General features: G+C 38.6%; 2 protein-coding genes, 1 non-coding gene and 5 pseudogenes across 3 annotated transcripts; 5 read left to right on the top strand and 3 right to left on the bottom strand.

Moving 5' to 3' along the window:
• Positions 1–61,540: 61,540 nt before the first annotated feature.
• On the top strand, positions 61,541–61,641 carry LOC136327962 (U6 spliceosomal RNA; annotated as a pseudogene).
• Positions 61,642–79,463: 17,822 nt separating this feature from the next.
• Positions 79,464–81,040, top strand: LOC136324775 (14-3-3 protein epsilon pseudogene; annotated as a pseudogene).
• A 4,671-nt stretch (positions 81,041–85,711) lies between these two features.
• On the top strand, positions 85,712–459,960 carry SLC2A13 (solute carrier family 2 member 13). Its single transcript, XM_066258114.1, has 10 exons — positions 85,712–86,409; positions 156,433–156,592; positions 180,676–180,884; positions 260,322–260,430; positions 340,382–340,545; positions 346,600–346,720; positions 400,579–400,704; positions 447,355–447,476; positions 447,594–447,746; positions 456,343–459,960. Exons 1-10 carry the CDS (start codon positions 85,857–85,859, stop codon positions 456,567–456,569), a joined length of 1,944 nt encoding a protein of 647 aa, XP_066114211.1. The 5' UTR covers positions 85,712–85,856; the 3' UTR covers positions 456,570–459,960.
• LOC136327448 (small nucleolar RNA SNORA67) lies at positions 220,111–220,253 on the bottom strand. Its single transcript, XR_010729662.1, has one exon. It is a non-coding gene; the product is annotated as a small nucleolar RNA SNORA67 (small nucleolar RNA).
• On the bottom strand, positions 430,107–432,559 carry LOC136323736 (proteasome subunit beta type-2 pseudogene; annotated as a pseudogene).
• Positions 459,961–473,219: 13,259 nt separating the features above from the next.
• On the top strand, positions 473,220–473,608 carry LOC136322339 (large ribosomal subunit protein eL34-like; annotated as a pseudogene).
• Positions 473,609–478,686: 5,078 nt separating this feature from the next.
• Positions 478,687–539,446, bottom strand: REDIC1 (regulator of DNA class I crossover intermediates 1). Its single transcript, XM_066254830.1, has 10 exons — positions 539,341–539,446; positions 536,167–536,299; positions 535,734–535,782; positions 532,982–533,097; positions 525,877–526,403; positions 524,289–524,358; positions 522,363–522,423; positions 503,643–503,718; positions 482,315–482,397; positions 478,687–479,151 (listed from the first exon to the last, which is right to left on the bottom strand). Exons 1-10 carry the CDS (start codon positions 539,444–539,446, stop codon positions 478,687–478,689), a joined length of 1,686 nt encoding a protein of 561 aa, XP_066110927.1.
• On the top strand, positions 484,060–484,765 carry LOC136322990 (cytochrome c oxidase subunit 4 isoform 1, mitochondrial pseudogene; annotated as a pseudogene).
• Positions 539,447–542,672: the final 3,226 nt, after the last annotated feature.

Genomic DNA, 542,672 nt, shown 5'->3' with positions numbered 1-542,672 from the left:
AAAACCAGAAAGACAAACAATCTAATCAAAAAGTGGGCACAAGAAATGAATAGATACTTCTCCAAAGAGGACATACAGATGGCCAATAAACAGATGAAAAAATGTTCAACATCACTAATCATTAGAAAAATGCAAATTAAAACCACAATGAGATATCACCTCACACCAGTCAGAATGGCACTCATCAACAAAACAACACAGAATAAGTGCTGGCGAGGATGTGGAGAAAAGGGAACCCTCCTGCACTGCTGGTGGGAATGCAGACTGGTGCAGCCACTGTGGAAAACAGTATGGAGATTCCTCCAAAAATTAAAAATCAAGTTACCTTTTGAAATAAGACCACTGGAGGCTGCAGGTAATCCCCTTCAGGTATTTTCTACTTCTTGATCAAAGACCAATTCTGAGAGCCATGGATAAAATATTTCCTATACCTGGGGAGGATCCCCAAAAGTTTTCTGAAGCCTTTAGATTCTTCATCAGAGACTTTCACCCTGGCTGGCAGATGTTTACCAGCTGTGCAAATGCTGGCAGGGCCTGGTGCTGCCCAAATATAGATGTGGGAAGCAGAATGGTAGGATATCCAAGAGTGATATTCAAGATCTTCGATTTACAACATGATCCCCTTAAAGACCAGAAAAAGCTCACAGAACATCAGCCAACCTTTTTAAAGTGTTTCCTAAAAACTTCCTACGCACATTGATTGATCTATTATTCAAATCTACAAACAAACAAAAAGATGAATCTGTGGCAGCCCTTAAAGCCCGTCTGTAGGTTTTCTTCCTGTGGCTAAGGAATGGCAAGGCAAGGTAGGCAGGGACGCAGCTTAGGAGAAATTGCCTGTTTCCCAGTTTTTTGCTGGGTCTCTGAGACTTCTTATTCTTGACACAACCACTGTCGAGCAGGAAGGAAAAGCTGCCAGGGAGCTGCCTTCTAGAGTGAATGCTTGTCTTTAAATTTCCCTCCACAGGTTCACCCCCTCAGAATGTTAGTCTCTGAAATGCTCCTGTCTTGTACGAAATGAAGGGAAGGAGGGACATTGTAGCCACAACTATAGCAGAGTTTACAATTTAAGCCTGCAAAGGCAAAAAATAAAAAAAATAAATAAAAAGTCAATGTAAACACGAGTGGAGGTGTATTCAAGTCTCTGAGCCTCGTTGTGTGTTTAAAGGGATGAAGACCATGGAGAAAAGGCTCAGCCATCCCTGAGGTGGCTGATCAAAGAAAATCTTGGCAGCATCTCATTTCAGCAAACAGAGCTTGAGGAAATGATCCATTACGAACAAGTTTCTTTTACTTTATAGTTGCATACTCAAGCTTTATTAGCAAGATTTCAAGCAAATACTTGTTTGCACTAATAACCTAAAAATTTAGCAATGATCTCTCCGTGTAGAGTCACCTAAGCACACATTTGAGAGATGATTGCAAGGGATCATCTCATCTGTCCTCTCATACTGAAATATTCCCAAAGTCAAGAGGATCCTTTATTTTAAAATATTTTGGGGACTTCATCAAGAACTTTGTGAATTTTCTTGAATTGCACACATAAACATTCTTACTTGTTTACTTAAGAGTTTATAAGTAGATGATTATGTTAGACTAGTCTACCATATAACTATTCTCTGAGAGTTTTGCTAATACCAGAAAACTTTAAAATCATGAGAAAAAAAATCTGAAAGGTTACTATCTTTAATAAAATCATACTGTGGTTAACTTTGGAGTAGGATTTTCAGTAAAAATGCTTACATGGTACACCAAGCACTTTTCAAGTGCTCAGTAAATATTTGTTGAATAGATGACTGATGCTTTGCCTGATGGGAAAAGAGTGCCACTTAAAAATAAGAAAATAAACATTTGAAAGTGGAAAATTCCAGGAACTGGAAGAAACAGCCAAATGCCAGTTATGTTTTGAAATAGTACTATCAAATATGCTATTGACAGATTACCTCTCTTGCTTATGCCGAGCCAATTAAAGAAGGCAGTGAACCTGCATTAGGAGGTTTTTAGAGAGGCATTTGGATTTTGATGACTTTGTGTTTATAACTTTGAGATACAGAAAAAAGCAACAGATTTAGCTGATTCTTTTTAATTTGCACGAGTATTGGTTTTAATAGGTTTTAATGGGTAGAAAAGGCTCTTTCCCAAAGGACCACTGCCCATCCATCTACAAATGACTCTCTTAGCATGGGAAGTGGGTACTAAATAAAAAGAGGACAAAATCTGGATTCTGATACACCTGGACAAAAATCTCAGCACCAACATTTGTACTTGTGTGGTCTGCAGTTAGACAAGAGCAGAGCAAGGACTATAGGCCAGGCTCAGAGGCCAAAAGGAGGTAAAGCCCAGGTGCCTAGCAACGGGCAAAACTGGGAAAACAAGGACCTGGCCCTCAAGGTGACCTTTTCTTCCTTAGCTGGTCACGCATGTCGCTAGTCATGAAATTCAGATGCTCCTCTGGCGTATAGCTACTCCTGCGGTTTTAGATCCCCCAAGAACAAACAAGAAAGCTGGAGAACAGCCTTAAGCATTAACCCATAGAGATAACATCTAGGCCTTAGTTGTGTTTCAGTTCCAGACCCAGAACCCTCCCCTAAAATCCTGACTCTTAAAATCCCTTAGGATGGCCTGTCCAGGCGATGGCGCAGTTGATAGAGCATCAGACTGGGATGCCAAGGACCCAGGTTCGAGAGCCCAAGGTCCCCAGCTTGAGCGCAAGCTCGTCTGGCTTGAGCAAAAAGTTCACCAACTTGGACCCAAGGTTGCTGGCTCGAGCATGGGGTTACTCGATCAAGGCACATATGAGAAAGCAATCAATGAACAACTAAGGTGTCACAACGAAAAACGGATGACTGATGCTTCTCATCTCTCTTTGTTTCTGTCTGTCTGTCCCTAACTCTGACTCTCTCTCTCTCTGTCCCTGTAAAGAAAAAAAAATCCCTTAGGATGAAGATCCCAGGGAGCTCTCCCTTCTGGGAGTATGTCTGTGCCCTTCCCTTCCCCTTCCCCATTCCCTTGTCCCCTTCCCTCTCTTCCCTCCTCCTTCTCTTCTTCCTCCCTCCAGGAATGTTTTCCTGCCCCCTTCTCTCTCCTAAATTCTAAGGGACCCCACAAGACTTGCAACCAGGGGAGCAGTGGGCAGCAGCAGCTTGTCCTGGGATAAACCCCTGAACCTGTCTCAAAGGCCCCCTTTCCTCTGACTCTCTTCCTCCGTGGCCAGTAAACGCTTCCTTTACTTGCTGCACTTTGTCTCTTCACTGAATTCTTCCTCTCACAAGACAAAAATCTAGATCTCACCACTCCCCGATAACAGTTCCATGTGACCAAGGGCAAATAATGTGGTAGAGCCTTTCCTTTCTTTTCTGAAAAATGGAGACAATAACATTTACCTCTCAGGATTGTTGTGAGAGTTTATGACAATATATAACATATAATTCATAACATATAAATGTTAAATTAAAGATTGCTGTTATCATAATGATAAAGAATATTCCAAAATGAGACCAAATTATGAAATAAGCATTGATTTAAAAATAACATTAATGACTACAATTCTGGATAGAGCTCATGACCCAGAATCTGAAGTAGTATTACAGAAGTACTATGTTGTTTTTTTTTTAATTTTTCTATTTGTATAAAAAAATCTTATAGAAAGGCTGAAGAACAGCATGATGAAACCTTTGTACCCTTCATCTAGACTCAACAATGAATAACGTTTTGCCACATTTATTATTTTTTGCACATGCACACATACCTTTTATTTTTTTTACCTCTTAAGAGTAAATGAAAATGTGATAATGCACTCCTAACAACTGCAGCATGCCTTTCCTAAGAATAAGAACATTCAACAGGCTCATTTATTTTAATGCATCAATGTGGAAAGGTGTCAGATGAAAAAGAATTATAATTGTTGACAGTACATTTGGTTTCTCGTGCAGGGAATCTCTGCACTTTTCCAGCTACCAATTTGCAATTTTGGGCTTGGCAGACAATAGACACTAATAAGACCACTTCTATAGTAAAGTGTCTTATGTGACAATTTAAAAATTATCTATTTTATTATTAAATTAGAGTTTTATCATTAGCAACAGTATTCATGAAAACATGTGCTTAAATATAGCAACAGAGCTGTGGAAAGCTATAAATGATTATATAAACATATCTAAGACCTGAAGCTCAGTTTTCCAAATTTTATTACCTACTGTTACCTTTTCCTAGTCTGTATTCTGCAACATTTCTGCACAGTAACTCAGCTGTGCTGGGTTCAGATTATCACCAATAGCCATCTCACCAGAGAACTGTTTTACAGAAATCTGCTTTCGCAATACTGTCCTTTCACCTCAGCCTTATCTCTGTATTCAATCATTTCCTACCTTTATTTGTGCACAATTCTGTCAATTCTAGCTGAGGCCACTTCAATATGCCTCATCATATAGCCAATACCTCAGTAACTCACCTGTGTTAACAATTTCCTCTCCCGTGAATTTCCTCTATTACAGCTTTTGCTCATGTATTGCAAAAAGATCTCACTCCCTCTCTACACCTAGCCTTTTCTGTTCTCCTCCTTTTCTTTTTACTGTGAACTAACAAAATCATCCCAACCACTACTAATTAGCTAGTTAACCTTGAGCAAATTGCTTGAATCCTCCTGGACTTTAGTTTTCCTTCCTGGCAGCCAAGGTTGAATGACTGCTATCTGCAAAGCCAGAATTGAGAGCTTCACTTGAGTGAGATTAAGTATGTGTATTCTGGCCTCCACCAGCCTGGGTTCAAATCTCTGCTTCTCGGTTACTAGTCTGATGGCTGTGATTGAGTTACTTAACTTTATATATTTTGGTTTCCTGTCTGTAAAGCAGGAATGTTAATAAGAGTACCTGCCTCATATACTAATATGGAGTTAATACTTATAACCAGGGACACCGTCTGTGATTGAAAAATCATGTTCAGAATATACCCACATGCTCTGAATATACCCACATCAATAAAACAAACACTAGAAGAATGGAGATCAATATAAACAATAAAGAACTAATGGGATCAAATGTCTAAAAGTATTTGTTCGGCCCTGGCTGGTTGTCTCAGTGGTAGAGCGACAGCCTGGTGTGCGGGAGTCCAGGGTTCAATTCCCCGGCCAGGGCACACAGGAGAAGCGCCCATCTGCTTCTCCACCCCTCCCCCTCTCCTTCCTCTCTGTCTCTCTCTTCCCCTCCCACAGCTGAGGCTCCATTGGAGCAAAGTTGGCCTGGGCACTGAGGATGGCTCCATGGCCTCTGCCTTAGGCACTAGAATGGCTCTGGTTGCAGCAGAGCAACACCCCAGATAGGCAGAGCATCGCCCCCTGGTGGGCATGCCGGGTGGATCCCGGTCGGGCGCATGTGGGAATCTGTCTGACTGCCTCCCCATTTCCAGCTTCGGAAAAATACAAAATTTTAAAAAAAAGTATTTGTTCAAGGAAAGCCCCCAAAGTCTAAATTCAGGATTGATTTTAAAGAACTGACATGTAGTCTTATCTAAATTCATAAGAGCTTTCATAGGAGAAACTTACTCACAGGACAAAGCATCTGCTCCAATAGTGGGCTGGGCCATGCAAAATCTGCACCCCTCTCAGAACAGGGTCCCTTTTTATAGAAGGTTAATAACAAAACCACATGATAGGTTGTCATATGGACCACCATAAAAAACAGTGCATTTATTTCTAAGTTAAAAGATAACATCAGGTAGTTGCTACGCTCTATACATTCATTAACCTCCCTCCTGACAGGATGTTTGTCTTTGGGCTGCAGCATTCCAGCTAGCCTTTGGAGCAGTCAGCACAGCATAAGGTTGCAGAGTTACAGAGGGCACAGCACTGGAGCCACACTGCATCTCTAAAGTGAGTTCCCCTACTGTACAGAACGCATGTAAGATGTCCTATCAGAGTAGATACTTACCAGGGCTTCCACTTACTTTCTTCTCATCCTCTAATCAAATATACCTTCCAGCAGAAAGATAATTAAGGTTAAATTCCTTAACATCATGTTGAAATTACTGTCATTACTGTGTCAGTGATGGCGCAGTGGATAGAGCCTCGACCTGGGACACTATGATCCCAAGTTCAAAACCCCAAGGTTGCTGACTTGAGTGTAAGCTCATCCAGCTTGAGCGTGGGATCATTAACATTATCCCATGGTCACTGGCTTGAACCCAGAAGCCACTGGCTTGAGCAAAGGGTCACTGGCTTCACTGAAGCTTCCGCCCAACCAATCAGGGCACATATGAGAAGCAATCAATCAACAACTAAATTGCTACAACTATGAGTTGATGCTTCTCATCTCTCCTACACTCTCTCTCTCTCTTTCTCTCACTTAAATATATATATATTTAAATATATTATATATTAAAATAAATAAAAACAAAATTATAGCATCAACATGTTACTGGGGTTGGGGTTCTTGAGTTTCCCAAGATAAAAATTGAGAGGGAACCCTAGGGTCTGGACAGATCTTATGAAGCTTATGTTTGAGCACAAGGGAGGTAGTGCAGTGGAGAAAAAAAAGGCTTCTGTACTGGCGCAGGGGCTGACTAAGCTTGGCTGCTTTTAGAAGCTGGGGACAAAGTGACGTTTTCTGAAAGAGTGGAATTTTAGAAAAAGGTAAGCTTGTGGAATTTACATTTCAGAGTTGGGTGACTTCTTTCTCCAGCTGCATTGCTGGCTACTTATGTTTGGGTCTGTGCTTTGGGGTCAAGATGGCAGACTGCTCATTGCTGCCACTCTAGAAAGGTCGAACAGTGGTCAAACCTTGATCAGTAGTTTAAGCAAGGAGTCAGAAGGGAGCTAAAATCAGCCAGCTCTGTGTTTTTGAGTAGGGAGTAGAGGGGTGATGACATTTTTGCAGTCTGCTTATCCCTCGTTCCTTCTGACCACCTACTTTTAACTTGGCTCCCTGGACACCTGGTATTTTCTATTCCTGGGCCCAAGTCCCTATTTTGTCTCAAACAGGGCTATGCTCTCTCTCAAGGTTCTCAAGAAAAAATCTCCCTTGCCTCTTTCTAGTTTTTGATTTTTGGTGGCCGCCAGCCATCTTTGGTGTTTTTTGCTTTAAAGCTACATCATTCCAATCTCTGTTTTCATATTCACATAACATCCTCCCTCTGGGTATATGGCTTTGTGTCTCAATTTTCTTTTTTCTGTTTTTGTTGTTTATTTGTTTTAATTTTTTTATTTACTTTTTTAGATTTTTTATTTATTCATTTTTATTAGAGAGAGATGAGGAGGGGGAGAGATAGAGAGAGAACAGGGGGAGGAGCAGGAAGCATCAACTCCCATATGTGCCTTGACCAGGCAAACCCAGGGTTTTGAACCGGCGACCTCAGCATTCCAGGTCGATGCTTTATCCACTGTGCCACCACAGGGCAGGCTCAATTTTCTTTTTTTATAAAGATTCCAGTCATTGGGTTAGGGCTCATCCTAATTCAGATGACCTAATTGTGATGACCTCATCACAACCTGATTGTATCTACAATGACCTTGTTTCCAAATAAGGTCACATTCTGAAGTTCCAGGTGAGCATGAATTTTAGGGGACACTATTCAAACCAGTACAATTAGCAAGGATTTTTACCTAACAATGCATCCAGTACTTGAAGTCACCAGGTCTCATCTCTGTCTCTCATACCACATCTGGTCAGCAGAAAGCCTGTTACTCTGTGTTTAAAATATCTTTTGAATCTGACATCTCACCATCATTTCTCCATCTGGACATTGCAGCTGCCACCTACTTTGTTTCCTGCCTCTCTTCCTGCCTCCCTGCAGTCTCTTCCCCACACTGTACCTGGGTGAGCCTTTAAAACCTCAGTCAATGAATATCACCTTACTGTTCAGACTCTGGCAAGAACTTCCCATCACACTTAGAATGGAGTACAACCTCCTTGTCAGATTGTACAAGACCTTCCTTAGATGCTCCAGACCCTTGGCCCCTATCTGGTCTCATTTCTAACCCTTCTCTTTGCTCATTCCTCACAGATAACAGTTCCCATCTGCAGCCATTTTCACTGGTTATCCCCTCTCTCTGAAACAGTCTTCCTCAAGCATGGCTGGCCAACTCACTGTAATTAGGTCTGTGCTCAAATGTTACTTTTGCCATGTGTCCTTTCTTGATTGCTCTTTCTGAAATAGAATTCTTTAAGCACTCTCTCTAGCCTTTCTCTGCTTCAGTGTTCTTCAAGGAACTTATGACTACCTACCTGATATAACTTAGTTATGTATGTACACATATTAATGCACGTGCAATATATAGTAATGTGAATATAATTTACATTATACCTATATATAATATACATTATAGCTAATTATAGGTGTACATTTCATTTTGCTTGTCTTACTCTGTCCGCCAAGAGATTTTGCAAGCATAACTTTTGTCTTTCCTCTCTAGAAATCTTAATCCCTGTGTAAGTAGGGCTGCTCACTTATACAGGAAGTTCTCAGTGTTATTGCTAGGTTCTTGAGAACTGCAACTCGTAATGAAACAGTGTATAATAAAACCAATTTTACCATCGGCTAATTGATATAACTTCCCACAGCATATTTCTCATCACAAAAACATTAGAAGACCCAAAACACTTCTAATATTAACCATTGAAATACATGTTAGCACGGAAATGGCGCCGTGAGAAGCGCGTCCGACAGCTCTCCCCTAAATCACAACAAATTTATCAACTAGAAACAGAAAAATTTATCCTCGGAGCATTCCGGAGTTCCACACAAACTGAAAGCAAAAGGACTGTTATCACTTGAATCTGAGAGACGAGGGTGTGGAGGAAGCTACCGCAGCGACGCTCATTCAAGCCACGAGGGAGTGCGCCTGCGGTGAGTCAGCCCATATACTTGGGAACCGCGAGCCGCCGCGAGCGGCCAACGCGAGCGGCCAACGCGAGCGGCCAACGCGAGCAGCCACCGAGAGCCGCCGCTGCCAGCGGCCGCCGCGAACCGCCACCGCGAGCGGCCGCCACGAGCCGCCGCGAGCAGCCGCGCGCGCGCCCGCCCGGTCCAGTTGAGCACCGCTGACGTTCCCAGCAGCCCGCACACTGCGAGTGGGGGTCGCCGGCCACCAGTGCCCGGAGCGCCCCATTCGCGCACGTGCCTTGGGCATTCCACGCGCCCAGGGCGCCCTGCTGGCCCGCACACCCAGGGGGCTCCATTATCCTGCGCCTGGTGCGGTCCATCCGCCAGCCACGGGGTGAGCGGGAGAGGCTTGGGAGATTCTCTCCGTGGGCGGGGCACCTCACCCAGCCATTCAAGCTAACAATCAAGCGTTGGGGGAGGGGCGCGGCAGGCAGCCTAAAATACCTTCGGAAGCACAGCTGCGACCCAATCACTGAAATTAGCTTAACCCATAAAATCTGCGCACCCTCGGTTCTAATTGATAAGATCTCTCTCAGTTCAGCGATCCAAGACAAGAGGCGTGATATTTTTTAGTGCCTCTCGCTAAAGGGGCGGGGGCAACTTCTGATTGATAGAGCCTCCATATTCAGGGATAAACGCTAACAAGAACGACTTGGCAGATAATAAGGTCTATACTACACTAGTCGTAAGCAGAGACTAGTGCCTCTTCTTCCCTGCAAAAACAGGCTACAAAGTGTGGAAAGCCTGGGTTGAGAGGTCCAACTAAATGATAGGCGCTGAACAGTCACCTTGACAACAATTGACTCCCACCCCCGCCTGATTACACTGGAGGCCCTGACTCTCAGAGCCTTTCCCAAAGCCTTGCACTGAGTGGGGATAGAGTGGGGATTTCCCAGCTCTTTGAGCCTCTTACTCCCCAGGCAGAAGCAGTTGCATCACCAGGCTGCTAATTCAGAAAGGGGGGACTAGGAGAGAGAATCCAGGAAAGCAAACTCTCTCATCGTTGGACCCTGCAAACGCCAACAAGCCTTTACTTCCAGCAAGACTAAAGCCAATTATATGACATTGCCATAGAATCCCATCAACTGCAAATCCCTACCTAAGAGTGACACAGGGGCAGAGCCTGGGGTACAGAGTCACCGACTAGGAAGAGGGAGAGAAAAGAAAAAGGAAGAAGTTAACCTCTCAAAATCAAGAAAAACCCACAGACTTTACAACTTGATCCACTAATTTTTTTTGTTGTTATTGTTGTTTGTTTCTTCTATCTTTTTGCCTTTATTTCCTCCACCTCGGTCCTTCTATTCTCTGCCCATCTTATGCTTCCCCTTTCTTGAACTACACTACCCATGAGTGTTGCATTTTATTTTTCTTCTTCATCCTCACCCTCCTTTAAGGTTATACTCCAAAACACTTAACTCTCACTCTTTCCTCTTTTGTTTTTTTTTTGTTTTTTTTTTTTGTCTTGCTTTATTTTGTTTTTTTCTCCTCCTATTTTATTTCTTCCTTCGTTTTTCTCTTTTTCTTATTTTTTCCTTTCTATTCGTTTTTTCTTTTCTCATTTTACTTTCCTCCCATATAATCCTCAATCACGAACAAATTAGTTAATTTGGGACTCAAGGCTTTTTTTTGGCGTTATTTCTCTTTTTTGCTTTTGTTTTTATTTTTTTTTCTCTTGTTTGTTTATTTTTGTGGCATTTTGGGTCCTCCCAACCCAAGGTCTCCATTGTATTTAGTCTTCGCTCCACTTAATACAACAGATTTTTACTTATTATTTTTATTTTTTCTTCTTTATTATTCTTTTTTGGTCCTTTTTTCTGGTTCCCTCTTATCCCTCTCATTATATCTCTTACTTGACCATCACTTACAAGCAAATCATCTTATGCTTGTCTAAGATTTTCTTCCTATTTTTTTTTTTTTTTGCATTTAGTAGGTCCCTACTCCCTTTTTTTTGCCCCTTGAACTCTTCACCCCAAATCAGGCCCTCCATTATAGGCACGATATTTCCCTGAGGAGGGGAGAGGAGGGAAAGAGAAGAGAAAAAAAGGGGGAAATAATAAATTATTACTGTTTTTTTTTGTGGGGTGTTTTACCTTTTTTTTTTTTTTTTTTTTACTTTTTACTCTTTATGAATTCTAATTAGTGCTATCAATAAGACCACCCTCAGATGCCGATAAGAAAGAGGAAATCGAATATTATGGATACAAAAGAAAGAGAGGTAACAGAAATAGATGTGGAAAAATCTATGGAGAAAAGACTTAACATATTGGAAGCCTTGGAGCTAAATGACAGAGAATTTAAAATAGAAATCTTAAAAATACTCAGAGATATACAAGAAAACACAGAAAGGCAATATAGGGAGATCAGAAAACAACTCAATGAACACAAAGAATATATTACCAAGGAAATTGAAACTATAAAAACAAATCAAACAGAAATGAAAAACTCAATTCACGAGCTGAAAAACGAGGTAACAAGCTTAGCTAACAGAACAGCCCAGATTGAAGATAGGATTAGTGAAATAGAAGACAAACAACTTGAGGCACAACAGAGAGAAGAAGAAAGAGACTCAAAAATAATAAAAAATGAGAAAGCCCTACAGGAATTGTCTGACTCCATCAGAAAGAATAACATAAGAATAATAGGTATATCAGAGGGAGAAGAGAAAGAAAATGGAATGGAGAATATACTCAAACAAATAATAGACGAGAACTTCCCAAACCTGTGGAAGGAACTAAAGCCTCAAATTCAAGAAGCAAACAGAACACCAAGTTTTCTTAACCCCAACAAACCCACTCCAAGGTACATCATAATAAAGATGACACAAACCAATGACAAAGAAAAAATTCTCAAGGCAGCCAGGGAAAAGAAGAGTACAACATATAAAGGAAGGCCTATTAGATTATCATCAGATTTCTCAGCAGAAACTCTACAAGCTAGAAGAGAGTGGACCCCAATATTTAAAGCCCTGAAAGAGAGGAACTTTCAGCCAAGAATACTATACCCATCAAAGCTATCCTTCAAGTATGAAAGAGATATAAAAACATTCACAAATACAGAAAAGATGAGAGAATTTATCAACAGAAAACCCCCACTCCAGGAAATACTAACGGGGGTTTTCCAACCAGATTCAAAGAACAAAAGAAAACAACACCACAAGTAACAGCTCCACCAAGAACACAATAAAACCAAACTTAAACTGTGACAACAAAGGAAAAAAAGGGGGGAGAGGATGGAGATTAACAGTAGCAAAGGATGATGAAGTGCAGAAATACTTATAAGATAGGGTACTACAATGAATATGGTAGGTACCCTTTTCATTACTTAATGGTAACCACCCTTGAAAAAACCACCACAAAAACACTTGACTTAAAAAAGGTAGCAACAGAGGAAAGAAGTATGGAACACAAACAAACAAAAACAAATGATAGAAAAACAAAAGAGAAGAATCAAACTAGATACAAAACTAACAGAAAGCAATTTATAAAATGGCAGTAGGGAACCCACAAGTGTCAATAATTACACTAAATGTAAATGGATTAAACTTACCAATAAAAAGACACAGAGTAGCAGAATGGATTAAAAAAGAAAATCCAACTATATGCTGCCTACAAGAAACACATCTAAGCAACAAGGATAAAAACAAATTCAAAGTGAAAGGCTGGAAAACAATACTCCAAGCAAACAACACCCAAAAAAAAGCAGGCGTAGCAATACTCATATCTAATAATGCTGACTACAAGACAGAAAAAGTACTCAGAGACAAAAATGGTCATTTCACAATGATTAAGGGGAAGTTGAATCAAGAAGACATAACAATCCTTAATATATATGCACCAAACCAAGGAGCACCAAAATATATAAGACAGCTACTTATTGACCTTAAAACAAAAACTAACAAAAATACAATCATACTTGGAGACCTCAATACACCGCTGACGGCTCTAGATCGGTCATCCAAACAGAGAATCAATAAAGATATAGTGGCCTTAAACGAAATACTAGAACACCTGGATATGATAGACATCTACAGGACACTTCATCCCAAAGCGACAGAGTATACATTTTTCTCTAGTGTACATGGAACATTCTCAAGAATTGACCATATGTTGGGCCACAAAGACAATATCAGCAAATTTAGAAAAATTGAAATTGTACCAAGCATATTTTCTGATCATAAAGCCTTGAAACTAGAATTCAACTGCAAAAAAGAGGGGGAAAAACCCACAAAAATGTGGAAACTAAACAACATACTTCTAAAAAATGAATGGGTCAAAGAAGAAATAAGCGCAGAAATCAAAAGATATATACAGACAAATGAAAATGAAAATACGACATATCAGAATCTCTGGGATGCAGCAAAAGCAGTAATAAGAGGAAAGTTCATATCACTTCAGGCCTATATGAACAAACAAGAGAGAGCCGAAGTAAACCACTTAACTTCACACCTTAAGGAACTAGAAAAAGAAGAACAAAGACAACCCAAAACCAGCCGAAGAAAGGAGATAATAAAAATCAGAGCAGAAATAAATGAAATAGAGAACAGAAAAACTATAGAAAAAATCAATAAAACAAGGAGCTGGTTCTTTGAAAAGATCAACAAAATTGACAAACCCTTGGCAAGACTCACCAAGGAAAAAAGACACAGGACTCAAATAAATAAAATCCAAAATGAAAGAGGAGAGATCACCACAGACATCATAGAAATACAAAGAATTATTGTAGAATACTATGAAAAATTATATGCCACCAAATACAACAATCTAGAAGAAATGGATAAATTCCTAGAACAATACAACCTTCCTAGACTGAGTCATGAAGAAGCAGAAAGCCTAAACAGACCAATCAGCAGGGAGGAAATAGAAAAAACTATTAAAAATCTCCCCAAAAATAAAAGTCCAGGCCCAGACGGTTATACTAGTGAATTCTATCAAACATTCAAAGAAGACTTGGTTCCTATTCTACTCAAAGTCTTCCAAAAAATTGAAGAAGAAGCAATACTTCCAAACACATTTTATGAGGCCAACATAACCCTCATACCAAAACTTGGCAAGGATGGCACAAAGAAAGAAAACTACAGACCAATATCTCTAATGAATACAGATGCTAAAATACTAAACAAAATACTGGCAAACCGAATACAACAACATATTAAAAAAATAATACATCATGATCAAGTGGGATTCATCCCAGAATCTCAAGGATGGTTCAACATACGCAAAACGGTTAACGTAATACACCATATCAACAAAACAAAGAACAAAAACCACATGATCTTATCAATAGATGCAGAAAAGGCTTTTGATAAAATACAACACAATTTTATGTTTAAGACTCTCAACAAAATGGGTATAGAAGGAAAATATCTCAACATGATAAAGGCCATATATGATAAACCATCAGCCAACATCCTATTAAACGGCATAAAACTGAGGACTTTCTACCTTAAATCAGGAACAAGACAGGGTTGTCCACTCTCTCCACTCTTATTCAACGTGGTGCTAGAAGTTCTGGCCAGAGCAATCAGACAAGACAAAGAAATAAAAGGCATCCATATCGGAAAAGAAGAAGTAAAGCTATCACTTTTTGCTGATGATATGATCCTATACATCGAAAACCTGAAGGACTCCACAAAAAGATTATTAGAAACAATAAACCAATACAGTAAGGTCGCAGGATACAAAATTAACATACAAAAGTCCATAGCCTTTCTATATGCCAACAATGAAATATTAGAAAACGAACTCAAAAAAATAATCCCCTTCACGATTGCAACAACAACAAAAAAATACCTAGGAATAAACATAACAAGGAACGTAAAGGACCTATATAATGAAAATTACAAAGCATTGTTAAGGGAAATCGAAAAAGATACAATGAGATGGAAGAATATTCCTTGTTCTTGGATAGGAAGAATAAATATAATCAAAATGGCCATATTACCCAAAGCAATATACAAATTTAATGCAATTCCCATCAAAATCCCTATGAGATTTTTTAAAGAAATGGAACAAAAAATCATCAGATTTATATGGAACTATAAAAAACCCCGAATAGCCAAAACAATCCTAAGGAAAAAGAATGAAGCTGGGGGCATTACAATACCTGACTTTAAACTATATTATAGGGCCACGATAATCAAAACAGCATGGTATTGGCAAAAAAATAGACACTCAGACCAATGGAACAGAATAGAAAGCCCAGAAATAAAACCACATATATATGGTCAAATAATCTTTGATAAAGGGGCCAACAACACACAATGGAGAAAAGAAAGCCTCTTCAACAAATGGTGTTGGGAAAACTGGAAAGCCACATGCAAAAGAATGAAACTCGACTACAGCCTCTCCCCGTGTACTAAAATTAATTCAAAATGGATCAAAGACCTAAATATAAGACCTGAAACAATAAAGTACATAGAAGAAGACATAGGTACTAAAATCATGGACCTGGGTTTTAAAGAACATTTTATGAACTTGACTCCAATGGCAAGAGAAGTGAAGGCAAAGATAAACGAATGGGACTACATCAGAATTAAAAGTTTTTGCTCAGCAAGAGAAACTGATATCAAAATAAACAGACAGCCAACTATATGGGAACTGATATTTTCAAACGACAGCTCAGATAAGGGCCTAATATCCAAAATTTACAAAGAACTCATAAAACTCAACAACAAACAAACAAACAATCCAATAAAAAAATGGGAAGAGGACTTGAACAGACACTTCTCCCAGGAAGAGATACAAATGGCCAACAGATATATGAAAAGATGCTCAGCTTCATTAGTTATTAGAGAAATGCAAATCAAAACTACAATGAGATACCACCTCACTCCTGTTAGATTAGCTATTATCAACAAGACGGGTAATAGCAAATGTTGGAGAGGCTGTGGAGAAAAAGGAACCCTCATTCACTGTTGGTGGGACTGTAAAGTAGTACAACCATTATGGAGGAAAGTATGGTGGTTCCTCAAAAAACTGCAAATAGAACTACCTTATGACCCAGCAATCCCTCTACTGGGTATATACCCCAAAACCTCAGAAACATTGATACGTGAAGACACATGTAGCCCCATGTTCATTGCAGCACTGTTCACAGTGGCCAAGACATGGAAACAACCAAAAAGCCCTTCAATAGAAGACTGGATAAAGAAGATGTGGCACATATACACTATGGAATACTACTCAGCCATAAGAAATGATGACATCAGATCATTTACAGCAAAATGGTGGGATCTTGATAACATTATAAGGAGTGAAATAAGTAAATCAGAAAAAAACAAGAACTACATGATTCCATACATTGGTGGAACATAAAAATGAGACTAAGAGACATGGACAAGAGTGTGGTGGTTACCAAGGGTGGGGGGGGGGAGGGAGGACATGGGAGGGAGGGAGGGAGAGAGTTAGGGGGAGGGGGAGGGGCACAGAGAACTAGATGGAGGGTGACGGAGGACAATCTGACTTTGGGCGAGGGGTTTGCAGCATAATTTGATGACAAAATAACCTAGACATGTTTTCTTTGAATATATGTACCCTGATTTATTAATGTCATCCCATTACCATTAATAAAAATTTATTAAAAAAAAAAAAAGAAATACATGTTAGCTATACATACATCTAAAAAAAGATGAATAACAACAAGTAAGATGATTTCTTTTCCCACATATGCAGTTCAGATTGAGGATGGCTGGAGCCTGTCCCGGCAGCTCAGGGTGCCAGGTGTAGCACCCTAGACAGGACACCTTCTCATCGCAAGGTACATTCTCACCCACACCCACACCCACACTCACTCAGACTTGGACAGTTTAGACATGCCAAGCAACTACCCTTGCCTGCATATCTGAGAGGTAGTGGGGAATCTGGGGATCCAGAGAAAACTAGCATAGTCATTGGGAAAATGGCAAACTCCACGGAAAGTGGCTCTGGCTGAGAATAGACATTTTTTCTCATCAACATTATAATAAAACAGCATTGAATGAAGCAATGTTATTTGATGATCTGCTCTACCATGTGGCCAACCTGTCATCTTAATTTCTAGAGAAGAGATGCTTCCAAAAAAAAAATTAGAAATACCTTGGGTGAGTTATACATATTGACTACCATAACATACACAGGATCACAACATATATGAGGGATGAAGTGCTACTTGATTAAACACCCTCTAAAGTTGGTGTTTATGGTAAAATGTCTGGGAGAATGTAGTTGGATCTGTGGCTGAAGTGAGGTTTCCTATTCTCTTTCCTCTGATGTGAAAGTAGCTGATTCTACAGTGGAGGCCCAACCTGAACTGCTCACCCAGTTGTAGAAAATGTTGTAACTGAGTCAGAGAACAGTAATTTTCTCTCCAAGCCCCAACCTTAGACAAAAATAACCTGCCCAATATTAAATACACACCAATAAATGCCAAGATCTAAGTGACTACAATTGTGCCCTCCCCAAGAGATATGTTGAAGTCTTAACCCCAATTTCCTGTGAATGAAATTTTATTTGGAAATAGGGTCTTTAAAAACGTCATCAATTTAAGATGAAGTCATACTAGATTGGGTGGCCCCTATTGCAATGACTAGTTTCCTCATTAGAAGAAGAATATTTGTTCACAGAGACACATGCATAGAGGGAAGAAAGCCATGTGAAGAAGGAGGCAGAGGCTAGCGTGCTGCAGCTGTAAGCCAAGTACGCAAGGCTTGCCAGCAGCCACTGAAAGCCAGGGAGATGCCAGAAAGGAGTCTTCTCTAGAGCCTTTAGAGGTCGTGTAGTGCTCTTAACACCTTAATTTTAGAATTCTAACCTCCAGAACTGAGAGAGAATAACTTTCTATTGTTTTGGGCCACCCTGTTTGTGACACCTTGTTACTGCAGTCCTAAAAAAAACTTCTGTAGAGAGGAAAATGTATTATTTGAGAAGGAAGTCTGAAAGTGTTCCTTCCCTCCCAACTCTCCTTCAGGTGAAGAAAGAGTCTTTGCCCAAAGGAATAAGAAAAGATAAAATACTGGAAACTGAGAATATCTCTATTTCTTGCATGCATTTTTGCTTCTACCAATAGTGTTGCTAGAACTATAGTTGATAGTGACTTCTGCAGAAGTCTTTCATTTGTGTCTACCTGAGCAGAAGGCCCCCATGATTTCTGAACTGAGTCAGAATAAGATGTTAATTATTTAAGTCTGCAGGCATGGTTAACTCTAAGCAAAATATTTGTTTTCTTTTCTATTTTCTATTTCAAATTACGATCAACCATAGCCTTCAAATACTTGCTACAGATTAGTTATGTACAGTATTATAATATCCTCAGCTTTAGTTTTGAAAATAAACCTTCTGCTCCCAATATTAAATTCCCAGAAAGAAAAAGAAACCCCAAAGTAAAGTGTCCTTCAGTTTGTAAATTTATGTTAAAAAAAAATTAGGGCCTGACCTGTGGTGGCGCAGTGGGTAAAGCGTCGACCTGGAAATGCTGAGGTCGCCGGTTCAAAACCCTGGGCTTGCCTGGTCAAGGCACATATGGGAGTTGATGCTTCCAGCTCCTCCCCCCTGTCTTTCTCTCTCCCTCTCTCTCTCCTCTCTAAAATGAATAAAAAAAAATTAAAGCTCAATATTCTTTCTTTTCTAATTCTCTTTTCTTCTCCATCTCAGCGTAGGGGGTCTCTCTGGTGCCCTTGACCTGGGGTACTGCCACCTGCAATGGGTGAATTCCTTCACTCCCTCAAGACTTGAGTTAACCCAGTACTAAATCTCTTGTGTCCCACTGTGACAGGACAACTCTCTACAGATTTTTGGATCTGAATTCCTTCAGGAAAGTCATTCTAATGTGTTCCCTGAGAGCTTGCTTTTTGTATTATTTTTTTCTCACCCCGAATGCCTCCCCCCTCCCCCCTATTCCCTTCAACATCTCCCTTACCCTCCCCCCTATAATTCCCTCCCCCTTCCCTTCAGGTTTATCCCATCCTATCATGCCCTTTCCCTCTGTCCTCTTTCTCTCTGGTCCCTTTGATTCCTCCTCTGTCTCAATTCCATTCTTCAGTTCTCATTATTCCTTGGATTCCTCAAATGAGTGAGTGAGGTCATGTGAGATTTTTCTTTCTCTACCTGGCTTATTTCACACAACATAATAGTTTCCAGGTCCCTCCATATTGTTGCAAAAGGTAATATTTTCTTCTTTTTCATGGCCCCATGGTATTCCATTGTATATATGTACCTCCGCTTTTTAATCCACTTGTCCATTGACAGACACTTGGGCTGTTTCCAGATCTTTGCTATTGTGAACAATGCTGCCATAAACATGGGGGTGCATTTCTTTTTGTTCAGTCGGTGATATGGTGTCCTTGGAATATATTCCTATAAGTGGGATGGCTGGGTCAAAGGGCAGTTCCATTTCTGATTTTTTGAGGAATCTCCATACTGTTTTCCACAGTGGCTGCACCAGCCTGCATTCCCACCAGCAGTGCAGAAGGATTCCCCTTTCTCCACATCCCGCCAGCACCTATCGTGTGCTGTTTTGTCAATGAGTGCCATTCTGGCTGGTGTGAGGTGGTATCTCACTGTGGTTTTAATTTACATTTTTCTAATGATTAGTGATGTTGAACATTGTTTCATTTGTCTATAGCCCATCTGTATGTCCTCTTTGGAGAAGTGTCTATTCATTTTTTGTGCCCATTTTTTGATTGGATTGTTTGTCTTCCTGGTTTTGAGTTTTACAAGTTCTTTATAAATTTTGGTAATTAATCCCTTATCAGATGTATCGTCAAATATGTTCTCCCATTGTGTGGTTTGTCTTTTTATTCTGTTCATATTGTCTTTAGCTGTGCAACAGCTTTTTAGTTTGATATAGTCCCATTTGTTTATCCTGTCTTTTATTTCATTTGCCTGTGGAGATAAATCAGCAGATATATTGCTGCGATAGATGTCGGTGAGCTTACTGCCTAAGTTTTCTTCTAGGATACTTATGGTTTCATGATTTACATTTAAGACCTTTATCCATTTTGAGTTTATTTTTGTGCATGGTGTAAGCTGGTGGTCTAGTTTCATTTTTTTGCAGGTAGCTGTCCAGTTTTCCCAACACCATTTGTTAAAGAGACTGTCTTTCCTCCACTGTATGCTCTTACCTCCTTTGTCAAATATCAGTTGTCTATAAAGATGTGGGTTTATTTCTGGATTCCATTGATCTATATGTCTGTTCTTATGCCAGTACCAAGCTGTTTTGACTACAATGGCCATGTAGTATAACTTGATATCAGGAAGTGTGATACCTCCCATTTTATTCTTCTTTTTCTTTTTTTTTTTTTTTTTTTTTTTTTTTTTTTTTTTTTTTTTTTTTTGTATTTTTCTGAAGCTGGAAACGAGGAGAGACAGTCAGACAGACTCCCGTATGCGCCGACTGGGATCCACCCGGCACGCCCACCAGAGGCAAAGCTCTGCCCACCAGGGGGCGATGCTCTGCCCCTCCGGGGGGTTGCTCTGCCACGACCAGAGCCACTCTAGTGCCTGGGGCAGAGGCCAAGGAGCCATCCCCAGCGCCCCGGGCCATCTTTGCTCCAATGGAGCCTTGGCTGCGGGAGGGGAAGAGAGAGACAGAGAGGAAGGAGGGGGGGGTGGAGAAGCAAATGGGCGCTTCTCCTGTGTGCCCTGGCCGGGAATCGAACCCAGGTCCCCCACACGCCAGGCCGACGCTCTACCGCTGAGCCAACCGGCCAGGGCCTTCTTCTTTTTCAAGATTGCTGAGGCTATTTGTGTTCTTTTTTGGTTCCATATAAATTTCTGGAATATGTGTTCTATATCTTTGAAGTATGTCATTGGTACTTTAATTGGTATTGCATTGAATTTATAAATTGCTTTGGGTAATATAGACATTTTAATGATGTTTATTCTTCCTAACCATGAGCACGGTATATGCCTCCACTTGTTTTCGTCTTCCTTGATTTCTTTTATCAATGTTTTATAATTTTCTGAGTACAAGTCTTTAACCTCCTTGGTTAAATTTATTCCTAGATACTTTATTGTTTTTGTTGAAATAGTGAAGGGGATTGATTCCTTAATTTCTCTTTCTGACAGTTCATTGTTAGTGTATAAAATGCCTCTGATTTCTGTGTATTAATTTTATATCCTACCACCTTGCTGAATTGGTTTATTAGGTCCAGTAGTTTTTTGACTAAGACTTTAGGGTTTTCTATATACAGTATCATATCTGCAAATAATGATAGTTTTACTTCTTCTTTTCCAATTTGGGTGCCTTTTATTTCTTCTTCTTGTCTGTTGTGACTAGGACTTCCAGTACTATGTTGAATAAGAGTTGTAAAAGGGGGCACCCCTGCCTTGTTCCTGATTTTTGGGGAATTGCTTTTAATTTTTGTCCATTAATTATAATGTTGGCTGTGGGTTTGTCATAGATGGTCTTTATCATGTTGAGGTATGTTCCCTGTATTCCCACTTTGCTAAGATTTTTTATCATAAATGGGTGCTGGATTTTTATCAAATGCTTTTTCTGCATCTATTGAAATTATCATGTGGTTTTTCTCTTTTCTTTTGTTTATGTGATGAATCACATTAATTGATTTACAAACGTTGTACCATCCTTGCCTCCCCAGAATAAATCCCACTTGATCATGATGTATGATTTTTTCACGTATTGCTGGATCTGGTTTGCTATATATAAATATTTTGTTATTTTGTTGAGGATTTTAGCATCTGTATTCATCAGGGATATTGGCCTATAATTTTCTTTCTTTGTGTTGTCTTTGCCTGATTTTGGAATCAGAATTATGCTCGCCTCATAAAAGGAACTTGGAAGTGTTCCTTCTTCCTGAATTTTTAGAAATAGCTTGAGAAGGATAGGAGTTAGTTCTTCTTTGAATGTTTGTAGAATTCACCACTGAAGCCATCACGCCCAGAAGTTTTGTTTTTTGGGAGCTTTTTGATAACTGTTTCGATGTTTTTTGTTGTAATTGGTCTGTTTAGGTTTTCTGATTCTTCCAGATTGATTTTTGGAAGATGATATGTTTCAAGGAATTTGTCCATTTCACCTAGGTTGTTTAATTTTTTGACATACAGTTCTTCATAGTATTTTCTTACAATATTTTGTATTTCTGTTGTGTCAATTGTTACTTCTCCACTCTCATTTCTAATTTTATTTATTTGCATCCTCTCTCTTCTTTTCTTGGTGAGTCTTGTTAAAGGTTCATCGATCTTGTTTACCCTTTCAAAAAACCAACTCTTGGTTTCATCCATCCTCCGTATTGTTTCTTTAGCTTCTATGTCATTTATTTCCGCTCTGATTTTTATTATTTCCTTCCTTCTACTATCTCTGGACCTTAATTGCTGTTCTTTTTCTAGTTCTTTTAGATGAAGGGTTAGGTTGTTTATTTGAGCTTTTTCAAGCTTCTTAAGGAATGCCTGTAGTGCTATGAACTTCCCTATCAGGACTGCTTTTGCTGTGTCCCATAAATATTGAGTTGTTGTTCACTCATTATCACTGTTTCTAGGATTTTTAAAATTTCTTCTTTGATTTCATTGTTAACCCATTCAATATTTAATAACATGCTATTTAGTTTCCATGTATTTGAGTATTTTGTAGTTTTTCTGTTGTGGTTGATTTCTAGTTTCATCCCATTGTGATCAGGGAAAATGCTTGATATGATTTCAATCTTCTTAAATTTGTTGAGATCGCTTTTGTGTCCTAACATGTGGTCTATCTTAGAGAATGTACCATGAGCACTTGAAAAGAATGTATATTCTGCTGCTTTAGGGTGAAAGGTTCTGAAGATATCTATTATATCGAGTTGATCTAGAGTGTCCTTTAAGTCTACTGTTTCTTTGTTAATTTTCTTTCTTGAGGATCTATCTAGTGATGTTAGTGGGGTATTGAAATTTCCAACTATTATAGTATTGTTGTTGATCTCACCCATTATATCCATCAAAGTCTGCTTTATATATTTAGGTGCTCCTATATTAGGTGTGTAGATATTTATGATGGTTATATCTTCCTGTTGGATTGCTGCCTTTATCATTATGTAATGGCCTTCTTTATCTCTTACTATAGTCTTTGTTTTAAAGTCCATTTTGTCTGATATAAGTATTGCTACCCCAGCTTTTTTTTATTTCTATTTGCATGAAATATTGTTTTCCATCTTTTTACCTTCAGTCTGTGTGCATCTTTTGTTTTAAGGTGTGTCTCTTGTAGACAGTATATGTATGGGTCCTGTTTTCTTATCCATGCAGCTACACTATGTCTTTTAATTGGATCAATTAATCAATTTACATTTAAAGTTATTATTCATATGTTGTTGTTTATTGCCATTTTATTCTTTAAAGCTGTATTTTTCTTTTGCTATATTCTTTTCCCACTTTGATCTGTTTACAACAGGCCCCTTAACAATTCCTGCAGCATTGCTTTGGTTGTAATTTATTCCTTGAGGGTGTTTTTTTTTTTTTTTGCCTGGGAAGCTTTTTATTTCTCCTTCCATTTTAAATGATAGCCTTGCTGGATAAAGTAGTCTTGGTTGTAGGCTCTTGTTCTGCTTTACTTTGAATATTTCTTGCCATTCCCTTCTGGCCTCAAGTGTTTCTGTTGAGAAATCTGATGTCATTTTTATGGGGGCTCCTTTGTAGGTGATAGTCTTCTTTTCTCTAGCAGCTTTTAATATTTTCTCTTTATCGCTTAGCTTTGGTATTTTAATTATGATGTGTCTTGGTGTAGGTCTTTTGGGGTTTCTCTTTAATGGAGTTCTCTGTGTTTCTTGAACTTGTGAGACCCTTCCTTGCATCAATTTGGGGAAGTTTTCAGCTATGATTTGATTGAATAAAGTTTTTATCCCTTGTTCTTTCTCTTCTTCTTCAGGAACCCCTATAATGCGGATGTTATTTCTTTTCATGTTGTCACAGAGCTCTCTCAGAGTTTCCTCAGGCTTTTTGAGACTCTTTTCTTTCTTCTGTTCTGCTTTTGTGCCTTTGTTCATTTTGTCTTCCAACTTGCTGATTCGAGCCTCAGCTTCATCCATCCTGCTTTTAATTCCTTCCATTGTGATCTTCATTTCTGATATTGTATTTGTCACCTCTTACTGATTCTTTTTTAATATTTCAATGTCCTTTTTTATACTTGCTATCTCTTTATTTAGGTGTTTGTAATTACCATGCATTGTTGTTCTAAGATCCCTAAGCATCCTAACAATCATTATTCTAAACTCTGCATCTGGCAGTTTGGTTATTTCCATATCACTCAGTTCCTTTTCTGGAGATTTCTCTGTGATTTCATTTGGATTGCACTTCTCTGTCTTCTCATTATGTCTGTGTGTTTGGGTGTGTTGTTTGTAGGGCTGGTTGAGTCTAGGTTTGGTGTTGTCTGCCTCCAATTTTCAGTTGTGTTATTTCTAGGTCTTCTTGGGTTGGCATCAGCTGTTATTTGTAATCCACTTTCAGATTTTGGCTGCTTTGAAGTCTTGATTTGTTTGTTTTCTTCTCACTTGTAGTCTTGTTTATTGATCTCAGCAGGGCGCTTATTTGAAACTGTATCTAGGAATGTGGTGGATGTAACCTGAGACTCTGAAGGCCTTATCTGCCAGTTACTCTCTGGGGGCCGGGTGCTTTCTCTACTTCATTAAGGGGAGGTGTATCTCAGATTTCCATGGAGACCTGAGTTACTGCCCCTCCTCCCCACTTCTTGTTTTTAGCTGTGTCTTGTTGCACTGATTGGAGCTGGAAAGATGTCTGGAGATGTATGATCGCTTTTTGTATTATTAGTGTTGTTAATATCAATAATAATATTATAACAATAGCTTATGTTTTAGATGCTATTCTAAGGTCTTTATACATTTTTATCTTAATCCTTTCAACAATGTTATAAAATCACATTTTTATTATTTCTGTTTTATAGCTCAGAAAACTAAGACACAAAGACTTAAAAATAATAACAACAATAACTGAGATTCAAAAGCCAGCATTGTGGTTTCAGAGGCCAAAGTCCTAACCATATACAATATTGCCTTTACAAATCTTGTTTCATTTTGGGGAGACCCAGTCATACACTTCAATCTAGTCACAAATAAATTTTAGAACGACTACTTGTCTTTCATATCAGACTTTTCTTTGATATTGTTTCTATGAGATAAACATATGCATATATACTTTATATGAAATTATTTTACTTATCTTAAAAATAATAATCAAAATAAAAATTTTACAATTATTAAACAACCTTGCTTTGTTTTTTTTGTTTTGTTTTGTTTGTTTGTTTAGTGCAGGTATTTCAGCTGGTTGTTCTTATTATCTTTCTTATAATGGATTGTTATTATGTTCCTAAACCCTCTTCAAGAAATTCTATTTTAATCTTTGTGGGAATTGGAAGTAGGAAAGTGTATTTGCTCAGTAGCTCATTTAAAATGTAACAGATAATAGCCTACTTTGGTATGTTCCATTTCTAAGATCAAAGAAATTCTTTAAACCACTTCCTGTAAAAGTTCCTTTAAGAGAAAAATATCAATGTGCTTTATTATAAAACTGAAGCTGGCCGCTGTCAAAGTCCTTCAGAAAACCACCAAGTCCTGGAAGTTGTTCATATAGTGATATTTACTCATCCATCTTCACACACTATGCAGTTATCTTACTTGGGAAGAGATGGATTAGGAGGAGTCTAATTTTGGAGTCAAGCTTCTACTTATAGCTCTACAGTTATTGGTAAGGAAACTTACACAAATCCTACTTATGCAAACAATTTTATTTCATAGTAGGTATATATACAAATAACAAACAAATATACCCATTGTTCAATAAGTAAAAACTCTTTTATAGAAGTTGTTTACCAATGTATTTTTTAGTTAGCAGCTTAATTATCTCTTAAAAGTATACATTAACATAAAATAATAACAAAATTGTAGGAAGGTGCTCAAAAGAGATAATACAATCCAATTTTATCCTAAACCTATAAAAAAACTGTGCTTTCCTTTTTCAAATGAAAATTATTTCTCTCTTTCATTAACAGTTAAGTTGATGTTTTTATAACCAACTTCACCCAGAACAAAATAATAAAGTAATTATTTTACAATAAAAAATTATTAGTACCCATAAGATTTTAGAATTTACTACGTGAGTACAAGAATTTGATATATTTTTTCAATTTCTGATTAAATAAACCTCAATTTATATGGTTATTCAGTGTAACATAACAAATTAGCTTAAAACTTAGTAATTTAAAACGATGAATATATACCTTCTTAGTATCTATGATCCAGCAAGTTTGGGAACAGATTACCTGGGCAGTCTGGTTTGGGCTCTCTTAAGAGGTTGCAATCAGTGAGACAGGGCTGCAGTCATCTGAAGGCTTGTCTGGGATCCACTTTTAAGGTGGTTCACTTTCATAGCTGCCACATTGTTGCTGGTGTTTTGGCTGGAGTTCTAAGTTTCCCTGTGACCCTACCCACAGGCTTAAGTGTCCTCATAACATAGCAGGTGGCTGCCTCCCCATAGAAAATGGTCCATATGGAACAAAGTCCTATCTGCAATGTCTCTTATGGCGTCGACTCAGAAATCACACACTGTCACTTCTACCACATTGTAGTTGTTTGAAACTAGTCAATAAGGATGGCTCAACAGAAAAAAAATTAGACTCCACTTTTGGAAGGGAGGGATGTTAAAAATGTATAGAGATGCTTGTTTGTTTTTTAATAATGATTTTAAAATTTGTTGATTGATTTTAGAGTGACAGAGAGAAGAAGAAAGAGAGAGAGACCAAAATGAATGTATGAACATGTTTTTAAAGAACTTACTTTATTTCCTATGTATTTTTTAAAAATTTTAGCATAAACCTAAACTTCTAATAATAGATATTTATTTTATTCTCAAATATTTCCTCAAATTTTCTCAATAAACTTATTTCACCCTCTATATCCTTAAAAATCTTTCTCATAATTTTATTGCTATTCAACATATAAGCCTGTTCCCACTTTTACTATTGCTAGATTGTGAAGTTCTTTTTGAGCTTTGAGATTTGAAACTTGTTGTTTTTGCTCATTTATCTCCACAGCCTCAGAGTTTCCATTATGTCTGTAACTTGGATAGCACTCAGTAAATGTTTGGTGAATGAATGAAGTAACTATATTCCTTTTTGTTGTTGTTTGGGATTCTTGGATCCAGCATTTCCCATTATGTTTATAAAGTAATCTCACAGATTTTCTAAAAATAGTATATTTTGTGACCTGAAAAGTTACAGCAAAAATATATATGGTGAATAATTTTCATTAAAAAAATGGAGTACATTATGAAAAAAGAAAATTAATAAGATGATAAAAGCATTGAGTAGAAAAGAGTGGTAAATAGATGTTAACCTCTCTCTTTTTTCTCTTAAAAAGGTGATGTAAGAAGAGGTTTCAAAAGCATAAAACACAACGTGCTGAAAAATAGAGAAAAGTCAGCACAGTCACCATGTGGAAATAGGGCACATAAAGGAAACGGGAAGTTTGTACAGGGAAACAAAAGAAAGAAAAAGTTATTTTGGAGAGTAGAATAGTGGAGGAAGTTAAGAAAATGCGGTTTACTGCAGTTTCATATGGAGGTCCCCTTGGAATTAGTAGTCAGTAATTTAAACTGACAATAATCAGAATGATTATATGATTTTTCTCCAGCCACATTCAGCTGTTGGGGAAAAAACAAATAGAAAAGCGTTCAGTTTGAACTATAACTGGGGTTTTGGCAGAAGTAACTAAAGGGAGAACAAGGCAAGGACTATGCAACAGACCATGGGATCTATAGTGGGTAATCAGTGAAGACAAAACAGACATGATGAACAGCAAAAAGGTGATAAAATTAGTAGAGTAGAGGTCCGTTTGGGACTGGAGAATCTGGGAGTACAGATGATTTAGCTAGAAAGATAGTGGGAGTGGGAGAGTGGGATGTCAGAGCTTATGACAGGAGAGACTTGGTAATTATACCGTCTAAGCTAAGGCCACAGAAGTGAATGATTGGCATGATGTGAAGAACAAGATATTGGAGAGGTAAAAGAATTAACAGGCCACTGTTCTCATAAGTATACTATCAGACAGTTTCTGAGAATAATTATTTAAACTTAGAATTCTATATTTATCCAAATTATCAATCAGATATGAGCAAAAATTAAAAGAGATTTTTTTAAACAAAGAAACTTAAACAACATACCACCAAAATACCATAAATAAAAGTAATCCAGTCTGGAAAACAGAATAATATAATATATAGCCCTAAAGCGAAACAATTCGCTTTAAGGCTATATATTGATATATTAAGGTTTTGAGTAACTCCATTTAAGAAATGAAGTTACTCAAAACATGTGATGGAAGCTAGAAAATGTGAAGAGGGTCCATTACATTCAAACAAATGGAGATTTCTCTTCAAATGGAAAAATTTAAATGATACAAGATTATATATCCCTTTCTTTTACTCTAATCCCATAGTACACTATGAGTTTTACAGTGAGTTAATTCTTTCATGCTTTGAACATAAGTTGATTATACAAATGGAAGCCAAATAAGCGATATATACAATATGAATATATAAATAATAATTACAGTTACAATAAAAATGTAATCATTATAATTCTAAATAATGTAAAATGATGATAGACCTAAAGATAATTAAAGAGTAAAGTTGGAAGGAAGGGCAAGGTAAGGGTACCAGTTTCTCATCTTTTTTGGCCAAAGGTGGTTGATATTGCATAAGTCAATATAAGAAGGGAGTCCAGGCCCTGGCCGGTTGGCTCAGCAGTAGAGTGTTTGCCCCGCATGTAGAAGTCCTAGGTTTGATTCCCGGTCAGAGCACACAGGAATGGCGAGCACTTGCTTCTACACCTCACCCCCTCCCTTCTCCTCCTGTAGCCATGGCTCAACGAGCAAGTTGGCCTCAGGAGCTGAGAATGGCACCATGGCCTGGCTTCAGACACTAAACTATCTCAGTTGCCAAGCAATGGAGCAGTGGCCCCAGATGGGCAGAACAACAGCCCCAGATGGGGTTGCTGGGTAGATTTTGGTTAAGACGCATATGGGAATCTGTTTCTCTGCCTCTCTGCCTCTCACTTGATTAAAAAAAAAGAGTCCAAGTGTATTATTTCAAAAAGAACTAATGTTGATACTATAATTTAGAAAGTGGAAGTTCAAGTAAACTAAATTCCTCCTACCTCATAGCAGATACATGAAGTAAGGAACTGAAGTAAATAATGACCATAAATAGGTATAAATGTAACCACAAAAAGTACAACAAAACGAGAATGGGAAGCAAAATAGAGCCTGGGACTTGGGAAGAGAGATTATTAATCTTTATTCTCTGTCTTTTGAATTCTTGGCTTAAAAAATATTTAACTTTGAAAAAAAAATGCTTTCTTTTTATCTTTTTTTAAAAAGCTCTCAAGAAAAATAAAGAATGTGGAAGGCTATGGGGTAGGGTGTATGCTACACATGATTAATTTCAAATCTACTTTTTAGTGTCATCTTAGAATATAAGAAATTATAAGTTTACTTTGTTTTATAAGGATAAATTTTGTCATATAGAGACAATAATGAATAAAGTCACAATTTTTATCTTTAAAAATTACCTACTAATTTCACTTTTTCTTCTCTTATTTATTATCATCAGTAATGTTTTTATTATTATTATTAAGTGAGAGGCAGAGAGGCAGAGCTAGACTCCTGAATGCACCCTGACCAAGATCCACCCGGTGAGTCCTCTATCAGGTGATACTTTGCCTGTCTGGGCCACTGCTCCATTGTTCAGTAATTGAGTTATTTTAGTGCATGAGGTGAAGCCATGGAGCCATCCTCAGCACCCAGGGCCAACTTTCCTCAACCATTTGAGCCATGGCTGCAGGAAGGAAGAGAGAGAAGGAGATAGAGGGGTGAGGGGTAGAGAAGCATTTGTGTGCCCTGACTGGGAATCATACTCAGGAACTCTATCACTGAGCCAACTGGCCAAGGCTATCGGTAATGTTATAGCATCCTTTTTCTTAAAAAAGAAAGAGAAAAGAATAGGAAGAGTAGGGAGTAGGGCTCAGGAGAAATGAAAGAACTAAACAGTGAGCTAGAAGTTTGAAAGAAGCAAATCTGAGAGTTAATTATATAGAATAGAGGTAAGATGAACCATAAGTAGCATCTACTGCAATAATTCACAAAGCTTGTATATTTAAATAGTTTTGCATCTTTTGGTAGGGCATCCATAAAGAGATCTACCAAACATTGCCAAATAAGTTTTATATATTAGATGATTCTTTGCAATGTATCTGATAATGGATTACAAATAATTCAATAAATGTAACAAAATGATTAGAAATAATGTAATTCTTCCAGTGAAAGATTACTGATACGTTCAGGAAAATTATGAAAATTTTGACTAAATGTATTAGTTCTGGTATGTCACAGCCCTAATTTGGAGCATATTGTTCTGCACTTTTGAATTAAATCCAATTTTTTTTTCCTTCATTTTTGATCCTGTGCCCTACCACCTCACTTTCTCTTTCTTTTTGTTAATTCTTTTGATTGTGTCATCAGTTCAAGGTCATTGGTCCATTCGGATAAAGTGACCAGTGTGCAAGAGATAAAACATGGTGAAACAAGTAGAAATCTTATTTATTTTATTTATTTGCTTATACTCCTCTTCCTTTTTTTTAAGGACAACTTTATCACCAAAATGAGATCACTCTTTTTTAAAAGCATAATTTTATAATTATGTGTAAGTATTTCCACAATCTGTAGATGAGAAATAAGGGGAATGAGGGTATTTCTAACACCAGTGATTCTAACAGCAAAGGGACAAAGAAAAACCTAAATATAAAGCTCTCCGTCTTGCACAGATGAAACCTCAGGTAGGTCACCTAATGCCTCTAATCTTCAGATCTCTTGACTATTTGAATTTTTTATAAAATGAGGGAGTATGGAGAAAATGGGGGTATTAACATGTTCTGTTTGCATCACTGGAAGGCAGTGAGAATGAACTGAGGTAGGGTATGTAAAAACTATACAAACATTACACAATGTGATAAACCATCATCCTCATTATTATTGTGACACTAGATAAGAGCACAATATGTTCTATGTAACATCATACCCTGCTCTAGCTCTGTGGAGTTAAATAATCAGGTTTCTTCGTATACTTTCACTCCAGAAAGCATAACACCACACATTTTAAAGGCAATCTCCACCTGCCCCTTGGTAAGGTTATGCACAGATGCTCTAAGAACTCCCTCAATGGGGCCAACCATCTTGGCCTTCAACCCATGAGTTACAGAAGGGGATTGGCTAAATTGGAAAGACCACTTAAATAACTTATAACTGTATTATTTCTTAGACCATGCATGATTTCCCTGTTTAAATTAATGTGATAATTTGAGGAAATCATATATGAAACAAAATACAATATATACAATAATATCAATATGTAACCTGTTCTGAAATTCAGTAAGCTCATGAAGAAGGGACAGAGTTAAACCCCTGATATTTAGTAAAAATTAAAGAAAAATTCACAACAGAATAGTCTTTCTCTGTGGAATTCATAACAGGCGATAGCTAATGGAAACAATGTGTTAATGATCACCTACCAATGTGTTAATGTAATGAGAAGAATACTGGACTTGAAATAAAAGTTTTGTTTATATCCCAGATATACTCCCAATTATAACAAGTTACTGAGCAGCTCTTGTCTGTTTTCTCATTTATACAATAATATTAGTAGCACCTCACCTAATAAAATTGCTGTAAAGATTAAATTAGGCAAGGCTTATTAAATAAGAGTAATGCATATCATACTCTCGGTTTCTCTTTTTTCCTCCATCTTCCTTAAAATTTGGTTAGAGGAAATCTTGCTTTAAAGGACCAGTATGTATATCTTCCTTCCTTGAAGCTAAAACCATTTCTAGTGAGCTTCTGCTCATCAATTGTGTAATATAAGCATCATTCACTTGCTATGAATGGAGGTCTTTGTAATTTGTGGCATTTATTTTTTACCCATAAATTCTGCAACTCCTGATCTCAGACTCTGATTCTAAAATGTGAAAAATATCCTTCATGTACTCACTTTGTGAGCATACTTTATCACCCCCTCCATATCAGCTCCTATGGTAGAAACCTATATAATTGTAAAATGGTTGCATAGCAACCACCTTATCAAGCATCTTTATTTTGCCTCCTCTATCTTAAAACTCCAAACAGCCAGAGGAATATTTTCAGCTAACAATTGTCTTTGATCAAAAAAAGAGGATATAAAATCCCACGTTACTAATTCAGTTTTTTAATTTACCTCTATTTTTATATTCACCAGGCTGTGTAAAGCAAAAATTGAAGTGCTCACAGATGAGGCAGCAATTAACATCTAAACATACCATATGCCCAGAGAGAGCTGTTGTTAAGCTATCCAGAGTTCTCTAGGTTATCACTGACAAAGAGCTTCTCTAGAATATAGGAAATCGACAGCCATCTGCTTCTTCTTGGCTGGTGAAGTAAAACAGACTTTATAGTCTAGTAGCTCTGCTAAACTATGAATTACAGGTGAGCCAAAGTCACGCTGCCAGCCATTGAAAGAAAAATGACATTATCCAGAAGGAGGACTCCCCCTTGCCAAAAGAAAGGAAAGAGACTAGAGAAATCATTTAATCCAAAACCTTCATTGTACAGATCATAAATTTAAGGTCAAGTGTTTGACTAAAATCATAACAGTTATTTAGTTACAAGAATAGAATGAGTGGAAAAATTTCTGCTTAAATTAAGAATCGTTCCAAGAAGCCAGCATGACACTGTATTTTAAGAACACACCACCAGTATTGAGTGAGACTGCCTTGGTTTATATTCTAATTATCCAATTATATATAAGCTATCAAGTTAACCTTTAGGAACTACAATTTCCTCAATGCTATTTTACAGGATCATTTTGAAGAGTACATGAGCCGATCCACATAATATTCTTGTAATTTCACCATGCATAATTTAAGTATGTGTAAGCAATATTTATTATTATTAAATGGTCTAGAAAATCTAAACCTGTCAGGTCTCAAAATATCTTATTGATATCTTCAAAATAAGGAAACATCTTACATCTAACGGAACTATAAAGTCAAATAAACTTCTAAAATTTTAAACTGTATCTAGATCACCAACTATTCAGTCCCTTTAAAATTCTCTCTTCCATGTCTTTGGAATGACTGTCTTAAACTTTCAGTAGATTCAGATGGCCAGGACGGTAATCACATTTAACACAGAGCTTAAGAAATGCGGATTTTATTTCTATTAAACATTAATTTGAGCCTTTAAACCAGATTCTATCTCTTTTATAAAACTAAAAGAAAAGGAGACAAACTATAACAAAAGTTTATCAAGTAGGAGCTACTCTGCCTAACTGGAGCTTTGAGATATGGTTTAAACATTCTTTGAAAGAAAAGCCTCTATGACGAATTACTCCTAATTTTTTTTTTCATCTAGGACATCAACAATCAACTAGAAGTAACACTTGGGAGAGTCTGATTTGGTTTGCCTATTAATCTTAGCCAGAATGGTGTGGGAGAATGTATTGATAGAAATGTTTCAAAGATCAGGATTTTCAAAAAGACCAAAGCATGTTTCACCCCACACCAAGATAACAAACAAAAAATATGGAGGAGGTGGGAACTTATACAGCTCCTTTAAATAGGTTCTTTAAAAAAAAATTATTTTGCATATTACTCTTAAGTCTGGCCATACTTACCAATAATAAGAGTATGGGTTTTGGATACCTTCTTCTACAATCATCTCTTCTTCACCTAGTAAGGAAGACCCACTCCTTATCCAACTTCAAAGATCAATAAGTATCTTCAAGCAATGTCAAGCTATCGTTTAGCTTACCCCCCCTATTAGCAGGTATGTTTTCTCACATGATTTGCAAGTATTATTTTACCACATATATTAAAACAGAGGTTATCAGAAGTGTGTTGTTGGTTCACAACCTTAGAAATTCTCGGTGAAATCTGAAACTGGTCTGCACACACAGAGGGCAAGGAAAGACTGAAGAAAGAGGCAGAGAATTCCAGATTGGTAGGTGGCAGGTTTAACAGCAAGGGAACTGACACAGGAGGCTTGTCTTGGTGGCTGAAAGATGAGTAGATCTCTGCATATGCCCACCAGAATCTTAAAAGTTGATATAGAGGCCTTAATTTGGTTCAGTCAGATGGTCTTAACAACAGCTTATTTTCTCAAGGCTGTGCCCTTGAAGTGGCTCCTAGTTCAGGAACAGCAAGCCGAACATCTAGGGGATGAGATGCCTCTGATTGGATAAGACTAGGGGATGAGAGCCTCTGATTGGATAAGGCTAGGGGATGAGAGCCTCTGTTTGGATAAGGCTAGGGGATGAGAGCCTCTGATTGCCCAAGTCCAGCTCCAAGTCCATTTCTGGTCATGTCCTTGTTAGGACCACCTCCAACTGGCCGAATCAAGCAATTGGAGCACTTAGCTGGAACTTTCAGATTTTTTCCTATTTCCTCTGAACTAATTATGCTGGCTCATAAAGAAGTGGCTATGGTAGTCTCAGGCCAGCTTCATTATAGTATTATAATCTGCTACTCCAAAAATATTTCTTTCATTTTCTTGATGATGCAGTGGACCCTGAAAAACATTGTGGGGGTTTTCTGTTTGATTATCAACGTGATTGTTTTGTTTTTAGAAACATCATTAATGCAGATGATAATAATGAAGACCATATAGTCTTAATGTACATAAGGCTGGTTAAAATTTTCCCAGTTGGTATTTTCTTCTTTTGCCTGTGTAAAGAAAATTCATGTTTTGTTGTTGTTGTTGTTTAAGGGGACATAGTATTAGGTGAGAGAACTCTCAAAGCAAACTTAAATTCAGGCAGGACCACCACCTTCCTTTCCCCCATTTCATTGATATTAGATTATGAAGCATTTTCCAGTTAATTATTTTTGCACTTTGGTGCTATCTATGACCATGTATAAAAATTGCTATCATGTATTCAACAGCAAACATGGGATGATAAATCCTTTAAATAAAAATTGAAGCCCACAGTAAGTTATAAACTTCTGTGATGGATTTAGTAAAGAAGGTGGTATGAATTTGACACACCAAGCAATAGTAAGTCAATTAGGAGATCGAGGAATGCGGACAAATGGAGAAAAAAATGGGTAATAGATCCATATACATCTGGCACAAATATAGAAGGGCCAATAACATGAGCCTCGTGTGACCTCATTTTTTCTAAAGCTTTGGGTACTTGGTAAGGGTAAAGAAAGATTATTTAAGAATTATTTAAGAATCAGCTGGAATTTTGAAGAATTATGCAAAGTCAGTGAGTGATCCATGAAATGACAAATATTGTATGGTATCACCTATGTGAAATACCAAGGAGAGTCAAATTCATAGAAACAGAGAGTCTGGTGGTTGCCAGGTGCTGGAGAGAGGGGGAAATAAGATTGTTTAATGGATATAGATTTTCAGTTTGTAAAGATAAAAAAATTTGCCTGACCAAGAAGTGGCACAGTGAATAGAGCATTGGACTGGGATGCACAGGACCCACGTTCAAAACCTGAGGTTGTCACCTTGAATGCGGACTCATCCAGCTTGAACGCAGGGTGACTGGCTTGAGTGTGGGATCATAGACATGATCCCATGGTCGCCAGTTTGAACTCCAAGGTTGCTGGCTTGAAGCCCAAGATCACTGGCAAAGGATCATTCACTCTGCTTTTAGCCTCCCGGTCAAGGCACATATGAGAAAGCAATTAATGAACAACTAAAGTGCCACAACAAAGAATTGATACTTCTCATCTCTCTCCTTTTCTGTTTGTCTGTCCCTCTCTCTATCTTTCTCTCTGTCTCTTTCAAAAAAAAAAGAAAGAAAGAAAGAAAGAAAGAAAGAAAGAAAGAAAGAAAGAAAGAGAGAAAAAAATGAAAAAATTCTAGAGATAGATGGTAATGATGGTTGCATAACAATGTGAAGTACTTAATGCCATGGAACTATACACTTTAAAATAGTTAAAGAGGCCTGACCTGTGGTGGTGCAGTGGATAAAGTGTTGACTTAGAACACTGAAGTCATCAGTTCAAAAGCCCGGGTTTGCCTGATTAAGGTACATATGGGAGTTGATGCTTCGTGCACCTCCCCTTCTCTCTTTTCTCTCTAAAATGAATAAAGTTTTTTAAAAATAAAATCTAAAAGAAATAGTTAAAGAAGTAAATTTTGTGTTATGTATATTTTACCACAGATATATTTAGTGTTACCAAATTTTCTTATCCTAAAATCTGTTTTTATCTTAAAATGTATAGAAAGCTCAGCAAAAGAGTGCCCCCTTGTGGACCTCTGTGAGGTGGTAAAATATATAATGATTAATCCTACATGTCCCTCTTAAATTACAGAACTCTTTTGAATTATACATCCTAGTTTTTGCACATAACACCTATGCTCATATTGCTTGCTAGTAGAGGACTCAAAATCCTCCCAAAATTTAATCCAAAAAGGAAGACTAAAATAAGGACCCTGATGTATTTTGAAAAGATTCTCTTAATTTTTTAGTTGACAAAGTCAAATTTTCCTGAAAGTTTAAATGTTGAAGCTCCGTGGTTCTTATGCTAATTGTAACCTAGGGCATTTAAGTTCACAGTGGGTTTCTGGAAGAAGCTTCTTGATAGGGAAAAAAAAAAGTAATTTTTTTTTTTTTTTTTTTTTTGTATTTTTCCAAAGCTGGAAACAGGGAAGCAGTCAGACAGACTCCCGCATGTGCCCGACCGGGATCTACTTGGCATGCTCACCAGGGGGCGATGCTCTGCCCATCTTGGGGCGTCGCTCTGCCACAATCAGAGCCATTCTAGCGCCTGAGGCAGAGGCCACAGAGCCATCCTCAGTGTCTGGGCCAACTTTGCTCCTGTAGATCCTCAGCTGCGGGAGGGGAAGAGAGAGACAGAGAGGAAGGAGAGGGGGAGGGGTAGAGAAGCAGATGGGTGCTTCTCCTGTGTGCCCTGGCTGGGATTCGAACCCGGGACTCCTACACGCCAGGCCGACGCTCTACCACTGAGCCAACCAGCCAGGGCCAAAAAGAGTTATTTTGAGTGTGTTTTTTGGGGGGAAGGGAGGCAGTTTTTGAAGATTAAATTTATGTCATTCATTACTACATCTTGTTCAGTTTCTCATCAGAAATGACCTTTTCCTGTTACTGGCATCCAACGTGGTTATTAAGAAGAAATCAGGCCCTGGCCGGTTGGCTCAGCGGTAGAGCGTCGGCCGGGCGTGCGGGGGACCCCGGTTCGATTCCCGGCCAGGGCACATAGGAGAAGCGCCCATTTGCTTCTCCACCCCCACCCCCTCTTTCCTCTCTGTCTCTCTCTTCCCCTCCCCCAGCCGAGGCTCCATTGGAGCAAAGATGGCCTGGACGCTGGGGATGGCTCCTTGGCCTCTGCCCCAGGCGCTAGAGTGGCTCTGGTCGCGGCAGAGCGACGCCCCGGAGGGGCAGAGCATCGCCCCCTGGTGGGCAGAGCGTCACCCCTGGTGGGCGTGCCGGGTGGATCCCGGTGGGGCACATGCGGAAGTCTGTCTGACTGTCTCTCCCCGTTTCCAGCTTCAGAATAAAGAAAAAAAAAAAAAAAGAAGAAATCAGCCCTGGCCAGTTGGCTCAGTAGAGCATCGGCCGGCCGTATGGAAGGGAAGTCCCGGTTTTGATTCCCAGCCAGGGCACACAAGGAGAAGTGCCCATCTGCTTCTCCACCCTTCCCCCTCTCCTTCCTCACTGTCTCTCTTTTTCCCTCCTACAGCCAAGGCTCCATTGGAGCAAAGTTGGCCCAGGCACTGAGGACGGCTTCATGGCCTCCACCTCAGGCGCTAGAATGGCTCCAGCCACAATGGAGCAACGCCCCAGATGGGCCCAGCATCGCCCCCTGCTGGGCATGCCAGGTGGATCTTGGTCGGGGCGCATGCAGGAGTCTGACTGCCTACCTGCTTCTCATTTCGAAAAAATACAAAAGACCCTGGGCTTGCCTGGTCAAGGCACATATGGGAGTTGATGCTTCCAGCTCCTCCCCACCTTCTCTCTCTGTCTCTCTCTCTCCCTTTCTCTCTCCTCTCTAAAATGAATTAAAAAAAAGAAAAAATACAAAAGAAGAAGAAGAAGAAGCAAGAAATTGGGGAAAACAAATATATTACTGCAAAGTAGTATGATCTCCTACCACAACAGATATTTTTAACATTTTTATTTTACATTACTGTTTGATTACACAATTGTTTCTCTTTTGTATCTTATAGAATATTATCAACTGCATTTGTTGGCCAAGGAAATGGTTAAATAAAATTTTCAAGGTCATTGAAAGAATGAATGGCAAAGCAAAATTAAAATTCTGATGTACTGATTTTTTACCTTAAAATTAACTGATTGCCAATGTTGCTGTTCTAAAAAATGTATATTTTTAAGTAGAAACAATTTTAGTTGGGTTTATAAAGGTAATTCTATGAGTTTGTAAGAAAAAATAATGTGGAATTTTATAAAATTCTCTTGCAAATACAGGGTCTTAACCTAATGTTTATCTTGAATGAATATTTAATTTTTAAGAAGACATTAGAAAAACTAACTGCACCTGCTGGCAGCTTTTACTTGACCTTGAAAAGGTTAGAGTCATCCAGAAATTTCATTAAAAATAATGTTTAGTGAAAAGTTCAAATTAAATATTTATCTGCACTTGGGTTTCTGTTTTCTTAGGAATCTGGAACCTGGACCTGCCTGGTATTAATGATATAATTGTAAGTAGTTTAAGCAATTTGTAATTATCCATCCCAAGATGCTCTGGAGACCATTATTTGTAAGTTCAAGATGTCATTATAATGTCCCATTAACAACCTATTTTTATTTTCGAATGTAACTATGTGAGGATTCATTATAACTTTTTATTTTGGAATAATTTTAGATTTATGTAAAAGTTGGAAACATAGTATGAAGAATTTCCAGACACCCATCACCCCATTTCCCTTTATATTAACATCTTATACGACCATGCTACATTTGTCGAAGTTTAGGAACTAATATTATTGGTACATTACAAACTCTAAAATTTACTCAGTTTTTCCTCTAATGTTTTTCTTAATTGCAGATTCCCATCCAGGATATTGCATTGCATCCAGTCACGTTGGTTCCTCTATGACAATTCTCAGACTTTCTCTGTTTCTGACCTTGACCATTTTGAGGAAGATGTATTTTGTCAATTACCCCCAAATTTGGGTTTGTCTGATGTGTTTCCTTACGAGAACACTGGCGTTGAGGACTTTGGTGTCGAATATTGACAAGGTGGCAATGCTCTTCTCATCACATCCTGTCAGATGTGTGTGATATCAACATGACTTATCGCTGGTACTATAACCTTGACCACTAGCATAAGATTGTGCTCATCAAGTTTTCCACTGTTTCACATCAGTTATTTGTGAGAGAAGCATGTGCAGCCCTCCTACATTGCTCACAACTCACTTTTATCTGTAATATTTGAATCATGCCAGAAATGATTTACCTGTCATTTTGATTTAGGCAATGCCAAGTATCTGTAAACCTAATTGACATGCATAAAATATGACTTATGAAAGGTATCCAAAGGATTTTTGTAATTTTTTTCTATATATAATAAATACATGTTTGTGATTGTATTCTTGAAATTTTTGCTTGTTTAACAAATTAGGAAATAGAAATTTCTAACAGAACAAGAAATTATTTCCCAACATTTTCAGTGTAGTTTTTTTAGAAGACATAATGCTTTTTTCTCACCATATTTAAAATAGTCATAATCTTATAATAGATCAACAGGGACATCACCAACTATTGCCTTGTGAATATAAACAGTTTTGTGGGGAGATACAGCATGCTTAATATAACTATGCACAAACCTAACTACATTGTCTCAAAAAAGCAATTTCCAAGTATTGACAGTCATCGCAGCAAAACCTCATATCTGAAAGAGGCATCCATAAGAACTCAGTTCAAATATCAATATGTAGTTTCATAAACCCTTATTAATTAAAGAAAATAAATGCGCTTTTTTAAAGGAAAAAGGGTTTCTGTAAAATGAGATTGCTAAAAGTCAATATAATTGCAGCAGCAGCCTCTGAGGAGAAATGATATGTCAAGAAGTATGTATTTTATATGGAGCCCAGATGTCACGTGGGATCTCCAGACTTCTTAAGAAAGATCTCCTCCATCATCCCATGTCATGCCTCATGTCAGTATAAAAAATTTTCTTAATTTTTATGAAAATTTCCCAACTCCTACATTTTTTTTGTGGAGATTCTTTTGGCCTCTAGCGTTTTGTCCTTTGAATTTGTTTAGCTGATGAATAATCTTGCCACCTAAAATTATCCTTTCTTTTCCAACCATGTTAACCCAGACAGGAAACCCAGCCATTTATGGTAGTCCCACAAAATAAAAAAAAATTTTTTTTAATCTAATAGACACATAATGTGTGGAACATAATTTACGAAATTTGGGGGGAGGTAAGAATAGAAAAGACTTTACAGTGAAGCAACATGAGCATCTTAAATTAAATCACAGACACCCTAACTATTAAAAACCCTCAGCCACCCACCCGGGCATGGATTGTCCCAGCTACCTCACTGCAGGTCAGCCTGTGGCTCCTCATTCATCTTCACCCTCCTCGCTTGCCTCTTCCTTGACCTTTTCTTACTAAATTGCCACCCAGAACATCAAATTCAGCAGAGAAATTCATTTTCTCTTCCCCCAAGTGCCCTAAAAAAAAAAAGTCTGAATAAAGCTTCTCTGCTACTGTTTGAGCAGGAAGTGATAGTCAAGGGAAACAAGAATGAGGCAAAAAGGAAAGTGAAGCAGAGAGGAAGTGAAGAAAATATGAGGGCACATAACTGACCTGTTGCAGTTTCACAGGAAGACAGAATAGGATAGTCGGATGTGGGAACTTTCTGCATCTTTAAACAGCGGCTGGAAGGGAGCCAACTTTATCGGCAGGACCCTTTCTATCTCCCATCTTTCGCTGGTCAGTTTCCTTCCAATGTGACATTAATATCCCTGCCCTTGTGGTTTTAAACTCCAGTATTCCTCATCAGATGTATAGGTAACAACATTACTTGATTCCTGGGTATAATAATACACTCCCGCTTCCGAACCTGAATTAGCCATCAAACTCACTGGCATTGATCACTCTCCATTTCAATAACCTCTTACCAGTGTCCTCAATTCTTCTACCCTGTTATTCTGTTGTCACAATATGCTGGGGGTAAGGAGGTGGAAATCCTAGAAAAATGTACCCATATTGAACATCGCTAGAGAAAATTGTACATCTGAGAGTTCTGGCTACAAACTCACCAACCTTAAGTGGAATGTCCACACTGCCTGACTTGACTGCTTTGTTTCTTGTTCTTCACACAATTTGAAATCTTCACCCTCCTGAAATTTCAAGTCCCATGCTTTTGTCCCATTCTCAGGAGATGGCTTCATCACCTACTTCAGAAAGAAAATGAAAGCCTTTTTATGGACAACCCATCGAATTCCTATCACCCAATATTGAGGTCTACCTGAGTTTCTTGTGTCAACAACAGGGCCTGGCACCATATGGGTGCTCAATAAATATTTATCAAATAAATGCACACTGACTCTAACCTCCTCCCTCATTCATGAGCAGGAAACGTCTCTTCCACTTGTCTCCAAATTATTTTTCTTCTGCCTTTCAAGAACTTCATACATTTCATGTTTTTATTCTCTCTTCTATATCTTCATCATCCCCTCCTTACTATTTCTCATAGACATTTAAATATGCAATAATACCTCTTTAAAAAAACCCAACTTCCTTATACCCAAGTCTAAGGAAGATTAAATAAATTTCCCCAAGTCATATGAAGTGACCTTGACTCTGGTCTTTCTAACATGAGAGCCTATAGTTTTGTTTTGTTTTTCCTTTTTGTGACAAAGAGAGAGAGAGAGAGAGAGAGAGAGGAACAGATAGGCAGGAAGGGAGATGAGAAACATCAATTCTTCGTTGCAGCACCTTCGTTGTTCATTGATTGTTTTCTCATATGTGCCTTCATGGAGGGGGTACAGCAGAGTGAGTGACCCCTTGCTCAAGCCATTGACCTTGGGCTCAAGCCAACAACCTTGGGCTTCAAGCCAGTGACCTTTGGGCTCAAGCCAGCGATCATGGGTCATGTCTATGATCCCGTGCTCTAGCCAGTGACCTTGTGTTCAAGCTGGTGAGCCTGCACTCAAGCTGGTGACCTTGGAGTTTCAAACCTGGGCTCTCTGTGTCCCTGTCCAATGCTCCTGCACCACCATCTGGTCAGGCTGTCTTCCTTTTTTTTAAAGATTCTATTTATTGATTTTATTTTTTTTAGAGAGAGAGAGAGAAATTTGGGAGAGGAGCAGGAAGTATCACTCATAGTAGCTTCTCATATGTGCCTTGACCAAGCAAGCCCAGGGTTTTGAACTGGCCACCTCAGCATTCCAGGTCAACACTTTATCCACTGCACCACCACAGGTTAGGCTGTTTTCCTTTTCTTTCTTTCTTTTTTTTTATTGTGCCTCTGCCTCAGGTACTAGAATGGCTCTGGTTGCTGCAAAGCAATGCCCCAGATGGGCAGAGCATTGCCCCCTGGTGGGTATACTGGGTGGATCCCGGTTGGTCACATGTGGGAGTCTGTCTGCTTCTCATTTCGGAAAAATAAAAAACAAAAAAACAACAATTAAAAAACCACTTCACATAATGTCTATATGATGTCTATCCACTTAAAATGTTAATTATACAATACAGTATTATTAATTATATGCACAATGTTGTACAGCAAATCACTAGAGTTTCATCATCTGGTATGACTGAAACTTTATGCCAGCTAAATGGCAACTATCCATTTCCTCCTCCTCTGAGCCCATGACCACACCGTATTACCCTCTATTTGTATCTATTTGATTATTTTAGATACCTCATAGAAGTGGAATCATGCAGTACTTGTTCTTCTGAAAGTCTTTTTTTAATTTATTAACTCTTTGAAAAAAGAGCAAAGAAAAACCATAACATTTTTACATAAATTACATAAGTATGAAAAATAACTACATTTTCAAAAAATGACTAGCTGAAAGAGTGGCATAGTCTTACATATACCCATCAACCTCATTAAAATATTTGAGCTACTGAAAAGCATCAAGTTCATGCCAGCCAACACAGATTTTTTCAAAATATAATTCTTCCTTCTAAACTCAAAATTTATCATTGGCAACAAATATACTGTCAGTTGTTTTCCTTGAAATAGCAAACTCACTTTTTTCATTTTTGAGAAAATATTTGCCAAATATCTAAGTCTGAATTGGTAGTTTGTCAATGTCCTTTTAAATATGTTCTATTCAGTAAACAAAAGTGACCACTTCAACTTGTAAGTCACTTACACAAATGCTTTCCTTCAAGACAACAATAGTGAGTTTGTGAACAACCAAAGAGTCTTCTTTGTGCGTCCCATTTCATCACTGGACATGTTCTTAAGGGTTGAGAGTGAATAACATTAATAATTTCTATTACTTCTTCATCAAAAACATACTTAAGTATCAGGCTTTTTAATGCAAGTTTGTGATTGTGAAGACACAGTGACTATTAATATATTTTGGTGCCATTTTGGATTTGGGCTAAGGTGCCAGCAGTGTTATTTCTTGTTGCTTTGGCACCATCAGTGTATAAGTCAATACAGTGAAAAAGGCAAATAACATCTTATTTACTTATCATTCAAATAGTTTTGACTTCTTGGAACCCTGAAATGTTTTGGGGGTTCCCCTGGGTTCCCTAGACTACACATTGAGAAGTATACAAGGTATTACCACAGCTTTCTACCTGCTCTTCTCCAGTTTGATTTCCCCATAACACTCTAAATTGGGTTGGGTTGCCCTTCTATGCAATACTGAATGGACTTCCCACCTCCTGCAGAGCAATAAGGAATGTCCTGATCCTTCTGATCTCAATTCCTACCATTTTCTCAACTGCTCACCTTCCTCACATCTCATGCTGCACTATTGTTCTTGGACTCTTTAAGCACACTTCTGCACAGTGGGTCTTCATACTCTCTATTCTTTCTGCATAGGGCATTTTTACACACACACACACACACACACACAGATTTTTTTGTGGTTCTTTGTCTCTCTTCTATTTAAATATCAACTTATGGAAAAGTGTCCCCTGGCTGCAATCTACAACTGCACCTCTATCATTCTTTAAACACTTCGACTGTTTTACTTTCTTTTTTGCCACTTGTTTATTTTCTGACTCTCCCATACTAAATGTCAGCTCCATGACTGGGAAGCCCTCTCCTAAATCAACATGCTACTTCCCAATGTGAGGCATTATTAGATGCAGGTATGTATGAAAGGCAGCTCGGCAGTCTGCTAAGTTATTATGCAGACCACTCAAATTTTTACTGATTGTGATAGTGAAGATGGTCATAAAAATATGTAACTTGACAAAAATCAACATAAAACGAGATGAACTAATTTTTCTATATTTACTATAATATTAATACACAAAAATCAATCATATTTTATATACTACCACTGATCAATCTAAAAATGAAATTAAAGCAATTCCTTTTATAATAGCATCAAAAAGAATAAAATGCTTAAGAAAAATTTCTTAAAAGAAATATGAGACTTGCAGGTATTACAAACTACAAAATAAAATTAAGTAGGAGGACACCCCATATTCATAGTTAAAAATATTTAATATTGTTAAGATGGCAACTCTCATTCTCAAACTGACCTACAGATTTAATCCAACACCCCTCAAAACTCCATCTGGCTCTTTTGCAAAACTTGACAACCTGATCCTAAAAGTCATATAAAATTCAAGGATTGGCCCTGGCCGGTTGGCTCAGCGGTAGAGCGTCGGCCTGGCGTGCAGGGGACCTGGGTTCAATTCCCGGCCAGGGCACATAGGAGAAGCGCCCATTTGCTTCTCCACCCCCCCTCCTTCTTCTCTGTCTCTCTCTTCCCCTCCCGCAGCCAAGGTTCCATTGGAGCAAGGATGGCCCGGGCGCTGGGGATGGCTCCTTGGCCTCTGCCCCAGGCGCTAGAGTGGCTCTGGTCGCGGCAGAGCAACGCCCGGAGGGGCAGAGCATCGCCCCCTGGTGGGCAGAGCATCGCCCCTGGTGGGCGTGCCGGGTGGATCCTGGTCGGGCACATGCGGGAGTCTGTCTGACTGTCTCTCCCCATTTCCAGCTTCAGAAAAATACAATAAAAAAAAAATTCAAGGATTCAGAAAAGCCAAAATATTCTTGGAAAAGAGCTATGTTTGGAAAGAATAGTCTTTTCAACAAATGATACCAGAACAGTTATATATCTATATACAAAAGAATGAAATTGGATACTTTCTCCACAACATACACAGAAAGAATTCCAAATTGATAAGTTTACATTTATGAACTAAAACTATAAAATATCTTAGGATAAAAAATAGGAATAAATCTTTATAACCTTTAGTTAGGCAAGTCTGTTTAGACATGATGCCACAAGCACTATAGAAAAAAATGACGAATTGGACTTCATCAAAACTAAAAGTTTTGTGCTTCAAAGGATACCATTAAGAAAGTAAAAAGAGACCTGACCTGTGGTGGTGCAGTGGATAAAGCGTTGACCTGGAACACTGAGGTCACCGGTTCAAAACCCTGGGCTTGCCTGGTCAAGGCATATATGGGAGTTGATGCTTCCTGATCCTACCCCCTTCCCTCTCTCTCTCTCTCTCTCTCCCCCTCTCTCTCTCTCCCTCTCTCTCTCTCTCTCATTCTAACTCTCCTCTCTAAAATGAATAAATAAATAAAAAAATAAAGAGACAAGCTACAGATTTACAAGAAATATTTGCAAATCATATATCTGATAAGGAACTGGTGTTTACATATAAACAACTACTACAATTCACTATAAGATAAATAACTCAATTAAAAATTAACAAAGGATATAAAAAACAGTTCTCTAAAAAAATAGGCAAATAGCCAGGAAACTCATTAGAAGATGCTCCAAATCATTAGCCATCAATGATAAACACATCAAAATCATAATGAGATTTTACCTCTACTTAACTAAAATATATGTAGCTAAATTAAGACAATAAAACAAATGTCAGCAAGAATGTAGAGGAATTGAGCCCTGGCCAGTTGGCTCATTGGTAAAGTATTGGCCCAGCTTGTGGATGTCCTGGGTTTGATTCCCAGTCAGGACACACAGGAGAAGCGCCCACCTGCTTCTCCACCACTCCCCCCTCGCTTCTCTTTCTCTCTCTCTCTTTTCTTCTCCTGCAGCCAAGGCTCAATTAGTGAGAGGTGGCCCAGGGTGCTGAGGAGGGCTCCATGGCCTCTGCTTCAGGCACTAAAAAATGGCTCCAGTTGCAACAGAGCAAGCATCCCAAATGGATAGAGAATCGCCCCCTAGTGGGCTTGCCAGGTGGATCTCCGTCAGGTGCATGTGGGAGACTGTTTCTGCCTCCCTTCCTCTCACTAAATTTTTTTTTAATTTTTAAAAAATTTTAATAAAATGTAGAGGAATTGGAATCCTTACATATTGGTGGTAGGAATGTAAAATGGTGCAGCCACTTTAGAAAACAATCTGGCAATTCCTCTAAAGGTTAAATTTAGAGTGACCAGTAATTTTACTCCTAAAATGAAAACCCCCAAAATGGAAACAAATATTCATGAAAAACATATACCTTATTATCACAGCAGCATTATTCATAACAGCCAAAAAGTAGAAACAGCCTGACCAGGCAGTGGCACAGTGGATAGAGCATCAGACTGGGATACAGAAAGACCCAGGTTCGAGACCCTGAGGTCGCCAGCTTCAGCGCAGGCTCATCTGGTTTGAGCAAAGCTCGCCAGCTTGGACCTAAGGTCACTGGCTCGAGCAAGGGGTTACTCGGTCTGCTAAAAGCCCGCGGTCAAGGCACATACGAGAAAGCAATCAATGAACAACCAAGGTGTCGCAATGAAAAACTGATGATTGATGCTTCTAATCTCTCTCCATTCCTGTCTGTCTGTCCCTATCTATCCCTCTCTCTGACTCTATGTCTCTGTAAAAAAAAAAAAAAAAAAAAAAAAGTAGAAACAACCCAAATGTTAATGGATAAAAATAAAATGTGGCATATCCATAAATGGAACATTACTGGCAATAAAAAGGAATGAAGTACCAATACATCGCAACACAAATGAGCTTAAAAACACTGTGCTAAGTAAAATAAGCCAGTCTGACCACATATGAAAAGTTCAGAACAGATCTGCAAAGACTCTAGATCACCTATGACAAGAGATGAGGGCTTGGGAGAAATGAAAAGCAACAACTAATGGGTCTATGGTTATGCAGTTTCTGTTGGAGTTGTTATAGAAGCCCAAATGGACTAAGACAATTCCATATCTCAAATATCTGATTTCCAAACCCTAAGTGTGTCCAATGCATAGTCTTACTAAGCATGTTACCTTCCCAGGTAATAAGGAGAGGGAGCTTTCAAGGAGAGGAATCAAGTGAGCCTCTTGGTTAGCTCCTGAGCTTCCTTTCATAGCCTCCCTGATTAACTTATGAAAAATTACATTGTTTTTAAATTATAGCCCTCATTACTTACTTACAAGGTTTATTTTAGCATAATTTTTAAATATATATATTCTCTTAAAGTACACTAACTGAAGGTAAATACTGAGCAACACTCAAATACCCTTTCATTGCAACATTGAAGTATTTACTTCACTGTATTTTATTTTCACAATAAAGAATTGTCTAGCCTAAAGACTATTAAATTGTATAGGAAGTTACTTTTTTATTGTGGTAAAATGTTTAACATTTTAACCATTTTCTAAGTGAACAGTTCAGTGGCATTAAGTATGCTCACATATTGTGCAACTATCATAACAAATGACTTTTATATAAATAGTTTAATGGAAAAGTCAAGGATATAATTAAATCTACATTGTACCCTCAATTACTAACTAAAATCATAGGTCTAATAAAGAACATTATCACAAGTCTTCAGATAAAACTAGTAATCTTATTGATAAATTCATGTTTTATGGAACTGCATTTAAAATTTATTTACACTTATAATTTCCTTTTACAACCCAACATTTTTCATCCAGATCTCATATTGAAAATAAATTCAGTGATGCATCATGAGATAGATTGCATATTGAGTACATTAAATGTCAGGCTTGTTATTCTATTTTCCATTTGCAAAACAAATTTTCCCATAGGCATGGACAGATGTTTATAAGACAACAGCAGCTGTGGCACAGAATACATTTTCATTAAGGAAAATTGAAAATGTTTTTCTTTAATTGGTAAGGTTATCGATAGTACTTTGGAAGTATGAGACAAAGTTGTTCCAGGATGCTTTAAACAAAAACATCTATACTCAATAATCTGTCCACTGTGTTTCTTATTGCAATTCCAGCAGCTACTGTCTTATCTCCCTCTAACACACATCAATCACCCTCCAAGGCTATGCTTGCCTGACCCTATTAGGTCAAATCATAGCCCCGCACTTGACTAAGAGAATTATTCAATCAAACCAGACTTTCCTGTTTTCTCTCCTTTCATGTGTTTCCTTCTTTCTGCCTGGGTCTTTTATCCATGCCCTTCTGGTCCTTAGGAACTTGCTATCCATCACTTTCCACTCAGCATTTTCACACTTTGAAAAGAAAAAAAACAAAACCCCTTTTATTTAGTTAGTGTTTAAGATCTCCACTTCACTTCAAAGACAAATTTCTTTAAAAAGAGAATGACATCCCATTTCTATTTTCTCACCACAATTCACTCCTCGATCTACTGGAAAGTTACTTCTACTGAAATTGCCCAGTTGCTCAGACAGCTCAGGTCAATGGGTATGTTTTTGTTTTCTTACATGACTGCTCTCTGCCTTTGATGGACTTATGCATCCTTACCCTTGACACTCTCCCGCATTGGCCCCTGCAACACTCCCTCAGTTCTTCACGTTTCTCACTCCTTTGCAATTTCTCTTGTGGACTCTTCCTTCCTGTCTTCTTCTAAAGTATTGATGTTTCCCATGCACCCAACTCCTTACTAAACATCTAGAATTGGACAGACCATCTCAAACTCAATTACAAAATTTAATTTTTTTATTTTCTCCCCAATCTTTCCCTCCTTAGCTGTTTTCCATCTCAGTGAAGGTCATTATCGTTTGCCCACTAGTTCAAGATTTAGCACCACCCTGACTTCTTTTCTCCCCTCCTGCATAGCATCAACTACCAGGGACTGTTGAGTTCTCTCCTCACCCCATTTCTAACCTATTTCCTTCACCACTCTGTGCCTCGTGCTCAGAACTGGTTTACTGCAATAGCCTGTGTCTATCAACTCAGATTCTCCATATTGCCTCTGGTTCGTTGTCCTAGTTTTAAATCTGATCATGTCACTCCATCAATGCCTCTACATAAGAGAATAAAGTTTAACTTTGCCTGCTTCCCACTTTCCACTATATCCTTCACTCTTATTGTTCCCAAGAATCATTCTGCATTCCAGCCAAGTGAAATTTAGTGACTTCCTCCAAACTATACTGCAGTTTTGCGTTCCTTAGACTACTCTTCTCACTTTTCCCTCAATCCATTAAAAATAAGCTAGAGGCCCTAGCCGGTTGGCTCAGCAGTAGAGCATCGGCCTGGCGTGTGAAAGCGCCAAGTTTGATTCCCGGCCAGGGCGCACAGGAGAAGTGCCTATCTGCTTCTCCACCATTCTCTCCCTCCTTTCTCTCTCTGTCTCTCTCTTCCCCTCCTGCAGCCAAGGCTCCATCGGAGCAAAGTTGGCCTGGGCACTGAGGATGGCTCCATGGCCTCCTCCTCAGGCACCAGAATGGCTCCCATTGCAGTGGAGCAATGCCTTAGATGGGCACACCATCGCCCCCTGGTGGGCATGCAGGGTGGATCCCGGTCAGTCACATGCGAGTCTGTCTGTCTGCCTCCCTACCCCCGCTTCACACTTCGGAAAAATACACGCGTGTATGCACACACACACATACACACACACACACATACACACACACAGCTAGAGCATCACTACCTTCATGAAGTGTGCTTTCATCTCATCCCACGTCACATCCCCAGGCATGAACTCAGACCTTAGTTGCCCCTCATTTGTCCACCTAAAGCCACTTCAATATACCTCTTCCTAACTGGCTCATATCAGAGTCAATTATATTCCAAGGTTTACTTTTATTTTCTCTGCTAAATTATCAACTCTAGGGAAAGGAATGTGCTTCACTTTCCTCTATATACTAAAGCTAAGTACAGTGTTTGTCTTTAGCAGTAAGCAATAAGTTTGTTGAATTAATGAATATAGGAATAAAGTTAGTCAACTCAAGTTTTGACTTAAATGCATGGCCATCTCTACCATAATATAAGAACCCAGAATTTGCCCTGTCCAGATAGCTCAGTTGGTTAGAGCATTGGCCCGAAAAGCAGAGGTTGCCGGTTTGATCCCCTGTCAGGGTACATACAGGAATGGATCAATGTTCCTATCTGTCTGTCTGCCTCTCTCTCTCTCACTCCCCCTTCTTCTCTGGCTGAAATCAATAAATAAAAACTTTTTAGAAATCTTAAAAAAAGAACCCAAAATTTTTGTCCTGCTACTCAAAATGCTCCTTCATAAATGGAATCTACTAAATGTTTGGTTTTCAGTTTGGTTAATTCTTAGACAAGAAGCCTTAGTGTACTATAGAAGTTATTTCATGAATTTTTAGACAGTTTTATTTTCCCTCATTTTTGCAATATGTCACATATGTGAACTCTAGTGGAAAAAATATCTGAGCTTGACTTATACATTTGGTTGGTAAACAGTTGTTTGGGCATGAAAATAAAAATCTCTGGTCACCATAATATCTCAACCCAAGTAGTTCATGAAGCAGAGGGACTTCCAGCAAAGTTGATCACACTGTTACAAAGACAGAGGGCTCCCACCAGCGGCACTCGGGTGGCACCAGCTGCTGTAGTTGGTTTCTTTGCCCGCTTATTTTTCCTTGCCTTCAGTGCCTGACACTGCTAAGTACAAAGTAAGAGCCAAGTAAACATTTTATTTGATGCTTATTTAGCAATTGACATTGAAAAGTACTTTCTTGTTAATTTTCCCTTTTTACGCATTTGTTGTTATGTTCATTTTACTCAATCTTCCTAAATCTTTGATGGCTTTAATAAGAAAAGAAACGGTGGATTCCTTTTACCATGTCTCAACATTAAAATTCTATTCTGTCTGAATGTATTTTTAAAATATCTGTAAGGTATTTTTCCCCGCCGAGAAGGAAGGAACGGGCCAGAGCCACAAAGTGTGGAATAGCAAATGGCTTTATTGAGTACAGAGCACACATCCCACCCAGCAAGGTTCCCTGGCCCCGAGGAAAGAAAGATGGAGGAGGCCCTGGCCGGTTGGCTCAGCGGTAGAGCGTTGGCCTGGCGTGCGGGGGACCCGGGTTTGATTCCCGGCCAGGGCACATAGGAGAAGCGCCCATTTGCTTCTCCACCCCCCCCTTCCTCTCTGTCTCTCTCTTCCCCTCCCGCAGCCAAGGCTCCAGTGGAGCAAAGATGGCCTGGGCGCTGGGGATGGCTCCTTGGCCTCTGCCCCAGGCATTAGAGTGGCTCTGGGCGCGGCAGAGCAACGCCCTGGAGGGGCAGAGCATCGCCCCCTGGTGGGCAGAGCGTCGCCCCTGGTGGGCGTGCCGGGTGGGGCGCATGCGGGAGTCTGTCTGACTGTCTCTCTCCGTTTCCAGCTTCAGAAAAATACAAAAAAAAAAAAAAAAAGAAAGAAAGATGGAGGAGAGATGGAGGTCAGGGAAGTTGCAAAGATTAAACCGTGTGGGAGATACTTAAAGGGTCCCTCTAGGGAAGGGAGCTAACATGACGTGGTGAAATTTCACTGGCTGGCAGACGATCGCTTCTTTCCAAATGGTTCCTGGGAAGTTTCCTTTGGCGGGCTTGATTGTGGGCGGTCCTAGCCAAAGTGGGCGGTCCTAGCCAAAGTTCCCGGGCCTGGGTTCCCACGTGACCATCCCCCATTATCCACCAACCTTACAATATCTTCTGTATGTTTCCATTTTGTTTCAATTAGAAAAAAATGGTCTGTCTCGTGTATTATGGTATTTTTAAGTGAGCTTGAAGTGATTTGTTTTCTATAAAATAAAGATAGGTATCATTCAGAGAGATGTACAGCTCAGATCAAAAGTATTTCAATCCCTTCTTTGGCTGACCTTGAGCTACAAATTACATTTTTGAATATAATCCGAAGACTCCGTTGCTCTTTGTTTATCAAAGGACATACTTTGTTAGCTATCAAAGTAACATGTCAAGTCCTCACTTTATTTTGAAGTTACTCTTTATTCTTGCATTATTGTAAGGCTCTTATAAATACCTTTTCTTTAATGGAGAGAAAGCAATAATTGTTCTTTTTAAGCTTTAGAAATAACTTTCTCTCTTGTGTTACCCTCAAACCTGAACCTTTGGAACTTACCGAACTTATTCTGGCATTCTATTTACTCCCAAGGCCTTCACATTTAGTCTCTCGATGCTATGTAAGAGGTACGCATACTTAAAATGTATACCTAATTGAATTTATTTTAAACTGTCTGTGTCTCTCATGAGTTGGACACATATAGAGACTGTATGATTAGGCATATAATAGTCAACAACTAGTTTTTGACTCCTGCTGCGGGCCAGACATTCTTATAATCCCTGTCATATAGCACTGAGCAAGCAGTACTAATATGTTGCAGTCATACAGAATGACCCATAGTGTCTTACAGGAAACATCTTGGTGCCCATCATTCTGTTTGGAGTGACACCTGAAGTCTTATATATATATTGTTCCTACCTTAGTGTTTCTTTTGCCCTTAATACCCTCATACATTATTCTTAAATTCTTGATTTGTATGCAAATTTGTATGACACCTCAAATTATTATGGAATGAGCATGACAGAAATAATTAAATACCACTCTGTGTAGAAGTAAATTTTTCAGCATAGATATAATAATGAAGTCACTCTTTCCTGCAAGTGAACAGGAAATGAGTTTGCCTTTGCCTCAGCACATTAAAGAATGCACAGTCCTCAAGTCGGAAATCAGAAAGTCAGCACCAAGGAAATGGAGAGAGAAATCCTTCCCAGAATAATCAGCAACACACATTTTGCAGAGCAAATGTTTTAGGAAATATATATCAGGTTCACATTTAAAGTGAACCATGAGGAAACAATTAGCCAAACCCAGAATTGTGGAAAATTCTATAGCACAAATCATCCAACTTCTTCAATAAATAAATGAAAGGTAAGAAGGAAAGAAGGAAGGAAGAAAAGAAGGGAGGGAGGGAGGGAGGGATGAGGGAGGGAGGGAGGGAGGGAAGAAGGGGAGGAAGAGAGGAGGGAGGGAGGGAGGGAAGGAGGGAAGGAGGGAGAGAGGGAGGGAGGGAGGGCAAGAAATAAGGGGAGAGAAAGAGAAAAAGAAAAGAAACTGCTATGTATTAAGCATTAGATAATATAATGAAAATATTGTTCATTTAGGGAATGTGATTATGAGATTGTAGTTACATTTTTAAGGCCTTATACATTAGAGTTATATATTAATATACTTATAGAGGAAATGATATAATATTAAATATTTGCTTTAAAATAGTCCAGATTACATATTTTATTTGTGAATAAATAAGATTATCAGTTTAAAAGTAAGTAAAAATAATTAAATCAACCCTTGAATTACAGTAAATTTCTAATAGGTTTTTTAAAAAATCACAATGAGATATCACCTCCCATCTGACAGAATAGCTATCATCAAGAAATCAACAAAAAACAAGTGTTGGCAAGGGTGTGGAGAAAAGGGAACCCTCGTGACTGTTAATCGGAATGCAGCCCGGTGCAGCCACTGTGAAAAGCAGTATGAAATTACCTCAAAAAGTTAAAAGTGGGCCCTGGCCGGTTGGCTCAGCGGTAGAGCGTCGGCCTAGCGTGCGAAGGACCCGGGTTTGATTCCCGGCCAGGGCACACAGGAGAAGCGCCCATTTGCTTCTCCACCCCTCCGCCGCGCCTTCCTCTCTGTCTCTCTCTTCCCCTCCCGCAGCCAAGGCTCCATTGGAGCAAAGATGGCCCGGGCGCTGGGGATGGCTCTGTGGTCTCTGCCTCAGGCGCTAGAGTGGCTCTGGTCGCAACATGGCGACGCCCAGGATGGGCAGAGCATCCTCCCCTGGTGGGCAGAGCATCGCCCCATGGTGGGCGTGCCGAGTGGATCCAGGTCCGGCGCATGCGGGAGTCTGTCTGACTGTCTCTCCCTGTTTCCAGCTTCAGAAAAATGCAAAAAAAAAAAAAAAAAAAAAGTTAAAAGTGAAACTGCCTTATGGGCCTGACCTGTGGTGGTGCAGTGGATAAACCGTTGACCTGGAAATGCTGAGGTCACCGGTTCGAAACCCTGGGCTTGCCTGGTCAAGGCCATATGGGAGTTGATGCTTCCAGCTCCTCCCTCTTATCTCTCTCTGTCTCTCTCTCTCCCTCTCTAAAAACGAATAAATAAAATTTAAAACAAAACAAAACAAAAAAAAGAAACTGCCTTATGATCCAGAAGTTCCACTTCTAGGAATATATCCACAGAGACCTGAGATACCAATTCAGAAGAATGTATGCACTTCTATGTTAATTGCAGCATTATTTACGATAGTTAAGATTTGGAAGCAGCCTACGTGCCACCCATAGAGGAGTGGATAAAAAAGCTGTGGTACATTACACAATGGAATACTACTCAGCCATAAAAATGAAAGAAATCTTACCTTTTGCAACAGCATGTATGAACCTGGAGATTATTATGCTAAGTGAAATAAGTCAGCCAAAGAAAGATAAGTACCATATGATTTAATTTATATGTGTAATTTAATGAACAAAATACATTGACAGATAAAATAGGAACAGACTCTAGATATGGAGAACAGACTGACAGCTGTCAAAGGGGATGGGGGTGGGGGACTGGGTGAAAAAGGTGAAGGGATTAAGTAAAGGAAAATAAAACTTATAGACACAGATGACAATGTGGGGAATTGCAGGAGAGAAAGAGAGTAGAGAGAGGTGGAGGAAGGAAGAGAGGAGATTGATGGTGATGGATAGAGGGAGAGTTGACTTGGGGTGGTAAACAATGAAATATATAGATGATGTATTGTAAAAATGTGCACCTGAAACTAGTATAATTTTATTAACCAGTGTCACCCCAATAAATTCAATAAGTATTAATAAATAAATGAATATAAATTACAGGGTGGGGCAAAAGTAGGTTTTCAGTTGTTCATATGGGAAATAATATAATAATTAATAAAAATACAAGAATAAAGTCAGTGTTTCATGTACTCAAAACTGTAAACCTACTTTTGCCACATGCTGCCTATTGCTGTCTCAGTCCGGGTCCCTTCAAAAGTTGTAACTGAGAACAAAAAAGCATATTGGAAAGAAATTCATTTAAGAATGTTTTCTCACAGAACAGCCTCGAGAGTCAGAGAGAGTGAAAATAGGAAGAAGAGAAAGCCAATAGAAGAATGCATACTGAGCTGGCTACCATTTTTGAATGACATGGAGTTCAGTCACGCAAGGATATCTAAAAGCCTCATGAAATGCATGTCAGAATCATCCACTGAGGGAAGAAAGGAGAAAGCATTTATCAATCACCTCCCTTCTCCACTGGTCAAGGGCTAAGCCATAAGGTAGTAATACCTCTGAACTTTTTAGTTACCCAAGCATGAATTCTGAGAACTCTGTGCAGTGGTAGGATTCAGCCAGTTTGCCCCAGTTTGGCAGAACCAATACCTCATTTTTTATTGAGGTCAGTGAACCAGTTGTTAAAATGGCCCTTGTAATCAGGGTTCTCTCTAAGATGGGCACTTGGGCAGCCATCCAATGTGGAAATCACAAACTTACATTCCTTACTCTTTTTAAAAGTTCATCTATGCAACAGCATATACTATGCACCTGTAGTAATGTTCATTCCGTCCATAGGTGAAAAAAAATTGCAAATGAGAACACTAATCAAGAAGCAATACCTCCCTGGTCTAGTGGTTAGGATTTGGCACTCTCAAGAAGTAATACGAAAGTATCTTAAATAACAGTTTTATTGGGGTTTTTTTTGTGTCAGGTATTATTTAATATTTTTTCATTAATATTTTAAAACTCATAACAATCTATGTTTGTGTACCTCTTTTATTGTTCTTATTTAAGTATTAAATGCATGAAATAAAAAACTACCTTTCAGTAGATCATTTTTTTAATACTTAAAATGGTCATTAGGTCAGAGAACCAGTTCTTGACTTATTTGAATCCCACCTCTGGTTCGGTAGCACCTAATAACTATTCATAATAGAAGCCCTCCAACAGGAAGTGAGAGGTACCCAGCACTGGCACGAGGCAACGTGCTGTTGATTGCACCTGAATGAGTCTGGGTGAAGTCTTTCTGGGAACTAGTATCTACAGCTAAAATAAGAATAAGAGGATTAGAAGAGGCACACTACTTGTTCTGATACAGTCCATTCTCATTACCTACTACTCCCTTTACCTTCCATTTATAGGACCCTCTTCAATATGGTGGCCAGTTGGAATCTGGGCAAAGACCTAGTGTAAAAAATTCAGTGAAACAAGGTGTAATACCTAATGCTGCACCTGATTCCAAGGCCATAATAGGTACTGTTTATCCCCCACTACCAACTTAGCATTCTCTCATCCTAGACCTGTGCCTTTGCTGGCCTATGTTTTCCTGGTGGCAAGGCCCAGACTTTGATCCCCAAGTGGTCTGTGCCCTTGATTTTCTTGTGCTTGTCGGGCTGTAGTTGCTACAATTTTTCATCCACAATTTTCAGCAGTCATGGTAGCACCAAGAGACACCAATTAGCATCTTCTCGGCATCCTATAGGTCCCAGATCTATACCTCCCTGCCTTCATGTTGTACAAGGAACTAGCTCTGTGTGGGAAAATCAGTAATACTTACTACTATCAATACAAATGCCCTTCCTGCCTACTGTTAGAGTTCAGAACCACCACTGTTCCAACATAACAATGTACAAGGTTACCACCAATAAGGTATTTGGAGTGTAACATTCAATGTGGTAACAGGCAGTGATGAGGGTCACAAACAATCTAATATTACATGCAACAGCAGGTGTCATGTTATACTTTCGTAAACTTGACTTCAAACCATCAATCACCTTGAAATGCAAAAAGACAAAACCAAACAAAAACAGGGGAACATGTCTCAAAAAAACAAGGCTGTGTTAAATTAGATCTTTTTCCCATAATCCAGTTAAAAAACTAATTCCTGTCTTTTTTATTTTTATTTAAATAATTTATATTTTTTCTCATTCAATAAAGATTCAAAGGAGATGTGTTGGATTAATAATTTTTAGCAAGTGTGGACAGAAACCTAAGAAAACTTATTGAACAGAAGAGTGGAATCTTATCTACTGATTGGTTATGCCTATTTTAGATAGATTTGCTTGTTTGATAATAATAAAAATTATTTCACTACTTTATCCACTTATTTTGTGAATATGCAGTGATAGAATCTTACATAAATTGGCCTTAGTCCCCACAATCATCCTGCAAGATAAGAAACTGAAGGGTTATAGGAAGTAACTTATCCAAAGTCAGTCACTTTTCCAATTCAGACCTGTTGCCTTTCAAATCATTATCTGGAGTACTAAAAGAAGTCATTCAATTTAAAATTGTAAATATTGTGGGAGATCTGTGTAGATTGGGGCTTTTTGGATTGTCATTTTGTGATTCCAAATTAAGAACAGAGGTGTAATGAAAAACAGATAAGTAATTTACAAACTGTTGTTTTCAAACAGCTGGCTTTTATATTATTCCATCGTTGTCTGTTGTATCATAGGCAAAAGCAGAAGTCTTTATAAAGTTTTTGTGGGTTGTAAATTAAGGTGCCTTGTTCTACCATAGACAAAGAGTTGTCATTTTTTTCCTTTTTACAGAGTCAGAGAGAGGGATAGACAGGGACAGACAGACAAGAACAAAGAGATGAGAAGCATCAATTATCAGTTTTTCGCTGTGACACCTTAGTTGTTCATTGATTGCTTTCTCATATGCTCCTTGACCACGGGCCTTCAGCAGACCGAGTAACCCCTTCCTCAAGCCAGTGACCTTGGGCTCAAGCTGGTGAGCTTTTGCTCAAACCAGATGAGCTAGGCTCAAGCTGGCGACCTCAGGGTCTTGAATCTGGGTCCTCCATATCCCAGTTCGACACTCTGTCCACTGCACCACCGTCTGGTCAGGCCAAAGATTTATCATTTAATTTAAGTTCAAACAGTTAAGTTTTCTCTCCTGAGATTTTGACATATGAGTGAAGGGACACAATATGCAAAAACAGATGGAGCACTTATTCCAGGGAGCAGCATCCTTACAACACAATCAAGCAGTCAGGCAGCTCAGCCTTCGAAATTGTTCTTTTTTGTGGGTAGTTCTTTACTCTTCCCATAGATTTTGTAAGGTTATCATGGCCTTTTTCCAATAAAGTTTTTTTTCTTATATTAAGCAGATTCAGTTCCTGTTGCTAGCAATCAAAGAACCTAAAATTATGCATACTTTAACTGAAAGTGACCTTTTCTTTCTGTAAATACCAGTTGCATTAAGAGTCCACACCACACAATTCAGCATCAATGTCCTCTAATTCCATCAGGAATATTGCCTCCCTAGTTTGAATGTAAACTACTTTGATAATTCTATTATTATTCTTTGGGGTGTCCTCATATGACCTAGCACAGGTCGATGGATAGATTTTAAAAACAGACTAAGATGGATATGATGGTGAAGCATGGGCTGTTGGGTAGATCAGGGGTAAAGAATGAAGATCAGGGAATGCCAAAGCAGAAGTCCAAAGTCTTCTCCTATATCCCGCTTCAACCTCATGACTCTTGTAAAAACACAGTTCTCTGGACACTTATTCAAACTAACAATTAAGTACATAAAAAAACAATCATACTGGTCATGTCAGTTCGTGTTTATGCAAACCCACTCTCTCCTACATGGAGAGATTTGGTATCATTAGATTTTCATGGAATAATGTATGAGTTGTGAACAAATTATTCTTGTACAAATATATAAAAAGTTACTAGAGTGAGCCTGACCTGTGATGGTGCAGTGGATAAAGTGTCAACCTGGAATGCTGAGGTCACTGGTTCAAAACCCAAGTCTTGCTTGGTCAAGGTATATAGGAGAAGCAACCACGATGTAATGCTTCCCGCTCCTCCCCCTGTCTGGCTCTCTTTCTCGCTCTCGCCTTTCTCTAAAATCAATATATAAAATCATTTTTATAAAGAGGCTAACTAGCCTAACCAGGCAGTGGTGCAGTGAATAGAGCGTCGGACTGGGATGCGAAGGACTCAGGTTCGAGACCCTGAGATTGCCAGCTTGAGCGTGGGCTCATCTGGTTTGAGCAAAGCTCACCAGCTTGGACCCAAGGTCACTGGCTCGAGCAAGGGGTTACTCGGTCTGCTGTAGCCCCATGGTCAAGGCACATGTGAGAAAGCAATCAATGAACAACTAAGGTATTGCAACAAAAAACTAATGATTGATGCTTCTCCTCTCTCTCCATTCCTGTCTGCCTGTCCCTATCTATCCCTCTCTCTGACTCTCTCTCTGTAAAAAAAAAAAAAAAAAAAGGCTAACTACTATTCTCTCAAGAAGATAACTTTTTAAAAATTTAATAGAGTGGTATTCTCATCTTTCATCAGCATTAATGATTATTTAAAATATTAAGGGAATTGTCAGGAAGAAAATATAATCTCTTATTAGATGCCGTAAATGCATTACAGTAGTGTCTCCCTTATTCTTGTTTTTGCTTTCTACATTTTCAGTCATCCCCAGTCAAACGTAGTCCAAAAATATTATATTGAACTTTCCAGAAATAATACTGAAGTTTTAAATTGTGTACTGTTCTAAATAGTGTGATGAAATTGCATGATATCTCTATTGGGATGTAAATTATCTTTTAGTTTGTCCAGCATCTTTATAAATGCTCCCATTAGTCACAAAGCAGCCTTCTTGCATATCAGTATTGTAGTGCCTCATTTTACTTAATAATGCCTCCAAAATGAAAGAGTAGAGATGCTGGTGATTGAGAGACAGATATGCTACAGAGAAGCTGCAAAAGGCTTCCTTCAAGTGAAAAGGTGAAAGTTCTCAAATTAGTAGGAAAGGAAAAAAAGATATTTGCTAAGTTTGCTAGGATATAAGTAAAGACTAATGTTTTAACCATGACACTGAGAAGAAGGAAAAAGGAATTTGTGCTAGTTTTGCTGTCGCACCTCAAACTATGAAAGCCACAGCTACAGTGAGTAATAAGTGCTTAGTTAAGATGGAAAAGGCAGCCTGAGCAGGCGGTAGCACAGTGGATACAGCCTTAGCCTGGAATGCTGAGGACCCAGGTTTGAAACCCCAAGGTCGCCAGCTTGAGCGCAGGCTTATCTGGTTTGGGCAAGGCTCACCAGCTTGAGCCTAAGGTCGCTGGCTTGAGCAAGGGGTCACTCTGTCTGTTGTAACCCCCCGGTCAAGGCACATATGAAAAAACAATCAATGAACAACTAAGGTTCTGCAACAAAGAATTGATATTTCTCATCTTTCTCCCTTCCTGTCTGTCTGTCTCTGAGCCCTCACTCTCGCTAGTGATGGGAAAGACATTAAAATCATGGGTGAAGCCTGACCTGGGGTGGCGCAGTGGATAAAGTGTCAACCTGGAAATGCTGAGGTTGCTGGTTCAAGACCCTGGGCTTGCCTGGTCAAAGCACATATGGGAGTTGATGCTTCCTGCTCCTCTCTCTCTCTCTCTCTCTCTCTCTCCCTTCTCTATAATGAATAAATAAAATCTTTAAAAAAAAAATCATGGGTGAAAAGCCAGAAGAGAAAACATGGTCCAATTGATGACAACATGTTGCTCAGAAAGCATTGAACCTATTGGAAGACTTCAGGGGGGCATGTCCTGAAATGAGTGACACCAAATCATTTGCTATAAATGAGAGATGATTACCCAGATTCAAACTGGAAAATATAAAAATGACTAGAGAGGCTGTGTCTGCTGATGCCACATTTCCAGGAGAGTTGAAGGAGTTGAATAGGGCATAGTACTATCTAGTTTCAGGTATTCCTAGGGGTCCTACAATGTATCCCTCAAGGATAAGGGGGGACTACTACTGTATTTTGAAGAATTTTAAAAATCATAGTACGATGATCTATTTTCCTTAGCTTGCAGAACATATACAATTTATTTCACAAAAATCTCAATAGAGATTTTTTAAAGTATATTTTGAATCATTGAAGTGCTTATTCCACAAGTGAAATCATTCTGATATATGAATTTAGAGCCTATGTTTGTTCATAAGGCATGGCTGTTCTTACCTGAAAACTGAGAAAACAAAAAGAAAGAAAAACCATTTAGAAATAGTCTTTAAATTTTTAGCAAATAGCAACTCTTCCAGTTGAATAGCATAATGTCTACTGTTTCCTCTTTGCTTTTATCTATATAAATGCATGCCCTTTAGTAAGCACAAAAGGTTACTCCAACTCAGAATGGTCTCATTTACCTTGAGATGAGTCAACCATTACCTCACCATGCCTACCTACCATGCTTTTCTTCATTACTATAATTTTCTTTGAAACTTTTCTTAAAGACATGTTATTATGGTTAAGTATATAAGGGAGAACTAAATTAAATGTATCTTTGAAATTTGTGCACAAGGAACATTTTTTTTATGCTTGCTTTGGCAGCACATATACTAAAATTAGAACTATAGAGAAGATTAGCATGAACCCTGAGCAAGGATGACACTCAAATTTGTGAAGCATTCCATTAAAATAAAAAAAGCCCTGACCTGTGGTGGCTCAGTGGATATAGTGTTAACCTGGAGCATTGAGGTCGCTGGTTTGAAACTCTGGGCTTGCCTGGCCAAGGCACATACAAGAATCAAAAATTGTGAGTTGATGCTTCCTGCTCCTCCCCCATTGCCTTTCTCTCTCTCTCTTACTTCTCTCTAAAATCAATAAATAAAATCTTTAAAGAAAAAAACATTTTTTGGAAACTAACAATTGTCTGTGAAGTCATTTGATTTTGAAGGGTATCATGAATTCTATAAAACTACATAAAAATTATTTAAGGAGTTAATCCAGAAGGTGTGTAAAGAAAACAATAACAACAAAGATACAAGAAGCAGAAATAGCTAAGTTCATCCAGAAGTCTAAAAAAATCTAGAGAAAAATTAAGAATATTGTAAATCTAAATGGACTGAAAGATCCCCTTAGAGTAGGAAAATTAAATGATACAAGATTGCATTTACTTCTTTACACATCTAACCACATTATTTGATTCGACAGAAAATATTATTTATATAGCAATATTGTATTTGCTGTTTACTGGATTTGGGAATGAACATACAACAGATAAAAAATATAATTTAGTGACTGTTGTAAACTTTAACTATCAATACAATAACACTGATACAAAAATAAAAACGAGAAGGTAGATGGGGGAAATGGAAATTGGTAAGTAGGGTGGATACATCAAATGTTTCATCTGTTGAGTTGGCAATCAACAGATGCTGTCCAATGTTGTTGATAAATCTAAAAATGGCAACCAAAGGTAGGTTGACCCTGAAATAATAAAGTTTAAACTTCTGGAATCTTAACTGACAAGGGGTTCCTGCAAGGCACTGGGAACAGTCCTAGTAATTTTATATATGTAGTCTTGCATTTATTTACTTAAAGGCTTTTCCCCCAAATGTATACATTTTAGGCTTCACATAACCTGGACCCATTTCTGGGCCACTCCCATAGCTTTGGAGAGACCTCTGCACCTGAAGGGCCCCAAAGCTAAAGTGTCTGTTTGCTACAAGGTTAATCCAACATTGATGGTAACCAGCAAAATAATTGAAAGTAGAAATTGTTGACACTCCTTGCTTTTTGGGATAATCCTGGTAGAACTGGGATGGGTGAGGGAGAAAGAACGGACATTTGACTTTTCATAGCCACCAGTGCCATTTTATTTATTATCCCAAAGATGTGCCTTTATTAAAAAACAGTACAGTTCATTTATAATTTATGTATTACTCAACATAAACTTTCCTCTTTCATGTGAACTGAAGTTGTATATTGAAGGCAAAAGATAGGGTTGCAATGTATAGAAGTATATTTTATACATTTTTCCCCAAATTGGTGGCAATTTTTATTTCCTCCTCACAGATACATTTATTCTGGATTGGGTGCTACCTTTCAAGCTAATAGAAATTTCACAGAGAATTCACAAGCAGCACCAGTGTGTAAGATAAAAGGAAACAAAAACATCTGGAATTATTTCCCTCTCCCTAGGAAGAATGACTCCAGAAAGCATCAGTGATAGCCTTTTCCTCTCAAATACATAGTGTTATTGATAGAACTCTTAAAACTAGACTAGTGTGTTCTTCCAAGATTTTCTCATGAATGAAATCTTTCCTAAATACTTTAAAAAAGAGATTCATGATTTTCATGATAGAATCCTGTAGCAGCATAACAACAGGATTTTGCTCTTGTAACAGTAAAGTAGTAGTGTTTGGGGTAGATATATTTAGAGCTTGCAGTAGAGTAAGAAAAAAATTAGTTTATGGAGGAATTTCAAAGTCTCATGTACTGCGTTGGTAAAATGAAGCGTTGCTTTTTTCAGATAAGCAGACCGTTCCCTACCTGCCCTGAACAAGTGCAGCTGCCAAGAGACTCGAACTCCATGGCAACATGCAGATCAGCGTAAACGTCATTTCTCTGAACTTCTGCTCAGGTATTTATTCTCAGTAACGGGTTAGACAGCTAGTAGCAAAAGAAATGTTTAAACATGTTTAAACTAGAAAACAGTATTGGGTCATTCAACTTCTTAAACAAGAAAGGATAGTTTTAGCAAATGAAGGGGAAGAATGCAGGAAGATTCACGCAGATTTCCTCGTAGGCTTGAGTTGAGAGCAGATTGACCGGAAGATTCCAGCAGGTAACTAACTGGGAAGCGCAACTGCTCTCTTGTTGCTTATCTCCTGAACAGCTTTGCAAAGAGTGGCAGAGCATATAAAGAGACTTAACTAAACGACACAAATACCTGGGGTATTTTATTCTTTGTTTGGAGTTAGAGATAATTAATCCTTATTTCTTTCTCACTGTGTGTGTGTGTTGCTTTAAATAATTTACTTTCAAGTCTTGGTAAGAAAGCCTACATAAACATTTATTATACCAAATGGAGTCTTAAAGTATTGTGTAGTTAGGCCATTTTTTTTTTTTTAATTCATTTTAGGGAGGGGAGAGAGTGAGAGAGAGAAAGTGGGTAGGAGCAGAAAGCTTCAACTCTCATATGTGCCTTAGACCAGACAAGTGCAGGGTTTTAAACCGGTGACCTCAGTGTTCTAAGTTGACGCTTTATCCACTGTGTCACCACAGGTCAGGCAAGTTAGGCCATTTTAAACGAACAACTAAGGTGCTGCAATGAATTGATGCTTCTCATCTCTCCCCTCCTCTCTGTCTGTTCTTATCTGTTGCTCGCTCTATCTCTCTCTTCTCTGTTCCTGTAGCAAAAAAAAAAACAAAAAAAAAAAAAACCAAAAACAACTACATAGGATATTCAGATGTAAAATACAGCCTTGAACTATTTAAAAATTCTAAACTACTCTTGAAAAATGCTAACTTATGATGGCCTGGTAAGCTACAGCTGGCATGAGAGGTAACTGGTAAAAAAAATGGTTTGTTTATAAGAATAAATGAAAAATATGTCCCTTAGAAAAATAATGGAACATGAGAAAATATAAGAATATGTAGGCAAAAATATTTATGGGTAAAAAGTTTACTAGAAAAAGTATTTTAGAAGAAGACATTTTAAAGCCCCAAAAACATTTGTGATAACAGAATTAATAATAAAAATAAAACTTAAATGAGTTATTTTAAACTAGAAAAAATGAATAATTATGTATATAATACAATATACTATACAATAACAAAGTACTAGCAGGAGCAGAATGCCATGCAAGTATATTAAAGACTAAATAAATAATTTGGTGTCATATTCAAGAATTTAAAGATCAAAGGGAGAAAGAAAAATGTCAAGAAGAATCAACCAAAAATTTATTAAGAGTTTATCAGTGAAAGACACTCATTTTACAAGACTTTGGGCTTCATCCTTGCTATTTTTCCAAAATCATTTCATTCCTCCTCACCTTTCCCAGGCCACACCTTGTGTTCTGGTCACATGATCTTCTTTTACTTATTTGAACATGCAGAACTTCAGGTCCCCTAATGAAGCTGTTTCTTCTGCTATGAATCATCTTCCTCTTAATATGCTTGACTAGTACTTCTTCATTGTTTAGAATTAGTTTAAAATACTATTTTGACGCATTATGATCCATATTTCAAAACAATCTAAGCATCCAATGTTAACCCATGACTACTGACTACCATTATTTTATATTTCAGCTATCCTAATATCTGTATCCTATAGGACAGTGGTCCCCAACCCCCAGGCCGCAGACTGGTACCTGTCCGTGGGCCATTTGGTACCGGTCCGCAGAGAAAGAATAAATAACTTACATTATTTCTGTTTTATTTATATTTAAGTCTGAACAATGTTTTATTTTTAAAAAATGACCAGATTCCCTCTGTTACATTCGTCTAAGACTCACTTGACGCTTGTCTCGGTCACATGATACATTTATCCGTCCCATCCTAAAGGTCGTTCTGTGAAAATATTTTCTGATATTAAACCAGTGCGTGGCCCAAAAAAGGTTGGAGTCCACTGCTATAGAACACATATCAAAAATTGCAATTCTTTTATTTTTAAGACTAGGAATTAATTGCATAACTAGAAATTAAGCCAATAAGGGAAGGGATTGTCCTTTTCACTGGTAGGAACCCAAGTATGGAACTTGGTATTTGGTAGACACAAAACAAAGAATAATTGAGTCAATTATTACTAATAAAACATGTAAATAATATGATGTAAAATATAATGTAATAGGTAAACAAACATCTGTTTGAAGGTTGTCTTTTGTGAACCTCATATGTTTCCGAAAACTCTTTATGAAATTCTGGTTTACTTTAGATGATAAGACTACAGTGTAGCTGCCAGTGATCATGGAGAACAATTATCTGGACTTTCCGGTTACTAAGTTAAGGCCCCCAACAAAATTGAGCAGAGTAGTAGATTTTCCAAACATCAGAGAGGGGTCAGATACTAAGCAGCCAAAAGCCTCCTAAGACATGTTCACAAGAGCCAAGGATCCTCACACTGGAATTAATTGTGTATAAGGGCTAGAGAAGAGCTCCAGTTAAGAAAAACAAGTGAGTTTATCAACAGCTATTACCAAGATCCTGTTGAGTACCTATTGAAAATGTGCTTTGTGCCAAGCTCACAACCAAGTCCCTAGAAGACAAGAAGAAATCTCTGCTTTCCTGAAACTCAGTCTAATAAAAGAAGCATACATGTATACACACACAGTTTTCTGCAATTTTGAGAAGTACGTTCCTGAAAACTCTGTGACAATAACTTGCATGCTAAAAATGTAAGAATTTAAGAGACAATAGAAATGTGGGACAAAGTTCAAATGAAAATGTGAGATTTTTATATCTGTGTGTTGCAGGAGAGCAAAACCTCAGAGGATTGACATTCAGATAACTTATAAGAGGAAAAAGAGAATTAATTAAGCCAGCGGAGCACACAGAGCTATAGCTCCAAAGACATGTGCTCCCCGAAATTAGATTTCTTACATCTTATATACCCTTTACCGAACATAAGTTCACATTCGTGGGTCACATGATTCCTTTGTCATTAATTACATTATTTCAGGATGGGAGGGGGCTTGCAGGATGCCAGAGGATAATCATTTGTAAATTGTCCATTAAGGAGAAAGAAAGGGGAGAGGAAAGGGCTATTCAAGTCTCCTTTCCCCCTCTTACATTCCTGGCTGTTTTACCTTTTTTCAACCAGGAGTATAGAAGGGAGGGGGTCTGAGCCTCCTTCCTCTTTCTATTCAAACTCTTCTAAGTAGGAAAACCTCTTTATTTACATTATAACAGCCCTTCCTAAGCAGGAATATGATCGACCATCTTGAGATTTTGTAAATTACACAAGTACAAAATTATATTTACAAACTCTCTCTGAATGCTTGGCCTATATTATAAAATATCTTTGAAGCCTCTTATTTGAAGGGGGGTGGTCTCCTTCCTCAAGAGCAGATATTCAGTGCAAAAGAAATCATTCAATGATTTTAAGAATGATTTAAGAAATCAATGATTTCTTTTAAAATTCAGTTTATTAAGATTCTTCTTTAGAGTTTTAAGTTGAATGCACTAATCTAGTCTACTTTAAAGTCTAATAATTTTAGCAGTTTCTGAATAATATTTGATAGTGTTGTAAAGTACCCAAACCTCAATTCCACAGGTTTACATAGAGACACCAAATCCAGATGAGTTTTGAAGAGTTTTATTAAAGGAGGAGATTTATTAAATATGCCTGCCGCATATAGCTTATATGGGGCAATCTGGAAGGCCCAAATCATGTGTCTCAAAAACATTCTAGGGGCTGGTTATATACCCTTAATCACACACGGGCTAGCTTACAACCTTTGTTTTCACCTATACAGGTTTGGGAAAAGGATGAGGGTGATGGGACACAATTCATTAGCAAGTTTACAACATTTGTCTATAGCAGGGGTCCCCAAACTTTTCACACAGGGGGCCAGTTCACTGTCCCTCAGACCATTGGAGGGCCAGACTATAAAAAAAAAACAACTATGAACAAATCCCTATGCACACTGCACATATCTTATTTTAAAGTAAAAAAACAAAACAGGAACAAATACAATATTTAAAGTAAAGAACAAGTAAATTTAAAGCAATAAACTGACCAGTATTTCAACGGGAACTACGGGCCTGCTTTTGGCTAATGAGATGGTCAATGTCCGGTTCCATATTTGTCACTGCTAGATGTAACAAGTGATGTGACGTGCTTCCGGAGCCGTAAGGCGTGCATCCCACGACACTGGAAGTAGTACTGTATGTGAGCGATGCCATGCTTTGTATCTCTCACTGACCACCAATGAAAGTGGTACCCCTTCCGGAAGTGCGGCGGAGGCCAGATAAATGACCTCAGGGGGCCGCACGTAGTTTGGGGACCCCTGGTCTATGGCATTCATAAAAAACGTTTTTACACATTAAAACTTATAAGGTAACACAATAATAAAAATGTCATTCTACATATTAAAAGATATTCCTAAATTTTCTAGTGTTCATTTGCCATTCCTTTGTTTAGAGATACATACATCAACTACATGCTTTCAGGCAGGGAGGGGTAGTTTCCATGGCGCTAGGGGATAAAATGCCTGTAAATGGTCCATCACTATAAGAAAAGGTTTATTTTAATTTTTCTCTTTCTGCACCTGGCTAGCTATTTACCTGCTTCCTTACAGGTGTGGGAGAAGGATAGAAATTTAAATCTCCTTCCCCTCTTCATTTACAATACAATGCTATCAGCCATCCTGAGTTGGTGCTAATCTCACAAGTATAGAAATCACATTTACAAAATCTCTCTGCACACCTAGCCCAAATTAATAAAATGTTCTTTAAGCTTCCTAAAATATTAATATTAATTCTGTAGCTTTTTGGTACCTTACTACAATAAGACTCATTTAATATTTTAAACTATATTAAGAAAAATAAAATATTCAATTTCCTCCTTATGTTCTTTAATTATATGGCTTAAAATCCTCTCAGGTGTTGGCCCTGGCCAGTTGCTCAGTGGTAGAGCATCGGCCCAGCGTGTGGAAGTCCCCAGTTCAATTCCTGGCCAGGGCACACAGGAGAAGCGCCCATCTGCTTCTCCACCCCTTCCCCACTACTTTCTCTCTGTCTCTCTCTTCCCCTCCCACAGGCAAGGCTCTATTGGAACAAAGTTGGCCCAGACACTGAGGATAGTTCCATGGCCTCTGCCTCAGGCACTAGAATGCCTCCGGTTACAATGAAGCAACACCACAGATGGGTAGAGCATCGCCCCCTAATGGGTATGCCAGGTGGATCCCAGCCAGGCACATGTGGGAGTCTGTCTCTCTGCCTCCCCATTTCTCACTTCAGAAAAATACAAAAAAATAAAATAAAATCCTTTCAGGTATAAAACTGGTTTTTTATAAAAATATTAAATTAAACTTCTAAATACTTTGATTCTTGATTTCTCTTAAATGTTTCAATCTATGCAGTTAATGAGGGCTTACTTTAAAAACAAAAGTCTTAATTAATCACAAATTAATTTTAAATTAGAATTAAATGCTTGATATATGTTGTTCTAAAAGGCCTTTTTTTTTTCATTACAAGGATACTCCAACTATGTTTAAATTCCATAACACTGAAATGTCAATACTGTGATTCTGATTTTCTTTAATACCTCTTTACTTAGTCCTAAATCTTCTAATAATTGAAAAGTGGTTACTTGATAAGAAAATAATTATGTCATCCCAACCAAATTTCAGCATAACTTCATCACTGGTTGGTTTCATAACTAGGACATTGGGCTTTGATGCTGACTGGATTCTTAGCAACTGATGAGAAAAATTTAGCACGATAGTCATGCACTGCCTAAGGACTGGAATTTATTCTGAGAAATGAGTCCTTGGGTGATTTCATCATTGTGAGAATTTCACTGAGTACTTATGCAAACCTAGAGGGTGTAGTGTACTACACTTGTAGGCATTATGATATAGCCTATTGCTTCTAGGCTACAAGCAAGTACAACATGTTACTGTACAGACAAGAGATTAAAGAAAGCACAAGGGAAAATGATTCAATTAAGAGACCCACATTTAAATGTAAACATGAGATGCATGAGGCTGCTGCTGACATAACATGGGCATACAGTTTCACAGAAAACTCTTTTTATTTGTAAGTAGAATAGTACATCCTAAAATAATGGCAAAAAGTATAGCATTGTAAATATATAAACCAGTAACATAGTTGTTTATAATTACTATCAAGTATTATGTACTGTACATAATTGTTTGTGCTGTACTTCATAGTAAGTTTATTTACACAGGATCACCACACACATGTAATGAGTTGCCCTATGATGTTATGACTGCTATAATGTCATCGAGTGATAGGAATTTTTCAACTTCATTAAGATAATTTGAGACTACCGTCCTATGTACAGTTTGTCATTGACCTAAAAGTCCTTATTCAGTGAATGAATACTTGTACTCCTACAGCATTGCTTGCAATTTACAGTTTATGTAAATCACATCACGGGTGTCAACTTACAGGTACCTGAATCTTCTGCTTACTCACAGTAATCTTATATCATGGTTTCTTATATCATATGACTGGGTTTCATAAGTTATAAGCATTTGAGACATGTGCATTATTTTGTGGCTAGCTCTGATCTGGAAGGAATCTTATTTATAAAATTTGTATGTTCCATTTCTTAGGACACACAAGTGTTATGAATATTATAATAATAAACTATTCAATTTTTAATTTTTAATCGCTTAGTATGACTATTTAGGTATAATTTCTAAATCAGTCAGTTAGTTAAACTGCTTGTAAAAAAATCCAAAGATCAGTGTTTTTTTAAAAATCAATGTTTTAAATTTTCTTATATATATAAAGAATATTTTTTGCATGTAGATAACCAAATGTTCCAGCTTCATTTATTGAAAGGACTATTCTTTCTCTACCCAGTTGCCTATTATTGCGTTGAAAACCAGTTGTGCATATAGATGTGAATCAATTTCTGGTCTAGATGCTATTAACTCTTTCTATTGTCTGTTTTACATCATTGTCAAACTATCTTGATTATTATATCTTTGCAATAAGACTTAAAATCAAGTAATCCCTGATTTTAACTGGCCAAATCAAGTGTGTTTTTAATCTCCCAACATTCGTTTTTCATTTTCAAAGTTGTTTAATATATTCCATCTCCTTTGCATTTCCACATAAACTTAATATCAGTTTGTCAGTATCTTTACCAAAAAAACTACTAAAATTTTGAATTGGATTGTATTTAATCTATGGATCAACTTGGGGAGAACTAATATCTTAATGATACTGAATCTTCAAAACCATGAAAATACTAGGGATCACCATTTGTTTAGGTCTTCTTTCATTTTTCAGGCAATTACAGGTTTGTCTTTTTTACATCTTTTATAAAATTTATTCTGAAGTATTTAATATTTTTATGCAATTGTTAATTGTAATTTTATTTCAACTGGTGATTGTTTCAAGCATATAAAAATATAATTGATTTTGTTAATGATAGTATATCTCATAACCTTGCTAAACTCATTAATTAGTTCTAATAAACTCTTTTGTAGAGTCCGTTGGATATTTTAGAGACTAACATTATCTGTGAAGAAAGACAGTTTCCTATCTAGATGAATTTTGTTTTATTAGTATTTTATTTTTTTGTTTCGCCTACTGTTTATTCAGTACTAAGTTGAATAGAATTGATGAGCATGAACGTTCTTACTTTGTCTCTGATCCTAACAGTCAAGCCTTCAGCCTGTTATCACTAAATATGATGATAGTTATAGGCTTTTTTAAAGATAAAAAAGTCTTTTATTTATTTATTTTTTAATTTTTTTGGTGACAGAGACAGAGAGAGGGACAGATAGGGACAGACAGACAGGAAGAAGAGAGATGAGAAACATCAACCATTCGTTTTTCGTTATGACACCTTAGTTGTTCGTTGATTGCTTTCTCTGTGCCTTGACCCAGGGCCTACAGCAGACTGAGTGACCCCTCACTCAAGCCCGCGACCTTGGGCTCAAGCTGATGAACCTTGCTCAAACCAGATGAGCCTGCACTCAAGCCTGGCGACCTCGGGGTTTTCAACCTGGCTTCTCTGTGTCCCAGTCTGACGCTCTATCCACTGCACCACCACCTAGTCAGGCAAGGAAGTCTTATGATTCCTAGTTGCTAAAGGATTTTTTCTTTTATCATAAATGACTGAAGTATTTTTTAAATTGTATTTTTCTGCTTCCATTCAGATGATTATATGGCTTTCTAAAAACAAATTTTTAATATAGTGAATTGTATTGATAAATTTTGAATGTAAAACTGACCTTGCATTCCTAGGACTAACTCCAGTTAGTCATAATGTATTATCCTTTTAGTATATTGTTGGATTTAATTTACTAAAAATTCAGTTTAGATGTCTTATATGAGAATTTTGTAGTTTGCTTGTAATGACTTTGGTTTTCTAATCAAGATAATGCTGAAGTATTCTTTTTCAATTTTCCAAAAGGGTTAGTGTAGAATCATATTTCTTCCTTAAACATGAAGTCTTATAGACTTCACTAGTAAAACTAATTCCAGTGGGCCTGAAATTTTCCTCATGGAAACTACAAATAGATATAAGGTTTTATAGATTATCTTTTCTTTTTAAATGAACTTTGGCAATTTGTATATTTCAAGGAATATGTTTATTTCATCAATTTATGGCATAGAATGTTTATAATATTCCCTTACTATTCTTTTAATATTCGTGAAATGTATTGTAATGTAGCCACTCTTATTTTGTGTCTTCCATCTTTGATCCTTGATAACTATAGTGAGAAAATGATCAATTTTATTAATCGTTTTCAAGAACCTCCTTTTATTCTCATTTGATTTTTTTCTGTTGTTTCTATGTTTTTCATTTCATTGATGTCTACTCTGACCTTTATTATTTTATTTCTTCTATTTAAAATTTCATTTGCTCTTCCTTTTCTTGTATCTAAAGGTTAAAGCTGAGGTCATTGCTTTGAGATTTTTTTTTATTTCTCTTATAGGCATTTAGTGCTATGAATTTCTCCAAAAAGGTGCTTCAGTGTGATCTTACTAATTTTGATCTGTTATGTTTATATTACCTTACTTCTCACTGGTATTAAAATTATTTTTAAGACATTTTATTTATTTATTTATTTATTTATTTATTTATTTTTATAGAGACAGAGAGAGAGTCAGAGAGAGGGATAGATAGGAACAGACAGGAACAGAGAGAGATGAAAAGCATCAATCATTCATTTTTCATTGTGACACCTTAGTTGTTCCTTGATTGCTTTCTCATATGTGCCTTGACTGGGCCTTCAGCAGACCGAGTAACCCCTTACTCGAGCCAGCAGCCTTGGGTCCAAGCTGGTGAGCTTTGCTCAAACCAGATGAGCCTGCGCTCAAGCTAGCGACCTCGGGGTCTTGAACCTAGGTCCTACACATCCTAGTCCGATGCTCTATTCACTGTGCCACCTCCTGGTCGGGCTGGTATTAAAATTATTGATGAAATGTCAACTGTCTAAACTATAGAATAAATGATTTTGTTTTGTTTGGGTTTCATAATCTACTTAGTTTTTACATTTATCTGGCCTATTAGTGATCACTGTCAGTCACTATTTGGGGAACCTTAGGTTAGAAGTGGCAAGTCACAACTTCTGTGGTATTGCTATACATTCATAGAATTTTGCAAGTGCCAGAAATCACAATCGGAGGCTATGTTTTCAACCACATCTCAGTTTCTCCACTGGCTGCTGCAACAGACCCTTCTGCTACTGCTGGGTCAAGACCCCACAGTTCCTGTTGTCAAGTTTGAACATGGCCTATACCCACTAGGACTGTTGCTGCCATATTTTCAAGCTATATGTCTTTCCTCTGTCCATCTCTGCCACCCTCATTAAGATGTACTTCATGGAGAGCCTCTCTTTTCATGTTATTCTTTTCCAAATGAAGTCTTGGCAGATGTATTAATATTTGATTGGCTGAGCCTGGGTCTCATATCTGCCCCTGCCTCTGAGGAATGCTGGAAAAAAACCTTCTGGCTTCTGTTTTGGTAAATGTAGGCAATTCCCCAAATGGAGAAAGAGTGTTCAAAAGTACCAGGTCAAAAAGCATAATAAATGTCTACTATAAATTGGGAAATTAAAATGAATACAGGTGATTCTAGAATATAATTTTAAAAAGAAAATATTAAAAGAACACATAATAAGTGCTGGCGAGGATGTAGAGAAAAGGGAACCCTCCTGCACTGCTGGTGGGAATGCAGACTGGTGCAGCCACTGTGGGAAACAGTATGGAGATTCCTCAAAAAATTTAAAATGGAACTGCCCTTTGACTCAGCCATCCCACTCTTAGGAATATATTCTAAGAATACCAAATCACTGATTCAAAAGAAGAAATGCACCCCTCCCCATGTTTATGGCAGCATTGTTTACAATAGCTAAGATCTGGAAACAGCCCAAGTGTCCGTCAGTGGACGAGTGGATTAAAAAGTTGTGGTACATATTCACAATGAAATACTATGGGGTCATGAAAAAGAAGGAAATTTTACCTTTTTCAACAACATGGATGGACCTGGAAACTATTATGTTAAGTGAAATAAGCCAGACAGACAAAGAAAAATATCATATGACCTCACTCATTTGAGGAATCCAGTGAACAATACGAAATGAGGAACAGAATAGAGGCAGAGGCAGAATCAAAGGGACCAGAGGGAAAAGGGATGAGAGGATGGGATCAGAGGAGGGAAAGAGATTGGTGAAATTATATATACATAACACAGCGTTGTGGAGAGCAGGAAAGCAAATCCTAGAGGGAAGGAGGGAGGGCATTGGGGAGAGGGGGAAAAGGGGGATGTTGAGGGGAACAAGGGGGTGAGGGGTTGTATTCGCTGGGACACTTGAATCTATGTAAACAATAAATTTAAATCAATAAAAAAAAGAATGCAAAGTTTTAAAAATAAAAGTTACAAAGCACATTATATACCTAAACCATATCAGAAACCTAAAATATTATTTTTAATATCAACAAGGATTTTAAAATTATGAGTATTATGTACAGTTGACTGTTTGCCCATGAATCTCTCATCCATTAGGATGATCACTGAAAGCTGAGTCTACGCTTAGCCAGTAGGTCTATGAAGAATAGTTGTGATTAGCCCAGGGCTCCTGCATGAACATTTCACGGCAATTTTCCAAAACAAAGATCATCCCAAAGAAATTAACTTTGCTTTTCTTGTAAGTGCACTATTACATTCTTATTTTCATACCAAATCACTCCCTGAGGAATATCTGTCATCATTAGCCAGGGGCAATGATGTATTTACTGAATTTTTCTATACTCATTTAAACATGTCCTATGACAATTCAAAATTCAGAGAAAATAATAAAATTTTCCCAGCTTCTCAGCTCAGAAACACAGTTTGTTTTTGTGTTGCATTCTAAGAACGCTTTTTCACACTTGGAAGAGTTTCTTGTTCTTTCAGCATTGGAAGCATTGCTAGAAAAATTCATCTCATTCTTGATTTCCATAAAATTTGGAGTGATTTTCCAAGATGACAGATCACTGATTACCAAGTATATTGACTTAGCTTCCAGCTTTAAAATTGTCAGGATTTTTTTTCAATGATTTTCAAAGGATGTATTTTTATTCTGTTTGGGGTTTATGCATTTTTTAAAATTTGACAACTTTTTTTTAGAATAATATGCAAAATCACAGCGATAAGCAGAGTAATCAGGTATCTGGTTAGTAGCTGGGTAAATTCCTATTAATCTGGAGATAGTTCACAGAAGTTGTGCTTTGCCACTTGTAACCTAGGGCTCCTCAGATAAATGACAAACAGTGATTATTAGTAGGCCAGATGAATGTAAAAACTAAGCAGATTCTAAAACCTAAACAAAATAATTTATTTTTTAGACAGTTGACATTTCTTCAACAATTTTAGTACCAGTGAAGAATAAGAATAAATCTATTATAACAACTTTTTTATTTTGTAGCTATGAACAGGAGAAAAAATACAACTTTATTTTTAAAATATTTTAAATTTCAATAAATTGATCTCTTCTCTTTCCTCCTGTTTACTCAATCAGAATTTTTTCACTTGTAATAATTTGCTTCATAATGATTTATATAAGCTCTTTTATCTATTAACTTCCAGTGTTTTCCCACTGGGAATAAGAATAATTGAGGACAGTACAAAGAAAGTGATTTTTATAAAGTAAATGCTTAAGGGTTAGTACATTTATTTTTACTAAAATCCATAGTCTATGCTCTGTATTTCTTACAAACCATGTTTTTTTGGATCAGTTAAAATCTGACACTGCCTGGACTCTATATATATCGGGCTGGAGTCAGGGGTATGTTACACAGACACTTATATGCTCTCAGTTGTCATTATTTCATCATATTGCGTACAGATGTGGAAAATGATGACTTACAGACCCAAGTCAAACCTATTTCATACAGAATGACACCATTCATTCACACTGGATCTTTCATTCATTTCTCATTAAATGTTTTTGAGTCCTGCTACATTCCAGCAATGTGTCAGAGAATCTGGGATGGACAGAGCCTGCTCCCCTTTACTTAGAACACTCTTCTTAAATTGTGGGCTGACTCTTAGATAAAACCTCTCTAACTGCACTTATAAAGACACATTCCCTGAAAGACTCCCCAGTTTAAGAAAATCACAGGAAGGAAGTAGTGAACACTCCTACCTCCACAGCAGAGGAGGTAGGAGTTCCACACTTACTGACCGTGAGCAAGAAAATCGGATACAAAAGCAAGTTCAACATCACTCAAAGTGACAGTGTATTTGAGATACTGTATATCAGGGGTCCCCAAACTACGGCCAACGGGCTGCATGTGGCCCCCTGAGGCCATTTATCCTGCCCCCGCCACACTTCCAGAAGGGGCACCTCTTTCATTGGTGGTCAGTGAGAGGAGCACATTGACCATCTCATTAGCCAGAAGCAGGCCCATAGTTCCCATTGAAATACTGGTCAGTTTGTTGATTTAAGTGTCCTTGTTCTTTATTTTAAATATTGTATTTGTTCCCGTTTTGTTTTTTTTACTTTAGAATAAGATATGTGCAGTGTGCATAGGGATTTGTTCATAGTTTTTTATAGGCCAGCCCCCCAGCAATCTGAGGGACAGTGAACTGGCCCCCTGTGTAAAAAGTTTGGGGACCCCTGCTGTATATAAAAGTATTTTGTGGTGTACATTGTAAAAATTGTGAGAGAGAGTCTGAAAGGAAATTATATAATATTATAATGTTCCTTTGGAAACATTGAGGTTGACCACTCTTGCTCAAAAATTTCTTTTTGCCTTAGTTAGTTTAAATGATCTTATTTTGCATTGCAAGTACTAATGGCTGTTTGTTAATATCAATACCATGTAACTTATATGAGCAATGAGTTACAAAATTTGTATTATCAAATTAAAAGTTTGGGTTCTCCTGAGTTAGGAGGATAGTATATGGAGACAGGAATTTATTAATTTATCTAAATAACTTCATTAGCCAACTATAAAATATAAGTAAATTGTTTCAGCTGGATACTTTACTTAGTTTTAATATGATAAATTCACTCAATTTCGAAAAGCAGAGTCCTAATATTACCATGCTTACAACTTCAGACAGAGCCACTCTCACAATTGAGTTTACAATTTGGATTCAAACTGCAAAATAAAGCCTACTGAATTGTTCCAATGTGATTAGTGAGGACCTCATCATGTTGCAAAACAAATTTGAAAAGTATTTTCCACTACTGGCCAAAACATTGAAACTGGCTGAAGAACTAGTAACCCAAAAAATAAATTCTCAATCAGAAAAGGTGAATTATTGTTAGTTTTATTAGTGTTTCAACTTTGAAACAAATGCTTCCCACTATTCTCATGTCAAATTACTAGATTCTGTTTAATTAAAATATTTCTTGAAATTGTAAGCCATGTTTTAAATTTTTTTTTGTTTTTTAACTGTTATCATTTGCAGCTACTCATCTGGGTCAATAAAGAATATTCTGACATTCTGCAGTCAAGGTTGAGCTCCACTGCAATTTTACCACTACAACAGTTTCGTACATAGGCTTTAGGTGTTATTACATGTGGTCATGTGGTCTTTTTCTACCTGGAATGTATTACATTTGAGGATAGGAATGAGGTACTATGCTTTTCTGTATAAATTGGACAAATAGGATACCTGGAAATGTTGGAGCTCTCTTACAACTTTGAAAGAAATCAGCAGAGGATAAAACTAATACTTAAGAATAGCAGAATGGAGAAAAGAATAGAATCTGGATCTTTGATACTATTTTTCTAAGACCAATCATACCATTCCTGATGCCAGCTCCTGGACAGTCAGATTTATACAATAATACATTTCTGTAGTGTATAAGATAGTTTTGAGTGTGGAGTTTCTGTTTCAGAATGAAACCATCTAAATATTGTAAAACCATCTAAATAATGAAACCATTTCCCTTTTAGTGAAGAGAGAACTGGTACTTAGAGGAAAGAAGTTGTTCAAGGTTGCATAGTCAAATAAGTAGCAGAGTAAAGACATAAACTGGGGTCTTTCTGCCTACAACATCTAGGCTCACTCCTTCTCCTCTCCAACCACTTATTCAATCAACAGAACTTTTTCCCTGTTCTTGTTACTAATACTGTGTTGCCTTTTTCTCAGAGGAAGAAGTGTTCCTCTTCCACTTATGGCTAGCTTCTCCTCAAAGATTTTTTTTTTTTTTTTTTTGTGTGTGGCAGAGACAGAGACTCAGAGAGAGGGACAGATAGGGACAGACAGATAGGAAGGGAGAGAGATGAGAATCATCAATTCTTCGTTGCGATTCCTTAGTTGTTCATTGATTGCTTTCTCATATGTGCCTTGACTGGGGGGCCACAGCAGACTGAGTGACCCCTTGCTTGAGCCAGCGACCTTGGGTCCAAGCTGGTGAGCCTTGCTCAAACCAGAAGAGCACTCGCTCAAGCTGGCGACCTCGGGGTCTCAAACCTGGGTCCTCCACATCCCAGGCTCCCCCAATGATCTTGCTCTTTATCCTCCCTGACTTCTTTGGGACTTTGCTCTATCAATCATTTAGGCTCTTGAATTGTCAATGTCTTCCTTCTTTTCAGCATCTAAATAAATTCATGTCAGGCCTGACACCTTCACTCTTTCTCTTGGTTCTGCTAACTCTTTAAGCTATTCTCTTCTTTATTATGTTTACCAAGAGACTCCTAGAAACTGCAGTATATGTTTGCTATTTCCCACAAATGTTCTCTGAATTGAAATTGCCCTCTTAAAAGTCTGTGAGGTAGAAGAGGCATTGCAACCCTCCCCACCCAAAGAAGGAGGTGGCGATACTCTGTTGTGTTACAGGTTCTGTTCCTAGGTGGATCATGGTGATTAGTGGGCAAGGTAAATGTGTGTTAAAATATCACCCATGCTTCGAAACAGGCAGGGAAGACCACTTCCCATTAGCTCAGGGCTCCCAAGACCCTATTCACTCTCTGGCTTTACCAGAGTCATAGGGCCCCACAAGCTTTAGCAGGGCTCCTCTCTCTCCGCACTCTTCTGAAAAACCAGCTGGGGGAAAAAATACCCTCCTCCAGTGAACAATAGCAAACGATCACCCCTCCCTAACAGGAAGGCAGTCCATAATTTGAGATCTGCCACGCTGAGGGCATGCACCACACACACGGAGCTGCCCCAATGCAAGGAGCAAATTAAAAAAAAAAAAAAACATTTGTTTATCCAACGGCACTGAAGTTCTCAACAGACTGAGAAAAATTCTTCCTAAAATAACAGCTTGCAGTTTCCATTTGTGCACTGGGAATTCAGAAGGGACCATAAGGAAGATTACATGAAGGTGGGAGAAAGCAAGGTGAAGACTGAATACAGGAAATGGTGGAATCAATGAAGAAAGTAGCAGGGATGGATGTGGAGTTAACAGTTGAAGAACGAAACCTTGTATCTGTTGCATATAAAAATGTGATTGGAGCTAGAAGAGCTTCCTGGAGAACAATCAGCAGCATTGAACAGAAAGAAGAAAACAAAAGAGGAGAAGACAAACTAAAAATGATTCGGGAATATCGGCAAATGGTTGAGACTGAACTAAAGTTAATCTGTTGTGATATTCTGGATGTACTGGACAAACACCTCATTCCAGCAGCTAACACTGGCGAGTCCAAGGTTTTCTATTATAAAATGAAAGGGGACTATCACAGGTATCTGGCCGAATTTGCCACAGGGAATGACAGGAAGGAAGCTGCAGAGAACAGTCTAGTGGCTTATAAGGCTGCTAGTGATATTGCAATGACAGAACTTCCACCAACGCATCCTATTCGCTCAGGTTTTGCTCTCAATTTCTCAGTATTCTACTATGAAATTCTCAATTCCCCTGACCGAGCCTGCAGGTTGGCAAAAGCAGCTTTTGATGATGCAATTGCAGAACTGGATACGCTGAGTGAAGAAAGCTATAAGGACTCTACACTTATCATGCAGTTGTTACGTGATAATCTGACACTATGGACTTCAGACATGCAGGGTGATGGTGAAGAGCAGAATAAAGAAGCGCTGCAGGATGTGGAAGATGAAAATCAGTGAGACATAAAAGCCAACAAGAGAAACCATCTCTGACCACCCTACTCCTTTCCATCCCTCCCCCCTCCCCGGAAATTTCCCCATTGTCACTGAGAACCACCAAATCTGACTTTTACATTTGGTCTCAGAATTTAGGTTCCTGCCCTGTTGGTTTTTTTAAAAACAGTTTTCAAAAGTTCTTAAAGGCAAGAGTGAATTTCTGTGGATTTTACTGGTCCTAGCTTTTAGATTCTTTAAGACACTAACAGGACTGCATAGAGGCTTTTTCAGCATTACTGTGTTGTCTCCTGCCAGATGTGGCAAGGTCACCTTAGAACTGAGAGTTACATTTGAAAGCCATTAGACTTCTAGGTGAAGCAAGCATCTAAGAGAGAGATTAATCACACTACAGAGGCACACATGATATCATCCTTCCTTTTTCTAATTGTTTAAATTGAATTTTATACCAATGTTTAAAATTGATTGGGCGTTACCTTGAGGTGGTGAGAGATTGTTTGGGGAGTTTGCTGTAATGGTTTTGCTGTAAAAAGTGTTTCAAACTCTGCTGAAATGTTGCTGAAAAGCATGGTGCTGGTAACAGTTCAATAGTCCGTGGCTGCTCATTCTTGCCTACTTTTACTCTCCCTCTGAAGCAGGTTAGCATTGAAGATGGTATGGAAAAGCCTGCATGCGTGTTCAATTCTTTGTTTCTTCTCCTTCCCTTTCCCTTCATCCCTCCTTCGCTTCCTCAACCTCTTTTGTTCAGTATGTGTAACTTGAAGCTAATTTGTACTACTGGATATCTGACTGGAGCCACAGATACAGAATCTGTATTGTTCTTACTGAAAGACAGCATGGAATTAACATTAAATTTAAATAAAAGCAAACCTAAATTAAAAATGCCAAAAATTATTGTGCCTCCATCTTTTATCTTTCTAAAATAAAATTAAAAAAAAAATCACCCATGCCTCATGCATTCTTGTGTTTCCTCCCCACATCTCCCTACAGAACACAGTTCTTGATAGTGCATTGTCCATTAGGGCATGCTGACCAACCTTTCTTCTTACCCTCCAGTCTAGCCTTCCCCATCCTGTCTCTTTCCTCCTGCTCCATAGAGCAAATCAAAGAAAGGCAAGATCTGGGGAGAACTATTAAGCACATGTTATTATATTTTATAACTAAACCATGGAATACATACTTCATCTTTGTACTATTGACATTTATTCTGATGTTGCTATTGTGTATTATATGTACAGAAAATGAGGAATGATCCATGGGGCAGGATTCTGGTGTTACTGGGTTTCTGAGCATAATACCATCAAAGCAACATTCTGGTCCTCAGCAGTCACCATTGACTATTTTTCTCTATTTCCCTCCAGGTTTATTGTGGTATGAGTGACAAACGAAAATCATATATATTTAAGATGTGCAAAGTGATGTTTCTTATATACATATACACTGTGAAATCATTACTGCAACCAAGCTAATTAGCATAATCATCATCTTAGAGAGTTATCTCTTTTTGGTAGTGAGAACATTTAAGATCTACTCTATTAGCAAATTTCAAATATACAATATAAAATGAACTATTCACTATAGTTACCATGGTGTACATTACTTAGGTTCTCAGCATTGACTTTCTTCTTCCCCTCCACCACCACCACCTTCTTCTCCTTCCCCTTCCCCTTCCCCTTCCCCTTCCCCTTCCCCTTCTCTTCCTCCTCCTCCTCCTCCTCTTTCTTCTTCTTCGCCAAGGGGAGATACATAGACTTCCTCATGTGCCCTGACTGGATTCATCTGGTAACTCCCATCTCGGGCTGATGCTCCACCCATCATGGGTCATGCTCATAACCAAGCTATTTTCAGCACCTGAGGTGGAGGCTCCACGGATCCATCCTCAGCACCTGCAGCCGACACACTAGAGTCAATTGAGCCATGGCTGCGGGCGAGATGGAGAAGCAGATGGTCGTTTCTCTTGTGTGCCCCAACTGGGAATCCAGCTGGGACATCCACAGGACTGGTTAATGCTCTACGACTGAGACAACCAGCCAGGAAACCATTGACTTAATAGTCAAATTCAGTGATTTTATATATTTCGTTTTCTTTGATATTTATGCAATATATTTTATTCTCTCAGCTTTTCCTCCTTCTTTAAATGCTTTACTTAGCTTTTATGCCATGTTACTTTATTAGTTAGTTTTGATAACTCAAATCTGTTGGCTTTATTGTTCAGTATTTGCCTATCTACTGGCAAAATATCAATAGTACCCTATATTTGTATGGGAACACCCCAACCATCTCAGCCTATATGATACAATTCCACTAACAGTTCAAGATGTGGGCACTGCTTGGCCCTCACCTGGTCATCAAACTGCAATCATCAAGCTACGGTAATTGGGTCAGGGATGGGTGCATAATTGACATATCCAATTAGATACAACAAGAAGTTTGCTAGGGCTGCAGAAAAAGAAGCTCTTTCTGTGCCCCTCAGACATGAGTGGAATAGGATATAGAAAATGGAGCTTTTTGTAGCCTTTTGGTCACCACATGGAATTTGAGAATGGAGCCTAAGTAGCCAGAAACAGGATGGAGAAATTAAGTCAAGTCTCCTCTTGGGGGATCCTGGTGTTTGCATCCTAGATCCAGCTGTACTTGAAACCAGTTACTTTAAACTTTTCAGAGACAAGAGTCAATAAATCCACCCTTTCTGCTATGATTTTGATTTGGTATTACCAGTTTGATTGGGGTTTTCTTTCTTTTGCAATCAAAACAATACAAACCAGCCTGACCTGTGGTGGCACAGTGGATAAAGTGTCGACCTGGAAATGCTGAGGTCGCTGGTTCGAAACCCTGGGCTTGCCTGGTCAAGGCACATATGGGAGTTGATGCTTCCAGCTCCTCCCCCCTTCTCTCTCTCTGTCCTCCTCTCTGTCTCTCCCTCTCCTCTCTAAAATGAATTAAAAAAAAAACAACAACAACAATACAAACCAAAACAACTTCCATATTTTACTCTGTATATAGCAATGTATACATAAGCATGCATAGAGAAAGTTCTGGAAAGACTCATTTTAAAGTAGTAGGAGGGTTTATCTCTGGGGAAAAGGGACTGTTAAGGTGGAAGAGATGATTGAGAAGGACTTTGTGTTATCTTTTTTGTTAGACTGCTTTACAACAAGGATGCATTTCTTGCGTAATTAAAAATAAACATCCAACAAACATAAAGAAAACAGTCAACAATAATCACCACAATTACTTATATTGAATTAACGACTAATGTCTGGGCCTAATATTCAGGATCTGCTGCAGTATAGATAACCACAGCTCCCCCCACCCTGTCCTCGCCCCACCCCCCACTGCCTTCTCTCTTCTCTCCCTTTTCTAGAGTAGGCCTTGAGGGTTCCTGCACGTTGTAAAGCAAATATACTTAAAACTGGGGATTTTGAATTTACCTTGTAAACCAGTAGTGATGCTTATATTTATTATTTACTCTGCAATAGCAATTAATTATATTTCAAAAATACTTTTTCATGCTTACTCTAGTTAGTAGTTACAGCATCTTTATATCCTTTGCAAATGAGAAAACAAAGCAAAAACTAATCAAGTGGTTTGTCAGAAGTTGTAGAATAAAACAGTGATCGTGGTAGAACTCAGGTCTTTTGATGCTCAGCTGATGGGCTTTCCATGAACTTTAGTTGGGGCAGGCTTTGGGAACCCCATGTTAGACTCACACTGTGTTGCTAAATTGAATTGGGCTCCCTCCATAGGCCGAGTAGAACTCTGTGTAACTCTCCATGTCCTTTTTCTAAGTCATATTTCTTTTCAGATGTAAACTGATTGTATTTAAATACCCTAATGACACGGAGTAAAACTATTTAAGTAGTTTAGTGTTCTGTTACACAAAGTTGGATTTCCAACAAGGGGATGCTCTGGAGACAAGGTGATCCCTACACTTGCTGGTAATAAAAGGCAGCTTGTTTCACCTCAACAAGAGAACTGTCAACAAGAACAGCTGATCTCAACTGGGGTGCCTTTCTCATCAGAAGCGGTGAATCGGATCACCACCAGGTGGCGCAGTTTTACTATATAGGCATGGAAAAAGGCGCTCTAACCTGAATCTTTTCTGACCCTGAATATTAAGTTCATTGGTCCAGTGTTTAAAGCTCTCTGTGTATAACTGATTCCGGATGATGATAGAGCCTTGCTTTGAACCCACATAATAAGTTTCATAAGTTAAGCCCTCTGAACTCTATTTTTCCTTGTTGCTGGACAGGAAAATGCTATATTATGGGATATAATCATGACTGATAATCCAAATAAAGGCGATTTTGACAAATTCTAATATAACTTAAAACAGAAACGACAAAATCCTTTCCTCTAAGAGAAAAAAGTTTTGGACTACATGAAAATAGGCCTCAGGCTAAGAAATCTTTTGCTCAAACAAGGGATATAAAAGAGCACCGAAATTGCAAGGACTACAATCATATAAAGCCCTCAGCTCGAAGAATGAAAACAAATCAGAAAGTCGAAGTCATGCTTCTCATCTGAAGTGAAACTGTATGGAACGATTTACAAATGATTTAGATCAAAGGGAGAAAAAATTACGAACAGACAATTAATTGCAACAGTTACAAAACAACAACTGGTTGCAAAAATGTTTTGCTTTGTTACAAGCAAATGAAGTCGTTCAGTTTGTCCCTACAAATGGAGGGCAACATTGGGGATTTCTCCGGAAGAAGACATCCTTCCTTTCCGTGAGCAAGTTGGGGGAGGGTGTGAAGGTGGCGTGTTAAGTCACAAAATAGATTCTTGGGTTTATTTTCTACCACTGGGAACTACCTGGTTACACAAGAGTGAAATGAATAAACGTGAATCTTTTACACATCACGGAACCATAGAAGAAGCTTTGGGATTCACCTGGGCAGATACGTGATCTCTGCCCAAACCATGTTTTTAAAATAAACATAAACTGAGCAAGGACTGGCGATAAGAGAAAAATGCGTCATACATATGGGAGAACACAGCCTTGAACTGCTCCACAACAAACTCATTTATGTCACAATATTATGAAGTGAAGGGTTCTTGCCGTGTGCCACACTAGACCCTTTCTAGCCATGGACATCACCAGGTGGGCAGAAGGCGGTCAGGATGTTTTAAAGGGTTCTCTCCCTATCCTCCCGAACTGTGCAATCATTGTAGCCTGTTTCTCCGGTATGGAAACCTATTGCCTGGCATTCCCAAACTGGCCAGCTTCTCAACTGCAACCCCCAGGCCAGGATTTATCCCTGAGAGATGGCCAAAGCCCTAATGAAGCGGCAGCCTAGACCAGAGGTTTCCCTGGACCTGGGGGGGGGCGGGGTCCGGAGCTGGCTGAGCCTGGCCCCGCCCAGGGAGGGGGCGGAATATCTCCGGGTCCCGGGCTACACGTGACCGCGGCCCCGCCTCCCGCCCGCTCCGCGACGCCAGCTCGGCAGGCGCGGGGCGTGAGTCTCGAGTGAGACCCGCCAGGCTCCAACTCCGCAGCTCCGGAGCTCGGCGGGCAGCAACTTTCTCCCCGGAGCGGCCGCGGCGGCGGCGGCTGCTGCCGCGGATCCGGAGCGGGAGCCGGGAGGAGGAAGGCGGCGGCGGTTGCTCCTGCCATCTCAGGCTGCCCAGCCCTCCGAGACCGCCGGCCCGCGGAGCCTCGCCCCCCGGGAAGCCCCGGGCCCCTGCCACCCTATGTCCCGCAAGGCGAGCGAGAATGTGGAGTACACGCTGCGGAGTCTGAGCAGCCTGAAGGGCGAGCGGCGCAGGAAGCAGCAGGAGCCGGACGCGGCGAGCGCGGCCGGGGAGCGCAGCCTCCTGGCGGCCGCCGAGTCGAGCAGCAGCCTGCAGAGTGCGGGCGCGGGCGGCGGCGTCGGGGACCTGGAGCGCGCCGCGCGCCAGCAGTTCCAGCAGGACGAGACCCCCGCCTTCGTGTACGTGGTGGCGGTCTTCTCCGCGCTGGGCGGCTTCCTCTTCGGCTATGACACCGGGGTCGTGTCGGGAGCCATGCTGCTGCTCAAGCGGCAGCTCAGCCTGGACGCGCTGTGGCAGGAGCTGCTGGTGTCCAGCACGGTGGGGGCGGCCGCCGTCTCGGCGCTGGCCGGGGGGGCCCTCAACGGCGCCTTCGGCCGCCGCGCCGCTATCCTGCTGGCCAGTGCCCTCTTCACCGCCGGCTCCGCGGTGCTGGCCGCGGCGAGCAACAAGGAGACCCTGCTCGCCGGCCGCCTGGTCGTAGGGCTTGGCATCGGTGAGTTCGGGCTCTGGCACGGGCACCCGGGGGCTCCTGGCGTCACCGCCCTTGACCCTGGTCGCTGCGCTCCTCCAGCTCCTCCGGGGTCCCCGTCGGGTCTTTCCTTGGACACTCCCTCCACTTCTCTTGCCCCGAGAGCGCCCGCCCGTTAGTCCCGCCTCTGAGGCTGCCTCTAAGAGGGGTGGTGGGTTGCTGTAGTAGTCAGACTCCCCCTCGCCCCCGGTCCCACGTGGAATCTTGGCTCACCCACGGATAAGTGAACCCGCTGATTGTTGCCTCTCTGGGCACTTCAAGAACCCCGCTCATCGCCGGCTTTTTCCTTGATCTAGCCCATCCTGATGCTGTTCCACAATTCATGAGGGAAGGTCTCTTGACTTTTCTCTCTGCATGTTCTTGCTTTGTTTCTCCACTGCTAGCTCCTTGCCTTTTCTAGATTCCAAACTCCAAACCCAATCAGCCTTAAACTCACAGTAAGTTAATATTAAAGTAATTCTGTCAAAAACTATTCTTTGCTATCCATTCTTTTTCCTTCTTTAGTCATTTCTCTTTAGGTATAATTTTTATCTCTTTTTACTTTTACTTTTTGTATTTCCCTTGACTTTCATCTTCCTAGTATGCATTCCTTGCTCTTCTGTTTTTTTCTTTTTCCTTTAAATTCATATTCACCCATTCTTCTCTTTATTTTGCCTCTCCTGCCTTCCTGTTGGGAACCAAATTATCTATTAAAGGTCATGTTTATTTCCTAAATTTATATAGGAGTTACTTTCTCTGTGGATAAATGCCCAGCAAGATAGATATTTGCAATTTACTTCAAAAATAAGGGATTAAGGTTTCCCTGGCATTGATTTTTTTCACCCTGGTTGCTGAGCAGGGGAAGGGAAATTGGCGAGTTCTTGGCAGATGGAAGCTATTTGGAATGTGGTCAATATTATTAGAAAGCGTTTTTGAGGGAAAGTGGGGAGGGGTTGAGACTTCAGTCTCGCTGGTAGTTTTTCTAAGACACACCGCTGATGCTTTTCAAACGTTGCATTTCATAATTCAGTTTTTGTTTCCTTTAGGGTGCATTTGATGTTATTTCTTCCCTGCGGCTGGGGCTTGAAGAAAGCCCTTTCAACCTGGGGCCCATTCACCATTCATTTGACGTTTATGCTTCTCACCCCTTCTCTGTAGGCTCTCCGGGAAGCGAGCCCCGTTTAGACAACTCCACACGTAGAAACCATAAGCCTAAACCCCAGCTCACAGCATTTTTTATCCCAGAGGTGTCATGACCGACCTCCCTTTTTGTTTATAGGACTGCTAATTAGTGAAGCCGGAGGAGGCTCCCAGCAAAATGTTAAGTTGGCACATTAAAGTCCAAAATGTCCAAAAAGTACAGCTGAAGTGAAACCTCTCTTAGAGGAACCACCTGTGCCTTTAGGCCCTTCAGCAGGTCACCTGGCGTTCAAGTCAATTGATCCGGATTCTTTTTCTCGGCATTCTCTGCTTGGGACACCCAGACCACTTTTTGTTTCTTCTGGCATAGAAATAACAATCTTGTTTGTGATTTTGAAACTGAATAATGTTTTTCAGAGATCTCTAAATGAAATTTCCTAGTGTTCAGCTATTGGCAGGTGCAGGGTTTTGGGATATTATGTTGTTGACTCTTATCTGTTAGGAAGATTGAGTGCCCCTTGTGTGTAAGCTCCGTTTCCAGATGTTGTGAGCACAATGATGAGGAGTGTTGATACTCCAGTAGGGAAGTCAGGAGGGACTAAAGCAGGATAAGATTTGCTATGATCCCTAAGAAAGGCTCTCAGGGCTGTTGAATTCAAAGAGGTTAAGGTTACCTGGAACAGAGGAAAAGCCAGAAACCTGTCCTGATGGAAATGGTATGTTGATAAGTACTGTAGTATTTTAACAGTAGAAATGAGGAAAGGTCCTTTATGCTGGGGAATTGAAATGAAGAAAGGAAAGCATGCAGGGGTAGTCAAAACTTTTTATAAAAGCCGCCCACTTTTGCAGTGCTGGTCAACCTAGTCCCTACCGCCCACTAGTGGGCGTTTCAGCTTTCATGATGGGCGGTAGCAGAGCAACCAAATGGCGCTGCGATTGGCCCACCATGAAAGCTGGAATGCCCACTAGTGGGCGGTAGGGACTAGGTTGACCAGCACTGCAAAAGTGGGCGGTTTTTATAGAAAGTTTGATTACCCCTGGTAAGGCATGTTTGGGTGTCAGATTGGATGTAACAAAGAGGGTGAAGCATGAATTAAGATTAAGAAAGTGGGTGTGCAGAACCTGTGGACACCTCTAGGTCTCAGCCTGGTCCTGTAGCGCCTGGGTTGCCTGCTTGACGCCAAGGTGCATGCATTGAGGACATGGTCCTGACTCAGTCCTGGGAAATAAAGTCTATGCCATTGGTTTGGGGGAAGCATTGCTTAGAATAGAACCCCTGAGAATAGAACCCCTGATACAAAGTTTCGTAAAGGTCTGCATTTTATAAAATGAAGAATTATTTAAGGTCATAAACAGGTTTTGAAATATGCCACATTGAACAACAGTTGCCACATTTCAGATTAGGATCCTGCAATGGATGCAGTTGTACATGGGAAATCCTTGTACTTCACAATGACTACTAACCTCCCGAAAGAGAAGTCACAAGAATTATTTTTAGCTATAACGAAATGAGTCCCTGATGTAAGCATGTTTTTAGGGACACTAAATCAATTTTGTTTGTTTGATTCATTAAATCTGGGTTAATTTTAAGTAGCTCAATTTTATGTGTGGTCAAGAGTTTTTTGTTTGTTTTGTCTGTTGATCTTTTTGAACCTTACTTAATGTCGACAAATTGTAGTGATTTTTCTTTCACAGATTTACCTATGGAAATACAAGGCCCACAGGGACAAGGTATTTTGTTCTTTTAGTTCGCTGATGTAGTCCTAACCCATAGATGATACTTATTTAATAAATGAATTAAATGAATGAATAATACGCAAAGCATTAAAAAAATTCCACCACTCTAAGTTAGAATTGTTCCTTTTTTTAAAATGTATTATACAATATTTGAAAGACTATCTAAGGTTTTCAGTTGGTCACAATTTAGTGAAATCATTCATTTTTGTATTGAACAAATGCTAATTAAACTTCCCTTATTGATTCTGTCAGACTTGAAGTAGGCAGGAATTAGATAAAGACCCCACCCTGGAGGTTTTCATCTTAGTGGAACAGAGAGACCGCCCACAGCAAGTAGAGTGCAGTGGCTCTCCCTTTCAGTGTGTTGGGACAGACTCGATTCCTTTGGGGAGGGGGAAGTAAGGAAAACCCAGAATTAAGGAGGTTTTACAGTGACAGACTTATTTAAACTGGGGTGTGTAGTGTGAGCAGGAATTCAAGAGATGTAGGGGGAGCTGGGAAAGGAGATGCAGTGCTTTAGTATGTACTAGCTACACTATTACTGAACATGCGTTGTCTCCTGTAGTCCTTCTGACTCTGAAAGAGGTGTGCGACAGGTCCCCTAATGCTGGATGTGGAAATAGCTCACAGCAGGTAAATGACAAGGTCTCTGGTACAGAGTCAGGATTAAAAAAGCAAAACCTCTTTCTGTTGCTCATACCGGGCATTTAAGATGGACTGAGCAGAGTATAAAGGCACAGAAAAATCAAAGTAGTGTTTGAAGCATAAAGTGAGTGAAGCGTGGCAATGGGGTGGTCATGAAAATAGAATGAGGGTTTTGTTGTTGTTGTGTTGGGAGTGGTTAGGTTGACAGTCACTGGGACAGTCTTATGCTGGGACAGTCACTGGAGGTTTTTAGTTATAAAAAGATTAAACATCTGTTGAATCTGATCCCCCTTCTCCACCTACCATTCTGCTTTAAACTCTACTTTCAACTCCCCTCCCTCCCCCCAAGCTCATGCCTCCTTAAATGTTGTAGTACTAGAAATCCTTGGCTAAGAGTTACTACAGGGTGGGTAAAGCATAGCACTTAGTCATGAACTTCTCTAATCGGAAGAGTCCTTTAACAGAAACCTCTAAAAAAGATCAAGCCCTTGAGTGTAGTTTTTAATCTGTATTAAATGAGTTATATAGTAAAAGAAGCATCTGAAATCTTGGGTATTTGTATTTGCTTAAGTTTAAGGGTTTCATTTCCTTGATGAGTTACAATATCAGCTAATTGAGCCCCTGTTTTGAATAGGCAATCTTTTTAGGTTTTTGGTTTCATCAGAGGTTCCTTTGCCTCTTCAAGTATGTCTTGCTCTTATCCTTGACTTGAAACAGTCCTGGAAACAGACCGCTATCTGCCTTACTACCATTGCCACTCAAAACTTTTGAACTTGAAGATTCAAATTTCAGAAAGGACATGGTAGAGAGGAAGACACTTTCCACTACTTTTCTAGGTTTCAGCTGGTCATGAGACAGATTAGATTAACAAAACATACATATGTATGGGAACCCCACATACATATGTGAAAGAGTCGATACCCCACATGCATGAGAGGTTCAGAAACAAAGTTAAAGTGGGGTGTATATGGCATTTTGAGTTAACAAAGAGGTAAGGCGCCTTGGGGCTTCAGAGGAAGAAAGGGCATCGGGAGGAAGATAAGAACAGATACTCAGTAATTAGATGTTTGCCCTGTTCTATGTCTAGGTCATGAAGAAGTAATCTCTGACAATATTTTTTACTAGGGGCATTGATCCCAATTTAAATTATTCAAGGGAGATCTAAAAGTTTCTCTTGAGCTCTCAGCACCTCCATTACCTCCAGCTGAAAGGAATCCACAGGCCAGAGTGGCTCATCTTGGCAGGCCTGTCCTGAACTTCAACACAAATCTGTGTTTCCAGAACTTATTATATTTTATGTGGGGCTCTTACTTGTTATGTCCTCTATATACAGTCACATACTGGAAGGTTTGTTTTGCAGTGTTGTACTGGAATCAAAGTTTTTAGGTATGGTTGGGTACAGCAGGATTGAAGACATTTTGAGCTTGTAGTTTTATTTTATTTGATTTGTTATTTGGGATGTTTTATCATGTATTAACACTGCAAAATGTTGTCCAGAAAAGGCAAATTCCAAGAACTTGGTGCTATTTTCACTGTTAGTGCATACATAGTCAGCCCTCCAAAAAGCAAGCAGTGTAATTTAGCCCTTTCTTTGTGGTGTTGTCATTTACTTTGCCCATTTTAAGTGATAACCTGGTGCCCTGGTTGGCAAACCGCAGCTCGAGAGCCACATGCGGCTTTTTGGCCCCTTGAGTATTTTGGCTCTTCCACAAAATACCACGTGCGGATGCTACCTCGATAAGGAATGTACCTACCTATATAGTTTAAGTTTAAAAAATTTGGCTCTCAAAAGAAATTTCAATCGTTGTACTGTTGATACTTGGCTCTGTTGACTAACGAGTTTGCCGACCCCTGAGGTCCTAGGGCCTGTGTGGGCAATGTCAAGAGATCTCTAAATTTGAATATTCACCAATATTCAAAACCTTTACTGAGAATTGAGGATGTCATGTATACAGCACTGGGTTTGTTGAATTAACCTTAGTCAATTTCTCCTGTCAGCCTCTGTTCCAGTGCTCCCTCTACTGGAACACAACTTGTAGCTGCACAATGCAGCTTGTAATGTATGGTATAGCCTGTTGAGTAATTGTTTTAAATAAATATATCACATTTTCCCTCCAAATAGCACTCTGTATTCTTATTCTTTAATGCAAAGCATATATATCAAAAAAGAATTTCATTTAAGATAAGCATAGTTAGCTAGAATCAGCCATATTTTAATTAATCAGCCATGCTTCTTTGTTTGTTTTGCAATAAAGTGTGACTTTTCTACCCTCTTCCCCAATAGTTTCATTTTATTTTTATTTTTTCTAGGGAGAGATGGAGCGAGATGAGAAGCATCAGCTCGTAGTTGGGGCACTTTAGTTGTTCATTTCATTGATTGCTTCTCTTACGTGCCTTAATCTAGAAGCTTCAGCCAAGCCAGTGACCATGGGGTCATGTTGATGATCTCATGCTCAAGCTGGTGACCTTGGGGTTTTGAACTTGGGACCTCTGCGTCCTACGTCAACACTCTGTCTACTGTGCCACTACTGATCAGGCCAGTTTCAACTTCTTTTAAAGCAGGATTTCTGTATTGGATTTAGGCTCTCTACTGGTATGAAACTGACACGTAAAGTAAAACTTCATTTGACTTCCTGTTTCTTTATTTCATATACATGAACAGTTTCAGTTTATGTGCACTACCTTTCCTATTTTATTTGTGATGGCATTGACATTGCAGAATTATAGTGAGGATTATGACGTAGTTGTGTTTGCCCAGTATTGCAGCACCCTCAAGTGAGTGGTAATTGAAATGATGGAAGTCTGTCACATGAATTCTATGAAGTTATTCATGTGACTTCTGTATAAAACAACTGTTTCTTACCCACCCATATTTCCCTCTTCAGTATTTTAAGCCCAAAGTAAGAATATAGCCTAATTGAATAACTTCACACTGATTCTTTGGCTTTAACACCTATAATGATGTAGAACCTGCTGGTAGATGCCAACTAGCAGGCAGTCTTTGCCATCTTTAATCAACAGCACGTGAAAGTATTTCCTTTTCTTTTCTGATTCAACTGGGTTCCTTTGTATGTCCTTCCTGTCTACAATTCTTTTCATTTTTTTTACCTTAATTTTTCTCTTTGACCTTCACAGTTACTAATAGCAACACTTCTATAAAGAAAACTTCCATTGTTATGAGGAAAAGCTGTATTCACCTGAAACCTCAAAACATTTTTCCACATTTAAAATTGAATTTCCCTGAATGTAGCATGAGAAAAAAAATAGCCTAGTTTTGTGATATTCTAAACTCGTTGGGAGTACTGCGTGCTTTCAGCTCGGGCCTTTTATTAAATACTAGCTCACTGCTTGGAATGGTGTGGTCTGGAATATGTGTCAAAAGCCTCATGGCAGGAGCCTCCCATCACAGCATGGCCAGTGTCATGAGGTCACCAGTGCCCCCCAAGGTGGTGACCTCTTCTTTTTTTTATTTTTTTTAAATTTAATTTTTATTGATTTTAATTTATTGTGTTTACATAGATTCAAGTGTTCCATCGAATATATTTCATCGTCTCCATGTCCTGTCTTGGGAGAGGTACATAGCATCACTCTTCACGGGAGAATGTGAATTGACAATCCATTTATCTGCCAGTGCCCTGGAATGATAATACTTAGCATTTGCTCAATGCTACTTTGTGTCAGGCACGCTTCTAAACTCTTTGCATATATTTACATAATCTTCATAATAACTCAGTGACATAATACTTTTTTTTTTTTTTAAGGTAAAGCTGTCCAGCAGAAAGAGATGAAATAACTTTCTCTTGGTCGCCAAGCATCTGGTGGAGCCGGAGCTCGCTCCCAGGAGGAGTGCTTTTGTAGTCGGCCCATGTGCCATGGCTCAGGGCCGCTGCCACTAGCCCCTGAAGCTCGCATAATCATTCTTTACCATGATATGTGATGTGGACGTTATTTTAAAAATGTAAATATTTTTTAAAAATTTATTGGGCTGACACTGGTAAACAAAATTATACAGGTTTCAGGTGCACAATTCCACAAGACATCTTTTTGGCAATGTATTGTGTGTTCACCCCTAAGTCAAGTCTCCACCCATCACCATGTATCCCCCCAGGCTCTCCTCCACTTCTCCACCTCTCTCCCCTGCCCACCCCTGTCCACAGTCACCACTCTGTTTGTCTGTGTCCATGAGGTTTTTTCTCCCTTTTTGTCCTCTTTTGGCCAGTCCCTTCACCCCCCTCACCCAGCCCCGACCCCTGACAGCTGTTAGCCTGCTCTCTATGTGTAAATCTATCTCTGTTTTGCTTGTTTATTTTGTTGATTAGATTCCATATATGTGTGAAATCCTATGGTAACTGTCTTTCTCTAACTGGCTTATTTTACTTAGTGTAATGCATGCTGGCCCATCCATGCTGTTGCAAGGATGAGATTTCCTTCCTTAGGCCCTGGCTGGTTGGCTCAGTGGTAGAGTGTCAGCCTGGTGTGTGGATGTCCTGGATTCAATTCCCGGTCAGGGCATGCAGGAGAAGCAACCATCTGCTTCTCCATCCCTTCCCCTCCCCTTCTCTCTCTTTATCTCTTGTCTCTCTCTTCTCCAACTGCAGCTATGGTTTGATTGGTTCGAGTGAGTTGGCCCCAGGTGCTGAGGATGGCTCCTTGGCCTCTACCTCAGGCGCTAAAAAATGGCTCGGTTGCTGACAAAGAGGCAACAGTGCCAAATGGGCAAAGCATCACCCCCTAGTGGGCTTGCTGGGTGGATCCTGGTTGGGACACATGTGGGAGTCTGTCTCTCTGCCACCTCTCCTCCCACTAAAAAATAAAAAATAAAGAAAATAAAAAAGATGTCCTTCCTTTTTTATGGCCGAGTAGTACTCCATTGTATAAATGTACCACAGCCCTTTTATTCACTCATCTACCGATGGGTACTGGGGGCTGCTTCCAGATCTGGACTATGTAAATAACACTGCAGTGAACATAGAGGTGCATATATTCTTTAAAATGAGTTTAAATGAGTTTGTCAAGACTCCTGACCTAGCATATCATGGAATGACAATGAGGCAAGACAAGCTGGTTAGAACATTTCTTTGCTAAGAGCTGTGAACAGTGATGCCTCTTATCAAGACGGCCATGCTGCACAACTTAGGGACTCCATTCACATTGCATTTACCGTGGGGGGGGGGTATTCACGTGGAATACTGTGGGGCCTCCTGGAATTTGACAACACAGACTGCCTATGATATGGCAACTGAAACTTAAAAAAATGCTGCCCTGGCCGGTTGGCTCAGTGGTAGAGCTTTGGCCTGGCATGCAGGAGTCCCAGGTTTGATTTCTGGCCAGGGCACACAGGAGAAGTGCCCATCTGCTTCTCCACCCCTCCCCTTCTCCTTCCTCTCTGTCTCTCTCTTCCCTTCCCGCAGCCAAGGCTCCATTGGAGCAAAGTTGGCCCGGGTGCTGAGGATGGCTCCATGGCCTCTGCCTCAGGCACTAGAATAGCTCTGGTCACAACAGAGCAACGCCCCCTGGTGGGCATGCCGGGTGGATCCCGGTCGGGTGCATGCAGGAGTCTGACTGCCTCCCTGTTTCCAACTTCAGAAAAATACAAAAAAAAAAAAAAGCATTTTCTGCTTTTCCCTTTCAGCCCATGATATTCTGTCTGCTTGGAATGTCCTTTTCTATAACATTTTCTCTACCCCTGTCACACAGCCATTGACTGAGTGATAACTTTGTTGGGTGCTAGAGAGACAAAGATAAAAATAGTCCCTGTTCTTAAACCTAAGTCTGCTGGAGAAAGACAAACACGAGGCTGGTAGTCCTACCATAGAATTGTCTGAAGGTGTTCACTCACCCTTCCAGGTCTAGCTTCATCAAAAAAGCTTTCTTGGCCTCTGCTAAATGTTAGCACTTTCTCTGAACCACGCACTCAGGGCATTTAATGGCATTATTCCTTGCAGTGTATGGTTTAGGCCGTGACTCATCTCTCTGGTAGATCAGACACTTACAGAGTTAGCTAATTAGGTAGTAATAGTATTTATGTCCTCTCACTGCACTTACTACCCTACTGTTTATATATTAAGCTCTTAAATATGTAACAAACTAAAGAATGCAGAAAAGCAGTACTCAACAGACCATTGCCATTGTTGAACACAGAACCTCAGGTACACAATTAATTCAGAAAGGGGAATAACATGGTATGGTGATGCTTGGGCCTCCAGATTCACACGGCCTGGGCTCGCAGCCTGGCGGCCACGTACTGCCTGGGTGCCGTGTCAAGTCTGGTACTTCAGTTTCCTCATCTGTAGAATAGAGAAAGCACCTGCCTCACAGGGCAGGGTCGTTAGGATTCAATGAGTTAATATTTGTAAAGTGCTTTTACAATGCCTGGCAAAGTAACCATCAATGGTTACATGTTAAGCGATCACATGGAAGCCGCATACCCTTTGGCAAATTACCATAGTGTGCTTCAGTTTCCTTGTCTCCAGAGCGAGTGTTGTAACAGCACTTAGGTAATAAGGCTGTGGTAGAAATGAGCCGGTGCAGGTGCCGCGCCTGGCTAGCACTGCATGGCAGCCTTGGGCACCGCCCTGCCGCCGCCTTAACAGTCATGGGAAAGAAAAATTATGAATTTAATGTTTATCATAACTAGTAACACGTCAGTAAAAATTCCATATATATATATTTAATAGTCGGCCTTGAAGGACAGGATGAGAAATGTAAAAGGGGACAGCACTCTGTCTTTCCAGTGCTCAGTTTATGTACTGGAAAATTGTCTTACCACCAGACAGGCGGAGCTTTGAACCGGTCTGGAAGGGAGTTGTAACCGTAGCTTGTCTGAGAGAAGGGTACTTTCCTAGTGAGGAAGAGGAGGGAGGTAAAGGCAAAGCCGTGAGGAGAACAAGCAGTTTTCTTGTCTGTGGGGAGGGGTTGAGTAACAAAGGAGTAGAAATGGGAACCTGTCTCTGCTGGCAGTAAGGGACCAGTTGGACCTGCGATATTAGATCTGTCTTGTAATATTTTTACATGCCTGTTTATAGACAAAAGATACATCTTTTTCCCAGGGGAAAAGATATATCTGCCTTTTAAGAGGCAAAGAATGAATAGTTTTAATAAAAACTTGAAAGTAATAGCTTTGGAATAAAAGAATATTAATAAATGGGAAGCTTTCATGTAAAACTCCATAATCATATTTTTGGATTTAGTTTATGACTCCGTGTCAGGAACTTATTCCACATAACAGAGAGAAAATTGGAAACTAAAATAGTGTGACTAGTATTCAAGGACGGGACAGTCACCATTTAATAATTCAGTTAGCAAGTGCTTGTAGTTTTGAAAGGAAATTATACAGTGACTTTATCATATGAAACAATGGGTTTCAAATATTCTTGAAACGTCGGAATTATGATAAGTTGATGTCAGTAAAACCTGAAGCAGTTATTGTCAAGTCTACTTAATTCCAATATTTGCTATAAAGTCATAAAGAAAATGGCTACTAGAGCTCCTCCCTCAATAGTTTTGGGTGGGCGGGCAGTATCAGTGTAGTCCGGCCATCTGTGGTCTTGCAGGCGAGGCAGCGTGTGTCAGGACCATCTTGGAGGCCCTGTGGTGCCCACGGGCCTCATGCCACCTGGCAGTGCAGTCACTGAAATGAAAACATGCAAAACACTCTCTCTCTCTCTCTCTCTCTCTCTCTCTCTCTCTCTCTCTGTTGGAGTCCCTTGTCATTCTTCTTGAAAGTAAACTTGTTGGGAATTACATCTTTGGTTGTATTCACTCCTATCCTGTATTAAGGAAACCTTTAGAATTAATTCAGTTACTGTTCTTTCTTCTACTTGTTCCCCTTTTTAAAATGATGCCTGATGTTAAAATTCATCCAGTATGTGTTAATCAAATACTACAAACATAGAGTTGTAACAGTCTGTCATTTTTCCTTGAATACTGAAAATCTCTAATCTTTACTTCCTGTGCTATAATGCTTATTAGAGGTACTGTAAAAAGTCAGAGTGTGGTAACTTCAAAAATGGCCCATTTTTTACACCTGTGTGTATGTGCATTTTATGTGCATTCATGCACTAGCCAAGGAAGTGAGTGATTTCCTTACTTGAAGAGTGAGTTAAGACGTGCGGAGAAGTTAGGTAAATCACTGACAGTGCTGAGGTTCAGATCCGAGTTTCTGATCAAGGACCAGTGTGTGCCCTGCCTCTTCATTATATGACAAATTCAGTTCTTGATTGTGAAAGCTAACTATGTGATGATATTTCCTTGGTTAATGTATATATTTAGTCCACTAGTAATTCAGGCTCCAGTAAGATACTTTATGAATGCTTGTTGAGGGAACAGTGATGAGGTTAGCAAAACAGTGCTACTGAAAGACAGGAAACTACTTAGATGGAAAGCAGTTACTCCAAATAAAGAATATATAATGTATAATGGCATAATATTGAATATATTATTGAAAGCAAAAAAGAGATGAGTGGAACAAAATATATCTAGCAATAGATCCAACTATTTGTAAGAGTTTAGTTTTGAACAAATCAGATAAAATAATGGGGAAAAGAATTGTATTAATAAGTAATTGGGAAAAGGAATGAATATGAATAAAAATAATGTAAATAAAATTTAGATCTTATTCTCAGTATCATATTTAAGAGTCTCTAAAGTTTTAAAAAATGTAATAGAATGATTTCTTCTGTCTGTGTCAGAACTATATTACATGGTTCATTGTAATATAGTTTTTATTTTATTTTGTTTTGTTTTATTTTATTTTATTGTATTCTTTTGTATTTTTCCAAAGTTAGAAGCTGGGAAGCAGTCAGACAGACTCCCACATGCGCCCGACCGGGATCCACCCGGCATGCCCACCAGGGGGCAATGCTCTGCCCATCTGGGGCGTTGCTCCATTGTGGCAGAGCCATTCTAGCACCTGAGGTGAAGGCCATGAAGCCATCCTCAGCACCCGGGCCAACTTTGCTCCAATGGAGCCTTGGCTGTGAGAGGGGAAGAGAGAGATAGAGAGGAAGGAGAGGGGGAAGGATGGGCACTTCTCCTGTGTGCCCTGGCCAGGACTTCCACATGCCGGGCCAACGCTCTATTGCTGAGCCAACTGGCCAGGGCCCTGTAACATAATTTTTAAAACTTCAGTACAAGTTTTAAAAGCAAGATGACAGATTGGAAAAATATGCTATATTTATTTACCTGAAAGCAAATACAGTTATGCTCAAAGCATGTTAAATACAGTATTTACAGCAGGAGAAAATGCAATTAAAAAGTAAACTCAGTAAAGTGTTAAACGTTGTTAATTAGAAGTGAAAATTAAGATAACATAGTAAATTAGCAAATTAGGAAATAATTTAGTAAAATAGCAAATTAGGAAAAAAGACTAGCTGTTGGAAGGAAAAGATTTTTTAGTTGTAAAATAAATTGGAATATGATCTGTAGAGAATATTCTAGATACTAGCCAGGCATATTTAACATATTTCATTCATTTGTTATTTTGCTTATACATCAACCTACTTTGGATAACGATGAGTATTAGATACCAAAGTATATAAATACTTTGGATATAGAAGTTAATATAGTGAGGAGTATGTTTTTGGCATTCATTTGTAAAACTGCTAATATTCTTTGATTTGAAAATTTTACATGAGGGATTATAATATAAGGCAATAAAAGAAAAACATGATTTTGTATAAAAATGTTATTCGTTGTACAGTATGTAATATTGTCAAACCCAGAGTGCAGGGGAACCTCAGAATGCCTAGGGATTAGGAAGTGGTTATAGACCACACAGAATGTGATAGAACTTTGCATTGCCATTCAAATCAAAACGTGGACGTGAAGTACATATACAAATAATAAGCCCAAACTCTAGAACCTAGTTTTATGGACAGCTGTTCACAACCATCTAAAAAATTATGTCTGGGTGTAGAGTTTGGATGAAGGCATAAAACTGTACAGCTAGTGCTTGATTTACGACCACAATTGGTTCCGATAGACCGGTCGTAACACGATTTGGTTGTAAGTTCAGTAGGCTATGTGTACAGTACTGTGAAATGATGTTATAAAAATCTTTAAGTCATATTTTATCATAATTCTCTTATTATTGTTATATATCATAATTTTCTTTGTTCATTTTATGCCATTTGTATCATCTCTACACTATTTTGTTTCTTATTTTTACATTCGTCAGGTTTAAGTAAAACACTGCATTACCAGTACAGCTGGTTTAATATTTGCAAAGATAGTTTCCTCTTGGTAGACATCTTGGGACGGGGTTGATGAAAAATATCCAAGAAACAAAACACAAATTGCTGTACCGAGTCTGGGATAAAAGTTGAAATGGTGCACGTGGAGATGGCAGTGCTGCCGGAAGCTGGTCCGCACTGTCATACACCCAGCTGGGCAAAGCTTACGCTGCCAAACGCGGAGCAGTCATGGCTAGTGATTGTGGTTGTAAAGTCGAATGGTCATAAATTGCATAGGTTGTGAGTCAATCGATATTTGTATATCATATGGCAAAATGATCTTTAAATATCATTTTTTGCTATTATTTTTATATTTTTTGTTATAACTTTACCTGAAATTCAGATTTTTTATTTTAAAATACACATACACTTATAACAAAATACTCTCATTAGTAGTTAAGGAACAATGACAAAAATGTTTTAAAGAAAATAATCATGAAAGTTGTGTGGATGTATTTTTCCCCCAGTTTTTAACTCATTGCATGAATTAGCAAGACATCAGGATGTATGATGTACATTGCTCAGATATCTTATTATGTTATGTATCCCAGTAGAATATGCTGCTTACTCTATCACTGAGGAAAATAGACACTTTCATCCAAATGAGAGCTCCCATTCCCAAATTCCCTCAGCTCTTTAATGTTTTCTCAAATGTCCCTGCATCCCTGCCTGCACCCTGTCAAATGTTCTGTCTTCTTCCTGGACCTCTGGATGTACTATTTATGTTTCTGGCCAAGGCCAGTACCTTAACTTGTGTCTGAGACATCATCTTCTATTTAAAGCTTTCATTCCAGCTGTTTCCATTTATTTAAAAAATTTCCCATTCAGCTGGATTATTTCCGTAAGCATGCGCATATGCTAGTTTTTTCCATTTTAAGACTACCCCCTTTCTACCTCACTTCATCTTTCTATCATTTTTGTCTCCTTTTCTTTACAGGAAACAGTTTGCTATATTCCTTCTCTTCAGTTCTTCTCACTGTGCCTTTGCCCTGGCCACTCCACCAGTGTTGCTCTTGTCACGTTGATCATGTTCTCTGTGTTGCTCAACCCAAGGATAGTTCCCCCTCCTCATGCTACTTGACCTGTGGAAGGCATCTGACACAGTCATGCCTTCATGAAGCACTTTATCTTTGGCCTGAGGATGCCATATCCTTCTGGTCTTTCCTTAAGTCATTTCTTCTCAATCTCCTCTGCAGATTCTTCCCCATCTCCCGGAACTGTTAGCTTTGGAAGGCCATGGGGTCACCTCTCCTTGGTTTACATTCCCTCCTTTGGTGAACTCATCCCAACTCCTAGCTTAGAATACCTTGTGTTTGCTGACTGCCCGGTCTCAGCCCAGTCCTCTCCTGGTCTCCAGACTCTCAGACCAGCTTCTCACCAGCTTCCACTTACTAGGTAAGTCATCCCGGTGTTCCTGCTGTTCAGGTCCAGAGCCTTGGTATGGTCCTTGGCTCTTAACGTTCCACGTCTAATCTGCCAAGAAATCCTCTGAATCTAGCTTCTAATTATATCTAGAACCTATTTCTCATCGCTTCCACTGCTGTCACCCAGATCCAAAATGCCATCTCCCACCTGGAGCACTGCAAGTCACCTAACTGTTCTTTCTGCCTTTTCCCTGACACTCTCCCGTCTTTTCGCCATGTGACAGCCAGAACAATTCCTGTAAACATAAAACAGATCATGCCACAATGGTGCTCCCCAAAGTGCTGCCAGCGGTAGCTCCAGCGCAGCAGAGAGCCAGTAGCCTGCTGGGCTGCAGTGGTCCCGCCCCTTCCTCCTCTGACTTTCCTTCCTGCTGCTCTTCACGTGGGCTCCCTGAGAACAGGAAAGCACATCATTCCTTCATCTGCGTTTCTCCAATGTCTCCTCTTTCTGAATTCTAACATGATCATTATTTAAAGTTGCCATTGCTACTCCCTACTCTTTATTTTTATTCTCATTTGTTTTCTGCCTGCTTTTATCTTTCTCTGTGGCAAATTTCACTAATTGTTTAATTTTATTGATATTTAGAGAGAGGAAGGGAGGGAGCAAAAGAGAGAAAGAGAGAGACAAGAACATTGATCTGTTCCTGTATGTGTCCTGACTCGGAATCGAACCAGCAATCTCTACTCATTGGGCTGAAACGCCAACCAACTGAGCTATCCGGCCAGGGCACTAATTGATATATATGTTGCTTATTGTTTCCCTTCACTAGAACCTAACCTCCATGAAGACAGGTTTTAATCTTTCTGTTTTGGTTATCCCTTTCCCACTAGTGCATAGCGTGGTGCCTGGCACACAGCAGTTATTCAACAAATAGTTAATAGATAGATAAAAACTAGAACAGCATAGCTCTGGTGAGTAATTTTTGAGCTGAGATCAGATTATGTAGGCATCAGGGATGGCATAGAAAAGTGGTGCAGTGGGTGTCAGTAATTAATATTCTCTTGGATTGCTTCTGACTCAAGTCTATCATTTCAAACTTTTTAAAGTAGTTGGGAAAAATAGGTATTTTTTTAAGTTTAATTTTGGTAGACATTTAATTATACCATTATTCTTAATACTTGGAACAAAAAATCTCTTCACCAGACTTGCAAGTCTAAAAAACGGAAGTTGATTCATATATGAAAAATGATTAGACTTTCAGGGATGAACTTAAAGTGACTAAGCTGACCCTTGAACAACATGGGTTTGGACTGTGTGGGTCCACTTTAACGTGGCTTTTGTTCGAGGTATGTATAGTCAGCCCTTTGTATCCGTGGATTGAAAACAATATTTTTGATCCATGGTTTGGAAACTGCAGAGGCAGAGGACTGACTGTATATATTGTTCTACACTATTTTATATAAGGGACTTGAACTTCCAAAGATTTTGCTATCCGTGGGTGTCCTGAAAACAATCTTATGTGGATACTGAGGGAGGACTATAAAATTTCGGGAGAGTCAAAAATTAATGTGGATTTTTGACTACACATGGGTCAATTGTATGTTGACTCATGATGGTGGAATCAACTGGCGTGTAAACTTCTTATGTGGGACATGTTTTTTCCCAGCGCACAAATGCTAGGAATACTGTCTGCCATTTCCTGGTAGGAAGAGGGATTATAGTGAAAAAACACTTGCACTTTTTTAGTTGCTCCTGGAATTAAAGCAAGATGGGGGTTGGGTTGGGGGTGAGCGTTGGATTGTAAAGAGGCCTGAGGAGTTTTCCCTGACCTTGAAGTCATCTCTTTGATGACTCAGGTTTCCAAAATTCAGTGAATCTTTCTCTTGGATAATGCAAGATAGGGAATTTGAAATCTCCTGTTTTCTTTCTGGTGCTCAGTCCATATTTCAGATTCTATGATAGATTTTATTAAGTATGTAGTTACTAAGCACTGGACCAGGCACAATGCTAGTATCTCAGGATTCAAAACCATAGAAGACATACTTTATTTTTCATTATGGACCTGGTTATAAATTTAGAAGGGGACAAAATATAGGTAAATGTATTGGCTAAATTTGAAGAGATGTTATTAAGTGTATGGAATTTTAAAAGAAGTATTATGATCTTGAAGTAGCTCTGATCTTTTTTTTTTTTTTTTTTTTTTTTTACAGAGACAGAGTCAGAGAGAGGGATAGACAGGGACAGACAGACAGAAACGGAGAGAGATGAGAAGCATCAATCATTAGTTTTTCATTGCACGTTGCAACACCTTAGTTATTCATCAATTGCCTTCTCATATGTGCCCTGACCACGGGCCTTCAGCAGACCGAGTAACCCCTTGCTGGAGCCAGCAACCTTGGGTTCAAGCTGGTGGGCTTTTCCTCAAACCAGATGAGCCCGCGCTCAAGCTGGTGACCTTGGGGTCTCAAACCCAGGTCCTCTGCATCCCAGTCCGACGCTCTATCCACTGCGCCACCGCCTGGTCAGGCAGTTGCTCTGATCTTTAAATGATCTATATTTGAATTCTGGATATGAAAAGTAGGGTGTTACTTCAAGTGAATCCAGTCTGTAACTTCATAGCAATGAAGTGGCAACACGAGTCCAAATTATGAGAATTTAATGGTAGTCTTATATTAAATTTTAAACTTATTTGAATTGGGTACTTCCAATAAGTGTGGAAACTTAAATTGTCAAACAAACTAATCAAATTATGCTGTGGAGACCTTACTTGAGCCAATTTTCCAGTTTATCATGTTAGTTTTTAATCTTGTAAACCCTTTAAACTCTTAATACCTGTGAAATTGTCTTTGACATCCCAGACACACTTTATTATGCCTTTCTCTAGACCTGGTCTGTGATGGCTCAAATGTGATGTTAATATATCTTTGATGTATACAGTAACAGAAAAATATGCAAGGCAAAGTAGACCAGATAGTGTCTAACTGGAGATAGCAAGTCAGACTTTGCAAAGAATTTAATTCATAGAGTTCATGTGTGGGTCAGATGATAAAGTAGCTCCTCTTAAGATTGTTGTACTTGTGATTTTTCATAGCTGTATTCTCTACCATATTATAAGTTTTTAAAAGTTCAAAGGTGATGTCTTTTGCCACCCCTGCCCGTTTTTCATCCCTGTGACCTAGCCCAGTGCCTGATACGTTACTGGCACCTGTGTTTGATTAATTGATCTAAATTATTGTAGAAAGAAGCAACATCTGTTGAATTAGTGAACAGAAGCAGACTATGCAGAGTAAGTTTTCTTGGCTTGTTAGTAATTAACAAAAACCTCTGAAGAGCTAGAATTTCAGTATTGGTATGAGTACAGTGGGTGAGTTAACCTAGCTTCACAGCCATAATTCCTGGTTAAATGCAGAGAAAAATTTGAAATTTTTATGGTGTGATTTGAGTCTTGAAATACTGTATAGGCTGGACAGAAAGAAACAGGATTTACTACAAGTATATATATGGCATGCCTTTACTCTTTATTGTCAGTAGTTGGCCATTTTCAACTTGAATTGATGTTTAAGAACAAAAACAACAAGAGATTCTAACATTATGCTTTAATTTTAGGTCAGATTTCTTCCTTATTCTGTGAAATATATAAGAATAAATAAACGACATTTTAATAATAGTCTTAATATAAGTAAATTAAAGGATATAATAATGTTCAGATGAATAGATTATTTATTGTGAATGAACAAATCTTGAGACTGAATAACTCATTTTTTTAAGAACTCTTTTTTTAATGGTTAATCCCCTAATTAAGAAAAAACATGAATGTTGAAAAAAAACATTAATTTTGTGATACTCATTTGGTAATTACACATCATTTATTTAATATTTATCTATGTAATAGATCATTATGTTCTAGAGCATTTTCAAAATATATTTTTCTAAAAATGACACCCATTGTTTAAACATGCATTTATATGTTTTAAGCATTAAGAATTACAGTTATTGATAAGCATTGAAGCTTTGCATATAAATTTTGAGTGCTGTGGTTAGCACTTCTTTTATTTGCTTTAAATGAACAACTAGCCAACTTAATCTAATTTGAATTAAAATGATTTGTAGATGGGAATTTAATGCCACTGTCAGTAAATTTCAAAGCAGTCATGAAGCTGAGGTATCTAGAGATAAGGCATTTAGTAAAACTTTGCCTTAATTATTCAAAAGAAAATGAATTCTAGGATTTATAGATCAACAGACCTGTGATTAATTTCTGGCAAAATTATAAAATATAAAAGTGAAGGTTTAGGGGCATTTGCAAAAGAATCTGATGATTACTAGAAGCTTTTGTGGATTCACTAGGAATATGTCTTATAAAACTAACCTCATTTTTTTTCTTTGAAAACAGGACTGGGTTTGTAGATTAGGAAAATTCTACAGATAAAGAGTTTGACATACTCCCTTTCTTTCATTTAACGTATTTGTAAAACCCTTTATACTAGGTGGTGAACAAAATATACTTTTATTCGTCCCTTGGGGGATTATGATAAATAACCTCTGAAATTTTACAGATAATAAAACATGGCTTAGTTGGCTGCTCTGTCAGGGATGAATAGCAGGGTCTCTCATGGGTTCCAACCCAGAGCTCAGTCCTTTATGCGCTGTGCTCATCCAGCCTGAGGGAGCCCAGAGCCAACCAGCTTGATAACAGAATTAATATTCAAAATATTTTCAGTATACTACTATTAAAAGTCAGGAAAAATAAGCCTGGCCTGTGGTGGCACAGTAGATAAAGCATCAACCCAGAACGTTGAGGTTGCGGTTGGAAACCCTAGGCTTGCCTGGTCCAGGCTCATATGGGACTTGATACTTCCTGCTCCTCCCCCTTCTCCTCCTCTCTCTCTCCCCCTCTCCCTCTTTCCTTCTTTCCCTCCCTCTCCCCCTCCCTCCCTCCCCCTCCCCCTCCTTCCCTCTCTCTCTCTCTCTCTCTCCCTCTCTCCCTCTTTCCCTCTCTCTCCCTCTCTCCTTCTCTCTCCCTCTCTCCTTCTCTCTCCCCTCCCTCCCTCTCTCCCCCTCTCCCTCCCTTCCTCCCTCTCTCCCTCTCCCCCTCTTCCTCTCTCCCTATCCCTCTCCCTCTCCCTCTCTCCCTTTTTTCCTCTCTCTCCCTTCCCTCCCTCTCTCTCCCCCTCTCCCTCCCTCTCTCCCCCTCTCCCTCCCTCCCTCTCTCCCCCTCTCCCTCCTTCTCTCTCCCCCTCTCCCTCCTTCTTTCTCTCCCCCTCTCCCTCTCCCCCTCCCTCCCTCTCCCTCCCCCTCCCTCCCTCTCCCTCCCCCTCCCTCCCTCCTTCTCTCTTTCCCTTTCCCTCCCTCCTCTAAAGTGAATAAATAAAATCTTTTTAAAAATCAAGAAAAAGGCCCTGGCCGGTTGGCTCAGTGGTAGAGCATCGGCCTGGCGTGCGGGGGACCCGGGTTCGATTCCCGTCCAGGGAACATAGGAGAAGCGCCCATTTGCTTCTCCACCCCCCCCCTTCCTCTCTGTCTCTCTCTTCCCCTCCCGCAGCCAAGGCTCCATTGGAGCAAAGATGGCCCGGGCGCTGGGGATGGCTCCTTGGCCTCTGCCCCAGGCGCGCTGGAGTGGCTCTGGTCGCGGCAGGGCGACGCCCAGAGGGGCAGAGCATCGCCCCTAGTGGGTGTGCTGGGTGGATCCCGGTCGGGCGCATGCAGGGGTCTGTCTGACTGTCTCCCCGTTTCCAGCTTCAGAAAAATACAAAAAAAAAAATCAAGAAAAAGTAAAAGTATTAGGTAATATGTTTATAATATGTTTGTATTTTTTACATTTTAAATATTTTGCACTGTTTCTTTTGGCCTACACTTCCACCTGGCCAGCAGTGAGACAGACTCCTTCAGTGATAGTCTGTAGGCGCCTGTACAAGTAGACGGTCTGCACACGGTTAAGGTATTGAAGGCGAAGTGTGCGTTGTACTCACTGGCCTGACTGTGGGGCCTTGATAGTCCCTTCTGCTTCCAGATTTCGAAGGACTGCCTCAGTGATTGCAGTGGAGAAATGGTTTCATCAAATCTGTAAGAGAACTTGTCCTCTGAAACAGAATAAATCAGTTAAGATACTCAAGATTGCAAACTATGTAAAAGGGAAAATGATGTCACCTTTTCTGACTTCCTATTTGTATGTAATAAATGTTGGTTGACTTGCTGACAGCACCTGAATCATTTTATTATATTTGGCCTCTGCCTTTTAAGTTATCAGATTAGCTTAACTTTTCTTAAATATAGTGTGAGTCTTCCTTTTATGAAATCAAGAACATTATTTTATGTTGTTCATTTGAGAAAGAGAATTTGTAAAATGTGGCGATGACAACTTTGAAAGCCATATGTCTTTGGCATCCTCAGTGGAGCTCCTCAATTCTCTCTTGACTCTTTAAATGATTCATTCTGCCACTTGCAGGATTTCTTTCAAGAAAACCAATTATTTAGTGTTCTTGAGTGATTGATTTGCAAATTAGTCTTATTTTAATGATGCTATGATAAACATTTGCCTTTAATTTTTTTTTTTTGCTGTTGTAAAAAACCTTTCACCAAAGGAATTAATATTACCCTTGTGAAAACAAAAGCCAACCATTTGTCACCTGCTTTGTTTCCACTACTCCCTGTCCCTTCATCATCTTCTTCCTTCCCCTGCTCTCACCACACTTTGCTGTTTTTATTCTTTGCTAAAATGCTTGGTGTTTCTCAATCTTAAGTGTGAATAAAAGCATTTTTAGACAGCTCTGCCATGTTTACTGGTCTGTAACATACAGTATAGGTAGTGTGCTTGCTGTGCCAACAAAGCTTCAGGACAAGACCCCCTAGCTCTTCTCCAACCAGACTAACACTCCCCAAATCCCACCATGTAGGGCTCCTGGATCTGTGAAAGCTGTCTAGGTCAGTGCTAGTCGAGCTGGTCCCTACCACCCACTAGTGGGCGTTCCAGCTTTCATGGTGGGCAGTAGCGGAGCAACCAAAGTATAAATAAAAAGATAGATTTAGCCTGACCAGGCGGTGTTGCAGTGGATAGAGTGTCAGATTGGGATGCGGAAGACCCAGGTTCAAGACCCCAAGGTCACCAGCTTGAGCGCGGGCTCAATCTGGTTTGAGCAAAAGCTCACCAGCTTGAACCCAAGGATGCTGGCTTGAGCAAGGGGTCACTCGGTCTGCTGAAGGCTCGCGGTCAAGGCACATATGAGAAAGCAATCAATGAACAACTAAGGTGTTGCAATGTGCAACGAAAAACTAATGATTGACGCTTCTCATCTCTCCGTTCCTGTCTGTCTGTCCATCCGTCCCTGTCTATCCCTTTCTCTGACTCTCTCTGTCTCTGTTAAAAAAAAGAAAAAGATAGATTTAACTATAGTAAGTTGTTTTATAAAGATTTATTCTGCCACACTTAGCAGAATCTGACATGAAGTACTTGGTAAGTAATTATTATTATATGCTTTAACTTGCTGTAACTCTGCTTTATAAATTTTATAAAGTCCAGTTACTTCCCTACTTTATAAATCACCATTACTGTGGAACTGGTGGGTGGTTAGAAAATTTTACTGCTAACAGAGATACAAAAGTGGGCGGTAGGTATAAAAAGGTTGACTACCCTGGCCTAGGCAATACAGCTTTCCTTAAGAGGCAGCCATTGTCAATGATCGACTTCAAAAACGATTTTGAAGATGGGATTATTCTCTCCACACATTAGAATATGTAGCTACCTAGTCAGGTGCAGTTTCTTCCAACTTACAATTTCTTTTAATGTATGATGTTGAGGTCAGTGGGAAAGATAACAATTTTAAAGTGGGCCAATAAAATCAGGTTAAATGTCATCTTTTTCAATTTAGATATTGATGAAATAATCAAGTCCTACCAAGCAGTTTGTGTTTGAGCAAGAGCTGCCTATACTCTGGGATAGCTTATCTTTAACTGTTCTGCATGTGAGCTTCATGTTCTAAAAGAAATGTTATACTAGTGATGTTACTTAACAGCTTAAACCTTTTCAGGCCATTAAAAAAAAATGAGGGACTTGTTTCTTTCTCTGCCACCCTCCCTTCCTTTCTTCATATAAATATTTAGTAAACTTTAGGGCAAGGAAAATGCTGAAGGATTAGGAAGAGGTGGTAATATTTTGTCTTAAAAAGAAAAAAAATTCTTGTGGTAAAAACATTGAACATGAGAATTATCCTCTTAAATTTTTAAGTGTGTGGTATAGTATTGATAACAATACGTACAATGTTGTACAGCGATCTCTAGAGCTCACTAGTCTTGCTTCCCTGAAACCTTATGCCTGTTGGTTAGCAGCTCCCTGTTTCCTCCTTGCTCCAGCCATGGCAACCACTATTCCACTCTTCTAGGCTATGAATCTGACTATTTTAGATGCCTCATGTAAGTGGAATCATATAGACTTCTACTTCATCCAACTTGAGCTGTTTCTTCTTCTTGAAATAGATTTCTTCCCTTGAGCATTGTTCAAAGTATTCTAGTGTGTAACTCATTTAATCTTCATACCATACAGTAAATACTGTGTTGTTTCTCATATTATACAGATGTTATCTTAGACATAGGGAGATTAAATAACTTAATGAAGAACTTATGTCTTGTAAGTTGTGGAGATGAAATTTGAACCCACTAGTTTAACCCAAAGTCTGGGCTCTTAACCACTCCACCACAATGCTTCAGGGTGCTAACAAGAATACCTGCTTCACAGAGTTGGTGTGAGAAGTCAGCTAAACTGTATAGAGCTCTTAGGACCTGGCTTGTAGTAAATATATCATAAATGGTAGCTATTATTACTGCATTTTAACTTTAATATGTGTACTAGGTATCTGCCTCAGTGAAATACTGTAAAAGGATATTTATACTGATTTGTAAAATGAGTTGTTTCATGAACTTAAGTGATTTACTGAGTCCTTGGTTTCTCAACGTTTTATTATTATTTTAATGATAAAATAATATCTACATCATAGTTATTTTTAAAATTTTTTTAAATTTTATTTATTCATTTTAGAGAGGAGAGAGAGGGACAGAGAGGGACAGAGAGAGGAGAGAGAGACAGAGAGAGAAGGTGGGGAGGAGCTGGAAGCATCAACTCCCATATGTGCCTTGACCAGACAAGCCCAGGGTTTCGAACTGGCGACCTCAGCATTTCCAGGTCGACGCTTTATCCACTGCGCCACCACAGGTCAGGCCATCATAGTGATTTTATGTGGATTAAATCAGGTAGAATTATATCAGGATACCTGGTACACATAGAATACTTAGCGGTGTTGGCTTCTCTGCTCCCTAACGACATCTGTGTTTCTTGGGGATAGGAACAATGTTTTATTATTTTTATATCCACCCCAGAGTCTATCACAGCTCTTGGCAAATAGTAGGAATTTCGTAAATACTATTAGAATAAGTGAATTAGAGCATTGGAAGGAGAAAGAACAGAAGGAAGGTCAAATATGTGGACATTATTATTACTATTATTTATTATTATTTTTTGTATTTTCCTGAAGTGAGAAGCGGGGAGGCAGAGAGACTCTTGCAGGTGCCCAACCAGGATCTGCCCGGCATGCCCACTAGGGGGCGATGCTCAGTTGCAGCTGGAGCCATTCTAGCACCTAAGGTGAAGCCCATGGAGCCATCCTCAGTGTGCAGGCCAAGTTTGCTCCAGTGGAGCTTTGGCTGTGGGAGGGGAAGAGGTAGACAGAGAGAAAGTAAAGGGGGAAGAGTGGAGAAGCAGATGAGAGCTTCTCCTGTGTGTCCTGGCCCAGATAATTTTCTAATGGAGGTAACTTTCTCCTAGAGGAAAAAAATAATCATTGGAAGGCAACATGGATCTAAAAGTTTATCTTTTTGTTTGTTTTTAATTTAAAGGTTAAACTGATCTGGTATTTAATTCTAAAGTATTATGCAACTAAAATAGCCACTTCAGGACTGGAGAATGGAAGAGAGGGTGAAGGAAAGCAAGGGTAAGAGACTTAGAACTATAGACATGTTGTACTCTAAACTCAAGTCATGCTCTTGAGCAGTCTTCAATCTTAGTAACATTTATCGGGGCCTTTGGAAAACTAATTCGATGGTTAGCCTTTATTTTTTGAAAAATTATTTACTGTTTGCCTTTACATTTTGAGGAATCCTTTCTGAATGAAACTGCAGCACAAGACGGTAATGAGAGGCATGGAGTGCCGAGGAGGGTGTGTGTGTGGTTGCGGCACCAGTAAGCAGAGAGAAGAGCCCTGGTACCTGATGAAATCAGCCTGAGGATGGGTACATGTCCTTCCCCTCCACGGGCAGAGCAAAGGCAGCGGCTGGGAGGGAAGGTGCTCCGTTTCTAGAGTTGGTTGTGATGTCTTGTCTAATTTTACCTCTTGGGATGAGATGGTGAAACTTATAACTGGAACTGGCCTTTGGTAACTGTACGAGAGGACCAGCCTAAACAGGTCATTCACTCAGTGTGTAGATTTCTTCAGAAATGTGTTGCAGTCTTCAGTCAAGGGAACAAACCAGGATCTGTCCTTGGCTTCAGAGGCACACCTGTTCACTCTGCCCATCAGCTGGGCCCTGGCGCTTGTAGTACCCTGCTCTTGTGGCAGGTCTTTCTGTGTGGACAAGGGACTACAGTGCCTTTTTTGTTTCTTCCTCTTAGTTTCTGTTTTGCTTTTAACTGAATTGTCTGGAATATCTTCTGCTGTTGATGTAATAAGGAAAAGCAGGTGGTGTTTCTAACCAATGGGGCAAAGTAAAATATTTCTTCCCCAGAGGGATGAAACATGAGAATAGACATGTCACATCTTGTTTGCGGGCCTGTCTTATTTCTCGCTTCAGGTTCAATTCTGCCATGTTATCAGTGACCTCAGGTTAAGAAAACAAGTGGCACCAAAAGCAAAGACACATTTTCTTTTATCATGGCAACAGGTGTTTACTTTTATTTATGTTTATGAGTAGATGCAATGAGAAGGCTTCAAATTAAACATTTTTAGAATGGTGATGCCAGGTGGGGACAAGGAGATTTAAAAAAAATCATCTTCCTAGACCACCTGCATTTTGACTGCCGTGTGTCTGTTGCTGGTGCTGTTGCTTTGGCAGTTCCCGGGTCTCTGCTCTTGCTTAGAAGGCAGTGTAGCAGAGCCCAGGAAGCTTGGGCGTGACATTGGAATTCCTGGGTTGTGGTCTTGCTTTTACGTTTTACTTAAGTATGTGATTTTTGGACAAGTCACTTAACCTCTCTTAGCTCATGTTCCTTTATGGAACATAAAGGTTTTATTAGATTCTGGACAAAGCTTCTTCTAACATGGGAGCTTCATTAACCAGGTGAGAGGAAAGGAAAGGGAGTGTTGAGATGACCTGCTCCCTACGCAGGCCCCTTTTGCACTACGCAGTGGGCAGGAACCCAGGCTGTGTCAGGCCTGCGCGGGAGGGAGAGCTTACTCCTAGACTCCTGAAATTCTAAGCTCTTAGATAACCTGAGGTCATTATGAAAATGAGGCTTCAAGTCCAGTGCTGGCCTAGAGTGAATCTTTCTGTGTTCACTCTAAAACATTTTAGCTTTTAATAGACTGCTCTTTCCCTCTGTTCAGACTTGGTGCTCAGTTCCAGATGCCTCTCCAGTCAGATCACCTGACTTAGGTTGAATTTTGTCATTTGAGACGGCTCTGGGAGCAAGCCTGCCTTACTGGCTATTTTTGTGTTTGTTGTTATTTAAGGCATCTTGTTGAAGCTGCAGAGTACTCTCTCTGAAAGAGTGATTTTTAATGGAAAGCTGTTGCATTGAAAAGGGGCTTTGTGTTTTTATAGACCACGCAATTCTATGCCAACTGACATGGTTTAAAAGTGGTTATTGGCGGGTAGAACACACAGGTGAGTACTTGAGAGCCTGGTGGTAGTATTTTGAAGTACTTGTACTTGAGAAGAGAAGAAAGCACAAACCAGGTCTGAAGTCTTCTGTTTGATGTTTTTTATAATATCTTAAAATAGATTGATGTTTCTGTCTTATTCTACCAGATGTGTGCTTCATCTTTAATTAGATACCTTTAAATATATCAGTTAAAGAGTGTTTGCTTCAATATCCAGAGTTTGTAATTCTTACTGATATTGTTGGAATGTCTTTTTCTGCCTCCCAAATTCATATTTGTGTCTGTATGCTGTAAGCAAAACAATTGTTTTAAAATGTGACGAGTGATACCTGATGCTAGTCAAATGGCTTGCGTCCTCCGTCCTATCCTTCCACTGATTACAGCTACAAGTTCGGGAATCGTGCAAAACACAGCTGAGGGCCCTTGAAGGTACATGACACTCTCTGGCTCCTAGGGTCCCCCGTTTCCCAATCAGATGTCTAAAAGTTCAGGGTTTGTCTCAAAACTTGAAACCTGTCATACCATTCCGCACACTAGGGACTGCCCTTGGGGGAGTGGCAAGAGGAACTGGAGAGAAGAGGAACAGTGATACCGCATATATTCTCCACCCCAGCACAGCGGTGCTGCACCAGGGCCTCCACCCTGCAGCGGGGCCGCCTTGTGCCGGGGCTGGCCTGACGCAGGGCCAGGCCAGGCGAGGAGGGAGCAGTGGGGGATTTCTTCCATATCCTCTGGCTCACTAGGAGGAGGGTCCATTTTCTCAGTCCTTCAGCTAGAAAGAGTGGGTTTCTCCAGAGGTTTTGTTTTCTTTCTTTTTTTTTTTTTTGCTGCTCTTCACTTGAATAGTCTTGGGCCTCAGCCCATCCACAGGTCAAACCCAGGAGATTAAGCTGGAAAAACACAAACAGTAAACTCAACTGCATTATCAGTTAGTTTACACATTTTGAAAGTAAATTATGAAAGCAAACTGTTGAAAATCAAAGAGAGAAACAAAACAAAACTTGAAAGCAGTGAGGAAAAAACCGCACAGTTTATACATACAAGGGACCAGTGACACAAATGATTGTGGGTTTCTCATCAGGAACCAGGAGGCCAGAGACAGAGGGGAGAGGACTTTTTAGGTGCTAAAAGAAAAAAGCTATTGTCCAAGAATGCGATTGTCAACAGCTGTGCTCTAAAATACTAAAGCAGCTACTTCAGACTGAAGGGAAATGATATCAGAAGAAAATTTAGAATATCAGTCATGGAGAGTCACAGAAATAGGAAATAACTGGGTAAATATAATTATTCTTTCGCATGAGTTATTTAAAATATGTATGATGTTGAAAGCAAAATTCATGACATTGATAGTTTTTCAAGGTATGTAGTTGTAATATACTGTATATGACACCTATAACAATGGGAGAGATAAAGGGATCTCTATTATTGTAAGCTCTCTGTATTTACAGAAAGTGATAAAATATTAATACTGAGTAGTTTGAAAGTTAGGGATGTATATTATAATCCCTAGAGCAAGCACTAAAAAGTGAGTATAAAGTGATACTGCCCGGTGACCCAACAGATGGTTAAAATAGAGTATTGGAAAATATTTTTAAAATGCAGAATAAGGCAGTAAAGAGAAACAGAAGAACATAAAGCAAAGTATACAAACAGAAAACAAGTGATGCAATAACTATATTAAATATATATGATCTAAGACAATTAAAAGACACAAATTGTCAGATTAAGTAAACAACAACAACAAAAATCCCTAACTGTACTCTCAATAAGAAAGTGATTTAAAATATAATGTTGAAAACAGATTAAAAACTAAAAGGATGGAAAAAGATACATCATCTTATTCACTGCTAGTGGGAATGTAAATTGGTACAGCCATTACAGAAGAAAGTATGGTGGTTCCTCAAAAAATTAATAGAACTACTTTATGACCCAGCAATCCCTCTACTGAGTACCCAAAAAACTCAAAAACATGGGTATATAAAGACACATGCACCCCCGTGTTCATTGCAGCATTATTCACAGAGACCAAGGCATGGAAACAACCAAAGTGTCTATTGACAGAGGATTGCATAAAGAAGATGTGGTACATATATACTATGGAATATTACTGAGCCATAAGAAACAAAGACATATTGCTATTTATGACAACGTGGATGGACCTTGAGAATATTATCCTGAGTGAAATAAGTAAATCAGAAAAAACTAAGAACTATGATTTTACATATAGGTGAGACATAAAACTGAGACTCATGGGCATAGATTAAAGTGAAGCGGTCGGTTATCAGGGAAGGGGGTTGTGGGGGAAGCAGTGGCGGAAGAGGAATAAAGAGCGACAAATATACAGTGACAGAAAGTGATTTGACTTTGGGTGATAGATATACAATGTAATCAATGGTTCAAATGCTTACAGAAATGTTTACCTGAAATTTATGTACTCTTACTGATCAATGTCACCCCATTAAAGTTTCTAAATACAATTTTAAAGGAATATTGAATGTCTGTTAATATCAGGTTTCAAACAAGAAAAATTTCGAGAGCTGTCCTGCAGTAAATGCATTCATTGATGCATCTATACAATTCATATGTATTACTCAGTGCTGAAAAGAATAAGCCTGGAAAGACATGGAGGAAACTTAAATGCCTATTACTAAGGGAAAGAAGCCAATGTGAAAAGGCTGCATACTGGATGAGTCCAATGATATGACACTCTGGAGAAGGCAAAACTGTGGAGACAGTATAGAGATCAGTGGTTGCCAGGATTTCGGGGGGGAGGGGAGAGGGAGGGAGGAATGAACAGATGTGGCATGGGATATTTAGGGCAGTGAAACTGTTAGGTGTGATGCTGTAAAGGTGAATGCATATCATTAAATATTTGTTGAAACTCAGATTGTATAACAAAAAAGTGAACTCTCATGTAAACTACAGACATCAGTCAATAACAAGAATATTATCTCATCAGTTTTAACACACGTACCACACCAATGTGAGATGTTAACGAAAGGGGTACTGGCAGGGCAGTGGGAGATGGAAGGGGTGTAGGGGAACTCCGTACTTTCTTCCCAATTTCTTAGTAAAACTAAAACTGCTAAGAATAGATACTTTTTAAAAAGATGCTCAATATCATTATTAGAGAAATACAAATTCAAACTGGATACTAGTATACATCTGTTAGAAGGGCAAAAACAGAAATCTGACAATACAAAGTTCAAGTGCATATAGGTTGCCAGTGGGAAGCTCATACATTACTGTTGTGATTGCAGTTTGACTGTCCATTCTAATGTAAATGTATACTCACCATACGACCTATCAGTCCTACTAGAAGATATTTATACGAGGGAAATAATTTATGTTCACATAGAAATGTATGTGCACATGTTTATAGCAATTTTATTCATGATCATCTAAAACTGATAACATCTGAAATACCTTCAAATGACAGATAAACTGTGCCATTGTATATCCATACAATGGAATACTGCTGAGCAATAAAAAATAGAGTATTGCGCCCTGGCCGGTTGGCTCAGCGGTAGAGCGTCGGCCTAGCGTGCGGAGGACCCGGGTTCGATTCCCGGCCAGGGCACACAGGAGAAGCGCCCATTTGCTTCTCCACCCCTCCGCCGCGCCTTCCTCTCTGTCTCTCTCTTCCCCTCCCGCAGCCGAGGCTCCATTGGAGCAAGGATGGCCCGGGCGCTGGGGATGGCTCTGTGGCCTCTGCCCCAGGCGCTGGAATGGCTCTGGTCACAACATGGCGACGCCCAGGATGGGCAGAGCATAGCCCCCTGGTGGGCAGAGCATCGCCCCTGGTGGGCGTGCCAGGTGGATCCCGGTCGGGCGCATGCGGGAGTCTGTCTGACTGTCTCTCCCTGTTTCCAGCTTCAGAAAAATGCAAAAAAAAAAAATAGAATATTGCTACATCACACACCAGCATATATGAGTCTCAAATGCGTTGAGTAAACCATACCTAAGGACTACATATTGTATGATTTCATTTACATGACAGTGTAGAGAAGCTGAAACTAGAGGGATGGGTGAACACAGTCTGTGTGGGGCTGCTGTTTGTACAGATGGAGAGATTGAGGGAAGGGTTATGGTGATGGAAGGGTTTTGCATCTTTATTGTGCCTGTGGTTACATGACCATGTATTTGTCAAAATTCATAGAACTATATACTGAAAGGAGCTAATTTTACAGTATATACATTTAAAAATATATTGTTTTTTGCCTTTTATACAAATGAGGGAACTGAAACTTGTCGAGGTTAAATAAGGTTTCTAAGCTAATAAGTGGTAGAGACAGGATTCATTTCACTCCTAATTGAGACTTTCTCAGTCTCAGCACTATTGCTATATTAAGCTGGATAATGCTTTGTGGTAGGCAGCTGTCTCATGTATTGGAGATATTTAGCAGCATCCCTGGCCTGGACTCAATGCCAGTAGCAAAACTGCCCCCAGCTGTGATCAACATAGTTTTCTTGGATAGTGACATATTCCTCCACTCCTGGGGGTGGGTTGGGGTGTTTGTGTGAGGGTGATAGGAATTGTCCCCAGGTGACAACCATTGTTCTAACCCATTGAACCACTGCATGTGACCTATTGGGTCATTTGTTAGTTCCCTCATATAAAAATGGGCTGATAACGGGCCCTGCTTATTTCAGAAGGTAGCCCTAAGTATCAGATGAGAGGATTGTGTGTGGACGTCCTTTGTCAAATGTACTGCTCCAAATAGATTTTATTATTTTAGGTTGTTGGAAATAAATAAAATTGGGGGCGAGGAGAATGCCTAGAGGTGAAGAAAAGTACCTACTATGATCACATCAAAGAAGACATTTTTTTTTTTTTTCTGAAGCTGGAAATGGGGAGAGACAGTCAGACAGACTCCCGCATGTGCCCGACTGGGATCCACCCGGCACGCCCACCAGGGGCTACGCTCTGCCCACCAAGAGGCGATGCTCTGCCCCTCCGGGGTGTCGCTTTGCCGCGACCAGAGCCACTCTAGCGCCTGGGGCAGAGGCCAAGGAGCCATCCCCAGCGCCCGGGCCATCTTTGCTCCAATGGAGCCTTGGCTGCGGGAAGGGAAGAGAGAGACAGAGAGGAAGGGGGGGCGTGGAGAAGCAAATGGGCGCTTCTTCTATGTGCCCTGGCCGGGAATTGAACCCGGGTCCCCCGCACGCCAGGCCGACGCTCTACCGCTGAGCCAACCGGCCAGGGCCAAAGAAGATATATTTTATTAGAGGTGGAGATTGACATTTAAGGGAAGATGCAGAGGACTGTTCAAGCAGGATCTCATAAGATGGTATTAACTTTAGTGGGGCTGCTAATATCTAGATTCTGGCCCTCAATTTTTTAAGTCTGTAAAGTTGATCTCCCCCCATTCTTACTGAACTGATTAGATTTAAGGGTACTGATTCCTACTAAGCCAGCATAGAACAGAAGGAGGAAGAACCAGATGCCTGTTGTGAATTAAGGGAGGACAAGAGTGAGAGTCAAGTGAATGGAAGTGCTCAGTTTGGCTGGTCAGCGTTGGAGTTTCTGTTCTGTCCCTCCTTCATCCCCACTCATCCTGATGCAGAGTCGTTTTGGGAATTAGCAGTCGGGAAGTTAGTAGCATACCTGGAATATAATTGGTGTTATTTAAATATTCATTTTCATTTTGTTCATTTTTCATATAAAGAAAAATCTACCAAATCAAGTGGCATCTTTCACTGTCTTGTCAGGAAATTCTAGGCTCTTTCAATGCCAGAGACACATTGAAAGTCTTAAACTTTGGCTTTGTTTTACCTTAGATTTCACAGAGACCAGTGAGTGGTCCTTCTGTTAACATCCTCATTCAAATTACTAAAAATATGACGGACTAGTTTACGTTATTCTGTTCATGCCTTCCTGAGGGCATGTTCTCATTACCTTGATTAATATAATAGCATTGGTGTTTGGCAACCTTCAATCAGTATTTTTTTAATAAATCACCTCTTATGGAAGGGAGCCATAGCAATAGTAATATAGGTCTCATAATGATTACAAATAGCTCTCTTAAACTGATTACACAGAAATAATGAGCTTATAAAATTAAAGATGCACAGGAATGATTTAATGTGAAACCTAATGTTGTAATACAAAATTTAAGTCATAGCAAGTAAATAATATATTACTGATGCTGCTTCTGGAAAAACGTTTAAATAGCAGCTGATTAGGAGATTTTAAAACATGAAGTGTTTATTAAATGGATAAGACTATATATTGTATAATTACATTTATGCCATTGTATTAAAGAAGGTAGGCATTATTTTCACCAGTCTTAATTAAGTCATATATTCTGCATTTCCATGGAAACAAGATAATATCTCTAGATGCTTGTCATTTAGTAATTGCTAATGGATTTAAATAAAATGTATCATTACAAAAATGTCTGCTATTATGTTGGACACAATAGTCCAGGAAAGCCATTTTTTTCTGACTTTTTTTCCTATTGCTTAATAGGTGTAAAATTTATATTATTATTTATACATTTAATATTTCATCTTAATGGATTCAAAAGGGAGTTGGCTTTATTACTGAATATAATCAAAAGAATTCTTTGGAAATGTTTAATGAATATGTATAATATGCAGTTTCTTTCTTTAACTTATAGATACTTTTTTGAATATAATATTTCTGCTAGTGATAACCATAAATACTTTGAGATCTTAGATAAATTCTATTTTTTCTCCTTTTCTTCCTCCCTCTTCTCTTCAACAGATATTAAGTACCATAAATATATATATTTTAGAGAGATAGGGAGAGAGAGACAGGAACATGAGCTGCTGCTGTATGTGCCCTGACTGGGGAATTGAACAAGCAACCTCCGTGCTCTGGGACAATGCTCCAACCAACTGAGCTATCTGGCCAGGGCTTTGTTTGTTTGTTTGTTTGTATTTTTTCAAAAGTGAGAGTTGGGGAGGCCTGCATGTGCCATACTGGGATCCACCAGGCATGGCCACCAGGGGGTGATGCTCTGCCCATCTAAGCTGTTGCTCTGTTGCGGTTGGAGCCATTCTAATATCTGAGGCGGAGGCCATGGAGCCATCCTCAGCACCTGGGCTAACTTTGCTCCAATGGAGCTGTGGCTGCAGGAGGGGAAGAGAGAGAGAGGAAGGAGAGGGGGAAGGGTAGAGAAGCAGATGAGCACTCCTCCATGTGCCCTGACTGGGAATGGAACCCCGGACTTCCACACACTGGGCTGACACTCTAGTGCTGAGCCAACTGGCTAGGACCTTAACCAAAGTTTTTAATTCCAACTTTTACTAAAGCAGCGCATTTCTCTAAGCACTCTACTGCTGAAGCAACTGGCCAAGGCCAGGGCTTAATTTTTTTTTAAATTTTTTATTCATTGGTTGATTCCTAGGCAGAGAGAGGAAGGGAGAGAGAGGGGAGGGAGAAGGGAAGCACTCATTTGTTGTTCTACTCAGTCGTGCACTCATTGGTTGCTTCTCATTTGTGCCCTGACTGGGGATCGAACAACAACCTTGTCGTCTCAGGACAACGCTTAACTGACTGAACTAACCAGCTAAGGGCCTGAGTACCTAATATTTGCAAACTTATTCTAGGTTCTCCTCATACTTTGTTTTTATGACTATTATTATACATTTATGACATATGTAATTATGGGAGACATAAGTGTATAAAAAGACCATCTTTCTCTGCCTGCTTTATCTAGGCAGCCCTAAACATGACTGGTCACCAGCCATTTGTTCACCAGGTCCAGCTCCTTGCAGGTGAGCACTGCGGTCAGCTATTGTTTATTCAGCCACTCTTTAGCCCTTTTTTTTTTTTTTTTTAGCACTTTCTTCCTGGCTCCTGCCTTTGAGTTGTTTCACATTTAGACAAGAAAAAAACAAAAAAAGAACTCAGATTAAGTAATTACTTTGGTATTTATTTATTATTCCTATCTTTACATTTTGCAGATTACTTCCATAGTTATTTTTAAATTTATGAAAGGTACCTAAAATTCAGAAGGTTAAACTTTCTGGGAAACAAAGTACTTGTTTATCATAATAAACAATTTTCACTAGAAGCAACCTGTGTATGAGGCTAAATAGTCAAGAAGGGGAAAGAAGAGAGAAAACCAATTAAAAAAATTGTATTTTGACAGATACTCTGAGTAATATAAACTTGTGAAGAAAAACATGCAGAATCATATTGACATCAATATTTCTAGTTTCTTCAGTCCTACTTATTATTAAGGTGACCAACTTTTTTACAATGAAAAGGACAAAAATAAATTGAAGAAAACAATATTGTAAATAAAAGAAACATTTTATTTATTGCAACAGTAATACACTATAATACAATAAATGCATAATAAAAACATTTGTAATCTTTTATATTGTAATAATGCTTATTTACATGCCTTAGTTTTTAATAGTAATTGTAAGAAAAAAGTACTCATTTCCATTGAATGAATATTTTTTGTCAATGTATCATCTTGTAACAATATATTGGATATATTTGAACAAGAAATATTCTTCATATTGAATTTTATGGCAAGTGCTGCAGCTAGAGTACCAGCATTCAATCTTGATTTCTCAACTTGTCCAAAAATCATTAGAAATTGAAAAAACTCAACTGCTGTGTTAGTTCTAGGGCAGCACAGTGTAAATTGAGCAAGAATAAATTTTCACATGGAATATGTTCATTTTTGAAATGGCTGAGTATTTCCACCCATCTTTTATCAATTTTGACATGTTCATTTTCCCATTGTATTAATTTTTCAGAATTTAAATATACATTCAGTCTTCTAATTTCTTCAAAGAGACCATTGTCGTCTATTTTGATGTCTGGCATTTCTTTTGATAAAAACTTTTGATAAAGGCAAGATTCAATATCTGTCCAATATACTTGTGATGAAGTAAAAAAAAACACCACTGAAAACTGTTATTTCCCATGATGTTTGTTTCAGACCATTCTTCGATATATTGAAAACATGTTTGGTAAAAATTCTGCACTTCTTTGATAAACTTTTCTGTTATGCCTGGATTTGATTCCTCTAAGTCTGACAATTTTCTTTTTATAATTAAAGGAAAGAATTTTTCTTCAAAATGAGATTTATATTGAAGGATAAAGTCATTCAAAATAAGACTAACTTCCATAGCTGAAATGTGTTCACTTTCAATCTTTTGAATCATTTTGTGAAAAACAGATGCTTGATTATGTATAAAATACATTAATATCTCAGATATTTTATTGAAAAACCAATTCCAGGAATTTAGGACATTTGTCTAAACTTAAAAAATATGAATGGAGAGGCTCAAATAATTGTAGAATACGCTCTTCATTGCAGTTGTTAGAGTAAGCCATCTGACTTGAATATCCTAAAAGTTTTTTGTATTCAATGTTTGCTTCACAAAATTGTTTTAAAGTAGCAAGATGAATGGTATTACTTCTACATCAATTGGCATGGCACATGACGCTGTGTTGATTGCATTTGACAAAATATGTGCATTACAACCTATTCCTAGTATTTTATTTTGGAGTAACTCTTGTAATTTGCATACACATTATTCACTCCTTTGCATCTTCGCCCACCAACATTTATATCTGTATTATCAGCCGTTAGTGCAACAACTTTGGATTTCAAATTGTTTTCATTTATTACTCTGTATAGATGGTTTGACAAGATTTCAGAAGTTTCACCCTCAATGGATTCTAAATGTAAAATGTTTACTTGAATGCCCTTGGTAACATTAAAATACTTACAATTATTGGATACAATTTAATTTCATTATGATTTGATGCATCAGATAAAATCATTACAAATACTGCAGTTTCCAAGTCCTCTGTAAGTATTTTGTCACAGTAATTTTTAAATACTGATTTCAAAGTAGCCTCGCATTTTGTTCTGGCACATGAAAATTTTGCATTGTGAAACTTTTTCAGTAATTTATTTTTTTTTATTTTTTTATTTTTTTTTCATTTTTCTGAAGCTGGAAACAGGGAGAGACAGTCAGACAGACTCCCGCATGCGCCCGACCGGGATCCACCCGGCACGCCCACCAGGGGCGACGCTCTGCCCATCCTGGGCGTCGCCATGTTGCGACCAGAGCCACTCCAGCGCCTGGGGCAGAGGCCACAGAGCCATCCCCAGCGCCCGGGCCATCTTTGCTCCAATGGAGCCTTGGCTGCGGGAGGGGAAGAGAGAGACAGAGAGGAAAGCGCGGCGGAGGGGTGGAGAAGCAAATGGGCGCTTCTCCTGTGTGCCCTGGCCGGGAATCGAACCCGGGTCCTCCGCACGCTAGGCCGACGCTCTACCGCTGAGCCAACCGGCCAGGGCACTTTTTCAGTAATTTAATTGTACAATCCATACTACGAAAACTTTGTGAATTATGTTATGAAATGCAAATGTTCCCTCCATTGGAGCTAACTGTTTTTTTATCTTCAGAATAATTTGAAGTTTTAAAAAAAACTTGTTACTTTACAACTGGAAGCTGATGCATCTAATGATTGCTTATGTTTGCTGGTGGTCAAGTGTTTCATTATCGCTGCTCTGCCCCCAACTGCAATACAAAATTCTCCGCTGCAAATATTGCAGAAAACAATGGTATCTTTCTTTGATATGAGGAATGGACATTTATTTTTCAATTTGTCATTGAAATGGCATTTTCTCTTTTTTGATTTTTCCATCCCTTAAATGAAATTTAAAATTAAAAATAAAATATAGAGCTACACGAATGATGCAAGCACATTAGGAACTGAAAACGTTACATCATTGTAGGCAAGTTTTCCGGAAGCTAAGTTAACAAAACTAAATATCAAACAAAACCACTAATTTGGAGTAATATTCGGGTGTATTTATTGTTTTCTAATTAAAAAACATCTGTTTTATGCATCTATTTAATAAAAATGTGTTATTAATAGATTAGTTTGAGGTTAGATTTCCACTTTAAAACTTGAATTTCTGGAAAATACTTGTAAATAAAATTTTATCTACTTGGAAATTATTAAATAATGAATTAAACATGAATTGTGCTTACCTGTCTATGATTGAAAATTCACTGAGAAAGAAAAAATTGTGAGTCTACAATGTCGTATGTGCCGAGTTGTATTTCAGCAAGAAGTACACAAAGCCATCTTCATGCTCACTCGGTATATCATGTTCTCGCTCAAGGTCTCCCGTGTGGAGCTCATGCATCTCATAATCATGTCTCGCAGCACTGTACTGATCCTTGACGAATCGTCATGTCAAATACAAATACGTCACATCACATGCAGTGGATCGACTCTGCATCAATCGAATATGGACATTTACAGATTAGTCTTCCAGTACCAAAAAGGAGGACATGTAGGAGGACACTTTTTGAGGGAGGACGGAACTTACAAAAGAAGGACTGTCCTCCCTAAAGGAGGACGATTGGTCACCTTATTACCAACAACCCATTGGTGACCCAACTAGACATATAATAGTAATACTAATATTAGAATAAGAAAAAAATAATAGTTATGTTTAGAAGGACTGTAGAATGATATTAGAAATTACAACTGATGCCATTGAATTAGTACTTGTCTGTAAATGAAAAGAGCTGGTTAAAAAAGAATTTTGAAAATAATATACGGTACTAACCATATTTACTATACTTAACAGACCCAGTTTATTGTTAGAGATTAAAGTTACTTTAATGAAACCATTTTGAGATAGAAAAAGAAAAGTTTGTTTAATTTAGACTAAGAATTTGATTGTAAAGAATTTAGATAATTAACACATTTTCTTCAGGACATTATCTAACTGAGGAATCCTAAAGCCTCTTGAGTTAATATTATCACCCACATTTTATAGATGGGTAAACCAAATAGGTTAAATAATTTGCCATGGTTACATTCAAAGTATAATGTAAGTTGGCAGAACTACAAATTGAATATTGTGTATTACTTAGACCCAAATTCCTCATTCTCCATATGCCACAAAGCATATGTGATTTGCTTTAGTATTTAAAATTATTTTTCTTAGGACTATTAAAACTACATCTTTAGGATTTTTAAATCTCTGATTCTAGACAAAAAGAAGCCTTCCCAAACCCACTCCAAACTTGTGGCATTTAGTTTTTGCCAGTTATGTGACTGGGATAGCTGTTCATTAAGATGTATCATTCATTTTCCTTTCATTACCTTACCTCCTTTTTACTTGCAAATATGGTTCTTCCATGAAACTGCCTGGCAAACCCAGAGTGATCTTTCCCTGCTACAGCTTCAGGAGCACTTCTTATCATTAGTGTTCCTCTCACACTTCCTGATAACGTGTTATTATTGATGGTATGTTTTGTGTCTCCAGCTATATTACAGGTTACTTGTATTTTATATATCTTTATGTATAGGCATAGCATCTTATTGTAGTGCGTGTTAAATATTCCCTGAATGTATGCTGGATTGTTATTGCCCATTTTTTACCTTCGTTCTACCTCTGGACCGTGATGGGGCATTTCTCCCACTGAATGTTCATTAGGCAGAGTTTGAAGAAGCTGAAAGCCTTTGCTACTCTCGTTTCCTAAAAGAGTGCATGTTATTTTTTTGAACAGAAGTTCACGTGATATTAGAGTTTTCCTTTAGAGCAGTTATATTTTAAGTAAGCAAGAATGGAAGAAATATCTGTGGGTTTAAGGCTGGCTTTGGAGCCATTAACTGAATATTATACTCAGCACAGCTTGTCCTTCCCCTCAATACTTTATATTATGAGACACAGGCCTAAAATTTTCTGGCCAGACCTCTTAACTGGAAACTCTGGTTGTAGGGACTCAAAGTTACTTTAATAAATATTTCATCTCAAATGTCTGTGTTTAGTTATGTCCATTAGACAGCTCCATTTTTATGTGTGCATGATACGTTTTCTTAAATTGTTTTTAATGTGTAAGTTTCCTAAAACCCTTTTGAAAAGTGGGCTGTGTACAAATGTTTTTAGAGAGACTTTTTTTCCATTCATTTTAGAGAGGGCAGAGGGAGAGAGGGAGACAGAGAAAAGGGGGGAGGTGCAGGAAGCATCAATGCTCATATGTGCCTTAACTAGGCAAGCCAGGGATTTCGAACCAGTGACCTTAGCATTCCAGGTAGATGCTTTAACCACTGTGCCATGCAGGGCAGGCCTAGAGAGACTTTTTATCCACATAAGTGTGAATACTTGGATCAGACAGTCCTGTCACTTAACTAGTTGGGTGCTCTTATGTATTTTATTCAACTCATTCAGGCTTCTGAGTCTTCACCCAGTTGTAAAATGGGACTAACAATGCTTATTTTAAGTGCAGTTGTGAGAACTAAAGAAAGCATGTGTATAAAAATCTGACTCATAGTAGGTGTTCAAGAAATTCATTTTTTTTTGACAGAGACAGAGGGACAGATAGGGACAGTCAGACAGGAAGGGAGAGATGAAAACCATCAATTCTTCGTTGCGGCTCTTTGTTGCCGATCCTTAGTTGTTCATTGATTCCTTTCTTACATGTGCCTTGACTTGGGGGCTACAGCAGAGTGAGTGACCCCTTGCTCAAGCCAGTGACCTTGGGCTCAAGCCAGCAACCTTAGGCTTTAAGCCAGCAACTATGGGGTCATGTCTATGGTCCTGCACTCAAGCCAGCAACCTTGGGGGTTCGAACCTGGGTCCTCTGTGTCCCAGTCCAATGCTCTATCCACTGCACCACTGCCTGGTCAGGCAAGAAATTATTCTTCTAATTTACCTTGTCTCCACCGTGGTTTAATTTTGTAATTAGCATCACAATTAATATTCTTCTTAAAATAAGTTGGCTCTTTGTGTTCCTTAAGGTTGCATTCAAGAAGTTATAGAGGCCCTGGCCAGTTGGCTCAGCGGTAGAGCGTCGGCCTGGCGTGCAGGGGACCCGGGTTCAATTCCCGGCCAGGGCACATAGGAGAAGCGCCCATTTGCTTCTCCACCCCCCCTCCTTCCTCTCTGTCTCTCTCTTCCCCTCCCGCAGCCGAGGCTCCATTGGAGCAAAGATGGCCCGGACGCTGGGGATGGCTCCTTGGCCTCTGCCCCAGGCGCTAGAGTGGCTCTGGTTGCGGCAGAGTGACGCCCCGGAGGGGCAGAGCATCGCCCCCTGGTGGGCAGAGCATCACCCCCTGGTGGGCGTGCCGGGTGGATCCCGGTCGGGCGCATGCGGGAGTCTGTCTGACTGTCTCTCCCCTTTTCCAGCTTCAGAAAAATACAAAAAAAAAAAAAAAAGTTATAGAGTGTGCCGTACATAATTTTTATAGAATCTTAGTAGACAGCTAACATTTTTAAATGGTTAGGTTTTGAGGGGTACCAGATTAATATCCATATGTTAATAAAATACCTGGAAGGCTGTACAGTAGTCCCTTCTTATATATGGGTGATTTCTTCTAAGAACCTCCCATGGATACCTGAAACCATGCATAGTACCAAACCCTTATATGTACTGTATTCTTTCCTGCATATACATATTTGGAATAAAGCCTAATTTATGTTAGGCACAGTAAGAGGTCAATAGCAATAACTAATAATAAACAGAATAATTATAACAAGTTTCATCCTTATTACAATAATGCTGTAATAAAAAAAGTTATGTGAATGTGGCATTATGAAGTAAAATAAAGGTTACTTGAACACAGGTGGTGCAATACTGTGACATGACACTTAATAACTGAGATGGTTACTAAGTGACTAATGGGCAGGTAGTGTGTACAGTGTGGAGAAGCTGGACAAATGGATGATTTAGGTTCCAGGTGGGATGGAATGGGGTGGTCCCAGACTTCATCACATACTCAGAATGGCACTCAATGTAAAACTTATAAATTTTTTCTTTCTGGAATTTTTCCATTTTATATATAATATAATATGTATAATTATACATTATATAACATTTCATTATACATATATAATATATACATTATATAATATGTATATAACATTATATAACATTAGATATATTTTATTATTATATATCATGCTTATATATCATTTTGATATTATATAATATAATATATACCATATATTATATATGATATGTACTGTATATTATATATAATATGTAATATATATTATATATGGTGTATATTATATATTATACATATTATGTATATTATATACATTCCATTTATATATAAGATCTATAATCAATTTACATATATAATATATATATTCAATTTATAATATTATATATATATTTTACTGCAGTTGATCATAGGTAAATGAAACCATGAAAAGCAAAACCCCAGATGAGGTGGGACTACTGTATAATTATTGTATAATCTCAGCCATTTCATTTCATGCTGATAATCTTGCTTATGAAGCCTAGCTTGGACTACTCTTACCTTCATTTTTCTTTGTCTCACTTAAATGTTAGTGATTCACTTTTTTATTTTTTAGTAGCTAGGCTTTAAGCTTTTCAAGGTTGAGTACTATAACTTTCTGGTATGATTTGTATAGACCATGCACAATAGACCATTGCTAAATCAATTATATTACAAATAAAAAATGGATTGTTTTGTTATTTATAGTGATATCACTGCTTAGTTTTTAAAGTGTTTAATACAGTGTTTGATTTTAAGAAAAAATTTTTATTTTTCTGTGAAATCTATTTTTAAAAAACTTATATATTGATTTTAGAGAGAAAGGGAGGGAGAGACAGACAAAAAACATCAGTCTGTTTCTGTATGTGTCCCTACTGGAGACCGAGCCCTGCAACCTTTGCCTGTCGGGACAACGCTCTAACCCAGTGGTCCCCAAGCCCTGGGCTATGGGCCATTTGGTACTGGTCTGCAGAGAAAGAATAAATAACTTATATTATTTATGTTTTATTTATATTTAAATGTGAACGATGTTTTATTTTTAAAAAATGACCAGATTTCCTCTGTTACATTCGTCTAAGACTGACTCTGGACGCTTGTCTTGGTCACGTGATACATTTATCTGTCCCACCAAAGGCCGGTCCATGAAAATATTTTCTGACATTAAACTGGTCCGTGGCCCAAAAAAGTTTGGGGACCACTGCTCTAACCAACCTATCTGTCTGGCCAGGGTTACTTAGAAATAATTTTGTAACAAAGTATATTTTAATAAGTTTTTTTAATTAACCAGCAAAGTATAGGTTTTTGAAGGATTTCCTGTATTATAATAACTAATGATTCACCATTATTCCTGCTGTTGCTTCTCACCACTAACACTTAAGTATTTTATGACAGCCTCAAATAGCACCCTTGATGAAATATTAATAGTATTGATTAAATATTTTGCTGTATTTATTTTGATGGAAACTTAATATACTGAGATAGTACTATGAGATATAACTGGCTTATAATGGATTCTTATTTTAGTAACTTTAATAAGGTGGAGAGCTGTGGGACACTTACTTGGAGTGAGATTCTCTAGATCATGAAAAAAAAATTCCTTGCACTGTGGGCGTCCATCAGACATTTTTAGTATTGTCATTTTTATTCTTTCCTTCCTTCTTTCATCAATAAATAATTATGCCATCCTAGGTATTTTTATTTAGGTTGAAATACATCAAAATCACATTTTATTTATTCATTTATTTTCTAAACGTACATATTAAAAATTGAAGACCTTCCTGTTGTAAGAAGTGGATTGATATTTTTAAATATATGTATAATTGATATTGAAGGTTTTTTTCCTATGAAGTCCACTGGAGAAAAATAATCTGATATGTGATATATCATCTAAGCACTGATGTTTAGTTTTAACAAAAGGAAAAGAATAGATCATGAAATAACATAGTCATTGTTTTCCTGAGGTACGCTAATTAAAGTCAAGTCCAGTCTAACACTTATGGCCATTATACAGCTTCATTAGTCTGTCCTCTGTGGTTTTCTTGTTGGAGGCATCTTCCAGTTATAAATAGCCCAGGCGTGGTAGTCCAGATGAACACGTGTGGCTATTGTTTCATTGCTATGGCAATTGTACAATTGGTGTGAAGTTGCTGGCAAGCTCTTGAGGGAGAGGGTTTTGATGTACTGACTTGGAAGGGAAAGAATAAAACCCTTTTCACAGCTGCTGTGTGTCCTGAATAGACACAGCAGCTGCTTTTTTTTTTTTTTTTTCAGTTTTATACTAATTTAGATGTAGACATTATGCTTCAGTGGATTGTTGGCAGGAATATCTCCTATTCTCCTGTCTATCAAAGGAAAACAAATTTGGGTTTAAAGTAAATATTGGGGCAAGTTGTTTGTGAAAGTTCTAGAAAGTAGTCCTGGCACTGAGATTCTGATCTTGGATTTAAAATTGAAATGTCACAAATAGTAGAACAATCAATCTACAAAGCTTCACCAGGAGATTTTTTTAGTTACTGGAATGGATAGACTTGTCCCATTTCTTGGGATAAAATTAAAAGTTGTTCAGAAGGGTAAATGAAGAAATATCTCTATAGAAGAAACTGTAAAATAAATACTGCAAAAATGGTAGTTATATATGCATGTTGCTAGCCCGGCTATGAACTTTTTTGGTAAATGTCATTTTAAAACTAAGATATAGTGATGTCTTCCACTTGTATCACTAAGTTCTCATAGAGGTAAATGAAGCAAGACAAATAATTCAAGCTTTCAAAGGGTAGAATTTTCTCTAAATTTAGAGTGTAATTCATGGCAATATTCTCAAAGATTTTAAGCAATTTTTTTCCTAATCAATATTAATTTGTAAACTATATGAAACTCTAAGGTTTTTTTTAATCTAACAGCTTTGTACTTTTTTAAATATAAAAACCCAGTCTAATTTCTTTTTCAGAATATGATTATACTATGCAGTAAAATTTAGCCATTGGTTTCCTTTTTGAAAGTCCTCCTAAGACATTTTAAAGTTGACTTTTTAAATTTCTTTTTAATTACAAGTGTATTTTTCTCATTTGTTTCCCCAAATCGTCAAATATATAAAATCAGACACGCTTCCCCCCCCCCCCCCGCTTTTCTGTGTTATAAACAAAAAATCATTTTTTAAAATATCATTTCCATGTTCACAAGCTGTGGATCATCTGTTTTTCTGTGTTGTTTTTTTTCTGAAGCTACAAAAGTAAGGAAACAGTAATTGTTTTCTGTGAATTTGTACCATAGTAATAATCAATTTCTGGTGAAGGCCTTACCCCCTACCATCAACCAGGGTAGGTTAAAGCGAAGTCTTGCAGATTTTCTTCTTACCAAAGAGTAGTTTACCATAGGTTACCTACCAGGAGTAACCTATCTTGTCTTGTAAAAACTTTAAAGGTTTGCTTTTGATATGTATTTAAATCATTATAAATTGATTTTTGCATATAGTGGAAGGTAAGGGTTTAGTTTCATAGAAATCAGTAAGTTTACTGATTTCTAGTTTGCTCACCATGGTCCCCCCCCCTTCTCATTGAATTATTTATTAAAAGGTCCTTCTTTTCCTCCATCTCCGATACCCCCTCTGCTGTGTATAGTTGTTGGTACAGGGGCATGTATCTTACTCTGGGTGTTCTCTTCTGTATTTGGTCTGGTTTTTTCTGTTGGTTCTGTGTGGTTATATTAGCATGGTAGTAAGTCTTGAGCTGGGAAGAGAAGTCCTCCTTTCTTTTCATGTGAAGTGATTGACTATCCTTGGTCCCTGGATTCTCATCGAAATGTTAAATCTTCGTTTTATTTTCAGCTTGTCAAGTTAAAAGAAAAACTGCAAATTTGTTGGAATTTTGATGCAGATTATTGTATTGAATCTATCAATTTGGAAAGAATTAGGATCTTTATACTGTTGAGTGTTCTAGTCTATGAACATGTTTTATCCATCAATATTGAGATATTCTTTACTGTCATAATAATAAAGCTTTATAATTTTCTCCTTAGACTTTTTTTTTAATATTTGATGCTGGATACTTTATAATTTTTATTGCTGTTGATAATGGTATATTTAAAATTTTTATTTTCAAGCTGTTTGTTGCTAAGTGTAGAGATTTATAGTAGACTTTTGTGTACTTTTTAAAAAATCCAGTAACATTATTAAACTTTTATTAAATCAAAATAATGCATCTGATTTATTTTTTAGATTTAAAAAATTTACAATTATCTGTGAATTATGATTTTTCCCTTTTCTAATTTTATATGTATTTTCTTTTCTGTTGAATTGGTTGGAATCTGTAGTGTTGAAAGAAACCTTCTTCCTAATTTTAGATAAAACACTGTAATCATTCTATTGTTAAGAATGATGTTTACTATGGATTGTTTTGTGGCTAACCTTTATCAAATTAATGTCGTCATTTATTATTTTGTTCTTTTTTTTTAAAGCATGAATGGATGTTGAATTTTATCCAGCAGATTTTCTGCACCTTTTGATAAAAGTATATGATTTTTTTAAAATCCCTTAAATACATCAAATAATATTGTAATGATAATCTAATCTTGTGTTCCTAGGTTATGATGAATTTTTATATAGTGCTGGATTGCTATATTTGATTTGTTATATTTTTTTAGGATTTTGTTTTCCATTTGTTCATTTGTGGTAAAGGATTTACGCTAGCCTTTTTAGGTTTGAGTATGTTAAGAACTGTGAAGGTTGTAAACTGAAAGTTAACCTGCCATAATTTTATGGAATCTGGTAGAAGACATGAGATTATAGGGTTATGTATGAAGGACAGTTTGTAATGCACAGCAGTATCCAGAGAATCAGTATTTTTGTACCTATTTCTTGAGCCCCAGTTCTTATCTGGTGATGGTAAAAGGACCAGCACACAGTGGATTGGATTAGAGAGAATCATTGAACTTAAGGAAATTAACTTTGTAATAGGCAGTAAGCACACCTACCTTTTGCTCTGGAGATAGTATTTATATCTTTAAGGCTATATTGAAAATTATACTTTGCTTTTGAAAGGAGATGCTGTATCTGTCTTACAGGGTGTTTGCTATAGTAAACATCCTAGAAAAGGTTCTATGAAGAAAAGAGCAGTCAGTGCCTACTTGTAAGACATGCAATAAGACAATTCATGGAGAATTGTATCCCAACACAGCAAAAAAACTGGTCAGACTAGTCCACAGAATTAGTTGGGAAATATGGCCTTTTTCTAATACTGTAGGATAGTTTTTGTAAGAATGAAGTTAATTTTTTTTTCTTAAATGAGAAGCGGGGAGGCAGACTTCCACAAGCGCCCCAACGGGGATCCACCTGGCACGCCCCCTACCAGGCACTGCTGGCCAGTTTGGGGCCAGTGCTCTGTTGCTTGGTAACTGAGCTATTTTAGCACTTGAAGCAAGGCCATGGAGCCATCCTCAGCGCCCTGAGGTGGGGGGAACCTGCTCACAGGGAGCCAATGCTGCAGGAGGCAAAGGGAGAGGGGGAGGGGCCAAGCAAATGGTTGCTTCTCCTGTGTGCTCTGACTGGGAATTGAACCCCAGACTTCTACAGCTGGGAGGATGCTCTACCACTGAGCCAACTGGCCAGGGCCTAATTTGTTTCTTGTAGAAACTTAGTTTAACTAAATAAAGCCATCAAGATTTGAAGTTGTCCTTATGGGCATTTTTATTTTTTTGATCATTGATCCAATTTTCTTGATGGTTATAGGACTATTATTTAGGTTTTATAATTCCTCCTGAATAAACTTTTTCTGTGACTATGTCAATTTTATAGGATTATAGTTGTTCATAGTGGCCCCCTTGTCTTTTTAATGTTTCTGATTTTTGTAGCTATTTTTCATTTGTAATTGATTAATTTTAAAATTACATTTGTTGGGGTAACATTGATTAATAAAAGTACATTGGTTTCAGGTGTACAAGTCTATGATACATCATCTATATATTGAATTGTATGCCCACTGCCCAAAGTAATATCTCCTTCCATCTCCATAAACTCAACCCCCCTACCCTTCCCTACCTTCCCACCTCTCTTTCCTTCTGGTAACTATCATACTGTTGTCTGTCTGAGTTCTTGTTTCTACTGTTTGTTCATTTGTTTCTTTTAGTTTTTATATCCCACATATGAGTAAAATCATATGGTCTTGACTTTTTCTGACTTATTTGCTTAACATGATATCCTCAAGATCCATCCATGTTGTCACAAATAGCAGTATTTAATTTTTTCTTATGGCTGAGTATTATTCCATTGTGTATGTGTACTATAGTCACTATGAAGAACAGTATGGAGTTTTCTCAAAATATTAAAAGTAGAGTTACCGTATGACTAAGAAACCTCTCTTCTGGGTATCAATGTGAAAATTTTGAAAACATTTATTCCAAAGGTATATGTATTGCTATGTTCATTGAAGCATTATGCATAGTGGCCAGACGTGGAGACAACCAAAGTGTCCCTGAATAGATTGAAGTTTTTTTTATTATTGGTATTGGTTGTTTAGGCTTCTTTTTCTTTCCCTGTCTTTTCAGATATTTGTGTACTTTAATATTTTAGAAGAACCACTGTGTATTTTTTGAATCCTCTTGTATTTGTTTTTTATTTCATTAAATTCTGTTTTTTTAGTATTTATTTCCTTCTGCTTTTTAAAGTTTTCTTCCTTTCCCTCCGATTTCTCTGGATAAGCATAAATGATTTATTTCCAGTGCTTGTTATCATTAAAAAAATTTTTTTTTGGTAAATCACAAAATTGATAATATGTAACATTGATTTTTCTTTACTTCCAAAAAATTTAATTTTCAATGATTTCTTCTTTGACCAATGAATTATATGAAGTTGTATATCTCTTTTTAAATTTATTTTTTAAAATAGTTACTGATTTTTAGAGAGAGAAGGAGGGCAAGAAGCATCAATTCAACTCATTGTTGCTTTACTTTAGTTGTTCATTGATTGTTTCTCATGTATGCCTTGACCAGGTAAGCCCAGGGTTTTGAACTGGCGACCTCAGCATCCAGGTTGATGCTCTATCCATTGTGCCACCACAGGACAGGCTGGAGTGGTATTTCTTAATTTTCAAGCATATATGGTTGATGTGTTTTGCTTATCTTTTTTAAAATCAGTTTTCCATGTAATTACTTTAGATTGGAAATCATGGTCCATATCATTTTGGTGCTTGGATTTACTGTGAGGACTGTTCTAATGGACCAGCAGATAGTCAATTTTTAAAATTGCTTCTATTATGCTTGTAACAATAATGTGTAATTTTACTTGTTGAATGTAGAGTTCAGAAAGTGGATGCAAGTCTTAATTGTATCATTCAAATTATCTCTAAATATTTTTATCGAACTTTTGTTTCCTAGATGCCTGTCAGTTACTGATTCTGATATGTTACTGTCACTCATTCTGGTTGTGGATTTGTCTATTTTTCCTTGTATCTCTGAAATCTCTTGTTCTCTATATTTTGAAACCATGTTTTTGGTTATACATAATTTGACTGTTCTCTTTTGCTGGTGAATTGAACCCTTTATAATTATGAATTGACCCTGTTGGTCTTTAGTAATACTTTTTGCTTAAATGATTATTTAGTTTGGATGAATATGGCAACCACAGCTTCTGTTTAGACTTTTCCTCATTTATTTTTCTAATTATTTGCCTTCAGTCTTGTTTCTTTTTAACTTTTCCTTATTTTGTACAAAAATAAATTACACATACTAAATTCAGGCTGATAGCTTTAAATCTAGGCTAATTGCTCTTCTTTTAACTTGGTACATTTGATCCTTTTGGACATTATGATGATTGATATAGTTGACTTTATATCTGCCTTTGCATCCTTATTGTGCTTCTTTTTCTCTCCTTTTTGAATTGCACTGCATATGTATTTTTTTCTTATGCAACTTTCAACTAGTTTGGAGGTTATATTTTGTTTGTGTATATTTTTTAGTAGTTGTCACTGAAATTTTACTTGTCCATATTTAAAATAGAGTTGAAGTTTCATAATGTCTTTATCCTTCATTCTAATAGTATAAGCAACTTTGAGCACATTTACTCCCTTTATATACCCTTTTCTCAACTTTAATTCTATTGTGGTTATGTGTTTTGATTTTCCTTTACACCACAAGATACTGCTACTGGTTTTTTGTTGTTGTTGTTGCCTTCTTAGGATTTACCACTTTCTGTGGTTTTCATTCCTTCTTGCATTTTTATTCTTCTTGCATCATCCATTTGGGTTCACTTTCTATCTGAAATACAGTTCGAATTTCTTTTATTTCAGAATTAGTTCCTGAGAGAGATTTCTTTCTCTGTTGAACCAAAAACCTAGGTTGATACATTCAGCATAATAAAAACACCCTTTTGATGTTATGTGGGTTCCATTGTTGCTGAAGAGAAGTCAGCTGTCATGTAACAGAGAAATTTAACAGCAATTAGAGGATTGGAGGTGGTCAAAACACTGTGAATATTTCTTGCCTCCTACTTTTGTATTTTCAAAGAAACTAGACATGCATAGGAATTTTGCTTTTTTCTCATTTCTGATCTGTCATAAACATAAAGATGAACACAAGTTAAAGGTGGGCATATCTGGAGAAAGGAACCTTAGGATTTGGGGGATCATTTCCAAGTTGTCAAGACAAATGTAACAAAAGGAAGTTTTTAACTTTTTGCATTTAAAGCTACCCGTTTAAGAGTTTTCTTTAGGTTGAAATTAGTCCTTCGAAAACAAAGAATATAAATAATCTTTAGCTATCTGTCTATTACCATTATTTATCTCTCATCTGTTCATCTTTAAATGAATCATTTTACCACATCATTTGTCAAAGAATTGGAAGGCAGTACTTTATTCTGGCTGTATCAGTGACTCAATGCTGCTGGAACAGAAGTAAGAGATAATGCTGGCTAATTGGTAACAGAGCCAGGTTCTATCGAGTCAGAGCTGCCACTAGATCTACAATTAGAGTGAAAAGATATTTATAATCTATGGGGTTATTAACAAGGGTTCATTTTAATCTTTTCCAAAAGCCAACTTATGAGAGCTCATACTGCCCTTTTTACAGGCTTGTTCATTATTTGTCATTTCACTTGGAGTCTATTCTAAAAGTGTTAGTGAGCCACTTTTTTTTTCTTTTTAGATTTTATTTATTGATTTTTAGAGAGAGAGGAGGAAGAGAGAGAAAAAGGTGTGGGTTGAGGGAGAATCAGGAAGCATCAACTCGTAGTTGGGCAAGTCCAGGGCCTCGAACCGGTGACCTCAGCATTCCAGATTGAGGCTAGGGAGCCATTTTTATATGCATATTGCTTTACACATGTTGCTTATAACATTTCATAAATGTTAAGGATCCCTGTATTCTCTTTAGATCTTACAAGAAGAGACAGGATTGTAAAATGTTGGTAAATGTTTAACCATGAATGGTGCCTACCATTTCAAAGAATCAACTAAACAATCTTTTAATTATGTGTACTGTACATTCCTCGTATAATAAAGAACAACATGTGATATTTGCTTTGTCTGTTAAAGTAACTCTGTATACTAAAGAGAACCTAAAGATTTTCCCCTCTCCCTCGCTCTGTCCCACTTACCATTAGCGAGGCCTTGCTTCCTCACAGCCTGACGGTACAGAACGAGAGCTCCTACAAGCAGACTCTGTTTCATGTTAAGGTGGTTCTTTGTCATTCTGACCATAGTTCTTTAACAAAATTTTCTATTTCAAAAGTGGCTTGGGAAATAAGTGCAAGAAGTATACATGTAGAAAATAATTCCATACTTTATAGGAATAAAATAAAAGGAAGTGAAAGTTAACTTGGCTGTGTTCCTCATCAAACATTTAAAATTTCATAATAGATTCCAAAGAATATCATGGATTATTAAAGAAGAGTTTAGGAAAGTGTGTTGTGGATCATTGTTGATCTTAAAAACGTGCCTTTTTCCTCTTCCTTTTTACTCGGTAACGGTTTTATGACATTGATTTTTAAATGTAAGTGGTATAGGGATTTGGAGAAATAATATTGTAAGAGGTTGAGAAAGATAGATATCTGTTGGTGGGTGGTTTATATAATTTCTACCACTTTAAAAAACTCAGAGGTCACTCACAGTCATTGCATCTACTTTTTAGAGACAAAGGAAATCATTAATAGGTATCTCTGGTAATAAAGATGGACATTATGTTGTGCAATGATTTTATTTCTCTTTGAACATTAAAAAAATAAGTAGAAAAAAATTTAAAGTAGTTACTGAGTCATAATGTTCTAACCAAGTAAAATGTTTAGCCATTGTTGTTACTAAGTTCTAGCACAGAAAAAGACCTTTGAAGAAAATGCTTTGAAGTGGTTATAAAACAAGCCAGATATTCTATCTATGTAACTCCCAAAGTGTGTTTCTCAGAGAGGAAATAGGAAGAATGGTTGAGTGAACGAACACTCAGTAGTTTACTTACTCAGCTAGATTTCTGTAGTACAAACTGAGGGGCAGATTCTCTGAGTGGTTTATATTGAACCTCTCTATCCTTAAAGTTTTTGTTGTTAATTTTGGGGTTGGTTTAAGGTTGTTTCGGAAAAGTAAACGAGTCTTTTATCTCATGGTATTTATCCATCACAACTGGATTTTTAATACTGTTTGATTATGAAATTGTATACCTTGGCAAGATAGAAGAAACTTGGATCACGTTTCCCTCCAATTGTCTGCAGTTGTTGCTCGCATTTCGTATTGCCTGGTTGTTGTTACTTTGTAGATGACCTGGGTTTTTCCTTCTGCCCTATTAATTTGAAAAAAAAAATCATTTTTGTTAACTGTGCAAATCAGGAAATTTTCTAGGATGTGTTGTCTAGTTGTTACTACCTATTAGCCCTGGGTCTTTTTCTTTCTTTTATAATGTTCTTTTTTTCAACAATATCTTTTATCATTTTAATATATTTTGCTTTCCATTTTTGGAGAGCATCTCAGATTGATATTCCATCCTTTCTCAAATTTTACCCAGCTTTATATTTGTTATTTACTTCAATATGTTATTTACTTTTGTAATTATTTGCATATTCTGCTATTAAACTTTTAGTGTTTGCAGGGCTTCTTTAAAAAAAACCTACCTATTTCCTTGTTCAATTTGATTCTGTTGTCTTTTTATTTAAGCTGATTCCCTCCTTGTAGCTCTCTGTTCTTGACTTTTAGACAAGACTTTATAGTGAACAGCTTTAAAAAATTTACAGGGTGTTCATACATTATTTTGGCAGCCTAATATTTCCTTTAACACTTTTTAAAAAAACTTCTCTACCCTTAATATTTATTGCATGAAAATTTCTACAACCAAATTGTAACCCTGGACTTATTTTATTCTGTACACATTTCTTGTATGTTTTATATATACCTTTTCAATTGTAATCTATACTCAGGTGGTGCACAGCCTCTGGGCTCCTGTTTCGGTACGCATTGTTTCTTGTCCTTAAACTCGGACCTCCAGATGGCAGATAGAGCTAAATATGAAAAAGCACCACTTGTGTTCCTATTTGCTAAATTCACTGCCTTGAGGAAACTGTATTGCTTTCTTCTTAACCTTTCTACATTCCATTTGCTAGGTTTAAAAACATACTGCTTTTTGGTGGCATTTCATACAGGTATCTTTCCCTTAAAACCTTTAAATGCTGTTTTAAGTATTTTCTTATGTATCGTTTAATTCTTTTTTTTTACAAATTAATTTTACTAGGGTGACATCAATAAATCAGGGTACATATGTTCAAAGAAAACATGTCCAGGTTATCTTGTCAATTATGTTGCATACCCATCACCCAAAGTCAGATTGTTCTCCGTCACCTTCTATCTAGTTTTCTTTGTGCCCCTTCCCCTCTACCCCCATCCCCCCCAACCACCACACTCTTATCAATATCTCTTAGTCTTGTTTTTATGTCCCACCTACATATGGAATAATGCAGTTCTTGTTTTTTTTCTGATTTATTTCACTTCGTATAATGTTATCAAGATCCCACCATTTTGTTGTGAATGATCCGATGTCATCATTTCTTATGGCTGAGTAGTATTCCATAGTGTATATGTGCCACATCTTCTTTATCCAGTCTTCTATTGACGGGCTATTTGGTTGTTTCCATGTCCTGGCCACTGTGCTGCAATAAACATGGGGTTGGATGTGTCTTTATGTATCAATGTTTCTGAGTTTTTGGGGTATATACTCAGTAGAGGGATTGCTGGGTCATAAGGTAGTTCTATTTTCAGTTTTTTGAGGAACCACCATACTTTCTTCCATAATGGTTGTACTACTTTACATTCCCACCAACAGTGAATGAGGGGGTTCCTTTTTCTCCACAGCCTCTCCAACATTTGCTATTAGCTGTCTTGTTAATAATAGCTAATCTAACAGGTGTGAGGTAGTATCTCATTGCAGTTTTGATTTGCATTTCTCTAATAACTAACGAAGATGAGCATCTTTTCATATATCTGTTGGCCATTTGTATTTCTTCCTGGGAGAAGTGTCTATTCATGTCCTCTTCCCATTTTTTTATTAGATTGTTTGTTTGTTTGTTGTTGAGTTTTATGAGTTCTTTGTATATTTTGGATATTAGGCCCTTATCTGAGCTGTTCTTTGAAAATATCATTTCCCATTTAGTTGGCTGTCTATTTTGTTGTCAGTTTCTCTTGCTGAGCAAAAACTTCTTAGTCTGATGTAGTCCCATTCATTTATTTTTGCCTTCGCTTCCCTTGCCTTTGGAGTCAAATTCATAAAATGCTCTTTAAAACCAAGGTCCATGAGTTTAGAACCTATCTTCTTCTATGTACTTTATTGTTTCAGGTCTTATATTTAGGTCTTTGATCCATTTTGAATTAATTTTAGTACAAGGGGACAAACTGTAGTCATGTTTCATTCTTTTGCATGTGGCTCTCCAGTTTTCCCAGCACCATTTGTTGAAGAGGCTTTCTGTTCTCCATTGTGTGTTCTTGGCCCCTTTATCAAAAATTATTTGACCATATATATGTGGTTTTATTTCTGGACTTTCTATTCTGTTCCATTGGTCTGAGTGTTTATTTTTCTGCCAATACCATGCTGTTTTGATTGTTGTGGCTCTATAATATAGTTTGAAGTCAAGTATTGTAATGCCCCCAGCTTTGTTCTTTTTCTTTAGGATTGCTTTGGCTATTCGGGTTTTTTTATAATTCCAAATAAATCTGATGATTATTTGTTCCATTTCTTTAAAAAATGTCATTGAAATTTTGATGGGAGTTGCATTAAATTTGTATATTGGTTTGGGTAATATGGCCATCTTGATTATATTTATTCTTCCTATCCAAGAGCAAGGAATATTCTTCCATCTCATTGTACCTTTTTCAATTTCCCTTAATGATGGTTTGTAGTTTTCATTATATAAGTCCTTTACATTCTTTGTTATGTTTATTTTTAGTTATTTTGTTGTTGTTGCAATCGTGAAGGGGATTATTTTTTTGAGTTCGTTCTCAAATCTTTAATTGTTGGTATATAGAAAGGCTATGGACTTTTGTATGTTAATTTTGTATCCTGCGACCTTACTGTATTGGCTTATTGTTTCTAGTAGTCTTTTTGTAGATTCTTTGGAGTTTTCGATGTATAAGATCATATCATCTGCAAAAAGTGATACCTTTACTTCTTCTTTTCCAATATGGATGCCTTTTATTTCTTTGTCTTGTATGATTGCTCTGGCTAGAACATCCAGCACCATATTAAATAAGAGTGGAGAAAGTGGACAACCCTGTCTTGTTCCTGATTTAAGGGGGAAAGCCTTCAGTTTTGTGCCATTTAATATGATGTTAGCTGATGGTTTATCATATATTATGGCCTTTATCATGTTGAAATATTTTCCTTCTATACCCATTTTGTTGAGAGCCTTAACCATAAAATTGTGTTGTATTTTATCGAATGCCTTTTCTGCATCTATTGATAAGATCATGTGGTTTTTGTTCTTTGTTTTGTTGATATGGTGTATTACGTTAACCGTTTTATGTATGTTGAACCATCCTTGGGATTCTGGGATGAATCCCACTTGATCATGATGCATTATTTTTTTAATATGTTGTTGTATTCGATTTGCTAGTATTTTGTTTAGTATTTTAGCATCTGTATTCATTAGAGATACTGGTCTCTAGTTTTCTTTTTTTTGTGCCATCCTTGCCTGGTTCTGGTATGAGGGTTATGTTGGCCTCATAAAATGTGTTTGGCAGTATTGCTTCTTCTTCAATTTTTTGGAAGACTTTGAGTAGAATAGGAACCAAGTCTTCTTTGAATATTTGATAGAATTCGCTATTATAACCATCTGGGCCTGGACTTTTATTTTTGGGGAGGTTTTTAATAGTTTTTTCTATTTCTTCCCTACTAATTGGTCTGTTTAGGCTCCTGCTTCTTCTTGACTCAGTCTAGGAAGGTTGTATTCTAGGAATTTATCCATTTCTTAATCTAGATTGTTGAATTTAGTGGCATAAAGTTTTTCATAGTATTCTACAATAATTCTTTGTATATCTATGGTGTCCATGGTGATTTCTCCTCTTTCATTTTGGATTTTGTTTATATGAGTTCTTTCTCTTTTTTCCTTGGTAAGTCTTGCCAAGAGTTTGTCAATTTTGTTGATCTTTTAAAAGAACCAACTCCTTGTTCTATTAATTTTTTCTATAGTTTTTCTGTTCTCTATTTCATTTATTTCTGCTCTGATTTTTATTATCTCCTTTCTTCAGCTGGTTTTGGGTTGTCTTTGTTCTTCTTTTTCCAGTTCCTTAAGGTGTGAAGTTAAGTGGTTCACTTGGGCTCTCTCTTGTTCATATTGGCCTGAAGTGATATGAACTTCCCTCTTATCACTGCTTTTGCTGCATCCCATAGATTCTGATATGTCCTATTGTCATTTTCCTTTGTCTGTATATATCTTTTGATCTCTGCACTTATTTCTTCTTTGACCCATTCATTTTTAAAAGTATGTTGTTTAGTTCCCACATTTTTGTGGGTTTTTTCCCCTCTTTTTTGCAGTTGAATTCTAGTTTCAAGGCTTTCTGATCAGAAAATATGCTTGGTACAACTTCAATTTTTCTGAATTTGCTTATGTTGTGTTTGTGGCACAACATATGGTCAGTTCTTGAGACTGATCCATGTACAAAAAAAAAAATGTATATTCTGTCACTTTGGGATGAAATGTCCTGTAGATGTCTATCATATCCAGGTGCTCTAGTGTTTTGTTTAAGGCCAATATATCTTAATGATTCCCTGTTTGGATGACCGATCTAGAGCTGTCAGCGGTGTATTGAGGTCTCCAAGTATGATTGTATTTTTGTCAGTTTTTGTTTTAAGGTCAATAAGTAGCTGTCTTATACATTTTGGTGCTCCTTGGTTTGGTGCATATATATTAAGAATTGTTGTGTCTTCTTGATTCAGCCTCCCCTTAATCATGAAATGACCATTTTTGTCTTTGAGTACTTTTGCTGTCTTGTAGTCAGTATTATCAGATATGAGTATTGCTACGCCTGCTTTTTTTTTTGGATGTTATTTGCTTGGAGTATTGTTTTCCAGCCTTTCACTTTGAATTTGTTTTTATCTTTGTTGCTTAGATGAGTTTCTTGTAGCAGCATACAGTTGGATATTCTTTTTTAATTACATTCTGCTACTCTGTGCCTTTTTATTGGTGAGTTTAATCCGTTTACATTTATTGTAATTATTGACACTTGTGAGTTCCCCATTGCCATTTTATACATTGCTTTCTGTTACTTTTGTGTCTTGCTTGATTCTTCTCTTTCGTTTTTCTATCTTTTGTTTTTGTTTGGTTGTATTCCATACATCTTTCCTCTGTTGCTATCTTTTTAAAATAATGTGCTTCTGCGGTGGTTCTATCAATGGTGGTTACCATTAAGTAATGAAAAGGGTTCCTACCCTGTTCATTATAGTGCACTATCTTGTGAGTACTTTTGCACTGCATCGTCCTTTGCTACTGTTAATCTCCGTCCTCTCCCCCCCCCTTTTTTTGTTGTTTTCACAGTTTAAATTTGGTTTTATTGTGTTCATGGTGGAGTTTTACTTGTGGTTTTGTTTTGTTTTGTTCTTTTTATCTGGTTGGAAAACCTCCTTTAGTAATTCCTGGAGTGGGGGTTTCTGATGATAAATTCCCTCATCTTTTCTGTATCTGTGAATGTTTTTATTTCTCCTTCATATTTTAATGATAGCTGTGATGGGTATAGTATTCATGGCTGAAAGTTCCTCTCTTTCAGGACTTTAAATATTGGGGTCCACTCTCTTCTAGCTTTTAGAGTTTCTGTTGAGAAATCCAATGATAATCTAATGGGCCTTCCTGTATATGTTGTATTCTTCTTTCCCCTGGCTGCCTTGAGAATTTTTTTCTTTGTCATTGGTTTGTGCCAATTTCATTATTATGTTCCTTGGAGTAGGTTTGTTGTGGTTAAGAAAACTCGGAGTTCTGTTTGCTTCTTGAATTTGAGGCTTTAGTTCTTTCCACAGGCTTGGGAAGTTCTCATCTATTATTTGTTTGAATATTTTCTCCATTCCATTTTCTCTCTCTTCTCCCTCTGATATACCTATTATTGTTATGTTATTCTTTTTGACGGAATCAGACAGTTCCTGTAGGGCTTTCTCATTTTTTTTTAATTTTTGAGTCTCTTTCTTCTCTCTCTGTTGTGCCTCAAGTTGCTTGTCTTCTATTTCACTAGTTCTACCTTCTATCTGGCCTGTTCTATTAACTAAGCTTGTTACCTCGTTTTTCAGCTCATGAATTGAGTTTTTCATCTCTGTTTGATTTGTTTTTATAGTTTCAATTTCCTTGGTAGTATATTCTTTGTGTTCATTGAGTTGTTTTCTGAGCTCCCTAAATTGCCTTTCTGTGTTTTCTTGTATATCTCTGAGTATTTTTAGGATTTCTATTTTAAATTCTGTCATTTAGCTCCAAGCTTTCCAATATATTAAATTTTTTCTCCATAGATTTTTTCCTCATCTATCTGTGCTACCTCTCTTTCTTTTGTATCCATGATATTCGATTTCCTTTTCCTTAATGGCTTCTGAGGGTGGTTTTGTTGATAGCATTAATGAGAATTAATAAAGAATAAAAAGTTAAAAAATAAAAATAAAAAAGAATAAAAAAATCATTATTCCCCCCCTTTTTTTTCTCTCCTCTCCTCTCCCCTCCTTCTTGAGAAAATCTTGTGGTGAACTGTGAATTATATTGTGCTAAATAGAACAATAATTACCTATAATAGGGGGCCTGAGTTTGGGAGGAGTGATAAAGGGCAAAAAAGGAAGTATGAACCCACAAAATGCAAAAAAGGAAAAAATTTGGGTCAAGAATAAAATGATTTGCTTTTAGGTGGTGGTTGACTAAGAGATATGATGAGAGAAATAAGAGGGAAACAGGAAAAAGGGGAAAAAATTAAAAAATTACTATTGTATTTAGTGGAGCAAGAACTAGATAAGATGGAGAGCTAGGGTTGGGAGTACTGCTAGTGAGTTAAAAAAGCAAAGTAAAAATCCCCCTTAGCGCCACAAAGGAAAATTTGAGTCCCAGATAAAATAATTTGTTCGTGATTGAGGATTGAATGAGAGGAAAAGTAAAGGAGAAAAGAAGAAATTAATATAGAGGGAGAAAAAAAAAAGAAAGAGGAAAACAGAAAAAGAAGAAAAAAGAATAAAAGAGAGAGAGAGAGTTAAGGGTTTTGGAGTGTAACCCTCAGAGAGAGAAAGGAAGAAGAAAGAAAAGATAATGGGCGATGTAACACTTATGGGTAGTGTAGTTCAAGGAGAGGAGAGAGTAAGACCGGCAGAGAATTAAACGACCAAATTGGAAGAGGAAGATAATAATCAAGACAAGAAGATAAGAGAAACAAATGAACAAATATAATAAAATGGGATAGGTTATAAAGTCTGCAGATTATTCTTGATTTTGAGAGGTTATCATCTTGCTTTTTCTTTTCTCTCCCTCTTCTTGGTCGGTGACTCTGTACCCTGGGTTCTGCCCCTGTGGCACGTTTAGGTAGAGGTTAGCAGTTGATAAGTCTCTATGGCGATGTCATATATTGGGCTTCAGTCTTGTTGGCAGTCGAGGCTCATTAGCATTTGCAGGCTCCGCCAATGAGAGAGTCCGTGTTCCCGGAGCCTCTCTCCTAGTCTTTCCTTCCTGAATTAGTAGCCTGATGATCCAGCTATGGGGTTGCTGCTGCCTCTGCCTGGAGAGTAAGAGGCTCAAAGAGCTGGCAAATCCCCACTCGATCCCCACTCAGCGCAGGGCTCTGGGTAAGGCTCAATCAGTCAGAGCTTCTAGTATAATCAGGCGGGGTTTTGGCCCACACAAAGACCTCTGACTCTGCCCCTCTGTCCGGGAACATGGGTGCTCACTCCCGGGGGAATCTCTTGCCCACTGTCTGCGCTCGCCGACCAGGATATCCGGCCAGCCGCCTCTCACTCCCGGTGAGGCACCCCGCCCTCATGGAAAAGTTTCAGCGTAGGGAATTTCGCTCCCGCTCCCTCCCCGTACACTGCTTTTTCAGGGCGCAGGGGCAACCCCGAGATTCCGCTTTCGGCCCACACAAAGGCCTCTGACTCTGCCCCTCTGCCCGGGAACACGGGTGCCCAATCCCGGGGGAATCTCTCGCCCATTCTCCGCACTCGCTGACCAGGAGATTGGGGCAGATGGCTGTCTCAAGTGCCTTTCTTTGTCTGGATTTGGCGCGAGCTTTAGCTTGTGTTGACTGGGTTGCCACAAGCACATTTTTCCTCAGCTTGGATGTCCGTGCCACAGCCTGGTTCAGACGTTTGTGCCGCAGTCTGGTTCTATTCATACCCTATGCCTGCCTCAGTTCCTATACTCTCAGTTCCCAGTGAAAGCAGCCCTTATTTAGCTTAGTGAGGAAGGCGGAGTGTTTCTTCCTCCTTATTTCCTTCGGAGTTGATTATATATTTAGTCAATTTTTCGCTCGATCATAATTTTCGCTCGATCATACCTTCGCCTTTAGTGTGAAACTTCTGGAGGCTCCAAGGATAGATTTTTCTGTCTCTGGTTGAAGATCTTGTTGAATTTTTGGAGAAATTTATCGGTATCACTCCTTACGGCGCCATTTCTCTGACGTCACTCTTGTTTAATTCTTAACTTGCCACCTCTCCCATAAAGAAATTTTTTCAGTCTCTTCTTTTCCTGCCCTCTTCATTTGTGTATTCTAGGAACACTTCTCTTCATCTGAATTCTGGCATACTATGCTGTTATTTAAAATGATCTTTTATTACAATGGTGCCAAACCTATAAGTATCCAGTTAGTACATTGGTTACATTGGGATTTGTCTTGATGGGCTGTTTTCTTTGGCCTACAGAGTTGTTCTTTAGTCAGCTTAATACTTTGTATTTTATACTCATTCTGCATCTATATTTCTGGTACCTGCCTAGTTTATGTAAGAAGTTCAAGACCCCTTTTGGGGAAAGAATATTCAAAGAAAAGGGAATGTTTGTAATGTAATGAGTTAAAGTTACAGACTTTTGGAAAAAGTACTGCAAGTTATAACCAAATTTTGCTAGTTATCTGTGGGTAGTGTAATTTTTATTTATTTTATTTCTTATCTGTACTTTCCAGATTTTCCTGAATGAGTAATGCCTTTAGTGTAAAAACCAATCAGTAAACAATAATTTAAAAGGACATGGTTTTGTGTATGCATCCCATTGTACTAATCAGCAGGGTCTGTGCTTGACACTTAGGTGAGTTGTATTTTGGAAGGTGCAGGCACCGCTGTCCTGGGCAGGATGGCTAAACTGAAATGTGCAGTGAGGGATACTGTTTGTTCAGACAGATTCTCTTTCTCCTTAGGACTACTGTTTCTTTAGAGATCATAGAACAACAATTTATAAAATAAAACGAGGACAGCATAATCCTTCTTGGTCAAGAAGCATTATTATTAAAAGGTGGCTTCATGTGCTTCTGAGAAGCTAATTAGTTGCTGTCTGCCTTATCGTGCTGAGAGCCTGCTGTGATTCATGGGTGTTTACCCATCGCGACAGGATTTCCTAATGCTGTTTGTTAGGAAATTATTTATACTTCTGACTCAGGGCTTTAAAAGGGCTTCCAGCAGTTTTTGAAAGCCAACTTCTGGGCTCAAAAGTGTTTTGTGCTGTTTATGGTGAATCATCCTGGCAGCATGAGAGAGCGTGAGTCCAGTTTCACTGCATTGTCTGAGGTGCAATTTTCCAGTGAAACCCCTTGCCAAGCATGATAATGAGTTTTCATTGTAGACTTTTTTATTTTGTGAGAAACAAACTTTTCTTGTATCAAACTTTTAAAAAGTACTCAGAACCAGTACCACCACAGGATTTTTTTGTGGTTCCGTTTAGTGTTCTGGCAGTCCTTCCTTACCCTATCCATTTCCCTGTTCAATTTGATTCTGTTGTCTTTTTATTTAAGCTGATTCCCTCATTGTAGCTTTCTTTTCCTGCTTTTAAGGCAAGATCTTATAGGGAACAACTTAAAATTTGAGCGGGAGGGCTGTTCATATATTATTTTACTATCCTCATTTTTTCTTTAATAGTTTCTTCTCTTTTGCTTCTCAACCCTTTATATCTATTGCATGAAAATTTCTACAACCAAATTCTAGCCCTAGGTTATCTTATACCCCTAAGAGAGATGTACACCACTACTTTCCTTATGTTAATTTCAGTTCATGAGTTTAGTATGGGTGAATAAGAATTTATTCTTTCTTTTTTAGACATTTATCTTCTTTGACTACTGATTGCTGTGGGGGGAGGAAGAAAATTTATTCTACTTTTCGAGGTTCTTTCTGCAAGAGAAAATAACCAAATCTAATTACATACATATGTATGGGAACCTCACATCCATGAAGGAGTCAGACACTGCACATACAGGAGACGTTGGAGACACAAAGGTAAAATGAGGTCCTTCTGAGCTAAAGATGAGATAGGATGCCTTGGGCCCTCAGAGGGGAGAAAGGTCATTCAAAGGATGATAAGAAGGGCAGATGTTCAGTGCCTTGCCCTTTTGTTAAGTCATAGAAAGTTATTTCTGGTAACAACTCATTATATGCAAGGACCCTAATTTAAATTCTTTAAAGGGAGAAAGAGGTAAAAGCTTCACTTCAGCCCTGGAGGTCTCTGTTGCCTCCAGCTCAAAATAATTCACCTGCCAAAGTGACTCAGCCTGGAGAGGCCTGTTCTGAACCCTTCATTAGAATAGAGAAGAAATCAGAAGCTCTTCAAAGAACCTGCTTAACTTTAAATATCATTACTTACACCCATTAATGAAGCATTCTCATTTGGGGGAATCTCATACAATATTGACCGTTCGTCATTTGAACATTGAATTTCGTTTGGAGACAGAATTCCGTGTGTTTTGCTAAGCAGGAAGGAGATTTGGGGGTGACATAGCCTTTCAAAACTGGTCATGTTTGGGAATCCATAAATTATGGTTTTATGAAAACAGGGTAGGTTAAATAGGGTCTTTGCCATGCATATTGAACAAACGTGAATATAGGGAACATGAGTCTGCTGACCTTTCTTATCATTAGCATTCTTTTACAGTTCCCTATTTTCATAAGGCAGTTTTGTGGGTTTCAGCTTATCTAGCTTGAAATGACATAGTTAGTCACATTTAGTGCTCAGTTTTCTGAGTAATTCATCTGAGCTCATACCGTGGTACCTGGCGGCAGTAAGTTATGTAGCAGGCAGTAGGAGCAGGGAAGAGTTTGGACACTCCTGCTTCTAGAAGATCATGTGTGCTAGCTAAGAAAAGAAGGCCACAGAGAAAATGTTTCTGAGAAATTGACAAAAGACCACATCCTGATAAGGGGCCTGATACTCAGTCCTGGAGTGGCACATTACAAAGATTAAGGGACTTAAATCTGGGAGATCCATTCTGACAATAACCTTCTATGATGTGTCTTTCTGAAAATCTCTTCTTCTTGTCCTCTAAGGTTTGGTTTCTTTACTTTCCCAAGGGAATAATGAGTATCTGTCCCACCTACCTATTGATAGGATGACCTTACATAGTAATGCAAAATGGTAACATAAAAAAGATTTTAGAAATAACATACTATTCAAGGGTAAGGTAGACGCTTGCTGGTTGCTCCTTCTCGGTTTCTTTCTCCAGCAGTTACTTAAATATTACAATTTTTCTGGACTCAGTTCTAGTCATTCTTCTCATATTCCTTTTTTTTGGGAAGTCTCCATTCCCATGGTTTCAGTTATATGCACCAGCCACATAGAACCATCTTCTGAGCTGCAGATATTTGTGTAACTCCCAAACCCTGCTGAGCCCAGTCACAGTTTGGAATTGCATTTAGAGAAATAATAGTCCAGTAACTAAAAGCAATTGAAAAGTAATACTACTCTTGTGTCTTGAAGAACATAATAGCATTCAGGTTATAACTCAGCAGTCATTCTTAAAATCTGTTGTCTCAGTCAATCCCTTTGTTATAGGCTCAGTTTTTCCCATACTGATCTTGCACTCACAACTCTCTCTGGCCTTTTTTCATTTGAACTTCTCCCTACTAACCAAATCTTGGACTCGTGTTTTCTTCTCCATCTTTTTTCTCTTCTCTGGTATGATAACAGCTCAAGAACTAGGCTGACAAAGACCATATTTTCCCTAAGGTTGAAGGAGAGGTTGGTTATTTTGGCAGATTCTTATTGGGTAGGAGAAGAGAGGGAGGCTGGGGACGTTCACATATAACTAATCTATATTCCCAGCATATTTACAGAGCGCTCTTCTTGCTGTATGCTTGTATATTCCACAGAGCACCTTTGTCAACCTGTCTAAAAGTTGACCTTATTATGCTCTACCCAAACTTGCTTTTTCTCCAGTATCCCTTACCTTTGTACAGAGTACCTATCAAGTTGCTGGTGGCTTATTTTGGACATCTGAACATCATCCTCAAATTCTTCCCTTCCTTGTCCTGCACATTACATTCAAATTCTCTTTAGCCTAAATATGAAATACATAAATCCAGGATTTCTTCTTTTTACTCCATTTCCAGTGCCGTCACTGCACTCACTGCTCCCCTGCAATCAGTTTTCCCTACTACCGACCAAAATGATCCTTTTACAGGATTGTGACTTTTCCTGCTTTACATTATTCAAAGTCGTCTTAGTACCAAACCCTTTCCTGTATTGCCTGGTTAATGTCTGCCCACGTCTCCAGAAAGTCCTCACCAGGATGCATTTCTTCCTGCCTTAAGGCCTTTGTCTCAGCTGGTCTGATGGTCGGAAGAGCCTCTCACCCTCAGCACTACCACCTAGCTCTGGCTTACTCATTCACCTTATCTCGGCTTAAATAGAGCCTTGCTCAAGGCGGTTCTGAGTCCTCCTCCAGCGCCTTTGCCATTGGCTCATGTTCCCCACACTTTCCTTTTGGTAAGACCCATCATACTTGAAATGTAATTACTTGTTTAAACACAGTTTTCTCAGCATACCCTCAGGACAGAGGGCATGTCTTCTGAGCACTCTGTCCCCAATGCCCAGCAGATCAAGTGGTCAGTGGATGCTCACTGATAAGTGGATGCTGCTTCCATGATGTGTGCCCTGTCTGCCTCTCCCACCTCATCTCCACACACTCTGCCTCACACTGTTGTGCGACCCCTGAGAAAAGCCAATGCCATGTCATTTTTCTGTAAGGTCATGCTCTTTTCTGTAGAACTGCCTGCCCAGCCTGTCCTCGCAATGTCAGCTCCAGAGATAGGAGGCAGGTGTATAGCTGTTTTGTCAACTTTATCCTGTTATATTGAAATTTTATATCTAACTGCATGGTTTTTGAGTAGGGTTTGTGTGTTGCCTCTCTCAGGGAAAGGACCTTATTTTATTTACTTATACTTATTTATTTTGATAATCCCAGCACCTAAAAGAGGTCAAACTGAATCAAAATGTTGGAATACCTTCTTATTAGTGATATAATAATAATAATAGAAATACTGCTGATTTTACTGACTGCTTTCAGTATGCTAGGCACACTTTTAAGTGTTTTATTTCTAGTAATTTATTGAATTTTCCCAACTTCTATGAAGAGTTACTTTTTTCTATCACACAGATGAGGAACTGGAGACCCAGAAAGGTTAAGTAAGTTGTCCAGACGTAGCCAGCAGGTACGTGGCAAGGCTGGAGTCAAGCCCACTAGTTCCAGAGCCGGCCCTCATCTGTGGTGGTCAGTCAGTGTAGCCTAGTGCTTTCAAAACTGGGTTCTGGAGTCTCGCTGTCTGGTTCAACTTCTAGTTTTTCCACTTACTTACTCATTGTGAGACCTGAGGTAAAATCCTGCAGTGCAAAATGGGAATAATTATATGTCCTTTAAAGGGATGTTCTGAGGATTAGAGAAAATAATCAGTTTATGTGATGTATCTAACAGACTGGAAGCAGTTGTAACCGTGTTAAGTCAATGTGAGCACTCACCAGACACGTCTTTTTGGGTTCTTTCCAACTCTAAATCCAGCAAGTCTGTTTTTTTTCTAGTTCTTTAATCTTTTCCCTCTGTCATTATTTGTTACTTTACAGTGTTGTGGTGTTTATTTTAAAAAATCTTTATGCCTGACCAGGCGGTGGCGCAGTGGCTAGAGCGTCGGACTGGGATGCAGAGGACCCAGGCTCGAGACCCTGAGGTCACCAGCTTGAGTGTGGGCTCATCTGGTTTGAGCAAAGCTCACAAGCTTGGACCCAAGGTCGCTGGCTGGAGCAAGGGGTCACTCGGTCTGCTGAAGGCCCACGGTCAAGGTGTATATGAGAAAGCAATCAATGAACAACTAAGGTGTCACAACGTGCAACGAAAAACTAATGCTTGATGCTTCTCGTCTCTCCGTTAATGTCTGTCTGTCCCTTGTCTATCCCTCTCTCTGACTCTCTGTCCCTGTTAAAAAAAAAAAATCTTTCCAAGGGCTTGGGGACATCTCTGCATATCTTATCAAATAAAATCTGTGGGCTTCGAGACAAGCGGGTGCTGCCTACAATTACCCAGATCCCCATGCTCCGGTCTGCGGCTGGATGGCTGAGGACTGACCTCTAGCCGAAGGGAGCACCTGAATCCCTATTTACCACCAGACCAAAGTGGAAAAAAGAAATCCAGATAATCAATTGCTGTTGTCTGATTTTTAAAAAAAGGTTTAACTATAAAAGAACTGAAGAATGTCAACTTTTGCTGCAAATGTTTCCTCTTTCCAAGTTAGAAGAAAGCCATTTTAGGGTAGTCTGTGTTAAATTGATTAGTAGTCAGAAGGAAATTTTTAGCTGTTTAGGTGCTGATTTAATTACAAAGACTACTTTTTGTCTACCAACACATATATTCTGAAACTCATAAAATCATAAGATACTTTCTATCATCGCCATATTTTGACAGAGACTACTTAACATTGGTGGAAACTACAGAGTGTATAGTCCTGAGACTTACTGGTCTGACTTGTGTGCAAACATAGTGACTACTTCACAGTAGTTATGCAACAATACAGTGAATGTTTCAGAAGCAAACATATGTTACTTAAATCTTGTCTCACTGTCCATTTATTTATTTGCTTTGCTCAAAGACAGAAAATATCAAATAAAAACAGAAAATAAATATATTTAAAATATATTTAATGGTTGTGATTGTGACATCAGCAGGGAGTTTAGTTGGCAGAATAAATACCATGAAGTCTACAACATGTGATAGAGCTGGGCCTCTCTGCCTGTATAGAGAGGTACATGAGAGACAGCCCGGTGATTTATAGTGCCAGTAAACAAGTCAGTTAACAAGAAACACAACTATTATAGTTACAGAGACTAGAGAGAAATGTCTCTTGTCTAGAATGTAGTCAATAGCACCTTCAACAGCCCTTGTCCAGAAAACACAGCAGCAGATTTCTTAATGCTGCTACCTTTAATAGAAGCTACTTTTTGGCATCCTGAAGATCAGTTAATTAAAAGCCATTCTAGATGCACCTGTTTTGCAACCCGTTGATGTCTGGTGTAATCTAGAAATCAATTTATAGAACCTACAGATATAAAAAGATGAACTTTTCTTAGTCCTGCTTCTGTTTAGTTCTTTTTTTTTTCATTTTTCCGAAGCTGGAAACGGGGAGGCAGTCAGACAGACTCCCGCATGTGCCCGACCGGGATCCACCCGGTATGCCCACCAGGGGGCGATGCTCTGTCCCTCTGGGGCATCGCTCTGCTGCATCCAGAGCCATTCTAGCAACTGAAGCAGAGGCCACAGAGCCATCCTCAGTGCCCGGGCCATCTTTGCTCCAATGGAGCCTCGGCTGCGGGAGGGGAAGAGAGAGACAGAGAGGAAGGAGATGGGGAGGGATGGAGAAGCAGATGGGCACTTCTCCTGTGTGCCCTGGCCGGGAATCGAACCCAGGACTCCTGCACGCCAGGCCGACGCTCTACCGCTGAGCCAATCGGCCAGGGCCCTGTTTAGTTCTTTTAATGAACTATTGGTGCGTATTGATTAGATCCTAGTTTTAGGTCGACAATTGAAAGTACCACTGGAAGGTAAGCTAGATATGGCCAGCAAGGCCAAGTTTTTTTTAAAGAAACAATTCTGGATTGGCTCAAGATTGTGGACTCTAGAACTGTAGCTTTATAAATATATGGTGAGCGTCAGGATCACCTGGAGGATTTCTAAAAGACAGGCTCATCTTCTAACTTTGCAGCTTTTTATTGACATCTGGGGTGGCTGAGGTGAGCCATCTTCAATAAAAAAAAAAAAGAGCCCCATAAATAATTCTAGTGATCAATGAAGTTTGAAAACTACTACCATAGATTATGTTTCATTGATTTTTAGATAGAAAAAAATTTAAAGCAGGTATATTCAGATACACTTAACCTGTTTTGTGGTTAAGATCATCTGTTTTTGAAAACTGTCAATTCCCAGAGTAATGTCCATTGTGAGCTATTTCTGAAATGTACACATAGACAATTAAATAAGGTGATTTAATGTGGGGATTTTTTATCAGTAAACCAACTAAAAGTTTGGGTGAATCTGATTGAAATGATGACTTTCAATAGTGAATAATTTTTTATTTTGACCATTGTCTGATTACATTTTCAAATAAAGTAAAAATATTTCAATAATTATATGCTCTTTAGTGAGCATTTTCATATTTTTAGTTCTCAAAAAATTATAAAGCATATTTATATGCATTCTAAAGTTATCTGAGACCTCTAGAGTTCATTTGTAGGCTTGCAAGCAATGATACGAAAAATGATACTCAGAAACTGGTGTTTTGTATACATCTTTACTGATCTACGGTATAGCTAGAGCTTGACTTATGACCACGATTGGTTCCAACAGACTGGTCTTAAACACGATTTGGTCGTAAATTGAGTAGGCTACATGTACAGTACTATGAAATGATGTTATAAAAATCTTTAAGTCATATTTTATTATAATTTTCTTTCATTATTGTTTTATATCATAATTTTCTTCGTTCATTTTATGCCATTTGTATCATCTCTACACCATTTTGTTTCTTATTTTTACATTCATCAGTTTTAAGTAAAACACTGCATTACCAGTACAACTGGTTTAATATTTGCAAAGACAATTTCCTCTTGGTAGACATCTTGGGAGGGGGTTGATAAAAAGTATCCAAGAAACAAAACACAAATTGCTGTACCGAGTCTGGGATAACAGTTGAAATGGTGCTGGTAGTGCTGCTGGAGGCTGGTCCGCACTGTCGTTCGCCCAGCTGGGCAACGCTTGTGCTGCCAGACACAGAGCAGTCATGGCTAGCGATTGTGGTCGTAAAGTTGAATGGTCATAAGTTGCATAGGTCGTAAGTCGATTAATATTTGTAATCACTAGTTATAAAAAGCATCTTTAAAATATGTGATAGACTTTTGTTTAAAGTAGATACCAGGCCCTTGTGTGTGTGTCTCTTAATCTCACATTAATATTTATTTATTTATTAAACAAGGGACAGAGGCAGTGGCAGACAGGAAGAGAAAGAGATGAGAATCATCAACTCGTAGTTGTATCACTTTATTGTTCTTTGATTGCTTCTCACACGTGTCTTGACCAGAGGGCTCCAGCTGAGCTGGTGACCCCTTCCTTGCTCAAGCCAGTATCCTTGGGCTTCAAGCCAAGTGTCCTTTGGGCTCAAGCCAGTAACCATGGGGTCATGTCTATGATCCCACACTTAAGCCAGCGACCTCAGGGTTTTGATCCTGGGACCTCAGTATCCCAAGTCGAGGCTCTAACCACTGCACACCACTGGTCAGGCTTGCATTAATATTTATAACAACAACAACCATCTTGAGTACATGTCTTGTTTACTTTTCATTGTTTCTTTGCAGGCATTGCTTCTATGACAGTGCCGGTGTATATCGCTGAGGTCTCACCGCCCAATTTAAGAGGTCGATTGGTCACCATTAACACCCTCTTCATCACAGGAGGGCAGTTCTTTGCAAGTGTTGTTGACGGAGCCTTCAGTTATCTCCAAAAGGATGGATGGAGGTCTGTAAATAGTTCTTACATTTAATTTTCAAATAAATCATGATTGTAGGGGATGGAGGAAGAAAGTTGAGAAATGAAAGGAAAAATATAACTGGGTATTTTGAATCATTATAGCTTATGTAAAAGTGGGTGGCATTCAGCAAAATTGAAAGTGGACAAGAAGTTGATATTTATTTTAATGATAGACAAGGAACCAACCAGTGAGAATTGATATTTACAGGGCTTTTTTAGCATTTAGGTGACATTTCTCACACTGTGAGAATCTTTTGTAATATTTGTTTTAAAATGAATTCAGCAGTAAATATGCATGGAGTTCTTGAATTGTATCAGTGATTGACAAGCTGTTTATGAACTGCAGATAAAACTAACATCTTTTATTTTATTATTTTTTTTTTTTGTGACAGAGACAGAGAGAGACAGAGAGAGGGACAGATAGGGACAGACAGATCGGAAGGGAGAGAGATGAGAAGCATCAACTCTTCGCTGTGGCACCTTAGTTGTTCATTGATTGCTTTCTCATATGTGCCTTGACTAGGGGCTACAGCTGACCGAGTGACACCTTGCTCAAGCCAGTGACCTTGGATCCAAGCTGGTGAGCCTTGCTCAAATCAGATGAGCTTGCGCTCAAGCTGGTGACCTCGGTGACCTCGGGGTTTCGAACCTGGATCCTCTGCGTCCCAATCAAATTCTCTATCCACTGCACCACTGCCTGGTCAGGCAACTAACATCTTCTTTAGAGGTTACATTCTGATCTGAATGGCAGAAAACCCATTGTTTAAAGCTATAGATTTAGCTATACTGTATAAAAAGATGTTAACATATATATATTTAAAATACACAGATTATTTCTTGATCACTATTTAGTTGATTTTTAAAAAAAGAGATAAGAAAGATATATATATATATTGTATTTTTCTGAAGCTGGAAACGGGGAGAGACAGTCAGACACACTCCCGCATGCGCCCCACCGGGATCCACCTGGCACATCCACCAGGGGGCGACGCTCTGCCCCTCCAGGGCGTCCCTCTGTTGTGACCAGAGCCACTCTAGCGCCTGGGGCAGAGGCCAAGGAGCCATCCCCAGCGCCCAGGCCATCTTTGCTCCAATGGAGCCTCGCTGTGGGAGGGGAAGAGAGAGACAGAGAAGAAGGGGAGGGGGAGGGGTGGAGAAGCAGATGGGCGCTTCTCCTGTGTGCCCTGGCTGGGAATCGAACCCGGGACTTCTGCACGCCAGGCCGATGCTCTACCACTGAGCCAACCAGCCAGGGCCAAGAAATATATTTTTTAAGCTGCTTTAATATGTATATTTTCAAACTGAATATTGTAAAAACAAACTAATCTTATGTTAAAGCTTAAAGATAGTATAAACTCTAAATTTTGATATCATACTTTATTATAATATTCAAAACAACGAATTCATGTGACTGTTCCAGGGAGGTTTCATTAAAAGGCATAACAGGCTACATTCTCTAACTTGTATTCTTGCCGTCATTTATTACAACAAATATTTATTGAGCATCTACTCTATATAGGTCTTGGGAATAAAATATTAAACAAGACAGATTCTAGTACTTATTTGCATGGTGATTATAGTGTTAAAGTTCATTTTTAAGCTTAAGAAAAGAGTTCAATGCAATGTGGATGTAGGGAATTAAACTTCTGTGTAAACAGCACAATAAGTCATATGGCTAGAATAAGCCATTAAAGACTTAGATGGAAGCTGTGTTAAACATCATGGGGGAACACTTGTTGAAGCTAGTTAGGACCTGCATTTGTCAGGACCGTGAAAGAGAAGACTTGGTTCTTAAACACCGTTAGCTCTGTCTGTCTGTGTTGCTAAACTGCTTTCTACCATTTTCTGCCAAAGTGAGAAATTCCTGGAAAAATTAAAAAGCAGGAAATTTCAGCTTCCTTTTTCCCACTCTGTAGATGAACAAAGAGAGGGAGATGACACCTGTTAGGAGCATAAGCTGATATTTTGAGTTTTTCTTCGGAGCTCAGTGGAAGCCATTTAATCTTTCCATGCCATGAGTATTTAAAATCTAAATCATTTATTTACATCTGGTTTACAATTTATTAATGAAGTTAGTATAGAGATATGTGTATACTTTTATTAAAAATCTGTTTTTAAATGGAAATCTAAAGTTCCTAAACCCAAATTTTGAGTTAAGTATAGCAAGATAGATATTTTTCTGCAGTACTGGCTAGGAAAGAGAGAAAAGATTATATACGGTGGTGAAAAATGACTTGTGAGTGTGGCCTTCCTGTGCAGAAGTGGAGGCCTTGGGTCAGGCATGATGAGGACACTTTTCAAAGGCAGGATGACAGGGTTATAGACAGACCAGGATTTAGAATGGCTTTCTTCCGGTCATTCGCTACGAACCCCAGACAAGCTGGCTTCCCCAGGCTTTACTGTGTCACTGTAAAAAGTGGGACCAAAACCACTCATCTTGTACAATTGGGGGAATCTAAATTACTATATGTAAAGTATTCAGCCTAGTGCTTGGCACATGGCAAATGCTCAATAAATATCGAATCACATTATTATTTACTATTCTGATGAGTGAATAAAGGATGAGTGCTACAGTAGGTAAGCTGTAAGGGTGGTTGAAGGAAAACACACCTTCTGTTTTCTTTATCCGTGAAGATAAATCTTGGATTGATAGGGTAGAGACAGAGAAATGAAAGTTAAATGCTTATAGCAGCTTTAGGAAGTATAAAAGGAAAAGCCTGGAGACAGAAATGATTTTTCAAATGACATGAAACTCCAGTTGAAGTTGGAGCCATATTATCTGCAGTAAAGACAAATAGTATTCCTCTGTGATTCTTTTCCACAATCCTGAGAGGACCCAGGGATGAAACAATGAAATAGAGGGTGGGACAGCTAACTTGGCTGGTATCAGACCAGTGCATCACCACACCAGATCACTTGAACCCACTTACTGTTTGCACAGATACACATTAACTTATATATATAGGCAAATATGTTTCCTTTTTTTTAATGGGTGAATTTTCTGTTATTCTCTTTAATTATCATATTTAGCATCCTTAGCAGTATGTTTACTTCATCTGACTCCTAGGCTAATAGGACTGTGGTTTCAAGCATATAAAGATTGAAGTGGTACTGAGCATCAATTTTAGAAAACATATCTAAAAAAAACAATTATTGATCATTTTAACAGTGCCAATCAGATTAAGACATACAGAAGAGCAAACTGTTTAATAAGACAGAAAATCTTAGATTTTCATGTTGTTGAAAGACTAACTCACCTTTTGTGCCAGACGGGTCAAAGCTTCTGTTCTCTTATTGTTTGGATGTCATAAAAATAAATTGTTTTCTGCCCAACTGGAAGATTAGTTTTCTCAGGAAGAAGAAAAAGGAATTGCCAGGAGACTACTGAAGAAAGTATTATTAAGTACTCCAGTATTACAGTACATCCTGTGCTGGGAAGGATGTCATCTGGTTTCTTGAGAACGGAGGAGTAAAAATTTTGAAGATATCGTTAAAGATTAGATTTTTAAAATATAACTTTATTGAGATATAATTCATATACCATTTAATTTACCCATTTAAAGTGTACACTGCATTACCTTTTAGTATATTTGTAGAGCTGTGCAGCCATCGCTGCTTTCAAATTTAAAACATTTTCATTATCCAAAGAAGAAACTTCACCGCATTTGGCTGTCTCCCAGTTCTTCCCAGCCTTGGCAACCATTAATCTACTTTTTGTCTCCGTAGATTTGCCTGTTATCGTATTTCATATGTGGTCCTTTGTGATTGGCTTTTTTTCACTTAGCAGTTTTTCAAGATTCATCCATGTTGCAGCATAGATCAGTATTTCATTTCTTTTTATTGGCAGATAATGTAGCTATACCACATTTTGTTTATTTTTTCATCAGTTTGTGGACACTTTTTGGCTATTACAGATAACGCTGCTATGACTATCTGTGTTCAACTTATAGTTGAACATATGTTTTTATTTCTCTTGGGTATATATACCTAGGAGTGGAATTGCTAGGTCATATGGTAACCCTGACCTTTTGAGGAAATGACTGTTCTCCAGAGAAGCTATACTATTTTATAATTCCACTTAGCAATGTAAGTGAATTCTGGTTTTCCTATATCCTACTAAACACTTATCTGTATTTTTGAATATAGTCAAACTTAATGGGTGTGAAGTGGCATTTTGTTATGGTTTTGATTTTCATTTCTCTGATAACTAATGATGTTGAGAAAGGTTTTATTTTTACCTAGTATATTATACTGCTTATAAAAATGGCAGAGGTAAAAAAAAATGGCATAGGTAGTTTAACAGTTAATAAAAATTATATAGCCTGACCAGGCAGTGGCGCAGTGGATAGAGTGTCGGACTGGGATGCTGAGGACCCGGGTTCGAGACCCCGAGGTCGCTGGCTTGAGCGTGGGCTCATCTGGTTTGAGCAAGAGCTCACCAGCTTGGACCCTAGGTTGCTGGCTTAAGCAAGGGTTACTTGGTCTGCTGAAGGCCCGTGGTCAGGGCACATATGAGAAAGCAATCAATGAACAACTAAGGTGTCACAATGTGCAACGAAAAACTAATGATTGATGCTTCTCATTTCTCCGTTCCTGTCTGTCTGTCCCTGTCTATCCCTCACTCTGACTCTCTCTCTGTCTCTGTAAAAAAAATAAAAGTTTAAAAAAAATTATATAAAATTTTATTATTGGTTGCCCTTTCCTGTGCTATTTTTTTATCTTGCTTAGTGAATGAATATAGTGAAATTTACTCACCACACCTCAAGCAAGCAAAGATTTTTTTTCCTTCCTTCCTTCCTTCCTTCCTTCCTTCCTTCCTTCCTTCCTTCCTTCCTTCCTTCCTTCTTCCTCCCTCCCTCCCTCCCTCCTTCTCTTCCTCCCTCCCTCCCTCTCTCCCTCTCTTCTTCCCTACTTCTCTTCTTCCCTCCCTCCCTCTCTTCTTCCCTTTCTCCCTTCCTTCTTTCTCCCCCCCCTTCCCCATTCCCTCTTCTTCTGTTTCCCCTTCCCTTCCCCCCTTTCTTTTTCTTTCATTTTAATTCCTGGGGTAAAGCCTGACATGTAGCAGACCCTCAGTAATACATAATAAAGTGAATTTAACTGTCACCACAGTGGTCTAAAGCACTTTTCTGGGCATGCCACTGCTAAAATGCTTTAAATCCTCCCCATTTCCTACAGGGGGAGAATTAATGGTTTGTAGTGTATTCCGTTGTCTGATGGGTGCCTGATCCTCTAGATTTTTGTTGCTCATTGTTGCCTGGGACTTTATCTCCTCTAATTTGCTTTGGAGCTCCTGAATGTCATTTTTAGATCTAGGAAAGGGCCTGGAACAAGGTAAATACTCAATAAGTGTTTATGGAACTGAACTGAATTGATTGGGCTCTAGGGAAGGGCCAGAATAAAAAGATATTGATTATAAACTAAAATGCCAGTTTACTATTTATGCTGAGAAATACTTTACAGATAGCTAAAAATATTAAATTATTAATTATAGGTATTTCTTACTGAGCATAAAAATCAGAGAAAGAAAGTTAATTTCTGAGTCCATGGACATTTCTGGACCTAAGGATACTTTTTGTTCTCTCTAGGACGGAGCTTGTTTTCAAATGAGTATTCCTATGTTTATAATTGCATAAACCATAACATGATTTATATAAATAAGAATGGTGTATTCATAGAGAGGCTAAGTTCTCTTTCATGTTGTTTCTTTTTTTACTAATTTTTTCTTCATATTTAATAATTTTAAAACTAGTTCTTTTGTTCCAACTCACTAGCCTATGCACAACCATTGGTTAAGTGTCTGAGTGTGCTAGATATTTTTATAATTTCTATGATGGTTTCTTGTTTTCTTGGTATTGTAGGAAAAGTTGAGATGTGTCCAATGAGAAATAGGAAGTACTATTAGTGCTAGCAACATCCCTATGAGAGATTTTTCTGTGGTATCTTCTGGCATGCATGTGAGACTCATGCTGAGCAGTGAAGAATTGGTGGGATTTATGGAGACCAAGGTAAAAATGAGGGCAGAGTGGGCTGGGTGAGAGCGAAGTCGTGGGTGTGAGGGTGAAGGGATGTGCACAGCTGATGGGAGCCAGACTCTAGAGCAGGGGTTGGGAACCTCTTTGGCTGAGAGAGCCATGAACGCCACATATTTTAAAATGTAATTCCGTGAGAGCCATAGAACAACCCATGTACATTACGCATTATCCAATAAAAATTTAGTATTGTCCTGGAGGACAGCTGTGATGGCTCCAGTCACTCGCAACCATGAACATGAGCGGTAGGAAATGAATGGATTGTAATACATGAGAATGTTTTATATTTTTAACGTTATTATTATTTTTTATTAAAGATTTGTCTGTGAGCCAGATGCAGCCATCAAAAGAGCCACATCTGGCTCCCGAGGCATAGGTTCCTGACCCCCCGATCTAGAGCAGTGGTAGTCAACCTGGTCCCTACCGCCCACTAGTGGGTGTTCCAGCTTTCATGGTGGGCAGTAGCGGAGCAACCAAAGTATAAATAAAAAGATAGATTTAACTATAGTAAGTTTTTTTTTTTTTGTTTTTTTTTTGCATTTTTCTGAAGCTGGAAACAGGGAGAGACAGTCAGACAGACTCCCGCATGCGCCCGACCGGGATCCACCCGGCACGCCCACCAGGGGGCGACGCTCTGCCCACCAGGGGGCGATGCTCTGCCCATCCTGGGCGTCGCCATGTTGCGACCCTCCTGGGTGTCGCCATGTTGCGACCAGAGCCACTCTAGCGCCTGGGGCAGAGGCCACAGAGCCATCCCCAGCGCCCGGGCCATCTTTTGCTCCAATGGAGCCTTGGCTGCGGGAGGGGAAGAGAGAGACAGAGAGGAAGGCGCGGCGGAGGGGTGGAGAAGCAAATGGGCGCTTCTCCTATGTGCCCTGGCCGGGAATCGAACCCGGGTCCTCCGCACGCTAGGCCGATGCTCTACCGCTGAGCCAACCGGCCAGGGCCCTAGTAAGTTGTTTCATAAAGATTTATTCTGCCAAACTTAGCGAAAATCCAACATAAAATACTTGGTAAGTAATTATTATTATATGCTTTAAGTTGCTATAACTCTGCTTTATAAATTTTATAAAGTAAAGTTACTTCCCTACTTTATAAATTACCATTACTGTGGAACTGGTGAGTGGTTAGAAAATTTTACTACTAACAGAGATACAAAAGTGGGTGGTAGGTATAAAAAGGTTGACTACCCCTGCTCTAGAGGCTGTGAATTCTAGGCTGGAACTTGCATCTAAAGGCAAAGGGAAGCTATTATTTTTCTGAGCAGGACATGTAGTCATACGAGTCAATGATTAATATGCCAGTGGTGCTCAAAATTTATTAGAACTCTTGACTCTTGGGATGGATTCAGGGAACCTGTTTATGAGGCGGCTGCCGGAATGTGGGTGTGAGGCAGTGAAGTGATACTATCGGAGACATGTGTTAGTGTGAAAATCCTTCAGTCATTTCCAAAAAGTTTTCTTCAGGCATTCTACTGTCCAGTGCAATGGTGCTTGGTGATAGAGATGAAAGGTCCATAAGAAATGTACCTGTGCTCAGTCAGGCACCTGACAGTCTGAGGGAGAGACTTTTAATGGTAAATGGTGTGAGTCCTCAGGGGAGTGAATAACAGGACTTCCCAATGGAGAGATATTTGACCTGAGTCTTTTATGAATAAAGGAGTTTCAGGCACAGAGAGGGAGAGGGACGTTCTGGGTGAAATATAATTTTCAAAAGCCGCATATAGACCATCCTGAGAAGGTTAGAGCGCCCGGTTGGGGGCTGTGCTTACTGCCTCGGAGTCTGAGGGTGATGGGGAAAGGCCAGTCTTCAGTGGGCATGGAGCAAATTTTAACTATGTTGCACTCTCTTTAACTGAGTTTGAGTTTGTTTATGGAAAATCTCAGAAAATAAATTTTATTTTATTTTTTTGTGACAGAGACACAGAGAGGGACAGATAGGGACAGATGGACAGGGAGAGATGAGAAGCATCAATTCTTCACTGCAGCTTTTTGTTGTAGCTCCTTAGTTGTTCATTGATTGCTTTCTCATATGTGCCTTGGCAGGGGTGGGAGGGTGCTATAGCAGAGCAAGTGACCCCTTGCTCAAGCCAGCGATCATGGGGTCATGTCTGTGATCCCATGCTCATCATGTCTGTGATCCCATGCTCAAGCCAGCGACCCCGTGCTCAAGCTGGTGAGCACATGCTCAAGACGGTGACCTCGGGTTTTCGAACCTGGGTCCTCTGCATCCCAGTTCAATGTTCTATCCACTGTGCCACTGCATGGTCAAGCTCAGAAAATAATTTTTAAATAATCATACTAGTTTGGGATGAAAATATTAATGAGCTTCTGTTGGTCAAATAAGTTTGTAAATATATATGTTTGCTTGCTTATAGTTTGCTTTGAGTGTGGGGGACAGGCTGTGGGCAGGCGGGTTGGTTATAGCCTAAGGCTTGGTTTTAAGACTAAGCTTTTCCCCACACCCTTGACTAATTGCATGGTGTGGCTGGTGCACTCTCGTGAGGGGTCCCATTGTGCCTCGGATGGGTGACTTTGTGTCGGAGACTTCCTTGTTTGTATGTTGGATTGGGGTTTTGATTTCTATACTGTAAAGTGGGGCAGACTGGGAGCTTCCTCTCTCTCGGTTCCTGCTATCACCATTGCAGGGGCCTCCCTGATCTCTTGCCCTTCATGGGAAGAGCTGGTTTTCTGCTTTTCTCTTGTCTTCTCTTGTGGTTTGCCTGTCTTGGTGAGACACCAATAAACAGAATGGCCCACCATCCTCTGACTCCACCATTTCTTTATCATCTGCCCGAATCCAGTGGGAATCTGCATGTGAATGTCCATGATGGCGGCTCCTGGCCTTACAGCCTCTCTCACCCATAATACTGTACAGTTTTAAAACTACCATCGATAAGATGCTTTTTAAAATAATTTAAAAGAGGGTGATATTTCTAAATAAGTTTATGCTGGGCAAAGTATTTTTTTTTAATTAATAATTTTATTTTTTTAATGAGGTGACATCAATAAATCAGGATACATATATTCAAAGATAACAAGTCCAGGTTATCTTGTCGTTCAATTATGTTGCATACCCACCACCCAAAATCAGATTGTCCTTTGTCACCTTCTATCTTGTTTTCTTTGTGCCCCTCCCCACCCCCTATCCCTCTCCCATTCCCCCCTCCCTCCCCGTAACCACCACACTCTTATCAATGTCTCTTAGTTTCACTATTATGTCCCACCTACGTATGGAATAATACAGTTCCTGTTTTTTTCTGATTTACTTATTTCGCTTCGTATCCTGTTATCAAGATCCCACCATTTTGCTGTAAATGTTCCGATGTCATCATTTCTTATGGCTGAGTAGTATTCCATAGTGTATATGTGCCACATCTTCTTTATCCAGTCATCTATTGATGGGCTTTTTGGTTGTTTCCATGACCTGGCCACTGTGAACAATGCTGCAATAAACATGGGGCTGCATGTGTCTTTACGTATCAATGTTTCTGAGTTTTTGGGATATATATCCAGTAGAGGGATTGCTGGGTCATAAGGTAGTTCTATTTGCAGTTTTTTGAGGAACCACCATACTTTCTTCCATAATGGTTGTACTACTTTACATTCCCACCAACAGTGTATGAGGGTTCCTTTTTCTCCACAGCCTCTCCAACATTTGCTATTACCTGTCTTGTTAATAATAGCTAATCGAACAGGGGTGAGGTGGTATCTCATTGCCGTTTTGATTTGCATTTCTCTAATAGCTAAAGAAGATGAGCATCTTTTCATATATCTGTTGGCCATTTGTATTTCTTCCTGGGAGAAGTGTCTATTCATATCCTCTTCCCATTTTTTTATTGGATTGTTTGTTTGTTTGTTGTTGAGTTTTATGAGTTCTTTGTATATTTTGGATATTAGGCCCTTATCTGAGCTGTTGTTTGAAAAAATCATTTCCCATTTAGTTGGCTTTCTGTTTATTTTGTTATCAGTTTCTCTTGCTGAGCAAAAACTTCTTAGTCTGATGTAGTCCCATTCATTAATTTTTGCCTTCACTTCTCTTAGGCAAAGTATTCTTATAATTTAATGTTAATAGGTTGGTGGTATCTGGCTTTATACAAAATACGATATATGAAGCAGTCTTTGTCTTAAATATTTAACTATGCAATGGCCATTTTAAGAAAGATGGATTTGGTATGGAATGCTATGGATTGAATTGTGTCCCGCAGCCAGATTCACGTGTTGAAGCTGCTGACAGTCAAAGTGACTATATTTGGAAATAGGTCCTGTAAGGAGATGATAAAGGTAAATGAGGCCATAAGGGTGGGTCTCTAATTAAAAAAAAGAAAAGAAAGATGAATTTGGTTAAGAGCCTGATTACAAGGAAATACTTTAATTCTGAAACATATTTTTAAAACATATATAGAATTGTTTATCATCAAGTATCACAGTGTAGTGGGAGGAATGGAATTAAAACTTGCTTCCACAGCACAGGAATTAATTTAAGCTCTAATATCTGCATGTAGCTAATGCTTTACAATTGCACATTGTTGCTTTTAGGATCAGGTGAGTTAAGGGCTGTGCACATACACACAAACTCTTAAATGCTCCTAGGGATTGTTGGCTGTTATCTCCAGACAATTTTAGGTTGACTGTATCTCGCATCTAAACCTGGTGATGGAGATTGCTCTCATGTTTAATTACCTGGATTTTCCAGGCAAAAAATAAATATGGTTTACTGATGAGAGTGGTGTCTTGTAAGAATACCCTTCTCTAAAGATAACTATTGTAAATCATAGACAGACTATTTAAGATGCTGGAGAGGTCCAGCTTCAGGGGTAGATCAGAACTGAAAGGAATTTGATCCTTGAAGTGAATGGTTCATGGTGGGATTTACATTTATGGCTTTGTCCCTGAGGGCAGCCCTCATCCCTGAGGTTTGGCAGCTAGAACTTCAGCAGAAAACTACAGTTTTATTGACTTGTGGTATCAGTGGCTAGAGTTAGCAATGGCCAGAGCAGCTGGAATCTGGGGGGAAATCCAGGAAAAGAATGATCCATAGAGGAGCAAGCCTCTAAATCTGAATATTTATTCACCACAAATGTTTTTCTGATTTTTGAACTATGAATATACAGGAGAGAGTTCCGTGGAGCCTGCAGGAAGTAACAGAAGATGGTGAAAGCTGAGAGAGGTGTTGTTTCCTGTCCATAGGAGGAATGACATTTCTGGACTTTGAAGCCTTCCAGTTAGAGGGGCCAATAGCTTGAGCTTTTCTGCAAGACCCCTGAAGGACCATGCATTTGGAGTAAAGACTTTGCTGCTTGACTAAGCATTTTTCCTGAGACCAAGTCAAAACTGACAATCACACTAACCAAGTCTAAAACCAAGCCGTACAAATTTAAGGTGCCTGATAGGACAGTGTCAGCATTCTTTAGGAGAAGAGAAGAAAATCTAGGGTCTCTACGGTTTATCCTGGGCCATAAAGATGAAATTTAAAAAATGAAATCTTATGGAAGATGTCCTCTGACCACAGCAGAATTAAATTAGATATCAACAGCAGTAAGATAACCAGAAAAGCTTCAAATATTTGAAAAATAAAACATGTTCTAAATAACTCATGGGTCTAAGGAGAAATCGAAAGGAAAATTAGAAAATAGTTTTGAACTAAAAGAAAAGACAATATATCAAAATTTGTGGAGTGTAACTTCAGTATTGCTTAGAGGGAAGTATATAACTATAGTGATTATATTAGAGAGAGGACAAAATATCTAAGTTTTGGGGTAAGAAGGTAGAAAAATATAAGCATATTAAACCCAAAGAAAACAGGCAGAATTAAATAATAAAGAATAGAAGTCAATGTAAAAGAAAGCAAGCAAACAATACAAAAAATAATCTTGGAGCTTTGAAAAGAGAGTCATTTAAAATTTTTTTTCAGTTATACAATAGTTAATATAGAATATTTTATTAGTTTCAGATGTACAACATAGTTATTAGACATTTCTATTGCTTATGAAGTGATCACATGGATAACCCATCTGACACCTACATAGTTATTAAAATGTTACCAACTGTATTTTTATTCTATACTTTAAATCCTCATGAGTATTTTCATAACTGTCAATTTTTACTTCTTCATCCCTTTCACCATTTTGTCCATACCCCAACCCCCTTCCCATCTGGCAACCATCAGTTCATACTTGACATATAATATTAATTTCAGATGTACAACCTAATGCTTTGATATTTGTATATACTGCAAGAAGGTAGACACAAAAGAGTAGAATCTCCATGGTTCCCTATGAAGTTCACCCACATGAAAAATAAGCTGTGAGGACAAATATTTGGTCATTGCTTGGCTATGGCAATGAGGATTAACTGGAAAGAGGAGGTTATAAGGGAACTTTCCGACATCATGGAAATGTTCTCTTTCTTATTTGGATGGTATTAATATTGATAGTTACAAGGGTGTATATATACTAAAGACTCATAGAATTGTAACCTTGGTTCTCTTTATTTTATTGTATGTAAATTTTACCTGAAAAAACTCATCTGAACCTTATGTTGGCTCCTTCCATTATATTTCTTTTCTGCATTGCAGTGAATAATTTATGTTGTTTCTGCCATGATGCTTTTTCTTTAAGAGAGAAAGAGACAGACAGGAAGGGGAGAGATGAGAAGCATCAACTCGTGGTTGTGGAACCTTAGTTGTTCATTGATTGCTTTCTCAGGTGCCTTGACGAGAGGGCTCCAGCCAAGCCAGCAACATTGGGCTCAAGCCAGTGATCTTGTGCTTCAAGCCAGCAATATTTGAGCTCAAGCCTGCGATCATAAACATGACCCCACGTTCAAGCTGGCGACCCACACTCAAGTTGGTGGGCCTGAGCTCAAGCCAGAGACCTCCGGGTTTCCAACCTGGGTCCTCAATGTCTCAGGTTGATTCTTAATCCACTGCACCACTGCCTGGTCAGGATATGATGCTTTTTCTAATTGCCTCTGCTGAAATCACTTCTCTCCTTACTCTTACACTGTGCCTAAACCTGAGTGTTAGCAATTAAACAATTCTGATGATTACTATAAGCTCCTTGAAGCAAGGGATGTCTGCTAATTATTACTGCACCTCCATAATCCCTAGCCCAGAGATTTGCATATGGAAAATTCTCAGTTTGAAAAAAAGAGGGTATGTGTGTCTGTCCCATTGCGTGAGCATTATTTTCACCACTAGTACTGTGAATTTAGTCAAGACAGATACATTTCACCATGTTTTTAAAAACTATCTGCCTAATATCTATGCGAAATATATTCAGTTTGTTTCAGTAGTACCACATCTTATTCTATCAAAGCAAGTGCATCTGCTTCTTGTACTATAATCACAACACTCTAAATCAGTAGTTCCCAACCTTTTTTGGGCCACGGACTGGTTTTCACTGACCAGCCTTTAGGGTGGGATGGTAAAATGTATCACGTGACCAAGACAAGCATCAAGAGTGAGTCTTAGATGGATGTAACAGAGGGAATCTGGTCATTTTTAAAAAATAAAACATCGTTCATACTTAAATATAAATAAAACAGAAATAATGTAAGTTATTTATTCTTTCTCTGCAGACCGGTCCACAGCCAGGGGGTTGGGAACCACTGCTCTAAATAACCTTGGCCATATCACCTACCCTATGTACTGATATCAAATCATTTTGAGAGTTTTCCCCCTAGCTATATAGGTCATTAATATTTTCTTACATTTGCATATTTGGTGATGATTGTTTTTTACTGTTGACACAGAAATATTCACTGGGTAACACAAAAATTTTCCATTTGTTGATCATATATCATTGCTTTTTACTCGAAAGAATTTAACTGCCACCATTGGATTATCAGGTGCAGTAGTCATCAGGTTGATCTACCTGGCCCGTGATGGCAGAGAAAAATTTGCTTACCAGCCTGCGGTCTCAATTTGGCAGTGTTTTCCTATTTTAATTTTTATCTGTTAAAATGAAGTTGTGAATCATGAACTAAAATCGTAAACTATGTTATCAAATGAGTTTCGACTATAACTGGTGGTTAAGTTCAGTGCTCTTTTTGCATCTGAAGTGTTTGCATTAAGTACAAACATATTGCATGTCACATTGTAATTTATGGTTAGTGGTCATCATGTAAATATCTTGTAATTGATATATAGAGATGACCATACCTTTTCTAAATCCAAGAATAGATATCTTTTGGTAAATGAGTCATTCATGTGATTATTACTTAAGTGTAAGAGAAGTATATGAAGAAAACTCCAAATTCATAAGAACATTGAACAGTAAAAGCAGGTAGTGCTAGCTGTAGGGCTGAAGGAACAATGTTCTTGGATGTAGTTTGGGATTGGATTATGCCTTTATGAGGAGAAAACCTCTCCCTATTGTAAACAGGTTATAATGGTAAATAGTATTGAAAAAAATGATGTTTTTGGAGTGATGCAACATGACACTGTCTCTGGTTAAGTTTATTCATGATGCTTAATGATTGACTTGAGTTTGGCACTTAATATACATTCAGAAGTTATTAGCTGTGTAAAAAGCTCAGAAAGAACACAAGAAATTTAGCTATAGCGTGCCAAGCAGGGTAAGTCTTCATTAGGTAACTGGCTCTCACTGCAGACCTTTCTATTTTCAATGAACTGTTTCTAGGGGGGAAAAGGTTTAGAGTTTATTTATTTTATAGTTGTAAGTGAAAAGATGCCAGTTTCAAACTGTAGGGTTTTAAAGAATAAAGCCTAGCATCTTGATATTTATACTATTTCTTGAATATACTTGGGCTGTACACAGTGGGCTAACATGGGCATGATTTGTAAATTAATAACCAATATAAACAGAATGCTGGCTAGAAGACAGACAATGGGAATAAAACTATTAGAATGACAAATACGGTTTTGTTACTTGATTATGACAGCATATGATATTAAATAATATTACTAAGTACCCTCCCTGTACTCAGGACCGAGTTTCAGAGGTTGTCACTGAACTAATCTTAATGTTTCAAAAATATAAGGTAGAGGTTTGGTTTGAAAATGGATGCTTTTGGTAACATGAGGCTGAGAGACAAGTAAGGAAGTGGTTATTGACTGTATGTACCTTACTGCTCTCATGGTCTATTCAGAGGATAACTGGCTACATGACTGTGGTGTCCAAAAACACCTTTCCTGTGCCTTTCAGAGTGGAAGGTTTCTTTCCTTTGTAAAATTCAGCTCCTCAAGAGCTATGAAACCAATAGCAAACAATTTGTTTTAAATATAACCTATTGTAATGCAGATCCATTATCTGTGATAGTTTTTCTGTTATAGCTAGATTTACAATTAAAACCATAAATCATACAGCTCTTCTGTTGTGAGGCATTGACAAACTTCATCTGTGAACTTCTGGATGAAAAGGAACAGAGGGGAGGAGAGAACAGAATGGAGATGCAGGATAGACTTCTTGCACACAGCTCCTTCTGGGAGAGGAGAGGCTGCGGAAGCCTGTGGGAGGCAGAGACTGAAAAAGAATAGAGAAAAACAACTTTAGTTCTTCGTGTTTGTTATAGTATAGAATATTTATAAAAGATCAAATCTCAAATTATATATTTTGCTTCCAGTCATATTTTCAACTATCTGCTTCCTTGTTACCTGTATTTTTCCTACATGAAAAGTTTACTTATGTACATTAAAGGTGAATGACATAAAAATTCAGTTTGGCACAGTGTTGAGGGCAAGCAACTCATGTTTACCCTTACCAGTGAGATTCTTTGAACTAGTAGCCAACCATTTTCATAGTAACACACTGCTGTCAAGAGACTAGCTATACTCCATTTGTCACCAGCGGGCCTTGGTTAGTCCAGCTTGTATGTCCCCGCCCCTGGGTGCTATTGTGTCAGGAGCTGTGCTTGGCCCCATTAAGGGTGGCTAGTCCCAGCTAGCCCTTTGTGCTGTTCTTCTCCAGTGCTCTGCTGCATTTAACAGAAGTCAGTGAACAGTAAAACTTCTGAAGGGACCCTCAGAAGTCTTTAAACATGAGAATAAGATAAATTAATGGCCCTTTTTATGAATTCTGCAGAATTAAGTTAACTACTCGTTGAACATTTATTATAGCTTCACTTAACAATAAACATTTGTGCCTGTCCAGGTGGTGGCACAGTGGATAGAGTCAGACTGGGATGCAGAGGACCCAGGTTTGAAACCTTGAGGTCGCTGGTTTGAGCATGGGCTCATCTGTCTTGAGCACAGGGTCACTGGCTTGAGTGTGGGATTATAGACATGACCCCATGGTCACTGGCTTGAAGCCCAAGGTTGCTGGCTTGAAGCCCAAGGTCACTGGCTTGAGCAAGGGGTCACTTGGTCTGCTGTAGCCCCCTGGTCAAGGCATATGTGATAAAGCAATCAATGAACAACTAAGGAGCCACAGCTTCTTATCTCTCACCCTTCCTGTCTGTCTGTCCCTATCTCTCCGTCTCTCTGTTTCTCTGTCACAAAAACAAAACAAAACAAAAAACAATAAACATTTGTTCTTTATAGGAGCCAGACTGCCTAGATTTTAATCCTAGTTCCACTGCATACTAGGTCTATATCTTCTTTGTAGCTTGTCTTTAAATGGGGGTAATAATGGTACTCACCTCAGGGGGTTGTTGTAAAGATAAATTAGTTAAGGTATCCAGCCCTTTGAACAATGCTTAGCACATAAAACAAATGCTGTATATTAGCTGTTACTACGGCTATTGGTGTTGTTAAATGATTTCATGTCCACGATGAGTTTGTATGTTCAAGTAGATTTGCCTGTATTTGACTCATAATCATCACTCTTGTGGAACTACTAGAGAGTAAGCAACCTGTTTATTTGTTATCAGTAGACTATGTTATCAGATAACCATGCTGTGTTCACTCAGAGGAGGGGGACAATTATGAGCTGGAAAATTATGTCTGAAATGGCCATCTACCAGAGGACACTTGTCTTTAGCTTCATAGGTGAGAGCATGTGACTCCCGTAAAACAAGAATGATGGCGAAGGTTCAGTTTCGAGAAGGACCTGTCTGGTTTTGTGTGGGGTACCTGGCACTCTGTTGGCGGCAGGTCTGCCCAGCCGCAGAGGGGCAGGCTGGCACCCAGGAATGCGGGACCTTAGATTCACAGAGTTTCAGGTGTTGGCACTGGGAAGAAAGCTTAACCTAAGGGGAAATAACTGGGCTTGTCTCTGTGGTTGATGGCTGGCCCGACCGCCCCGTTTGACAGCATCACTCACCATTGTAGCGCCTGTCCTTCGTTTTCTGGTAAGCAGGTGCTGGTACTGCTGGCTGGACCAGAAAATAACTTATTTGTTAATTTCAGTTTAGAAAGTTGAGAAGGTACCTTTCTGTGAGTGATCGTGATGCCAAAAAACATTCTGAGGATTTTTAGAACGTCTGAAAGCTTGGCATTTTTGCTAGAGCCAACTTACCTACTCTCCCTTCTTTGCAGCTGGCTTTTGCATAAGGTGTGGACTTTGGGTGCTTATTGTTCACTCTCATCCTCTGGATTTTTAAAACACTTAGGTCAGTGGTTCTCAGCCCTGAGTGCACATTACCACCTTTCAGGAGCTTTTAATAAAATGGAATTCCCTGGGACTGGAGCTGAGACCAATTAATCAAAATTCCTGGGTTGAGTAGAGCATGGACACTACTATGTTTTAAAAGCCCCCTGGATGATTCTAATGTGAAGCCAGGGTTTATAACTTTGGCTTTAACTAATAATAATAAGATCCCCATATCAGTAGGGGCCTTCTTGTTTGTTTAGGGATTGATCAGTATACTCTTTGTCATATCAGTATACTCATTGCCGTTTGTCTGGTTGCTGATTTCCTTCGTTCTAGGGAAGTCCCCAGTACTGCCTTAACTGTCTGCAGAGTTTCTGCTCTTTCAGTAGCATGATTAAAATTCCCCTCAGTGCTACAGCAAAAGTAACCTCTTATTTGTCTTCTGTCTGCCTATCATCAGAGGAATGGGTCTTTCTTGAGAAAGAAATTGGTTAGTTCTACCTACCAAAATTCGCAGTGGATAATACAGCCAAGATGGACAAGTTGCTTTGAATTGATTAAAGGGGAGGGAGTCAGAGGTGAAAATATTTTTTGCTGAATATCTACTCCCATTTTAGGGACTAACTGAGTGATCTCACCTAAGTATCCCAGCGATCCTATGCAACAGACACCATCACCTGTGCATTAAAATGTTGTAAGTAACTTGCCCAGGTTTTGTGGTTAGCATGTCCAAAGCTGAAGTGTGACTCAGGTCTGTTTTTCTCTCTCCATCATAACACAGCTCTAACCCCTCTCACCCCATCTTGTGTATTTGGTCTCTGCAAAGCCATGGAACTTCATTCCTATCAAAATATCTTTCCTTTTATGCCTTCAGGAGCAAGTTTGAGATTATACATCAGGTTCCCTGTCAAAATATCTTTACCATGTAAGATAATTAAACTATAGTACGAAAATGCGCCTTTGTTTTATTTCCAGAAGAGAAACCTTAGGATGTAAATGTATATAGCAGGTTTTATCTTGAGTAGCCTCTGGAATCAGGCTTTTAATATCCTTAAAGATTGGCAGCAGCGTGTGAATTTCTTTTGCCCATCCTGACATCAGGACGTGGAATTGTCACTTTCAGACATAGACTTGTCACACAGCAGATTTCAGTGGCTGGAGAGCTAAAGTACTGTGTCTCCTGTAGCCTACTTTAGCAGCATAGGCTAGCCAATATGTATGTTTACATTTTCCCCTTCATCTTTTCTCCTTTTTAAATAGGATTAAACAGTAAATATATAGTAAAGTGCAAAGTGTTAACATCAGCATGTTTGAGCCTGAAAATGATTGTTTCTATATTCATTTCAGTTGCCCTTTTGAAGTATTCTGTACTTCTCTTTAATTTTATTTATCACTAAAGGGTGTTTGGAGAACAGAAGGAAAGATCATAAGCAGGGTGGAGAAATGAAACATAAAGGCTTTCATTTTGAGGACTTTTAAAACTTATTTCCTGAGCCTAGTTGGGTAGCTCAGTGGATGAAGCCTTATCCCCTGTACACTGAGGCCATGGGCTTGGTCTCTGCTCTGCGCACGTATGAGAAGCATTAAGGAGTGCACACTGAATGGCACAACCAAGTGAACAAGTGGGTGTTTCTCTCTCTTCTCCTCTCTCTCACTCTTCCTTCCTCTCAAATTAGTAGAAAAATTAAATTATAACAATAAAAAATGTATTTCCTAATATATTTGTTTATCTTTCATTACTTTTCTTTCAAATAATTGGTTATAATTATATATTATATATATATACTATATATATGTAACCTTTTCTTTTAAGAGAGTTCAAACAAATGGAAATTTCATTCATTTACAGCAGTGATTTTCAACCTTTTTCATAATCATGGCACACATAAACTAATTATTAAAATTCTGCGGCACACCAAAATATATAGTCTTTGCTGATCTGACAAAAAAAATAGGTGTAATTTTGATTCATTCACACTGGACAGCTATTGTTGTGTTGACTGATATCAATTTTTAATTTGACAATTGAGGGGAAAAAGAGGTCAGTGCCCCTAAGTAGTTAGGTATTGCATGTTTTAAATTTTTTTGCAGCACACCACTGTGCCTCTTGTGGCACACGGTTGAAAATCACTGATTTACCTCAATAAAACTGATGTTTAAGTAATAGATTTGATATACAAGTTGACATTGTAAGTGGAAGAGGCCAGAAATGTGCATTGGTTTGAGCTGATCTTTATCTCTCATCTGAGGAATCTTACCAACCCTTCTTTAGATGAGTCATCTTCAGAAGGGAAGGTCTGGCTGTATCTAAAAGAACAAGAGGTTTTGTCTCTTGGTTCCTGAGATTATCATTAGAGGAGAGAGCAGAGCAGAGAAAGGCCACGTGGAGGAGGCCAGGAGAAGCAGCCAAGATGGCAGAGTGTTGAGTGAGAGGCCAGTTTGTGCAGAGTTTGCGCAGGGAGAAGGAAGGAGATGGGGAACAGAGGTGAATAAGTCTAGTGAGCTAAAAACCTTTAATTCTAGGCCCTGGCCGGTTGGCTCAGCGGTAGAGCGTCGGCCTGGCGTGCAGGGGACCCGGGTTCAATTCCCGGCCAGGGCACATAGGAGAAGCGCCCATTTGCTTCTCCACCCCCCCCTCCTTCCTCTCTGTCTCTCTCTTCCCCTCCCGCAGCCAAGGCTCCATTGGAGCAAAGATGGCCCGGGCGCTGGGGATGGCTCCTTGGCCTCTGCCCCAGGCGCTAGAGTGGCTTTACTCGTGACAGAGCGGCCCCCTGGCGGGGCAGAGTATCGCCCCCTAGTGGTCAGAGCGTTGCCCCTGGTGGGCGTGCCGGGTGGATTCCTGTCGGGCGCATGCGGGAGTCTGTCTGACTGTCTCTCCCCGTTTCCAGCTTCAGAAAGAAAAAACAAAACAAAACAAAAAAACCTTTGATTCTAGAAAATTCGGATAAGTCAGTAGCTTTGTGAGCACTGAATGAGTGGGCTTTGGAGCCCAGTGTGTATTTTTTACTTGCTCGCCTAGTGCAAGCTAGAATTAAAGATAGTGGCCCACCAGTTTTTGGCTCTGTTGTTTCTTTACCGACTGTCCGAATCCAATGCGAACCTGCATGGGCTGGATGGCTGTGATAGTGGCCTTGTATACTGGCTTTACATTTGGCGTAGTCTGTGGCAGGATTCGATACAGATCGGCAAGGAGCCTTTGAGTGGTGGAGTAGAGGACTGGCTAGTGTTAGGGTTCCCCATGGCTGTCCTTTTGGGGATTGTAGGCTGGCTGACTTTTTACAGCCTTGCATGAGGAAACTGAGAGCTCTGTGGAAGAGGCTGCCCGGGACCTGCAAACCGAGCAGTGGAAGGAGCTGGAGCAAATACAGGAGAAACCGATGCTGACCCTGGAGTTGGAGGAAGCGCTGTAGGAGGAGGCCGTCCAGGTTAGCGAGATTTGCCTGGAAATGGAGCAGCTACTGGAGGAGGATTCAGAGGTTCGTGAGTTGCAGCTTGCCCTGGATGTTGTAGAGAGCCAGCAGCGGCAGGAGGTCGGGCTGAGGCTGAGGCTGAGGCCAGGGCTGGAGCTGCGAGGTCTGCGGAGCAGAGGGCAGCGGCAGCCCGGGGCTTGAGCCTGGCAGCCAGAGCTGGTGTTTTCAGTTCCTGTTTGGAGGATGAGGAGAATTGGGCTGGAGTTGCAATCTGCAGTCTCCATAAGATGGGAGCCCAGCTGGAAGGAGCACCTACTACGGCCCTGGTAGGTCTGCAGTTTTGGGACCCAGGGCTGGATGGATATGCTCTCCGGAGCAGAGATGGAAATGCTGACTGCCACTGCCATGTGCTCCTCTTTGGGACAGTGTAAGACCTGCCAGGATGGCAGGAATGAGGGGGTTGGCTGAGGTCTCATGTGCGTGGCCTGATTTCCTGGACTACGACCGGAGTGGGCATTGGCTCCTTTGTTGGATGGACTTACGGATTTTGGACAATGTGAAATACCCTGATGGGGGTGGGGGGTGGCTTTGCTGGAAGCACTCCCCTACCCCAGGAAGCTTTTTCCATGGCTAGAAAGAAGGCCGAGGACATTTTGTGCTTTGGGCAAAGTGCTCAGATATTTGTGAAATGTACCTTGTAATTGTTGAAATTGCACGATTTGCCATGCTGTTGTAATTTGTGTAATGTGTTAATTTCCTTGTACAGGGATGCCGGTGATGTAGATTGTGGGTAGTAAAGTGAGCATAGGGGTGGATTATTGGGCAGATAAAATGTATTATGCTCACTTTGTTAAAGATGGCGCCGCTGCCCACGTGGAGGCCGTTGCCCAGGTGATATTAATGTGTGTCTCTGTGGGCAGGCAGGATCATTGTAGCCTGGGGCTTGGTTTTGAGATTAAGCCTTTCCTACCCTTTTTGATGTGGGGTGGTACAATCCCATCATGCCTCAGAGAAGTGACTGTATTAGAGACTTCCCTATTTTGTATATTGGATTAAAGGTTTTGACTCTACACTATAAAATGGGGGCAGAACGAGAGCTTGCTCTCTTGGTTCCTGAGATTATCATTAGAGGAGAGGGCAGAGCAGAGAGCAGAGAGAGGCCACGTGGAGGAGGCCAGGAGAAGCAGCCAAGATGGCGGAGTGTCGATTGTGAGGCCAGTTTGTGCAGAGTTTGCTCAGGGAGAAGGAAGGAGATGGGGAACAGAGGTGAGTAAGTCTGGTGAGCTAGAAACCTTTGATTCTAGAAAACTCGGATAAGTCAGTAGCTTTGTGAGCACTGAATGTGAGTAGGTTTTGGAGCCCAGTGTGTATTTTTTACTTGCCCGCCTAGTGCAAGCTAGAATTAAAGATGACAGCCCATTAAAAAAAAAAAAAAAAAAAAAAGGACAAGAGGTTTTATTGGAAGGAATTACTGTGCAAGTAAGTCTGCAGAGCTAAATGATCCAGAGTTGCTACATAAGATATTGTTGTATGAATATGAAGCACAGTTATTTTCTGTTTATGTAATACAGAAAGTTGACATATATATATATATCTACTTTTGTATAATTTTGTAAAACATTTACTAAATTCTATGTTCAAGATACTTTATTAGGTGGTGTGCTGAAGCAATCAGATAGGACAGGTAAATAATTTATTATAATACAAGGAAGGCACAAGGACATAAATTGAGGTTAAAACCTGTGTTCTGTGGATGAGCAGAGGAAGGAGTGATTCAGTACATTATATTGGTGATCTAGTATTTTCACAGCCCCTGGGCTTAAAATATAAAACTCTTCTAAGAACATTTCTTTTAATACTGGAAGCCAATTGATTTTTTTAGTCAGTCATTAATAAATGCTTTGTTTACTTTCTAAATCTTAATTTTTTATATTCATATGTAGTTTTAGCTACTGTTTTGAGTAGGAGTTATTCCTAACACCTGTGTGACAATTGTATTTTTTTTCCTTCTGTTTACAAATTAAAATGAAATTGCTTTAGAAATAATGGGCTTTTTTACAAGATATATATCTGGAGCTGTGGATGCTATACATTGGGTTTAACAGAGCTTTAAAGTCAGAATAGCTTTGAAAAGCATATTGAGGTAGGTGACTTCTCACTGGTTTGTTATTACCTGTGAGCATGGTTCTTATGTAATTGGAGTTGGTCTTCTGAGCTCTACCATCATGAATCCACCATGGAATGTGCACAGGGAACTTCAATCAGTTGAAAGTATCTAGGTGTCCTAGATTCATAGAAGTTTATAGTTGAAAGAGACCTTGAAGTTGACCTAATCTAATCCCTCAGTTCAAAAGGAATGAGTCCTAAGAATATTAGGAGATTGGTCCAATGGCAGAATAATTTGGATACATCTTTGATATTAATGTACTCCTGTTACTATTCTGTTATTTTTATGATGGATTTAAAATGATATTTTATTTACTATGTAGCATTTTGCCAGTCATTAGAACAGACATTTGAAAAAGATGGTATATAACTTAGAACAACATGAGGAGGGGCTTATTTTATTTTATTTGTATTTCTATAATTTTAATAATAATTATTTGCTTCCAATTCCATTTTCCTTTTATTCCCCCTGTTGGCGACTACTACTTTGTTAATGATGGTTGAACATGATGCTTGATGGCTAAATGAAATAACTGATCATTCACAGAGCAGAATAACTAAAGAAATCAATTTGGGCATTTTATTGAAAGGTGTACTTTTTCAACAGATCAGAGAATTGTGTCTTAATCCTATTTTATCTTGTAGAATACAGAATTCTATTACATATATTAGTATTGGTTAGGGATGGTGATTGTGGTGTTTTGCATGATGTGTTTTGATCAAAATGCATATACGTAATTGTGACCTTTGCCCACTCTTTTTCATCATAATTTGTGTGAAAGATAGAGAAGAATCAGACTTTTCTCATTTTTCAGTTTCTCACTACCACATAAAAATATCCGTTTCTCTCATGACACACATATAATAAAAAGAAAGTCATTCTGACTAATTTAGGTTTAGGTATTATTTCCAAAGTGGCGCTAATAAGATGAAATTTCAAAATAAATAGATGTTATTTTTTTTTTATTGCAGGTACATGCTGGGACTTGCAGTAATTCCAGCAGTTATACAGTTTTTTGGCTTTCTCTTTTTACCTGAAAGCCCTCGATGGCTTATTCAGAAAGGACAGACTCAGAAGGCCCGTAGAATTTTGTCTCAGATGCGTGGTAATCAGACCATTGACGAAGAATATGATAGCATCAAAAACAACATTGAAGAAGAGGAAAAAGAGGTTGGTTCAGGTATGTGGATTTTGTACTTAATAGGAATTTTAAAACTACACAGTGATTTTATTTAGAAATTATATTTTAGTATTACTTAATATTCTAAATCTTATACAACCAAAAATATTTCAATTTTGTAAAAGCAATATATATAATAATGTTATAAAAGAATGAAAAAAAGTAAGTCCCTAATGCTATTTTCCTTAGATAATTACTATTGTAATTTTTTGTATAGTCTCTATTATTCTTTCTAAAGCGAATATATTGGACATAGTTGCCATTATTTGGTGTGTATGGGTATTTTTTGAGTGCTTGTTATAAATTTGTCTTATATATAAGGATACATATGTATTATTGACTTTCCATATTAATTTATGTGAACTATTGTCAAAATAAATCACCATAGCAAAATTAAATATTTGTTTATGTATGTTATATTAATTTCCATACAAATTTTTATAAAGACTAAGAATACCTTCATATACTACTAGTTTTAGAATCATTTCGTATGTTCTTGTTTTCATTAAAATGTTTAGGCAGCCATCTAACTTAATTATGCCATGTCAGAAAACCACAAAAGAGGAAGATTCTAGTTAAGGTATGTTGATGAGTTTATTTTCAGAGAAGAAATCATGTAGGGATTTACAGAATTCTCAGACAAGATCTGTGATCTTGACAGGCTGGTTTGAGTAAATGATAGATAGGATTCACATAATGGGAAGAGGTAGACATTTACAGTACATTTCTTCAATAGTAGCCTGCCAGATTCACATTTCCCAAAACTGTTTTGTTTTCTCTTGACTTTCCTTTTGCCTGTACATTAATTAATTAATTAGTAGCTTAAATGAAGACACTAACATATTTCTAAAATTAATTTTTATACCTGAGAAAATGCCAAACAGACACACCTCTTTTTTTTTTTCTTTTTTCTTTTCTTTTCATTTTTCTGAAGCTGGAAACAGGGAGAGACAGTCAGACAGACTCCCGCATGCGCCCGACCGGGATCCACCCGGCACGCCCACTATGGGGCAATGCTCTACCCACCAGGGGGTGACGCTCTGCCCATCCTGGGCATCGCCATGTTGCGACCAGAGCCACTCCAGCACCTGAGGCAGAGGCCACAGAGCCATCCCCAGCGCCTGAGCCATCCCCAGCGCCCGGGCCATCCCTGCTCCAATGGAGCCCTGGCTGCGGGAGCGGAAGAGAGAGACAGAGAGGAAAGCGCGGCGGAGGGGTGGAGAAGCAAATGGGCGCTTCTCCTGTGTGCCCTGGCCGGGAATCAAACCCGGGTCTTCCGCACGCTAGGCCGACGCTCTGCCGCTGAGCCAACCGGCCAGGGCCAGACACACCTCTTTATTGATATATGTCATACACAGGTTTTGGAAGGTCTCTTCACTCCCTTTTTCTATGATTTTTTGGTGGAGTCAAAGGTTGTGCTTTCCGGAAACAATAGAATGAACACGGCAGAAACTGGCTACTGTGTCAGCCATACATGGCTTGACTTAACTTATGTGAAGTACAGTAGTGTGTACTTTTTATATAAGTGGCTCAGACCAAAGCCCAAACTCACTGAGCCCATTTTAGGTGAAGGTCATTTTGAACAGTTTCAGAGCATGTGCCATATACCTGGCACTCTCAGCATTTCCAGACTAAAGCATTAGTCCAACTAGTAAAGGGAAGTTTGCTTTAACAAAGTAATATACTTTTACAGAACTCAACATTGTGTTAATTTTAAAAGTGTGATTTTAAATTACAAATTACTTCTTTTATGCTCCTGTTTAAATTCCTCTCAGCAGTAGCTTGAATGAAATATGAGGTTGTTTTTGTAATTACCAGTGTGCTTGAAACCCATGGACTAATAGTGTGTGAGTGAAAAACCTTTCAGAATATTAGGTTATTAAATACCACTTAGGACAAAAGTTTTCATTAATTTACATAAAGGGTAAGAAAACAATTTAATAAAAAGCCTTCTTGTTTAACAGTAGGAATACCATTGATTTTTACTACAGTGCACTGGGCACATATCTTCATTTTGACTACTTAATAATTTGTTTGTCTAGCCATGCAAGTGTTGAGGATGCACATTGAATTCTGTGACTGTTTGGAAAGTATACACAGATGGATTTTAGAAACTTGATTTATATAGGATTACAGTTATCTGCATCTGCTATAGTTTTTATCAGAAGTCTTTGAGAGCCACGTATTAGGGCAGTATTTCTTGGGTGTAGATAAAATATCTATTTACCTCTTTCCTAATATTGCTTTATATACACATCTGACGCAGGTTTTTAAAAAATACTGTTATCCACTGAATCCTAATAACATTTGTCTCATGCTTGGGTGAATATTCTAAAGTTTGTAACTAATGGGATTAATAATTTTCTCACTTACGGATTTATGTTACTTGAGTACTCTCATTTTGCTTAATTTAAAACCTAGTCTTGTGTTGTTGTTTTTTAAAGTACCAAATTAACAGCATTCTGGCATGAAGGTGTACAGACAGATCGGCCAGTGTTGCATGGCACCAGTGATATTGGACCTTGTTTTTTTTTGTTTGTTTATTTTATTTTTTTACAGAGATAGTCAGAGAGAGGAATAGACAGGGACAGACAGACAGGAACGAAGAGATGAGAAGCATCAATCATTAGTTTTTTGTTTCGCATTGTGACACCTTAGTTATTCACTGATTGCCTTCTCATACGTACCTTGACCATGGGCCTTCAGCAGACCGAGTAACCCCCTTGCTCTAGCCAGAGACTTTTGGGTCCAAGCTGGTGAGCTTTTTGCTCAAACCAGAGGAGCCTGCACTCAAGCTGGCGACCTCGGGGCCTCGAACCTGGGTCCTCCGCATCCCAGTTCCACGCTCTATCCACTGCGCCATTGCCTGGTCAGACATGTCTTGTTTTTATGAGTGAGAAATCTGGCCACAAGAGAACATGTTCTGCACAAATGTGAATCTTATTTCAGTATTGTTATGCAAGATTCTGTGTCAGGTCAGTGGGAATAAAAGAGACTGGTGACTGGTACTAGGGTTAAACTGATAGGGTCCTGGCCCTCGGTAACTTTACATTTGAAAACAATCGACTAGATGAACAAATACACGTGAAGAAGCAGCTAACTGGGAAACAATAAAAATGTCCTGGCCCAGAGAAGACAAGTCAGCCATTGCATTAGCGGGTTAGGCAGTGACTTGGGTTGATTGGCCCATGGATCCTAGTGAAGTGAATTCTGAGGCATGGCTTCGAGCCTGGGAACTACGGGAAGTGGAAGGCAGCTGCTGGAGGGAAGACCCTGACCCGGCCACCATGGAACGATCAGCCATTCCAGGAAGTTAGAAAGACAATGATTATTCATAAGACCCCTGCTTTTGTCAGGGAAAAATGTTTTATTGTTAGTCATGGTGACTCACTTACTTACTACCTGTGAGCTTCCAAAGAGGTCTAATTCCAGATCATAAATCATGCCATTTTCTTGAGGTTTCCAGAGGATTTGAGACTCATGACTGTTACGGTACTTGCTCCAGTGACCCTTTTCCTTTTGTAGGACTTATTTTCTTGGTCACTTGATTTATATTTGATCTCTTAGAAAAATAGGCATAGCTATTCAAGTTGTGTTTTTTTAAATTAATTTTTGAAAGTATGAGATGTCAGTGTATATAGCTTTTAGTTACTTCTCCTAGTTTCAAAACATACTTTATGAGTTTATCAGTGAATGTGGTGGCCACGTTGGCAGCAGCGCTGAGGCTCACAGGACATGCTACCAAAGACTGGATTGAACTGGGCATCCCTCTCTTCTGTGCATAGCATAAGGTCAGCCTTCTTAGCATGTGATTGCCCTACTCTAGGTGGAAGAAAGATTTTATGGGCCCTGGCCAGTTGGCTCAGCAGTAGAGCATCGACCCAGCATGTGGAAGTACTGTGTTCAATTCCCTGTCAGGGCACGCAGGAGAAGTGACCATCAGCTTCCCCAACCCTCACCCTTCTTTCTTTCTCTCTCTCTCTCTCTCTCTCTCTCTCTCCCCCCTCCCCTGCTCCTGCAGTCATGGCTCATTTGAGCTAGTTGGCCCCGGTGCTAAGGATGGCACCACGGCCTCACCTCAGGTGCTAAAAACAGCTCAGTTGCTGAGCAACAGACTAATGACCCCAGATGGGCAGACCATCGTCCCATACAGGGTTTGCCAAGAGGATCCCAGTAGGGGCATGTATGGCCAGCAGTTGCTGCCGTTGTGCCATGCACATGCAGGTTCACATTGGATTCGGACAGATGGTAAAGAAACAGTGGAGTAAAAAAATGGTGGACCGTTCTTTATTAAAGTCTTGCACCGGCCGACGAGCAACACACACAGGGAAAATACTTTCTGTTCACTCAGGGCTTCCAAAGACACTGACACATTCTCTGGTTCTACAAACCAGGAGAATCTTCTCCGGTTTCTCCTAGAATCAAAGGCCCCACCAGTCTCAGTGGAGCTCACAAAAGCCCCTCTTCTCTTGTTCCCCATTTGCACACCGTCTCTTTCTGTACAAACTGGCTTCTTCCTCAGCACAGCCTCTCTCACTCTGCAATCATGGCTTCCTTCTCTCCTCATCTCCTCCCCTATTCAAAACTTTCTGGCACGAAAACCTCTCCTCCAACAAACATTAGCAAGACAGTGGCCTTTCTCAAGCAGGAAGGTAATTTGCAGTTTCACAGATCACATACTTGGTGCTGCCCTGCACCATTTTTTAACATGAAAAGTGAGCAAACTAAAAAAATACACATTTTACAAACTCATTTGCCCAACAGGGCATATGCGGGAGTCTGTCTCTCTGCCTCTCCACCTCTCACTTAATAAAAAAAGAAAAATAGGGTTTATGGGTAAAGAAGCGAACAATTGATTTTTACATGTGTTTAACATTATGTATATATCCTGTAGGACTAATAGAATGAAAGTAGATGAAACAACAGCTTGGTTTGCCAGGCTCCCTGGAGTGAGACAGGGAAATGAATACTAGTCCTGGCTCCGCCCCAAACTCGTAATCCTAAAAGGATTGGGGGGAGTTGCTGAGCTCAGTTTCTTTTTAGGTTTGTAAGAAAAGAGAGCCAGATTATAACAGCTTCACAGTCTAATTTTTTAGAGTTTTAAAAGTCTGTGAGAAATGCCTATTTTTTAAAATTTTCTAAATGCATACTATGCAGTAGTTTCCATTCACAAATATTTATTGACTGACACAGTAGTGGTGGAGCTGTGACAGTAAATAAGACAGACGAGGTTCTGGCTCATTCTGTTAGGAAGAGACAAACAAATGATATAAAAGATTAAATAATTATCAGGTAATTCAAATTGTGGTAATGTCTTTGAAGGAAGCAAACAGGATAGTTACATTTATAGCAGGTCTGGAGAGGGGCTACTTTAGGTGGAATAGTTAGGAAAGGTTTCTCTGAGGAGGTGAATGTGATGGGTTAGAAAGAATCAGTAATGCAGAGAACTGAAGGGAAGAGTGTTCCAGGCAGAAGGCACAGCAGGTGCAAAATTCTGTGTATCAGTAAGTGAACCAAATTTATTTCCTTGGAAGTTTTGATTATAGTTGTAAAGTGTACATGTATCAGATTTTTAAGATATTGCTGCAAGACTGTGTTCTTTATTAATCCCAAGTTGCCAAGACTAAGCTTTGAATTAGTAGGGGCATAACTACTATTTTTAGAATCATAAACAAATTTGAGTACAAAGTAGTATATATAATTTCTATTATTTTGTTGCTAATCTCTTATGATTTGTCTTTTTAGTTTATTTCATGTTGGATCGATGTGTAGTAGAGCTATGATTTGTATGTACAGCAGAAGAAGAAACCGTAGAGAAACCTAGGTTTTACGTTTGACAATAATTTGCGAACATACCCACTTAGCTCCGAAGGTGAGTGGGGATCTGGGTATCATAGCAAAAGGCAGCTGCAGTAAGCTTAATGTTTATTTAAGTTTTAATGCTTTATCCTATAAATGAGCACAAGTATGTATTCTGTTACATAATACAGCTACTTTACTTGACTCTAAAAATGTTTCTTTTTAACTGAGTATCTTCAGTGATTATTCATTGGCTGTATATGTTCCATCATTCTGTTATGTACATACCCTGAGATATGCATATCTCAGTTTGATAGACATGGAGTTATAGTGTTTGGAGTCTCTCTCCTGGGCAAATTATTTAGGCAAGGTGTTACAAGTTGAGTCTGCCTAGATGGTCATCTCTTAATTTATCGGGCGTGTGAAAGATAGAAAGTCTTTGTCAGGAGCTTTAGTTTAAAACAACGAAGAATTTGCTCCCACAAGAAATGTAAAATCAATTAACAAAAGAGACTTGATTCTTCCAAAGAGAGTCTTAGGGAAGAAGCTAAATGAAGTTGGTGTGTTTATATGCTTCATACCATCTGGTGTGATAGCATGCTCTAACTGACTTCTTCAATTTCCTTTTCTTTTAATTGAGCTTTGATTGACATGTAATATATAGTTTCAGGTACACAGCATAATAACATATGTATATGTTGTGAAATGATCACCACAGTAAGTCTAATTAACATCCATCACCAAACGTTGTTAATTTTTTTTTTCTTGACTTCTTCGATTTCTTATCCTGCACCGGAGAACAAGTGTATCCCTGGGATGAGGTGGAAGGAAGGCAAAGGCACTGCTTGAGCTGAAGAAGCCTCTTGGGCAGGGCTTAGGGAAAGGCTTCAGAAAGTCACCATCTCTGCCACTCCCTTCTCTGCTCTTCATTGGGTATGAGAGCAGCCTCACAGGAGGGAAGAGTAAACAAGGTAAGCTGCCTCTCCCTAGAGCTGTGATGGTGAACCTTTTTATAAAAAACCGCCCACATTTGCAGTGCTGGTCAACCTGGTCCCTCCTGCCCACTAGTGGGCGGTCCAGCTTTCAGGTGGGCCAATCATGGCGCCGTTTGTTTGCTCCGCTACTGCCCACCATGAAAGCTGGAATGCCCACTAGTGGGCGGGAGGGACCAGGTTGACCAGCACTGCAAATGTGGGCGGTTTTTATAAAAAGGTTCGCCATCACGGCCCCAGAGGAACTTGTAGATATTGAGGTTTAAACTACTACACAAAGACAGGGAAAGAAGAGGGAGCATATGGCAGGACAGTGACAGGGCACCTTCAGTGCAACGTAAGGTTGAATGAAGGGAACAAGCAAGGGGAAAGGCTGAGTGCGGATGCAGGGCAGAGGCAGCAGCCCAGCAGCCTCCCACAAACCTAGTATCGACTTAAAAAAATGTTTTTCCCATTAATTTGAGAGAAAGAGAGAGCGAGACAAAGGGAAGGGAAGGGAGATAGAGGAGGAGCAATTAATTCCATTTCATTGTTGAGTCTATTTGTGCACTCATTGATTGCTTCTCAACAGTACCCTGACTGGGGGTCGAACCCATGACCTCTGGCATGCCAGATCAGTGCTGTATTCACTGAGCCACCCAGCCAGGGCCCACCTATTGTCCATGTGTTGCACAGGGTCAATTCAGGGAAGTTAAAAAATGTATATGAGCTTTTTTGGAAAATAGTTTTGTGTGTGTCCCATCTTCAAAAAATTAAATATACACTCACACATAGTACATAAAGGGTGGGCAAAAGTAGGTTTACAGTTGTTAGTATGGAAAATGATACAGTAATAAATAATACAAGAATGAAGTCTGTTTTGCATCCTCACAACTGTAAACCCACTTTTGCCCACCCCTGTATATCTTTTAACAGTTAATATTACCCAGATCATTGTTACTTCCAAAACGATTTATTGCACATAAGAATATCAACAGGAAAATTGGCCCTGTCCTTTGATCACTAAAATCTTCACCTTTAGGCATGTGTGAGAAGTAGCGCCCGGGGGCCCCTAATGCTTCAGACTTGGCTTCCTCCAGGCCCCCTGGCTGCTCGCCTGTCCCAGGGCTCTCAGGTTACCTGTGCAATGTCTAATTGATGCAAAAACATTCAAGCCAACAAGGTTTGTACTGTTTAACTTTATCAACTAATCAAGGCCCTAATCTGGGTGAATGTGGCTCTGTGTTTTCCCTTTTTCGGGTAGTTAAGCCCACAGCCTGGAAAGGAGGAATGTTGAAGGGAGGAGAATTTATTCAATACCCTCCTCTGACTTCACTTAAACTTAGGCGTGATTTACCTCCAGCTCTTTGAAGATCATGGCTACCATGGGCGGAAAGGGACAGCTGCATCTTTTCTTCCCACAGTAATTTTGCAGTTAGGTCATCAAGTCTTATCTTTTCATAAGTCATTTTCTTTTTCTGTGAGTAGATATGGCCTGTGGCCATTTCAACAAATCATATTCTGCAGAGAGGTCAGAGAGGGTAGATATTTATCATATTTTGATAGAAATTCTTCCAAAAGTTTCTTTAGAAATCTAATTCCAGCATAATGACCTTGCAGTAGGATGCTCATCATGGTTGACATTTGCTGCACTTAGAGGAAAGTTGTCGTTTTTTCTAGTATTTCTGGTAGTTCTGCTTGTATTTTCTTCATGTGGTGGCGCAATGTTTTCTGACCTGAAGCAGTGCATGTAATTTACTGGATAAACTTGAAATGGATAATGACAAATTGTTTCTCAGCAAGAGGTCCCTCAACGTATGAATATAGGCAAAGAAAATATTTCTATATCTAATGTTCTCGAGGTTGTGGCAGAATTGCAAAAATTGTCAGCCTGATGCTGTTACACATCTGGTGGTAAACAGTAGAGTAAAAGAAAAGGTCATGTAAAAAGTGGCTGTAATTCTCTACCCTTATGTTAAGCTATAAGCTGGAGGAATATTAAAATAATATACAATCTATTCAGTTTTTGGTAAAATTTATTTTCTTAAGTGTGCTGACTTATTTGAAAGAAACTTTATTTAACTCAACACGTCTTTAAATAAAGGTTGCCGTCTCTCTTCTAAACTCCAGAGGACTTTTAAAATCTTAAACAGGATTGGAATCACTCTTGGATTCTACCGTATTTCCCCATGTATAAGATGCACATTTTTTCTAAAAATTTGGGGTCTAAAAACTGAGTGCGTCTTATACCGTGGTTATAGATTTCTTGCATTTCCTGCATTTTCATGCTTGTTTTCACGTTCATTGTTGAAGACATTGATTTGTCATCAGACACAGATGAGGAAAAGCTAATGGATGGGAATTTTGATAGTGATGAAGAATTCTATGAATTTTATGATGAATAAAACTTGAGTTCAGTAACTTTATGTAATACATTTTTTTTTCAAATTTCAAGCCCCCAAATTAAGGTGCATCTTATACATGGGAGCATCTTATACATGGGGATATATGGGATTTTATAATATATTTGACTCCTCTCTTACATGGGGATAAAGAACGGCACAGAGAAGATTTTCTACTCAGCACACTCATGGGAGAAGGAAATGATTTCAGCTTACCTGTAGGCTTTCAAGAAGTTTTTCTTTTCTTTTTCTTTTCTTTTTTTCCTGAAGTGAGAATCGGGAGGCAGAGAGACAGACTCCTGAATACACCTAACCGGGATCCACCTGGTATGCCCACTAGGGGGCAATGCTCTGCCCATCTAGGGCGTTGCTCCATTGCAACCAAGAGCCCTTTTAGCACCTGAGGCAGAGACCATGGAGCCATCCTCAGCACCTGGGCCAACTTTGCTCCAATGGAGCCTTGGCTGTGGGAGGGGAAGAGAAAGAGAAAAAGGAGAGGGGGAAGGATGGAGAAGCAGATGGGTGCTTCTCCTCTGTGCCCTGGCCAGGAATCAAACCAAGGACTTCCACACACCAGGCCAATGCTCTACCGCTAAGCCAACTGGCCAGGGCCTAAAGACGTTTTTCTTGATAATGTATTGAGAATCCAGGTTGACTTAGTAAATTGCTGGATAATACTTGAAGGCTTATCTTTCTGCTTTTATGTGAAGATGTACTTAACTCTATATCTCATAAAAAGAAATCCATGCTGGAGGAGTTTTGACTGTATCAAAGTTTTTAGACTGTGTCAAAGTTTTGTTTTCCTCCCAGCACATTATGAAGTTCACACTGTTTTGTAATTCAATCAAACAGGAGGGAAAATAACCTAACAACGTAGACATCTGAAGAAGAATATAGTTCTTAAAATGCTGATTCAGGGCAGTTCATTTCCAACTTCACGCTAAATCCATCCTTTAGCTCTGATACTCATCTGCAATGTAAAAACAAAATCATAGTCTGGAGATTTTTTTTTCCCCTTCAGAAAAGACAAATTGCTGTATCATTAATGGTTACTTAGTATTTAGAGAAGGTTAGGGAAGATGAAGAAAACCCAGTCTTCATCACCTCAGAGGAGTGGGTTCATGAACCACTCTTGGGTATAAGGCCTTTTTAGTGGTAATGGGACCATTCCATTGATGGACTCTAGAATCCTAGTATTAATAGCCATGTCTATTTACAAATATCAGAAGAGATCTCTTCTTGAATTAAAAATCAAAGTGTTACTCTTAATTTTTTCTAATATTTTGCATTCAGTTTGCATTTAGGAGATGGCGTGGTCAAATACTATTAATTTTCTTTTTCCTTTGACACTTTACCTCAGGCCCTCTAAAGCAGCCGTTCTCAACCTGTGGGTCGCGACCCACAGGTTGAGAACTGCTGCTCTAAAGCTTTTGGTTAACCACTAAGCAGTATTTTTAATCAGTATCTTAACTGAACACTTATCAAAAATGTACATTTCAGTTAATTTAACACCATCCATAGTGCTTGAAATGTAGTGTCTGTTGGTAAGGAGATGTGGTAGAAAAAAATTACTAGGTTTTTGAAGTTAAAACAGTAAATCACTATATAGGCATACCTCTGAGATATTGAGGATTCAGCTCTAGACCACCACAATAAAACGTGCATGGTGGCCAAATGAGTCGTAATCTTGCTGGTGGAGGGCCTTGTCTTCAATATGTAAATAACTTAACATTTATGAAGTACAATAAAATGATATATGCTTGTTTCAGTGTCTCACATTTTGAGTACTATTTTTTCTTCCCTGCATTTTTAAAGATATTTCCTTGAAAAATGACTCCCACTGCACATGCCTCAGAATAAAATAAACCCTCAAAATAATGTTTTAGACAACTGAGCCCAGTAACTGCTCTTTCCAGAGGGGCAGAGACTTTCAAAACCAACTTTGGCCTGGCCAGGTGGTGGCTCAGTGAATAGATCATTGGCCTAGAATGCTGAAGCCCCAGGTTCAAAATCCCGAGGGTGCCAGTTTGAGTGTGAGGTCACCTGCTTGAGCACGGGATCACAGACATAATCCCATGGTTTCTGGATTGAGCAAGGGGACACTGGCTCCCCTGGAGGCCCCCCCCCTCCGTCAAGGCACATACGAGAAAGCAATCAATGAACGGCTAAGGTGCTGCAATGAAGACTTGATGCTTCTCATCTCTCTTCCTTCCTGTTTATTTCTCTAAAATAAAAGCTTTTATAAAAAAGCAGAGACCTTTTGCAGTTTTAACTTAACATTCATATTCACATTTGACTAATTGTCGCGGTCCAGCCACGATGAGTCTATTACGGGGTCTTCGAATGGGAAAAGGTATGGAATTGAAATAAATGATAGACAGGGACTTAAAGACACACACACACACACACACACACACACACACACGGGTTCAGGAGGATGCCATGGCAAACAGTTTCTACTGTTCCTTTTTAACTTAACGTGCCTGCTTCCGGAAACACATCCACTTTTATTCATAGAAAAAATGTGGTCCATCAGCAATTCAATTAAGTTTCCAAGGCAACTCAAAGACAACCCCTACCATACCATCCAAATCTACTTTACACTAATAAGAAACTAGCTTCCAGCCTCCTCCAGAGAACATGGGTGAGACAAATGAGAATCGGGTGTAGCTCTTTGTTAACGAGGCAAATGAGGTGGGGTTTGGGGCCAGCACCTCTGTCCAGATTGCAAAAATACCCTGTTTATTTATTCGGTCCTCAACAACTAATACTAGTGTGAAAGAAACTACTGGTAACATTTACTATTTAATGCCTGTTTTTGTAAATGAGTGTGCACATGCACACATTCTCTCTGATTCTTAAAACAACACTAAAAATTAGCCATTAAGATTCGTATTATAATGAGGAACTGAAGAGTTGTCAAAGTCACACATCTAGGAAAGGGAAGAGGCGGGACTGAGGCCTACCCACTACCTCCCCTTGCGCCTGTCTCGCTGGACTACCTGCAGCTCTGTACCTCTGTGCTGTGCGGTTTGGGTACAGATGCTGGGAAAGAGAAAGAGGCATGGTCTTTGCTCTGTAGGAACTGAGAACCTATCAAATTTCCTTAAGATTGTCCTTGATTTCTAAAAGGAGAGAACACGATACAACTACAAAATAGAAGAGTAAGACAAGGAACCTTTAAAATCAATTGGCAAACGTTTAGTTCAGTGGAGAGTTTATCTTCCGTCATTTTCCTCTCCCCCACTCTCACTTCACTGTTCAGGTTAGGTCTCTGGTTCCTCCTCGGCCCGGGTCGCTGTCTCTTCCACTCCTGTCCGTGCTTCTAGATCTTCCTCCCCGCCATGGCCTCAAGTTACCATCCCGACCCACAGGGTCGTGTCCTGCTCCTCTTCAGAATCAAGTTGTGTAACATACTGTTAAATTTCCTTTAAAAGCTGCGTTGACTTGAGCTTCTCGGTTTAGTTTATTTCGCTGGAGCCAGGACTCCATCATTCTAAGGGAGAAAGACGCGCCCTCATTGGCAGAGAGCGCCTCCTGACTCCCAGGAGAGGGCGAGATGACAGGGTTTGGGGCAGAGGGGTGGGGCGGTGCCACAGAGCTTCTCTGTTTAATCCAGCCGATTTTAAAAATAACTGTCCATCCGAAGTACATTCAAAAGGAAATATTAAATCTGAGAACTAGTAACATCTTAGGGGCTTTTCTGTGCTAAAAGGTTCTTTTGAGACTGTTCTTCATTAGATACCTTAATGTAATTTATTGTCCAGTTTACTTTTAGAACCTTTTTTGAAAAAGGCTGAAATGAAATGACGCATTTCTCGCCGTTTAGCTTAGTTCAGTAGATGCTATTTTTTTTTATTGTGCTGCACAAGAGAAAAAGTCTACAAATTAGCCAAAATCACATTTTCTTGAAAGAAAGAACTGAGAGTAGTAATAGAGATATTTCTATTTTTTCTGTATAATAGCTTTGTGGCTGTTTCTTTTGTTGGTAGAAAGGCATTGATTTTGACGCTTTATTCCAAGAGTCGGCAAACTTCTGTAAATAGTAAATGTTCGGCTTTGTGGCCATATGGTCTTTGCTGCAGCTACTCTGCTCTGCCCTTGTAGCATGGAAGCAGTGACAGTATATAAAGGAATGCATTGGCTTTGTGACAGTGAAACAGGAAAGCTTGTGTGTGTGTGTGTGTGCGCGTGCGCGCGCACAATTGAGGGTTGAATATTTACAAAAATAGAATGCCGATCAAATTTGGCATGACCCCTTGTTGGGCAAATGAGTTTGTAAAGTTTGTATTTTGTTAGTTTGCTCACTTTTAATGTTAAAAAATGGCTCTGGGTAGCACCTGGTATGTGATCTGTGAAATTTCAAGTTACCTTTCTGCTTGGAAAGGGCTATTGTCTTGCTAATGTTTGTTAAAGAGGAGTTTTCACGCCAGAAAGTTTTGAAGAGGAGAAGGAGAGGTAGAGAGAGAGAAGCCAGTTTTGCAGAAAGAGAAGCCATGTTTTGCAGGGAGAGCAGAGAGAATGCAGAGTGCTGAAGAAGCCATACTGGAGAAGAGAGAAGGTGTGCAGATGGGGAACCAGAGCTTGAGGGGCTTTGCAAGCTCCGCTGAGACTGGTGGGGCCTTTGATTCTAGTAGGAACCGGAGAAGATTCTCCTTGTTGTGGAACCAGAGGGAAGTGTTTTCCTGTGTGTTTGCTCGTCAGCCGGTGTGAGACTTTAATAAAGGAATGGCCCACCATTCTTTGGCTCCACTGTTTCTTTACTGTCTGTCACAATCTAATGAGAACCCGCCTGTGCATGGCCATGACGGCCGTGACTACTGGCCTTACACCCCTTCTCTAATCAGTTATTAAATAAGTTTGCTTTATCAGTTGCCTCAGTTTTTACTCATGGTACTAATTTGGGATGCTGCTTACTTTAAAAACATATATCTGCATTAACACCTGTTCAACATAGTGTTCACTAGCAGGTGTGTCTCCTTTGGTGTCTGTGCAGGCGGTGAAGTTGTGTGTGTGCATGTGTGTATTTGTGTGTGTGTGATTATGCACATGGTGTATAGTCACAGTCACAAAAGAACCTAGAAGACAGTGTTGCAGGAAAGCCTCTGGATGGTTGAAGCAATACAAGGAGATCCCTGGTAAGATCATATTGCTGTCTCAAAGTCTGGGCCAAAGTCCTGAATTTGTCACAGTATAACAGGCCCGTCATGACGCACTGTTACATGTGACCTGGTGGGGAATCGGGACGCAGGGATCAGTGGTGAGAGCTGGGTCTCCTCATCGGATGCTGTGGCTGGCTGTCCTGTCAGAACAGCTGCTCACAAGGAAACAGAAACCCTCCGTCCCTTTCCTTGGACTACAGTCAAAGCAAGGTGATAGCCTTTGTGGAAGACAGTGCGCAGGACAGTTGAGATGTTTTTTATTCAGGTTGCAATAGGGAGAAGGGTCATTAATGAAGAACTTCTCAAAGAAGAGGGGGGAAAGCTGGGGTTTTGATAGAGCAGATAAACAAGGGAGTCCCGGGGCAGGGTGGGGGTGAGTCTTAGCCCGGAATGGGGGGAGGGGTGCTTTCCCTCGCTGTGCCTCCGAGTTGATCTCTGTAGCAGTCAGTATTTGATTTTCATGTCCCTGTCTCACTAGTGACTCAGCCTGATTTACCTTTGCATCCTCCCCACCAGGTACAGATTCTGCTTTACGTCAATAAGGTTTTTAAAACACTCTGATTGAGGAGTGGAGGCGATGTCTGATCTTCGCCCGCTGAGATTTAGAGGAGGAAGTGGAGTTTTTACAGCTTGAGAAGCCTGAGCTGTGTGTGACTCAGTTATTATGAAGCTTTGGGGAACCCTGAGTGGTGGGTAAGGAGGAGATGTAATTTAGTGCACTGTGATTATTTCTGAATGACTCTGTTTCCAGGGGAGGATGGATACTTTTAGAATCTTACTGTGGATTTTGCCAAGACTATTTGGAATTTATTTGTGTATTAAGAGTTATTAGTATTTACTCCTAGTTCTATCTCACATGTTGAGTTCAAATAAAAAGCCTAACTTTTGAGGTCAAAAGTTTCATTGATAAGTACAATGAAATTTCAAACATAGAAGTTGTAAAATCTTATATGGTTTATTCTTATTTTAGAATTAATTTTAAAGCAGGCCCTTGCTATTTCTAAATCTGGGACATACCACTTGCAAAGAAATGAATTAGCCTCTGGTTATAAGTATAGGGACTGGACTGTAATTCAGAGTAAGCCCTTATTATGGGTATGCATACTTTGAGATGTGGCAGACTGTTCTGCTATGAAAGGTGAGCCTTATGAAATTCAAATATATATATTCAGTAGCCATGGCTACAGTGGCTTTGGCTCTCTTAGAGCTAATGACAGTATTGATTGTAGAATTGTAGTTTATGTGTGGAATTTGGTGTTTGTTTTGTTTCTGCTATTCTATTAGCTAGTGTATATTTGGATGTACCTACTTCAGGAAGTAATTGTGGAAACATCTATTTCTCAAAAATGTTCTGTGAAAAATGTTTAAATTGTATTCTTTGAAACAGCTTGTCATTAGAGTTTCTGTTCATCCTCCAAGAATTACTGACAAGATGGAAGAGTAAGGTGATCCTGACTCACCTCTCACAAACACCCTGGAACTACAACTACATGTAAAACAACAATCACTGAAAACACCTGACTATTAGCAGAATGGATTTACTCCAACTGATATAAATAAAAGATACATAGGAGGAACGGAGTCACAGTCTAGTCAGGACCCACATCCCTGGTGGGCCACAGGGGGAATGATATAACAACTGTGGAGCTTCCCCAAACGAAGTGAGAGGGCTAAGTCTCACATTGGGCTCCCAGCCTGGGATTCTTGTACCAGAAAGAGAAACCCCTACAACACCTGTTTTTGCAAACCAGTGGGGCTTACGCCTTGAAGAGTTGAAGGAAGCAGACCCACTGCTCTTAAAGGGCTCGTGTACAAAAATCACTGGATCTAGTCCTAGAGTGCTGGCAGCAGTTTGAAAAGTGCTTAGGTCATACATGAAGGAAATCCATTGATTAACTTTAGAGTGAGTGCTGGAGGGGCAGGGATCTGCTGGAAATTTCTTGGGGGATGGAAGCACTGACAGGTGCTAGTTGTTTTTTTTTGTTGTTTCTTTTTTTTCCCTCCTTTTCTACTTGGCTGTCCCAACATTGACAGGCACCAGTTCTGATACTCTTAGTTAAATAATACCATAGTTCACTCCACCTTAGCATGGCCCCAAGAACCCACCTTGCGCGACCTGCTGCACAGACTGTCAACCAACCAAAGCGACTCCAGCTCAGCCGCACCTAGTAGATGGTCTTGGCTCCCAGTGCCCCTCTGAAGTGGCTGTCACTTCAAGGGGCCAGGCCTGAGTGTGGGTCAGCCACTTAAAAAGTTAGCATGAAGCTTAAAAGACAAAAGTAGTAAAAACAACTATAACTACAAAAATTAGTTAAGGGATACACAAAATGAAACGATGTAAAATGTGAAATCAAAAATATTAAATGTGGGCGTGGGGTGAGTAAAAATGTAGAGATTTAGAATGCATTCAAATTTGCTAACAACTTAAAATAGATTGTGTTATAGGTGTGTGTGTGTGTGTGTGTGTGTATACAGAGAGAGAGAGAGAAAGAGAGAGAGAGAAGCTGTATGTGTGAGCCTCATAGGAACTCATCAACCACTTGGAGATAAAGCAAAAGAAGAAAAAAAGTAACAGAAAGGAACTATAAAACCAGCAGGAAAAATGGCAATAAGTACATATCTATCAATAATTACTTTAAATGTAAATGAATTAAATAAATCCTGTGCATATGCAGATTTCTTTCTCTTTTTTTTGCATATGCAGATTTCTAACTGCAGATCACAAATACAGTTGATCCTTGAAAAACATGATTTGAATTGCATGGGACCACTCATACATATCAACTGTACATTTTATCATACAAAATAGACTTTAAGGCAAAGACTGTATTAGGAGACAAAGAAGGTCATTATATAATGGTAAAAGGGTCAATTCAATAAGACCACAGGACATTTTTAAACATGTATGTCCCCAACAGAAGAGCACTTAAATATTTAAAGCAAATATTAACAAACATAAAGGAAGACTTTGACAGGAAAGAATAATAGTAGGGGACTTTAACAGTGATTTACATCAATAGATATATCAGACAGGAAATCAATATAGAAACATTGGCCTGAAACCACACATTAAAACAGATGGACTTAATAGATATATACAGAAAATTTAAAAACAGCAAACAACGCATTCTTTTTAAGTGCACCTGAATCATTTTTTAAGATAGGTCACGTTAGGCCATAGAACAAGTCTCAGTAAATTTAAGAAGCCTGAAATCATATCAAGCATCTGTACTGGCCACAACAATATGAAACTAGAAATTATATACAAAAAAAACCCCTGAAAAAAACACAAACATTGACCATTATTAAACCAATGGGTTAATGAAAAAATAAAAAAAAACTTGCGATAAATGATAAGGAGATAGTTTTTCAAAATCCATGGGACACAGCAAAAGCCATTTTAAGAGGAATGTTTGTAGTGATACAGGCTAACTTAAAAAAAAGGCAAGAAAAATCTCTAACCTTATACCTAAAAGAATTAGAAAAAGAAGAACAAACAAAGCCCAAAGTTAGTAGAAGGGAGGACTTAATAGAGGTAAAAGCAGAAATAAAAGATGATGGACATTAAATGAACAAGTAAAAACAATGAAAAAGAACAATGCTATTAAGAAATGGTTACTTGGAAAGATAAACAAAATTGATAAATCTTTCCCCAGACTCATCAAGAGAAAAAATAAATAAAATCAGAAAAAGAAAGAGAAGTTACAATTGATACCACAGATAAAAGAATACAGTAAACAATTATATGGCAACAAATTGGACAACTTGGAAGAAATAGATTTCTGGAAACATACAACCTTCCAAGATTGAACCAGGAAGAAACAAAATGTACACACATTGGTTAGTGTTAGTCAAATAAGTTTGTAAATATGACATATATGTTTGCTCACTTATAATTTGCACTGAGTGTGGGAGACAGACTGTAAGTTGGCACAAGGTCCTTATAGCCTAAGGCTTAGTTTTAAGACTAAGCCTTTCCCACTCTTAATACTAAGATCTTTCCAACATCCTTCTAATACTAAGATCTTCTCAAAACTAAGCTTTTCCCCACACTTTTGACTGTTGAATGATGTGAGATGATGCACTCTATGAGGAATCCCATTTATGCCTCAGATGAGTGGCTTTGTATCAGAGACTTCCTTACTTGTATATTAAAGGTTTTTATTTCTACACTATAAAATGGGGCAGACCAGGGGGCTCTCTCGCTCAGATTCTGCCATTAGCATTGCAGAGGAGAGGCAGCCAAGATAGCGTGGTGCTGAAGGAGAAGCCAGTTTGTGCAGAGTTTGCAAAGAGAAGGAGATGGAGAACAGAGGTGAATAAGGCTGGTGGGGCCTTTGATTCTAGGAAACTCAGATGAGTCAATTGCTGTGGGAGCCCTGAATGGAAAGGGAAGTGTTTTCCCGCTGTGTGTATTTCTCGCCCGCCGGGTGTGAGCTAGGACGAAAAGTAATGGCCCACCAGTTCGTGGCTCCCTTATTTCATTACCATCTGTCTGAATCAAATGCGAACCTGCATGGGCCAGGTGACTGTGATGGTGGCACGGCTACTGGCTTTACAGTTAACAATAACAAGATTGAATCAATAATCAGAAACTCCCAACAAACATAAGTTCAGAACCAGATAGCTTCATAGCTTAATTCAAGCAACCACATAAGAATTACCTATCTTTCTCAAAATATTCCAAAAATTGAAGAGGAAGGAATGCTTCCAGATTCATTCCATGAGGCCAGAATTACCCTGATTCCAAAACCAGACAAGAAACTTGGAGAGAGAGACAGAGAGAACAAACGAATTATAGGCCAGCATTCCTGGCTAACATAGATGCAAAAGTCCTCAACAAAATATTAATGAATCAAATTTAACAATATACTAAAGAATCATACACCATCTTGGGTGATTTATTTCAGGAATTCAAGGATGGTTTAATATCTGCCAATCACATGAATGATTGGCATGTTTCACATGAATGCTGAAACACATTCATGAAACCAAGGGTAAACATATGATCATCTCAATAGATGCAGAAAAAGTATTTGACAAAATCCAACATCCATTTACCATAAAATCTCTCAATAAAGTATGTATAGAGGGAATATATTTCAATGTAAAAGTCCATTTATTATATACCCACAGTTCATACTCAACGGTGAAAAGCTGAAAGCTTTTTCTCTAAGATCAGGAACAAGACAAGGATGCCCACTCAATGATTTTATTCAACATAGTATTGAAAGTCTTAGCCACAGCAATAAGACATTAAAAAGAAAGGCACCCCAAATGAAAATAAGTAAAACTATCACTATTTGCAGATGACATATTATATATAGAAAACCCTAAAGACTCCCCCCAAAATACTAAATTTATAAGGGAATTCACTAATGTTGCAGGAAACAAAATTAATACAGAGAAATCAGTTGTATTTCTACTAATGAAATATAAGAGAAATTAAGAAAAAATCCATTTATAATTGCATCACAAAGAATTTAAATACCTAGGAGTAATTTTTTTTTTTTTTTTTTTTTTTTACAGGGACAGAGAGAGAGAGTCAGAGAGAAGGATAGATAGGGACAGTCAGACAGGAACGGAGAGAGATGAGAAGCATCAATAATCAGTTTTTCGTTGCGACACCTTAGACACCTTAGTTTTTCATTGGTTGCTTTCTCATATGTGCCTTGACCGTGGGCCTTCAGCAGACCGAGTAACCCCTTGCTTGAGCCAGCGACCTTGGGTTCAAGCTGGTGAGCTTTCTTGCTCACGCCAAATGAGCCCGCGCTCAAGGTGGTGACCTCGAGGTCTCGAACCTGGGTCCTTCGCATCCCAGTCCAACACTCTATCCACTGCACCACCGCCTGGTCAGGCACCTAGAAGTAAATTTAACCATGGAGATAAAAGCCCTATATTCTGAACTCTTACTCAAATTTTAAGATGTTGATGAAAGCGATTGTAAATGATACAAATAAATGGAAGGATATATATATATATATATATTTTTTTGTATTTTTCTGAAGCTGGAAACGGGGAGAGACAGACAGACTCCCACATGTGCCCTACCGGGAACCACCCGGCACACCCACCAGGGGTGACGCTCTGCCCACCAGGGGGCGATGCTCTGCCCCTCCGGGGCATCGCTCTGCCGCGACCAGAGCCACTCTAGCGCCTGGGGCAGAGGCCAAGGAGCCATCCCCAGTGCCCGGGCCATCTTTGCTCCAATGGGGCCTTGGCTGCGGGAGGGGAAGAGAGAGACAGAGAGGAAGGAGGGGGAGGGGGTGGAGAAGCAAATGGGCGCCTCTCCTATGTGCCCCAGCCGGGAATCGAACCCGGGTCCCCCGCACACCAGGCCGACGCTCTACCGCTGAGCCAACCGGCCAGGGCCTGGAAGGATATTTTGTACTCAAGGTTTGGAAGAATTGATATTGTTACAAGGTCCATACTACCTAAAGTGATCTACAGATTCAGTGCAATTCCTGTCAAAATACAAAGGCATTTTTTCATGGCTCTAGAACAGGTAATTCTAAAGTTTGTATGAAACACGGAAGACCCCTAATAGGCAATAAAATGTTCAAAAAAACCCAGAGGCTTGCCAGGCTTACATGCCTCTGCTGTGAGGAAACAGGAACACTGGAAGGTAGGCTTCCCCCTCGCTCCTCTAAGGGAGGGTTCAGTCTCTTCCAGCCCTGCTCCAGCCACCTATGGCCTAGCCTTGCCCAGAATGCTGGGGTTTGCCACTGAAGGCTGAAGGTGCCCAGGGCCATCGGCCCCATCTACGACACTGTGGATGAGCCTAGGGTATTTCTTTCAAGAAGCAGGTAAACTGATCTCATTTGCACAAGGGCCACTTAACGATGTTTTGCCTGAATAGTCAGGTTTTTTATTCTTCCCTCAAAGATCTCTGTTGTGGGTGTTGATAGTCCTATTTTCTGCTGCTTTGCTTAATATATAGTGTTTCCTTTATCCCTCCTACCTCAATGCCCCACTCATATTTCAGGCTGGGACCTACTCCTAATTTAGAGCTCTCTTTCCTCCTTTTGCCAACTTCTATTATGAATCTACCCTTGCCACTCAGCTTAGTGTATCCCAAGGTTCTCTTTACCATGCCACAGTCGCAGAGCTCCAGGGAAAAGCAAACTGGTCTCATCTCTCCAGGCAGAGGAGAACAGAAGCTCCATATCCATGCATGCTGCAAATGGCTTTTCCAGTCTACCTGAATCATTACCAGCTGGAAGCAGCGGTCATTGGGACTTGGACATGAGCTGCAAAGTATAGAATGGTGACAACAATTCCAGTGCCATGAGGACTTTTCTGGATGTGGACTTTTACTGGACTCCTGCTCCCTGTGACAGCTCCTAACAGACTGAACTGTGGTTGGGCTGCATTTTTCAGGGATTTGGCATGGTGATGGGGCCAACTTGGACTTGGTGAACATGTTAAGGACACTACTCTTTTATGGATTCTTGCTGTATTGGCCAAGAGTTTGCTTAAAGGCTTTTAATCACTGTAAAAAAAAAAAATAGAGGACTGGATGGGGAAGATGGGGCACATAGACACTATGGTATACTAGTCAGCTAGAAGAAATGATGACATCGGATCACTTAGAGCAGAATGGTGGAATCTTGATAACGTTATGCGGAGTGAAGTGGGTGAATCGGAGAGAAACAAGAACTGCAGGATTCCATGCATTGGTGGGACATAAAAACTAGACTAAGAGACATGGACAGGAGTGGGGTGGTTACGGGGGGTGGGGGGAGGGAGAGGGGGAGGGGGAGGGGTACAAAGAAAACTGGATAGAGGGTGACAGAGGACGATCTCTCTTTGGGTGATGGGTATGCAACAGAACTAAATGACAAGATAACCTGGAAATGTTTTCTTTGAATATATGTACCCTGATTTATTGATGTCACCCTATTAAAATAAAAATTTATTTATAAAAAAAAAAAAAAAGAATGCATAGGAGTAAGGTCAGCTGGCTGGATGCCATGTTGCTCAAAGCTACTGCTTCTGCCCTTAATAGTATGAGTGGTTTCTCACTCCGGGTGCTTTCTGCATTTGTATACCTTCCAAACTTGCTATTGCATGTACATGAGCATGTGTGGAAATGTATTTCTTTTATAATATGAAGAAATTTAATAACAATTTTACAGAGACCCCCCCCCCCAAAAAAACAACAACAACAAAAAAAAACACAGAGGCTTCACACACTGATTTCAAAATAAACTATAAGGCTATAGTAATCAAAATAATATAAGACTAGCATAAAAACAGATCAGCAGAACAAAATAGAGATCTCAGAATAAAACCCATGCTTATATGGTCAATCTATGACAAAGGAAGCATAATGCAAAATGGAGAAAAGACAGTCTCTTTAATAAAGCGTGTTGGGTAAAATGAAAAAATATATGCAATACTCCACAAAAGTTAACTCAAAATTAACTAAAATTCTTAGAAGAAACCATAAGTAGAAAACTTTTTGACATCGCTCTTAGCAATATTTTTCAGATATTTTTCTCAGGTAAGGACAATAAAAGCAAAAATAAGCAAATGGGACTACATCCAACTAGCAACTTTTGCACATGAAAAGGCATCCTAATAAGGAGATTTATTTGCAAATGATTTATCTGATAACATAATTCATATCCAAAATATATGAAGAATTTATTATACAACTCAATATCAAAATAATCCAAACAATTTGATTTTAAAAGTGGAGAGAGGAACTGAATAGACATTTCTTCAAAGAAGATGATGCAGATGTATAAAAGACACAGAAAGCTAGCTACTCAACATCCCTAATCATCACAGCAATGCAAATCAAAGCCACACTGAGGTACCACCTCACACCTATCAAAATGGCTGCTATCAAATAGACGACAAATAACAAGTCTTGGTGAGGACGTGGAGAAAAGGAAACCTTCCTGTACTGTTAGTGGGGCTGTCAACTGATGCAGCCATCATGGAAGCAGTAAGGACATTGGCCTCAAATATATAAAAGAAGAGTTAGCATATGACCTAGCAGTTTCACTTTTGATTATTTGTCTCAAGAAAACAGAAACACTAATTTCAAAAGATATATGCACCCCTTTGTTCATCAGAGCATTAAAGTTAAATGAAGAGGTTGTATAGCTTGTATGTTAAAAGTTAACCTCACTTTTGGTATGTGTATATGAATATGTTGGCTTTATTCTCAGCTTAACTCTCCCTATAGGCTGGCAAATTAATTGGGTTAAACAGTAGAGTTGTAGTTGGCAAGGGCTTGAATGGGGAGTGATAACTAATAGTTATGGAATTTCTTTTTTAGGTAATAAAAATATTCTGGAAATAATGGTGATTTAGCACAACTTTATGAATATACTAAATCATTAAATTACATATTTTCAGATGGTGAATTTTATGATGTGTAAATTATGTTTCAGTAATTTTTTAAAAGTAATCTCATCCACTTGGGTGGTGGCACACTAGGGTTTAAGAGAAAGTAGTCGGATGCAGTGTGTTATTTAACCTAATTGTTTTACTGAGGATAGATTTCTTAGGGTTTAAAACATTCTAGATTAATTTTCTGATCTCAAGCTTATAAAACTTGAGTAGGATAAAGGTTGTTCTGATGATGAGGCAGCTAACATTTCACTCGTGGAGCATACATATTAACGTGCACTATTTCTAAAACAGAGTCATGTTGATATCTCTTTGATCTTACATGAGCTCTAGGCATCATTGTGGGTTTTTTTGTTTGTTTGTTTGTTTTTTTTGTATTTTTTTCTGAAGCTGGAAACGGGGAGAGACAGTCAGACAGACTCCCGCATGCGCCGGACTGGGATCCACCCAGCACGCCCACCAGGGGCTACGCTCTGCCCACCAGGGGGCGATGCTCTGCCCCTCAGGGGCGTTGCTCTGCCACGACCAGAGCCACTCCAGCGCCTGGGGCAGAGGCCAAGGAGCCATCCCCAGTGCCCAGGCCATCTTTGCTCCAATGGAGCCTTGGCTGCGGGAGGGGAACAGAGAGACAGAGAGGAAGGAGGGGGAGGGGGTGGAGAAGCAAATGGGTGCTTCTCCTATGTGCCCTGGCCGGGAATCGAACCCGGGTCCCCCGCATGCCAGGCCGACGCTCTACCGCTGAGCCAACCGGCCAGGGCCATCATTGTTTTTTACCTATGCCTATGAGATATTTTTGTTTTACTCAATTTTATTCAAAATAAATTTTGTTCAAGAGATAAGACTCTAAAATGTAACCATCTAAATAATGTTATGATTAAAGATGATTTTTTAAGAGATTTAATCTGTGTGTTGTATTCGAAATTGTTTCCTCTCTTGAGTGAACCAGTAAGGTTATTATAATTCTAATATCTTTTTAAATACCCAAATAAGAATAAATTAGAGCCATTAAATAGATTTGTATATAATGTGAGAAATATTTCTTTTAAAGGTTCTCTGCTATACTTCATTACTTGTTGATTTATACCAGCAGCAATACCAACATTTGCCCCAAAAGATGTTTATTTAGTGTCTGGGAGTTTTTACTAATTACTTGATTCAGTTGTCTTAGAAAATTAGTTTTCCCGAAATGTAGTCATTTACATAATTTTATTATTATAGTGATCTTTGAGATAAAAACTGCTGCATCTAATACAGCTTTATGTTAGTAATCTTACTCCACATAGAAAGGTGATAGTTTAGAAATATCTTTTGTAAACTTGGATGAGTCTGACACTATATTTTAAATTATTCAAAAAGAATCATTATAGAATTCTTAGGTGAATTTTCTTTCAACTTGATGTTTTGGTGTATTAGTTTGCTAAGTTTTAAAATCTTACCCTTTTACTAAAGAGATAAACATTTTCTGTAGTTAGATAAATTAATGAGAACCAGAGATCACCAAATATACTGGTGGTTTATACTTGGCCCTTAACAGGCACATACTAGACACTCATCATGCATTGGTGGTTTGACCAGATACACATCTCCGTCCGTTATTTGACACGTTTATCAGGAGTTTGTGATTTGCATGTTATAGTACTAAATTATTTTTTAAGTTCCTGTCTTTAAGAGCTTTTATACTTGACTAGATAAGATCAAACACGTAAACAAGGAGGCAGGAAATTGGCATTATATAATGTTTAAGTTATATATACACACACACACACACATATATATGTGTGTGTATGTTTATGTCTTAATACAGTTACAGTTCCTCTTTGTTTCTTTTGAGATTATATGGTTTTTGTTTAAAAATAAGCCTGACCAATTGCTATCTGTGTAAACATGACCAAGTCACTTACTTTTTTTCCTAAGTATTAAGTCTTTCAGCTGTAAAAGCAGGTGCTGCGGTTGGCTCTACCCCACTGTTGTGAAGTGGGAGTGGGGTGGGGTGTGGACAGTGAGTGGCACAGTGCCTGCTCCTGTGGGGCCACAGAGCAGGACCCCATTCAGAGTGGAGCTCACATCTTTGTTTTATACGTTAGTAAAGTGAGCCTGCAAGAACATGCCCACAGTCACATTCTAATGAGCTATTTTTATTATACAAACTAGACAGATATGGAATGTCTTAGTGGCTTACTGTTGTGGGTTTAGGATCATGAGTATTATATAATGCAGTGGGATCAGTTTCACAAAAGGCTTGATTGGGTTCCAAGCCAGACCATGATGTTGGGTGAGTTACTTAACATCTCTGAACTCAATTTTCTTATTTCCAAGATGGTGATAATATCTCAGAAGGCAGTAGTAAGATATAGAAATTACCAGCAACTTTGTTAAAATATTATTATTTTTTAAAAATATTTAATTTACTGATTTTGGAGAGAGGAGAAAAGGGCTGGGGAGGAGAAGGAAGCATCAACTCATAGTAGCTGCTTCTTGTGTGTGCCTTGATCAGGCAGGGCCGGGGTCTCGAACCAGTGATCTCAGCATTCCAGGTCAATGTTTTATCCACTGCGTCACTACAGGTCAGGTTTGTGAAATTATTGTTGACTTAGCAGCTTTATCTATTATAAACTCCTGTCAATCTCTTAAGACTCATACTTCGCGGTGATTTATACAAGTTTTCTGACATAGGTGTTGCCTACAAATTCAGTGGTTTATGTCTAGAGAGCTGTCTGCTTTATTATATGTGGGGCTTGATGATGCCTCTAAGTACTTAGGTAGCAATTATTAAGAGATAAGTATTTGGCAGACCCACACTGATTTTCTTAATTTTATATGAGTTAAGCATAAAAATTGAAGACATTTCCTTTAAACATCATATTCCCATATAATATGCTCTTTTGTTAAGCATCCTTAACATATGAGTTTAAGCAATCCCTTAAGGCTATATAGGTCTGGGAGGGAGAAGAGGCCAGTGAGGAGGCCGTGCTGATCTCCTGTGATGGACTTCTTGGGAAGTACCAGAGGGTCCTGGGGTTGCCTCGGTATTTGTCCCTTTCAGAGAATAAGCTGTAATGAAGATGAACGGATTCTTGCTGTAATTTATTTTGGGAGAGTTTAGGAAAGACTGTTTAAAGATATGTTAAAAGAAGCAAAGGAAGTCATACAGTATAATAAAAAACAAGCAAAAGGCTCTTCTGCTCCTCCACTATATTGAAAAAAACCCCACATTAATCTTGTTTTGCTATAACGTTTGGCAGAGGATAACCTTCAGATTTATTGGCAACATAAGGAAGAGTTTAGTCTTTTTCTAGATTTGTGAAATGATGACATTCTTATTGTGAGTGAAATAGGAAAGCAGTGTTTTGCATGGTACCAGTTTTCCATCCCTGTCGTTTTCTTTACACGTGTGCGTGGCCGGCCGCGTGGGCTCCAGGTGCCTGGGCTTCTGCTGCAGCTGTGCAGCCTCAGGCGGTGTAGTGGCCTCCTTGTGCTTCAGCTTCCGCCTCGGTACCATGGAGGTGGTTGTAATATCTGTCTCAAAAATTACTTTGAAGCTTGAATGATTTAATGTGTGAAGCTATGAGAACAGTGCCTGGCACATTATAAACTCTGTAAAAGAACTATTATTATTGAGGTTTAGCATACCGACAAAGTAACCAAGGGTCTGCTAAGAGTAATTATCTTGTGCACCTTTTCCATTTTTAAAAGTAGATTTCATAGAAGGGACGGGAAGTCAGATTGTAATCTACTATGTGCCAATTTATTCTGCTAGATTTCATTTTAAAAAGTCTGATTTTTTTCCCTTCTTTTCTTAGTGGAGGTGATAATCTATTTCATTGACTCAGTAAGTAAGTATTTCTTGATTGCATATAACATTGTAGGCACAGGAAAGAGGGTGGTGAACAAGATCTCTCTCCTTTTCCACCGTACTGTAAATTTTAGATCTTACGCAGCCTTTGTTGAAGACAGCTCATTTTGCTCCCTTTGCCCCCATTATTTTCTAAAACCACTTGATGATTCGGGCTATCCGTTTTGCAAATAGTTTCTTAGAAGCTCTCCTTTATAACACCTTTTAACTAGACAAATTTTAAAAACATTTTTTTTATTTTCACTTGGATCACATTTCTGTTAGTTTCTCCTTAAAAAGCTCATAGAAATAGCTTTCGATGGGATTTTTCTAACCAACACCTTTGAACTTAGAAACTGGGAAGCAGAGAATTAGAAGTGACATCTTCTGTCAGATGTTCTCTGCCGAGTGCTTCCTACATCATTGTCATTCGGTCCCAGTTTCAGAGGTGAACTGTCTATGACTGCTGAAGTGTGACTTCCTGTGTCACTTTCTATTCTGGGACAGCAAAATTGGATTCCAAACACTTGTCAGGGAGCTTGTGATTTTTTGTTTTAAACATTACTGAACCAAAGTACTAACCAACTACTTCAGTTTTGGAAGCAACTTTATCTGTGACATAGATGTTTATTGCCTGCTTGTTTACATTGGGAATAATGTTTTTTGAAAAGCCAGGGAAAGAATGAAAAGACAGAGTCAAGGAAGTCCTAATGATCTTTAGCAGGTGTAAGGCCAAACTGACGATAGTGAAGCTAGATTTTTAGGTTCCTTGTGGTCGCACACATGCAATGGTCAGAAGACCTCACATCTTTCAGCAACATGTATCCTGAAATGATTATATCTTCTTTGACCATGTCAGAAACAATGCTAATTTTCACACCTGGAGTCAAAACATTTACCGAATGTAGAAATAATTTAAAGAATTGATTCATTGCCAAAGATAATTTATGAGGAAAGAGTAGCTGTTCCCAAATGGCAAAAGAATATCATTGATATCTTCTCTAGCAAAGACAGGAGACAGATGCTACTAATAAAATATAATAAACTATAATGAACTCTTCATGGTTTTGTTTCCAATAAAACACAAGTGATTTCACGGTCCAAAAATTTGAAATGTCAAACTAAATTAGTAGGTCTGTTTTGAAAAATCTGGATTTTTAAAAAAAATGAGGTGAGAATCTAATTCACTATTATGTCCAACATTTTTGCTCAGTATAGAGAATATTAGTGAAAAGGTGTGATAAAGACAAAGACCTGGGACAAAGAAAGACAAATTAGATGTCTAAAATATTAAAACCTCTTTACTCACAGAGAGATGTAATAGATGTTAGTGTGACTCTGAGTTTTGTGGAAAGGGCACCAGGAATCCCAGGTTATAACTCCTGCCTTGCCCTTGACTAGGAACCCTTGGGAGGGCTGGCTTCCTGGACCTTCTGCACCCAGAAGGGCCCTGTGCCAGGTTAACGCTCTGCCCTCGCTGTCTGGAAATTCGTATTGATGTTTGAAAAAGGGGCCCACATTTTCATTTTGCCCTTCACTTTGTTAATTGTGTAGCCAGTTCTGGCTGTTGACAGGTTACTTCTCTGAATTTCAGTCATGGAAACAAAGATCTTTCATAGATTACAAAATTTGAAATTCAATGAGTCCCAGCAAAGTTTTCTAGACACTGAAATTTCCTGGTCCACCTTAACTCAGTGTGGTTCTCAACCAGGAGCAAGTTTGCCCCCTAGTGGACATTTTGCAATGTCTGGAAACATTTTTAGTTGTCCCAGCTCAGGGGATAAGTAGTATCTAGTGCAGGGGTAGTCAACCTTTTCATACCTACTGCCCACTTTTGTATCTCTGTTAGTAGTAAAATTTTCTAACCGCCCACCGGTTCCACAGTAATGGTGATTTATAAAGTCGGGAAGTAACTTTGCTTTATAAAATTTATAAAGCAGAGTTACAGCAAGTTAAAGCATATAATAATAATTACTTACCAAGTACTTTATGTTGGATTTTCACTAAATTTGGCAGAATAAATCTTTATAAAACAACTTACTATAGTTAAATCTATCTTTTTATTTATACTTTGGTTGTTCCGCTCCTGCCCACCATGAAAGCTAGAATGCCCACTAGTGAGCGGTAGGGACCAGGTTGACTACCACTGCTCTAGTGGGTCATAGGATGTTTAATCTTACTTACTAATAATGCTCAGGACAGCCCTCACTTTTTTAACCTCAAATTTCAGTACTTTGCAGGTTGATAAACACTGTGTTACTCATTATTTGTCTCCAAAACCTGATTCTGGCCCTGGGAAGTTCTTCAGTACTTACCATGGAACCCATGGGTAAACGTATTGTAGATGTTAGAGGGTTCCTTATTGTGTTCAGACAAAATTACAAATCTGGTGATTACTAAATATAATCTAACATGTGCATGAAGAGCAGTACAGAAATGCCATTTCTCCAGTTAACTGCTGGGCACCCAACCCTCTTAAACACGCATGCTCACATGGGGTGGATGCCTTCCAAGATGAGCTGGTACTTCTGCTGTCACGTGTAGGGCTGTCGGTGCACCAAGATTTTTAAGTGTGTTCTCAGATCTATTTATGGCATTGTGCTGGTTGCCGTACTTATGCAATGTCATCAACAATTATAGGAATTTAGGGAAAGAAAAGTACTAAAAGGGAGAGAGATTTCCGGGAAAATCTAAGTGGAGTGTGTTGGAGAGGCTCAATAAAGGTATCACTGTAGAAAATTGCTCTTGACTTAACTATAGGCAAGGTGACTCAAAGACTTTGGAGAGAATCATTAAAATTAGATTCTGTGTTGAATATGCATAACTATATTAAGTTTGCACTGTTCTTTATAGAGATTACAGATGACTACATCTGTGGTTCCTGCAAGAAAAATAATACTTTAAGTAGCTGATTCATGCTCAGGTAAAAGGCCTTGTCCTGCATCACAAAATGGCAAAATGAATGACATTTATGTATTTTAAGATGATATAAATTATTTGATTTAGGAGGGTAACTTTAGATGACTTTCCTAATAATTGGTGTGTCATATAGTAAGCCTTCTATTCTTTTCTGGTGACAAAGAAAAGAAATATGATTAGATATTTTACTCGTAGAGCCAAAGAACTGTCAGCTCACTGATATCTGTAAATAGTTTTTCTTACTTAACACCATCTTGTATCTTAAAAAGATAATTGTTTATTCCATAAACATCAACCTAAAGTCTCTCTTTCAGATGCAGTACTGAAGTATTCAAGAGCTATTTGCTTCCTTTTTTTAGTTCATATATTTTCTTTCTTGAATTTTCCATGTACTTATACAGATTAGAGGTAATGTGTCACATTCTTTTAGAATTTAACAGGTATAAATAAATAATATAGTCTGAGCGGGTGATGGTCCAGTGGTTAGAGCAGCACCCTTGGACTCTGAGGACTCAGGTTCAAAGCTCAGGGTTGCCAGCTTGAGCACAGGGTTGCTGGCTTGAGCGTGGGATCAGACATGAGCCCATGGTCACTGGCTTAAGTTTGAAGGTTGCTGGCTTGAAGCCCAGGGTTGTTGGGTTGAGCCCAACGTCGTTGGCTTGATCAGGGTGTCACTGGCTCAGCTGGAACCCCCAGGTCAAGGCATATAATAAGAAAATCAATAAACAACTAAGGTGCCACAAATATGAGTTGTCTCTCTCACTAATTAATTAATTAATCAGAAGTGTAGTCAAATCACTTCATTTCAAAATACTGTTAGAATGGAAGTAAGAGACATTTGTCAGTCTATGATTTTCATGATGGTTTTAACTTGTTATTATCTTGTTAGGACTCATGTCTCTGAATTAGATTTGGGAGCAGAGTTCTGAGTCTCCTTTTTTTTTTTTTTTTTAAGTGAGAGGGGGGGGAGACAGAGAGACTCCTATACACGCCCACGCTGGGATGCACCTGGCAACCCCCGTCTGGGGTTGACATTAGAACCAGTTAAGCCACTGGCTGCTAGATGAAGAGTGAGAAAGAAGAAAAGAGGGAAGGAGAGAGAAACAGATGGTTGCTTCTGTTGTTGTGTGCCTTGACCAGGGATTGAACCCATGAAGTCCACATGCTGGGTCGATGCTCTATCTACTGAGCAATTAAGGACTCTGAGTCTCTTAATACTGAACTTGATAAAAGAAAAAAAGTGGATTCCTTTTTAATGTAAATTAACCATTGTTATTTTTGTTAACATTTTGAGAGACTTTATAATTTTTATTTTCCTTTGGTTGTAATTATTTTGCAGATATTTTCAAACAATTTATAGACATAAACATCTTATTTAGCTATAAAAAGATTTAACATTTACGATAAAAAATATCAGACTCTTTTTTTAAAGTAGTTTAATGAGTAATATATAAATATAGCCTCCCTTTAAAAGGTTAGAACATTATAGATAAAGCTAAATTTCTCTTTGTCTATCTGATAGGGACTTGGAATCCTTCCAGACAACCAACCAACACACACACACACACACACAGATTTTTTTTTATAGTAGTGGCATGTATTGTTTAGTTATTTTGGTTTATACAGTCAGGTGGCATAAATTTTAATCAGCTTTTCTATAAATCTAGTTCATTCCTTTTAGCTGCTATCTGATATTTCAGGTATGAATATACCACCTTATATTATTCCTCCTTTAAAGGACATGAAGTTGTTTTGTATCAGTACTGTAATGAAGCATGTTTTCTTGAGCACGTGTGTATGTTTTTCTCTAGGGTAGGTTACTAGAAGTAGAATTGCAGACCGTCAATATCATAGCATTACAGTGTTGGCTTGGTTTATTTGTTTTAGTGGTAGATTCTTTCTAAATTACATAGTACATAGTACAAAAGTCATAGAATTGAAGGTATCTTACGTAAAATTATATGATATGAAGGATTAGTCAATAGGTTTATCCATACTCAATATTCAATATTTAATATTTTTCACCCTAGAGCTTCCTTTACAACTTGCCCTGCTTCTGATGTCTTAGTCAAATGAGATTGGCTCCTCTAGTGCCTCTACTTTTAGTAAAAAAGTTCTAGAATACAAAATATATTATCTTGTAAGGAATCACTTTAGCAGATGTGTTACTATATTCAGTCTTAAATTTTAAAGTCTTTTTATTAAAATACTTTCTTAAAATGTTCTAAGAGATTAATTCTGTCAGAATTATACCTACATTACATTAACACTTTGGATCTTTGGATAGTGTTTAATTACCTCAGAAGAGGAAAATACTTAGATTTAAAATCCATTTTGTGTTATAAATGTAACAGATAAGGCACGTTAGTGTGGTAGAAAACGGTTAGGGCTGATCGCCTCCTATCAGCCTTATTTAGATGGTGTTTTTCCATTTGAAGAATTGCACCACTGTTCATATTCAATGCCTTCTATGTATGAGGTGCTGTGCCCGTTTTCCTTGAATTCTTACAGTAAACCTAAGAACTTGAGAATGTTTTTCTCATTTCATAGTTGTAAAAATTAACAGAGAAGCTATAACTTTTCTAAAGGTCACTTGTTAGGGAGTAGGGGAGCTAAAAATGCAGAGCAAAGCTGATCTCACTTAGAACCATGTACACTCTTCAATGTGCTGCATATGCTATCCTTTCATCATCATCATTCCAAAATCATGTGAGTCTGGTTTCTAGAGGTCTGATTAATTTTAATGATCCCAAAGTAACTCAGTTGCTTTCAGGCATAATTGTAGATAAAATAGTTTTGTGCTGGATAATCACAGTTAATTTTGTATGTTTTTTTTTTTTTTTAATATACGTGTAAAGAGAGAAGGAGAAAGAAAAGTCAGGAAGGGAGAGAGAGGTGAGAAGCATCAACTTGTGGTTGTGTCACTTCAGTTGTTTATTGGTTGCTTATCATGTTTGCCTTGACTGGGGGACTCCAGCTGAACCAGCGACCTTAGGCTCAAGACAGCAACTTTTGGGATCAACCCAGTGATCATGGAATCGTGTTGATGATCTCACACTCAAGCCAGCGACCTCAGAGTTTTGAAACTGTGTCCTCCAAATTCCAGGTCAATGTTCTGTGCACTGCACCACCATTGTTCTGGCTGTATGCTCCTGGGTTTTTTCCCCAAGAAGTCAAAAGAACTTACCGAGCTTTTAGGACATTTGTACTTTTTTTTTTTTTTTTTGTATTTTTCCAAAGTTAGAAACAGAGAGGCAGTCAGCACACTCCCACATGCACCAGACCAGGACCCAGCAGGAGGCGATTCTCTGCCCATCTGGGGTGTTGCTCCATTGCAGCTGGAGCCATTCTAGCGCCTGAGGCCGAGGCCATGGAGCCATTCTCAGCACCCGGGCCATCTTTGCTCCAGTGGAGCCTTGGCTGCAGGAAGGGAAGAGAGAGATAGAGAAGAAGGTGAGGGGGAAGGGTAGAGAAGCAGATGAGTGCTTCTCCTGTGTGCCCTGACCGGGAATCGAACCTGGGACTTCCACACACCAGGCCAACACTCTACTGCTGAGCCAACTGACCAGGGCCAGGACATTTGTTCTTTCAACTTTATTTACTTATGAATTATTTATTTTACTTTCTATTACAGATAAGGCCCTATGCTTACAATTGTCAAATTTTGAAAGCAATCTATGCTTATTATGAAAATTTAAAAAATATTCCAAATTATTAAGAAGAAATTAAAATTACAGTAATTCCATCAGCTCTTTTTCTAACAACAAAATGAACAAGTGGCTGCACCCCACCCAGAGCACAGGCCTGTGTTCCTGCGTGCGTGCTGACCACTTCTCAGCCACATAGCGTGGTGTGAGCAGTTCAGTCGTTTCAAGAAAATCTTACACTAGTCCAGCTTAGTGAAAAAGAAAGAAAGTAACTGAATAATGGACATCTGTCTGTTTACTAATTAGATGGTACTTATCTTGGTCATGTGATAATTCTGTTTAATTGCTTGGTCAGTTGCTTCCAGTTTTCCATAGTGGCTGCACCGTTTCACATTGTTACCAACAGGACATGGGATCCACATTCTCCACGTCCTCACCAGGACTTGTTATTTGCTGTTAGCCATCCTGATGGGTGTGAGGTGAAGAAAACTGGCGTTTTGAAAAAAGAATGGAGGAGAAAAGAGCAGATAAAACCTTGTTGTTCAGGTATAAAATTGCCACTAATAAATTTCTTTTTGTATGGCTGTGGATTGCTTGTATAATAAGCAAGATAGACTTGGGTAGAGAGGGATTCTATTTTAAAATTGTAATTTCACACTCAGTTTGTTGTTTATACAATTAGCTATGTAAAATTTCCCTTGAGACGATCCTACTATATCAACTACACATATTTTAGGGTAGTTGCTATGCATCCTTATAAAGTATATTTTTAAAAAATCTTATGGTCATGCCTTTGTGAATGCCCCTAGATAGATGTCAATTACATTATCAATTAGCAGACAGTCTTTATATTGACATTTAACAAGGAAAAAAATAGGTGGCAGTTAGATGTGGGAAGAGTAACAGATTGTTTTTGAGCAAGAAGTTCTTCAATTATGAATTGTTGTGAAGATTAAATGAGATGCGGATTGTAAAGGACCAGGTTGGGGAGTGGTGCAGAATAGAAAATTACCAACAGAACTTTGCAGCTTAATTTGTATATTGAATGCCATTGAAACGTCTAAGGTTTGTTGTTTTTTTTTTACCATCTGCCTAATACGTCTTTTGGCAGCCTTAATTCTAAGACTTGTCAAAGCTTGGGTATGACTTAGATCTAGCCAGTGTATATCCTTAAACTTGTTATCTGCTCTGTTGGAAAAAGAAATTTGACACTTGATTCAATGATTTGTTTTACCTTGTTTTATGTAACTTTTTTTGTATGAGAAACTGAATTTAGAGTTAAATAGTGGGATTGGCTCAGTTTCCTCATAAATTTCATTGGGTTAGTGAGAGAATAGTTAATGCATCTAAATGGCTTGAAACAGTGTTAGGCACACAGTCATCACATAAAAATGCCTATTATAATTAGGGTTTGCGTAAGTACTGCAGCAGAACAGGGTGGTAGGTAAGGATGTTGCTTTAGAATTAGGCTCCTTGGCATTAATCTCACCTTCACCAATTACTAGCTTTGTGTCTTTGGCTAAGTTACATAAATTTCTATATTTCAGTTCCCTCATCTATATAGAATGGAAATAATTACTTTCATTTTTTTGTTGTGTGATAGTATATGAGATTCTGAGAAAAATTTCTTTGTAAGTACTCAGTAAATACTAGATGCAATGTATTTTTACAGTTTTTTTTATTGAATTGGGGTGGCATTGGTTAATAAAGTTATATAGGTCTCAGATGCACAGTTCTTCAATACATCATCTGTACATTGCATTGTGTGTTCAGCACCTCAAGCCAGGTCTCCTCCATCACCATCTGTCCCCCCTTTACTGCCACCACCTCTTCCCACCCCCTTTCCCCCTGCAGTCCCCACACTGTTGTCTGTGTCTATAAGTTTTATTTTCTTTGCTTAATCCCTTTACCTTCTTTACCCAATCCTCCAACCTCCATCTCCTGTGATAGCTGTCAGTCTGTTCTCTGTCAATGTATTTATTACTTATGAGAGTTTGTCTTTGGAGCAGATTTGTTTTTTTATATCGGGAGTTAGGTCATATTAGGAATTTGGGGTGTTGTTAGCCCCTTTAATAATCTACCTTAGTAGGCATCTCAGAATTAACTACCCACTGGGCATCATGCCTAAAGTAGCATGCCAATCCTAGACTTAAGAATTTAAGAACCTTTATAGATGTTTGCCTACAAGGTAACTCTGACTTTGAAATATGGTTTTGCTATCAGCTCCCGTTTATTATGTAGTTAAATGTTTGTTCTTGTCTCTCCTTTTTCTTGATCCTTGAAGATACCCATTACTTTATTAGGAAGCTAGCCCTGCATTAAAAATCATAGGCATTGAAATTTATCTAAAATTCTAATTGTTAAATAGGGTAATTCATAAACTATTCTGTTTGAAGCAGAAGTTAAAGCTGCATAATTTATAAGCATTCCTCCAATAGGCAATGCTTTATTAAAAATCAGTTTCATTCTTGATTATATAACTTTTAATTCACAAACGTTTTTGGGGAGTGAGCTGTATATCAATTTCTACTTCTGGATTGTGGTTTTCAGACATTCTCTTTGTCTTATCCCCATTATTTTTTAATTATACTTATTGGGCTGGCACTGGTTAACAAAATTATACAGGTTTCAGGTGCACAATTCTATAACACATCAGTACACCGTATTGTGTGTTCACCAACCCCTCTGTCAAATGTCCATATATCCCTATTTATCCCCACTAGACCCTCATCTACTCCTGCCTCTTGTCAGCCTACTCTCTCTATGCATCTGTCTCTATTGATTCTGTCATTCTTCACTAGGGGAGAGGAGGAAGGTGGAGCCTCAAGCAGGACAGTGAACCTGTGACTGATATGCCCATTAAGTGAGCATCCCTCTCTTACCTACAAATTGCAGGTCTAAATTATTGATCCATAGTTTGTGTTGTGAGTAGTCATACTTGACACTGCAGATTGGAATCTTTTGTCATATATTTTTTGCTCTACTGAATTCCAGTATAGAAGAATGACTTTTCCCCCCACTGTTATATCGTTGTGTGGATTTATAAATGTCCATAGGATAGCATCACAGTCCTAGCTGATTCAATTAATATTGAGACATCTTTTAGAAAATGGTCATCTTTTTTCAAAGTAATTTTTATTTTATTCTTGGTGACTGCAGCCTTCAGAGAGCGAGAATTAGACAAAGACTGATATGAGAAGTTGCAGAATGAATGAATTCTGACTAGGATTAAGTAAGGAGGCCATTTTTGAAGACCAATTTCAGAATCACTATAATATGAGCCATACAAGAAAGAAATCTAATCCAACTATCCACCTTACAGGACGTCTTTTGATTTCATGGTGTGGTGGTGATTTGTATTATAATAACCTGAAGTCGTTCATTGTAAAGTACAGTCTTCTGAGATGATTTTTAGGTATAGTTAATTGTGTTTCTATTATCAGAAGATTCTAAAAAAGTATCTTGAGAGTTTTAATTCATTAATAATGCATTGTTTTATGATGTTATGGGTTACTATTGGTAAATAATTAGATAGCACTTTAATAGAATATTGGAATTGTTTGTTCGACTGATAATAAAGATATTAATAGCTGTCAGAATTTAGAACTCTTTGAACTAGTATCAGAGATTCACTAGTTTAAAAAGTAGTAGACTTACTTGTTTTAAAATATAATATCCCATCTACCCAATTTCCAAATAAATATTGTATTACTCTCCTATATAAAGTGGTAGAATAAGGAAATATTTAATTTGCAAGTCACAAACATATTAAATGTTTTAAATCCTTTTTTTAGAGTAAAGGGAAGTATGAATAAATGAATAACAAAAAGAAACTAATAATTGTTGCTACAAGGAATAAAAAACCTCTACCTTCTTTGCTTAGCAGTTTGTTACTCCAGAAGCCTCCAGAAATTGTATTCTTGCAATTGCTAACAGATGTTTACCTTCTCATGATGCCACTCCGTCTTAAGAGAGCCACCATGATTTGTAAGATTGGGTACATCATAGAAATGTCAACTGTTTATTTAAAATCAACAGCTATTTCAAGTATTCCAAGTGAAAATAAATTTAAAAGTGGACACATACCTCACTTGTAGTTTATTTAGTATGAAATGGATATTTGTGAGTGTTAGTAAAATGGAGTAAAACAAAAAATGGCTATTATTTCTTAGGTTGTTTCAGGTTTTTCAGTGTTTAAGTTGTTCAAAATAGGGTGTCTTTTTTCCTTTTAAAATAATCTTTTTTTTATGAGATAGCATGAACTGAGGATAGATGAGTAAATAGATGTAAACATGATGATTTCAACTAAGCACTTTCAGTTATCTAATAAAAATACAACTTTTGTTTGTTTTGCTTTGTCTTTTGTTTTAGGAGTAGTTTATTGAAAACTGAGTATTCAGGTGGTACAGTCTATAAACCTTGGAATATTTTATTTCTATCTATATATTGCAGTATTTACTGAATTTAAACCCTATATAAAGACATGAATCTATATAGCATGAGCCTCAAAATAGATATAAAAATGCAAAAATACTGTGCATCATAAACAGTTATACATGTTTCTCTATTCTCAGTAATAGTACTTATTAAGCACCATGTAGTGATAGAATTTTATCTTAATAAACCATGTTAGTGAACTATAAACATTGAAACTTTCCTTTGGGTTGGAGCAATGATCCATATAACATTTTTAAAAATCTTTTTTATTTTTTGGCCTCAAAAACTTAAATTTATTTTTTCAGTTTTTTAAAAAGAGAGAAGTATGACAACAGTGTCTATGCCTGATTCCCTCACCTCTTGCTCCATTTCTTCCTCAGTCCCAGAATTGGACCCTCCCTGGGCCTAACAGACCTCTCAGATGATGTCAGCAACATTGAGGCATGTCCTCAGTGGATGTATTATAGATTCCTTATCCCAAGATGCCCTCTTGTCCTCTTCTGTGACTATGTTGATTACACCTTTATGATCAAAATGTCCACTAGGACCAAGTCTGTCGATATAATTTGCCCTGTTGGGGGTGAAGTCATGGTTAATGATTGAAGTAACCAGTTGCACATCAGTGCCTCTGGACTGTATGCAGAAAGATAACAACTTCAACATGTGGAGGGGGAGATAGGAGGACTTAGGCATATTTATAAGCATTCGGAGGTCAAAAGGAAACATGTTCTTACTCTCACAGACCTTGGGCATGCCAGATTTTATCCCAAGTTGCTCTGTATCTGGGAAGTTGGGGGGCACTAGTTGGCCCTTTTGAGAGGGGTCACCTTGAAAGAAAATACTATTTAATATCTATGCATGATCAAATGAGCGTTTTGTGTAAAAGGAGAGTAGTGTTCTTTGCATGAACATAGTGGAAGTTCACTAACATAATATTTGGTTATGACCTTCTTCTCTACAACCTTATGTAATTATTTTATAAGCTTTTACCAGTTTCATGTTTCTTCTATATGGATTGCTAACCTGCTGACTCACTTAATCAAAGGACTTAAGCAAGAACCAGAGTCTCTAACTTAAGTTTCATCACTTATTTTTGTGTTATTTGTACTTGTTTTTTATGTTCCTAAAAGCTTCTTTAAATTCTTGTGTGCATGTATAATAAAGTTGATATAAGTAAATAAAGTGTCACTATCTAAAAATGCTAACAGCCAGGAAAGGATGGGCAATATGATCAGTTATTATATATATATGATGTTTGTTTGATTTTAAAAGTATTCCAATGATTTGGAAGAAGGACAAGTTTTCTGGTATTGAAATATGAGATTCGATAGAAGCTTTATTGGTGCTTATGAAGGAGACACTGTGATGTAGTAGGTTGGCTCATTAACAAATTCCTTAAAATAGTAGAACTTGAATTTTCTCTTTCATATTATGCTTCTAGGTCATTTTCAAAAACTATTTTGATTAAAATTTTGTAGGCTATAAATTTATTCATCCTGATTAATTATTTTTATCATAGTAAAATTTACATTGCATAAAATTCACCTTCATCTATTATTTAGCTTGTATAAAGATTATCCCTGAATAAAGCATGACTAATAAAAGTTGTGTATTTGGTTCATATGTATAGTTTTGGCCCATCAAGAGATCTACCATTTTGCAACTAACATGTTATTATTTTGTCATTGGCTTGCAAAGAGAGTGAGAAGCCCCCTTCATAGGACATTTCTGTAACTTTTAGTCTATGCCATTGCCTGCATGAATGCGTTTTAAAATCTCTTCTATGTATAACCCTTCCTTGGTAGATTTTGAATCCCTCAAGGGCAAAGATTATGTCATATTATTCACAGACTCTTAAGGACCTAGGAGAGTTTCTCATTCATGGTATGTGCTCAACAATTTTGTTGCGTGAAAGAGTGAATGAATGAAAATTGTTCTTTTTTTTTTTTAAAAAAAAAACCTTTAGAGGAAACTCTATAATCTTATTCATTCATTTTATGTTTATTAGTATACACCATTTAGAAATTATATGTATTTTTGTTACTTTACAAGTCCTTTCTTTGCCCATTTTCAGTTGTGATAGGCAATATCATTATTTGTTCAGGATCATGCAGTAGAGTAAAATACAGTACAGGCTTTGAAATTAAATAGAGCTGGGTGTGAGTTGGGTCTTAGCCACATTTTCAATCTGGGTTATTAAATACACTGCTGAACCTCAGTGAAATCTCTTTATTTATAAAGTGAGTATGAAGTAGTCCGTGTCATGGAGTAGTTGTGAGGATTGAGTGAAACAATGTACATAAAGTGTTTAGCCTGGCATGTATTATTAAGTGCTTAATAAAACAAGTTTTAGTGTAGTTGATATTGAGATAGTTGGTTTTCCCTTCAGATTATATAAGCTTAATTTATTTAACTATGTTAAAGTTTACTTGTTCAGTGGTTAGTTATTCTCCTTAAATCAGTGAGCTGAAAAATGTTATAGCCTAGTGAAAATGTGAGGTAGATTAATAAGATCATCTGGTTGATAAAGTCATCTAGCTACTAGATTAAATTTTGCCTTGTATTATTATGGAAATTTCTTTTTTTATTTTGAACTTTTATAATATTTACCCAGTTATTTGACCTAGTGCAATAAATTCACACACAAAAAAAAATGCTGCTTTTAAAATTTAAGCTGATTGCCATGTTAACGATGTTATATTTGTTGTAGAAGTGATCAAATGATGTTTATTTCTGATTAAATTCATTTTGTGGTTATGTGCAGAATTTCAGCAAATTTAATTTTATTTATAGAGTTTACATCCCAGCGGTGCTAAATAAAATGAAATTCGCAAGACTGTAGTTTCAGCACCCTGAGTGTCATTAAGTTGCAAGAATAAAGAGTGCTGACTTAGAAGTCAGAAGACCTGCATTCTCATTCTGATTCACTTGGTAATGAGTTGGTGACCTTGGGCATGTCTTTTAGCTTTACTCCGTTTCGTTTTCCTCATCTTTTTCTGCCTCCTCTTCCTCACTGAGTCATTATGAGGGGGGAAAGGAGAAAAATATTGGGGGATGGTAAAAATTTAGATAGCTAATATATTTTTGTGTGAGGCAGTGTTCTGTGATGTTATTTTTAAAGATGAAATTACAGCGCAGGCTACGAGTGGAAATGTGGTCAGTTCACTTGCCTTTTTATTCCAAATCAATTTCAGAACTATTCAAGAACTGCTTTTAGTGATTTTTTTTTATAACTCCCTTTGAAAGACAAATTGCAAAGTCATCACATTGTGGCTTGTTATTTCTGTCCCCTCCCAGTATTTGCTGTATATTTGGAATTTAGCAGTGCACTTTTTTTTTTAGTTGAAGGCCAGCTTGAGTAAATGCCAGCGTTGGTAGAGTTGAGGAAACTTTCTGAAAACGGCAGAACATACCAGTGTTTGTCCTTTCAGTTTGGTGAGTCCAAGAGACTTCTGTCTCCTCAGCCATGTTGACATTTATGTATGTTAACATAATTTCTCCTGAATGTCCATGCCCTCCCTCACTGTCTCCTCTCTTGATAAGGACCTGGAGCTTTCTGATCTTGGGGATGTTCTACAGCCTGTGTGTGGAGCTGGTCACTCGTTCAGCATTTCTTAGTGCTTAGTGTTCTATCGAGAACATGTAGAAGTGGACTGCTGTGAACGAAATTGTGTCCTTTTAAGGTCACATGTTAAAGTCCTAACCCCTAGTACCTTAGAAAGTGACCTTATTTAGACAGGGACTTTACAGAGGTAATTAAGATGAAATGAAGTCATATGGGTGGGACTACTATGACTCGTCTCCTTGTAGGAAGAGGAAGAGATAGCAGGGATGTGCATGCATGGGGAAACACCATGTGGGGGCACAGCGAGCAGACGACCATCAACAAGCCAGGGAGAGAGGCCTCGAGAGAAGCTAAACCCAGTGACACTTTGACCTTGGATTTCTGGCCTTTGAGCTGAGACAATAAATTTGTGTAGTGTAGGTCGCCCAGTCTGTGGGATTCTGTTGTAGCAGCCTTGGCAAACGAATACATCGAGTGTCCAGATCCCGGGTGTGGGACACTTCTAGTGCAGGTGTCAGCCGCTGGGAGCACAAGAAACACTTCAACAGATCCCAGAATCTGCATGTAGATTCCGTTCCAACTTGAATTTAGTAGTGGTCCACAGATTCTGTAGTTTGTAAGTTCAGTTTTCTTTTTTTCTTTAAATAGATGTGATGGCAAAGCTACCCCTAGCATGGAATAGCATGGAAAAGACAAAGAAGACACTATTTAAAATAGTTCATTTAAAAGCTTGCTCTTATATCTTCCCTAGCTTTTTATATTTTTCTACTTTAAAGCTCTGGAAAGATTTATGCAAAGGCTTCAAATCTTTTGAAGGGACATGCGCAAGGTTAGTTCTTCTTGTGGTTGTTTTTGTTTGTTTTCATCATTGTTTTTCTCTGTTAATTCACGCCAAGTTACTTACTCTTTTGGTGTTAATATGAACGAAGCAGTCTAATTTATGAGAATCACACAGTGAATTCATGGATCCCACATTTTGAAGTCTCCATCCAGAGTTCTTTTTTCTGTTTCTTGGAGCAGGTAGGCTAAACCCTGAGGAATCGGGTGCGTGTGTGTTTGTGAGTGTGTGCACGCATGCGCACCATTAAGTTGTTTCTAGTCCCCTCCTTTGCTCTTCTAGTAATTTTGAGGCAAATATTTTATTATGGTAGTGGTGATATGTGTGTTTTCTTTTCCTTTTCTATTGTATGCACTAGTGTGCATGTGCACATGCGTATATGTGCAGCAATATCTCAATACAGTTTGAAGCAGTGGAAAAAATAGTTATCATCTGTAAGTCTGGATAGCAGGATGTGTGCAACTTCTGGCTGAAAAAAATATTTTAAGGTGTCTACAGCTATTACTTTTTATTTCAGTGAATACCAGAATCTGTTTATCATAAAGGCTAAGACCTCAAATCTGTGACTTTTGAAAAACATCCCCTGTAATCTTCAGCTTCCTAAGGTAGCAGCAGTTTATGAAGAAGATGTGTCAGTATAGTAGATACCTATTATGTTAGTTCATTGTGCCTCAGACTGAATCCCTGTCTTGCACGTTTCCTAGCAACTGACTCACACATGGAAGATGCAGAAGAAAAGCCATCAGGGACCTGCTCTGCATTTCTCAAACAGCATCTGAGAAATGGTACCCAGACTACACTGTTTCTCTTTAGTGTCTACTGAAAGCATGCCTTTTATGTTTGTTAGCTCTCAAAGAAGATGGTCATAAAAGTGGAGCATGAAAAATTGAGTAGTGATGATAAAACGTCTAGTCAAATTATTGGAAATTTTTCTCAGTAGTAGTATTTTTAAAATAGGCATTGCTATTTATGTATATCTTGAAATTGTGGTTACTGGTCTAAGAAGATGAAATTCTGTTTTATGTTTGAGAATTAAGATCTTTATAATTGTATGGTCATTCCTCTTAGATGCCTAAGTACTTGCTCATAATTGTAAAATAAGATGCATTTTCAGTTATTTTCCTTAAAGGAGAGGAGGGCAATGCACCATAAATATTTTACACATAAGTGTATGTGTATGTAACTGTTCATACACACATCTGTGAATTTTAAGCCTTTAGATCAGCAAATTGAAAAATGCTTTGAGCTAAATTTTATTACGTTTAAGCAAAGAAAAAAGAACAACAACCTAGCCCCAATTTCTCTTAATGGGAAATTAATAGTAGGTTGATGTTGTCAGTTTGAACATGTTTAAAATAGGAAGTATGATTTATATTTTTATATATTTTTATTCATTTAATTAATTTTGGTAAAGTAAAATATAATGACCTTTATTAATAATTCTAAGCATCCAGTAGAAAACACTGGCTTTTGAATGACAAGAATTTGAAGTGATGTCTCTTTCTTAACTGTCACTCTGCCATTGGCTGTAACTGACTATAGGAAAGAGGATGAAGAGATAGTCAAAGAGTGATGGAGACAGGTGGCCAAAGAGAGTGCAAGGAAAACCCCAGGAAAGATGAAGAATAAAAAATAAAAAAAATGGCTGTGAACGGTGGGGCTGTGGACATTGGCAGCTAATCCATCTTTCTCCCTACTGCCTCTATAAAAGTATTCATTGATTCTTTTCCTGTCCCGTATTGAGTTTGCTAACGAGGCTAGTTCCTATCAGGGGAAACGGATGTTCTCCATGGGCTATCAAGAGTGAAACAAGAATAAGGTAGAACACATAGCGTCACTATCTGGGGCCTTAAATGTGAGCTGAGAACCACGTTTTCTCCTATATCAGACAAAGGCTTGGACTAGATCAGGTGTTTCTTAGAAGCTTACTTGGTGGCCTGTGCTGATTCACTGAGAGGTTTTCCTTGACTTGCAGCTAGCTCAGAAAACTAAATATTTTATATCTGGTTCCTTATTTGGTGGTTAAGTTCATGGAGTTCAAACATAAAAATAATTCACTTTTTCTCTCCTCACTGAGCCTAGCTGTGCTTTGTAGAGCTGCTCTTTCTCATAGGTAAGCAGAGTTCTCAAATTCTGTTTCCAAGTTTTTCTATAAGTCTGTTTGATTGAAAACTTCAGTTTTACATCTGAGTGAAAACGGTGTCCTTCCTCTCAGCTGAGCTCAGAGTGGCGTTGCCCGGCCACATGGTAGTTGTTCAGGCTAATCCTTCCTCCACCCCACTCTCTCCCATTTTCTTTCCACCACTCTGCCTTCCTCTCCAGTTCTCTTTCCTGCCTGTGCAAGGACACACAGGAGGCGGGTCAGCAGGGACACTTCATGTGTCCAGGGGATTCAGGGTCTTTCATTCAGGCACCTCCCATCTTTATGAATGATTCTCTTGAGCCCTTATCTATTGGCTTGGGATGTGAGGAGCACCATTCCCTCCTCACGTGGGAACTCCCTTTAGAATATAGGCTACTTGAGTGCCCCTTGGTTCGCACTCCTTGGATCCCACTCACGGCATCTGTGCAGGGCAATTTAAAAAAAGCCCCATTCATCATGCTATTATATTTTCACATGTGTAGGATAAAGTTTCCTAATGTCCTTTCTGGGGAAGTGTTGCTCCTTATATTTTTTTTTTCAGAACATGCAACAATGTCTTTTATTATGAGTGGGTTTTAGAAATTATTCCCTTAATCTCTCCATACACAGGCAAAAATAAAGTGTACTGTTTAACATATTAGAACCTGCAAAACTGATCATTGCCTACCTACAGCAGGTAAAATTATCCCCCAAATCAGCTTAACCAGGAGGCCAGTTCATCTGCTGACCCCCAAGAACATGAAGATGAACGTAATATATTCTTACTACTTGAAAAAGTTTTTTATTAAATAGTGATAATAGATTATAGTTGATTTATGTTTTCTGACGGAAGAATTGAAAGCTGCCAGCCCTTTGTATTGTGCATATCCTGATTTGGTAAGCCCAAATATTCTTCTGGCATTCTTCCTTCCCTTTATGCTTAAGATCTGAGTGTGATGCATCCACTGTTACCCTGAAGCTGGTTTTAAAAGGAAAGAGAATCAACCATTGTAGCACAGATCACAGCTTTATCCAAACCAACAACCATCACTGAGCTTGCAATGTAGCTGACTTGTTTGGCCTCTAGCCTCAACTGAGACAGCGTGTGTGACCTTGTTCAGGGCTGCCTGGTGTGCGGGTGGAGGTGAGGGAGGGAAGGTGGCCTGTAAGTTCACAAAACCTGTAAGGGAGCCGTCACTGCCCAAGGGGACCTGGACCCAAGGAGAGGAGAAGGATCCGCGGGCAGCTGGCTGGCCAGTGCGAAAGTCACACTTGATAATTACCTGCAGGGGCTGGCAGGGAATCAGCAGGTCAGAGTTCCTTTATTAGCCAGTGAAACATTTCACAGTGCTGTAAATACAGAGAAAATCTTGTGCGGGATGCTCATAGCTGTGTATGAAATGGGTAATGATGAATGCATAAATGGATGAGTGAATTCTGAGGGTGAGCAGCAGACAATGCAGTAGGCATAGGGAAGAACGCTACAGTGATGAAAAAATCGACAAGACCTGGGCCTTGATTCCTAGGCATGTCAGTGTAATAAAGTTGAGACTAATTTGAGTGTGTGTGTGTGTGTGTGTGTGTGTGTGTGTGTGAGAGAGAGAGAGAGAGAGAGAGAAATGAAGAGTTTGGAAATTTCAGAAGCACTGATATTTTGACTTTTATTATACTTTATTTTTTTAAGTGGGAGAGAAAGAGAGAGGGACAGACAGGAAAGGAGAGAAATGAGAAGCATTAATTCTTTGTGCCACCTTTGTTGTTCTTTGGTTGCTTTCTCATATGCGCCTTGACCAGGGGGCTACAGCTGAGCCAGTGAACCCGCGCTCATGCTGGTGAGCCCTCACTCAAGCAGGTGACCTCGGGGTTTTGAACCTGGGTCCTCCGAGTCCCATTCCAACACTCTATCCACTGCGCCACCGCCTGGTCAGGCTAAAACTTATTTTAAAGACAGTATGCATTGCTTATATTGACATTTTCTAAGCTGTGATCATATAATGAATAAGCTAAGTATGGGTGGTATTACACAAAAGTTTCCCAAGTGTAGCTGTCACTTCTCTGAGTCAGCACCACCTAGTCATAGTCCTGGCTCCAGGGTTGGGGGGATCCCTTTGCTTTCTATTGCAGCCATTTCACAGACGTTACAGCCTCCCTGCTATGTGCTGAGATACTAGTCCCAGAATATGGTAAAGCCAGAAATGCAAGTGTAGACATAGTTCCACTTGTACTTTTGATAATGTTTAGGAGAAGAATTCATAGGAGAATAGCTAAATCAGATGCTGGAAGTTCAAGTCTTAACTCCCTGTGTGACATAGTTATTCATTTATTATTTGAATTTTGTTCATTTACTGAGCGTTTCTTGGGTGCTCTGTGTGCTTGGCACTGATCAGACCCTAGAGACATAATGGGAAAGATAGATAAGCACCTGCTCCATTAGAAGGACTTCACTTTCTAAGGGGATGAAGAGGAGAAGTAAGAAGAAAATAAATATGTGTGAGACCATTTCAGATAGTAAAAAGAGGTAATTTGGGAAATATGATTCCAGAATTGCATGACCATAGGTGTTGGCAGACGAGTTGTACCACAATAGACCTCTGAAGTTGAATACTGTTTTCTTCTCTTTGGTTAGCTGTTTAAAAATCAGAGCTATAGTCCCACTATGTAGATAAAACACTAAGAGAATGAAATTGAAATCTTGTAGCAAAAAAAAAAAAAAAAAAAAAAAAAAGGTTGATACACATCAATAAAACAAATTTTTATATTATTTTTACATATAAAACATGTTTACATTATTCAGGAACTTAATGTATTTTACAGTAATGTCTCATCTGTAAAATTTCACAAGAACAGTGGCAGTTTCCTTGTTAATTCATATCCTGCTCCTTTTCTTAATTTTTTTCCTGGAGATTTCTCTCAGCTAAAAAGTTCATTGTCCTCCTTAAATGCATTCTTATGCTTCAAGATTTTGTAGAAAATGTTGTGCATATGGCAGTGATATTTTTAGCCCTTTCTATGTCAGACGAGCTTCAGTCTTTTTTTCAAGACCTAGTTTCAGTGTCATCTGTTTTGAATAAATCCATCCCTGTCACTCCCCATACCAGCCAGAGCGAGTCATCCATCTTTGATTATTCATTCAGAAAAATATTTTGAATACCTGTTGCATACCAGGCACAGTTATGGACACTGAAGGTTTAGCAGTAAACAAAAGGAAGCCTTCACAGAGTTTTCTTTCTAGTGGGGAGAGGTGACCTAACATCTGAATGCCAAGGGCTAATAAAAGTTAATGAGTAGATAAAGATGATAGAAGACAGGGGGCAAGCAGTTTGAACGTTTTTTATAGCTGGGTGCAGGAAGATCAGAAAGATGGCATGTGTTCAAAAGGCCAAAATAAGTGAAGAGAGTGAGTCATGCAGATATCTGTTCCAGTATGGCTAAAACAGAACAACCTGGCATTTTAGAAGGGAATATCAGAAGAAAAGATTGTGTAGAGACTAGGGATGTAGGCATTCATTCTGAATGAGAAGGGCAGCCACTGCAGGGTTATGAGCAAGGGACCGACACATCCGACTTCAGGTTAGAAAGTCTCATCTAACTCCTGGATTCAGAATGAACTGGTGTAAGTCAATGGTGGAATCGGGTTTCTTAAAATAGAGGCTATTGGATTACAGTAGTCCCCCTTTTTGTGGGGATACATTTCAAGACTCCCAGTGGATGTCTGAAACCGGTGGTAGCAAAGCCCGTACTGTACATGCTATGTTTGTACTCTGCCTGTGATAAAGTTTAATTATTAATTATGCATAGTAGATTAACAATAATGAGTGATAAAATAGAACAATTATAACAACATACTACAATAGAAGTTATGTGAATGTGTGCTCTTGCGCTTGCTCTCTGGCCCTCTATCGTCATTTTTATATTTTTCAGCCCAAACCTATTCCTGAATCTGTGTGACCACCCCTTACTTTCAGTTGCAGTAAATGGCTTGCTGTCACACACTTCAGGGGTCCCTTGCTGAAGTCTTCGTAGGGGTTCAGTGCTTTCTGGTTTAACGTGTTGCCATCAGTTTGAACACATTTTCTGTTCATGTCTTCCACCCACAAATTTAATGCCTTTTCCATCTTAACTGAGCACTTTCCATGCACTGTGCCCATAACTTTTGAAGTTTTGGGATTTGACAGAAAACTAGCAGAATTTCTTTTTCTTTCTTCCCAACTTCACATATAGAGAACTTGTTCTTACTGTGGATTTCAGCAACCTCAATATATGACTATTTTCTTTCCTTGTTATTTCAGGAATGTTTACTTTTTCACTTGAAAGAAGCACTTTACGGCTTCTTTTTAGCATATCAAAATTGCCAGCATCAACACTCTTGCTCCGGGACCATAACTAAGTAAAGTAAGGGTTACTTGAACACAAGCACTGAGAAACTAAACTTCAAGCCGATGCAATAACTAAGAGGGCTTCTAAGTGACTAACAGGTGGGATTGTCTGCAGAGTGGAGACCAGGACTGTGGACAAAGGGCTGATTCACACCTGGGCAGGATGGACTGAGAAGGCACAAGATTTCATCACGTTACCCAGAATGATGCACAACTTAAAACTTTTGAATAGTTCATTTTTGGAATTTTTCATTTAACATTTTTGGTTGCAGTTGTCTATAGGTAACTGAATCTACGTAAAGGGAGGACTACTATAATCCCAGAAATAACAGGCCAGCATCTAGATGATTGCTGGGAAGGGAGGGTGAGAAGTGGTAGAGTGTGCATGCGACAGTATTTACTAATGCACTGGAAATGGGGTATAAGAGAATTAGAGGAATTCAGATGACGTCCTTTTTTGGATTAAGTATCTTAAGGATGGGGTGGTCATTAATTGAGAGAGACATTGGAAGAAGCACATTATTATTATTGGGTGTGGTAGAGTTAGGAGTTTGCTTTGGACACACTTAGTTTGAGATGCCTTTACTTAAAAAAATAATCATCTTTTATTTTTTAATTACAGTTGACATCCATTATTATATTAGTTTTAGGTTTACATCTCAATAATTAGACATCACACAACTTACTAAGTGATCATCCTGATAAATCTTGCACCCATCTGACCCCATGCATAGTTATTACAATATTCTTACTATGTTCCCTGTGCTGTGCTCTACATCCCTGTGACTATTCTGTAACTACCAACTTGTACTTAATCCCTTCACCTTTTTCACCCATGCCCCTCCCCTCTGACAACCATCAAAATGTTCTCTATATCTATCAGTCTGTTTCTATTCTTTTTGTTCATTTATTTTGTTTTTTTTAGATTGAATTGTTGATAGATTTATATTGCCATTTTATTGTTCATATTTTTAAATCTTTTTTTTATTCTTTCTTCTTCAGAAAGGAGACTCTTTAATGTTTCATGTAATACTGATTTGGTGGTGAAGAACTCCTTTAGCTTTTTCCTGTCTGGGAGGAACCTCTTTATGTGTCCTTCAATTCTAATGATAACTTTGCTAGATAATCTTGGTTGTAGATACTTGCCTTTCATTACTTTCAATATTTCTTGACAGTCCCTTCTGGCCTGCAAAGTTTCTGTTAAGAAATGAGCTGCCAATCTTTTCTTTTTCTTATTTTTTTTTTTTTAAGTGAGAGAAGGGGAGATAGTAAGGCAGACTCCCACATGCACCCTGACTGGGATCCACCCAGCAACCCTGTCTGGGGTTAATGCTTGAATCAAATCGAGCTATTTTTAGCATCTGAGGCCAATGCTCAGACAAACCAAACTACCCTCAGCATCCAGGGCCGACACTTGAACCAATTGGGCCACTGGCTACAGGAGGAGAAGGGAGAGAGAAGGGGGAAAGGAAGGTGGAAAAGCAGCTGGTCACTTCTCTTATGTGCACTGATTGGGAATCAAACCTCGAAATGCCCATAAGCTGGGCTGACGCTCTGTCCACTAAGCCACTGGCTAGAGCGATGAGCTGCCAGTCTTATGGGAACTCCCTCATGGGTAACTGACTGCTTTTGTCTTGCTGCTTTTAAGATTCTGTCTTTGTTTTTAACCATTTCCATTTTAATTACATTGTGTCTTGGTGTGGGCCTCTTTGGTTCATTGTGTTTGGGTATTTCTGTATTTCTTGGACTTATATGTCTATTTCCTTCACCAAGTTAGGGAAGTTCTCTGTCATTATTTTTTTAAATACATTTTCAATTTCTTGCTTTTTCTCTTTTCCTTCTGGCACCCCCATGATGTGCATGTTGGTACACTTGACAGTGTCCCAGAGGTTCCTTATACTATCCTCACTTTTCTGGATTCTTTTTTCTTTTTGCTGTTCTGATTGGGTATTTTTTGCTTCCATATATACCAACTCGCTGATTTTTTGTGTGTATATTTTTCTGAAGCTGAAAACGGGGAGGCAGTCAGACAGACTCCCGCATGCGCCCAACCAGGATCCACCCAGCACGCCCACCGGAGGGCGATGCTCTGCCCCTCCGGGGCGTCACTCCGTTGCGACCAGAGCCACCCCAGCGCCTGAGGCAGAGGCCACAGAGCCATCCCCAGCACCTGGGCCATCCTTGCTCCAATAGAGCCGTGGCTGCAGGAGGGGAAGAGAGAGACAGAGAGGAAAGAGAAGGGGAGGAGTGGAGAAGCAGGTGGGCGCTTCTCCTATGTGCCCTGGCCGGGAATCGAACCCGGGACTTCCATACACCAGGCTGACGCTCCACCACTGAGCAAACCGGCCAGGGCCCCAACTCGCTGATTTGATTCTTAGCTTCATCTACTCTACTGTTGATTCCCTGAAAATTAGTCTTCATTTCAGATACTGTATTCTTCTCTTCTTACTGGTTCTTTTTTATGGTTTCTATGTCCTTTTCTTTACTCTCGAAATTCTCACTAAGTTCCTTCAACATCCTTATAAAGAGTGGCATGAACTCTGTATCTGTTAGGTTGTTTGCCTCCATTTCATATAGTTTTTGTTGTTGTTGTTCTTTAAATTGGAACTTTTTCTTTTTGTCTCCTCATTTAGCCTGCTTCCTCATATTTGTTTCTATGTATTAGGTAGAGCTGCTACATCTCCTGAGTTTGGGTAGAGTAGGCTAATGTAGTAGGTATCCTTTAGGGGCACACTGAGATCAGATGCTGCTTGTTTGAGAGATTTTAGGAATGTCTGAAACACGAGCCAAGATAGGCCATTCACGTAGGCCCGCAAGTTAGGTGGGGCAGGATCTCAGGGAATCACCAGAGCAAGGGTCTAACATCCTTAGGCAGGTTTATGGAGACTTGGTTCTGGCAACCTCCTGCCAGCTCTGTGGCAGGGCGGACTAACAGAAGGAACAATAGCCTCTGCCAGTACTTCTGTCTGGGAGAGAGCTGCCCCAACTGTTGCCTTGATACCAGACAATTCTCTCCTCGCCGTATGTCTCTGGTTCCTTTCAAGCTACTGCCCCAGTGCTGGACCTCAGAGGGAGTGAGTCCTAGTAAGTCTGTACACGGGCGCTTTAAGAGGAATGCATGGGACTCCAGTAGCCCTCTCTCTCCCTTCCTCATCCTCAATGCCTGATGGTTTTTACAGCCAGAAGTTATGGGACTTACATTCCTAGCACCGGAACCCTCCGCGGGTGCCTGCTGTGGGGCTGGGGCCCTTCTCTCTTCACCGGGCACCTCTGCTACTGAGATATCCCCTCTCATCTTTATCTGCCACATGTGGGTGAGGGACCAGTCTTGATCTGCACCTCCTAACAGTCTCAATATGGCTTCTTTAAATCCTTAGGTGGGGGACCTTATTCAGCTGGATTTCAGGCAGTTGTGAGTGATGGTTGTTCTGTAGTTTAGTTGTAATTTTGACGTGGTTGTGGGAGGATTCCATTCAAGATGGGTTTTACTTAATGCTTTACAGGAAAAGTCATTTTTCTAAAATATAAAACGATTGTAGTTTAAAAGCGGCTTAAAGGGGAAACAAGTTGTTAAATTTACAGTTTATAGGTCAAAGCTTAAGATTTTATCCTTCTAGGTATTTGAATCTTGCTCTCAATAGCAGTTATCCTTTTGTTCCAGGAAATACATGTCTTAGGTGGATAGACCCACTCAGTACAGTCATACTCCAGGCATAAGTGGCAGCTTTAACCCAGATAATTGCCCTAGAAGAAATAATCTTTATGTAAACTCAGACCTATAGCTTGTTCTAGGCACCATAGGTATCCCTGAGACATAATGATCTTTGAAATTGGCCGGCTTGATCAGTGTCAACCAAGTGTTGCCCTGTCTGTAAATACCCCCCTTTTGATCTGCTGTGTGTTAAATACAGGAAATGAGAATAAGCATTTAGAAACTTTTATAGCAACGGTCAGAGTAATTTTGTGTCTATTGACTCTAATAAAAAAAAACTGCTTGTGTTTGTATATCTGCTTTTAAATTTTATCTTTCCAGCAATACATTTTATTATATTTAACAAAATATGAGTCTGCAAAAATGGGAGTTTGAAACAGTTGGTTCATCACAAATAATTTGAGCAGCTATATAGTGGTTCGTACATTAGAAGGCACTGCATTAGTTAGGGACTCAGCTAAGTCAGTGATTCTCACTGGAGGTGGGTGGATGAAAATTTAGCTAGAAGGCATGATTAATATCAACAGAAAAAAATGTGTATATTTTGAAAAAAAATACTCTATATTTCACATCATGACTTAGTCATAAGGTTATGATATGGCGGCATGGAAAGAGGGTTAAGAACCAGTCTCCTACAAGGAACATAAAGGGTTTAGGGATTTGTTTAATTTTTTGTTGGTCCAGTTGCCTGTCATCTCAAGCCTGACATTGTGGTGGGTAGATTTATAAACCCTATGACCACCACTGGGTTTTGTAAATATTTCCTTTCAGCATCCAAACTTCAGGTGTATCTGTATGTGTCAGTATGTTTTTTTATGGTCTCCTAAAAGCAACCTCTGAGCTACAGCTCATCTGTGCACCACGTATTAACCTCGTTTCTTAGCTACTGGACATTCTTGCACCTTTCATTTTATCTCTTTGACACTTCAAAGGGATGTTATCAGGAGACACTCTGATTTAATAATCACTTTGGTCAGTTCTTTAATTCTTTCTTTAACCGTTATTATATCTCATGAATAATTTTATTTCATTTTGATTAAATAAGCAACAGTAACATGCCTCACAGAATGCAAGTAACCTGGTAATCTCAGAGAAAGGAAGGAGCAGATGTGAGGAGGAGATGGCAGGGAAGCTGGGGAATTCTGTCAGGCCATCTGACGCTGAGAACAGAACAGCAGGATGAGCAATAAGCACAGCAAAGCACTGGGGAGAGAAACAGGATCACGACAACTGTGGCTTTCTCTAGACTGAGGTTTGAAGCTGTTTCCCATTTTTCATTTTTTAGAACTTCATAAATTATCAATATGAACCGTATATTAGTATTATAAATATTGTTTATATATAGTCCTCCCCCAAACATGTGAGTAACCTACCTTAGGTCAGAGAAGCAAGTTGGTGATTTGGTGTTCTACTCTTGATGGCCTTGCTTTTGGAGGAACTGAAAAATTATTGTCAGACTCTTTCTTCTTCATGATTTCCCCAGTGACCTTCTGTAGATTGCTTTTTCCATCTTTTGTAAAGATATATGACAGCAAATCTCTGCCAGTTAGCACATGGAAAACTGTTTTGTCTAAGGGCGGTTGGTTTTGCTTCTTACAAAGCCATAATGATCTTGGCAAACATTTCTCAATCCCAGTTTTTAGTCATCAAGGACATTAGTCACTTAAAAAATTAACTGAAAGAAATTATCAGCTACCTTTATGAAACATTATTAAAGAAATGGTTTTGATGAAGCAGATGATAATGATAAGAACCGATGGTGTGTGCACACTGCCCAGACATTCACTCAACAGTTGTTAACCCCTGTCCTGGGTTCTGCATTATTAACATCCTGTTAAATCCCATAATTAATGATAGTAAAGGTTTTCTAAAATTTACTTCCTCTATGTGTATTGTATAGCATATTGAATCCTAGTATCAGTGCCAGAAATTTGCATTTAAGTTGGGTAGAAACAAAATTAAATTAAAAAATTTATTTTAATATCCTTTCCATTTATTCCACTTCTTGTTTATACAGGCAGCCTGAAGGTTATGAATGAGACAGGTTCTCTAGTTTTGTTCTTACTTTGAATTTGTACATGAATTGGCACAGGTGCATTTACCTATTAAATGCGACTTAGACTGATGTTTGTCTTAACATAGTCTTTATTTTTGTCTCTTTGATCTTTGGAAAATTAGCCTCTCAGAGCCCTTGTTTTCTAATCTGTCAAATTGGATTAATACTATAAGTCTCTTAGGTAGTAGTGCAGATTGATTCATAGTTTGAATCTACTAGGTGTCAAATATTAGCTCATGCCAACCTTTCTCTCTCCATTGCCTTCATCCCCCATTTTTACCATGGTTGTCAGACTGAATGAAATCCATTCATTAGCTTAAAACACATTTATGTTGTTTTCATACTTTCCTTGTGTGATTTTTAAAAATTTATTTTTTCAGAAATCATGTTAGTGTATTATAGGAGATGGCAATGGTGGGGTTAAGAGTAGAAAAGACAACATGAATTTTTCTAGCAGTATATTTTATTCTCCATCTAATAATAAGGCCAGAAAACTTTAAGAGATGTATCTAGCAAGGTGGGAGTTTTGGGTTTGATAACTGGAAAGTATACAATAAAAAGATCTCCTATAAAGCATTTGATAAGGTAAGTCAATTTGGTCCCCTTCACTCAAATGATATATTTCTCATAAAAGGTTAAAACATTGTTATAAGTAAGAAACACCAGAAATCTCATTTATGAAAATTAATCTTTGTAACCTGAAATGAATGATGGAACTAGTAAATGTATTCATAGCCTACTTCAGCTAGAATCTCTCTCTCCTGTTTTCCTCTCTCAGCTCCTTAGTTCCCCCTTCGTGGTTCTTACAATTGTCCACTGTGCCATCTTCACTGTAAGTTTCTTGAGGGCCAGGGCCTTGCCTAATTTATCTTGGAAACTCTCTGTTAGTACAGAGTCCTGGTGATGGAGATAAACCATAGCATTTGATGGTAACTAGAAAGAACGTGCTTTAGTGCTGTCTTAATAGGTACCTGAGATGATTGTTCAAGGAAGCAGCTATTGTAAGGTGTGTTGTTTTCAGCCTTATTAAAAGAAGATGAACTGAACAAGACTGACACCTGTGACAATACTGCCTCTTCTGTGATTCTCGTTTCTGAAAATTGTCATTGTTCTTATGTATGTCTTGTTATATTTTGGACACTTAGCTGAGAAGGCAGTGCTCCTAGTGTGCTGTTCCTGCACACGATTACTTAGAGTGTTCAAATTTTATAACTCAAGATCTATAAATAAGTATGCAGTGTTGAAAATTTATATACTTTGACTCTTGAGAGTTGCTCTATCCATTTGTGATGCATGTTAATAGGAAATGAAGTAAAAACAGTTGTGATTATTAAAGCGCTACATCTATTCTGTCCATGGGTTGTTTGAAGTTTGGAAAGCTGTTCTGATCAAATAAATAGATCTTTCAACATGTGCCTTACTTACTTGAATACTTATAACTTATTTTCCAGTTCCTTATAGGAAATGTTATATTTGGCTGAACTCTCTGTAAATTGTTTTATCTGCCAAGGATAAACCTGGGAAGAGAAAGCTTCAATTAAAATTGATGAGACTTATCATGGGGAAATTTAGAAAATTGCCACTACCTTTCAGTGGCACAAATAGAGTAAAAATGTAGACAATGTCCAAGCAACGTTTACTACATGGACTTATTTTTATAAGGGAGTTCAAATGCAAATAGATTGTCTTTAAAAGGATATATGTGGTTTAAACTGCTGTGTTGGTTTAATATAAGGGAGTATAAAATTTTCTCATTTCCCTCCTTGGGCATTATCTTTTTCCTATTACATAGCAGATAAACAAAATAAAGTGTAAACTAGTTAAAGGAGGTGATTTTTTTTCTCTCTCCCTCAATTTTCTAAAAGAAGTTTTTAAAGAAAGTATATAATTTGTCTCGGTGAAATTTGCTCTAAAAATCTGCTTAAATGTCTATCTACACTGGAGGCATTTGTAAAAATCACAGAGTAGGTAGCAATTCAGCCCTTTCTAGCCATAGTAAAAGCACTTAATCATGTGACATAAAAGAAAAATCTGTACAGAAAGAATACATTTTTTTTGTTACTAGGTGAGTTTTAAGATTTCTAAATGGTAACATAAAATTGAGTTATAATTCAGTTATTACATATTTGTGCCTGAACACACAAAAAATGATTAATTCTGCATTTAAGAAATGTTGACAACAGCAATAAATTTTGCCTCTAAGTTGTCTGTGAAAAATTATGTAAAAGTTCACAAAGAAAATTTATAGTGTAAACACATTATAAGGGGAGTAGGAATTATCAAGATTCATAATGTAAAACTTCTCAGCTAGTTTACAGGCAGTGATATGCAGTGAATTCACATTGTTCCATGCAATTTTTTCTAAAATTGTACTAATTGTTATATAAATTATATATTTTAATAAGTTTAAGCATATATTGTAAAATAATTTTGAAATATTTACATTTAATTTCATCATGAAGAAGTACTTCAAAAATACTGGAAGAAAAAGTATAGAGACTAAAGAAATATTTTGTAAACAATATGAAGCTTTAAAAAATGTAGTCAAGTGCATAGAGGCGTCAGAACTCAGGACAGGGAGCAGCAGCTGTTGGGTATGTCTGGGCAGTGTGCACACATCGTCAGTTTGTGTCATCATCACCTGCTTTATACATGAGGACACTGATTACATCAGCAGGAACATGAATAGATAACATATCTGGCCTGGAGTTTTCTCTGTAGCAATTCCTAATTATGTGGGAGACTTTGGAAATGTTGTTTAGGTTTGCAAAAGGGTCTTTAGCGTTTGACCCTCATCTGAGTCCTAGCTTTACCAGTTAGCAGTTTTGTGATCTTTACAACAGGAATGATAACACTCACCTCACACATTTGTTGTTAGGATTAAATACAGTGTGAAAAGAAGTTATAACATAGTTTGTGGTGTTGAAAGTTCAGAAATAATAAAAGGAAAACCAATGAATGACCAAAGTCGTAATTAGTAGAAGTTTATTGTGCACACATTAGAGAGAGTGAGTTTAGGAACTAGAAACACTCAAACCAACACATGGACTGAGGCCCAGAGTATATTGTTATAAAGCAGTTTATACAGTGGGAAGGTAGTGACTTTATTCTTCACAGTGATTGGTTATAATATTAGAATTTTCTTAAATGATGGGGAATTGAACAGTGGTTACCTCATATCAGCCTTGGGAAGCAGTTTTAAGTTCTGCTTATGGTTTTCAGAGGCATAAGCAAGAAATTACCCAGGTCAAGGCAATCTTGCAAAATAAGCTAAAGCAAGCTTTGTTTGTACGACTTAAACTGCTTTTATCTGCTCGGGGTATTTTCAAGACAGGTCTCTGTTTTCTATGCTAACGGTGGGCTGTAGTAAGTGCCTAATAAACGATGTTGATATCAAGGATGTTGCTGCTGGTGGGGGCTGGGTGGTAGGGCAAAGCTCCTATGGAGACCCAGGCATATCTGATTTCAGGTCACATGCTATTTCTACTTGCCTCTGGTTCTGGCAAAGATCAGACAGAAATGTATGCAAGTGTGCCTTGAATCAAAAAGCAGTTGTAGTTTTGAAGCAGAAGACTTCTTTCAACAAATATGCAAGGCACGGACTGTTCTAGGGGTGAGCATGAGAGATGAGGACACCAGCCAAATGGAAAATAGTCCAGTGAGAGGAAGAGACAATAAATAGGGAAACAGATGCATAACCCGACTTCTTACAATTGTAAGTGCTGTGAAGAAAGAGCGGCCTAAGTGGGTAAATTTAACTGACAGGTGTGAGGGGAAGATGACTAGTTGCTTGAGCAGCTGAGTGAATGGAGACTTTATTACATGGGGGAGGTGGAGGGGATGCTGAAGGCCAAGTTCATGGGTCAGGTATCAGGAGGACTGGTTTGCCCCTAGAACAGTTTGAGATGCTGATTATGTACGATTGTGTATTCAAATGCAGATGCGGATTAAGAAATCGGGCATGTGAGTCTGGAGCTCAAAGGTGAGGTGAGCATGGCAGTGTTAATTTGGGAGGCATGAGATTGAAGGCGATCCAGGGGGAATGCACCTATGGAGAGATAAGAAGGAACTCAGGGCATTCCAAGTTTTGGAGGGCTGGTCTAGGAGCTGGTCCAGCCAAGGCATCTGAGCAGAGGCGTCTAGTGATGTAGGAGTATAGCCAGGACAAAGTGGTTTCTGGAACTAGTGATGGCAGTGTTTCAGGAAAGAAGAATAAAGCAACTTCCCTGTGTTGCTGTTAGCTGAAATTTGAGCATTGCATTTGACTAGTGAAGGCTGTTAGAGACCTTCACAACACTTTCAGTGGATTATTGGGGATGAAAGCCTCTTAGGACAGGGTTGAGAAAACAGGAGGTAAGGTTGTGGAAATGGAATGTATAGGTGACTTTTAAGGTGATATTTCTCTAAACTAGGACAGAAAAATTAGACATGAACTAAAGGGCCATTTGTATTATTTTAAAAGTTGCTTTTTCACTTTTATTTTACTATAGCTGATACTATTTAATACATTAAGATTATATGCTGATGGGAAGGATTCAGTGGGGAACTGACATGGAGGAACAGGGATGGATAATTATTATTATTTTTTTTCATTTTTCTGAAGCTGGAAACAGGGAGGCAGTCAGACAGACTCCCGCATGCGCCTGACCGGGATCCACCCGGCATGCCCACCAGGGGGCGATGCTCTGCCCATCTGGGGTGTTGCTCTGTTGCATCCAGAGCCATTCTAGCGCCTGAGGCAGAGGCCATGGAGCCATCCTCAGTGCCTGGGCCAACTTTGCTCCAATGGAGCCTCGGCTGCGGGAGGGGAAGAGAGAGACAGAGAGGAAGAAGAGGGGGGGGGGGTGGAGAAGCAGATGGGTGCTTCTCCTGTGTACCCTGGCCGGGAATCGAACCCTGGACTCCTGCACGCCAGGCCGACACTCTACCGCTGAGCCAATTTGGCCAAGGCCAGGTATGGATAATTATTACAGGGGCAGTATTCTCCAAAGATGTAAAGGAGTAGGATTCAGAACAAAAGTAGAGAGGTGAGCCTTATGAGTCAATATTGCCATTGTGGTGCTGAGAAGATGAATTAGTTTTCTTCTAATAGTTTCTGTTTTCTCAGTGAAATAAGAACAGAGGTCATTAGTAAGTGCAGTGTAATGGATGAGTCATGTTAATTAACCAGCATCTGCATAAACTGCATTCTTGGGCAGAAGGCTCTTGGGAGATGTTTCCCAACAGAAGGGCTTGGTTGAGGCTTTGTGGGCTATGTTCCCTGCCCTACTTTTGTCATAAACACAGTTCCTGTGTTCCCACCATGTGATTCTTACAGAGTTCAGTTGAGCAGTAAGGTGTGAATAAAAGGCCCCAATAAAGAGCCTACTCTATACCTTCAGTTTTTTGCTGCATTTTATCAGTTGACTTCCTAAGAAGTAGGGCATCAACAGTCAATTTTTATGCATAAAAAATATTTTCATTTTTATTAAAAAAATGTATATTGTTTTAAACCCCTACTGTAAATTAATGTGATTTATGACTATGATGTATATAGTGAGTCAGATGGTATGAGAGGAACTGTCACTGCTGTAAAGAAACTATAGCATTGGAGAAGAGGTGCTGATATCACCCAAGCCAATTTTGAAATGATGGAAGTAGTTCATGGTTAATAAACTTCTTGCACCTTTTGACCAAGGTGGTAACATTTCAAATTATTTATTAATGTTAGACCTTAATGGAGAGAAATAAATTTGTTAGATGAAAACAATTTAAAGGAGATATTTTATATAAACAAATTATCTTCTAATTCATCTCGATAACTGTTCACTTAGCACTGAGGAACCAAATACGTGCATAGGCACATGGACTCAGCTGGTAAGGGGCTTAAAAGCCTAGTGGTAGATAAACAAATGTAAAAAATAGCCACTGTACAAAGTCAAAATATAAGTGATAGAAGAAGAGTGTGAAAAATAAGATTAAGCAAATAATTGACATTTGAGTCAAAGTAGGGACAGTTCTGTGGATAAGATAGTATTTGAGCTGGACATCAAGGGATGGGTAGGATTTGGGAGGAGTTTGGGATGATGTCAGTGTTTCCTGAACCTAAAGAACTTGAAATAAGGCATAAAAATATGGCAGTACATATGTTCAGTGAGTGGTGACGAGTTCAGTGCTACTGTATTGTGGGAGTTATATTTGAAGCTTGGTACCAGATTCCTTTCAGCACTGTAATAAAGAACCTCTAAATGCTGGGAAAGCATTGAAATTATGTTTTGAAGAAGGGAATGAAATGATTATGGCAGTTTATTAGTTTGATGGTTAGTCACAAGGGTGAACTAGAAGTAGGGAATAATCTGAGAACATTTGACAAGCATATTTGTTGATCATCCAGCCCCAAGTAGTATATAATGAGTAAAGAGAAACCAAAACTGAGAACTGAGCTAATATTTTCAGAATGATTTTTTAATACCCTTTATCAAAAGAGAGAGGGGGGGGATAAAGAGATACAGAACAAATATATTTATTTGTTTTTTGTGTGTGTGTGACTGTGAGTGATTTAATGACTTTCATGTTGAATTTGTTGAGTATCTACAGTTGTTCTACATCATTTGCTTGTTGGTTTAGTTACAACCTGACGTATTTCCTAAATGATATGGAGAAGTTGACAATAAATACATCCAATAAAATAGAATTTAAATAAAAAAATGATGATGGAAATGAAAAATTAGGAGAGAAAGTCAAAAACACTGAGGAGAACTGACCATGAAGGCATAAACACTTATTATCAATTGGTTGCATATTTGATTCTGGGCTTCCTGTCAGCCATAACAGGAAGAATAATGCAGTTACATGATTCTCACGGTCCGAGGATGAAAAATGAAATAATGCTTTCATTGCCATTTACATTTTGTTTTTATTTTTCTTTTTATTGAATGTATTGGAATGGCATCAGTTAATAAAAATTATATAGGTTTTAAGTGTGCATATTTTGTAATACATAATCTGTGTATTATATTGTTTGTGACACCAAGTCAAGTCTTTCATCACCATTTATTTCCCTTTTACCCTCTTCTATGTTCTGCTGTGAGACTTCATATATTCAATAGATAAGAGTAATTAAAAATGTCTTCCAAAATAGCAAATGCAATAATGAGATTTATAAAGTTATTGCAGCATCAGGACACTTAAATATTACTTTGTTGATCATGAAGGAGGACAGGATTCTAGATAAAATTTTTATATACGTGTGCATGTTTTTTGTTGCATTCTTAAAAAAAAGATGGAATTTTGGAAGTAAAAGAAACTTGCTACAATAGAATTTAAAGGACGTGGGTGGAATAAAACCTTGGAGAATGCCTACATAAAGATGAAGATGAAGAAGAAGAAGAAGAAGAAGAAGAAGAAGAAGAAGAAGAAGAAGGAGGAGGAGGAGGAGGAGGAGGAGGAGGAGGAGGAGGAGGAGGAGGAGGAGGAGGAGGAAGAAGAAGAAGAAGAAGAAGAAGAAGAAGAAGAAGAAGAAGAAGAAGAAGAAGAAGAAGAAGGAAGAAGAAGAAGGAAGAAGAAGAAGGAAGAAGAAGAAGGAGAAGAAGAAGGAAGAAGGAGAAGAAGAAGGAGAAGGAGGAGAAGAAGAAGAAGAAGAAGAAGAAGAAGAAGGAAGAAGAAGAAGAAGGAAGAAGAAGAAGGAAGAAGAAGAAGAAGGAAGAAGAAGAAGGAAGAAGAAGAAGAAGAGGAGGAGGAGGAGGAGGAGGAAGAAGAAGAAGAAGGAAGAAGAAGGAAGAAGAAGAAGGAGAAGAAGAAGAAGAAGAAGAAGAAGAAGAAGAAGAAGAAGAAGAAGAAGGAAGAAGAAGAAGAAGAAGAAGAAGAAGAAGAAGAAGAAGAAGAAGAAGAAGAAGAAGGAGGAGGAGGAGGAGGAGGAGGAGGAGGAGGAGGAGGAGGAAGAAGAAGGAAGAAGAAGAAGGAAGAAGAAGGAGAAGAAGAAGGAAGAAGAAGAAGAAGAAGAAGAAGAAGAAGAAGAAGAAGAAGAAGAAGAAGAAGAAGAAGAAGGAAGAAGAAGAAGAAGAAGAAGAAGAAGAAGAAAAGAAAGAAAGAAAGAAAGAAAGAAAGAAAGAAAGAAAGAAAGAAAGAAAGAAGAAAGAAGATCCAGCAAAGGTTGCAGAAAGGGAACAAAGAAATGTTAGAGGAGAAACAAAATTCTCTAGTGTCAGAGATCGCAAGGGATATGAGAATTTTACAGAAGAATCGCCCCTAACATGAAATACAAGGAGATTTAAAAAAAATGGCTAGAAGTTGTAGTTTAGTATAATTGGGATATAGGGATTGAGGGGGGAAGAAAGGACAATAATGACATGCGGGACCCCAGAGGAGGAAGGAGGCAGTAAGATGAACCGTGTAAAGGGGGCGTCAGAGAAGAAAGGATTACTTTTACTGAGCAGGAGAGGAAAGAGAAACGGGTTATGATATTGAGCAACTTTGTATTGGAAGGGAGGTAAATTACAGGAAATATCATCAGATGGCTTCTGAATTGGTTAAAGCAGCGGTTCTCATATGTATTTTCCAATGGCTTTAGGCGACCCCTATGTTTTGGTCGTTCGACCCCCGACCCCCGCCAGGGTTGCGACCCACAGGTTGAGAACCGCTGGGTTAAAGATTGAGGTAATTAGCAAAGTGGAGTTGAAAGTATGTGTGGATGGGGAATCTATTTAGGATGTGACTCTAGGTCTAAATACCATTTTAGAACAGACATTTTTGAGGTAATGAAAATGCCATTTTTTCTGGTTTTGAATATGTCAGTGTTTTGTTTGTTAGAACTGATTTAACTTGCTTGGCCGCTTTATAACCATTCAACTCCTTTGCAGATGTATTTCTTTTCATTTTAAAGGAACAAATGCATATATAACAATAAAGTGAAAAAACTTCGTATCAATAGGCTAAATAGAATATTTATGGATAGTGCTTTTTTAGAAAAGTGGTGCTGGGAAAATGGCTTTTTACTATTTTCCTAAAACATTTATAGTAACTTGATGAATACTGAATGGGAATAATTTATAAAAGCTACATATCTCATTCACATAGAACATTTGTTTATGCTCCTTCATACCTACATAACAGTTACACCATGGCTGTGCTTCACATAAAGAGCCATATATTTTAAAATAAATATTGCTAAAAATGATTTTATTCAAAGAGTCATAGAATCTTGGTGTTTTAAGGGATCTCAATGGATGAGATATTCTAGAATATCCCTAAGAAGCATTCATCTACACATTGCTTTACTTCTGTTTAAATTGTGCATTCAAATTATCATGAGTCATACTGGAATATAAGTCATGAACAAGTTGAGTAGTGAGATTAGAATCATTTCTACCTCTAATAATGAATAGAATGTATGCTCTCTATATATGCACAACTGAAAATATATAGAAACGACTTTTGTAATTTAATTTTTCAGTCCATAGGCAGATTGAGTTTTTTTTTGTTTTTTTTTTTAAATAAATTTTTATTAATGGTAATGGGATGACATTAATAAATCAGGGTACATATATTCAAAGAAAACATGTCTAGGTTATTTTGTCATCAAATTATGTTGCACACCCCTCGCCCAAAGTCAGATTGTCCTCCGTCACCCTCTATCTAGTTCTCTGTGCCCCTCCCCCTCCCCCTAACTCTCTCCCTCCCTATAAGCTTCAGTAGTCTGAAAAAGTAGATGGATCAAAGTATTTCTAAGGAGAAACTCCCATTTCAGTCAGTATTTTAAATAGACACATCCTGACTCCCTTCACAGAAGATCGCTATTGGCCATATGGTAACTGCAGACATGCCTCAAAATAAAACAGCCATATGTAGATTTTCAAATACTGACCTCATCCCTAGAGAGCCACATTTATCTAGGAGAGCATCTCAACCCATAATAAGTAACATTATGGTTTATGTCATGTTAAAAGATTAGAAGAATCTGCTTAATGAAAAACAATCACACATTAAAAACAAAGATGCCAAGGAAATATGGTTAGATGCCCATAGACATCGAACAGCAAAGGCATCTGGAGACATATCTTTTGAATTCTCCTTGCCCCATTGTTACACACCATAGGATAATACTTGAAAGCTGCATTAAAATTGATTCTGTGTTGTCATCAAATGGATTTAGTGAAAATGCTTAAGGCCTGATCAATAGGAGTTGAGTGACATGTGTATCAGTTCTTGGCTAGCAGGCACTGGATGCAGATATTTTCTGTCTGCTGGGTTTGCTCGTCGAATACCAATTTTTATTTTTTTCTGATTCCTACCATAGAGTTTCCAGAATAGGACAGGTGGAACTCACTTCTCCTATTCCCTGCTACTGATCATTCTCTGTTGAAATTCTGGCCAGCTTTTCAGAGCTTTTAGACTTGTGGGCATATGCCTATGCATTAAACAAAAACATGGAAGAAGGAACAGAATTGCTATAGCAGTTAGAAAAAAATGTATTTGTATATTCAGTGATGCCTCATTGTCCTCATCTAAGTAGCAGTGGAGAAGAGGCATCAGAAAGTGAGGGTCTGAGTGGTAAGAGATTCTGTAATGGTGACTGAACTACAAAACAGTTCTCTCCTTTTTGTGTTTGTATATATGAATATATGTACACACACATATATACCCATACAGATAATACATACAAGTACATACATATACATATGACACATTTGTATGACACACATATATTTATATACACACATACATACCTCATGGTGTCCAGGCAAGTCCCGTTTTCCATAGGTACTGTGTTTTGCTAGCAGATCTCATGTTAGCGTTTTGTTTAAATCTGGGTACTCAGGGATATGTAATTTGCCTAAAGTTAACAAAATAATACTAATCACTCCTAAGTGCTATTGGAGACCTTTACTTTTCCTTAGCTTTCCTTTTTTTTTTTTATTGGATTGTGTTCAGTGATGAGTTGTGTTTCGAGTATAATGATATAGCATAGGTTGGTCTTAAAATAAAATTGTGATCATGAAGGAAATCACCCTCATAGATCAAGACCTCTGAAAACTGTGCTGTCATAAACGGTAACTGAAATTTCTGGATTAATTTTATGATACATGAATAAACATGAACCATGTCCTTTACAAAGCTAACCTCTTCACTTGTATATCATTGGACATATAAGTAGAATTTGTGAAAACTTATTTTTAAAATAATATTTTTGTTTTTTGGTAAGTTAGATTACTTCATTCTAAGCCAGATTTAAAAGTACTTTTTAAAGTAATTTGAATTTACTCAGATTTATTAATCTCTCTCCTACTCTTTCTAGTTATCTTGCTATGTTCTTTTCAGTAGATGTCTTTAACAGAAAAGCTTAAAATTTTATCTCCAATAAAAATGATCAGTTCCTTATGGCAGTTCAGTAGCTTTGTTAAAATTAAAACAAATGTCCCAGCTTGTTAATGTGCAATGTTGAGAAGTTGTTTTTCAATATTGATTTATTTTAGGTATTGAACTCATGAGGAAGGTTGTTTAGTTAGTTGCTGTCAGCCATAAAATGTTTTGAGGACTAGGAAATTAAAAGGGTTGTTGTGGTACTATGTTGTTTTTCGTGCAATGTCTTTCTAGAATAAATGAAGCTATGTTTATGCCAGTTAACTGGTCTTCCTGTTATTTAAACTGTGTTTGATTTGGGAAATAAAATGAGTATATTTTGTCATTAGTGTCTAATAATTTATTAGTGATTGTTTTCTTCAGAAAATTTATGAGTTAAGAAAAGAAGGCTAAATGGCTTTTCTAATCAAGTTTATTCAGAGAGAATCCAGGTTTTGATTTAGACTTGCTATTTGTATCAACTTCTCTAAGGTCCGCAAACTGAATAGTATTCTTTACTAACTCAAAGCAAGCTCAGCAGCTGCTAAGAACTTTGCTTGAAAGACCTTAATTGTGACAACAGCCAGTGTGTAAAGCAGCCCTAAGAAGAGAGATTTCTTTTATTATACATGCTACAATATGTAAAATTTTTGCCTTGCCACTGTGAACAAAATTGATCCTAGAATCTCTCACCCACCCTGTGAACTCCAGGATTCTGTGCACTGGCTTTCCTGCACTTAGTGACCAGATATGTGAACGGAGCTGCCTTGTAGGCTCTATTTGTTGTGTTCATGGGTGGTAAAGACAGTTTTAAATCTCACAAGTCCTAGTACATGTGAATAAATGGAAGATACAGCTATTGCGCTATTTATTTTCAACAGCATTTACATTCTAATACGTTATTTATTTTGGGAGTTGAACCTTTATAAGCGAATGATGAGAGTACTGGGAAATCCATATTGTGAATCGTTGAGCCCGATGTTCTAATTCCTGCCCCGCTTTGGAGAACTCAGGACTCAGTGCTTTTTATAGAAACTTTTTGTTTCTTCCTCTGTATTTAACATCTGGCACTGATGTTAGATAACATGTAGGAAATCATGATCTTTCGTCTTTATTTTTTTGGTGGAGGTAAGTGAAGCAAGCGTTGGTGAAGAAAGTTGGGTTAGGAGAACTCACTCAGGAGCGGAGAGCACATTTATAGACTCCTATATTTGGTTCATTTTTATATTTAGTCCCTGTGTATTTTTGGAATAATTTTTATGAGAACTAGGCTGACAGAAAACAGACTCTTTCCTTTAAGAGATTATATTTCAAGATACAACATACATATGTAGCAGTCATGCTTCCAGAGTCTGGCAGACCACTTGGGAATTTTAGATATTCTGCCACACCTGAGGCTCTGAGCCATTCCTTTGGCCTGGTTCTTACTTTCTGGTATTTTTCTTCATGGGAACTTTCACAGGTAAAGTCCAATATGGTGAGAAAGAACAGTAGAAAATACATGAATTGTGGTTACATTTTCATCTTTATTCTCAATGGTGCTTATTTGTTGACTGCCTGAGTCTGTAAAAGGAATGGGCTCAGAGAATGTTACTATTCAGACATTCATAGAAATTTCAAATAACCATATAAATACATACTTCTTTTTAAACCAAGCAAATGATTAATGTTTAGAAGCATACATGTATCTTAAAATGTTCTAGTCTGATAGAGATATATGCATACTTAAATTGTACAGAATCTACACGTGATCGAAAATGAAGTCAGGGGAATGAATAATTCACATGTATCTCCCTTTGCTTGTATGAATGGTTTAGCTACATATATCATTGAATCTGATAGAACTTAGTACTAAGTGCCACTTATTATGGGAGTGGACTGTTAATTATAAAAGAAATAGAAATTATGAGTATAGAATTCACTTATTTTTACGTTAATGAAGCTGTTTGAATTATTGTGTTGCATCTCAAAAATGAAGACTGATTATTTCCATAGGAGAACCCATGCAATTTGTTGACAGTTTTTAATTTAAAACTTTCAAACTATTTTTAGCTATGGAGAAATTCTACTAGAGAGCTGATAGATGAAATGATAGCATCATTCATTTTTTTTTTTTGATAGCATCATTCTTTGAGTTTTGCTGCTGTGTGCTTCATATGCATTACCACTTTAATTATCAAAACTCACCTATGAAGTAGATGTTGTCACACAGGAGGCATGTGAAGCTTGGGGTGGGGACCCTGTCCCAGGGCAGACAGCTTCTGCCACTGAGCTGGATTCAAACCTGAGTGGGGAATCTCGCTGTTTGCACTATTGCTTATGGATTTAAAGCCTGAAGCAGGGACAAGTCATAGATAGCCTCGTATATCTCAGTGTATAATAACTGTTGAAAAATTAGGTGACAAATTTTTTATATCACTAAGAATGACAACTTGTTTTGAAAATACTGTCAGAATATCATTAGGTTAGGAGTATGTGTCCTGTCGTTAAAAAAATTACTTTGTCCAAAAACAGTGTTAATGTTAAGAATATAGTTGTTTAAGAAATTTTACTTTTTTTTAAAGGATGTCTCTATTTGCTCAAGAAAAGTTTTCTAAGGTAGTAGTTCTTCCCCAGCCCCCACCATGGCAATATACTACACTGTCAGAGCTGCTGGGAAGTTCCGAGATTTCTTGTGTGAGAATTGCTGACCTAGAGGATGTATTTTTTGATTGCCTTTGTTTTTGTAGATGACTTTGATACAATAAGTATTTTTGACTTTTGGAAGAATTCTTGATAGTAACAAAACAAAGTTCTTGAAAACGGCATTGTAGTAACATTAAGAGCTATCATCATCTCTCCTTAGAAGTAGAAAAAGGTCTTTAGCAACCTGGAATAATAATGACTAGATTAACATAGTCAGTGCACACAGGCCTTAATGTACCATGGTCAGCTCACAAGCACGCATCTATAGACAGCCAACCCCACACAGCATGTGGGCAAATTGATAGCCTAAGAAGGATTTTAGAGGTATTGGCATAAATGCCAGACTGAAGGAATGATTGCGCCACATGGGGCTGAATTTATCAGTAGCAGCAGTCCATTCTTTCAAACAGCACATGTGCCAAGCACCAGCTCGTCATCGCAAACATCATCTGCTGCATATTGAAGAGGAGAGCAGCCTGGCATGCTCAGGATCTCAGTGGTAGTTTATAATTAATCACAACATTGTTTAACAACTTGCAGTGTATTCAGACTGCTTCAATCTTGAGTTCGCAATAACCATTATTTGCTCTGGTGTTTCTTTCTCGTTCCTTCCCTTCCTTCCTTCTTCCTCATATTCATGGAACAAATATTTATTGAATTTCTTCTATTTGTATGACCCTAGGCTAAGTACAGTGGGAAGTAAAATGATAAAACCTGAGCCATCCACCCCACACATTCAGTATGGAGGTCAAATCCAGTACAGAAGCGACATCAGCTACATAACCTGCAAAACAAATTAGCCAGCAGCGAGAGCATAAGAGAGGTATAAAAGTGACACCAGGATTCAGGTGACAGACTGTCTTCTTTTGGGAGCAGGGCTGGCCTCATAGAACAGGAATATTTTAAGAAACAGAGATGTAAAAATATGAGGCTTCTTTTTATAAAACAGGTTACCTAAAGATTGTTGAAGCATTGTCTGTTAGTGGAGAAGTAGATGAGATAAGTCACGAAGGGTAAGCTGGGGCAGGAGTGCACCCTTTTTGAAATAGGTCCTGATGGTCTGTTATCACAGGCTTTAAGCAAGTAAGTGAAGTAAGAGATGAACGATATGCATTAGTAGGCAACGAGGGTGGGCAGTGGAGTGGAGAGGCTGGATCTGCTAGAGATTGGGAATGTGCAGACCATATGCAATGCTTTGCTATTGAATATCATGTATTAGTATTAGGATTCTGCGAAGAAACAGAACCAGTAGGGGAAGGATTGACAGAGAGGGAGAGAAATTGATTCATTCACCTGTCAATCATGAGGATTGGGCTCACATGATTCTAGAGACTAAAAAAATGATATAATCTGCCCTCTGCTAGCAGCTGAGGACCTAGGAGTTCTAACAGTATAAGTCCCAGTGTGAATGCAGGAGAAGACCAGTGTCCCAGATCAAACAGGCATGTTGAGAAAACAAACTGTCCCTTCCTACTCTTTTTGTTCTATTTTGACCCTCCGTGGGTTGGATGCTGCTCACCCACTTGAGGAGGGCAATCTGCTTTACTCAGTCTGCTGATGCAGATGCTAATCTCCTCCAGATACATCCTCAGAGGCACACCCAGAATAATGTTCAACCAAACATCTGGGTCTTCTGTGACCCCAGCAAGTTGACACACAAAACTAATCGCCACATATAGTGTATATGCTGGGAAGCCTATTATCTCTAATGCTCCATGGCAAGTACTGCTACTACATCCACGCTTAGAAAGGTTGAATAACATGCTTAACACCGCACAGCAGCTCAGCCATGGCGCTGGAGATTCCACCTGAGTCTGCAGTGCCGTGTGCTGCCCGGCAGTCTCACCCAGGAGGTGGGTGCCAGGCAGTCAGGGCAGTTGTGAGCTGAGAGGCAGAGAGGGAGGACTCTGATACAAAAACAAGAGACATTTTTTAGAAAAAGTCAATTTTATATTCATGAATTTTCCTTAGAATTTTGCAACTTTCTGGATATGGAAAGTAGGAAGAGGGAATGAATAGCCAAGTGTCACCTTCTGTCTAACTTAATATGAAATTAAGTAACACAGGGTCAAGAGAAAGTTTGCAAAGAGAAAGCACGGCTTCTGTCTTATATGCCCTTGAGCTGCGACACCCTTTCTGCGGATCCTTCCCTATTCCTCAGTCCCACAGTACTCTCCATGCACCTCTGTGAAAGCACGTAAGCTCTTGAGTTGCTTGTTTTGTTGTGTGTCACTGCCTCCCTGTGGGATACAGCGAGCCCCTCTGGGCTTCATAATATTTCTGTACCTGATGCAGAGCAGACTCACACTAGGTGCTTCAGGTTCGGTAAGTGGGTTAGTGAATACCGGTCAGAGAGGCTGGAGAGAACAATGGAAATTCAAGGGGGAATAGATGTTTGAAATGGCTGCTGTTAGAATATGATTGGCAGTCAACTAGAGGTGGGTGAAGGCCCTTCGGTAGCATGGGGGACCTGCCTCCTCCAGACACTGCCTTTCTAATGAAACAGGGCGGCCCACTTTCCTAATAATTTGTGAACAGTGTTCAACTCCCTGGATATCAGAAGGGAGAAAGGAGTACAGTGAAACAGATGTTTTGAAATAGATAATTTTGGAATTAAAGCTGGGGATAGTGTCAAGTGAGGCCATAGAAGAGAAAGAAGTTCAGAGATTAAAGTCAGAATGAAGAGTATATTTATTCCTGTAGCTTGAAAGTGCTGCAGTTTTGTGTTCTGTTACTCACACTGTTCATAACTGTTGATTCATTTATGCCGAGAAAAATCCCCTTACTTAAGTATATATATAAAATTTCTTGACATTTATGGCACAACCAAGAAGTCAGCTCAAGCCCTAGCTTCAACATGCTTCTTCGTTTGTGCTTTGGGAAAGCTATCACATCCCTCTGTGCTTCCTGTCCTCGTTAGCAGCATCTGCTCTTCCTCACTTTGCGAGGCTCTTACAATGATGAAAAATGGTTCATAAAGCGTGAAGAGCTATTGAAATATTAGAGAACCTACTGAGATTTGAGCAGATGCCTAATACCCTTGGTGTTATGGACTGAATGTTTGTGTCTCCCCCAAATTCATACACTGAGGCTCTAAACTGCCCCCCCACACACACACCAATAATGGTATTTGGAGATGGGGCCTTTGGGAGCTAATTAGTTTAGAGGAGGCCTTGATTTGGGAACCCTTGGGATGGGATTAGTGCCCTTAAAAGGAGAAAACATATCTCTCCTCCTTTTCTCCCTTTCCCCCTTCCCCTCCTTTCTCTCCTCTCCCCGCCCCCCTTCCCCTCCTCTTCTCCTCCTCTTCTCCCCCTCCGTCTCTACCACTTGCCCCATCTATCCCTCTTCCTGTCCCCACGTGAGCACACAGTAAGAAGGTGGCCATATACAAGCCAAGAAAAGAGCCCCACCGGGAATGAAACCTGCCAGCACTCTGGTTGTGGACTTCCCAGCCTCCAGAACTGTGATAAATAAATGTCTGTTGTTTAAGCCCCCAGTTTATGGTATTTTGTTCCAGCAGCCCAGGCTGACTGAGATATTTGGTGATTGATAAAATAATTAAAGTTAAATGACTGTCAAAAACATGTGCTGGTTAGAGCTAGATATCAGGATGTCAAGTTTTCTTGGTGGTGGTGGGAGACGGAGCGGAGAAGGCCAGAAAGGCTGAGTGGTCTTTCGCAGCCCTGCCTCTCTGAGGGCTGCAGAGTGTGCGCGTGTCCCCCTCCACGGCCTTCAGGGGAGGGCCATGGTATTGGATCCTGCTGTGCTTGATTATGGCCCAATCCTAGGGCCTCAAATTGGGGTACAGGGGGAGTAATATTTGAAGCTGAGCAGTGATTATCTTGCTCACAGCAAGGGCCCTGCTTTGCCACTGAGGCGCCGTTACCTAGAATAGAAAATTGAGTCTGCAAGAGGCCAGCAGCAGTGAGGAAGCCTCCGATGGTTTGCATCTTGTAATTCATTAGTTATAATGTGTTTTACTTTTTCTTCCTTAAGTTTTCTTTAGTACGAGGTAAACTCTAAAAATGAAACCAAAAGAAAGGGAAATCTGAATAGACAGTGGCGCAGTGGATAGAGCGTCGGACTGGGATGTGGAGGACCCAGGTTCGAGACCCTGAGGTCACCAGCTTGAGCGTGGGCTCATCTGCTTTGAGCAGAGCTCACCAGCTTGGACCCAAGGTCGCTGGCTCGAGCAAGGGGTCACTTGGTCTGCTGAAGGCCCACGGTCAAGGCACATATGAGAAAGCAATCAATGAACAACTAAGGAGCCACAACGAAAAACTGATGATTGATGCTTCTCATCTCTCTGCTTTCCTGTCTGTCTGTCCCTGTTTATCCCTCTCTCTGACTCTCTCTCTGTCCCTGTAAAAAAAAAAAAATAAGAGCAAAGAAAACCTTGAAGAAATTCTAAGGGTCCTGCATCCTGGCTGGTCCCTCTTAGTAATCTTGCAGTCAACCTCATTGGTCCAATTTACCCAAGTACTACTGGTGCTTCTACCCTCTGTTCCTCATTTAAGTGAAGGTCAAGATTTGTGAATGTCTGAATTTTCTTCTTATCCATTTCACCATTACAGCTAGCTCTCTTGACATCTAATTTCTTATAAATTTTTTAAGCACTTCTATTGAGGCATAATTTATATAAAATCAACAGCACATGCTGGATGGGGGAAAAGTAGGTGTACAGTTGTATGTGAAACACAGAGTGTATTCTTGTACTCATTTATTAACTGTTGTATTGTTTTCCATATGAACAACTGTATATCTCTTTTTGACTCACCCTGTGTTTAAACTTTATACCTTGACAAGTTTTGGCATAAGTATATGCTATGAAATCCTTACCACATCTGAACAGTGAACCTGTCCTTGCCCCTCAAACCTTTCCTCTGTGTCCCTTTGTAACTTTTCCTTCCACAGGCAGCCACTGGTTTGCTTTCTGTCAGACCATTCAGACTTGGGAGAAAGTTTTTAACTATAGATTCAGTATTTTTAATAACTCACAGGGCTTTATATATATTTAGTCTGTTTCTTGAGTTAGCTTTGGAAGATCCTGTTTTTTTAGAGAATTTGCCTGTTACATCTAAGATGTTGAATTTAATGCCATAAACTTGTTCATAACATTCCTTTATTATTTTTTCTATCTGTAGATTCTGTACTGAGTTCACTTCTCTTATTCATGATATTGATAATTTATGTCTTCCCTCTTTTTTTCCTGATCGGTCTGGATATTAGTCTTCCATGGCTGCTATAACAAATGACCTCAAACTTGGCTTAAAACCAGAGAAATTTATTCTCACAGTCTGGTGACCACAAGTTCAAAATTAGTTCACTAGGTCAAAATCAAGGTGTCAGCATGGCCATGGCTCCCTCCAGTGGCTCTCGGAACTATCTGTTCCTTGCTTTTTCCAGCTACTGGTGGTAGCCAGCATTCTTTGGCTTTATCGCTGCATTAATCTGGTCTCTACATTCCTGGTCATGGTGCTTTCTCCTATACTGTCCTCAATCTCTCTTTGCTTCCTTCCTAGAGGTACCCCTTTATACCTGTGATCCTATCTAGGGCCAGTTGGAATAATCCAAGATAATCAGAATCCCTAACATAATCACATCTGCAAAGTTCTTTTTGCCATCCAAGGCAACGTTAACGAGTTCCAGGGATAAAGACATGCGTATCTTTTGAGGGGCTGTTATTCAGCCTTCCAAATTCTGGCTCACAGTTCATCAATTTTATTGATATTTTCAAAGAACCAGCTTTTGGTATCATTGTTGTTTTCTCAACTGTCTTCTTACCTTTTTCAATGATTTCTGTTCTAATCTTTATTATTTTTTTGTGCTTATTTTTGGTTTCATTTGTCCCTCTTATTCTGTTTTTGTATGGTGGGAGCCAAGGTCATTGCTATAAATTTTCCTCTATTTTACTTTTGCTTTATTCCACAGTTGTTGTTTTTTAAGAGAGAGAAAGAAAGAGGGGCAGACAGGATGGAGAGAGATGAGAAGCATCAATTCTTCATTGTAGCACTTGAGTTGTTTATTGACTGCTTTCTCATATGTGCCTTGACTGGGGGGCTCCAACTGAGCCAGTGACCCCTTGCTCAAGCTAGTGATCTTGGAGTTCAAGCCAACAACCTTGGGCTCAAGCCAGCAACCCTGCGCTCATGCTGGTGAGCCTGCGCCTAAGCCAGATGAGCCCATGCTCAAGCCAGTGACCTCGGGAATTTGAAGCTGGGTTCTCAGCATCTCAGGTCAATGCTCTGTCCATTGTGCCACTGCCTGGTCATGCATTTCTACAAATTTTCATATGCAGTGTTTTTATAATTTTTTTTTCAAAATATTTTCTTATATCCTATTATTTTATTGATTCATGGGATGTATTATTTATCTTCCAATTTGGGGAGACTTTTTCAGATACTGATTTCTATATTTTATTATGGCCAGAGAACATTCCTTTGTTTATCTTGGATCCTTTTAAATTAATTGAGACTGGTTTTAGACCTCAAAATGTAATCTATCTTGGTAAATGTCTCAAGACATTTGGCATGCATTTACTCTAAGAAAGAATGCGTTTTCTGCTCTTGGTCACATATGTTGTTCACATATCAGTCAGGTCAAATTAGTTGAAAATGTTGTGGATGTCTTCTGTATCTTTGCTGATTTTCAGCCTACTTTTTCTATCGGTTATTATGAAAGAGATATGCCCTTTCAGCGTATCCACTGATGAAATATCTGAGTATATTTGTGGGTTTTATATTTCCCCTTGCAGTTGTGTCAGTTTTTGCTTCAAACTTTCTGAAGCTCTGATTAGGAGCATAGACATTTAGGGTTGTTCAGTCTTCCTGATTAATTCATCCTTTTATTATTACAGGTTGTACTTTCCAGTCTTTCTACATGCCTGGTAATTTTTTTATTGCATTCCAGACATTGTACTTTTTTTCCTTCCTGTTGAGCTTTTTTGGGGGACACTATGCAGTTACTTGGAAGCAGTTGGGTCTTTTAAGCTATTTTAGATGCTCTCTACCCAATGTTTAAGACTAAATTTATAACATTACTGAGGTAAAACTCTCCTGAATAGTTTTCTTATGGTCTAGGTTTTTCACTCTGGTTGGGAGGAACAGGTCCGGTTCCCAAACTGTGTGAGGTCCTGGGATTGATTTCTTTAATCCTTTCCTTTGTGTCCTTCCCTGCCTCAGTAGTTTTCTCACACATATCCACTGATCAGTGCTCCACTGAGTACTCGGGGGGACTGCGGATCCCCACTGTCCTTTCCTATGAATCTCTCTCTTGGACACTCTGCCCTGTGAACTCTAGTCACCTTGGCCTCCCTGGATTCTAAACTGCATCTTTTCAACTCAAGGAGACCACCAAGGTCTGCCTGACTTCCTCTCCTTCTGTTGCAGTCTGGACATTCATTTTTTTTCAAGGCATTAAGCTAGAATGCCTTGAAAAGGCATCTCATTTGTTTCCTGAATCAGGAGTCACTATCCTTTGTTCCATTATCATGAGAACTGTCGTTTCATTCATTCTTGCATGGTTTTTCAGTTGTTTCATGTTGGTGACTGTTATTCTATCTTGGCTGGCAGTGGAAATCAAAAGCTAGGATCTTACACAAAGTCCATTCTGGTGCATTTTTAAATCACTCCTGGAGAAGCTTCCATAGGCTTAGCACCCTCACGGACCGCCTGTCCACAGGAGGGGCTGCTCTGTGGGACTGTCCTTGTTATCTGTGCTGTCAGAGCCCCTGCCACACCTGGACAACTGCGAAAGTTACTTAGTAGGAGGTGTTCAGAATGAAGGAAAAGATGAACCCATTTTGAGTTCTTGCATTTATTGTTTTATATTATATTTTGAGTCTTGCATTTCCAATCTACTTGAGTTATTTAGAGGTTTTATTTTTTATTGTGTGGGAATTTCTGCATTTCAGGGGCACAATTTTTTAAATTAAGAATAAAATGTTTGTGTGCACAAAATATTTTTAATAATAAAAATCAAAGAATTGTAAGTAGAGCATGACATTTTAAAATTTCAGTTATGAATACTTAACCAATTAATCTATTTTTCTTCTGCCTCATAGCTTCTGTGATATCAAGATTAATGATAGTTTGCACTAAGTTTTACTGCCTAATAAAGCTAGGTTTATCATTTTAATAAAAGGAAATTCTTTAGTTTGGTTTATGCATAATCAGATGTGGAGCTACTGTGACCAAAAATGTCTTTTTTTTAAAACCCAGTCTTATAAGGAACTACCATTGTTTACATTTAACAGGAAATTTAAAGCAAGAGAAAGTCTAAAACCAGAAGATCAAAACCTAGAAAATAAATGTGATGTACATGTAATACTTTATCTGCTAATATTCTGTCAAGTCAGACTTGAAGTCTAATATGTCATCATTTTTTCTTTAATTTTTTTACCCTTTAAAATTAGTACTACCTAGTCTGTCTATCAAATCATGGAACAGTTTAATAGTAAATGTAGATGCTGCTGCCCAAAGATGATAATAGATTTCTTGTAGAAGGGCAGTTCTCATCTGTGGAAGCCCTAAAAGCTGAAAAGGGGTTTTGCTTGTTTCAGTTTGGTTGTCAATTGTTTTATACATTTTTATGATACACAAGATGAATGATAATCTTTTTTATTTGAATTGTTTGGTTTATGGAAATAGGTAGTTATATATAGGAGATTAGGTATGCTTTTTATTTTGTGGCTCCTTTATAGATGTGTAAATTTGCTGACAAGCCTGCTTATCTTTCAAACAACTGATCCAGATAATATATTAATACTGTCACAGTCAAACTCTCAAAATCTACCCATTTCAGATAACCTTTCTGATATATTAGGTTTTAATACTGCTTTACTTGAGTCTAAAGCAATTTGACCTTTATAATACTCTCAGCCTGCTTTCTAAGTGGGTTGTTGTCACTGCACTGAACTTTGAAAGATTATCGGTGGTTCTCTGTCTGGGTCCTGTCTCACCATTTAGAGACAAAATCATTTGCAGTAAATCAAGTAAGTCTTCATGTGGTTATAATCATACCTCTGTAGAGATAAATATGCTCACTCCTGTAAACTCAGTTCTAATCCAGGCCCTGGCTTGACATTCCATATTAAATTTTATATTCAAACAACAACATGTTCTATTCCATTTTTGTGACCTGGAATGTTAGATTTCTAAAAGATTCCTGAAATGATAAACTTTTATTGGATTTTAATTTACTTGTCTTGGTTTAGAGTTCACTAATGAGACTTGGCCCCCAGGAAAAATGCCTCTAATTAATCAGTTAACATCTGAGTGATATCAGACAATCTCTTCTGACAGCAGAAATATAATTCCTTGGAGTCAACTCTGGCCTCATAAGGAACACTATATAGAATACCTCTTAAGGCTAAGGTCAAGGTGTAATGAAAGCACTTATGAGACTAGTAGCGATACTTCATAATTATGCACAGACAATAGACATCAATAAAATGAGTCACCTTTTAAGGCCTCCATGGTTCATATGTACAGATTGCCAAAACTGATCTAGAGTTCTGATCTGAACACCAAGGCATCTGGACCATTTTGAAAGCTTATTTATATTTTGAGATGATCACTGAATGCCACTTGGGGAGCTATTCAAAATCTAGAAATATCATACACCTAAACATAATACACATTAATTTTCTTTTATTATTTTTGGTAACTTTTATTAATATCCATTATAGTCATAACAAAGTCCGATATCATGCCCAAATTTCTTAACTGTAGTTGACTAGATTAGAATGAATTTTGTTACTTTAGTTGAATGAATTCTGTTCCTTGTTTGTTTTTAATGAATGTAATTTTTTTGAATGATTAAAGGGATTTGTCAGTGACTTTGTAAGTTGTCTGGCATTGTACGGGTTTTAAGTAATAATTAATTGCCAAGGAAGTGGAAGAACAAAGAGTGGTTAGTGCAGCTCATAGGGATCTAATTAAGAATAATTTCTGACACTGTTATGTAGATCTTCCTAGAGTTCACAAATTACTTTAACTTGAATTCTTTTATTGCTTTTACAGTTTGACCTCAAATATAAATACTAAGTCTGTTAAAAAAATATATATATATTGTGCTCAGATTTCTGTAAAAATATATATGTTCTATTTTGAAATTCCCAAACATGTTGATTTCACAGAAATTTGGGGACATTTATCCTAATGGGATAAATAACTGTGGCAACTTAAAATAATAGATGTGTCCTTCTTTTTCTTTCTTTTTTAAAAAAGCTGGACCCGTGATCTGCAGGATGCTGAGTTACCCCCCCACTCGCCGCGCCTTAATTGTGGGTTGTGGCCTACAAATGTTTCAACAGCTCTCAGGCATAAACACCGTCATGTATGTATTTCTCTCTGACTTCTTACTCAAAAGACTGTGAAGGTATTCTTTTACAGAAGAGAAGAATAGGACTCTTGGCTATGTGTTATTAAATATGTAGGATTGTCCTTGTGGAAAATACTTTCTAATTATTTTGTGCTATTAGTTTATAACTTGAAGGAGGTAAATTACTTTGTTTATTGTCATTATTGGCTTTATTTTGACTTCATACAATTTCTCTTTTATGCCATCCAGTACTTTCTTATATTCTGAATTAATGAATATATCATTTTCATAAGCCAGTTCTGGATGCTGGTTAGAAAGTAAAGAAATGGGAGTCATCTGGCATTGCCAGTTAATGGGCACACAGGTAACTAATGTATTTCCTCTTGGGGCAGACAGTTATAGTACAATGTGATAAGAACATTGATAGAAATGTCTATTACAGCCAGAGTACGATGGACCGGGGAGGGAGTGGAGGGAAGTGGAGCAGATGCAGGAATTCCCTGTTTTCTAGTTTTCAGAAGAACCCCAAAGTTACATGTGTGTTGGGGATAAGGTGGGGTCAATAGTTGGGGGTTCTGTGGTCTTTTGGTTATTCAATTTAAACCTGTTTTTGATGGCCTGTTCTGTACTAGATACATTAGCAGTGAGTAAGGTAGATGTGGCCTTGGCCTCACAGAGTATACAGGCTGGTGGAAGAAACACCTTAAATAAAGTCACAGTTTAATATATACTTTCAAATTGTGATCAGGACTATATAGGACTATTCCAGTTCTTCATAGAGTAGACATTAAAGATCCCAAGTAATAGAATGTGGGTTAGGAAAATGTCACGGGTTTTACTGAGAAACTGGTCATAGGGGGAAAAGCTGCTAAGTCTTAGAGGCTTTTTTCTTCTACCTATTGTTTAATATTATTTATTTAAAAAATACAAATTATGTAAAATTAATATTTACATGGTAACCATTTGTATTTAAGACTCGATATTTTCCTTTAAAATTACTGGGAATATAATGATTTTTTATACAATATATATATTTTGAGAAGAGTGAATTTGCTTAAAATAATTGTTAAAGATAATAATTACGATCCAATGCCTCATTTTATTGAATCAGGATCCGTTAAGAAACTGCATTTTGATTACATCTACACCCTTGTTGAATTTGACTTTAATCATGATCCTTGTTAGACTACAGCTTTTTGGACATCATTTTTTTTTAAGTGAGAAGAGGGGAGATAGTGAGAAAGACTCTTGCATGCAACCCGACCGGGATTCGCCCAGCATCCCCTTTCTAGGGCCTGATGTTCGAATCCACAGAGCTATCCTCAGCTCCTGAGGCCAACACTCGGGCCACCCGAGCCACTGGCTGCAGGACGGGTAGAGAGAGAGAAGGGAGAGAGAGAGGGAGAGAGAATTAGATGGTCACTTCACTTATGTGCTCTGACCAGGAATTGAACCCAGGACGTCTGCACACAGGGCCAACGCTCTGTCCACTGACCCAACCAGCCAGGGCCTGGACTACATTTTTAACATTTGGTCCTCTCCTTGTTCTCTCTGACATTTCCTTTCATTTTCCTCACCTCTGTTGGCTTGTCTGTTGGTACAGTGCCAGCAGGTGGATTTGTTCCCTGGGTGTGGCACACCGTGACTGTTCTGAGATGCGTCCACCAGCCTCAGTGGGTGATGCCACAGAATCGTAACAAGGCTAGCACCACACTTTCAAATAATGCAAAGCAGTAAGAACTGTGTGGCTATCTAGATTATCACCCTAATTTAAAATATGTCCTATTTCTAAAACTCATTTTCATTTGTTCTGCTCTTTTTTAGGCATTTAAACTTGACAAGTTTAAAAGCATAGAGAATGAATTTTTGTTGGATTTTTTTGAATTCCTATAAAACAGGGATTACATCAGCCGACTCATTGATGAGTGGTGGCTGAGGCCAGTGACTGTCATAGTCCATTTGTAATATCTAGTATAAAATTTGTTGATTAAGATTTTTAAATTTTAGTAAAGAATTTATTCAAATCCTCAATTTTTTCACAGTGAGGTCAAGTGATATGAGTTTAAGGATCCTGATATTCCTTAATATACATGATAATCATGAATGTGCTTTGCTTGTCAACCACACGTGATGCAGGTAGCGTAAAGTCATTCAGCTTTTGCTTGCGGTTGAGTCTTTATCCCAGAAAGCAGGAAGAATAAAATAAGGTAAATGATGGTTAAATTTATAATATTATGTCTATGTGATGCAAAACTGCTAGTTACTTAAATGCAATAATGCCTATGCTAAGTAACTGTGGTTATTCATTGCACACAATGTCATAATTTATATTTTAAATCCATAAGACTTAGTATAAATTAATTTCATTATAATAGGCTTCACCACTGTCATCCAGATGGAAAACACGTAATCTGGGACTCCCCTGTAATGTGTTTTCTCCTGTTCTCTCTTCTCTGTATTCATGTGTGTGCTTGTGAATGTGTATGTATCTTTTTCCATTGTTCTTAAGATTCAGTAAATACTATCCCAAATTTTTTTCTTTTATTTTAAAATAATCTCTTAAATGAAGCCTAATCGTTTTTTTTTGTTTTTAGCAGAAAATATTAACTCCATTATTTCTCATTTTAAAAACGGTATTTTGTCAACTCAAAGTTTTGTTTGTATGCTGTTTCGTTATGTGTATTCCATTACTCTTGCTCTTTCTTTCCAGCTTCTTCCTGTATTTTAAGTGGGAGTAAGTAGGCAGTGCTCTTCTGTATTTACAGACCAAATCCAAAAATCTCTAGAAGTTGAAATGTGTTTTATAAACTTCATCCTTCACTCCAAAGATTGTGTGAACCTGAAATATGAGGAATTTTGAAATCTGTATCTCACCATGAAAAGTTCATAGAAAGATCATAAAGAAAACTGTTGAAAGATAAATCATCCTTACAATTGCCTTGTATAATCTTATTATGTTGAATTTTCTCTCTTCTCCCTCATAGGATCTGTATTTCTATCTCCTTGACCTATTTAATGTCCTATCTCAGTCAAGTAAATAAATTTTCTTCTTGGAATATTTAATTTTCTTATCTTGTACCATGAAAATATAACTGCTCACAAAATTTAGGGGATATTTCAAAATGAATCTGAAACTATAAAATAGTCTCTAATTTTTGTGAGCAGAATATATATGTATATATTATGTATATATGTTTTATTTGTATTACTCATATTTATATCTTAACCTATACTTTGTCATCTTTTATTTTATTGACCACAGGACTTTGAAGTTTTTAAAACCATTACATACTTGAGACAATTACATTTTCTTTTAGAAGAGGCCATTTCCTAGTATGACTTTAATCACTAACTTCAAACATGCAGTGAATAGATTATTCTCTATTCACAGGAGAGAAAGAACAGAGCAAATGAAGTACTAGCTTTCCTGATATAAAAGTATCAATATTATTGCACTACATCTCACAGACCAATAAAACATTTTCACAGAGAAGGAATGATAGATGAAGAGGATGATAATTAATGTGAAGAAAACTCTCTTTTAAGAAATTCTTTTTTGTGTGATCTATTCTAAACCCTTGTTATAATTTCCCATTTTATATATAAAAATTGTAATCTGGTAGCTACTAATAAATGAAGCCTTCCTACAATATTACCACAACAAAAGTATGTGAGTGTGTGTGCATGTGTGATTAGGTAGGAAGGTAGAGAGAGAAAAAAAGAAGAAAGCATCTGATTCTATCTAGGTTTATTATCATTTTGCTTCTTTTGGGGAACCTTACAATAAGCTATGGTTTTTTTTGTTTGTTTGTTTGTTTGTATTTTTCTGAAGTGAGAATGTGAGTGGAGGGCAAACAGACTCCCGCATGTGCCTGACCAGGATTCACGTGGCATGCCCACCAGAGGGCGATGCTCTGCCCATCTGGGGCATCGTTCTGCCGCAATCAGAGCCATTCTAGTGCCTGAGGCAGAGGCCATGGAGCCACCCTCAGCACCCAGAACAACTTTACTCCAATGGAGCCTTGGCTACGGGAGGGGAAGAGAGAGATAGAGAGGAAGGAGAGGGGAAAAGGATGGAGAAGCAGATGGGTGCTTCTCCTGTGTGCCCTGGCCGGGAATCGAACCCAGGACTTCCACATGCCGGGCCAATGTTCTACCGCTGAGCCATCTGGCCAGGGCCAAGCTGTGTTTTTCTGTATTCTAAAAAATATATAATCAATCCATCTTAGACAGGTGGATGGTATCAGAATTTTACTTGGGAAGAGCATGCAGTTAAATAACTCATTTTAAGATTACACAGAAAATCAGCAGTGAACAGAAAGGAGAAAAAAGGATGGTGGGTAATTAACTGCTTCTGGATACTCTATACCAGTCCTCTACTTTTAATCTACTCTACTTTGACATTGTTGCTTCCGTATTTGTCTCTGCTTACTCATGCCTTTCTTACTAACTAATGTAAAGTAGGGGTAAGAAACAGGCAATCATGTCGGTTGGGCAGATGATTCTTACTTCCATAACTGCCTTGCCTTAATCCTCAGGCGATCACTTCTTCCATCGTATTTACAAGAGATAATAAAGACCTTTGAATAACATGCCCTTGTAATAATAACATCTATACTTTATTGATCATTAAATACAAGGTACTATTTTAGCATATATTAACTTAATAATAAATATTAACAGAAAAGGAAAAAAAATAGAATAAAACTGTTAGCCCCTCTAATGGTATAATTATTTTTATTGTCATGATAAACATTTTTACTCCTTTACATGTATACCACCATAAAATGATTTCATGGACATAACCTCTCTTGATCATCATAAATGTCCTTTCAAGTAGGTTTTCTGTTTATTCTCCAGGTAAGGAAGCTAAGACTTAACGAGAGAAGTGACTCAGTCACTGTTCCACAATTAAGTTTTTGAGCTGAGGGTAGAGCTCTGATTTTCTAACTCCAGATCACATGGGCAACCTTTTAGTTGTAGACCACCAGAAATGCTCAGAGCAGACTGTTTGAAGCTTGTTTGGGGGTAATGTAAGGTAAGAAATCAAAGTTAGTGGAATTCAATACTGTCCAAGGATATAAATTTAAAATGTCTGTGTGCTAATAAAATTGCATTCATCTCAAGAATCATTCTCTTAACTACTGGCATCTAGGTAAGGCCTTTGCTAAATACCCTCTTTTAGAGTTCCTGGACAAGCCAGCCTGGTGGTTGGATGAGTCATTTATATTTGTTAATCATATTTAATTAACTTGATAAGTGCAATATTTTTTAATCTTTTCCATTCTTGTGGAGAGCTCTTCCAACAAGTACTTCTAGTATAAAAAAATTATTTTGCAACCAGGAAACGTGGCACAACAAGCAGGCAAGACCAGATAGATGGTGGTAAAAATGGAGAAAAATAAAGGTGACAGGAAATGAGAGAAAAGAATAAGGATTTATGCATTCTTGTGTTGTGAATCTGAGCCAGAGGTGAAGTTTTCCTCTGTCTGCGATAGGCAGCAGGTATGAGAAATGGAACAAAGCGCCAGCTCACTCACGTGAGGCCACTCCTCCGTCACCTCCTCAGTATGGCTCTGACTATCATCCAAAGAGCTGTTGAAAGATAATGTGCTTATCTTTCAATGGAATGTTTCAAGATGAGCATATTTGTGGTCATTTGTGTTTACTGAATGAACGTCATTGAGTAGAGGAGAAAATGTTAAGGTTCATGGTTCTCTCTTTTGAAAGATGAGTTTAATGTGCTGGGAAGGATATTGACCCAGGAATCAAGAGAATTAGCTCCAAGCTCTGTCTCCACTGTGGGACTTTAGGCATGCCAGTTAATTGCCTTCATTCTAATTGCCTTAAAGTGAACGAGATAGACTTTAATGTGCATTTGAATGAGGAAAAATGGAATTTCAAGTAGAAGTAGAAGCTAAAACATTTGAAATACCTTAAATCTTTCTTGGATGAAAAAGTTATTGGATTGCAGGAGATCAGTTTTAGTATAAAAAAGAAAAATGTATTTTGTTCACATAATTTTTGGAAGATTTATTAAACGCTTGGCACATGCTGATAATTGTCTTAGATGTTTAGCTTCTTATATGATAAGACTGCATTTTTTATTTTCAAGTCATATCTTTGAAGAAGAATGGTTTTGGTGGTAGTTGATGGGATCTCTTTTACTTAAGATTGTGTAGTGGCCCCATGACCTCATTGATCTAAAAGAACTTTCCTTCGCTTCCGTAATGATATAGGGTAGGCTCAAGCACAGTGAACTTCACTGGCCTCTCAAATTATATACACATGCATTATAATGGAAAGGATCCACCTTTCACCCCTGGAGAATAGAGCCATTTTGGGTGGCAGATCACTATCCTAACATACAAAACAAAGAATTCTCATCAGGTGAGTCTCTAAATAGAATGGCTTAAGAGTGGAACCGTCAAAATGTTCTTAATTACTTTCCATTTTCCTTTATATATGTTGTACGCTTGTGTTAGTTTGGGTTTACCAAAAAAAAACCCTATGACAAAGATTTGTATGCAGGTGATAAGGTAGTGGTGGTGGGGAGTGATACCAAGAAGCATGAGTAAGAGAATATAAAAGTGTGATGAGTGAGGATTGGGGAGTGTCCCGGGGTGGGACTTGCAGTAACAGTTGCATTGGTAAGCAGAGATCTCAGTAAGCAATTAGAGCTTAATCCTGCTAAGGAATAGTGGAGAATACGCTTCACAACTATTCCAGGAGTATTTATTCACGGTCCTTCGTCCCTCAACATGAATGTCTCCCCTGCAGACAGCAAACCAAGTCCTTCCAGGCTTCCCTGAGCAATTTTTATGGTGCCAGAATTCTCAGACAGAAAAGTGGAGAGACACAAGAGTTTGACTGGAAACCATGAGATGCTATGGTAGGTTGTCGTGATAGCTGCAAGGGGATCCAGGGAGGGCCCCAGAGGATATCGGGCAGGCCTGTCTTCAAATATGTGCAAAAATAAGTTTATACAATAAAGACATGAACTTCCTTAGTACCTTCATGTATGTAACAATTTATTTTTAGTGACATAAGTCAAAAACCATAGCGAAAGTAAGCTATAAAATGGGAGTTTCATAAGAAATGTTGAAAATATATTTTCTTGAATATATCTTTTATTTCCTTTGTATAAGTCACAAGTAATTTTGTTCTCTTTAAAGAAATGTAAACTACTTCTGCTAAAGTAGTCATTCATTTACTCAACTAACATTGACTTGATTGTTGATAGAGCTTCAAATATTTGGAAACTATATTCTTACCTTTGAGAAGTCTGTATTGTACCTGAGCAGATAGAAAAATAATTGCAATGCAGCATTATAAAAAATAAATATATTGTAGGAATACAGAAAAATGAGAGAGTAATTCTACCTAAAATGTGAAGAGGGCACATATAAGTGATTTTTTTTGTTATATTTTTTAATTTTTCTTAATATGGAATTGTTTTCTGGGGCAGAAACTAGATATAACAAATATTAATGCAACCTTTAGTATTAGATCTGAATTTGAATCCAAACCCACCACACTTGATAGTTGTGTAAACGCCACAAGCTAGTTAACTTCTCAGAGCCTCAGTGATCTGGAAATCTGGAATATTACTTCCTGCTGTTCTTGCAGTGATTAAATGTGATAGCAGATATGGTTTAGGCCCATGGGAGGAACCATTCCAGGTTAATGTCCCTTTTGTTGACTGTACTGCAGTGTAGAAATCTCAGGACATTGTGAACAGCAGGGACATTTCACAGTGAACCCATCCTCTTTGTCTCACACTCAGCAGCCCAGGGTTTGTGGCATCCTCTGTGGACACAAAATTGTTACAATGCCTTCTTTCATGCATATCTCTATTTTCACAATATAGAAAGGACTCATACTAGTGGTCTTCTTCTAACTTACTGATGTGGTACAAGTGTTGTCTGCTTCAGTATGTGGATGTGTTCTTTTTAATATCAAGTTTAAATCAAGGAGAAAACACCTCAGGGACCTCTGAATGGTTTAAGAGCTACCGATGCCTTCCTAGGAGGTGAGGAAACTGTCTGTAGCTAAGTATACCCTATGTGGCATGACTTGTGGTTTACATCAAAAGAGTGCCAAATCCTTTTGGCATGCTTTCTGAATCCGATGTGAATTTAAGGTTCTGTGGTAATGGTTGGAGATTTATCTTCATGGTTTGTACATTTTCAGCAACAATGATTTTGGATTCCCCAGAATATCTCTGGCAATGTGAAAACATGATTTCTTGCCTGCCCTTTCTTTGATGCCTGTGTTTTCTGAATGGTAAGTAGAAGAAATTGAGATGCTGTTAATGAGTTGAAATCGCAGCAGGAAATCCAGGGATGTGCCCCAGGAAATAGGCTCTCTGTGTCAGTAAAGCAGAACCTTGCCCCACCCTGTCCGCTCCGCCCCAAGTCATATGGGAGGTTGAGGGTAACTAGTTTGGTTAATTCCAGGTGTAGACTACTACAAAAGTGTAGAAATGTTTGCTTCTTAATTCATTTTTAAACAAATAGGTGGCAGGTGCTCTTTGGGGACTATAGATGCATAATATGACTTAGCCCATCCCCAGAGAACTTTGCTCCTTTTCCCTTATCTTTAAAAGAATATGCTGTCACCTGCCTTGAAAGGGTGCTGTGAAGATGAAGTAAGGTAGCGAAATGCCTGCTTGATAGGGGCAACTTAGGGGGTGTTGGGGATTTGGTTTTCCTCTTCCCGCACCCACCTGTGTTGTCCCCTGTAAGTCAGCTATCTGAACGCTCCTTGCTTGGCCATGGCTCTTTAAAAACCTTTTGTCCTACTGACACATCATGGCATTTCATATTGAATCTCCTTCCTGATTTTTCCTGCTCAGCTTAGACCTTGGTGTACAGTTCTCCCGGGAGATTTTGTCTGCTCCTGTGGCTCTGATGACCACCTACATGTTGGAGGCGATTGCAGCCATATGTCTGGGTCAGAACTCCTTGGAAATGCATGGCCATCTCTACCTGCTGGACGCTTCTACTCGGCTATCCTACTCTTACCAGTCTCTGCATCATGCATAAAGCCGAATCCCTATCACTTCCTGCCAACTCGGCCCTCCTCCTGCGGTCGCTAGGGCCTGACGGGTGTGACCAGCGGTGCCCACGATGATAGCTGAGGAGCCAGCACACCCAGTTTCAACCGGTTGCAACTTCCTTCAGTTTTACTTTCCTAGCATCACTTACATCTTGGCTATTCTCTCCAATATTTTCATTATCTGTCCAAGTTCAGGCCCAGATTTAGTCAGAGTTCATTGTATTTGCAGCTGAAAGAATCCCACTTGAAGCAAGCTTATGAAAAGTGAAAGGGGTTTACACTAAGGGTGGAGGAACTGAAGGCAGGAGGTGCGGCTGGGCCAGGCCCGGGCCAGAACCAGACACTGGAGTCACTTGATGAGCTCTGTGTCCACATGGTGTTTGTCCTTGCTTCTCTCTGGCTGTATGCATCCTCTTCCCTTCTTTCTCTTTGAGGTCTTCCTCTAGTCTTGTTCATATGTGGATGTATGCTGCCACCATGAACGCTATAGATAGACAGGAACTGTCCCAATTCCTAAGAGCAAAACACCAGAGTAGACTGACCTTAGCCCAAGTGTGTGAGGATATCCCCAAACTGGGCAGCACTGTTGGGATATACACATATCATATATATATATGATTTTCTGTCTTAAATCATACCTCCTTCAGTTTATCCTTCTTATCTCTGCCTCTGAACTTCTTGAAACAAAATCAAATCATATCCCTGGCTGATTAGCTCAGTGGTAGAGCATTGACCCGGCATGTGAATAATCCTGAGTTCGATTCCCGGTCAGGGCACACAGGAGAAGCAACCATCTACTCCACCCCTCCCCTTCCCTTTTCTCTCTCTCTTCCCTTCCTATAGCTATGGCTCAATTGGTTTGAGCAAGTTGGTCTCCTGCACTGAGGGTGGTTCCATGACCTCACCTCAGGAGCTAAGATAGCTCAGTTGCCGAGAAATGGAGCAATGGTCCCAGATGGGCAGAGTATCACCTGGCAGGGGGCTTGCCAGGTAGATCCCAGTTGGGGCACATGTGGGAGTCTGTCTCTCTGCCTCTCACTTAATTTAAAAAGAAATCAAATATTCCATCTTTAAAGTCATTCATGTAATGGTTCTCACAGCTTTAGCAGAGCTCACAGTCTAGACCCCTCATGACCCGACTTTTGTTCATTTCTCACTACATCATGTCCAGCCACTTCCCGTATGTCCTGCGTCCTGCTATACAAAGCATCCTATCTTCTGGCGATGATTAAAGCTGATCCAAGCTTCAGTGCCTTCACACATACCATTGTCCCCGGTTGAAATATCCAGCTTACTCTAAAAGACCTCGAAACTCAGGTCACATGCCATCTCCCTACACCCAGAGGCTAATTTAGGTGATTCTCCTCTAGCCTCCTGTAACACTCTAGTAGATATCTCTCATAACAGTTATAATACTTTATTATATATGCAGATTTATGTATATATTTCCTACAAAGATTATACAAATAATAAAATTTTCCCCCTTAAAGTACTCCCCAGGGAGAGCCAGCTATAGTACTATTTTGTTGTTGTTGTTATGTTCCTAGGCAAGGTTGTAATGTGGTGTTACTGGGTTTGTCTCAGTCTGACTGTTGGAGTGTGTTCCTACACTGATTTTGGATATGACCTTAGGAAAATAAAAGCCCCAATATTCAGGATTTGGGAACAAGATCTTTCAAAATTGCTGCCCAAAGAATCCTATTCTTTAGGACAAGCTACAATGATATATCTAATGACTTACAGTATTAGATAAATGCTCTTTAAGTGTAGTTTGGAATTCAACACTGAAGATCCCATAACAAAAATTCTGCAAGTCAGATGTCTTGGTGCCTTCTTATGTCAACCGGAGAGCTAAAGTTAGTGCCTTCTATCCAAGTTTGTGATTACGTTTCCTATGGCTGATAGAATTGCAGGATTTCAAATGCTGTTAAGCTGCCTAATGCCGGGGCAAATAGTCTGATGACAGTTATTCATGGCAGAGAGAAAAATGACCAGTATCTCTTGCTGGAACATCATCATTTATTTTGATAAGATTAGTCTTAACTGGACCCATTAAAATATACAGAATTAAACATAAGGTACACCTATTTCCAATTCTGTAAAAAGACACAGTACTAGAAAATGCAACAGTAGATTTAACCATGCAGTTTTAACGTTAGTTTTCTGCATAGATCACTTTTCTAATGATTTTCTTCAGCTTATTTAAGGCTGTCCCCGCAGCCACTTATCATAAGTATATTTGAGAAATTTAGTCCTGTACCTAAGACTGTTTGCAAGGGTGAACTTAGCCCTGAGGCGTGTTATCTTTACAACGTGCAGAATTTTTGCACATGTCAAATTTCACATTAGAATGCAGATTTCAGAGGACTCCATTGCCTCTTGGGGAGTATGTTCTCTTCGTGTCCCCCCAACCCCCTGCTACTCTCCAAGGCTGAGCCCCAACAAGGTCAGTGAGATCATTGGGGTTATGCCACCTACCCTAAGAAATAGGCTGTCAATTAATAATCTGCTTAGAACTTTCCCTATATCTGTCTTGTTAGCATCTGGGTTGAGATGAGGGCAGGCAATTAGATTGCTCTGATCTTAGGAATAGAAATAGAGTTGGGTCATTGCAAGTACAACTGTGGACATTCATAAAATGTTCAGTTTAATTTTTCACTCCCAAAACCTTCATTTCATATTAAAAAACGATATTATGACTAAGGAAGACTGCCATTTGCCAACACCTTACAATCACTTTTATCAGCAAAAAGGGAGTATGTTGTTGGTGTCTTTGGAATCAGATCTACTAATACTATTGTTAGAATTAAATTAGATATTGTATTTAATATACTCTGATGTGACTCACTCATGCAGCTTATTGCTTATTATTATTTTATTTGGAATCAGACAGACCAGGAGACAGATTTTATCATGTTTCCAACCAGTTGTCCAACGTTGAATAACTTCTATAGCCGCTCAGTCTCGGCATCCTTATTTGTGAATAGGAGTAACATACCTTTCAGAGTGCTTGTTTTCCTTCAGTCTCATGCATCTCAGTGGGTGACAATATCGTCTAGCTCCTTGCTCAGGCCTAAAATCTAGGGATCACCTTTGATTTGCTTTTATTCTTACGCCCCACATCTTCAGTAAGTCTTAGTTCCAAAACCATAATTCCCAGACTGCAGAGGCACGAGACACTCCCCACAGGGGGGCCAAGGGCTATTTAAAATGCGTGAAGGAAACTTTTGACATGCTCAGACTGCTACAGTTAAGTACTATAGTTCATTCCTTAATAAACAGAACCATTAGGTATTTCTTTTGGCTTAAGGGTGCCATGAAAAAAATTCCTGAGACAGTGAGAGCCCTGCGGAACAGCAAGCATGGGAAGCTCTCTCCGTCATACAGCACATAGCTTTCCCTTTATCCTCATCTCCACTGCTGTCAGCCATCCTCGCCATTTTTGCCTCTTGCTTGTTAATTGCAATAGCCGGTCTCCTAATTAGTCTTCCCATTTCCATGTCTACCCTCCATAAACCATTTTCCACAGAGCAACCAGACTGGTCTTTGAAAAATAAAAATAAAATCTTAACTCTTTATTACTCAGAACTTCTGGTAGCTTTCCTTCCCACTTAAAGTCAATCCAGCTCTCCACCGTGGCCCACAGACTCGACCCACCTGGTCCCCCTCTTGTCCACCATTCTCTTCTCCTGCCGTCAGCTCACCACCCACGGAGTCTCAGCCACACTGGCTCTTCTCATGTTAAGTTTGTTCCCACCTCAGAGACTTTGCAGTTGCTTTTCCTTCTGCTTGTGTCTAAATTTAAATGTCACCACTTCAGGTAGGCCTTGACACTATCTGAAGTAGCCACCTCCTCCCAACAATATCACATCACTTCCTTTATTTTTCTTCGCAGTATTTATTACTACCTAAAATTATCCTATTTGTTTACTAGTTTATTAAGCTCTTGAGATTAGAGCCCTTGTCTGTCTTGTTCACCTTTGAACAGTGTCTAGCCCACAATAGGCACTCAGAAATTGATTGTATTGGAAATGCAGACAGATATCTGTCTTTCCCTTTGTCATGCCATATCATTAATGAACATGTGTCCATTGCTGCTTTTATATCACAAAGCCTTACTAAAATTGTGAAAGAGGAGAAACTGTTTTCAAGTTTAGTGGAAACACTGGATTATTTACTTTTACTCATCTCACTTCTATAGTCAAGAAAAGAAATGTAGCCATATTGGACTCTACCTTTATTTGAAATGCCCGACTTTTCCAAATCCTTAGTAAACTGATTAACCAACTGAGAGAAAACTCCTTTTCTGTTTCTCTCTTTACCTGAATCTCTCCAGATTGGCAAGCCTCACAGTGGAAGAAGCACTAGGGTAATACATAGCAAACTCAAAGTCACCCCTGTGCACCACTCATTTCATTAAAACACAGGAATAAGAAAACCAGCATGTGAGAAAGGTGTCAGTGAAGCCTTTGGGTTTATCTCTGCACCTTTTCTAGGAAGTGAATGAGCTAAGTTGCCATTATATTGTGCAGGGTCTGTTTTCAGTTCAATAAGACGAAACTTTCAACAATCAGTTGAGCAAAGAAGAGAAAAAACTACATGAGTAACAAAATGAGGACTCCATGAATTAACCTCAAGAAAACTATGATATTATAGTAATATTATATACAGTAAATGGAAACTATAATAATATTTTAGTACTAGGACAAAATGCAAACAAGTAAATTTGAATACATACTTACTAGTGTAGGTATTTATATTCTGGCAATTTGTTTTATGGGAGAGTATTTTTCTTTTTCATTTGTCTTTATAGAGTTCACTTCCAATTTATTAATTGGCTGTTTTTTAAGAATTTACAGTAATTGGAAATACAGAAGAATCATTTCCCAATAGAAACTCTGTGGCTATGTTAAGCTGGTACACAAATTCCCTTGTGCCTTATCATATAGGAAACACTGAAACAATCATATCATTGCTGTTATAGGAAAACTCCCAAGTTACAAATCAAGGCTAAGTGTTATTTTCCCTCAGCCCCAGAATTCCCATAGCACTGGCTTTAAATGCTCAGAAGGCCCAGGCTTCTCAAGGTGCAAGTCAAGTATGGGTATAGGTAGGTCGGAGACCCTGTTGGCATGCAAACAGGGGGGTAGCAACACAGATGTGTCAGCAAGGGCAGAGTTGTAGTAATGAGAATGAGAACTCTGGTTGTAGTAGGGTGTTCATTTTCTCCCTGGTAGGGGAGGAAAGAAGTAGATGATCCTTTTAGTGATTCTGATAGCAACTGTTAGAGATGAAAGGGGCACAAGATCATTCCTGGGTGTCAGTGTCAGTTGTTAGTGAATTATATATTTGTACATAAGTGATTTATCTCTACTATGGATATATTCGTTTATAATTCAAATGGTTTTTAATATCAAAAAAGCTGAAATGACTAGGACTTCTCAGCATGAATCATATAATAATCCTGTATTTGTCTTCATGAGTTTATTAGAAAACTAATTTATGAATTACTTTGGTTATCAAAAGCATTGCTAATTTAGGTTGCATGTATAGAAGTTTCAACAACCAGATGAAAAACGGTTTGCTGGTACTTCGGTGGTAGAGTATGAATCAAATGACCTGACTGATTTGATTTGAAGAATACTATTAGAGAATAGTAAAACAAGGTTTCCTAATTTGTTGATTTTAACTTTATTTTCAGTAAACAATAAACTATGCAATTGAAGTTGTGTTATTTATGTGATGAGTTAAATAAAGTCTCAGACTTTCTCTAATATTATTTATATTTTTTATTTTGAGCTTAGTTTTATCCTAGTATTACATAAACAAGAATCAAGTTACTATCAAGTTTGTCATGAAGTTTCTCCTTCATCTGCCTCAACTTCTGCTCCACAGGGGCGGTTGCTTTCATGTCTTTTGGTTATTTCTTGCCAGCATAACAATTCTATTTCTAAATAAATAATATATATAATTTAATTGGCTTCACTTTTTGAAATTCTGTATTTCCATGATGTAAGATGAAATACTTCTAGCTGCTGTCCCTAGCCATTCATACTCATACTCATACTCACACTCACACATCCCCCACTTACAAAATTTTTCTTTTCTTTTTTTGAGAGAGAGAGAGGAATGGAGAGCGATGGGAAGCATCAACTTGGAGTTGCTTCACTTTAGTTGTTCATTGATTGCTTCTCATAGGTGCCTTGACTGGGTTGCCAGTGACCCCTTGCTCAAACCATGAACCTTGGGCTCACGCCAGAAACCCTGTGCTCAAGCTGGCAAGCCCACACTTAAGCCAACAAGCCTGCACTGAGCTTCCATGTGCTGATCTGCCATAAGAAAGGAATTCCTAGCAAGTTTTCATTACAGAGAGCATTTGTTTTTTTTGGGTTTGAGGTTGTTTTTTTTTTTTTTGTATTTTTCTGAAGTGATAAACAGGGAGGCAAAGAGACTCCTGCATGTGCCCAACCGGGATCCACCAGGCAAGCCCACCAGGGGCGATGCTCTGCCCATCTGAGGTGTTGCTCCATTGCAACCGGAGCCATTCTAGCGCCTGAGGCAGAGACCATAGAGCCATCCACAGCCCTCCAGGCCAACTTGGCTCCAATGGAGCCTTGGCTGCGGGAGGGGAAGAAAGAGACAGAGAGGAAGGAGAGGGGGAAGGGTGGAGAAGCAGAAAGGTGCTTCTCTTGTGTGCCCTGGCCGGAAATCAAACCCGGGACTCCACACACCAGGCCAACGCTCTACCACTGAGCAACCGACCAGGGCCAGAGGGCATCTCCATTTATTCTTCAACATGATCAGGTCTTTGAATTGGACTCATGCAAGGCTGGGTGGGACAGAGCGACCTTGTATTTTCCAAGCAGGGATTCCAGCGTTCTGGGTTGATGCTCTTATTCACTGCACCACCAGTGATCAGGCCTCCTACTTATGATTTTAGTTCAAGTGTTTGGATTAAGTAGTATTGATTGTTTTTATCATTATGACTGCAGGAATATTGTTTCTAACTAGCACCTGAGGTTGCTGTGATTTCATGGACTTCCCTATTGTGTTGCATGTCTTCTGTTTGCTACTCTAGTGGCATCCTCCAACCTTCTCTACCTACTCTGCGCCCTGGAGTATTACCTGGTGAACTGACTGATACATATATATATGTGTGTGTATATATATATATACACACACACACACTAACATTTATTTCCTCTCCTGTATGTTGTAAATAATTGTCTCCTCCTTTAACTTGCTCAGAGCTCAGGGAACCCCTCACTAACCCTCTCCCTATGCTTTTCAGTGAAACTGTAAAACCCCTCTCTTCATGGTTAAACCTAATGAGAAACACCAGGCCCTCCATCTCTGAGGTCCTGCTTCCGCACCCTTTGCCTTTCTTGCAGGCATGCCTCCTCGAGCCTCCATTTCCTGCTCTAGTTGCCTGTGAAAAGCTCAGTGGGAAGGAAAAAAATGTGAGACCATAACACATTTTATCCTGCGCCCAGACTTGATTGTTGTTCTCCCTCAGAATCTTTTTGGTGGAGACATTGATTTTCAGGCCATGCCTTCCAGCTGACCTTAACTGTGCCTGCCGTCCTCATGGCTGAAAGCCCAGTCGCTCATGGTCTCTGGACAGGAAACCTGTCTCCTCTCTTGCTGTGAGTAGAGGAAGAGATCTGGGAGGGTGGTGAATGAGAAGGGGCAGCTCCACTGATTCTTATGAACACTTTCAACGAGTATTCCTGGTTTTAGCCCCTGTCCGTAATACCTAGTACCTGCATTTCTTGGCCCTTTTCAGAGTTCTGTTGTATGAGTCATTGTGCTTCTCTGTAGTTTCCCCCTGTATGTTCTGTTCTTTGACCAAGTCAGCACTTGTCTACTCTCTTTCCATTGTCCAAAACTTCGAGGCTAGTGTGTTTTTTTATCCTTCCATATTTTAAAACACATTATTGTGCTCATTTTAGTGAAAGGTGAGAGAATAAACCTGCTAATATCAAATGGACATCTTGCCTCAGTTATTTAAAAAATATTAAGTAGACACAATATAGTCAAGTTCATAATAAAATGCTTCTCTGAGACTTAAAAACATATTTATTGTTAACATTAGTTCTACACTTAAGCTTCAGAAATTTTAAGCTTTTGATTTTTAAACTGAATCTCTATAGTAGAGAATCTAGCATTTTGGCTCTATTTTATTTATTCCTCATTTATTCAAATGAATACTCTTGGCCCTGCACCCACACAGAAAGTACAGTCAAGTCTGAATGGAGGATTGGCAGTCTCTCAAGTCAGTAAATTTACATATTAGAAGTGCATGGATTTACTTCACAGAGTCCTCTAATGTGAGTTTGAGTGAGATTTTTGCCAAGTTTAACTTTCAGGAGAATTCTGTAAAGTGCACAAAAATGTATTGGAGCATTTGATAAAGACAATGGGAAGGAAACTTACTGGATTCACCAGGCCATGTAGGCAAAATCTGGTGCCCAATCCAGTAGGCAAAAAACTGAGCCAAAGCATTCCAACCAAATATTAGTGCTTGGAAATTAAATGTTTTCTGATGTATGAAATACATTGTATAATTTTTGAAATAGATGTTACTCAGGTAAAACTTTATTTCCCTTTCAGAGGTAATGTTGCTATAGAAAAGAATCCAAATGAAGTAACATAAGTAATGAACCCTTAAACATATACCAGGCTATCAGCGGTAGAGCGTCAGCCTAGCGTGCGGAGGACCTGGGTTCGATTCCCGGCCAGGGCACACAGGAGAAGCGCCCATTTGCTTCTCCACCCCTCCGCCGCGCTTTCCTCTCTGCCTCTCTCTTCCCCTCCCGCAGCTAAGGCTCCATTGGAGCAAAGATGGCCCGGGCGCTGGGGATGGCTCTGTGGCCTCTGCCCCAGGCGCTAGAGTGGCTCTGGTCGCAACATGGCGACGCCCAGGATGGGCAGAGCATCGCCCCCTGGTGGGCAAAGCGTCGCCCCATGGTGGGCATGCCGGGTGGATCCCGGTCGGGCGCATGCGGGAGTCTGTCTGACTGTCTCTCCCTGTTTCCAGCTTCAGAAAAATGAAAAAAAAAAACAAAAAAAAAATATACCAGGCTCTTGTTACTGGAATTTAATCCATTTCAGCTAAATATTCATTTCATACTAAGCTTACAATTACCATATGATTTAATTTATACTTGAATATTTGTGTCCAGTTTACTTAATTCATTTAGTTATGTGTGTACTATTTATCTCTGTATTCCACACATCATAGAAACTGAATAAATGTTAAAACAATCACATTTTGCATATCTAACATAATGCTTTAAACATAGAAAGCTTAATAAATCTGTCAGATTAATCAAAAGGTATCCCTTTCTAAATATCTCTTAAAATAAAAATCTCTGAATAGGAAATAAACCAGATTTAGCCAAGATACTATAACTATTGCATCAACACTTCTTTGTTTTGAAAAACAGGTTTGAGGGTAACAATAACAAATAAAATATTTTCTTGTTTAGTATTTTATCATTCTAAAAACGATAAATTCTAACTAAATGTAGACCACATATAATGAATATGATATTTGAAGTAGTAAACATTTCGTTAACTTCATTAATAGGGCATGATATCCTGAACTAACTGGTAATACTAAGATTTTATATGTTAAATCACATGGGGCATGTTGGGTGGGAGTTGGGAGGGAAGCCAAGGACATGCTTTGATTAATATATTTATATGATTTCCAAGAAGTCTTTGAATTCATGTGGCTTATCAATTTTCAATTACTTTCTACTTTCTCAATATTCTATACCTATAAAAAAGTTAAACTCCACAAATATTTTGGTATTAGAGATCAAAGGTAGCAGAAAACTTGACAAGTTTTACTTTCAGGAGAATTCTGTAAAGTGCACAAAAATGTATTGGAGCATTTGATAAAGACAATGGGAAGGAAACTATTACTGGATTCACCAGGCCATGTGATTATGATACATGAACTATAGACTTTTGGCTGACAAGAATTTTATCTGTTTAAAATGCTCAGTGCAAAATCTATTACTATTGCATTTATGTGTGAACAAACTAAGTGCTTTGGTTCTGAAGGTGCCATTAGTTAACAACAGCACCTTGATGGATTGCTGTATAAACTGAGCTGCTTTTCTCACTCTGATAGCATCAGGAAAAGATTTTTCTCTATAAATAAAATCTCTAAAAAGCTTCACTTTTTAAAGTTAGAGGTGTATTCAATTTATAAAATTGTAAAAATAGCTTTGTTATCACTGAAATAATGACCTGGCTGTTGAAATACCAGTGAGAGATAAGCCAAAATACTAAGGAGCAGTTTATGAAACAGTGTTCCAGGTCGTATTCACTCATTCTAAGATGCTAACCATGCAATTTATTGTTCTGCTCTGATTTTTATAACTCTCAGAACCATATACATCTGTTTGAATTTTTTAAATTTGTCATAATAAAAGTTTCTATTATGTTTTCTGCTTGCACTGGCTATGCATTTGAATTGTATGCATTGAACGTGAGAGTTCCATGCAGGATGTTCTTAAAAACTGACTAAAGGGATAGTAATCAGTTCCTCAGAGTAGTTATGTCATGCTTTCAAAAAATATTTCCTGCTAGCTTTGGGTATAATTTGTCCTTCTTTTCCTAGTTCCTTAAGTTGTAATGTTAGGTTGTTGATTTGGGATCTTTTTTTTTACAATAAATATTTATAGCTATAAATTTCCTGTTTAACACTGTTTTCTCTGTGTATCATAAGTTTTGATAGGTTGAAGTTCTGTTTTTATTGGTCTCTAAGTATTTTCTAGTTTTCCTTGTGGTTTCTTCTCTTATCTGTTGGTTGTTTAAGAGTGTGTTATGTAATTTTTCAGTTCTACTTATGTTATTGATTCTAACGTTCTCCCATTGTGGTCAGAGAAGGTGCTTTGTAAAATATATATTTTTTAAATTTTTTGTGACTTAGTTTGTGGCCTGTTATATTGTCTGTCCTGGAAAATATCCTGTGTACACTTGAGAAGAATGTGTATTCTGTTGTTGGATAGACTTGTTCTGTATATGTCTGTTAGAGCCGCATAGTTTATTGTGTTAAGTTCTCTGTTTCCTTGCTTATCTTCTGCCTGGTTGTTCCATTATTAAGAAGAAGGTATTGAAATCTCTGGGTTGGAGTATAAAAAAGGTTTCCAAGGATTCTCTGTGAGGAAAATGAAAATAATGAAATTCTTGATGAGTTGTTGTTTTAGATGACTGACAAAGAACTTGAGGTTGAATTAAGGATAACTATTCAATACATAAAAACTAAGCAAACAAAAACATATGGCAATCATTCTGTCTGTGCATAAAAACTATTGTGTAGGAAAGGAATAGTAATAATAAATAGTGCAGTATAAGGTTCAGCTGCCAACAACCTAACATATTGGAATTATTGGAAACATTGAATATTGATATAATTGAAATGACAATATAACAGCATTGGGAGGCTGAGGATGAGCAGGGTGCTTATGTGGGTGGTTGAAATGAACAGTAAGAGGGAACTAAATTCCTGTCTTTAAAGAGAAGTAATCAGTAGAAATTACTGAAAATGTTTTACTAAAAAACATATAGATAGATATAGAAGTAAATAACAAAAAAAAGTAAAGTGGCAATGACCTGAAACATGGGTGAGAAATGATATAGGGGACTAGTATTTTAGATACCTGTATGATTTTTTAAATAGTAAGAATTAAAATAATTTATATAAGCATGACTAAGCCATAAAAGAAATAGAAAACTTCTGAACCATACTTTAGGCTTTTAGGTATTTCCTTACCATCATTTAAAAGAAGATCATTCTTTTATTTAATATTTTTTAAAAAATACACAAATGAAAAATGTCAGTGCATTGTCAATAGGTGTGCTCAGCTGGCATAGGAAAGTGCAGCCATTGAGATGTGTTACTATGGGGTTGTTTTTTTTTAAGGATGATATCAAGTGGTGAAAGAAATGACAGAAGTTGAAAGATTGCCTTTCATTCAGTGTTTCATCACTTTCTGATTAAATTTAGGTAGGTAGTATAAGTACCAATAATGTATCAGTGTATAAATAGGACAGTTGACCTATTTATTCATGTGTTATGTGTCATATTCCCTAACACATATGATGATTCTAAATGTTGAAGAATGGTTGTAAAGGAACAGTTCTTGGCAGACTTTCTACAGTATCTTAGCATAGATGAACAAAGAAACTTGCTTTTTATAATTAGTATGTACATGAAGTCAGAAAAGGTGAAGGCCTTTTAACTTGCTAAATGACTAATTCAGTTTCCCACGTATCTTCCTGACACCCCCCCAAAAAAAATTTTTTTTATGCTAGAATTTGGTAAAGGTATTCATTTCAAGAATGTTTTCAGTTTTCCGAGTCAAAAATTGTGATATTCTGTGTCAACATAATTTATAATAGTTTAAGGGTATACATTATTAACATATGCAGAAGATAAATGAAAGTCACTTTAAAATAACACTTTTCTTATTGTTCTTTCTACTTACCTTGATAAGCTACATTCAATACAAGTAATTTTGGAGCTTTAAGTATAAAAATCTTCAAGAAAAAATATAATTATTATACCTTTAGTGGAGAAATGAAAAATCAACAGTGTGTTTTTGGTTTCAATTTTTTTCCCACATTTATGCAATAGTGTGTCTGATGTTTTCATTCACAGGATACAGATACACATATTTTACCTCATAATCGTACTTTGAGGGAGGCAGAATAATGATGAGGTGCTAAGCAATTTGGAAAGTTGTATAATTTTTTCCTTTTTTATTTTACTACACTTTTAATATTTTTATTGAGGTAACTATCACAAAATTTTGATGTTTTTACTATTTTAAATATACAATTATATAGCATTAATTACAGACATGTGCCATTTAATGGTAGAGATACATTATGTAAAATGCATTGTTATGTGATTTTGTAGTTGTGAGAATACCATAGAGTATAGTTAGACAAACTTAGATGTATAGCCTAGTGCACACCTAGGGCATGTGGTATAACCTATTACTCCTAAGCTGCAAGGCTGAGCATCTCATTATACAAAAGAACATGGAATTATAAATGAAGCACAAGAGAAATGATGCAATCAAAGGACATGATAAACATAAGATGTGTAAGGCCACTGCTGGAAGAACACAACATACTGTTTTACAGCAAACTTTTTAATAAGTAGAAAGAGTACATTTTAAAATAAAAATGCTTCAGACTTTTCTAAAATTTCTCATACAGGAAGCTCCTAGCCTCAGAGTGTCCTGTATAAGGGGCCCCAGGGCAGCACTAGCGGCAGCCAACCTTGGTTTGCAGCTTGGCCTCCACTGGGCAATTCCAAGCCCAGCACAAGTAACAACCATCTGAAGAGCACTTTGTAGTTTATGTCAGTGGCCCCAGACAGAAGACAAATGGTGGCCAACTTTAGCCTGCACTTCCAGAGAGGCCCCAGAGTTCACACACCTGACAGACAGTGCAACACACATTGAAGCCTCACCCAACCATTTCCCAAGTGACACACACGATGCACCAGAGCCCCACTGAAGTAAGACCTACTCTGTGAGTTTGGCTCCTGCACAGCTGATCCTCCATGGTGGTCACAGCCAATCCCCGCAGCTGATCCCTCCCAGTGATGTGCTAACAGCAATCAAGACTCAACTAGAACAGGAGGGTACACACAGCCCACATGGTGATGGGGGGATATGTGGAGGGGCACACCTGGAGTGCCCAGCTCAGGTGAACAGGGAAGCTGTGTCACTGGACCTTCCAGGACACCTTCTGCATATGGCCTACCTACCAAGCCCAGGAGAGGTAGCAGCTGTACTTAATACATAGAAATAGACACAGGGAAGCAGCCAAAATGAGGAGACAAAGAAACATGTCCCAAATGAAAGAACAGAACAAAACTCCAGGCAAAGAACTAAACAAAATGTAGATGGGCAATCTACTAGGTGCAGAGTTCAAAACACTGGTTATAGGGGTGCTCAGTGAAATTAGGGGAAGAGTAGATGAACTCAGTGACAACTTCAACAAAGAAGAAACATAAAAACGAAACTAGAAAACATAACAACCAGTCAGAAATGAAGAATTCATTAACCCAGTGTTTTTCAACCACCAGTCCACCGTAAATTTAGAGTTAACCACCCTGCTGTTATAAGAAGATTATAGGAGTCTATAATCATTGGGTCTATAATCTTCATACAGCCTCAGGGTGGTTAACTCTCTCACGGACCCGCACCAATACACAGACCAGCGGTTGGAAAACACTGAAGAATACATTACAGAGAATCAGTAGTGGAGTATATGAAACAGAAGATCAAATCATGGACTTGGAAGATAAGGAAGCAGGAAATACCCAATCAGAACCACAAAAAGAAAAAATCCAAAAAAAGAAACATGATATAAAGAGCCTCTGGGACAACTGCAGGCACAATAACATTCATGTCATAGGGGTGCTAGAAGCAGAAGAGAGAGAAACTTATGTGAAAAAAAATGACAAAAAAACTTCTCTAACCTAGTGAATGAAATAGACAAGTCTATATAGCTCAGAGAGTCCCAAACAAGATGAACTCAAAGAGGCCTACACCCAAACTGATCATAATTATTGCTAAAGGTTAAAGATCGAGAATCTTAAAAGCAGCAAGAGAAAAGTAGTTACCTACAGGGGAGCTCCCATAAGACTGTCAACTGATTTCTCAACAGAAACTTTGCAGGCCAGTAGGGAGTGGCAAGAAATATTCCAAATGATGAAAAATAGGGACCTATAACTAAGATTACTCTACCTTGCAAAGCTATCATTTAGAATCCAAGAACATAAAAAGAGCTTCCCAGATAAGAAGGGAGTTCATCACCACCAAACCAGTATTAGATGAAATGTTAAAGGGTCTGCTTTAAGAAGGAAAAAGATAAAAAAGATATGAGTTATAAAATGTCAATAAATATATATCAACCATTGAATTTAAAAAACAAAATAAATGAACAAGGGGAACAAACACAGACTCAGAACATTTTGACGGTTGCCAGATGGGAGAGGTGTGGTAGGGTGAGTGGATAAGGTGAAGGGACTAAGTACAAATGGTTGTTACAGAATAGTCTCAGGCCTGTAAAGCACAACATAGGGAATATAGCCCATGATAGTATAATAAATCCATACGGTGTCAAATTAGTACAAGATGTATCAGGATGATCTCTTAGTCAGTAATACAGTGTCTAATCACTGGATTGTATATCTGAAAGTAATATATTTTTTATCAACTATAATTGAAAAATAAAAAATTACTTTAAAAATAACAATAAAAAAGTATAGTAAGTAAATACATATGCTAGTAACAGTCATTTATTATCATGATCAAGTATTATGATAATTGTATGTACCATACTTTTTATAGAAATGATTGCACAGTAGATTTGCTTATACCACTGTCACCACAAATACATGAGTAATGCATTGTGCTACTTCCTGACAATGGCTACAGCATCACTAGGAAAAAGGAAATTTCAATTCCATTATAAACTTTCTTAGACTATTATTGTATATGTGATTTGTGTTGACTGAAATATTGTATGTCACATGACTGTACATTCATAGTGTTGTACAACCAGCACCACTATCTATTGCCAGAACTTCTTATCACGTCAAACAGAAACTCTGTATCCATAATACAGTGGGGTTCTCAAAGTGTGTGCCAGGGTGTACTGGTGTGCCCTAGAAGATTTCCAGGTGTGCCCTATGGTATTCCAGAGAAATATGTGCCAGTTGAGGACCAAAAAACCAACAGGGTTTTTGGAGTTTAGATTTTTGGGGGACAGAAGTGTGGGGAATTGGCTGTAAGCTGATAGTCTGCCCAACCCTTCACCTCACTTGCCTGATTAGGTTGCAAAAAGCTGTTAAACTGTGGTGCTGGATTGTTTACCTCCCATGTTCCCCAGAAAGACTGGAGGCAAGTTTCTTCTATCTCTTGTTTGGTGTAAAGTTAAGATGGTATGTACAGTGTGGGTTTTCTGCATTCAACACAATTAAGAGTAAAAAGAGGAATTCTTTGATGTATTGACAAGGAAATGAGAGTTCGCCTTTCAAATATATGCCCAAACATTGAAGAAATTGCTGGGACACATCAGGCTCATGTTTCTCATAAACACAAGAATGAAAAAACTTAACACATTTGCACCAGGACCTGCCAAATTTACTAAATCTTGCTAGGAATGTGTGTGTGTGTGTGTGTGTGTGTGTGTGTAACCTTTTTGTCGTTTTTTAATTTTTTAACTCCTCTTTTTTTACAAATTTTAAAAAGCATAACTCCAAAAATGTAACATAAAAATGTTTTCTAATGTCAGAATAAATTTAATTTTGTCATATTTATTTTGTCATATTATTTTGTTTGTCATATTAATTTTGTCATAATTATTTTTATTATTACCATAAAAGCATGCTTGGACTTTATATTTTTTCTTTAATATTTGACTTAGTTATTAAAACATATTTCTTAGAAATTTGTATATAGTGTGCCTACAATTAAATGTAGGATTTTAAATGTACCCCGATTTCAAAAAGTTTGAGAACCACTGCCATAATGTAATAAAGGTATATTCACCCTTCCCCTCAGTCCGGTATCATGTCTAATTTATTTTTTATTTTTATGACTACCTATTCTAGATATTTTATATAAGTACAGTCATACAATATTTGCTCTTTTGTGTCTGCCTTGTTTGATTTAGTATAATATTTCTAAGGTTCATTCTTATTTTAGCATGTATCATTTCTTTTTTATGGCTGAATAATATTCCATTCTATGGATACACTAGTTCATTTATCCATTCACTTGTTGGATACTTGAGTTTGTACCTTTTAATATTGTGAATAATGTTTTGAATATTGGCATACAAGTATCTGTTTGAGCCTCTGTTTTCAATCTGCTTCCTTCTTTTATTTTTTATTTTTGAGGACAACAGAACTAACTTATCTAGAACAGAGAGTTCTAGAAACAATACCAGAATGAAAGGACTGGCAATATAAGGTGCAGCAGGCTTGACACTCTGTCCTGCGTAACAAAGAAAAAATGTTATTGTCATTTATAAGTGAAAAGTCCAAGGATGTCTTGATTCTACAGGACTCAGGGACTGTCACTGGGACTCTGTTTCTTCTCTTCCTTTCCCACTTCTAAGTTGTTCTTCCTTTGTATCACCTCAAAAAGAATACCTTAGGAGGAGAGCAACTCTTTCCCAAGTTAGCTCAAAGAGTCTTAGTCCTGAAGGTGGAGCTCATTGATCTGATGAGGGACAAAGACAAACACCAAATACCAATCTCTTTGTTTAGGGAGGTATGGTTCACTCTGATTGGTGTGGCTTGGGCCTTTGGCTATCCCAGGAGGCAGGATTGTGGGGTTCACCCTAATGGAACGAGAGGACAAGAGTGGAAATTAATAGAGGCCACATCCAAAAAGATTGCACAGGAAGAATGAGAAATTCTTCCTGTCAGGATCAATAGATGAAAATGATTCTGTTAAATATGGTTATCTGGGAATCTTTCCACTTTTCATTTTCAATTAAGCCGATATAGAGACCAATAGAGATTTAAAAAAATATTTGTAAGCCTTAACAGTATAGGTCCTATACACTTTAAGACATGTTCTTGATCTTAAAAGTTCTCATCACAAGAAAAAAAAGTATAACTATGTGTGGTTATGGACATTCACTAGATTTATTATGATTATCATCTCACAGTGTTGTACATCTGAAACTAATATTATGTTATATATCAACTATATCTCAATTTTTTTTTTTGTATTTTTTCAAAGTTAGAAGCGGGGAGCAGACAGACTCCCACATGTGCCCGACCGGGATCCACCCACATGCCCACCAGGGGTTGATGCTCTGCCCATCTGGGGCATTGCTCCATTGCGGCTGGAGCCATTTTAGTGCCAGAGGCAGAGGCCATGGGGCCATCTTCAGTGCCTAGGCCAACTTTGCTCCAATGGAGCCTTGGCTGTGGGAGGAGAAAACAGAGACAGAGAGAAAGGAGAGGGGGAAGGGTGGAGAAGCAGATAGGCGCTTTTCCTGTGTGCCCTGGCCATGAATCGAACCCTGGACTTCCACATGCCAGGCCGAAGCTCTACCACTGAGCCAACTGGCCAGGGCCTTAATTATATCTCAGTTTTTAAAAAATCTTCAAATTTTTCTTTTACTCTAAAAAAAAATTACATAGCTGTTGAGTAAAACAAAGACTCAGTCCCAGATTACTTTGACTCCAAAGCATGTATTTGTGACTGTTATGATCTTATTTACTATGAAACACAGTAAACTCTGTACTCGTTCACTAGAAATAAAATCAGGAAAATGAGTAATTTCATATTCAATTTTAGGGAAGACCACAGTTCGTTTTTAACCTGCCACGATTAAGCCCAGCAAGGTGTAATTTTTTTTTTTAAAAGAGAGTGAATGGGGAGGACAGACAGACAGGATGGTAGAAAGATTAGAAGCATCAATTTTTTGTTGGGGCACCTCAGTTGTCCATTGATTGCTTTCTCATATGTGCCTTGACCTGGGGGTCTCCAGCTGAGCCAGTGACCTTGGGCTTCAAGCCAGCAACCTTTGGGTTCTCAAGCCAACGACCATGGGGTCATGTCTATGATCCCACGCTCAAGCCAGTGACCCTGCACTCAAACTGGATAAGCCTGCAGTCAAGGGGGCCACCTTGGGTTTTCAAACCTGGGTCTTCAGCATCCCAGGCCAGTGCTCTATCCACTACACCACTGCCTGGTCAGGCAAGGTGTAATTTTTTAAATGAAGGAACTGATGATACTTAAGTATATCCCTTTGCCTTTGAAATCTCAATAAAGAATATTTTCTCTAAGGAAACAATAAAAGACATACTGCTGTGGCATGCATTTTAAAGGATATGAAAAATACTGAGAAGTATCTGTTACCCTACAAATGTCAGTAAATCCAGATAACACTGGAGCTCAAACTATGTACTAAGATGCCTTGTATACCTTGATGCTTCTGAATTAACCTTTGTTTGTTAGCACTTTTATTTTTTGCAATGTTTATTATTTTTAAATTAAGTGTCTTTATCCTGTTGAAAAGTTGATTTCTCTGTTGTTTTAGCTATTATTTAAATTAGGTTTTTTGGCCCATTAAATTGCATTCTAAATTATTATATAGTAATCTAACTTTATTTTTTTATTTTTATTTTTTTTAGTTTATTTATTTCATTAGATTCCACATGTAAGTGAAATCATGTGGTATTTGTCTTTCTCTAACTGACTTAATTCACTTAGCATAATAATCAGCACGTTCACCCATGCTGTCGTAAAAGGTAAGGTTTCCTTTTTACAGCTGAGTAGTATTCCATTGTGTAAATGTACCACAGCTTTTGTATTTACTGATGGGCACTTGGGCTGTTTCCAATTCTTGGCTGTTGTAATTAATATAGGGATGCATATATTCTTTTATACAATAATTTAACTTGAAATTAGTTTTTTTCCTTTTTCTGGAGCATTTAAAACACACACAGGAATTCCTCGCATAACCAGTATGCTCAGTTAGGTTCCTTCAGTGCGGTATTTGACTCTTAAATGGTGCCTCATGGCCAAATCAGACTTTGAATTGCCAAATTAAAGTAGAATATAAAAATGTAATACTTATGCCCTGTACTTTGGAGAATGTTTTGTTGTTCATCAATCCTGGACTCTTATATACAATAATATTTATCACTGGAGAACAGTTTGCTCAAGTTAGACAATTAGAGCTGTTGGGAGCTACCATGACTGTTCAGTGCAAGCATAGCCAGGACAGTCCTGGACACTGAGACACACTGAAGGTCCTGACTGGGAGGGGGTGACAGGCAGGAGAGAGCTCCCTTTCTTTGTTATTGACATCTCTGAACTAAGGGGAACCTTCTACTGCAGAAAGATTCCCCCAGCTGTTATTAATAACTGAAGATGATTGTTTTCTAGGAACAGAAACAGAGAAACTCATGCACCTGAAAACAAGTTCAGTCCTTACCCTTGAAAATAACCCCCTTTGCAGTCCTATTTGGCGATCCCAGTGTATCAATCCCATTTAGAAAGCCATGGACATACAACCCAAATCCGTCAGTTATGTTTTCAATTTTGTTGTACATTTTAGAATCCCCTTTAATGTTTTCTCAGATTTGTGGTTTACTGTATTTGAACAGCTCTTTCTTTCCAAAAAAAAAATTGTCATGCAAAGCACTGAAGAGCTAAGTGCTGATGTTAAGGTCAGCTTGTTAGTTGCATCATCTAATGAGGACAGGAACCAAGTTTCCTTTCATTATCTGTAACTAGCTTTTGGCATCATGTCCAGCATTTTGTAGGCATTCTAATGATAGCTAAGGTCTGTTCATTTGGGTTTGTGTGCCAGAATGTTTTGCACAAATGACTTTATTTAATCCCCAGAACACATTTATGTGGTTGATATGATTACTATGGTGACTTTACAGATAAGAAAGCTGAGCATGTGAGGTGTGTTACCTGGGGTCTTGGAGCAGTGATCCATATAGCTAGCTGGAATTCATAGCCTGGGCCTCGTCCCGGAGCTCTTTACCATCCTACTACTTTGTGTTTACAAATGGTCACTGAGCAGATGCTCTATTAAGGTAGGAGCCAGCAAATATTCAGCTGTACTGTTCGGTTCATTTTCAGCTTTGTACCCAGTTCTCATCAAGACAGAGGGTAAGAAGTTTCACCACTTAGCAAACCCTTCTATCCTAACTGCACTCTCCATTGTGCAAGCCGTTAGCCAGTCAGAGGAATTCAGTTTGATCTCCACATTGCATGGAGCATCTACATTGCTTAGAAAAATATGCTAGGTGTTCTGGAAGGTAATTAATATGTAGAAATTCACAGCCCCTGGTTATAGACATACATACATACATACATGCACACATACATGTACTATATGGCTGATTCTAGTTAAGACAGAAAAAAAAGGTAGAACAAATAGTATGTATACACATTCTCTCTCTCTCTCTCTCTCTCTCTCTCACACACACACACACACACACACACACATACACACACTGAGTATCTGAAGGGTTTAGTGTTAAAGATGGTAAGGTGGGAACGTCTTAGCTGTGTCTTAGATCGGGGTCCCCAAACTACGGCCTGCAGGCCGCATGCAGCCCCCGGAGGCCATTTATTCGGCCCCCACCACACTTCTGGAAGGGGCACCTCTTTCATTGCTGGTCAGTGAGAGGAGCACAATGACCATTTCATAAGCCAAAAGCAGGCCCATAGTTCCCATTGAAATACTGGTCAGTTTGTTGATTTAAATTTACTTGTTCTTTATTTTAAATATTGTATTTGTTCCTGTTTTGTTTTTTTACTTTAAAATAAGATATGTGCAGTGTGCATAGGGATTTGTTCATAGTTTTTTTTATAGTCCGGCCCTCCCATGGTCTGAGGGACAGTGAACTGGCCCCCTGTGTAAAAAGTTTGGGGACCCCTGTCTTAGATGATGCTGAATGTAAGAAGATAGATTTCCCTCGGTGAGCACAGGCCAGATGGGACTTTCCGCCAGGGATTAGTTTGCTAATATTTCACAGCTGTACTCCAAAGTAACAAAGGGGCTAATTATAATATTATTCAGAAGTAATAAGCATATCAAGGTGACAAGTTCAGTTTAGGAAACATTTAAAATTTAACATAACACCTTTGGGGACAGAAAAGAGGCTGAAGTAAGTAAGCACTGTAGAACTTTTCACATCTGGCCATTATATGAATGCCTGTGTGAAGGATTCTCTTTAAGTAAAACTTATTATTGTAAAATGATGAGTTTTATTAACGTAAGACCATCAGAAAAGGTAAAACTAGCCAGTTTTTATGTACTTTATAAAATATTCGGTACGTGTAGATTTTTTTGTTATATTTGTGTGTGTGTTCTTTTAAGTTTTTATATTATGGTCTAAAATATTTATATTAATTATACTTTTATCTCAGAACATGTTAAGATAACTATACTTTGAGACCTATGAGTTAATAGATTTTTAAAATTAACTTTGTTAGTTATAGAGCAGAGAAATTTTAGACATATGAGTAAATAAACCATTCCTGAAAAACAGAAAAGGAGTAAAAGTATCAGCTTATCTTCATTATTTTCATTTTACATAGTACCTCTGTATCTTAACATAAAACAAAATATAAAGACTTCAACATTATTTTGCTATCTGTAATCACTAAGTTGCCTTTTTAAATGTTGAAATACTAATATTTTCTTTTACAATAGTGGCATTTTTCTTAAGCATTAGCCAGAAGGAATGTTTACAACACATATAATTTATTATTTCATATTAAAATATTCCTAGTCTACAAACACCTAGAACCCTCAGATCTGGTTATAACTAAAAAGTTGTTTCTTCACTCTTCTGAAACTGTGTACATGTGCACTCACCAGCCACCCCATCTTGCAGAGCCGTGTAGTGCGGTAATATTAATTGAATATTTCTCTCTGATGAAGGATGATTTACTGCGTGTCAAGTCAGCTTTCTGATATTTGCAGTCTCACTGCTTGGCATGGGGCAGGTGTTTGAGGTTGAATGGCCAGTCTCTGACCATACTTAGCAATAACTATTAAATTTACAACGATGGGAAATTAATGTCTGGTACAAAATTTTTTTATGTACATTATATTCTTTGTTTTAGAGGTGAGGATGTGAAAAAAGTTGTTAATCAGAATACGGTTCTAATTATTCCAATAATTTTTATATGGGAAAGACAATGGTAACTATGTGAAGAGATGTATATATTGATGAGCTTGAATTTGGTGATTATTTCACAATGTATATGTATATTAAAACATTGAGCTGTATTCCTTAAGTATATACAAATGTAATTAGTACATGCACTATATTCAGTACCAGAGGAACACAGTAAAACAGTCACTGAGATCCAGGAAAGAAGAGCACAGCATCTTTCTGAGCCCCACCACGTGTCAGGTAGTGTTCTGGGCACTGGGGAACCCTTGGGAACAAAACAGGCAAACTTACCTTGATGGATTTTAAAATTTAGTAAAAGATAATAAACAACATAAAGAAAATGTATTTTAGAAGGCAATAAATACTGTCGAGAAAAATAAAACAGGGGAAGGATGATAGAGCAGCAGGAATAGGGAGGGGTTTGAATTTTAAATAGGAGTCAGAGGAGCCCTCACTGTGAAGGTGACATTTTCAAACAAGTCCTGAAGGAATTGGGGGACTGGCCCATGAGTATGTCTGGAGGAAGAGCAGAGAGAGCATGCCAGAACTCTAAGAAGTGCCTGGTGTATTAGAAGGACACCAAAGAGTCAGTTGGGGAGAGGAGGAGGAATCCCGGTTTGCACACATTGAGTAGTCTATCAATACTGCTCACAAATATTAGGGGATATTTTATAACTTCATATTTATTTTGAAATATCCTGTCATTTTTTGTGAACAGTATATTAATGTATCAATAGGGAAAGGAGTTGGGAGAAACTGTCCAGTTTGAGGATATGAACCTAGGAGTCAGCAGTAAGTAGATGGTATTTAAAGCCATGCAGCTGGGTGTGATCAGCAAAGACGCTAAAAGAAAAGAGTCCCAAGGGTGTCCCTGGAAGACTTGGCATAAGATGGAGCCCACCAAGGAAAAGGAGCCGCCTAGAAAATGCTGTGGAAAAGCAAGGTGGGAGAAACTGGTTTCAGGGAGGAGGGAGCAATCCCCTGTATCAGATGCTGTTGGTAAGCCACGTAACGGAAGGACTAAGAAATGGCTATTACATGTAACAGTTTAGATGACGTGGGTGACCTGGACATACAGTGGTACAATCAAAAACCTAAATTACAAGAATAAGAGGAGAATAAGTGAGTATAGCCAAGTCTTTTCAGTCCTCCGCCCTCACATTTTTGAAGAGATTTGGGATCAAGAAAGTTGCATGAGTGTATGAGTGTATTAAACTTTTGTCTGTTGATGGGAATGTTCCAGTTGAGAGGAAACAAATGGTGCAGGAGAAAGAAGGAAGATTGCTGGAGGGGTGCCCTGGAGTAGGCGACGTGTTTTCAAATGAACAGAAGAGCACGAGTCAAGTTGCAGCTATAAGCACGTTTTGTTCAAGAGAGAGTGAAGAGCACAAGCTCGTGTGAGAATCAAAAGGGAATAGGAGACAAAAGAGAATTGAGCTTTTTTTTGTAGGTAGTGGGATGCTGTGAAGGGTTCTGAGTCAGACTGACAAAATACTCATTTGAGAAAACTGGTCTGGCAGAAATGGACAAGATCAATAGGGAATGCAGAGACTGTATATAAGGGTACAGAGTAAAGGGACTTTGCAGGTGTATGTCTGAACAAAGAGGAAAGGGTAAAAATGCTGAAGGCCATCAGATGGGCCTGGATATCTATGGACTACGTGGCACAAATGAATCTGATGTTCCTGAGTTTTTCATCCCGGTAACTGATAACTGACACATTAGTCATCGGTAAATAATGTCTACAGTAAGACTAACAAATATACTTTCTTAATGGGCTTTTTGTTTATATTTTAGTTATTAAGGCTGTTTAATTAAGAATATAAAATACTAATTATCCGTTATATGGGCGAACATTTCAGGCCCAGGGACAGTTCCTAAGGTCTGGCCCAGTCTCCTCAGATCCCCCTTGATTACCATTGTACATCATTATTCTGTAACTGTAATTTGGCTCCTAACCTTATACTAGATTTCTTTCAGTCTTTTACTCTTATAACTGAGAGCAATGTTGGCTTCTTATTTGTCTCTATAAATGAACAGAGTAAACAATAAATGTAGAAAACTATAAATCTTTTTTAAGGCTTCTTTAATCGGTTAACCTTGAGACAATTGAGGATATTTGAGTATGGACAGTATACCTGTATTAGATTATATTATTAAATTATTCTTTTTCCTTTGGTGTGTGTATAACTGTCTGTGTTTATGTTGTGGATTGAATCATGTCCCTCCCCCAAATGTTGAAGCCCTAACTCTCAATGTGACCATATTTGGAGATGGGGCCTTTAGGGGGGAAATTAAAGTTAAGTGAGGTCATTAGAAATAAGATCCTGATATGATAGCACTGAATCGTTCTAAGAAAAGGAGGAGACACCAGAGAGTATGCGTCTCTGCACAGGCACGGAGAAAAGGTTTTGTGGGAACACAGTGAGAAGCTGTGTCTGCAAACCAGACACCACCCCGCTGGCACTTAGCTTGGGACTTGCACCCCCCCAAAAAAATTGGGAGAAAATAAATATCTGTGTAAGCCTGTGGTATTTCATTATGGCAACCAAAGCAGGGGCAGGAAGGGACTATGTCTTTTGTTTTTTAAAAAAGAATTGAATCTAGGTGAAGAGTGGGCAAACTATTTCTATAGAGAGCCAGATAATCAGTATTTTGTCCCTGTATCTATTCATCTCTGTCACGACTGCTCAACTATACCATTATAACACAAAAATTAGCCACAGGTATAAACAAGTGTCATGGCTGTGTTCCAATAACCATTATTCACAGACACTGAAATTTGAATTTCATAACTTTCACGTGTCAAAGAATTTTATTTTCTTTTGATTGTTTTCAACTTTGGAAAAATGTAAAGGTCATTCTCAGGTGGTGGGCTATACAAAAACATGCGCAGACTAGATTTGACCCCGGGCCATAGTTTATCAACCCGAATCTAGATGAGGAGTAAAACAGTATTCATTATGTTATATATTAAGGTTTTCTGTAGAATTTTGAAAATTCCCAAAATAAAAAGGTGGAGGAAAGTGATTAATCTTGAGAATAAAAACGTAAAACCAAAGGACAGTTTCAGATTTTTCATTGTTTTAAACTGCTGAAGCAAAAGGTAATAAAAGCTTTCTCAGGAGATCACATCTCTGAGAAACCTGGCGTTAGTGGAAAGAGAGCACTAGTCACATAGGGGACGAGTGGGGTGACCATACAAGTGGGGATACTTCTGAGAATAAAAAGGGCACCAATAATAAGTTGGCCAGGGCAACAGGTACCAATCAAGATGTGTGCTCACACCCTCGATGTGGTATTAAGAAGGCTGCGTTCATTGTGCTTTTAACAAAGTGCTGTAAACGGGGTGGCTTACAGCAACAAAATGTATTCTCCAACTGTTCTGAAGGTCAGAAGCCAGGTATCAGGGACTCGGCTGGGCCGCGCTCCCTCTGAAGGCTCTAGGACTTCCTTGCCTCTTCCAGCTTCTGGTGGTTGCCAGCTCTCCTTGGCTCTGACACATCACTCTCATCTCTGCCTTCGTTGTCATGTGCTCTTCTTCCTTCCGTGTTTCAGTGACTAAATCCCCCTTCCATTTTTCTTATAAAGACTCTAATTGTGAGGATGAGAGCCCACCCTAATCTAGTATGGTCTCATCTTAAGTCACTATATCTGCAAAGGCCCTACTTCCAAATTAGGTCACATTCTGAGGTTCTATGCAGACATTATTCAACCTAGCACTAAGTTTTATTTGGTAGGTTGTTTGGCTAGGTTCTTTTATTATTATTATCGATTTTAGAGAGAGAGAAAGAAACCTTGATCTATTTCTTATGTGCCCACGTTTGCCTATTCCAACGATGCTCTAGCCAACTAGCTTTCGGTCCAGGGCTTGGCTAGTTTTGCTATAAAACAGGAGAGATTCTGGTATGCTCAAGGAATGAGGGGAAGCAGCTAAAATGATGGAGATAAGGATGTGTTTTCTAGTCAAGCCTCTAGTTCTTTGGTTTGTATTAAACAAAATCCACTTAAAGTACGTCAAGAAAAAAGTCACCAAAAGGCTACAACAGCCTGATCTGTGGTGGCGCAGTGGATAAAGTGTTGACCTGGAATGCTGAGGTTGCCGTTTCAAAACCCTGGCTTGCCTGGTCAAGGCACATATAGGAGTTGATGCTTCCTGCTCCTCCCCCCCTTCTCTCTCTCTTTCTCTGCTCCTCCCCCTCCTCTCTCCCCCCCCCCCCTCTCTATCTATCTCTCCTCTCTAAAATAAATAAAATCTTTAATTAAAAAAGGCAACAACAGAAAATTGCACAGCATCTAAGCACAGGAAATCATGTGTGTCCCTTCAGCCCCTTTATTTTCTGGCTACTTCTGCACAAAGAGGGAGGGATTATTGTGTGACTGTTGTTAATAATGGGGAAGCGGTGGAGAGAGTGCAGGTTTCAATCAGGTGAGAGCCAGGGTTACTTAGGGGTTACTTAGTCACAGAGAGTGGCCTGGGTAGGGAATGGGTTACCTCACAGATAGGCCGTTTATTCTGTATTCTGCTGCACGTCTTGTCTTCTCAACATGTCAAGTGGATCTTTTCATGCTTCTCCACAGAAGGTCACGTTGGTAGAGTTGTGGGTATCCCTGGAGATCTTTCCTGAAGTAGTTCTCCACGAACACTTGCGTATATCCCCCTCACAAAAAATTGAAACCTTATATTTTATACTGTAGCATATCCATTTTTATTTTTAATTTTCTCCCCTTCCCCAAACACTGGAGTTAAATTAAAGCCCATGTAAGATGTATCACATTAATAACTATTGGGGTTTTAATACTCCCTAGGACAAGGTTGTTGCCCCAGGGGTCTGAACACCAACAGTTACAGACCGTTAACTCTGTTATACCTAGGATATGTGACTGTCATAATTTGGAAAGCATGGCTATAAGGCTGTTCATTATTGTTTAGATGCACATGGGCAGTGACCATGTTTATCGATCCTAAGGCCTATAAATATAATGAATTTATATTTTCGTTCACATTTCTTCCTTGAGGCTTAAGGGTTTTGGCCATTTTGTGGGGGAGGGCTGCTTTTTCTATGCTGTACTTTAGCTGCTTTTTTATCTTTAGAGTAAGTGAGAAATAGTTAAAGAAGAAGGAAAACTGAGATAAACTGAATACTAGAGAAGGGAGAGGAAGAGGCTGAGGCTGCTTTGTTGTTCAGCCACGCTGGCTTTGCCCTGGTTCTCAGCACACGTTGTCCTGCCACACAGACCTTTGCACGTGCTCTGTTTTCTGAGAAGACATCCTTTCTTTCTGAGCTAACTCTTCAGAACTTTTTTTAATCAACCCTTCATTGGGGTTCACTCTTCTGCCACCCTGATTAGATCATACTCTCAAAGCTCCCTATGTACCTCTGGAGTCTGTCACATCATAACTTTATGTTCATTTGTAGATAGTTGATGGATATGTGTATCCTACCCTAAACGAGAACCTCAGGGTGGACAGGGACTATATTTGGTTTTGGTACAGCATAGTGGATGACCCGTGGCTGGTGCTCAATAACTATTTGTTGAATGGGCATGTGAAGTGTGACACATTTCACTCATATAATTAGGGAAAGGAATTCTTGTAATCTCATGAGATCATCTAAAATGGAGGAGGAACAGAGCTGTTTTTGTGGTCTTGGGTGGTAGGGAAGATGATGACATTTCTAGTACCTGTGCATAAGCCAGTGAGAAGAACAAACTGTCTTCTGTTTCCACCTCGATTACTGAAATTATACTCCTTCCCCAGGACCATGACTAATGAATTGGGAGGAAAAAGGTGCTAAGTCTATTAAGTCCTTAAACACATGAACTTGAAATTTTTGTCGAGGTCAGGTTATGCTGTGATCATGATAGATGTTTTTAATATATTATGATGGTGTGAGCCAAAGCTGACTGAGCTGCGTGGTGAGGGTTAGTGGTCTGTGTTCCAAGCGGACATTTATGGAAAACATGATTAATTTTTAAAGTGTTTTTCTTCTCACATTAAAAAAAGAGAAAATCATTAACCTTTATTGTTAATACCGTTTAGTTTTAAAATCCCAATATGTGTGATATTTGGATACATATCGTATATGTAATTAAGCTAGTGGCTGAGGTTTCCATTTTCAGAATCAACATTTTTATCAGTAACAAAAGAAATTAGTTTTGATTCTCAATGAACAGAGAGATCTGTTTTTTATTTTTTATAAAGGGAAGCACTGGTGGACTTAATTTCTTAGAAAATTTCCTCTGGACAACTGACAGCAAAGGCAAAAATGAATACAGTTTGGCACCCGATTATGTTCCATTATATTCTTACTCTGTACTGCCCTCCTTCAGTGTGTCTGTGTCACAGTGAAACTTAAGAACCGTACTAATTTATGCTTCTTAAATTAATGCTGTCCCTTCATAGTAGTCTCCTTAGCAATTTATGGACACTCAGAAGATGCAGGTTTAAAATTTTTCCTTTTTAATTTGCTTTTTAATTCCTAAGGCAAGTTCTTTTGAATATCCTCAGTTGTAATAGATTTTTGTCATTTGAGGATGAAGCAATTCTTGGAAATAAGAATAAAAGGCATTTAGGAAGGTACTCTGTGTCTTTTGAATTAGGTACTTTTTTTTTTTTTAGAAAATGTGATGTAAGAGGTTTATCATGATGCAGTCAATCAATGAGCTCTTTATGTCACATATATTCTTAAGTTTCACATTTTTGTTTTATGATAACTGGTTGATGTTTGGACTTGTGGGGGTTGGCACTGCAGTTATTTTAAGTTGGCAGTGTCCTCAGTTGTCACTTTGATGAACCAACTTGGTCTAGGTATTTTTAACTCTAGAATTTTTTTTTTTTGCTGTATTTCTCTATAATAATCAAAAATCCTATTTCATCACTTGCTATTTTTGGGTTCTCTGTAAATGATGACAATAAATGCTATGTCTTTTACTCCTTGAAATTGATAGGCTAATTATTTCAAAATCTTCTCTATGTTCAAGTTTCTTTTCAGGAGGAAACTTTTCATTCCTCAGCCATAGTTTGTCTCTGTGACTGAATCAAATACCTGACCTTGCCCTATGACATTTCCTTCCTCCGGAGAATGCTGGCATGACTGTCTTATGCATCATTATTATTGCTGGCTTAATCAAAACCCTGCTCTTGACTTCGATTAGTCATTCATTTCATGTCAGTTAATTCATTTGTCAATATGATTAACTTTACTGAAACTTTTTATATTATCTCATACTCATTTTTATGCCAATATGAAACATATTAAAGTCCTGTCTTAGTTTTGGTACGTTATCATTGCTATTCCATACATGGCTCTTAATTTTTTTTATTAATGCATTTTGCCCACTCTTCCTTTCTCCATAGGAATTCAGTGTACCTCTGAATTCAGTATTCAATGTGTTTAACATACATTCTTTCAATCTAATACATGTTATTTTGATTATTTGGTTTTGTGCTATTGTCCTAGAAATCTTGTTCTCTAACTTATCGCCTTAATATTAAGCTGTTATATGCAATTTTAAATATTTTGATCACTGGCCTGACCTGTAGTGGCACAGTGGATAAAGCGTCAACCCGGAGCACTGAGGTTGCTGGTTCAAAACCCTGCACTTGTCTGGTCAAGGCACATATGGGAGTTGATGCTTCTTGCTCCTCCCCGCTTCTCTCTCTCTTTCTCTTTCTCTTCTCCAAAATGAATAAATAAATAAAATTTTTTAAATATTTTGATCACTATATTTTATTCTAACATATTTATATAACATTTAATATATCTATATTCCTACTGATGGAGAATCTAGGTGTCTTCAACTCTTAGCTTTAATAGACAGTCATGCAGTGAACATTCTCTTGCATATCTTCACATAAACCTCTGTGAGGATATTTCTGAGGTACACATCCAGGAGTGGAGTGTCTAGATTCTAAGGTATTACTCTTAATTTGACCAAGTCTTTTTAGATTGCTCTCTAAAAGTGAATAAAAGTGGCTTTATTCATTTTCATTCTAAGAATCTAAGGGTTTCCATTCTCAACTCCCACCTTTCTTAACACTTGATATTATACAACTTTATAAATTTTGGCAATCTGGTAAGTACATATTGTTATCTAGTATTTTTTATTTGCACTACTCTGATTTTAAGATTATTAGTTATTGATAATTTCTTTTTCATACATGACCATCCATATGTTTTACCCATATTTCTAATGGTTTTCCATTTTGGCTGATTTGAAGATGTATCTTATATGTTACATATATTAATTCCTTGTAGTATTTTGTTCCTTAAAATAATCTAACTCAAATCTGTCATCCACTTGTTAACTCTGAATTACCCGTATTTCCCCATATATAAGATGCACTTTAATTTTGGGGCCGGAAATTTGGAAAAAAATATATTACATAAAGTTATTGAACTCAAGTTTTATTCATCATAAAATTCATACAACTTCTCATCATTGTCAAAACTCCAATTCAGTAGCTTATCCTCATCTGTATCTGATGACGAATCACTGTCTTCATGTATTGCCTTGTCCTCAGTTCCATCTGTGGCATTTGAAATGCCACACTTCTTAAATGACTTGACAACGACCGACCTGCCGTAATATACCAGTAACAGGTGCAAAACAATGAGCACAAAAACAAGCGTGAAAAAGCAGACAATTCAAGTAAAAAAAATCAACCATTGTATAAGATGCACCAAGTTTTTAGACCCCAAATTTTTAGGAAAAGGGGTGTGCCTTATACATGAGGAAATATGGTACCTTTGTTATATAGTCAACAATTTTTTCCTTCATAATTTATGCATTTTAAACTTAAGTAATTTTACTTTTTACTGAAGTCACAAAGATATTCTGTTACATTTCCTTCTATTTATAATTTTGTACATTTAGGTCTTATATTCAATTATGGCTTTGTTTTTCTGTGATGTAAGGTAGAGAATCCAATTCTCTGTGTAGAGTTAGTATTTCATGCATCACTTACTGTATTTTAATTTTTACATCATTCCATTTCATTTTTCTATATTAATCTATTCCATTCAGATATTCAAGTCATTGGTTTAAAGTTGTTTATAATACTCTATTTTGTGCTTAATCTGTATAATAGTTCATGATAGTAGCTACCCCGTGTTTCACTGTGATTAAATTATGTTTTTTATCCTTTTGATCAGTCATGCCAAAAATTTGTTTATCTTATAAGTCTTTTTTGTGTGACAGAGACAGAGAGAGGGAGAGAGAGAGATAGGGAGAGGGACAGACAGACATATAGCGAGAGAGATGAGAAGCATCAGTTCTTCGTTGTGGCACCTTAGTTGTTCATTGATTGCTTTCTCATATGTGCCTTGACTGGGGAAGGCAGGGTTTGCAGCAGGCCGAGTGACCCCTTGCTCAAGCCAGTAACCTTGGGCTCAAGCCAACGACTTTGGGCTTCAAGCTAGCGACCTTGGGCTGCAACCCTGCGACCATGGAGTCATGTCTATGATCTCACTCTCAAGCCAGCGACCCCACACTCAAGCTGGTGAGCCCATGCTCAATCTAGATGAAACCGTGCTTAAGCTGGCGACCTTGGGGTTTTAACCTGGGTTCTTTGCATCCCAATTTTATGCTCTATCCACTGAAACCACCAGCTGGTCAGGACTTTCTTATAAGTTTTTTTAACAAGTCAGTTTTTGTTTTGTTAATCATTCCATTGGAAGGGGCTATTCAACTTTAGTGAAATATATAGCTTCTGTAAAACTCACCACTTTTAAGTGAATAAGTACATTAGTTTTGACTAAGATATATAATCATAATAAAGAATAATTTTTTTACCCTCAAAAGTGTTCTCATGACACTTCTCAATTATAATAATATAAATGGGAAAAAATAGTTTTTTAAAGAAAGAAAAATCCACTGATAGTTTTATAGGAGTTCCCTTGTAACAAGTTGCTTTTCTCCTTCTGATTTTAAGAATCTTTCCTTATCTTTAACCTTGAACAGTTTAGTTATAATGTTTTTCTCTGTGGGTCTCTTTAGCTTCATATTATACTTAGAACTCTCTGGTCCTAGTGAAGCTTTATTTCAGTTACTCTAGTTCAAGGAAGTTTTTGGTTGTTATTTAATGGAATAATGTTTCTGTCCTTTTCTCTCCCTGTCCTCTTCTGGGACCCCTATCATGTATATGCTTGTACACTTGAGGATGTCCCATAAGTCCTTTAAGCGATCTTCACTGTTTTCCAGTCTTTTGTTTTGCTGGAATTTATCCAATCTGAGAAGCAAAACAAAATCCCACTGTCCTATCTTTGTGTTCTCTGGTTTTTCTTTTCACTTAATCTAGTTTATTGTTGAATCTCTCTATTGAATTTTTCAGTTTAAGTATTGTGTTCTTCAGCTTTCTGATTTGTATGGTACTTGTTTTTGTTTTCTGTTCCTTGGTTAAAATTCTCATTTTTAATGTTTTGCTCTCTTGACTTTAGTAAGCCTGTTTATAACCATTATTCTAAATTTTCTATCTGGTAAATCACTTACTTTCATTAAGATCAGTTTCTGGAGTTTTATCTCATTAAATTGTTTGGAACTTATTCCTGCTGGTTTATTTTTCTTGACTCTCTTCATTGGTTTCTGCAAAGCAGTTACCTCTCCCAGTCATGACAGATTGGTCTTCCGTGGGAGACGAAATTTGCCAATCAACATGGCGTGATCTCCTGGTTCCCTCTTAAACTTTTGTGATTGCAAAAACCAGTTTTTATTTTTAGCATCTTTTAGTACTATAGTTGAGGGTGTCCTAAGACCCATCAGTGTCCCAAAGAGGAGATGACAGTCAGCACCTAGCTGCCCACTGCTTAAAGGACCAGCACTGGTGTTGCAGATGGTAATGTATGTAGCCAAACCCCTTTCAGGGTAAGACCGTGAGAGGGGCACTCTGGCCTGCTCCTGCTAGACTGAGCCCTGGGGAAATGGAGGTGGGTGGATAACAAGGCAAATGCTTGCATACCCATTAACAACTCCTCTTTTTTTCTATAGTCTTGTGGGACTAATGAATGTAAACTCTGTTGACTTTCAGAGCTTGGTCATTTTGGGGTCCATCCCTTGAGTTTCAGCCTTAAAAGTTGGGGAGCTAGCTGTGTACTCCCAACCCTTTGCTTCTCAGAGAGAAGCTGGGAGTTGAGGGTTCCTTCTCAATTGTGTGGTGTGCTGCCAGGAGTGGGAATTCATGATATGGGTATTTTCTCAGTCACCCAATCAGTAGGAGTCAGTTAGTTTCTGGGTTCTCAGAGGAACTTACTCTGTTTGTTAGCTGTATATTTGATGTGGTCATGAGAGCAGGAAAATTCAGAAGCCTCTGGTGTCACCATCTGGGTCTGGACTCCTGCACTTTCTTGCCCTAGAGTGTTGGTTTTCCCATTGTTGGGGGAAGGCTCCAAAAGTAAATTCAGGGTTAATTCTGAAGAATTGACATGTAGCCATATCCAAATTCATAGGACCTTTAATAGGAGAACTTATGTCCACATGGGCACAGTAACTGCTGGCTTTTCGTGGTTATTGGCCAGGTAAAAAGTCCATACCCCTTGCAGAACAAGGTGCCCTTTTTATAGGGTGTTAATAACAAAACCACATAGTGGGTAATCACCTAGACCACCAGCAAGAACAATGCATTTCTAAATTAAAAAGATAACACCAGATAATTGTTACACTCTCTATATTCATTAACCTCCCTCCTGGGACAGATGTTTGTCTTTGAGGGAAGCATTCTGGCTTTTTGGAGCAGTCAGCACAACATGGGGTTGCAGAGAGTCACGGAGAGCACAGCACTTCCCTGATGCCTCTGCTGCTGGAGCCATATTGCATCTCTATAATGAGTTCCCCTACAGCCATCTACAGATCTTTTTAGATGAAGTATTTTTTTTCAAATCTTATGCCCTTTATTGCATTGTATGTGTTGTAATTGTGTTGTAAGGGTTTTTATTTATTTATTTTTTTTTACCAACTAAAGGGCCATTTCTCAGGGTGGTGTTTGCAGTGTACAGCCTTGAGAAATAGGTAACATCTCCCCCAGACAAACAACAAGCTTGGACCCACTTGTTATAAAAGTGGTGCATTTCCCACAAGTTCAGTGTTCATCTCCTATACTGCAACCTTCTGCATGTGCAGGCGTTCATATAGGCTAGTGTTTGCCAGGAAGGAGTAGGGGTCGAGTGAGAACCACTGCCAATTGATGAGAAGTTCATGCTTCTTGCTCTCCCTTGAGTAACAGAGTTTGTCTCTGGCCCAGTTTTGTTTGTGTCTTCTGCCAACATCCATGAGACAATAATAAGCTTATAAATAGGGTGAAAGTCTTAAACCCTTCAGAAATCCTGACAGGTCATACCTCAGTTTTTGGAAGTAGTATGGTCCTTTAAAGACTTGCGTTTTGGCTTTATCAGGGCTGTTCTGGAACTAGTTTCAGTGTAAGTCCAGCTACTGAAACGATGCCCTGCTTTACTCGGTATCCTGTGTGTCTGCTCTGGCTGGTGTGCACAAACTAGTCCTGGCGCCAAGTGATATCCAGGGGATTTTTTTTCCACCTGTTCTTGTAGTGGTTCTTTCCATAGCCTGGTAGTTTCTTCACACACACGCACGGAGCATTACTCACAGAAGACTCTTGGAGAAACGATGAATGTGCTTTCCTCTGCGCAGCCCTCCTCTCCACAGCTCTGCCTCCCCTCTCCCCATGTGACCACCTGGACTCTGGCTTGTCCTTGCAGAGCTTACCTATATTCCTCCCCTCTTTCAACATTCTCTCTCCCGTGCTGCCTCTTGGGCAAACTCTGAAAACCCAGGGTTTTTTTTATTTTACCGGATTTTCTGATCGTTTAGGGTAGTAGAGACGGTTCAGCACCTGTCATTTCATCGTTGTTGCAAGCAGATGTCCCATTTCCTAATTTCTCATGTCGACTGCTTAGCTCGCTTGTTTTCATTCTTTCATTTGATGTGAGAAATCTGTTTAAATCTCTACACTGCACCCGACTGCTTCAGATGCATCTCACACAGCCTTTGACATGGGGAACTTTGGCTGTCATTCAGCTCTTAAGTGTTTTATCATTTGTCTTGTTACTTTCAGTTCATTTAACCATGAGTTCATGTAACTTTTTAGTTTCCTGATATTTTTATGCCTCCTTTTTTATTATGGATTTAAAACTTTATTGAATTTAATGTAGAGCTCATGATGCATCGATAGTTTTTTTGGAATTTGTCGAGATGTCCATTGTGGTATAATAAAAACATTTCTATATTCTTGAAGAGAATGAGCATTTTGTGTTTACTGAGTAAAGTTTTATTATGTACATTGTATACTTTTTGACTGAATTTGTTAATGGAGTAACTCACATTTACTATGTGTTTGCTTAATTTTTCTACTCAACCTACTCATTTCTAAAAGAGGTGTATTAAAATTTCCATTGAAAAATTGTAACTATTTCTATCAGTTAGTAGTTATATATTAGTTGGATATTTACTTATGAGCCTAATAGCTTTTTAATATGTTATTTTATGAGCAAATTATCTATCTTTTCTCTTTAAATTGCGTGGTCAACATTTAAATTTTTATTTTGGTTTTCATTTGGTAAAATTTTACCTTATGTATATTTTTTTCATCTCCTCCGTCAGCCTTTTTTTTGTGGATAATTTAATGGGTTTTTGTTTGGGGGGTTTTTGGTGAATCTGATGTGTCAGTCTTTTGATTACAGAATTTGACTAATGTATTTTTATTGACTTTATTTTTATATGGAGACTTTATTTCTGCCATCTTATTTCATGTTTTTATTCATCATGGTTTTTCCCCTCCTTTCTTACATCTATTATATTGACAACTCAGGCTTTATTCTTTTTGTTCAAAAGTCACAAGTACTGTTTTTATTCTGTTATCTCTAACTTATTAAGATTCATTATTTGTTTTCCCCTTCTAATATGTAAAACTCAATTATCTCTGTCTTCCCTCTTTGACAACAACCTTATCAGTTTTTCAACTTTCTCTACTATTGCCTTCCTTTCTTTTTAAAATATGTCTATTTATTGATTTTTTTAAAGAGCAGGAGAAGAAGGAGGCAGAGAAAGATGAGGAGAAGGAAAGAAACATTGATTTGTTGTTCTGCCTATTCACGCATTCATTGCTTGATTCTCCCCCTGACTAAATATCAAAGCCACAACCTTGACTCATCAGTTCAACTGAGCTACCCAGCCAGGACTATAAACTCACTTTTCTTCATTTTGACATCATCTGGAGTTATTGTTTTGTATTTCTTATGTTTATTCAGGCAACAATAATTTTACTAAGTTATTATTCACCATTGATTCCCTTATCTCTTTGCTTTGGCTAGAATTCTTGTTGGAACACATCCTACAAGATAGTTTTCAAAGAGGATCTGTCGTTGTGTGATATACTTTTATGAGACTAGTCTACTTTTTCCTAATTATGCATCTGTGGTCACATCCAAAACCACTCTATATTTTTCTTTACTCATTTATTCAGCAGCTAGGTAGAGGTTACCTACTATATATCGGGTATTACCCTAGGTCTGAGGAAGGAAACAGAACCAACACAAAACTCTTTTTACACAAAGTGCAGAAGAGAGGAGTAGGAATCTTTTCAGTGGTCCTTGGAAACACCTCCACACCCCAACAGAGCCTGGGGCTGCCGTGATGCTACCCTCTGGTCTCTGGGGGGTACAGAGCAGGAGGTAGATGCTGCGTTCTTATCACAGCGCGATGACTGTGCAAGTGATGTTGTAACCAGGGAACTCTCAGAGAGAAAAAGGGCCTTCTAGAGTCTGTGGCTGATGACTCTTCCTCTTTAGATTATAACTTTCCCATTCATATTAGGACAACTTCTTCCTGCCCCCTAGGGTTCTGGCTTGTTGTTTTGTTGTTGTTATAGTTGTTATTTATTTGCTAAGCAAGGAGGGTGTGAAAACCATCAAGACCCAGTGTTATCAATGAGAGCTCTGAGACTTGTCTGCAGAAGGAACCCAGCATCTGTGGTAGTCTCTCTCCGTCTTGTCCAGAATTGGTCGCCCAGTAGAATTTATTATTTATTATTATTATGGGATATAGGTGCCAATGGAAATCAATGGTAAGGGAGTTCTCATAAATGATTATCAAGCACGTCCTTAATTTAAAAGAGAAAAACTAGGATATTTAATTGCATATATGGTCCATTACCCTATAAGTTATCAGAATCGTAGGAAATTGTTATTTGCTGAGCTGGCCTGGGGGGTGCAGCCGAGGTCTGTTCACTGCCCTTCTTCTGTTGGTATCTGGAGGTGGAACTAGCTCCTACATCCAGTCCAGCTCATCACAGGAGCCAGGAGTGAGTGAGCATACTCTGATCCGAGTCAAAAGCAGCTCGGACTTTCTGAAAAAGCAGGGACAGGACTCTCATAAAGAGCAGCTGCTGCTGTGCCTAAGCCATGCTGTCCATCTGACAGCTTCCTAGTGATGTGCCTGGCACACCTTTGATCCTAAACCGTTTCTTTCTCCTGTTTGTGCAGTCCTGATTTTAGGACAATCTCTCCCCCTATTGTCTTTGAATCTTTTTAAATTTCCAGTTAAAGGACTTTAACATTAGGCCTGACCAGGTGGTGGCGCAGTGGATAGAGTGTTGGACTGGGATGCGGAGGACCCATGTTCGAGATTCCGTGGTTGCCAGCTTGAGCGCGGGCTCATCTGGTTTGAGCAAAAAGCTCACCAGCTTGGACCCAAGGTCGCTGGCTCGAGCAAGGGGTTACTCGGTCTGCTGTAGCCCCCCAGTCAAGGCACATATGAGAAAGCAAGCAATGAACAACTAAGATGTCGCAACAAAAAAACTGATGATTGATGCTTCTCATCTCTCTCTGTTCCTGTCTGTCCTATCTATCACTCTCTCTGACTCTCTCTGACTCTAAAAAAAAAAGGGGGAGGGACTTTAATATTGGATCCATGTAATTTCCTTGATCCCCACAATCACTTCAGACCCTGTTTCAGGGAAGGGGGCCAATGCTGCAGTAGTCAGGGAAGCAGGCCATTGTCAGGGGTCACCAAAAAAGAAAAAATTGTGATTTAGGGGTATGGTTCTCACTGTAAAACATAATACATAACTTGGAGGCCAGACGAAGTGAAACCCAGAACTGTTAAGGGCTGTATAAAATTCCTTTTCCTATATATAAATCCTCTTGTGCTGTTTATTTTGTTCTCTAATTTGTATTAAAAAAAAACAGTATCACAAAGGTAGACAACAGGTGAGGTAACAGCACCTTAAAACATCAACAAAGCAGGTTCTATGCTTAATGCACTGTGTATATTTGGTAACCAAACAAAACAGTTGACCTTAAAATAGTGTCAGTTAAGAGAAAGGATCAGGACAGTGGTGATGTCCTAAAGACAGCTCAGTAAATAAAAAGTGAGCATTAATTATAAACAAAGTTGTATTGTTATTTTAAGCTACATTTAGTCACGTCCTTGCCAAAGCCAAACTGAATATATTCACTGTGCGGTGTGCTCCAAGTGTCTAACAGGGACATACGGTAGAGTGTGGTGTTATCTTAAGCTCGTGAAAGATCCATGAGATATCAATTCTGATTAATATTAAAAACATGGGCCTGTTCTTCTTTCTTTAGCCAAACTAATTATTTAAACTACACATATACACACTCACATACTTACACAGTTACACACTTGCACCCAGCCCCACCAGGTTGTAGTGGTGAATGTTTTTCCTGTCAGAGAGTCTTAGTGAGTCATAATTTGCTGAGCTGAGAATCTGAGTCCTGCAGCTGTCAGACGTGTCCGTGGGTTCCCGGGTTGTTGATTTCCTCTGCTGCAACAGATGGAGTGCAAGAGAGCAGAAGAGGAATCCATCTCGCAGGAGGCGGGCCTATTAGTATTCCAAATGTATTCATGTATTAAAGCCAGGCACTGGTTATGTCTGAAAACAATTACACTTACCAAAATATGACCTATAAACTCCTTGGTGTCTTGATAGTGGTTATAGTCTTTAAAAAAAATTATTTGAGGCTCATCCAAGTTTTAACTATATCACATAGATGGTACAAGCATAAATATATAGTTTCTTTTTTCCATAAGTGTAGACCAAAAGACCATTGATTCAAAGAAATGATTCAATTATAAACATTCAGATATATCTATTTAAATGTAGCAATTATTAAGTTTACCCACTTGTATAATAATAAACATCAGTTTCTTGGATTATTTGTGTGTTTGTACTTTATTCAAGAACTATTTGCATATAACAGTAGTCAGTATTGCATAAAGAGGCAGGTCATGAGATTTTAGTTCTTTCAAGGGCTTTTAAGAAACTCATATAACTCTAGTGAATCTAAGGGCCCTTTTTATTTTATTTATTTATTTTTTTAAATGAGAGAAGGAGATAGAGACAGAATCCCAAGTGCACCTTGACTGAGATCCACCCAGCAACCTCCTGGGGCTGATGCTTAAATCAACCAAGCTATCCTCAATTATCGGGGCTGATGCTTAGACCAACTGAGCCACTAGCTGCAGGAGGAGAAGAGGGAGAGAAGAGGGAGAAGGAAGGGAGAGAAGCAGATGGTTGCTTCTAATGTGTGTCCTGACTGAGGATTGAACCTGGGATGTCTGCACGCCAGGTCAGTGCTCTATCCACTGAGCCATCAGGCCAGGGTCTAAGGGCTCTTTTTAAAAAGGGGACAAGTACAGTACCTTAACTATCTCCCAACAGAATAGTAAGCTAGAGCTTCTTCTTCCCTCTGTATTGTTTTGTTTGTTTGTTGTGGTAAAATACCAGAGCTCCTTTTAACTTGCCTTCTATTTCAGACATCTATGGGGAATTATTTTGTTACTATAACCTGGGGACAATGGGCAGGGAGGGAGGAGAGAGCTAAGTGTTTATGGATTCCTATGTCTAGGGAGACATCTCTATGTTATTTAACCTCAAAAAATTAAAGAAGAGAAATGAGAAGAGACTTGATATTCTTTGAATACCCAACACCATTCAATTAGCTACATTTTCTTATTTAAATTTCAATGAAATTTCAGAAGTATGTTTCATTCATTAGCACCATTTGCACAACTTGGAAAGATTAAATATATTGTCCAGCACAACACACAGTTAAAGCTGTGAGCTGAATTTAAAATCAAGTCCTCTTGAGTGCCTTGCCTTCGCAGCAGAAACTGTTTCAAATTGACAGTGTAAGTGGTCATTATTTCTGTAACTTCAAATCTTCATTTCTACTCAGAGATTTACATTTATTTATGGAGGCAACATTGTGTTTTAATTATTTTTTTTATAATTTTGGACCTTTTCTATCAGGGCTGCATGTATATAATGAATATTTAGCAACATTATAGCAGTTAATTGAAGACTCATCCATTCTTCTGCAATATTAATAGTAAACAAAACGAAGAACACTGAATCCAGAAAATTGAATGGTGATTTTTTTTTGACACATTATTGGCAGATACAAGCTGTTCATATTTTGTTATTGGGTAAATTTGTTAGTCTTATTGTAAATGTCATCCTTCTCATCCTGTAAAACTAAGACAAGAAAAGCATATTTAAAATAGAATTTAAAAATAAAAAGAAATGATCTCACAGCAGTGTATGATACAAAGGTTTTAGTATAATCCTTTTATCTATTTTTGAAAATTGATAAGCACAAAATATTAATTCTGTTATTAATTTCTTTTTTTTAATTTTATTTTTAATGGGGTGACATCAATAAATCAGGATACATATATTCAAAGATAACATGTCCAGGTTATCTTGTCGTTCAATTATGTTGCATACCCATCACCCAAAGTCAGATTGTCCTCTGTCACCTTCTATCTAGTTTTCTTTGTGCCCCTCCCCCTCCCCCTTTCCCTCTCCCTCTCCCCCCTCCCCCTTTCCCTCTTCCTCTCCCCCCTCCCCCCGTAACCACCACACTCTTTATCAATGTCTCTTAGTCTCACTTTTATGTCCCACCTATGTATGGAATAATGCAGTTCCTGTTTTTTTCTGATTTACTTATTTCACTTCGTATAATGTTATCAAGATCTCACCATTTTGCTGTAAATGATCCAATGTCATCATTTCTTATGGCTGAGTAGTATTCCATAGTGTATATGTGCCACATCTTCTTTATCCAGTCTTCTATTGAAGGGCTTTTTGGTTGTTTCCATGTCCTGGCCACTGTGAACAATGCTGCAATAAACATGGGGCTGCATGTGTCTTTACATATCAATGTTTCTGAGTTTTGGGGGTATATACCCAGTAGAGGGATTGCTGGGTCATAAGCTAGTTCTATTTTCAGTTTTTTGAGGAACCACCATACTTTCTTCCATAATGGTTGTACTACTTTACATTCCCACCAACAGTGAATGAGGGTTCCTTTTTCTCCACAGCCTCTCCAGCATTTGCTATTAGCTGTCTTGTTAATAATAGCTAATCTAACAGGTGTGAGGTGGTATCTCATTGCAGTTTTGATTTGCATTTCTCTAATATCTGTTATTAATTTCTATCCTAGAAGTTTCCAAACATGGAAAATAATATGTCACTAAATGTCTTGTGAGCACTAGTTGGTTCAATCCCCATGAATTTACCCCCTTTATAATATAATCAATTTTAAAAATAAAACCATTCTTTGTGTGTATTAATTTTCAAGTCCTGGTATAGCTCATCTCTGTTTTATCTCTAGCCCTCAACTATAAGTGATCCTTCAGATCGTATTACCAGCTATGCACCTATTCTGAATCACTCCACATTGTTTCCATCTTCCTCAGACAGACAGTGTTTCTGGCCCTCCCACATAACAAACTCTTTTCGCCTTTTGCCTCACCCCTGCGACCAAGGCTTCGCAGCGGTTAGGGTGTAAGGAGTATTGATTTGGAGTTTAGGATGAGAGTGAAGTCAAGTATGCACCTTTCTCGCTCCCATAAAACTCATCTTTGGTGCCACTGTCCCAATATTTTTGCAGTCCTAGCTTTCTGCCCTTGACCCTCATCTCATTCTCCTCAGCCACACCCTGCTAGTTTTTCCCTTCCTTCCCTCCCTCCTTTTTTCTTTTCTCTCTTTTCCTCCATTAACCCAGTCTGCTGCGTCAGCGTCAGATCTCTCTTCCTCCTTGGTTCTGAGGAACAGAGTGCAGCCACATAATCCCCCCTTTCCCTGTAACCCTGAAGTAAGCCCGCATCTCTTGGTGGGTTTGAAGGGGTCGGGGAGGGTCACTATTAGAAACACTAGGGTGTCCAACAATAGGGAAGATAATAACAACAATAAGAAAACATTCGCGCCCTGGCCGGTTGGCTCAGCGGTAGAGCGTCGGCCTAGCGTGCGGAGGACCCGGGTTCGATTCCCGGCCAGGGCACACAGGAGAAGCGCCCATTTGCTTCTCCACCCCTCCGCCGCGCTTTCCCTCTCTGTCTCTCTCTTCCCCTCCCGCAGCCAAGGCTCCATTGGAGCAAAGATGGCCCGGGCTCTGGGGATGGCTCTGTGGCCTCTGCCCCAGGCGGTAAAGTGACTCTGGTCGCAACATGGTGACATCCAGGATGGGCAGAGCATCGCCCCCTGGTGGGCAGAGCGTCGCCCCTGGTGGGCGTGCCGGGTGGATCCCAGCCCGGCGCATGCGGGAGTCTGTCTGACTGTCTCTCCCTGTTTCCAGCTTCAGAAAAATGAAAAAAAAAAAAAAAAAGAAAGAAAACATTCACATTTCAAGGTATCTTTTGCTCTTCTCACAGTTAAAAGTTGCTACCTGAGACGTTTCTTTATGGACCCAAAGATGCACCTTTGGAATCTATATCACCTTCATGCGCCTCTTTCCTCACTGTTGTCAGAATTAAGAAAGAGAAATTTAAGAAGAAAGGGGTCCCTCAATCTCCAATTCCTACAATAGATGGTCTTGACATTTCTTGTGATTGTTAGATTTTACAGAACACCCCGGTCCCTGCCCCTTGCTGGTCGGTCCCCACATGACTTTCCACCAGGGCTCCAATACACTGAAACTTTGGAAGGTATGATTGTAAGGGTGGAATGATGGGGAAAGAGAATGGTTGTTGGTCAGGAATGGTCTAGACTCCATTGTTTTTCTGATACCCAGCAGAGAGCATTTGGACTAAAACAGAGTTAGAATCAGTGAAGAAAACATTGGGTAGGCTATTTTTAATGGCATATAAATTATTCCCAGACAAATATGCAGTCCACATACTATCTAGGTAGGTATACTTTTTATACCTACTGCCCACTTTTGTATCTCTGTTAGTAGTAAAATTTTCTAACCACCCACCGGTTCCACAGTAATGGTGATTTATAAAGTAGGGAAGTAACTTTGCTTTATAAAATTTATAAAGCAAAGTTACAGCAAGTTAAAGCATATAATAATAATTACTTACCAAGTACTTTATGTCGGATTTTCACTAAGTTTGGCAGAATAAATCTTTATAAGATAACTTACTATAGTTAAATCTATCTTTTTATTTATACTTTGGTTGCTCCGCTACCGCCCACCATGAAAACTGGAACGCCCACTAGTGGGCGATAGGGACCAGGTTGACTACCACTGATCTATAGATCCTTAGAACTTTCTATTTCCTAGGTCATCCAAGAGTTTTCTATAGAAGGGTGATTAGTGAGATGTGTCTGATTCTATTTCCAAGACAACATGTACAGTATAGGTAACCTTAGGAGTCAAAACTGGATCATTTAACATAAGTTCCTCAATCATTAAAATATCACTCTGCATTGTGGACAAGTCCTCTATTTTATTAGTACATTGTGGATTGTGTATGGTTTTGTGAGAACTCTGGGCCTCTCACATTTTTATGGGAAAATTCATCCTGAGTACAATACAAATACATTTTTGGAATTTTATAAACTAGGGATCAGCCTGTAAAGTCAGTGAACAAATACTTTGTTTCTCAATTGAAAAAAAATTAAATAAGGAAATGAAAATAAAGTTTAAATTTGCTCACTATGTCTATGTATAACATAGATATTCTCTTTTGTCATTTTATGTCTTGTGTTTTTTCATGAATATGTAAATATTTCAAAAATTAAATACATACTCCTACTTGTATGAGTCAATAAAATAAAGTGGCTCTCCTATGTAGGTTTATATATTATTTTAGTTATCAAAAAATTATAAAGAATTACTAATGTGTGATAATAATTAATTAAGCATTAATATAGCATATAAATATAGTAGAACTTCTACTCATTTACCTTGATATATATGTTCACTTGTTTTCCTTTTTTTAATAGCTCATTATATGCAATGGAAATCTAAGGGACAAAAATTAAAGCAAGTAACTTTTGTATTTATATAAAGAATGAAGTAAATATATACTTTTATTTCCTAATGGACATTGCAAAACAAATTTTATCTGACCTACTCTGTCTTCCCTCATAATGGTTTTTTTCTACTTTCATACTTCAAATATAGTGGAGAAAAAACATTACTGCAATTATCTCTACTTTATCAACCTTTAACTTTTACAATAATCACAGAAGACCTATGAAACCCCATGTTTAAATAGCTCTGACTTTAATAAGCATTTTAGTAACTGTTTTCATATTTGCTTGTCCTGAGTAATGCATCTGAAATTCTCGCCACCACCCCATCCTCATCCTCTTGGTTGCCTGGCACCTGGAACAGAGCAGAGATCCAGCAGAACAACCACCAAAAAAAAAAAAAAAGACATCTTTAACTATCAGGGAAACTGATGAAATGAATCTAGTTCTTTCAGATTAGATGAAACACTGGAAAAGTTATCTCGTGATTTATGTATCTATGTGAGTTTGCATGTATGTACATATAAATTTAATCCTCATAAACAGTATTAGTGACAGTTAGCTACCTCTGATTCAATTTTGCTAACAAGCTTGCTTAGTTATTCAAATAGAGATTCAGTTTATTTGCCCATAGCCTTAATTTCTTTCCTTAGGATAGAAAATGAGAACTGGAGTTATTCAGGGGTTAAGGAGTAGGGGTAGAAAAGCCAGACACTGTTTCTTATAAAATGGTCTCGGTTGAAAACAAACAACAGTTCTTTGCATACAAGAACTGAGAGCTTATCTAACATTGGGGAATTTTATCACAAGTTTGTAGTGATAGAGTTGAAATATATTTATAATTTAGGATGTTTTTCAGATAAGAATGTTTTTTTGTTTGTTTGTTTTATATTTTTCTGAAGTGAGAAGTGGGGAGGCAGGGAGACAGACTCCTGCATGTGTGCTCCACTGGAATCCACCCAGCATGCCCACCAGGGGGTGATGCTCTGCCCATCTGGGGCATTGCTCCACTGTGGCCAGAGCCATTGTATGCCTGAGGCAAAGGCCATGGAGCCATTCTCAGCACCGGAGCCAACTTTGCTACAATGGAACCTTGGCTGCGGGAGGGGAAGAGAGAGACAGAGAGAAAGTAGAGGGAGAAGGGTAAAGAAGCAAATGGGCACTTCTCCTATGTTCCCTGGCCCGGAATCAAACCTGGGACTTCCACACGCTGGGCCGATGCTCTACTGCTGAGCTAGCCGGCGAGGGCTCAGATAAGAATGTTTTTAATTAGCTGTTTGATTTTGAGAAGTAAATTATAAGTATACTGTTTAAGCCAGATATAATTTAACTTTTATATTATTCAGCACAGCCAAAGAGATTTTGATTAAAAATTCCAAAGGGTATCACATCTATGAGAGGCAGTGGAGTGAGTTACCCATGCAATTAAGAAAAAGTTTTCTAGGTATTTTAATAAAAGCCTTGTGTCATATCAACATCTGTTTGAATTTGTAGTAGGACTTTTTTCTTTAGGTTAAAAAGATATGCATGATTACTTCCTGAGCTTTCTCTAGTTCTGTGATTCTGCAGTATGTTTAAGAATATTTATGTTTGTAGGTATTAGATGTCTTAAAAGATAGCATCATTTGAAAGACTTAAACTGAGGAAAATTCTCTCATACAAATCTACTGTCCTTTGATTCAAAATGCCTTATTTACTTAAAGATATAATATTATTAGCCTGACCAGTTGGTGGCACAGTGGATAGAGTGTCGGACTAGGACGCAGAGACCCAGGTTTGAAACACTGAGGTTGCCAGCTTGAGCACAGGCTCATCCAGCTTGAGTATGGGCTCGGGCTCACCAGCTTAAGCGCGGGGTTGCTGGCTTGAGTGTGGGATCATAGACATGACCCCATGGTCCCTGGCTTGAGCCCAAAGGTTGCTGGCTTGAACAAGGGGTCACTCACTCTGCTGTAGACCCCCCTCGTAGCTTCTCATCTTTCTCCCTTTCTGTCTGTCTCTACCGGTCTCTCTGTGTCTGTCACACACACAAAAACAATAAATAAAATAACAGATAATGTTATTAGACCAAATTTGTAAGTAAGAGGTGGAGGGGGGAGAATACCACAAAATAAAGCAACTCTTCTAGAAACTTAATTAAAACCATGATGAGACATTCAGCCGGGAGTTTAGTTTTATTTTCAGCTAGTCACCTGCAGCCATGGTTCCCCCAGAGGGAGGCTGCCAGGCTCACAGCACACTGTGCAACTTGGATGAGCAGTGTTCCAGGCTGCTTATGAGCATGTTACATCTGGGATCTGTGGAGAGCAGCCAGAGCAGCAGACTGAGATGCTGGATGCAGCGTATTTTCTAGGTAGGTTTCCAAGCCGCCCACATGCTCATCACTTCTCTTCAATACGGTGTCCAGAATGTAGTAGGAAACAAAATACAGGGTGGGCTGCAAGGAGGTTTACAGCTCTTCATCTGAAAGGTAATACAATAATTACAAATCATGTTATAAAAATAAATTCTGGGTTTCACGTACTTAACTATAAACCTCCTGTGCCCCACCCTGTATATTTCCAACTTATTTTTTGTTTCTGATAAGATCAGCAGGTTATTCTGATTTCTAAATAGTTCATATGAACGTAAGTCCTATGTCTGTGTTCATCAGGTTAATTTAGTGACTTGTAGCTGAGGCGGTAAACTGGCTATAGCTCCAGCAACTGAAATAGCCATTTTGCTGCTGACGCTTGGTTAGTTTTTCTACATCTGTGCCCGAAATTTGGCGTGGCTCTCGTGTGTGCACGAGCACGTGCACCTTTGTTCAAGGAGCAGCTATACAACCAAAAGGCAATGCAGAAAGTTCCTTAGTTCAGAGGCGTGGCAGCTTTACATCTTGGAATCTAGATATTCCTTCAACAAGTATCAAAGAAGTTAGATGGCCCAACTACTCTGGATACAAAAATAAATAGAACATCGCCCTGTCCCCCAGTGGCCTGCAGTCTTGTTTACTTGGTCACAGCAGAGCAGGGCATATAAAGAAGAGCTGTAGCCTGAAATGAGATCCATTCTTCTATGAGAAAAAGGGCAGATGGTATGACATTGAATTTATCTACAATATCTGTGATGTCCTGTTTAGTAAACAAGAACACTCCACAGAATGTGCTGGGTGGCAGCTGGAAGAGAGACTGTCCTAACTTGAAGTCTTGAAGTATCCTAAAGAAAGACTGCGCACAGTCAGCATACGAGTCCAAAGACTGCGGTCCTTAGAAAGGCCTGCTTATCAGGTTGGGCTTTGGCTATTGTTTGGGAACTTGAAGATTCCTACACTGGTTGAAAACACTCTCTAAATGGCAAGAGTGCTCACTCACTGTGTACTGTGTCTCAACTAACTTTTACAAATCATGTGGGTTCTGTTGAACATCTATTTTCCTCCTGGGTGGCTGGACCTCTTGTTCATGCTCAGCAGAGGGTGCCTGTGCAGCTAGTTCCCTGTAAAAAGCCTGGACGCTGATTTCTTGAATGAACTTCCCTGGTAGACGATGTCACAGGTATCACATGCTGCTGAAGAAATGAGGTGTGTCCTGTATCGCTCCGCCGGAAGCTCTCACCTAGTTTCCTGCAGACTTCATTCTAAGGGCCTTTTCTTTTCCCTTGCTGGTTTTACTTTAAATCCTTCTGCTGCAATATAATCATAACTATGACAGCTTCTGGGTCCTTTGACACCATCTGTAGTGAATCATTACAACTGAGGATGATCTTGGGGACCCCAACAGAGCCAGAATCTGAATTTCAAATCAAGATGTAGCAGCAGAAACTTGATGGATGACACTATCTTATATATTTTTCTTAAGTCCAAATATGGATGAACCTTGAAGGCATTATGCTAAGTGACATAAGACAGAGCAAGTCAAATACTGTATAATCTCACAAGTGGAAGAATCTTTTTTTTTAAAGTGAGAGGCGAGAAGGCAGAAGACAGACTCCCACATGCGTCCCAACTGGGATCCACCCAGCAAACCCCCTACGAGGCGATGCTCTGCCCATCTGGGCCACTGCTGTGATGCTTGATAGCTGAGCTATTTTAGTGCGTGAGGTGAGGCCATGGAGCCATCCTCAGTGCCCAGCTCCAACGTTGCTCAAACCATTCAAGTCATGGCTACAGGAGTGGAAGAGAGAGAGAGCTAGAGGTGAGGGGGAGAAGAGTAGAGAAGCAGGTGGTCACTTCTCCTATGTGCCCTGACTAGGAATCGAATCTAGGGTTTCCACATGCTGGGCCAACAGTCTACCGCTGAGCCAACTGGCCTGTGCCACAGTGGAATCTAAAACAAACCAGACTCGTGGAAACATAGAGCAGGTTGGTGGTTGCCAGGGGTGAGCCGTAGGGATAATGAGTGAAAGTAGTCAAAGGGTACAAGCTTCCAGTTATAATTTAGTTCTGGTGAAAGAAGGTATAAATGATGACAATTATACAATTGTCAGTAGTTAACAATACTGTATTAATATATTTGAAAGTTGTTAAAAGAGTGGGTCTTAAAAGTTCCAACCACTCACACACACTCTTTAACTATGTGAGGTGATAGCTGTGTTAACTAATCTTATTTCTTATTTCACTGTGTGTTTGTGTGTGTGTATAATTAAAAAAAATCACACTGGTCCACCTAATTCATCTTGTAGTTCTGTCTTCAATATTTTTATGCTTTTGGAAAAATTCTGCCCAAAGTGGCTAATCTATCCAATACACTGTTATTATTTTTAAGTGAGAGGAGAGGAGATAGTGAGACAAACTCCCAATACACCCCAACTAGGATCCACCTGGTAACCCCTGTCTGGGGCCAATGCTCAAATCAACTGAGTTATAATTTTTTTTCCATTTTTCCGAAGCTGGAAACGGGGAGGCAGTCAGACAGACTCCCGTATGCGCCCGACCGGGATCCACCTGGCATGCCCACCAGGGGGCGATGCTTTGCCCCTCTGGGGCATCCAGAGCCATTCTAGCGCCTGAGGCAGAGGCCACAGAGCCATTCCCAGCGCCCGGGCCATCTTTGCTCCAATGGAGCCTCGCTGCGGGAGGGGAAGAGAGAGACAGAGAGAGAGGAGAGAGAGGGGGGTAGAGAAGCAAATGGGCGCCTCTCCTGTGTGCCCTGGCCGGGAATCGAACCCGGGACTCCTACACGCCAGGCCAACGCTCTACCGCTGAGCCAACCGGCCAGGGCCACAACTGAGTTATTTTTAATGCCTGAGGTTGATATAATGAGACCAACTGAGCCATCCTCATACCCAGGGCCAGTGCTTGAACCAATCAAGCCACTGGCTGCAGGAAGGGAAGAGGGAGAAAGAGGGGGAGAGGAAGGAGGAGAGAACTAGAAAGTCGTTTCTCTTATGTGCCCTAACTAGAAATCCAACCTGGGACGTACATATGCCAGACTGACACTCTATCCACTGAACCAACCAGCCAGGACCCAATACAGTATTTTGATTAAATGCCAATCACATAGATTAGCACCCACTTCCAAAATCCTCTTTTTGTATTCCATTTAAGTCCTATATATAAATTAATAGGATAAATGCCATATTCAGGTTCAGAATATTATTCAGACTTTATGTAAATAATTGGGTTTATGCTTGTCAGATCAGTTTAGATATTAGCTTTATTTTTTCATCTAGATTTGCTAATTGGACTCAAATTAAGCTATTACTGTATTCCTATGGCCTTTTAATTTTTACTGTCTTTTCCCCTTATTAGTTGCTTCCTAAACACAGTAATGTAACTCTCCATCTCCTCAAAGACCGGAAAAGAGCTTTTCATGAATAAATGTTTTCTGCAGAGTGGTCAACCTTTTATATGTAACTCAGTAGGGAAAAAGATGCAGAATAAGGCACTGAATTCTTAAAACAATTCATTTCCCAGTTGCTTCTTTCTTTTGAGTTTGAACATAAAACTGCTGTGCCATTCACCTCAGTCACAGATAGTATAAAACTAAAATTATATACTTAATGTAAATACAGAATTTTATAAACCCCATTATATATTTTTTTTCTATAAGATAAGTGGACATAACTCATAGAGGATACGTGAATTATAAGACAGTACAACAAAATGGTAATGCCTACCTATGAAATGTTAAACCTGCTTTTAGCTATACCTTTTCCTAGACTTCACTTTGGAAAGAAGCAGAATATTCCTTCTCATTTGTGACTTCAATTTACTTATACCTGGCAGAGGTTAACAACATGAGGTCTTCCATGCTGTGTGTTGGGCAAATGAGTTTGTAAAATTTGTATTTTTTGAGTTTTCTCACTTTTTTTAAATGGCACTAGGTAGCACCAGGTGTGTGACTTGTGAAATTGCAAATTACCTTCCTGCTTGGGAAGGGCGATTGTTATGCTGTTTGCTGGAGGAGAGGTTTTCACGCCAGAAAAGTTTTAAAAGGAAGAAGAAAAAGGAAAGAGAGAGAAGCCAGTTTTGCAGATAAAGAAGCCATGTTGACAGAGTGAGTGCAGATGGGGAACCAGTGGTGAGGGACTTTGGGAATGGTGAGGCCTCTGTTTCTAGGAGAAAGTGGGTAAGATTCTCCTGGTTGTGGAACCGGATAATGTGTCAGGGCTTTGTGAGCTCTGAAAGAAGAGCCGTTTCCCCTGTGTGTTTGCTCATTGGCTCGTGTGAGACTTGAATAAAGGAATGGCCCACCATTTTTTGGCTCCACAATTTCTTTACCATCTGCCCGAATCCAATGAGAACCTGCACATGAATGGCCATGATGATGGCACCTATTGGCCTTACAGTGTGTACCAGGCAAGTACCACTGTTTAATTTATGGCCAGCAATATGAATGGGCCATTGAAATAAGAGTTCACACTGGTAGGCAGAGGACACATTTTAAATGAAAAAAATGGTTCTTTCTCATGTACATACACAAAGTTTTTACTCTTCATTCCTTTTCTCTCCCTTTCTGTCCCTCCTTTTTCCTCCCACCTTTCACTTTATACACAAAAACATAGAACGTGTTAAATACAGTAACATCATTTGCATATTTAATTTGTTCATGCTGAAAGAGCGAATAATGCAGAGAGAGATCTAGTGTGAGTGACTGTGGTTCCAATCCATGAATATATGCCCCAAGTCAAGCAGTAAAATGGTAAGCAATCTGTTGTTTCCATGTGAGTTCTCAGTTCCCTCTAATCATCATAATGTGAGTATAAAACTGATTTTCGTGTGATTCCTTAATTTAAAGCTGCATTTTTAATATAAAAATACCCCTAAGGACAAGCCAGATGCTTTGCCTGGTGTTTAGTTAAAGAAATGGTATATGTTCAGGAATACAGGGGGAAATATGGCAAGTACGGAGCTCTTGAGTGGCAGGAGGTGGTGGCTCAGTCTCCAAAAAGATGTACAAATACTGTTTACTGTAGTTTAAGGGTAAAACATAGGATTTGGGGTGGTAATTATGAGACGTAATCTTCTCTACTGTCTCATCATCACTACCGTCATCACGTCACCCTAATGACTTTAGTTGAAGGGTTTGTAAGGCTTCTCCTATATTTTCAAAAAGTGTTGTCTTTTCGTTGCTTATTTCCTGTGTAGTAATTTGACAGTAGTTATCCACAGCCTGAAAAAGAGACCTTTGACCCATCAAATCCAATTCTAAAAACCTATCCTAAGAGAATAGTCTTACAAAGAGAACAAATAGATATACAAATATGTTCCCTGCAGGGGTTTTTTAGAAGAACAAAACAGCAACAAAAGCCTAACTTCCCAACAGTTATGGACAGTTTCACAAGGCCATCTCAATGTAATGAGGTACTGTGCAGTCACTGAAAACAGTGGCTGATATCTGTCAGGTGTTTACTGTGCTCTGGGCACATAATGAACTTCATTGTATTAATGCAAAATAATTCTAGGATTGTGTAGCCCTGCATAAAAATGTCTAATATATTGCATTTATATATACTTGGTTTATATGTGCATTATGCATTTTGTGGTTTATAATATATTCAGTAAAAGAAAAGTTCTAAAGGGATATAACAAAAATGTAAATGTGAAAGAGGATAGAGTAATTTTTTGAAAAATATGCATTTTAATTTTTCTAAAGTCAAGCTATTACTTCATTTGGGCCATTAGTTATATATTCGCTAACTCTGTGCTGTAAATAGAACATCTCCTGGCCACATGTGACTATTTTCATGAAATTTAATTGAAATAAAATAAAATAACCCACTTCCTCAGTAGCACTTGTCACATTTCTTTGTGCTCAAGAACCACATGTGGCTGGTCATTCCCATATTGGATAGAGCAGATATAAAGTATCTGAACCATGACACTAAGTTCTGTTGGACAGCACTGCCTAGCTGACTGCTGAAGTAAAGGTTGTAGTCTAGCAACAGTTCCTTGTGGAGCATTAAAACGTCTCCATCCTGGCTTGACCTGTCATGGCACAGTGGATAAAGCATTGACCTGGAAATGCTGAGGTCGCCGGTTCAAATCCCTGGGCTTGCCTGGTCAAGGAACATATGGGAGTTGATGCTTCCAGCTCTTCCCCCCTTCTCTCTCTCTGTCTCTCTCTCCTTTCTCTCTCTCCTCTCTAAAATGAATAAATAAAATAAAAATTTGAAAAAAAAAAGTCTCCATCCTACTAGGTGTGCAGTGGAACTGCTCCATCACTTCCTATATAAATACTTGTGATAGATGGTAGGGAACTGTGATGACAGCTCTCAGGTAAGCAGGGGCAATGAGATCCTGCAGCTGGAGCGCCCATTGGGCTTATCTTGCAGACGGACTGTGAAGGCTGACAGCAGCCTAAGCAGCCTTTTTCCAAGTGCTTGGGCTGCCCTCTCTGTTTTAAACTGTCACCATCTTCTTTATTTAATGGATGGAAAGATTGAATTTCAGAAAGATTGACCAAAAGGCATAATATGTCTCTTACTCCAGAGGTCTCTTAATTCACAGGAGTAATCATAAAAAAATAACTGAATCATTACCAGTTGCTTGCTGTCAGAAGGATGTGCACTGAAATAAGAGTGAGAACTTGTTTGTCTCTTCAGCAATGTTTTCTTTTACTACACCCCCATCTTTGTGGTTAAAATTAGAATGTGAAAACATACCGTTCAACTTCTGCTCCTCCTTCCATCAAGTTGAAATTCCAGTAAATGAGAAGAGGATATGGGTTTTTCCCATGCATATAACTTGATTATAACAATTATAAAAATTGTATATACTCTTAGCTCACTACTCACAAAATAATTTATTTCTCAATACAAGTATAGATAATTGTATAAACTTTTGATTATGTGAAAACTGCAATTAATATGGAGCACAAGATACCTGACTAGGATATACTGTAAAATACGTGCAGCCTTCCATTTCTAAGAAAACTTGGGGGATATTTTAACCCCAATGAGCATTGTTATTTTCATCAAGAAATTATATTTTTCCTTGAAAAATAACATCTGAAGTTTGGTCACATCCTGAGATCCATCCAAGAGTGGCAGACCCATTTCTTATTACTTAACCAGTGTGGTTCTCCTTCTTGTAGGAGTTAAGTACAAGGGTCTGAGCCCCTCTTAGCACATTGCTCATAGGGTCCTTGTGGTGGCGGTCAAGGCCGTTCTTGTTAGCCCTCTGGTTTCATCTCTGTTGTTTCTTATTTTCTTCTTTTTCTTTCTTTTCCTTTTTGCTTTTTTTTTCTATATATATATTTGCATTCCCTGTATATACTCAAATCTTGTATATACCTATTAGCCTAGGATTAATCTTGAATTTAATGATTGTTACTATCTGCTTTAGTTGTTTGCCCTGACTTTGGAAGGTGTACATTTAAAGTAGCCAGAAAAGATCAGTTTAATTTTATTTTCCCCTTAAATCATTTCCGTGTTAGAATTTTTAATCTGTCTCAAATATAGTCTAGACTTAACCATTCCAATATCTAAGCTAAACCAACTCAGCAGGAAAAATGACTATTTTTGTAACTTGAAGGCTAGTTTTGTTTCTTGACATTCTTTTCTTATATCAAGCAAACCTTTTTTTCCTTAAAGGTTTTAGGAGCTTGCTTGTTTGAATGTTTATTACGGGTCAAAGGAAAACACTCTTGTAAATCTACTCTCGTTCATCGTGTTTATGAAGGTCGTTGATCAGATTCAACATGTGAATAACACTATTCAGTAAATTAGAATTAAGCAAAGAAAAACAAAATAAAATTTTAATTCAAAAGCTATGATGGTCAGATTTTTTACTGACCAAAGAAAGACACTTCAAGGTTTTGAGTCTTTCATTTTCAGTCTAGTTAGTAGAGCTACTCCTGTTTCCCTACCTCATGGTCAGCAGATGAGCAACCTTAACTCTGTCTGCAGCCTTCGTTTTGCTTTGCCATGTAAAGCAGCATAGTAGCAGTTTCTGGGAATCAGGACATGGATCTCCTCGGGAGGCTTTCCTCAGCCAACCACAGTGTGTGTATCTTTTTCATCTTATAAATAATACTGTAAAACAATGATGCTCTAATTAACTTCCCTCTATATGAATCTTTAGTTTACATCTTTATTTTTAAGTAAACAGATGGCCAGTGTTTTCCTGTGAGTTAATTAGTATTTTAGTTACTTCTTTATTAAATATAACTCCAGATTATCTGTATTCCTAATAATTGCCTGATTTAGGCCTAAAAATAATGATACAGACATATGTTACTTCATATTGATGCCCGGAGTTATTTGCTAGGTTGTAGAGTTTCCACTCCCATGTAACACTTTTCTTGCTGCTTCTGGAAAGTAGAGAATTAAGTTCATGATGTAGAAATATAAAAATTATTGGCAAAAGACAAGTTAGAGACAGAGCTGGTAAACATATAAATTATATTTATTCTTCTGTTGAAATGAGCCTGTGGGGCTTTTGTAAAATATTGACTAATAACCAAAAATAAGGTTTTAGACCTTAAAGTAACATGTTATTCTCTACTAATGCATAAACTCTGCCTGTGCTCACTTGATGTGTATTTGGTTCACTGACTAAAAAATATATTGTGAGAGATGGACGGTATGGCTAGATCCACAGTTTCACACAGCTAACATTTAAGTTTTATTGTTCAGTATGGGTGGATTTTATTTTAACTGTTAAATCTCCATTTGAATTTTTGAAAAGTAAACTCTTTGAACTATTCCAAAGAAAAATAGCTGAGTATCTATGGTTGTTTTAGTAGTTTTCCTTCAAGTATAAGCAAATCATACCTGTATGAATCAGATCATAGCTGTATGAGTTATGATATAAAGTTAAGTCCCAAGAACTATTAGTATTATATTATAAAATTTTGATTATTTTGAAAGAATTTCAAATAGAGCAAAACATGGTATTAAAAGGATCTGTATGTTGACTAATGTCTTTCCTTGTTATGCTACTGCAAACATTATTAAGTGTGGGCAAAGAATAATCACGAGAGTAAGTTCAGTGCCTTCTTGAAATTTGGTTCTACCTGGCAAAGGGTGATTATTTAAAAAATAGTGTAAGTTTTGCATGCTGTTACAATTGCGCTAAGTGTAAGTGCCTTACCAAGTTGTATATTTTAAGTAAAAAAACTAGATTAAATACATAAGCATTTTCTCCCCAGGATGAGACAAGCAGCAGCACTTAGGCATTGGAGGGAGCCTACCTAGATGGCACTGCTTTTTCTCTGAAGGGCACGGGTCCTCCGGGGGTTTTTGCCTTGTCAACCCAATCCCTTCATCATTTCATATCCGCCAGATCAGGTTAAGAGAGTTTCCCTCACAGGGCCAGAGAGGGGCAAGGTGTAGGGTACAGAGTAGTGGCAAACTAATTTTTGGAGGTTCCCGAAATTAGGAGGAATAGGGTTGTCCATCACTGGTCTGTCCGCACCACTCTCCTGGGTCTGCCTGACTGAATCAGTAAGAGGGAGGAGACCGAAAGGGCCCCGTGCAGTGACAAGAATAAACACGTTTTTCTTGGCTCCAGTTTCCTGCTTTTTCCTTTCTATATCACTGACACAGTCACTTCTGTGCTTGTCTTGCCAAGAAAGAAAAAAGAATTTTTTTAAATAAACCTAGTTACTATAACAATGATCTTCACAACAGAATAATGGCACTTTCTCATGGAACTGGAATAAGTGGCCAAGACCTTAGCTGTGGCCATTAGGATAGAAGCAGCTGGAAGGAGATTAAGTCTATCTACCTCTGGTGCTTTAAAAAATTATTTCTTTGCTCAATATCTAATAACTGCTTGCCCTGCCATCATGAGCATGGTAGACAGAGGGAGCAGAGAACTCCCTTCCCCTTTTTCCTCATACATTTGTAAAAATGCCCTTTTTACTTATTCCCCTTTAAGTCTGCTTATTTTAATTGATTCTAGATCTCTGGGTAGAGAGGAGCGTAATTGGCTTTGAGCCTCTGGTGTAGGCTGGCGCTCTAAATCCCCCTTCAGGGGCAGCACAGGGCCCTCTCCTCTCTAGGAGCAGACCGGTTACCCAGTCATCTGCCCATCTTGGGTGATCTTTAAGTGCTTTTATTAATTTTACACCTTAAGAATTTTTTTTTTTAATGAGAGAGAGAGAGAGAGAGAGAGGGAGGGACAGACCGGCTGGAAGGGAGAGAGATTAGAATCATCAACTCATCGTTGCAGCACCTTAGTTGTTCATTGACTGCTTTCTCATATGTGCCTTGACCGGGGGCTACAGCAGAGCAAGTGACCCCTTGCTCAAACCAGTGACCTTGGGCTCAAGCCAGCGACCTTGGGCTTCAAGTCCTTAGCACCCCAGATCGATGCTCAATCCACTGCACCACCAACACCTGATCAAGCAGAACTTGACGATTAATGACAATTTATTTAATAACAAAAGTGCTAAACTAGACAAAAGACTTAGCTTTAGAAAATGAAAATACATTATATGCAGAAAAAAATGTAAAGCAGTAAATGTGCATAGGCGGGTTATGTTTTACCCCAAACATAGAGTGAATAAACTGAGTAAGGATTTCCATAACAGTGTCTTCGGGATCCTGAATATGTATGAGAATGGAATGTAAAATCTTTATATGGAGTTAAATACACCCTAAAAATGCTTAGCGTTAACTCTTACCAAGTTTGCATTTTCATAAGGTGTTTGTGATGACTGATAGAGCACTGAACACTTCTTAGCATATAGTAAAATGCTCATTGGATATTATTTCTCCTTTTCCTCTTTTATCAGGAGATAAGTTCTGCCATTGATTCCAACTCTAAAATTGAGTTGCTTGAACTCCAAAAATGCTCCGTATCTGTTAGCCATTATTCTTGCTTTCTTCTTCTGTATGTTCTTATAAAGTGGCTTTAGATTTTCATCCTAAGGAAAAGGAAATCTATATGCGTAAAAGAAAGTGGAGAATTAACACAATGCCATCAGTTCAAACACACAAAAATATTTAACTCAAACGTATTTTTCTAATTCTTCTGGATTTGCAGGATTAGCTAGATGATTTCACTGCTCCTCTATAGTATCTGAGAATTAAATTGTTTTTCATGCAGTATTCCCTGTATACATATGCAGTGACTCATCAATAATTGCTTTTTTTCTTCAGGTCACACTTTGTGTGTACACATAGTCAGAATATTTTCTGTCATGTGTGGAAAGTCCTGCAGTTCTGGCAGTAATTGAACAAGCATGTCATGGTACCACATGCATGCATTTGAAATGAGCCAGGCAGCGTAGTTTGGGGGTTTTCTGTTTGAGCATCAAAGGGCACTGTGCTGTCAGTGTGCCACATTGAGTGAGCAGCCTGTGTACTACTTAATAATGCATTGCTGTGTCAGGCCTCTGTTAGCAGTCTTTTTGCCCAGGGCTGTTACAGCTCAACTAGTTCCTCCGCTGCTAAAAAAATGGATCAAATTTCTTTCCCTGATATTTTGAATAGGAAAAATAAGATTTATCCATATTAATTTAAAAGAATTTGTTCATTTAAACCCATCCTCCAGAAAAGGTCTGAGGAATTAGAGAGGCGGTAAGGTATAATAAACTTTAAAATTCATGATTTATGCAATAGGACAAAGTAGGAAAAGATGAAATACTTTCTACCCAAGAAACTTGCTGTTATGAACTAGGTCACAAAGCCTGTCTTTTTCAAAGTGGCCTTGGAACGCCCTGCGTTAGACTTTGTGGAATCAGAATCCTGGCCGGGGGTGTGTGCGTAGGGGTGAGCAAGGAGGACAGACAGGCGGGAGCTGTGCGTTTGTTACCATCTCCACGTGATCCTTATTCCCACTAAAATTTGAGAATGGTGTTGCACTAAATGTTTTAGCTGTCAGTACAGAAAGGGACATAATTCACAGTGTCCCTAAGATAAAACAAATCAGTTGCCCCAGAAAAGCATAAGAATTCCTCCTTACTAAGTCCAGAGTGAATTTCTCTCTGGGTGCTTTGGTGGTAATATAATATCCATTAATATTATTCTGTCTTTTCTTAGAAAGCTTATTGTGATAATCTAAACCCATAGGTATTGGTTTTGGTATCTTTAACAGGTAAGTCAGGCCATGCAATTCCTTCATCCACAGTATAGCAGGAGAAAGGGGCAGGGGGATCATCTCTGTACTTACCTGTTAGATGATAAAACAGAATAAATTACTTTGGCACCTTGTTCACAGTATTGTATTCCATTTTCCCCACTTGCACTTGTTCTACAAGCCCACACTTTTCAGTAAGAGATGAAACCATCATCGGGAGTGTTGAAGAAGGAGCATGTCAGGGAATTTCAAGTATGGTCAGTCTGCGTGGTGTTCTCAGTCTTTGGGAACTGAGCAGACCTGTTGCCTTTGATAACATCCTGTCTCTCCAGTGCACCCTCTTCCCCGTCAGTTCTTTGGCCTCATGAGCACCAGTGGATGGAGCTCCTTTTCCATTTATCATGCATCCCCTGCGTCAAAGGCACATCTTAAATAGAGTCCAATTCAGACCGTTGCCATCTCCTATAAAATCAAAATGAAGAATTTCCTCCCTGGCTATACCATCCATCTCAGACGCTGCAGGTTTTCTAATCAGTGAACCAAATAAGTATTTGTCATTCTGGGTATGACTTCTATAGTCTACTGAGTTCTTTGCAGTGTTCCCTGGGTATGATCCTTGAGCTGGCTTTCAGTGCTCTCTAGACCAAAGCCACGGTAAACGGCATCCTAAATTCCCAACGCCTTTTTTTATTTTTGCAATTCCAGAATATGAGAAGTAGTAATGGGCTAACTGGAATCACTAACTAATTATTTGGACTGTTACTTGGAGGTAATCATTGACTTTATGTCCCAATAGCACAGTGGTTCTCAACCTTTCTAATGCCGTGACCCCGCAATACAGTTCCTCATGTTGCGGTGACCCCAAACCAAAAAATAATTTTGGTGGCTACTTTATAACTGTAATTTTGCTACAGTTATGATTCGGAATGTAAATACCTGATATGCATTATGTATTCTCATTGCTACAAATCAAACATAATTTAAACATAGTGATTAATCACAAAAACAATATTTAATTATATATTGAGAAATATTTATTACTAATGGACCTCCTTACCTAGTGTATTTGGGGCTACCATTCCGTAAATAGCTGCTTAACTAATGGATCTGTTTTTTCCAGATTAGTGGCAAGTTTTCTATATAGAACAGTGTGAACTACGTCATAGGATACACTGCAGTTTCTGCACAGCATGGTATCTTTCAGGGCTCTTTCACACTATAAAGCAGCGGTTTCTGCGGTGGAATCCACATCTCATTTACTTCAATGGGAGACCCATGGATTCCGCAGAAGAGAGATAGATCCCCTGTACGGCAGAAATGCAGTTCCGACACATTTCTTCCTCTCCTATTCAAGTCAATGGGAGGCCGCAGCAGATTCCGCTCAAATATAGAGCATGTTGCTTACTTTTTTCCACGCTAGAACTTTTCCTAGAGCAGAAAAATTCCAAAGGTGGAATCCGCCACCCCCAATAGACTTCTATAGGAGGCAGATGTTTTACACTGCAGGATCCGCACAGCAGATTCCTCAGTGTGAGGCCTCTTTCAGACTTCTATAGGAGGCAGATCTTTTACACTGCAGGATCCGCACAGCAGATTCCTCAGTGTGAGGCCTCTTTCAGTCTATTGGGGGTGGCGGATTCCACCTTTGGAATTTTTCTGCTCTAGAAAAAGTTGTAGCGTGGAAAAAATTAAGCAACATGCTCTATATTTGAGAGGAATCTGCTGCGGCCTCCCATTGACTTGAATAGGAGAGGAAGAAATGTGTTGGAAACTGTCATTTCTCCGCCTCTTATTGAAATCAAAAGGAGGCTGTGGTGGATTGTGTGGTAACCTGAGATTCTCGGGAGCTCTCTTCCACAAATCCGCCGCACTCCCAATGAAATCAATAGGAGGCGGATTCAATGCCGGAAACCGCTGATTTCAGCAGTTTCCTCATTCAGAATATGGGAAAATAGTGGGAGATATGGGAGATAATTATACATTGGGGAACAGTGTGAACTACATCTTATAGTGGTCTCTTATAGTATAAGACCGATGTAGTTCACACTGTGTAAATATGGTGCTTTGTGTAAGTGTAAGCTGCTTTGTGTACTGTGTAATGATTACACACAAAGCACCTTACACTTACACAGTATTGTGTGTATGGTGTGTGTACTGTTTTTACATTATTAACCTTTTTTACACCAGCAGGCTGTCTCGCAGGCTCTCTTGGCTCTCCGCCTCCTAGGCTTCTGTCCTCCGGCGCTTGCTGCACCCGCCCACTGATGACGTCAGCAAGCGCCAGACACACGTAATGCGCTGCTATGGATGAGCAGCCACGCTGCATGGACTATGGAGTGTTCCCCCTGCTTCCCCCTCCCCTTAGGCCCCTGAAGGATGATGCAATCACGTCTGCGCATGACTGTAGGCATTCAGTTTGGAACGCACGTCAAGCTGAATAGCGCTGCTGCAGATGGTAGCGCGGCTTTTCAGTGGCTAAAGCCATCGGAAATATGTATTTTCTGCTGTCGTTGAACTTGGCCCACTGGAATGCAGTTGGTGTGTGTGGCAGGCTCCCCGAGTGGCCTGTCAGCCCCTGCCCTTTCATACTGTCCCAGATACTACGTTGTACCTCCCACTGCTTCTAGCACATTGTGAGCCTTGAATAAGTAAAATTTATTTGCCTGTTTTGAGTACAATGCTTTGGTACATATATACTATGGAATACTACTCAGCCATAAGAAATGATGACATCGGATCATTTACAATAACATGGATGAACCTTGATAACATTATACGGAGTGAAATAAGTAAATCAGAAAAAACTAAGAACTATATGAATCCATACATAGATGGGACATAAAAATGAGACTCAGAGACATGAACAAGAATGTGATGGCAACGGGGGGGGGGGGGGGTGGAGGTGTGGGGGGGGATGGGGCGAGGAAGGAGAGAGGGGGTGGGGGAGGGGATGTGCACAAAGAAAACCAGAGCAGAGAGAAGGTGACAGAAGACAATTTGACTTTGGGGGAGGGTATACTGCACAATCAAATGTCAAAATAATCTGGAGATGTTTTCTCTCAACATATATACCCTGATTTATCAGTGTCACTGCATTAAATTTAATTTAAAAAAAAGGTTAAGTAAATTTATTTGCCTGTAATTCTCACATTCAACCATTATGTACTTATTTTCCATTAGACTGTCTATTGCTATCATCATGTCTAAATATTCTTTGAATTGCATAGATAAGCTGGGAATGTATTTCAGTGTCTTATTTGTTGTTTGCTTTGCCACCAAGAGATAAATGACAAGAATTATTTAAGAAAATACTGAGTTTGGCAAGGAGAAAATGAGTTAAAAGTGTCTTTTTCTAAAGGAAAACATTTTTTATGATATTTGTTTTACTTAACATAGTGAATTTAGGTCACAGAATTGAAGGTTTATGGTGCCTAGATACAATAGATGACGTGTTCTAATCTACAAAACTTTAATACTTTAAACAACACTTTTAAATAACACGCTTATTATGGAAAATTGGAAAGATACAAAGAAGAGAAGGTACTGAAATCCCGCAACCTAGATAGAATGTGTCTTACCATGTTCATGTATTTATTTGTTGTGTTTTCCTGTGATTGATTTTAATACTTGAGGTGCTGCCCTCTACATAATTTTGCATTTTGCTTTTTTCACTTTATTCTGCATGCTCTTGACCTATTATTTTGAGTCAGTGATTCCACAGAGACTCAGTTATAAATAATGTGCAGAAAACTGCATAGCTTTGCATAATCACAGTTTTGTGTGACCATGCTCCAAAATGTTGCTTTCGTACAGAATGCAAGTTCTTGCAAACTTTTGCTTACAAACAAACATTCGAGTCCATTGCAGCTTAAAATGAAATACTGATTTATTCCCTTTGGGTAGTGCCGAGAGCAGTGTTTTTCATAAAGTAAATGCCACAACGGGCCCTTTTTTCTCAGGCTCTTAAACCTCCAGAGAGGAATATTAAATAGACCAGCACTTTTTTCCTCATGTTTGCATTAATGAGGCATGAGATGGCATAACTTGGAACTAGAGGGACAATAAATGATGGAAACAAAGACTAGTCTGCATTGTTGTTTGAGAAGAAAGGCTCACGAGTCCTAGGCAGTCCTTTTGTTAGTGCTGTCTCCATGGGCTTTGAGGAACCTGGGAACCTGAGGCTGGCGGTGGGGTGGGGTGGGGTGGGAAGGAGCGCCGCTGAGGCTGGAAGGCGTGGTGGGTGCAGTGTTGGAACCAAACCGTTCAATACGCAGCACTCTACCCTTTTCTCCTACCTTACTCTGGTGTCTTTTTTGGTTCTTTAAACCTGAATTGTTTAAATATTCTTTTAAGTATTAACTTATAATTATTTAAGAGGTTAAAATTTAGTCATACTAAAAATCACGGAATTATACTTTGATATAAATTTTAAAATTAGGCAAGGAAAAAAAAGGTAGATAGTCATCCCATCCGTCCATTCATTTAAACAAACATTTATTAAGTATCTAAAATATAGGCAGGAGCCTACTTTGGCAGTTGCAATAGTAAGTCACATATAGACTGTTTTTTGGTGGGGGGGGATTTATTGTCTAGTAGAGGAAATACAATGTATAGTAAAGTAAGGAATATTAGAGGCAAAGTGGCGTGTACTGTATGACAGGTACAGATAAATTGCTGAAGAAAAGCAGAAGGAAAGATGAATAAATAATCAGCAGCAGACATTGAAGAAGGAATTGAGAAGGAAAGTATTTGAGTGCCGGTCGGTTTTCCCTGAACTAATGCTGACTTGATCAGGTGGGTTGGTAGCTTTGGTGGCGGGTGAGAGGAGGAAGTGCCCCACTGATGGCTCACTCTTTCTCAGAGAAGATTAGGCAGAATTTCACCCGAGGCTGGGTCGATCGGGACAGTGAAAAGAAGAGTGATGCGGTGAAATAGTCGTTTGGAGAGTTGTAGCATGTGCAGCTTCGAGAATTTCAGGTGGTGTCAATCGCTGTTCCTTTATGTAGAGCCAGCCCTTCAGCTGCGAGGTATTGGTGCACAGAGGAAGAATAACTGGATATAAGTGAGCAGCTTTGGAGTTTCTGACACGAAGATAATGAAGGTGGAACAGGTTGGGGAATTTGAGAATGGTCAAAGAAAGTAATTATGATGGTTTGGGGAAGTAAGTTTTCAAAGCAGTGTAGTGTCAGCATCACGAAATCGCCATTGAGTGAGGAGTGACCAGAAAGGAGGCCAGCAGCTAAAGGAGGGTTAGACTCCAACCGTTAGAGGATGATCCATTGTAGCTCATTTCCTTCCCATCGTCCTCCTGTCCCCCGTTCCCCGGCTGTGATATAGGATGTGAGAGAAAGCAGCCTGTACTCAGATCCACCCTGTAAGAAGGTGGAGCCCTCATGCCCAGACATAGTGCCCAAGGCTCAGTGAAAGAGTGAGAGGGGGTGACAAGAGGGAGGAGGAGTGTGGAAGTACAATAGATGACCAGGTGGAACCGGGTGGCCGAAGGTCTTGGGCTCCTGCTTGTTCCTGTAATAAGCGGGGATGGGACCCAATGAGGGATGGTGAAAGCCTTTTTAGCTGGCAGGATTAGGGTCAGTACTTGTTTAGTTAACTGAAAGAGACAGTTATGAGGAAATAATGCATTATGTAACTTCAACATTCTATTTTCAGTAGGACAATTATTCATCATATCCACTGCTTGAACTTACAGATTGTTTTTCTTGCACAAATCACACTCAATATTGTCATTTATGAATTCCATGTTTAATTTCTTTAAAAAATAACAAGTACTGAAAGATACCTGAGGAGAAACCCCAGGGCAGACTCATTCTCAACTTTTATATTTTATTCCTTTTTTTATTGTGGTGTTTACATAATTTTTAAAGTAATTTACAGTTTGTAAAGCATATTGTTTTGTTTTTAATACAACTTCTTTTAGCATCTTATGTTTTATTGATCTATGTATTATTTGATTACATTATTGTGATGACAGGCATAACAAACACCTGGTTTGATGTGTGTGGAGTTCAACAGATGGGAAACGCGGACCTGCCTGAGGTCCCATATGTCCAGGATCCTGTGTTTTATGGAAAAATTAGTAAATTAGCCTGGCACATTGGTGATTTGCAGGTCTTACTAGAGAGCTTCTATCAGCGGTCTGAGATGCACAGAGGGAGGTCAGTGGTCCTGTTAAGCGGGGTGAGACTGTGGTTTCCCCTGAGCTTCCCAGAGTGCGACGCTAGCACGAGGGGACTGGTCTCTGAGGAGAGCTCACGTGCGGAACGCCCAGCTTCTGTGGGAATCCCTAACGCTTTTCTTTGCACTTTCCAAAGGATTCATAAAGTCATTTAGCTTAGAGAACTGTCTTGTAATATATTAAATGTGATTAATTATTATATTTCTGAGGATTACTATAATCTTTGGATTATCGCTTGATTTAAGACATGATACAGTTAACTAGCATGTTAGCTCAAAACACGTATGCTATACATGAAATCCTAATTTCTACTTTTCTAACTTTTATTTTTGGCTTTATGGCTTGCAGCTAATACACAAAGAGGATTTCTCATGTTACAAAATGTATACAATAGATACAGAAATTTTAATCATGTTTTACACCATTTTTAAGACCTTTGTATTTGGCTAAACATTTTTCTCTTAAAATGCTGGCATACTTTCCATAGCTATCCATGTTTTGACACCATCAAATATGAATTTTTTTTTCAGTTAAAAGAACATCTTTTATTTGAACAGCTTTTTAAATCTGTAGTCAATGTACTTTGGCATATAATACAAATAAGTGTATTTGTAATAGGAACTAAAACAACATAACTTAGAGAACAGGAATCTTTTAGGGCTTATAGTCGGCTATGCTGGACAACTTCCAGTCTTCTCACGTACCTCGGTCTCTACCCCAATTATGGACAAACCCAAACGATTATTGATAGAAGATCCGGAGATGAGTGTGGTATTTGGAAGCAATCTGCAATGCTGCCAGAACAGTCACCTTTATGCCACATGAATGCAAATAACTATGACTAAATTTCATCTCTTAATTTGCCTTCTTGAGAATGGCCCTCTTTGTCAGGACAGTATATTCCATATCTCTTTCATTCATGAAATTAAAGTCTTCACAATTTCTCACCAGAAATGTTTGTCTTTATTATGAACTGGTAAGTTTTGTTTTGTCAGACAGATGAAATTATCCTTTCCCACCTGCCCTGGCTGCCAGCAGTTCTAGAGCTAGCTTGCAGTGACTGCACAGCTAAAGTTTTCATATAATTACCTGCATCTTCGATCTCACTCTCTCTTATCAGTCTTTAATTTTTGTTTTAGTGATTCTATGATGTGTCTTTTATCATGAGGATTCTTAATTCTTTTTTGAAAGTTGATGATAAATAAATTCAATTAATTCAACAAACTGATTGAGTACCTGATTCTCGCTGTTAAAGTAACTCTGTTGCACTGGCCGTAAGAAGTGAAAAAGACAGGCTCAGGCTTCAAGAGGCTGAAAACAACTTTTTCAGAAATTTGTGAGAAATGCATTGGAACATAAAACTTGTATTTTTCCAGACGTGCTTATGTTTATTCTTTCATTGCTAGTTAAAAGTCATCAGTAGGGCCTGACCTGTGGTGGCGCAGTGGATAAAGCGTCGACCTGGAAATGCTGAGGTCGCCGGTTCGAAACCCTGGGCTTGCCTGGTCAAGGCACATATAAGAGTTGATGCTTCCAGCTCCTCCCCCCTTCTCTCTCTCTCTCTTTCTCTCTCTCTCTCCCTCTCTCTCTCTCCCTCTCTCTCTCCTCTCTAAAATGAATAAAAAAAAAATTAAAAAAAAAAGTCATCAGTAGGATAGATTGCCAAGCCATTACCAAAGCCTAAATGTTTTCTAGAGCTATTTTGTTTTTATCAGATTTAAAATCCAGGCTGGTGGCTGGGTTTTCCACCCCTCGGAGATAGCAGTACACGTAGAGCCCAGGCCTCTCTGTTCTTAGACATCTGCAGAGGCTCATGAGCCTGTCGTCTGCGGGAACACAGACGGCGGCCCAGGGCTTTCAGCTTCACTCTGGGGGTAGCGGGAAGGTGGTGTGGGTAAGATAACCACAGGTTGTCCAGGGACATCTTTGAAGAAGGTGATAGTGATAGTTTTATCTGATAGGTAGTATAAAGTGATTTTGAAAAGAGAAAGCATCCCTACTTTGAGTCTAAAAAGGAAAGAAAGCCTTTTTCTGTTGTTCATATGATTCTTTTATGGTCCTTTTATGAAGCAGACACTCATATGCTTTGTACAACTTTTCCCAATCCTTTGAAAATTCAAACTACTACATAAAGCTGTAGAAGATTATAAATATAGTGGTAGCCAATTTTATAAATCATTGGCCAATAGCATCATTTATTAAAACATTGGAATTCACACATTTTAAAATGTGCCATATTTTTTGATCCATAAGATGCACCTGACCATAAGACACACCTAGGGGTTTTTTTGTTTGTTTGTTTTGTTGTTGTTTTTTTATATAAATTTTTATTTTAATGGGGTGACATCAATAAATCAGGGTACATACATTCAAAGAAAACATTTCCGGGTTATCTTGTCATTTAGTTCTGTTGCATACCCATCACCCAAAGTGAGATCGTCCTCCGCCACCCTCCATCCAGTTCTCTCTGTACTCCTCCCCCTCCCCCTCTCCCTCCTTCCCTCCCCCCCCCCCCCGTAACCACCACACTCCTTGTCCATGCCTCTTAGTCTCGCTTTTATGTCCCAACAATGTATGGAATCCTGCAGTTCCTGTTTTTTTCTGATTCGCTTATTTCACCCCGGACAATGCTACCAAGACTCCACCATTCCGCTGTAAGTGATCCGATGTCATCATTTCTCCTAGCTGAATAGTATACCATACACCTAGGGTTTTAAGGAGGAAAATAAGAAAAAAAAATATTCTGAACCAAATGGTGTGTTAAAATATTTAATAAATATTTTAAATATTTCCCAAAAGTGGAGGGGAAAATGGCCGTGTGTCTTATGGAGTGAAAAATATGGTATATTAAATGTATCTTTTCACTACCCCATGGACTAACTTTTAAAATCCAGGTTCATCAATTGTCCTGATCTAGATATGTCATTCTCTGCCCATAAGAAAGAGAATATAATTATTGCCTCAATTTTTCTGAAACTGATTACCCTTGATGTGAATATCCTCACCTTCAGTCCTCACCTTCTTCTTCTAACCATTGGCTGTTTGCTTATTAGCCCCTTTATGTGATAGGCAGTATAACTCCCTCACCCTGAAATGTACATGTCGTAATCTCCACACCCTGCCATGGCTGCATTATATGGCACAGAGAAATTCAAGTTGAAGGTTGGGTTGAATCTGCTATTCATTTGCCTTATAATAAGGAGATCAAGCTGGTTAGAGCCCATTGAGATCACAGAGGTCCTTAAATGAAGGCAGAGAGAAGTGACATGAGAGGAACTTGACCCACCTTTGCTAGCTTTGACGATGGAGGAAAGGGGCCCCACTAGCCAGGGGATGCAGGAGTCTTCCAGTTCCTGGAACAGGCGAGGAACCTTGTATCTGGAGCCTCCAGAAAGAAACACCTTGCTGTCATCTTTGATTTTTGACATCCAAAGAAACCCATGTCAGATTTCTGACCTATAGAACTTTTAGATAATAACTTTATATTGATTTAAGCCATTAAACTTGTGGTAATTTGTTATGGCAGCAATGAAAAGAAAATTGCCAATGTTCAAGAAGGAAGGATGAAGATGAATCTCAAAGCACTCCATCCAGGAAAGATTTAGGGAGGGTGGGAGTGGAACCTCAGCCCCTCTCACTGTGTCCCAGTATTACAGACAACTCTACAGGTGCCTGTTGCCAGCGGAACGACCTGAAATAAAACACTTCAAAACAATATATCTTTGCCTCAGTTGGTTGCCAGTCTGCCCATGTGGCCATCATTAGAGTAATCTTTTGATGGAACAGATTTAGTTGTGTCATTTCTCATTAAAGTCCATTTTATGATCTCCATTGGCTACAGAGAAAAGTCCAACACGTAGGCTGGCAGTCAAGGCCCCTCTACAACAAAAGCTTCTGCTCCCGCCCCACATCACACTCGTCTTTTCTTTGTACTTCATATTCTGCCACAATTAGGCACTCATGTTCTGTGAGCCTCACGTAGGATTTTGCACTCTTCTCCTCTGTCCTTGTCATTTCCTTCACCACCAGCAAGCGTGCTGCCAGGTGATCACACCTGCCGGCAAACCGCTGTGCGTTCTTCCAAGACTCAACTCAGGCGTTAATTCTCTGGAAAACCAAGGAAACTTTCACATCAAATAAAATTGTTTAGTTTGTTCTCTATGATGCCATGTTTTAAGTTGAATACCTTGCCATGTTAAAATTATTTTTTTCTATTTCATTTTCTTATAATAAACTGCAAACTTCTTGAGAGCAACAACTGGATCTTATAATAACATATCGTTGAGATCTTAGTAGCACACAAAGCTTATACAGCAGACACTGAATAACTAAATATTAAGAGGGTGAATGATTAGGTTACCTAACCTAGCCAACACACCAGAGATGCCATTAGAATGCAGTCTCTGATTCCCAAGCCAGTCTGTGTTTACACTGCCTCTAAAACTTAGTTAACATAAACATATTTTTCTTAAAGAACTAGGGTACAGTTTACATTTTAATTTTTTTGATTGATTTTAGAGAAGAAGGGTATGGGGGTGGGGAGGAGAGACAGAAACATTGATTGTATGTGCCCTGACTGGGCATTGAACCAACAACCTCTCTTTAGATGATGCCCTAACCTACTGAGCTATCCAGCCAGAGCTCATTTTACATTTTAAATAAATTTCTGACACTTACCAACTGACTTTTTTTGATAACATTGCTCTTTCTATCTCAATTTAACGCTTGCAATTTTCTGATTTTATGTTACTGAAAATGAAAACATTGAACTAATCTTTGTCTTATTTGTGGCTCTATTTGGAAGAAGTATTCTGTGCATGTATCTGTTTTTTATCCTTAAAACACTGAGAATACTCTGTAATTTAATAGAATAGCATGGCAAGTTTCACATTTTAACATGCAGCAAGTCTACATTCTTTTAAGTATGTGATTGAACCACGTATGATGACTCCTAGTTCATTCCGTGGACTTGGAGCTTATCTTTGATAGTTCTAGTGAAGCTGCCAGCTGCCCCTGTTCCCACCTGTTGGTCTGCAGTTCACTTCTGAAGCCTTCAGCCCCCCTGTGCCATGGTGGAGTGTTGTTTCTTCTTATACAAAGTTCAGAAATAATTTATCTGAATAGTCTCTATTTTGTGATTCTTTAAACAGTTTGCATGTTAAATTCATGTTATTACTCTAGCTACTGTTGTTTGTTTTGGGGTTTTTTGTTTAGTTTTGTATTTTTAGGTCAGCTGAATATTCTTCTATATAAGAATAACTGTTTTGTTGGATAACACTCTACAACCACGATTTTATTCTTGCCTCGCAGGTACTACAGTGCAACCATTCTGCAGATGTCTGGTGTTGAAGATGACAGACTCGCAATATGGCTGGCTTCCGTTACCGCCTTCACAAATTTCATTTTCACACTCGTGGGCGTCTGGCTCGTGGAGAAAGTGGGCCGCAGAAAGCTGACCTTCGGCAGTTTAGCGGGTAGGTGCCTGGATGAGGATTCAATTATAAAATTTTCTCCAATGATGACAAGTTAACCTTTCAAAGTACTTCCAGTACCACTTCTGACACTGTTTTTTAGCCAAACAATAGAGTTCCTCTAGACAAAATGTTTTTTTAAAGAGAACTTAAGTGAATGTTACAATCTGTAACTAGAAATGAGAATGTGAGTAATAAAAGAATTGTAAGAACAATTTAAATGTACGGAGGGTACCATTTTGCTGCTATTTTGAGTTCTGCTTAAAGGTAGAAAAGTGACAAGAATAATCGTTTTTTGCTCATCCTTGGTTGAAAAACTTGGTATTCATAAACTCAATTTTTAACATATGTTTTATTCTTAAGTTTGGAATGATATAGAAGTAAGTTTGGAACATTTTAGTTCAAAGTTCCAAATTATTTCTTCACAAAGCAGAGACAGACACATTGTGTTGGAACCAGGCAAAATTCTGTGGTAAATTCTGGTTCCTTAAGTGTGTTCTTTGTGATAACTAAGACAAAACCCTTTTTACTTTCAAGTATCTTTTGTCTTTTAAGTTCTGCCCTTTTCATTCATTATTTGTCTGTAACGAAGGGCTGTTACACCTGACAGAATGAGACCCAAGCTCACCGTTGTCTTCACATGATTGCATAATATAATTTTCTCATCTTTTTCAGTAATGCAGGCAGATTCCTACTTATCAATTAGCTATCATGAAGGCTCCTTTAAAGGTTTCTTTAGAGTAAAAATAAATTTTTTTCATTACAATGTAAAGTTTTCAGGCCAGCATTGACTAAATTCTGTTTTAACCCATACACCTAAAACATTAATCTATATATGTAGTAGAACTGCTCAGGCACTCATTCCAGATTTGATGAACATATATTTTGCGTTTCATAGTCAGTTATTAAGAACACATGCTCTGTCCTACCGCTAACTCCAGAAGGTATAGTGGAATGCACCGGGCCTCTGTTCTCGGCTAAGCAGGGAAAGGCCCTGAGTCTAATAATGCAGGTTGAACTGTAGTATCAGCGCTGAGGGGAAGGAGAGGGAAGACTGACAGACCGACAGAAGAATCACAGCCGCAGTATACAGGGAAGGGAGGGACAAATGAGGCTTTAAAAACCTGTTGAAGAAACCACAAGTGTTCAGCCTAGAAAAAAGTTTAAAAGAGATCATGGATGTCGTATTCTAGCAGATGGTAGATATTATGAGGACATAGACTTTTTTTTTACTTGACATAAGAAAAACATTCCTAATAATCTGTGCTATTCAACAATGAATTCATCTGCTTCCTTAGGATGATAAACTCTCAGAAGAGGATTGAACCGTCAGCTAGTGAGGTGCCAAAATAAATTTCTCCCATTGGTTGGAAACTGGATTTGCTGAGCCCTGAGGTTCAGGTCAGACCTAAGAGGACAGAACAGCCACTTCAGGAGTGTTTACATGGATACCTGTCCTTTTCAACAGGGACTCAATATATTGCTACCTTAAGAGGTCTGGTTTTTTAAGTAGAATTTCAGAGGTTTTTTAATTTGGCTTTTGAGATCTAAGAAAACTGCTGATTTTGAGACCCGGAGACAACACGTTTTGTAGCAGCCTCTGTTCCTTCACTTGTTGCATTCCACTAAGACGCTTTCTCATCAGCTCTGCAGGAGTTTGAGCTGCTGGAGAGCCAGGCCGCTTGGGTGTGAGTTGTATGACTTTCAGCAAGTTTCCGTCTTCTTGTTTGTAAACAGAGATTAACTGTAGCCCCAACTTCACAGGATTGTAATGAGAACTACACACATTTGTACATGGATAGCATTTAAAACCCTGCCCGGCACCGATAGTGAACTGCCCGAGCATTTGAGCGACCACAGCATTACTATTACCACCCAAGAGTGATTTTGTGTTGTTTTACCTATAATGTGAAGTCAGTTTGCATTATCAGAATGCAGAAACTTTCCTGAACTCCTCTAGCTGATGGCATGTTTTACTGCTCAGTGTAGGCCCCCTGCCCCGAGGATGTCCAGAGCCCACTCCTGTTTATTAGGAGGGAACATTAAGATAGTTTTTTTTTTTTTTTTTGGGGGGGGGAAGACCAAGAGATTTCAGAGACTGCTTCTTTTGAGCAGCCTGTAGGCACTTTTCTTGCCTGCCCTGTTCTTTTTCCAGCCAAAACCACCAGTGCCCCAGCTCCATCCCCTGCCAGGCCACGTGGTCACACCTCCAGCTTGAGAGCACTGGGCTGTGAAGCAGGCACCCGACTCCCTTGTGGCGTGGCCAGTGAGAGTGATGATGTAGGCATTACAGTGGTTTAGGTGGTAAAAGGCCTGGGTTTTTGTCGCAGGTCTCCTCTTACCTGCACATACAGATAAAAATAGTGCTGCTTATGTAGTTCTGGTTTTTAACTGTGATTAAATAGGTCTCACAGGAACATAATGACCAGCAGAAGTTTATACCTTCAGAAGAAAACTTATTGCTAAACTGCCATTAGTGTACAGTTATCCCTCGGTATCTGCAGGGATTGGTGCCAGGACCCCCTCAGATACCAAAATCCAGATGCTAAGTTCCTTACATCAAATGATGTAGTACTTGTATATAACCTATGCACATCCTCCCGTATACTTTAAATCATCTCTAGATTGCTTAGCATACCTAATACAATGTATACACTGTATAAACAGTTGTTATACTGTGTTTTTTAGGGAATAATGACAAGAAAGAACGTCTGTACATGTTTAGTTGTGCTAGTACACATCAGCAACAATGTACTTTTTAAAAATATAGAAATTTGGCCCTGGCCGGTTGGCTCAGTGGTAGAACATTGGCCTGGCATGCAGAAGTCCCGGGTTCGATTCCTGGCCAGGGCACACAGGAGAAGCACCCATCTGCTTCTTCACCCCTCCCCCTCTCCTTCCTCTCTGTCTCTCTCTTCCCTTCCCGCAGCTGAGGCTTCATTAGAGCAAAGATGGCCCAGGCGCTGGGGATGGCTCCTTGGCCTCTGCCCCAGGTGCTAGAGTGGCTCTGGTCGCAACAGAGCGACGCCCCAGAGGGGCAGAGCATCGCCCCCTGGTGGGCAGAGCATCGCCCCTGGTGGGGGTGCCGGGTGGATCCTGGTCGGGTGCATGCGGGAGTCTGTCTGACTGTCTCTCCCCGTTTCCACCTTCAGAAAAATACCTAAAAAAATAAAAAATAAATAAAATAAAAAATATATATATAGATATTTGCCCTGGCCGGTTGGCTCAGTGGTAGAATGTTGGCCTGGCGTGTAGAAGTCCCAGGTTCGATTCCTGGCCAGGGCACACAGGAGAAGTGCCCATCTGCTTCTCCATCCCTCCCCCTCTCCTTCCTCTCTGTCTCTCTCTTCCCCTCCCACAGCCAAAGCTCCATTGGTGCAAAGATGGCCCGGGCGCTGAGGGTGGCTCTGTGGCCTCTGCCTCAGGTGCTAGAATGGCTCTGGATGCAACAGAGCGATGCCCCAGAGGGCCAGAGCATCGCCCCCTGGTGGGCATGCTGGGTGGATCCCGGTCGGGCGCATGCGGGAGTCTGTCTGACTGCCTCCCCGTTTCCAGCTTCGGGAAAATGCAAAAAATAAAATAAAATAAAAAAATAAAAAATAAATAAAAATATAGAAATTTAATCCTTATTTGGTTGAATCCATGGATGCAGAATGCCTGTATAAAGAGTGTCGACTAGATTAGTATTACTCCACCGTGACCCACAAAATAGATGTTTATTTTGCTTTCTGATGACAGTTGATTCTGAATTAGTCATATTTTTATTTCAAAGTATTTATTTGTTCTGTTGATTTGTGTGTAGGTATATTTTGTAAATCTAATAGAGCTAAGTATTAGAACACTACTCTATTTTAAATTTTTTTAATTAGCCTTAGAATTTTTCAACCTTTGATTCAGTGTTCCTTATTTTGTATTTTTTTATGATTTTTTTATTATATTGGGTTAAAATTAGTGGGAAAACATACCAAAATAATTTTTGGATAGCTATTCATTCTTTAAAAATAACTGCAAATAAATTATATTTAGCAAGACCTGGACAAAGAAGCTCTTTATACAAAAAAAGTAAAAAGACATATAGTCCATGAATAATTTTAAATGTAGGACATTTTGTGGTGGCCTTTTAATATTTTCAATGCTTGCTCAGAGAACTGGTGTCCCTTCTAAATATTCCAGACTTAATGACAACCTCTTGATTCTTTTAATAGAAGGTTTATATCTATGTAACCTTATTGCTTATGAATAAGAAAGTCAGGAACACTGTGTTATTTTCCCCAAGAAATGTTGGTAGTGGACTATTTCTGAAAACATTACTCACAGGCTGTCGGCACCAGAATTATCCGGGGTACTTATTTTAAAATACAGGTTCTTGTGTCTACCCCAGATCTACAAAACGACCATCTCTGAAGGCGGGGCCTGGAGCGTGTGCACTTAAACGGGTTCTCCAGGTGACACCTGTGCCCACAAAGTGTGTTGAATTAGAGTGGTGGGAAGAGAAATGATATATTTTAAGTATGTCCTAATAATCTAAGCCCTACAGCAGGCAGTTCATGTAACATTTTTATACCAGGCATTTTTGAGAATGCTCTTTATCTGGCACACTCACTTCCTGTGGAGAACACCGTTAGGTAGGGGATGATAATTACAGGCATCGGGAGGATGGATAATCATAACCTGCTGTACAATGAGCTATGAATATTTTTATTTGAACTTTAAAAGTTGATATCAGAAAACCTATTTCATTATGTAGATCGTTAAAAACTTGGTCATTCCTTTCTTGTATCAGAGGTTCATAAAAAAAATGTTTTTCATACTCTGGCTGACTTTCTGCCTTTAGGTGACTTGACAGTGTATTAGTTTTATTCTGAATCTCATTCTCTACATCTAAATCAGACATCATATCTGGAGAGTATTTTTTTGATCAATCGACAATTTTTGTAATAATTTGAGGTAACTGTTAAAAATATTTTCCTTAGAGATATTTTACTTAGATTATGGATGGACCTTGAGAACATTATACTAAGTGAAATAAGTAAATCAGAAAAAGCTAAGAACTGTATGATTTCACACATAGGTGGGATGTAAAACCAAGACTCATGAACACAGATAAAAGTGAAGTGGTTACCAGGGGGAGGAGGGGAGTAAAGAGGAACAAATATAGTGACAGAAAATGATGTGACTTTGGGTGATGGGTATACAATACAATCAACAGCTCAAATGCTATAGAGATGTTTACCTCTAAACTAGGTACTCTTATATTGATCAGTGTCATCCCCATTATATTTAATTTTCTAAATTTAAAAAAGTAAATTAAAAGAAAAACAAGCTAGAGAATGACATTTTCTGTTTATTCTCACAAAGGCGGGACAGTAGTCAGAAATTTGAAAACTTACTTATTTGCCATCAAATGTCTCTCAGGAACTCCAAAAATAAGTCTTTTAAGTGATATACTTAATCACCATTCCTACACCTTACAATCAAAAACAAATATCCCACTTCCAAGTACCAATAGGAAAGAGAAATGAATACATGTTATGTCATTTCTGTCATCTTAAAGTCTTCAAAAAACGCCACTCCTTTTAAATAAGGAATGCTATTCCAACTACTTTTAAAATATTCTGTTTGTTACTTTTTAGTTTACTGATCTGGTTCTTACATGATCAACTGTCATTAGAACAGGTTTCTTGGCAATGAAAGGAAGACTGAAAATCTGCCTTTCGTACTTCCTGACATGTTAGGGCACTCAGTAATGGTGGTTACACTAATTGATTTTGAGACTGTCAACAATGCAAGGTGGGCTTTTTTTGTTGTTTGCTTTTTTGTTTTTTGTTTTTTTGTTTTTTATTCTAGAAAATCATGACCAGTCTAGTGCTTGGCTAGCAAATGTATCATATCTCAATGAATGTGCCAGTGAGTCTCTCTGAATATTTGTTCTTAGGAGCACTTTTATAATCCAATGAAGAAATGTTCAGGCATTTTTCAGAGCTATGTCTTGCCAGACTCAGTCTGCTTGGAAGAATGTTGTCAACCATTGTCTAATGTAAAACTTCTGTTTTTTAGGTACCACCGTAGCACTCATTGTTCTTGCTCTGGGATTTCTGCTGTCAGCCCAGGCTTCCCCACGCATCACTTTTAAACCAGTAGCTCCGTCAGGTCAGAACGCTACTTGCACAAGATACAGGTGAGATTTTTGTACAGATTTCTTTCCTAAACTAATTCTGAAAACTTGGTTTGCTTTTAATTTTTCCAAAATTTGAGTGATGATCAGGAGCTTGTTTATGGGGAAGGGAAGAAAATGTGAAAGGTGGTAGGAAGAAGCCACCAGGAAACGGAACCGTACTTGCAAAGATCTGAGGGTGAAAGTGAGCTGTTAGATATAATTTTGCTGTTTTCTGGAAATTCAAAGTAAGATTGATAAGAATCTAAGCAGTAATACTGTAAAACTGTTTTGGGTTATGACTCTGTGACATCTGCATTCCAGGTAAAATAAATAACTTTAATGAATAATTGAACTTTGTCATAGTGTACATGTCTGATATAGTTGATTACCATCTGGATATCTGACAAGTATCCCCTCATTCATGTAAGCAGAAAAGAAAGTTTCCTGTCACCACTGGGCTTCTTCATGAAGATTAGAAAGTAAAAAGAGAATTGTGGAAATGAGTGAAATGTGAACTACTGTCCATATATAGGTTTAAGAGTTCATGAAGTCCACTGGTGTACACACTATGTGATAAATGGATGGAGAAATGAAGAGACAGTCAGACTGAGACTGCAAAAGTGAATTAACTGAAGTCTGAATGATTGAACAGATCAATTAATATAGTTGGCAGCAGAGTTTCAGAGTTTTTTACTTCATTTTAGTGATGGGAGAGGCTAGCAGCCCCTTAAAAACATATGGATAGAACATAGACCTAGCTTTAAATATATATATCTTCAGCCTCAACTAGATGGACACAAGTCTAAAATCAATAGGTAAATGATTATATTGATTTATTAATAATGAGTAAATAATTTATTAATTTCTAGTCAGATACTCCTATATGAAATTACAGCATTAACACTGATATACTGAATTCTAGGTGAAATCTACTTGGAGCTCTTATTTAGCGAGTAGTCATGGTGGTTTCTCATTACAACAGTGATGAAGATAAATATTATCAGACCTTCCCAGTCCCACATGTGGCTTACTAACTTTTATAGTCTTAATTTTATTCCAAAGAAAACTTAAAGGTGTCCTAATACAGGAAGTTAACCTGAGCATAGACTATTTCTAGATGGAGTGATCTCTCTTTGGACATCCCACTTCGACTGCTAGAAAGAAAGTAGCGTGTGGCCAGAATGTGGCATGCTCTACTTTTGTTTTTCTTTGTGGCTATTTTAAGTAAAATGTTTTTAACACAGTTTTCCTCAAACAAATTATTAAAAACTTGCTGTTGTTTGATCAAAGAACATCCTCTAGATCTGATGTCTGATTTAGATTCAGACAAAGGCTGATGCACCTTCAGGCCAACTAAAGGTAGAAAGTCAGCTTGAAAGTGTGAAAAAACGTTATATGAGCCTCTGATCCAGGAAAGAAGTGACTAAGTTTTTAATGATTTACATAATAAAATGGGTTTCTTAATGTCAACTTTTAAAGTTAAAATAAAAATATTTATTGTCCTAGTAAAACTTATTGCACAGCATGTATGATCTAAGTTATTATCATCTACCTAATATGTCAAAGTACAGCTGGCACGGAGTGAGAAATGTTATAGTCTTCTTTTATTCATATTTAAAAAGAAACTAAGTTTGAAAACAACCAATTTTTAGATGTTCTTTAGGCATCATTGATTATGAAAAAAAAATTATTTATTGTGTGCTTTTTTTCAGAGTAACATATTAGCTTTTGTGGGAATTTGAAAGTATGTACTGTATTTATAGTCTGAGTGATTTTATAAAATAAACCTGAAGTTCTCATACTGATTATCTTTTTAAATCTTATCTATACACTTTTCCCCTTTCTGTAAGATGAACATGAAAAAGTCATGTTTGTAATGCCTTGAGATATCTATATGCTATAAATGTAGGTGTTATACCTTCCCCATGGAATAATTCCTATAGGAAAATTGAGCAAATATAATATTTCAGAGAGAGAATTGGTTCAATGTCTATCTTAAGAATATTATATATTGGAGATGACGTCAGAGTAATGGCGCAGTAGGGAGCGATACCGATAAATCTCCCCCAAAACTCAACAAGATCTTCAACCAGACACAGAAAAACCTATCCTTGGAGCCTCCAGATGTTTTGCAATACACCCGAAGGTATGGTCGAGTGAAAAATTGGCTAAATATATAATCAAACCCCGAAGGAAATAGGGAGTAAGAAATGCTCCACCTTCCTCACTAACCTAAACAGGGCTGCTTTCACTGGGAACTGAGAATATAGAAACTAAGGTAGGTAAAGGGGATGAATAGATCCAGGCCGCGGCACAAACGGCCGAACCAGGCTGTGGCACGGAGATCCAAGCCGAGGAAAAACTGTTTCTGTGGCAACCCAGGCAATACAAGCTAACACTCGCGCCAAACCCAGACAAAGAAAGACAAGCAGGGCAGCCATTTTCCCTGATCTCCTGGTCGGTGCATGCAGATAGTGGGCGAGAGATTCCTTCGAAAGCCCTGGGAGTGGGCGCCTGTGTTATCCCACAGAGAGGCAGAGTCAGAGGCCTTTGTGTGCAGAATCTCTAGGCCACCCCAGCGCCCTGAGGTAGCCGCGCACGGGGAGGGAGCAAGTGCCAATTCCAACGCTGGAACTTTTCCGTGCGGGCGGGGGTTTCACTCAGAGGGTGAGGTGGCCGGCCTGATATCCTGGTCGGTGCACATGGAGAGTGCGCAAGAGATTCCTCCCAGCACCTCAGGAGTGGGCGCCCATGTTACCCCACAGAGAGGCAGAGTCAGAGGCCTTTGTGTGGGCCAAAAGTGGAATTTCGGGCCGCCCCAGCGCCCTGAAAAAGCCACGCACAGGGAGGGAGCGAGAGCCAATTCCAACGCTGGAACTTTTCCCTGCGGGTGGGGGTTTCACTCAGAGGGTGTGGCGGCCGGCCTGATATCCTGGTCTGTGTGCGCAGATAGTGAGCGAGAGATTCCTCCAAGTGCCTCGGCAGTGCACACCCGTGTTATCCCACAGAGGGGCAGAGTCAGGGGCCTTTATGTGGGCCAAAGCAGAATCTCCATGCCGCCCCAGCGCCCTGAAAAAGCTACGCATGGGGAGGGAGCTAGAGCCAATACCAATGCTGGAACTTTTCCTTGCGGGCGGAGGTTTCACTCAGAGTGTGAGAATTCCAGCCTGATATCCTGGTCTGCGTGCAGATAGTGAGCGAAAGTTTCCTCCAAGCACCCGGGGAGAGGGCGCTGGCCCACGTTACTGGACAGAGTGGCAGAGCCAGAGGTCTTTGAGTGGACGGAAGCCCCGCCTGATTATGCTAGCAGCTCTGACTGACTGAGCCTTACCCAGAGCCCTGTGCTGAGTGGGAATAGAATGGGGACTTGCCAGCTCTTTGAGCCTCTTACTATGCAGGCAGAGGCAGCAGCAACCCCATAGCTGGATTATCAGGCTACTAACTGAGGAAGGAAAGACTAGGATAGAAGCTCCAGGAACATGGAATCTCTCACTGTCGGAGCCTATAAATGATAATGAGCCTCGACTGCCAACGAGACTGAAGCACAATACATGACATCGCCATAGAGACTTATCGACTGCAAACCTCTACCTGAGCGTGCCAAAGGGGCAGAACCCGGGGTACAGAGTCACCGACCAGGAAGAGGGAGAGAAAAGAAAAAGCAAGAAGATAACCTCTCAAAATCAAGAATAATCCGCAGACTTTATAACCTATCCCATTTTATTATATTTGTTCGTTTGTTTCTCTTATCTTCATTCTTGATTTTTTTTTTCCTCCTCCCATTTGGTCGTTTAACTCTCTGCCGGTCTTACTCTCTCCTCTCTTTGAACTACACTACCCATAAGTGTTACATCTCCCATTATCTTTTCTTTCCTCTTCCTTTCTCTCTATGAGGGTTACACTCCAAAACCCTTAACTCTCTCTCTCCTCTTTTTTCTTTTTTCTTCTTTTAGTGGTTCCCTCTTTTTTTCTCTCTCTCTCTCTTTCTTTTCTCCCTCTATATTAGTTTCTTCTTTTCTCCTTTACGTCTCCTCTCATTCAAACCTCAATAACGAACAAATTATCTTATCTGGGACTCAAACTTATATTTGTGGCATTTTGGGGTTTTTTTACTTCACCTTTTTAACTCACTAGCAGTGCTCCCATCCCTGGCTCTCCATTTTATCTAGTTCTTGTTCCACTAAATACAATAGTAACTTTTTAATTTGTCCCCCCATTTTCCTGTTTCCCTCTTATTCCTCTCATCATAACTCTTAGTCAGCCAACACCTAAAAGCAAATCATTTTATTCTTGACCCAAATTTTTTCCTTATTTTATTTTTGTGGGTCCATACCTCCCCCTCCTTTTTTTTGCCCCTTTATTACTTCTCCCCAATTCAGGCCCTCCATTACAGGCATTGTTTGTTCTATTTAGTACAATATAATTCACAGTTCACCACAAGATTTGCTCAAAAGAGGGGAGAGGAGAGGAGAGAAAAAAAGGAGGGGGGGGAATAATTTCCTTTATTGAATTTTTATTTTATTTTATTTTTCTTTATTTAATTATTAATTTTTTAAAAAAAACAACTCTTCGATTTTTTATTTTTATTTTTTTAACTTTTTATTCTTTATTAAATATCATTAATACTATCAACAAAACCACCCTCAGATGCCATTAAGGAAGAGAAAATCGAATATCATGGATACAAAAAAGAGAGGTAACACAAAGAGATGAGGAAAAATCTATGGAGAAAAAATTTAATATATTGGAAACCTTGGAGTTCAATGACAGAGAATTTAAAATAGAAATCCTAAAAATACTCAGAGATATACAAGAAAACACAGAAAGGCAATTTAGGGAGCTCAGAAAACAACTCAATGAACACAAAGAATATATTTCCAAGGAAATTTAAACTATAAAAACAAATCAAACAGAGATGAAAAACTCAATTCACGAGCTGAAAAACGAGGTAACAAGCTTAGCTAATAGAACAGGCCAGATAGAAGGTAGAATTAGTGAAATAGAAGACAAGCAACTTGAGGCACAACAGAGAGAAGAAGAAAGAGATTCAAAAATTAAAAAAAATGAGATAGCCCTACAGGAATTATCTGACTCCATCAAAGAGAATAACATAAGAATAATAGGTATATCAGAAGGAGAAGAGAGAGAAAATGGAATGGAGAATATATTCAAACAAATAATAGACAAGAAGTTCCCAAGCCTGTGGAAAGAACTAAAGCCTCAAATTCAAGAAGCAAACAGAACTCCGAATTTTCTTAACCTCAAAAAACCTACTCCAAGGCACATCATAATGAAATTGGCACAAACCAACGGCAAAGAAAAAATTCTCAAGGCAGCCAGGAAAAAGAAGAATACAACATATAAAGGAAGGCCCTTTAGATTATCATCAGATTTCTCAACAGAAACTCTACAAGCTAGAAGAGAATGGAACCCAATATTTAAAGTCCTGAAAGAGAGGAACTTTCAGCCACGAATACTATACCCATCAAAGCTATCCTTCAAATATGAAGGAGAAATAAAAACATTCACAGATACAGAAAAGATGAGGGAATTTATCATCAGAAAACCCCTACTCCAGGAATTACTAAAGAGGGTTCTGCAATCAGATACAAAGAACAAAAAAAAACAAAGCCACAAGTAAAAGCTCCAAGAAGAACACAATGAAACCAAATTTAAACTGTGACAACAGCCTGACCTGTGGTGGCGCAGTGGGTAAAGCGTCAACCTGGAAATGCTGAGGTCGCCGGTTCGAAACCCTGGGCCTGCCTGGTCAAGGCACATATGGGAGTTGATGTTTCCAGCTCCTACTCCCTTCTCTCTCTCTGACTCTCCTCTTTGTCTCTGTCTCTCTCTCTCTTTCTCTCTCTCTCTGTCTCTCCCTCTCCTCTTTAAAATGAATAAATAAAAAATTTAAAAATATATATATGATGAACAGTTATCTGTCTTATCTATCTCTGTCACATAGATGAGAGAATTGTGTGTATGATTAATTTCCAGCATGAAGGGAGGCAAAGGCCTATAAAAAAAAGGAAAAAAATAAAAAAATGAATAAATTGTGACAACAACAAAAAGAAAGGGGGGAGAGGATGGAGATTAACATTAGCAAAGGACGATGGAGTGCAAAAGTACTCACAAAATAGTGCACTACAATGAACAAGGCAGGAACACTTTTCATTACTTAAAGGTAACCACCATAGAAAAAAACATCACAGAAGCACATGATTTAAAAAAGATAGCAACAGAGGAAAGATGTATGGAATACAACCAAATAAAAACAAAAGATAGAAAAATGAAAGAGAAGGATCCAACAAAACACAAAACTAACAGAAAGCAATCTATAAAATGGCAATAGGGAACTCACAAGTGTCAATAATTACACTAAATGTAAACGGATTAAACTCACCAATAAAAAGGCACAGAGTAGCAGAATGGATTAAAAAAGAAAATCCAACTGTATGCTGCCTACAAGAAACTCATCTAAGTAATAAGGATAAAAACAAATTCAAAGTGAAAGGCTGGAAAACAATACTCCAAGCAAATAACATCCAAAAAAAAGCAGGCGTAGCAATACTCATATCTGATAATGCTGACTACAAGACAGCAAAACTACTCAGAGACAAAAATGGCCATTACATAATGGCTAAGGGGACAATGAATCAAGAAGACATAACAATTCTTAATATATATGCACCAAACAAAGGAGCACCAAAATATATAAGACAGCTACTTATTGACCTTAAAACAAAAACTGACAAAAATACAGTCATACTTGGAGACCTCAATACACCGCTGATGGCTCTAGATCTGTCATCCAAACAGAGAATCAACAAAGATATAGTGGCCTTAAAAAAAACACTAGAGCACCTGGATATGATAGACATCTACAGGACATTTCATCCCAAAGTGACTGAGTATACATTTTTCTTCAGTGGACATGGATCATTCTCAAGAACTGACCATATGTTGTGCCACAAAAACAACATCAGCAAATTCAGAAAAATTGAAGTTGTACCAAGCATATTTTCTGATCATAAAGCCTTGAAACTAGAATTTAACTGCAAAAAAGAGGGGGAAAAACCCACAAAAATGTGGAAACTAAACAACATACTTTTAAAAATGAATGGGTCAAAGAAGAAATAAGTGCAGAGATCAAAAGATATATACAGACAAAGGAAAATGACAATACGACATATCAGAATCTATGGGATGCAGCAAAAGCAGTGATAAGAGGGAAGTTCATATTACTTCAGGCATATATGAACAAACAAGAGAGAGCCCAAGTGAACCACTTAACTTCACACCTTAAGGAACTAGAAAAAGAAGAACAAAGACAACCCAAAACCAGCCGAAGAAAGGAGATAATGAAAATCAGAGCAGAGGCCCTGGCCGGTTGGCTCAGTGGTAGAGCGTCGGCCTGGCATGCAGGAGTCCCAGGTTCAATTCCCGGCCAGGGCACAAAGGAGAAGCACCCATCTGCTTCTCCACCCCTCCCCCTCTCCTTCCTCTCTGTCTCTCTCTTCCCCTCCCACATCCAAGGCTCCATTGGAGCGAAAATGGCCCGGGCGCTGGGGATGGCTCCTTGGCCTCTGCCCCAGGCACTAGAGTGGCTCTGGTCGCAATGGAGCGACGCCCCAGAGGGGCACAGCATCGCCCCCTGGTGGGCTGAGCGTTGCCCCTGGTGGGCGTGCCGGGTGGATCCTGGTTGGGCGCATGCGGGAGTCTGTCTGACTGTCTCTTCCCGTTTCCAGCTTCGGAAAAATACAAAAAAAAAGAAATCAAAGCAGAAATAAATGAAATAGAGAACAGAAAAACTATAGAAACAATTAATAGAACAAGGAGCTGGTTCTTTGAAAAGATCAACAAAATTGACAAACCCTTGGCAAACTTACCAAGGAAAAAAGAGAAAGGACTCATTTAAACAAAATCCAAAATGAAAGAGGAGCAATCACCACAGACACCGTAGATATAGAAAGAATTATTGTAGAATACTATGAAAAACTTTATGCCACTAAATTCAACAACCTAGAAGAAATGGGTAAATTCCTAGAACAATACAACCTTCCTAGACTGAGTCAAGAAGAAGCAGAAAGCCTAAACAGACCTATCAGTAGAGAAGAAATAGAAAAAGCCATTAAAAAACCTCCCCAAAAATAAAAGTCCAGGGCCAGATGGCTATACCACCAAATTTTATCAAACATTCAAAGAAGACTTGGTTCCTATTCTACTCAAAGTCTTCCAAAAAATTGAAGAAGAAGCAATACTTCCAAACACATTTTATGAGGCCAACATAACCCTCATACCAAAACCAGGCAAGGATGGCCCAAAAAAAGAAAACTACAAACCAATATCTCTAGTGAATACAGATGCTAAAATACTAAACAAAATACTAGCAAATCAAATACAACAACATATTAAAAAAATAATACATCATGATCAAGTGGGATTCATTCCAGAATCTCAAGGATGGTTCAACATATGTAAAACGGTTCACGTAATACACCATATCAACAAAACAAAGAACAAAAACCACATGATCTTATCAATAGACGCAGAAAAGGCTTTTGATAAAATACAACACAATTTTATGTTTAAGACTCTCAACAAAATGGGTATAGAAGGAAAATATCTCATCATGATAAAGGCCATATATGATAAACCATCAGCTAACATCATATTAAATGGCACAAAACTGAAGGCTTTCCCCCTTAAATCAGGTACAAGACAGGGTTGTCCACTTTTTCCACTCTTATTTAATGTGGTACTAGAGGTTCTAGCCAGAGCAATCAGACAAGACAAAGAAATAAAAGGCATCCATATCAGAAAAGAAGAGGTAAAGATATCACTTTTTGTAGCTGATATGATCCTATACATCGAAAACCCCAAAGAATCCACAAAAAGACTACTAGAAACAATAAACCAATACAGTAAGGTCGCAGGATACAAAATTAACATACAGAAGTCAATAGCCTTTCTATATGACAACAATGAAACAACTGAGAAGGAACTCAAAAGAATAATCCCCTTCACGATTGCAACAAAAAAAATAAAATACCTAGGAATAAGCATAACAAAGAATGTAAAGGACTTATATAATGAAAACTATAAGCCATTGTTAAGGGAAATCGAAAAAGATATAATGAGATGGAAGAATATTCCTTGTTCTTGGTTAGTAAGAATAAATATAATCAAGATGGCCATATTACCCAAAGCAGTATACAAATTTAATGCAATTCCCATCAAAATTCCAATGACATTTTTTAAAGAAATGGAACAAAAAATCATCAGATTTCTATGGAACTATAAAAAACCCCGAATAGCCAAAGCAATCCTAAAGAAAAAGAATGAAGCTGGGGGCATTACAATACCTGACTTCAAACTATATTATTGGGCCACGACAATCAAAACAGCATGGTATTGGCAGAAAAATAGACACTCAGACCAATGGAACAGAATAGAAAACCCAGAAATGAAACCAGAATAGTAAACCCCAGCCCCGTCCTCTTACAGGAGCCCTTTCTGCATTACTACTAACCTCAGGACTAATTATATGATTCCATTTTAACTCAATATCCCTTCTACTATTGGTTGTTAGGCCTACGTGGAGGTCTCTACTATGGATCTTCTGATGAAATTAATATACGGACGGTGAGTTCTATGGGCAGAACCACTCGGTTGTCTACTTCCAGCAGGCGGATTTGGCCGGGTGCAAGATCAGAAGTGGGGATTATATAGGAGTCAAAACTGAAGTCTTCATAATCTGTATACTCATAACTTCAGTATCATTGATGGCCTATAGTTTTAATGGTAATAGAGGGGTTGTTAATTTCATCTATTATGTAAAGAATTCGGAGGGATGGGAGTGAAATTATAATGAGGATAATGGTTGGTAGAATCGTTCAAATAGTTTCCACTTCTTGGGCATCTATGGTGCTCGTGTGGGTTAATTTAGTGGTTAACATAATTGAGATAATGTACAGGACTAGAGAGCTGATGAGGAATACGATCATTAAAGTGTGGTCGTGAAAGTGTAGCAGTTCTTCTATAATAGTCAAATAATTTTTGATAAAGGAGCCAACAACACACAATGGAGAAAGAAAGCCTCTTCAATAAATAGTGCTGGGAAAACTGGAAAGCCACATGCAAAAGAATGAAACTGGACTACAGTTTGTCCCTCTGTACTAAAATTAACTCAAAATGGATCAAAGATCTAAACATAAGACCTGAAACAATTAAGTACATAGAAGAAGACATAGGTACTAAACTCATGGACCTGGGTTTTAAAGAGCATTTTATGAATTTGACTCCAAAGGCAAGAGAAGTGAAGACAAAAATTAATGAATGGGACTACATCAGACTAAGAAGTTTTTGCTCAGCAAGAGAAACTGATAACAAAATAAACAGACAGCCAACTAAATGGGAAATGATATTTTCAAACAATAGCTCAAATAAGGGCCTAATATAGAAAATATACAAAGAACTCATAAAACTCAACAACAAACAAACAATCCAATAAAAAATGGGAAGAGGACATGAACAGACACTTCTCCCAGGAAGAAATACAAATGGCCAACAGATATATGAAAAGATGCTCATCTTCTTTAGTTATTAGAGAAATGCAAATCAAAACTGCAATGAGATACCACCTCACACCTGTTAGATTAGCTATTATTAACAAGACAGGTAATAGCAAATGTTGGAGAGGCTGTGGAGAAAAAGGAACCCTCATCCACTGTTGGTGGGAATGTAAAGTAGTACAACCATTATGGAAGAAAGTATGGTGGTTCCTCAAAAAACTGAAAATAGAACTACCTTATGACCCAGCAATCCCTCTACTGGGTATATACCCCAAAAACTCAGAAACATTGATACGTAAAGACACATGCAGCCCCATGTTCATTGCAGCATTGTTCACAGTGGCTAGGACATGGAAACAACCAAAAAGCCCATCAATAGATGACTGGATAAAGAAGATGTGGCAGGCACATATACACAATGGAATACTACTCAGCCATAAGAAATGATGACATTGGATCATTTACAGCAAAATGGTGGGATCTTGATAACATTATACAAAGTGAAATAAATCAGAAAAAAACAAGAACTGCATTATTCCTTACGTAGGTGGGACATAAAAGTGAGACTAAGAGACATTGATAAGAGTGTGGTGGTTACGGGAGGAGGGGGGAGAGGGAGAGGGAAAGGGGGAGGGGGAGGGGCACAAAGAAAACTAGATAGAAGGTGACAGAGGACAATCTGACTTTGGGTGATGGGTATGCAACATAATTGAACGCAAGATAACCTGGACATGTTATCTTTGAATATATGTATCCTGATTTATTGATGTTGCCCCATTAAAAAAATAAAATTATAAAAAAAAAGAAAATATTATATATTATTGGTAGGTCTGTGGATTTTTCTCTGATTTCAAAAATAATATAGTTCTGCCTAATAAAAGTTAAATTCCTATGCTTATTAACTCAGCTCTTTCACTTGTAGAAATCTATAGACTTTAGTGATGAGTTGTAACAATAATTAACATCTGACTAGAGTAGATTTTATTTTAAAAAGTGAATGCTTCGGAAACAATGACTCTTTTATCTAATTCAATAAATACAAATTGTATACCAGGAACTATTGTAGTTTAGGGATAAAAATATTGTAGGTTGGGGCTCACTACAGATTTTGAGCCCAAGAGATTGACTACCCTAAATAATTTGCAATGATGACTTCCTCTTTTAACAATATCTTAATTTTTAATTGATGATTTTTTTCCAAGGCCTGGTTAGATTTTTGTCAACTGAATGTATTAAAGAACATTTTTCAGATCTTCTTTTTAGCAGATAAAACTGTACAGAGCTGAACACAGATGGAAGTTGCTATAGAAAATGTGCAGTCACCTGAATACAAGCTGTCACAGCATGCCAGATGTGACTAGGAGAAATAACTAGTGTGGGTACCATGTGAGTCATATATCTGAATAAGAATATACACACACGCCTCTAATATGGCCTTCAGCTTCTCATTCTCAAATGGCTGTGTCCTCTCTCTTTCTTAATTAAACATATTTTATTATGGGAGGATTCAAACCTTTCTTAGGTAACACTTTCCTCAAATTTTTGACATTATTTATAAGTGTGATCACAATATATGCAAATCATTATCATAAAACCCTTCCAAGTAGACAGGTCAATTGTAGAATTCATAATTATATCAAAAGCACCTAAAACAGTGTTTGGCATATAATAAGTGCTCGATAACTATTATAGCCATTGTGACTATCATCCAAACCTATAGTTAGGAGGTGAGATCAGGGTGATGGGTAACCTTCCAGAGAAGACAACACCGAGGATGGGACGTTTGAAGCGAGCCCTGAAGCCGAGGGAAGAGCATGTCGGGCAGAAGAAGTAAGCAGGTGCAAAGACCGTGCAAAGCAGTGAGGAGCTTGGCAAGTACAGGGAACTGAAAGGAGGCGAATGTGGTGTGAGAAGAATGAGAAAAGTTTCATCAAACAGGCCGGAGCCAGGTCCTGGAGAACCTCAGATATCACGGGAGAGATTCTGATCTTCAGTCTAGGAACGTGACACCACTGAGGGGTTTTAAATCTGCGACAAGATTTTTCATTCCAAACTTTCCCTCTGGAGGTAGGGGTGCACAGAGATCACAGGTAAATGTGGGGAGACTGGTTTTTGTCTGAGAGAGATGAAAGTAGCCTGGATAGTGAGGATATTAAAAATAAACAGACACGTTTTATTTCTAGATATTTTTAGAAGAGAAAAATCAACAGGGGATTAAAAATAATTGATTAACTATGAGCAACCAGCTAGAATAGATCATAGAAATAACATGAGGTAATTGGATGAGGCAATGGCTACGTTTTTGTAAGAATTGACAAAAGAAACTGTGCCTCTAATTCATTGCTCTGCTTCCTTTTGCTATTGCTCAAGGGGGAGTCTGACCTCGAATCATCAGAGGAGGTATTTAAAGGTACCCATCCCTCATTCCCACAGGACCGGTCAGAAATGCTCCCCCAGGTGATTCCAGTACAGTAGTTCCTCAAATAATGTCATTTCATTGTAACATTGATGCCTTAGCAGCTTAATATGTCAATTAGCCTATGGTACAGTTGGTTTCATTATATGTCACTTCTCTTCAAGTCACAGAACCTTAACAATGTTAAGTGAGTAATTACTGTATATATTCCTTTGAGAGATTACTGTTTACCTTCCATTTTTTAAACAGCCAACTTCTTTCTTTTTTCTTCTTGAACATGTTAAACCAAGAGTACAAAAATAATCAGTGTGGTTTTCTTTCAATAGAGTAATATTTTCATGTTTCCCTCTCCACACAAAGTTTCCAAACATCCAAATTGACAAACTGTTCTTTTATCATAGACCTTCCAGCCGGGTCAAGGGCTGACCCATCCCTTCAGTGCCCTTTTACAGTAAAAAGACACTTGCATTCACTATACTTTCCTTCTCCTTCTGCCAACTTTTTTGTGAGTTAGCATACATCATTGGAATGTGGCGTATAAGACTGTTAGATTCAATCATGAAACTTTTATACAACCTTATAGATGTGCAGAAATCCTGTTAGCCCCTACTATGTCTTGATGTTAATATTAATATAACTACAGAAGAAAAAATATATATCTCAATATATCGGATGAATAATATCCACGGAACTATTACACATGATGATAAATATACATATATTGGTTGAAAGGGAAAATGAGTTAAAACAAAATCCCAAGTAACTTTAAAATGTACCTTTATCTCCAAACAACTGTACATGTCTTTTCCTAGCACTTAAACAGCTAGTGCTGAATTTGACACCTGGATGGAAGGATGATGGAAGAGTCTTGCAGGAAGTTGGCCATTGATGTTATAGGGCTAATTCATTGAGTTCTTCCTGACCTTTTTATGTTGATGCCTAGGCTGTTGGCCAAGGACCTGCAAAGCCTACATCAGGGGTCCCCAAACTGCGGCCCGCGGGCCGCATGTAGCCCCCTGAGGCCATTTATCCGGCCCCCGCCGCACCTTGGAAGGGGCACCTCTTTCATTGGTGGTCAGTGAGAGGAGCATAGTTCCCATTGAAATACTGGTCAGCCTGACCTGTGGTGGCGCAGTGGATAAAGCATCGACCTGGAAATGCTGAGGTCGCCGGTTCAAAACCCTGGGCTTGCCTGGTCAAGGCACATATGGGAGTTGATGCTTCCAGCTCCTCCCCCCCTTCTGTCTCTCCCTCTCCTCTCTAAAATGAATAAATAAAAACAACAACAACAACAACAAAAACTGATACTGAGGAGATACCTTTAAAGAAATACTGGTCAGTTTGTTGATTTAAATTTACTTGTTCTTTATTTTAAATATTGTATTTGTTCCCGTTTTGTTTTTACTTTAAAATAAGATATGTGCAGTGTGCATAGAGATTTGTTCATAGTTTTTTTTATAGTCCAGCCCTCCAACGGTCTCAGGGACAGTGAACTGGCCCCCTGTGTAAAAAGTTTGGGGACCCCTGGCCTACATAATGACAGGAGCCCGTATTCAAACCTTGTGTTTTCCACAGTTTAGCCCTGCTTCTTGGGAAGCTAAATAGACAAAAAGATGGACTCTAGTTTAGCTGCGCAAACAGTGAGGAAAGCATTCCAGGAAGGCATCAGGAAAATGGCATAAAAACAGACTGGATGGCGAGCTGGTGACAGACCATGCCAGGAGCTCATCCCCTGAGAATTTGGGGCATCATCTTGGCATACCGAGAAGCCTTGAAGGATAATAGGATGAGAATGACATAACCAGATTTGGATTTGAAAGATCACTTTGACTGCAGACTAAAGAACTGATTAGAGAATGACAAAGGATACTAAAGGGAGATCAGGTAGAAGTACTCAGTAGCCCAGGCAAGAAAGAATGCAGCTTTGACCACGGTAGTGGACACAGGCTGAATATTTTGGAGGGGGTGGTGACAAAATGAGTGTTTGGGTTGGATGAATAAAAGTTTTACATATAGTTAAGATAGTAATTAGATGAGAGGAGTCCAGGTTTTGGAAACTTCACTGTATTTCACTTCTTAGAAACATAATTTCAGAAAAATAAATCTGTAAACTCTTTCCCTTACTTTCCAGTTAATTACAGAAGTCACAAAGTCAGCAGAATGGTACTTAATATTTGCTCTTACTTGTACTCATTTGAAATGTCATTTTCATTTCTTCTTGAACTCAAAAGATTTTCCGAGAAAAGCTCTTCTGAACTTGTCCATTTAGGTCTGAAGTAATACAAACAGGTAAAAGAGAAAAATGAGATGACTCATGAGGACCAATATTCTCATTCTAGAAGGCTGGTTATTGAAATGAACAAATAAAATCAACCTGGAGTTCTGTTCACATTTTAAGTCACTTTAGAGCAGTGGTCGGCACACTGTGGCTCGCAAGCCACATGCAGCTCTTTGGCTCTTGAGTGTGGCTCTTCCACAAAATACCACGTGTGGACGCTACCTCGATAAGGAATGTACCTACCTATATAGTTTAAGTTTTAAAAATTTGGCTCTCAAAAGAAATTTTAATCGTTATACTGTTGATCTTTGGCTCTGTTGACTGAGTTTGCCGACCACTGCTTTAGAGTATTATCCCCCATTTTACTGTGTGTGAACGAGAGGAATACAGTGTACTCGATCCAGTACTGCAATAGCAGTAGAATAATCATAATCACTACTGTATTTCCTTAAAATAATGGCCTAGAAAACTTTACAGATAAAACAGGGTTTAAAAAAAATAACAAAACTGTTATCTAATTAAGTTTAAATAAAGTGAAGATCACCTTCTTGTAAATCATATAGTGAATAAAGGATGAAAACAGCTCAGGCATTAACGTTTAAGCATGCTGGCTTGTTAAATTGAGGTATTTCCCATCACATTTTAAACCATGTTACATAGCCCTGCTGTTCTCCCTGTCTGAGAGGTGGGAAAATACCTATTGCTATGGACCAACTTTTTTATTTTATTTTTTTTTAGCAAAGCATAGCAACCTGGTTAAAATGATATCTTCAGAGAACATAGCTTTGGAAACTATTATTTTGGTTGACTGGTGGTTGGGTGGATGAGTGGTTGCATAGATGAGGAATTGGTTTTGAAAAAAGGTAGATGATGCTTAACTATAGGAACTTTTTAGTAGAAGTTTTATCTTGGAACTTAGGAATATGAGCTAGAAAATTGGACAACACTTTCTGACTTTAAAAGAGTTGTTGATGTAGGAAGCTTCCAAGCCTCTATTTATTCAAAGTGCTTAGCCTTTACTTCTGGTCCTGGCTTCAGCATGACTGGCAACAGATTTTTGTAGGCATGCTAGCAGACACAGCTATGTTGGTATGAAGATCTCTGAGTATGCAGCCAGTCACGTTGTTTAGGGAATGCTTCAGTGAATTTTTTTGACTGTTCATAGGTAGTAACAAGAATGTTTTATTAATATAGTAAATATGTAAATAACAAAACGAGATGTTATGATACATGCTTCTTGGACCTCCAAGTTATATGGTGAAATAAATTAGAAGCCTAGAGAAATGAAATCATGTAACCTAGACAGCCTGGTTTTAGAAGTAGATAATCAGAGATTGATTGTTGTATGATTCTACATACTTTGGCAAATCAGAGAATACAGCACTTTATAAAAAAAATTTATATACATTTGTAGTCAGTTTATTCTTTAATAAATATTTTTGAGAGCTGCAGTAGATCTGGGAGTATTAAGATAAAAGGGGAGAAGAAGGCTTATTCCACATGGAGCTCACAGCCAGGAGCAAGAAAGATACAAGTAAACAATTGAAAAGCAGTATATAAAACAGGGGTCCCCAAACTTTTTACACAGGGGGCCATTTCACTGTCCCTCAGACCATTGGAGGGCCGGACTATAAAAAAACTATAAACAAATCCCTATGCACACTGCACATATTTTAAAGTAAAAAAAAACCGGGAACAAATACAGTATTTAAAATAAAGAACAAGTAAATTTAAATCAACAAACTGACCAGTATTTCAATGGGAACTATGGGCCTTCTTTTGGATAATGAGATGGTCAATCTCACTGACCACCAATGAAAGAGGTGCCCCTTCTGAAGTGCGGCGGGGGCCGGATAAATAGCCTCCGGGGGCCGCATGTGGCCCGCGGACCGTAGTTTAGGGACCCTTGATATAAAAGCTGATAGATGTATCAGAGTATACCCTGGCATAATTCACGTCTCCAGGGGCCATCACAGAAGGCTTCCCACATACAGGTTCCTAACCTTAACGTTAGTCTGCCGGCCGCCTTCTTAGAGTAATGTTTTTAACTACATAAAATAAGTTATACAAGAGTACAAAGGAAATCAGTTATATTGAAATATGATTGCCAAAAAAAAATTTTTTTTAATTTGTAGAAAATGACTTTATTATGTTGAATCTTCTAGTCTATCAAAGTGGTATACTTCTCCATCACACATCTCTGTTTGGATTTCTTTCATAAGAGTTGTATAGTTTTCATCACACGAGTCATGCATATTTATTGTTTAATTTAATAAATATTTCATTATTGAGTGAATGTAAATAGTATTAAGTTTTAAGTTTGTTTCCGTTTGTTCGTTGCTCATCTATAGAAATACAACTGATTTTTGTGTTGATCTGGTGTCCTGTGACCTTTAATAGTTAGTGGGCTGTTTTGTCTTGAGGGGCTGGCAGTGTGCGCCCCCCCCCACGTGCTCCCAGGGGATTGTTGGGTAAACAGGTGGTGTATTTTAGGTTTGCTCATTTGTATTGAGGGGCCACGGCCCCTCACCCTCACGTGCTTCCCCAACCCCCGCAGCACCTCTCCCCCACCCCAAAATATTTTTTAAATAAACTTGTTATATAGTAATGAATCTACTTTATTAACATAATAAGTAACAGAGCTAGCTGCAGGGCTAATACCATTGTTTCAGAACCATGGTGAATGTAAATAATACTTTGAGATTTCTGCACCTACTATAATGGGTTATGGAAATTATGTGATTTCTATTGTTGTCAGTAGTTTATTGCCTACATTCATAATTAAAGTAAATAATAAATTTCAGTAAAATATTAATGAAGCATAGATGTAATTGTTTTTCTTACTCAAGTTTATAGGTTCTACTAGAAAGCCTGGCGGTCATACGAAATGACCGCTATTCTAGATATTATAAATTGTAATTAAAATGATTTGTGCAAAGGTGTCTGCTAATTCAAACTGAATTACCCAGGGCAGACGGCGAGGACACCCCTTTGCTTAGTGCCCTACGGGGTTTCCCCCTTCTACTTGCTTAATTGCTTAAAGTAGAGTGCAATGAAGGAAACCACTGGTGGTACATTTCTTAAGAGCCACCGCTAGCTCAATAAATAAAGGTGATTTAAATAATAAAATGTTAATTCACATGTCAAAGATCTCTTTGTACACAACATTTCTTGTGTAGATCTTTCCATCATTTTTAAGCTCGCCTTGCAGAGAACCATCAATTATTTTTAATTTTACATCCGTTCTTTCACGAACTCTTGAACAGGCAACATAAAGTTGACCATGTCCAAATGCAGGCTCAGGTAAAAAAATGCCAACACACTTAAGCGTTTGGTCTTGAGACTTATTGATGGTCATAGCAAAGGCAAGTTTTACAGGAAATTGTCTACGTCTCAATTGAAACGGCAACCCTGTTTGAGATGGAGCCAAATCAATTCTTGGAATGACATGTATTTCACCTTTAGAGGAGCCAAAGACTTAGCTATTATGACATTATTTTTCAATTGGAGAACCTCTAGTCTTATACCATTGCAAAGACCCCTTCTGGTGTTAAGATTTCTTAACAGCATAATGATTGCTCCAATCTTTAACTTCAATTTGTGAGGTGGCATGCCAGAAGGCAGGACTATTTGAATGCCATGGCAACTTCACCCCATTGGCTAGTACAGTTAGTTATGCAAGCAACCAATAAGCTATCAGCGACAAACAGACACTTAAGCCGCATATAATAAAGATGTTAAGAACCCCTCACACAGTAATGTGCTTGATCTCATTATTCCTCAAGGATGAGTAGGAGTTTCTGAGACCAATGAAAGTGGAGAAGCCTCCTAGGGAATGGGAGCAACTTGTGCAAAAACAGAGTTGTGGGAAACGGGTTTAGTTATAAAGGTGGATGGTGCTGGAGAAAGGGATAGCAGTCCCAGTACGAGGAGTGAGGAAAGGCAGAGCCTCATCTACTAGATCGAGATGAGTGATAGAGGGAAACAATTCAACAGCATCAGGCAGGCGAGTAGCTTGATCAAATGTGAACTTTATAAGGAGTTTTCTGCAAGAATACGGGGGTATGTATTGGAGGGAAAAGACTGGCAACTCCAGAGAGAGAGAACAAGAATCTGAAGTTATTGCATGATGCTGAGCTTGAGGCCAAAGATAGTTTTGAAGCCATGATTAGGAGTAAGCTGATTGAGTGTTAAAGGGAAAGACATAGGAAAAAGATGTTCAGCAGTTCAGGTTTTTGGATATTTAGTGGGGGTTATGTGAGCTTTGGTGGTATACCTAGGAAGATAGATAGACCATCCTTCCAGGCATGCTTTTTATTTTTAAATAATAATAATTTTTGTTAATTCCTTACTATATATAGGCGTTATTTCACAATCTTTGTGAATATTATCTAATATTACCCTTAAACTCTCGCAGAAGAAGAAGGTATTGTTACTATTTTATGGATAAGAAAATGAGGCCCAGAGTTTATATAACTTGCCTAGAGCGACATCACTGATAAGTTACAGAATCTCTGTTCTCTTCACCACTGCTCGCCAGTTTTGTCAAACCAATGGCCTTTCTTAGAATATGTGTCAAAACTACCCAATTTGTGTGAGTATTCTAAAGAAACTTTCAGTATCAAGTACTCAGGAAGCACAGGGAGGGGTTTTAAGTTCCACATATTTAAGTCCCAAGTATTTATATATGAATAGTAGGGTTTCTTTGGTGGCTGTTTTTATTTTTTGTTTGTTTGTTTGTTTGAAGAGAGAGGCAGGGAGAGACAGACAGGAACCTTGAGCTGTTCCTCTATGTGCTCTTTCTTCCTTCTTTTAAGCTTACCTTCCATTCTTCTAAAAAAAATGTTACAAGTTTTGGCACACTGACCAAAAAACTAATCATAGAGTTAGTATACTGTTGTAACCATTGTTCTTTTCAAAATAATACCAAACAACATGTAGCTATAACTCACACGGTTCCACCTTCCACTGGTGAAGCGAGATTTCTCTTCCACAGAGTATGTCTAGTTTTGGACCCACACAGAGGGCAGGGAGTAGCCCCAGAGCCGTTGCCTATGATTCAGCCCGTGTCTTCGTGAGTAAATTAGGCAGCTGCTTTAAGTGGGCAGACAGTTTGAGCCTCCTATCACCCCTACGAATGAAGGGCTGGCAGTGCAGCAGCCAGCCACAGTCTCTTCCTGAGGCACAGTCACTGAACAAGTCTCTTTTTTCTCTAAAGCATCAACAAAACATGGAGCAAGACAATAATTTCTTGACACAGATATTTCACAGGAAATGTATAGCATTTTAAGTGTTATTTGTTGCACTGTGGAAAGTACATGTGAATTTATAGTCTTACTTGGGAGCAGTTGGTTATACTCACAGTTTATGTAATTCTGATAGCAGGGCTTGAGGCCCATAAAGAAAAATTTGACCAGAATATCTCAGAACCATTCCAGAGACTGACTCATTTTTATTTCTTCCCCTAGGAATAAGCTGTTTCTCACAAAACCACTAAGCCGTGTGACTGAATAATAAAAACACTTATTTACCGGGCTACTTATTTTATACAAATTATATATTAATAACCACCGTATGCATCTTATCCTACCCAAATCCACACATCCCTAGTAGTCTTTTCCAAATTATGCTTCCCTGCAACTGAACACATATTTCATAACATCTTCCCATATTCTGTTCTGACATGACAGGAGATAAAAGATAAGTAAGACATTGTTCCCATTCTCGTGGAGATTTCAGTTTGTGGAAGAGAATAGTTTTTGTGGAAACATATGTTATTCCTTAGAAATTAGCATTGATATTAATTCTGTGGTAATTTCATCCTGGAACATATTGTTTGAATGCTATCGTACACTAGGTCCAACTTGCAGGCCAGTTAATAAAGTCTCTTACCTCCACAGATGTTAAAAAATGCACTGTTCATTTTTATAATTGTCAATGCCATAAAATCATTGCCAGTAGCCCAGTTGAAAGTCAGAATTTAATTTTGTAAAGCTCCTGATTATTCTTTCTTTTCTTTAATTTTTTACTTTCATAAATCCATGCTGATTAGTCTTATCAAGAATAAAAGTTGTTTCATAAAGCTTATTAGCATTTCTTACTCATCCATTTTTAAAGCAAAAGAAATTTTTTTAATTAAATTGATTAGTCTTTATATACATATTTAACTCTGTGGGGTCTAAACATTTAGCTTTTCCTGATTTTTTATTTTTATCATTGTATGATTGATATGTGACTATGTAATAAATATCTTCACAAAAGTTTAGTATAAAATAAATAAACATTTGAAATTTAAGATAGTATTTCACCCTCAAAACAACAAATATAGGCTTACATAATCAAATTTGATAAGATATGATCCTCATTCATATATGCTATATAATTGTGTATAATACTATGGATAAACAAACACAAGGAAATAAATGTATAAATTCCTGGCAGTTAGCATGTACTAATATTGACACAAATAGAATTCTTTGTTAAGTTTATTTTAATCTTTCAGTGTGAGTGTGTATGTGTGTGTGTGTTTGATTTGCTATATTTGATAAGAATAAACTTCAGAAATTTAACTAGGCTAAATTAATATTCCTTCTCTCTGTGCCTGGAGTCCCACACGTGTGCTGCAGTGGTCTCCGTTCTGCGTGAGCAGGCAGTGGTCAGTGCAGCGCAGAGCGTCACAGGAGCACTGCCCTCTTCATGTCTATTCTGTTGCAGCTATAGGCTGTTCTTTTTTACTGAATACGTAGACTGTTGAAAAGTATACCAGTGCAGTAGAGGAACTCAGTATTTTAAAGAGCCATTTATTTCATTATGTTTTAAAGTAATAAGTCCTTTTTAGTTCCTGTAACTGCCCATTGTCAAGTCCATTGACTCTTAGGATATTGTGGAAGGTTTCCCAAAGCTGGGCAGCAAGGAACTGGTTGGAGTCAAGACAGACCAACAGGTGAAGACAGAATTTTGGACAGAGAGAATAGCATGTGTACAGTGACAAAAAGCAGCTTAATATCTTCGAGAAACTACAAGTATATGGTATTCTCTGGTAGCAGATATTCAACTTTACAGACTCCATATTTTTATTTCAATATACTGCATTCTATATGCCTGATTTTTTGCAGATGACCTGAGGAGCAGGCATTTTAAGCTCTGTCATAAGGGCTTTTGCAGTAAGAGAAAAGGCTAGTCCACCAAAGGGGGCGGGGGGCTGAGGATTCTTAAAAATGCTTATGATATGCTTAGCAGAGCTGTATTGGTTCTCCAACTCTGAGGGTCTAACACTGTCTCCTGTCCTTTTCTCTTTCTCCCTTTTCCAGCAGAGGGAGGCTTGCTTGCCAATCAGGGCCAGCATCCCCAGTGAGCATGCATTCCCCTGGCCCAGGGGTCGGGAACCTGTGGCTTGCAAGCCAGATGTGGCTCTTTTGATGGCTACATCTGGCTCACAGACAAATCTTTAATAAAAAAAATAATAACGTTAAAAATATAAAACATTCTTACAATCCATTCATTTCCTACAGCTCATGTTCATGGTTGCGGGTGGCTGGAGCCAATCACAGCTGTCCTCTGGGACAACACCAAATTTTTATTGGATAATGCGTAACGTACACAGGTCGTTGTATGTCTCTCATGGAATTACATTTTAAAATATGTGGCATTTATGGCTCGCTCAACCAAAGATTCCCGACCCCTGCCCTGGCCTGACCCAGTCACCCTCCCGTCCCCTGTCTCCGTTAGAGAGGTGGATGTGTGGCCAGCTGCACCAGGAGTTTGTGGAGGAGAGCAGCCAAGGCCCCGCCCCCATGGTGGCCTGCGCTGTGATGGCTGGGAAGGGTAGGGACTGCCCTCACCTCGCAGCCCCCAGTATCCTTCCATAGCTCTTCTCCAGGTGCCTGTCAGAAGCTGGTTCAGAAGCTTAAAGAGCACGGGCTTTGCAGCTGACTCCATCCCTGCGGCAGGGGGGCAGGTGCCTCTGGGGAGGAGACCCGGCTTCAGTGCCACTGGTCCCAGGGAGGCTCCGATGGCTGTTCCCTGTGGGCAGACGTCTCTTACGTGTTCGATTGTTGGCTGTCCGGCAAAGTTTTAGAAAACAGATATTGCCTGTGTTTAATTCCAGTCAGGAGACATGGCTGAGCTCTGTGCAAAGGTAGGAAGTGGTAAGAAATAAACTTAAAGAGCCTGTTGGGATTTAAATTATAAGAAGTCTTGTGTAGCAGTAATAAGGATTTTGAACTCATTTAAAAAATGAAGTGAAGCTATTACGAAGACTGTCATCACCAGATTTGTATTTTACAAAAATCCCCCTGGCAAGTGAAGATGGTAGAAGAGCAAACCGTTGAGTCTACATTGAGACTAAAAGTAGGGGTCTGGGTGGTGGGCAGGTCTCAGTGACTGGAATGACTTCTATAACTCACTGCCCAGGTATTATGGCTTGCCTCTCTGAACAGAAACTTGTATCTTGAAAGCAGGCATTATGTTTCTCCTCTTTCTTTCCCTTTTCCTCTCTTCTTGTTTTCTTACATACCTATAGCAGCTAACATCATGTCTTATGTAAGGTTTCCTGATTTAACCAAGTGCTGAGCCCTGATGCATATGTGTTTTTCTCTGTCGCTGCAGTAATTGCATAAACTCATTCGGAAATTCAGTAAAAGAATTTTCTGTTGATCTTAGGCCTGCTTCAGCTAACTGAAGGTTCTCAACCAGTCTCTTCCGGTACCCTGTAAACCACTCTTAAGCTATTGATAGGTAACGCTTCATTTCTGTTTGACGCCACTCCTGCATTTGGCTTTCAGCATGTGTCTATTTTATTCTGATAAACTCAACTTGAATTAAGTTTTCAAGGAAGATGTGGAAAGACACAAGAGTCTAAAGATCTTAAACTGCAAAACTAAAGTAAAATTATGTATATTAATATCAAAAACAGATGAAAAAATACCCCTATGAGATAATATTGTTTTTTTAAAATCATCAGAACCTTGAAGTCTAACCAGGAGAAAATAAAAAAGAGGATACTTGTCATATAGAGTAATTTAGGATCTACAAGATTTTTGAAGATTTAAAGTATTAAAAGAGAAAAGCACCAAATTGGACATATAGCAGAACAAACTAAGAAATTTACAGATAAATGAAACACAAATAAACATGAGTCTCTGAGACTCCAAGAAAGACAATCTTAGTAATTACCCTGTCAGAAATTGTAGCACTATAGAAAGAAGTTTCAGCGCTCAGTTACCCTATGAGGAGGAGACACAGAGGAACAATTTACCAGCGCAATCAGAGATGCACTGAGTCAGACAGTCATGAGCACAACACAAAATGAAATAATTTTGACAGGCTAGAGCAGGGGTCCCCAAACTACGGCCCGTGGGCCGCATGTGGCCCCCTGAGGCCATTTATCCGGCCCCCTTCTGGAAGGGGCACCTCTTTCATTGGTGGTCAGTGAGAGGAGCATAGTTCCCATTGAAATACTAGTCAGTTTGTTGATTTAAATTTACTTGTTCTTTATTTTAAATATTGTATTTGTTCCTGTTTTGTTTTTTTTACTTTAAAATAAGATATGTGCAGTGTGCATAGGGATTTGTTCATAGTTTTTTTTATAGTCTGGCCCTCCAACGGTCTGAGGGACAGTGAACTGGCCCCCTGTGTAAAAAGTTTGGGGACCCCTGGGCTAGAGCAGTCTGACCATCAGTGTCATTACTGAGCTAACATCTCACAAATAAAAGGCAGTGCCCAGCCACATAACCTCAGCCATTCTTTAAGGGATGACATTAATGGAATGAGGTATTAAACTCTGAGATTTCCAGGTCACCTTTCATGGTGGCCAAGTAACTTGAAGGAACCAGTGTGCTTGCTAAATACTCCCCCCATTCATCAGTAGACTTTGAGGTACCGGGAGAATCGCAGTTACCAATATGCACTCATGTGCACACCAATACACTATTAGGGACTTTCTCCCACTTTTCATTCATTCATTCGGCCTACATTACTGAATATTAACCATTTACCAGCTATTGTGCCAGCAGTTAAGGAAACAATGTATGAAAAATAGCCCCTTGTCAAGAGTTGGCAGTATCTTAGAATGGCTTTTATTTACATTTTTAACTCACACTCAAGTCTTTAGAGACGTTGGGACTTGAGTAGAAGCGGATATTTCAGATATATTTAGAAATGAGCAAAAATACGTTTTAGGCATTTGAAAAATAAAAACTCTTGTATCAGTTAGGAATTGTTTTGGCTATGTACAACAGACAAACCCAAAATAACAGGCTTTAGACAAGAAAGACGTTTCTTTTTCAGGTAAAATAACTTCAAAGATAGTAAGTTTGGAGAGGGTGGGCTAGACTTAGTATCCTCAGGGATCCAAGCTCATTTCTTTTTGCTGTAGCTTTACTGTGTCTATATTATCCTTCACAAGTTCATGAGCATGGCTGCAGAAGCACCACACCATGTCTGAAACAGGCCAGAAGGAGACAGTGCAGAAGCATTGCTTCCTGGCTGAATTAGCTCCCTTTGAAGTCTCCCTGCAATCCCATGTATTACTTTTTTTCCATCATAGACCCAAGGCCATATCTAGTTGTAATGGAGACTGGGAAATAGATTCTTCTATTTAGTGTTTGAGAGAGGAATCAGAGACTATGGTGTTCCCAGTTAAAAATTAGAGTTCTCTTAAAAAGAAGGAAGCAAACAATGGATATAGCAATAGACTCCTAGCAGTGTTTGACAGAACAGCAGAGACAGGCGATCTGTTCACTATACGGGACATTTATGGGTGGTTCTGCTTGACAGCCGAAGGGATAAATTAACTGACCAAATAGAGCGCTACCTGCTTTCATGGTTTAGTTCTTAGTAGCGATTAGAAGGCTAAGGTGAGCCCTGCAGATGGCAAAAAATATGGCCCTCTTAAATAATTTATCTCCAGCTTTGAAAAGGAGAAAGAGTCCTTAAAATCTTTTGTCCTATTTTTTTGGCCTTATAAACCAGTTAAATAGCTACTCTTTGTCATGTTTGTTCCAAATTAGTGATTTGTTTATTTATTCAAAAAGAAATATGAGTCATGCAGTCACCATTTATTAGATAGTCACCACTGTGTAAACCACTGTACTAAGAGCTTTAATATGGATCCTCTCTTTACCCCTCAGCAAAACTGAGGTAGATGCTGTTATTTCCCCTGTTTTATCAATGCCTGGCTTAAAGAAGATAAGTCATTTTAGAAAAGGATGTGGCTTAGCAGAAAGCTTGACCACTTTTCATTCTGAAATTTACCAATCCAGCTATGGGATGTTCCTTCTGCCCAGAGAGGGTGCACATACCCTCTGGGAAGTAGACAATACTTCCTTATAACTAAAGGCCACTGTTGCTGTTTTTTCAATCATTTAGTGAAGTTGAGTTTTTTTTTTTTCTGAGACATGTTTTTTGTGAGTTGTAGTTTATTTGGGACTTGATATTTTTTTTAATTTTGCTCATTTCCTTTTTTATATTTATATTTCATCAGCTCAGAAAGTTCTTTTCTTTCATTTTAAGGATCATCATAGAACATCTTTGATATAAAAGCAAGTGTTTAACATAAAGTAAAATCATTCTAAAATATTTTAACCAATTCACCACCTTGGGTTTCCTTAGAGCCAAATGGTCTTAACCACATAGCTTTGAAAATGGGTATCTGGTCCAAGTTAAATTATTATTTTTATTTTTGCTTTGTTCATTTTGGGTCTTTGTTGTTTTTAAGGCCTTTGTTACGCAGATAAAAGTAATGCAAGACAAGAAGCAAATATAGATGAGATATACTTACAAAGAAATAGCCTTTAGGCAAATTACACTATATCTGTACACCCAGATGAGAAAGGGAATACCTTGCAAGCCTTCTCTTTTCAGCTTCCTCCTCCAGTTGTGAGCCTGACTATTGTCCTCAAAGAGAAAAATCTGAGTGCTGATATTAGCATTTTAACACCCCCTTGTGCCACATGTCACTTCACTGATTTCTGTTCATTTCATCCACCTTGAATTCTTTTGAATTTCATGAAACCCTGTCAATGTGGTAGGATCCAATTAGTTCTAAGAGCACATGGCTACATTAAAAGTATTCAGGTATCAAAGGCCCGGTGAGACCCATCCAGGGAGATGACTTCCAGGCTTTTGTTTCATCTTTATCACACAGCACAGCTTCCAAATCAGACATCTTTCTGGGGCTCCAAGAGTGATTGTTTCTCTCAATCTCCAAGCAAAACATACTTCATCCTTTCCATTCACACACTTCATTTCCTATGAAAATCAAAAAGAACTCCCGAATAACTGTGGAAGAACTGATAAGCAAAGCTGTATATGCCAAAATGTATTTCTTCTTTTGATTTTGTTTTCTCTGTGTGAAGCACTTCCAATCTGATAAGCATAGTGCTACAAGGCGTTGTGGGGCTTGATGAAAAATATAAAACACACTTGGTCATCAGTTTTCTTTCTTTGTACATAAGGAGATATTTGGATACTACTTAAAAATAGAACAATCAGCCTGACCAGGCGGTGGCGCAGTGGATAGAGCGTCGGACTGGGATGCGGAAGGACCCAGGTTCGAGACCCCGGGATAGCCAACTTGAGTGTGAGCTCATCTGGTTTGAGCAAAAAAGCTCACTAGCATGGACCCAAGGTCACTGGCTCGAGCAGGGGGTTACTCGGTCTGCTGAAGGCCCGCGGTCAAGGCACACATGAGAAAGCAATCAATGAACAACTACGGTGTCGCTACCAAAAAACTGATGATTGACAGATGACGTCAGAGTAATGGCGGAGTAGGAAGCGATACCGATAAATCTCCCCCAAACCTCAACAAGATCTTCAACCAGAAACAGAAAAACCTATCCTTGGAGCCTCCAGATGTTTCGCAATACACCCAAAGGTATGATCGAGCAAAAAATTGGCTAAATATATAACCAAACCTCGAAGGAAATAGGGAGTAAGAAATGCTCCGCCTTCCTCACTAACCTAAACAGGGCGGCTTTCTCTGGTAACTGTGAATATAGAAACTGAGGCGGGCAAAGGGGGTGAATAGATCCAGGCCACGGCACAAACGTCCGAACCAGGCTGTGGCACAGAGATCCAAGCCAAGGAAAAACTGTTCCTGTGACAACCTGGGCAATACAGCTAACACTCGCGCCAAACCCAAACAAAGAAAGACAAGCGGGGCAGCCATTTTACCTGATCCCCTGGTAGCCGCATAGTGGGCAAGAGATTCCTTCCAAAGCCCCCGGAGGGTGCACCCGTGTTACTCTATAGAGAGGCAGAGTCAGAGGCCTTTGTGTGGGCCGAAAGCCTCCGGGCCGCCCCAGCACCCGGGGAGAGCTGCACACGGGGAGGAAGTGAAAGCTAATTCCAACACCGGAACTTTTCAGTGCCGGCGGGAGGTTTCACTCAGAGGGCGAGACTCCGACCTCACATCCTGGTCTGCGCGCACGGAGAGTGGGAAGAAGACTCCTCCCAGCACCTCCGGAGTGGGAGCCCGTGTTGTCCCACAGAGGGGAAGAGTCGGGGGCCTTTGTGTGGCCCGAGGGTGGAGTCACGGGCTGCCCCAGCGCCTTGAAAGAGCGGCACACGGGGACGAGCGAGAGCCAATTCCAACATTGGAACTTTTCAGTGCGGGCGGGGGTTTCACTCAGAGGGCGAAACTTCTGGTCTAACATCCTGGTCTGCGTGCGCAGACCCGCCCGTGTTACCAGACAGAGTGACAGAGCCAGAGGTCTTTGAGTAGGTGAAAGCCCCGGCTGATTATGCTAGCAGCTCTGACTGACTGAGCCTTACCCAGAGCCCTGTGCTGAGTGGAAATAAGAGTGGGGAGTTGACCGCTCTTTGAGCCTCTTACTATCCAGGCAGAGACAGCAGCAACCCCATAGTTGGATTCTCAGGCTGCTGGTTGAGGAAGGAAAGACTAGGAGAGAGGCTCCTGGAACACGGACTCTCTCACTGTTGGAGCCTATAAATGCTAATGAGCCTGGACTGCAAACGAGACTGAAGCACAATACGTGACATCGCCATAGAGACTTATCGACTGCAAACCTCTACCTGAGCGTGCCAAAGGGGCAGAACCCGGGGTACAGAGTCGCCGACCAGGAAGAGGGAGAGAAAAGAAAAAGCAAGAAGATAACCTCTCAAAATCAGAATAATCCGCAGACTTTATAACCTATCCCATTTTATTATATTTGTTCGTTTGTTTCTCTTATCTTCATCCTTGATTTTTTTTTCTTCTTTTTTCTTTTTTTTTTCCTCCTCCAATTTCGTCGTTTAACTCCCTACCGGTCTTACTCTCTCCTCTCCTTGAACTACACTACCCATAAGTGTTACATCTCCCATCATCTTTTCTTTCCTCTTCCTTTCTCTCTATGAGGGTTGCACTCCAAAACCCTTAACTCTCTCTCTCTCTCCTCTTTTTTCTTTTTTCTTCTTTTAGTGGTTCCCTCTTTATTCTCTCTCTCTCTCTTCTTTTCTCCCTCTATATTAGTTTATTCCTTTTCCCTTTCCATCTCCTCTCATTCAAACCTCAATAACAAACAAATTATCTTATCTGGGACTCAAACCTATGTTTGTGGCATTTTGGGGGGTTTTTACTTCACCTTTTTAACTCACTAGCAGTGCTCCCATCCCTGGCTCTCCATTTTATCAAGCTCTTGTTCCACTAAATACAATAGTAATTTTTTAATTTGTCCCCCCATTTTCCTGTTTCCCTCTTACTCCTCTCATCATAACTCTTAGTCAACCAACACCTAAATGCAAATCATTTTATTCTTGATCCCAATTTTTTCATTATTTGCTTTTTGAGGGTCCATACCACCACCCCTTTTTTTATTTATTTTTTTTTCTTGCCCCTTTATTACTTTTCCCCAATTCAGGCCCTCCATTAAAGGCATTGTTTGTTCTATTAAATACAATATAATTCATAGTTCACCACAAGATTTTCTCAAGAAAGAGGGGAGAGGAGAGGAGAGAAAAAAAGGAGGGGGGGAATAATTTCCTTTTTTAAAATTTTTATTTTATTTTATTTTTCTTTATTTCATTATTAATTTTTTAAAAAAAACTTTTTTCAATTTTTTATTTTTTTAACTTTATTTTTTATTAAATCTCATTAATACTATCAACAAAACCACCCTCAGATGCCATTAAGGAAGAGAAAATCGAATATCATGGATACAAAAGAAAGAGAGATAACACAGATAGAAGAGGAAAAATCTATGGAGAAAAAATTTAATATATTGGAAACCTTGGAGTTAAATGACAGAGAATTCAAGATAGAAATCCTAAAAATATTCAGAGATATACAAGAAAACACAGAAAGGCAATTTCGGGAGCTCAGAAAACAACTCAATGAACACAAAGAATATATGTCCAAGGAAATTGAAACTATAAAAACAAATCAAACAGAGATGAAAAACTCAATTCACGAGCTGAAAAACGAGGTAACAAGCTTGGCTAATAGAACAGGCCAGATAGAAGAGAGGATTAGTGAAATAGAAGACAAGCAACTTGAGGCACAACAGAGAGAAGAAGAAAGAGACTCAAAAATTAAAAAAAATGAGATAGCCCTACAAGAATTATCTGACTCCATCAGAAAGAATAACATAAGAATAATAGGTATATCAGAGGGAGAAGAGAGAGAAAATGGAATGGAGAACATACTCAAACAAATAATAGATGAGAACTTCCCAAGCCTGTGGAAAGAACTAAAGCCTCAAGTTCAAGAAGCAAACAGAACTCCAAGTTTTCTTAACCCCAACAAACCTACTCCAAGGCACATCATAATGAAATTGGCACAAACCAATGGCAAAGAAAAAATTCTCAAGGCAGCCAGGGAAAAGAAGAATACAACATATAAAGGAAGGCCCATTAGACTATCATCAGATTTCTCAGCAGAAACCCTACAAGCTAGAAGAGAGTGGACCCCAATATTTAAAGTCCTGAAAGAGAGGAACTTTCAGCCACGAATACTATACCCATCAAAGCTATCCTTCAAATATGAAGGAGAAATAAAAACATTCACAGATACAGAAAAGATGAGGGAATTTATCATCAGAAAACCCCCACTCCAGGAATTACTAAAGGGGGTTCTCCAATCAGATACAAAGAACAAAAAAAAATAAAGCCACAAGTAAAAGCTCCAAGAAGAACACAATAAAACCAAATTTAAACTGTGACAACAACAAAAAGAAAGGGGGGAGAGGATGGAGATTAACAGTAGCAAAGGACGATGGAGTGCCAAAGTACTCACAAAATAGTGCGCTACAATGAACAGGGTAGGAACCCTTTTCATTACCTAAAGGTAACCACCATTGAAAAAACCACCACAGAAGCACATGAGATAAAAAAGATAGCAATAGTGGAAAGATGTATGGAATACAACCAAATAAAAACAAAAGATAAAAAAATGAAAGAGAAGTATCAAACAAGACACAAAACTAACAGAAAGCAATCTATAAAATGGCAATAGGGAACTCACAAGTGTCAATAATTACACTAAATGTAAACGGATTAAACTCACCAATAAAAAGACACAGAGTAGCAGAATGGATTAAAAAAGAAAATCCAACTGTATGCTGCCTACAGGAAATGCATCTAAGTAACAAGGATAAAAACAAACTCAAAGTGAAAGGCTGGAAAACAATACTCCAAGCAAATAACATCCAAAAAAAAGCAGGCGTAGCAATACTCATATCTGATAATGCTGACTACAAGACAACAAAAGTACTCAGAGACAAAAATGGCCATTTCATAATGGCTAAGGGGACACTGAATCAAGAAGACATAACAATTCTTAATATATATGCACCAAACCAAGGAGCACCAAAATATATAAGACAGCTACTTATTGACCTTAAAACAAAAACTGACAAAAATACAATCATACTTGGAGACCTCAATACACCGCTGACGGCTCTAGATCGGTCATCCAAACAGAGAATCAACAAAGACATAGTGGCCTTAAACAAAAGACTAGAACACCTGGATATGATAGACATCTACAGGACATTTCATCCGAAAGTGACTGAGTATACATTTTTCTCCAGTGTACATGGATCATTCTCAAGAATTGACCATATGTTGGGCCACAAAAACAACATCAGCAAATTCAGAAAAATTGAAGTTGTACCAAGCATATTTTCTGATCATAAAGCGTTGAAACTAGAATTCAACTGCAAAAAGGAGGAAAAAAATCCCACAAAAATGTGGAAACTAAACAACATACTTTTAAAGAATGAATGGGTCAAAGAAGAAATAAGTGCAGAGATCAAAAGATATATACAGACTAATGAAAATGACAATACGACATATCAGAATCTATGGGATGCAGCAAAAGCAGTGATAAGAGGGAAGTTCATATCACTTCAGGCATATATGAACAAACAAGAGAGAGCCCAAGTGAACCACTTAACTTCACACCTTAAGGAACTAGAAAAAGAAGAACAAAAACAACCCAAAACTAGCCGAAGAAAGGAGATAATAAAAATCAGAGCAGAAATAAATGAAATAGAGAACAGTAAAACTATAGAACAAATTAATAAAACAAAGAGCTGGTTCTTTGAAAAGATCAATAAAATTGACAAACCCTTGGCAAGACTTACCAAGGAAAAAAGAGAAAGAATTCATATAAACAAAATCCAAAATGAAAGAGGAGAAATCACCACGGACACCGTAGATATACAAAGAATTATTGTAGAATACTATGAAAAACTTTATGCCACTAATTCAACAATCTAGAAGAAATGGATAAATTCCTAGAACAATACAACCTTCCTAGACTGAGTCAAGAAGAAGCAGAAAACCTAAACAGACCTATTAGTAGAGAAGAAATAGAAAAAAACATTAAAAACCTCCCCAAAAATAAAAGTCCAGGACCTGACGGCTATACCAGCGAATTTTATCAAACATTCAAAGAAGACTTGGTTCCTATTCTACTCAAAGTCTTCCAAAAATTTGAAGAAGAAGCAATACTTCCAAACACATTTTATGAGGCCAACATAACCCTCATACCAAAACCAGGCAAGGATGGCACAAAAAAAGAAAACTACAGACCAATATCTCTAATGAATACGGATGCTAAAATACTAAACAAAATACTAGCAAATCGAATACAACAACATATTAAAAAAATAATACATCACGATCAAGTGGGATTCATCCCAGAATCTCAAGGATGGTTCAACATACGTAAAACGGTTAACATAATACACCATATCAACAAAACAAAGAGTAAAAACCACATGATCTTATCAATAGATGCAGAAAAGGCTTTCGATAAAATACAACACAATTTTATGTTTAAGACTCTCAACAAAATGGGTATAGAAGGAAAATATCTCAACTTGATAAAGGCCATATATGATAAACCATCAGCTAACATCATATTAAATGGCACAAAACTGAAGGCTTTCCCCCTTAAATCAGGAACAAGACAGGGTTGTCCACTCTTTCCACTCTTATTTAATGTGGTACTAGAGGTTCTAGCCAGAGCAATCAGACAAGACAAAGAAATAAAAGGCATCCATATCGGAAAAGAAGAAGTAAAGGTATCACTTTTTGCAGATGATATGATCCTATACATCGAAAACCCCAAAGAATCCACAAGAAGACTACTAGAAACAATAAGCCAATACAGTAAGGTCGCAGGATACAAAATTAACATACAGAAGTCAATAGCCTTTCTATATGCCAACAATGAAACAATTGAGAATGAACTCAAAAGAATAATCCCCTTCACGATTGCAACAAAAAAAATAAAATACTTAGGAATAAACATAACAAAGAATGTAAAGGACTTATATAATGAAAACTATAAACCATTGTTAAGAGAAATTGAGAAAGATATAATGAGATGGAAGAATATTCCCTGTTCTTGGTTAGGAAGAATATATATAATCAAGATGGCTATATTACCCAAAGCAATATACAAATTTAATGCAATTCCCATCAAAATTCCAATGACATTTTTTAAAGAAATAGAGCAAAAAATCATCAGATTTCTATGGAACTATAAAAAACCCCGAATAGCCAAAGCAATCCTAAAGAAAAAGAATGAAGCTGGGGGCATTACAATACCTGACTTCAAACTATATTATTGGGCCACGACAATCAAAACAGCATGGTATTGGCAGAAAAATAGACTCTCAGACCAATGGAACAGAATATAAAGTCCAGAAATAAAACCACATATATATAGTCAAATAATTTTTGATAAAGGGGCCAAGAACATACAATGGAGAAAAGAAAGCCTCCTCAATAAATGGTGCTGGGAAAACTGGAAAACCACATGCAAAAGAATGAAACTGGACTACAATTTGTCCCCCTGTACTAAAATTAACTCAAAATGGATCAAAGATCTAAACATAATACCTGAAACAATAAAGTACATAGAAGAAGACATAAGTACTCAACTCATGGACCTGGGTTTTAAAGAGCATTTTATGAATGTGACTCCAATGGCAAGAGAAATGAAGGCAAAAATTAATGAATGGGACTACATCAGACTAAGAAGTTTTTGCTCAGCAAGAGAAACTGATAACAAAATAAACAGACAGCCAACTAAATGGGAAATGATATTTTCAAACAACAGCTCAGATAAGGGCCTAATATCCAAAATATACAAAGAACTCATAAAACTCAACAACAAACAAACAATCCAATAAAAAATTGGGAAGAGGACATGAACAGACACTTCTCCCAGGAGGAAGTACAAATGGCCAACAGATATATGAAAAGATGCTCATCTTCTTTAGTTATTAGAGAAATGCAAATCAAAACTGCAATGAGATACCACCTCACACCTGTTAGATTAGCTATTATTAACAAGACAAGTAATAGCAAATGTTGGAGAGGCTGTGGAGAAAAAGGAACCCTCATACACTGTTGGTGGGAATGTAAAGTAGGACAACCATTATGGAAGAAAGTATGGTGGTTCCTCAAAAAACTGAAAATAGAACTAGCTTATGACCCAGCAATCCCTCTACTGGGTATATACCCCAAAAACTCAGAAACATTGATACGTAAAGACACATGCAGCCCCATGTTCATTGCAGCATTGTTCACAGTGGCCAGGACATGGAAACAACCAAAAAGCCCTTCAATAGAAGACTGGATAAAGAAGATGTGGCACATATACACTATGGAATACTACTCAGCCATAAGAAATGATGACATCGGATCATTTACAGCAAAATGGTGGGATCTAGATAACATTATACGAAGTGAAATAAGTAAATCAGAAAAAAACAGGAACTGCATTATTCCATACGTAGGTGGGACATAAAAGTGAAACTAAGAGACATTGATAAGAGTGTGGTGGTTACGGGAGGAGGGGGGAAAGGGAGAGGGAAAGGGGGGGGAGGGGCACACAGAAAACTAGATAGAAGGTGACAGAGGACAATCTGACTTTGGGTGATGGGTATGCAACATAATTGAAAGACAAGATAACCTGGACTTGTTGATCTTTGAATATATGTATCCTGATTTATTGATGTCGCCCCATTAAAAAAATAAAATTATAATTAAAAAAAAAATTAAAACTGATGATTGATGCTTCTCATCTCTCTCCGTTCCTGTCTGTCTGTCCCTATCTATCCCTCTATCTGACTCTCCCTCTGTTCTTGTAAAAAAAAAAAAATAGAACAATCAGTTATCAAAGCAAACAAACAAAAGTGGGTCCCCAAAAGAGAGGCAATTTTAGAAAGTGTTTACATAGGTTGGTTAAAACAACCTATTTTTTTATGTTGATATAAAAAAGATATATTAAAGTCACTGTGACTGTATTTATTAAGAATGCAGACATTATATATTCAAGTTTGAATTTTTGATCTTCCAAAGTTAATTCAGAATAAAAATTGATTCCCCCCCTGGCCGGTTGGCTCAGTGGTGGAGCGTCGGCCTGGCGTGCAGAGGTCCCGGGTTCCGTTCCCGGCCAGGGCACACAGGAGAAGCGCCCATCTGCTTCTCCACCCTTCCCCCTCTCCTTCCTCTCTGTCTCTCTCTTCCCCTCCTGCAGCCAAGGCTCCATTGGAGCAGGGATGGCCCGGGCGCTGGGGATGCCTCCTTGGCCTCTGCCCTGGGCGCTGGAGTGGCTCTCTTCACGGTGGGCAGAGCATCGCCCCTGGTGGGCGTGCCAGGTGGATCCCGGTCGGGCGCATGCGGGAGTCTGTCTGACTGTCTTTCCCCATTTCCAGCTTCAGAAAAATACAAAAAAAAAAAAAAATTGATTCCCATTCCCAAAGTTATAATTTAAAAATCATTTGTAAATACTTAACATGTATTGGTTTGACATATATATTTCTTTATTTGAAAAGTCATGAGCTTAGGTAAGTGCATATTAAAAACCAACAGTCTTTTCCTTTAGTTCTGAGGAGGAGTATTAAAGCATATTTTGATGGAGAGAGAATTCCCATATATATCAAGGAAAAGTTATCTACTTAAGAAAAAGAGTAAAATTTTCCTTCCTTATTTTTCTACCTCCATTTTTTCCCGTCAGATAAAGAAAGAATGCAATTTCCAAGGTCCACGAAACACTGACGAGGACCAAATCTACACTGTACCTCCCTGGCCTCTCTCAGCACACTTGTTGAAATCTTAGCACATGACATAGGATCCAAGTGTGTGGACAAGACTTTGGTCTCTGTGGGTTCTGAACACAGAATGTTTCAGTAACAGATACCTTGCTTTCTTGACAATTTATTTATATTTTATATGTTAAATAAATGAATGTTTTCTCTTCCAAAAAGGCTACCCTGAGTTGCTTTTAAACTTTTATTTTCTGATTCTGAAAAGTTTTAGAACAAGAAATATTTGTGGTTGTCATTTCTATATATAGAAAGATATTTATGAGCTGCTCACTATGAAGAATTGTACTATTATATTTAAAAATAGTTCAAAATGCTTAATAAAGGAAGTGTGTCCCTCAGTGCAGTGCTTAAGTTAAATTTTGATGCCATAGTTGTTACTATGATCCAAAGCGTCTACCTACCCTATGTCTTGACATATTCAAAAGTTCTCATGTGTAGAAGAGGTAGTGTGTGGGGCACTAGACAGAAATCAGCAACTCACATCAGGTAGTTGATTAGTTAAATGCGTATTGCAGGAGGGGTGTGTGTTATACAGCCTTTTAGGAACACATCAGTATTGATCCAAATACAGTCACAAAGAGGTAAAATAAGGCTTACATAAAAAAACTTTTCTATAGGTAATGATGAGCCCCAAATAAAACTATGTTACTTATTATTTTTGGTGAAACTGTTACCTATATATTAATTGTCTGTCAACAAGATGCTGATTAGTTTGTAATACTTTGAGAAAGACAGTGTGCTGATTACTTTTTAAGACATATGCCAATAATCATATTGCTATATTCAGTAATCAGAATGATATACACATATGTCCAGCTTTTATAGAAGTCAGACTAGAATAGACATTACTAATATAACAATGGCACACCAAAACCCAAAAACTCCAAAATCTTAGTGGTTTAAAGTAAGAGGCTCTGCTGTTGTCTCAGTGACCCAGACCAAAAGAAGCTCCACCATTCGATGATGCCAACCCTTACCTCAGGCTTCAAGATTATCAGAGACATGAAATGCAGAGCTGGAGAGTTGAATACCAAAATTAAAAGCTTGGTCAGCAATCATTACTTACATTGTATGGCCACATTTAGTCACTTGGCTACTACTCATTTCAAGAGGTCAGGGAGTTGTAATCTTTTATATAACTTGAAGTGAAGGGCAACTAGATATTGGTAAATATTATCTATGAATATCAATTTACTTGTTTAATAATGGCCAAGATTTCCCATCCTTCTTTCTACAAAAAGTCATAATTTTTTATCCTGCTAATTGGCTCACTAAGTAATAAATAGCATTATTATCTTAAAAACATCTTCTTTTTCAGTGATGCCAAAAAAATGGCAGTTTTTCAAATGACCATTTTCTACCAAAGCTTTGGAAAAATTGTTGACATTCAAGATTAGACCTGTATGGATGCAATTGGTTGAAGATCAAATATCAAGGAGTGTGCCTGAAACATCTTGGCATTTTTTCAAAATGTTAAACATACAGTTACCATAGGACCCAGTAATTTCACTCCTAGGCAAGAGTGAAACATACCCAAGAGAGTTAAAAACATGTTCACACTAAAATTGTATATAAATGTTTATATCAAATAGCCAAAAAGTAGAAATAGCCCAACTGCTCCATCAGCTGATGAATAGATAAACAAAATTTAGTGTATCCACACAAGGGAATATTATGCAGTAGAAAGGAATGAAGTGCTACAACATGGGTGCACCTTGAAAATATTATGCTAAGTGAAAGAAGCTAGAAATAGAAGACCACATATTTTATGATTCCATTTATATGAAATGCCAAGAACAGGGAATCTATTGAGACACAGAGTAGATGACTGGTAGCCGAGAGAGGAGAGGTAGAAACTGGGGGGCTTGGGGTTTATTTTAGGGTGTTGAAAATGTTCTGGAATTGGGTAGTGGTGATATTTACACAACTCTGAATATATTAAAAATTACTGCACTGTAAACTTTAAAGTCGGTTTAAATAGTAAATTTTATGTTGGATTATAGCTCAGTTTTAAAATTTTAATTAAGAAAAAAAGCATGCGCCATAGTGGTCACCACTTAGCACATTAAGTGTTGACCTTTCTACCTTCATTTTACTGGGAGTGTAACCACTGCCTCATGTGCTGTCTGCCCATGACAACAGAAGGTTCTAAGTCATCTGTGCTCAACAGATATTTATTTTATCTATTACAGTGACAGTATCTTTACTATGCTAATCAGCAGGGGATTGGGAACCTATGGCTCACGAGCCAGATGTGGCTCTTTTGATGGCTGTATCTGGCTTGCAGACAAATCTTTAATAAAAAAAAGTAATAACGTTAAAAATATAAAACATTCTCATGTATTACAATCCATTCATTTCCTACTGCTCATGTTTCATGGTTGTGGGTGGCTGGAGCCAATCACAGCTGTCCTCTGGGACAACACCAAATTTTTATTGGATAATGAGTAAGGTACACAGGTCGTTGTATGGCTCTCACGGAATTACATTTTAAAATATGTGGCATTCATGGCTCTCTCAGCCAAAAAGTTTCCCGACCCCTGCTAATCAGTTTTCCCAAAGGCATAACTTTAAATTTTAACAAACTAAAGGCTAAGTGAATAAGAGTTGCACTTGGAGTCAGACAACCTTCATTAAAGGCATGAACAAGTCTCTCAACTTTTCTGAGCTTTGGTGCCCTGTCTGTAAATAAGGATGCTGATAAACACCTTGCCACATGGGTGGGAAGACCAGGTGAAAGTACTTTGTAAACTTGACACTGCTGTAAAAACCATAGTTACTTTTTTCTTTCCAACTTCAATTTAGTATATTCCTTTAAAATGGCTAGCCTATTTTCTTTTAAATAAACTTCTTATGCCAGTCTGGTGTTGGAATGGGTACACTCGGGTTGGAACCCCAGCTCTGCAAACTCTCTCGGGCGGTTTCATCTCTCAACATCTCAGCTTTTTCATCCAACGCAGAGGAATAGAAATCCTCTCCCACAAAGCCAATGTCAGGATTAAATAATAACATGTAACTATTTAGTACGGTGCCCCTCATGCTGTAAGCTTTCTCTAATATAGCCACAGTAAGGCTGGTGGTTAAGACTCACCCTCCAAATACTAATTACTTGGTCTACTGGCAAGCCTAGAAATTCCAATTCTAATATATTCCAATTCTAATATTTCCTTTCTGTGTCTTCAATAAGGGATAATGTATCATGTATCCTGCCACCAAAGAAGATTCATTCCTGGGTTACTTTTTCCTTTGAAGCTGTCATGCTGCATACCAAATGTATTATATTTGCATAAATACATTTTTTTTTTTTTTTACAGATACAGAGAGTGAATCAGAGAGAGGGATAGACAGGGACAGACAGACAGGAACGGAGAGAGATGAGAAGCATCAATCATTAGTTTTTCATTGCGAGTTGCAACACCTTAGTTGTTCATTGATTGCTTTCTCATATGTGCCTTGACCGCGGGCCTTCAGCAGACCGAGTAACCCCTTGCTGGAGCCAGAAACCTTGGGTTCAAGCTAGTGGGCTTTTTGCTCAAACCAGATGAGCCCACGCTCAAGCTGGCAACCTCGGGGCCTTGAACCAGGGTCCTCTGCATCCCAGTCTGACGCTTTAGCCACTGCGCCACCGCCTGGTCTGTGAATACATTTTGATTACCAACTTGTATTGTAAATATGACTTTACTCTCAATTTATTGATTGAAAAACTTGTTTATAAATGTGCATATTATATATACATAATATAAATAATATATTTTATTTTATAATATATTTTATTATATAATATGTTATATATAATAAATTGTTTACCTAAATATACATACGTACATATATCAACATATGCATATACATGTCATTTTATATTTGCAATCAGTTGGAATTGGGTTTTTGTTTATAAGTGTTGATCAAAGGTTCCAGTATAATAAGAAAACATTAGCCCATTGAAGATGAGAGGCTTGACAGATAGAGCTCTATTCACCCTCCCTGCCTCCCCTTTAGAGAAACAATCTAAGAACTTATTAAAAGCAAACAAACTATAAAAGATTAGACAGTTAACTAGAAATTAGAATCTAGGTACCAGTAAATGTTTAAAAGTGAAACCTATTCTGACAAATAGGCTAAATTTGCCCTATTCAATAGTGCTAAAGAGCAAAAGCTTTTAATATCCAGGCCTCACCGCTGTGAATTATTTTTTGCCTGTAGCTCAAGAATCCATTGTATTTTTAGTCTCCGTTTCTAAGGGGAAGAGATGAGAAATAGGACTATGTTTCAGATATTTCCAGACAGTTGTATATAGGTTTGATCGGAGAGCCATGAATTTTAAGGAACAATTTTATAGTTAATCCTTTGATCCCACTGGACTAAGATACAGGAAACAGGTGTACCTCCTGTAATGGAACTATAAAAACAACTACCAGATTTGCTGTCCATATAAGTGACATCCATCCATCTCTTATTCAACATCTTTTTACTTATTATAGATCCGAGTGGAGGAGTTCTCCATTCTTTGGAGATAGAATTGATGGTGTCGTCGCTAAATATGAGGGTGGTCTCAGGTCGTGCTTAGGTCTTGAGTTGAGAGACACAGAAGAGCAGTCAGTTTGACAGGAAAGCCAGAGATGGAGCTCTAGCTGTTTTGAGTTGAGGTAGTTGTGAAGCATCCGGAATATGGGACCATAGGAAATGTGGGTCTGACACTTGGGGAAGAGAAACAAATTGGAGAAACAGGTCATGCAGAGCCAGTGTATTGATGATAGTAACGGTCATGAAAGGTCAATTTCCCATGGGAAGTGTGCAGAGTAATGAAAGAAGATTGCAAAGAACAGAACCAAAGGAGAAAGAACCAAGCAGAGAAAGAACAAACTAAGATGGCGGCAGTCTGACAGGAGGCAGGCAGAATTGCGAAGGGAGTAGTGTCATTAGGGATGAGAAGATATCAGGAAGAAGGAAAACATTTTAGGGAGTTTTATCACAAACTGTAAATGAAAATGAAGAAAGAGAAGTGCCCAGAGTTAACAGTAAGAAGGTGTAAGAGCCGCTGCAGTGGAGTGCGCAGGCGTGCGTGGCTTCGTGAAATCAAAGCCAGTAGATCTCCCGCTTTTTAATTTCCAGCCACAGCCCTTGGCCAGTTGGGTTAATGGTAGAGCATCAGCCGTGCGTGTGGAAGTCCTGGGTCCGATTCCCGGTCAGAGCACACAGAAGAAGTACCCATCTGCTTCCCCACCCCTCCCAGCCCTCCCCCCCCCCCCACCTCTGCAGCCATGGCCTCAATTGGAGCGAGTTGGCCCCCGGCTGAGGATGGCTCCATGGCCTCTACCTCAGGCACTAAAAAATGGTTCTGGTTGCAGCAGGGCAAGGGCCTCAGATGAGCAGAGCATCGCCCCTACTGGGCTTGCCAGGTGGATCCCGGTCGGGGTACATGCAGGAGTCTCTCTGCTTCCCCTCCTCTCACTAAAATAAAAAAATAAATAAAAATTCCAATCACTTATGTCCCAAGAATTTTTGTTTTTTGGTCTTTTTTAAATTGTCAGGAGTTCTCTATACAGCCCAAATGGGAAGAGGAAGTCACCATCTACACTCTGGCCGAGGGGGAAGGCAGCCCTGTCTTTGCAGTACTCATGCGGAAACCAGGTCTACACAGGGCAGCAAGCAAGGCAGGCTGTCACCCGGGAAGGGTGTTTGTTCTCTGGTCAGCCAGCGGGATTCCAAGTCACCTGCCGAAAGCGGGGAGGACAGTTAGGACTGAGAAGGGGATAGTAAAGAGAAGGAAACTTTGGAGTAGCTGTCACAGGGAACAGAGTGACGTTATTGCAAAGTGGGGTGTTAAATTGATGCCTAAGGACCGAGGGAGTGGATGGTGCCCCACGGAGAATGAAAGTGAACCTGAGGCAACCGCTCATCCTAACACCTGCACTTGCCACGTTGACTTTCTGAAATTCAGGCCATGCCAGAGGCAGGCATTTTAAAAACCAAACACTGTTCATCATACTCCCTCTCATTAGCTTTAATGAGACATAATTGAAGCAAATGGACCATTTTCTAGAGGGCTGAGTTTATACCTGACTTCACAGAGTAGAAACAAAAATGTTTGAGTGAACCCAAATCAATTTCTAAAGGATTTTCTCTGGGAGAAAGAGTAGGACACATTCAATTCAGACCCAGGGTGCCCTGTGAACATGTAAACTATTGACTAAATGACAATAGGCCATCCTTCCTCTCCCTTAGACACTAAGCTGCCTTTTGTTCTCTTCTTTTTTACATTCATTGGAAACATTTTAAAGTTTAGGAACCAGTTTTGTTCCAATTATGGGAATACTTATTTTTCTCCTTTTCTAAAAAGAAAGGTCAGAAATTGAAAAAATAAATCTACCCCTCCCTTCAGCTAGCAGGTCGATTTGGTTCTAATGGTAATTTTTGTCTGGATGAGGTATTTTGACTTCTATTAGAGTTTCTACAGAAGCTGTGTACTCAGTTCCCCCAACAGTTTCATTGCCTAGAAGAGCAGCATCATAGGTTATTAAATAGTAGTCTCCCCAAGAGAAAGGATCAACAATCACGAACAGTGGTGTGAATTCTAGGCACGGTTATTTACCACAAATTCTCTCCAAGTACTGTACTGTGATGTCCTTTTACTATGAGATTTTGCAGGCTGTGATTGAAAAGAGGACCCTCTCTTTCTGTGGCTCTTTTCTTGGGGCTACATGGAAATTGGCCCTTGCAGCTAGTGTTTCTGAAAGTGCATCATCAAAATTATTAACCAGTTCTGTTTGAGTTGTGGATTGAATGTTTGCAAATGGCAGCTTTAGCCTCTGGCAACTTGAAAACCTAGCTCAGTTTCAAGTACCCTCTGCAATGAGCTTAAAAATGACTCAGATAGGCCTGACCTGTAGTGGCGCAGTGGATAAAGCGTCGACCTGGAAATGCTGAGGTCACTGGTTCGAAACCCTGGGCTTGCCTGGTCAAGGCATATATGGGAGTTGATGCTTCCAGCTCCTCCCCCCTTCTCTCTCTCTCTTTCTCTCTCTGTCTCTCCCTCTCCTCTCTAAAATGAATAATTAAAAAAAAAATTTTTTAAATGACTCAGATATATACCTCACTGCCCCTCCCCCCCCAAAATGTTTTCCTTAAATGGGCAGGAACAGTAGCCTATAGTCACCCTGAAAACCAATCACAGGACACCAGTGCTGGTGCCAAGGGAAGAGGTGTTTTCAAGTGCTGGCCACCTGAGAAGATGGGGGGACTCTGGTCCTCAACAACCTGTCTCCCCCTTCAAATACAAGCAAGGGTTTTTGTAAGGAGGGAGGAAGAGGGGGCAATAAGCAAAACTAGGACAAAGGAACAAAAAGGAGGGGGTTGAGAATTTTCTGCTGAAGGGACTCTGCAGTTTGTTCATCTAAGTGGATGAAGGCCACATGTCTTCCGGACCTGGCCCGTCTGAATGCCAGAGTTTTTGTCTCCAGTTTTTACAGGAACTGAAGCTAGCAAATAACTTACAAACTAAGATTTTTGTTTTGTGTAACAAGTGTCCACAGGTTCCCTCTGTCAGGTTGTCTTTGCCTCCTCATGGGGGGGAGTGAGGAGGAGCCGTTATTTTTCTTGCCCGGATGTTAAGCCTTGATGTGCGTCAGTTGGAAGGGAACAGGCCTTTTAACTGTACTGAGAACTTGGCCAAAGGTGAAAGCACAGCATTGATTATATACTTTGATTTGTTATAGAATACATAACTTTGATCACTAACCTGGTAATATTTGAATAGTTATAAGAGCTACTATCCGGACTTAACGCTGTACAGAAATTCTTTTATAAGCTTGCTTGCTTAGTACATTCTTATTTAGCTCTATTTTATGGCTTGTCAGACTAATATCAGTAAATCAATAATGTAGCATATTTATTTCTGGTGACAATGCCTGGATTTACAGAACTGTTATATATTGATTTGTTTGAAATTTAAAATATTATATATTAATAGAGTGGAACCCCCACTTTATTTAATTCATTCAGCAATTCCTTTTATAAAGCATAGTGCCTTGCATTTCTTTTGTAAATTTAGAGTTTCTTAAAATAGGGCACACCTATCATTTCTGCCATGAAGTCAGTACGAGTAAATATTTGTAAGATGTTACAACATTTTAATATGCTTTACACTGTTACTTTTTGAAATTTTTATTTAATTTATTGGGGTGGCAGTGGTTAATTAAATGAAATAGGTTTCAGGTGCACAACTCCATAACACATCATCTGTACACCGCACTGTGGCTCACCACCCCAACTCAAGTCTCCCTCCATCACCATCAATCCCGCTCTACCCTCCTTCACCTCCCCAACCTTCCTTTCTCTCCTACAATCCCTACGCTGTCGCCAATGTCTATACATTTTTTATTTGCTTAATCCTTTTCCTTTTTCACTTAGCTCCCCAACCCCTATTCCTGCTGACAGCTGTCAGTCTATTCTCTGAAACTGACTGTTTCTGTTTTGTTAGTTTATTTTTGTTCATTAGATTCCTCATATAGGTGAAATCATATGTTACTTGTCTTTCTCTGACTTATTTCAGTTAGTTTAATCTCCAAATCCATTCCTGCTGTCACAAAAGACAAGATTTCCTCATTTTTTTACGGCTGAGTAGTATTCCATTGTGTAAATGTACCACTGTTTTTTTTATCCACTCATCTACTGATGGGCACTTGGGCTGCTTTCAAATATTAGCTACTGTAAATAACTCAGCAATGAATATAGTGGTGCATATATTCTTTTGAATTAGGGTTTTGGGTTTCTTTTTTATATATTCCCAGAAGTGGATTTGCTGCATCATAAGACAGTTCTTGTTTTAATTTTTGAGGTAACTTCATACTGCTTTCTTCAGTGGCTTCATCAATCCTTTTACCCTTGCCAACACTTGTTTGTTGATTTATTGATAGCCATACTGAAAGGTGTGAGGTGATATCTCGTTGTGGTTTTAATTTGCATTTCTCTGATGATTAGTGATGTTGAGCAACTTTTCATATGTCGGCCATCTGTACGTCTTCTGTGGAGAAGTGTCTATTCAGGTTCTTTGCTCATTTCTTTTGGTTTTGGGTTTGTGTTGTTTTTCTTTTCCCACTTTTCCACATAGTTATTAGTACTCTTTTATTAATTGAATTTATTAATTGGATTGTTTGGTTTTTTGGTGTTGAAATTTTTTTTAAGTTCCTTGTAAATTTTGGATGTTAGGCCCTTATCAGATATCTCAGTGAATATGTTCTCCCACGCAGTAGATGGTCTTTTCATTTTGTTGATTGTTTCCTTTGCTGTGCAAAAACGTTTCAGTTTGATGTAGTCCCATTTGCTTATATTTTCTTTTATTTCTTTTGCTTGAGATGATATATCAGAAAAAAAATATTGCTACAAGACATGTCTGAGATTTTACTGCCTATATTTTTCACTAGAATTTATATGGTTTCGAGTCTTAACATTTAATTCTTTAATCCATTTTGAGTTTATTCCTGTGTAGGGTGTAAGAATGTGGTCCAGTTTTATTATTTTATATGTGTCCAGTTTTTCCAACACCATTTATTGAATAGACTATCTTTACCCCATTGTATGTTCTTGCCTCCTTTGTCAAATATTAATTGACTATAAAGGTGTGGGGGTGTTTTCTGTTCCATTGATCTAAATGTCTGTTTTTATGCCAATTATTTTGCTGTTTTGATTACTGTGGCCTTGTAGTATAGTTTGATATCAAGTATTGTGATTCCTCAACTTTGTTCATATTCCTCAAGATCACTGTTGCTATTTGGGGTCTTTTGTGGTTCCATATAAATGTTTGGGATATTTGTTCTAATATTTTGAAATATGCCATTGGTATTTTGATAGAAATGAGTTAAATCCATAGATTTTTTTGGGTAGTGTGGACATTTTAATGATGTTAATTCTTCCTATCCATGAACACAGTGTATGCTTCCACTTAGTTGTATCTTCTTCAGTTTCTTTCTTCAGTGTCTTACAATTTTCTGAGTTCAGGTCTTTTACATCCTTGCTTAAATTTATTCTAGGTATTTTATTATGTTTGAAGCAATTGTGATTATTATAGGTGTATAAAAATGCAACTGGTTTATGAATATTTATTTTGTATCCTGCTACTTTACTGAATTCATTAATCAGTTCTAGTAGTTTTTTGGTGGAGTCTGTAGGATTCTTTATATACAGTATCATGTCACCTGCAGATAATGACAGGTTTACTTCTTCATTCCCAACTTGGATGTCTTTTATTTCTTCTCCTTGTCACATTGCTATGGCTAGGATTTCCAGTACTGTGTTGAATAAGAGTGGCAAAAGCAGACATCCCTGTCTTGTTCCTGATCTTAAGGGAAACATTTGTAGTTTTTGCTCATTGAGTATGATATTGGCTGTGGGTTTGTCATATATGAACTTTATTATATTGTCGTATGCTATCTCTACTCCCACTTTGCTCAGAGTATTTGTGATAAATGGGTGCTGGATTTTAGAAAATGCTTTTTCTGCATCTATTGATATCATGTGGTTTTTATCCTTCATTTTATTTTTGTGGTTATGATGTTAATTGATTTACAGACAGTGTACCAGCTGTGCATCCCTGGCCCACTTGATCATGTTGTATGATCTTATTAATATATTGCTTTTTCCAGTTTGCTAATATTTTGTTGAGGATTTTTAGCATCTATGTCATTAGGGATATTGGCCTAAAATTTCTTTCTTTATAGTGTCTATCTGGTTTTGGAATTAGGATAATATTAGCCTCATAAAATGAGTTTGGGAATCTTACCTCCTTTTAAACTTTTTAAAAACAGTTGAGAAGGATAGCTGTTAGTTCCTCTTTGAATGTTTGGTAAAATTTACCTGTGAAACCATCAGTTCAGGACTTTTGTTTATTGGGAGTTTTTGATTATTGCTTTAGTTTCACTAGTTGTAATCAGTCTATTTAGATTCTCTGATTCTTCCTAATTCAGTTTTGGAAAATTGTATGTTTCTAGGAATTTATTTATTTTGTCTAGATTGTCCAGTTGGTTGGCTTATAGTTGTTTGTAATATTTTCTTACAATCTCTTGTGTTTCTTTTGTGTCATTTGTTACTTCTCCTCTTTCATTTCTGATTATTTACTTGGGTCCTCACTCATTTTTTCTTGATGAGTCTAGTTAAATGTTTGTCAATCTTGTTTATTTTTTCAAAGAACCAGCTCTTGGCTTCATTGATTTTGCTTTTTTTTTTTTTTACTCTATTTCATTTATTTCTGCTCTGATCTTTATTATTTCTTTCCCTTACTTTGGACTATGTTTATTGTTCTTTTCAAGTTTCTTTAAATGTAAAGTTAGATTGTTTATTTGATATTTTTCTTGTTTCTTGATGTAATGCTATGAATTTCCCTGTTAGGACTGCCTTTTCTGTGTCCCATAGATTTTGGGTTGTTTTGTACTCATTTTCATTTGTTTCAAGGTATCTTTTGATTTGTTCCTTAATCTCATTATTAACCCATTCATTGTTTAGTAACATGTTATTTAGCCTCCGTATCTTTTTTGTGTATGTTGTTTTTTTCCTGTGATTGATTTCTAGTTTCATATCTTTTTGGTCAGAGAAGATGCTTCTCTGACCAAAAACTTCTTGTTAGAGTATATGTATTTCTGTCTTTTCTTTCATATAGAATCTTGCAACTAGGTAGGTATTTAGAGATTATGTACTCTATGGATGGAAGACTTGAAGTCTAGAATTTAGAACTCACCCTAGATCATACTGTAAAAAGAGATAAATTGGCCTGATATAGCCGTCTGCTTTTACAAAAAATTTTCATCTGTGATTAGAATATTCTTATGAATACGTATTTGTCACCAATATATTTAAATTCTCAGATTTATATTTAGAAAATCCTACATAAATTTATCAGGTCATGTTCAAGAAAGCCTTTAAGAGCAAATCATGAATAAAAAATAGCCACTTCTAGAAGTTGTTTCCTTTTTTAATGTCATTTGTTAAAGCCACAGTTATGTTATGTGCTCTCTGTAAAAGGTCAATTAGCAGATTACTCAAGATTATTTAAAGTTTTGTGTTACCTTCTAAATGTCAAGTCAAAGTTAGAAATGTTGTTACATTTGGGAGAATTTTGCCATAAAATCAACTATATAAGTTGGGTCTATAATCTTCATTCAGCATCAGAGTGATTAACTCTTTTGTGGACCTTCATAAAGTCTCTGGCAGACCAGTGGTTGAAAACCAGTGGTCTATGTGTGGGAAAAAAACATTCTAGGTCACAGATAAAGGTTGACTATATCAGTTCCCAAATGGTGGCCCAGTCCCTGGGATAACAAGGATTTGAACATCTTTTAATACTTGACCTCTTTTCAATGAGTGGCCAGAGATCTTGTAAGAAAGAAGTAACAAATCTGCATAGGTGTACTAGATCAGGGATCAGCAAATTTCCTGTAGAACAGGGGTCCCCAAACTTTTTTCACAGGGGGCCAGTTCACTGTCCCTCAGACCATTGGAGAGCCACCACATACAGTGCTCCTCTCACTGACCACCAATTAAAGAGGTGCCCCTTCTGGAAGTGCAGTGGGGGCTGGATAAATGGCCTCAGGGGTCGCAGGCAGCCCACGGGCCATAGTTTGGGGACGCCTGCTGTAGAGGGTCAGGTCAGAGAGTAAATGTATGTTGCTTTGCAAGTCATCTGGATTATTTTAGAACTTCTCTACTCTAGAACTTGAAGGCTGTCTTAAACAGTAGGTAAATGAATGGGCATGATCATGTCCCAGTAAAACATTACAAAAATAAATTGACCTGTTAGTTGGTCTGGATTTGTCTCAGGGGTTGTAGTTTACCGACCCTTGTTCAAGATAATGACAGCCAGGATGTAGACAAAGTGGAGGTAAAGACTGTTAGAAACCAAGGGACTAAGATGCCTTAAGATTAATATAACTGCTATAAGCCATCTAGATCTAACAGGTAACTAAAGAACATGTCACCCAGCAGAATACCTGTTCTCCCTGCGTGTACAAGGAATGCTCAGAATGGATTATATGCCATATAGTGAGATTCGCTAATTTAAAAAGGACTGACACCACACCAGATATATTCTTTAGTTACAATTGAGTAAAAATTAGGAAACACAAAAGAAATTTAGGAAATTCACAAATTTGTAAAAATTAAATAACATACTCCTTAATTCAATGGAGCAAAGAAGAAATCACAAGAAAAATGAGAAAATACTTTGAGAAGAATGAAAATGAAGATACAATGTATCAATTATGGGATGCAGCTAAAGCACTGCTTACAGGGAAATTTATAGCTATGCATGCCTACATTAAAAAAGAAGATATTGCCCGACCAGGCAGTGGTGCAGTGGATAGAGCATCGACCCAGGATGCTGAGAACCTTGGTTCAAAACCCCAAGGTCACTTGCTTGAACATGGGCTCACCAGCTTGAGTGCAGGGTTGCTGGGTTGAGCATGGGATAATAGACATGACCCAATGGTAGCTGGCTTAAACTCAAGGTTGCTGGCTTGAGCAAGGGGTTCTTGCTCTGCTGGAACCCTCTGGTCAAGGCACATATAAGAAAGCAATCAATGAACAACGAAGGTGCTGCAACAAAGAATTGATGCTTCTCATCTCTCTCCCTTCCTGTCTGTCCCTATATGTCCCTCTCTCTCCCCTTTGCTAAAAAATAAGGAAATAAAATCCAAAACCTAATCTACCTTCAGACACTGGGCATGTAAGAGAACAAAGGGAAAGTACACAGAGGAGTCTGTAATGGTGCAAAGAGAGGGAATGCTCTGAAAGCCCAGATAAAGCAGTTGGTCTTAGGTTAAGAACTGATTTGTCTCTGCAACTGGAGTGTGGAAAAATAGATGGTTTATGTTTTGCATTAAGATTATAAAATTCCTGTCTTTACCACTTTCATCTTTTTTCTCTGTAAAGCTGGAATTGAGGTCATTTGCAGAGTAAAGGGAAATGAAGCAGTAGAAATTTGAAGAATAGTCCTTGTGTAGGGTGGCTGAAATAGTCATCTGGAGTTGGCTAGAAAAAACTATGGAGAATTTCAGGCTGTTGAGGAGCCTTTTGAGGCGGGTAGTTGTTCATGATAGAGAAACTCCTAATCTGCTGTGTGTGAGTCTTTCGGCTGCATTTGGGTGTGTGAGTGAAGGCACAGAAAAGGCAACTGTTTTCATTCACGTGATGGCTAGAGTTTGGGCTAGATAGGTGTGATGGAAAAATATATGATTAGTGAAATTTAAGAGGTTGAAATGATGGGCCATGGTCACCAAGTTCAATAAGGATGGAACTAAAGAAAGGAAAAAGCTAGTGAATAGGAAGCAAATAGAGGGACCAATCAACTAGAGGTCATGGGGACAGCTAATGCAAATCACCTCCACCAGTGTAGGGAATCTGTTTTCCTCACAAACGTTTCCCAGCCCCCAGAATGGTGCCTGGCACCTAGGAAGTGTAAAGTATTTGTATTTGTTGAATGAATGAGCATGACAGAGCAGGGAAGAACAGGAGGTGTGGTCAGAGTTGGATGCTTGAATGAGTGATAGAGAAGGCAAAGCATTATGGGTAACACCCTGTCTGCCTGACACATATGTTCAGTAGGTTCTCAGTAAATATTAAATTTTATTATTACATTTTTGGGCCTTTTTTAGGAATAACTTGTTTTAAAAAAAATAAAGTAGGCCCTGGCTGGTTTGCTCAGTGGTAGAACGTCAGCCCTGCATGTGGATGTCCTGGGTTCGATTCCTAGTCAGGGCACACAGGAGAGGTGACCATCTACTTTTCCACCTCTCACCCTCCTCTTTATCTCTCTCACTCTTCTCCCACAGCCATGGTTTGATTGATTCCCAGGCACTGAGGAGAATGACTCCATGGTACCTCTGCTTCAGGCATTAGAAATAGCTCAGTCGTGAACATGCCCCAGATTGGCAGAGCATCGGCCCCAGATGGGGGGTTGCTGGGTCGATCCCAGTTGGGCAGCATGCAGGAGTCTGTTTCTCTCTCTCCTCTTCTCTCATTTGGAAAAAAATGAAAAAAAAATTTTTTTTAAAGAAAGTCATTTTTCTACAAATTGATGAGTTGACCTTGCCCAAATAGTATCATTTAAAGCCATTGGAACAATCCGGGTTGTTATAGTTCACCTCATTATGGAAAGAATAAACAATTAAATATCCATTAGAATTATCTTCTTTTCCAAATTAGCCTAGTGTAATTCTCAAAGCCAGAAACTCAGGGGACTTCTAATGCTTTCTCTCACTTTATTTATTTTGCTTATCATGGATGTGGACGATGTAGTATTTACAGTGCTATGTCACCTCTCTAAAGTACACTGACCTTTCATTAGGCTTTGAAATGCCTCTTTTCCACCTTTAGTGTAGGACTGAAGTCTCACTCAAAAACAGGGATGGCTATTTGCAAAGGAAATGTTTACAGAAGGAGGCTAGAATGATAATCATCTGATTTTTAAACAATGCCAGTATTTTCCCATTTAGCTAAATGAATCGAAGTATTTTGATTTTGAGTCAAGATTCACATCTTTTACGGAGAACTTAATAGTAGTTCTTATCCTGTGTCTCCCCCACACTCCATTGTTTTGTTTTGTTTTTTACAGAGAGAGTGAGGGATAGATAGGGACAGACAGACAGGAACGAAGAGAGTGAGAAGCATCAATCATCAGTCTTTCGTTGTGACACCTTAGTTGTTCATTGATTGCTTTCTCATATGTGCCTTGACTGTGGGGCTACAGCAGACCAAGTAACCCCTTGCTCAAGCCAGCGACCTTGGGTCCAAGCTGGTGAGCTTTGCTCAAACCAGATGAGCCCGCGCTCAAGCTGGCAACCTCGGGGTCTCCAACCTGGGTCCTCCGCATCCTAGTCCGATGCTCCATCCACTGCGCCACTGCCTGGTCAGGCTCCCCACACTCCATTGTGTAATTACTTGTACACAAGAGATATTTAAAAGTCTGTACTGACCTTTAATTGTAAAATAAACAGTTCTCTGAAGTACCTTTCCTTCTCCCTCTCTGCTTGGTCAATTTCTCTTATGCTCCAACTAGAATAACACCTCTGAAATTATCCCCAGGCCTTTTAAGCAAATAAGCATGCCTCTATCCTTAGAATAGTTCCTATTTTCTCTTACACTGCCATTATTTGTGTATCTGTTTCTCATCCTTGCCTTTTATCTACCAGGGAGCAGGGGCTGGGTCTTACTGTGTTAGTTATCTCCAGTGCCTTGCTCATGTGAGGTGCCCTAGAATTGTCTGGCAAACGAGTGTGACAGCAAGAAAACTCATTCCACAAGTGCACTGCAGCTTCAGGTTGGAAAACCCTGCCCACTGATGGATTTTCCCGTGTAGAATTTTCTGGCAGTTAGGATACAGCTGTTAAGTGACCATTAATTGATTATGGCTCTGTGATCCAACCAGTAGATGTAACTGACCTAAAAGTTAGCCTTTTTTCCTACACTAACTTCTTGTAAATTAAGCATAACACATAACTGATACTCATTATATATTTGTTAAAAATACAGGTGTCCACCAGGATGTTAACAGTGACTATTATTTGGATGGTGGTATTTTTGTTTTTTAATAGTTTCTTTAGGTATACTTATTTTGTTTCATTCTTTGAATTTTTCTACTTTGGAATATATATGAAAAATATTTTTTCTATTTTTAAAAGATGTGATACATAATGGAAACTAAGAGAAATTAAGGCTTTGGTATAATTTGAAGCCAGTTATCTGGGTTAAGATGGGCCACTCTATTCTTTCTTAACAAAGCGCAATGGCTTAGAAAAGTAGAGTTAATTTGCCGCGGGTTGATTAGGGTCCTCCTACATCCAGTGTCTCAGACTCAAGCCTCTTCCACGTGGAAGTGAGTTCTGAAGGTGCCGCAGCAGGAGAGGGAGAGATGGGGAGGCCTGCCAGCTCGCACTGCCTCATCACGTCCCTCTGCCGCGCGCAGACCATTCTCACGGACCGGGCATCCTGCAAAGCGGCACGGGAAATGCGGGCGAGCACCACTTGTCTCTGCTAACGTGACTGCAACTCTTTTCATTTTACAGTTACTGTAACGAATGTATGTTGGATCCGGACTGCGGTTTCTGCTACAAGATGAACAAATCGACCATCATTGACTCCTCCTGTGTCCCAGTTAATACAGCATCTACAAACGAGGCAGCCTGGGGCAGGTATGGCGCTCATTACTCCTGTTAGACTATAGGGTCAAGTTTCAGGGGCCCTATTTTAAACTTAGACTGCACTCACCATCGATAATTGCATTTCTTTAAAGCTAATCCTTTTTTAAAACAATCTTTTAAACTGACCTTTATAACTGTATTCTTTTGCAGCGTATAGTGGTGAGAGTCAGTGTAAAACATGGTGAGAATGTGTTTCACTGACTCAGAGCAAAAAGCACCCAAACAAAGACGTCAGGACACCCAGGCGCCAGGCCCAGCTCCGCCCGAGGCTGCAGGAGGCTGGGAAGACAGGGAAGGCCTCCTGTGTATTGGCAAGGCTGTGTTTCCCACTGCGTAGTGTTTACACCAGTAATTTCCACACTTAACTTCCTAAACTTAAGTGAAAGACAGAAAATTGTCAAGTCAAAATGAATTAATGTCACTTGAAATTCTTTCATAGAATGACTGTTTTCTTAGAGTATCTTCCTGGAGTTTAATGAAATTGAGCAAAACAAGGATAAAAGTTGGTAATCGCTGGCATGTAACCAGTCTGGGAGGCTAGAAATCTTTCTCTTTCTGACAGATCATATTGGTTTGTAGTAGGCGAGTAAGTGAACTATTTGTATAGAACAAATGTTCCCCACATTAATGAACTAATATTCTTAGCCATGGTCACAGAAAGTATGTAAATATTATTATTCAACATGGCTTTAACCTCTTTTGATTTTTAAATTCACATAAAGAGGATAATATGTTCTTATCCTGTCTGCCTCAGAGTTCTGAATGAAGGTAATGAATTCTGTTATAAAGTACTTGTACCTCCTCGGAGCTATAAAATACAATATATCATTATTAATCATTTTATTGGGGAATTGCTCTGATGAAATAAAAGTAAATTATATGGCAGTTGAGTGAAAATCCAGATCACGTTTTAAATACACTAATTACAAAGAAATATGTAAAATTAAATTACTGAAAATGAAAGCTTTAAAAGAGCTTCTTTTAGAAACACCCAAGTGTGTAATTTTCATCAGCCAAGCTTCATTAGGGAGTTAATTGACTAAATATTTCTGGATGTAATAGTTTTATCATTTTAACCCTTGATATTCTTTTTTCAATAGAAAAAGAACTGAAAGTTACTAGGCTGGAATTATGGACATATTATAAAATTCATGTGTATTTCACAGAATTAAGGTCTGAACTTATTAGATATGTTTACAAATGGAAATGGGACAGTAAATGAGACATTTCTTTACTCTCAGAAGGTCTAAAAGCCAGAGGCTTACTTTTAAAATAGGAGTCTTATTGTTACTTTTTGCACATAACAAAGTACATATATAACTCTTTAATAGAAATATATGTTCTTTTATTTCAACATATTCTTATATTTTATTTATAGTTTTGTACTATTATCCCTTGACTGCAGACACTGCTAGAGAAAAGTGAGGCCCAGATAACACCTAAGTAGGAAAAACATAAAGAACTAAACACGATATATAAAAAACTTTTATGTTTGTAGAGTAGAAAAATCTCAAACTCTATACCAAAAACACACAAACAGAGCCCACAGGTTTTCTCTCTCTCCGCTGTGCTGAGCAGAGCCACAGCCCCTCCCGGCTGACCTCTGTGGTGGGTTCCTCAGTCTGTGCTAGGAAAAAGGCAAAACAGGCAGTACATTTTCGCCGGGAAAATTTTTTATAATAGAATACTCATTAGCAGTTTAAATAGCAGTCATGACATTTTTGTGTATTAATTGGTTGATAGGTTTTATACAGATACCTAGAATGTAATTCTCAGGGCAAAATCTAACATTATCTTGGATTTACATCTATAATATGTGACGTAGAGAGATTTCAGGGTCACGTATTGAGATAGTTTGTAGCCACATATCCTGATCTCTGACTGTAGCTGTTTCCTGAAAAAAACACCAGGTAGAATGGTAAGACCATTCATGATGGAGACAGTATGAGAATTTTGATAGCCTCTGAATTGTCTCAGCATAATGAAAACCATTTGCCTATGTAATCAATTATATCTATGTTGTTACACTTCAGTAATTTTTAAAGAAATCATTTAGCTTTCCAAAGAAGATATACAAATGGTCAAGAAGCACACAGAAAATGTTTAACATCATCGCTTCTCGCTTCTCGACCTTTTGGCTAAGATCAAGTGTAGAAAATGTTTAACATCGCCAATCACTAGGGAAATTCAAGTTAAAACTACAGTGAGATACTGTCTCATACCCATTAGAATGGTGGCTATAAAAACATTCTATATAACAGTTGTGGAGGATGTGGACAAGTTAGAAAGCCTGTGCACTGTTGATGGGAATGTAAAATGCTGCAGCCACTGTAGAAAACAGGATGGCAGATTCACAACATTTTAAAATAGAATCACATATCATCTGACAGTTCCATTTCTGTTATCCATATCCAAAAGAATTGAAAACAAAGTTTTAAAGAGACATTTGAATACCCATGTTCACAGCAGCACTATTCACAAAGCCAAAAGATGGGAGCGACCCCAGTGCTAGGTGATGGGTGGATAGAGAAACAATACATCGTATATGTACACAACGATACACTGCTCACAAAAATTAGGGGATATTTCAAAAATGAATATGAAGCAATAAAATACCCCCTAATTTTTGTGAGCAGTATATATTATTCAGACTTAGAAGGAAAGAAATTCTGGCACATACTATGTCATAGGTGAACCTTGAAGGTATACTGGTAAGTAAAATGAGCAAGTGACAAAGTGGCAAATACCATATGACTTCACTAAAACGAGATACCTAGAGTAGTCAAATTTATAGGGACAGGAAGAAGAATGGGGCCAGGGAGGAGGGGAGCAGGGAGTAGCTGTTCAGTGTGTATGGAGTTTCTGTTTTGCAAAATGAAATAAGTTTTGGAGATTGCTTACATAACATTGTGAATATACTTAACACTACTGAACTGTACGATTAAAATTTTTTAATGGTTAAGATGGCAAATTCTGTTATATGTATTTCACCACCATTAAAAATAAAAAGGGGAACCATACTTAATAATCATATAGCATACTTCTAGAAAATACAATATGGTAAACTGATGGAAAAGCTCCTTCTGCCATCCCCCCTGTACTTCCCACATGCATCCCACACACATGCAAATACGGGTTTAGTTTGGAAATTTAAAAGAAAACTTCAAATTAATTAACGTGTTACAAAGAAATCACAATGGGCCCTGACCTGATAGCTTGGTTTGCCCTGGTCGGCAAACCGTGGCTCGTGAGCCACATGCGGCTCTTTGGCCCCTTGAGTGCAGCTCTTCACAGAGTACCACGTGCGGGTGCTACCTCGATAAGGAATGTACCTACCTATATAGTTTAAGTTTAAAAATTTGGCTCTCAAAAGAAATTTCAACCGTTGTACTGTTGATATTTGGCTCTGTTGACTAATAAGTTTGCTGACTGCTGGCTAGAGCATCGTGCTGAAGCACAGAGGTTGTCGGTTCAATCCCCGGTCAGGGCACATACAGGAACAGATCAATGTTCCTGTCATCTCTATCTGTCTCTCTCTCTCTCTCCTTTCCTCTCTCTCTCTAAAACCAATAAAATAAACATTAAAAAAATTTTTAAAAAATCACAATGGAAAACAGAGCATTAAAATTAATAACTGAAAGATTCACAAGCAGTTAGAGTGAGAACTGAGTTAGCCTATAGGGTAAGCAGACGATGGAAATCAAAAGATGAGAAGAGAATGCAAAGCAAAGAAAAAGAAATACTAGACAGGACAAAAGGAAAACACAGTCGATTCTTAAAGACCAATATAATGGCAAAACCTGACAATACTCCTTGAGAGAGAAGGCACAGATAAACAGTATTTAGATGGAAGAAGGGCAGGTAAGGACAGATGCTAAAGATTTTTAAAATCATAAGAAAATACTATTAATAATGTTGTCCATTGTATTTGAAAAGAGATAAAATGGACCATTTTCTAGGAAAAAATAAAATTTTCCAAAACCAACTCAACGCCTCTGTAAAGTACGATTTTTATTCCCATCACACAGATGAAGACCATGATGCTTGGAGGGTCGGAATGACCTTCTCAAAGTCAAAAAGCCAGTAAGTTCACCAATTTTAGGGAAACAACAATTGGGTAACAGAAAGATCCACAATTTAGAGTCAGGTCATTTCAAATTTGAACTTTTATTATTTATCTCATAACTGGTACTGGGACAGTTTGGGCCTCTCTGAGCCCCATCTTTATCTGTAAAAGGGCACTACTATGACTGCTGTGTTGAACAATAAGTGTTTTTGTGAAGATTAAATAAGAATGTATTTATACAAGTATTCAAGATACTTGTATAAATGTAATGCCCTGGGCAACTATAAGCAGAACATATCCTGTAGTAATGTTTGTTTTTTTCTTAGATTTGTCAATAAGACATTTTCTGCATTAGAGTAAGCACTTCCTAACAGATAAGTGCATTAGAATACTTTCTTTTTATCTTGTCTTTTCATACACATCCATATCACCAGGCTCCTTATACACACTAAAGGATAAATCATCGATTCTGGAACTTCAAACATCCCAACTCTTGAAAAGTATTGCTAATGAGGGATACTTTCTTAACGTGCTGACTCAGTGCTTGTGCCCTGTAATGCAATGTTTTTGCTCTGTAATTAGACACACTAAAATAGCTAGATAGATTCCCTGTTTGGCAATTCATTGTTCTAACTCACACTGAATGCCTGGTTTATTGTACTCATTCAGCAGCGATATTTTTATCAAAGCTGCACTCTGCTAAAACACTTAGTCTCTTTTCCCAGCATCCCACCCCTCTCCCACATAGAACTCCAGTCGGTCAGCTCCTTGCTATCACCCTAATACTCACTGCAATTTCCCACCACTGTGCCTTTCTCATGCTGTGTTTTCTACCTAGAATTGACCCTCCTTCAACCCTCTTGTTGACCTCTGCCTGACTTCTAACCATCACTTTTTGCACAGATCAGAAGTCACTTTTTTTTTTTGCAGTCTTTCTGATTAACACCAGAAAACAATGCTAATTCATATCTCCTGATAATTTCTAGCACCTTCCTGTATAATTTATATGATAATTATACTGGTAGCAGTTGGGTTTGGATGTATCTTCTCTTCTAAATGATAGATTCCAATGTCTGTATACTGCACTATTTTTAATCACTTGGTACCCTGTATATATCAGCGCGGGCACACCAGCATGCGTGTGGGGTCACTGGTTTGAGCGTGGGATCACTGACATGACCACTGGCTTGAGCCCCAAAGGTCACTGGCTTAAGCCCAAGGTTGCTGACTTAAGCAAGGGGTCACTCTCTCTGCTGTAGCCCTCCCCCGCAGTCAAGGCACATATGAGAGAGTAGTCAACAAACAACTAAGGTTCCACAACGAAGACTTGATTCTTCTCATCTCTCTCCCTTCCTGTCTGTCCCTATCTGCCTCTCTCTCTATCTCTCTCTGTCTCTGTCACACACAAAAAGAAAATCAGTTGATACTAGTATGGTGTTAACACATTATCTAAGTAGAAATTAATAACAATGTTATGTTTTCATTCCACTTTTATTATAACTCTCCTCTGTTCCTGGCAAGTGTGGCTGATTGCATTGATTGTTCAGAATACTGCTGCACTCACTAGGGAAGGATTCGATTTCCCTTGCTCATTCATTTAGTCTTTCCACGTGACTTGCTCTGGCCAAGGAAATGAGAGTGGACCCAATTTGTGTCACTCCGAGCTAAAGCTTTAAGAGCTAAGAAGGCAAATATATGGAAAAAGAATGGGAGTTATAAAATCTAGTTAGATTCCTCTGCTGCTGTCTCTAGGTGTCGGGTCTCCAGTTGCTCTGTATTAACTTTCGTCTTCTGGTTAGTAAGGGATGGAGGGACACCTTTGCAAATATTTGTCCTGCTTCTCGGCAAGTAGGGGAAGGGCAGAGAGCTTCTCCTGTGCTCGCTGCTTCTTAATTGCCTTCAGCTCAAAGTGTAAATAGGCATATTTTGGAGTGGCATATTCTGATTTCCTTCATGTGGGATAACAGGAAGGCGGATTGCACACCTAGGGATGTCACTTGAGTCGGAGGAGTGACCTACACCAGTGTAGGAATGCACAGACTAAATTAGGAAGCATGAGTAGAGAATAAAAAGCTGAAAAATGCCCTGGCTGGTTGGCTTAGCGGTAGAGCGTAGGCCCAGTGTGTGGAAATCCTGGGTTCAATTCCTGGCCAGGGCACACAGGAGAAGCACCCATCTGCTTCTCCACCCTTCCCCCTCTCCTTTCTCTCTATCTCTCTTTTCCCCTCCCACAGCCAAGGCTCCATTGGAGCAAAGTAGGCCCAGATGCTGAGGATGGCTCCATGGCCTCCGCCTCAGGCACTAGAATGGCTCCGATTGCAGCTGAGCAACACCCCAGAGCGGCCGAGCATTGCCCCCTGGTGGGCATGCTGGGTGTTTCCCGGTCTGGCGCATGTGGGAGTCAGTTTGTCTATCTCTCCACTTCTCATTCAGAAGGACACACACACAAAATCTGAAAAACATTATCACAAAGGTATCCAAATAGGAAAGACAAAGTAGAGAAAACACTGGAAACGTGCAGTGAAGATAAAATAGGGCAGGCCTAGACAAGTTCAGGAACGTGTATCTTAGAGACACGTCAGAAAACTCTCTGAGAACACAGCCTGCCCTGTGGTGCACTTTTTCATTTGCAGATCTCTCCCCTGGCTGGACAAGGAAGTGCCTTTGAAGCAAGCAGAATTGCCCCAGATACATTGGCCAAGTTCTGCTAAGACTGACTGCTTTGAGCGCTCCTTACACACTTAGTATTTGGTATCTATACACATCGGATATAGTTGATTTGTAAATATATTTTTTAAATACATAAATACTGAAGGTCAAGGAGTCTGTATTTTACTTTGTGCAAGTAACTTTTTTATGAATGTAGATGGAAGGTACTGTATGCTTTATCAAGCCCTTTAGCAGTCAGAAGTCACTTTTCTCAACTGGCTTCTAGAAAGGCTTCCTGTCCTGTAGTGCAGCCTTCGTTTCAGGCGGGACAGTTTTCTGCATCAGTGAGGAGCCGGTGGAATATAAACATGTGAGAGCCCAACTCTGTGGGGCGGATAATCCACAACTGGAACAGCCGTTCAGAAGCGAAGCAGGAGTAGTTAGTTATCCTCTGGAGTCACATGGGACTGGAGCAGCAGTGTGACCTTGACGGGTGACCTCTTCTCCCACTGCCTCCCACACACACACCACCCTCAGAATGAGCAACATACAGTGAACTGGGGAATTCATTGTGAGTTAGTCTGATTTTTTTTTTTTTTTTGAGAGAGAGAGAGAGGTGCAGGAAGAGAAAGAGACAAGAACATCGAGCTGCTGCTGTATGTGCCCTGACCAGGAAATCAAACTGGCAACCTCCGTGCTCCTGTACATTGTTCCAACCAACTGAGCTATTGGACTGGTGCTTAATTTTTAGTGATTTTTTTTTTTTTGTTATGAAAGAGAGAGGAAGGGAGTGGGGAGGGAAGCATTTGTTGTTCTGCTCAGTTGTGCAGTTTTTGGTTACTTCCCATGTGTGCCCTGACTGGGGATTGTTGTTTCAGGATGATGGTCATAACCAGCTAATCTAACTGGCCAAGCTCACCTTCTCTAGCCCTTCTGAATGTGTGCTGAGTACTCCTGCGTAAGATGTTCAAAGAAGTTAATGTTTCCCAGTATGAGTCATTCTTTTATTTTCTAGCTCAAAGATTGAATGAGATGTTCTGTGAGTGCTGTTGTTTTGAGAAGGGAAGGATAAAGTCACTACCTATATGTCCTTCTATGTTTTTTTCTTCAAAGCATTTGTGACTGTTGGCATTCTGAAATTGGGAATGCTTAAAACTACATGGGAGTAATAATATACCTACCTAAGATAAATGATTGAGCATAACTAGTGCACTAGCTATAAAACAAACTCAAAGCATCTGATCCTGTAAGCATGTGATTAAAATCTTTCCAACTCTTAAGAATGCTAATGTCAGAATCCAGTAGAGCATTGCTGTTCGGCAGCTTACCCCCAGGAGCTAAGGGGAATAATGGCAAATAGATAGAGCTTCTGGCAGTGTAGTCCAGAGAGACCCATGAAAAGGCACGTTTATTTGCTTTTTTACATCTAGTATTTTTTTTTCTACTTTTATGAATTTTTCTTTATAGTTTAAAATGTAGCCATGTTCGGTTTAATAAAATAATTGTCTTTGTGATTTGTCTATGGGTTTTTCTGGACAGCCCCAGTCTACCACCTATCAGTTCATCCATTACCCAGCAGTGAGAAAAAGAAAACATTTGTTCCTGGAATCTGTGCTATTTGATTTGGCAGCACATCAGGACATGTGCAAATGTGACAAAGTATAGCTCCACCCCTGAAATGAGCCCCCAGTTTACAAAAATTTAAAAGTAGGCAAATTCTAGTGAAACTTCCAAATCTCAGTTTAATGTCAGTCAAGACAATATATGCCTCATGGATTTAAATATTACAGTTAGGATTTCTGCAAACACTATACAGTCTATAGCATAGCTAATTGAATAAGACTTGAACATCTAATTTAATTTCTTAAGCAAAAAATATGCTCAAAATAGAAGGGAAAATATTTCAGAAATCTAGGTCTTCATAATATTATTGACTGAACCATAAACATTAACAGATTATTTTTACTTCTGCAGTGTGTTGGCTATATTCACTTGGCATTTGGCTCTCTTTTACAGAATGCAGGGCTATAAAATAATTTAACTAAAGTAACAGTTAATAATTTTTCCCAGACTGGAAATGTAAGAAGTCATTTCATTGTAGCTAGCACATACAAGATACTTGTCAGCTCTTACTCCAAAACACCATATATTCATGATCTTAAGTATATCTGCTCTCTAACTCTTTGTATATAAACTGTAATTATTTCCTTATGTTGTATTGGGTTATACCTGTTTGTCTCTAAATGTCCCCAGATGGGATTATACCTGACAGAAATGTCTCAGTGCATGTAAATATTATTGAAAGAATCGTAACAAAAAATGAGTGCTCCAGCTGTGAGTCCTCTAGATGTCAGCTTTATTTTTCTAGATCTGTGATGGCGAACCTTTTTATAAAAACCGCCCACTTTTGCAGGGCTGGTCAACCTGGTCCCTCCCGCCCACTAGTGGGCCTTCCAGCTTTCTTGGTGGGCGGTAGCGGAGCAAACAAATGGCTCCGTGATTGGTCCACCATGAAAGCTACACCAGACTTTTTGACAATCTCATAATGGAAATAACAGTAGTTAACAATAGCAGCCACACCGTCACCATATCTACTACAGCTCACACTTTTCTTTGCCTAATTCTATTTCCTCTTTTTCTATTTCTGACTCAGTTGGGTATATGGGATTCAGGAAGTTTTCTATAGAAAGTCAGAAATCAAAGACAGCTTAGCTCTTGTGTAGCAAAGAGTACTACCTGGAGCCAGAAGACTCAGTAACTAACCACAGTCTGGCCTTGGCTCATTTATTTTACCTCTGTGACCCCGTTTCCTAATCTTTACAATGAAAGGAAAGAACAGATCTTGCTTGCCATGCAAGATCATTGAAAAAGTCAAATCAAAATATATGTGAAAAGAATCTGTACTCTTAATTTAAAAAAAAAAACAACACCCTGTTTATAAATCTTTATTTCCAAAATCTACCTTACTTAACTATATAAACTGAGTGGAATTGCATATCTAATTGGCAAGTGTAGAATTAAGACTTTCTTTCTTTTTTTTTTTTTTTTTTTTTTTACAGAGGCAGAGATAGACAGGGACAGACAGACAGGAATGGAGAGAGATGAGAAGCATCAATCATCAGTTTCTCGTTGCGCGTTGCGACTTCTTAGTTGTTCATTGATTGCTTTCTCACATGTGCCTTGACCGTGGGCCTTCAGCAGACCGAGTAACCCCCTGCTGGAGCCAGCGACCTTGGGTCCAAGCTGGTGAGCTCTTTGCTTAAGCCAGATGAGTCTGCGCTCAAGCTGGCGACCTCGGGGTCTCGAACCTGGGTCCTTCCGCATCCCAGTCCGACGCTCTATTCACTGCGCCACCACCTGGTCAGGCAAGACTTTCTTTCTTAAGTATGCAAGTATTCTAGATTAAGAGTTTCTTTTCCTGCATACTTAAGATTGTAAGAACTTTCATCAATATATTTTCATTAAATCTTACACAATAATAACAGTGCTTGGCAGTATCAGAATTTTGATTAAATCTCTTAAGTGTGTCCTGTGCTATTTAACATAAAATCAACTAAGGCTTCTTGTGGTTTTCTTAAAGTAATAGATGTTTTTACTCTACTCTCTCTTTTTTAAGGTTTATCTTACTGATTTAGAAAGAGAGACAGAGGAACATCTGTCTGTTCCTGTATGTGCCCTGACTAGGGATTGACCCCGCACCCTCGACGGGTCAGGACAGTGCTCTAACTAACCGAACTATCCAGCTAGCTAGCCAATATTTGTAAAAACTTTAGGCTGGTAAAAAAAAAAATGTACAGTGTGAAATTGTGAATAACTTAGTAAATGTCTTTTGTGGGTTTACTCCTCGTCAACTTTCAGTTGCTGTCTATATCTATAGCTCATTTCCTTGGGAGGTAAAGCAATATTAAAACTCCAGTAGTACCATCTACGTCAGAATGCTTAATTTTTTAAGTCATGCTCTAGTCTTTACATTTTAAGTTAATTTAACTCTTAGTTGTCACAAACAAATAACATGATGCAGGCAACATTTTAGAATATTCAAGAGCAATTTTCCTCCTCTTAGAAGATATGGTATGGCTTAACAGGATTTGGCAATATAATATCGATGAAGTAGTAGAAAACTACTGATACAGGAAATTGTCCAAAATTGAGCTTCAAAAATATGGAGTTACCTAAGATGCATCAGTGTAAGCATTAGAGAATTTACAAGAATGACATTCTTTAATATAAAATGGAAACTTAGATTTAAAAATACATGTAGTATAGAGCTCAATTTAATTAATATTGCAAATTAAGTCTTTTTTAATTACTTAATATTATAAATCAGAGAATTTATACTGGAACCTAGGGATGGTGGAGGCAGCAGCAGTGTTTCTAAACCTCCCTGAATCTCTTTCCCCCTTACCATGTCAATAAAAAATAATTGCAAGAAATGACCTTATTTGAATCTTGCCTCAAACTGCAGGAAAAAAATCTTTTTAAAAAACAACCAGGGAAATGTAAACATTACTGGCTGTTTAATGCTATTAAATTATTTTTTATTTTTAGATGCAATAATTATTTTGTCTTTTTTATAAGATATACTGAAATAGTTTCAGATGAAATAATATGATATCTCAAATTTGTCTCAGAATAATCTAGGAGAGGTGAGAATTTGAGACTTACATAAAACAAAATTGGTCATGTATTTATAGTTGCTGAAGATTTATAGCAGGGTATCAGGTATTATCATGTGAAATGGCATATCAAGTTCATTATACCAGTTGTCTTTTGAATACTGTATTTGAACATATTTGTAATAAAAGAAAAATTTAATGTTACATCAAAATAAATGCTAGCCTACATCAATGACTAAAGATTAAAACAAAAAAAATGAAAGCCAAGAAGCAAATAAAACAGAATATGAAAATAGATGTAGTTAAGACAACAAATATTTTAAAAAAAGGAGAAAGTTGCAAAGGTCAGATGAGAAAAGTGTACAAGAAAAAAATGGTAGATTTAAACCAACTATATTGATAAATTACATTAAATGCAAATGGTCTAGAAACTTCCAATAAAAGGCACAAATTTTTCCAGTAGATTTTAAAAAGCAACCTAATTATTTGCTGTCTTGAGTAGGGGGAAAAAAAGCAATTTGAATACAAAGCACATATGAATTAGAAATAAAAGGATGGAAATAAACATGTTGTGCAAACACTAATCTAGACACGAAAGCTAGAATGACTTTGTATTAGACTAAGAAAGCTACAGAATAAGCATTATTATCAGAGATAAAGGGGATACTTCATAATAATAAAGGGGAACATTCATCAAAATATAAAAATCTTAAATGTATTTTTCTATGATAGCAGATCTTCAAAATACATAAACCAAAAACTGAATCCACAATTTTAGCTGGAGAGTTTTTCACTACTCTTTATTGATGATTGATAGAACAAATAGACAAAAATAGGAAAGACACAGAAGACTTGAATGGTCCTGTCAATCAACTGGACCTAACTGACCAGACATTTACAAAGCATTCCACCCACAGCAGAATATTTTCAAATAAATATGGAACATTACCAACATCTACAGTACTGTGAGCTATAAAACAAGTCTCAACATGCTAAATAACTGAATTCCTAGAAAGTACATTTTCTGACCAGAGTAAAATTAACTTAGAAATCAGTTTTTAAAAAAAGGTTTTACAGAAAGCCCTAATACTTGAAAATTAAATGACATAATTGCAGATAACCCACAGTATAAAGAAGAAATTGTAAGAAAATTAGAAAATATTTTAACCCAATGGAAATATATCAGAAATGTTGGATGTAGTAAAAATCAATGTTTTGAGCATATGTTTGGTTTAAAATAATTATATTAAGCCCTGGTCAGTTGGCTCAGTGGTAGAGCATCGGCCTGGCATGCAGGAGTTCCGGGTTCAATTCCCTGCCAGGGCACACAGGAGAAGCACCCATCTGCTTCTCCACCCCTCCCCCTCTCCTTCCCCTCTGTCTCTCTCTTCCCCTCCCACAGCCAAGGCTCCATTAGAGCAAAAGTTGGCCTGGGCGCTGAGGATGGCTCTGTGGCCTCTGTCTCAGGCACTAGAATGGCTCTGGTTGCAACAGAGCGACACCCCAGATGGGCAGAGCATTGCCCCCTGGTAGGCATGCCGGGTGGATCCTGGTTGGGTGCATGCGGGAGTCTGTCTGACTGCCTCCCCGTTTCCAACTTCAGAAAAATACAAATAATAAAATAATTATATTAGAAAATAAAGGTCTAAAGTCAGTTATCCAAACTTGCAATTATGAAGCTATAAAATGAAGAGCAAATAAAACCCAATGAAAGTAGAAGAAAAGAAATAGAAGAAATCAATAAAATAGAAATGGGAATAGTAGATAAAGTAAATGAAATAAACTATTGTTTGTTTTTGGGGTTTTTTTTAAAAGATTTTATTTATTAATTATAGGGGGGGGGAGCAGGAAGCATCAACTCCCATATGTGCCTTGACCAGGCAAGCCCAGGGTTTTTTTAGAACTGGCAACCTCAGCGTTTCCAGGATGATGCTTTATCCACTGCGCCACCACAGGTCAGGCCAATATAAACTATTGTTTTAAAGAGATCAAAGTTGATTATTTTTATCTATACTCATCAAGGGGAAAGAAAAGAGAAGACATAACTCACCACTATTAGAATTAAAAGAGAGGACTTAGAATGGGCAAAATCTAGTGAATGATACCGGATATTTAAGGAAGAAATAATGCTAATTCTACAGAAATTGTTTCAGAAAGTAGCAAAGGGTAAACTTTACAGTTCATAAGGTATCATCTTGGTATCAAAACCATACAAAATCCATGAGAAAGGAAAATTATAGACAAACATTCCAGTACCTGTCACATACAGGGATGGGCAAAAGTTGGTTAAATTACCAGCCACCATTACCTAAAAGATAAATTATAAGTAAGGATATGAAATAATAAGAAGACAAATAATACAAATAAATAATACAATAATTAAAAAGAATACTACTTGGTGGGATACTTGAATCTATGTAAACACAATAAATTTTTTTTAAAGAATAAACTGATTCATGTACTCACAACTATAAACCCACTTTTGCCCACCCCTGAATATAGACACAGAAATGCTCAGATTGAATCCAGCAATATAAAGGAATGCAAGGTTGGTTTAACATTTGTAATCAATTCATTTAATTCATTATATTAATAGGACAAAGGAGAAAAACTACATGATCATTTCAGTAGATCCAGAAATTTTTTTTCACAAATTCAACACCTCTTTGTGATAAAAGAACTCTCAGAGGCTGTAGAAAGTATGTAACCTTTGGCGATTACCTTTTTTCTCAGCCTAATAATCTCTAAATTCATGTGTTTATATTGGTAGTTTCCTCCATTTTATTGCTGATATGTTTGCATAGTATAGGATATATTTCTGTTTAACTATTCACTCACTGACAGATATTGAGTTTGTTTCCAGTTTTAACTTATAAGAACTTATTTTCAAGTACCTTGATTTCATTATACCTGACATATATGTTCCTATATGTAATTGAAGCATTTTGGAGAATTCTCAAATATTACAATATTAACTCTCTGTGTACTGTCTAAAGAAACTTAACATATTTTTTCTGAGTCTATGTATAAGGAAATTTGCTTGAAGAAATTACATCTTTTCAAGCACAATAGAGTTTCATTTATGTAACACCTAGCTCTGTCTCAGATTAGATTTTACCATAAATGAGAACATGTCTTTTATGAACATTTTGTAATTTGCAGGTAATGATAAATGCAGTCGGCGTCCTGTGTAGCTTCTAATTGGAGCCTAGGGGAAGATGTATCCAGTAGCATTTAGAGAAAAGGGACAGAATGCCACTTCATCTTGGAAAAGGGTGATTCATCAGGCACCTAGGGTCAGTTAGATACACTGTTTAAGAATACTTTACAATTCATTGACAAAGGTTTGGTTCTGACATGTTCTTCATTCCCATTTCAAACGATTGAGAGTTTTGGGTCTGATCTTCCAGCTTCAGAGGTTCCAGACAAGGTCAGAGGCATCTACTCTGAAATAGAAACTTGTTCGTAATTTTTTTCTAAATTTTTAGTTCGTGAAATTGCATTCTCGAGAGCCCTTGTGAAACCATATTATATATTTGTATACAAATTGGTTTGTGTTGTTAAATAATCTCTTCTGTAGCTAAGATTGTGTGACTAAGCTTTCGCAGCAGTCAATATCAGAAAGAAGCAGGGAGGCTGCTACTGCTTAGGAAAGTGTTAAATGAATACAGCAGCTGTTAATTGTCTCTTGCTGGTCCGTCCAGTCACCTGTGAAACTAGACAAATTCAGCCCACAGCTTTCTGCTCGTTGCCTGTGTTTGCAAAATATCCCTTCAGCGATCTTTCCTTTTTCCATTCAGGAATCAGAAGTGGGGGAAGGTAGCTAACTCCTCTTCTCTGTCAGTTGTCTAAGACCTTGACCCTCGGCCTGCCCGCAGAGCTCCAGCTCCTTCCTGCCCGTTACCCGGGAGGCACCACCCTCCACTCCCTTCATTTTCCTTTGCCTTTTAATGAACAGCTTGTTTATGCACAATGAACTTTTTTAAATATCAGCTGTATTTACAACTTTTTCAAAAATTTTTTAAGCAAGTTGCAATATATTGATTTTTAAACACCGTTATCTCAGACCAATAGCCTGTGGGAGTAAAGACTCTGAAAAGAAAAACAAACCTGAGGCATTAAGAACCTGAGAGAGGCCCTGGCCGGTTGGCTCAGTGGTAGAGCATCGGCCTGGTGTGCAGGAGTTCCAGGTTCGATTCCCGGCCAGGGCACACAGGAGAAGCGCCCATCTGCTTCTCCACCCCTCCCCCTCTCCTTTTTCTCTGTCTCTCTCTTCCCCTTCCGCAGCCGGGGTTCCATTGGAGCAAAGTTAGCCCGGGTACTGAGGATGGCTCTGTGGCCTCTGCCTCAGGTGCTACAATGGCTCTGGTTGCAACAGAGCGACGCCCCAGAGGGCAGAGCATCGGCCCCTGGTGGGTGCACATGTGGCCTCCCCGTTTCCAACTTCAGAAAAATACACACACAAAAGAAGAACCTGAGAGAAAGATTGCAACAGGGATGGGTGCTGCTGCCTGAGACTTGTTCATCCAGGGGGCCCTGCACGGTAGACCCTGAATCCTGCTTGTGCCCTGGGCCCTGCCCCTGTCAGTCTCCCCTGGATCCCTACAGAGCCTCCTAACCTGTCTCCCTTTCTTCAGCACTGGCCCTCTGCACCCTCCCCTCCACGTGTTCTGCACAAAACAGCCACAGTAACCCTTTAAAACTGGAAGCCAGATCACACTGCTCTTCTGTTCAGGACTCTGTGATGGCGTCCCACCTTACTTAGTATGAAAATGGAGCACAGGCAACACACAGCTCTGCTCTGGCCTCCAAGCTGTCTGCCTTGCTCTCAGGACACTGCAGCCCCTGTTCTTACACATTCCTGCCGGCTTCCATCTTGGGCTTACACACGGGCCTGGAAAGCTCTCCCCTCAGTTATCTACAGGGGGTGCTATCTTCTTTCTCTGCTCAGTATTCACCTTGGCACAGAGCCCTTCCCTAACAGCCCCATAAAAAGAGCAAAGTACCTCTGCCTGGCTCTTTGCACTATGATTTATTTTTCTTTTTAGTACTTAAATATTACATTTATATTTAACATGTAAATATAAACTATTTGTGTGTTTATTTATTTTCTGTGTTCCCACCTGGAATGAGAGTTTCCTGAGAGCAGACACCTTTTCTGTTTAGGGCTCTGATACTGTAGACAAAGCCTGGAGGCCAGGAGTCATGTAGTAAATATGTATTGAGTCAATTATAACGACTCAGTGTCCCCTTTGTTTCATACTGCATTACCCAATGTGGCAGAATAAGCTAAGAGCAAAAGAATCAGGGAATACTAAAATTACTTAATAAGTATAACATGAAACTGGTAAATAAATTGGTTTTGACAGATTATTTTATTAATCTAGCAATTTCTGAAAATTAATGTTAAACTCTACCATTCTGATCGTGAAGTCAGTTTTTCTTTGAAATCCTGCAGTGTCTCCTTACATAGCTTGCAGTATATTTAATCGGGTGTTTACAAGATTACAACTATTATATTTTTACCATGAAATGAACCTTTGATTATTATGTATCATTCATCCTTGATAACTACTTTTGCCTTAAAAACCATTGTCTTTCATTGTGAAGTTTACCACTTTTCTTTTTGTTAATATTTGTTTGTTGTCTTTTTTCTTTATAAATATTTCAGCTATCTGCATCCATATGTCTAGGTGTTTCTTCTAAACAGCATACATAGTGTTTTCCCCACCATTCTAACCAACTGTATTTTCATCAAACCACAACTTGTTTACATTTACCCACATATGCACCAGTTTTTGTTCCTAATTTTTGTTCCATCTTTTTCTCCCTTCTGTTTAGTTGCTGAGCTCATATTCATAGACATAGGAATATATATAAGAACATAGATACATATTTCTTCTTCCTCTCCTGTATCCTTTAGAAGCTTTTTATGCAAGAATATTTGTGGTAGACTCTCAAGCTTTGTCCAAAATTTACTTATTTTTTCATCACTCTTAAGTGATAGTTACTTGGACATAGAAATCTAGATTTATAGCTTCTTTCTCTCAACATTTTGAAAACGTTCTACCATAGTTTTCTGAGCAGTCTGCACCAGGCTAGTTATCATTCCTTTCTAAATTTTTGCTTTCTTTGGATGCTTTAGCCCTAGTCTTGGTCTTTAGTATTCTGTACTTTCATAATGAGGTACCTTGAAGTGAATTTAATTTTATTTACTCTGCTAAGTGATCATTGTTCTTTATAAAGATGAAATCTTGTTTTCCAGCAGTCATGAAAAATTCTCAGCCATTATTTCTTCATGTACTGTCCTCTTGAATTCTCTCTTCTGTCCTAAAACCCCATTGAGGTGCGTACTGGCCATCATGTTCTGTCCTCTGTTCCCCTAGTTTCATCTCTTTAAAAAGTGCCGTGTTCTGGGAAATTTTTTCACAGCAATTCATCCACTTCTCTAATATTCTTCACTGGGGTCTAATCTGGTTAGCACATCTGTCAAAGGGTTTCATTTCTATGACTATATATTTAGGAAGTTATAATTGATTCTATTTCAAATATAAATATTTTATAGTATTTTCTTTATTCATATGTTAGATATTTCCTTTATTGTGCATGCTTTTTTTGCTTCTAAGAGATAGTTTTCAGTCTAAGGATTTTGCAGCTCTGATTCTGTTTGTTATCTACTGTTATCTGCAATGGTTGATCACAGTAGAGTGGCTCTTTTTTTTTAATTAGTTTTATTTATTTATTCATTTTAGAGGAGAGAAAGAGAGAGAGAGAGAGAGAGAGAGAGAGAGAGAAGGGGGGAGGAGCGGGAAGCTTCAACTCCCATATGTGCCTTGACCAGGCAAGCCGAGGGTTTTGAACCAGCAACCTGAGCATTCCAGGTCGATGCTTTATCCACTGCGCCACCACAGGTCAGGCTAGAGTGGCTCTTTATTCATTCTGTATAATTATGACATAGTTCATTTACAGCACAGTTTTTGTCTGCAGTGGTTCATGTATAGCCTGAGTTAAGAGCATGTCCTTCCAGAGATTTCTTTTTTCCTTTTTTCCCAGTTGCTTCTGTTAGAAACAGCAGGGCTATCACCAACCTACAGACTTAACAGGGCACTAAGAGTTGCTACCCTGTGTCCTGTACTTCAGAGGGATCCTATGGGGTGGTTGCATGCTACTCCACTTTTCTGAATATTATTACAAATAAATTTAGAGAAGTCTCTATTCCTGGGATCATAGGGCGGCCCATGGAAGAGACCTGCAATGAGGCCTGCTCTCATGTAATTATCTTGGATGACTCCACAGTGGTTGAGTTGCCCTTCTAGTCAGCATGTTGTTACTTTCTCTAGTTGGACATTCCTAGTTTATTCAGTGTACACGGAGAAATCTCAGTCTGGTATGTTATTTGGTCTGTGCATATAAATTCTCAGGAAAGAGAGAAAGATATATATATATGTATATATATAGATAGAGAGATAGATATATATATACACACACACACATATATACACACATATGTGTATATATATATATATATATATATATATAAATTTTTTTTTCAAAAAAGCACACACACATGCACTAGGTTCAAGCTGAGTTTATACCAAAATGGACAAGTTTTCTTGTCTCTCTATGCCAATGGGAGGGTTTTTCTACTAATACACATTTTTATCAAGTGTACTGTCCTCGTGTTTAGATAAAACCCAGTCTTTTACAAGAGCCCTGTACAGACTGGCCTTCCCTACTTCCCTGGCCTCATCTCCTGCCAGCGCCTTTCTCTCTGCTCATCAGTCCTCTTACTCTTCTCTGGTTTTCAAATATGTCGAGGTCACATTGCTGATCCCTCTCATAGAATGTCCTTTAACCCTCGTCACATAGATCCAGCTCCTCATCATCCCAGTCTCACTTCTCTGCAAGACTAGGACATGTGTGGAATGAAAATGCAAGGGCCGTCAGTAAAAATGTCCAGACAGTGACAGCAGCACATGAAAGCAGGAGCAGGCCCCGGCGCCGGGCTCGGCGCACGTCCCGCACGTCCCACACCCACGCGCTGGCGCTGCGTTCCCGCACTAGCCGGTAGAAGGCCCAGTGCCACTTCGTTTCTGTCTCTCTTCTCCACTTAGTTTCTCTGTCATATAATGCTGGCATTTTTTCTTTATGATAAGTACCACTGTCTGACATTATTTATTGTCTTATCTATTATCTATATACAATTGCTAGAATATAAACTCTGTGCGAACGGCCTTCGTATTGCTCACTGCTGTAGCACCGGGAGTGGTGTCTTGGCTCAATAAATATTGTGTTTACTGAGCCAGTAACTAGTCCGTTATTTTCTGCATTACCAACAGCAGTCTACTTTAAGGCCAAATATATTTCGGAGTAACTTTCTCTATCCCTGAAGCCAAAAATTCTCAAATATCATGTTTTTAATAGAAAAGTAAATAATGAGAGTTTTAAAATATCAACTTGGATCTTCAGAGGGTTAAAGGTGGATTATATTTTTTTAAAAACCCTTTCACCTTAAATGGTTTACATTTATTGTAGTTTCCCAACATGTGAAGGCAGATTTTATTTATTTTTTAAATAGCAATTTTATTTTGTTCTCAGAGTTCAAGTAAAACTCAATACTGTCGTACGGACTTAAGCAGGTTTTATCACCTTGAAAATATCAGTGACACTGAAGTTTATGATTAACATGTTCTCTTACCGCTAGATTTCATTGTATCCTTGCCCCATGGACAGTCAGTCCAGTCTGGTCAGATAACTCGGTGCTAAGCCTAATAAGAGGAAATGCATCTGAATTTGTTAACTTCTCTGGTTCCCTCTACGTACTTACATTATTTTACAACTTCATCATTAAGTACTTTAAAATATTTCTATAAATGTGTAAATTCTTTTAGACTAAAATTACTTTAAATCATTTCTAATTTGTTATTTGATTAATACATTTTTAACTATCCTTTTGTTAGTTCATAACAAGGAATAAATGATATCCCCAATAACAGCAATACTACTATTTACAAATCTGGCAGGCAGTTGCCAGCTCTATTTTTTACTGCATTTTTTTGTGTGTGGTTTTTGTGGGTTTTTTTGTATTTTTCTGAAGCTGGAAACGGGGAGGCAGTCAGACAGACTCCCACGTGCGCCTGACTGGGATCCACCCGGCATGCCCACCAGGGAGCGATGCTCTGCTCATCTGGGGCCTCGCTCTGTTGCAACCAGAGCCATTCTAGCGCCTGAGGCAGAGGCCATAGAGCCATCCTCAGCACCCGGGCCAACTTTGCTCCAATGGAGCCTCAGCTGTGGGAGGGGAAGAGAGAGACAGAGAGGAAGGAGAGGGGGAGGGGTGGAGAAGCAGATGGGCGCTTCTCCTGTGTGCTCTGGCTGGGAATTGAACCCGAGACTCCTGCACACCAGGCCGATGCTCTACCACCGAGCCAACTAGCCAGGGCCTTTACTGCATTTTTTTTAAAACTTAAGCTGTAAAGTCTACAAGTGTTGTGTTTTGTTTTGTTTTTAAATACTGTTCTGGCTGTTTAGAATTTTACAGTGATGTGACAGGCAAAGTGAGTGCAAGGAGTTGTAATAAAGTAGTTGGTATTATAGCTATGACAGTTAATACTGCCTCCAGCCTATGAAATGTAAAACCATGCCTGATCATGAGCTTGGGGTTTATCCATGCAACCTAGTACCTACCATTAACATTAATGTACTTTCTTTTTAGATGAATACCAGTTGAAAGAGTCACTGTTACCTCTTCAAATTAATAGCCTTTAACAATACAGACTATCCTTTCTATTATTATTATTAAGCTGTTTATATTTCCTAAATGTGTAGTTTTGTTCAAATAACCCATAAATGGGTTTTCTGGTTAATTACATTCAATGAATAAATGATAGACTGTTATAGCTGTAACATAAAGATGATTGAGTCCAAGGATAGCAACTGTGCACTTATCTAGCCATTCCTCCACCATGCCTTGTCCTGACAGACATTACTAATGGATCAGAGTCTTCTTTCCTGACAGATCTCCAAGCAGCCTGAAGATCTCCCTTAATACAATATTGATTTTGCACAAACTAGTAAACCCTAGATTCTAGTCCAGACCTTTTATTATACAAATAAGGAAACAGAATCCAGATATTTAAAATGATTTGCTAAAACTCACAAAACCAACTAATGGCAGAGCCAGCACAATATAGTAAGTGAACCGACTCCAAAGTCAATTATTTTTCTCACAGTACTAGTACTGCTGGTGAAATTTCCTACTCTAGTAGTCTTTGTATTCAACAACCTGACTTTTTAAATCAGCGGTTCTCAACCTGTGGGTCATTAGACCCCTACCGGGGTCGTGACCCACAGGTTGAGAACCGCTGTTTTAAATAATCTTATATAACCAAGTTTTTTTTTTTAATTTAAAAAAAATTTTTAATTGATTTTAGAGAGTAAGGGAGAAAGAGAGACAGGAATATCGAGCTGCTCCTGTATGTGCCTCGACCAGGGATCAAACCAGCAACCTCTGTGCTTTGGGTCAATGTTCTAACCAACCGAGCTATCCAGCCAGGGCCAATTTTGAATCTTACCTTTGTGCCAAGGGAAATTAGGCTAAGTCAGCTGTCTCAAGGAGACTGTCACCATCTCTGGGGGAACTTCTCTGTTTATGACTCGGCTACCCGCCAAAGCCCCCGTTCTCCCAAGCCCCCTTAGAAACAGACCTGCCAAACATACTCGGCATAAGCTGCATTCCTGTTTATATCATTCTCAGAAGAGAGTTAGCCAAAAAATTTTTTTCTGTTTATAATTTTCATTCAAAGCATGTCTGTACCAATTACCTTTCTGCAAAAATGCCAAGGATTTGTAGATGTATGACTGGTTTGGGAAGCTCAATGGCAGTTTTAGAGTTGCTTTGATTTTCTCATGTACTAAAAAGACTGGAAAGGGTCCAGATAACTATCATGATACATATTGTGTATGTTTTCTCAGCAAGGACCTGTTTCTCATGGAACTGCTCGCATCAATCTTCATTATGCATTTTGTACGTATCAGCTGCTCCACTGCACATCGGGAGCAAATCCTTACTCTAAGATTCTGACAGGTTACAAAATATGCTGTAATAAATTTGATTCTTTCTGGACCAATGTGCTGAAAGTTCTACCAAGCTTTTCTCTGAGTCATGTGAACTCATAATTCAACCAACCCTCCTCAGTTGTCAGACTTTAGTAATACGAAGGTATTACCCCTCTTTGTCTCCGAGCACGTTCTTCTAGAGTAGGCCTTATTTTAAAAAGCACTCAGTCACTGCATGTCACTGACATGCATTCTCCACCTTTTGAATTGCTATTACTTGTATAGACCAATGTGTAGCCTTGGTTTTTGCAATCTTTTTGACCCAGCTGGTAGTTAACCTCAAGTATTTTTTGCTCTCTCATACTTGTTTCCTTTATTTGGTTTACTCTGCCAGTAGCAGTGGAAATGAAACAATACTATCATTTTGAAGATTACTCTGGGTAGGTCCCTGTAAAAGTATACCTTGGGGGCACTGGAGTTCAAAATGAAAGAACAGCAGTGGCTCTCTAAGTAGGGGTACCTGTCCTGGGTAGGGGTGTCAGGATCGTGGGATTGCATCGAGTTTGAAGACAGGCAGTACCTTCGCTTCATTAACCTGATTTATTTCAGCAACATTTATACAGTATTCTGAGCGTCATTTAGTACTGAAGACTGTGGGAGATTTTTATGCCTGTACAAAAATGTCCTGAAAGCTTAAGAAAACCCGAATTATGTCGCATGATTCTCTTGTGCTTTAGCACTAGCCTGGGTGTCCCCAGGGGGTGCATGTGTGTGCCTTGTAAGGAAGCTGCATGCGGGAGGCTGGGGTCCTGCCCGCGAGAGGAGTGCTGGCTTTACAATTAGAAAAGTTAAAGGTTTCTTCTCACACACAGCAAGTCTGCTATAAATTCTGACAAACTGGAAGTTATGCAGGGAGCCCTGGCCGATGGCACAGTGGATAGAGCATTGTCCTGGAGTGCCAAGGTTACCGGTTCAATCCTGGGCTCACTGGTTTCCAGTTTGAGCCCCAGGCAGGGCTCATATGAGAAGCAATCAAGGGGTGCACAACTAAGTGGAACAAGTTGATGCTTCTCTCTCTCTTCTCACCCCCCCAAAAAAGTTACTTGAGAATATAGCTTTTAACTTGCAAAAAGATGTCTCCTTTTTCTTTTAGTCTCTTATTCAGGATAACTGATCTTCATTTACCATTCACAGCCCCCATATTAGTAATCTATTGCAATTTAACAACCCCAAAATTTAGCAGCTTCAAACAATAAACATGTTTTGGTGCCAAACAACTTCTGTGGATGAGTAGCCCAGAAACAGCTGAGCTAAGAGGTTCTGCTTGGTGTCGCTCATGGGTGGCTGGCCAAGGTGGTTGGCTCTGCACCTGGCAGGTTAATCAGTGCTGGTCTTTGTCAGTCAGGCCATTTCTCCCCAGGCAGAGCTCCTTGTGTGCCCGCAGGAGGCGGCAGCTGGCTTCCCCAGAGCCAGTGCTCCAGAGAGACAGGCGGGCGTCCTGATAGCCGTTACCAGCTAACCTTAGAAGTCATGCTCCAGGCTTCCACGAGACTAGTCACACAGGTTGGCCCACGGAGGAGCTCCACAGGGGTCTGGGTATCAGGTTGTGGGGTCACTGGGGGCCAGCTTGCAGGCCAGCTCCCACAGCCCCAGGTAAAAAATTATGTTTGAAGTTAATTTTAATCAGATAATAGCTTTTATATTCATACGTATGGAATGTATGGGTTGAGTCCTGACTGGTTTTTATTATATGTCTCTGTACAGCTATGTTTATCATAACTGGCATATAACATGTATCCATTAACTTTCTTTATTGTTTTAACACACATTTGTATCTTGGACTATGATTAGATTATCTGATTTGTGCTTATTATTGTTACAGAATAAAAGCTACCAATATGAGACAACAAAAATTAAGGATGCAGTTGTCCCCATCATCTGTGTGAAACTGATTTAGCTACTTTAGAAGAGATGGTTAATTGGATTAGCTTCCCATTTTGTGTCAAATCACCACTTACATACTGTTCACATATTGCTGGCATTTATGGAAACAGAAAACCATTTTCTGTTACAGAACCACAATACAAATGAGGAAGTATTGAGCTGAAATGGGGAAATAACATTATAATTATAGCTCAGGAAATACAAGTAAGTCAGAATCTCAAAATAAGTTCAGTGTATGTGGAAAATGTTAACATTTTTTAATGTACTTCAAGATAATTACATTGCAAACATAATACAATGTTTACCATTGTTTCCCAGTTGAGAGGCTTAGGGATGCTTGCATACTCACTTTAAATCATGTAAAGAGATATGTGTTATCTTCTTAACATCAAGACTTATACAAATAACTTACTTACCCTAGGCAAGTTATCAGATAGTAAGTTATTTTAGATTATTGAAGTTATTTTTTAATAAGCAAATAGCTTTCTTATACACTGATGTGAAGAGTAAAACAAATAATCTTTCTAAATGGAAATTTGTCACCTGACCAAGTGGTGGCACAGTGGATGGAGCATTGACCTGGGACACTGAGGACCCAGGTTCAAAACCTTGAAGTTGCCAGCTTGAGCCTGGGATCATAGACATGACCCCATGGTAGCTGTCTTGAGCAAGGGGTCACTGGCTGGTTTGGCTGGAGCCCCCCGGTCAAGGCACATAGGAGAAAGCAATCAATGAACAATTAAAATGTCACAATTGCAAGTTGATGCTTCTCATCTCTCTCTCTCTCTTTCTATCTGTCTGTCTCTCTGTGTATCTCTGTCTCTCACTTGCTCACTAAAAAAATAAATGGAAATTTGTCAATACATATCAAGAGGTCTATTCATGTTGTCACAAATGGTATGATGTCACTCTTTTTTTTTTTTAAATAATTTTATTTTTTTAATGGGGTGACATCAATAAATCAGGATACATATATTCAAAGATAACAAGACCAGGGTATCTTGTCGTTCAATTATGATGCATACCCGTCACCCAAAGTCAGATTGTCCTCTGTCACCTTCTATCTTGTTTTCTTTGTGCCCCTCCCCCTCCCCCTTTCCCTCTCCCATTCCCCCCTCCCCCCCGTAACCACCACACTCTTATCAATGTCTCTTAGTTTCACTTTTATGTCCCACCTACGTATGGAATAATGCAGTTCCTGGTTTTTTCTGATTTACTTATTTCGCTTCGTATCATGTTATCTAGATCCCACCATTTTGCTGTAAATGTTCCGATGTCATCATTTCTTATGGCTGAGTAGTATTCCATAGTGTATATGTGCCACATCTTCTTTATCCAGTCATCTATTGACGGGCTTTTTGGTTGTTTCCATGTCCTGGCCACTGTGAACAATGCTGCAATAAACATGGGGCTGCATGTGTCTTTACGTATCAATGTTTCTGAGTTTTGGGGGTATATACCCAGTAGAGGGATTGCTGGGTCATAAGGTAGTTCTATTTGCAGTTTTTTGAGGAACCACCATACTTTCTTCCATAATGGTTGTACTACTTTACATTCCCACCAACAGTGTATGAGGGATCCTTTTTAATGACTAACACTCCATTGTATATGTGTACAACATCTTTATCCATTTGTGTATCAGTGAACACTTAGATTGCTGCCATTTCTTGGCTACTGAAATAATGCTGCAATAAGTGCAGTGGTACACACATATTTTTTTTAGAAATTAAATTTAGTGGGGTGACATTAATTAATAAGAATATTTAGGTTTCGAATAAATGATGCATCTATAGGATTTGAATTGTTAATTGCATTGTGTGCATTGTGTGCCCATCACCTAAAGTCAAATCATCTTCCATCATATCTGTCCCTCTTTACTCCCCTATCCCTACCCCTCTCCCTCCGGAACCACTCCAGTTTTATCTGTGTTCATGAGTCTCAATTTTATATCCCACTTCTGTGTGAAATCATATAGTTCTTAGCTTTTTCTGATTTACTTATTTCACTTAGTATATTCTCAAGACCCATATGTGTTGTCATAAATGGCAATAATAGGTAATCATTTCTATGGTTGAGTAGTACTCAATTGAATATCTGTATCTGTACCACATTTTCTTTATCCAGTCCTCAATTAAGGGATACCTTGGCTGTTTCTATGTCTCGGCCACTGTGAATAATGCTGCAATGACCATGGGAGTGCATATGTCTTTGCGTACCAGTATTGTTGAGTTTTTCAAGTAGATACCCAGTAGGGTGATTGCTGGGTCACATGGTAGCTCTATTCTTAATTTTTTGAGAACCCACCATACTGTCTTCCATAATAGTTGTATCAGTTTATTGTTTTGAATTTCTTCAGATTAATGCCCAGCATAGAACTAGGATTGCTAGGTTTTGATGATATTTGATATTTCTATTTTTAATTTTTGGAGGTAACTTCATCCTGCTTTTCACAGTGGCTATACCAATGTTCATTTCCACCAATAGTGAACAGGTATTCCCTTTTATCAACATCCTCACCAATACTTGGTTGATTTACTGATGATCCTTTCTGACAGCTGTGAAGCGATATCTCCTTGTAGTTTTAATTTGCATTTCTCTGATGATTCGTGTTGTTTATGATACTTCCATATGTCTTTGGGCTATCTGTATGTTCTCTATGGAGAAATGTCAGTTCAGGTCTTCTGCCCATTTTCACTTCTGATTTTATTTTACTTGAATCCTCTCTCTCTTTTTTATGATGAGTACAGTCAAAAGTTTATCTATTTTCTTTATCTTTTCAAAGAACCAGCTCTTGGTTTCATTGATCTTTTGTATTTTAGACTATTTCATTAATTTCTGCTCTGCTCTTTATCATTTCCTTTGGGCTTATACTCACTTTGGGCTTGCTTTGTTCTTTTTCTAGTTTCTTCAGATAAAAAGTTAGATTGTTTATTTGAGGTTTTCCTTGTTTCTCAGGGTAGGCCTGTACTGCTATGAATTTCCCTCCTAGAACTGCTTTGGCTGTGTCATGTAGAATTTTGGGTCATTTTGTTTTTGTTTCCATTTGTCTCAGGTATCTTTTGACTTATTCCTTGATCTTGTTACTAACCTATTCATTAGTAGCATGTTATTTAGCTTCCATGTGATTATGAATTTTTCAGTTTTCTTCTTGTAATTGATTTCTAGTTTTATACCATTGTGTTCAGAGAAGATGGTTGATATGATTTCATTCTTTTTAAATGTATTGAGACCTAACATGTGGTTTATCCTGGAAAATGTTTCATGTTCACTTGAAAAGAATGTATATTCTGCTGTTTTGGGTTGAAATGCTCTGGCTTTATCAATTAAATTCATACAACCTAGTGTGTCACTTAAGGCTGCTGTTTCTTTGTTGCTTTTGTCTGGATGAGCTATCCATCAATGTCAATGGAGTGTTTAAATCACCTACTATTAAAAAAAGTCTCCTACTTTGTATTACCATCGATCTCTCCCTTTATGTCCATCAATATTTGCTTTATGTATTTAGGTGTTCCCATGTTGGATGCAGAAATGTTTACAAAGGTTAAATCCTCTTCTAGAATTGATCTCTTTAAAATTATTAAATGTCCTTCTTTGTCTCTATTTACAGCCTTTTTTGAAGTCTTATTTTGTCTAAGTATTGCTACTCCAGCTTTTTGTTGTTATTGTTTTGTTGTTGTTTTGTATTTTTCTGAAGTGAGAAGCGGGGAGGCAGAGAGACAGACTCCTGCATGCACCCAACCAGGATCTACCTGGCACGCCCACAAGGGGGCGATACTCTGCCCATGTAGGCGTCGCTCTGTTGCAACTGGAGCCATTCTAGTGCCTGAGGCGGAGGCCTAGAGCCATCCTCAGCACCCGGGCCAACTTTGCTCCAGTGGAGCCTTGGCTGTGGGAAGAGAAGAGAGAGACAGAGAGAACGGAGAGGGGGAGGGGTGGAGAGGCAAATGGGTGCCCCTCCTGTGTGCCCTGGCCAGAAATCAAACCTGGTACCTCCACATGCCGGGGCCAACACTCTACCACTGAGCAAACCGGCCAGGGCCATTCTTTCCATTTTTATAAAGTATCTTTTCAGTCTGTGTGCATCTTTCCATCTGAAGTGGGTTTCCTGTGGGCAACATTAATTTGAGTCTTGTTTTATCTTCAGTTATCCTATATCTTTTAATTGGAGCATTTACTTTTAAAGTAATTATCAGTTGATATTGATAGATTATTGCCCTTTTATTCATATTTTTATCTTTTTTCTTCTTCTTAAACATGTCCCTTTTAACATTTCTTGTAGTACTGGTTTGGCAGTAATTAACTCCTTTAGCTTTTTCTTGTTAGGCAAGCTCTTTATCTCTCCTTCCATACCAAATGATAGCCTTGCTGTGTAGAGTAATCTTGCTTGTAGGTCCTTGCTTTTATACAGTTTGAATATTTTTTTGCCAATCCTTTCTGGCCTGCAAAGTTTCTGTTGAGAAATAAGCTGACAGTCTTATGAGATGCCCTTTGTAGGTAACTAATTTCTTTTTCCTTGATGCTTTTAAGCTTCTTTGTCTTTAACCTTTGGTATTTTAATTATGCTGTGTATTAGTGTGGGCACCTTTGGATTAATCTTGTTTGAGACTCTCTCTGCTTCCTGAGCATGTATGTCGATTTTCTTTATGATGTTAAGGAAGTTTTGGGGCATTAGTTCTTCCAGTTGATTTTCAGTCCCTTGCTCGCTCTCTTCTCCTGCTGGTACCCCTATGCTGCAATGCTGGTATGCTTCTTTTTGTCCCAGTGGTCCCTTAATCTAGCCTCATTTTTTTTCTTTGTTGTTGTGTTGTTCCTACGGGGTGTTTTTCACTACCTTATCTTTCAAATTGCTGCTTTAATCCTCTGCTCCATCTAATGTGCTGTTGATTTCATTTGATGTATTCTTCATTTGAGTTATTGTATTCTTTAATTTTTCTTAAGTTATCCATATTCACTTTTAATCTGAATTAACTATCTATCAAGAGTCCATATCAAAAGAGTAGAACAAAATAAAAGAGACCATCAAAAAAAGTTCCTGGGCAAGGGGGAGAGAGGGCATGATGTTAGGAGCCGCTTTCAGGGAAGGAAATGTCCAGGTCATGGATGCCATTTTTGTCAATGATTTGAACACTGAAGGTTGGCAGATTCAGAATGACACATTTCTGGAGCTCCTCCAGACAAACTTCCTAAGAAGCTCCACTGCTTTCTCACATGAGGTAATTGGTGTGTGGTATCATCCAGAATACTGAGTTAGGAAGGCACCATCGCCATGGGCTGTGAAAGGGGCCTTGGCCGAGGCTGCTAGGTAATCCCTCTAGGAGAGTTCTGGACCCTCATGCTCATCGTAGCCAGCCAGGAGGAGGCTGGCATGATATGGGGTCCGACTCCGAAAACAGTCAGCCAGATTTCATCATGGGAAATTAACTGCTGCTGTGGGAAACAATTCATACCCATTTCACATCTTATGAAGTTTCATATTTTTCTGAATATATTCTCTAAACTGCACAGTGTCTCCAGCCTCTCTAACACGTAGGAAGTGATTTTTTTTCACTCATCTTAAACATCTTGTCGTGATCATCCTTCATCTGGACAGTATTGCTAGCGGCCACCGGTCAGAAGTGACAAGGACATAGTCGGGGCCCTGGGTGCCGCTGAGGTGGCAGGAGGCCGGGACTGCAGGCTCGACGCCGTGGGTCTCAGGTGCTCTGCCTCAGCAGGGAGGCTGCGCCAGGGACCGCAGTTTCCCTCTCCTCAGGCCATCCAAGTTTTCATTCTGGCTGGTTCTTTTTCGTTTCCTTTCTCTTTGTGTAAGTTCTCACTGAGTTTAGTTTATCTATTCTTTCCCTAAGTTCCCCATTGAGCATCCTTATAACCAATGTTTTGATCTCTGTGACTGGTAGATTTGCTTGCCTGCCTCCATCCCACTTAGTTTGTTTTCTGGAATTTTATCCTTTTCTTTTGTTTGGGACATGTTTCTTTGTCTCCCATTTTAGTAGCTTCCTTGTGTTTTTACGTATTAGGTAGATCCATTACATCTCCCAGTCTTGGCAGGGTAGCCTTATGCAGTAGGTTTCCTGTGGGGCCCAGTGCGACACTCTCCCTAGTCACCTGAGCCCGATGCTCCCGGGACGTCGCCTGTGTAGGCTGTGTGCGCCACCTGTTGGAGCTGAGCCGCGATTGCTGTTGGCACACAGTGTGTGGGACTGACCCTCGGGCTAACTGGCTGTGAGAACTGGCCCTGACCACAGCACACGAGCTGTGTGTGGGGTTCCGCACAGTGGGATTTGATTCAGTAGGGCTCTGGTGCCTGTCAGTCTACTCTTTCCATGTGTCATCTGTGGAGCTGTGTAGGTGGTGCTCTGGGATGGTCTGAAGTGGGTCTCTTAGGAGGGGCTCTGGGCAAGCCTGGTCAGCTGCTGCCTGTGCCTGGCCTCCAGCCATCTGGTAGCATTTGCACAATGATCAGCAGTTGGGAGCAGCGTGTGCTGGGCTTAGAGATACCTGGGAGAAGCAGTGCTGTGTAACAAGGCCAGCCACCACCCATGTCTGTTTGGGAGCTGCTAAGAAAGAGGTACAGGATACTCCAAGGCCAGTCACTGTTTGGGGTTTGTTAACCTTCGAGAGATTTTAGAAAAGTTCCCAGTGTGAGACGATGCTGGTCACTCATGAGGAACAGCTGCTGAAAGAGATTTGGGCTGGTGAACTAGTTGGGTGGGAGTCTCAGGGTATCACCAGGGCGGGGTGAGCGGTGTTAGCCAATGATGGTGACTCACATTTGGAGCCCGCCTACACCTTCAGGCTGAGCAAAAGGAGGGCTCAACAGTGGAGCAGTGGTATCTGTCAGCACTTGGTCCTGGACAGAGCTGCCTATGAACCTTTTTCCCTGAAGCCAGACAATTCAGTTCTTCCCTTTGTTCCTGGTTCTTTTCAAGCTGCTATCCCTTCACTGGAACGTAGGGCAACATTTGTGAGCAAGTGAGTCTGTGCTCGTGCCCCTTAAGATAATGCCTGAATCTACAGCAGCCCTCCTCTTCACCCTGCTGATTTTCACAGCCAGATACTGTGGGGATGCCTCTTTGCAGCACTGGAGCTTGGAGCTGGGGAGCCCAGTGTAGAGCTGGGAACCCTCACTCTCAGGGGGGACCTCCACAACCAAGATACCCTCCCAGCTCTTTAGCACTGCACGTGGGTGTGGACCCAGCTTCTTTCAGTGAGTCTCTGCCTCTCCTACCAGTCTCCATGTGACTTCTTTACATGCTTATAGGAGTTCTGTTCAGCTAGTCTTCAGGTGATTCTCACGCATGGCTGTTCTGTACCGTAGTTATAGCGTTGCCATGGTCACAGGAGCAGGCAAGCCCAGCACCTCTCTGCTCCACTATCTTCACCAGAAGGAGCCCTTGTTTCTTTTCAGATAATGAGGAAATGTAAGTCTCCCAAGTGTTTCCATTCACCTTGTATCATGATCCATTTATTTCTTCACAAGCTACTTTCTCTTTTACCTTTTCTGGTTATTCATTTTCATCCAAAAGTTTATCATACAATATTTTCAAAAGACAATGCTTACATTATGAATAGAAAGAAGAAATAAGTTCATTCATGATTGCATGACAAGTAAACTTGTTCCAAAAAGAGTAAAATGGAAGCTAAGGAAGTATATCAAAATGTTATTTAAAAAGAAAAGATGAAATGATTGTGAGATAGATAAAGAGCTGAAAGAGAAAAAAGCAAAATGTCATTGAAATCCAGATATTGTTTCTCTCTTTTAGGAAACACGTCATATCCCCAAGGGAGGATTATAATGTGTAGAACTTCATAAAAGAAAAAAATATATCTTTTTTGTCTTTGGGGCCCAGGCCTGCAAATACATACATTTTAATAGTAGCAACAGCAATTACTGTTGTTTTCATAATAATTCCAGTACATGCTAAGCATCCTTAAATGAAGATAGGGAGTCTTAAGTAGGTTAAATAACTTGCTTAAGGTCATTGGTGGAGGCTAATAAGTAGTTGAGCCAGAATTCAAACAGGTACGTTCCTGGGTTAACCTCTGTTTAAACCTGACCATGTACCCAAATCCGTCTCCATTTCCCCCGTAGCTTTTCACCAGATTGAGTTCTTCCTGATATGTCACCACAGGTTTACCTTAACATCTAGGCTGATTAAATTGTTTTACTAAATTCCAGGGCAATGTTAATTTTTTTTTTTTAAAGAAAAATCATTTGCAGGAAATTTAATTGTGGCTAGGATTTGACTTACATAAAAACGTCCTCAGGTAAATGGGAATGAAAAAGGGCTCAAAGTAGGTCGTTTACCAAAATCTCAAATTTGATCAGCACTTTCTTCAAGGAAAAATATTCTTTGTACCTGTTATAGGAGAGAGGTTTTAGATAAAGCACTTAACCCCCTGAGCTATCTCCCACACTCCACAGAGGGTAAAGATAGTACAGTGATTCACTCACCAATGCTGAGCCTGGATTTAATTCTCTCTGCCTGAAGTTTTCTCAACTTCTGAAATTTTGTGAAACTGGAATTCTCTTTTGAGGTTAGGGCAGCCTGGCTCATCTGAGCATCCCCGAGGACCCTCTGAACTGTGTTCTATCCGTCTGTGCTGGTGTCTGCTTAGTATGTATGTGCATTTCGGATGCTTCAGATAAGCGCCCTTAAGGGGCGGGACTCTTCGCGGAATATTTCTACCCAAAGTAAACACAAGTGTTTCTCAGTTGGAGAGTTCCCTTTACTTTATACCAAAACCACAGGTAGTCTCCCTTAAGTTAGAGTGTGTGCTTTCCCCGAAGAGTCTGCTTTATCTCCTAAGACCTTTGCCTGATTTCTAGGGATAGTTACATGGCCATAGTGACCTTAACCCCAGAGTAAAAATTCATCTAGGATCCAAGAAAGCACCCAGACACTGAGTAATTCCCAGTTCATATGTTCGTGAAATTCCTATAATCTGAGATTGCCCATTGTTGATTCACTTGCTCAGAATATTCCTGATTAACAGGTGTTAGAGCCAGACTCCTGGACAACTCTACAAATAAGGCAAATGAGCTAAGTCCCCTCCTGCACAATATGTAGGGTCCTGTGCAAGCCCATCTCCCACTTTGTGCATTGCTCCCAGGTCCTTCACATCTTTCTAAGAAAAGCACCACAGATTTCCACTAACATCTCTTCTTTGAGGTATGTCTGTGTGTGTGTCGGGAAATACAAAAACTTTCATCTCACCTGTCAGTGTTCTTACTGTGTGTCTAATCATTTTTATTTGGTTCTTATAGTAAATGATTACTGAATGATGGAATGAATATTTTATATTCATCTATTCTAGTGCTTATTCTTTTACCTAGACCACAATAAACATTTATGTGTTGAAATAATCCAAGGAATAATTTATTCGAGTTAAAATATATGTAACTATATTAAATACCTGCTGTAGACTAGCAAAATATATAATTCATATGAATAGAGTATATCCCAATCACAATCTCCTTAGAAATAAAGTAGTTTTAAATTTGTGAGGCAATGTTTTATTGTGACATTGTCAAATGGTGAAAATGATTAGCCCTGGCCAGCTGGCTCAGTGGTAGAGCGTTGGCTCGGGGTGTAGATGTCCGAGTTTGATTCCCGGTCAGGACACACAGGAGAAGCGCCCATCTGCTTTTCCACCCTTCCCCTTCTCTCTCTATCTTTCTCTTTCCCTCCCACAGCCGAGGCTCCATTGGAGCAAAGTTGGCCCAGGTGCTGAGAAGTGCTCCATGGCCTCTGCCTCAAGCACTAGAATGGCTCCGGTTGCAACAGAGCAAAGCCCCCTGGTGGGCATGCTGGGTGGATCCTGGTCGGACGCATGTGGGAGTCTGTCTCTCTGCCTCCCCACTTCTCACTTCAAAAAAAAAAAAAAGAATATGACTTATTCATTTGACAAATATTTGTTGAGCCCCAGCTATGTGCTGGCCTCTGAGACACAGGGGTGATGTAGTGAGCAAAGTGAAGGGGGTACTGGGGAGGCTGGAGAAGGAGGCCGAGCTGGCAGGGGCCTCTCCCCTGGGGGATGCCAGGGCTGCTTTTAGGAGGATGAGCGTGACAGGCGGGTGACATGAATGCTTTGCTCCAGTGCCAGTAACAGATTATAAGGAAGGACAGTCTAGATGTCTTCCTTTTCTTTAATTATAGTTGACATACAGTATCATATTAGTTTCAGGGTACAACATACTTACTTGACATCTATAAATAGAGTAAATTTTAACGGACCTGTTATGGTATATATTCACCCAAGTGGTGGCAGGAAAATCATCTTGAATTTAGAAGAATTAAATCATCTTTTTTTTTTTTTTGAACCAGAGAGATGGACCAAAGACTCAACTCCCTTTTTTCTGGCTTTGAGGATAGGGGGCACTATGAGCTGAGAAATGTGGGTGGCCTTTAGAAGCTGGAAAGATAAAGAAATGGGTTCCCCTTAGTCTCCAGAAGGATCTCTGTCTCACAAACACACACACACACACAGTAGAAAGATTGAGACACGTCCTGTTTTATAATTTTGTTCCATTGCTGATAATCAGTATGGTGTTACAGAAGTTTCAATACAAGTCAGGAAGTGAGAAAAAGCCAATTGCAATTACAGTGCTTAATTTGTAAAGCTGTTACGTTTTCACTTTGCAGTAGATTTAAAAACGTGAAATTGCCCTATAGTTTATAGTTTTATGATAATACCTTTCCATGCCCTCAGTGTTTACTACATTCATTGTCAATAACGAAAATTTCCTTTTTAAGTAATTACTGAGACATTCTATCAATATATGTATTTTCTGGGGAAGCCTTTAATTCCTTACTGGCATGGCTATATCAGATAGTCATTATAAAGCTCTGTGTTTTAGAATATGTATTAGTACTGCTTAATACTGCCGTTTTATTGCATTAAAATCACTATTCTCCTTGTAGTGCATGTGTACTGTTGACATCACTGCCCTCATATCAGTTATTTAGCTATTGAGTTTGTTATAAGATATTTTAACTTCCAGGTAGTATAAGCATTGTTTCTGTTCTAATTACTGTTTTGTGCTTTGGGGCAAAATAGATACTGAGTCCAAAAAGAATATACAAGGCACAGACGCCCCGATCTGCCGAGATGCTGCTCATTTTAATTCCTACTGCTCTGTGAGAAGCATTTTATTCTCATTTAAGCTGGAGATTTTAGTGACGTACTTTAGCGCTGACATTAAGGCAGAACTCAGACTTAGGGGAGATTTCAAGCAGAGTTTTCATCTCATTTTCCACTTAAATTCTATAAAAAGTAGGGCAGCTCACGCTGGCAAGGTTTTACATATACATGAACTGGTAGGAGGATGCTAGTGAAGGGAAAGGAAACAGGTGACTGGGTTTCCGACGTTACCTCTGCTATGTAATCTTGGGAAAGTCACTGTATTTCTAAGATTTGTCTCATGGAAAGTGGGAATAACGATGCTATTTCTTTGGAATATTTTATTTACTTATTTATTTTTCAGAGATAGAGGGATAGACAGGGATAGACAGGAACGGAGAGAGATGAGAAGCATCAATCATTAGTTTTTCATTGTACATTGCAACACCTTAGTTGTTCATTGATTGCTTTCTCATACGTACCTTGACCGCGGGCCTTCAGCAGACCGAGTAACCCCTTGCTGGAGCCAGCAACCTTGGGTTCAAGCTGGTGGGCTTTTTGCTCAAACCAGATAAGCCCGTGCTCAAGCTGGTGACCTCGGGGTCTCGAACCTGGGTCCTCTGCATCCCAGTCCAATGCTCTATCCACTGCACCACTGCCTGGTTAGGATCTTTGGAATATTATAAGAATAGTTGGTTTCCAACCTTTTACACCTGGGGACCACTAAGGCAGAAAGCAGATTCGACTAAGGTCATTGGTCTGTACTCTTCATACAACATCAGGGTAGTTAACTCTTTTGTGGACCGGCACAAAGTCTCTGATGGACTGGTCTGTGGACCAGGGGTTGAAAAACACTGGCTTAGTATTTGATAAAGCTTCACACAAATATTAATCAGTTTCATCAAGTGAAGATTTACAGCTACTCGAGGACATTTCTGCTGGGAGCACAGCTTTCATGAAGAAGCCACAGAACTCACACTTAACAGAAGGCAGCTGTAGAATGGATTGAAAAGAATCCAAGAAACATTGTTTGCATCAAGATAGCCTCCAGTGGTAAATCAGCCACATTCATTCCCAGGCACCTGCAAACACAAACGGGTGAGGGAGGGATACTGCACTGCCACCCTGGGAGTGGAGGGAAGTCAGACCGGAGCACGGTGGTGGCTGGGAATTCTCACAGCTGGGGATGATACAGATGGGTTTCACAATGCTCATGGTCAGGAAAACTTTCTGCCACAGGCAATAACATTTCTTAAGTAGAGATTAATTTCTGAGAGGTAAAAAAAAATTGTTTTTGATGACAAATATATCTGTCTTCAATAATGTATATAATATAGTGGAGAAACTGGCATCAGATGTCTGCAGATCAGCTAAATGGGAACTGATACACTGAATTTTTATTTAGCAAGCATTTATTGATCATTGATTACATCTAAAATGCTGGGCTAAGCAATGACCTATGAAGCCTAGGGAAAAATTGGGAATTAGAGGTGCTGTACCTTCCACAGAGAAAGGTCCCAGGTAATGCAGTGAAGAATTATTTAAAAAGGGAACGAACCCCTAAGTGTGGAAAAACGTCAAGTCTCTGAATTGGAATTGAGAGGGATGCTTTAACTCACCATCCTGAGATCCTTGTCACAGCAGTTATGTGAGGGCCAATCTTGATGCTGTTGCAAAGGAACAAAACCAAGGAGCCGACCCGCAGGTCCAGTTGCCTGTCACCACGAAAGCCAGACTCGTGAGACAAGTGCTGGTGAAAAGGAAAAGGGATAATTCAAGTGCTGAAAGACTTGAGAAAATAAGGAACTACTGTTTTCAGAAATCCATGTTACATCTCAGTGCAGCCAGGGCTTTTTGTCAGGAGGGAGAGGGAATGGCAGGAAGGTAGAACAGAGATCAAATGGAGAGAGGCTATTCTGAAACGAGAGGTGAGCTAATAAGCAAATGCGCCATTTTTCTTGTCAGTTCCGATCAAGACCTTGTGCCTCAGCAGCATTTTGGCAGCTAAGCTGGCTGGCTATAAGTCGGTCAGGATAGAGGCCTCCTCTTTGTGTAATTGTACTCGAAACATCTGGTTAGTTAGTTAACAGTAGCATAAATCTAATGTCAAAGGCTCAGAGAGTTTGAACCTCCTGTTACGATTAACTTGACATCTGTGGTTTTGTTGTTTGCTCGTGTCAGTGCTCCTCGTTCGTGAAACAGGCTCTTCAACTGGAACAAGAGCTTTGTCAGAGGTGAAAGCACAGGGCTGATTACATTATTTGATGTGTTACAGAATACATAACTCTGATCACTAGATTGGTAGCATTAAATCATGGTTACAGAAATAACTTTGGTCCATTATAAACTGTATTAATTTAATTTACTGTTTTGTTTTAAGCTAGTCAGTATACTGGTAAATGTTTTAGATGCAGTTACATATATATATAATTTGTGTGTGTGTAATTTATATTTCATTGATTAATGGCTTTTAGCTTCAAATTTCTAATGCTTTCAAAATATATCTATGTCTATGATTTAATTATCTCAGTAATTCTAAAGGTTTTATTTTTACCAGAAAATAATAGTATTTAACAAAATAGATGATTTTTTCAACTTGCAGCAACTCTACATTAAAATAGAAGAAAAGGCTAGCCAATAGGAAAACATTGAAGGCCAAGATCTTCAACGTGGTCTGCGCCTGCCAGCTTGGAAGCCGTACTTTCCCCAATTCAACTGCAGAAGAAGTGCTCAGTTTAAATGCTATGTTGCTACCCTTGACATAAGTTTATCTTGTTAGATTATTATATAGGAAGGTATGCCAGTGAACAGAAATTAAAGTGCATGAGTAGTAATGAGTCAAGTTTGTGAAGGTAGCTTTTCCTGTTTGTTCTGCTCAGATGCTCACAAGTTGAAATTTCTCATCATCCTGGTCCCTGATTGCTGGGCGTTGTGTTGATTTCCCTCAGAAGAGAGTGACGGTGCCCTCTCCTGGGTAGAGACCCGCCTTTTCTAGGCCCCGCTCCACCCCTACTCTCAGACTGTGTGTAAGAAACTCCAGCAAACAGCTATCAGTTAACCCTCAACTTTGTGTTGAGGTGATATCATAATGATCTCATTCAAAGAAATCGCAGTCCTGCATCGGAATCTCGAGATGAGATTGCACTTCACTGACACTCTCAGTGATGAATGGGCAGGTAAGGAGGAGCAGTGGACCCAGTAGGAGAGGGAGTGTGTCGCAGGAGCCATAGTAAGCCCTCCCTGCCCTTCTCCCAGTTCTTTTATAAACTCTTTTGAGAAGGGGACAGAGTTCTGTAGGTTTCTCCATGATTCGATTTAGACAAAATTTGAAGTTTTGTGTTACAAATACAGGTGGTATTCCCTCCCACTCCCATATATGAACATGAAGCAGTATAAAGAACTCCATCCTAGTGAATAAAGGCACAATACAAAAAGCATGTGCTGTGTAGGAGGCAAGGAATCGATTACTAATGGTTTGAGGGCAAGAGCAGTTGCCCTGCTTAGTTCTTTTGAGTAATTTCTTTGGCCTAAGACTCTTCAGATATCGAATAATGAGGTAACACAAAGTACAGTCACAGGCAAAGACAGCTCTGCCTGTGAACTGGTTTGGGGCTTGGTGTTGAGTAGGCAAGGGAGAACTGTTCCACCTCTGAGAGAGCTGTTAATTTCTAGATGTGTTGCTAAAGGAAGCACTGTGCATTCCGTGGCTGGAATAGGGGCTGATCATTTATTCGGTCTGCGTATCAGCTGTTAGACTAGTCATGCTGCTGCTGAAGATTAGTTCTCTTCCTCTGCCAGAGACAGATTTCGCCTGCTTGCGTGCGATCTGCAGCTTTGTCTCCACGCAGCTGCCATTACTGTAATTGTTTTCTGGTTTTGCTCCAGGATGTGGTGAGAAGGTGGCCCCATTTGAGAGCATGACGTTTGCTAATCCCAACCCACACACTGATGTCAATGTATTGGCGTTCTTTCTCTGGAGCATTCTGTTCTTCCGCCAGCAGCCGCTAAGCCAGGAAAACATGAGGGCATTTTGCAATAACATTTGGAATATATATTTTTATTTTTCAGCTGAGATTCCTAATGTTTGTATTTTGAAAGCCAGGTGTGATGTCACATTTGTAGTCATTAGCTGTCTTCGTATTGCCGAGTGTGTAACTCTCTCATGTCAGTGCTGCAGTGCTTTTAACATCAGCACGAGGACGATGGGTTCCTAGGCATTTTACACAGATAAACGTGCGTATGTGGCCAGGTGGGGAAAAGCTACGTCAGAGCAAGCACATTCCCCAAAATATGCCACTTTCCTTCGTTCCAGCAAGAGATCACGCAAGGAACTTCGTTAATAATGAATGGAAACAGGAAATAGAATTTGTCAGTGAACAGAAGGTTAGTGACTGGATTATTTGTAAGCATTCCTCCCTAGGAGCCTAGCTCTCTGCCTTTGTTGCCTTTCCGCCTCGCCTCGCCTCTCCGCCTCGCCTCGCCTCTCCCTTCCCATTTCACCCTTTCTCTCTGCATCTCTCTCCATCCCTCCTTTCTCTCTCCCTCATCCCCCTTTCTCATTTTTTAACTTTAATTTCTTGAGAAGACTGATTATTTGGAAATGAAGATGGAGGAATATTGATCAGGGAACTTCTGATTCTGTTTCCCACTCAGTTAAATGCAAACACAAAGGCTTCATTCATCATTCAATGACCTTTTATCTCTTGAGAGAGTACCGTTATGGACTAGAGATTGAAATTTGAAAAAGGGGAAGGTATTTTTTTTGGCAAAACTTAAATTGCTGTCTTTGTGCCAAGCAATTATCACTATATTTAATCTTTGTAACAAGTCTCTTAGGGACTCATATTACAGCTGATAAGTGTCCAAACCAAAATACAAAACCATACAGACTGACTCTAGACCCTGTGTCCTTAACCATTAAGCCATGCAGCCTGAGGTGAGAGCCCAGTGGACAGGGAGTGTATTCAGATAGGACAATACAGGCTTGAGAGGAGGGAGGGTATTTCAACAGGTGAATGAGAAGGCATCTGGGTCAGCCTCGAGGGCTGATGTCGATGGCGGAGTTTGGTAGTGAAAGTTTTCCTTCAGTTAGAGGATGTGACCTGAGTAGGAGGCGCTGGGCCTGGGCTGCAGACTCAGGAAATAAGTAATCTAGTGAAGTTGGAGAACAGGATCTGTACAGGCGGACAGAATGAGGCAGGCTGCACAAATTTTGCAGCCCCATTCCATAGGCAGGTGGGATAAAGGGGTGAAAGGTTTTGAGCAGCTACGTGGCAAGAGCACAACTTGGTGAGGTAGTCGTTTGAAGAATGCTAGAATTCTGCAGGAAGATGAGGAGACTATTCACTTTTTATTTTAGCATAACAGTATTACCACAAACTGAGCAGCTTAAAACAGCACACATCTATTATGTCACTGTTTTTGTTTGTCAGAAGTCTAGGCACAGTTCAGGTTTTTGGCTTAGGGTCTCTCAAGACTATAAATGTTGATTGGCGCTGCAGTTCTATCTGAGGCCCAAGTGAGGAAAGTTGAGCTTTTGTTGGTAGAATCCAGTAACAAGGAGCTCAGTCTCTTGCTTTCTACCAAAGGCTACCGTCAGTCCTAGACATCTAAGTCCCTCCCATGAGCATCCCAGCCCTGGGGTCCCACAACACAGCAGCCTGCTTTTTCAAAGCGAGCAAGGGAGTGAGACACTTCAGCTTAAGTGTCAGCCTACATATTCAATCACCTATGTCCTGTCACTTTTGCCACATTCTGTCGGTGAGAAGCAAGTCACAGGGCACTTCCTCACTCAATGGCAGAGGACTCTACAAGATGGTGAACATGAGGAAACAGGGATTGTGGAGGGGCTAGTCTGGTGAGTCTGCCACAGAGACAGGTGTAGTTGATGGCACAAACACTCGAGTCTGAATTAGGGCTTATTAATGCAAATAGAAAGGTAGGCTCAGACTTAGGAATTCTGTCTAGGAAATAGGATTTCTTATCCATACCATGTGAAGTTCTTTGCATACCTTATCTTATGTTAGCTTCAAACTATCTCTTTGAGCTAGGTGCCAGGAAAGTCCTTATTTCACAGACGTGGACACAGGCTTTGAAAAGCTAAGTGCCTACATCCTAGTTTCAAATCGGGGCGTCTCAACTTCGATTTGAACTTCAGAGGTCCACCCCAGAGCTCAAAGTCTTAGCTAGTTTTCTTTACTTGGACTTAAAAAGTATAGAGGACTTCAATACAGATAGATAAGAAAATATTGAAAATAACTCCAAGATTTTAATCCATTCCAACTCAGAGAGTGGTGGTTTTAACTAAAATAAAAGTTTCGTGAGTGGCACCATTAAAGGAATCCATCCTGTGCATACCCTGTGTGTGCTAAGCTCTCAGTGTGCATTCTCGCAGTTAATGTTCCCAACAGCTGGAAGGAGTCCTTTCCCCATGTTACAGGATGGCGCCTGTGCCCGCGACACTTGTTTCCACAGTGCACATGGTGGGTATTTTGTTCACGACTATGTCTCTATGTCGGGCAAAGAAGTTTTAGTCATGGTTTGAACTCAGAACAGCACCACTCTGTCTCCTGGAGAAGACGGTCTATTCCACTGCAGCCCTAGTACATCTGAGCCCATAGCAGGATATTCAGGTGTGGATGTTCAGCAGACACCTAAATTCCATCAGTGGGGATTGAGAAACAGGTCAAAGCTAGAATAACCTATCAAGGGACTAAAAAATCTTAAAGAGAAAGAACATCTAAGCCCCAAAATAGAACCTCACAGAACACTTGTATTTAGAGGTTGAGGGAAGGAAGGGGTATTTTTAGAAAGCAATGAAGACATATACATCAGAGAGATAAGATAGAGAAGAAAGTGAAGGAGAAAGAGAAGGGAGGAGGGTTGTCTGCAATATCACCCACCGCAGAGTAATCAAAGAGCCTCAAAATTAAAGATAAATGAATTGGAGGATTTGGAGGTGAGTTTTGGATGAGCAGATTCAAGACAACAGAGCCCGAGTAGGAGCCAACTGGCTTCCGGGTCGGGAAGAACTGGGCTGTGTAGTGACGAAATAGTACATGCTTCTCGGATTCTGGACAAGCCAGTAGTGGTCATATGAGAGGCTTGATTATTTGAATAAGAGCAATCTTATGTGTTGTAATGAGAAGGGAAGACTCAAACTAAAGATGGTAACAGGACCCCGGAGCAGACAAAAGGAAATACAGGACCAGTACTAGGAAAAGCACGTCTTAGAAAGGGGCAAGAGACATGGTTTTGTGGTGATGTCCAGCTTCTGAAAGGTGCTTATTGAAAGAAGTTAATGGTGTGCACTGGGTTGGGAAGTGAAATGGTGAGAATGGGAGGGGCGAGTGGATTCTAGAGACCAGCAAAGACCAGACCGGCAGGTTCTCAGCTGAGTAATGAAATAAATGAACACGAAGAGTAGAATCTAAAGTGCTTAGAAATGAAACCAAGTGCTCGTAATCAGAACAGTCATGCTCTAAGTTCCAGACCTTGAAGTCAAGTAGTTCCAAATCAAGCACAGTATCACTTGCCCTCTCTGCAGTTTCAGAGATTAAATAAGGGCCTATGAGGCCTTGGTATGGCCCAGAAGTACAATAAGTAGGTTGGAGAAGGTAACTGACCAAGCACCGCCATCACCCAGACAGGAGGAGGGTATGGTGGAGGTCAGAAACACAGGTAGGGTTTGGATGTCAAGTTTCAAAAGTAAAGGTTGACAGAGGTAGAGCAACAGTCTAAAAATGGTAACAGGAATAAGAATGTTTTTTGAGGCTGATTGTGTCTTCGGGTACAATTCAGATTTCAGTTAAGGTAAAGAATTGGAAGTGCAACTTGAGTGTCAATCTAAGACCACAGAGGCAGGCGCAGAGTCAGCGGGCAGGACTGATAGAGCAGCAAGCAAGAGCGCGCAGTGGGAAGGGAAGGGTTAGTGGGAATCAGATGTAAGAATGGTTCCCTGCCCTCATCTATCCTAAGACCCCTTTCCAATCTTTAAAATTACCTGTAAGGCATTCTCCCCATTTCACAAATAAAAAAATGTTTCTGGAATGTGAATCTTGTCCAGGCCACACAACACACTGCACTGTTAGTCAGAAGGTGTTAATGCAGCTTTCAAGGACTAACTGGAAATAGTGTCTGACTTATAAGGAATGGTTATAAAACACCCATTTTTCTCTTTATTTTTTTTACTGAGTATAATTGACATAAAAAATACTAGATTCAGGTATACAACATGAATTGATATGTGTACATATTGCAAAATGATCACCACAATGTCTAGTCAACGTCCATCGCCATAGTTAAATTTTTTTTCTTTTGATGAGATCTATTCTCTTAGCAATGTTCAAAGATGCACTGTGGTATTGACTGTAGCCCCCATGCTGTACATCAGTGGTCCCCAACCTTTTTTGGGCCACGGACCGGTTTAATGTCAGAAAATATTTTCATGGACCAGCCTTTAGGGTGGGACAGATAAATGTATCACGTGACCAAGAGTGAGCCTTAGACAGATGTAACAGAGGGAATCTAGTCATTTTTTTAAAAATAAAACATCGTTCAGACTTAAATATGAATAAAACTGAAATAATGTAAGTTATTTATTCTTTCTCTGCACACCGGTACCAAATGGCCCACAGACCAGTACCAGTCCATAGCCCGGGGGTTGGGAACCACTGCTATACATTATATCCCAGCGACTTCTTTCTTTGTAACTAGAAGGTTGTATCATTTGACCCCCCTTCCCACTCCTGGCAACTACCAATACGTTCTCTATATCTATGAACTCAGATTTTCTTGTTGGTTTTTGTTTTGTTTTAGGATTGCACATTTAAGTGGCATCACATGGTATCTTTTTCTGTCAGACTTAGCATAATTCCCTTAAGATCCACCCATGTTGTCATAAATGGCAAGATTTCCTTTTTTTTCTTAATTTTTTAAAATTTTTTCTTCTTCCGAAGTTGGAAACGGGGAGGCAGTCAGACTCCCACAATTGCCCGACGAGGATCCACCTGGCACGCCCACCAGGGAGCGATGCTCTGCCCATCCGGGGCATTGCTCCGTTGCAACCATAGCCATTCTAGCTCCTGAGGCAGAGGCCATGGAGCCATCCTCAGCACCTGGGCCAACTTTGCTCCAATGGAGCCTTGGTTGCAGGAGGGGAAGAGAGAGACAGAGGAGAAGGAGAGGGGGAGGGGTGAAGAAGCAGATGGGCGCTTCTCCTGTGTGCCCTGGCCAGGAATCGAACCTGGGACTCCTGCACACCAGGCCGACGTTCTACCACTGAGCCAACCGGCCAGGGCCAAGATTTCCTTTTTATGGAATACTCTAGAGCAGGGGTCTCCAAACTTTTTACACAGGGGGCCAGTTCACTGTCTCTCAGACCGTTGGAGGGCCGGACTATAAAAAAAACTATGAACAAATTCCTATGCACACTGCACATATCTTAAAGTAAAAAAATAAAACAGGAACAAATACAATATTTAAAATAAAGAACAAGTAAATTTAAATCAACAAACTGACCAATATTTCAATGGGAACTATGCTCCTCTCACTGACCACCAATGAAAGAGGTACCCTTCCAGAAGTGCGGCGGGGGCTGGATAAATGGCCTCAGGGGGCCCAAACCCACGGGCCGTAGTTTGGGAACCCCTGCTCTAGAGTGTGTGTGTGTGTCACATTTCCATTATCTAGTCATCTATCAGTAGCCACATAGGTTGCTTCCTTGTCTTGGTTATTTTAAATAGTGCTACAGTGATCATGGGATGCAGATATTTTTTTGAGTTAATGTTCTCATTTTCTTTGGGTAAATACCCAGAAGTGAGGTTGCTAGATTGCATGATAGCTCTATTTTTTTTTTTTTTTGAGAAACTGTTATTCTATTTCCATCATGGCTGCACTAATTTACATTCCCACCAGCAGTGCACAGGGGTTCCCTTTCCTCCACATCCTCACCAACACGCTATTTCTTATTGTTTCACGCATAGGCCATGTATGCAGAGTAGCTCCAATGCCAAAGGAGCGGGGTGGGGGGGTGGGGGGCGAAGAAAAATGCAGACATATCCAGCTTGTCAGTTTAGTTTCAATAGGAACTTAGGGGAATGCAGTCTGGGGGCACAGCAGGACAGAAAATAGGTCCCGCATTGTTCACCCCCTACCATTTGTCTACCCCTCTGAGAAATGGACTTACTTATTCCAAGAGGAATGCAGGGAGGGGTGATGGAGTCTAACAAAGGGACCAGATATCAGTGGCTCTGGTGCCAGGGCAAGTTAACCATTGTGGCTGGGCTGCCTTGCCCCAGAGGAAGGACTAAGGGTAGTTTGTGATTAACCTGAAGCCTCTGTGCATATTCCAGAGTCAACCCCAGGGAAACGGGCAGGGGTACAGGATTCAGGTTGATTAGTTTTTAAATGGAGTCAGCTTTTTAAGATTAAGTCAGTTCTGTCTACATATCTGTCTTGTTTGATGACAGCCATTTATAACAGGTGTGAGGGACACCTAATTGTGGCTTCGATTTGCATTTCCCTAATGACTGGTGAGGTTGAGCACCTTCTCCTTTACCAGTGGGCCATCTGTACGTCTTTTAAAAAAATGCCTATTCGGATTCTCTGCCCATTTTTTAATCAGATTGTTCCTTTTTTTGTTATGAATTGTATACTCAAAGTATTTCTGTATTGCTCTTTTTTTGTGACAGAGACAGAAAGAGGGACACACAGACAGGAAGGGAGAGAGATAAGGAGGATAAATTCTTTGTTGTGGCACCTTAGTTGTTCATTGATTGCTTTCTCGTATGTACCTTGACTGTAGGCCTTCAGCAGACTGAGTGACCCTTTGCTCAAGCCAGCGACCTTGGGTTCAAGCTGGTGAGCTTTGCTCGAACCAGATGGGCCGGCACTCAAGCCAGTGACCTTGGGGTTTCAAACCTGGGTTCTCTGCGTTCCAGTTCAGCACTCTATCCACTGTGCCACCACCTGGTCAGGCTATGTTGCTCTTGAATTACAGTCACCTCTAAAAATTCTATGTGAATTTGCATATCTAATACTGTATATTTAAATTTTTTTCAAGGAAAACATCTTGAACTCTTTTCTTTAATAATGTTAAGAAACATCCAAATGTGTCAGATGATCACATTGAATTTCTGCAACTATATCCTAAAACTCTAATATTCATATTGCATTATTTTTCAGGTGTGAAAATGAAACCATATTCAAAACAGAAGAAGTATTTTGGGCTTACAATTTCTGCCCTACCCCATACTCCTGGACTGCACTTCTGGGCCTTATTTTATATCTTGTTTTCTTCGCACCTGGTAAAAAGCCATCCTTCTTATGCTGAGTTTATTAAATTGTCTCTTAGAGGAGAAAAAAGCTACTCTTTTTTAAATTCCTTACTGTTTAACTGAAATTTTAAATTTTGTAATTCTCAGGAATGGGACCAATGCCTTGGACTGTGAATTCTGAAATCTATCCCCTTTGGGCAAGAAGTACAGGAAATGCATGTTCATCTGGAATAAATTGGATTTTCAATGTTCTGGTTTCACTGACATTTCTCCACACAGCAGAGTATCTTACATACTATGGTAAGAGGCTATTTTTTCAACTGTATTTTTATTTTTCCTACTCGTTAGTCTTTTAATCACAGATACTATACCATTTGTGATTAAAGTACATACCATCATGGTATATTTTTGCTGTTACAAATATTCCTGTGTGACTTCCTTGTTCCCCTGAGTCCGTGGAAGCGTGCCAGGCACAGGTCAGAGGCACTGTCCCATCCTAGGCAGCACTGCTCCCTGTGCTCGGCACTGGACAGCCTCCACCCCACCACCAACCCCAGCATCTCCCGGCTGCCTCCCCAGGAGAACCCTTCACAGCAGAGCTTTTAGTTGAATGAAGAAACACAACAGAGAATGGAAGAAAGATGTATGCAGTCTAGGGCTGTTTAAAGATGTCCCGTGACAGGATGGAGTCAGGTCCGAAACCGGAAACCAAGTAGGGCTGAGAGAAGCCCCGCCAGGGCCACGCCTTCCCTGTACCACCTGTGCTTCCGGCCGGGGCGCGCAGCTCAGTGCCCACGGACACCACGCACACCGCCAGACCTGCAGGCACGGCACAGTGTTCAGGTGAAATGTGTGGAGACCATAACCCAAAAGAAAACAATACTGGGAAGAGGCAGAGTTAGGGGAAAACTATGGGAAGCTACTTCAAGTCCATTTTTACTCAAGTAAAAAGACTTCTGTCTTTTCAGCAAGAGGATTTCTTCATTGTATGAGTTTATAAGTTGTGGCTGGAGTCTAAATAACAAAATAGGAGATTCTCATTGTAATTTCTCGTAAGCCTCTGTGGTGTATATGGAATGCCTACGGCTTAGAACAGTGTTTTCAACCTTTTTAACTTGGGGATTGCTAAGGCAGAAATAAAAACCATTATTAGTATTTTATGCATTATTTTTTAATTATAATACCATAAATGAAAACTCTCAAATAACCAGACAATATATATATTTTTACTAGAATACAACTGAAATTTCTAGAGAGCAATATTTAATTCAAGTGAAGCTCCAAATACACCTAAGACAACCTCAATAATACTTTCATCAATGATACAGGCTGATAAGTAGTAACTGCCCTGCCATATGTGAATTCAACTAAGCTCACTGGGTCTATAATCTTCATACACCATCAGGGTGGCCCCCTCTTTCGCAGACTGGTGATTGCAAAACACTGACTTAGACCATTCCCTGACTCCTCCCTGTTGCTCCCCTCATTCCATGCTCTGGGTACTTATAATTTCTTTTTGCAAGAACAGGTTTTATTTGTCAGTTCCCTGCCCCCACAGTACCAGACCATAAATCCCATGAGCCTAGACGAGGACCAGGCCTTGCTCACCATTATAATCCCAGTACCTTCCAGGGCATCTTATTCACTTGATAACAGCCCTCAAAAGTGTTGATCAGCCTGGCCAGGCAGTGGCGTAGTGGATAAAGCATTGGACTGGGATGCGGAGGACCCAGGTTCGAGACCCCATGTCGCCAACTTGAGCGCGGGCTCATCTGGTTTGAGCAAGGCTCACCAGCTTGAGCCCAAGGTCGCTGGCTTGAGCAAGGAGTTACTCAGTCTGCTGTAGCCCCACGGTCAAGGCACATATGAGAAATCAATCAATGAACAACTAAGGAGCCGCAATGAAGAATTGATGTTTCTCATCTCTCTCCCTTCCTGGCTGGCTGTCCCTCTCTCTGACTCTGTCTCTGCCACAAAGAAAAAAAAAGTGTTGATCAAATGAATAAATACATAAATGAATTTTGTAAATGGATGACAAATATGATAAACATTATAAAAACCTATTCCTCCTCTCTTCTAAACATGCTGAAGTACTGTTTTATATAATAGTATTTGTCTAAAATTTTATTATCTTTATAAAACCCTCTCTCTCCAGTCACCATTTAGATTTTTAAGAAATATTCCTTTTGGAAAGGAAATGCAGAGGCTTTTTAAACTGGTTATATATTAAGTATATTCAGCTTTATCCCATTTGGCAATTAAAATTTTTGCCTGTTTACAAATTTATCTTCCTAACACCATAAATATTTACCCATATTGCTGATTCTTGAAAATGCTTAAATGTCTGAAGACCTAAATACAGACTAATATACTGAGAAGGCATTTCTTATAGAAAAGTGTAGACCAAATAATAAAAGTCGATGCAGTAAGACTTTTGATAGCAAACCACTTCTTTCCTGAATTTATGCTACCAGAGAAAACATGAGGCAACAGCCAGGCTTCTGTTGAGAATACCAGTTAAAGGAAGCCTTTTGCTTTGCATTAACTCAGCTTCTATCAGCTGAGTGCACTGGTCCATTAGGTCTGCTGCGGCTAATAATGGAACAACGTTTCAGTTCAGGTTAGTTTCCCTGTCTTTTCAATCGACATTTTAATCTGCATGCTATAATTTATGTAAGGTATGTTTATATTCCTGATTTAACGAATATATACCATAATGACGTGTGTCTGGAAATACCATGTCTTCTTTTATTTGCTCCTTTTTTTGTTTCATGAAACCTCAAATTTTGATTCCTTCCAAACCTACCCTGCTTAGACAGTGTTCCTTGGACCCCGTTCAGTAATGTTTATTACTAAAATCACCTCTGAAATGTCACCAGTAAACCATTTTATGTATATCATGTGTGACTAAAATGCTCCCTTGGAGAGGTATTACAATCAGACATGCTCTTTGATTCCTCATTTTGTAAAATTCAATTAAATATTTATTTTAATCAGAAATTTAATACAGGACTCAAAGAAAATTGATTTCCTTGAGAGTAACACTAAGGAATGTCTGCAGTGCTTAACAATCCTGACAGACTCAGTACAGACATTTTGTTTTTCTCATTTTCATTCCAACAGGGAATAATTACATCAGTTCCAGAACTGACTTGCCCATGGAGTAGGTCACAGCCCCGTGGGCCTTCCCACACTTCTGGTAGAACCACCAGTGAGGGCCACCTAGGCACTTTTGCATTAGCCAGCTTTAGATTTTATAAAAGGATCTTGTATTTTATTAGAACTTGCTTGATATTATTTGGCTTTGAGAATCTGAGTCACAAGTTAAGAAGCTAGACGGCCTTTAAGAACCTTCCCAACCATCACATTGTTTAGCACTGACATATTTCATTAGCTACTTTAACTCGTGCCACTACTCTAAATTGTGAGAGGTGACAATTATTTCGTATTACATTTTATAAAGCCAAACTGGGTTTGCTCTGTTAGAGGAGATCACAGCCTGAGCAGCCTGGTCAAGTCTAGAGTATTTTACCATCAGCATGATTAACATCCTTACCCTTCCCTCCACTAAAGACTCCATTGCTGTTCTTACCTCCACAATTTTATTTGTAATCAGAACACAGGATTTCATCTCCTTTCATTTTTTTTTTTTTTTTAATTTCATTTTTTCATTTTTTTTCTGAAGCTGGAAACGGGGAGAGACAGTCAGACAGACTCCCGCATGCGCCCGACCGGGATCCACCCGGCACGCCCACCAGGGGCGACGCTCTGTCCACCAGGGGGCGATGCTCTGCCCATCCTGGGCGTCGCCATATTGCGACCAGAGCCACTCTAGCGCCTGAGGCAGAGGCCACAGAGCCATCCCCAGCGCCCGGGCCATGTATGCTCCAATGGAGCCTTGGCTGCGGGAGGGGAAGAGACAGACAGAGAGGAAAGCGCGGCTGAGGGGTGGAGAAGCAAATGGGCGCTTCTCCTGTGTGCCCTGGCCGGGAATCAAACCCGGGTCCTCCGCACGCTAGGCCGACGCTCTACCGCTGAGCCAACCGGCCAGGGCTCATCTCCTTTCATTTTTTTCTCAAAATTCCCACATTCTTTAAGAGCTAGCTTTGTCAGTATCACCACTGTGACGAAAATATTTCCCATTTACTACTCATACTAGTCTTGTTTTATTCTTTTCCTAATAGTAACTGTGCTTTCCTTTGGTAGAATTTAATAATGCTACCACTTTTTTGAGCACTAACATCCAAAATTCTAAGAAGCCTGTAACAATATATTGTTTCTATTCTTTTTTCTATTTAAGTAGAGTTGATACACAATATCAGTAATTTAGTTTCCAGTGTGCAATATAGTGATTGACCATTTTCATTCCTGACAGTGTGATCACCCCACTAATTCTAGTAATCATTTGTGACCATGCAACGTTATATTATTATTGACAATATTCTTACGTTTTCCACCCATCTCCTCATATCCTCCCTTCTGGTAACATCCCTTTGGTGTCTGTTTCTATGAGTCTGTTTTTGTTTTGTTTGTCCACTTCTTTGATTTTTCAGATTCCACATATAAATGAAACCACATCGTATATTTATTTCTGCTTAACTTATTTCACATACCCTCTACAGTGTTTTTCAACCACCAGTCCACAAAAGAGTTAACCACCCTGATGTTGTACGAAGATTACAGACCCAGTGATCTTAATCAAATTTGCTTATGCTCGGGGAGATTTCTGCCTTAGCCGTCTCTGAAATAATTCTATTGTCACTGGTCCCTAAGTGTAAAAAAGATTGAAAACCGTTGCTCCATCCATATTGTTGAAAATGGCAAGATGTCATTACATTTTTATTGCTGTGTGTGTGTGAGTGTGCGCCACATCTTTTTTATCTATTTATCAGTAAACACCTAGGTTGCTTCCATATGGCTATTGTAAATAATACTGCATTGAATATATTGATGCACATATCTTTCAAATTAGCATTTGGGATTTATTCAAATAAATACTCAGAAGTAGAATTTCTGGGTCATATGGTATATGTATACTTTTTAGGGTTTTTTTCTGTGTTGGGTTTTTTGTTTTGTTTTGTTTTTAATGAGAGAGACAAAGACAGAGAGAGGAACAGATAGGGACAGACAGGAAGGGAGAGAGATGAGAAGCATCAATTCTTTGTTATGGCACCTTAGTTGTTCATTGCTTTCTCCTTTGTGCCTTGACCAAAGGGCTCCAGCAGAGCGAGTGACCCTTTGCTCAAGCCAGAGACCTTGGACTCAAGCCAGTGACCTTGGGCTTCAAGCCAGCAACATTTGGGCTCAAGCTAGTGACCATGTGGTTTTATATCCGTGATCCCATGCTCAAGCCAGATGAGTCCATGCTCAAACCAGTGACCTCGGGATTTCAAACCTGGGTCCTCTGCATCCCAGGCCAACACTCTATCTACTGCACCACCACCTGGTCAGGTTAATCTTTAGGTTTTGAGGAATCTTCTACTATTTTCCATAATGGCTGTTCCAATTTGCAGTCCTACTAACATGCACAAAGGTTCCCTTTTCTCCACATCCTTGTCAACAGATTGTTTGTTTTTCAGTAATAGCCATTCTGACTGGTCTGAGGTGGTATTTCATTGTGATTTTGATTTGCATTTCCCTGATGATTAGTGATGCTGAGTATATTTTCATATGTCTATTTGTCATCTGTATGTCTTTTCATGGCCTCTGTTCATTTACTGATCAACTGGGTTTTTTCCCCTCTGTTATTGAGTGGTATGAGTTTCTTATATTTTTTAGATATCAACCTCATATTGGATATATCATTTGCTGCAAACATTCAGTAGGTTTTCTTTTTGTTTTGTTGATGGTTTCTTTTGCTATGCAGAAACTTCTTTGTTTGATAAGTCCCATTTGTTTATTTTTGCTTTTGTTTCCCTTGAGGGAACATATCCAAAACAATATTAGTCAGAATGATATCAAATATATAGTTGACTACTTATCTTTTCTTCTGGGAGTTTTATGGGCTTAGGCCTTAAGTTTAAGTCTTTAACCCATTTTGAGTTTATTTTTATATATGGTGTAAAGACCGTGGTACAGATTTAAATGTATGAACCCAAACTATAAAACTCCTAAAAGAAAACATGAGCATTAAACTCTCTGACATTGCTCTTGGCAAATGTCTCCTTGAGCGAGGTCAAAGAAGAATAAACAAATGGAACTATATCACACTGAAGAGATTTTGCACAGTGAAGGAAACCATCAACAAAATGAACAGGCAACCTACTGAATGAGAGAAGAAATTCGTCAATGATACATTGTCTATGGGGTAAATATCCAAAATATCTAAGGAACTCATACCCCAAAAAATAAATAAATAACAATCCCATTAAAAAATGACTAGAGGACCTGAATAGACATTTCTCCAAAGAGGACATAACAGATGGCCAACAGATATATGAAAAGGTGGTCAACATCACGAATCATCAGGGATTTCAAAATAAAACCACAATGAGACCACACTTCACACCTGTCGGAATGGCTATTACCAATAAATCAACAAATAAGTGTTGGTGAGGATGTGGAGAAAAGGAAACCATCACACACTGTTGGTAGGGCTATAAATGAGTGTGGCCACTATGGAAAACAGTATGGGGTTCCTCAAAAAAATAAGAACAGAACTACCTTATGACCTAACAATTCCACTTCATCATAGCATTATTTACAATAGCTAAGAAATGGAAGCAACCTGTGAGTCCATCAGTAGATGAATGGATAATGAGTAAGTGCTTCATATACACAATGGAATATTACTTGGTTATAAAAAATAATGAAATCTTGCCATTTGCAAAATCATGAATGGATCTAGAGGGCTAGAGGGTATTATACTAAGTGTAATAAGTCAGACACAGAAAGACAAATGCCATATGATTTCACTTATATGCAATCTAAAAAATAAATAATAAAACAGACTGAGATTCAGAGAACAAATGATGGTTGCTAGATAGGAGGACAAGGGTGGGCAAATGGGTAAAAAAAAGGTGAAGAGATTAAGAATTACAGAATGGTAATCATAAAAATAGTCATGGGGATGTAAAGTACAGCATAGAGAATATAGTCAGTATTATTGTAATAACTGTATGGTGTCAGCAGAGTACTAGACTTATTGGGGTGATCACTTCATTAGTTGTAGAAATATCTAATCACTATGTTATACACCTGAAATTAATATAATAATGTATGTCAACTGTAAGTGGGATATGAAAAAATATATTTTAATAAAAAAATAGTTTTATAGCATGTCAGATGGTGATAAGTGCTATGGACCCAAAAAGTGGAAAGAACAAGGAGACTAGTGAGGAGACTACTGCAGTCGTGCAGATGAGGGAGGATGGTATCAGCGCACTGGTAAGAAGTGTCAGTTCTCAGGTGATATTTGAAAGCAGATCAGACAGGATTTCCTAACACATTGGATACTGGAGGAGAGAATAAGGAAAAAGGCAAGGTTGACTCCCAGATGCTGGCATGAAAGACTGGAAAGATGGAGTTACCGTGGACTCCATTAAGACATGAAATCAGCAATGTCATTTTATGTCTTGGTAGAAATACAAGATGAGAATGAAATTTCTTCCTTAGAGTATCTCCAGTCTAGCAGACAAGACAGACAACAGATGCACATAATTATAATATTTCTTGGTTGCTCTGACAGGTGCCTCAGCAAGGTGCTGTGAAAGCACACAGGACAGAAACCGTTACCCCTAGGCAAGGAACTGAAGAAGGACTTAAAAGCTACTGTCACATATGAGCCTGCTCTACTGCTCTTCTTGAGTTTGGCAATACATAACTTCACAAAAACAAATTGGATTATATTCACAGGGTTAGAACAGCCAGGTTAGAATAACCAGGCTGGCAGTATTTTGGGAGTTCCATTTCAGACCACAGTTATGCATGATTGACCAGAGAGAAAGGTCAAAATCAAGTGCTCTTTCCAACCTAGGCATGTATACTGGTGTGTACACACACACACCAGGGCCTCCAATAACTTAGCTGCATTCAACATTGTTCTAACATTAATGAGATATTGTAGGAATCTACTCTTATTTATGTCAATTAGCCTATGGTAAAATTGGTTTCTTTGGTTTCTTTACCCAGTTACCCCTTGAACACCACGATTTGAACTGTGTAGTTCCATTTACACACGGATTTTTTTCGATACGTAAATGTACTGTCTTTGTCTAGCTTACTTAGTGTAAAAATACAGTCACACAACATATAAACCAATACATACAAAATATACAATATGTGTTAGTCACCTATGTTAACAGTAAGCTTCCAGTCAACACTAGGCTATTTGTGAAGTTTCTGGTGAGGCAAAGTTATAGGTGGATTTTCAACTGCACAGGAAATAGGGGCTCCTAAACCCCACGTTGTTCAAGAATCAACCAAACAGCCCTGGCCAGTTGGTTCAGTGGTAGAGGGTCAGCCCGGCGTGTGGAAGTCCCAGTTTCAATTCCCAGTCAGGGCACACAGGAGAGGCACCCATCTGCTTCTCCACCCTTCCCCCTCTCCTTCCTCTCTCTCTCTCTCTCTCTCTCTCTCTCTCTCTCTCTCTCTTCCCCTTCCGCAGCCAAGGCACCACTGGGGCAAAGTTGGCCCGGGCACTGAGGACAGTTCCATGACCTCTGCCTCAGGCACTAGAATGGCTCTAGTTGCAATGGAGCAAAAACCCAGATGAGCAGAGCATCGCCCCCTAGTGGGTAGATTCCGGTCAGGTACATGCAGGAGTCTCTCTCTGCCTCCCTGCTTCTCACTTCAGAAAAATAAAAAATAAAAATAAACAAACACATTGTTTAGCCTCAGTTCCAAGAACCTATTGTGACATTCATGAGTACTTACTATACATTATTTTCCATCTCAGGAGCCTTCTTCCTCTATGCTGGATTTGCTGCTGTGGGACTCCTTTTCGTCTATGGCTGTCTTCCTGAGACCAAAGGGAAAAAATTAGAAGAAATTGAATCACTCTTTGACAACAGGCTATGTACATGTGGCGCTTCAGATTCTGATGAGGGGAGATACATTGAATATATTCGGGTTAAGGGAAGTAACTATCATCTTTCTGACAATGATGCTTCTGATGTGGAATAATTTTCAGCAGCTGATATATGTAGTTATTTAAACAAACTTGGGAGAAAAGAGCGGCAATTGGTGACCTCAATGCCCTGCTTCTAATCTGGTTCTTTCCACAGTCTAGTTTTGAATAACTTCATATTCTAGAATCTGTAGGAGGAAGATACAACCATTTTGACATTTGTTTTTCATAAGCAAAAATGTAAATATATATACATATATTTACAGAGATTTTAAAATAATCCTTGAACAAATGTGCGTAATTACTTCCTGAGATAGTCTACAGTGACTGTTGTATTCAGCGACTTCAGTTGTATCCTTCTTTCCTAAGACCAGGCATAATTATTAGTGGCACCTTGAGTCAGTGCTAATCTAGCTGAATCATATGTATGATATAAAGAAGGATGCTGGGATATGGTCCAAGGATGTTTTCTATCAAAACATAGGTCTGTTGGCCCTAAATTATTCTAAGGACAAGTATTTTATCTGTGATCAGCTGTTAGAAAGTAAATTCCATTAAGCTTTCATCAACAAATTCAAAAGTGCCTCTTACAAGGGCACAGCTGTCTTATCTCCTTTAGATTCCACATTTTTGTTTTCTCTGCAATTCAGATCTTGAGAGTTCTTCAGAAACTGACTCTTGACAGGTCTTTTAGGGTATTTTGAACATTATGAAAAGCAGGTCTTTTAGGGTATATTTTCATACATATTTTTTGCATCAGTGATAAGTGTACATTTTGCACAGATAAGCTAGCAAGTTTTGATAAGTATATTTTATTGCTAGAAAGAAAGAAAGAAAAGATTTTTATGGATCCCTAATGGCTTTAAGTCACTTAAGTATGAAACTACAAATATAAATAGCACTAGATCTTCTACTGCATTTCTTTCAGGGTCAGTTTTTGTTCATTCCAAAACCACCTGATACCATGCCTTTGCTCATCAACTCTTAAGTCCTACTGTTTGTGCCTTCTTTTCTGTTAAATAGCTGCTAGCAGACTATTTTCCCCTTCTTTTATTCAAATAATTTCTGAAACAAAATGGAAGAAAATCAGTGACAATCCTGCTGTTAATGGTGTTTGTTTCATTAAAAAGGGAGTTATTTTTAACTTTTTATTCATCTTACTAAGGGAACTGTCACATTTTTTAACTTCATAATACTTGTCTTTTTTACTCTAAACGCATAAACTAGTTTTTATTTTGCACATCCTTTCTCAATGTTCCTGACAATTTATTCCTCCCCAAAAAATACATAGATCTGTCTCTGGATGTTTCCCTTTACTCATGTTTGGCTTGAATTTTTTCCTTCTTGTTTAAAAATTGGGATTTTTCTACTGGAACAGGTTAATGGTTCTCGTATAGCATGTGTCTTTAAGAAATGTTGACTTTCTACGTTTCTACAATGTCTTTTCAAGTCTTTGTTAGTTTTTATGTTCCTTTATCAGTGAACTCTAATTTTTGATCTTATATTAAGAACTATATATATAAGATATACAAAATTACTTGCTAGTTCCAGTAAAATTATGAATGCCCTTTCTATGGACAGTTAGGAGTGCATAAGTTTGATGCATTTTAACATGGCTCTAAACATCTGATAAAGTACTCTTCACAGTGAAAAGGTGGCTATTTCTAAATTCAGTGTGTTCCTGCCAGTCTTCAGAATGTTTTTGTTCAAATTAAGTCTGGCTAGTTCCTATCACAATGTCAAAGCTGAGAACGTGGCCAAGGAGGTTCATTCTCTAAGTCACCAGGAGTGTGACATGTGCTTAAATGGTCACTACTGGTCTAAAAATTTTTCTCTCTGCATATAACAAAAAAATTATAGTTTACTTTTTCCTTGAATTAGGTGCTTTGAGAATTGATTTCTAAGGAGATATTAATATTAATTTATATGATTTCATAGAGAAAATTATTATTCTATTGATAGTTCTTAACCCATAAGGAATTTCTTATCCATGTAATATTTCACACAGGTAAAGTGAAGTTGAAAGGAGGCTGTTGTGTGTTAAAATATAATAGGAGAAAAAAGTATTTAGACCAATAAAATACTTTAAGAATTTTTCTGATTTATCCAGATAATTGCCTCGGTTCTCTTTTACATACATTAGCCTTAATCCAGCTGGGCTGAGTGCACAGTAACTTTATATCCATAAATGCACATGATAGCAGGGAACAGTAGGCACACCTCTCCTCTATTCTCTTCAACCCCTTCTTTAAAGGATATTTGTTATTTATATAGCGATAAAAATAATAGTCCATATCTTTGAAGTACAGAACAGAGAGGCACAGTACAAAAGTTATTTATATATTTTTAAAAACAAATAACTACTTGAAAAGGAACCTTATACAATTAGGGTATTATTTTTAGATTCGATGACTATAGTATATTAAAATTTTAATGTTTAAATTTTGATTTTTTTAATCTGATGCACCTTTTAAGTTCTCAGCATCTTTAGCTACCACTATCAACTTGAAAACATTCCATTTAAAATATCATCAAATATATATTTTGTAGGACAATTTATATATGGTATGATTTAACTGACCATATTAAAACACATGAAGCATCATGCTTTTAACTGAAATTATAGGTTTGTTTCTAAACGTGTTGCAAATTCAATAGACATATATTAAATGTTAAGAAAATATAGTGAAGAAAGTTGTAACCTCTACTGAGGTTTATTAGCTGGATGACTGATGAGATTTACACTAAACTTGAGAAATATAACTTTTCATCTGCATCTGAACACTTCAGTCAAAAAGTAATGTCAGATAAGTTTTGAAAACCTGGTATTGACATTTTCTTCAATATGAACATGCACCTTAGTTAATAATTACCCAACACATGATTTTTACTGAACATGTAAAAGAGCTAAATTAAAACTAGACTTGTAAGGTTTAAAATTTTGTTCCAATCACATGCAATTCAATGATAGAAAATGCTATAATAATGCTATCAAGTGCTTCTCATACTTTATTTTACCACTGAACAATATTTAAGTATATGAATCCAATTTTTTGTTATTCACTCTAAAATGGGAAATCCTAGAAATTATTCTAATTTCAAAATCAGTTATCAAGAGGAAGAATGAATAGGAAAAATATAACAACTTACCCTTTTTCTTTGTTCAGAAAGTAAACTTGAAATGCATTATAATAACCCATAGATCCTGGGGAAGATAATCTACAAAATATTCTCCATATGTTATCTGAGAAAATCACATAATCTAACACTAACATAGTTTACAGTACAGTGAGGGAACTAGAAGAATTGTTTTGCTTTTATTCCATTGGCACAGTAATTAATAAAATTAGTGAAATATTTTGTTCTAATCAGAATTTGTTAACCATTTTCCTACTTATAAAATCTCAGACTACATGAAGCACCCAATAACTGACAGTTGTCATGACAAGTTGTCAATTACCAAATTCAGGTCTTTTCACTAACAACAAATATAAGAATGACATGCCAGGCCAGGAGCAGAGAATTTATAATATGTGCTTTTATAAAGCAAAATGTATTAAATTGTGTATCATATTTACAGCTTATATGTTAAGTGCCGCCTATGAAAAGACACGGAATTGTTCTCTAGATTAATTTTAACATCCTGTTTTCTCTCATTGCCTATTAATCTTCTTAGCCTCATGCAGTAATGTTCAGCTAACTGATGAAGGGATTCAGGTTGTAGCAGTGTTTCAATGGTCAGTATATTCAGTTCAGGGTTGGCAATATTGCTGCTGTTTTCTAGAAATAGCAATCATTTAAGAATGCCAAACGGCTAACCTATACCAACTCTCGAAATTTTTGTGTGCCAATAATCATTGAGAGATATTTTATAAGAGTGTTAATCATCAGAAGTACATGGAAGAATTATATCCTAATTTGCTTGTAAGTGTAAAGCAATGATTCCTCTAAATCTTGACTTTGTATGTATAAAATAGTCTGTTGCACTTGAGTGATTTGGTCTATGGAATGTTAAATACCCACCTTCATTTAGCAGTAATATTCCAATTTTCGTTTTAGACAGTTCGTATATTTGATTTTGTCATATCAGTATAAATGAGAAAAAGAAATGCAGCATATAAGTACTTCAAAATAAAAACCAATGTTTTGTAATGTTTTAAAATTTTAATAATATTCAAGTATCATTCCATCTCATTAAAGGTTAAAAAAGGTGGGACTCAACTCTAGCCAAAGTAGTAATTTATACTCTACATGTCCAAACTGGTTCCTAGCAGCTTTTGGATTATATCTCACTTGATGTTATAATATCTTTTATTTATAATGTTCAAATTTCTATTTAGAAATTCTAATGAATATCTAGATTAAATCAAAATAGTTTTATGCTTTTAAAATGTTTTCAAAGTGTATATTTTAATTTCTGAGTGCACGTTACATAGTGTTTAATATTAACATGTCTTGGCAAATCCAATATAAATATTTATTCCTACATGTGACATATGAAATAGCTCTTAAAAATTATGAATATGTATCATTTCTTTCAAAGTCATTCTAGCCTATCAAAAGTATTGTATATTTTATGGAGATTTAGTGATGTATAAATGTTTTTTAATTTATTTTATCGAAGGTCAATCTTTACATAAAATTAAAATCTTTTTTTTTTTAAAAAGTGTCAGTGCCAGAAATGTAAATGAAAATAATCAAATAAAAGTTAAGATAATTCATTACTCATTTATCTTCCTTGCATGTCTGTATTTTCTGTAATTCTCTTCCTTAGGGTTTAGGCTTTAGATTATACAGGAAAAACATCTACAAAGATTCCTTATCTCTACATATGCAATCCTACTCATTTTGATGACATTTTACCTATTTTGATCATGGGTAAACACATATTTAAAAATATTTTATAATACCTACAAATTGTTCTAAGGAATCTAAATAGTAAATATAAGACTTTGAAATTGAAATGCTTAGGAACATTTGAAATACTATGTCTGGTTCTTATCAGGTTGTTTTGCTACTTTGTAAATGAAAACAAAACACCTGTTGGATGACCAGTTAATAGTCCTTTTGAAATTTTGTTGCTCTCCACTACTATTCTGCCCCAACCATAGCCATTATGAGTAAGCATTATATTATTTATCCTGGGTAGCTACTAGACTTAACCTCCCTATATAGGGTGTTCCAGCCCAAGCCTTGCCATAGAAACAGCCCAAGCAGACCCTCTGAAGATACTAGATCCACTGTCATTCAAAGGCTTCCAATGGAGTTGCAACTTAACCAAGGATTCTGATGTCAGCAGGTAAGGGAAAAATACTACAGTCAAAATGACCCTTGAAAATCTCATAAATTATGCATAAAGTGTCCGCTCACCTGGACAACTGAACAGTGTGGTACCTGTCTGAACCAATACAGTGGTACCTTGAGATACGAATTTAATTTGTTCTGTAACCAAGCTTGTCAGTCAACTTGTATATCAAACTGCCGACACTGGACCTGTGTGCCAACGCACCAACTAGCAGCAGCTTCCTGAATCATGACTTGTATCTCAGAATTTCGCTCAGATATCGGACAAAAATATGGACTGAGTCGCAGTTCATATCTTAAAAAAGTCATTATGTTGGTCTGTTCATATCTCAAGGTACCACTGTAGTCAGAAAAGTCCTCATTTAACTATCCAATCTGGAGGGACAAGTGTCATCATCCTTTTAACAACACTAAGAATATTTTGATGACTTGCCCAAGATCACACGCTAGGAAGTGGTACAAAAACTCCTCTCTGTGGTGACTACTCCAGCAGTCTTCTGTCTTCCTCTCAGTCCTCATATGGAACGTCTTGGCAGATTCAGGCAGAGAGATTAGAAAGCATTGCGGAATTCCTATATGCACACTTAGAAAGTGTGAAGAAGAATCACACACCTCATTTTAAACTGGACTATATAGTCACAAATCCCGAAAACCTGTGATCTGGAGATTCTTTTCCAACTATAAAGCAGTATATGGTACATTGTTTAAGAGGTCAGACTGAAGGCAAATTGTCTGGGTTTGTATATGTTTTCAACCTGCCGCCTGGTAAACTAAATTACACTGAGTTACTCTTCGCCTCACCTTCTTGTCTGTAAATGGAGATGCTGTTACTATCATACATTATAGCAGGGGTCAGCTAATCATGTAAAGCACCTACAGCAATGACTTGAATGACTATTGGCTGTTCTTAGTATCATCATCCATATGCTACCCTGCTGCTGCTAAGGTCATGATGTCCAGTTAGAAGCGATGTGCTTCTAACTCCTTTACCTGGGAGCGACTACTGGAAACAGGAGCACAGGGCTTCTCTGACATAAGGTATGTCATACAGGCTGTGTGGCCGCAGCAGGCAGGCTTCCTGCTGACCAGAAGAGTTTGAGCTGACCTGGCTGACTAGCCTGTTTTCCTGCCTCCTTTCCCCATCTCTTCCATGAAATCCTCCTGAATAGCATTGTTGGTAAGACATACTCATGGTCTCCAGATTAACAGCATTAATCTACAATTTCTATTTATGTGATCTCTTAGCCAAGAAACAAAAATAATTTTAGAATATTTTTTAGTCAATATTATTTAAGTTCCTTTCAACAGTTAAAAAATAATTTTTGAAATCCCCTCCAAATGAAAATTGTCACTAACCCTTCACTAAGTGGCTATATTAAAATTAAGTTCACATTACTATAGATGCTATAAATGCAATATGAAATAATGATGGTATTTTTTACCTGTAATATTTCATGTACTTTTCCATTACACCTACAAAAACTGAATTCAGATGATCAGTACATAGAGTAAATGTTTTACATAAAAGAAAATAATGGCATGCTTGACTTTTAGCAAATGGATACTAAAATCACACACACAAAAAAACAAAACTCATAGGCTCAGACAAAAACAGGGTGGTTACCAGTGGGGGGAGGGGTAGGTGGAAGGTAGTCAAGGACAAAGGGGTCAAACATGGCGATGGAAGGAGATTTGACTGCAAGTGGTAAACACACAATGCAATATACAGATGTTTTATAGACTTTATACATAAAATCTATATCATTTTACTAACCAGTGTCACCCCAATAAATGTTAAAAAATGATTTGTTAGAACAGTAGTTTTCAAAGCGTCCTCAGACTCACAGCACAGGCATCCCCTGTGAGTTTGTTACAAATGCGAAGCCTGTGGGCCTCACCTGACCTACTGAATCAGAACCTCTGGAGAGGCAGCCCAGAAAATTATATGTTTTTGTAAATATGATTGACATTTAAGATACACAATGTATTGATTTGATACATTTATATATTGCAATGCAATTACCACCTTAGCTTTATCTAACACCTCTGTCACATCACATACATTTCTTTTTCATGGTGGGAACAATTGAGACAGACTCTTCACTTCCAAGTTTAAAATACAGTACTGTTGTCTATAATCTCTATACTGTGCATCAGATCTCCAGGACTTATTATCTACTAGTTCCAATTTGTACCTTAAACATTATCTCCCCAATTCCACCTCCAGCTTCTATAACCACCATTCTACTCTGTTTTACAGGAAAACAATATTATAATATCAGGAAACAGTATTATAACAAACTCTCCAGGTGATTCTGAACATATGATAGTGTGGGAAACACTGCATTAGAATTTTGAAATCACCACTTTTTTTTTTTTTTTTCATTTTTCTGAAGCTGGAAACAGGGAGAGACAGTCAGACAGACTCCCGCATGCGCCCGACCGGGATCCACCCGGCATGCCCACCATGGGGCGACACTCTGCCCACCAGGGGGCGATGCTCTGCCCATCCTGGGCGTCGCCATGTTGCGACCAGAGCCACTCTAGTGCCTGGGGCAGAGGCCACAGAGCCATCCCCAGCGCCCGGGCCATCTTTGCTCCAATGGAGCCTTGGCTGCGGGAGGGGAAGAGAGAGACAGAGAGGAAGGTGCAGCGGAGGGGTGGAGAAGCAAATGGGCGCTTCTCCTGTGTGCCCTGGCCAGGAATCGAACCCGGGTCCTCCGCACGCTGAAATCACCACTTTGAAAAGGAAATCGGCATCATGTTCTTTCAAAAAGTGAGCTCATCTAAATAATATATAAAGTGACTGGATACATTTATATGCAAGTTGCTTAGGAATTTATAAAGCTAAGTCATTCTCATCTCAGGGGCTTTGCACATGGTGTTACCTCTGCCTTGCATGCTGGTTGCCTATTATTTGTGTGTATCTAGTTTCTTCCTGTTATTTAGGTACCAGCTCAAAATCATCTCCTCTAAGAGTCTACCTTGACTATAGAATTTAATTGAACCCTTCCTGCCCAATACATTATCATACAACCTTGTTTTATTTTCTTCCTAGTATTCATTGAAAATTATGTTTATTTCTTGTCTGTTTCTACCACTAGAATATACACTGCATGAGGGTAAGGAACATATATTATTTTCCATTATCTCTCCAGCACCACATACAGACCCTAGCATATAGAATGTGTTTACTAACCGTTTGAAGAAAAAATGCATGCATGCATCACAGATGCTTATATGGCCCATGAAGGAGCAATAACAGTTTTTTGCGGGCTGGAAAAAAATTGGTTAAACTGATACCATGGCACCTGGCCAATATCAACAAGCATGCTTTATAAATGAACCTTTGTAATAATAAAGCTGTTTTCATCAAGCAGCAAATCCTCACAGCATATGAATTCATGTGTATTCACACAAACACATTAGGATGACAAATTTGCCTCTGAATTTAAATTAGGTTTCTTAAAGATAACATATAGTTAGATCTTGCTTTTTGATCCACGATGACAATTTGTATTTTAATTGGTGTATTTAGACAACTGACATTTAAAGTGATATAGTTTACCATATTTGTTATTGTTTTCTATTTGTTATCTTTGTTACTATTTTTGTTTTTCACTTTTTCTGACTTTTGTGGGTTTAATTTAGCATACTTATGATGCCATTCCTCTCTTAGCATGTCAGTTATACCTTTTTCATTTTTTAGTGATTGTCAGAGTTTGCAATGTACATCTACAACTAATCAAAGTCCACTTTCCAACAGCACTGTACCCTCCCTTCACAGTTAGTGCAAGTAGCTTGTAAGAACAAAATATTACTAATTTCTCCCTCTTGTCTCTTGTATTACTGCTGTCATTCTTTTCACTTGTACATAAACATGCCAAAGACTATTCTACAGGCCCTGGTCAGGTGTCTCAGTGGTAAGGCATCGACCTGGCACACTAGAGATCACGAGTTTGACCTCTGGTCAGGGCACTTTCAAGAAGCAATCAATGAGTGCACAACTAAATGAAACAACAAATTGAAACAATGAGTTGATGCTTCTTTCTCTCTCCCCTCACCACCCAAATCAATGGATTAAAAAAAAACAAACTATTCTACATATTGTAGTGAAATTCAGTAAAGCCAGAGCCATTACCAAATAATTTAGGAAGTGCCACTTAGTAATTTGAAAGTGCGGAGGAGGAAGACTACTTGCTGTAAAGTCAGATGAATTTATTGCCAAGTAAAAGCAGCTCAAGGAAATAACGACCCTCTGAAGCTGGTCTCTAAAAGATAAACCCAAAATGGCCCACACCAAGATGCATCATAATTAAAATGTCAAAAGTTAAAGACAAAGAGAATATCTTAAAAGTAGCAAAGAGAAAAGCAGTTGCCTCAGAGGGAGTTCTCATACTCTGGTTTCTCTTCAGATCGTATAAATCTTTTGCCTTTTATTAAGAGGGAGCTCTCATAAGACTATCTGCTGCTTTCTCAATGGAAACTTTGCAGGCCAGAATGGACTGGCATAAAATAGTCGAAGTGATGAAAAGCAAAGACCTACAACCAAGATTACTCTACCTAGAAAAGTTAATTTTTAGAATCAAAGTACCAATAAAGACAAGAAAAAGTGGAAGGGGTTCATCAGCACCAACTCAATAGTACATGAAATGTGAAAGGGTCTTCTTTAAGAAGAAGAAAAAAGATTAAAAAATGAACAATAAAATGGCAATAAATCCATCTCTGTCAACAATTACTTTAAGTGTAAGTAGATTAAATGATTCAGTCAAAAGACATGGAAGCTGAATGGATAACAAAATAATACCCTTACATATGCTATCTACAAGAGATTCAATTCAGATCAAAAGATACACAGACTAAAGGTAAACGTATGGGAAAAAATATTTCATAAAAATGAAAACAAAAAAAAGCTGGAGGGGTAATACTTATACCCGACAAAATAGAATAGACTTTAAAACAAAGGCTACAACAAGAGACAAAAGGCCCCAGCAATTTGAGCATTTATTTGAGGGACATATACATCCATATGTTCACTGCAGCATTATTTACAATAGCCAAGATATGGAAACAACCCAAATGTCCATCAGTAGATGAATGGATCAGGAAGTGGTGCATATATACAATGAAATATGTATGACTCAGCCATAAAAAAGAAAAAGCAGCAGCAGAAGAAGAAATGCAGCAACGTGCATGAACCTAGAGGGTTTTATGCAGAGTGAAGTAAGTCAGACAGAGAGGACAAATGCCAGATAATGTCACTTATATGTGGAATCTAAAAAACAAAATGATGAACAAGCAGACCAGAAATAGTCACTTAAACAAAGAATATGTTAACGGTTGCCAAATGGGAGGGGGTTAGGGAATGGATGAAAAAGGTGAAGGGATTAAAAATTACAAATATGTAGTTACCGCCTGACCTGTGGTGGTGCAGTAGATAAAACATCCACCTGGAACACAGGTCTCCAGTTCAAAACCCCAGGTTTTCCTGGTTAAGGCACATATGGAATTTGATGCTTCCTGCTCCTCCCCTTTCTCTCTCTCTTTCTCTCCGTAGCTCTATATCTCTCTCAAAATGAATAAATAAAAATTTTTTTTAAAAATACATGGTTACAGAATAATCACAAGTATGTAAAGTACAGCATAGGAAATATAATCTGATATTGTAATAAACATGCATGATGTCATAGGGGTGCTAAATTTATCAGGGTGATCACTTTGTAACTTATATAAATGTCTAATTACTGGGTTGCATACCTGAACCTAATATAACATTGTTTGTCAACAATAATTGAAAAATAAAAAATTATTTTGAAATTATCTATTTCTAAAACTATAATATCTAACATAAAAATGGTCAAAAGTATTTTCTACTCATTCTTACAGGTCTTAATTTTTTCAAGGATGAAAGCCATTCAATGGCTCCAGTTTTCTTATACTTCATAAATTTTCCATGAAAACAACACACTTATCTTCTGTGGTACTGAACTCGGTCGTCTTAGCTCTGAACTGTATGCACATAAGTACATTTTTAATGGCGATTCTTTCCATGGATCCCCAAACATGAGTCACAAGAAAAATGTAGAAACACACAAAGCAGCAGGAAACAAGGCATCATCAGTTCTGGAGAAGCAGTGGGTAACTAGCAAATCAAATAAATGGAGTGGGTGAACTCAGTGGATATATCAGCATCAACTACTGGAAACCTATGTTAAAACAATTTAAGCACAGTCATTAGGAGCATACAGACTCTGGAGTCAGAGAGGAACCTCTGACTTGAATCTTACCTCTACTATTGACTGTACTACCTTGGGGAAGTCACTTCACTAACTTCAACTTCTATTTCATTATCTCTATAGTGGGGATAATAGTCCTACTGGTATTAGGATTAAAAGAGGTAAGGTATAGAAGTTACTCTCATGTTTTTCACAAAGTTAAAGTCAATCAGTAAATATTGTAATTACTGCTTGTTTACTATGTATTAAGTACAGTTCCAAGAAACTGTGGCTCTTATATATATAAGGTCAGGCTCAATATATTTTAATAGTTATCATCATGCCATGAGGCAGAAGTTATGGAGTCACAGTCAAGATGAAGTAAAAGTGATACTCAAATTATGAACTAGAGCCACAGTAAGAAAGTAACTAAGGCAAACAAAACAAGAACAGGTTCACTGGAGAAATATGAAGTGACCCAATTATAGTAGATTTCTAGAATGAAGCTGCTATACATGCAGTCTGGATTGTGCATTATCCATTTTAATAGCGTCAACTGAATTTACTTAGTACCTGCTATGTGAAAAGCATTACGTTAGATCATACACATTTTTTTAACTAGTGCAAAATAGCCTGACCTATGGTGGCGCAGTGGATAAAAGCGCCAGCCTGGAATGCTGAGGTCGCTGCCTTGAAACCCTGGGCTTGCCCAGTCAAGGCACATATGGGAGTTGATGCTTCCTGCTCCTCCACCCCCTTTCTTTCTCTCTCTCTCTCTCTCTCTCTCTCTCTCTCTCTCTCTCCTAAAACGAATAAATAAATCTTAAAAAAAAAAACTAGTGCAAAATAGAGTTCTAGTTCTCAACAATAAATGTAGCAATGTGGACAATAAGACATGTAAACATGAACTATTCCAGTTATCTAATGTTGTATAATATAACACATCAGCTCTAAATTCTGAGTGGATTAAAATAATATTTTATCATATATATCAATCTAGTAGGGCAAGCAGTGACAGCTTGTTTCTTTACATCTTTACTTGGGGACTCTTGAAAGCGGGACACTGGATCACTTACACATCTGGGGCCCGGGCTGAGAAATCCCACTAGGCTGGGGGTGGGAAAGAGAGGAATCTTACCCTCTCTCTGTATTCTTTCCACATGGCCTCTCCAGCATGGAGGCTTTACCACAGCCAGACTTCTTACATGGCAGCTCTGGGCAGCAAAGGTGTATGTTCTGAAAAAGGGAAAGAGAAAGTACTAACTTTGTCATTTTTTACGACATAGTCTTGGTAGTCATGCAACATCACTTCCACCTCATTCTGTTCATTAGAAGCCAATCACTAAGGTTCATCCATATCAAAGGAAGAGCATTTAGACTCTACTTTTCTTGGAATAAAAGTCAAAGAAATTGTAAATATATTCTCTGGCCTCAAATGAGTGATATTCCTTTTGCAAGTAAAATACACTCCCCACTTATGGACAATTTCAACTCTGTAAAAGTCTCACCTATTTGGTACCAGGCACAGATGCAAAGTCCAGAATCTCAGCCAAGTGTGTATGAGACTCTTCAAACTCTATTTATCAAGTACAGTACAGCTCCTTGATATAGCTATTTTCAGTATGAGTACCTAGAGAACTAAAGAGACAAGTTATACATCCTCTGAACCCCAACATCCAATAGTGGAAGAAATAGAATTATTATAAATTTTTCCATGGAAAGGAAAGGAAAGAGAGGCAAACGGGAGTACTAATCCATAACAATTCTGAAGTCCAGACAGGTACATGATGGTTCTTGACTCAGACCTGATCTCTGGAAATGCAGCACAATATCTCTCTAGGTCTTAGCTCTACCCTCTGAGCTCATGGTTCCATCCCCTTACATCATCCTTTCCATTAAAAAAAAATTCTTATGTTTGTAGCTAAGTAGTTTTACCAGCCTGCTTCCTGTCAGTAGTCTTCAAAAGTCCAAAGGCCTCTTTTCACATTGTAATGTCTCTGTTCCTTTTAGTCCAAGCAGGTAGTGTTTTTGCAAGTACACTTCTCTTAAAACTATGTGGGTTTCTTATGAATCATACTGGAGTTCACCTCATTAGACAAAAGCCATACCCACAAAATTCAAAATTGGCTTCGTTAAAAACCCTATTGTTGAACAGAGATAATCTGGAAGAAATACATGCTCTTTAATATCTTTAGAAATATGTATCTGAGATACTGCCTCAAATCTTTGCAGAGGTCACTGCAGAGTTGTACACATTAGATACCACCTCAGATGTTTGAGGTCTTCTGCAGATAATGTATATCCTTTGTATTATCTTTACTCCCAATTTCCTGACAGTGTTCTGGAATTAATGTTTGTCCAAAGTCTTTTCATAATTTTAGCATAATCTGCTATCTGAAGAAACTGGAATGAGAAATAGTTTTTTTTTTCTATTTTTTTATTTTATTTTTTTTTCTGAAGCTGGAAATGGGGAGGCTGTCAGACAGACTCCTGCATGCGCCCAACCAGGATCCACCCGGCATGCCCACCGGGGGGCGATGCTCTGCCCATCCGGGGCGTCGCTCTGTCGCGACCAGAGCCACTCTAGCACCTGGGGCAGAGGCCAAGGAGCCATCCCCGCGCCCAGGCCATCTTTTGCTCCAATGGAGCCTCCGCTGTGGGAGGGGAAGAGAGAGACAGAGAGGAAGGAGAGGGGGAGAGGTGGAGAAGCAGATGGGCGCCTCTCCTTTGTTCCCTGGCCAGGAATCGAACCCAGGACTTCCGTAAGCCAGGCCGACGCTCTACCACTGAGCCAACCGGCCAGGGCCAATAGTTTTATTTTTGATTCTAGCAAGTCCTGGCTCTGTTATATAGTTATTTTTTTCACTCAATATTATATTTTACTACAGGCAGCTAGAAAAAGTGGCATCATCAACACTCTCCTTTGAAATCCCCTTAATTTTCTAGATCTGTTTTCTCCTTAGTTCTATTCTCCCATTATTACAGGTGGCAGTGCTGATTAACTTTCTGCCACTACATAATAAATGTCCTGATTCTTCCAACTTTCAATAATATTATCCTCAATTTCCCTTCAGCCCTCACTGATAAGCAACCTTAAGGAACATAAGGTTTCCATGAACAGTTTCTTCAAGGGCAATTAGACTTCAACTAATAATTTTCTCAAGCTTCTTCCAGCTTCACCTGCCACTCATTCCCCAAGCCACATTTCAGGTTCTGTTATAGCAGTACCTGCCTCACTTCAGGTACCAAACTGTGTTCCAATTATCTACAATTAGGTAACAGTCATCCCAAACTTGTAGCTTAAAACATCAATATTTTACTTTTAATAAAGCTGCAATCTAGGCAAAAGCTTTATATAAAAAATTGAAGAAAAATAAGTGAAGAGATATATTCACGGATTATAAAACTAATTGTCCCTAAATTACTATATAGATTCAATACAACCCATATCAAAATCTAACTAAATTTTTTTCTGTAGAAATGGACAAGCTGAGGCCAAAATTATATGAAAATGCATATAACCCAAAACAATTATTTTAAAAGACAGTAATAGTGCCTGATTTCAAAACTTGCAACATACATCAAAACAATGTCACATTCATATAAAAAGACATGTAGATCAATGGAACAAAATAAAGAGTTCAAACCTACACACAATGGTCAACTGAATTTTTACACAAGTACAAAATTCAATTGGAGAAAGAACTGTCTTTTCAACAACAGAAGCAGCAGCAACTGGATAGTTCTATGCAAAAAAGAAAACCCAAAAAACTTATAAACTTACAATTCATTTTTTTAAAAAGCTGGAAATGAATCAAAGACCTAAATATAAAAAACTAAAATGCTAACTCTTTAGAAGAAAATATGAAAGAGAATTTTTGTAACCACAATCATTAATTTTCAAAAATATTTTATCAAAATTTAAAACACTTGTCCTTCCAAAGACACTAGTAAGACAATAAAAAAGACTACTGTCTGGAAAAAGTTACTTTTGCTATAAAATGTTTTTAAAAGGCAAACTTGTTCCCCCCATGATACAGTAGAAACAATTTGAACATAACTTTTTTTTTTTTTTTGTATTTTTCTGAAGCTGGAAACGGGGAGAGACAGTCAGACAGACTCCCGCATGCGCCCGACCGGGATCCACCCGGCACGCCCACCAGGGGCGACGCTCTGCCCACCAGGGGGCGATGCTCTGCCCCTCCGGGGTGTCGCTCTGCCGCGACCAGAGCCACTCTAGCACCTGGGGCAGAGGCCAAGGAGCCATCCCCAGCGCCCGGGCCATCTTTGCTCCAATGGAGCCTTGGCTGCGGGAGGGGAAGAGAGAGACAGAGAGGAAGGAGAGGGGGAGGGAAGGAGAAGCAAATGGGCACTTCTATGTGCCCTGGCCGGGAATCGAACCCGGGTCCCCCGCACGCCAGGCCGACGCTCTACCGCTGAGCCAACCGGCCAGGGCAATTTGAACATAACTTGAATTTCATACTGACATCCAATTACGTCTACAAAATACACTGGGTGAATACACAAAACAGCAACCTTCTTAACTGAGCCACATTAGTCTATACAAAATAAACACATCCATTCAAAAATAAATATATACATAACACAAAGACACAAATACAAGTGCAGCAACAGCTAGAAGGGAAGGAGGGTGTGGACAGGTGGAGGTAGGAAATAGGAGGAAAATGTAGAGGGAAAAAACTTTGGGGTGGAAGGTACATGATGCAGTCTGCAAAGTGTTTTGTTAAACTGTAGACTTGAAACTTATATGGCTGTGTGAACCAATGGCTTTGTGAACCAATGTCACCCCAATAAATTCAATTAATAAAAAGAAAAGATCAAGTCATATCTAGGTAGCTCAGTGGGTTTGAGTATCGTTCCCATATACCAACGTTCCAGGTTTGATACCCATTCAGGGCACAGACAAGAATCAACCAATAGAGATGCCTGAGCTGTGGTGGCACAGTGGATAAAGCATCGACCTGGGACACTGAGCTTGTCTGTTCAAATCCCTGCCCTTGCCCACAGCACATAAAAGAAGCAACTACTGAGAGTATATGCTTCCTGCTACCCTCCCTTCTTTCTCACTCTCCATTTCTTCCCCCACTCCAAAAATAAATATCTAAAAAATAATAATAATTAACCAATGGGTTCCTCTTATAGGGACTGTGTCTTCAAGCATTCACAATGGTTTGGTGTTTAGCATACCATCAGAGGCTGTCCTACAATACAGCCTCTAGCAAAATTAGGCTGTCCCAAACCCATAATAGAATTGTTTACCTTTACACCAAGAAGGCTGGAAAAGCACCAAAATCTGCAAGTGGCATGTGCGCAGGCCAACTTTGTGGAGTTCATGCCGTGACCTAAAGTTCTAATGAGGTTGTCTACAACAACAACAACAACAACAACAAAAAAACAGGTTAGGAGGGCCTGTGGTGGGTCCATGTGTCCTAGGTGTTGTGTCCATGACAGGATGAAGCGTGCTTTCCTTAGGGGAGCAGAAAATCATCATGAAAGTACTGAAGGCACAAGCACAGTCAGAAAGTAAATTTTTTAAAAAAAATGAAGCTTTCTGAGTAATAAGGACAATTAAAAGGCTTGTTCTGTTAAAGAAAGAAAAAAGAACCAATGGGAGTGTGGAGCAGGGTGTGAAGAGGATAAATGGTGATGAAGATGGTATGACTTGGGGAAGTGAACACACAATACGGTATACAAAGATGTGTTGTAGACTTGGACAACTGAAATTTATATCATTTTGTTAACCAGAGTGTGTATTAATTTTTATGGTTGTGTTTTGCTATCCTTTCACATTCTGAAGGTATATATACATACACACACACACACACACACACACACACAACATCCCAAATATGTCTAAGTATCCAGATTCAAAAACACCAGTGAATGTTAAAGAAAAGTTTAAAGTAGTCAAGAAAAGCTTGAAATATTAAAGCATTTTTAAAGAAATGAGAGAACATGTGATACTACCTCAGCCACATGCATAAAGGAATACACACTACAGAGCACTGGAGGCAACACAGGGAATAAAATAAATTCCTACAACTGGAACAACCCCAAGTGCTGCGAAGGCCATACAACCACCTACAGAAACAAAAGCAATGGAAAAACTGTTGACTTATAGGTTAAAGACCAAACAGTGAAAAAATCAGAAACTTTTCCCACACACAGAAAAATAGCAATGCCTATATAGATTCAAAAAAACCTTAACTATAAATCACCAAATCCTTTAGATATGGTCCCTTAATGCTATTACTGGCTAGTTTGGTGGTTTCAAATAGTGCTAGAGCTATAGAACTGGAAAAGCAATTCCAGGGTAGCACTTTCTATCTGGATTGGAAGGTATCATTACGCTGTCTTTTGGATTCCATTATTGTCATTAAAAAGTCATCTAACACTATAGCTGTCCTGCTAGGAAGACAGTCTTTTTCTCTCCAACTGTTTTTAAGATATTCTCTTTGTCGTTGAGGCTATCATTTTACTATGCAGGGTCTCAATATGGATTTCATACTACTTACCATAATTGGAAATGTTTGGCCTTCCAGAATTTGTAAATTAGTATGAGTGAGCAATTCTGGAAAATTCCTAGCCACAATTTCTTCAAATTATGCCTCTATCCCTGTCTCTCTCTTCTATTATTGATACTTCAATTTAACATATATGTCAGATCTAATCATTAATTGAATATATGTTAGATCTAATCATTCACCCTCACTGTTTAATTCACATTTTCTTTTTCTTCTTGCATTCTGGATCATTTTTCTGATGTATATTTCAGTTCACTAATTCTCTCATCACTGTGTCTAGTATGCTGCTACATGCCCTTGAATTGTCATCAGGGGGCAAAAATGAAAAACTGGGACTAGAGAATTGTTAAAACTAGAAAAATTAGCGATTTTAACACCTAAGTATCGATTCATTCATTCATTCATCCATTTACTGTGGTCCCTAACCCGTCAGTATGGATTCCCCCCATAGCAAACCATAATCTAGGGTACAAGTGCGTGTAGCTGGGGTACGATCTCAAGAAACCTCAAGTTGGAGGAACGAGACTGGAAAGGAAGCTAGTAAGGGCTTTATTATCAAGCAAGCTACCCTGTACACAACTGAAGCTTAATCCTGCTAAGGAATTATGGAAGAACAGCTCCTATTTAAGCAGATTCCTGAGCCCCACTCAGAGATTCTGATTCAATAGTTTTTGGCTTTGTTCTAAGAATTTGCATTTCTAACCAACTCCCAGGAAATGTTGATGTTAATGTATGGCTCAGTGGATCACACTTTGAGTAAGCACAGAACAAGCACCTAAGGGAATTATTCTGCCAAAGACATGGTAGCTGAAGTATTTATCCATCAGTCCAGTCTTTCATTGTTTTCAAAGACTGCTCTCAAACAGCATTAATTCCCTGGTACGTCTGCCTGCCTGACATAGGCGAGCAGGTATCTGCAGCCAAGAGAAACCCCTAAGGAATGTGTCACAGGTACTGGCAGTTGAAAATCAGGTTGGCATGTACTAAAATGGAAAGTGCCAAGGAAATATTAGCAGAGCACTGACAGCAGTTGCTACACTGCTATATAGGGTGTCATGGGGAAAATAAACATTAACCAAGAAATTACATGAATAAATTACAATTATGGTAAGTGCTATACAAGTAAATTACATGAGACCACCCCTAAAGATAGCCTCATATTATTTCAGATGGCAACTTCCTAGTGTTCCTGCTGACAAAAATAATGCACTGTTTCACAAACCTGTTAAATACCAACTCCAAATCAATATTGCATACATTAGCCATTAATGAATGGTACAGTATCTCATTTGAAGTCACCATGATTGGAAGTTTACATTACAAATGTGTGAAAAATCATTTTTTTCCAATTCGTTTCATTTGGATAAACCCTAGCTAGGATTTAGTTTGTTTTATAAACATTAAATTGAAAAATATGAAAATAAAGCTATGTTTCAATTTTTTTTTTCATTAAATGGTTTCACCAGGAGAAAACAGATCAGTATTATACTTGAAAAGTATGTTATAATCTATTGTATTATATGTCTATTTTATTTTGTAATTCTATACTTGCTTTCCTTTAAATATATTTGTCTCTTAAAGCAGTGGTCCCCAACGCCCAGGCCGCAGACCAGTACCGGTCCGTGGGCCATTTGGTACCGGTCCGCAGAGAAAGAATAAATAACTTACATTATTTCCGTTTTACTTATATTTAAGTCTGAATGATGTTTTATTTTTAAAAAATGACCAGATTCCCTCTGTTACATCCGTCTAAGACTCACTCTTGACGCTTATCTCGGTCATGTGATACATTTATCCGTCCCACCCTAAAGGCCAGTCTGTGAAAATATTTTCTGACATTAAACCGGTCCATGACCCAAGAAAGGTTGGGGACCACTGTCTTAAAGCACCAAAAGAGTTGGCAACTGCAAAGTTAGGGAATAGTCCACAAAGCAGCCCTTACTTCAGGGGTTTGAAGAGCACCCTCATATTTGGCAATTACTAGAAAGATATGAAAGTCACTGAAAGCTACTTATATCCATAGCTACAGTTCATAACAGGGAAAGGATACAGATTAAAATCAGCCGAGGTAAAAAATAGCTAGGACAGAATCTGGGAAAGTAATAAATGCAGAGTTTCTAGTTGTCCTCTTTTGTGGAGTCACAGAAAGTGTTACTCTCTTGGTATCAATGTGAGAACACACAGAGAATATTGCCAACCAGGGAAGCTCACCTGAGCCTTGATGGCCAGAGTGTTCAGGGGGGTTCCATCACAGCTGCATAGTTGACTGCCCACATGGCTGACCTCAGTTTCTAACCCCTTAGGAAGTTGAGATGATTCTTCTTATCTCAAAGTCCCATCCTAAATCACATTGTTGCTATCTGACTTGACCCAACATCCTCGAGCAAACTAAAACACTTCTTTCAGGCATGACAGTCCAAGGCAGGGGTCCCCAAACTGCGGCCCCCTGAGGCCATTTATCCGGCCCCCACCGCACTTCCTGGAAGGGGCACCTCTTTCATTGGTGGTCAGTGAGAGGAGCACAGGATGCATAGGGATTTGTTCATAGTCTTTTTTTATAGTCCAGCCCTCCAACGGTCTGAGGGACAGTGAACTGGCCCCCTGTGTAAAAAGTGTGGGGACCCCTGGTCCAAGGGCTTAGAGTACCTCCCAAAAGTCAAGGGCAAAGGCCAGACCTCTTTCTAGGCAAATTTAAATTCTTTACTATTCTACCTTTACTCACCCTGCTCTTACTGTGTATGGTCAATACACTAAGAAGAACTGATATTTTTTTTCATCTTACTGAGTTTAACTGCCAAATATTAATAATATAACTATGTATAGACTTCTGAAATGAATGTGCTTTCAATATTGCCAGATTTAGATAAGTATTTGGGAAAAAATTAGTTTGTTTCTGAAGCCAACCCAAATTTCACAACTCAGTCTTACTGTATTACTACTAGCACAGTCTTCTTCTTCCATACATAGGTCTTCATTCCCATACTTCTTGTTTTGCAAATTAATGCCCAGGATAATCAATCCATGATGGAATACTTTTCATTTAATATCAGGATGAAAGTATGGCCTTTTGAAAAACTTAGCAACTCACTGTGCTATCTCTGAGGCAACAAAACAAACTTCTTCAAACTAGCTAAAAACATGACTGTTACTGTTTGAACATTAACTGTTTGTATTTCTAAATCATTATGCATTAGATAACCTCTCAACACAAATTATTGAGTGATATTAAATGATATGTATGCATGTAAAAATACAGTATCTAATTATTCTTTTCATTAAAGGCACAGAAATGCCTAACAGTTTTATTTTTGTTTCAGTTAGAGATCAGAATGCCCCCTGCTGGGCACTTTGTAATATATCCATACAAATAACAATTTTAGAGTACATTGAAAATCTTGACACAAAAAATAAATACTATGTTGAAAACAAAGCTTCTATTTTCATAAATGAGAAATCCTGATGTAATATTTAGAAAAAACCTTAGCAATATTAAAAGTAGTAAACATAAATCATTTTTCCAATGTTGAACAGTTATTTTATAAAAGCACTGAAACACTGTTTAATAGTGAAGAGAAAAACATTTTCCTTGGAATATAAGCACCCACAAAAATGTTACCAAAACAAATTAGAAAACCTATTTCATCTAAAAATTAATGTGCAATTTCTTAAGATAGTAGCTAATAAAATTCTTGTAATGAATTTATACTTATAAAATGTATTTTATATTATTTGGTATTATTTTCTGTCTGAAAATCTCAGAAGAGACAATTTTACTAAACATGTGACTGCACTAAATTTTAAAGTACACGAGAAAGAAAACAAATAAACATATTTTTAATCCATAAATAGCAGCATATAATATAATGAATAATCACCATAAGAGTGGTAGACAGTAAATTTACCCATTTATTTTCTAAAAATGTAAAGATATACTAAAGCTCTTAAAGAAATCTCTACATAAACATATTAAAATATTTTAAAACAAACCATAAATATATCCTCCGAAAAGGTTCACCTAGTGTTCAGCTACATTTTCTCATTCCTTATGATGTTAATGAAATTCTGAACATTAAGTGAAATGCTAAACCTCAGGCAGAGATTTCCGAATACTAGTTGTTCTTAAGGATTTCCTGCCCTCCAGTGGTGTCTGCCTTAATATTTTCACCACACTTGTCCACATTACAAAGAGGAAGCACATCCCTTCTACATTTACATTCTAAGATTCTGTCACACTGTATGGCAGCATCGAGTTTTTCGCTCCTCACAGGTTCGCTCTCTGTTTGTACCCAGGCATCACAGCTTACAAACTGCAGAGTGCAGTTATCACTGGCTTTGTTTTGTAACACGTGTGCTGAATTACTCTGAGACTCTGCAAACTGATCTGTGTTATTTTTGATTGAGAACTGGTGAAAATTCTCATTTTGTTTATGAATTTTGGCATTGTTATCAATAATCCTATCATGTGAAAATTCTGCCATCCCTTCTAAAGAATTATTAGTTGTTTCTTCGTTTTTGGTGGCTCTCTGACTTGAATCTTCAATTTGCTGCAATGACTGATCTTCATCTTCAGATGGCTAAAAAAAATTTAGTAATTTTACTGTAAAAGATACTTAAATTTAAAAAAAATCATCCCATCACTTCAAAGCATAAATTTATATTATAGAAAATTTCAAAGCACAAAAGATACTTTGGCAAAATGGAAATCAATGTGGATATTTGTTTTTTAAATATCAAGGAGGTTATGAAGCTTTAAAATAACAAGAACAATAATGTTCCTCATAGTAAAAATACAAAGGTTCAAAAAGAGAAAGGAATTTTGTCTATCAGTACCCATAATCATGGGCTACATCATCCCCCTACTCTTTCACACAGAGGAAATGGTAGGCATCATACTCTTTAACCCAGGGGTCTCCAAACTACGGCCTGCAGCCCTCCGCATTTCCAGAAGGGGCACCTCTTTCACTGGTGATAAGTGAGAGGAGCATAGTTCCCATTGAAATACTGGTCAGTTTAATTTAAATTTACTTGTTCCTTATTTTAAATATTGTATTTGTTCCCATTTTGGTTTTTTTACTTTAAAATAAGATGTGTGCAGTGTGCATAGGGATTTGTTCATAGTTTTTTTATAGTCCAGCCCTCCAACTGTCTGAGGGACAGTGAACTGTTCCCCTGTGTAAAAGTTTGGGGACCCCTGCTTTAACCACTCAGAAAGAATGAATGAAGTAGCAGTAATAACTCTGAAAGAAACAGTTAACACCGAAAACTTCTATTATTCATTCAGTGACTTACTTAGCAAGTCAAAATATAACTATATTGTAACTTTTATGAGCCTAGTCTCATAAAAGATATAACTTAAGCAGAATTATCAACGGATAGGAAATCAAATAGTAGTTAAGTTAAATAGCAGTAAATATTATAACTTATATGAGAGTCAAATTTTAAGTATTTTAAATAAGTTTAGATTTCAATTTACTAGTGTGACCTTTTCAATCTCATGAAAAATTTATTTTTTAATTACTAAATTAACCAAAATATTCTTTCTATGAAAATCTTATAGAAAAGAATTAATTATTTAAGCTGGAAACCAAAGCAAAGTTAACATAAAAAGCCTAAAGAAAGGTACACACCTCATCTGGCACTGAGATAGAAAATGTAAGCCCAAGAAAGAGCATCGAGACTGTGGGCACAAATTAGAGAAAACTAGCTCAATAAATTTATTTATTCAAGAAATGAATATTCATTTCACATCTGCAAAGTGAATGAAGCAGACATGACTGCTGCCCTCTTACAGCACACATTCTGGATAAAATGACATTAACCAATAGTCACACACATGACTGTACAGTAACAAACTGAGAAATACATTATGAAGAGCAAGTATGAAGAACTCTGAGAGTGTAACTGAGGGAACTAATTTAGACTGAGGAGCCAAGGAGGGCTTTTAGAAGAAGGGACATACTTAAACTAAGGCATACAGGATGAATAAGAGTAAGGTAAAAGAAACAAGATATTTAAATGCCCTGAAGCAGACAAGAGACTTAATAAGTGAAGGAAAGTGAAACATCAGTATGTGTGGAGTGTAACCAGAGAAGAATACTAAACATTAGAGATGTTACAAAGGCCAGAACAGATATGGCCCATAGCCACTGTATTTTAGATTCTAAAATAAATTTGAAATCCATTGGATAAATAAAAATAATATGATTTTAATTAAGTTTTCAAAAGATCATGATAATTGTTACTGGAGGAAAACTGGGATGAGTAGAAGTAGAGAAATCTTTCTAGAAACAATTAAAATAGTTTAAGAATAATGTAATGGCATCTTAGACTAGGGTACTGACACTAGAATTACAAAAAGTAGATAAATATGCATTTTATTTTGGAGGTAGAATTAATTAGATAAAGTGATGAAATAAATGTGGTTTAGGAAAGCAGGTAAGAGAAAGAAATGACAGAATTAACTACTAGGTTTCTGGTGTGAGCAACTAAGTGCAAGAAAAGGTATCTACTAACATGAGAACAACAGGAAAGATCAGAGGCATGCTCTTTGAAGTATGAAAATAAATAGATTTTTGTAAAATGTACATAAAGATATATCCAATAAAAAACTGGACATCTAAATAAGGAACCAGGCTAAAGTCAAAGAGTTGAGACCTATATTGAGGAGATAGTTAGTGTATTAAACAACATCAGAGTTTAGAGTCTAGGTTAAGATTAGAAAAGGGATCTGTAGCAAACTCAAAACATTAAAACATTTAAATAGGGGTAAGGGTAGAAGAGAAATGGGCAAAAGCATAAAGTATCATTCAGAGAGGTATGAAGTAAAATGAGATAGTGTGCTAGCAGAAAAGCAAGAAGTTTTCAAAACAAGAAAATAATCATTTTGACCAATATTATTTGGAATTCTCAGAAAATAAAAACTGAAAAGTGTCCAATAAATTTGGCAACATGGAGATCATTAGTGTCCTTTCTTTTTTTTTTTTTTCTGAAGTTGGAAACGGGGAAGCAGTCAGACAGACTCCCGCATGCACCCGACCAGGATCCACCCGGCACGCCCACCAGGGGGCAATGCTCTGCCCATCTGGGATGTTGCTTTGTTGCGACCAGAGCCATTCTAGCGCCTGAGGCAGAGGCCATGGAGCCATCCTCAGCGCTGGGGCCAACTTTGCTTCAATGGAGCCTTGGCTGCGGGAGGGGAAGAGAGAGATAGAGAGGAAGGAGAGGGGGAGGGGTGGAGAAGCAGATGGGCGCTTCTCCTGTGTGCCCTGGCTGGGAATCGAACCTGGGACTCTTGCACACCAGGCCGACGCTCTACCACTGAGCCAACCGGCCAGGGCCGGTATCCTTTCTTTAACAAGAATAGTTTGGACAGTGAGTTAGAGATAAAGGCAGAAGAAAGAAAGATGGAAATACTAATGGAGTAGAATTTCATTTAAACCTTTAAAAGAAATACATCATATGTATATACATATACACACACATCTTGATAAGAATGGCTTTTGTAAATAACAATGCACAGATTCATCATTATAAATGTGAATATATGATGCTCATTTACATTTTAATTTTATATTTTTCATATTCTTATTATTTTTAATATTTTTATTTTTGTTTATATTTATTTCCACTACTGGCTCAACTTTTTTCTAAATGTAAACTATGAGAAATACAAATAATTCAAAACTAGTAGAGCATATATTAACAAGCAAAAAATAAAAAGGGGGGAACGTAACTTACCATCTCTGAACTAGAACTGAAATAACTATCTGTTGGCCTTGGAGAGTAACTGGAAGACTGACTGCACTGGGAAGAATCAAGATCTGAAAATAAAAGGTTAATTTATGAAGAATGGTATTTACTAATACTCTAGAAAATATAAACATAAACAGAAGATATCTGCTGTATAATCAAGCTTAGCTAACATACTATAGAGCATTTTAATGTATGCCATAACTACTAGTTAACATTTTGAATACTTGGCAGCTTGTGTTTTTGACAGAGCATCACGGGATTCTTTTATACTTAAAAGAGTTGTATCTAAGGTAAGTACATACTTAAGGAAAGAAATGGTAATAAAGAAAATTAGATTGATTTTTTCCCAATATATGAACCATATTTTTTTAGAGAGAAACAGAGACATGTAAACAGGCAGACAGGCAGAGATGAGAAGTATCAACTCATAGTTGTGGCACTTTAGCTGTTCACTGATTGCTTCTCACTCGTGCCTTGGTGGGGGAGGGAGGGCTACAGCCCAGCCAGTGACCCCTTGCTCAAGCCAGCAACCACGGATTATGTCTATGACCCCATACTTAAGCTGGCAACCCCATGCTCAAACTGGTGAGCGGCACTTAAACCAGAAACCTCAGGGTTTCAAAACTGGGTCCTCAGAGTCCCAGGTCAATGCTCTACCCACTGTACCACCACCAGTCAGGCTAAACGAACCATTTTTTATGAACAAATAAAGTGTCAACATACAGAAAGAAGGAACAATCAAGTTTATTAAATACCAAGGCACCAGGTATGTGCTAATCTAGTAAATGAAGCTTTATTGTGCAATATAAAAGAGTGTAAAAAATAAACTGATTCAAAGCATTAAGTACAATATTCTTTCATTATCCACTTAATGTATTCTGATTGTAAGTAAAGTTTAAAAACAAGCCTGAAAGATAGGTCATGACTTCCTACAACAGAAGCTCCTCCTCTTGTTTATGAAAATGGGCTTGCTATCAAGAAAAGCAAAAGGTAACAAAATGTAAATCAACAACTCATCAAATCACATGCCCCCCCTACAATAAACAATGAATACTATCTATTCGTGCTTTGGATCAAAACTGATGCTCTCTTTAATAAAAACTAACCATCAGTCAGCTGACAGACAGAATTTAGCTGAACTCAGATACCCTTAGTTCATCACTCTAGAAAGAAATTGATACTCCATGGAACAGGTTCTCCCTGAGAGTGGAGTGCAGAGTATAGAAAACTGAATGGCAGAATTTCACTAACAACATACTCTAAGGGCATTCCTCCACAATAAGTCTCATTCAATCCAGAGGTACAGTAAACTCAGAGTCATTAGTGGAGAAGATAAATGCCTATTGAATGAAGCCTTAACAGTGTAAAAAAAGACCATGAAGATCAAAATGTAAAGCAATTCAACACATTATGTAAGGCATTATAATAGTAGTGATACATGGCCATATGCTCAAAGTGTTCAGAATCTTGTAGCAAAGAAAGGCATACTCTTTTTAAAAAATAGTCCCAAAATTAGGTGCAGCAATAAAAGTCACAGAGGATACAAAATTAAAAGAGAACTCTAAGGAAAGAGATTTGTTGAAGTTATAGAGAAAGCACACTATAAAGAGTTGGTTTTGAGAGATGAATAAGAATTTTCCAGAGAGACAAGATGAAAAATAGCATATGGAACAGAAGAAAAAAGGTGCAAGAACATACTTAGTGTTAAAGAATTTTGCATTTTAGGCAGGCAGCCAGGGGGTAGAGGGAGGTCGCGGTGGGCACGGCGGGCAGCGGCTGGGCGGTGGCAGAATGTTGACTACCAGAGTATTTAGCCTAATTGGCAAGCGAGCAATTTCCACCTCAGCGTGTGTACGAGCACATGGGAGTGTTGTGAAGAGTGAAGATTATGCTCTCCCAAGTTATGTTGATCGACGTGACTATCCCTTGCCTGATGTGGCCCATGTCAAGAACCTTTCTGCCAGCCAGAAAGCCTTGAAAGAGAAGGAGAAGAACCCCTGGAGCAGTCTGTCAGTTGATGAGAAAGTTGAATTGTATCGCATTAAGTTCAACGAGAGCTTTGCTGAAATGAACAGGAGCACGAATGAGTGGAAGACAATTGTGGGCACTGCCATGTTCTTCATCAGTTTCACTGCTCTCATTCTCATCTGGGAGAAGCACTATGTGTATGGTCCCATCCCGCACACCTTTGAAGAGGAGTGGGTGGCCAAGCAGACCAAGCGGATGCTCGACATGAAGGTCAGCCCGATCCAGGGCTTCGCTGCCATGTGGGACTACGACAAGAACGAGTGGAAGAAGTAAGAGCCCGCCATTCACGTATCTGAACCTCACCTTTCATTTCCTTGCAGTTCAGCATATTTACTGGAAACTGTTAATGTTGCAGTCCCAATGCTAATAAAGGAGCAGTTTATGTGAAGAAGAAAAGAAAAAAAAGAATTTTGCATTTTAGATTATCTAACAAGGAATCTAATACATGGTGGATTAAAGAAAGGCGTGGCTAGATAAAAGCAGGTCGATCTGGAGATTAATTCAATCTAGTTATGAAGTGATAAAGCAAAGTAAAATTGGGATGAAGATGCAAAAGATTTAAATTTCAAGCAAGCTTTAAATTACTGCAATTTTTAGATGTATGTAGCTTTAAAATTTTTCATGAATCCAGTATAACATTAGTACCAAAGTCAGAGAAGGATTAGAAACACACACATATACACACACTCAACAAAAAGAAGACATTATAACTGATACTACAGAAATTCTAAGGATTATAAAAAGCTCTTATAAACATGTATATATCAACAAACTGAACAACATAGAAGATATGAAAAAATTCTTAGAAATATACAGTTTACCAAGACTGAATCAAAAAGAAATACAAAACTGATCAGAGCAATTACTAGTAAGGACATTGAATCAGTAATAAAAAAAATACCAACAAAGAAAAAGCCCAGAGCCAAGACGGCTTCACTAGTGAATTTTATCAAACATTTATAAAAGAATACATACCAATCCTTCTTAAATGCTTCCAAAAAATTGAAGAGGAGGGAACACTTATAAACTCATTTTACAAAGCCAGCATTATTCTGATACCAAAAATAGAAAAGAACATTACTAGGCAAGGAAACTATAGGCCAATATAATTGATGGATATAGATAAAAATGTTCTCAAGAAAATACTAAAATTCTAGCAATCCAAATTCAGCAGCACATTTAAATAATTATACTCCATGATCAGGTGGGATTTATCCCTGAAATGCAAGAATGGTGTAACATATGTAACTCAATGTGATTCATCACACTAATAGAATAAAATGAAAGAATCATATGATCATCTCTATGGACACAGAAAAGGCATTTGACAATATTCAACATCCATTTGTGGTTAAAGAAAAAAACAAATTAGGCACAGAAGAAACATCTCAACATAGTAAAGGCCATCTATGGCAAGACCACAGTTATCATACTCTATCATACTTGTTGGTGAAAAGTTGAAAGCTTTTCTTCTAAGATCAGGAACAAGACAAGGGTTCCCACTCAACCTCTCTACTCAACATATTAGCAGAAGTCCTAGCTAGAGCAATCAGGCCAGAAATATAAAAGTTGCCAGAATTAGGAAGGAAGAAGTAAAATAGCCTCTATTTGCAGATAACATTTTATATATAGAAAATTTTTAAGAATCAATCCCCCCAAAAAAGTTAGATCTAGTCAATGAATTTAGTAAAGTTACAGAATATTGAAAGTGACATTAAAAAATCAGATTTCTATACACTAACAACAAATTTTTAAAAAAATAATTAAAGAAATAAATCCCATTTACAATAGAATCAAAAACAATAAAATACTTAGGAATAAATATACTAAGGAGGTGCAATATTTCTACTCTGAAAACTATAAGACATTAATAAAAAAAATTACTGAAGATACAACTAAATAGAAAGGTATCCCATGTTCATGGACTAGAATAATTAATATTGTTTAAATGTCCATATTGCCAAAAGCCATCTATATACATTCTATGCAATCCCCATCAAGATTCCAATGGTGTGTTTTACAAAAGGAGAAACACTCTTAAATTTATAGTGTAACATAAAAGGCCATAAATAACCAAAAAAAAAAAATCCTCAGAAAGAAAAACAAAGCAGCAGACATCACAATTCTGGATTTCAAATTACAGACTAAAGCTACAGTCATCAAAAAATATAATACTGGCATTAAAAGCAGACAGACAAATGAAACAGAGTCAAGAAGCCAGAAATAAACCCAAGCATATACGTTCAAATAATATTTGACAAGGGAGCCAAGAAAATTCATTGGACAGAAAAAAACAGTGTTTTCAAACTCTATAACAAAAATATACAAATAACTCTTAAAATTCAATACCAAAAAATAATAATCTGGAGTGACGTCAGAGAAATGGCGCCATGAGGAGTGCGACCAACAAATCTCCCCAAAATTTCAACAAGTTCATCAACCAGAGACAGAAAAATCTATCCTTGGAGTGTCCGGGAGTTCCACACACTGAAGGCGAAGGTAGGGTTCGAGCGAAAAATTGACTAAATATATAATCAACCCTAAAGGAAATAAGTCAGACAAAAAAACACTCTGCCTTCCTCACTAATCTGAGCAAAGGCTGCTTTCACTTGGAACTGAGAGTCGGGGTGGCCAAGGGTGTGGAGGAGTCTAGGCTGCGGCACAGATGTTCGTTCAAGCTGAGGAAAGAGTGTGCCTGTAGTGCATCAGCCCACGTGAGCAAACGCCCAGGCGCAGCGAGCAACCGCCCGCATGCCACAAGCAACCCAACCGCCCGCATGCCCGCTGCGAGCAACCCAACCACCCCCGCGTGTGCCACGAGCAACCGCACGTGCGTGAGCAGCCACCCGTGCCACGGGCAGCAGCTGCCAGCGGCGCGCAGGGAGTGCGCCAAAGCGAACTTCCCTACGCCTGAGCTTCTCTGAGCGCCTCACCCAGCCATTCAAGCTAACAATCAAGCGTCGGTGGAGGGACGCCAGGGCAGCTTGCAGTCCTTTCTGGAGCAGATTGGAGGATCCAATTGCTGAAATTAGCTTAACCCACAGTCTGCTCACCTCCCAACTGACCTACGCGGCTCTAATTGACAAGATCTCTCTCAGTTCAGTGATCTAAGACAAGAAGCGTGATATTTTTTAGTGCCTCTTGCTAAAGGGGTGGGGACAACTTCTGATTGACAGAGCTTTCATACTCAGGGATATATGCTAAAAAGAGGGACTTGGCAGTGTTAAGACCTCCTGTATTGCAGGCAGCGACTAGGGCATCTTCTTCCCAGCCAAAACATGTTACAAAGTGCGGAAAGCCTGGGGAGAGTGGTCCCACAGAGTGCTAGGCTGCTGAACAGGCCTGGAGGCTCATAGAAAGTCACCTTGAGAGCAATTGGCTCCCAGGCCTGCCTGATTATGATGGCGGCTCTGACTGCCAGAGCCTTACCCAGAGCCCTGAGTTGAGTGGGGATAGAGTAAGGATTTGCCAGCTTTTTGAGCCTCTTACTCCCCAGGAAGAGGCAGTGGCAGCCTCATAGCTGGATCATCAGGCTGCTAATTCAGGAAGGAGAGACTAGGAGAGAGGCTCTGGGAAAACGGACTCTCATTGTCGGAGCCTACAAATGCTAACAAGCCTTGACTACCAATGAGACTGAAACCTAATATATGACATATATATTATGTCATATAGAGTCTCATCACCGTAGAGTCTCATCAACTGCAAATCACTACCTAAGCGTGCCACTGGGGCAGAGCCTGGGGTACAGAGTCACCAACCAGGAAGAGGGAGAGGAAAGAAAAAAGAAGAAGTTAACCTCTCAAAATCAAGAAATATCCACAGACTTGATAACTTGCTCCACTATTTTTCTGTGTCTTTCATCTTCTTGCCTTTATTATTATTATTTCTATTTCTTCCACCTTGGTCCTTTTATTCTCTGCCCACCTTATTCTGTCCTCTTCTTGAACTACACTACCCATAAGTGTTAAATTTCTTTTCTTCTTCTTTACTCTCCATGAGGGTTACACTCCAAAACCCTTAACTCTCTCTCTCCCTCTTTTTGTTTTTTTTTCTTTTTTCTTCTTTTCCTTTTCCCCTTTTTCTTATTTCTTCCTCTCTATTAGTTTCTTCTTTTCTCCTTTTACTTTTCCTCTCATTCAATCCTCAATCATGAACAAATTATTTAATTTGGGACTCAAGTTTTTTGGGTTTTTGTGGCATTTTGGGTGCTTTTTAACTCATTAGCATTCCTTCCAACCCAGGATCTCCATTCTATTTAGTTTTTGCTCCACTTAATACAATAGTTATTTTTTTTCCTTTTTCCTGTTTCCCTCTATTCCTCTCATTATATCTCTTAGTCAACCATCACTTACAAGCAAATCATTTTATATTTGACCCAAATTTTTTCCTTTTTTGCATTTTGTGGGTCCATACTTCCTTTTTTGCCCCTTGAACACTTCCCCCCAACTCAGGCCCTCCATTATAGGCAGTATTTGTTCCATTTAGCATAATATAATTCACAATTCATCATGATATTTTCCTAAGGAGGAGGGGAGAGGAGAGGAAGAGAAGAAAAAAGGTGGGGGGAGAAAAATAATAAATTATTATTGGGGTTTTTTTTCTCCAATTTTTTTATTTTACTTTTTATTCTTTATTAATTTTCATTAGTGCTATTAAAAAGACCACCCTCAGATGCCATTAAGAAAAAGGAAATCAAATATCATGGATACAAAAGATAGAGAAGTAGCACAGACAGATGTGGAAAAATCTATGGAGAAAAAATTTAATATATTGGAAACCTTGGAGCTAAATGACAGAGAATTTAAAACAGAAATCCTAAAAATACTAGGAGATATACAAGAAAACACAGAAAAGCAATTTAGAGAGCTCAGAAAACAACTCAAAAAACACAAAGAATACATCACCAAGAAAACTGAAACTATAAAAACAAATCAAACAGATGAAAAACTCAATTCATGAACTGAAAAATGAGGTAACAAGCTTAGCTAATAGAACAGACCAGAAAGAAGGTAGGATTAGTGACATAGAAGACAAGCAACGTCAGGCACAACAGAGAGAAGAAGAGAGAGACTCAAAAATTTTAAAAAATGAGAAAGCCCTTACAGGAATTGTCTGACTCCATCAAAAAGAATAACATAAGAATAATAGGTATATCAAAGGGAGAAGAGAGAGAAAATGGAATGGAGAATATATTCAAACAAATAATAGACGAGAAGTTCCCAAGCCTGTGGAAAGAACTAAAGCCTCAAATTCAAGAAGCAAACAGAACACCGAGTTTTCTTACCCACAACAAACCTACTTCAAGGCACATCATAATGAAAATGGCACAAACCAATGACAAAGAAAAAATTCTCAGGGCAGCCAGGGAAAAGAAGAATACAACATATAAAGACGAGCCTATTAGATTATCATCAGATTTCTCAGTAGAAACTCTACAAGCTAGAAGAGAGTGGAACCCAATATTTAAAGCCCTGAAAGAGAGAAACTTTCAGCCAAGAATACTTACCCATCAAAGTTATCCTTCAAATACGAAAAAGAAATAAAAACATTCACAAATACAGAAAAGATGAGGGAATTTATCATCAGAAAACCCCCACTCCAGGAAATACTAAAGGGGGTTTTCCAAGAAGATTCAAAGAACAAAACAAAACAAAACCACAAGTAAAAGCTCTACCAAGAACACAATAAAACCAAACTTAAACTGTGACAACAAAAGCAAAAAAAGGGGAGAAGATGGAGATTAACAGTAGCAAAGGACGATGAAGTGCTGAAACACTCATAAGATAGGGTACTACAATGAATCTGGTAGGTACCCTTTTCATTACTTAATGGTAACCACCATTGAAAAAAACACCACAGAAGCACATGACTTAAAAAAGGTAGCAACAGAGGAAAGAAGTATAGAATACAAACAAACAAAAACAAATGATAGAAAAACAAAAGAGAAGAATCAAACAAAATATAAAACTAACAGAAAGCAATGTATAAAATGGAATAGGGAACCCACAAGTGTCAATAATTACACTAAATGTAAATGGATTAAACTCATCAATAAAGACACAGAGTAGCAGAATGGATTAAAAAAGAAAATCCAACTGTATGCTGCCTACAAGAAACACATCTAAGCAACAAAAATAAAAACAAATTCAAAGTAAAAGGCTGGAAAACAATACTCCAAGCAAATAACATCCAAAAAAAAGCAGGTGTAGCAATACTCATATCTAATAATGCTGACTACAAGACAGAAAAAGTACTCAGAGACAAAAATGGTCATTTCATAATGATTAAGGGGATACTGAATCAAGAAGACATAACAATCCTTAATATATATGCACCAAACCAAGGAGCACCAAAATATATAAGACAGCTACTTACTGACCTAAAAACAAAAACTGACAAAAATATAATCATACTCGAGACCTCAATACACCGCTGATGGCTCAAGATCGTTCATACAAACAGAAAATCAATAAAGATATATTGGCCTTATACGAAACATTAGGGCACCTGGATATGATAGACATCTACAGGACACTTCATCCCAAAGTAACAGAGTATATGTTTTTCTCTAGTGTACATGGAACATTCTCAAGAATTGACCATGGCCCTGGCCGGTTGGCTCAGCGGTAGAGCATCAGCCTGGCGTGCGGGGGACCCGGGGTCGATCCCTGGCCAGGGCACATAGGAGAAGTGCCTATTTGCTTCTCCACCCCCACTCTCCTTCCTCTCTGACTCTCTCTTCCCCTCCCACAGCCAAGGCTCCATTGGAGCAAAGATGGCCCGGGTGCTGGGGATGGCTCCTTGGCCTCTGCTCCAGGCACTAGAGTGGCTCTGGTCACGGCAGAGCGACACCCCGGAGGGGCAGAGCATCGCCCCCTGGTGGGCAGAGCATCGCCCCTGGTGGGCGTGCCAGGTGGATCCTGGTTGGGTGCATGCAGGCGTCTGTCTGACTGTCTCTCCCCGTTTCAAGCTTCAGAAAAAAAAAAAAAGAATTGACCATATGTTGGGCCACAAAAATAACATCAGCAAATTCAGAAAAATCGAAGTTGTACCAAGCATATTTTCTGATCATAAAGCCTTGAAACTAGAATTTAACTGCAAAAAAGAGGGGAAAAAACCCACAAAAATGTGGAAACTAAACAACATACTTTTAAAAAATGAATGGGTCAAAGAAGAAATAAGTGCAGAGATCAAAAGATATATACAGACAAATGAAAATGACAATATGACATATCAGAATCTCTGGGATGCAGCAAAAGCAGTAATAAGAGGGAAGTTCATATCACTTCAGGCCTATATAAACAAACAAGAGAGAGCCCAAGTGAACCACTTAACTTCACACCTTAAGGAACTAGAAAAAGAAGAACAAAGACAATCCAAAACCAGCTGAAGAAAGGAAATAATAAAAATCAGAGCAGAAATAAATGAAATAGAGAACAGAAAAACTATAGAAAAAATTAAAACAAGGAGCTGGTTCTTTGAAAAAATCAACAAAATTGACAAACCCTTGGCAAGACCCACCAAGGAAAACAGAGAAAGGACTCATATAAATAAAATCTAAAATGAAAGAGGAGAAATCACCATAGACATCATAGATACACAAAGAATTATTGTAGAATACTACGAAAAACTATATGCCACCAAATTCAAAGATCTAGAAGAAATGGATAAATTCCTAGAACAATACAACCTTCCTAGACTGAGTCATGAAGAAGCAGAAAGCCTAAACAGATCACTTAGCAGGGAGGAAATAGAAAAAACCATTAAAAACCTCCCCAAAAATAAAAGTCCAGGCCCAGACGGCTATACTAGTGAATTCTATCAAACATTCAAAGAAGACTTGGTTCCTATTCTACTCAAAGTCTTCCAAAAAATTGAAGAAGAAGCAATACTTCCAAACACATTTTATGAGGCCAACATAACCCTCATACTGAAACCTGGCAAGGACGGCACAAAAAAAAAAAATTACAGACCAATATCTCTAATGAATACAGATGCTAAAATACTAAACAAAAATACTGGCAAATCGAATACAACAACATATTAAAAAGATAATAAATACATCATGATCAAGTGGGATTTATCCCAGAATCTCAAGGATGGTTCAACATACGTAAAACGGTTAACGTAATACACCATATCAACAAAACAAAGAACAAAAACCACATGATCTTATCAATAGATGCAGAAAAGGCATTCAATAAAATACAACACAACTTTATGTTTAAGACACTCAACAAAATGGGTATAGAAGGACAATATCTCAACATGATAAAGGCCATATATGATAAACCATCAGCCAACATCATATTAAATGGCATAAAACTGAGGACTTTTCACCTTAAATCAGGAACAAGACAGGGTTGTCCTCTCTCTCCACTCTTATTTAACGTGGTGCTAGAAGTTCTGTCCAGAGCAATCAGACAAGAGAGAAATAAAAGGCATCCATATCGGAAAAGAAGTAGTAAAGGTATCACTTTTTGCAGGCGATATGATCCTATACATCGAAAACCCCACAGACTCCACAAAAAGTTTACTAGAAACAATAAACCAATACAGTAAGGTCGCAGGATACAAAATTAACATACAAAAGTCCATAGCCTTTCTATATGCTAGCAATGAAATATTAGAAAACAAACTCAAAAAAAATATGGAATATTATTACACACATACATAAAAAAAAATAAGGAAATCCTGCCATTGGTTAAACCTAGAGTGCATTACGCTAAGTGAAATAAATAAGGCAGAAGAAAACATACTGTATAATCTCACAAATATGTGGAATCTTAAAAACAACAATAACAAAACTCAGAAAAAGATCAGACTTGTATTTACCAGTGGTGGAGGGTGGGGAGAGGGAAAACTGGAGAAAAGTGGTCAAAAGATATAGGTTTTTCAGTTACAGTGGTACCTTGAGATATGAGCAGATCAACATACAAATTTCTTAAGATATGAGCTGCAACTCGATTTGTATTTCTGTTTGAGATCTGAGCGAAATTCTGAGATACGAGTTGTAATTCAGGAAGCTGCCGCTAGTTGGCGTGTTGGTGCACAAGTCCAGTATCAGCAGCACAGCACCAGCATCTCGTTCGTTCTCATGTGTTACAGAATCAAGTCGAATCTCGTGTGCTGTAATCATTCTCGCATCATTTTGCATTTTTTACTATTTTTATGCACTATCATGGGGCCAAAGAAAGTGAGTGTAAATGACAGTGGTGACAAGAAGAAGAGAATGATGTCGATAGAAGTAAAGCAAGAAATAATAGAAAAACATGAGCATGGTGTAGGATTGATTGAACTGGCAAGGCTGTATGACCACAATACATCCACAATTTGTACCATCCTTAAACAAAAGGATGCCATCAAAAGTGCAAATCCAGTGAAAGAAACTACAATTCTGTCCCAATTAAAAAAATATATCCATGAAGAAATGGAGAAGCTTCTGCTGGTGTGGGCGAAAGAGAAAGAGCTGGCAGGAGATACAGTGACAGAGACTGTAATATGCAAAAAGGCACGTATTATTTACAGTGACTTGAAGAAGAAAGAACCATCAACCTCAAAAGAGGCAGCAGAAGATACGTTTAAGTAAGGGGTTGGGAACAATTTTGGCTGAGAGAGCCATGAACGCCACATATTTTAAAATGCAATTCCATGAGAGCCATACAACGACCCGTGTATGTTACGCATTATCCAATAAAAATTTGGTGTTGTCCTGGAGGACAGCTGTGATTGGCTCCAGCCACCCGCAACCATGAACATGAGCGGTAGGAAATTAATGGATTGTAATACATGAGAATGTTTTATATTTTTAACATTATTATTTTTTTTATTAAAGATTTGTCTGCAAGCCAGATGCAGCCATCAAAGAGCCAATCCTGCTCGCAAGCCATAGGGTTCCTGACCCCTGGTTTAAGGCAAGTCACGGCTGGTTTGAAAACTTCAAGGAGAGATTTGGTATCCACTCGGTGGTGAGGCATGGTGAAGCTGCAAGTGCTGACGTTAAGGCAGCTGAGGAATACATCGCACGTTTTGCTGTGCTTATCACAAAAGAAGGCTACATACCCCAACAAATGTTCAACTGTGATGAAACAGGGTTGTTTTGAGAAAAAAAAAATGTCCCAGAGGACTTTCATCACTGCAGAGGAGAAGAAGCTGCCAAGCCATAAACCCATGAAGAACCGTCTGACCCTTGCATTGTGTGCAAATGATAACAGTGACTGTAAAGTAAAGCCACTGCTAGAGTATCATTCCAAAAATCCTCGAGCCTTTAAGACTCACAAGATTCTTAAAGAAAAACTGCAGGTTATGTGGTGTGCCAATGCTGGGGCATGGGTTATGTGGCAGTTTTTTATTGAATGGGTATATCTCATCTTTAGCCCTACAGTGAAGAAATATTTTCAAGAAAAAAACTCCCAATGAAAGCATTACTAATCCTTGAAAATGCTCCAGCCCACTCACCTGGTCTTGAAGATGACATTCTCGATGAGTTCAAATTTGTGAAAGTCCTCTACCTCCCACCCAACACGACTTCAATCTTGCAACCTATGGATCAGCAGGTCATTTCCAACTTTAGAAAGCTTTACACAAAGCACTTGTTCTGCTGCTGCTTTGAGGTGACTGAGAATACAGACCTAACCCTTCGAGAGTTTTGGAAAGATCACTACAACATCGTGATATGTTTATGCATTATTGACTTGGCATGGCAAGAGATTACAAGAAGAACCTTGAACTCGGCATGGAAAAAGTTATGCCCTGATGCTGTTGCAGACAGGGACTTTGAAGGATTCAAACCAGAGACCAAGACCGAGGTAGAAGCATTGGAGGCGACTGTGTCCCTCAGAAAGTTGATGGGTCTGGCAGTAGATGAGGGTGACATAAACAAGCTCATCGAAGAACATGAGAAGGAATTCTCAACTGAGGAGTTGAAGGAGTACAGATGATGCAACATACGGAGCTTCTGCAAGAGATTAGTAGTGAGGAGGAGGTAGAGTCAGAGGAAGTGATTTCTACAAGTGAAATTAAAGACATGCTGGCAATGTGGGAGAAGCTTTTAAGTTTCATTGAAAAGAAACACCCAGAAAAAGATTCAACTGGTGGTGCTTCAGTGCTTTTTTAATGACACTTGTTTGTTACATTTCTGTAACATTTTAAAAGGCAGGCAAAAGCAAACCTCTTTGGATAGATTTTTATTCAAAAGTCCTGCAAGTGAAAGTGCCGAAAGTGCAGCCCAAAAGGCAAAAACAGGTGATGATTAAATGAAAAATACGTAATGTTAAGCTTAGGTTAAGTTTAAAGTTAAGAAAGTGCATTTTTTTACAATTAGTTTTTGTGGTTTCATTTTAAGTAAAGAAAGTGCAGTTTTAGTTTTGTTTAAAGTAAAGAAAATGCAGTTTTAGTTTACATTTAGTGTTAAGAAAGTGCAGTTTTAGTTTACGTGTCTGCAGTGCCTGCATCACTTCCTCCCTCCCTCCTCCTCCACCATTCACCTCCATTAGCTGCACTGGTCTGTCTCCAAGGTAAGAATATAGTACTAAATAACACATTTTTCTTTTATTTCATATGTTTTGTTATGCATTGGTAAAGTATACATGTGTGTTTCTTAATTAAAAACATGTCTTTTTTCATAATTTAGGATGATTTGGGGATGTTTCACAGAGCTGGAACGGATTAAATCTATTTCAGTTATTTTAAATAGAATAAATTTGTTTGACATACGAGTTGACTGACTTATGAGCTCAGTTATAGAACGAATTAAACTCGTATCTCAAGGTACCACTGTATAAGATAAATAAGAACTAAACATATTATGTACAACATGGTGACTGCAGCCAACAGTGCTACATGATAGGATAATTAAGAGAGTAAATCCTGTAAGTTTTCATTGCAAAAAGAAATTTTTCTTTCTTTTTTTAAATGTACCTACAAGATGAATGTTAAGTGAACCTACTGTAATCATTTCCCAATGTATGTACATCAAACTATTATGCTATACACCTTAAACTTATACAGTGATGTACGTCATTTATTTCTCAATAAAACTGAGGTTGAAAAAGGAAGAAAATAATGTCGTATGCTACAACATGAGTGAACTTCGAGTTTATACAATGCTAAGTGAACTAAACCAGTCACATAAGGACAAATATTGTATGATTCCACTTCTATGATATCTAAAATATTCAAACTAATAGAAACAGAAAGTATAGTAGTTGTTGCCAGAAACTGGAGTGATTAGGAGGTGCACTGTACACTTGGAAATGTTTAGGAAGTTAAATTATATGTGTTTCATGCCAGAATAATAATAATTAAAAAAAAAGATCTATGAAGGAAAATCAACAATCATTTCCACTGATGCTCAAAATAACTCTTCCCCAAATTATTGATTTTTCCAAAATCAACACCTAAAAATTTTCAAAATAATCAACCACATGTGCCTAAGTCCAAAATCCAGAATCTTTCCTTTTTTTTTTTTTTTTTTTTTTTTTTTTTTTTCATTTTTCTGAAGCTGGAAACAGGGAGAGACAGTCAGACAGACTCCCGCATGCGCCCGACCGGGATCCACCCGGCACGCCCACCAGGGGCGACGCTCTGCCCACCAGGGGGCGATGCTCTGCCCATCCTGGGCGTCGCCATGTTGCGACCAGAGCCACTCTAGCGCCTGAGGCAGAGGCCACAGAGCCATCCCCAGCGCCCGGGCCATCTTTGCTCCAATGGAGCCTTGGCTGCGGGAGGGGAAGAGAGAGACAGAGAGGAAAGCGCGGCGGAGGGGTGGAGAAGCAAATGGGCGCTTCTCCTGTGTGCCCTGGCCGGGAATCGAACCCGGGTCCTCCGCACGCTAGGCCGACGCTCTACCGCTGAGCCAACCGGCCAGGGCCAGAATATTTCTTAATGTAAAAACACTGGGTGTATATATTCACACTAAAGTAGCAAGAAAAACAACAAAAAAGTAACTACAGCTAAATCTAAGGAGAACTATACACAATATACTTGAGGAAAACTTTACAAAAGTTGGTTAAAGGTGTTTAATACAACCTAAAATTACAAAATTACACTGTATTATTAGAAGGAAATCCTTTTTTCTTAAATAGAACTATTCAGCATAATTACAATGAAATTTCACACTGTTATACATAATTTTATTAATAAAAATTAAAACATTTCTTTGGACTTAGACAAGTTCATTTTAAAGTTTATATACAAAATGATCAAAACAATCCACAAAAAATATTTTTAAAAAGTCTAAATAAAGGTGTAACTCTTTTAGAAATCAAACATACTATAAAGTAATCATAATAAAAATATTAGTATGGTATTAGCACATGAAAATGAAGAAAAACCAATGGGCCTGACCAGGCAGTGGCACAGTGGACAGAGCGTCACACTGGGATGCAGAGGACCCAGGTTGGAGACCCTGAGGTTACCAGTTTGAGCGCGAGCTCACCTGGTTTGGGCAAAGCTCACCAGCTTGGACCCAAGGTTGCTGGCTTGAGCAAGGGGTTACTATTCTGCTGTATTCCCACAGTCAAGGCACATATGAGAAAGCAATCAATGAACAACTAAGGTGTTGCAACAAAAAACTGATGATTGATGCTTCTCATCTCTCTCCGTTCCTGTCTATCCCTATCTATCCCTCTCTCTGACTCTGTCTCTGTAAAAAAATAAAAATTAAATTAAAAAAAAAAAAACCAATGGAACAGTAAAGAAAACAACAAACAGGCCAAGTACATATATAAAGTTAGTACATAATAAAGATGGCATCACAAATAGCTAGGGAAAAGATGCATTTTAAAAATCTGAATCATTGTTTATCACCCAAAGTCAAATCTCCTTCCATCACTACATACATATTTGACCCCCTTTACCCTTTACTTACACAATGAAATACACAGATGATGTGTTATTTGAAACTTATGTAATTTTATTTACCAATGCCACCTCAATAAATTTAATAATAAATGAAGTGGTCTTCTTTTAAGAAAAAACTTGAATCAATACACATTCCAAATATAATCAAAATGGCCATATTACCCAAAGCAATATACAAATTTAATGCAATTCCCATCAAAATTCCTATGAGATTTTTTTAAAGAAATGGAACAAAAAATCATCAGATTTATATGGAACTATAAAAAACCCCGAATAGCCAAAACAATCCTAAGGAAAAAGAATGAAGCTGGGGGCATTACAATACCTGACTTTAAACTATATTATAGGGCCACGATAATCAAAACAGCATGGTATTGGCAGAAAAACAGACACTCAGACCAATGGAACAGAATAGAAAGCCCAGAAATAAAACCACATATATATGGTCAAATAATCTTTGATAAAGGGGCCAACAACACACAATGGAGAAAAGAAAGCCTCTTCAACAAATGGTGTTGGGAAAACTGGAAAGCCACATGCAAAAGAATGAAACTCGACTACAGCCTGTCCCCGTGTACTAAAATTAATTCAAAATGGATCAAAGACCTAAATATAAGACCTGAAACAATAAAGTACATAGAACAAGACATAGGTACTAAAATCATGGACCTGGGTTTTAAAGAACATTTTATGAACTTGACTCCAATGGCAAGAGAAGTGAAGGCAAAGATAAATGAATGGGACTACATCAGAATAAAAAGTTTTTGCTCAGCAAGAGAAACTGATATCAAAATAAACAGACAGTCAACTAAATGGGAAATGATATTTTCAAACAACAGCTCAGATAAGGGCCTAATATCCAAAATTTACAAAGAACTCATAAAACTCAACAACAAACAATCCAATAAAAAAATGGGAAGAGGACATGAACAGACACTTCTTCCAGGAAGAGATACAAATGGCCAACAGATATATGAAAAGATGCTCAGCTTCATTAGTTATTAGAGAAATGCAAATCAAAACTACAATGAGATACCACCTCACCCCTGTTAGATTAGCTATTATCAACAAGACGGGTAATAGCAAATGTTGGAGAGGCTGTGGAGAAAAAGGAACCCTCATTCACTGTTGGTGGGACTGTAAAGTAGTACAACCATTATGGAGGAAAGTATGGTGGTTCCTCAGAAAACTGCAAATAGAACTACCTTATGACCCAGCAATCCCTCTACTGGGTATATACCCCAAAACCTCAGAAACATTGATACATAAAGACACATGTAGCCCCATGTTCATTGCAGCACTGTTCATAGTGACCAAGACATGGAAACAACCAAAAAGCCCTTCAATAGAAGACTGGATAAAGAAGATGTGGCACATATACACTATGGAATACTACTCAGCCATAAGAAATGATGACATCAGATCATTTACAGCAAAATGGTGGGATCTTGATAACATTATAAGGAGTGAAATAAGTAAATCAGAAAAAAACAAGAACTACATGATTCCATACATTGGTGGAACATAAAAACGAGACTAAGAGACATGGACAAGAGTGTGGTGGTTACCAGGGGTGGGGGGAGGGAGGACATGGGAGGGAGGGAGGGAGAGAGTTAGGGGGAGGGGGAAGGGCACAGAGAACTAGATAGAGGGTGGCGGAGGACAATCTGACTTTGGGCAAGGGGTATGCAACATAATTTAATGACAAAATAACCTAGACATGTTTTCTTTGAATATATGTACCCTGATTTATTAATGTCATCCCATTACCATTAATTAATAAAAATTTATTTTAAAAAATACACATTCCACACCTTAAATCAGGAAAAAATCCAAGTGGGTTAAAGACTTAAATGCAAAAATATAAAATCATAATAATACCAAAAAAATATATAAATAAATAAATTCAACCGGGAAGTGTAGCATCAGTCTTTAAAATTAAATCCAAAAGTATTAACAGATTGATAAAATTAACCACATAAAAAATGTTAAGCCTATTTACACAACAAACACTATAAACGAAGTGAAAACAAATCAAAACCCAATAACAAACAAAAAGAAAGATTCTTAAATAGCAAGGGAAAAAAAGGGTCATAACTCAATTGATCCAAAGATACAGATGGAGAGTTTGCAGAAAAAGAAATGTAAATAGCCACTGAAGACTTTTAAAAAATGTTGGGTTTCACTCAGAATGCAAACTCAAATTTCTATCTATGTTTGTAAGAGTCACAAACATTCCTAAATTTGACCACAATCCCTCTTGCTGAGGCTGTGCAATAAAAAGCACATTTCTGGCGGAACTGCCTAATGGTACAACAGTGAATTTGGCAATATCTAAAAAAGACCTAAAAACAATGTGCATTAAGTTCTCACTAAACATTGCTAATAAGTTCTGCAACTTTAAGGGAAACAAAATAAAACTAAAGCAACTTTGCCATAGGCTAATTGATATAATAAGAGTTAAGTTCCTACAGCATCTCAGCAATGTTATAACAAAATGACATTGTATTTTTTTTGTATTTTTCTGAAGCTGGAAACAGGGAGGCAGTCAGATAGACTCCCGCATGCGCCCGACTGGGATCCATCCGGCACGCCCACCAGGGGGAGATGCTCTGCCCATCTGGGGCGTCGCTCTGTCGCGACTAGAGCCACTCCAGCACCTGGGGCAGAGGCCACAGAGCCATCCCCAGCGCCCAGGCCATCTTTTGCTCCAATGGAGCTTCGGCTGCAGGAGGGGAAGAGAGAGACAGAGAGGAAGGAGAGGGGGAGGGGTGGAGAAGCAGATGGGCGCCTCTCCTGTGTGTCCTGGCCAGGAATCGAACCCGGGACTTCCGCAAGCCAGGCCGATGCTCTACCACTGAACCAACCGGCCAGGGCCATAACAAAATGACATTGAATGGAACAATGTTATTCTAGGACCCTGCTGTTATCTCCCCTTCGACTAGATAATCCTGCTCCTGGAAAGTACCCTGACAATACATCTCCACAATTAAATAATATATGCACAAAGTTGTTCACTGCAGCATTATTTATAAGGAAAAGATTCTGGAAACAACCCAAATGTCCACCAATTGGGCACTGACTGAAAAACTATAGTCTATTCACATAACAGATTACTAAGTGGTCATTAATAAAAGATGAAGAAATATCTAGTACTAACATAGAGAAATCTATAAAATATATTAAATATATGAATCCATTAAATTCATTTATAGAATACCCTATATTAAATAAAATATCCTATATTACAGTTAGAGTGAGAAAAGCAAGGAACTAAGAAATCTGTATATGTGTGTTCATATTTTTTAACCTTTATTTTTAAAAATACACTGTAATAATAGACTATAACCAACAAAAATAGTTATTCATATACGACAAAAGGAAATAAGGCAGACAGAACAGAGATAGAAATCAGACTAATATTTTATAAAGTCAGAAAATTAAATTAAATCAAAATTAAAATGTCCATAAAGATTTCGAGGTATCCTAGAATGCCCTAAAGAGTTCCTTTATAACAAAATATCTAAGTGTCAGAAACTTTTGTCCATAAAAAGACAGTACAGAATAAATAGACCACTCGAATATGAAGTATTTGCTACACACAAGCCTACAATTAGTATCTAGGATATAGGATACATACACACAGATATAGTATATAAAAGACACAACTAGTAAAGAAAGTCAAAATTCCTAAAAGAAATGGGTAATGGATATGAAAGGCATTTCCAGATGACACATGGATGGCCAATCAATCTAATTAACAATCAGGGAAATATAAATTAAAATTACAATGAGATAGAATGCCAAAATGATAAAAAGCTAATCTAGTATAAGTAAGAATATGTAACAGGTATGAGTCTTGTCTCTTACTAGCAAAAGTTTAGACTGTCGCAACTAATTTGGAAAACAATTTTGCATTATCTAGAATAGGTGAAGATGACATATCATATGAACTAGCAAATTCTATTCATAAAACTATATCTTAGAAGGACTTTTTATACATGTGTGCCAGAAGAAATGCCAAGAATCACCAAAGTAGCAGTGTTTATCATAGTAAAATAATCAAAATAACCTAAAAATAATCACTGCTAAAGATGCATAAATTACATTCATATAATAGAATACTGTATAGCAGTAAACAAATATTAAAATTACTAGAATCCCAAGTTTCAGAGTAGATGAACCTCAAAATATATTCCTGAAAAAACACACAAACAAAAGTTATAGAAAAATAGTGTTTGCCTCATTTAGTAAAAAGTTCAAAAACAAGCAAAGGAAAGTCTGTGACATTACAAGAAACAAATTCAGAATAATAGTTACCTCTAGAGGGCAGGATAGGTAATGCAGTTGAGAAGATCTTCAAAAGTACTGGTTATGCAGTCTTTTTCTTTTTTATTTCTAATTAACATTTTTTAAAATTCAACTTATTGGGTGACACTGCCTCACAACACCAAACAGGTTTCAAGTGTACAGCTCAATAAAACACTATCTATACACAGCACTGTGCGTCCATCACCCCAAGCAAAGTCTCTTTCCATCCCCCTTTTCCTCACTTTTTCCCTACCTCCACCTAATTCACACTCCTCTTTCCCTCTGGCTATTACCACAGCAAAAGAAATCATCACTAAAACGAAAAGGGAACCCACTAATGGGAGATCATATTGGCTAATGATACATCAGATAAGAGGTCAATTTCCAAAATATATAAAGAACTCATACACCAGGAAGAAAATCCAATTTTAAAAAAGAGCAAAGAACCTGAAAAGACACTACTCCACTACAGATAGCCAATAGTCATATAGAAAAATGTTCAGCATCACTAATCATCAGAGATACAGAATAAAACCACATTATCACCTCACATCTATCAGAATGGCTACCATCAACAAATCAAACAAGTGCTGACCATGATGTAGAGAAAGGGGCACCCTCGTGCACTGTTGTGGGAATGCAGACTGGTGCAGCAACTGTGGAAATCAGTATGGCATTTCCTCAAAAATTAAAAATGGAACTGCCTTTTGACCCAGCGATTCCACATCTGGTAATACATCCTAAGAAATCAGAAACACTAATTTGAAAGAATATATGCTCCCTATATTCAATGCAACATTATTTATAATAGCCAAGATCTGGAAACAGCACAAGTGCCCACGAGTACATGAGTGGTTATGTATCATTTCTCAAACTATAAAGTGAGTACAAAGGTATCTGTTTTATTATTTATTAAACTGTATATATATTTATATATATACAATATATGTATAACATATTTTACAAAAAATAAAAGTAATTTTAAAGAGTCTATTGCATTATTAGTATGTATATTCTAAGTTAACTATGTACTACTTCTTGGCAAAAATCTTAAAAACCAGAAAATTTGATTTCCATTTAAATATTTTTTTAAAGAATAAAATTAATTTACCGTTATGCTGACAGATTTTCTGCATAGTTGTTGGTGCACCTTGAACAGGACACGTTCCTCCTTCTTCCATAAGATTCTAGAAGAAAAGTAAAATTATAACAACTCCCAAATATACACAATAATATCCATTTATATCTCCATTTTAATTCCACCAATTCATTTCTACAGTATTTTCTTCATGTTACTTTAATTGAACAAAGATGATTTTGTTTTGAAAATTAGAAAAATTTGTGATGAACAATAAATGAAATGAAATTAAAAGTGCTTTAGAAACACAAGCAAAATAATAAACACTTGCTAAGAAATTAATTACTGACAAACAGGAAGGTTTCAGGTAGTCATAGTAAATGCAGTTGAAAATCAAAAAGATATTAGCAATTTGGAAATTTATTGTTATTCCCTTTCAAATTTCTCAAATTAGACAACAGTCCATTTATCTTCAGGTTTTTTAAATAAAAAGCTTTTAGAGGTATAAATTTTCTGTAAAGCATGTTTGTTTTACTTTCTATCAATTCTTATATAATTTGTAACTAATTTTCACTGTTTCTTTTTTTAAACTTAGAATGTTTCTTTTTATTAATTTTAATGGGGTGACATTGATAAATCAGGGTACATATGTTCAGAGAAAACAGCTCTAGGTTATTTTGACATTTGATTATGCTGCATTCCCATCACCCAAAGTCCAATTGTCCTCCATCACCTTCTGATTTTCTTTGTGCCCCTTCCCCTATCCCCAACCTTAGCCCTCTCCTCCCCACCCGCCCTGTAACCCCCACACTCTTGTCCATGTCTCTGAGTCTCATTTTTATGTCCCACCTATGTATGGAATCATATAGTTCTTAGTTTTTTCTTATTTATTTCACTCAGTATAATGTTATCAAGGTCCATCCATGTTATTGTGAATGATCCGATGTCATCATTTCTTATGGCTGAGTAGTATTCCATAGTATATATGTACCAAAGCTTTTTAATCCACTCGTCCACTGACGGACACTTGGGCTGTTTCCAGGTCTTTGCTATTGTGAACAATGCTGCCATAAACATGGGGGTGAATGTCTTCTTTTGAAACAGTGCTATGGTGTTCTTGGGGTATATTCATAAAAGTGGTATAGCTGGGTCAAAAGGCAGTTCGATTTTTAATTTTTTGAGGGATCTCCATACTGTTTTCCACAGTGGCTGCACCAGTCTGCATTCCCACCAGCAGTGCAGGAGGGTTCCCTTTTCTCCACATCCTGGCCAGCACTTATTCTGTGTTGTTTTGTTGATGAGCGCCATTCTGGCTGGTGTGAGATGATATCTCATTGTGGTTTTAATTTGCATTTTTCTAATGATTAGTGATGTTGAGCATTTTTTCATATGACTACTGGCCATCTGTATGTCCTCTTTGGAAAAGTGTCTATTCATTTCTTTCGCCCAATTTTTGATTGGATAGTTTGTCTTCCTGGTATTGAGTTTTACAAGTTCTTTATAAATTTTGGTTATTAACCCCTTATCAGACATAGTCAAATATATTCTCCCATTGTGTAGTTTGTCTTTTTATTCTATTCTTATTGTCTTTAACTGTGCAGAAGCTTTTTAGTTTGATATAGTCCCATTTGTTTATCCTGTCTTTTATTTCATTTGCCCGTGGAAATAAATCGGCAAATATATTGCTGAGAGAGATGTCAGAGGGCTTACTGCCTATGTTTTCTTCTAAAATGCTTATGGTTTTATGGCTTACATTTAAGTCTTTTATCCATTTTGTGTTTATTTTTGTGAATGGTGTAAGTTTGTGGTCTAGTTTCATTTTTTTGCAGGTAGCTGGCCAATTTTCCCAACACCATTTGTTGAAGAGGCTGTCTTTACTCCAATGTATGCTCTTACCTCCTTTGTCAAATATCAGTTGTCCAAAAAATGTGGGTTTATTTCTGGGTTCTCAGTTCTGTTCCACTGATCTATATGCCTGTTTTTATGCCAGTAACAGGCTGTTTTGAGTATCAATGGTCTTCTAGTATAACTTGATATCCGGAAGTATGATACCTCCCACTTTGTTCTTCCTTTTCAAGATTGCTGAAGCTATTCCTGTTCTCTTTTGGTTCCATATAAATTTTTGGAATATGTGTTCTATATTTTTGAAGTAAGTCATTGGTATTTTAATAGGTATTGCATTGAATTTATAAATTGCTTTGGGTAATATAGACATTTTAATGATGTTTATTCTTCCTAACCATGAGTACAGTATATGCTTCCACTTGTTTTTATCTTCCCTGATTTCTTTTATCAATGTTTTATAATTTTCCAAGTACAAGTCTTTAATCTCCCTGGTTAAATTTATTCCTACATACTTTATTTTTTTGGTTGCAATGGTGAAGGGGATTGATTCCTTAATTTCTCTTCCTGACAGTTCACTGTTAGTGTATAAAAATGCCTCTGATTTCTGAGTATTAATTTTATATCCTGCCACCTTGCTGAATTCATTTATCAGGTCCATTTTTTGACTGAGACTTTAGGGTTTTCTATATACAATATCATATCATCAAATAATGATAGTTTTACCTCTTCTTTTCCAATTTGGATGCCTTTTATTTATTTTTCTTGTCTGATTGCTGTGGCTAGGACTTCCAGAACTATGTTGAATAGGAGTGGTGAAAGGGGGCACCCCTGCCTTGTTCCTGATCTTAAGCAGACTGCTTTTAATTTTTGCCCATTAAGTATGATGGTAGCTGTGGGTTTGTCAAACATGGTCTTTATCATGTTGAGGTATGTTCCCTGTATTCTAATGTTGCTGAGAGTTTTGATCATGAATGGGTGCTGGATTTTATCAAACGCTTTTTCTGCATCTATTGGAATTATCATGTGGTTTTTGTCCTTCCTTTTGTTTATGTGATGAATCACATTGATCGATTTGCGAATATTGTACCAGCCTTGCCTCCCAAGAATAAATCCCACTTTATCATGGTGTATAATTTTTTTCATATATTGCTGGATCCGGTTTGCTAATATTTTGTTAAGGATTTTAGCATCTAAATTCATCAGGAATATTGGCCTATAATTTTCTTTCTTTGTGTTGTCTTTGCCTGGTTTTGGAATCAGAATTATACTCGCCTCATAAAAGGAGCTTGAAAATCTTCCTTCCTCTTGAATTTTTTTAAATAGCTTGAGGAGGATAGGAGTTAGTTCTTCTTTGAATATTTGGTAGAATTCACTTGTGAAGCCATCAGGCCCAGGACTTTTATTTTTGGAAGTTTTTTGATAACTGTTTCAATCTCATTTATTTTAATTGGTCTGTTTAGGTTTTCTGGTTCTTCCAGATTAATTTTTGAAAGATTATATGTTTCAAGGAATTTGTCCATTTCATCTAGGTTGTCTAGGTTTTTGGCGTACAGTTCTTCATAGTATTTTCTTACAATATTTTGTATTTCTGTTGTATCAGTTGTTATTTCTCCACTCTTGTTTCTAATTTTAATTATTTGAGTCCATTCTCTTTTTTTCTTGCTGAGTCTGGTTAAAGGTTCATCAATCTTGTTTACCTTTTCAAAGAACCAGCTCCTGGTTTCATTGATCCTCTGTATTGTTTCTTTAGCTTCTATGTCATTTATTTCTGCTCTGATCTTTATTATTTCCTTCCTTCTACTACCTCTGGGCTTTACTTGCTGTTCTTTTTCTAGTTCTTTTAGATACAGGGTCAAGTTGTTTGAGTTTTTCTAGCTTCTGAAAGTGTGCCTGTAGTGCTATGAACTTCCCTCTCAGGACTGCTTTTGCTGTGTCCCATAAATTTTGAGTTGATGTATGCTCATTATTGTTCATTTCTAGGAATATTTTATTTCTTCTTTGATCTCATTATTAACCCATTCGTTATTTAATAACATGCTATTTAGTTTCCAAGTGTTTGAGTATTTTTCAGTTGTGGTTGATTTGTAGTTTCGTGCCATTGTGATCGGAGAAAGTGCTTGATATGATTTCAATCTTCTTAAATTTGTTGAGACCGCTCTTGTGCCCTAACATGTGGTCTATCCTAGAGAATGTACCATGAGCACTTGAAAAGAATGTATAGTCTTCCGCCTTGGGGTGAAAGGTTCTGAAGATATCTATTAAGTCGAGTTGATCGAGTATGCCCTTTAAGTCTGCTGTTTCCTTGTTAATTTTCTTTCTTGGGGATCTATCAAGTGTTGTGAGTGGGGTACTGAAATCCCCTACTATTATAGTATTGCTGTTGATCTTACCCTTTAAACCCATCAAAGACTGCTTTATATATTTAGGTGCTCCTATATTAGGTACGTAGATATTTATAACGGTTATATCTTCCAGTTGGATTGCTCCCTTTATCATTATGTAGTGACCTTCTTTATCTCTTACTATAGCCTTTGTTTTAAAGTCCATTTTGTCTGATATAAGTATTGCTACCCCAGCTTATTTTTATTTCCATTTGCGTGAAATATTTTTGTCCATCTTTTTATCTTCAGTCTATGTGCATCTTTTGTTTTAAGGTGTGTCTCTTATAGACAGCATATGTATGGGTTCTGTTTTCTTATCCACACAGCTACCCTATGTCTTTTGATCGGATCATTTAATCCATTTACATTTAAGGTTATTATTGATATGTAGTTGTTTATTGCCATTTTATTCTTTAAAACTGTATTCCTCTTTTGCAATATTCTTTTTCTACTTTGATCTGTTACAATGGGCCCCTCAGCATTTCTTGCAGCCTTGGTTTGGTTGTAGTGAATTCCTTGAGGTTTTTTTGTCTGGAAAGCTTTCTATTTCTCCTTCAATTTTAAATGATAGCCTTGCTGGATAAAGTACTCTTGGTTGTAGGCTCTTGTTCTGCATTACTTTGAATATTTCTTGCCATTCCCTTCTGGCCTCAAGTGTTTCTGTTGAGAAATTGGAAGTCATCTTTATCGGGGCTCCTCTGTAGGTGATAGTCTTTTTTTCTCTAGCAGCTTTTAATATTTTCTCTTTATCACTTAGCTTTGGTATTTTAATTACGATGTGTATTGGTGTAGATTTCTTTGGGTTTCTTTTTAGTGGAGTTCTCTGTGCTTCTTGAACTTGTGAAATGTTTTCCTACCTTGAGGAACGTTTTCAGCTATGATATGTTTGAACAAAATCTCTATCCCTAGTTCTCTCTCCTTCTTCAGGAACCCCTATGATGCAGATGTTATTTCTCTTCATGTTGTCACAGAGCTCACTTAGAGTTTCCTCAGACCTTTTGAGTCTCTTTTCTTTTTTCTACTCTGCTTCCGTGCCTTTATTTATCTTGTCCTCTAACTCGCTGATTCGATTCTCAGCTTCATCCATCCTGCTTTTAATTCCTTCCATTGTGTTCTCATTTCTGATATTGTATTTGTCATTTCTGACTGATTCTTTTTACTATTTCAATGTCCTTTTTTATATTTGCTATCTCTTTATTTAGGTGTTCATAATGACCATCTATTGTTGTTCCAATATCTTTGAGCATCCTAACAATCGTTATTTTAAACTCTGCATCTGGTAATTTGGTTATACCTGACTCATTCAGGTCCTTTTCTGAGGATTTCTCTTGATTCTTTTTTGTTGCATTTCTCTGCCTTCTCATTTTATCTGTGTAAAAGAAAGTTTTGACCACCGGAGTCCACTGGGTATGGCCTCTGTGTTCCCTAGGTGTGGTCTGTCTGCAGGCCCACCACTCCCTCTGCTGTTGCTGCCTAGGACATTTGGATATGGGCATTGCTGGTGCCTGCCCCCTGGGATTGTTGCTGTGGTTTCCGCCTCTCCTTCACGAGAGTGGCTGTGATCATGTGCTTGTGTGTACAAGCCTCGGTGGCCTTGGCCTTCGCCCTGCCCCCACAGGTGGCGTTATGCTCTGCCCTGAGGGCAGGGGTGAGCACCTTTGCCAAGCTGCGGGTCTCCGCCTAATTCCAGGCTTTCGCCCCACCCTTGCAGGAGGAGCCCGCTTGTGGGACAGCTGCAATCCTTGGCTCCACAGACCAGGCAGAACTGCATTCCCACGCTCAGTAGCAGAACTCCACCTGTTCTGGGCTTTTGGCTCCACCCCCGCATGAGGAGCCAGCTCCCAAGTCAGGCCACAAGCCTCGGTTCTGCCGGCGAGGCAAGGCTGTGCTCCTGTGCCCTTGCTAAAGGGAGGGTCTCTGCCCCTTCCAGGGCTCCTGCCCTTCTCTTGCAGGCTGGATTACAGGCAGTCCGCAGTTGGGCTTGACCACTTTTGCACGTCCCCTCCTCTCCAGCCGGGCAAGACTGAGCTCACACCTGGGCCCAGTGGTGGCCAGCTGGCTTCCGCCCTTGCCAACAGAACCACACTTCCGCATCCCACTGCTGCCCACCATCGGGCGAGCCCTCAGCCATGTGGGTGGGGGCGCTGCAGCTCAGACCTTAGGACTCACCTCTGTAGTCCCGAAAGCTCCCTCCTTCTAAGTGACTCTGCTCTGAGTGCCGTGGGAGAGCTTGTTTGGCTGGTGTCCTGCTTCCCTTTGCTGGTATTGCTGTTTCCAAGGGAAATATTCACTTCAGATTTGGGGAGGGACTCGTCCCAGAGGTTAGGGTGGCTGTCTCTCAAAATGTTTCTCCCTGTGCCTCCTAGATTACACTCTCTTCCTGCTACTCTGGTCCTGTCCTCTCTCCCCATCCCCCAGAACCCGGGTAAGTGGTTGTGAGAGAGGTTTTCTGCACGGTCCCTTCAAGAAAAATCCTGGGTCTGAGAAATCAGTCTCATTCTCACAAACAGTATCCTGTCTTGTTTCCAGCTAAATACTGTCCATACACCTCTTCTAGACTCTGAGGCTGCAGGCTGGGGCTTCGTTCCTGGAACTCACTTCCCACCCTGCGAGTCTTTCCTGGCTGCCGTTCGCTCCGGAGAGCTGGGCAACCCTCTCCACAGTTCCGCTTTTCCTACCAGTCTCAGTGTGGCTTCTTCAGTGTTCCTTGGTTGAAGAGTCCTCTTAGTTTAGTCCAAAGTCAGTTTTTCCAGATGATGGTTCTTAAAATTGGTTTGTAATCCACTTTGGTTCTGGGAGGTGGAAGTTGGTACGTCCGCCTACTCCATCGCCAACTTGTCTTCTCAAGCTATGTTTATCTTTTTAATTTTTATGTCTTTAAGATGGGGGTAAGGAAAATTTTTACACAGCGCATGCAATACTAGAATGAATGGTACAGAAACTTAGTTTTGGAATTTTACAAAATATATCTGGGCTAAATTTCTATAAAACATCCCTAGAATGTTTCTTAATTCTGAAGAAGTTGAGGGAAGTTAAACATCAATTTTTGTTGTTGATTTCTAATTCAATGATTTTTTTTTTGTGTGTGTGTGTGTGGCAGAGACAGAGAGCCAAAGAAAGGGACAGACTGACAGGAAGGGAGAGAGATAAGAAACATCAATTCTTCATTGTGGTCCCTTAGTTGTTCATTGATTGATATCTTCTATGTGCCTTGACCGGGGCTACAGCAGATTGAGTGACCCCTTGCTCGAGCCAGCGACCGTGGGCTCAAGCTGGTGAGTTTTGCTCAAACCCAATGAGCCTGCGCTCAAGCTGGTGACCTCAGGGTCTCAAACCTGGGTCCTCCACGTCCCAGTCCGACACTCTATCCACTGCACCACTGCCTGGTCAGGCTCAATGATTTTTTTTAGTAGAGACTGTAACAATGAATCACTCTTTAAATCTCTTGGATTTTATGGCTTAACACCAGAATTATGTTTGCACATGCACCATGGACTTACTAAAAATACAAATTCTTTGTTGGTGGGATATAAAATTTTTGATAGACAGATAGGTAAGATGAAAGAGAAGCTGTCTAACTGCAACCAAACCAGTTTCCCTTCCCTCTTAGGCATACATTTTCTAGCCTCTTTTGGAGCTGGTTTGGAAAAGTGATGCATGTTCTGGTAATGGGTAGAAGTGGTGTACATACACCACTGCCAGTCTTGGCCCATAAAAATATTCACCACAGTATCAAGCCTATACTACAAATACAGAAACCACCAGTTAAAGATAAAGTCCCTGCAAACTTGAGACCCTTTATGCAGTAGAGTCTCTTCTTAAGTCCATCTATTCAATCATTGAAAAGTCTTGTATGTTTAACTTTAAAAATAATTCAAGTCCTGGTGTTAGAGATTCGGCCTGGCGTGTGGAAGTCCCGGGTTTGATTACCTGTCAGGGCACACAGGAGAAGGGCCCATCTGCTTCTCTACCCCTCCCCCTCTCCTTCCTCTCTATCTCTCCCTTCTCCTACCACAGCTGAGGCACCAGTGGAGCAAAATTGACCTGGGGGCTGAGGATGGTTCCATGGCCTCTGCCTCAGGTGCTAGAATGGCTCTGGTTGCAGAGGAGCAATGCCCCAGATGGGCCAAGCGCCCAGTCGGCACATGTGGCAGTTGGTCTGTCTGCCTCCCCCCACTTCTCACTTAGAAAAAATACCCCCCCAAAAAAAATATATATATATATATAAAATAATAATAATAATTCAAGTCCCAAACTTACAGCAGGAACACACAAGGTGAGAAAGCTAAACAGACTACAAAGCTGACACACACTTTTATACCCACTTCAGACCTGTTGATAGAGGATAACAGACAAAGAAGAGCATTACAAAGAAAAGAAACTAAATTGTTCAAGGAATTTCCCCATCCTCTAGGACAGCAAGTCTCCACGATGCCTGCCCAGCCGGATTTCATGATTAGTATGTAGTGGTTACTCTAGATCCTTCTTTTCCAAATAGGCATTTATACTGTCTCTAATACTACATATCTTCTTTGTACATCCTTTGCTATCTTTTTATTTTCAACCTTTGTTATATGTCTTGTATGTTTCTTGAAAAATATACTGAAATTATTTTTTCTTTTCAACTTATTCTTTCAATCTTTTTTTTTTTTCATTTTTCCGAAGCTAGAAACGGGGAGGCAGTCAGACAGACTCCCGCATGCGCCCGACTAGGATCCACCCGGCATACCCACCAGGGGGCGATGTTCTGCCCCTCTGGGGCGTTGCTCTGCTGCATCCAGAGCCATTCTAGCGCCTGAGGCAGAGGCCACAGAGCCATCCCCAGCGCCTGGGCCATCTTTTCTCCAATGGAGCCTTGGCTGCAGGAGGGGAAGAGAGAGACAGAGAGGAAGGAGAGGGGGAGGGGTGGAGAAGCAGATGGGCACCTCTCCTGTGTGCCCTGGCCGGAAATCGAACCCGGGACTCCTGCATGCCAGGCCAATGCTCTACCGCTGAGCCAACAGGCCAGGACCTTTCTTTCAATCTTGATAAGAAAAATCACCCCTTCATATAATATATATATATATATATATATATATATTTTTTTTTTTTTTTTTTTTTTTTTTTTTTACTTACAGAGACAGAGGGATAGATAGGGACAGAGAGATGAGAAGCATCAATCATTAGTTTTTCATTGCGACACCTTAGTTGTTCATTGATTGCTTTCTCATATGTGCCTTGACTGTGGGCCTATAGCAGATCAAGTAAACCCCCTTTCTCAAGCCAGTGACCTTGGGTCCAAGCTGGTGAGCTTTGCTCAAACCAGATGAGCCTGTGCTCAAGCTGGTGACCTCGGGGTCTTGAACCTGGGTCCTCTGCATCCCAGTCCGACGCTCTATTCACTGTGCCACCGTCTGGTCAGGCTCCCCTCTTCATATTTAATATGTTAATTGCTAAGCAGGTTTCATTCCTTTCATTTTATGTTTACCATTGTAGATGTGCTATTTCACTTTTTCCCACCTTGATCAGTTTTCCTAATGTGACATCCCCATTCTTTTGAATTCTGAAGTTTTTCTATGTGTTTTCATTAGTCCAGTGAAGAAATTACCATTTAAACAATCATATTTAAACCTCTTTCCTTTCATACTTAAAAATTAAATGTTCCAATTTAAGATGGCTGTCTACGGCCATACCACCCTGAACGCGCCCGATCTCGTCCAATTTAAGATGGTGACGTAGGAAGATCCTGAGCCCACCTCGTTCCACAGACACAATGAATCTACAGCTATATATAGAACAATTTCCTCTGAAAGAAACCCAAAATATAGCTGAGAGACTCCTTCCTACTCATCGAGTAAATAAGAAAAAACCCACAGAAAAATGGGTGTGAGAAGCTAAGACACAATTTCACCATAAACACCATCCCAGGCATGGCAACCCACAACTCCAAGCTTCTCCTTGAGTGGCAGTTTGGACATCATATCTGGTCTCAAATTTTCAAGACCTGAACCTGAGAAGAGCACCCAAAACATCAAGCTGTGAAGGCCAATAGGACTTGTATCCACAAGAACCACTGGCCACAGCAAACTGAGAAACAATTCTTAAACGGCTCATCCAGGCTCACTGTAGCTACACCCCAAAGCCTAAAGCAGGAGCTGCCCACTGACATACCCAGTCTTTCTTTGGGGGAAAAGAAAAGGCTATTATCTTCATAGCTTTAGTCTGACAGGCAGGCTTCCAATTAAACTCACATGTAAGGACTGACTGTAATCCTCTCCATAGACCCCAGAGTCTGGGAGCTATTTTGGCATTCTCCCTTTGCCTTGCTCCAGGTTGCCAGTTATCTCCCAAAAAAAGTTTGTGCATACGTCTAGAGACCTAGTTTTTGTGGCTGCTGACCAGGAAACACCTCCTGATCACCTGGCTCTGGTATCGCCGGTCCCACAGAACTGTAACAAAGTAAGAGTTCTCAACCAGCTACAGTGTAGGGCATAGCACAGACCCGGATACACACCCCCAATCATTCTGTGAAAGAGGCCTATTAGTGTATGTTCATACCCGTGGACCAACAACCATGCTTCTAATAAAATATACATCTAGGGGCCCAATGCGATCCTTTCCAGAGACTCAAAAGGCCAGCAGGTGCTATCTTTATGCTCTCCCCCAGTCCCTCTCCTATCTCCAGTGTCTCCAGCTTTTGTGGCTATTTCCTGGAAGACCCCTTTCTGATGGCCTGGCTCTGGTAGCCAGTGTGCCTTGTGTTCACAGGTTCAGTGGGATGGCAGCCAACGAAGAAACAGTTCTGAATTGACTATCACACCAGGACTCAATGCAGAAGAAGCAGACAGAATTGCCCATATCAAAGTATATTTGAATACTTAAAAACAAGACTCATTTATATGCCTGAGGATCTGGTTTCCAATCAGTCTGAATCTAGGTGCTGCCTAGGATCCTCGAATCAGAACACTGGCAGTTACTACACACCCTTACCTACTAAAAGCCATTAAGAATTATGTAGGCTGCCTGAACAACCAAAACGGTTTGAGAGACAACTAAGAAGTAGGACAGGGTTAAAATATAAAGTTTATTTCCTCCACAGGGCCAATCCTTTAAGATTAAGGGAGTTTTCTTTTTTTATCTAATGCATAGAAAAATGAACAAAGTTAAGGAAAATGAAAAAACATAAAAACATGCCCCAAACAAAAGAACAAGATAAAGCCTCAGAAAAGGACCTTAATAAAATAAAGTAATTTATATGATAAGAATTCAGAATAAAATTGCTCACCCAGGTCAGGAGAACAACACGTGAACAAAGTAAGAATTTCAACAAAAAGGTAGAAAATATGAGATCACCAAACAGAAAGCACAGAGCTACAGAATATATATAATAACTGAACTGAAAAATACAACAGAAGGATTCAAAGAAGACTAGATGAAGTTGAAGAAAGAGTCAGCAAACTTAAACACATGCAGTGAACTTTATCCACTCAGAGGAGAATAAAAAAAAGGTGAAGAGAGTGTACAGGACTTATGAATCAATATCAAGTGGACCAACATTCACATTATAGGGGTCCCAAAGTAATAAAGGAGAGAAAGGGCCAGAAGATATATGTAAAGAAATTATGGTTGAGGCCTAGGCCGGTTGGCTCAGTGGCAGAGTGTCGGCCCAGTATGTGGAAGTCCCAGGTTTGATTCCTGGCCAGGGCACACAGGAGAAGCACCCTTCTGATTCTCTACCTTTCCCCCTCTCCTTCCTCTCTATCTCTCTCTTCCCCTCCCATAGCCAAGGCTCCACTGGAGCAAAGTTGACCTGGGCACTGAGGATGGCTGCACGGCCTCCATCTCAGGCGCTAGAATGGCTCCAGTTGCAATCAATGGAGCAACGTCCCAGAGGGGCAGAGCATTACCCCCTGGTGGGTCCTGGTCAGGCACATATGGGAGTCTCTCTCTCTGCCTCCTCACTTCTCACTTCAGAAAAATACAAAAAGAAAAAAAATTATGGTTGAAAATTTCCCTAACCTAGCAGAGGAAACAGACATCCAGATCCAGAAGGCCTATAGGGTTACACATTAGATACACTCAAAGAGAACTTCATCAAGACACATTATGATTCAGTTATCAAAGTTAAAGACAAGGAGAAAATCTTAAAAGCAGCAACAATAAAGCAACTTATGTATATAACAATCCTCATAGGACTATAAGATTTTTCACCAGAGACTTTCCACGCCACAGGCATTGACATGATACTGTATATTCAAAATGCTAAAAGACTAACTGTCAAACAGGAATACTCTACCCAGCAAAGTTGTCCATTGCAATAGAAAAAGAGATTAAAAGTTTTCTGAAGATGCAAAAGCTAAAGGATTTCATTACCACTAGATAGGCCTTACAAGAATTGTTAAAGGAACTTCCTTAAACCAAAATAAAATGGCACAAATTAGTAACAGGAAAATATATAAAAATATAAACCTCACTGGTAAAGGTAAAAATATTGTAAAATTCAAAATAATATAATGTTGTAAAGGTAGTGGGTTAATCACTTAAAAAACTAGTATGAAGGTTAAAAGACAAAAGTAGTAAAAATAACTATAATAATTTATTGATAAACAAAATTAAAAGATATGTTGTAGCATCAAAACATAAAACATGCCTGACCTGTGGTGGCGCAGTGGATAAAGCGTCGACCTAGAAATGCTGAGGTCGCCGGTTCGAAACCCTGGGCTTGCCTGGTCAAGGCACATATGGGAGTTGATGCTTCCAGCTCCTCCCCCCCTTCTCTCTCTCTGTCTCTCCCTCTCCTCTCTAAAATGAATAAATAAAAAAAATAATAATAAAATAAAAAAAAAACATAAAACATGAGGGAAGTGAAAATGCAGAACTTGAGAATACTTTTGACTTAAGTTTTTACCAACTTAAAATAGACTGCTATAAATGTTGTTTTATATAAGCCTCACGATAACCACCAATCAAAAATCTATGGTAGATACAGAAGAGATAAAGAAAAAGAAATCTAAAGCATACCACTACAGAAAATCATCAAATCAGAAAGGAAAAGAGCAAGAAAAAAGTAACAAAGGAATTATAAAACAACCAGGAAACAATGAACAAAATAGCAATAACTATATAACTATCAATAATTACTTTAAATGTAAATGGTCTTAATTCTTCCATCAAGAGATACAGAGTAGTTGATTGAATTAAAAGCAAAAACAAGACATCTAGATGCTACCTACAAGAGACTCACTTCAGATACAAGGCATAGACAGACTGATAGTGAATGGATAGAAAAAGATAATCCCTGCAAACAGAAAGAAAGCTGAGATACCTATAGGTATAGAAGACAAAATAATTTTTAAGGCAAAAACTACAATAAGAGACAAAAAAGAACATTATATAATGAAAACGGTGTGACTCCAACAAGAGAATATACATTTGTAAATATTTATGCATCCAACATCAGAGCACCTAAAAGATATAAAGCAAAATTTGAAGACTTAAAGGGAAAAATAGACAGCAGTACAATAATACTAAGAAACTTTATTATCCCACTTTCATCAACGGATAGATAATCCAGACAGAAAATCAGTAAGGAAAAATAGGCCTTAAATGACCCTTTAGATCAGATAAACGAAATACACATAGAGAACATTCCATCCAAAATCAACAGAATATACATTCTTCTCAAGGGTACATGGAACATTTTCCAGGACAGATGAATTACGAGGCCACAAAACAAGTCTTAATAAATTTATTACTGAAATGCTATCAAGCATTTTTTCAAACCACAATGATATAAAACTACAAATCAATTATAAGAACAAGCTGAAAATTTCATAAATATGTGATTAAATAACATGCCCCTAAACATCCAATGAGTCAAAGAAGAAATCAAAAGAGAAATTTAAAAATTGAAGAGAAATTTAAAAATATGTTAAGACAAATGAAAATGGAAATACAACAAACCAAAACATATGGCATACAGCAAAACAGTACTAGAAGGGAAATTTAGAATTTGTTAAGACAAATGCCAAAACTATTTTGTATTCTATACCAAAACATATGGGATACAGCAATAAACAGTACTAAGAGGAAAATCCCTGGTGATAAACACCTACGTTAAGAAACAAGAGCCCGGCCCTGGCCGGTTGGCTCAGCAGTAGAGCGTCGGCCTAGCGTGCGGAGGACCCGGGTTCGATTCCTGGCCAGGGCACACAGGAGAAGCGCCCATTTGCTTCTCCACCCCTCTGCCGCGCTTTCCTCTCTGTCTCTCTCTTCCCCTCCCGCAGCCAAGGCTCCATTGGAGCAAAGATGGCCCGGGCGCTGGGGATGGCTCTGTGGCCTCTGCCCCAGGCGCTAGAGTGGCTCTGGTCACAACATGGTGACGCCCAGGATGGGCAGAGCATCACCCCCTGGTGGGCCGAGCGTCGCCCCTGGTGGGCGTGCCAGGTGGATCCCGGTCGGGCGCATGTGGGAGTCTGTCTGACTGTCCCTCCCTGTTTCCAGCTTCAGAAAAATGAAAAAAAAAAAAAAGAAAGAAACAAGAGCCCTGGCCGGTTGGCTCAGTGGTAGAGCGTCGGCCTGGCGTGCAAGGGGTCCCAGGTTTGATTCCCGGCCAGGGCACACAGGAGAAGAGCCCATCTGCTTCTCCACCCCTCCCCCTCTCCTTCCTCTCTGTTTCTCTCTTCCCCTCCCGCAGCGAGGCTCCATTGGAGCAAAGATGGCCCAGGCGCTGGGGATGGCTCCTTGGCCTCTGCCCCAGGCGCTAGAGTGGCTCTGGTTTGCAACAGAACGACACCCCAGAGGGGCAGAGCATCGCCCCCTGGTGGGCGTGCCGGGTGGATCCTGGTTGGGCGCATGCGGGAGTCTGTCTGACTGTCTCTCCCTGTTTCCAGCTTCAGAAAAATACAAAAAAAAAAAAGAAACAAGAAAGTATTCAAATAAACAACCTAACTTTATACCTCAAGGAATTCAAAAAAAGAAAAAACTGAGCCTATAGTTAGTAAAAGAAAGAAATAGCAAAGATCAGAGTGGTAATTAATGAAATAGAGACTAAAAAGTCAATCAAACTAAGACCTGGTTTAGAACAGAAAAGTAAATTGACAAACCATTAGCTAGATTAAACAAGAAAAAAGAGAGGACTCATATAAATACATAAATGAAAGAGGAAAAGTTACAACTGATACCATAAAAATACAAGGAAATATAGAAGACAATTATACATCAACAAAATGGACAACATAGAAAAAAAAAGATAAATTTTTAGAAACATACAAACTACCAAGACTGATTCATGAAAAAATAGAAAACACAAATTGACTCATTTTTCGTAAGGAAAGTGAATCAGTGATCAAACACCACCCAAAAAACAATAGTTGAGGACCAATGGCTTCACTGGTAAATTCCAACAAAGAATAATTAATACGGATCCTTCTCATATCTTACAAAAAGTACAAGAGGAGGGAACATTCCCTCACTCATTTTATGAGGCCAGTTTTATTCTAATGACAAACCAAACAAAAACACTACAAGAAAAGAAAATTTCAGGACAGTATTGTTGTAATGACCATAAATAAAAGTCCAGAACAAAATACCAGCACACCGAATTTAACAATACCTTAAAAGGATTATACACTACTAAGTGAGTGTTAGCCTACAGCTAACACCATATTCAACTGTGAAAAGCTAAAAGTTTTCCTCTATGAGCAGATACAGGAAAAGGATGCCTACCTTCTCCACTTCTAGTCAACATAATATTGGAAGAGCTAGCTGGAGCAATCTAAAAATAGAAATACCTATATAATCCATTAACTCCACTCCTGGTTATTTTTCCAAAAGAAATGAAGACACTCAAAAAGGCTATCCTAGTCCCCGTGTTCACTGCAGCATTATTTACAACAGCCAGAGTAATGCTAGTTTTTTGTTTTGTTTTTTGTATTTTTCTGAAGTGAGAAGTGGGGAGGCAGAGAGACAGAGTGCCTGACTGGGATCCACCTGCAAGCCCACTAGGGGGCGATACTCCACCTGAAGTGTTGCTCCATTGCAACTGGAGCCATTCTAGCGCCTTAGGCAGAGGCCATGGAGCCATCCTCAGTACCCGGACCAACTTTGCTCCAGTGGAGCCTGGGCTGAGAGAGGGGAAAAGAGAAGTGGTGAGAAAGGAGAGGGGGAAGGGTGGAGAAGTAGATGGGCGTTTCTCCTATGTGCCCTGGCTGGGACTCGAACCCAGGATTTCCACACGCCAGACCAACACTCCATCACTGAGCCAACTGGCCAGGGCCCAGTTGTTGTTTTTTAATTACAAAATGTACAGTGCTCAAGCACTATTATTTTTTTCTCATGTAATAATCTAAAATGAGTTTTCCTGGTCAGCGGCCAATTTTTTTCCACTGGTGATTTAGAGACCCAGTCTTTCCCATCTTATGCCTCCAAAAAGCCCTTAGGGCTTCAATGCCATCTAGCCATTAAGAGGATAACACTGGAAAAGGAATTCTCCCTTCTTACAATCCTTGAAAATGATTCTCACTTCTGATACATTCCATTACTGATATCTAGCCATGTGGCCATACTTAGATGGATAGAAGATTAGGAAATACATTCCTTGGCTGGGTAGCCATTTCACAGTGACAGCTTCACTCTATAAAATATGGTACATAAATTTTGTTGAAGTGTTACCTTTACTGTAACCTCCTCCTATATTTTCGATCTTAGTGAATGATATCATCCCATCAACAATCCATTCATTTACCCAAATCATAAATCCAGGTCTTCAATTTTTTTCTTTCTCCCTTAAACTAATCATCAGATCCTAACAATTCTAAATCTTCTAGATTTTTTTTATACCTTGTCCCTCATTTCCATCCTTACTGTCACTGGTCACCTTCAAGCCCTAATCATTTTTACCCTGCCTTGAGTCTTGCCACTTCTCAAATCTCCTCATTATTGCCAGACATATCTTAATACTCTAATGTCATCCTACTCCTCTGATAAAATTTTTCAGGGGATTTTCTTTCTGTTTAGTGATAGGAATTTAAACTGTTATGTCATGCAAGGTCTTTTATGCCCTGACCCTTTATATTGTCCAAAATTATTGATGTCCCCCTACCCCTTGGAATATGTACTATAGTAGTTGCAATAATAATGAAATAAAACAAGTTACTTGCAGCTTTTAAAACAAGCCATACTCTCTCACATTTTAGTTCCTATCTATGTTGCTCCTTCTTTGTAGAATGAAGACATTTTGTCCATTTGTAAGCTTATTAATACCCAGATCAAAAAATTTCTCCTCAGTCCTGGCCAGTTGGCTCAAGTGGATAAAATTAGCCAGTCATGGAGATGTTCCAGGTTCAATCCCTGATCAGGGCGCACATGATAAGCGACCATCTGTTTCTCTTCCTCTCCCTTTACCCATTCTCTCTCTCTTCCCCTCTCTCAGCCAGTGGCTCCACTGGTTCAAGCATCAGCCACGGGTACAAAGGATAGTTCAGTTGGTCAGAGCGTCCGCCTTAGGCTCTGGGGATGGCTTGGTTGGTCTGAACATCGACCTCAGGTGCTGAGAGTAGCTAAGAAGATCCAAACATCAGCTCCAGATGAGGGTTGCTGGGTGGACCCAGTTGAGGTGCATGTGGAAGTCTGTCTATCTCCCTTTCTCTCACTTAAAATAAAAAGTTTCTCCTCTATCACATCTTCCTCTGACTAGTCATGACTTTTAGAAGTGCCTTTTTCTAGGTTCCTACTCCCTTTTATACAAACCCCAACTGGATCATTTTAGCTAAATGCATTAGATTTTTTTCTGTTTCTGTCTCGCAATTAGATTATAATTTCTGAAAGATAGGTTCCCTGTCCTTTCATCTCTGCACCTTGCAGAATCTGGTGCATAATAGAATATAAACTTCATGACAACAAAAATTTTGCTTTTCCACCATTGTATCCCCAGTGTCTAGAATACAGGAGATAATAAATATCTATTAAATGAATGCATAATCTACTCAATGCGTGTTCACTGAAGATAAAAAAGAAAACTATTAGTATAGTCAAAAATTTAGATAAGACAAGCATTTGAATTCTGGCTCAAGTGTGTAACCCTGAACAAGTTATTTAATCTCTCTGAACTTGAGTCTCTTGCAGTGAAGACTTCACAGGATCAGGCTCTTGTAGATTAAAGTACATAAAGCTCCCAGCACAATGCCTGGATTGCTGCAACAATCATACACCCTTATTATGAGCAAGGGTTACAACTTACATAACCAGGGTTTATAAATGTTTCAGTATTCCTAATCATGTTCCACATATGGCACATTGAAACCTAAAGCAGTTTCATCTTGTAAGGAATTTTATAAAAGTTATCAAAAGAATTTTAACTGTGCCTACGTTAGTCTGTCTCAAAGCACATTATAGTTTCTGAAAAGGTGTTAATTTTATTTCTATACCTAAGCTATAATTTCTTCAGAGTAAGAAAACATAAGAAAAGTTTCTGATAAAAGCTAACCTTAAATCAAAATAAACTGCAAATACTAAAATATAACATGATAACATAACTTGAACACATTACCTCGCCAAGTCCAGCATCCCATGATTTCTTAGAATGCAATTCCTCCAAAGAGTTATTAATTCTAAAAGTCATAAATAAGACAGTATTAAAGTTTTTTTATTCCTTCTGAAAATTATTGTTCTAAATTATGATTCCTAAAGTTGGCTGTGAATCAGAAGCTTTTTTTAAAAAGGATTCATAAGTTCCATCCTAAGGAGCTTATTCACTATGTGTGGATCAAACTTGCAATTTTGTATTTTAAAATCATGCCCTCAAGTGATGTGAGTCTGAGCCAGGTTTAGGAACCATGTAATAAACCATTTTCATAAAGTATATTTTAAAATTCAAAGTCTAACATGATTTTCATTCATAAATTTCTGGATATTTAAAAATTTGATAATTTGTTGACTTATTAAATAAATTGGAAATCTATATTTTAGGGGTAATTTCTTGTGCTAATCCCATCTATAAGAAAATATTTCCAGAATAAAAAACCTATTCTAGTTCATAATTTTTCACTTAGCAAAATTTGACTAAAGCACAATTATTACCAAGAAAGTTAGGACTATTCTGAAACAAGTTTTTTTTTAATTATCTATAACTGCAGTGTCATAGACTATTCATATGCTTCCTTGCGCCATTAACATATGAATTCTATCACATCTTTGTTCTGGTTCTAGATAACCAAGCAACCTTCCCAAGGAGAGCTGCCAAAAGTTAGAAAATATGCTTATTGTGCCAGTAAGCATTCCTATACATGTAATCCTTTTATATCTTACTATAAATTAATTGATATTCTAAAGGGTATATGTTTCTTGAACACATAAGTCAGTTTTCTCAAATCTAACACCAAAATTCAGATTAAACAGTACTTTTGCACTGGCGAATATGAGCACCATACTCTCAAATAGGGTTGTGAGCATGTGTAGCTAGATATTAATAAAGGAAGGAAACAGAGCTTATAAGATTTTGAGCTTAATAAACTAGAGATGAGGGAATCAAATATTATGATTAATAAAACTCAGAGGCCTACTTCAGTAGGAAATTACAGCATTCCATTTATTAGGAAGCTATAGCATTTACAGTTTCAGATACCCCTTCTCCCCATGAAAGGAGGAAGAAGCACTTTTTCAATCTTCCCAAGGTACAACAGGTTCACCCCAGACTAAGGAAAGAGGTGCTTCTGTGCTTCCACTTTGAGGTATGCGCAGAAGCCAAAATGGTGGCCACAGAGTCCTGTCAGTCTAGCCTAGAAAAAGAATCTGATTGGTTACTAAGAGCAACCAACAGAAGCCTATGAAAGATTAAGAAACTGGTTTGAAGAAAAGATAGTCTTTCCCAGCTGAAACAACACAAGCCTAACAAAGGAGTGTATAGTCTCTCTTTTCTCAATTGGAAATACATCCTCATCCCATTCATTCAGAAGTTCTCCAAGCAGCCATGCATTTCTTTAAGCCACACAAGCTGGCTGCAGCCATGTGGTTTCCAAGCACAGGCCTGAGCACAATTCAGCACCTGATCTGGACTAAGGTTTGATATGGACTGAACCATAGTATGAAATTCCTGGACACTGGTCTTTCCCCTGGGCCTGATGAAGACTACACTGGACTTTTCTCTTTTTTTATGATAGGATGGATTCAGATGAGATATTGGGAACCTATGGGCAGCCTTCTGTTTCAATCCCAAACAAATCTTACCATGAATGCCCTCCTCCTGCCATATTTGAGTCCTGTAGAATATCTTCCCTGTAACTCCACAAAAGAACACCATTTCTAGTAGAAATAGGGTGATAGAACCAAGATTCTGAAAATTGGTAAGGCTTCTTTGAGAGTAGCCTGCCCAGCCTCAGACAGCAATATGCCTACTTCAGTTAGCATTCATTCATCCCTTCAAAATCCATTATACTAGATTCTAATTTGCATTCCCCAGATTTACCTAAAAACTTACATATTGCTCACTGGATATTTCTGGATTTCTATCTGTGATGTCTTCTCTAGGCAGTCCCTTTCAAATTTTCCTTTAAAAATAAAAGGGTGCAATGAACCAAAACTTTAGCAAAAACTATTTGTTTTTTTAATTTGAAGCTTATGAGTATGACACATATATAGAAAAATACCTGGTCCACAATGTCATATAATAGAATGCCATTCTACTTTTAATTTCATATTCCTCCAAATACACACAATCACACACACATACATATACGGTCTACCGGAAAGTTCTGTCCGTTTTTGGAATTAAAACAAAATACAAATTTTTCTTACCGTCAATAAACTTTATTAAATAATATAATTGCCATTATTATTAATGATTTCTTGCCAGAGTGAGGGCAATTTGTATATCCCATTTTTGAAAAATGTTTTATTTTTTGATACAAAAAATTGAACCAGTGCTTGTTTGATATCTTCTTCATTTTTGAATTTTTTGCCCTTCAAAAAATTTTGTAAGGACAGAAACAAGTGATAGTTGGAGGGTGCTAAGTCCGGGGAATATGGTGGATGCGACAGAATTTCCCAGCCTAGTTCTGCAATTTTTTGATGAGTCCCCAAAGCAGCATGTGGCCTGGCATTATCATGGTACAGTATGATGTTCTTCCTATTGACATCGCCGGCCTCTTTTATTGGACTGCTGTCTTTAAATTATCCAGTTGCTGACAATACTTCTCCGAACTGAGCTTTTCATTTGGTTTTAAAAGCTCATAATGTATTGGTCCTCGAATGTCCCACCATATACACATTCTCTTATTTAGAGTCAAATTTGGTTTAGAGGTGGAAGGGCTAGGTTTTCCAGGTTCACAATATGCTCTTTTCCTTACGATGTTTTCGTAGGTAATCCACTTTTCATCCCCAGTTACCATCCGGTTCAAGAAGGGCTCAATTTTGTTCCGAGCAAGCAGAGATGTGCATATGATGACTCGATCATCCAAATTCTTCTGACTTAATTCATGTGGCACCCATCTTGAATAATTTCCACAGCAATCCTATCTTCCGAATATGGTCCAAAATGGTTTGCTGAGCTGAATTAAGCCTTTCTGTGATCTCCTGTTATCAGAAAAGGATCTTGCTCCAACATGGTCTTAGCAACATCGTCATTGATCAAAGATGGTCGCCCAGAACGTGGCTTATCAGAAAGGTTGAAATCACCTGTTTCGAATTTTTTGAACCATCTTCTGCATGTCCTATCAGAAACTGTACCCTCACCAAACACTTTCAATAAATTTCTACATGCTTCTATAGCATTTCTTCCTTGCTGAAATTCGTAAAAATTACAGTGGCGTAAATGAACTTTATCAGTAGCCATGGGTACACTATCGCTTCACACATAAGACTAACGTGAATCAACTTTGTTTTAGTTAATTTGTTACGTCAGTACGTATACATTAAGTGATAAAAATAGAGAGGCACACATGCGCCAAATAAACATGTGCTTACGTGTCGAAACTTGTTGTGATAGAAACGGACAGAACTTTCTGGTAGACCTGATACATACACTATAACTGAAATGGACTATTATGTTTTCTACATATAACACCAACCTTTTTCTTCAGAGCTAGCTGGGTAACAGTCCTTCTCAAAAAATGTACTAGGATTATTTCCTTCTTTATTGTATTCTCTCTGGTAGTTGTTGTTTGGCTGACACTTTTCTGGATAACTTGTTTTATTAAAGTTAGAACTACTGAAATTTAACTCTGGATCTGTAAAAATACTTCTAATACATCTATCAGAGGAATAGTTTATAACAGAACTGGTGACTGCATAAATATCTCCCACACTCTCATAACCACATTTATCAAATGATTTCTTTATCCTCTCTTGATCTATGCTTAATAAATTGATCACATTTGCATTTAAAAAAGAATCAAAATTCCCTGGTAGAAGGCTGGGGGGTGGCTGGTTCATATCTTCAAGAAAATTTGAAACTTTTTTTCTATTTTCTCCCCAAATATGTTGTACTGATTGTTTTTCAGTAATGAAGTCTGAATGCCTTCCCTTATCCATGCTTGCAAAATCTTCACTCATAAATACAGCAGGTCTTCCAGTGAGGAAATTAATATTTCCTGGACTTTGGGGTAAATAAAAACATATTTAGCAAGAAAAACATAAGAGCATTTTCATTTAGAAACTTTTCAATTCTTAGAAACCATATTGAGCAGCTACTAATATTTGTCTAGACTATGTTTTTATTTTTCATATTTAAATACATAATATTACTCTGGGTAGAAATGTGTCTAATGCTTTCTTGTAATGCTTTAGTGAGCATAAAAATAATTTACACTTAGTTTAGTATCTCAATGTGAAAAATTAGTATGTGGTTCAACTTACTGTTATATTAACAAAACAAAACATGACCAACCTGTAGTATGTCTTCTGTAATAACATCTAGCAAATAACCTACACAACCACTGTATGTCACTGATGCTCCATTTAACCAGAAAAAATTATGTTTAAAACTGTGTTGAGAAAAATTATCTCCAATGTTAAAATATTAAATCAAATACGAGAAAATTATAATAGCTATTTCTCAACCTAACAAGAATATCAAAACAATTCTGATGTCCCCAAGGAAGAACAATATAAATATAAATGCTTATATAGGTAATAAAATAAAATGCAATAAGTAATGAGAGAGTTAAGTAAGTAAATTCCCTTCAAATGCTGAAATCATAACTCTAGGTTATATCCAACTTGTATAAAAGATTCAGAGCCATCACAGAAAATTAGTAATCAAGATATTCTGGATTTTGTTGCCACTGACTATATATAATTTTATTTGGGGTTAGGTTGTTCCAGAGATTGGAGATACAAAAGAATTTTATAAAAGAAATATAGACTGCTAAAACTGATTGATTTCCTATTTTACTTTTTAAGTTATTTATAAAGAGAAAGATGTTTTGCTCGTGAATATTCACAGATCATCCTTTATTGTTTTGGAATATGTTTTTTGGCAGAATAATACTATTCTGTTATAGCAAAGGCTTAACTGATGGTTAGCAATAATATCCATCATTAACACCAGAAACATTTCTATTACTAACTCCCATCACATGATCCCAAACCTAAGCAGCAGCCAGTCTTGGCCTGAAACAGTTTCATCTAAGCCTGGCATTAGCACAGCCAGCCCTCTGTACAACACGGACTTCCTAGTTGCCTCCAAACCCTGCATAAGCAGCAAGCAACTACAGATCATCTTGTAACTCCTACCAGGCGGCCCTAAGCCTGGCACAAGTGGTAGCTGACCTTGGCCTGCACTTGAGAGCTTCTCAGGAGACTCTAGATGTAACACGCCCAGTGGTGGGTTTCAGAGCACCACCCAACCAGCTCCACAGATGACACACTCAAAAGAGAAACTTGGCTGGTACCATAGCCCTGCTAAAGCAACTCCCACTCCATGGACTCAGTCCCCACATAACAGCTTATCTCCTATAGTTGCGGCCAATCCTCACAGCTTGAGGATAAACCCCATTCACTGACTACCAACAGCAATTGAGGCCCAAATACAACAGGAGGGCATACAACCCTTCCAGGGACACCCCTGGAACACCAAGTTCAGGTGCAGGGAGACTACACCACTGGGCCCCACAAAACATGTAAGGCCTCTCTGTCAAGACCAGGAGACACAACAGATCTACCTAGTACATACAAACAAACACAGGGAGTCAGCCCTAATAGGGAGATAATGAAATAGGTTCCAAATGAAAGTACAGGACTAAACTCCAGAAAAAGAACTGAATAAAATAAAGGCTACTAATCTACCAGATACAGAGTTAAAAAAAAACAAAAACCTGGTTATAAAGATGCTCAATCAACTTAGGGGAAGAATAGGCGAACTCAATGAGAACTTACACAAAAAGATAGAAACCATAAAAAAGAACCAGTCAGAAATGAAGAATACAGTAACGTAATTAAGAATACATTACATGGATATCAAGAGTAGATCATATGGTGCAGAGGATTAAATCAGTAATTTGGAAGACAAGGTAGTAGAAAAAAACCCAATTGAGACATCAAAAACACAGGAGGAAAAAGTGAGGACATTTTAACAGACCACAGGCACAACATCAAGCATAACAATATTCACATAATAAGATACCAGAGGAGAAGAAAGAGGGAGAGAAAAAGACTGAAAAACCAATCTGGCTGGCTGTTTCAGAAGATAGAGCATCAGCCCAGCATATGGAGTCCCAGGTTCAATGCCCCATCAAGGCACACAGGCCAAGTGACTATTTGCTTCTCTTCCCCTCTTACAGCCAGTAGCTCAATTCATTCCAGTGTCAGCCCCAGGTGCTGGTGATGGCTCAATTGGTCTGAGTGTCAGCTTCACACACTAAAAATATCTCAGTTGATTCAAACATCAGCCCTAGATGGGGGTTGCAAGGTGGATCCCAGCCAGGATACATGCAAGAGAGTCTGTCTCACTACTATCCCTCCTCTCACTTAAAAAATAATAAAAATAAAAAGACTGAAAACTATTAAAAAAATAATGACTATTAAAAAAATAATATCCCTAACATGGTGAGGGAAATAGACAAACAAGCCCAAGAAAAGCAGAGTCCCCAGCTACATGAACCAAAGAGGTCTACACAAAGACATATCACAACTAAAATTCAAAGGTTACAAAGATAAAATCCTGAAAGTAGCAAAATAAAAGAAGTTAATGATGTACAAGAGATCTCCCATAAGACTATCAAATGACTTTATAATAGAAACTTTGCAGGTCAGAAAAAAATATGGCACAAAACATTCAGTGTTGAAAGGCAATAGGCTACAACCACATTACTCTACCCAGCATGGCTATCATGTAAAATGAAAGGATATATAAAGGGTTCTGCAGATAAGAAAAAGGTAGAGGAGTTTATCACCACTGAACCAGTATCAGAGGAACTCTTAAAGGTACTTCTATAAGTAGAAAAGATAAAAAACATGAATAAAAAATATAGGAAAGAAAATCTCACTTACAAAGGCAAACACTTAGTAAAACCAGTGAATCAACCAACTATAAAGCCAGTATAAACGCTAAAAGACGAAAGTAGGAAGACAAAAATCATGCAATTGCAACAATAAAGGAATACACATAACAAGTAAAAAAACAACAAAGGGTAAGTAAAAATTGTAGTTGATTTAGAATGTGATCGAACTTAAACAATCAACTTAAAATAGACTGCTGTAAGCTTATTTTGGTATATATGAATCACATTGTAACCATAAAGCAAAAATATGTAAGATATAAATAGAAGAATTCAAGCAAAACACTATAGAAAGTAATCAACACACAAGAGAAGAGATAAAAAGAGTAAGAAAGGAACAACAAGACCCTGGCCGACTGGCTCAGTGGTAGAACGTCAGCCTGACATATGGACATCCTAGGTTCAACTCCTGGTCAGCATACAGGAGAAGTGACAATTTGCTTCTCCACCCTTCTCCCTCCTCTCTTTATATGTCTCTCTCCTCCTCCTGCAGCCATGGCTCAGTTGGATCAAGTTGGCCCCCAGCACTGAGGGTGGCTCCATGGCCTTGCCTCAGGTACTAAAATAGCTCAGTTGCCTAGCAGTGGCCCCAGATGGGCAGAGCATTGCCCCATATTGGGCTTGCCAGGTGAACCCTGGTCTGGGAGCATGCAGGAGCCTCTTTGCCTCCCCGTTTCTCACTTAAGAAAAAACAGAAAACAATTAATAAAATGGCAATAACTGCATACCTGTTAATAATTACTTCAATTCTAAATGAACTAAATGCTCCAAACAAAAGACATAGGGTGGTTGAATGGCTTAAAAAAAGACCTGTACATATGCTGCCTAGAAGAGACCAACTTCAGATTGAAAGACAGGCTGAAAGTAAAGAGATAGAAAAAAATATTTCATGTAAATGGAATTTTAAAAACTTAGGGTAGCAATACTTATATTAGATAAAATAGACTAAAAATAAAGCTTATAAAAAGACACAAGATAGGCATTTCATAATGATAAAGGAATCAATCCAATAAAAGGATATAACTCTTATAAAAATCTGTGCCCCAGAGGTGGAAGTACCTAAATATGAAGCAAATAGCGATGGACATAACAGAAGAAATCAACAATACAGTAATAAAGTGGGGAACTTTTTCCACCCACTGACATCAATGGATAGATCATCCAGACAGAAAATCAACAAGGAAAGTAATCATCTTAAACGACACATTAAACTAGATCAGCAATTTTTAACCAGTGTGCTGCAAGAAATTTTAGAACATGGAACCTGACCATTGAGACAGGGGCACTAACCTCTTTTCCTTTAGATTGTCAAATTAAAAAATGGCAACAGTCAACACAACAATAGCTTTCTAATGTGAATGAATCAAAATTATACCTATTTTTTGTCAGATCGGCAAAAACTATATTTTTAGTGTGCCACAGAATGTTAGTAATTAGTTTGTGTGTGCCATGACATGAAAAAGGTTGAAAATCACCGGACAAGGTTGACTTAATCGATATTTTTAGGACATTTCACCCAAAAGCAACAGAAATATATTTTTTCAAGTGCACATAGAACATTTTCTAGGATAGATCACGTTAGGTCACAAGAAAAAAACAAGAGTAAATTAAATCCAAAGTAAACAGACAACAGGAAATAAAGGTATAAGTCAGAATTTAATGAAATAAAAAATGGAAAAATCAAAATCTTTAGCCAACAACAATCTACAGGTGCAACACCACCACAGAATGCCAGCCTAGGAGCTACTTCAATAAAGAAAGAAAAATCCTCGTATTACAGAGAAGCCACCATGATCATGCTGAGAAAGTGAGCAGTGAATCTGAATGAGAGCAGGGAGGTTGAGGTAAAAGCCAGACCTACCTCAAAGAGGACCCCGACTGCCAACATAAATTTCAAATTTAATGCTTTATTTAGCATATGAGCTAAATATGCATAAAAGCAACCATACAGCATTGGGGGCACCAAAAATGTTGCAATAAAAATAACTCAGTGAGCACCCACACAAAAGAAATGTGAATCTAAGAGATGATTCAATGAGAAGATAAATAAAATTGGTAAGTCTAATCATAATGACTAGGAAAAAAGGAAAAAATGCAACTTACCATATCAGTAATGAGAGAAAAGACAATACTACAGATGTTAAAGATTTTAAGTGCATAATAAGGAGATTTTATGAATAACTTTAAGTCATTAAATTCTACAACAGAGAAAATAGGATACATTCATTGTATGACACAAACTACCAAAACTCTTTCAAGATACTTTACTAACCTATATCTAGTAAAAAAAGAAAGAAAGAAAGAAAGAAAGAAAGAAAGAAAGAAAGAAAGAAAGAAAGACTGAAAAGAAAAGGAAAGGAAAGAAAAAAGAAAAGAAAGGAAAGAGGAAAAGATAGGGAAGGAAAAAGGAAGGAAGGAAGGAAGGAAGGAAGGAAGGAAGGAAGGGGAAAGGAAGGGGAGGGAGGGAGGGAGGGAGGGAGGGGGGAAGGGAGGGAGAGAGGGAGGGAGGGAGGGAAGAGGAAAGAAGAAAAGAAGGGAGGAAGGAAAGAGGAAGGAAGAAAGAAAATATTGCTTAAGAAAAACAAACAAAACCTCTTGAAATAAGGGTAAGAATGATGTGGCCAGAGGAAGGGATTACAAAGATGCTCAAAGAAATTACTGGGGCTGATGAATACTATATTCATTTTATTTGCCTTATGTCAAAATTTATCAAAGTGGATATTTTAGATAAGTTCAGTTTGTTGTACATCAATTAGAGCTGTAAAAACTAAATAAATAAATGGATCTCAGGGCCCTGATCAGATAGTTCAGCTGGTTAGAGTTTTGTCCCAAAGCACAGAAGTTGCTGGTTCAATCCACGATCAGGACACATACAGAAATAGATAGATGTCTCTGCCTTTCTCTCTCCTTTTTCTTTGCTGAAATCAATCAATAAATTAAAAAAGAAAAAACGAATCTGAGGACAAAGAAGAATCAAAAAGAACTGTATGTAGCTGTTACAATTCTTTTGGCAAGAGGCAATGGTAACTTAAACTGAGATGGAACTGTATAAGTAAAAAACATGAGTAAATAATTTTAAAGTTTGTTAGAATACAGGATTGGCAATACTTTATTGGTGAAATGAATACTGGGAGTAGAAAGAGAAAAGAAAGAATCAAGGACACTTTGGTTTAAGCAACTGAGTGAATAGTGGTACCATTAACTAAAATGAGGAAGACTGGGATAGGGTTACAGAGTCAAGGTTTTTCTCTACAGTTACAAAGAATGACTCAAACTGGTTTAGCAAGTTTAATAGATTTAAACAACAAACCAAGGTTTATACATAGACATCAAGAGAATAAAAGTGGGGCACTGATCAACTGCCATAAGTAAAAAAGAAATCAGTATGTTTATGATGCAGAGTAACAAACTAGTAATTCATGGAAATTATAAAACAGATGCAAAATACTTTGGCTCAAAATATTTTTAAATAAATAAAAGGTTGGTGTGTCCATTAGAAAATAATTACTTTACATTATTTTATTTAAATACTATATTTTACTTGTAGTGGATTTTTTCTATAGTATTACCTAGGTTTGTCTGCATTTTTAACTAAAGATATTTGTGCCCATTAAAATCAAATTAATAACTCAAAGAAATAATGCTACAAGTTATTTCCTTCCATATTTTTGCTTACCTGTTTAATCTTCCAAGTAATGTTCTAAATTCTGCTGTTTTATATGATGGACTGAGAGCATCATGACTTTCATTTAATTTGGAAACCAAGGAATTAGAATAATTAATATTACTAAGCTGAAAGAAAGAAAAGAAGAATGTGCTAAAATGGTAAATGTTCATATACACAATTTAAATTATTTACTATAAAATGCCACTTAAATAAACATCTATATTAAACAATGTACTTTTAGTCTAAAATAAAGTAACAGTGTTTTTATTGAAAACAAAATAAATGTTGTTTTAACAAGGAAAGTGGTATCAGTACATAATAATTGTTAAACTAACATAGTTGATACTATGGTGAGCTAACCATTTTCTCAGAGGTTTAAAAAAAAAAACATTAAAAAAATGATCCAGGATAACTGGATCTTGAGGATACAAAAGTTAAATTTCCTTAAAAGAATATAATAGTTTTTCCCAAGGAACCAGCTATACTTTATCTCAGTTCTTCCATTTATTGAGTAATTTTATAAACTGCTACTTTAATCTTTCTAAACATCAATATCATTGACAATGGGCAAGTATGTGAAGGCTGCTGTGAAAAGCAGATGAAATAATCCATTTGTTAATGTGGAAGGAACCATACGAATGTAAGATATTTTACTGGCCCAACATTAATTTATCCAGCAATAATAATTTTATCTGTAGTATGTTTTATTTATGAGCAATGAAACAAAGAAATGAGAGTTCCAAAGACAATCAATGGCAGAAACAGAAAGAGAAAAGAAAAGGCCCTGGCTGGTTGGCTCAGTGGTAGAGCACTGGCCCAGTGTATGGATGTCCCTGGTTCGATTCTTGGTCAGGGCACACAGGAGAAGTGACCATCTGCTTCTCCACCGCTCCCCCTTCTCTCTCTCTCTCTTACTCTCCTTCTCTCTCTTCCCCTTCTGCAGCCATGGCTCAATTGGAGAAAGTTGACCCTGGTGCTAAGGATGGATCCATGGCCTCTGTTATACAATACATTGAATTATTTTCAATTTCACTACTATCAACAAATTTATAAAAGGATGAAGATTTCAAATATTTTTATAGACTATTCCAATTTTTAGACTCATAATCTTCTACAGTGAAGAAATTTAAACTTTTCTCCTAAGAGAATTATACTTAATTATCTCCTAATTTGGCTATATGTATAGCAACTCACAACTAATATTTTTAATTTATAAAAGAAGAAAAAATAATACCATGAAAATATAAGGATATAAAATACTATGAACTAGTAACCCAAATATACCTGATCATTCTGCTGTTTTTCATATGCAGCTTTCTGAGGACTAGATGCTATTCTGGTGATGAAATTTTGTTTTATATGATGTCTGTCAGAAGATAACTCTGCTGAAAAAGATGGTGGAGTGAAACTGCAGTTTTCTATTCTGTTGAACTGAGGTTCAAAAATTCTATATGAGTCCATGACTTGTGATGACTATAGGAAAGAAGATACAATCATGTGAATTGCCAAAATATATAAACTGAGAAGATGAAAGTCAAAATAGAAAAGGTCATGCATAGGTTGCAGAAAAAGTCCCAAGGAAAGGCAAGTCATCAGTAATTGACAGGACTTATTAAGACAAGAGAAGTTATCAACTAAGCATGTTTTTAAGAGTTCCTTTCCACCTCTCTGTTTCACTCTTGGTCCCATTCACCCTAAAGCGCCATTCCTGCATGTCATCTAATGACAGAAAATCTGTATTTCATTAACCCACAAATTTAGGTAAAAAGATTTCCAGCCCTGGCCGGTTGGCTCAGCAGTAGAGCGTCGGCCTAGCGTGCGGAGGACCCGGGTTCGATTCCTGGCCAGGGCACACAGGAGAAGCGCCCATTTGCTTCTCCACCCCTCTGCCACACCTTCCTCTCTGTCTCTCTCTTCCCCTCCCGAAGCCAAGGGTCCATTGGAGCAAAGATGGCCCGGGCGCTGGGGATGGCTCCTTGGCCTCTGCCCCAGGCGTGAGAGTGGCTCTGGTCGCAACATGGCGACGCCCAGGATGGGCAGAGCATCGCCCCCTGGTGGGCAGAGCGTCGCCCCATGGTGGATGTGCCGGGTGGATCCCGGTCGGCGCATGCGGGAGTCTGTCTGACTGTCTCTCCCTGTTTCCAGCTTCAGAAAAATGAAAAAAAATAAAAAAGATTTCCAAAAGATTTTAGTATTTGCCATTATCTTTTTGATGTAGTTTAACTTTGACAATTCAAAGAAAAGAAAGAATAATAACATGGTATTGGACCTTAAAATTTCAGGCGTTAATCACAATCTATGCACTTTCTAGTTGATTACAATATTATTTGCTAAAAAACAACCATACGCAATACATCAAAAAAATCTTGAGATCAATGTGAATTTTAAAAATCACAATTCGATATAAATCAATCTGGTCACTATAACTGAAGAGATAATTTGACAATGATCACATTAACCCAAAGTATTTATTTCCCAAATGAATTTCCTTTGTAATTCATCAATAACAGGCAGAATCAAATGTTATTTACATATAAGCCAAGTGTACATTACCAGAATTCCAAAGGGTTTCTCAGAACAAATCAGCTGAAACATTATGGTACAAGGTCCTTACATAAAAAATTTTAAGAAAATGATTTTAAAAACTGTAAAAATGTTTTAAAGGATAACTAATTTTTCTTGATACTCAAAATAATTATAGTATTTGGTGGCATGCCACAATTGTTAAAATAACTTATAAAATTTTTTTTTTAATTCTCACCCGAACTGGGCCTGGTTCTTCCTTGTTGCCCAGTCTTTGATAGTGTATACTAATGAAAAAAAAATTTTAGATTAAAAAGAGAAATGGAAATAAAACTGACTTTTTACATATGTTTTAAAATTCATACTATTCTATACAAATATACAAAAACATATGAAATTCTAATTAAATAATTCCAGGAACATACTGAGTTTTATAAAAATTATACTATTACTAGAGAAACATTTTATAATAAGAAAAGTCTATCCATGTACACAAAACACTTAGTATGAACATTAGGTCACTTGACAAAGGTCTTAATAGTTTAATAATACAATGAAAAAAATAATTGGCAGTAATAGAATAAGCTCTTTGTACAGTTCCTAATGAATAAAACAGTGTTAATAATTATCCATTTAAATATCTAATAATATATGACCTAGCTAAAACCTACTTGTTTTCTATGTCATCAATGCAGAGCTTAGATGGTACACGAGGAGGCGACATCGGAAGTTCTAAATTATGTTTTCTTAGAGGCATTTTTATGTCTCTCTTCATATTCACATGGACTGGTTTCCTCACAGTTTCTATAACAAAATAATTATAATATAAAAGTAAGAATAAGATCTTATAAAAGCACTGTTTGATATACCATGTTATTAAAATAAATGTACATCTTAGAAATTTACTAAAACCATCTATATTCTATATATGCTAAAAAAAGTTATTACAGTACTATCACAGATCACTCAAATCATTTTTCTTCATCTGCATATTTCTCATTAAAAAGGCTCTACTGATTCAGTTCTACTTCTTTTCCTCCAGACCTCCCTGGCCCCACCAGGTAAGACGCTCTGCTCTGTACTGCCAGGGCACACATGTTCTCCGCTGCGGCACTCGTCGGAGTTACTGCACTTGGTTTCCTCTCTTTCTTTCCCTCACTAGGTTTTCAAACTTCACAGAAGCAGAAGCCTTGTCTCTCCTTATAAAACATATCACTATTTTGTCTTTTCAGTACTTTTAACTATTCTCTTGTTCTGAGAAATGCTTTTTGTACACACACCTTCATAACTTAATCACCTCCTAAGGACCCCACTTCCTAATACCTTAACATTGGGGTTTAAGATGTCAACATATGAATTGGGAAGGAGTAAAACATTCAGTCCATTAACATTAAGTGAATATGTGTTTTTAAATTTTCTGTCATTTGCAGTCACGAGTCCTGACTAATAAAGTTTTATCTTTGTAGGGGAGGAAAAATATTTCTTTCCTCTACTCTTCTAAAATCTCAGCTGGGGTCACTGTAACAAAAGACAGATTAACAAGAGAAACTTATTCAATATAAATTCTTATATGAAAAACTTTATAACAAATAAAGACCCAAAGAAATAATTAACCTGAGTATTTTCATGCTACATCTAATGAAGAGTAGAAAATCATGGGAAAAATTATAGGACCTAAAGGGTATGAGCTAAGTGTAGTAACCTGGGAAAAACAGCAAGACCTGTTTACCTAGATTCCCCTTAGTGTCCCTCTGTCTTGGACATAAAGATCCTCTGGGTCACCTGACCAGTTATGGTGCAGTGGATAAAGCATCGACCCAGAACACTGGGGTCACTGTTTCCAAGCCCCAGGGTCACTGGCTCTGAGCACAGAGTCACTGGCTTGAGCAGGGGAATCATCCACACGATCCCAAAGCTCACCAGCTAGAGTCCAAAGGTCACTGGCATGAAAAGCTCAAAGTTGCTGTGGCTTGAACAAGGGGACACTGGCTCGGCCATGGTCAAGGCACATATGAGAAGCAATCAACGCACAACTAAAGTGAAACCAACTACAAGTTGATGCTTCTACCCCTCTCTCTACCTTCTTTCTTCTCTCCCTCTCTCTCAAAACAAAGACAAAATTAAAAGTAGAACTACCATATGACTTGGCAATCCCACTTGTGGGTATATAACCAAAGGAAATAAAAAGATATCGAAAAACTATCTGCAGTACCAGATTTATTGCAACATTATTCACGATAATCAAGATATGGAAGCAAGCTCAATGTCCACTGAGGGATGAATGAATAAAAAATGTGTTGTATATATACATAATGGAATTTTTTCAACCATGAAAAAGAAAGAAATCCTTCTAACATGGATGGACCCTGAAGACATTATACTAAATGAAATAAGTCAGACAGAGGAAGACAAATACTACATGATATCACTGATCTGTGAAATCTAAAAATTATTAAAAAATTAAAAGTCAAATGCAAAAAAAAAAAAGTGGTTGTCATGGGCTGGGGACTGGGGAGTGGGGGGAAATAGGGAGAGTTGGAAAAAGAATAGAAACTTTCATCTACAACCTGAATAGGGTCTGAGAATCCAATGTAAAATGTGGTAACTATAGTTGACAACACTGTATTATATGAGAGGAGGGGAAAAATGTATCAAACATATTTATAAAATATTTTATTCCTAAAGTCTATAAATAATGTACATATTTAAGTATAACTAAATGTATAACTTAAAGTATAACTAAATGTATAACTTAAAGTATAACTAAATGTAAACTGTCATCTGTAGAAGGAGAAACAAAAATGGCAGAGAAAGGAAAAGACAAGACACTAACAATACTATGATCAATTTCTATTTCTCCTTTGTGAAAGGTCTTATTTGTTCAGATCTCATTTTTAGAACTTACAAAAATTAAGTATCAATACATGTTCCCTTGAGAGAAAATAATACTGCGTTTAAATTTTTATTTACTTGAAGAATCAAAGTAGAGACCAAAATAAACTTTATTTTAAAGTATGAGACTAATATAGTTAACATCCCAGGAATGTATAAGAAATCATTTGAGTTATGAGATAGGAAACTAATCACTGAGGTAAATATTAATATCTTTTCAGCTCTTCTTTTCAAACAAATTCTTTGAATAGCATTAGATAGTAAAGAAATTTATTGTCTGCCCTTTAGCTAAACTTTTTTTCTTTTGTAAGTGAGAGGTGGGGAGGCAGAGAGACAGACTCCCGCATGCACGCCAACTGGGACCCACCCAGCAAGCCAGCTACAGGGCGATGTTCTACCCATCTAGTGCGTTGCTCCATCACTGAGCTATTGCAGCACCTGAGGTGAGGCCATAGAGTCATTCTTAGCATCCAGGGCCAAAATGCTCAAACCGTTTGAGCCATGACTGTAGGAGGGAAGGGGAGAGAGAGAGGGGCAAAGAGAAATGGGAGGGGGAGGGGTGGAGAAGAAGATGGTCACTTCTACTGTGTGCCCTGACCAGGAATCAAACCCGGGACTTCCACACACCTGGCCAATGCTCTACCACTGAGCCAACCAGCCAGCAGTTTAGCTAAAATTTGGTAACCAGCTGCTTAGAATAAGAGCTGAAATAACAGTATAATAATAACCATACCTCCTAAGATTAATTTTACATAACACACAACCTAAAAATAAAAATGGATTAAGCAACCTAAGATTTTAATCAAAAATTAACAAGGCTTCCAATTTAGAGGACAACCAAGTTTCAAAATTAGTGTACTTTCTGCATCCTTTAAGCACTAAAATTACAAACTTATTTGAAAACTAAATGCTATAATCACATCAGAGTCAAAACAAAACACTACAAGACTTACCAGGTGTTTTCTTTTGGCAAGAGATCTGATTTACCACATACAGGTTAAGGAGGTCTAAACTGACAGCAGAATTTCTGACAGGGGATGAAATTCCCAGTAATTTCATTTTTGATTTTAACCTTTTCTTTTCAAAATATTCCTAAAATAATTACAAATTAAAAGGTTATTGCAGCAACATAAGGTTTCAGGCAGAATGATAAAAGGACAAATGGCAATAATGCTATTAAATAATTTAGCTGATATTTTTATATTTTTGTGCCCCCCCGGTTTATGTTTACATATAATTCAGTCATGATGGCTTGTAATTTGCCCAAAGACTTTAATTTTCATAACCAGTTATAATCTTTCTTCTGTTAAATGTAATGCCTATAAAAGAGAACTTTATAAAGTCATCCCCAGGTATCAAAAGATTAAAAATTTTATGAATATAGAAAGTTTTTTTTAAATCTCATAGAATAAATCTAATATGCTAAAAACTTTTCTTACAAGGAAGGTATCCTACAGATATAAAAAAAAAAACCTTACAGATATGCAGGCTCAGGACCATTCAAAGTCACTGTAGCCCTGGTCAGGTAGCTCAGCTGAGCAGAGCATCGTCCCCACTTGCCAAGGTTGCAAGTTTGGTCCTCAGGGCAGGTACAAGAAACAATCAATGAAGGCATAAACAAGTGGAACAACAAATAGATGTTTCTCTGTTTCTCTCTCTCTCCTCTCTTTCTCTCTTCCCCCCTTTCTCTCTCTAAAATCAATCAATCAATACATAAATTTTAATAAAATAAAAACAGGAAAAGAAAAAGAAGCCATGTGAGAACTAATCTCCAGCAAAATCTAATTTAATTCCCTTTGTTAGCCCTCCATGACTTCCAGAATTTTTTAAACCAGACTTGCATGTAATTATAATTTTCATCCAGTATTTATTTTTTCTTGGTTATTTGAACTATAATTATTATTCCTTATCTTCATTTTTTCTTTCAGATTACACCCTTAATTTAACAAATTCAAAGGCATTTATTTGTTTAAAATTAATTTACAGAGCAACTATTAGACCAGGGGTCCCCAAACTACGGCCCACGGGCCACATGTGGCCCCCTGAGGCCATTTATCCGCCCCCGCTGCACTTCCGGAAGGGGTACCTCTTTCATTGGTGGTCAGTGACAGGAGCATAGTTCCCATTGAAATACTGGTCAGCTTGTTGATTTAAATTTACTTGTTCTTTATTTTAAATATTGTATTTGTTCCCATTTTGTTTTCTTACTTTAAAATAAGATGTGCAGTGTGCATAAGGATTTGTTCATAGTTTTTTTTATAGTTTGGCCCTCCAATGGTCTGAGGGACAGTGAACTGGCCCCCTGTGTAAAAAGTTTGGGGACCCCTGTATTAGACACTGAAAATCATAAAACCATCTTCTCTTCCATTAAATAACTTCCAGTACAGTGCCATAAACATGGATTATAAATGTGAGAGACCAAAAGTGAGAAAAGTCCAAGATGGCAAACAATTTAATGCAAATGTAAATATCACTTTTCCAAGAATATAGGCTCTTTTGCATTAATTTCAGAATATTAATTATAGCAAACTTTTAAGATGTAAAAACTTGTAAGAATTGTAAGAGAATTGAAAGCTATCAAGCAAAAAAAAGGTCATGTTCTTAAGCAAAATTAACCATAGATATAAAAGTATCTGTTTATGTTTCATTTGAGTGATTTGCAACCCCAACTTGAATTTTTATTTTTTAGACAGAGACAGAGAAAGAGTCAGAGAGAAGGACAGACAGGGACAGACAGACAGGAAGAGAGAGAGAGATGAGAAGCATCAATTCTTCGTTGCAGTTCCTTAGTTGTTCAGTGACTGCTCTCTCATATGTGTTTTGACCAGTGGGCTACAACAAAGCGAGTGACCCCTTGCTCAAGCCAGAGACCTTGGGCTCAAGCCAGCGACCCTGGGCTTCAAGCCACAAGCCAGCAACATTTGGGCTCAAGCCAGCGACCATGGGGTCATGTCTATGATCCCCCGCTCAAGACAGCAGCCTCTTGCTCAAGCTGGTGAGCCTGCGCTCAAGCCAGCCACATCGGGGCTTCAAACCTGGGTCCTCCATGTCCCAATCTGACACTCTATTTACAGTGCCACTGCCTGGTCAGGCATCATTTAAATGTCTTTAAAAAGATCACACTGTATAGTTCAGCAACGAAATGACAGGACTTTCAAGATGTAAATATTTTCCCCCCTTGAAAAATATTACTATGGGCTCTGGCAAGTTTGCTCAGTGGTAGAGGGTCAGTCCAGTGTGACCATGTCCTGAGTTTGATTCCCAATCAGGACACACAGGAGAAGCGACCATTTGCTTCTCCATCCCTCCCTTCTCACTTCTCTCTTTCTATCTCTCTCTTCCCCTCCAGCAGCCATGGCTTGGTTAGAGCAAGCTGGCTCCCAGAGCTGAGGATGGCTCCATGGCCTCCCCTCAGGAGCTAAAATAGCTTTGTTCCCGAGCAATGGAGCAAGGGCCCCAGATGGGAAGAGCATCACCACATAAGGGGCTTGCTGGGTGGGTCCCAGTCGGGGTGCATGCGAAGAGTCTGTCTCTCTGCCTCCCCACTTAAGAAAAAAAATTTTAAATAAAAATTTAAAAAAAGAAAAACAATACTATAGCTCTTATAATGACTGGTGTCCTGAAGTTATGTAAATTCCAAGAACAGGAGATGGTATAGGATCCTCAGGAAGGATATGTAAACTATTGGCAGGTGGGGTGAGAGTAGGCAAAGGGAAAGCTGTAGGATAGGGAAGGTTTCTTAGGAAATTTCCTAGAGTCCAGGAATAAGGAAAAACAGTAAAAAGGCTATATACTCCAGGGAACACTTCTGAAGAGGGACCCTCATACTTGGCCATATGATAGCCTCTAATGTTTGCATTCCTAGAAAGAACAAAAGCATCTGACTTATTTACCAGACAAGATTAAGCTTAATTTTTCTGTCGTTTCAACTGATAGAGATAAGTAGGAGATAATTAGAAAACTTACAGAAAATAAATGATCATATTTTAATGTGAAAATAGCCATCTAACAGGAGCAGCTGCAAAAACAGAAATAAAATCTGGAGAATAGGTCAAAAGAAACAAGGGAAGAGCCTGTTTCAATATGAAGGGAATGGGCAGCTCTCCAGGTGGAGACTGTTCACTTCATGAAACGGTAAAGAAAGTTTGTTTGTATCATTTAAGAAAAATAGGTAAAAGGAATGACAAACTATGAAGGAGATGATGATGTATTAATGTTGGACTGAAAAATATGCTTGAAATGGAACATTTTTACATTAGCAAGAGCTACAGGGTGGAGTGGACTG

Source organism: Saccopteryx bilineata, chromosome 2 (assembly GCF_036850765.1).
Source record: "Saccopteryx bilineata isolate mSacBil1 chromosome 2, mSacBil1_pri_phased_curated, whole genome shotgun sequence".
Taxonomy (NCBI): Eukaryota; Metazoa; Chordata; class Mammalia; order Chiroptera; family Emballonuridae; genus Saccopteryx; species Saccopteryx bilineata.
Note: the sequence above shows the minus strand (reverse complement) of the source record. Positions and strands in the feature narration are given on the sequence as shown.

Excerpts from the sequence above, each read along its gene's own strand:
- SLC2A13 (XM_066258114.1), top strand. The coding sequence starts at position 85,857 with ATGTCCCGCAAGGCGAGCGAGAATGTGGAGTACACGCTGCGGAGTCTG. Across the intron at positions 346,721-400,578 it reads GCTACTTGCACAAGATACAG|TTACTGTAACGAATGTATGT; the intron begins GTGAGATTTTTG and ends TTCATTTTACAG. Across the intron at positions 447,477-447,593 it reads TCTTGTTTTCTTCGCACCTG|GAATGGGACCAATGCCTTGG; the intron begins GTAAAAAGCCAT and ends TGTAATTCTCAG.
- REDIC1 (XM_066254830.1), bottom strand. The coding sequence starts at position 539,446 with ATGAAATTACTGGGAATTTCATCCCCTGTCAGAAATTCTGCTGTCAGT. Across the intron at positions 524,359-525,876 it reads AGCTAGCTCTGAAGAAAAAG|GAAAATTTGAAAGGGACTGC; the intron begins GTTGGTGTTATA and ends TTATTTTTAAAG. Across the intron at positions 479,152-482,314 it reads TCAGTTCTAGTTCAGAGATG|CCATCTGAAGATGAAGATCA; the intron begins GTAAGTTACGTT and ends AATTTTTTTTAG.